The sequence below is a fragment of the Cynocephalus volans genome, chromosome 2, assembly GCF_027409185.1.
Source record: "Cynocephalus volans isolate mCynVol1 chromosome 2, mCynVol1.pri, whole genome shotgun sequence".
NCBI lineage: Eukaryota > Metazoa > Chordata > Mammalia > Dermoptera > Cynocephalidae > Cynocephalus > Cynocephalus volans.
The window spans coordinates 142,885,746-143,432,074 of record NC_084461.1 but is presented as its reverse complement, the minus strand read 5'-3'; the positions used below and the strand labels follow the sequence as shown (position 1 = coordinate 143,432,074).

The 546,329-nt window shown below is 35.4% G+C and overlaps 2 protein-coding genes and 1 non-coding gene across 5 annotated transcripts; 1 reads left to right on the top strand and 2 right to left on the bottom strand.

Moving 5' to 3' along the window:
* Positions 1–54,094: 54,094 nt before the first annotated feature.
* On the bottom strand, positions 54,095–54,256 carry LOC134371428 (U1 spliceosomal RNA). Its single transcript, XR_010022847.1, has one exon. It is a non-coding gene; the product is annotated as a U1 spliceosomal RNA (small nuclear RNA).
* Positions 54,257–152,156: 97,900 nt separating this feature from the next.
* On the bottom strand, positions 152,157–167,054 carry GABRA6 (gamma-aminobutyric acid type A receptor subunit alpha6). The gene is made up of 9 exons (XM_063086026.1): positions 167,017–167,054; positions 166,696–166,814; positions 166,035–166,102; positions 163,841–164,061; positions 163,674–163,756; positions 163,201–163,344; positions 162,621–162,773; positions 161,099–161,358; positions 152,157–152,432 (listed from the first exon to the last, which is right to left on the bottom strand). Exons 1-9 carry the CDS (start codon positions 167,052–167,054, stop codon positions 152,157–152,159), a joined length of 1,362 nt encoding a protein of 453 aa, XP_062942096.1.
* A 111,096-nt stretch (positions 167,055–278,150) lies between these two features.
* GABRB2 (gamma-aminobutyric acid type A receptor subunit beta2) lies at positions 278,151–524,859 on the top strand. 3 transcript variants are annotated; one of them, XM_063087000.1, is made up of 10 exons: positions 278,151–278,227; positions 278,377–278,468; positions 279,474–279,541; positions 369,571–369,791; positions 404,962–405,044; positions 481,958–482,095; positions 484,123–484,275; positions 487,549–487,793; positions 501,490–501,495; positions 524,512–524,859. In XM_063087000.1, exons 1-10 carry the CDS (start codon positions 278,151–278,153, stop codon positions 524,857–524,859), a joined length of 1,431 nt encoding a protein of 476 aa, XP_062943070.1. The 3 variants fall into 3 exon arrangements, with proteins under 3 accessions (XP_062943070.1, XP_062943069.1, XP_062943071.1); XM_063086999.1 differs by lacking the exon at positions 501,490–501,495 and adding an exon at positions 492,227–492,340; XM_063087001.1 differs by lacking the exon at positions 501,490–501,495.
* The last annotated feature ends 21,470 nt before the right edge of the window (positions 524,860–546,329 follow it).

The window sequence follows — 546,329 nt, the reverse complement described above, 5'->3', positions numbered from 1 at the left end:
TGAAATGCTTTCTGGTGACAATATTGCTCAACATAAAAACTGTGAGTTGTTTTCTTCTAGGTTTCATATTTCCAATATAGTTTAATTTATTCTCTTGTTGTTTATCATCTGAAAATTTTGACCTTTCTGATTTGAGTTCCCATGACTGAATTGTGCATTGATATTTTTAAGCTGGTGTCTATAACAGGGAGAACATGTTTGGGAGTGGGACGGGGCCATTTAACATGCTTTACTGACTGTATTCATCTTTGAATTCTGGATGTATTTTGATTTCAGAAGCAACTGTATTATCTTTTTAAAAACCACACAAAACATACTGTTGAATGCTGAAGTCATGCTTATATTCTGTGTCTGTGACTGCCTTGTTAAATATGCTCCCTAATGCTTCTGTGAGGCTAAAGGACACACTTAATAGTCAAGCCATGTGCCAATCTCTCTCACACATACAAACCACACACACACACACACACACACATAAATGCTCACAAACATGCCCACACATATTTTTTTAAGCGCTCTTGAATTCTGCCAGGTTGCTGCTGGAAAATGTTTCATCTCAAACAGATGGAAGCTGGAGTGCTTTGCCTTGCATGAATAAGGGGATCTTTTTTTTTTTTTTCCCCCTCTTAGGTAAAGTGCAATCAATCACCATCTGATTGTTGTTAGATGTGGTGGCAGGATGCTGGAGGAATGAAAAAGTATGGAAAGCTAAAAGAATTATAAATATGTACAATCTATTGGTGGAGTCAATTTTTGAAATTCATTGCACTATCTGTTAAAGGAGCAGATATGGTAACATTTCACTATAATGTTCATAATATGAGAGAGTCATAATATGAGAAATGTTAAAGATATTTGTTAGCACTTCCCTAGATCTATACTCTTCAGTAGGGTCAGTGATTAATGGATTGTAAGTCTTTTAAAGCATATTTTTCATAAGCAACTCTATAGTTTAATGTGGTATGCCTTTAAATACAACTACAAAATGCTTTCTACACTCTCAGGGATCATCTAAGTTAGTTAAAAAAAAAAAAAAAAACATTACCAACAAGCATGCAAGCAATGAAACATAATTAATGTGTTTAAAGTGAAACGGTCTATAGATAAGAACTGTGCGCCTCATCATAGCTTTTACTTAATTTAGTGACTGGTTTTGACACAGATGAGTTGAATATGACAAGAAATCTTGAATAAATATCCTTATGTTAAAATATTGCATCTAAATTGCACAATTATATTCACCCTCTTATTAACCTTTAGCATATGTTATGAAAGAAAAACAACTTCTCTTAGCCCTATTAATTTTCGTTGATCTTTGTAAAAAGGAGGAATTCCTAACGGGGTAAACAAAACAAAACCTCAGTGCAAGGCACCATAGCTTTGTACCTCCTCTGACATTTTAAAAAGGAAAAAAACAAACCCGTCATGGCACTTCAGTTGAGTGAGAAAGTTTCTTGCAAATACAAACATAATAGTTTCAAAGAAACGCTAAGCTGTTCCCTACCCCTTTCCACCTTTAACCTCCCCCCACCCCAGGCACACACACTCCAAACACCATTATCCCATGCCACCCATATCAAAGAGTAAGTTGAGTTTTTCATGTTCAGAATGAGAGAGACCCCTACACCAGAGGGCATTTCAGCAGCGTCCACTGGAGAGGAGAAAAGAGGCAATTTTGCAGCCAGGATGAGAGGGTGCCTTCCCTAGGAAGGGACAGTGAGACAGGTTTTCTGTCCCCGCGTCTTAACTTTAGAGGATGGCCCCCAACGCCTTCCTTCCCCAACTCACCCAGCTCCCCCTTGCAAAAAATGACCAAAACAACATGTCACCACCCACCCCGCGGAATAAATTCAAAGCTGCCGAAGAAAGGGGGAAAGAAAACAGAGCGAGAAAAAAATAATGCTTCTCTATGTCGCTGCGGTTTTCACCCTGAAAGAAAAACATTCGTTGTTTCTACCTGCTATGGGATCGGGCACTCGTCCTGCTCCCGCTTGCTCTTTTTATTTTTATTTATTTATTTTTTCCATAGAGCATTCCTGTCTCTCCAGCTAGGAAAAGCCACATTCAAAGCTCTGTGTGTCGCGGTCCGAAGCCGCACTTACCTCGGGCCCCCTCTGGGCACAGGATCGCTCAAGACCGGGGAAAAGTCTGCGAGAGAAAATCGCGGAGAGCCCGGAGCCGGCGCGAGTGTGCGAGTCCGGGCGCGCCGGGAGCGGAGGGGCGTCCTCGCCCTGCCTCTCACTCACTCGGTCTGAGCCATCATGGACTCTGCGTGCTCCTTTGCTGAAGATTGCACACCCAAATTTGCTTCTCAATATCCAATCTGCAGCTATACAACAAAAGACTTCTCTCTACCAAGACAGTAGTAATACGTCCCAGGGCAAACCGGATGTGAAATAGGCGGTGACTTCATGCCAGAGAGAGATTTTATTTTAGAAAGGAAGGTGGTACCAGCCTCTAGATCTGGAGACCAATCCGCCCATTTTTTATATGCAGCACAATTTAACTTGCACCGCTCTGGCCCTAATCCCCTTCTCTCTAGCTGCAGACTCAAATCCTTCTACAATCTGCTGCAAGCTTCCCTTTTAGAGGGGGGAGTGGGAATAGAGGAGGAAAAGATAGACAGGGTTAGAGACACAGGCACTACACTTACAATCTTCTTCACACTTGCAATTTAGGAACAACCTATTTGAGGGTGTGCCCATTAAAAATACAACCGATCGGTATAACTATTTCACCTTTGGTGAAATATTTAATCACGGCATGCACATGAATGAACGCAAGCTATGGAACAGGGAGACGCAGGGCTACACATGTGGAGAACGCACGCTCCTCTCGCCTCTCTCCCCCCACCACACTCCCACACACATGTCTAAGTCCCTGTATCTTGCAGTGTCACGAATGGTGAGGGATGGTAGGAAAGAGTTCTGGACGATCGGGAATTGGCCACTGGGTTTGGAGAGTCTTTCGTACTTTCTCAGGTTGTGAGCGCTTCCCACCCCGCCTTCGGCTGCAGCTTAGAGGACAGCAAGAACACGCTCTGGAACCAGGTTTTTATCTTTGGAGGCAACTGTTTGTGCATTTTGTCGTAGAGAAGACACAGGCGCCTTTAAATCTGAATTGTGCTGGGTTTCCGGACACGGAATACTTAACTTTAAATAAATCGTCCCGATTATTTCTAGGTTTGAGAGTCGTGTCTTTATTTCCGGAATCATTCTTTTGCCTCGAACTCCCTCATTCTCCGATTTGGAAAACCGGAGAGGGGAAGAAGGGATTTTTAGAAGTCAGGACAAAACCCGCTCATACTCTTTTTTTTTCCTTCCCTTGTAGCTAGCTCTCCACCCACGAATAATTATACACGTAGGGTAGAGAAGTGTATTGCAACATCAGTCTAACTAAATTTCCAAGGAATCAGAAATGACTTTGTGAATGGCTGTTTGTAGCAGAAAGGGGATGGGTGCAGTTTTCCTGGGAGTGCTTATTGAGAAGACCTGAACCACTGGGAGCTGTCCTTTCAGCACTTTCCACCAGACTAGGCAGGAGGTGCTGAAAAGATGGGGTGCCTTTATGCAATGCTTCATAGGATAAGGTCCAACATTTGGTAAGCTCACTGGCTATTTCTCCAAAGTGGACTTCTAGCAGAGGATGGGGCGGAGCTTGGCCAAAGGAAGAAAAAATCTAAATAGCCAGTCCATACCACTACTGGGTTCATGATTCTACAAGTGTTCTTTGACCTTGTGCTGCAGTGGAATCAGTTTACATGACTAAAACTTAAGTCAGATGATCGAAATGATAAGGGACATAAAATTGAAGACCACGTTCAGATTTGAGCTTGGTTACCTTCTGAGTTTTGACATGACGTGTTACTGGCAAATGACTTTAGAGATAAACTTTTGGAAGGGAAATTTGAATATTATCTTAGGATACCCCTGTTTCTGGGCAGTAGTTATAGAGATATCTGTTGAAGGAACATCACAGCTTCCTTATGTGACATTACACAATTTTTATTTCTTTATTTATCCACTAACTAATTTACTTACTTTTGAAGCAGTTTTGATACTAAAACTGACTTTAATAAAGTTTTAAAACTCTGAGTTAACAATTAGAATATTTTCTTACATTTCCATATTTAATGTAAGTCCACAATTTTGTCCTGTTTTAACAAAAATCAATAGCCATAAAAGTGTGATATTTTTTATTCTCCTGGTTAAATTGTCATAGGTCATTTTACCCTCCTCTACAAACTGAGAATAACTTCATGTCCTAAGTATAATGACACACAACCAAATCACTATATTATGTTCTTGCAAACACATTCACTGCAACTTTCTCATTTGAACAATAGGCTCTAAAACAATGCCAATCAAATCATACTTCACACTAAAAACATTACGTGACTATGCAACAGGATACAATTGCACAGAATTTTCAAGCATTTAAAAACAAATATTTATAAATAATTTGAGGGCTATAGTGTGTATATTTAAATAGAAATCCCCATATTAGGATTCTCTCCTTAAAATACAGTACTCACAATGTAGATTTCACAAGATAATTTTCTGTGAATATATATATAATCTCAAGATATATATACATATATATATGATTTGCTTTTGGACACCTATGTTTTTAATAAATAAGTTATGGATGTTTAAAACTTGATGATAATGCCACTTTGAAAACAGTAGTTGAGGCCGAGCTCCCAGAGCTGGGTGGTGATGCTCCACACTAAAAAATAATAAAAATAAATAAATAAAAAGTTTTTGATACTCTAAATTGTGAGTACATTTATTATTTCTCATCTATGTCATAACTACATGCACGTATTACCAGAAAATAAAATACAAAACATTAACAGGAAAATAATTTATTTTATATTTTCTCACTGTATTGACTCATATAATTGATGACATTCTTGTTTTTTCTTTTACCCAAAATAACTCAATTCAAAGTGTGTGTGCACCTGACGAAGAAAGTTCTTGAAAAAATAATAACAATAACGTTTAATATCCTTAAAGTGTTTACTTGGGACCAAGTAATGTACTAACAAATTTGCATAAATCATTCAATTGAATTCTTAAAACAAGTCTATGTGAGAGATAGTCTTAATATTTCTGTCTTATGAATCACTCAATAAATTATGGGTTAGAGAGATCAAAAGATTTGTTCAAGGTCACACAGCGAGTGAGTATCCATGCCAGAATGCAAACCTAAATCTTCTGACATAAAACCATATTCTTTTAACCATTTCCACATTACTGTATTTTCTTACTATGAAATTATAAGCTCATATTAAAATCTTTTTTCATTCTATATCCATGCTTGATCACCTTTATATCAGCTGCATAAAACCTATCTCTGAAATTTTTATTATTTGTTCATGACAAGTGTCTTTCTTTGATGGTCTGTGTGTCCAACTGCAACATAGTGTCAAGTTTACTGTAGTATTTCAGTTGCTTCTGCTATTTTCCTTCTGTTTCATGAGGCCAGTGGCCAAGACCATCCTAACAGTTACTAGTTCCTGGCAGAAGGGATTTATGGCCAAATTTAAGACCAGGGATCCTGGGGAGGCCTAATAGCTCTATCCAGTGTTGCAGTTGGGTACATTTTGCTTTTTTGTCAATTTTAAATGGCAGGAAGCCCTGACCTAATTGACAACTTGGTGCTGATTCTATTCAGCAAAAAAATGCTTTTACTTTCTCCAACTAAATGTGAATCAAATGAGAAAAAAAAAAATAGTACAAGTGTTCTCATTTATTCAGCGCAGCTTTTTATCATTTACAAAATAATGTAAGGTGAAAAAGAAGAAATAAGGAAAAATGATAAAATATCAAATAAGCTTTAGCTGAAACTTAGAATAAACTGATCTCTAAAAATGTGTTTGAATGGCTCGGATATATACACAAAGTATATTTTAATGTTAACATACTGTGAAACATGGCTATCAATCTGCAGCAATAAATGTACAGGTTGCAGTCGAACATGAGTTCACCTACATTTATGTATGTATAAATGAATATTTACATAGGCTATTTTATTACACTCATTGTACTAGTCCTACTTTTCTAATTTTCCTTTATATTATACAGGTTATCTTGCTTAATGAACTATACTAGCATATCTAGAAGAATATCCCCTTTTTAAAAATAATTGATATTAAAATAATAGCTCAGTTGGGAAATAAAGAAATGTGATTTAAGTAATAAAGCTCTTTTTGTACCTTAATCTAGACACCTGTATTATCTGAGTTACTCAGAAAAATGATTCTTCTCAGACTGAAGGCTAGTTTGGCATCACTGAGAGACATGATAAGTACAGCAAAAACAAAAATAAAAGCAAAATTTCTTTACATTTGAGTCATACATGTTTGGTACTCTAATGAGACATAGAGATTGTCTGTCTCAATCACTTTGACAGATTACAAAAATTATATTATTTTTCCCGTGATCTTTGCAGAAGTAGAATCTCATTAGCATGGCACAGTAAGTGATCATGCACATATGTGTACCTGAAGTCACTGACACTTAATAGCTCTGTAGCCATGGATATATTGCTGAACCTTTATGAACCCAATTTTCTGAAGTTTCCAAATGATATAATGATACCTCATAATCTGGTTGTGGCATCACATAGGAAAAAAAAATGTGAATCACATTGCCACCTTGCATGACACCTAATATGTATTTAATAAATACCAATTTCCTTCTCTTTTTTTCTCACCATAAATTTATTCTTTTTCCAGCATTTTAGTGCATTATTTCTACCATGTTCACATAACTCAGAATACTGCTGGCATTATTAACATTTTGCATAAGATATAACTGAAACAAAAAATTATTAGTTGTCAGACAAGGTAATGGGAGAAGCTAGCTCTCATGCCACCTTAATCCTAGGCCAATGTTCTTATTTCTATGTTGTTTTGAGAAAAAGAATGATTCTCACTACATATGCCTTAGGCAAAGAATATTTTACATATACCCCAAACCAGGAAGAATTGAAGAGAGTATGACCCGAGATAAAGCCAACCACAGCAAATGCTCTAACCACTGCTACTACAATCAACCATAGAATCCCCCAAAGACACATTTACAACACTATTTTTTCATAAGATCCCAGAAGAACCAACAAATATCCATTAGGAATAAAATTTATGAGGGAACCAGAGTGTATTTCATAGTTATGTAAGTAGGGCACTATCCAATTTTCCTCTGTTGGCAGTTTTCACTTTAACAGAAACTCGCATGTAACCCAGATTTCCCCATTTTCTTTCAAAGACTTTTCTTTTCGCAGATGTCGAATCCATCAAACCAAGAAGGTAAAAGGAGATGTATGTAGAGTTAGAGGAAATGATAATAAGCTGATGGTCAGAAGTAATTACATATTTTGAACATTCAAATAAAATATCAATAATTTTCAAAACTTTGAAGAAGGGTTTTTTGACTGTATAGATTCAATTGGTAATTGAAAATCATAATGTAAGTCAGAAAATAAACATAGTTTATTAAAATGCTGCCACAACTCTTGATTAGGTATTTTTAAAATACTATGTACTATATGATCTGATTGAGGAAAAATGCACTCTTTTTATTTTTATAGCAAAATTAAGGCATTCAGGAATTTTTTTGTGTTTTCTTTGATAAACTTAAAGTGTACATAGTCTATATATAAATTTCTAAACCATAAGAATGCGTATTTACTTCCATTTTTTCTTTGTTAAGAATGAATTGATATTCAGTCAGTAACATGTATTAAGTGCCTAGCATGCAGAAAGGAAAAAAAAATCAGATCTAAGTAAGGAATCCATTTAGAGAGATTACTTAGAAATATCACAAACCAATAGGCATGTTGGCACAAGAAACTGCATTTAGTTTATGCAGGATATGCTGGCATGATTAGGACATGCTCAGTTTAAAATATTAGAGCAGTTTAGTGCGGTCTCATTATCCTGTTGGACAGCTGCATTTACATATTTGTTTGAAATCATAAAACACAAAAAATGACACCAACATTAAAGCAGCATTTAAAAAATTATCCACATGCCCTGAATGAGTATAGGATTTGTGGAAAGCTATGAAACGGAAGGATTTACTAGAACAAAGATCAAGAATTAAGACACTAATGCCCCATCTGTTCAATAGCTCCCAATTCTTGATGTTTACAATAATTGTGGAATGAAAGGAAAATGAGTTTGTGAATATGGATGCATTTTTTATTATAGTTATACATAAATGTTTCCAAATGTAACTAATACCCTTGTGTTAAATGTAGAAAATGGAAGTAATCTGATTGGGGTTTTTTTTACTGTAATTTACAATTACGCAAAAGAATCTCTCTTAACCTAATCTATTTCCAATTTTGCTTATAATAACATTCACCAAGAGTTTTCTTCAGAGAAAATTTCACAATCTCTCTCTCTCTCTCACCTTGATATAGATATATATAGAGAGATATATCAGCTTGGGTAGGGGAGGAGAGAACTAAAGAGGTTTCAAGATGAGTAATAATCACTTTTGAGTAATTATTCATGAAACAATGATAAGTTTGTGCAAATCTCAGAAATGTAGACTGTCTCCCATGAGAACTTGGGATGTGGCCTAGAAAGCATTGCTCTGGATGAGCAAAAAAGATAGAACACCAGAAACCATATAGTTCAAAGCCAACTAAACAAAAAGAATCAAGATGACAAATGATACATTCCTATCCTTCAACTGCTTATAAAGATGACAGCATATAATTGCTTTTGAAAGAAGTAAAGTGAGATAAAGGTTGAGTGTGATTAGTGCTTGTCAATACCAATATGCAATGTTAATATTTAAACATAAAGTAGATCATTCTTAAATTTCATTTAAGTGGATGATAGAATGAAATCCAAAATAATACTCCCTTCCTTCATAAAAGAGGTCAGCTCTTATTTAATAGATATAATATACCAGACACTGTACTAGTTTTTTTTAACCCCCACATAATCTTTGTAATTGCATTCTCTTTATAGCGCTGTTTTCTGATAGAGATAGTAGGTTCAGTAAGAACAAGGGACTTTCCCAGAGACACATGGGCTTACAAGTTAGAACATGGATTTCATAGATTTGAACCCAGGTGTAGATTTCATTGATTCCAAAAATTCATGATGATAAGACGGTGAAAGTAAATCCCTTTCACGTAACCTGCGAGGAGAACTGTCATGAGTGACTGGTGAAAGTATTTCTGATCACAAATATTTGCAACAATGAAATGTAGTTAATAAGAATTTTTAAAAATGTAAATATTTTGCTCAGTAAAGCAATCTGATGTAGTCCTTAAGAAAAGAATTTGTAGGCAGACCTTTTCTCTTTTTCTTCAGTTAAGTATTTACTACTTGATCACTTAACTTTTCTGAACTTCGCTTTCTTTATTGTAATAAAGGATTAATAATTTGATTTTACATGAAATATTTATGAGATAATTCAAAATAGTTAACACATTTAAAAATTCTCAACAATTGGTAGCTACAGTTAGTAACACGATCTTTTCAATGTAACACCCTGTAACATTTCCTAGAATATTTCTTAGTTTTTCAAATATTGAAATTTAGTTTTTGTACATGACAATCAATTCAGTAGGAGCTTTGCTGCTGAACCAACACAAGCAGCCAAAATTGATCAAATACCAGATTGACCATTTGGCTTTTTTCATCATATAGTTGTAGCCTGAAGCAAGGAAGAATTGGCCTCTGCAAGAAAAGTGAATTCATTATTTGGGAGCCATTCTACTTAGCAGGTGGTAGGACATAAGACATAAAATGCTTAGGGCTGAAGCTTCTGTAAAACTCAACCATAACTCCACAAAAGGAGGTGACAAATTCTATCCATCCAACAGCTTCTGCTCAACTATTTTACCAACAAGGCAATGTACATTGAGTGAAAAAATAGGTGGCTTACTACTGAAATCAAATAAACTGGAATACAAAATAAATAAGATAAAAAAAATAACGAATGAATATGAGCCTAAGTGAAATTACCTTCTCTTGCTATGTCTTACACTTTTACTGACAATTTTAGCATAGATATTGCTGTAGCAAGAAGCAATTCACACAACTCCAGAAGGGAACACTGAAAGACAAGCCATTTAGTTTGGATTCAGCAGATTGTGAAACTGAAAGTCAACTTTTACTGGACAGAGAAAGAAACAGGGAAAACCCTTGAGGAGGTTCAGCTTGGTACCAAGTTTTTTGTTTTATTTACTTGTGTGAAAATATTTTAGCAGACAAGCTCAATCCGTGATGAACCGAGTGATTCATATCAATTGCTCTGAAATTCAAACTAAACACAAATATCAACTATTATTGCATTGAAAATCAAACAAAATATTTGGGTTTTTTTTTACAATTATTTGTATGGACCAATTTGGATTAAAAGTATGCTTATGTTTCTTCTAAACTATCAAGGTGGAATAAAGCCAGAAAGTAGAAACAGTGTTTGAAAAGCAGCTTAACTAGAATGATGGTTTGTTCTTATTTTTCATTATTAACTCTGTGAACCATGTTAAAATACTGTAGTTATTCTTCCAGCGACCTTGAGAGACTTGATACCTCTAGGAAAACTAGCTCTTTCATGGATTGAACTGTCCTAAGTTAGTCTGACAGCCATATGTTTAAATCATGATTTTAGTGCCTGGAGAAATTTTTGTCAGGCTCCCAAACAAGTCAGCGAATTCAGTAGAATTGCCCTGTGGCTTTGGAGTGTAACATGGTTGGGGAAGGTCAGTCAAGGTTCAGAACGCCTTTGTCAAAGGCTTAAGGAAGGCTTAAATACAAGCCCTGGTTTCAGCCAGAATGGCATTTGCTTCCCATATATATGCTCATGGGAGGCCCATAAATTACCCCCCTCCCAAAAAAAAAATCATTATAAAATTGTGGACCTCTCCTCACATTTCCTAAAATCAATGTATAATTTTACTCTAAGCAGTATATAAGAACAAAAGAAAATTTAAAAAAAAATAAAAACGAAAGATGGGATAATACATTTCTTACCAAGAGCTTGTGAGGCACCAGGAAAATATAGAGAAAAAACAAAAAAGAACATTTTAGGACTAGATTTGTTTAAACTTTAGCTCCTCTTCCACAACAAATAAATATAGGGAGTGAATGCGCTTATAAAAAAATTTTAAATTGTAGTCTCAAGTTTTCTTGTTATTCTTTCCCTTTGAAATATCATTCTTACTCTAAAGTTGCTTCTTTTTTGAAACACATCAATTCATGCATAAAGAGAAGTACAGTTCTCAGAGTTCAGCATGTCAAATATGGAAAAATAAAATTTTATATAAAGGTTTTTAAAAATGACTCCTTTTTTGACAGGTTTTTTTATTGAAAGATAATTGGTTATGCATATTTGTGGGGTACAGAATCAAATATCAATACATGTGTACAGTATGTTGTGATAAAATCAGGATAATTAGTATACTCATATTTACAAAACATAATCAATCTTTGTGACCCTTAACTAATTTCTCGCTAACCCCACCCCTCCCCCTTACCAACCTCTAATAACCACAGTCATTTTCTTTCTATTTTGAAAACTTCAATGTATTATGAATTCTTTCTTTCTTTCTTTCCTTCCTTCCTTCTTTCTTTCTTTCTTTCTTTCTTTCTTTCTTTCTTTCTTTCTTTCTTTCTTTCTTTCTTTCTTTCTTTCTTTCTTTCTTTCTCTCTTTCTTTCTTTCTTTTTCTTCCTGCCTTCCTTCTTTCTTCCTTTCTTTCTTTCTTTCTTTCTGCCTTCCCTTTTTTCTTCCTTTCTTTTTTTTTCTTTATTTTAGCTCTCCCACTTGTGAGTGAGGACATGCAGTATTTCTCTTCCTATGCCTGGCTTATTTCACTTATAACATAATTTTCTCTAAGTTCACCCATGTTGTTGTGAATGACAGAATTTCATTCTTTTTATGGCAGTGTAGTATTCCATTGTGTATGTGCACCACATTTTCCTTATCCATTCATCTGATGGTGGGCTTTTAGGATGGTTCCAACTCTTGGCTATTGTAAATAGAGATGGAATAAACACAGGAGTGCAGGTATTCCTTAGACATGATGATTTCCATTCCTTTGGGTATATACACAGCTGTGGAATTTCTGGATCATATGGCAGTTCTATCTATTTTCCATAATGGCTGCACCAATTTATGGTCCCACCAACAGTGAAGGAGATTTCCCCTTTCTCTGCATCCTTTCCAGCATTTGTTATTCTCTGTCTTTTTGAAAATAGCCAGTCTAACTGGGGTGAGATGATATCTCAACGTGGTTTTGATTTGCATTTCTCTAATGCTGAGTGATGTCGAGCATTTCTTCATGTGTCTGTTGGCCATTTGTATGTCTTCATATGAGAAGTAATGTTACTAGACCTGCACCTCTCACCGTATACCAAAATGGACTCAAAATAGAGTAAAGACATAAATAGAAGACCTAAAACTATAAAACTCCTTAAAGAAAACTCAGGGGAAACACTTCAGTATATAGGACTGGGCAAAGACTTTATGAATAAGACACCAAAAGCACAGGCAACAAAAGAAAAATAAACAAATGGGATTACGTCAAACTAAAAAGCTTCTGGACAGCAAAAGAAACAATTAACACAGCAAAAAAACAACCTACAGAATGAGAGAAAGTATTTGCCAGCTATGCATCTGACAAGAGGTTAATATCCAGGCTATACAAAGAACTCAAACAACTCAACAGTACGAAAACAAGTAAATCAATTTTAAAATGGACAAAAGAACTGAATAGACATTCCTCATATGAAAAAGAAATGAGTCCTGAACAATACAAGTAGTTATTTATTCATCTCATTTTTATGTGAGGAGGCCTTAGTAACCATTCTCTGTACAGACTATTTTATCTAGTTTCCAAATCCAAATCCAAATCTGATATTTCCTCATTTAGCAGCACACTATATTATAGAATATGCCTTTTCAGACCTACCAGTTTCACATTATCATGCCCATTTGCAGAATTCAAATCTGTATTTGTTTTTACTGCCTTGGAGTTTCCAGAACTTATTTCATATAGAATCTTTAAAAATGTACTGAATAATCTAATCAGATTATTTTTAGAACTACTTAAATTGATTAAAAAATTCTCTGAAGGAGTTAATGTGAACAAAATAATCAAGAATTTTTTGGAAAAAAATAGAGGCTTAGAGATTATTCTACCAGACATAAAAATATACATGAATCTGTAGTAAATAAAACTCAGTAGTCCTGGCACAGAAAGACTGTACAGCTACAAACACAATATAGAGTCTAGAAACAGACCCATGCATAAATGATAAACTTTATATGAAAAGTTAGTTTTTCAAGCCAGTGTTAAATAATTTGTTATTTAATACATGAAACAGGATTATAGGCCATGTTAAAACAAACAAACAAACAAAAACCAAAAAGTCCTTAAATTTAGATTCAAACCTCCAATTGGAAAGAAAAGTGAATTCCTGGTGAAAGGAATAATCTAAAAATATCCTATACATAAACTGAATCAATAATAGAAAAAGAAAACTCACATAAAAATGGGTACTAAGGACGAAATGGTAAGTCAATAAGGAGATTTAGCTAATGGTGAATAAACATAGGAACAGGTAGTAAGCTGCAATTGTGATCAGGGAAATGCAGACTAAAACAATATCATGTCATGGTTATCAGATTAATAAAAACCTGTTTAAAAAAATCTTGGTAGTATTCAGTCTTCATCTGAGTTGTTGGTTATGAAACTGGTAGGCTATCTGTGAGCTTATATTAAATGTTAATTATATACAAAATTTAAATCATTATCCTATTCTATATATATTTAAATGTAAGTGTGGAAGGGGATATGTAGATGTAGGTTTAATGTAGGATTATCTGTAAATATCTCTAAAATTAGAGGCATCTTAAATATCTGAAAATTAGGGAGTGGTTGAATAAATTTTGGTGTATTCACATCATGAAATTATATGTAGCATTTTAAAAAGTAAATGTTTACTTATTGCCACAAAAAGTGCTTGCAAGGTAGTGCGCATTCAAAAAGCAAGGCTCTAAAGAGCATGATTCCTGTTTTATAAAATACATATAGTCTACAAGATAAAACATAGGTCTGAAATGGTACACATTTCAGATATATAAAACTGTTGACAGGGATTATCTTTTTAGATTTTTTTTTTCCATATGGAGTGATTTTATTTTATTTTTAGTGAGTATTGAATTTTGTAAAATTTTTAATACGACAATAACCAAAAGAAAAAGAAAAGAACGTGATTTAGATTACTATATACAGAAGAAACAAATCAATGACACCCGGTGTTTCACTAAAACCCCAAACATCTGAACTCTAGGTTTAAAAAGACAGGTATGTTATGATTATCACTCAGAAAAACTTGGATTCTCAAAATTGCTGAGATTTCATTCACTTCTAGAAGTTGACAAGGATGTGGCAGCATAGTGCTAGAAGCTCACTCTCACTTTCTTTGTCTTCCTAATTACATAGTCATCCCAGAGTAACACTTTCCTTCAGAATTAAGATACTTAGTTCATAATCTTAGGCACTCCTCAAAATAATGTGCATATAGGTCTACTGTAAATTAACAACAAATGATTGAAATAGAAAGTGTCAATCAACTGAAAAGATATGGTTGAGTAAGAAAAACTCTGGTGTATGCTATAAATACCAAATCATTTTTGCATAATTACCAGTATGGAGACCTACAGCTACTTAACTTTCTGATTTCAGGGAGAAATCATTTTGTACTTGCTAAATATGAGAGCATATGTTTAAGCATGTTAGTATCACATTGATGGGAACTAGAGTTCTATACCTACTTCTCTATCTCTACACTTTGGAATTCATCTCTAGTGATGTAATTATCATAGTCTGATTGTTAGATGAATTTTCTCTTATCCCTTATGTTGAGAAACATATGTTTGCCTCTGTGGTTTTATAGAACAATTACATAAGTAAACAGCTCCAAATTTCTATCAAGGATGGTCTTTTTTTTCTTATTTGCAAAAATTTTGTCCTATACTTCCTCAGCAATAAGAAAAAGGTTTAAAATAGATAATAAATTTAAATGTCTCAAGTTCCCTTATTTTCACTCCTACAAAACATAGCACATCAATTCAGTGTTTATAGAGACATAAATAGTTAACCTCATAAGAAAAAAAGTATAATTCATCTTTGTATCATTAAACAAATAATATAGCAATTTTTCCATATATCGATATATATTTGGACAACTATTTTCTATGGGTTGAAAGCATAGCTTTCTGTTTAAAGGATGAAAAGATCAAACACAATCACTGATATAGATTTTTTCAGGACTTTATTGAAATGCTTTTAACTTTAAAAATTTTAATATTGAGTCATGGTAGATGAAGATAGCATTTCTTATTTCTCACCCAACTCAAATATGTTTGTGATTCAAAAGGAAGAGAAGGTAAGCCAAGATGAACTTGATAGTTCTGTAGAATGGTAGAATGGTATAGTGAAGTGTGGCATGCATCAGCCTCCAGATTGCTTGTAAAGGGGAGAATTATTCTTCTGCTCTTGAGGTCAGGCGAGTGTAGAGGTTGGAGAGAGGCTAAATGTCCAGTCTTGAGAGGGCATAAAAGTGGCAAAGAGGATTTGTTCAAAACAAAATCAGTAATATTTCTTTATTTTCATTGATTACAAGAAGAGTTTTGATTTCCTGTTTAATTTCTTCTTGAACCCACAGTTTGTTCAGGAGCATGTTGTTTAATTTCCAAGGATTTGTATAGTTTTCAGAGTTCCATTTGTTATTGATTTGTAGTTTTTATCCACTATGGTCTGAATTTTTAAAAATTAATTGAGACTTGATTTGTAACCTAACATGTAGTCTATCCTGGAGAATGATCCATGTGCTGATGAAAAGAATGCATATTCTGTAGTTGTTGGATGAAATGTCCTGTAGATATCTGCCAAGTCCAATTGATCTAAACTGTAGTTTAAATCCTGTGTTTCTCTATTGAGAGGGGTGTTTAGGTCCCCAACTATTACTGTATCAGAGTCTATTCTTTCTTTAGTTCTAACAGTGTTTATTTTATATACCTGGGGGCTCCAGTGTTGGGTATACATATATTTATGATTGTTATGTCTTCTCAATGGAAAGATCCCCTTTGCATTAAATGGGGGCCTTCTTTGTCTCTTCTATGGTTTCGGTTTAAAGTCTATTTTATCTGATACAAGGATAGATACTCCTGCTTGTTTTTGGTCTCCATTTGCATGGTACATCTTTTTCCATCCCTTCACTATTAGTCTGTGAGTGTCTTTACAGGTCAGGTCAGTCTCTTGTAAACAGTACATAGTTGGGTTTAGCTTTTTAATCTAATCAGTCTGTGTTGTTTGAGTGGAGAATTTAATCCATTTTTGTTTAAGGTTGTTATTAAATGGTATTGTCTCACTCCTGGCACATTATCAATTTTTGTTTGGATGTTTTAAACATGCTTTGTTCCTTCTTCCCCTTTTATTGTTTGTCTTCAGTGTTTGCTGGTTTTTTGAAGTGGTAAAATATAGTTTCTTTTTTATTTGCATTTTTATTCTACCAGTATGTTTTATTTTTCCTTGTGTATTCATGGCAGTGATTATAGTCTTTTGGGTTCCAGATGCAGGACTCCTTTAAGGAGTTCTTATAGGGTTGGTCATGTGGTAGCGAACTCCTGCCATTTTTGTTTGTCTGGGAAATACTCTATTTATCCTTTGTTTCTTAAGGATGGTGTTTTTGAGTATAGTACTTTTGTCTGGCATTTCTTTTTTATTTTAAGATTTTGAATACATTATCCCATTCTCTTCTGGCCTGTAGAGTTAACTCTTGGAATTGATAAATGATTTCAGCACAGTAGCAGGATACAAAATCAACACACAAAAATCAGTAGCATTTCTTTTCTCCCATAGTGAACATGCAGAAGGAGAAATCAAGAAAGCCTGCCCATTTACAATAGCCACCAAAAAAATAAAATACTTAGGAATAGAGTTAACCAAGGAGGTGAAAAATCTCTATAATGAGAACTACAAACCACTGCTGAGAGAAATTAGAGAGGATACAAGAAGATGGAAAGATATTCCATGCTCTCGGATTGGAAGAATCAACATAGTGAAAATGTCCATACTACCCAAAGTGATATACAAATTCAATGCAATCCCCATCAAAATTCCAAAGACATTTTTCTCAGAAATGGAAAAAACTATTCAGACATTTATATGGAACAATAAAAGACCACAAATAGCCAAAGCAATGCTCAGCAAAAAAAATAAAGCTGGAGGCATAACACTACCTGACTTTAAGCTATACTACAAAGCTATAATAACCAAAACAGTATGGTACTGGCATAAAAACAGACACACTGACCAATGGAATAGAATAGAGAATCCAGAAATCAACCCACACACTTACTGCCATCTGATCTTTGACAAAGGCACCAAGCCTATTCACTGGGGAAGGGACTGCCTCTTCAGCAAGTGGTGCTGGGATAACTGGATATCGATATGCAGGAGAATGAAACTAGATCCATACCTCTCACCGTATACTAAAATCAACTCAAAATGGATTAAGGATTTAAATATACACCCTGAGACAATAAAACTTCTTAAAGAAAACATAGGAGAAACACTTCAGGAAATAGGACTGGGCACAGACTTCATGAATACGACCCCAAAAGCACGGGCAACCAAAGGAAAAATAAACAAATGGGATTATATCAAACTAAAAAGCTTCTGCACAGCAAAAGAAACAATTAACAGAGTTAAAAGACAACCAACAGAGTGGGAGAAAATATTTGCAAAATATACATCTGACAAAGGATTAATATCCAGAATATATAAGGAACTCAAACAACTTTACAAGAAGAAAACAAGCAACCCAATTAAAAAATGGGCAAAAGAGCTAAGTAGGCATTTCTCTAAGGAAGATATCCAAATGGCCAACAGACATATGAAAAAATGCTCAACATCACTCAGCATCCGGGAAATGCAAATCAAAACCACATTGAGATACCATCTAACCCCAGTTAGGATGGCTAAAATCCAAAAGACTATGAACGATAAATGCTGGCGAGGCTGCGGAGAAAAAGGAACTCTCATACATTGTTGGTGGGACTGCAAAATGGTGCAGCCTCTATGGAAAATGGTATGGAGGTTCCTTAAACATTTGCAAATAGATCTACCATACGACCCAGCCATCCCACTGTTGGGAATATACCCAGAGGAATGGAAATCATCAAGTCGAAGGTATACCTGTTCCCCAATGTTCATCGCAGCACTCTTTACAATAGCCAAGAGTTGGAACCAGCCCAAATGCCCATCATCAGATGAGTGGATACGGAAAATGTGGTACATCTGCACAATGGAATACTACTCAGCTATAAAAACGAATGAAATACTGCCATTTGCAACAACATGGATGGACCTTGAGAGAATTATATTAAGTGAAACAAGTCAGGCACAGAAAGAGAAATCCCACATGTTCTCACTTATTGGAGGGAGCTAAAAATTAATATATAAATTCACACACACACACACACACAAACCGGGGGGGGGGGGGAGAAGATATAACAACCACAATTATTTGAAGTTGATACAACAAGCAAACAGAAAGGACATTGTTGGGGGGGAGGGGGGAGGGAGAAGGGAGGGAGGTTTTGGTGATGGGGAGCAATAATCAGCTACAATGTATATCGACATAATAAAATTTAAAAAAATAAAAAATAAAAAAGAGTTTCATACCAAAACCCATGGGATACTGCAAAAGAAGTAGTAAGAGGAAAGCTTAGTGCAAGAAATGTTTACATCAAAAAATTACAAAGATTTTAAATAAACAACCTAACTCTACACCTCAAAGATCTAGAAAAACAGGAACAATTCAATTTCAAAATTAGTAGACAGAAAGAAATAAATAAGATCAGAGAAGAACTAAACAAAATAAAGACCCAAGAAATGATGCAAAAGATCTATCAAACAATAAGTTGTAGTTTTTTTTGAGAAGATATTGAAATAGACAAACCATTAGCAAGGCTAACTAAAAAAGAAGAGAGAAGATACAAAAATCTGAAATGAAAAAGGAGACATTACAACAAACACCAAACAAATGCAAAGAATCATTACAGACTATTATAAACAACTCTACAGCAACAAATTTGAAAACCTGGAGGAAATGGATAAATTTCTGGACATGAAAAAAATACCAAGATTGAAACAAGAAGACACAGAAAACCTGAACAGACCAATAATGAGCAATGATATTGAAGCAGTAATCTGCAGTCTTCCAGCAAGGAAATGCCAAAGACCAGATGGCTTTACTGCTGAATTCTACCAAACCTTTAAATTGGAATTAATACCAATTCTCTTTGAATTATTTCAGAAAGTTGAACAGACACCATTCTCCCAAACTCATTCTGTGAGGCCAGCCTCACCTTGTCACCAAAACCAGACAAAGATACAACAACAACAACAGAAAAAAATTACAGGCCAATATCTTTGATGAACATAATGCAAAAATCCTCAGCAAAATATTAGCAAACAGATTTCATCAACACATCAAAAAATTAAACAACATGATAAAGTGGGACTCATCCCTGGGATACAAGGATGCTTCAACATATGCAAATCAATAAATGTGATACACCACATCAACAAAATCAAGGACAAAAATTATATGTTTATCTCAATAAACAAAGAAAAAGCATGTGACAAAATTCAATATCTCTTTATAATAAAGACACTCAGCAAATTAGGTATAGAAGAAAAGTATCTCAATGTGAAAAAAGCCATATACAATAAACCCACTGCCAACATCACACCGAATGCTTTTGGATGGAAAGGATTAACATTTTGAAAATGTCCATACTACCCAGTGCAATCAACAGATTCAATGCAATCCAAATCAAAATACAAATAACATTCTTCACAGAAATATGAAAAACAATCCTAATATTCATATGGAAAAACAAAAGACTCTCAAGAGCTGAAGCAATCCTGAGAAAAAAAATAATAACACTGGAGGCATTATACTATCTGACTTCAAATTATACTACGAAGCTATAGTAAATAAAACAGCATGGTGCTGTTATAAAAACAGACCCTCAGACCAATAGAACAGAACAGATAACCCAGAAATCAACCCAGAGACTGACAGTCAATTGATCTCTATCAAAGGCAATAAGAATATAAGTTAGAAATAGAATAGAGAATCCAGAAATCAACCCACACACTTACTGCCATCTGATCTTTGACAAAGGCACCAAGCCTATTCACTGGGGAAGGGACTGCCTCTTCAGCAAATGGTGCTGGGATAACTGGATATCCATATGCAGGAGAATGAAACTAGATCCATACCTCTCACCGTATACTAAAATCAACTCAAAATGGATTAAGGATTTAAATATACACCCTGAAACAATAAAACTTCTTACAGAAAACATAGGAGAAACACTTCAGGAAATAGGACTGGGCACAGACTTCTTGAATACGACCCCAAAAGCACGGGCAACCAAAGGAAAAATAAACAAATGGGATTATATCAAACTAAAAAGCTTCTGCACAGCAAAAGAAACAATTAACAGAGTGAAAAGACAACCAACAGAGTGGGAGAAAATATTTGCAAAATATACATCTGACAAAGGATTAATATCCAGAATATATAAGGAACTCAAACAACTTTACAAGAAGAAAACAAGCAACCCAATTAAAAAATGGGCAAAAGAGCTAAGCAGGCATTTCTCTAAGGAAGATATACAAATGGCCAACAGACATATGAAAAAATGCTCAACATCACTCAGCATCCAGGAAATGCAAATCAAAACCACATTGAGATATCATCTAACCCCAGTTAGGATGGCTAAAATCCAAAAGACTGTGAACGATAAATGCTGGCGAGGTTGCAGAGAAAAAGGAACTCTCATACATTGTTGGTGGGACTGCAAAATGGTGCAGCCTCTATAGAAAATGGTATGGAGGTTCCTCAAACAATTGCAGATAGATCTACCATACGACCCAGCCATCCCACTGTTGGGAATATACCCAGAGGAATGGAAATCATCAAGTCAAAGGTATAACTGTTCCCCAATTTTCATGGCAGCACTCTTTACAATAGCCAAGAGTTGGAACCAGCCCAAATGTCCATCATCAGATGAGTGGATACGGAAAATGTGGTACATCTACACAATGGAATACTACTCAGCTATAAAAACGAATGAAATACTGCCATTTTCAACAACATGGATGGACCTTGAGAGAATTCTATTAAGTGAAACAAGTCAGGCACAGAAAGAGAAATACCACATGTTCTCACTTATTGGTGGGAGCTAAAAATTAATATATAAATTCACACACACACACACACACACACACACACACACACCGGGGGGGGGGGGAGAAGATATAACAATCACAGCTACTTGGGGTTGATGCGACAGGCAGGCGGAAGGGACGTTGTTGGGGGGGAGTGGGGGAGGGAGGAGGGAGGGAGGTTTTGGTGATGGGGAGCAATAATCAGCCACAATGTATATCGATAAAATAAAAATTAAAAAAAAAAACTACAGTAATCGAGACAATATGGTATTAGTGAAGGGATAGAAATAGATCAATGGAACAGAAAAGAAAGTCCAGAAATAGATCTATTCACATGTGGCCAATTGATATTTGCAAAGATACAAAGGCCATTCAATGGAAAAAGGATAGTATTTTTCAACAAATGATGCTGGAACAATTGGACATCCACTTGCAAAAAAAAGTGAACTTGGACTCAAACCTCACACCTTATAAAAAAACTGACTCAAAATGGATCATACATATAGATTTAAAACATGAATCTATAAAGCTTATAGATGAAAACACAGGAGAAAAATCTTCATAACCTGGAGTTAAGCAAAGAGTTCTTAGATAGGACACCAAAAGTACAATCCATTGAAGAAAAAATTGATAAATTGAACTTTATCAAAATTCAAAACTTTTGCCCCATGAATGACACATTTAAAGAATAAAAAGACAAGCTAAAGTCTGGGAGAATATCCAACAAAAACATTTATTTAGAATATAGAGAGAATGCTCAAAACTCAACAGAAAGAAAACTAAACAACCCAATTTTTTTCCCTTCCCCCTCCCTCTCCCCCCTCCCTCTCCCCCCTCCCTCCCAGCAGTGTCCTTTCTGTTTGCTTGTCATATCAACTTTAAGGAATTGTAATTGTTATGTATAAACTAAACAACCCAATTTTTAAAATAGGCAATAGATTTGAACAGACATTTTACAATAAGTTCATGAAAACACGTTCAAAATCATTAGCTCTAGAGTGTGATGATGAAGAGACAACACAAACAAATTGTTTTCGGTAATGAAACTCTTCTGGTTCCTGAAGTGATGGTATTTCCACAAATCTACACATGTGTTAAAATCAGAGAACTGTAATCACATAAAAAGTCAATTTTGCTGTATTTTAACTTAAAAATAGAATTTTAAAAATTTAATTCAAAAAAATAAGGAAACCTCCTATGTCTGAAGACCAAAGTGGCATACGTTTTGTTTCTTTAACCATTTCTCTGTGATGTCTCTAGATGTGTTTTACACATACTGTATTAAAAAATGACAAAGTTTAAAAAAAAAAAAAGAATATAAGTTGGAGAAAAGACTACCTCTTCAATAAATGGTGTTGGGAAAATTGGACCTCCATGTGTAGAAAAATGCAACTAGACCAATACCTCTTGCCATATACCTAAATCAACTCAAAATAGATTAAATAATTAAACATATAACCTGAAGCTATAAAACTCCTACAGGAAAACATAGGAGAAACACTACAGGAGGTAGGAATGGACAAGAACTGTATTAATATGACTCCCAAAACACAGACAATAAAAGGAAAAATAAACAAATGGGATTATATCAAACTAAAAAGCTACTTCACAGCAAAAGAAACAATTAACAGAGCAAAAAGACAACATACAGAATGGGATAAAATATTTGTAAACTATGCAGCTGACAAAGGATTAACATCTAGAGTATAGAAGGAAATCAAGCAACTTAACAGTCAAAAAACAAATAACCTGATTAAAAAATGGGCAAAGGAGTTGAATAGGCATTTCACAAAGGAAGATATATAAATGAATAACAAATGCATGAAAAAATGTTCAACATTGCTGAGCATTAGGGCAATACAAATCAAAAACACATTGATAGCATCTCACCCCAGTTAGACTGGCCATTATAAAATAATAGAATAACAAATGCTGGCGAGGATACAGAGAAAGGGAACCCTCCAACACTGTTGGTGGGACTGTAAATTAGTGCAGCCATTATGGAAAACAGTCTGGAGATTCCTCAAATAACTACAGATAGAACTGCCATACAATCCAGCAATTCCACTGCTGGGTATATACCCAAAGGAATGGAAATCATCATGTCAAGGGGATACCTGAACTCCCATTTTTATTGCAGCTCTATTTACAATAGCCAAGAGTTGGTATCAACCTAAATGTCCATTGACAGACGACTGGATAAGGAAAATACGGTATATTACACAATGGACTATGACTCAGCCATAAAAAAGAATGAAATTCCGCCATTCACAGCAGCATTAGTGAACTTAGAAAAAATTATGTTAAGTGAAATAAGCTAGGCACAGAAAGAGAAATACTGCATGTCCTCACTCATAAGTTGTAGCTAAATAAATAAATAAAAAGAAAGAAAGATACAAAAATCACAATAATTCATTGAACCTTCAAAAGGATAGAACAGAACTAAAGCTATCAAAGGTGGGAAAGGGGGAGGGGAGGCGGTTAGCAAGAAAGTGGTAAAGGGCCACGAAAAAAATGATTTCATTGTGTAATGTTGAATATACTAATTATCCTGATCTGAAAATCACATGCCAAACACAGTTAATGATATTCAAGCTGTACCCCACAGATATGTACAATCAATTAGGTTTCAATTAAAAAACAAAATAAAATCTTAGTGGCATAAATGTCCAAGTGATGGTGTCCACAGCTGTTCCTGGAAAAGATGAGTTCATGTCCTAGCTCAGCTAATTACTGAATTGAGACAAGCTACTTATTCTTTCTATATCTCTGATTTTTCACATGAAAATTTGGTATACCAGGCATCACAAATGTTTTCTTATGAAGTCTAAATCAAATAATTTAGGTAAAGTGCTTTGCACTGTGTCTTGTACATGATAAATGCTCAAAAACGTTTTAAATTTTTTCTGACATTTATTCTTATTAACATTATTATTATCACTATTATAAGAAAACCTCTCTGAGACTCAGTTTTTAAATCTATAGATTGAAGTTAATTCTTCTTCCTCACAATGAGATTAGAAATCCATAATCCAAGGGAAACTTCACTGTAGGTACCATTACTGAAGACACTGAGATTGCAATATTTTTGTTTAAGAAATATATTATGTCACCATCACATGAAAATTTACAAAATAGCCATGTAAATGTTGCATATCAAGAGAGACATGTCTTCTACTAATGCTTATGTCTATTACTAATGAAATTAAGCAAGAAAATTATCTCACTCTACATTCATTATGGATAAAGCAAAAGGCCTTACTAAACAGGTTTTAAAACTTTACATCTCTTGTATTAGTGGCTAGGTTTCTACTGGACTAAAAACTTCCCTCCACTAATTCTGACCCTCTGTGACTGCATTCCAAACTATGAGAGCACGTTTCCAGCTCCAAAGTATTGGAGCCTTGCTGGTTAGGGACATTCTGATTATTACAAATAGCAATAATAGTTATTCACATGAGAGGATTTTTTTTCAGTACAGTCATGCTTTAATTTCTCCTGCTGGGTTTAATATTTCCAAGTGCTTCAGAGCATAACCAGCCTTCCATTCTCATTGGCAATGACTATTGACTACCTCTTGTCTGCTATGTTTAGAGAGAGAGGCCTGAGAAACTGTGGTAGCCACTTAAACTTTGTCAAAGGCTGTGCTCATGGGGTGTGGTGGGGTAGGGAACGCTTGTTTTAGAGCTGTAAAATCTGCGTTTCATCGCTCACTAATACTAGACTGTAAGTTTCGTGAGTTCAGGAGCATTCAGACCAAACAAATGGACTGAAAACATTATATCTAAGATTGAATCTGGAAGGACAAAATAGACATTGGGCTGAAGTGATAGTAAGAGTTAGAGGAACATCTTGGAAGACAACTCTTTGTGTGCATCTGGCATTTCTGTATATCTTATGAGCAGAGACAGTACTGCCTTTATTCTAGGTTATCTTTGTAAGGATGTTCCTGTAGTAAATAGCTTTGGAATATAGAGACAAAGAAAAGAGCAGGTTTTCTTACAGCTTTGGAAGGTAGAGATAGTGTTTCCCTGTGGAACAAAAGGCAGGCATGCTTCCTTCTCATAATAAAACAGGTGGGCTCCCTAAGCTGGTGTTTCCTCCCGTAATGCACCCTACTCCATATGTAGGTGTCCTCTAGCCCTCTTCACGTTGCCTTGTGGGAAATGGGATAAAGGACACTGGTGCAAATATGATGCTCATGCTGCCTGTTGTGCCTTGAATAATAAACACCTTTGCCTTTGACCCAGGAGAATTATGTCTTCTGCCAGCATCTATGAAACTGCAGCAGGATAAAGTGTAAGCTTGCAAGTAAGGTAAAATATTTTATACTTCATAGTCCTTGACAGAACTTAAAGTGATACAGAAGATAAAATAACTCTAGAGGGAAAAGGGAGTAAATAATAGCCTGAGATTTCCTTCCTTCATGTTTAATAAAGACTTACTTACTATTAACTTATTTATTCCTATATTGAGCACCTTCCATGTGACAGGTATTATTTTATGTACCAGGAATACAGTACCGTGTATGACTGACAATTTCCCTCCTCTCTTGCTACAGGCCTCCTATTCAGCAGAGACAAATACAAATATATGAATAAATATATATTATAGTTACAGATGGTTATAAGTGCTATGAAGCTAAATAAAAGGTATAGTGCAATGAGGGAAAGCTTTTTTCATTAGGGTAGACAGGGAAATTCTTTCTGAAGTTATAACATTTGGTATAATGTCTTCCATGTAGAATTTTTGGGAAGGTACATTGCAGATGACAAGGAAAAGAAGAGGGAGAGAAAAAAGTGAGGGGAGAGGTCAAAAGGAGACAGAGAGAAAGAGAGAGAGAGAGAGAGAGAGAGAGAGAGAGCACGAGCAATAATGAAGACCCTGATGATTAAGCAAGTTTGATTGCTTTCCTGAAAGAGAAAGAGAAGCAATGTGGCTTGAACATAAATACTGAGAGATAAAGGGATACTGGATGAATTTAGCTACTTTTTCAGGAACCGTATCATATTGGAAATTATAGACTATAGTGAGGCAATCAGAGGTGATAGATGCAGTCTCTTTTCCTTTAAGAAAAAATGGCTAACTTTCCTCATTACTTTAAAACAGACATAAAGCTTATTGATGCTATGGGTATTCTGAAAATAAGGAATATATTTGTGCTGTTGAATACATGTTTACAGATTTCTAGAACAAAATGAGGGAAAAAATGGTTTTACCTGGAAGCTTCTGGAGAACAGAAGTATAATTGCAACAAACTATTACTGTTACTATGACTATTAAAACACAAATACTTCTACTTCTATTAAAAATAATAATATAGAGATAAGGAGAAGGATGAAGAGCAGGAGGAAGAAGAGAAAGAAGATGACAGGAAGAAAAACAATAGAAACAACAAATTATGGGAAGACTGTTATATGCCAAGAACTCTGCTCAATGCTTTACATACTTTTTCTAAACTTAAAAATTACTCTGTAAAATGTTCTGATGCTCCTTTCATAGATGTAAATTCAGGCTCACAAATGTTAAGTCCTTTGGTTGAGGTTTTCCAGCATAGCAATGCCTGGGCCACTATTTGAATTGTGGAACTATCTGGCTCCAGAGCCAGGACATTTGCACAATAGGCAGCCCATATTTTAATGCAGCATCTTTATGCTGCAGATGTTTCCTGCCTTATGAAGCGGGCAGCTTTATCACCAGTTGATAGAGAATTGTCATATCACAAAGATTGTTAGGTTCAGTCATGGGACAAAATGACTGGTGGTTTTTATCTGCATTGTTTGACAAGCTTGGCTATATACTGCAGCTGAAATACAGCCCGTAACTTTTTTTTTTTCCTCCCCCAGTGGATGTCATAGCAAACAATAGATCTACAATGTCTACACAATAAGGTGGGCAGAAGTGATGAAATCGATCAGGTAGCATGAGGATATAGCTGACCCATGCTTTTTATGCCAGTGCTTCTAGACTTTGATCTTCTGGAAGAAAAATGGTGGGTTTCTAGAAAATGCCTCTTAAAAAAATTTTTAAAAGGATCATTATATTATCTTAAAGAAAATGCTACATAAATGCATAAAATCAAAGGGAACACATAAAATTATCTGAAAAATTAATCTAATAGAATATCAAATCTATGGGGATCTGAAATTCACTACTTGGGTAAATAGTAACCAATGACATGTTTTTACCCAGGATAAATATATCTAAGAAAGATTTTCTAGATCAGTGTTTACAAAGCTGTGTTGCAAAGAATGCATGTTTCTAGAGATGGTAATGTTTTATGCAAGTATGAATTCATATTTTGAAAAACTGCTAGCAAAATTTATTTGCGCGTATTAATTCTTAGCAACAGAACTATTTAGTTTTACTTGGGAAAGGAATATAACCTAATTTACACTATATATCTATATCTCTCAGCTTATATTTCCCTGGGGAAACCGAAAAAACTGTAGGTCTAATTTTGGATTGTACCATGAGAAAAGTTCTCTAAAGGGCTCTAAATGAACTTGGAGGAGCACCCAGGTTGCCACTTCCCTATTTCATTTTTCTGATTAGAAGTTCTGTTTGATGACTCGCAGTCCAACAGACTACGATTTTGTGACATTGGGTTGTTTTCAGGATAAAACTCACAAGTCAACATAACAAAATTTAAAGATGAAAATTCAATTCACTACTATGCCTGCCCTGGTGTACCTATATCTTAATGAGATTTTGGTAAAAATATAAAACCCTAATGGGTTTAAGCCATTATAACCAGGTCTCGGCTACTTAACAGCAATTGGATGTAATTCCTGATAGACCCTCTGTATTCCACATTTTTCTTAAAGGTTTGCAGGCACATTTGATGATTAAAGATCCAGAAAAGGACTGTCATAAATAATACCTACAGAAATAAAACAACTATTAAAAAATAACCATGTGCCAAAAATTTCACTAGATGCTGAGGATGCAGTTTGATAAAAGAGAGTGGTTGACTCTGAGTTTGTCATGGAAGGCTTTTCAGAAGAAGCTTGGTTAAGTTTTGAGGGGTGAATAGTAGTTTTCTAAACAGAGAAAATAGAAATACAACACAGGTAGAAATGTAATACATAAAAAAGATATAAATATGGTATTTCCCAAGAACTTCAGCATCTTTGATATAGCTGGAGAATAGAAGTGAGTTGGTTTCATGGGTGGGTATGTGATCCTGGGACAGAGTTACACACTTGGAGAATTAGACAAAGCCAAACTGCGAAAGGCTTTTTAGGACAGTTGAAGGAACTTGCACACTGAACTTTAGGCAACATGGCACTGTTAAACAGTTTTAGGCAAGGAGAAACAAGATTAAATTTGTGTTCTTGAATGACCCCTCTGACAAACAGTATGGAGGACAGATAAGGGAAACTGTGAGAAATAGGTAAGGTGGGACAGTAAACCAGATTGGAGAAAGCCCCAATCTCTGCAGCAGCAACTTCTTCGAATGATTAATAAAGGACCACTAGTGTTATTCACAGGACAATACCAATTCCATGAGCCTAAGAAACAGTCATCAGAATTAAAGGAACACTGACCCTTACACCAAAAGAAGGCCCATATTTGAGGAAATTTATCCCATGAATAATTTTTTTTAAACTAAGAATTTCTCAATCTACATGTTTTTAAGAACCACATTTTTTAAAGTGCATACAAATACAGATACCTTTTAACTTAATCTGATTTTCCTAACACTGATCAGTTTCCATTCTGAAGAGAGTTTCAATTTCTCTGCTTTTTTGCAGCTGTCTCAGTATCCCAGGATAAGCGCACAGTCTACTACTCATCTCTTCATAACTGCAGTAAAGGAGGCTTCCGTTATCCCAAGGTTCGTGATCCTTGCTACTTAGAAGCTGCTAGTGACAGCCACAGTGGTATTTATCACTATGCATGCTTGGGCACTGTGATGGAAGCCAGGGTCATTTTCACTGAATTAGTACCATTTACACAAAAGAGGCAAGGACTGTGACAGCAGTGAAAATCTACATAGTCCCAATTTCAAAGGAGATCATCATTTCATTTGGAAACAATAGCAGCCTTAGGATCCCTTAGCATCTCTGTAATTACAAAACAAACAAACAAACAAAACTCCCCAAACCATACATCTTTATTAGTTCTTGCACCAACCTTCCACCACAACATATTCTGAGGAGATTTTGACCTTTTGAACAATTCCATCTCTGCAATATGTGGTGTTTACTTCACAACTTTATAGGAAGGGCTGTAAAATATTTCTGAGTTAGGTTCCTAACTGAGTAGTTACATTTTATCAGGGTCTTTCTGTTAGGATGGTTGGAGGTAAATTGTCTTCTTTATTGTAATGGTGGGTTTTGCAAACATTGACATTCTATCCACAACTCTCATCATCTCCGTTCTTCCAACTGGATTTCTGGGAGAAATCAATCAATATGGGAAGAATTCGTCCTCAAGTGCATCAGTGTTGATTTTGCCCACCATCTATATTCTATTATAAAGACTCTTGCTTCTGACTTTATTTCTTTAGGAACATTTTTCCTTTCAAGCCCATGAGCTACATCACCTCATGCTTGAAAATATATTCAAGAACCACTACTCACGAGGATTTTTTGGCAAAAAGCATCACCACCTCCATCAGACTATGGCAGGTGTTGAGGAAACAGATTGAAGGAAAACTCATGTGATGGTTTAGTATACCTGGTGAGCTAATAAACAAATATTTTAATTATTAAATTTAATTATTTAATCATGAAATAATTAGGTGTCTTAGAAACATATTACTCTAAAATAGCTTACCTATTAAAAAGTACATTTTTGCTTATTTTTATTTGGACTCCACTTTCTTTCCAAAAAAGAATTTGCAATGGCTAGTGATGTACCCTACCTCTGCTTTAGAAGGATTATTCTAATAAAAGTTTTATTGGTCTTCTAGAGTATAAATTCAATGGAAAAAACATTGCTACATATGGTAGAACTTTCCTCTCTCTCACTCCAATAAAATTGAATTTCTTGTTTTCATAAGAGCAATAGACTTAGTGAGACAAAAAGGCAGTAATGGATAGTTTGGGTGTTAGGAAGATAAAGCCATGAAGCTCAATCTCTGTTTTTCATGAATGTTGATGAAAACACTGGGATAAAAATTGTGAAACTGAACCATTAAAACATTTATAAAACAAAGCTTTTCAAGAATTATAGGCATTTCTTCATGTCTAGAAAACATCCTGACTACCACTATATAAAATTAATAAAAATTATGAAATCCCACAGAAACTGAGATGAATCAGTTTATAGAATGATGATTCTTCAAGAGCATTATAAATTAATGCTTACACTTCACAGATAAACAAAAATCCCAGAGTAGTTAAGTAACTTTTCCAATGGCACACAGTAACAAAAGTTAAGTGGGGCTTTCTGAACTCTACTTCACTATTATTACTCGGTGATATACCTTAGGCAACTTATCCTAGGGGAAAGCCCTGTGTTAGGATTCCAGTTGTGCTCTTTGCACAAAGTGGATAGGTGACTAAGTTAACCAGGACACATTTTTTCTGATTTTGTGATAGAAGGTACAATCCTGATTTTTTTTAAAAAAGAATCTAACAAAAACCAGCTAAAGAAACAACATTTGAACCGGTATATGAGATCAAAGACCGAAAGGCCCTCTGTTTAGAAACTAAATGTGACATAATTCAAAACAGATTTTTCAAACTAGATGGAACACTTTATGTAGTTACTTCTCTTAAGGAAGGAAAACATGAAAACACATAATTTCAAAGAGTAAAAAAGGCCCTTATTATATTTAGTTGAGGCTCCACTGGTTAAAAGATTAAAGAACCTTCATTAGATTTTTAGGAATACTTAGTAACCCAGTTTTATAAGATCCCATTATATCACAGCAGGGTATGCATTTGAGAGCTCTTGGATATAAAAGTTTAGCCTTGGGAAAAAGAAGAGCCAATCCACCGGAAGGAAAGTCTTCACTATTTTTCTTCAAGTTTCATCTTTAGTAATAAAATAAATCAAATGGATATTTTTCACTTTCCTTCCATAAAATACACTTTCAGAGACCATTCAAATATAAATTGCTCTCAGAATCACACTACTTGGCACTCTGGTAACTCAAGAGATGACTTCTTGATGAAGAATTTAATGATAAGCTTACAAGGGAATATAAGGAAAAGGAGTCCTACTCATAGTTTTTAAAAATATGAATAAGATGCAGCACTTTAGAATGGAAGCTTGAGAAGGATTCCTTAAAGGGGCAGTAATGCTGATATACATTGTCTCTTATCTTCAGAGTAAAAAGAGAGGAAACATTTGCATTATAACCCTATAGATTGAGTAAGAATCTCGAACTCTCAGATTCTAGGATTCTGTGTGTCCTACCTAGCTCCATAGTTATGGTTTGTCCAAAATGTAAAGGTTTTGCTCATATTTCATTAACCTATATGGAAGAGAAGGGCTATTATCTACTGCTGTGCTGCAAGAGAAATATTTAACATTTGTATAGTAGAGAAGAATTGTTTCTGGGATCCATGAGCCTGTCAGTCTCAGTCAGTTGGCTCAGCTGCCTTATTCTTTGCTGCCAAGCCTCAGTTTACACACTCACTCTCACATGGCTCAGAAAAGAAAATAGAGGGGGAGAGCATGCTGGTCTGTCTCAGACCCCTTGGTAGTCAGTAATTAGGCATGAATCCTGACGAAAGGGAAAGGCAGAAAAATCTATCAATGTGGCTTCACCAATAAAAATTATGCAAGAGTAGAAATGCACCTCTTTTTCAGTAGATATGGAAATATGCCAATATGATACCAAGAAACTGGCACAGACATCCTGCAACCATGAATGAAAACATTGCCATGAGACTAAAGATGACAGAAGACAAAAGTATTGAGCACCTGGGTCCATGATGGTACTGCTGAATTGCTAAAGCAACTTTGAAATTAACCTGCAGCTGTGTGTGAATTTTCCATAGTTCTCTTGGATTTCTGTACATTTTGCAGGCATAGGCACTGACTGCCTTTGTTTCTGATTATCTTTTCGAGGATGTTTGCATAGTGAACAGGTTTGGAAGATAGAGATATTGTCTCATACTGGAACAAAAGATTGGTTTGTTCACTGATTAGTGTGGTAAAGATAATGTTTACCTCCAAGACAAAGTTTAGGAAAGCTTACGGCTCATTATGAAAGACTCTGACTCCCTAAGCTTGGAATTCCTGTCTTGTAATGCAACTGATTTCATGGACAGCTACTATCTGGACCTTTGTTTTTCTTTGTGGGAATAGAGTCAGGGAATCACCACAAATGCTGATATTCTAGCTATTGTTACTGCGTTGACTAATAAAGTCTTGTGTTTCTGCCCCAGAGTCAAGTGTTCATGTACACTCATGAAACTGTTGCAGGTTAATTAGCTTGCAGGTGGAGTAAAAATCTCAGATCACTCACAGTTATTGACACTGGGCTGCCTGTTGTCTGAATTAGTATGTGTCTTCAATGATTAATCTTCTTTTTGTGGGATATTCTATTATTTATGGCTAAAAGCATTCTATCCAGATAGTATCATAGTACTGTATTTTTTTTAAGAAAAGAGCAAAGTAATGTGTTGCTCTCTGTTTCATGTTATCTTAGAGTATGATGTAGTTAAACTGGAAGAGTTGAATATTTCTGAGACTTTAGAAAAGCATTTGATCCCTTTGCTTCTGTTCTCTTTTGTTGAATGGGGACAATAAATATGCTCTACCTATGAAAGAACTATGCTTTGCATATAATACATATGGTCACTTGTTATTCAATTTAGAAAATCATAAAGTTTTATATCAGTATTATCTAAAAGAAACTTAGAAGTGTTCATATAACTAGTATTTGCATCACTATCTTTTTACTCAAATACCACGTGTTACAAATAATCAATGTCTTGAATTCTACAATAAAAACGTTTTTATTTAATTTGATGTTTTTTTCTGAAGATAGAACTCTATAGAAATGAAGTCTTGGGCACAAATGTAGACTTATTTCTTTAGATGACTCAAATATGAAAATGTGACCTAAAAATCAAACAGAAAGAGCAAGGTTTCTTTTCCCTCTTCTTTTCTTTTTTCCTTTTTCTCTTAGTAATCTAAGAATGCACAACATGGATTATCTTTAACACATCTTTTATGAAGTAATCATCAGTGTACAAAAATGCTCTTAATTTATTTACCATTTTTTCTTTCCTCTCCTCCCTGTGCAGAAGGAAACATATGGAACCTAGCATGCGAGGTGGTGAGAGAGAGAGCTGGAAAACTGTATAGAGGTGTGGGCTGACAGGATTGATGGTGACCAAGGGTGCAGAGCATTGGGGAAGGATTAGAGATGAGCCAACTTGAAGACCCAGTGACTAGCAACAGGGGTTATGGGACGGGGTTGGAGAAGACAGAAGGGATGGCCTGCATGGCTAGAGTCTGGTTATATTCAGCAAATATGTAAATGTATTGAAAATAATATGGAGCCTCTCAAAGCAAGGGAAGATGTCAATAGACAAAGAAAGGAAAAAGGATGAAAAGAAAGCATTGAATTGAAACAGGAGGTTTCAGTATAGACTCTCTCTATATATACACACACAAACACACACACGTAGAACAACGTACATAAATATGTAGAAAATTGTTGCGTATACATTCACATACATATATTTCCACACTCTACCAATTGAAAGAGCCTAGAAGCAACAACACTCCTGTAGCAATGAGTACAGAGAATACCACAATCTTGGTTTCCAAATGTCATCCTCACTAAAAGGGACCAGGGCTCCTTGGAGAAATGACTGATTCTAGGGCTAGGGCAAGTTAAGTATGGTATGAGCCTTGCACATTATATTGTGCTTGATATAAGATACTGTTCAAAGAATGTTGGGGACATGTCAAAATGACACAAGATCTGGTTCGAGTAGAATGATTTTGGCATCAAAATAAATAATGATAACAATGGATTGCAACCCTATTGAATAAAATAAAAAGCTGTGAAATTTATACTGATAAAATAAATAAATAAATGAATGAATGAATAGAATCATGACTTGAATTATGGATAGATTATATCTATTCTATATAGATAGAAAGATAGATAAATATAGAAGTAAAATTCTTCTTTACCATAGAATGTCAACAAATTTTGAAGGAATAATGGAAATAAGAGAATTGACATTCAGCAACCATCAGAGATAATGGCTGATTAAGGCAGGTGCTGTCAATGGATACTAAAGCCATTCTGTGGTATTTTGTTGAGAAACTGGTTTATAGCAGAATTGTAAAATACCTCTCACTGATTAAAGTGTGAAAATGGCAATTGTAAGGTAGAAGAACTTGGAAGAGCCCAGCATCACCAGGTGATTAAGGTTAGAGTCAGCAGAGCAAGGATTTGTCCACATATGAATGGATAAGTGTGCAATATCATTTCTGTAGAACTCCTGCCAAAAATGTACAACCTGAGTCGGGCCATGAAGAAACATGAGATGGACCTAGGTTGAGGGTCATTCTCCACAGTGTAAAGCCTGTTCCCTTTAAACTTGTCAAGAACATGAGAGGTGGGACAACACTGAGGGACTGATTCAGGATGAAGTAATCTGAAGAGACCCGGTGATTAAATACAACATTATTTCCTGTACAGAACCAAAACCAGCAAAGGGAAAGTGTCATTGCTGAGGCAGTTGACAAAATTTGAATGGGAACTTAGATTTCAATGGTAATACCATACCAATTTCGATTTCCTGATTTGGAGCGTTATAGGATAGTTATTCAAGAAAGCATCTCTTTGTTTGGACACATGAACACCGTATCACTTGGGGTGAGGGAACATCAGGTCTACATCTTGAAAAGTTCTAGAGAAGATGAAAGATAATAGCTATATATTTACAAGGAGAGAGAGATGGATTGGGAAAAAGAACGATGTAGCAAAATTTTAACAATGGGAGGATCTGACTAAGATGAATATAAGAGGTCTTTTCTATAAAAAAAAGAAAACTTTTAAAATTACATATATACATACTTATGTGTGTGTATACATATCCATTTACCAGTATTGAAGTAAATATGACCATTGAAAAGAATATAATCATTTCCATTTAAATTTGATTGGGGTATTCAAAACATTTCGATACATCATTCATTAGTCCAACAAATGCTGAGATTTCACCAGCTTTGCCCCACTGTTCTACGTTCAAGATTAACAGAGGAGAACAAGAAAAATAATAACAATAATAAAAGACCCTACCTACAATACCTAGTCTCTAGTGGAATTCACATAATTATGTTGAAATCTATGGTCCTTTTTCTGAAGTAATAAATTAATTAGAACACTTTTTATTTAAGTAATTTTTAGACATTTCAGTGGCCTTGTGAAAAGAAGTAAGGAAATCTGAAGAAGAAATGATCAAGCCTAACAGGAAAATAAATATATTCACTGATGCCTCTTCTTTATGGTAAACTTAATTTACTATTTTCTGAGATCTTGAGTTTAGAAGATATTTCATATTATCAGGATTATGGATGTAGATTAAAAAAAAAAACTTTTCCAAGTACCTTCACAAGTATGATCTCATTTGTCAGAGCTGAAAGTATTCTAAACTGGTTTCTCAAATAATAAATACTGTATTTTCATTCTTCCAGCTCCAAGTTCCTTGAATTTCAAAGGTCAGCAGTATTTGGAATAAAAGATTAAAGACCAAAAACCCTTATAAATTGTGATGAAGGACCTTAGTGGAAACATTATTTTTAATGTGTTTGAATCAAAATGGATAAAGAAGGTGGAATCTACCATACATTGACACATTACTTTCAAGTTTGGTTTTTAAAGAATAAAGCTATTTATTGACTTTAATTTATCCCTTACTTGAAATCATATATGCCACAAATAAAGACTTCCAAACCAGAAAGAAAAAAATATTAAAATCCCTAATCCCTAAGAATATTTGTAATCCCATTGAGGATTTATGTTTTTTTTTCTTTTGTCTTGTGAGGTTGTAACAGCTGTTGTTACACACTAATTATTTTGTACATGGAATCATATCTAACTCAGGGTTCTACTCAAATTACAATTACTATCTGTAGGATAGGGCCCCATTCCACATGAGGTCACTCACGCTGCTTCAGGGGGCAGAGAACTGGACAGTGATGGAGGGAGACAATATCATCTGATGTTCAGAAATTTGAGATGCTGTCTTATCTGATTATAAATTTCACTGTCACCATGTGCCTGGAACTGTGCAAAATACTCTTTTCCCCAATTTTACACATCCCTTCCCTTCAAAGGTGGCATGTGAACTGTGAAGTTTACACAAATGTAAGTATTACATCATTATTGCATTTATATTTTGCCCATTCTTGCCTTATTTTCTGCACAGTAGCCAGAGTGGCATTTCAAAAACTCAAATTAGATCATGTTACTCCTCAAAAAAAACGTGGCTACTTTATACACTTCGTGTTATAGATTAAATGCAATTCAACTCAAAAGCATTCCATCTGGTTCAACTTAATAATACATTATGCTGCTCTCCATGGTCACAGTGATATTAATTGTTGGAAACAAGGTGAAAACAGTTGGCACAATGGGATGCTTACAGGGTTTGGACTCAAATCTGTAATGCAAATTCCAGTAGTACGATACACAAGCCATGAGTGCTCGGATAAATTCCTTAAAAATCACTTAGTCTTATTCATTCTATTCTGCATTCACAGACTAATTCATTCATTCAGGTACTGTTCTAGACACTAGAGATTAAACAATGAACAAGACAGACAATACACCTGCATTTATGAAGCTTCTGCTCATGTTAGAGGATACAGATTATAGAGACCTATTGCAACTTCAGGGAGTGAAGAGTGATATGACCATGGTGGAGTCTCTTTTTCCAAAGTTTGATCAAGAAAACTCTTTGTTAGGAAATGGCATTTTAGCAAAGTGAAAGCTGGCATTTCTCGTTTTACCCTATGGTGTAGATTGAAACATGTGACAGAGTGAGCATAGGTTATTACTAGTTCAGGAACAGTATTGGGATGCTCAAGGATTAAAATTTGTAGATACAGAAACCTGTGTTACAGGATAGCTGTTATAGGAAATAAGTGAAGTATAGGGTGTGCAGCACAGAACATGATGCCTAATCAGTACCCTATAAAAGTTAGTTTTCTTTCCCACTGTTCCCATCTCCCATTCTTCTCCCCAAGATTAAGGAGAACTGGGAAAGAGATTTAAAATCCCAGTGATGTTGACCAGTGTTCTTATTTCTTACAATCTCACGTTCTCTCACACTCTGTCACTGTGCATATAAATGTGGCAAGTCATAAATCTCACTAAAATATATCACACTAGAAAAAATGGTTTTTTTTTTCTTTTCAAAATTCTTAATCACATTTTCTAATAACATTATTGTGGGCATTTATGACAATGAGAATTTCCCAGCAATGTAATTTAAAACAAAGCAAAACAAAACAAAATAAAACAAAAGGGATGGAATTCAAACCAATCTTATTATGAGTCAATAAGGGGAAAAGACATCCTACAGAATGGGAGAAAATATTTGCAAAAAATACATCTGACAAGGGATTAATATCTGGAATATTTAAAGAGCTCAGACAACTTTACAGCAAAAAACCAAATAATCCAATTAAAAAATAGGCAAAGGAGCAAAACAGACATTTCTCAAAGAAAGACATACAAATGGCCAACAGGTATATGAAAAAATGCTTAACATGACTAATCATTAGAGAAATGCAAATCAAAAGCACTCTGAGATATCACCTCACCCCAATCAGACTGGCTATTATAAAAAGACAGAGAATAACAAATGTTGGCGAGGATGTGGAGAGAGAGGAACCCACCTGCACTGTTGGTGGGACTGTAAATTAGTACAGCCAGTTAGTACAGAATAGTATGGAGGTTCCATAGGTAACTACAGACAGAACCTCCATATGATCCAGGAATCCCACTCCTGGTGATATAACCAGAGGATTGGAAAACATCAGGTCAAAGGCATACCTGCAATCCCATGTTTATTGCAGCTCTATTTACAATAGTTAAGCAATGGAACCAACCTAAATGTCCATCAGTGTGGATGACTGGATAAGGAAATTGTGGTATATTTATACAATGGAATACTACTCAGCCATAAAAAAGAATGAAATTCTACCATTTGCAACAAAATGGACGAAGCGGGAGAAAATTATCCTAAATGAAACAACCCAGGTACAGAAAGAGAAATACTGCATGCTCTCACTCATAACTGGGAGCTGAATCCATAAATAAACAAATGAACAATAAAGAGAGACAGAGAAAAAGAAAGAAAGAAACAACAGTCACAGTAATACATCGAACTTTTAGAAAACTAGAGGTGGCAAAGTGTAGGGGAGTGGGAGATGGAGGGGGCTAATGAGGAACTGGTCAACAGACACAAAGAATGATTGCATATTGTAATGATGAATAAACTAACTCTACTGATCTAACCACCACACATTCTACAAAATTATTAAAAATCAACCTTGTACTTCACATGTACATGTAATAAAAAATAAAAAATAATTTAAAATAAACAATATATAATAATATGAGTGAAAAATAAATGTAGTGATAAACTCTTGATATTTTCAGTTGTTTATTACAACAGCTCTGTGTTGTTGGACATTTTAACATACTCATGCATTAGGACACTAAAGAAGGAGCTACAGTATAAGCATTTCTCCAATGTATTTTATTTAACATAGTGTAACAATTAGTATGTACAGGAAGTGTTTTAAGAACTTTACAAATATTAACTTGTTTAATTCTCATGTCAACGTTATGATGTAAGTACTATTGTTTTCATTTAATGACTAGAGAAACTGAGGCACAGAAAGCATAAGCAACTTGCCCAAGGTCACATGTTTATTATTTTACAGAACCAGGCTTTTAAACTAGGAAACTTGAGTATAAGCTCTTGGTAACCAGGTCAGGATGGCTTCCATGTATTTGATGAAATGTCCCATAAATCACAAATAAATTTCTTATGAAGTCATGTGGACAATTCACGAATGTTGAAAATGTGGATCTCTTCAGTAGAGAAAGGTCTCAGACAAAGTTACAGTCTCTGAAGGACTATCATGAGCTATGCAGATACCCTTTAATTCAAGTAAAGATATAGCATTTCCATTATTCTTCAAACAGAATCATAACTATGTCTTCCACTCTATCCAATTTATTGGGTTTTGTGTAGTCAAAACATTTGGATTATTAAAATTTTGAATGATGCTAACTTGATATTTTGTCAGAATATAAATACAGCTCTCAACTCTTGTTCCTGAAATGATTCAATTAGCATTTAGTAAATTTGGGTGGCATTAAGATGCAGAAAGTAAATGTACATATTTTTAACTTTCTTACTTTGAAAGTTCAGAGTTATTGAAGTGTTTTTAGAACAGAATCCACTGGCAAATTGTGTGTATTGGCAGGTTTACTCTGACACAACATGAATGGGAAAAATGTCAACTTTTGTGTGATTCTGACCAAATAATGTAAAACTCTATGCAATTTATTAAAGCCAAAGGAAAGGGATGCCTACATTACTGTGCCTTAGCAAGACAAAACACGGATTTCAGAAATAGTCTGAATTCTGATTTTCTCCCACAGGGTCTTCCTATAGCTTCCATCTATTTGATGAAAATTGAGTTAATATTGTAGGATTCATGAATTAAAATGAAACATTACTGATATTTCATTCCCATGTACTTTCTACAACAAAACAAGAATAAGAAGGAAATTCTCACCCACCATGTTGCGTCTTTCAACGTCATTTCACAGAGCACTTATTCAACAAGTATTTGTAGACGACCTTAGGAGAAAGAAGGCTAAGTGTCAACATCTTTTAAAAAGTTCTGAACCAGGGAACTCTAGTTTCTCCCATAACGATAGTAGCTCACTTTGCAGACAGGGAAATGGAGAGCTGTTCTTAAAAGTGATATGGATTATTCTTAGACTTGGGGTTATTTACAGACTCCACCATATCATTTCTTTATTGAGGATCATCCCATTTGACCATCCTACCCAAATATACTTAGTGCCTGTGCTCGTGTTATGATAAATTGTTTTTACAGTTATCTAAGTGTTATTTCTATACTGAGGTGTGAAAATAGAACCTTCAAGTTGTATTTGAGTCTAGACCTAAGGACATGAGTGCCATCCACTGAATTATTACTTATGCTTCCTATCCCACCCAGATCGAAATTCGGAGACTTTGAACCCTGGAATAATATGAGATTCTTTGGTATTCCATAAAACTCAAAAGCACAAGAATCATTGGCATTCTTTCGGTATGCTATTAATCCCCTAACTTATTCTTATTGAATAATTGTTTCAATAAATTATGAATTTTCAAATATGTTATTTTTCATTTTTAATGTACCTTCAGACCCTTTTTATATATATGGCTATAAGTTACACACAGGTAAACAACATGCCAAGGACTCCTATGAGAAATCACTTGTTCTAATTTTGTAGCTGTTTTTAAGTTGTGGTTGTTTTTCCAAATGTTAGTTGTAACACATATCAACCTAAATTAGTGAAAAATTTAGAAACCTAAAACATGAAAAAGTAATGATCATCTCACTGTTAAAATATGTCTATCATCAATAATTTATCTCTCATTCTATTTAACTTCTGTTTTGATAGAAAAATAAATATCCATATATACAAATAATCTCTCTTCTTCATAAATAACAGATAGTTTTTGAAGTACAGATTTTGAATAGTAAACAAGTGTTAATATGGCTCTAACATTAATCCAATATCTTATAAACTGGATAGATTTACATGTGGAGTTTGTAGCACTTTGACAAATGATTTTACCTAATTAATGTTTATAATGTCTCTGAATTTTAAACACACTATACCAGAATTGCAGTCTTTCAAAAACTTGTCACATTATCATTCACATTACAGATTCTTAATTTCTCTTCAAGTGTGTAAATTTATTTGATTAGAAAATCCTCCCTCTTAATTTTGTTTCAAATAGCATTTTCAATTCAGTTTATCAGATAAGGTCTAACTGCTTGCCAATAATTATATGAATTAATAAGTATAAAACATGGTCCTTTTTTTCTGTAAGCCTTTAATATTGTGTGGGAGGCAATATATATATAATAGAAAAAGCAATGAAAAACATAAAATTCCTTAGATTCAATAAAAAATAAATAAGTAAAACACAAATCTGCTTGCTCCCTTTACCTGCAGAAGTACATAGTGTATGTTGCTGAAATCAAAAACGGGAATTATCTTGCCTGGAGTCCTGATAATCTCTAACGAAGAGACATTATCCACATGACTTTCAGTCCAGTGGTTCTATTCTTTACACTGTATTTTTGAGTGGAAAAAAAAAGAAAAAAAAAAAAGAACAGCAAAACTAATTTTGCAATACAGAGATTGGTTACTATTAAAGAGCAAGCTGAAGCTGGATTTAGAAATAAGTGGATGAAAATCAAGGAAGAATGCAAGGTGCATTATGGTAAAGAACCCACCTGTATGTACTCCACTGTATACTCTGTGCCTACTTGTTGGTGTAGGTGCTCAAAAATATTTGTTGAATGAATTAATGAGTCAGGTTTGCAATTTATTTGACGACTAAGAAGAAAAAAACGCATATGCAGCATTAATAAATATTATTTGTGTAGAGCTGATGAAATTTTACCCTAAAATGCCTGTGTCCATTGAATAAAAACACACTCAACTTCCATAAACATAGCTAAAGGCTTATTCAAAATGTAATGACTATTTAACTGAAGATCTCAGAAATTAGATCTTCCTTTTCTTTCTTTTTCTTTTTCAATTGAAAAGGTGACTTAAATGTTATTCAGGTTTTGGAGTTTTTGTTTTTGTTTTTTTTTCAGTTTTCAGTAAATAGTAGTTAAACAAAATGGGTTTTCCCAAGAAAGCTACCAGGTGGGAAATAGCTGGGACGCAGTAAGAAATTGAACCAAATTGAAGCCATACACTTTCTAATTTGTGCTATAATATTTTTTGAGGAAAACTTTTCCACCTCTAATTCTTTTTGTTACAGAAGATTTAAAGGTCTTAAAGAAATTCTTAGTCTTGTTGAAAACAGTTTTTCACAGTCTCTAAATAACTCAGACAATATATATATTCTAATACATATATACTTCATATATATATGTATACTTCAATATATATACTTCAGAAATATATAATACTACTTCAGTATTAATACGGCATGCTGCTGTGGGTAAATTGCTTTTAAGTGAGAATAAAATGAAAATACATAATCAGAAGTTTAAGTTAATTTAATTAGGAAAAACTGCATAAATATTTTGTAATAGTTTTCTTCCCTGAAGCATTTATTTTAAATACTATTTTATCTAAAAGTTTTCTACACTATGTCACCTTGAAATTCCCTTGTGTGTGATCCAAGACCACTTTAATAATCAAGAGATTGTTAAAATGATGAGTTTTGTTGAAAAAATGTAAAGCAAAATTCTGAACCGAAAATGGTATCTAATCATAAGTAGTAGCTAATAAGTGAAATCAGAATTCTTCATCAATAAAACAAAGACCCTAAAAGTACAAGCAGAAAAAGAAAAAAAATAAACAAAATAGGATTATATCAAACTAAAAAGCTTCTGCACAGCAAAGGAAACAATCAACAGAGTGAAAAGACAACCTACAGAATGGGAGAAAATATTTGCAAACTATACATCTGACAAGGGAATGAGATCCAGAATGTACAAGGAATTCAAACAACTTCAAAATAAAAAAATATCCAATTTTAAAAAAATGGGCAAAGGAACTGAAAAGGCATTTTTCAAAGGAAGACATACAAATGGCCAACAGGTACATGAAAAAAATGTTCAACATCACTAATCATCAGGGAAATGCAAATCCAAATCACATTGAGATATCACTTCACCCCAGCTAGACTGGCTACTATAAAAAAGACTGAGAGTAACAAATGCTGGTGTGGATGTGGAGAAAAGTGAACTCTTTTACACTGTTGGTGGGTCTGTAGTTTAGTACATCCATTATGGAAAACACTATGGAGGCTTCTCAAACAAGTACAGATAGAACCTCCATACAATCCAGCAATCCCACTTCTGGGTATACACCCAAAGGAATGGAAATCATCATGTTCAAGGGATACCTGCAGTTCCATGTCCATTGCAGCTCTATTTACAATAGCCAGGAATTGGAACTAGCCTAATTGTCCATCGACGGACAACTGGATAAGGAAAATGTAGTATATATACACAATTCTACTCAGCCATAAAAAAGAATGAAATACTACCATTGGCAGCAACATGGATGAGTTTGGAGAAAATCATGTTAAGTGAGATATGCCATGGACAGAAGGAGAAATGCCCATGTCCTCACTCATAATTGGGAAGGAAGGAAGGAAGGAAGGAAGGAAGAAAAGACCACAATAAAACGTTGAACTTTCAGAAAGAGAATTACTAGAGTTGGGAAAGTAGGAGGAAAGGCATTAGTGAGTAATTGGGTAAAGGACACAAAGAATAATTATGATTTATAATGATGAACATGCTAATAATATTGATTTGATTGTTACATACTATACGCAAATACTGATAGTCAACTCTTTACTCTGTAAATATGTGTAATCAATTGTTTCAGTTAAAAAAAAAGATACTGAACTAGAAATGATCAATTAAATATTTTCTATTATTTATGTCCAATTACTCGAACAGTTTACTTCAACAAATACACTTCCTAACTTTGGAAGAAATCACATTATACCATTTTCAGTTCTCTCTACCCACTTTCTACCTTCCAGACTATAAGTCAGAATTAATTAGTCCCACAGCACATTTATTACACCTCTCTAAAAGCATTTATAATCTCCTGCCTTATTTAACAGGTTGTTTCCATCACAGCTGCTCTTATGACCACAGAGACTGTGCACTTTGCAGCTTCAGGAATTGACACAGGGAGAGCAACTGTATGAAGGATGCCTGGGGATGTCACCATGGTACAGTCACACATAGCCTGGATTTTCAAGTTGTTACCTACCATAGACAGTAAGTTGCTGAGGACAAAGACTTTTATTCATCCTGAAGATAGCACAAAGCCTAGCCCAATGCTTTCGATGTAGTGGGCTTTCACTAAATACATACATGCATACTGAGTGAATGAAAAAATGAATGAAGAAGTAAATATATATAAATCTTGGCAGTTAATCCCTACTCATTCAAGCGGAAAACAAACTCATACATGAGGCTTGATTGCTGAGGTGGATAATGTCTGGAAATAAATCATGTGAATCTGTGTCCTCTACCTATAAATGCAGGCAGATAAACACAGGCGGCAGGGAGGGTGCTAAAAAGAAAAGAAAAAGAAAAAGAAAGGAAAAGAAAGCCATGAACTCTAAGACAACAATGCTGTTGTTTTTCTCAGAATGTAGTTTTTTTCTTAATTTTCCCTTTTCTATTTTAGGTGTTTTTGGTGAAAGAATGTAACTAGGTAAAACTCTATCATAATTTCCTTTGTACTCATTGAAGCACATGGGTACAAAAAGTCTACTTCTGTTATCGGGAAAATATTTTGTAAACAACAATATTCTCTCTTGGAAAAATGAAATCTTGAAAGACTTTGAGAACTGATACCCAAATCAACCATAAATTGTTCAGTTTAAAATTAATGCAGCCAGTTTAATTTTTAAATACTCACCGAAATCTGGAATTAGAATATTATGAGTCTCTAGATGAGTATTGAAAAGGACGAGTCGACACCAGTTGACGATCCACCAGAGAGAGCTCGTTTATTAGGCGGCACACACACATATATATAGGGCTTTTAGGGAAGGCTGAATGGCTTAAAATACAATCCCTACTTAGCATACGGCATGAGGCTTGGGGTGAGCTGATTGGTGTGCGATTCGCGCCTGCGGGAAGGAGAGTACGGAAGAGAAGGGCAACCAGCACCATGATGGGGTGTGGCCGAGAAGGACTTATGTGATCAGGGTGTGATCCCTTGGGGCATTTGGGTTCTTACAAGTATCCTAGGTTGTTGCTTCTTTTAGAGTGCTGATGACCTGTAGTTTTCTAAAATAAATCTGAGTGGTATTTATTTATTCTTAAAAGTACATTGTGTTAATAGCATTCACTCAACATATATGAATATATTCCTACTACGTGTAAGACAGTGCTCTAGGTGCGGATTAGTGTCAGTGAAAAAGTACGCAAAAATCTCTGTGCTCACAGAGCTTTCAGCCTAGTCAAAGGTGATCACATAAATGATATAAAAATTAAATTCCATGTTGTGAGGTATTAAGGGCTAGAGAGAAAAATAAGGAAAGGTCTGGGGATAGGAGGTGTACATAATGAGGTGACATTTTAAGTAGGGAGAACATGACATCTGAGAAACATCTTGGAGTCTTGTGGCAGTTTAAGGAGTGCTTTAGAGAGGATGAACAGCATGGGCTAATTTCTAACACACAGTGCCCGTGTGTTAAAGGAAGCCAGGCTGGTTTGTGAGGAATGAGTGGTTTAGATTATTTTCAAATAGGGAAAAAAACAAATAAACGAACAAAAAAAGCTTTCTGTTAAGATTCTCACACACTGCATGAATAAAAAATCAAAAAGGCTTAGGTCATTTTATCACCCCATTTTATATTGGAATACAGCAGAAACTGAGCAGTTACTTTCTAATTACAACCATCAATTAAGAAGCGAAGCTGGAATGAAGCCCACAGAACCTAGGTTCAAGACAAAGGCTTATAAATTAAATCAAGGACCAACAAGTGGTTTGCTCCAACTTTCTCCTCCCTCCATCTATACTGCGTAAAATAATGCATCTCTGTAGAAGAATAGAATAGAAATCAGCCTCAGGCATCATATGTGATCTTATATTTTGTTCTTGACATTGCCCCAAAGGTAGTATTCCTGCTCAAAAAATAAAGCAGACCATTACGAAGCTATCCATTTAACACAAGCAAGCAGAAAACCCATAAGTCTGAGTTACCAAGATAACTTAGTTGGGTTGTTGCCTCAGCAGTTTCTTTGCACCGTATAAAACTGAACAAGGCTCAGTCTTTGTTGACTCCCTCTGCCTCTTCTCTTTGTAATACCCTATAAAGGCTGAGCCATTTATGTCTAATCCAGCTTAGCAAATACACCTAAAAAAGGCTTCTGGCAACCTGTCAGCAGAAATCCCCCCTTTTTTGGTAACTCTGGATCACATACCCCTCTCACATTTTCATTAGTCCCTTCCAGCTCTGATACCTTGTGGAATATACTGATATTTATAAAGCAAATGTATTTCACAGGGCCTCCAAAGCCCTGCAGTTTCAGGTTTAGCCTAACTTCTTAAAATTACATATAGAAATGTTAACCTTGCAGAAGACAGGAAACATTCCTCAGGCTAGGGTCTCTGATGTGGCTAGAGAGTTGTGGCACAGCAGGTTGCTGGCTCAAGGACAGACAAGTTACTGATTGATATGTAAAGATAATGGGAAATTGCTGTAGGGAAAAACAGGGTTTGCTAAGACCAAGCTTTTGTTAGTGGATCAACTTAACCTTTTGCAAATTGCATTATGGAATGTCACATTGTTTGTTATCAGCCTTTATTGTTAAACTATAATTGGTCATAACCCCACCTATGTTCTTTTCCTGTAGCTTCCTGGTCTGGAGAATAAATGCAGGGCAAGAACCCCAGTTCATGGTTAATTTCCCAAAAGGAAGGAATGCCTCTCTCTTGTGGGTTCTGGGAGATTAACCCCTTTGGGGTCTCTCACTGCTCAGAAGAGATGGGCTTTCAGTAATCCTTTTGTGGCTCCATCACCCAGGGGAAGAAAGGTGACAAATCTGTGTGAGGCAAAGCAACAATCCCTGTGGTAGGCATCTAAACCTACTCCCTGAAAAGTTATTCACAAGGAAATAATGAAGAATTGCTTCGAATAGTATCTCTTTTAAGCATTTATATATATATTTTTATATTTATATATATTTTATATATATATATACATGTATATATATATATACATGTGTGTGTGTATATATATATATATATATATATATATATATATATTTTTTTTTTTTTTTTTTTTTGTCTTTTTCGTGACCGGTACTCAGCCAGTGAGTGCACCAGCCATTCCTATATAGGATCCGAACCTGCGGCGGAAGCATCGCTGCGCTCCCAGCGCCGCACTCCTCCGAGTGCGCCACAGGGTCAGCCCTAAGCATTTATATTTTAACAAGAGGTCAAAAGCTCAAGGTAGGAAATAAAATTCCTTGGTTACTAAGGAACTGTTTAGGAAGAATTTTGCAGGGTAGGAACTATTTTCTAGCCAGCTATGAGGCAGACTAGCTTCTCTACCTGTCTGTTAAATTCTTTCACTCCAGACTCATAAAAAAAGCTGGTTCCTGGGTAAACACAACATGAATTCTTTTTCCCAATCCCATGCTCTTTTTTTTGCCTTACATCACAGACATCTAAGCAAGGGAATGAAGGATGTCAAAACCTCCAAGGAAAGACTTATGGATAAATATATTTTGGCCTACCATATGATGCAATATTATGAAAACATTGAAATTAAATTTTGGAAGAATTTATGTTAACAAGAGAAAATGTACAAGATGTAAGTGAAGAAAGCATGCTATAATGTATATGTCTTTATAAATACTTTATAAATATGTACACTCATGTATCAGCAAATGAACACATACATGAGAATGTACAAAAATAGATGCAGACATATGCATAAAGGAAAAAATACAAAATGTCATCTCTGGTAGAGAACTTATGGGTAAATTTTTAGAGTTTTTCTTTATACTCTCATATTTGTTAAATTTATATAGTTCCCAATTTTAATTTTACAATTAGGAAAAATGATCTTTTTAAATGATATGCTGTGTTATTCACATTATTCTTTTGTTTTTGCCCTCAACAGAGAACAGAATGTGTGTGTTAAATAAGAACTTCTCTTAAATGCACAAATTCCTTCAGCTTATACGTCATCAACCAGAGAGATGCAGGAGGAGCTGAGGTCAAGAAGCATGTGCGTGCTACTGTGAATAGACTTGTCCCCAAGGGGGTCATTCAGAGGACACTCAGCCTGGTGAAGATGGCACACAGATGTCCTGTTTTCTTAGACTGTTCACAAAACTTAAGTGCACTTGGCAGTCTAAGCACACAGTTTCTTTCTAAAGGAGGTTTTCTGCTGAAGGTTATGCCATGATTTCCACTAAAACATAGATCCATTGGCTGTTTGCTAAGCCTCCTGCACAGTGAAATACAAGCAATCATCAATGGACGTGATTCACCAGAAAATGCAAACTGACTTCCCCACCCTGAGAGAAATGGATTAAATTATGCAGGAGGTTTTGCACACTCTCCCTACACACAGCATCTCTTTTTGCAGGTGAAATTTTTCCTGCAATGCTTCAATGTTGCACCTGCCAACTCCCTCTCTTCTCCTGAAAACACAAATTCCCTGTACACATCGAAGAAAGAGTAATGCCTCTAAAGTGCCCACAATATGTTTGTAATAATTGATATTTCATCCTCTGGTGCCAGGGCTGCACGGATGAAGTGCTTTATGTTGAAAGCTCGGGAATTTGCTTTTGTCCCTTTGGTATCCTGCCCAGTCTAAAGCAGGCCCGCAATTAGTATGGGCCTAATGCAACCCAATATGTAAGAGGCAGCATCCCACAAAACACAAGAGTGCCAGAGGCTTGCATAATATGCCAAGATATCATAGTTTTCTTTGGGGAGATAAAAATATAACACAGCAAATACCTGGGGGGAAGAAACTCTCGGTTTTTCTAAGAAAGTAAGATTTGTATAATTAGGGTTATCATGGCATGGAATTTACAGTCTAAAGCTTAGCACACCTCTAAACTTCCTTCATGTAAATCAAGTATTAATATTTATTAGTATGAATTGTATCTGCTCTTTACCCATGCTGTCTCCATCACTGTATTTTGCATCAGAATTGGATTCTGTTGCTAATATTTTAATAGAGGAGTTTTATATAGACTTTCCATATGCCTTTAAAGTGCTTTTCATACATCTTTGAAAAAAAAATTAATTAAAAAAATAGACAACTCTTGATTTAAGTAGTTTTACCATGATTAAGGTTATCATCTCAGTGATGAAAGAGAATATAAATTTGTGTTGCAAAAGTAAGAATGACTCTTAAGTAATATGAAGGTTTCTATGTGAAAAAATCAAGTTTCTTTTAAATACTGGGGGTATAGAGGGCAGGGAGACTTTTATTCTCACATGACTCTCCTGTTATTTTATGAATCTAACTTTATTAATTGGGATGATTTTTATCTAATTGTTTAAGTATCTCTTGAATATTCTTGACACTATAATATGAATTACAAGCATTTAAAAGCAGAAACATATCTATTTAGGGATAACCCTAAAAAGGCACTGTTGATAACTATTTAGTTATTGCACATTATTGATTGATTAATTGCTTAATAAATGGTTAGCATTTTTCTACTACCTATGCTTTCTAACCTTATCTGTTTCTTCCTATCCTCACACCCTCACTCTGTTATGTTTTGCCCAAAGAAAAAATAACCTGTAGAAGCTTCAGCCCCAAATGTCATCGATTGAAATTCAAAGTGCCTATTTCTCATCCTGTTTTGGTATCTCCCATTGTCATCCCTGAAGACTTTGAAAGCATTCATTTGCACAGGAAATGGATGAAAACAAGATCAAGAATAAAAATCATTTGTTAGATATTAAAGTTTATTTTGCTCATAATGGAACGTGCATATATTTTATCTGTCCACCACCAAGACTCTTCCCAGCTTCCCAATCTCAGGGACTTGCCTCTGCTCAAGTACCAGCGTTATCAAGTAGCTCCCTGTAGAAGTAAAACCATTTGGGCATATGGATAATTTATCTTAAACACAGTTGAAAGCATTTTCTTGAGCTCTTCACTCAAGATCAGTCCCTATCCAGGTTCCAGTATTAATGCTGTCCCTCAAAGATAGTCCACTGGCTAACACACCAAGAAATCCTTGCTGCGAGCTCTGATATCATCTACTGTTCATCCCACTTTCAATGAGTCTAATTTCACTAAATTAGTACCCTAGTCTTTTTCCCCAGGTTATTCATCTATGCCTGAGTACCCAACTAATTTACCAGTCCAGACATTTATGTCATGCTATACAATCTAATTTGTGAAGTCCAAGCCTCTGTGACAGGGCAGTGTCCAGTCCACAATGTTGAACTGGGAAGCAGAATAGCTGGAATAATAGAAACCTGTAATTAGAGACAGGTGGGCATTAGGTTGCTGTCATAGCAGGTGATTTAATAAAAAATTATAGCAGCCATTACGGAAAATAGTGTAGAGGTTTCTCAAACAACTACAGACAGAACTACCATCCAATCCAGTAATCCCACTACTGGGTATATACTCAAAGGAATGAAATCATCACGTTGAAGGGATGTCTGCACACCAATGTTTATCACAGCTCTATTTACAATAGCCAAGATATGGAATCAAACTAAATGCCCATTGATGGATGACTGGATAAAGAAAATGTGGTATATATACACTATGAAATCCTACTCAGACATAAAAAAGAATGAAATTCTGCCATTTGCAACTGCATGGGTAAGCTTAGAGAAAATTATGTTAAGTGAAACAAGCCAGGCACAGAAGAGAAATACTGCATGTCCTCATTCATAAGTGGGAGCATAAGGAAGGAAGGAAGGAAGGAAGGAAGGAAGGAAGGAAGGAAGGAAGGAAGGAAGGAAGGAAGGAAGGAAGGAAGGAAGGAAACAATCACAATAATGCATTGAGAAATTGGTTAATGGACACAAATGATTATGTTCTGTAACGATGAATGTACTTATTATCCTGATTTGATCATCATACATTGTACAGGTATTGATATTCAACTCTGCACCTCACAAATACGCTTAATCAATTATTTTTCAGTTAAAAAAATTTAAGTGAAGGCTGCGTGCAGCCCTATAGCACCAAGGTCATGGGTTCAGATCCCCATACTGGCCAGCCACCAAAAAAATAAAAATAAAACCAAAGAGTAAGGCTGATATTGTGTGCTAGAAAATGTCCTCTAAGAGAGGCAGAGCATGTCAATTAGAAAATTTAACAGGTGTTATATAATATTAGGACTGGTTTATTCATCATGAATTTTAAGAATTAGATGTGTAACTATTAAGATATTTTGGGGGAATAAAACATCATGACAAAGGATCACCTTTTATATTTCACACACTTTTGCCTTACCGAATAGCAATGATGAATGACATTAGGCAAGCAGTGCAAACCATGATAGGAACATTTATCCTTTGGATTTCAACCAAAAGTTTTTGGTTTTTCATCAGCCTATATTTTATAAAATTTCCATTACTTGAAATATTATTCCTTTTACAAGTAACTTTAAAAATTAATAATATTTACTTTTATTGCTCTAACTACAGTTATTGATGTTAGCTTTGTGCTTTTACCGTCATCCATTCATTCATTTTCCTTATTCACTGTACAAATATTTGTTAGGTGCTTACTATGTGTCAGATTTATGCTAGTCACTGTTGATACAAAAGTGAACAAAATAGATGAGATTTCTTTTCTCAAGATTCTACCCATTCAGTGGGGAAAATAGACATTAATCAAATAATCATAGAAAATATATGGTTAAAATTTCAGACATTATCACTTCCACTAGCATTTGATTGTAAAAAGAAAGGCTCAAGATCAAATTAGCCATCACTGGAAAATATACTCTTTCTACACCAAGGAGGGGTCCTACCAGGATGAGTGCAGAACACAGGGCATATTTTGAACAAATAACACAGTACTGTCCACGACAGACATGTGGAAGGGGTTCTTAACGTAGTCTGGGAGTCCAGACAAGCCTGGGGCAGCACTCTCTCGGCAGTGTTCTCATGCATGAGATGTGGTTAACTAAAAATTGTGGTCCACAGAGAACATTCCAGGTAGTAGAAAGAGCAGGTATAAATATCATGAGATGTAAGTGAGCATTGTCTTCTTGGAGAATTTTTTTAAAAAGAAAGAAAGAAAGAAATAGAAAAACAGAGTTGAGGAGACTATCCTGAGACAAATCTGTAGAAGTGAGCAGAGGCAAGAATATGTAGTCCCCTTACAGGCTTCTTAAAGGATATGGGCATTTATCCTAATGGGGAGTCACTGAATTGTTTTAAGCAAAGAGAGGGTGATAGTCACTCCCTGGTAATTTTGGCTGCCTTACAAAAGAAGCATTCTAGGCAAGCTTAACTAACTTGGATATATCCCCCAGATCCTCTTAATGGTGTTGTTTTCACCGTTTAAGAAGAGAAAATGGAGTTATATTTTCTATTAAATTACCCCCAAGCAGAGCTATCAGACTCATTCAAATACAGTGTTTCAGAACAGAGGCAGTAGCTTCCTCCCCTTTTCACCCGGGGCAGGTTATACCCTGCCATCTTTATGGCTCAAGCTCTCCCCAGTCACAGGAATCCTGTATCCCCCTCTCATCTTCCCGATGAGATGAAAAGAGAGCCAACAGTGACATGGCAAGTTTGTGCCAAGACCCTTTACCCTCTATAGGAACGAGTGGAGATCAGCAGGGAATTGTAGCAGCTTGGGATTGGATATACATGCAAATTTCCTCTGAGTCGAACATTTCAATTTGAAAAAAGTGCAGCATGTGCTTCAGATGTTTTTTGCAAAATTAAATGCCACCACCCCGTTGTCGTGGCAACTATCATTACACTGATGTGAACTCAGGTCTGCCTTGGCATTCTATTGAGAATCGTGCCATCTTCAAAAGTGTGTGCAGCTTAGCCTAGCCTGGCTTCCTGCTACTGGTAATGCGGGCCAATTTTATTTGTCTCTCCAACTGTGGCCACCAACTTCCAGATGTTGGTCAATTAGGAGAAAACAAACAAAAGCAGTGGCATCCACCATATGTTTCCATAGTTCAATACCTAGAAAAGCTGTCAGTCAATACTTGTATCTGCTGTGGAAAGCACATTGCTAGTTTCTATAACTGCCAAGCATCCAAATTCAGAGTTCTACTCCATATTAAGTGATCAGAAGTGATCCACCATTTCAGATCACCTTCCAAGTGGTCATTCAGGAAACCTGCACCCTTTCATCTTGTTAGTCTTTTATCCACTAGAGTTTTCTCATTCAACCACTACATGAGCAAAATACAAGAAGGAATTCACAATAGGGGATTTTGTGGAGCAGGCGTGAAAGGGTGCACATCCACTTCTACTCACATTTCACATTCCATGAGCTTCAACCCAGGTATATGGTCACCCAGAAACAACAGAAAAGCTGGGAAATATAGTATAGCTATGAGTACAGGAAATAGAAGAAACAGATTTGGAGAACAGCTAACCAGTCACTACCATGTACATTATTTTCTTTTCACATGTATTGCCTTCTTTATTTAAACTTTGTGATTTTTTTCATTTTCTTTTTAAAATTGGAATGCAGTAGATTGTGTACATATCTTGTGGGGTACAGAGTTGAATATCAATACCTATGTGCAGTATGTGATGCTCAAATCAGGATAGTTAATATATTCAACAATATACAATGTAAACATTTTTCATCTGTCGTGGCCCTTTACCAATTCCTCCCTTACTGCCCCCCTCCTTCCCACCTCTGGTAACCTCAGTTCTGTTCACTCATTTAGAAAGTTCAACATACTATTTTGATTGTTGTATCTTTCTTTCTTTTTTTCTATTTAAACTTAAAATATGGTGATAAAATAGGAAATTTTATGTTACATACTTATTGTCAAAATAAAAAGTATGTTGGGGAAATAGGATCTTAAGAAACAGTCAATTTTTTTTTAACAGGGAGCACGAACGCAGTCCCCCACTACCACAAATTATGCAGTTGAGTTTCCCACATTTGGGGAAATTACAGGGGTCAGCACATCCAGAGTGCAATGGATAAGCCTTGCCCTGGGAAAACCACCTTCCTGATCATGGTATCGCCCCTGCCAGGTAAGTATGGAAACAGTCAATTTCTGTTTATTGAAATTTACTAAAATTTCTAAAATTACTAAAAATATCTTTTGAGTGGTCCCAACTCATTGGTGATAGTGACATACAATAAATTCATTTTTCTGACTTATTCAGTGCATCATAGTTTGTAATTTTTGGCATCCAGATTGAGAATCCAGAGACTGATTGAAACTTTCAGTCATCAAAGAAAGAAATAATCATTATTTAGTATTAAATTGATAAAGTTGTAAAATATTTAATTCTGAGGTTTTATAATAGATTATATTCTGATACATAGACAAAACCTACAATTGTGTAGCTCTTAATAAAGATGATTGCCATTGTTTTTTAAGTTAAAATTGGTTCTTTAATTAACACTGAACATTAAAAGTTCATTAACTTCAGAACATTGTGGACTCTAGGTTAATCAAAATTTCAATTTCCCCTTTTTTACCATTATATTGACTATGAGCCTTATGTGAATGGGAGATTGAGGAAGAATTAGATTTTCTGCTCTGCACTATGGTTCCAAATACTTTTCCTTGAAAATCGCTTAAAGTTATACTAATTATAAGTGGCACATATGGTTTGATGTTTAACATCCATCATTTCATTTATTTATTTTTCCAATAAATAATCATTGAGTGCCTATTATGTCTGCATGTTGATACTGCAACAAATGGTGGGAAAATTGGGGCACACAGATGAACAAATCCCCAACTTCATGAAGTTTATATGTAAAATTTATATTGTACTCTATAGGAGCAGAAGGATATCACACAAGAAAAACACACACATGGTTAATTAACAGCTGCATGATATTTACTACAAAGAAAACAGCCTGCTATAAACATGTAGAATTAGGAAAGCAGCCGTGGTCTGTGTAGCCAGCAGAAGTTAGTTGCAAGAAGAGGAAAAGTGAGTTGGGAGTAGTATTTCCAGCACTGCTGGTACTAGGACTCTTGGGAAGAGGAAAAGAACAATAGAACAACACAGTGACACAGAGGGAAAAGAGACAATAATGATAGATAAGAGCAGATGAAGCATGAACTTAAAACTGTAGAGGATTTTGTTCCTGAGAGCAGGGCAGAGGAGGACATCAGTTATCATTTGAAAAGATGACACTGGTTATTCTTTACCCAATACAGAGAGGGTTACCAGCTAGGAGGCCATTACTTTTCTTCCAGTAAAAATAGACAAAAATAAATGCTAAAAGTTCACTAGCAAGAAAAAAAAAAGGAAGAAAAATAGGGAGAGGAAAAGGGAGGGTAGTAGATTTATGATTACAGAATATGACATAGGAAGCAGTAATAGAAAAGCAGGGGAAACAGGTGAACGATTACAAATATGAAAGTCTTCATGCTTGCTCCACCTCCCCTCTCTCTAACACAGGATAGTTATCTTTTCTCCACTACCAGTTTGCTTCTAGAAACCAACTATGTGGGCTTGACCTTTAAATTTCTTTTCCTAGTCTCTGTTAAAAGACACAGATGGAGGACAAAATAACTGAGTTTTCCCTGGATCTAATCTCCCCAGTATGGTGCTTTCAAAATTCACCTGCTCAGTGCACTTTATTATGTCTGGCATGTACCAGAAACTCTGCTAGATCCTGGAGGTAAAGTAGTGAAAAAGATAGACAGGGTTTTCTCACTCATAGACGTTGTAGTCTACCGTGTCCCCAGGCTGCATCTTACATACAATTTTAGCCAGCTGAATATTATGCTTTTATACATTTTCTTCTAGGCCATGGTCATGGCATTTGAAATGAAAGAGTGTATGGGTAGGATGCATCAAATGCTTTGGACATACTGACAATGGTGGCAGGTTGAATTCCAGGATGCTTGCACTGGTGAGAAAGAATAATCATTTCATCAACTAAATATACCATATAAAAGTACTTAACCTCAACTATATAAATTTTAAAAACCTATAGCTGCCATTATGAATCAAAACGCACTCCCATTTTGTCATTTTAGGTTAAAACATTGGGTCTCCAGACTTTCTGTCATCTATTTCTCATCACTAACTATCTGACCTCTTTCCTTTAATTTCAAACTCTGCATCCTCAGAGCTGTTCCTAATCTATAATTTAATTCCACAATGAAATCTCCCATAACTATCTATTATAGTCTTCACCTCATCATCAAGTACCTGAGACAGTAGACTATATTTTCACTGTCTGAGTCTCACCTACCATTTTCTAGTTTGTCTGCTACAATCTGATTTATTCCATCACAAAAGCCACTGTAAATGGCTCAGGTCAACCATGACCCCTAATTACAAAGTCCATAGGGAAATTGTAGCCCTCATTTTACTCAGTCTCTCTGTTGCTCTTGAAAAAGTTGGCCACCTTCTGTTTTTTGAGCTTCTGAAACACTTATGCTCTTCTTCAACAGCATTCATTCTTTAGAAACAGATTCTCAGCCTCCTTTTGTAGCTTCTTTCTCCTGTGCAATACTTAAAACACTTATTATTGTTAAAGTTCCCTTTTATACCCCACATTCTACTTACCTTTGATACTCTCTCCAATTGATGTTTTAAAATGTGATTTACAGTCTATGTATGTGCTTTTGACTCTCACATTTTTATCATCAGTTTCCTCTTCTCTTTGGAGTTCCATATTTATACACACAAATTCATATTAGGCATATCCTTCAATCAGTTAAAACTTAACAAATCCCAAACTGACCCCAGTTGGCTCTGCATTATATTCACAGAGCCACTATGTACAAATAAGCCCCTTGAAAAAACTCAGCTCTCCACTCTCCAACATCCACATCTAATTGGTTGATACGCATCACTGATTTTATCTCCTAAATATCGCCTAGTCTCTTCACTACTTTCCAGGACATTGGCATTATCAGTGCCTCTTCATCTTTTCCTGGATAGTTCCAGCAATCTCTAATTTGCCCAGCCTTCAGTTACTTGTTTTTGCTTTCATGATAAATTCCAAGCTATTTGACATAGCAGAGACACTTTGCTATCTGGCCAAATCTAACTCTCTTCAGCTGCAGACTTAACCAGCTTATGTTTGCTTTGTAATAAGAATTTCAGTATTAATTCTTAGAGTAATCTCATTTGCTCTAGTAAGCCTGCCTTGTCTCTTGCGGAAGAAATGCCCATCTCTTCCTTGTGGTGCTCATTAACTCTGTCTGCTCTAGTTTTATATTACTTACTGCATTATAATACATTCTTTTCATGTCTGTCTCCTACCTTGGGATTTGGGGTTGTAGGAAAACATTTCATTCATATTTGCATCCTGAGTACCTAGCACTGCCTAGCATTATAATGGATGTCTAGTATTTATTGAGAATAAAAATTATAGATTAACAAACAAATAGTTAATTAAAAACGTGGTGAGTATGTTGATGGTCTGTGATGTAATATTCCATGATATTAAAATTTTATGAGAATTCTTATTATGCAGTTTGGCTAAATTGCTACAAATGTGAAAGCAACTCCAAAATAAAGAATATATTCTCGATTTAGTCTAAATTTCAATACTCTGCGAATTATCAACCCCTTCCTTCATTTTTTACAATTCCCTTCTTCGTACTTTATAGAAATAGTCTACTGGAGAATGCCATTTACCCCAAGCCAAGGATAATTGCTAAGGATGAAATGATAGCTTCTTACAACTATTGGGAGTAAAAGTGAACGTGAACTTTTATAAAAGCAATTTGACAACGTATTTTGACAGGCTTTAAAAAATTTATGCCAATTTATCCAGAAATGTTACATATAAAGACCTAATCAGAGTGCATAGGAATATTTGGGTAAAAGCATATTGCCACCATGTTATTGTGTCTACAAGTTTGATGGCAGGGGATTGGGGGAGGGGGATGTAAGTAATTATAATGTGTACTCATTGAAATTAATATTTTTTAGGGGAGTAAGTCATATAAATAGGCAACCAGAAAAGTACTGTCTAAAAATAGAGTGTAACCCCAAATCTTGTTTTAAAATTTTATATAGTATTGGAAATATATATATATATTTATATATATATATTATATATATATATACACCACATTAAATATATCAGAATACATATAATTATTTAGAATGATAAAGCTAATAATGAATTATCTTTAATCAAATAATGATCTCATAGTCTAGAAATACAGCCAATTAGGAAATACTTGCACTAAATCTATTTTGTGCCTGCTCACTTTCCTATGATTTCCTTTTAGAAAATCTGTGTGTTTACATCCTTGCTGAAAGGTCAGGCTGCTACATAACCCTGAGCCACAAATTGCCCTAGATATAGCCTACATAGGGTTGCTAGCTACTCACTTACCACTTAAACAGAAAATAGGAACTTGGCAAACAAGATACTTCACTTAGCAATTTAAAAATAAGATATTGAAGGTGTTAATCAGCTAATGTTTGGAACAAAGTACAAGTGCTATAATAAAGAAATGGGGCAAAGAAACCCAAGGAGGGAGAAGGAATCTACACCCTTGATACATTAAGAGCACAAGGAAGCAGAGGTGGTGATTTGACAGGGAGACAGAACATGACTGGGCAAGAGCAGCAGTGCTGGACCGTCATCCAGCTCCTACCAGAGAGGGGGAGAATTGAGTCTGTTTATGATAATTTTCCTAATTCTATGATTCCCAGCTGTATGGTGATCTGTGTACCTCAATATCCATGAAATACATGTCTCATGGCAGTAAATTTTCTCTCTCTGTTTATCTGAGATCACTTGAGTGTGTCACTGTTCCTTGCAATGAAATAATCCTAACTAAAATAGGACTTTGCCAGTTCGTATATAGGTAGGACATAGGATTATGATCATTAAAAGATTTAATGATTCCTTGTTTCTACTGATTTTACCCACTGTTATTAATTTCACCTGTCACATAGGACTTTAGCCCTTGCTTATAGCACTTTGGATATTTGACCTTGAAATACAGCTGTTTCTAACCTGTCAACCCAGTAAAGGACAAGGTCCATGCCATTCTGTACTGATCTTTATTTCATTCATTTATTTATTCAGTCAATATATTGAGTGAATTACAACTTTTTTCAGGGCCAGTCACTGTGTACGAGGCTCTGGGGATACGATAATCAACAAGACTGTTGTCCCTGATCTTATGAGACTTATAGTCCAGTAAAGGGAAGTAAATTCTAGACATTAACATTAAATGAAGACTAAATTAAATGTCACTCATTTAGTTAATAGTGAAAGTTAGATATTCTTTAAATGTTTCAAAGCCAATTTCATGATATTTTATCTAAAATGAATTCCTGGGAGGAAATTCTATCTCAATCGGATCTTTATACCCTTGAATAAAGAATTTTGCCTCTTTCATTTTTCTTTTTGACACCGCTAAAGAATTTCCATTTTACTGCTCTTGGGAACCAGAGAAATACACAGCATGCAGCTTCCTTAACTGCTATCTGGATGGTACATCCAAAGCTCACAGGACCAGACCCATATTGTTGCTCCCTGCAGTACTTTTACATGAATGCTTTATAAGACATACATAACCTAGAATTGTGTTTTTTGTTTGTTTGGTTTTAGCACTGCATTAAGCATTTTAAAAATTTTTATCTCAGGCCTGCTCCAAATTTAGGAGACAGATTTGATAAATAAAAACAGTGATTTATATCACTAGGGAACTGGTTAAATATTGTGGTACATTTGAACTATCATCTACTATGAAGCAATTAAATAAAGTGAGATAGAGCTGTATACTGGGGTACAAAAGATGTTCACAATATGTTTTGCTTACATAGTGAGAGATAGAAGGAGAGAGAAAGAGAGAGAGAACTATTTATTTATACGTGCAACGAACATTGTAGTGTCTATTTAGCACCCATAACTTCCTTTTTTCTTAACAAAATTCAAATTGTCTTGAAAAATTCACATTTCTTCATGTATCACATGTGTCTCCATAGAAAGTGGCCCCATCAAGACCCTCCAAACCCATCTTCCTTAACAGTTATTGGCTCAGGAAAGTGACCTAATATAGGCCTATGTGCTATGAGAGGAAATTTCCTGAAGGTCTTCTAGGAAAGTTCTTCTTCCCCTTCTCAGACAGTTTCTGGAAACAGCCCTCTCTTTCTTGGAATTTTCTGTACGTGGATATAAGACCCAGAACTGCTGAAGCCATTTTATTAAAAGCTCAATGCACATAAGTGGCAGAGCCCAACAGAAAATCACAAGAAAACAAAGTCAAAGGCACGGGGTTAGGTCATCCTCGAAGCTTACTTCTTTCTAGGTTTTTAGGTAAGGAGAGCTGATAACTTTTCTTTGAGCACAAGCTATTTAATTTTGTATGTTGAGCCCATTGCGTCCAAAATCATCCTCAGGTTTTGCATGGGGGTATATGGGTATAGGCACATCGATCCATTGGGAAAAAAAAAAAAAAGTTTGAAGAGTATGTATTAAATAAAATTGGAAAAAGTGGGATTGGAAGAGGAGAATGGAGTTCTTCCCATTTTATTCTATATACTTTTTTATAAATACATAATGAATATGTATTGCTTTGTGTTTAAACATAAAAAAGGGAAATTTAATGTGTTTTTTTAATAAAAGTTACTTTTTTCAATAGTATACACTTTATCTATTCCCTTAGAAAAAAAACTATTACATCTCTTAATTTCTAGCAAAATCACTGATGTATTCACCAGAGAGTTCATTGATGAGTATTTCAAGTTTCAAAAGTTGGCAGCATAGAGGAATGGACAGGAGGCAGCAGCCAGCATCAGGAGACTTGGTTTTCTCTCCTGTTTCTGCCATTCCTTTAGGAATCTGGCCTCAGGTAAAGCATGGAAACATTCTGGACCTCATTTCCATCATTTGTAGAGCGACAAGAAGGAATCCAGACATCTGGTCGAAAGACATCTCAGCCTTCTTTGAATTTTTTTAGTTTTAACTTATATCCATAGAAGAAATAGTTTAAGCTGAATACTAGCTACAGGTAAGGAAAGGGACCAGATGAATTGGCAATTTTTATTTCCAGTGATTCCAGAAGTGCTATATCTTGTAGCAGCTGAAGAATGTTGAGAAAAAGCACACGCACGGTCCTTTATTTTATTACTTCATTTCTTCTCAGCTTAATGTTTTATGGTGGTCATTAAAATAAAGATTCAAAAGGAACTGGAATGTTTTACCCATTAATTTATTTCTCTATTTTTTTGGTAGTTTTGTAATTTCATCCCTATAATAATATTTTATTTCATCAGCTCAAAAATATATTCACTTTGTTCTTAAGCATTAACCCATTTTTTCCTCTCTTTTTTTTTCTTCTTTTATTCAAAAGTCTTGAATAAGAGAGAGAGTAAGCCTTAGAATTGATAAAATTAACCCAGTGGTAATTAATAAAGTCTTTCAGTTACTTTCTTATCATGTCCTTGCTTAGGATAAGTTCAGTATAAAAAAAAATCTTTTATTAGCAAAATATATTAATATATTCCAACAGTATTTTATCCTCCCATGTCATTTTGTCATATATAAATCAGTGCATTTGCAGTTGATGTTATTCGAACAATTTCTGACCATAATGTTAATAACTTCTTTGTAGACTATTCTTAAATTATGTATAAATAATTGGTGATAATGATTTCTTACAAATGGTATTTTACAATACTTAAATGTCTATTTAATACACTTTTTCTTAGGTTTGAAAATTCTTGAAAAATCGTTCTAGGGAAATAAAGTCTCCAATGTACAGATGATATACTGAAAGTCTTAAGATGCTAATTATTTTTCCTAATTAGTTACCTAATTATATTGCCAGTCAGCCCCAGATTTTATAATAAGATTCACTCGGTACCCTGGTTCTTTTTTTTCTTTCCCTTATGGCTTTGTATATTCTAAAGTACTATGCAATTTATTTTCTGGCAGAAAAAATACAAAGTTAAGATATGTCCATTTGCAAGTATTAAAATGTGCTTCAGGTAAGAAAATATAGCTACTATTTCAGTTTACAATATTCTTGTATTCACAATTAACACTCGTCTCTCATAGTAGTGATACTGCCAAGGCAGTAAGATGATAGGAGGAGAATGTAGTATTTGGATTCCAGCAAAGATTTTAGATAATGCACAATTGTCACATGCTGCGGTAGGAGTAATTGATAGAAAGATGCCATAGACATACTGAAATAATCATTTGTCCTGCCATGTGGGTGAGATTACAACCTGGCTCACACAGAGCATACATAGAAGAGGGGACACGTATATGCCTGTCTGCAGGGTACAGTGCCCAGGTCCTCAAGTGTCCAATATGGTGTCCAGTTGCCAATGATACTACGAAACTTGTGTAATGACCTTGTCTGCTCCTTTAAAAAGCTTGCTCTTGTTATCATGTTGACAAGCATGGGGTTGAAAGAGAATTACATTCTTCTGGATCTTCCTAATTTTTTTTTTTTTGAGACAGTTATAAGAATGCTCATTGTGGCAATTTCACTGTTAATCACTAATTTCTGAGTGAGTCATGAATTTCTAAAACATTTCATCTTCAGTAGGCTGAGGCTTCAATCTTACCTGAGGTCTTCCCTGTGCAAATTAACCAGATTTATATCTCTTGGCTGTCATTGCTACTAGAGGATGTAACAATGCAGATAGGAATTACAAAGTAGTTATGAAATTTAAGGAATGTACTGTGTACTACTATTTCCTAAGTCAGTAAAAATAGCCATCTGTCTTTTTCCTGTCAGTAAAAATAGCCACCTGACAGGCAACTAGGGGAATAGTTTGTGTTAGCTCTCTCTTAGATGGAAATTTCATTTAACCAGATGCCTATTCTCAGCAAGGCATTTGTGTGTCTATGACTGAAACAATCTATGTTCAGCTACAAAGACTCCTCAAAATACAGATTCTCATTCTCTGTTTGCTCTTGGTTTTGATAGGTGTCAGTGGGGGTAGACTTTTAAACACCATGTTCTATGTGGAGGAAATTCTTGAATAGTAATACTATGTGCAAAGCTAATTCTTTTGAAAGGTTAAAAAAAACCCTCAATGTGCCTTATATAACCTGATCTATTTATACTCTGTCACTAAGGAGAGTCAGCTGCATTTATGTTTGGGGGAAGGGAACAATTCTTTTGCACCTTCTCATCCAATTGATGACTGCCGAGTTACACAACTGACTGACAGCAATGGTTTAAGTAGTGAGAATGTTTCAGAGGTATTAAAATGTTTGGAACAGAAACTCTCAAAAATATTTAACATAAGAATTCTATGAGCAGCTTTAGCACCAGCATTTTTGAATTTTCCTCTGGTATCAATTATAACATTAAGTTTCATCAGACAATATTATACATGACAACAGTCACTAAGAGACTTCTGCAGTCTCAATCCCAAAATGGATGCTTTAAAACCTGCTTCAGTTTTCCAGCACCTGGTAGTGACTAGTAACACCCATGTGAGTTTTTTAACCAATAAGAAGCTCTTTGACTATAAAGCACATTCTTGAATTGCAACGGTAATAGAAAAACCCTGAATTTTATTGGTGGGGGTGTGGTGGATAGATTCTGGATTCCATTGATTCTGAAACCAAAATCTGATTATGATTTCAAAAGGCTATCAAATATGTCTCCCTTATTATGTGTGGAAACCACCAAAATATATTAAAGGCTACTATATTTATAACCCCTTTTCTCTTGACTCCTATTTAATTCTTATATTTATGTTTAGCGCTTATTTGGTGTCTAGCATATACTTTCTTCTATTTTAATTTTTCTCATAAGAGAGAGCTTATTGTGCACTGCACAGTGTGGAGCACTTTGCATGCTACATTTCAATAAAACTTTACAACCACCTTATGCAGTCAGCACTGTAATTATAAAAAGAGTAGAGTATTCCATTGTTACACCCACTTAGAAACGTAAAAACTGAGGTTCGGAAAATTAAGTCACTTGCCAAGGTGATGCAGCAAGTAAACGATGGAGAGAGGGTCTGAATCCTGACTAGCTGACTTCAGCTTCCACGTTCTTACTATTCTGCCTCCTTTCCCAATTTTCTGCCCTCCCCAGTCCCTATATGACAGTAGAACCCAGGTCTTGGGACTTGGAGAAGCCAATGTCTACATAATGACAGACATTGACAGGATTAAAAATAATTTATTTTACAATTAGACTTCAGTTCAATGCTTCCCAATTTTTCCTCCCTTTTTTGAAATCAAATAGATACAAGGGAGCCACTATTATACACGTGGAAAATATGGTTGTCCTCCACCCAGCTCCAAAGAAAATGGAAAACCCGGCATACTGAAGGGCACGTGGAGGAGAATTCCCACCTCAGTCCAACATTTATTACACAAAGGAACACTCTTCAAAGATTTACTACTAAATTGTTTGGGTCACTTTATGTGTTGTTTCATATTTAGCTAATAGGCTTCAGTCTAATTCAATTTCATTTATTCTTTTCTTATTTTATTACAGGAAAAGATGCCATTTATAACCTCATTAATTACACCCTTTTATATTTGTGTTGTGTGGGAGTTTTCTTTTTGTAAACCTTACAAAGTAAAGTGCAATGAAAAATGGCCTGCAATTCAAGAAACTCATAGAAAGAAACAAGTGCTTTGAAAAATGGAAACATAAACAAGTGCAGACTAAATCAGCAAAATGTACTGTCATAACCGTGTATTTTGAAGGTTTTTTGTTCTACATAACTTTAAATTCTTCAAAGTAATAACTTAGATATGGTAAACAGTTTCAGATTTACTATATTTTTCAAATGTATAATGATGCTCAGGTTTATGTTTCACTTATGGTTTCCTTTTGTATTTTTTCCCTCCACATTTGGTAGTATTGACATGTCTTATGTAATATGTACTTCCATCTCCCGCAGTTAAACTAAGAAAATAAATTAGACATGAATTAAATACTGCTAAATAGTTTAAATAGGATTTAAATATAACCCAGAGATTTTATTAGAGAAAATAATAGATTTGCCAACATTAATATTTCCACATTTTTAAAACAATCTGAAAAAATGTCAGGTTTGAAAAGGTGAAAAGACAAAAAGTGGGCTCTAAACTTTACCCTCATTTCATAGCTCATGCTCATAGGCCTTTCTTTACAGTATAAACATTATTTTAACTGCAATAAGCCCAATAAAGAAATTATATGATAAGGGGTGTGAAGAGTCAGGATATAAAGTATTTGCATAAATTTGCATCACTTACACATCTAGAAAAATTTCACTCACCAGCCAAATTTAGTTTAGCAGATGAGAGCATTTGGATTCATCTTTCAGTTTCTGATTGCATCATTTGCTTAGGTAACCCCTCTGTTTTCTACTTAAAATCTCTTTTAATTCTCTTTCTGCACATATCTCAATCTAATGCCCTGATTTGGGGGAAAGTATTTGCTTAATGCCTATTTTCTTCTACTAAACTAGTAAGCTCCACAAGAGCAACACTGTGGTCAACTTTTCCTCTATATTTCCCAGTGCCCTGTTCAGTGTGGAGCATACAGAAGATGTTCCATAAGTACTTTTTAAATGAACAGATGAATACATGAGACATTTCATCAACCTTCTCAGAAGAAAACAAAAGCATATCATCCACATACACTAACTGAAGTCCTTCTGTTTCAATGCGATGCTCATCTCTTGATGAATATGGCTTCTTATGATTAGGAATAACGTGGCACAGAGTAATCCTAACTAAGCAAGGGAGTTACAGGTACTGACTCACTGTGGGGGATCTGAGTTCAGAATACATTTTCAGACTGTTTAGACCATATTTAGATTTGGCAAATTTATATTAGATGAGCATTGTTAGTGGTCCTATAAAAATGTTATGAACAGTGATATGGTTTGGGATTCAATAAAAGAGGATTGTTCAGTTCAGTTTTTAGTTAACAATCCAGATGAAGTCCCTAGCGATAACCTAAATGTCAGCATGCTTCTAAGAGCAAACGTATATGTATAAATAAGAAAATATCTATATATCTTATATTTTAAACAAGGATATTTACTCAAACACCCCATTCTAGGGCTTCATTCCTATCTCTCTTGGACTGTGGTATTGTCAAAATAACATAGAAGACAGAATTGGGAGAACTCTGTATATACAGGGAGTTATTTCTGCCTAATTCCCTCATATGCTACATAAAGGTTATGTTTGACTCATTGAAATGTAGTTTTCCTTTAAGAATTAAAATTCTGGGAAAAAATCTGTGCAGTCTATACTCATATTTTTGAAAAGTACACATCCATTTTAAAGTATGCCAAGCAATGATACCTACATATTTGAGATTATAAGTGCAAACCAATTTCCAGATATAAACAATATAGCAAATCCTGAATTGTTAGATTTATTCCATCTGGCTGTATACCTTATTCTCTCCTTGCAGATTTGTTGACCAAATTAATACCTGATTTATAGAATCAAAAAAAATCTACATATGAATTTCTAATGTCTAATTTCTCTTAGAATCCCTGAGCCAAAACTCAGAATTGCCGCTGGGCAATTTCCATTCCCTACCCCCACCTTCAGCCCCATCTAAATGGAGACATATATGTGTGTCTCTTCTTTTAGAAGTAAGCAAATGTAATGAATTATGAATATCCAATTTCCTAATTTCTCTTTTTTTTCATCTTTTACCACCAAATGTCCTTTCCAATTGAAAAATCCACATGTGCAAGTATATTTGCTTGCTTTTAAGCCACTTCTCAAACTGTGCCTGAATTTACCATAAATATATGCTTCAGCATATTCAAATCTCAGAAACCCCATCACCACCCCAGGTCATAACCACCCCACCATGACTTCACTGCTTCTGAACTCCCAGCACAACATTCACTCAGTAATTAATCATGTCTGCCTTGTGACATCTCTGATAATGTATATTTAACATTGTGTAGTTATATAATTTGTCAGTGTATTCATGCCCCAGCCACCTCAAATAAATTGCAAGTTCCTTGAGGCAGATTCCATGTCTGTCCTGCAGAATGCATTGCAAACAAGGAAATGTGTGCTGATTGATTATTTCATTGATTGACTATATCCATTTAGCTACAAAGGAAGTCAAGCAGCATGAGTAATGGAAAGTTAAAAAAGTCTTCCCTGATCATATTTTCTTGAATATATTAGTGCCTAACAAGCAGTTGTGAAAGTTCTCAATAAAGTGTACACAGATTTCTTTGCTTTTGTCTACAAATTCAAGAACAAGAATAAGGTATGAAGTGACGTGGTAAAGAAAGTATCTTTTATTTCTTTAACTGACTTGCTGCATTTCAAGTCCAGATCTTTCTATGTATAAGGAGATATTGCTTTCTAAAATGATTTCCAGTAAAGTTAATACTGTAACTTCAGTAACGGGACCAAGGGTCACATAAATTTGAGAAAAACTATTATAAGCAACAGCAATCTTTTCCTTAGGATCTCACAAAGCCTTTAATATCCTCATGTTCATTTTGATTTCCAAAGGGGTGGAACAGAGACTATGGTATGCCACCTTTCCCAAATCTGTGTAGGCATAGGATCTTTTTAAAGCATCTTACGAGATCTGTGTTCCATGCTGCTCACTTTTAGAAACACTGAGGTAGAAATTCCAGGAGCATATTACATAATTCATAATGCTTAGAAATGTATGGTCGATTGCAATAGGCTGTTTCTTATTTTGGGGGCAAAATTGCAATATTAACTTTAGTTTGTTCATTTGTTTAGTACTTTGTTTAACAAAAAGCATAGAGCAGGTCCTTTAACCTTTCCTTTCTTATATGGACCTTTCCTCTCATTGTGTTGCTGAGGTTTATGTACTATGATGCTATGGAATTGCTTTTCCTAAAATTCACCTTACTTACCAACTGGATTTTAGAAACTTTTACTGTATAGTTTTCTTCTTCCACTGCATGGTGATATCCTCTACAGATTGGTGAGTAGGTTCACCTGTGTTGGATAGTAGTCTTAAAAAGAAAATCTGTATCAATATTCTACCCCACAATCATTAGCTATGTGACTAATATGTCACTTTCCTTTCTTAGTCTCAGTTTCATACTCCCAATAAGGTTGGATAACCATCCTAAAAGTATATAAATGTTATTATGAAATTGTAAAATACTTCACATACGCAAAGTATTAATTTATGTTATCTTTCAATAAATTTATTGTATTTCTTCATATTTTACTTAATGAGAAACTGTTAATAACAGTTAAATATGGGCAGTGAAACAGGAGATGGTAAAAAAAAACCACAAGGGAAACTTCTATATTATACCTCTAGAAAAATTATTAATTTTTTCTAAAAATATTTTTACAAAAACTTTAAAAAACAACATTATCTCAAACCTAATGCCATGATACTATAAGTTTATTTCAAGTGACACAGGCTTAAAACTGTAACTTAAACAAATGTGGCACTTGCAAGGGCAGGCCTAAATATTGATGAAAATGTTAAAGCCTATTCAGTTGTTTACAACTTGAAACTAAAAAGAGTGAACTAGTGCCATATCCAAAGGGAATGCCAAATAGCCTGCCAAGACATAGTTCTTATCCTGGTACATCTTTCATGAGGGAAGGAAGGCAGTGTCTTCTCTATCTTTTTTTATGCATTTGACAAAACCATTTGTCACCCCTTTTGTTCGTACTATGAGAGCATCATTTTTTAAAGGAAACACTGTGTTTCTCTCATCCAGATGCTAATCAATTATGTACTTCTTTGCCTTCAGATACAAATCAAACAAAACATCCATTAGCAAATTATTTTCATTAGACTCTGGAGAAAACTTTGAATAACACTTTCACAGACTCATGTATGCTACAGGAGAGATAGTTGTCAAAGTAGCACTGATCCTGGAGCTAATATTAATAAAAATGTACTTGTCTACTGAAAATTTTTATAAGTGCTATGTTCATTTACTACGAGACATAGTTTTCATTTCTCATACCACAAGTACACATTTTCTACATAATGGTTTTAATCCTTTTAGAGAACGATAGAGATATAGTCTGCTTTATTGCTTATGTCAAAAAATTGGTTTATACTTTGTCAATGTTAATAAGAAGAAAATCGCCAAATGCATTTTCCCAAAAGTATATGCCTATATATGTATAATAAGTGCAATAAATGATTGAAATGTATGGAGGTCTGGTTGAACCTTTGTGTGTGTTCCTTTGTGGTAGTAGAATGGAACTATCAATGCATCCAGGATCATCATACATACTATATTTTATATTATTATATATATTTTTGTTTCTTCAACAGCTTTTACACTACCTCCACCATTTTCATTTCTATGACTTTCAGAAGACACTACTGTTTTATCTATTTCGTTTGTTTGTTTTTTAAAATTTTTTATTGAAACATAGTTGACTATGAAATGCTTATTCAGCTCCTTTACCCATTTTTTATATGGGTTATTTGGTTTTTTTGATGTAAAGTTGTTTGAGTTCCTTGTATATTCTGGATATTAATCCTTTGTCAGATATATAGTTTGCAAATATTTTCTCCCACTCTTTTGTTTGTCTTTTCACACTATTGATTGTTTCTTTTGCTGGGCAGAAGCTTTTTAGGGTTCTCTATTCTATTCCATTGATCCGTGTGTCTGTTTTTATGCCAATACCATACTGTTTGGGTTACTATAGCTTTGTAGCATAGTTTAAAGTCATGTAGTGTTATGCATCCAGCCTTATTTTTTTGTGCTCAGGATTGCTTTAGCTATGTGTAGTCTTTTGTTATTCCATGTAAATTTCTGTATAGTTTTTTTTGGCCAAAAGACATGAAAAAATGCTCAACATCACTCAACATTCAGGAAATGTGAATCAAAACAACTTTGAGATACCATCTAACTCTAGGTAGGATGGCTAATATCCAAAAGACTGAGAATGATAAATGCTGGAGAGGATGCAGAGAAGAAGGAACTCTCATACGCTGTTGGTGGGACTGAAAAATGGTGCTGACTTTATGGAAAATGATACGGAAGTTCCTCAAACAATTACAGATAGATCTACCATATGACCCAGCTATTCCACTGCTGGGAATATACCCAGAGGAATGGAAATCATCACACCAAAGGGATACTTGTACTCCCATGTTTACTGCATCACTATTTACAATAGCCAAGAGTTGGAACCAGCCCAAATGTCCATCATCAGATGAGTGGATAAGGAAACTGTTGTATATCTACACAATGGAATACTACTCAGCTATAAAAATAAATGAAGTACTACCATTTGCAACAACATGGATGGGCTTAGAGAAAATTATATTAAGTGAAACAAGTCAGGCACAGAAAGAGAATGTTCTCACTTATTTGTGGGAGCTAAAAATAAATTAATAAATAAATGTACAAACAAATAAAGGATGGGGGAAGAAGACACAACTATCACAACAATTCCTTGAACTTGTTAAGACAAGTGAACAGATATGATGTAGTGGAGGGGAGGGGAGAGAGGAAGGGGGGACGAGGAACAGGTAAAGAGACAGGAAAATAAATTACAATGTATACTGAGAAGTTAAAATTTAAAAAAATAAAATAAAAATGAAATAAAATGAAATAAAATAAAAAAGAAACATGGTTAAGTGTATATATCTGTGGGGTACAGCATTGAATATCACTACCTGTGTGTGATATGTGATGCTCAAATCAGGGTAATTAGTATATTCAACCTTACTGTTAAAGTGATGAGAGCTTTACTAGACTTCAAGAAGCTTTTTAGTATAAATAACGTGACACTCCGACAAGAGTTTCCGAAAGCTGGGGCTTAATCACAATATTTCAAAGGATTGGTTATCATTATACTGCTTCAGAGAGCTGATCTTATAATGAAGAGCTATAGAATTATTACCTTTTAAAGAAAATAATTCAAAAGCCCTCTGCACCTTAGTTTATGTTCATTGCTGGTCAATCACAGTATTACTTTAACAAATATCTTTGATTCTTGACTTTCCTGTTCCATATTCTTCCTTATTCCCTTTTTTCTCCATTTAAAATCCATTCTGTATCCAACGCATAAGTTTCTTTGCCTATGTTACCAGTGTACTTCCCAAATTGTCCATGTCCCCTATCCCTGCTCCTCTGCAGGATGAAGCTGAGATTTCAAACTTCTGGAGCCCTTCAGAGTGTGGCTTTCTCAACTTCATTAGCATTTCCTCCCATTCCTGGTCTGCTCAATAATGGCCAAATGCACCCCACATTTTTCTGATTTTATCCCTTTGTTTCCATTTGCCTTTCATCTTGACCCTCAATCTGGACTTCTCCACATGTGGTCCTGCTCCAGGACAGTTCAAATCTGTCCTCCTCTGTGAAGGCACAACCTGAATGACCCTTTACCTTCTTACTCCCTTTACCACATCAGACCTTTTTATTGCCTGCTCTCATGATGCCTGTGATTTTTCTCATACCATGTATTCATATCAATTTTTAGATTTATAATGTTTATTTCTACAAAGACAGAGACCATATCTGTCTTATTTATGTCTGTATGACTGGTGCCCAATATGATATTTGACACATAGTCATAACAAATAAGTGCTTATTAAATAAAGAAGCTTCTACAATTGGAAATGGTTTATTCCTTCTCTGAATCATATAGGATCACTCATGCGCATTCATCGCACACTGCCTGATAGAGTAGTTATGTCATTCATTATTTCAATAAATATAATCTGAACTCCATCCATTTCTTAAGAACTCGGAAAGAATTGACAGTTAAACATAGATCTAGCCTCAGTTCATTTACAATCTATTAGAGAAAATAGGTTTATAAATATTTCTAATGCAGAATAAAAAATGAGAAATACTATAAAAATGGTACAGATTAAGAATTCTCTGAACTAAGGAGATTTGATAATATAAAACTACAATTAAAAAATATTTAAATAACAAATTACAGAATGTAATTGGAGATATAGACTCTATCTGTACACATGCTACCATTCTAAATAAATTGGAGAGCAGAGAATTTGTTTGAACTAGCCTTATACCTTTGTATCTGTCCCAATTCCTACCACAGAACATTTCACATATGAAATACTCATAATTATCAAAGAAGCATAAAACACACATGAATTTGTTCTGATTTATGAATTCAGAAATTGTTTATTAGCATCTCTTATGTTCTGGGCACATACCTGCTGGGCTTTAAAAATATAATGGAAGACAGGAACTCTGCACTCAAAATTTTTCTTGTATGCTTGCATTGGGATACCAAAAGTTAAGGGAAAGTTGTAATGAAACTTTTCTTTCAATGTCTTCTCTATAAAATGAATTAATTTTGAGTGTAGAAAGGGAATACTAACCACTTTCAGGCTTGCCTCACAAAATAATGCTCCATCTTCCTCTACTCATTCTCTGCTCCTGTTTGTTGGATGAATGCAAAATACTCGAAGAACCTGCAAAATATGTTCACAAGATGGAAGGCTGACTGGTAAAAATCATTCACATTGGATGAGTGTAATGTAAACTAAACTATGTAAGTCTCTTAAATCTTAGGGTTTCATCAGTTAGTCTACTTTGACTGAATAAGAAAGTAATAATAACACTTACACAAGGCATTATTATTTTCATGCCAATGCAACTAAATAAAATTATTTTTATTTAAATATTTTATTATCTATTTAGATACACTAAGTGCCTGTTTTAATGTTACTATATGTTTTACTATTTTTAGTAAAAATAGAAATCGTTTTTTTTTTTTTTTTTTTTTTTTTTGACCAGTAAGGGGATTGCAACCCTCAGTACAGTGTTGCCTGCACCACACTCAGCCAGTGAGCGCACTGGCCATCCCTATATAGGATCCGAACCCACAGCTTCAGCGCTACCAGCACCGCACTCTCCCGAGTGAGCCATAGGGCTGGCCCTAAAAATAGGTATTTTAAATAAAGATTACCAAGCTAGATAACATTTTGTAGAACAAATGCAAAAAACTATACTCAATTATATCTTGATCCATACATGTGCAAATATATATAATTTTTAAGATCTTGAGTTATCTTATAATGTTTTTATATTGCTTTTGAATAGTAAATTTATTAAATAAATGGAAATTTATTGAAAATAGGATCTTTTACGGCTGGCATAGATGGGTTCATCAAAACCACCATATCCTTTGTTATGCCTAAACAAAGTCATGTTCTGCCGTTAGATACTGACACCTGAATGTCTTCTCAGACTTAATATGTATAATCAATATGATCAGAACAGTAATCTAGAAATCAAAAAGTGGAGAATTCCATGCTGTTGAAGAAACTATTGAAAGTAACTGTGAATCCACTCTGATGGTCTGTGAGCAGAGAGCAGTGATTATTTCTTCTAATATCTCCAGGCTTCCTCCTTGAGGTATATTTTCTATTATTAGCAATTAAGTAGACTTTAGAATGTCACTTGAGTTCTCCATCTCAGCACTGCAGTTGCATGATTAAGCAGCCACAAGGGTTGGTAATGATCTGAGGTTGCTTTTAATAACAGCTGTGTTTAAGTCAAATCAGAGTGAAGTGGGTGTTTATGAAGGTGGCAGTTACCCTAATATTCAGATTAAACAGATTGCGAAGAATGATCTCTTATGCAAGGTGCAGGGTGCCATTGTACACTGTGGTGTGCTTACAGGTCCTACTGATTCCTTATGATTCCCCCCAATAAGTGAACATCTTGGACATACTGTAAAAGCTTCGCTGACAAAATCATCTACAGTTTGTAGTATGGTAAAAAAACAACAACAAAAACAAAAAAAAAATCATTCATTTACATGCCAAATTAGCAAAGTAATTAGTTATTAGTGATATTTCCAATCTTGGAACTTTATTTATTGGTGGGTTCATGCCTTTAGTTTTAGTAAAAAAAAAAACAAACAAACAAACAAAAAAAAAACTATGTCACAAAAGTAATTGTTTATGTCTTAGAAAATATCTGTTCATGTTAACAAGCTGGGATAACGTTATTCTTCATGCCTTAAGGAAAAAAATAAACATTTTTCTATTGACTAAAAAGATAGCTTTCCAACTTTGGTGACCCCTGATAAATAGCTGGAAAACTGACATGTGAAGAGCAGGACACAAACATAGACACCTTGGAGTAACTGTGTAACTTCATTTCATGGGGTGCTTAGAATGTAAAATAAGTGATGCACTGAAGACAATTTGTGTCTTTAAATTTATGTAGAACAATGAAATGTATACATTACATATACATATATATTTGACTCTACATAATATTAAAATATATAAGAATATTATAATAAATATCATTTTAAGGAATCAACAAAGATGCCTAGTAAAAAAATGCTCTGCAGTTCTCCTGAGAATCTCTATCTTTCTCTCTCTCTCAAACTTTCTAGGATTTGAGCAAATTAATGGCCTAATAGTTTGAAGGTCATATTGTCTTCTCCACCACAACACTGTTTCCTCAAATTTAAAGATCTTTCAGTTTGGTAAGTCATCATTCTCTAACAAAGATTTAACAACTTCCTACCACGTGCAGGCACTATTCTAGGTGCTGGGAAGGCAATGGTGAAGAAAAACAGTCCCTGCTCTCATAGAAAGTGCAGACCAGCTGAAGAGACATATTAGTTTAAAAATTTGCACAAATACATAAAAGTGCATTAATAATAAGTGCTATGAAGGACTAATATGTGGTCATATGAGAATATAAAGTAGGCAAATTTGCCCGGATAAAGGCAGTCAGGGAACACTTTCCCCAGAAATGAATGATTTATTTAAAATCTACACAAAGTAATTAATTAGGCAAAGAGCATAACAAAAGGTTGCTAAGCACAGGGGGCATGCATGTGCGGATAATTTCACTGAGTTGGAAATTGATTTTCTTCAGACAGATTGAATCTTTACAAAGATAAACACCTCTATTGTTCTCATTTTTATAGAGCTTACATAAACTTAAGTAGGGAAAGCAAAATGAAAATTAAACCTCAATTGCTAAAAAGTACAATTGTTTTGAAAAGTCAACGTTGTTTGTTTTAAAGATGAAGATAAATTTTGGAGGGGGTGTTTCCTCTAGCAATAGTGCATCTCATTTTTAACATCCATTTGATTTCAGTTTTTAATGATGATGATGATAATTTAGTTCATAAAGGTAGCAAACAAAATAAAAATTTATTTTTAGACATTGATGTTTATGCATTAATGATCAACAAGATTCAACAGGACTCACTGTGGGAATTTGACTTGCAGCATTTCATTTGCTCACTGGATCATTTTCTGCACCTTTCAGGTCATTAGTGCTCTGAGATATAGTTTAAAAAGAATAAAAAAAGAAGGAAAGAAATCCACAAATCGTCTTTAAAGTCATCTAAGAATAATTGTCCTTCAGGTAAGTTTGACACTCCTCTCATATGCCAGTTTTCAACTGCAGAGAAATCAATAGGGTTGCAACTAAGAATCACCTCCTACAACAAAGGAAAATGTAATCAGTTACTGTCAGTATGCTATTGTAAAATGGCAGAATATTGAAGTGTCTTAACTTATTTGTTAAATAATTCAAGTAATTAATGAACTCTTTATCATCAAACTATTCTTCAAGTTGGACATTCTTCTTTTCTTCTCAAAATATGTAAAACTTATTCTTGAATTTCATTCAAATACACTAAGAATTATTTGCTATTAAGTCATTCATCTGTATAGTAGAAACTTTTTTTGCCAAAATTTTAATTGGTGACTTTTAAGCCAGTGGGTAAGAATTATTTGAGGATTGCTGGCAGTATCCTTTATATCAGTTGATGCCCACAGGTTACAGTGACAGAAGAGTATCTTATCCAAGAGTCACAAACCGGATTTGTTGCCAAAAAAAGAGAAAAAAAATCACAGATGTCCCATGCTTTTCTTATGGTCAAAACTTTGCTTGGAAAATAAACTTTTCACCATTTCAAATATCTCAGTTGCCTTTGCTGTTTCCAAAAGAAGTTCATAAAAACAAAGAATTTTTGATGTTGTTAGCATGCTTGTAATAAAGGAAAATCAAAAGTTTGATGCACTAAGAGATATTAGTAGTTTTTTGTTGTTGTTGAATAATGAAAGAAAATGGTATTATTGCTATTCCTCCATGTCTTGCATTAAAGTTGTAGAATGTCAGGAGACACATAATGTATGTCATCAGTTATTGGAGGTTTGCTTCAATTTTCTTCTTCTTTAAGCCACAGACTAGATTAATTCATACGCTTTAGTTTACCAAAGTCCCACCTGTCAGAGGTCCCACTGTGACAAAGCAGTGAACAATGCAGTGTAATTCAAGTCAGAGCTTTTCTACAAGGGCAAACCCAGGAATTAGTAAATTTTCAGGAATCCCGGATTAAGACTTCATCTCTTGAAAAATGAACCACGCACTCTTATGTGTTTCTCAGGTTAGGGAAAGCTGAAGTGCTGTCTCAGGTTTTACTATTTGGGCTCCCATTTCCAGGAAACTTACTATAGAGTAAGCTTCATATCTTATGTGTTCCTTTACATTCAGAAAACAAAGTAAAAACAAAGCATATGCAATTTATCATACCTTGTTTTCTGTCACTTTCTACCTTAAGCAAGGCCCAAAGCAAACAAAATAAAGTATCATAATCATAATGATAATCGTAATCATAATGATAATCATAATGGCAAAATTTAATTTTTATCACTGTGTGATGGAGTGAGGGGGCATGTCATGTAAATAAAGGCAATTATGTGAGTATGCCTCTGTGCTGTAAGTTTACATAATTATTATTTTCACATGAAGAAGATTCTCAAAGTAATAGAAAGGGGAAAAAGGCAGGAAAAAATTGTCTCTTCATGAGTACTCCATAAAATACATTTACACTTAGTCGAGGACACATGAAGATCTAACTCCCATTCTGTGATATTCTTCCACTTTAGCTTTGCAGAGAAATAGATCTCATCAGCTTGGGATTTAAATGATTCCCTGAAGATAAATTAATATAATCAATGATATTTCTGAAAGTAGTAGTTGCTTCCCTATGGTATTATAAATCTCTCTCCTCTGAACTCCCATAATTTTTTTAGTCTTAATTGGCTAAACACGTTTGTTGAGTGCCTTATTACCAAGCTTGTTATTGTTGTTGTCAGTGGTGTGCTGAGCGTTGAACTAATTGCTGTGTCAACCCCTATTTCTACCTGTGCTCTGTGTCTCCATATCTAGTCACTGAAAGGAGGGGTGAGACAGCAGATTTTATCTTCACTTAAAAGTAAGAAAATTAAGGCTCTTACACTCAAAAAAGTTAAGGCCTCTTGCCCTAAAGTTGTTATTCACTTTCTGAGAAAACACGTATATTATGATATATAAACAAATTTCTACTTCCTATTGACATCATAATTTCAGTTATTATAAATCATTATTTCTAAATAATCTTCTATTCTTTATAGCATCTATCTAATATTTCAAACTCAATTTTTTTGCGTGCCAGACTCCTTTACATAAGTTACTAAGTGCTTTGTGACTAAATTAGGAAAATCTTTGTTGAAAGGTCCCAAAGAATTCAATTCACAAAAAAATCCATTCACTTAAAAAAAATAGTTTTTTAAAACTATTTATCAGAACAGAACAACCTTAATTTCTAAATTTCCAATAAACCTGGGCCTATAATGTATTAGAAATTGTATTTATCAATTTTAATCATATCTACCATCTATTGTTTATCATCTTCTAAATACTCTATGTAAATATATAACATATATAAGTTTAATTTTATCTTCTCGACTATACTATGAGGTAGATATTCTTATTTCCTTTTTACAGATAATAGAATGGGGGCTCACAGAAAGTATGTAATATGTTCAAAATTACAGAGATGGGTATTTAACAGAGCTGAACAAGTGAGTATTTAAAGCCAGATAAGACTTACTTAAAATCAGAGATTCTAAACTTAATGCTACACTGTTCCATTGTTTTGTTTTGTTTTGTTTTGTTTTTTTGAAATTATCATTTAAGAATGCATTTGAAAACGTGAATAAAATAGATAAATTTTAAGGAAAAAATTACCAATATTACATCAAGAAAATATAAAATCTTAATCAAATTAATAACCGTAGAACTAAGAAATATATCAATGACTATCACTCCATCCTCCAAAAAAAGATTAAACCCATACAATTTCACAGGTTATTTTATTTTCACATCTTCAAGGAAAATGTCTACTTGTGCTGCTGTTTATTTATTTATTTATTTATTTATTGGTTATGAATACTCATGAAATACAAAGCTGATTGTCCCCCTTCGTGCCCAAGATGTGAAGGCCAGATCCATACTGGCAGCATGCCCATTACCACAAATTGCGAGTGTACCACATGTCCCCCAACCACTTATCCCCAACCTTCCTTTCCCTCTTTCCCCCACACCACTTGACTTTATATCCCAAGATATGTTCTCTCCCTCTGCAAGTCCAATGCACCAGTGTTGCTTTTCTTTCCTTTCTTCTTTCTCTCTTAGCTCCCACTTAAGAGTGAGTACATGAGTTATTTATCCCTCTGTGCTTTGCTTATTTCACTCAACATAAGTTTCTCCGGGCTCATCCATGTTGTTGCAAAAGGGAGAATTTCATTCTTTTTTATGGCAGAGTAGTATTCCATGGTGTATACATATCACAGTTTCCTTATCCAATCATCCATTGATGGCCATTTAAGCTGGTTCCATATCTTGCTATTGTAAACAGAGCTGCAATGAATATGGGAGGGCAGGTCTCCCTTCAACATGATGATTTCCACTCCTCTCAAAAAAAAAAAAAAATCTACATTAGGGAAAAGACTGCCTCTTGAATAAGTCGTGCTGGGAAAATTGGATATCCATATGCAGAGGAATGAAACTAGATATGCGCCTCTTACCATATACTAAAATCAACTCAAAATGGATTAAAGACTTAAGTATAAGACCTGAAACTATAAAATTACTAGTGAAAATAGAAGTGAAACACTTCAGGAAGTGGGTCTGGGCACAGACTTTATGAACAAGTTTGTATTCTTGCCATGAAACATGTAGACTAATAATCCTGTAATTAACATTACCGCCAAAAGTGAAGGATTTGCTGGTGTCTTTTTTTCAGCAAACTTAAAATTGAAGATTATTGTCCAGGCTCTGAAAGATGAATAGGCTAGGTATTGAAAATATGTAAGTTGTTTCTTTTCGGTTGTTTGCCTTTGCTTTAAATTCTACCAGGGCCATTCATCCACTCACTCAACAGGCAATTATTTAGAATCTATTATGTTCTCTCATAGACCAAAAGGATTCAGGAATGAACACAATAAATAGGTCCCTGCCCTCATGGAGTTTACCATAAAGGCAAAGAAAGTACAGATATGTTATAATAGTACCTTCCTGCACAGTGTTTTAGTTTCTTAAAATATGAATGCTTAGTTTAAGATTTCTATAAATTTTACTGCAATTAATCTGTTTTATGTCTTTTTGTTTTAAAGATAAAAGCATTGTTTCTAATGTTTCAAAATTAGTAGCTAGATAAGGGACAAAAAAAAAAAAAATCAACCTTAAAGAACTATTCTCCGTTCTGTTATACTCATGACAGGTGCTGACAGCCTCCGTCTCACTCATCCAAGTATGGCCCTAGAATCCAAGTCAGTTTATTACAGGAAGCCTGTACCAATCCATCTGGGTTGGCATGAAAGCTGAAATGCCTTTGACGGTTCTTGTTTAGAGGGATTATAATTCTAAGATATCCCGCACAATTCTGTTTCCCTTAACAGAGCAAACCTTAAGGAGGAAACTTCATGGGAAAGGCAAAAATTATACTGGTCTTACATCTCCCAAGTTTTCTCAATAAAAAAAAAAAAACTTAAAATCACAGCATCCTAGAGTTTGAGATGGTATCGGCGATCTTTAATTCCTACCTACATGAAGAATTAGGTTCTTCTTTGATTTGTGCATGATTCTGTCAAACCTCAAACATGTGCTATCCTTTTCTACATAAAAGACCTCCTATTTGTAGATAGCAACTTTGTCTTCCTTCAGCATTCATTTCTCCAAGATGATTGCATCCAGGTCCTAGGGTGATCTTAACACAACATTCATTCTAGATTTTTCACCATCTTGGATGCCCTAATTTGAACACATTTGAATTTGTTGCTGTCCTTTTAATTATGGAGCCCAAAATATCCTGTATATCACTTTCTCAGAAACTATTTGGTGGTTTTTCAATCAGAAAAAAAGTAAAACCATTACTTATAAAGTTATTTTATTTCTTAAGCAGTTAAAAATATTTTTCTAATTACTTCCCACTTCAGTAAGAGTAAAATCCAACTCTTTGACTATTTTCTACAAAGGCCATCTAACTATGCACCCTGACCACTCCTGTGAACTCACCTCTTCCTTGACTATAATGTAATTTATTATTATTTCATTCATATCTCTTCACCATTAAACCCCTTGAAAAGGAATCTTTTCTCTTCTCTATCTCTTTCTCTGTGTTGCTCTTATTTCCTTTTTGCCACCCATAGAGCTGATAGCCTGGTCCAGAGGCTTTTCTACAAAGAGAAGCCTTCTCTTAAATATCTAGAACTTTTTGACCTCCCTGTCCCTGGTGAGTATGTGCAGCATAACTTCCCCACTGCATTTCTCTAGGGAACTCTTCATTATTTCTACCAATCCAAGTTGTTTTTTTTCAAAAAATATTTTCCAATCACTTTTCAAACCTGTTTCTTGAAAAGAAAGCCCTTCTTTTGTGTATCTTTGTGACCAAACCCATGCTTTATTATCAGAAAAACTAGTCAAAGTAGCCTGTCATTATTCTGAGGTGCTATAGAAATTTAACATTAAAGTGGTTTATGTTATGCAAGAAAGTCAAAACACTTTTGAATGTGTTCCCTTTCTGCATGCCACCATTAGATTTCACACATACCTAGATGTACAGAATAACCTATTATTTTTTTGGAAGGGAGGGATGATTTCATTAGTATAACTAAGTATTTTCCAAGCAGTATATTGAGATCCATAAGTGGTCATTATAGCAACTTAATAAATCATAAGCAATTTTTAAATGAAATACAATAGAAATAGAAAGAAGTACGTGATGTAGCAATTATAGTACAGGTAAAATGTACGTAAATGTAAATATGTATTGAGTCGTGATATAAAATGTATTTTGTACAGTGTGTCACAATGAAACTGTTTGAACTTATTCCTCCTGCATAACTGAAATTTTGTATTTTTTGACTATTTCCCCAATCCCCTCCCAACCACCCCATCTATTGTACAACAAGGTGACTGTAGTTAGCAACATATTTATTTTTTTTAAATGCTGAGGGAAGGGATGTAAAGTGTTCTCAATAAAAGTGATAACTAATGTAATGAATATATTAATTAGCTAGATTTAGTTATTCCACAATGTATATACTTCAAAACATCGTGTTGTACTTGATAAATACATAAAATTTTACCTATCAATTTAAAAAATAATAAGAATTTAAATAACTAAATAAATAAATGTAATGGCAGCTCAAAAAAGAAAAAAAAAAATGTTTGTAAGCCACTGGTTTAGCCAGTTATTTTTGGATGCCCCTACTGTTTTTTATGTCTCTATTGCTTCTAAGATTTCATAGTTCTGTTAAGGACTTTGGTTCCTCTCTAGAGTTTCAAAGTTGGAGAACTTGGGATCTAAAAGTGCAAGATGCTGAGATGATCAGCAAACATCTGGACATGCTTCTCTGTCTTTGAGTACTCTAAAGTAAATGTGATTCAAGAAAACATGAATCAGTTCCTCCTTCCTGCTATTTCCCATGGCAAAGTAATTTCTGAAGATTCTCATAATCCTGTTTCAAAATGTACTCCTCTGAGGTAAGCTTGAGATATCACATTGCTCATTTCTGTACAGGATTGACTTCATGAGAACAAAACATTTCTCCAAATTCCCAATAATCTGTTTTGCCTTTGTCTCTTTCTGCTCACACTGTGATCCACTAGAAACCACCACTCTAAGAAGAAAAGATCCATGAACATGACAGTTTCTCACTTAAGAGTGAAAATAGTTCATTTGGAAACAAAAACCCAAAACTATGATCATGGGCTACTCTTCTGCACTTTGAATTTGCCTTTTTCTTGAATTTTACTTTCATGTAGAATCTGCGTGTAAATTTATTACAAGGTTTTTTGTCATACAATGACTTGATAAGGAAAGGGCCTCCCCCCCCCACAACAAGTAACAATATATAGTTCTGTTCCTACTTTACATGCCAAAATAATTCATGGGTGTCACACTTCAGCATGTAATGATTTTAACACAACGCTAAGCACTAGAGCAGAATTTCTTCAGAAATAGGCAAGTGAGGGGAAAGGGTAAAACTATAACTCTTGTCTTGTTAAAAGCCTAAGTATTGGTTTTTTAAATTAAAATAGATAATAGTACTTGTTCACTCATGTCAGAATAGATGACTAATTTTCCTATATAGCGCGTATTTAGCATAAAATGGACACATGTACTCTGGGGTCCTTGGTATTTCTTAGCCATTTCTCTTGCAAAGATCTGATGTCCCGTTTAGAAATCTGGATTGAGCAGTTAAAATCTCTGCTTTTTCAGAGTATCACACATCTTATTTTTAGTAAGTGAGGCTAATCTATGTGATTATCTTCTTCCTCCCTTTCTGTTTCCCGCCCTCCCTCCTCCCCACTCCCAACCTTGGAATTTCTCTTTTTCTGCCACTTACCAGTGTGTTAAGATGCCTCTCACACTTGGAGAGCTGTTAGCTGCGGAAAGGGAAGAAATAGCAAGTGTAGACTGGGAGGGTGCAGTGTGAAGATTCTGTAGCAAGATGGTGCTTACAGGAAACTCAGAAATAACGAGGCTGGTAAACTCTAGCACAGACCTGTCTCCCTCCAGACATAAATAAGTCAGTTTGAAAAGAAATCCAGAGTAGAAAAATCTCATGCAACCCACATTTTAGTACCATGAATCCCAGTGGCTTTAAGGTTAAAAATAGTCTACCTCTATATGTATACTATTTCTCAGAGGTCCAGCGTGGTACTCACTTGTCCTCAGGAGCAGGTCATTCACTGTGACCTCCTGGTTCTATCCCCAAATTGCTGCTACTGCTGCTGCCACCGCAATGCCCTGCAGGGATCTGCAGCATTTGGTGACCCTCCAGTATTCCTCTCCATGAGTCCAGTGGAAGAAATCCCTCTGTTCACTTTTCTACCTCATCCCAAACATGGAGGAAGTTCTTCCTTTTCATTCACCAACCATATTGTGGAAGAGCCCAGGCTCGCTTCTCTCGTGAGAATTTACTGAAAGCTTGAGATAATGTCAGGGAAGTACAACACATAGACTAAGATTGAGCTTCTCTCTGGGATCTCTGTCTGGTCTGGTTCTCTGTTGCGCCACACTGTCTCTACATACCCAAGGAAAGCTCAACCCCCATTCTCCTCTCCTCTGGGAAACACTCTAAGAATATCCATGCTTTTGAGTATAACTTACCTCTTCCCCATAGAGAGGAGAAAGTTTCTTCTTAATACAGCATAAGGATTGCCTCCTGAGTTTTTAATTTTCTGCTACAAGTTGGACCTCTCCTCAAGATATTAGACAATGAAAAAAATCTCTTTGTTTTTAAGAAAAACTCAATCCCTATCCATGGTCATCGACAAAATTTTCGGACATTAGTACTTCCACTGGAATTTTGCTTTAATCTGGATTAAATTAAAGTATCTGTGGGATGTCAAGGGTGCAATTTAGGTGGACCAAAACAAACTAATGACAATTCCTTCTCAATGTCACTTTATCAAACTAGCAAACATTTCTGGGGACCTAGACTTAACTCAGGTTCACCCAACTGGAGTCCACTAATATGGAATTATGGGTTTTGTAGAGTAGCTAGACTGATGCTATCCTTTTTTCAAATCATAAAAAGTATTTTAATTTATTTTTGAAATTAAGAATGTATGAAAATATTAGAAATGTGCTGCAAGAAATATATAGTCTGATAAAAACATTTTTTTCAGCCCTTGTTCAAACAACTCATAATATTTTTATCTAAGCAGATTTTTAACAGATAGCCTCTTGTCAACATTTTCAAGTGAGGTTGAGTTTTACTTACTGAAAAAAATCAAACTTTTAATATTAAGTATTTTATTTAATTGAAATAATGGGCAGGCAGTACTTTTAAATGAATCACCCTGGATTTTCATCTTGATTTTTCTCAAACCAGTAAGTCAATGAAATAACTCTTAGGACTTACAAAGCAGATGTGGGTTCTAATCAACTATGAATTACATTTGTGGTGGAGAATCGAAGAAATGGCACAGATTAATGGAACCCCCAGGAAATCCAACAGTCCCATTTGAGCCAATAAATTCAAATGAACTGCTAAGAAGTATCCAGAGTAACTGAGTAAATATTGATTTCTCTCAATTACTCTAAAATATATATATTCTTAAGCATATCCAAAAGTCTTATTAAGAATATACAAAAGATCTTATTCATAAGGTCTTTGCCCAGTCCTAAAAAAATAGGACAGAAGAAACTCTCTCTCCTACACATACACACACGCGTGCACGCGCGCGCACGCACGCACATACACGATGCACACCTTTTTTGGGAGGGAAGCATTCTTGACCTTTAAACTGGCTATTGTATATAAATCAGTACAAACTCTCAGCACAAAAATTTGGCAATTGGTATTAAATGTCAGCATGTTCCATATTTTTCCAACTGGAAAATCTATGTCTAAAATAAATCTTTAAAAAATTATCATGGTATGGGCCAAACTTTAACAAGAAGAATTACAGAATCTGTAAGGTCCATGCAAGCAGAACATACATTAGTTTTGTTCACTGTTATATCTCCAATGCCTTACACTCAGCTGACAGTCAACATATAGTAAATACGTGTGTGTGTATATATATATATACACACACACATACATAGTTGCTTGACATAGGAGAAAGATTACATTAAAAATCTGTGGAAAAGGCATGGTGCATTCAACAAATGATGCAAAAAAAAAAAAAAAGCAGTCCATAAAAGTAAAAAAGATAAAGTTAGATTTATATCTCCCACCAAATGCAAAGGCCATTTATGTGTGGATTAATAACATAATTACGCCAAAAATTTATTTAAAGATTACTTTTGAGAAACATTGGAGCAAATCTTTATGCTCTCAGTTTAAGGAAAACGTTTGTAAGTAAGAGACCAAAAATCATAAAGCATAAAATAAAATGTCTGTATGTCAAAACAAGTTGAAAACTCAATCCATATCCAGAGAGGAGGTATTTGCAAATTATTAAACTAAAAAAATTAGTACCCAGAAATAAGAATAACTATAAATCAAAAAGATAACTCTATAGAAAAATAGATAAATTATATAAAGCATACAATTGACATTAAAGGCAAAGGAATATGAAACTGTGTTCAACCACATTAGTAACTAGAAAAAATGACAATTTAAAGATAAATTTTACACACTTCAGTTTGACAAACTAATGAGCCCAGAATCCCACATTTGGATGAGAATGTTGGGGAAAAATGATCTTATGCGTTAGTAGTAGTTGTATAAGTTGGTAAAACCTCTTTCCAAAGACATTCTGTAATATATAACAACCTTGAAATTAATATATTCTAAGATATTGCATTTCTACTTCGAAGGTATCTATCCAAGAAAAGCACTCAAGAACATGCAAAATTAGATATGTACAAAGATGTTCATTGTCTCAGTATTTGATATATTAAAAAAGTGACAACACATTAAATATGACTCAGTAGGAGAGTGAAAAAATTCAAAATATGGTTTATTCATATGATGAAATATTACACAAAAGCTTGAATAAAGTATATCTACATGAATACGTGTCATAAAGTATTTATTTAGTACATTAAGATGCACAAAATAGTAATAAATATGCTTTCATGGATTTATATATAAGCAGACAAATTTAAAAATTAAATTTTGAGTGTGATAGAGAGAGGGAAACTATGGGAGCTGGAAATTTTAGCTTGGTTTTTTATAAAAAGTTATTTGTTATATTATTTTATACATTCATAAGATTAATTTGTTTTTCATTTTTTTAAAAATTTGATTACAATTAAATTTAATTTAAAAGCTAAATAATGAAAGGCAAAGGGATGAAAGCACATGGATATTTAACCACTTTATGATTTAGAATCATGAATTATAGATAGGAATAAAAAAATCAGAGAACCTCCTTTCCAAGGGACAGGCTATCCCACACAGAGTGCATGTGTACCTTATTTACCTCATGGAATCGTGGGTCAGCTCTTCAGAGCAATGGAACACAGAAGACAGCTTTCCTACAAACAGTTTTGAGTATGCTCTCCTTTTTTAATTCATTTTTTCCATTTATTATTTTTTGCTGATATATTAAATGCTAATCTTAGGTATCATATTGTTTCATTTGTAAATACTTCAGTATGTATCTCTAATTGATAAAGAATTTATTTTAACTTACACATTGTGATTGTACATACTTATGGGGTACAATCCGATATTTTGACGTCTTATATATCCCCACTGCAACCATTAGTGAGTATTTCATTCAGGGCTACATATAGGCAAGCTTACTTTTACCTTGGCTTTAATACTACTTTACACTTGAGCTAAAGGTTGATCCAAAGACAATGTAGCACTAGTGAGAAGACCAAAGTCATCATTAGCTATTAATTATGCCCACATTCTCAACTCCTTTGAATATATATATACACACACATACACAAAAACATATATATATATGTGTGTGTATATATGTATATATGTGTGTATATATATAGTGTGTGTATGTATGTGTGTATAAAACATCGTAATCTCCTTAGGATAAGTTTTACCACAATCTCTCAGTTCTTACCTTTAAAATATATATATATATATATATATATATGTATATATATATCATAACTGAGAGATTGTGGTAAACTTATCCTAAAGAGATCACAATATTTTCATGTAAATATGATGTCTTGGGTATATATTGCTGTGTAAAAAAACTACATCAAAGATTTTATTACTTCACTATTTCATTATTCACTATTTTATTATTCTTAGGATCCCGGGGTCAAAATTCAGACAGAGCACATCAGAGCCACCTCATTGTACTCCACATGTTGACTACGAGGACTCCAGCCTCCAGGAGGGCTTCTTCACTCACACATCTGGCACCTCAGCCAGGATGATTTAAACAAGTAGGACCCAGCTAGAAAAACATGACTGAGTTCATACGTCCTAGTCCTCATTTTTTGTTATATGCTGGGTTTCTTGGTTCTTCTCTATGTGTTCATGGGGACTCTACCTCCCCACATGGTAACTGCAGCAAGATAGCCAGAATTCTTAAATAGCAGCTTGCAGCTGCCAAAAGTACAACAGCAGAGACTTTCAGACTATTTTAAAGCTCAGATCCAAACTGGAAGGGGGTCCCATTTCACTGGCTAAAGTGAGACAGTAGTCCAGTCCAGTATCAATGTAATCCACCGGGAGCTATCTGTGAAACTCAGCTACTGCACAAGTAATATAAAGTAGAATATGGTTACAGTAACTTTGTTTTTCTATTTTTCTTCATTTTTAGTTTGAGTTCTCATTTCTCCATATACTAAAATTAAAATCTTAGTTAATTAAGGAACCCGGCAAGTTTTTACCAGGCTTAGGAGTTAGGTTTGCCTGCCATACTTAATGACAAGAGAGTGGTGAGCCATCATCTCTCCACGACTGCATCTGCTGTGATATGCATCATATCAGCCAGTCCTCTACTGTCCATCAACACGAGAAGTTGTTGGGCCATAACTTGCTTCTACATCAGGGTCATCAAGGTTTGAGCTATATCCCCATTCTTTTTGGTGCCATGGAAGTCATTTTTCTGCACTACAGCAGGTTGGGGGAAACTACACCGATACTCATCTGGGAGCATAGGTTTTTCTTCTCCATGTTTCCCGATCTACCCGGGAGTCCTAACATTTTTGTTGCAATGACCGGACTCTAGAAGTGATAAAGTCAGAAATCAGGATGCCTGTCAGGACACTCAAGTACACTCACACCTAGTTTATTTCCTTGAACCTCCCATACCACATTCAACAGATCTTTATCTATCTTGAAATAGAAAGAAGCAGGAAATTCTATTTCTGACATTATGTATTCTGCATGCCTCCACTTCCACCATCTTTTGATCAAACTTTTATCTTAAGGCCAAGCCCGAAGGTAGATTTACTGATCTATAGAAAAAAGATGCTGAAAGTCTGAGAAGGACTTAGAAACATCTTTTAGAGGAGAACTGACCTGGGAGAAGCAGGATGAATTGTAAATTCAACCTGTGTGTGGATAGACCTTGTGCTGTCCAATGTGGGAGCCACTAACCACAGGTGGCTACTGAGTATTTGAACTGTGTCCCATCTGAAAGTCCATAATTCACACCAGATTTTGAACAATTAGTATGTAAACATATAAATAATCTCATTAATAATTCTTCACATTGATTACTTGTTGAAGTAATATTTTAGGTATATCGGGTTAAAGTGTGTGATTAAAATAAATTTCACCTGTTTCTTTTTGATCAGTATAAAATTTTAAATTGCACCTGTGGCTTGTATTTGTGGCTTGCAACATATTCTATTAAACAGCACTGGGGTACAAAACAAAGGATATGATCGACCAAAGCCAATTTGTATAAATGAGCCAGATCCTCAACTTCCACTCCTTATTTCCCAGCCTTGTTCCTACCCAAACCCTCATAATTTAGATATAACTTTATTAAATATAGGGAAAGATTGATTTCATTGAGGTTTTTTTTTGAACCTAGTAAGACATATAATTGAAGGGGAAATTAAGTTTAATAGTCAAAAATGTTTAAGGTTTTCTTTCTTGCACACCTTAATTTGTGGCATGAGGTTTATGTCTAGTGTTAAAAAGAGAAAGAGAGAGAGCTACACAACAAGAACCAAGATATCAAGGTCAAGATGGACTAGGCAGACATGTTTCCATCTCAAACTCCAGGGGCAAATCCAAAATTTAGAGAAATGAAGTGAGTCAGACACAGAAAGACAAATACCATATGATCTCATTCAAATGTGGAGTATTTTTTACAATGCAGTTTTCACAGAAGTAGAGAGTAGAATAATGGTTACCAGAGACTGGGAAGGGAGGAGATACAGGAGGGAGGGGAAGTAGTGGATTAACATGTACAAAACTGTGCTATCTGCTCTAAGTGAATCATTGTGCATTATATGCATGTATTGAAACAACACACAGTTCCTCACGAATATGTACAGGTAAATGTTAAAACTAAAAGAAAATTAGAAATGAGGTAAGATTATGGTCTTTGTAAACAGAAACTGAAATCAGACACAGGAAAATTGAATCTCAAATGTAAGATTGATCCCACAAGCAGAAATAAAAACACATTTTCAGGTAGAAAAATAAAAACAGGAAAAACAGTCACCTGATCAACAAACAGAAGATTGCTTTTGCACCTTTTCAAAATCAGTCAGATGTATTCATGTAGGTCTGTTTCCGGGTTTTCTATCCTTCCTTTTGATCTGTATGGCTATCTCTCCACCAATTTCACATATTCATGATAACTGTATCTATATATTAAGTCTAGAAATCAAGTACATGGCTTCACCCACTTATTTTTTTCTTCTCAAGAGTGCTTTCACTATTCTATTTTGTTTATTTTATGTACAATTTTTGCATCATCTTATCTTGTCTATAAAAAGTATTGCTAGGATTTTGGCATAGTTTGTCTTGAACCTCTATCAATTTAGAAAAAAAATTGCTTTTTTACTGTATTCAGTCTTCCAATTCATGAACCAACTTTGTATCCTTGGAATAAACCCCAACTGGTCATGGTGTTAATTGTTTTTATACATTGCTAAAATTTACTTGCTGATTATTTGTTTTGTCTTTTGAATCCATATTTATGAGCAATATTGATCTGTAGTTTTCTTTCTTTTTTTCCTTTATTCCTTTTTTCCTTTCTTTCTTTTGTAATGCCTTTCTCTGGCTTTGTTAAAAGGATAATACTACCTTAATAATAGAAATTGGTAACTCTTAAATTCTCTTCTATTTTTTGGTAAAGATGGTGCAAAATTTGTGTTAGCTCTTTAATTTTTCAGTAAAACTATCCAGTGAAATGATTTGCTTGGAAATTCTTATAGAGGGAATTTTTTTAAATTAAAATTTTAAATTCTTTAGTAGCTCTGGGGCTAATCAAATTATCTGTTTCTTCTTGGGTGACTTGTGGTAGTTTGTGATTTTTCAGGAATTCAGTTTATTTCATCTGAGTTGTCAAAATTATCTGGGTAATTTTAAAGATAGAGTTCCTTGTAGTATCCCTTATTATTCTTTTAATGGTTGCAGAGACTGTGGTGATACTATCAGTTTTATTTTTGTTATTGGTAATTTGGGTTTTCTTTATTTTTTTTTTGTCAGTCTTGCTTGATATTAGTCAGTACTACTGATCTTTTCAAAGATGCAGCTCTTTGTTTCATTGATTTTCTCTATTGTTTTTGTTTTTAATTTCATGATTGCTGTTTTTGTTATTATTATTTGTTAATTCTGCTTGCTTTTGGTTTATTTTGCTCTTCTTTATCCAAGTTCTTGAGATGGAAATTTAGTTTGAGATTTTCTTCTATCTAATACCTGCATTTAATATTGCATGATGGTAAAAATCCCAGTTCTCCATGAGGCCTTCTCTGACATCACTCCAGCAAGGATGGTGGGGAGGATTTGTCATCAGTATCACAGGAAAAGGTGCTTGGCACTGACAAGTGATCTATGTTACCTTCTCTGACACCCTCCTTATCCCACCCAGTTGGGGAAATTGGTTCATTCATTACAGCTTGGCAAGGTAGAAGGCTGGGTTTCACACTTCAATTTTCCTAGTGTGGGTGGGGGTAAAGCCACAACTTTTGCTGCAGTATTTGGCTGGAGTAGAGCAATTATTTTCTAAAAGTTTTCAGTCTGGCTAGGCTGCTCTTTTACTAGTCCTTTGGCTAGAGAATAAAGAGTCTTAACCCCACAAGAATTACCCATATATCTTTCCTTTTTAAAATTTTTATCATTTCACAGTGTAAACATTTTTTGTGAGCCTTTATCAATTTCTCCCTAACCCCCCTATTCCACCTCCTTTCCCACCTCAGTTCTGTTCTCTCATTTTAAAAGTTCAAGGAGTTATTGTGATAGTTGTTTTTCTCTCTCTCTCTCTCTCTCTCTCTCTCTCTCTTTCTTTCTTTCTTTGTCTTTCTTTCTTTCTTTTCAGCTCCCACTTTTAAGTGAGGACATGTGCTATTTCTCTTTCTGTGCCTGGCTTGTTTCACTTTACATAATTTTCTCTAAATTTATACTTGTTGCTGCAAATGGCAAAATTTCATTCCTTTTTATGGCAGAGTAGTATTCTATTGTGTAAATATAGTGTAATTTTCCTTATCCAGTTGTCTTTCAATGTACATTAAGGTTGGTCCCAACTCTTAGATATTGTAAATAGAGCTGTGATAAAAAAGGGAGTGCAGGTGTCCCTTCAACATGATGATTTCCATTCCTTGGGGTACACAACCTGCAGTGGGATTCCTGGATCAAATGGCAGTATTATCCATAGTTCCTTGAGGAAACTTCATACTGTTTTCCATAACTTCTGCACTAATTTATAGGCCCACCATGTAGGAGTGTTTCCCTTTCTTCACATTCTTGCCAGCATTTTCATTCTCTATCTTTTTGATACTGGCCAGTCTAACTGGGATGAGGTGGTATCTCAATGTAGTTTTGATTTGATTTCCCTGGTGATTAGTAATATTGAGCATCTTTTCATGTGTCTTTGGACATTTGTATGTCTTCCTTTGAGAAATGCCTATTCAGCTCTTTTTCCCATTTTTAAATCAGGTTACTTGATTTTTAGCTGTATAGTTGTTTGAGTTCCTGGTATATTCTTGATATTAATACCTTGTCAGATGCATAGTTTGCAAATATTTTCTCCCATTCTGTAGGATTTTTTTTTTTTTTTTTGCTCTGTTAACTGTTTCTTTTGTTGTGCAGAAGCTTTTTAGCTTGACATAATCCAATTTATTTTTTATTTTGTTGCCTGTGCTTTTGGGGTCTCCTTCATAAAGTCTTTGCATATTCCTACTTCCTGAAGTGTTTCCCCGATATATTCTTTTAGGAGTTTTTTTTGGGGTGGGGGGTCTTATATATAAGTCTGCAATCCATTTTGAGTTGATTTTGAAATATGACAAGAGGTACAGGTCTAGTTTCATTCTTCTGTATATGGATGTCCAATTTGCCTAGAACCATTTATTGCAGAGGCAGTCCTTTTCCCAGTGTATGTTCTGGTGCCTTGATCAAAGATCAGTTGGCTGTAAGTTTATGGGGTGATTTTTGGGTTCCCTATCTGTTCCATTGGTCTGAGTGTTTTTATGCCAGTACCATGCTGTTAGGATTAGTAAAGCTTTGTAGTGTAATTTGATGTCAGGCAGTGTAATGCTTCTGGCTTAATTTTATTTCCTCAGGATTGCTTTGGCTACTTGGGGTCTTTTGTTGCTCCATATAAATGTTAGGATTGTTTATTCTATTTCTGTGAAGAATGTTATTGGTATATTTGTGGGGATTGAATTGAATCTATAGATTACTCTGGGTAATATGGAGATTTTCACATTGTTAATTCTTCTAATCCAAGAGCATGGAATGTCTTTGCACCTTTTTGTGTCTTCTTCAATATTTTTCAGCAGTGATTTGTTGTTTCATCTTACACCTCCTTGATTAAATTGATTCCCGGGTATCTTTTTTTTTTTTTTTTTTTGGTGACTATTGTAAATGGGCTTGCTTTCTTGATGTCTTTTTCTGCTGGTTTGCTATTAGAGTATAAAAAAGCTTCATTTTGGGGTGTCAATTTTGTAATCTGCAACTTTACTGAAATTGTCTACCAACTGTAAGAGTTTTTTGGTAAAGTCTTTAGGTTTTTCTATATATAAGACCATGTCATCAGCAAATGGGACCATTTTACTTCATCCTTTCCATTATGTATGGCCTTTATTCCTTTCTCTTGCCTGATTACTCTGGCTAGTACTTCCAATAATATGTTAAATAGGAGTGGTGAGGGCAGTCTTCCTTGTCTTGTTTCTGTTCTTAAAGGGAAAGATGCTAGCTTTTCTCCATTCATGATGATTCTGCTGGTGGGTTTGTCATATATGGTTTTTACTGTGTTGAGATACTTTTCTTCAATTCCTAATTTGCTGAGAGTATTTATCATGTGGGGATGTTGAATTTTGTCAAATGCTTTTTCCATTTCTATTGAGATAATCACATGTTTTTTGTCCTTGATTTTGTTGATGTGGTTTATCACATAAATTGACTTGCATATGTTGAACCATCCTTGCATTCCTGGGATGAATCTCACTTGATTTTGTATATAAATTTTTTTAATGTGTTACTGTATTCTGCTTGCTAATATTTTATTAAGGATTTTTGCATCTTTGTTTATCAAAGATATTTTCTTCTCTTTGTGTTAGCCTTCTGCTTAAGCTCTCTGTTCTGGTTTTTTATTTTTATTTTTTATTTCGTTGAATGACATCTTCAGTTCCATGAGAACTACTACTTTTTTTTTTAAGTATTAATCTCTTTGTAAATTTTCTTCTTCATGTCCTGGGTAGTTTTACTTAGTTCACTGTGTTGTCTAACTGCGTCTTCTTCTATCTCATCGAGTTTACTTAAGGCTTTAATTCAGAATTCCTTTTCAGTCATTTCAACGGTTTCCTTCTCTTAGTCACTGCATTTGTAGTACTTGATAGTTATTGCATTTCTTTGGTGGACTCAAATTTTCTTTCTTTTCTTCCCCCATATTTCTAGTAACTCTACATCAGTGTCTCACCATCTGGTAGAGCAGTTGCTTGTTCTGTTACTCTCCTTCCCTGGACTCTGCAGTGATCCTCCTTGTGTCAATGCAATCAAGTGGTTGGCAGTCCATTTGCACAGCAGTAGGGGCTGTTTCAGCTGTTGTTGTAGTATCAACCTTCCCTTGCAGTGGCAGTGGCTGTGGCCATGGCTTTTGTGGACTGCCAGTGAGGCAATGGTGGCCCCAGTGATGGTGGGCTTCTCAAACAATGATGGTGGCTGCCATCAACACTAGTGGTGGTAGCAACTGTAGTAGGGGTGGTTGCAGTAGATGCCTACTTGTCTGTGGTGTCTGCAGTGGCAGCCTGCAAAGCTATGGTGTATTCAGCAGCACTGAAATTACCTTGTGATGGTGACAGCAGTATCAGCAGCTGTGACTACCTCCTTTGTATTTGTAGTGTCTGCAGCAGTGGCAAGGTTTCCTCATTTAGTTGGCTCCAGTGCTGGTGGGTACAACTGCTTCCCTGACATCTGTGGTGTCCTTTGTGGATATGGAATTTTCTTGTGGCGGTGGCAGCAGCACCAGTGGCTACAACAGCCCCCCTCATATCTGCAGTTTCCATGGTGGCAGCAGAGTTATCTCATGGTGGTGGCAATGGTGGCAATGGTTACCAACCACTTCCAATGCATCTGTGGAGTCCACAGCTTCAGCCATGGTCACCTTCAGGACTGCTGCTGTGTGGGGAGCTGCTCTGTAATGGGTGATGGTTGTGGGGCCAGACAATGGCTCTGGAAACTGTGGGGGTGATGGCAGTGGCCCATTTCAATTTTCTTCTATGGGAGGAATGTGTTCTGTGCACCTGTAGTGCACCATCTTCTAGACGTTCCTCTTCATGGCTTTCTGATCTTATTTTTATTATTCCTTCCCTTCTTACTCTGTATGCTTTTTTCCCCCTCTGCTTTCTTGTGGTAAGAACATAAATTATTGGCTAGAGATTTTTTCTGTTTTTCAATGTAAGTGTTTTATGAAATGAATGTTTATGCCTCCCACCCCAAATTCCTATGTTGAAATTCTGCCTCCCAATGTGATGGTATTAGAAGGTGAAGTCTTTGGGAGGGGTAATTAAGTCATAAGAATGAAAACATAATGAATGAAATCAGTGATCTCATGAAGAAGGTCCCACAGACCTCCCCAGCTCTTTTTCTGCCATGTGAGGACACAGAAAGAATACAGTTATCTTCGAACCAGGAACAAAACAGTCACCAGACATTGAATATTCTGGCACCTTGATCTTGGCCTTTCCAACCTCCAGATCTGTGATAAATAAATTTATGTTGTTTATAAGCCACCCAGTCTATAACACTTTATTATAGCAGCCCAAATTGACTAAGACAAGTGCTACAAATCTTCCTCTGAGCACTGATTTAGCTGCATCCCACAAATTTTGATATATTGCATTTATATTTTAGAGTTAAGTTCCACATGTATTTTTGATACTTTCTCCTTTCTTCTTCACCCATGGATTATTTACAAGTGTGTTATCTAGTTTCCAAGTGTTTGAAGATCTTACTCTTATCTGTCCTGTATTGATTTCTAGTTTGATTCCATTGCAATTGGAAAACACCCTGTAAGATTCTAATTATCTTAAATTTTTTGAGGTCTGTTTTAAGACAAGGATTTGGTCTACCTTGATGAGTGTTTTTTGGGCAACGGATAAGAATATGTATTCTGATGTTGTTTTGTGGACTGCTCTATACATTCTATTGTTTGATGGTGTCATTCAGTTACTTTACACCTTTACAAATTATTTTTATCTCTAGAATTTTTATAAGTTGTTGAGAGATGGATGTTGACATTCTAATTATAATTGTGAATTTGTCTAATTTATTTCATTCAGCTCCATCAAATTTTGCTTCTTGTATTTTAAAGCTGTGTTGTTTGTTGCATACATACATACATATCTTTATTTTCTGAAGTTCATAGTCTTATTCCACTTTCATTTTCTTTCTGTTTAGATAACTTCCTTCAATCATTGAAGGTAGTTCTACTAGAAAACAGTACTCTTAGATAGTTTTTTTTCTTTTCATTTAAAAGTGCCTTGCTTTCCCCTTCATTTCTGAAGGATAGTTTCGTTAGCTATAGAATTGGTTGTTTGCAGCGCTCTGTTTTCAACACTTGAAAAACATATATTCCTTTCTTCTCTCCTTTATGGTTTCAAATGAGAAATCAATAGTCATTCAAAGTGATGTTCTCCTACAGGTGATGCATAGTATCAGTGTAGTTAATTGTAAGGGTTTTTTTGTTTTTGATTTCAGATTCCAAAAGTTTAATTATGCTGTGTCTTAGTGTGGATTTCTTTAAGTTTATCTTATTTAATGTTCCCTTAACATCTTGTATTGTAGATTTGCCTTTTACTAAATCTGAGAAGTTCTAGCTATTATTTCTTTGACTCATGTTTTAGCTCCATGTTTTTCCTTCCCTTTTTCTGGGATTCCAACGATAGATATGTTCACTATTTTGTTATTATCTCACACATCCCTGAGTCTCCACTTTTTTTCAAGTTCATTTTCTCTGTGTTATATAAATAAGATCAGTTCTATTGATCTTTCCTCAAGTTTACTAATTCTATCTTGTCATCTCTGTTGTAGTATGATCCCATCCAGTTTTCCATTTTGGATATTGTATTTTTCAGTTCAGTCTGTATTTATTGAGCAAGGTTTTTTTTAAAAAATTAGTTATTTTATTTTTCTATTTGTGTAATTTCTGTTTTTTATAACATCTATTTCTTGCTGAGTTTTTTCTTGTTTTTTTCAGGGACACTCAAAATTATTGAAGAAGCAATTTTATGGTGAATTTTAAAAGCAATGTTAAGTAGTTTCAATATCTGATTCATCTTTGTATTGGCACCAATTTATTGTCTTATTATTCAAGCTGCTGCTTTTCTGGATGTTGGCATGAAGTGTGATTTTTACTTGTATCCTGAACATTTTGGATATTATTTTGAAAGACTCTTTCTTATTTAAATATTCTACTTTAACAAATTTTTAAATATCTGCTAAGGTTTGAAATATTTGTCCTCTTTCAAACTCATGTTGAAATTCAATTGCTATTGTAATAGTATTAAGAGGTAGAGCCCTTAACAGGTGGTTAAAGCATCAGGCCATGAGTATTCTGCCTTCATAAATGAAGTGGGAAAGAGGGAGTTTGGCAAGAAACAGGTAAAGAGCCACAGAAAATGATTACATTGTGTAATGTTGAATATACTAAGTATCCTGATTTGAGCATCACATATTACACACAGGTATTTACATTCAATGCTATACCCTAAAGATATGTACAATCAATTATGTTTCAATAAAAAAAATATTAATGCTGTTATTATGGGAGTAGATTTGTTATCGTGGGAGTGGTTTCCTTAGAAAAGGACAAGTTGGGCCCCCTTTCATCTCTTACCCTCTCTTGCTGTTCTGCCTTCCAACATGGGATGATGCAGCAAGAAAGCTCTCATCAGATGCTGGCACTTTGATCATGGACTTTCCAGCCTCCAGAACTGTGAGGAAATAAATTTTTGTTCTTTATGAGTTACCTAGCCTTAGGTATTTTGTTACAACAGCACAAATAGGTTAAAATAAATCTAAAGAAGTGACCATCTTTAGATTTATTGTGTAGGTTCTGGTCTAATTTTATGTGCTGAAGGTCCAATAACAATTTAGTTTTCTATGCCCTTGCAATGCTGTTCTGGTCTACTTTGTTCTTATGCCTCTATTAAGCTATTGCTGGATCCTTGCTGGTACCTCTTGCACTGTGGAAGACAATTACCTGGGCCATCTGTTGTTCTTAGGTAAGGGTGGAGGGATGCTGAATGTAGAGGATGGTCAATATTTTCTCTGGCTTGTTTTCCACTCATTCAGTTCTGTGGGACTGATTAGACTTCACCAGGATTTTTGACGTAAGAAAGTGCCTGCTTTCCATCTTCTGCCACTGGGTGGAAAGCCAGTGTCTGTGCAAATTCAGTGACTCCCTTTTTCTGGGTTGAGGGATCTGAGACCCCAGTTCTGGTTTGTCTTCTGCCTCTGGGTGTAGGAACAGAAGACCCTTGAGTCTAGATCATCTTCTTGGGTTGAGTGGAGAAACAGTAGTCACTGGATTGGGGTGGTTTTCTGCCATTGAATCAAGGGCTGCCAGACCTGAGTGGCCTACTGCTGATTAGAGAAGAGTAAAACACCAGACCTGCCACCATCTGGTGCAAAGCAGACAATGTGTCAGTCAGTCCAGGTTTCACCAATGCAACTCAGCAGTGATCAGGACCACTGTTGTCAGCAAGTATGGATGAGATATGTAATTGGTCCCTGAGTTCTGATTATAACAGTGCTACAGGCAGATGAGGCCTATTACTACTGCTGATGGGTTTTGAGCATGGATGGACCAGCTCATTTGGGTTCTCCTGCTGCTGTTGCTGTGGAAAGATCAAACGTACCACTGCCACTGGGTATAGATATCCTCGTTAAGTATCATCTGGGCTTCCGCTTTGCTGATGCTTTTGACAGATAGAACAGAATTTTCTTTTGTTTTCTATGCCTGTTGGAGTTCTGGGTGGCAGGCCTTTCCATTCTCCCCAACTCCCAGGATGGTGGGGGAAAACCAGGGAACTCACTGTTGTGTCATTCTTTAAGCCCCTGCTTCCTAGGCTGTGCCCAGATGAACTTATTTTTTCCACCTTTTTGAGTTCTTTTGTGACTATTGGATTGTTCCCCGGGTATTTAGTAGTTATGTTTAAAAAGGGACAATCAGAGAAAAGTGAATCTATGCCATCTTGCTCCAGAACGTTTTTTTTTTTTTTTTTTGAGGCCATCTTTTTTATATACCAAGTTGTGATATATTTAAAGGTCTATTTATCTGTGCTTTTTGCTTTGCTGTATTTAACTTCTTTTTATCACAGGACCATAACTATTTTAATGGCAATCGTTGGAGGCCATATCTCAATATATGGCAAGGTAATACCCGTACTCAATTAGACTTTGCTTTTACTGTGATAACAGAAGTCTACATAAATAAATTTTTCTAAAGTGGATTCCCACTATTAGGATGTTTAAAAGAAATCAAACTTTGGCATCGATCTTGCAGCTTGAGAATATCAATGTCAGCATCCCTGTGATTTAGGGGGAACTTTCTCTCTTGATATCAAGATCACTGGTCAATCCTTAGCTCTCAAATCAACAATTTAATTAGGAGAAATATAAAGGGCAAAGGGTTCCTTTGAGTGCATTTGAGATAGATTCCAGAAATGTAATTATAATTGCTGGATCAAAAGATTGATATATAATGTATGTTACCAGCTTGCTTTACAAAAATATCATTCTAAATGTTCAATGTAGGGGAGTATTCGTCACTATGTTCCTGACAGCAATAGATTTTATAGATATTTTAGTACTTTAATAGTTTTTCATTTATAAGCAATTTTTTTTTTCAATTTAGCTTGCATGTTTTATGCCTATTAGTGATTTGGGGCATTAATTCCTATAGTTTTTTAATCACTAGATTTTCTCTTTTAGAAAATGCCTTTAATGTGATTAGATTAGTTTTTACTAGGATGTCCTTTATTTATTTTTTGCCTATTGTAAGTGTTCTTTGCTCATATATGAGAGATAGTATACTTTGTCTCTCGTCTGTGTTACATTTTTTCTCCAAATCTACTATGTGGTTCTTTATTTATGGTATGTTCTGTCACATGACATTAAAATTTTGGTATAATTATGTATATGTATTTCTTTTAAAAATGTATATTATCGGTTTCCAGTCTTGGTAGAAATGTTTCCATGATCCATGCATTGTGAAGTAGATATTTATAGCTTTTATCATTTTATTTATGTCTTTAAAGCATCAAATACTAACTTTTCATTCTATGGTATACTATGGAGTACTTTGGCAATCAATTTTAATTTTGTTTCTAGTGGATAACCAAGTAACTCTTCCCAATTTATTAAATAACCAATTGTATTTCATTAAATTTAAAACATTTTTGTTATATAATAATTTCTCATGTATGTGGTAGCCTAATTTGAATATATTTGCCTATTCCTATGCCAATATCATGCTGTGTTCTAGTGCCTTTTCTCTTTTATTTTGTTAATAATCTTGACTTTATCAGTGTACTTAATCTTCCATATGAACCATAAGTTAATGTTATACATTACAACCCTCATAGACACATTGAAAATAACTGTTGAAGTCTATATGAAATTCCTTATTGATATTTTATTTTTAAGAAATTATTTTTCCCACTTGAAACATGAAAATTAGTTTCTTCAGTAATTTTTCATATCTTTTTATGGACTTTATAATTTTATATGAGTTCTGAATGTTTCTTATTAAAAACTTCCTAATCATTATTCACATTTTCTCTTTTGTTATTTATACTATGTGTATATAATTGTTATGTGTATTTATACAGCTACAGCAGCCAATTCTTCCATTAACTTTAATAATATTGAAATATAATTCTCTGAATTTATAAGGTATAAAATAACACACTGTGCAAAAAATTTTTAAAAATTCCACTTTTTCTCCTGTTTCTACTAATTACTTAATTTTCTTTACAGTTAATATTTTATAAACTCTTAACCAAATTTCATCAATTATTATAGCTATAGTGACTCATTTATTTTACCTGAAATAATTTCAGAATTTTATTATTTAAGATCATGTTTTATTTGATGGATTTTTTTTAAGTTAGGGAGAGTTGCTATTTTTAATCAAAAGGCTACTCAACATCTATTGATTTTTTTGCATTAATTTATTAATATAATTGATCCTATTTTCTGATTTCTTGATATGAATTGACATGAATTACCCTTTCATTACTGCAGTAAATTCTGACTCCGTACGTTATTATTGTATTGATACATTATTGAATTCTGTTTACTAGCTCTACACTAGCTTTATTCTGTTTACTAGCTTTATACCTTATACTAGCTTTATAGACATTAACATGCAAAAATTATTAAATCATTCTTGCCAAGTTTTAATATCAAAGTTTAATTGGCTTCAGAAGATGAGTTAGAGGGACTAGTGGTGCCCAGGGCATGTTCCTCCAATAGAAGAACATCAAAAATTTCCCACCAAAACTATTGCCATCAGTGAAGCCATTGTCCAGTCCTAGAACATTTGCCAATTACAGAACAGCTCCTTATAGAGCAAGAGTCCTGTGGGTTGCCCATCGCTGCAACTGTGGACTCTGCGAACATGAGTCAGGTGGCTGCAGCCACCACCTCCATTGATACTTCTGTTAGGTAACCCTGCTGCTGCCAAGGGCACTGTAGATGTGAAGGCGATGGCTGTAGTTCCTGCACCACTTCCACACTCATGAGGTAACCCCGCTGCTTCCAAAGACACCATTAAGGACAATACAGAAGTGAGGGAGGCAGTTGCAGTTGCCTACACCCCTGCACTCCCATTAGGTGTCCCTGCTGCCACTGCAGACACCTCAGGTATGGGGGAGGTTGTTGCAGCTTCCAGTGTCGCTGCCACCTCTTCAAGGTAACCCCGTTGCCACTGTGGACACCATATATGTGGGTGAGGCAGTTGCAGCCATCAGCACTGCTGCTGGCACCACAAGCTAACTCTGCTGCCACTGTGGACACCCTAGATACTGGAAGGCAGTTACAGCTGCTGATAATGCTGCCACTGCAGCAAGGTAACCCTGCAGCCATTGCAGACACCGTAACTCATGGCTTACCACTATGGACACAACAACCAAGCAGGCAGCTGTTGCAACTGCCACTGCTGCAGTTCCCAAAAGCACCAGCACTGCTATGCAGCAACCATCATCATGCAAGCAGCCCATCGCTGTTGAAGCCACCACCGCCATGTGGGCAACCTCAAAAGTCACCTCCACAACCATTGCTGCTGCAGGGGTGGCCTGCTACAACAGCAGCAGCCACAGCAGCCACTGCCACTGTGCAGGTGAAACACTGACCACTTGACTACATTGACACAGGGAGGGTCACCAGCAGAGCCCAAGGAAGGAGACTAATGAAGGAAGGAACTGCTCTACCAGATGACCAGAAATCAATGTAGAGATACCAAAAATACCGCCCCCCCAAAATAAATAAATAAATAAAAGGAAAAAGAATACAATAACTCCCAAGTACCAGACCCCATAGAGCAGGAAACCCTTGAAATGTCTGAAAAGAATTCTGAGTAAAATCTTAAGAAAACTAATTGAGATACAAGAAGATGCAGTTAGATGGCACAATGAACGGAGCAAAACTATCCAGAATATGAAGAAGGAAATTTGCAAAGAGATTAAAACTTTAAAAAAGAATGCAGTGGATCTAATGGAACTGAAGGAGTCATTCAACAAAATAAAAAATGAAATTGTGATCTAAGCAACAGATTAAAGCAAGCAGAAGAAAGAATTTCTAATCGTGAAAACAGTCTCTATGAAATAAAAAAGAATGAAAATTTTTATGTATGTTTCAATAATTTCTTTTTTAAATTTTAATTTATTAGTATACAGTGTGGTTGATTTTCTTGTCCCTTTACCAAATTCTCTTTCCTCCCTCCCTCTCTCCGCTCCCCCTATCAGTATCATATCTTCTAATTTGTCTTAAGTTCAAGGAATTGTTGTGATTGTTGAGTCTTCTCCCCTCAACCCTGCTTTATTTGTTTGTGTATCCATTTATTTATTTTTATTAGCTCCCACGAATAAGTGAGAACAGGTGGTATTTTTCTTTCTGTGCCTGGCTTATTTCACTTAACATAATGTTCTCTAAGTCCATGCATGTTGCTGTGAATGATAGTATTTCATTTTTTTTATAGCAGAGTAGTATTCCATTGTGTAGATATACCATGATTTTCATATCCACTCATCTGATGATGAACATTTAGGCTAGTTCCAACTATTGGCTATTGTAAATCACACTGCAATAAATGGAAGCACAGGTATCCCTTCAACGTGATGATTTCCATTCCTCTGGGTATATAACCAGCAGTGGAACAGCTGGGTCATATGGCACACCTATCTGTAATTGTTTGCAGAATCTCCATACCATTTTACATAAGGGCTGCACCATTTTGCAGTCCCACCAATGATGTAGGAGGGCTCTTTTTTTTCTTTTTCTCCATATCCTCACCAGCATTTATCATTCTCAGTCTTTTAGAAATTAGCCATCCTAACTGGACTGAGAGGTTATCTCAAAGACATTCTTGATTTGCATTTCCTGAATACTGAGTGATGTTGAGCATTTTTTCATGTGTCTGTTGGCCATTCATATATCTTCCTTTGGGAAATGCCTGTTCAGCTCCTTTGCCCATTTTTAAATTGGGTTACTTGTTTTTTTGCTGTTAAATTGTGTGACTTCCTTGTATAGTCTGGCTATTAATCCTTTGTCAGATGTATATTTTGCAAATATTTTCTCTCACTCTGTTGGCTGTCTTTTCACTCTTATAATTGCTTCTTTTGCTGTGCAGAAGCTTTTCAGTTTGATAAAATCCCATTTGTTTATTTTTTCCCTTGTTTGTCTGTGCTTTTGCAGTCATATTCATAAAGTCTGTATCAAATACTACTTCCTGAAGTGTTTCCCCTGTATTTTCTTTAAGGAGTTTTATTGTTTAAGATGAGTATTTAATTCTTTAATCCATTTTGAGTTGATTTGGGTATATGGTGAGAGGTACAGTTCTAATTTCATCCTCTACATATGAATGTCCAATTTTCCCAGCATAATTTACTGAAAAGGCAGTTTCTCCCCAGTGACTTGGTGACTTTGTCAAAGATCAGATGGGTGTAGCTGTATGGGTTGATTTCTGTATTCTCTATTTAGTTCCATTGGTCTCTGTGTCTGCTTTTATGCCAGCACCATGCTGTTTTCATTAGTATAGCTCTGTAATATAATCTGAAGTTGGGTAGTGTTATGCCTCTAATTTTATTTATTTATTTATTTGTTTGTTTGTTTGTTTTGCTTTTGCTCAGGTTGCTTTGGCTGTTCATGATCTTTTGTTATTCCATATGAAAGTTACAATCTTTTTTTTTTCAATTTCTGAGAAGAACATCATTGGGATTTTGATGGGGGTTGTGTTGAATCTGTAAATCACTTTGGGTAGTATAGAGATTTTTACAATGTTAATTCTTCCAATTCATGAGAATGGGATATCTTTCTATCTTCTCATGTCCTCTTTACTTTCTCCCAACAGTGTTTGTAGTTCCTGTTGTAGAGATTTTTAACATCTTGTTTAAATTTATTCCTAGGTATTTCATTTCTTTGGTGACTATTGTAAATGGGATAGCTTTTTTTATTTCTTTTTCTGCTAGTTGATTGCTGAAGTATAAAAATGCTACTGATTTTTGCATGTTGATTTTGTGTCCTACAACTTTACTGATATCATTTGTCAACACTAAGAGTTTTCTTATAGAGTCTTTAGGCTGTTCTACATATAGTATCATATCACCTGCAAACAAGGATAACTTGACTTCATCTTTTTCCAGTCTGTATGCCCTCTATTTCCTTCTATTCCCTGATTCCTCTGGCTAGTACTTCCAACACTGTGTTGAATAGGAGTGGTGAGAGTGGGCATCCTTGTCTTGTTCCTGTTCTTAAGGAAAAGCTTACAACTTTTCTGCATTCAGGATGATATAGGCAATGGGTTTGTCATATATGGCTTTAACTGTGTTGAGATACTTTCCTTCTATGTCCAGTTTCTAAAGAGTCTTTATCATGAACAAATATTGAATTTTGTCAAATGCTTTTTCAGCATCTATAGAAATGATCATTTGGTTTTTGTCTTTGATTTTGTTGATGTGGTGTATCACATTTATTGATTTGCATATGTTGAACCAACCTTGCATCCCTGGGATGAATCCCACTTGATCATGGTGTATAATTTTATGTATGTGTTGCTGTATTCTATTAGTAAGTATATTTTTGGTGTTTAGTCATTGTGGCAGAAGATTTCATGGCCCACTAATTCCACCCTGGTGTCTGCAGCAGCAGCAGGGAGCGTTGCTGATGTTCAGCTGCCTTTTGCTGACTGAGGTCCTGAGGGTCAGAAGGGCAGGCTTCTAGTGGGTGGGGTCTCACCTGGCCTGGATCCTGTGGGTGGTGCCAGGTTGGCACTGTGGCCTTGGGGCCTGAGGTTGTTTGGACAGGTCTCTTGGGGGCAGTGTCTCACCTGGCCTAGAACCCACAAAGAATGCCAGGTCAGTGCTGCTACCTTGGGGCCTGAGGGTCAGTGAGCCTCTCAGTGGTGGGGTATCACCTGGCCTGTATCAAAGAGGGTGCTGGGTCAGTGCTACTGCCTAGAGACCTTAGGGTACCGGCCATTGGAGTGGAGAAGCTGAACAAGACTCCAGGGATGTTGTAGAGGCAGGTCTGCTGCTTCCCCACAGCAATGAGATGAGCCAGCAGATAAGCAACAATGTGTATGAGTTACAAAAGTACCTCTCTCAACTATGTTTCAATTACAAAAAAAGAGAAAGAAATCAATAAAACTGAAAATGATATACAATAGAGAAATTCAGTGAAACCTGAGAATGTTCTTTGAAAACATCAATATGATTGATCAATTCTAGCAAGATTGAGAAAGATCAAAAGAGAGAAGGCACAAATTATTAACATCAGGAATGAAATAGGGCACATCGCTACATTTTCTGTGGGGCATAGTACAAGAAAATATGCTCAAAATTTTCATTGCTTAGTAGAGAAGGTTCAATTCCTTGAAAACCAGAAACCACAAACACTCAGCCAAGATGAAATAGAAAAGTAAATTTTTAATTTAAAAACTCCTGAAAAAGAAATCTCCATTCCTTGGTGGAATGCCTGTTAAATTTTTTCAAACACTGAAAGAAGAATTAATACCATTTGTGCATAACTTCTTTGAGAAAATAGAAAAGGAGGCAGCACTCCCTAACTCATTATATAAAGCCAGCATTACTTAGATACAAAAACCACACAAAAACAATTTTAAAAAAGGAAGGAAATTAAGGCCCATATCTCTCATGAACTTAAGAGCAAGATGCTCTACAAAGAAAACTAAATAAAAATCAAATTCAGCAAAGAATAAAATAATTATATAACAGTTAGAAAATTGGCAAAAGCATGAACAGATCAAACAGGATATTCCAATGGCAAATAACCATGTGATACATGTTCACCTCCATTAGCTACAAGAACATTCAATCTAAAATAAAATAAAAACTTAAAAAAAGAACATGCAAGCTAAAATCACTACGTCACTTCATACCTATTAAGATGGCTAAAACAAAAATAGTGACAACACGAAATGCTGACAAAAATGCAAAGAAATTGGATCTCCCTTGAATCTGCATGGGTAAGTAAAAGTATACAGCCACTCTGGAAAAAAAATGTCACCTTCTTATGAAAGTAAACATTTATTCACCAAGCAATGGCACCTGTGAGCATTTAGCCCATAAACATGAAAACACATGTTCCCATACACAGAAAAACTGGTACATAAATTTTCCTTGTGTCTTTATTTGTCATAGCCCAAAATAGGAATCAGTACTAATGTCTTTCAGTGGGTAAATGGTTAATCAAATTGTGGTACATACATACCATGGAATTCTCCTCAGAAATACAAAAAATGAAGAATGAACTATTGATACATGCAACGGCCTGTTTGAATGTTAAGGGAATTATGCTAAATTAAAAGTCAATCTCAAAAGAGTACATACTGTACAATTCCATTTATATAACACTTTTTGGGAAATTGAGAACAGATTAGTGGTTTCCAGAGCTTAGCAACAGGGAGTCCAGGGGCAGGGAGCTGAATACAGATATAAAGGAGTTACATGAAGTGCTTGTGGTGCTGGAAGTGTCCAGTCAGTATCTTCACTTTGGTGGTAAATACACAAACTTACATAGTTGATACAATTGTATAGTTTGCTACACACACACACACACACACACACACACACACACACACACACACACACGAGCACAAATAAGTAGAAGTAAAAGTGGAAAACTCTGAATGAAATCAGTGGATTACCCCATTGTCGATATCCTGGCTGTGATGTCATGCGAAATGTTTTGCAAACATTAATTATTCAGGGAAATTTAGCGCTTTGTATTATTTCTTAAAACTGTACACAAATCTACAATTATCTCAAACAAAAATTTAATTTAATAAAAGTCAACAGACTTCAGATCTCAGCTCTGAAAAACAAGGAGCATGAAAGTTGCATTCCCATAACTGCAACAAGATAGAGCTGGACAAATTGAAAATCTATGATTTTTCTTGGACCCATCAGAGAGCAAAGAATTTACATGGCAGACCACCGTCCCAAACTCTGGAGAGAAAGGTTCATCTAGAGATACCCCGCTGATATCTGCTATACGCCATAAACTGGTAGAAACACTTAAATGGCAATTTTAAAGGGAGCTTAAGTGTAGACTAGCGTGAGAATGAGAAATTTCAAGAACTGAAATTTGAGGAGAGAACCCCACACTTTTGTAGGCTTTATCTCCAGGAACACCACAGCATTCTCAGATTGAAGACTGGAGAAAGAGCCAGTCATGGTTCTCACAGGGGAAGAGGAAGAGTAATCATTGTGAAATAAGCCCAGAAACCTCTCTATAGGAAAGATATATGCTCCAGAGGAAAAGACTTTTAAGGGGATATCTCTCACTCTAGCCCCCTCTAAGCTTCCTGTCCCTTCTAAACTATTTACATAGCTAAATAAATAGTAAAGTTAGATGAGAGAGATGCATAAAAACATTATTTATAAACTATGCTTAAACATTTTTTGTGATGTCTCGTTAATGGCGTTTATGAAATAGTTACATAGGAAATGCTTAAATGTAGCTATAATATAGATTTATGTTACTTTGCCCAGCCTCAGGATAAGGAAGTATTACATCACTGGTCATTCAAACAGGGGTACTCCAGTAAGGAATGACCTGTTGCCCATATTCCTAAACATTCAAGTGATTTTATATCTCACCAGGGCTATTTTAACAGTCTGCACTCTAGAATCCCTTCCTGGTCTTGTTTCTCTTTATTCAGTCCTCAACACTGCCACCAGAAGTATCCTTTTAATGTACAAATCTGAAGCATCACTGCCCTGGTTAAAATCCTTCAATGGATTCTCTTTACCCATTAATATAGTATTCACACTCTAACATGACACTCAAGGTCCACTATGATCAGGAAACTTTCTGCTTATTTCCCATGCATTGTGTATTGTCAGTCCTCTAGAGAGCTATTATCCATTCTGTGTTTTCTCTCACCCAATCCATCCTGATGGAACCCTAGTCACTCTTCAAGCCATAGCTCAAGACACTTTTCCTGCAGTCAATGAGTTAAAAGACTGATATTTTCACTCTTTAGTCACCAGTGGCCATTTTGTGCTAAACCATGAATTCTTCAGAGCAGAGATAATGTCGCTCGTCTCTTTTTAATCAGTCCCTAACACAGGCCCTAACACTCTGTGCATTCTGAATTAGAATGTGTTAAATAAGTGAAAAGATTACCTGTACCTAAAGTAGAGATCTTAAAGAGCCCAAATTGCCTACATGGTCAGAGAAATTACCGCATCTTATACTCGCCCCAAAAAGAAAAGAAACAGCTTTTGGATTGGGTTAGGTTAATATTCCTAGAACAGGGAAAGCTCAGACTATTTAAAAGCATCGTAATTCAAAATCCCTGATAATATCTAAAGTCAGAATTTTTATATTAATAAACAGGACATTTGTAAACTCCATGATCCTACCATCTGTTACACATTTTAGTAACATCACTTAGCGTGAATTGCACTTTATATGTTCGTCCCATCACTTATCTGTTCTTTATGGTAAATGGCACAGCATTTTTAGCATGTTCAAATTGCAAGTAACTTAACATTTATGAAGGTCCCTTGGTTATTTGAGTCATATTCAGACAGTAATTATGATTTCTTTGAAAATGGACCATAATGTATGATTATTGTGTCATGTACATGGAAACTCATTTATTGACTTTCTAAGTTTTGAGTACAGTAATTACTCTAAAATGAAGCAAAACCAATGTTACTTGTTTTTATCAACTTGAAAATGTGCAAGATAATGAGACTTGTACACTGACAATTTTTATTGTTTCACTTGTTCTCCCTGTTATGAAGTTTAGCCTCCAAAATCAATATAATAGCCCTTTGATCTAATCTGAAAAATAGGTTTTACTGTCTCATTTTTTTCACATAGGTGGTGCTTTAGCTCTTGAGGACAAGTCAGGATGGAAGAGATTTATCCCCCTGTTCAGGACTGATGCATATCTAAGCCAATCCTCCCTCTGGCAACTTCCCCACCAGCCCCACGTAAATTACATGGCAGACTTAGAACATGGTTTGATGAGTCTAGGCCATTTACGTTTTTAATACCTGTCTAAAAATGTAATGGGTCAATCTTTAATTTATCCACTTGTTCTTTCATTCATATGTGTTTAGTAATCACATATTATAAAGTAGACACCATTATAGTACTGAAGAATTCTCAGAGGAGATAAAAACACATGCTCTCTGCCCTTGCAGAGCTTATACTGTGGCTGAGCAGAAATGCAAGGGAATAGACAAGGTAATACACCAGTATGTGCTGTGACCTAACAAATAAAGAACACTAAGCAAATGTGTAGGAGGGTCATGAGAACCAGCTTGGGGAATAAAGGAAAAACTTCCTGACCAAAGTGACAATTCAGCTCAGAGCTAAAAACAAATAGGCAACACCCTCCTCGTGTAAGTTATGCAAACAGAGATTCATGTTTAGAGACCTAAGGATAAGATTAGCTCTGAATCCTGAGAGAAGAAGCAATCTGTACCCATTTGGTCCATAATGTACTTAAACAGTCACAATTATTCCTAAACATCACTAATTTCCAGCATCATTGAAATTTGCTGTAGTCATTCAAAATGTGTCAGTAGCAGGTCTCATCCTAAAAGGAATAACCTTGTAATTTTGCTCTCCTTTGAGAAAAACTCAGAGTTCTACCAGCTTTTCTCTGTATAATCATGTGTTGAATTTCAAGAGCTCCTTTTAGGATACTTTGTCTTTAAATGAGCCCCTTAGCAAATCTGGATGTTAAAATCACACATCCTCACCTGAACATACTTCAGAAGGCTTAGTGCTATGCACGAGTCCTCATTAGGAAAGTGACAGAGTCTTGATTGTTATTCAGTTTCAGAAAAATGATACCTCATGTCTGGGCATGCTTGCTTGTGGTTTTATTTATTTATTTATTTATTTATTTATTTATTTATTTATTTATTTATTTATTTATTTTTTAATTTTATTTTGTCGATATACATTGTGGCTGATTATTGCTCCCCATCACCAAAACCTCCCTCCCTTCTCCCTCCCCCCCTCCCCCCCAACAATGTCCTTTCTGTTTGCTTGTCGTATCAACTTCAAATAATTGTGGTTGTTATATCTTCTCCCCCCCCCCCCGGTTTGTGTGTGTGTGTGTCTGTGTGTGTGTGTGTGTGTGTGTGTGTGTGTGTGAATTTATATATTAATTTTTAGCTCCCACCAATAAGTGAGAACATGTTGGATTTCTCTTTCTGTGCCTGACTTGTTTCACTTAATATAATTCTCTCAAGGTCCATCCATGTTGTTGCAAATGGCAGTATTTCATTTGTTTTTATAGCTGAGTAGTATTCCATTGTGTAGATGTACCACATTTTCCGTATCCACTCATCCGATGATGGGCATATGGGCTGGTTCCAACTCTTGGCTATTGTAAAGAGGGCTGCGATGAACATTGGGAAACAGGTATACCTTCGACTTGATGATTTCCATTCCTCTGGGTATATTCCCAACAGTGGGATAGCTGGGTCGTATGGTAGATCTATCTGCAATTGTTTGAGGAACCTCCATACCATTTTCCATAGAGGCTGCACCATTTTGCAGTCCCACCAACAATGTATGAGAGTTCCTTTTTCTCCGCAGCCTCGCCAGCATTTATCGTTCATAGTCTTTTGGATTTTAGCCATCCTAACTGGGGTTAGATGGTATCTCAATGTGGTTTTGATTTGCATTTCCCGGATGCTGAGTGATGTTGAGCATTTTTTCATATGTCTGTTGGCCATTTGTATATCTTCCTTAGAGAAATGCCTACTTAGCTCTTTTGCCCATTTTTTAATCGGGTTGCTTGTTTTCTTCTTGTACAGTTGTTTGAGTTCCTTATATATTCTGGATATTAATCCTTTGTCAGATATATATTTTGCAAATATTTTCTCCCACTCTGTTGGTTGTCTTTTAACTCTGCTTGTGGTTTTAAAAATAAATGTGAGATATCAGAGTCAGGTGGACTTACCTCAAACTGTAGAATTCTGAATAGCAAAAATGATTCAGAGACTAGGACAATTTAGGGGAACTATTTTTATTCATTCTTTAAATTTCATTGTTAAAGAATTCTCAGATTATGTGCAAATTCATCATAAGGCATGTTCAGTATATGTGTGAGACCATTCAAGACATACATTTTTTTCTACACTGAAATGGAAGTGAATATAATTGACCTGTAATTGGAACTTTGTATGATCTCAGGCTATAACTTTCTTATATTCAAACAGCTTCAGTTTTGCCATCTATAAAAAGAGGGAACTGACTTAGAGAAAAAATGACAGACACCTGAGAGATAACCATCATTTTCAAATTCTGTATCCATGGAAGACATCACTACTAGTCAAACACAGTACTCCTTCCTACTGAAGTCAAAGGCAACTTCAGAATCATTCTTAGAACAATGTTCTAGGGCAACTGTGAATCAAGTGGAGCTGCAACAAATGATATAATCTATCTACTACGTCAGTCAGATCTCTTAGGCCTCTTATGTTGCTAATAATCCTCAAATAGAATACTCTATAGAGGGCTGTATTTGTTTTACTTTCTAATGTTTATGCAAAATAGACATGTGCGTTTAAAACAACAATAACAACAAAAAGCTCCAGCCAAGCAAAAAGAATAAAAATCAGCACAAATCCCACGTTCAGAGAGAGTTAATATTAATGTTTTGAAAAAAGAATAGTTCTATATTCAGTGATAATTTTTTGTTAAGCATGCTTTGGTTGCACAATTTTTCATTTTCAAATTCTATGCCACACAGCTAAACAAGCATTTTTTAAAAAACTTCTACAGATTGGTATGATCCATTCTGAAGCCATTTTTTTAATTCTTTTGATTTATTTTATTAACTTCTTCTTTGAGTTTTAACACAGGTGTAAATTTGTATAACCACCACAACGATCAACATACAGTTTCATCACCCCCAACACTCCCACGTGTTATCCCTTTATAACACATCCTCCCCTCACTCTAATCCTTGATAACTTCTGATCTATTCTCCATCATCATAGTTTTTTTTTTTTCTTTTTGAGAGTGTCATATAGATGGAGTCATATAGTATGTAACCACTGCAGACTGGCTTCTTTCACTTAACTAATTCCTTTGATATTCATCAATACAACATTCCTTTTTATTGCTGACATTATTACATCTTTTTAATTATTTTATCAACATACAATGTAGTTGATTTTCGTGTCCCTTTATTGATTCCTCCCTCCCCCCTCCTTCTCCCCCCTCCCACCTATCAACATCATATCTATTCACTTGTCTTAACAAGTTCAAGAAATTGTGATTATTGTGTCTTCTTCACAGCAACATGGATGGACCTAGAAAAAATTATATTAAGTGAAACAAGTCAGGCGCAGAAAGAGAAATACCACATGCTCTCACTTATTTGTGGGAGCTAAAAATAAATAAATAAATACACAAACAAATGGGGCGGTGGGGAAGAAGACGCAACATTCTGAAGGCATTTTGATGATTTTTTTTTTCTAATGTGAAATCCCATTCTTAATGGTCAATTCTTGTCTTTCCTTTAAGAAAGTAGATGCTATTCTGCTTACTTAGGGTATTTATAACTGTAGATGCTAAAATAGTTCCCCATGGGAATGACCTTTATTTCCTGGCATTAGAAACCCTCACATCCCAGTAGCCTGAGTTGACCACCCGGTGGATCCTATGCCTAGAAGGAAGCTGTGGCACATTTTTATCTTCATGGTGAAACACTGCTGATAATTTCTTCAAAGTCTAGACCAAACTTTTCTACTCATTCTTGGTTAGTACCTTCTTTTCTGTTTTCCTTATAGCAGCAAAAGTAATCTGTCTAAAATTCAAATTAGGCAATATTTCTGTGGGCCAGCCTTGTTCTTATAAGATCCAAATATTGCAGCATTGTATGTGGCATTAGTTGTCATATGGCCCTTGCTGAACTCTCTGTCTTTATCTGTTGGAGTGCCAAACCTCAACTTGCACTCTAGGCAGACTTAACTATTTTCAATTATCAAAGGAACCATACTCTCCAGAGAGTTTAGATCTTTACACATGTTATTCTCTTTTTCTAACAAACCTCTGGATTCTACAAGTACATCTTGCAAATATTAAGCAATGATCGATCACTCTTTCTTTGGAAAGTCTTTACTCTCATAGATTAAATTGGCTGATTCTTGCTTGTTCTCTTAAATGATTCTAGTAATAATAATTACAACCATAACAGAGTGTCGCACACCCTGTGGGTGCTTGGCATTCACCTCAACAACAAGAGGCCTCTTACAGTGAACATAAATAATTCTCCAGCTGAGGACTTTTGGGGGAAGAACACGGGAACAATGAACCCACACATAGTACAAGCCAGAAGCATAAGGGAATTAATATCCTGAGAACTGGTCTTTAATCAATGGTAGCCATGAGTTGGATAAATACCCTTAGTTTTCTCACCCCGTGGAGTGGTGCTGGTGGATAACTCTGAGGTGTGAGCTTGTGATCTATGCCATCTCCCTGAGCTCCCCAGAACGACTAAGCTACAATTACTCCCAATGTTTACTAGTTTGATAGTATAAGCACAGCGTGTTGGTACTCTGGGATCACCGACTAAATACACTATTCACACTCAAATGATTGTCTCAGTATCTTTTTCTGAAAACCCAAACCAAGACAAAGAGCAATGAAATGACAATTCCTAGCACTACCATTTAATAAGCACTTACTTCCCAACAGGTACTAAATTAAGCAATTTTATGCATTATTTCACTTGATCTTAAGAACAGCATTAAGTGAAAGACTTTCTCTGAATAGATAAAAACTGTTATTATCACTTTACAGTTTGGGTCTTAATTCTTCCTTTATTTTATGTAATTATTTAGTTATTGTCTTTCCACAAGATTGAGCACTTTAAAAGAAGAAGCTATGTCACTAGATGCCAACTAAATGTATACATATTTTGAAAAAGTTCCCTGATTTCTTTGAAAACTTCTGGAAAGCCAGGGATCTTTTATTTTTTACTTCTATCTCAGAAAAGAGAGGTCAGAACAATTGGTCAGATATAAGAAAGTGCATTATTTTAATTATAAATTTGGCAAAGAGAAGACTTTTATGATTAAACACTTTACAGGAAATTTTAATAGATTTTTCAACGATGGTAACACCTTGGAATAATTTTTCGAAGCCAAAATATCTAGGAATGTTCAACCATATTCTTTATAACTAAAATCTGTGTCACAAAGGACACAAAAAAAAAGCCTAAAAGACTCAAAGACATAAAAAAGAAGAATATGAAATAGAAAATAAGGGATACTGAAAAAAAAGACAAGGGTAAACAAAACTGAATCCAAATGCATTAATTTAATCTATCTATAACAACAGAAATACAAGCCTTATTTAGATTAGAGGCGATATAGTGGAAAGGAGTATAGGGAAAAGATGATCTGTCATTAATATTATTTTTGAAAACTGAAGACTCTAGTTGCTGTTGTCATTCTTAAAACATGATACTAACTTAAAATGTGAAACATCAAGGAAATGAAGTATTCTATACAATGTTTCTCTGTCTAATGGGTCATCTTGTGATTTACCTCAAAATTAAGATTCTGGGTTTCTCATACTGTATGCATGTGTGTGTGTGTGTGTGTGTGTGTGTGTGTGTGTGTGTGTGTGTGCAGTCTTCAAAAAATTCATGGAAAGATTCAGATAATCTTTCAATTATATTTTTTGAATGTTTTGAAGTACTGTATTAGTCAGATTCTGTTGCTTATTACAGAATACTTGGAACTGGATTATTTGTAAGAAAACAAAACTTATTGCTTACAGTTTCAGAGGGTGGGAAGTCCAAAGTCCGGGGAACACATCTGATGAAGGTCTCAGGGTGGCTGTATGGAAATATGAGGGTCTCACAGGGCAGAAAACAGCATAGCAGAGAGACAGAGACTACTCTCACATCCACACCTTTTTAAAAAATTTTTTTTAATTTATTATTAGCATATTCATTCTTACAAATTGTGATATTTCTTTATGCTCTTTGCTCAGCTTATCACTTCATAAACCCCCCTCCCCACTTGCCACCACCCTAGTATCCTTAGGTTTGTTCTCTCCTTCTGAAAGTTCAATGTATTATTGTGGTCTTTTCTTTCTTTCCTTCCTTTTTCCCTCTGTACCTTCCCCCACCCTCCTTCATTCCTAGCAGCTAGTTATGAGTGAGAACATGTGGTATTTTTGTTTCTTTGTCTGGCTTTTTTCACTCCACAAAATTTTCTCCAGACTCATCCATGTTATTGCAAATGGCAGAATTTAATTCTTTTTATGGCTGAGTAGTATTCCATTAAGTATATATACCACATTTTCTTTATCCAGTCATTTGTTGATGGACACTTAGGTTAGTTCCATATTTTGACTATTGTAAATAGAGCTGCAATGAACATGAGAATGCAGGTATCCCTTTGACATTATGATTTCTATTCCTTTGGGTATACATCCAGTAGTGTGATTGCTGGATTACATAGTAGCTCTATTTTTAGTTGTTTGAGAAACCTCCATACTGTTTTCCATAATGGCTGTGCTAATTCGCAATCCCACCAGCAGTGTAGAAGAGTTCCCATTTCCCAACATCCTCGTCAGCATTTATTATTCTTGGTTTTTTAAATAATGGTCATCTAACTGGGCTGAGATGATATCACTATGTGGTTTAGATTCACATTTCTCTGGTGAATAGTGATGCTGAGCATTCTTTCCTGTACCTGTTGGCCATTTGTATTTCTTCCTTTGAAAAATGTCTATTTATCTCCTTTGCCCATTTTTTGACTGGATTATTTGGTTTTTTACTGTATAGTTGTTTGAGTTCCTTGCATATTCTGGATATTAATCCTCTGTTGGATATATAGCTTGCAAATATTTTCTCCCATTTAGTAGGTTGTCTTTTCGCTCTGTTCATTGTTTCCTATGCTGTGCAGAAGGCTTTTAAATTGATATCCCATTTATATTTTGTTGCCTGTGCTTTTAGAGTCTTATTCATAAAGCCTTTGCCCAGTCCTACTATGTGAGTGTTTCCCATAATTTTCCTTTAGTTATTTTATGGTTTGAGGTCTTATATTTAAGTCTTTAATCCATTTTGTGTTGCTTTTGGTATATGGTGAGAGGTACAGGTCCAATTTCATTTTTCTGCATATCCATGTCCAATTTTCCCAGCACCATTTATTGAAGAGGCAGTCTTTTCCCCAATGTATGTTCTTGCTGTTTGTGTCAAAGATCAGTTGGCAGTATGTGGGATGATTCCCGGGTTTTCTATTCTGTTTCATTGTCCCGAGTGTCTGTTTTTCTACCAGTACCTGCTGTAAGAGTTTATTGGTAGACTCATAGGTTTTTTTATATATAAGATCATGTGTGTGCAAACAAGGACAGTTTGACTTCATTCTCTCCAATCTGGATGCCCTTTGTTTCTTTCTCTTGCCTGATTGCTCTGGCTAGTACTTCCAATACTGTTAAATAGGAGTGGTGAGAGGGGACATCCCTGTTTCATTCTGTTCTTAAGGAAAAATCTTTCAGCTTTTCCCCAGTCAGGATGATATTGGTGATTGGTTTGTCATAAAAGGCTTTTATTGTAATAAGATAATTTCTTTCTATATCTAATTTGCTGAGTCTTAATCATGAAGAGATGTTGAATTTTGTCAAATGCATTTTCTGCATTGAGATAATCATATGGTTTTTGTCCTTGGTGTTGTTGATGTGGTGTATCACATTTATTGACTTGCATATATTGAACGAATCTTGCATCTCTGGGACGAATCCTACTTGATCATGGTGTATAATTTTTTTTATGTGTTGCTGTATTCTGTTTGCTAGTATTTCATTGAAGATTTTTGCATCTATGTTCATCAAGGATATTCACCTGTAATTTTCTTTTTTAGTTGTATATTTATCTGGTGTTAGTATCAGGGTGATGCTGGACTCATAGAATGAGTTTGAGAAAATGGCTTGTGTTTCAAGTTTTTGGAAGAGTTTGAAGAGAAGTGGTATTAATTCTTCTTTAAAGGTTTGATGGAATTTAGCTGTAAAGCCATCCAGTCCTAGAATTTTCTTTGTTGGAAGATTACTGATTACTGTTTCAATCTCATTGCTTGTTATTGCTTTGTTCAGGTTCTCTATTTCTTATTGATTCAGTCTTGATAGTTTACATGTGCCCAGAAATTTATTCATTTCCTCCAGGTTTTCATATTTGTTGGTATATGGTTGTTTTTATTAATCTCTAATGATTGTTCATATTTCTGTGGTATCAGTTCTAATGTCTCCCTTTTCCTTTCTGATTTTTGTTATTTGGGGCTTTGAGTCTTCTCTCTCTCTCTCTTTTGATAACCTAGCTAATGGTGTGTCTATTTTATTTATCTTCTCATAAAACCAACTTTTTGTTTCACTGATCTTTTGTATTGCTCTTTGGGTCTCTATTTCATTTAGTTTTCCCTTGATTTTGATTATTTCTTTCAGTCTACTACTTTTGGGACTAGATTGTTGCTGTTTTTCTGGTTCTTTGAGGTGTAGTGTTAGGTCATCTATTTGAAGTCTTTCCATTCTTTTGATGTAAGAATTTATTGCAATAGACTTGCCTCTTAGTACTGCTTTTGCAGTATCCCATGGATTTTGGTATGATGTATCTTTATTTTTCATTAGTTTCAAGAAATTTTTTGATTTCCTGTTTAATTTCTTCTTGGACCCATAGGCCATTTAGGAGTCTGTTGTTCAGTTTCCATGTACTTGAGTAGTTTCCAGAATTTACCTTGTTATTGATATACAGTTTTAATCCTTTGTGGTCCAAAAGGATATTTGGGATAATTTTATTGTATTTTTTTTTACTTTGCTAATACTTGATTTGTGACCTAGTACACGGCCTATCATGGAGAATGTTCTATGTGCTGATGAAAAGAATGTATATTCTGTAGTTAATGGATGAAATGTTCTATAGACGTCTGCCAGGTCCAAAAGGTCTAAGGCGTAGTTTAAACCTATGGTTTTTTGTTGATTTGTTGCCTGAAAGATCCCATCTAACACTGAGAGAGAGGTATTCATGTCAACAACTATTATTGTATTTGGTTGTATCTGTTTTTTTTTTTTTTCAGGCCTAAGAGTGCTTGCTTTACATATCTAGGTGCTCCGCTGTTGTGTGCACACATATTTATGATTGATACGTCCTCTATGTGGATATATCCCTTTATCATTGTATAACATCCTTCTTTGTCTCTTTTTATGGTTTTTGGTTTGAAGTATATCTTATCCAATATAAGAACAGCTACCCCTACTCACTTTTGGTTTCTGTTTGCTTGGCATATCTTTTGCCATCCCTTCACTTTTAGTCTGTGTTTGTCTTTATTGGTGAGGTGGATTTCTGGAAGACAGCATATAGTTGTTGGGTCTAGCATTTTAATCCAATCCATCAGTCTGTGTCTTTTGAATGGGGAGTTTAATCCATTTCCATTTAGGGTTGTTATAGATAAGTATTGCTTTACTCCTGTCATTATATTGCTTTTCACTTAGATGTTTTAAATATCATTTGCCCCTTTATGCTTCTTTTACTTTTCATCTTCAATGTTAGTTGGCTTTTTTAGGTGACATGATTTAGTTTCTTTCTCTTTCTTGTTTGCATTTTGGTTTTAATGGCTGGGCTGGTCATGTGGTAGTGAACTCCCATAATTTATGTTTATTAGGGAAATACACTATTTCTTCCTCATTTCTGAAGGATAACTGTGCTGGGTATAGAATTCTTGTTTTTTGTTTATTGGGTTTTTTTTTTTTTTTCTTTTAATAATCTGAATATAGCATGCCATTTTCTTCTGTCCTGTAAGGTTTCAGTTGAGAAATCTGCTGTTAGTCTGATGAGCTCTCCGTTATAGGTGACCTGATGTTTTTCTCTTGCTGATTTAAGAATTCTCTCTTTGCCTTTGAGTTTTGCCAATTTGACTATCACTTGTCTCGGAGAGGATTCTTTTGGATTGAATCTATTTGGGATCTTTGGGCTTCCTGGATGTGAAGGTCTGCATCCCTAACTATTCTGGGGAACTTTTATGTTATTACTTCCTTGAAGAAGTTTTCAATGTCTCTTCCTTTTTCCTCCCCTCCGGAATACCCATGATTCACATGTATGTGTGCTTGAGGTTGTCTGCTAGCTCTCTTAAATTTTCATCTTTTTTAAAAATTATTTTTCCCTTTTTCTTGTCCACCTTGTTTATTTCAAAAAGGCCATCTTCAAGTTCTGCTTGCTCTAGCCTCCTGCTCAGTATTTCTGTTCTGTTTTTTATTTCATTGAGAGAATTCTTCATTTCTAGAAGTTCTGTTACATTCCTTTTTAAACTATTAATCTCTTTGTAAATTTACTCCTTCATATCCTGGATATTTTTTTCTTGTCTCATTTTGTCCTTTAGTTGATTCTTCTCTTATTTCTTAGAGTTTTCTTAAAATCAGTGCTCAGAATTCCTTTTCAGTCACCTCAAGTGTTTCTTTATCTATAGGGTTTGGTACTTGAAAATAACCATATTTCTTTGGTGGTGTCATATCTTATTTACTTGTAGTTCTAGTATTTTTATGCTGATGTTGGGTCATCTGTTAGAACACTTATTTCTTCTAACAGTCTGGAGTGAGTTATAAGGGGAAAGACTTCCTCCTCTATTTGTAGGTTCTGCTGGTGATTCCTCTTGTAATAATGCAGTTGAGTGTGTGGTGGGCTGCCTTGGCTCCTGTTCAGTCAGTGCACAAGTCCTGCACACTCAACTGGGTTGCTGTGCAGTGGGCAGGTGGGGCTGTGTGTGCTCTTCTGTTGCTCAAGTGTGGGCAAGGCCTGTTGCTTCATTAATCTCCGGGCACAGCACAGGTCCTGCATGCTCACCTGAGCCATGGCATTGTGGGCCCCTCTCCTTTTAAAGCCCTCAGAACCACCCCCATCCACCATTTTTAATCCATTCACTATGACATGGCCCTACAATCTAATCACTTCTTCAAGGCCTCACCTTTCGAATACCATATTAAGATTTCCCAACCTCAACAGTTACAGTTGAAATTATGCTTCTAATATGTTAACTTTGTTGGACACAATCCAATCAATCCACAGCATTTTGGTCCTGGCCCCTAAAGTTCATGTCCTTCTCACAGGTAAATACATTCATTCCATCCCCAAAGTTTTAATTTGTTTCAACTCAAAAATCCCAAGTTCAAAGTCCCATCTGTGAAATCAAATCACTTTATCTACTTCCAAGGTACAATGGTGGGACAAACATAGGGTATATATTCTCACATATTGGTGTTACACACTGATAGCTCTACAATTCTGGGGTCTCCATGGTTGTCTCACTCTCAAAGCTCTACTAAATGTGGTACTGCTGGGGTTTCTCTGCTGCATCTCCAACCCCACATTTCCATTCAGCATTGCTCTAGCAAAGGTTCTATGTGTTGACTCCTTCCCTGTGACAGATCTCTTCCTGACCCCGCAAGCTTTTCCACACATCCCTTGAAATTGGGGTGGAGGCTCTGGCATTCTGTGAGCCTGCAGACCTAGTAGCACATGTATGTTGCCAAGGCTTCTAGCCTGTATTTTCTTTTTTTTTTTTTTTTTTTTATTCAGTCCCAACCAGAGGTTCTTAAATGGGGATGCCCTAGCCTGTATTTTCCAAAGCTGTGGGTCCAGCCACACCTGAGGTCAATTTAGACACACTTGGAGTAGCCAGAGCAGCTGGAACTAGCTTCCTGAGGTGGCCCTGGGCAGTGAGCCCATGAAAGGCACCTCAGGCCTGTTTCCCAAGACCATTCTGTCTCCCTAGGCCTCTGGACCTGTAATGGAAGACCTAGCCTCCAAGATCTCTGAAATGCCTTCAAGGTCTTTTTTCCCTTCTCTTGATAACCCTTCTTCTTTACTCATCTCTTTAGTGAAGGGCGTCTGGGCTACACACTTACTTTTGTGGCCAACCTCAAAGTTTTCCAGGTTTTTGCCCTCTGCTTTCTTTTGTATTATAAATTCTGGATTTGTCTTGTGCCTTTTCTGTTGTAATTCAGCGTAGGCTGTTGCAAGAAGCCATGCAGTTTCCTTAATGCCTTGCTGCTAAGAAATTTCTTCCACCAAATACCCTGGGTCAACTCCTTTTAGTTCCACATTCCAGAAAATTTGGGGCACGGACAAAATGCCACCAAGTTCCTTGCCAGTTCATAGCAAGGGGGATCTTTGCCTCAATTTCCAGTAAATGCCTTCTCATTTACATCTAAGATCTTCTTAGAATGGTGTTTACAGTCCATATTTCTATTAACATTCTGGTCACCACCATTTAGCCAGTCTCTAAGACATTCCAAACATTCCCTCATTTTTTGCCTCCTTCTGATCCCTCCAAAACTCCTCCAAACTTTGCTTAGCACCAGTTCCAAAGCTGTTCACACATTTTCAAATATTTGTTAATAAGCAACATCCTACTACTCTGATACAAATTTTCTGTATTAGTCCATTTCTGTTGCCTATAACAAAATACTTGGAACTGGGGACTTTGTAAGAAAATGAAATTTATTGCTTACAGTTTTAGTGGCTGGAAAGTCCATAGTCCAGAGAACACATCTGGTGAGGGTCTTCTTTACATCTGATGAGGATTTTCACATGGTCTGAAAATGGTGGAGCGCAGAGAGAGAGAGAGAGAGACTCTCACATGCTCTCCTTTTAAAGCTCTCAGAACCACACCCCTGACCACCATTATTAATCCATTCACTATGGCGTGGTCCTAGAGTCTAGTTACCTCTTCAAGACCCCACCTTTCAATTACCATAATAGGATTTCCCACCTTCAACAGTAACAGTGGGAATTAAGCTTCTAATATATGAACTTTGGGGGACCAATTCAATCAATCCACAGCAAGTACCCTTGTGTCTGTGTATGTACATATTACATTATATATTTCACTAGATACATATCTCATTATATATATATTTTAAGAAAACATTTAGATTTTATGCAATAAAAATTCAGTGATGAAATAATTAAGAGACTCAAACATTATACTCAGTCTTTCTTGCATCCTAAATGTGTGCTCCATAAGTTCGTCCTCTCCAGTATCATTTTTTGTTTATTCTCTAGTGGATCATGTTTACCAGTATATAAAATCTGTTACTATTCTGATCTTTTAAAACATCCTAAAACTCAACAATAAGAAAATAAATAACCCAATTGAAAAATGGACAAAATTCCTGAACAGATACCTTACCAAAGAATGTATACAAATGGCAAAATCATATAAAAAGATGTTCCCCATCATATGTCATCATGGAAACAAAAAGTTGTAGGAACAAAATTCAAATTTTCACAGCAAAATTAAGCAGAAGTTACAAAAGAGTTCCCACATACCACATATATAGCCTTCCCCATTATCAACATCCCCCACCAGAGTGCTACATTTGTTATAGCTGATGAACTTACACTGACACATCATTATCACCCAAAGTCCATAATTTATATTAGGGCTCACTCTTGGTGTTAGTACACTGTATGGTTTTGGACAAATGTATGATAACATGGTTCCACCATTATAGTATCATAAAGAGTAGTTTCATTGTTGCCCAAATCCTATGTGCTCCACCTACTTATCTCTCCCCCCTTCTCATCCCATGGAAACCACTGATCATTTTATTGCTTCCATAGTTTTACCTTTTCCAGAATGTCATACAGTTGGAATCATGCAGCATATAGCCTTTACATATTGACTTATTTCACTTAGTTATATACATTCAAGTTTCCTCCATGTCTTTTCATTTCTTAAAAGCTCAATTCCTTTTAGCACTGAACAATATTCCATGGTCTAGAGGTACCACAGTTAACTTATCCATTCACCTATTGAAGGATACCATGTGTGCTTCCATATTTTTGCACTTATGAATAAAGTTGCTGTAAATATCCATGTAAAGCATTCTTGTGTGGACATAATTTTCAACCCTTTGGATAAATATCAAGGATCATCATGACTACCGTATCATATGATGAGAGTACGTTTAGGGTTTTTTGCAGCTGGCTGGTACATGAATCCAAACCCTTGACCTTGGTGTTATAACACCACACTCTAATACACTGAGCTAACTGACCAGCTTTATATGTTTATTTCGTAAGAAACCACCCAACTGCCTTCCAAAGTGGTTGTACCACTTTGCATTCCCACTAGCAGTGAATAAGTTTCTATTGCTCCACCTATTCACCACCTATTCACATTGGTACTGTCAGTGTTCTGGATTTTGGTTATCCTAAGAGGTGTAGTGGTAATTGTTGTTTTAATTTCTATTTCCCTGACGACATATGATGACAAATTTTTTTTTTTTTTTTCCGTATTTATTTGCCATTTGTGTATCTTTGGTGAGGTGTCAGTTTGGCCCTTTTTTTTTTTTTTTTTTTTTTTTTTTGAGTTCTTTGCTTTCTTATTATTGAGTTTTAAGAATTTTTTTATGTTTTGGATAATAGTCCTTTATCAGACATATCTCTTACAAATATGATCTCCAGCCTGAAGCTTGTCCTTTTATTCTATTGGTAGCATCTTTTACAAAGCAGAAACTCATAATTTTAATGAAATCCAGTTGATCAATTTTTCCTTTCATGGATTGTGCCTCTTCTAAAACTTCCTCACAAAACCCAAGACCTTCTAGATTTTCTCCTATGTTAGCTTCTGGGAGTTGTGCAACTCCAATAAGTTTGAAGATCCTTCTTTTGGTTTGTATAATTACAAAATCACATTGCTTATTTTTGTACTCAATTGCTTATACTTTGTATCACCTCTTTACTTGATTGTTTTGATTGCTGCTTCCAATACAATATTGTGCAATAATATTGACAGTGTGGTCCTTATTTTCTTCCTGCTTTTAATAGGAATGTCCCCAGTGTTTTGACAGAGACAATACTGATTCAGGTATTGTTTTTCTTATTTTTCTTGTGGATAATCTAAAGTTATGTTTTAAATTTACTCTTTGGATTAAAAGTTAAGCAGAGAGTTTTGTTTCTCCACTCAGACTTTTTTCTGTTCTTAAATTAACTTCTGATAGACTGCACTTTGAACTGTGAATGATTTTTATGAAGTGTTTGCTTTATAGCATCACTAAGGTTTATCTAAGGCCTAATATCTGGTCAACTTTTAGAAATGGTCTTTGAATATTCAAAAATAAAGTGCTTTCTCTATTCTCATATCTATCTATTAAATTGAACTTACATTGCTTATTATTTCTTTTTTCTTATTTATTGTCAATTTGAAATATCAAAACTGAAAGAAATAGTAGCCTTACAACTTGATTTCTATAAATGTTTCCTTGCTTTTTCTATTGATTTTAAACTCTGAATTTTGTTTCAGTAACTTTTTGTTACATGAGGATTCATGACAGAGATTTTCATTCTTCGCCTTCGTTTTCTATACTTGATACCCTATGCCTTGAATTTAACATTGCTTGATATTAACATTGTAACTCTTGCTTGATCTGTACCAAATTTTTACTTTTTTTATTTGGAATGTTTGTCTTTTGATAATCAATTTACAACAGTTATATTTATTAGTATAAATATGATTTATTTAGTTCTGTTATTTTAGTCTCCCTTATCTTCTCTCTTTTAAATGCTTTCTTAGTGTCTTTATCTTGAAAATATTTCTATGAATATTAAAATGAATAATTTTTCTTTTTTTCTCATTTTTCTTTATTATTTTTGGCCTGGATGTTCATAGGATTTTAGAATTATTTTATATTAAGAAACCCATCAGTAAATATCTCTGTTTTCACCAGTTTGTACTTTTTTGGTTTTTTGCCAGTTAGTCTACAGATTCAGATCTTTCTTTTTCTAGAACAGATTTTCTTTATTGTCTCTTTCAGTATTTTGCTGTTTTAGCTATTCTATCTTCTACCCTCAAGAACATCAAATGCGTATATGTTCAATGTCCTTTGTCTCTTCTATATCTATACCTTCCTTTCTATAGACTATTAAGCATTTATTCTTTTTCCATTTGGTTTTGCTGAATTTTCCCACCCTTTTTTTTTTTCTTTCTGTATCACTAACATTTCAAAAGTAGTGTCTTCCCTCCTCTTTGTTCTTTCTGATCAGGCTTGTATTTTGATAATGTTCTTAATTGCAATTAGTTCACTTTTCAACATCTTCTTGTTTTCTTTTGAACCCTCTGTTCTTTCATCTATGTCCATCTTCCATCTTTCATTTGGTCCCAATAAGGTCCTGTGGTTGCTGTTAATTTTCTGGCAACACAGATACTTATTTGCTTGAGTTATTTTGCTTTTTAATGGACTTCTTATTCTAATTTCTGTTTTCAATCTGCATTTTTATTTGCTTTTTTGTTATGTGTTTTCCTCTTTCTAAAGAGAAAACTCATAAATGGCACATATAACATGCATGGGTCCAGAGAAATTACTTTTTGATTATATTTTGAAGCACTGAATCAGGAGCATTATACTTAGGTCTGCTACTTAGTGAAAACAAATCTGAAGATGAGCCACTGTAACAAGTGGGCTTAGTAGAAGTCCTAACTTCAGAAGTGTTATATTCAAATTCTTTCCAACCATTTGTCTCCAACACAGGCATTGATGGAATTGTGTACAGTTATTGTCTGTTTACTCATTTCCTATGTACTCATCCACTATATCTAAGGGTCCACTTCTTATATTCTATTGAAAAATGCTCTCATGAGGATATCAATCAATAACTCTTCTTTTGTTTAAGCATTTTTTCCACTTTGGTAAATTACCTCTTTTGAACCCCCTGCCTCATCTGAGACAGTTTAAGATTCTCCTGTTCTTGAAACTCTCCCCTCGAATTTAGGACATACTAATGTTCCAATTGTCTTACTGTCACTCAAGTAATACATTAGTATTATTTGAAAGCTATTCCTCCTCTTCTAATTAATTCTTGACACAGTTCAGTTCTCTTATTCTTTTCTTTATAGGTTTTCTCATTCTCCCTAGGGAAAATTAATTCTGGGTTTAGTTGGAATCTACCTAAATGTCCATCCACAGAAGACTGGATAAGGAAAATGTGGTATATATACTCAACAGACTACTACTCTGCCTTAAAAAGAATGAAATTCTGCCATTTGTAGCAACATGGATAAACTTAGAGAAAATTATGTAAAGTGAAATAAGCCAGGCACAGGAAGAGAAATACTGCATGTCCTCATTCATTAGTGGAAGCTAAAATAAAGAAAGAAAGGAAAAGAAAGAAAGAAAGAAAGAAAGAAAGAAAGAAAGAAAGAAAGAAAGAAAGAAAGAAAGAAAGAAAGAAAGAAAGAAAGAAAGAAAGAAAGAAGCAAAGAAAGAAAGAAAGAAGCAAAGAAAGAAAGAAGGAAAGAAAGAAAGAAAGAAGCAAAGAAAGAAAGAAGGAAAGAAAGATAAAGAGAGGACCACAATAATACACTGAACTCTCAAAAAAAAAAAAAAAAAAAAAAAGAACAGAACTGCGGTTATCAGAAGTGGGAAAGGGGGAGGAAAAGAGGGGTTAGCAAGAAATTAGTTAAGGGTCAAAAAGACTGACTATGTTTTGTAAACATGGGTATACTAATTATCCAGATTTGATGACTACATATTGTACACATGTATTCAGTACATATTCAATTCTGTACCCTGTAAATATATATGATCATTTATGTTTCAAATTTTAAAAGGTCCAAAAATTTAACTCCTGGTTTATAACTTCATATAAACACCTAAAAATCTTGAAGCTAGGTTTCTCTGTTGAGCTTTTAACTATATACCTAGTCAACTAGATGGCTAAACCTAGATATCCCTCAAATACCTCAAGCATACAATTTCTGTATGGAACGTTTAATTTTCTGCACCAAATCTGATTATTTTTCGTTCTTATGTCAGTGAAAGAAAGCACAACTCGAATCTCTCAGTTGTGCAGTCTAAACAACTGGCATCATCCGAAAACCCTCCCTGTATTTTCTTTCATATTCAATCACCAAATCTTTTAAATTTAATCTCTGTAATATTTCTAGATTCTGTACCCTTGAGTTTTCTCCTGCATGAAACAGGTGTTTAACTGCTCTTCCTAATTATATTTTGGCCACTTCTAATCAGATCTCTACACTTGTTGTTAGTGTGATTTTTCTTTAACATAAACTTTACTATATTACATCCCTGCATAAACCCCTTTAGCATTATCCCATTACCTATAGGGGTGGATCAAAATTCCAAAGATGTTTATAAGTCCCCCATAATAAATATTACCCTCCTAACTATTCCAGTCTGATCTATCTCATTATTCCCATCCCCTTTTGCTTGGTGATCCCACTAAACTGAGCTACTTGCACAGCCATGAATTAAGTCTTCAAGACTTAACACTTGCATCCACTTGGACCTCCTTCTTTTCTTCTACTACCTATTCCCAGACCAGGCTAATTCCTTCTTAAACTTCAGCATTCATTTGGCTATCACCTTGGTACCTCCTCTAGCAAGTTGTTCCTAATTTTTTTTTTCACTTTATTCCCCTACCTCCTTCTTTCAGTTGAGCTTTTTGTCCCTCTCAGATCCTCCATAGTACCTTACTTATGTTACCTTGTATTTCACTCACATTTGAGAAACATGAATTTTTCATATTTAAGAAAAGAAAATATATCTTTTTTTAATCTTTGTATCTTCAGTGCCTAGCGCCATTCTTGATCTAATGAAGTTAAATAAATGTCTGATTACTGAAAACAACAGTTTAGAAAATGAATAAATTAATAAGTGTCTCCAAAGTGAATCAATCTGGAAATTTTTGGTATGAAGAAAATAGTCCTGCTAAAATATCTCAATTATTCTTAAGAATCTTCCCACAAAATTTAAAAAAAAATCAATATGAGTAGTAATGCGAATGAGACCTCAAAAAAAGGTTAAATGATATTTGGTATCCTGATAAATATGAATATATGTAATGCATTTTAGGAGATTTACATCCAAATAAAAAAATTTTAAAGTCACTTTAGTGGTGTATGTATATCATTTCCCAATAATTTCTGAAGAACAAAGCACTATGTTGCCTCATATTGCTATGTCTCCAGAGCCAATAAATTTCTACACTAAAACGTTGCAGGGTTTTTGTTCATTTGTTTGTTTTAATTTTGGAAATTGTATTTAAGACATGAGAACCTTAAAATGAGATTCTTGAAAATAATTAGTTTTCCTGATTCCTTGAATGCAGCCTAAGAAAATCCTTTTTATATAACAAATTTCAGTCAATATATAGATAGATAGGTATAGAAATAAAGAGATATAGATATATCATCTATTACACTTTCATTATAAAGATCATGCTTTTTATTACTCCATACATATTAATGCATTTTGGAGGAATTGAAGGTAATATACATTTTTTTTTCTTTCCTGCTAAAATGTTATTTGTACAATAATTTCTCATAATGCTATTGATCTTGGAATATGACTTGTTATTTATTTTCTTATAGTTGGAATAATTTTACCTTGAGACAACCACATTCTTTCAACCAAGTTCCCCTTAATAAACATGAAACACAAAGAATGATCACATATTGTAATGATGAATAAGCTTACTATACTGATCTAACCACCACACATTCTACACAATTATTGAAAATCAACGTTGTACCCCACATGTATGTATAATAAAAAAATAAATAAAAATAATAAAAATATAAAAATAAAAATATGTAAGTTACCAGTCACAGGTTAAAATTTTAATCTGTACTCCATGGAGCAGGATGGATTAACATACTTATCTTTACACTCCCCTTACAGAAATTAATGTGGCAATTTACAATAATTTGTATCTTGTTCCGTAAGTATTTGAATTTACCATTGATAGTCTTTATTAAATATTTTAAAGAAAGAGAAACCAAATTGTGGTGAGCACTTGACAACACTTGCCCCTAATTCTTCGTTTCTTATGATATACCACAGTTTTTTTCCTAGTCTAAGTGCAAAACCACCCAGTGAGAGTCAAACATGGTTTCACTTATCCCACTGAGATGGGTAAATAAATTTATTTACAGGCAATAGCATTGAGGTTTTGTTACCAGTGCAGAAGTTTATAACTACACTTACAATAAAGTTTGACCTCCTAATAAACTAGGTAGATTCACTAAATTTATGCATTTCATCTTGCCTGCAGGTAATTTCTAATGTTAAAGATTTCACAGATAAATCCAGAATACATAATGCATCACAGCAAGTGATATTATGTATCTTAAGTTTAGAAACAGAATTATCATTGGTCTTTCATGACACTAAAACATAGCTGCATTGATGGACTGTGTTTGAACTCCACCCTTGCCATAAGTATTATTCACACACATACACATGTACATACAATCATTAGACAGATGATTGTATTGAAGAAAAGAACATTTTAGTGATTATGAATACTGGTGACTATGGTAATGACACTTTCTGCAGAGTTTATAATTCAAATTACATACAAGAAACACTGACAATAATAAAAACAGAAAACAACTTTACATAGCAGAGATCCTTCTCTATGTTTAAAAACAAAGGAACATATTACTGATCAATATGTCTAGCATAGTACTTTGTATATAGTAGATGCTAGGTTCATACTTGTTGATAGATAGATATGCCAATCAGCTATGTAGTCAAGCTATTAAAAGGCATCTCTTTATTATGGATTGTCTACTGGCTACTACTTTAATGTCTTATTCTTGGAAAATTGCATATACAACATTCAATAAAACCTTTCTCTTGGACAGGAATTTCGTACATAGAAGGATAATACTTTTCCCACCTCTCCAAACCTCCTTATTCCATCCAAGTATTCCATAGTATTGAAGGAAATCAATAATGTGACTTCATAGAGTTATATATGCAATTTAAAAAAAAAAAATTGAGGTATTGGTTGACAATAAGTCAATACAAGTCAAACATGCCCTGTGGCCAACATGTCATCTTAGGTTTAATTAATAGAATAAGAGATGATAGAGCACACCTATGTTGGATCAAAACTTGTCTTACCCATTATATTTAGCTCTGAGCTCCAATGTTAGATGAAGAGTGCAAAGCAAAGGACAGTAGGACATGGCAAGAGAGACTAAAAGCACATAATACAAGGACAGCGAAAGGAAGTACAGAATTGTTTAGTTTAAGAAAAGAAAGCCTTAAAATGAGTGATGCCTTCAAAGAGTAATTCACATCATTTTATTCTTCTCCTTAAAACGATCCAATGGCTTCCCCTCATGTTCAGAGAAAGCCAAAGCCTCTAAATCATGGTTCTCAATGGTGGGAGAAAGGCAGGTTTCACCCCAACTAAGGATATTTAACAATGTCAGAAGACGTTTTTGGTTGCCATAAGGAGGTGCTGGGTGTGCCACTAGAATCTAGTAGGCAGTGGCTAGGGATGCTGCTAAACACCTTACAAAGTACATAACAGCTCCCCACAAAAAGAGTCATCTACTTCAAAATATTAGTAGTGCTGTACAAAGTTGACTATCAATAGTTGTGTACAAGGTGTGATGGTCAAATCAGGATAGTTACACTGTGTCCATTAACCAATTTCTCATTAAACCCTTTTTGTCACCCCCTCACATCCCCCTTTCCACCTCTGTATAATAGTGATATATGTCAGTAGTGCTGAGGCTGAGAAATACTGCTCTACAACAGCTGCAAGGCCCTTCCCCAACAGGCTCCACTCACATCCCCTTTCCCATCTCCTTCAATTTTCCATGCATTTGCTGAACTCCAACCATATTGGCTCCTTTGTTCTTCATTGTACATTTCTTCCTCACAAAGCTTGTACTATATCTGCTCTCCTTTGAAACTATTTCTCTTAGAAGATAAGGCATGAGCCAGATCCTCACCTCCTTCAGGGCTTTGGTCTCAGTGAGCCCTTCCTGAACTATCTGCTCAAAATTTTTATCAGTGTCACTGGCCACATAGCCTAGACTCCTTCTCTATCTAATTTTTGAATAAATGAATAAAAGAAAGATAAATACAAAATAACTCATGCAAAAATATTCTGTGTGTATTAACAAAGCAAAGATATGGGACCAAAGGATTAAATCTATAGGAGACAGATTTTAATTCAATAAATATAATTTATTAAACAAGGTATTAAAAAGGGACTGATAGAGAGCTCTGTTTTGCAGAGCTCCATCTTTAAGCAGTGATGAAAGAACCACTGAACAAGGATTAATAGATGGGATTCAGGCATCAGCTCTTCAAGTTTCTTTCTTTCATTTTTTATTGGAAACTTAAAAAGCTTTTATTCAAGTAGAAAATAAAGTACAAATGAAAAAGATCTTTGTTCTCATGGGCAAACAATTCCTCCCTTGGCTCTCAAACATTATAGTATATTAGATTCATTTGGAGGATTTGGCCCCAATTCCTGAATTTCTGATCCAGTATGTCAAAGGTAAAGAATGGAAATTAACATTTCTAAAAGAGTGACTCTGGTGCTGGTGATGTTTAGAGAATCACCACAGTCAGTTGCAAGCTACAACAAGATGGTGATGTGTACAAGATTAGGAGTTGCACCAATTTGGGCTTAACTTCAGTTCTGCCACCCTTTTTACTAGCTGTGAACCTTGGGCAGATTATTAATTTTCTCTGAGTCTCACATTCCTTTTCTGTAAAATAGGGAGAGTAATAACATATTCTGCAAAATATTGATTGGAGGAGTAAACGAGATATTGCATGTAAAGTGTGTCAAACATAGTCAGTTATATAATTAGTTAATAATTATTAGTGTTAGTATAGTATGGTAAAGTTTACAAGATACACACACACACACACACACACACACAAATAATTTGTGTACTTATATTTTAAGAATTTTGGATTTATTATCTCCATCTCACCACTCACCATATTTGGCATCTAAGGATAGAAGCCAAATCAATCTCTAGTACCAGTACAGAATTAGTACAGTACTGTTCCATAAACCCAGCCTCGCCCTCAAAACTTCAGCCTCAATGACGTCCATGCCTATCACATTTGAAATGCCTAGGAATTTGAAAAAGTAAGAATTTTGTTTATAGAAATTGCCCTTCAATTATTTTCAACTTGGGTACTGTGAACCTATCACAAGGGCAGCAGTATATTTTGATCAATGCACAACATAAAGTTTTGGTCCAACTGATAAACATGACTACAGAGCAGAATAAAGAGGGTCTAAAAATCTTGGTACTCATAAAGTGTTAGATTCATTATATGAATTTGATGCCAAAGACAAGACTGTATATAAAGTGAGAAGTTTAAGAATTCATTGCCATGTATGGCCTGAACTGTGTAGAGGTACATTCTTCCTATACCTAATTTGTTGAGAGTTTTTATCATGAACGGATGCTGAATTTTGTCCAATGCATTTTCCACATATATTAATATGATCCTATGGTTTTTGTCCTTTAATGTATTAATGTAGTGTATCACGTTGATTGACTTGTGTGTGTTGAACCATTCTTGTATCCCAGGGATAAATCCCACTCAATAATTGTGAATGATGCTTTCTAGACTAGCTTTGAAAGTAAATCCCATACACTATGGTTCTTCATTGCCTAGATCCTAATTTCAGAAAAGTTAAATACATAACATTTTGTATCATAGATAAAGAAAAAAGAAAAAATTTTGAGTAGCTACACGGCAACAAAATTATTGTCTTGAAAAGTTGGAATTTCTAAAAAGAATAGTAACTATGATATCTAAAGTCTTCTTTATGACAAAATAAAAGTTGACCTCTAAAAGTAATAATTCTCTGTAATTTAGTCTGGCACACATTATGATACTCCTAAGAAATCTTTTTAAAAAATGTTTGTCTCACATATTGTTGAAAAGCATCTTTGAAAATGTGATGTCTTACTAGAATTATAAAAAAAGGCCAGTAATATCTGCTAAGGGTGCAATAGTGAGATATATATACAAGTTAACAATGGAAGGTTAGATCTTTCTACATCTAATTACATTATCAAATAATGGCATTAACTGAGTTTAACATCTTTTTAACTTCAGGTCATATACATGGAGGAATGCAGAGAGCAAACATCTACAAGTATAATGTTTCCAAAGATTCCTGAAGTATTAGGGCCTGATCATTCTAATTCTATGTGTTTTTGTTCTCTTTTCCAGATTAATCTGTGGTTGAGAAAGGTGGTTCTTAATAGTTAGAACTAATCATATTTGTTCAAATAATAAAAAACTAAGTTATCAAAAGAAAAAAATTAAACACACACACAAAAAACTTGGTGCTCTGACTTGTAACTTTATCATACGTTTACAGACAGAAATTAAATATTCACATTGCCTCCTTCATACGCAGACATTTTGTAGTTCAAATACACTTTACTATGTCTGCAGTATGAATATTCCTGTATTGATCACACTCACTCAAAAAACCTCCAGCATCCAAATTACAATAAAAATAAAATTATTCTAGACAAAATAGATTCAAAAACAAAGTTGTTCACACCATCAAGGATTTAGAATGTGTGTGTGGGGGGGGTGTTTGTCCTGGTACAACAATTGTTAGTTGTGTGTGTGTCTCTAAATTTACTACTCTTTGATAATAATAATAAAAAGAGCAAAAAGAAGAATGCTAGAAATATGATGAAGGTCAGATTACCATATAATTATGAATGAAATGCAGCTATTTCCAGACTAACATCATAGTGATTATAAAGTTTTCATTTTTATTAGTTTTTCAGGTTGTCAAGAAAAGCATGCTCATATTTTATATTTACCACAATGCCATTACCTGAACATTAACAATTAAGCTGCCTTTCAGAGAGATGAAATTATAGGAATTCTGAGTGTTCTTTTTTATTACCTTTTTGTACTTACTTATAGATTTTGGTCAATAGAGTATAATGTTCACTCAATTGTTAAGGTCAATTCAAATAGAAAATGTAAAAAGTTTTCCCCTTCAGCTCCTTTAGAATAAATTCTAGAGTACTCTGAAAAAAATCACCCAGTAAGTTATATTATCTACAAGACTGAAGAGTGGGTTCATTTAAGTCATTATTTTGAAATAGCAGTTGCAGAAGTAGTATTCCAAATGCTGTGTGGTGAGAATAGTTCTATAAAGCCCTTGTATATAAAAACCATGTTCTTTGCCTCCCTGGAAAAGAGAATAAGAATTTTGAGTCTGTTTGCAAGACACAGAGTAAAGGAACACTGGAACATTATATCTTTAAATAGCCTAATGAATTTTTTTTCTCAAATTCCCTCACTTTCAATCCTGCCCATTTACAATAGCCACCAAAAAAATAAAATACTTAGGAATTGAGTTAACCAAGGAGGTGAAAAATCTCTATAATGAGAACTACAAACCACTGCTGAGAGAAATTAGAGAGGATACAAGAAGATGGAAAGATATTCCATGCTCTTGGATTGGAAGAATCAACATAGTGAAAATGTCCATACTACCCAAAGTGATATACAAATTCAATGCAATCCCCATCAAAATTCCAAAGACATTTTTCTCAGAAATGGAAAAAACTATTCAGACATTTATATGGAACAATAAAAGACCACGAATAGCCAAAGCAATGCTCAGCAAAAAAAATAAAGCTGGAGGCATAACACTACCTGACTTTAAGCTATACTACAAAGCTATAATAACCAAAACAGTATGGTACTGGCATAAAAACAGACACACTGACCAATGGAATAGAATAGAGAATCCAGAAATCAACCCACACACTTACTGCCATCTGATCTTTGACAAAGGCACCAAGCCTATTCACTGGGGAAGGGACTGCCTCTTCAGCAAGTGGTGCTGGGATAACTGGATATCGATATGCAGGAGAATGAAACTAGATCCATACCTCTCACTGTATACTAAAATCAACTCAAAATGGATTAAGGATTTAAATATACACCCTGAGACAATAAAACTTCTTAAAGAAAACATAGGAGAAACACTTCAGGAAATAGGACTGGGCACAGACTTCATGAATACGACCCCAAAAGCACGGGCAACCAAAGGAAAAATAAACAAATGGGATTATATCAAACTAAAAAGCTTCTGCACAGCAAAAGAAACAATTAAAAGAGTTAAAAGACAACCAACAGAGTGGGAGAAAATATTTGCAAAATATACATCTGACAAAGGATTAATATCCAGAATATATAAGGAACTCAAACAACTTTACAAGAAGAAAACAAGCAACCCAATTAAAAAATGGGCAAAAGAGCTAAGTAGGCATTTCTCTAAGGAAGATATCCAAATGGCCAACAGACATATGAAAAAATGCTCAACATCACTCAGCATCCGGGAAATGCAAATCAAAACCACATTGAGATACCATCTAACCCCAGTTAGGATGGCTAAAATCCAAAGGACTATTAACGATAAATGCTGGCGAGGCTGCGGAGAAAAAGGAACTCTCATACATTGTTGGTGGGACTGCAAAATGGTGCAGCCTCTATGGAAAATGGTATGGAGGTTCCTTAAACAATTGCAAATAGATCTACCATACGACCCAGCCATCCCACTGTTGGGAATATACCCAGAGGAATGGAAATCATCAAGTCGAAGGTATACCTGTTCCCCAATGTTCATCGCAGCACTCTTTACAATAGCCAAGAATTGGAACCAGCCCAAATGCCCATCATCAGATGAGTGGATACGGAAAATGTGGTACATCTACACAATGGAATACTACTCAGCTATAAAAACGAATGAAATACTGCCATTTGCAACAACATGGATGGACCTTGAGAGAATTATATTAAGTGAAACAAGTCAGGCACAGAAAGAGAAATACCACATGTTCTCACTTATTGGAGGGAGCTAAAAATTAATATATAAATTCACACACACACATACACACACACACACACAAACCGGGGGGGGGGGAGAAGATATAACAACCACAATTATTTGAAGTTGATACAACAAGCAAACAGAAAGGACATTGTTGGGGGGGAGGGGGGGAGGGAGAAGGGAGGGAGGTTTTGGTGATGGGGAGCAATAATCAGCTACAATGTATATTGACAAAATAAAATTTTTTAAAAAAATGAAAAAAAAAATAAAATAAAATAAAATAAAAATAAAATAAAATAAAATAAAATATTTCGGCACTTATTTCAGTGCTTGCTGTAATTTTTAACATTTTCTCTGGTCTCACAGCTTATAATCTCAAAAAATATGTAAATAAATTAAATGTAATAAGCCATTTTAGAGGATTTCTTTCCCCCATAATTTTCCACAGTGGCTCCTTTTCCTTCTTAAAAGATACTTTGAACAATATTGCAGTATTTGAAAGCTAGGAGAAGTATGTGTACACAGAAAAATCTCTGGAGTATTTGCCTTTCCAGCATGTTTAATGTTGTCAGTAAAATAGAGATAGAAGAGTATAGATTTTCTTTCTCGTCACACACACACATGCACACACACACACAAACAATTTTCAGAGTAGGTCTTCAATTTGACCGTAAAAATAATAGCCCTACTTGAAGTTAAGCTGTTATGAAATAAGATTAGAATGTTACAACAAGAATGCTAAATGCAACCTTGGTAGCCACAAATAGGCATATAATAAATACAAAAGGAAATGAAAAAGAAATTTCCTGTCACTACAAAACACAAAGATACTAATGCAGGAAATGAGGGACAAGAGAGCTATAAAACACACAGAAAACAACCAGCCAAATAACAAAAGTAAGTTCTTTTTAATCAGTAATTACTTTAAGGGTAGATGGATTAAACTCTTTCCCATCAAAAGACAGAAATCAGCAGCATAGATAAAAAGAGATAAACAAGAGATTCATTTTAGATCCAAAACTACAAATAGATTGAAAGTGAAAAGATAGAAAAAGACATCCTATGCAAATGTAAGCAAAAGATCACCAAGGTAGTTATACTAACATCAAACAAAATAGATTTTAAATAAAAAATTTACAAGATACAAAGAAGGACACTGCACAATAATAAAAGTTTCAATACAGCTAGAAAATATTAATTAAAAACATTTACACACCTAATGAAAGACCATCAAAATATATAAATCAAAAATTGACAGAATTGAAGGGAAAAATAAATATTTACAATAACAGTCAAAACTTTGATACCCCACTCAACAACGGATAGAACTACCAGACAGATAAGTAAAGAAACAGAGGACTTAAACAGCACAGAAAATCAACTAAATCTAACAGACAGATACAGAACACTCTAACTAACAACAACACCATAACATTCTCATGTGCATGTGGGACATTTTCCAGGATATACCATATGTTAGGCCACAAATTAAGTTTTAATAAATTTTTAAAGATAGACATGTGAAGTATCTTCTCTGACCACAGTGGGATGAAGTTAGTAATCAGTAACATAAGTAAAACTAGAAAATTTGCAGAAATTAATTATGGAAATTAAACTAGTAAAAAATAAAGCTAGAAATTAATTGTGGAAATTAAACAACACACTTTTAAATAAACAATGTGTTAAAGAAGAAATCACAAGGGAAATTTTAAAATATTTACATACTATTTAAACAAAAGACAACATACAAAAATTTATGAGATATAGCAAAAGCAGTATTAAGGAGGAAATGTAAAGTTATAAATGCTTACATTAAAAAAAAAGAAATATCTCAAATCAACAGCCTAATTTCAAAACTAAGGAACTAGAAAAAAAAAAAAAAACTAAACTCAAAGCTAGCAGAAGGAAAATATAATGATGTTTATAACAGAGAAAAATAAAATAGAAAATGGAAAAACAGTAGAGCGAATCAATAAAACCCAAAGTTGTTTTTTTGAAAAATCAACAAAACTTTAGTTAGATGGACTAAGAAAAAAAAAAAAAAAGAGAAGACTCAAATTACTGAAATCAGAAATGAATGTGGATATATTGCTATCTTACAAAAATAAAAAGGATTGTAGTAGAATAAAATAAACAATTGTACACCAAAAATTAGATAACCTAGATGAAATGGACAAATTTCTAGAAATACAAATCTTCACATGACTAAATCATAAAAAAATAGAGTTTGTAGATAGACCTATAACTGGTAAGATGAGTGAATCACTGATCAAAAATCTCCCTACAAAAAAAAGCCCTAAACCTGATGACTTCACTGGTGAATTCTACCAAACACTTAAAGAGCTGATATTTCTCAAACATTTCAAAACGATAAAGATGAGGATACAGTTTCTAACTCATTCTATGAGGTCATCATTACCCTGATACTAAAGCAAAACAACAGCACTAAAAGAAAACTACAGACCAATATCCCTTATGAACATTGATAAAAAAAAATTCTCAACAAAATGCTAAAAATTCAGTAGCATTTTAAAAGGATTGTACACCTTGATCAAGTGAGATTTAATGTTGTAATGCAAGAATGGTTTAATATACAAAAAAAATCAATCAATGTAATACACCACATTAACAGAATGAAGGAAAACACCCAAATGTATCATCTCGATTGATGGAGAAAAAGCATTTTACAAAATTTATCTCTTTAAGTACAAAAAAAAAAAAGAACACTCAACAAAGTAGGAATACAAAGAAACTACTTCAACATAATAAAAGGTATATATATGAAAAACCCACAGGAAACCTTATACTTAATGTTGAAAGACCAAAAACTTTTTTTCTAAGATCAGGAACAAGTCAGCCACTTTCTCCACCTCTATTCAACCTAGTCCAGTAAGGTCCAGCCAGAGCAATTAGGCAAGCAAAATAAATAAAAGGATTCAATTTAGCAAGGAAGAAGTAAAATTATCTCTGTTTGCAGATGATATACTTTCATATGTAGAAAACCCTAAAAATTCCGGGCCCACCCTGTGGCTCACTTGGGAGAGTGCGGCGCTGGGAGCCCAGCGGCAGGCGCTGCAGGTTCGGATCCTACATAGGGATGGCCAGTGTGCTCACTAGCTGAGCACGGTGTGGGCGACACCAAGCCAAGGGTTGCAAGATCCCCTTACCGGTCACAACTATAACAACAACAACAACAAAAGCATAAAAAAATAAAAAACCCTAAAAATTCCATTTAAAACTTTAGAACTAATGAATGAATTCAGCAAAGTAGCAAGATACAAAGTCAACACACATATATTAGTTGAATTTCTATACACTAACAATAAACAGTTTGGAAAGGAAGTTATAAAAACAATTCCACTTACAATAGCATCAAAAAGAATAAAATACCTAAAAATTAACCAAGGGGGTGAAAAAATTGTACAATAAAACCTACAAACATGGCTGAAAGAAATTAAAGAAGACATAAATAAAAGAAAACATATTCAATGTTCATGAATTGGGAGACAATATTTTTAAGATGCCAATACTACCCAAAGTAATCTACAGATTCAATGCAATTGCTGTAAAAGTTGCAATGGTATTTTTATCAAAACAGGAAAATACCCTAAAATTCATACAAAATCTCTTGGTACCTTGAGTAACCAAGATAATCATAAGAAAGAAACATAAACCTGGAAGACTCATACTTCCTGATTTCAAATCTCACTACAATGCTGCCGTGTGATACTGACTTAAGAAAAAACATAGATCAATGGATTAAAATAGAAAGCCCCATCTTTTAAACAAATGGTACTGGAAAAGACGTATATTCACATGCAAAAGAGTAAAGTCAGACCCTTTCCTATCCCCACATAAAATGAGTAACAAAATGGATCAAAGACCTAACAGTAAGACCTAAAAGTATAAAACTATTAGAAGAAAACATAGGTCAAATGCTTCATGACATTGTATTTGGCAATGATTATGATTTCTTGGATAAAACACCAAAGTAACAGACAACAACAATGATAAAAACAGACAAATTGAGATAATATTTGCAAATCATATATCTGATAAGAACTTAATTTCCAGAATACATAGAAAACTCCCAAAATTCCAAAAAAAAAAAAAAAAAAAAAAAGATTTGAATATAATGGGCAAAGGACCTGAATAAACACTTCTCCAGAGAAGATGTAAAGTGATGAAGAAGTACATGGTACATGAAAAGATGCTCACCGTCACTAATCATTAAGAAAATGCAAATCAAAATTACAATGAGATACTACCTCACACCCATTAGAACGTCTATTTAAAAAGCAGAGAGAGAGTTAGTATTGGTGAGGATGCGGAGAAAGTGGAAACCTTGTGTACTTTTGATGGCAGTAAAAAATGATAGAGCTGCCATGGAAAACAGTATGGTATTTCATCAAAAAATTAAAAATGAAATTATCATGGGATCCAATAATTCTACTTCTGGGTATGTAGACATAGTGCTTGAAAGAATTGTTCTGCACAGATTTAGGTTTATTTGCTCATTCGTTTAAAATGAATTTTTAAAAAGAATTTTTAAAAATTATTTGAACTTTCTGTATTTATCTTCTGAGAACTTGATTTCATTGATAAATATTTGATTGGCTTAAAAGGAAACCAAAAAAGGATTTTAAATGTTATAATCACAAAATAATGGTAAGTGTTTAGCTTATAGACGTAATAACTATCCTGATTGAATCATTATATGATAATGATACTGAAGAAGAAGAAAAAAAAAACACTGAACAATTGAAAGAACTAGAAGTCAAGAGTACACCAAGACGTAGTGTTTTATAGAGCAAGTAACTTTACTACTCTGACCTTCACTTTTTTCATATAAAATAGAGACGTCGGACTAATTGCTCTGATTCTTTCCTGCACTATCGTTTCATAACATGTGTCTAAAGCTTTGTTAAATTCTTTGAGGTTCAGTTGCCAAACAGTGGAAATCCACTTTCTTGCAGGGTTGTTCTGAGGAACGAAGATGCACAATGTTAGGTATTCAATGAGGTTTGCTTATTTTATCATTCCCGTAATCTCTTAAAAGAGAGTATGCCACTAGCCTACAGTGATTTTCTGTTTTCTTCAAGGAAGCAATAAAGACTATTGAAATTTAAATCAAGAAAGAGTAAAAATTGATTATACTTTTGGTGAAATTATAATAATTTAAGGTACGCAGATGTTTGGTTTTATCACCATAACTGCTCACTACTCATAATCCAATTAACCACCATAATATTCCCTTGATGGAGTTAAGTTGCTGGTATTTCTAGGTGAATAAAGATGCTCATTTTTACTCTAAGAGTTACCTTTCCCAGCTTTATTTTTAACACTAATTACCTCTTTGTCTAGAGTATAGTGAAGTATTCCAATAACATCACATATGTTCTTTTCATGTGATCAAAATAGGTTATTGTACAGGCTTATGTCATGAATTTGATATTTCAAGAAATGCAATTCTGTACCATAGCTTAGTGAATTTCAGGCTCTTTCTAATTTTCCAAATAAAAAAGAATTTAATAACTAAATTGAATTTACTAGTCTTCATGAACTTATCAGATCTTTCACAATTTACTATGTGTTCCTGCCCAAGTTTTTAACTTTCTTCCCTCCCTTTCTCATTTATAAAAGGCTGATAATGTAATTACCTTGTAAATACTTTAATTTCTTAGATGCATTGTATGAATTCAAAATAATAGTATTATCGTCATGTCTATATGAGTCTTTAACCATTGAATTGGAAAACACCAGTGGAAATAATAACTAGATATTTAAAAGCCTAATGATCTAAAATTTCCTCAAGATTTTAGGAATGTATGTATGAAGCATGCATTTGTATGTATAGGTAATGTATGTACAAAGCATACATCTCAATAGGTCTCACTTTCTAATGGTTTTCCTTTCCGTTGAACAAGTAAGTCATGGGGAGGACAAAAATAAAGTTAGGAAGTTCTTTCTAATAGAAGTATTAGGTATTGATAGAATGTTGGAATTGGAAATGACCCCAGTAATAACGTGTCGTTTTTGAATGTATTAAAGATGTGTAGGAGCATGATTAAGAGAAAGTATTTGGAGACAGACAGACTTAAATTGACTATTGACTCTACCACTAAAGAGTTCTATAGACGTGGTCAAAATCTAGACCTTAAATTTTGTCAGTTTTATAGCTGAGTCATTTATTTCTAATTCATCCGACTGTTGGTATTAAATAAGGCAATGTATTCAAAGCACTTTATATATTGAGAATAAAAGAAGGAGGAACAGGAGATGAAAAAAGGGATGGAGTGATGTGCTTCTTTGTACACAGAGCTACTAGGTGCATCCTTTTAGGATTCTTAGAATAATTCCTCTTTGATTCATTTTTCCATTGTCCTCCTCTTCCTCCTCTCCTGAACTAGGTCATGGATAAGAAATGCATAGGCATTGGCCAAAGGAGATGTCTACTTTGCCTCCATACCTCTTAGTTTCCATTGCAGCAGTTTCCGTTGAGAAACAAAACGAACACATTTGAAGAGTGAGCCAGTTTGGCAAAGATCACTTTCTCTTCCTATGTTATCTAATGCCCCTAGCAGAGCACGGCACTCACTTACCCCTGTCTTCTTCATTACTGCCATACTGTATAAGACGTATGCTACTTCTTTCCCTGGATTGTAATTATCTGTTCATGTTTCTTTTCCCTAGACTGAGTTCCTTGAGTGAATAGGGCATATATTACTATTTTATTATCTTTTTTTGTTGTTGTTTAATTCTAGTACAGCTCTGGCATGTGCTCAGTATGGATGAATGAAGTTTATATTTCAGGTTAATAATGGGAAAGAAATTCATAAAAACAGCAAATACAGAAATTTGTGCATATAATATGTATTGTATTAAAAATATTACAAATCAATCTAAGTAAAAGAGAGAGCTTAACATATATATAATTTATAAACATTGTACTTGATAAGTTTGTGTGCATTTAGCATAGCCCTGCCAATGTATGCTCTCTTTTAAACTTGGTAACCACACATTATATGAATATTAATATTTGCATAATGTATGAAAAATGAGTCACTTTCTTTGACATTGATTATTGTATGGATTTTTTTTTTTTAAAGAAAACTGCAATTTTCATCCTAATCACTATTTTCAATAGGTTATAGATTATGGATCTCTGAATACTGTAAAGTGATCTCTACATTTAAATTTTAATCTTCACAATTATAGCGAAGGAGTTTTAATATCCTTATTTTACAAATCAGTACATTGAAGCATGGTGGTGAGAAATGATGATACTAAATTCATAGATAATTGTACACATATATTGGTGTTTCTTTCTCCAGGTGACTTTCAGATGACCTGCTAGTGAGTTTCATAATGACCTGATCTAAATCTTTTTTTGCTAATAACAGTAAGAAAAGATCCAGCAGTTGGACAATTACTAGAAAGATGAAAGGGTATAAATAATGCACAGATTGGATAATAGACCTTTTTGGGTTATCTGCAAGGCAATGGGAAAGGTACTCCACCCTCATATATTCACTTCTACATATGACTGCTGCTCAATATCTATGATAGACTAATAAACGGGGAGAGAGGGTGCACGTTTCACTGAGAATTGGATGTTAAGAGGCCACTGCTACAAACTCGCTCATGCATACAAATGTTGTATATTGACACAATGCTTCTCAGTTTTCTAAGCCCTTTCTGATAAACTAGCTTGTAATATGTAAGCTGGTAGATGGAAGAAACAAAGCATTTTGGTTCAGACAAAGACAAACCTGGATTCAAATTCTGGCTCTGCCTTTCTTTGCTGACTGTGAGCAATTACATGATCTCTCTTCTGGTCTACAAAGTGTGAGGAAAATATCTTAAGATATTTTAAGATTAAGAGATTAAGATATATTCCTCAAGAGATTTTACAAATGTAAACTGCTTGGTATATTATTTGAGTTGTCATAACACTCTCAGGTAGGCAAAGCTGGTGTGTTAGGTCCGCTAGTGATGAAGAAGTAAGCAACATTTATTTAAAAAATTTGTGGAACATCTATAAAACATCAGATACTGCATTAGGCACAAGAGAAACAAACAAACAAACAAAATCCCAATGCATCTAATTATCACTGGGCTAATAAGTAATAGTTCTGAAGCAGGTAATAATAACATTTTTTTTCAACACAATGTATGTCAGAAACTATTTTATGCACTTAATATGCATTTACTCATTTAATTTTCACAGCAATCCTATAAGTGAAGAATTGTCATTATCATCAGCTTACAGATGAGAAAACCAAAGTTGTGAGCATTTAAGTAACTTCCCTGAGGTGACTTATTTAAAAAGTATTTAGCTGCACAAGACCACCTTCATAGTTCATGTTCTCTGCTATGAGATACTTATTGCCTTTTGTGTAGATTTTTCATCCTTAAATAACTGCTTAGCGAAAGGACATCATAACTTCTGATCAAGATGTCATGGGGGGATATTTGTGCATACTTCTTTGCTCCAAATACATATACTTAGAAAGGACATATTTTTAAAAATTAAAAAAAAAAAAAAGATAATTAGCCATATTCAAAAAAGGAAAAAAGAGAGGGGGGGGAACTCTGCATATATCAGCAAGCCCTTAGTAATAAGTGGCTATTGAAGTCATGTGGTGGCACAGAGTGGGACTCACATTCAGTCCCTTGAATATTCTTGCAGAAACTTGGGTCATCTAGTGCAACCAGCCTAGTGTATGGCTGCATTTAGACAGGGTCTGGGATAATGACCTGTAGTGGCAATAGCACCGATTTTCAAAGCCTGAAAATTTCTAGTTGTCATTGACCCAGGAATAAAGCAGAAGTTTATGTGTGTTACTTGGGTAAATAAAATAATGTTTTTCAGGAGAAAAAAAAAATGGGTCTGGATCTTGTCTTATTATATTATTCACTTAACATCATTTGTCTGAGCCTGTGTCCTCATTTGTACATTGAACATAAATAGAATCTACTTCATAAAAGTGTTGAAAAGTTTAAATTAAGTAATATATGTAAACACATAAAAATTTCAGACACTTGACAAATCACAAGTATTTATTAATATTAAGTAATGCATTTATTAATATTAAGACCAAACCACTTATATTTACTTTAACTACTTTTGGTAAATATGTCATATACTCTTCTGGCATTTTAAATGCATGTCATTGAAAACTCATTATAAAATTATTTTAAAGAAGCGTGAATTTAGACTAATGAGTTTTGGAAATTATCTAACAGACTCCCAAAGTACAAAGATGTAGAGATGGAGGTTTGGAGAAGTAAATGACTTCCCCATGGGTCTCCTGACCTGGACCAAGAATCTGTTACAATGCCATATTAGCATCAGTTCTTTAAGTCTATGCTGCTTTGCTTTTATACTGGAGAAATATATGTCCCTAATGCACAATGAGCCTATAATTTTTAACCTGATTTTTATATCTGCTGTCTCACTGCTTTTTATATGCTGTCAGTTTTACTTCTCTTCTGTCTGATTCTAAAGGTCCCATGCTTCTCCATATTTTACTCCTGTCATTCACTTTGGGCTAAAAAACAGGTTAATCTAAACAAGATTTAAAACATGAGTGAGTGGTCTTTGAATGAGGTTGTGGTGACTACTGTTGTGAGTAAAATGCTTGCATGTCAATGCCTTTATGTTGGTTTATTTATTTTGACTGTGTTCTACAGTTGCAGAAGGTGGTGACAGTTGGGGGAAATTCTGGGCTATCACGTTATTAGTCTTCCAAAAAATTAAGATCCCTAGAAAAGTGAACTACAGATAAAAGTGAGACATTACTATTTGGATAAATATTGCAATTAGACATTGAAAACAACTTAATAAACTACCACCATCAACAGCAACAACAAATAACCCAAGAATAGTAGCTAAATTGTGAGATTTTAATATGTTCAATTAGAACTAAAATGTAGAAGTGATACCATGAAGCTATTCTGTCCATTCATTTCGAAATAATTGAGAAACAAACAAACTGATTTTTAAATGTAGGAATGGTCTATTTTGCACATTATCTTTTCGACTTTGTATGTAAGGAGTCTAGTCTGGAAGAATTCCCATTCAAATGAGCATTATGTTATTGTAGAGCTGCCTCCAGATCTCCTAGTATTTACCCACACGCTCACTAACACATACAGTCAGAAAGACGAATGGAGCTCAGGTACTGGAGGGTTTAAAACAATGATTGTCATCGATTTTTCTGAGATAGAAAGCATTAAACTGACAATATTATGTGTTAAGGACATTATTAAATAATAACACATAATCAAATAGCCAAAATTTGTGGGAAACTCTTTGAAAATGCACTCTTTTGGTTATTAGCACTGTGCATTTCTCAAACTTTTCAAAAGTGATTTATGTTTTTGTTTTTTTTAGCATGATAGCACATATTTTAATTTTGTACCAGTTAATATTTGTTATCAGCAAGCTCGTGCATGAACACTTATTTCACAGACCTGACATCAAATAATTTTTACCTTAATTTTAACAATTGTATATTAATGCTTAATACTAGCATATAATAAGATGATATGATGATTATAGTAATAATAATAATAATAATATAAACAATCACTTATTAAGGTGCCTTATATGTATAAACTCATTTGATATATCATATGGAAATGGGTTTTCACCAGTAAGCACGTTATTACAAAAAGTCTGTCTTCATATGGCTCCCACAACAGCTCGTTATGGCTCCTGAAATTCAGCTGTTAAATAAACATTTGAAAGTACTTAAACTGGACAGAAGAATAGTTTAAGTCCCAGTGTGTGTTTGTGTTTACTCTATGTTTTCTTAGTTGCAAAACTACTCTTCTATACTTTGTGATACTGGTGCTGAACTGCAGTTTTTTGTTTGTTTGTTGTTTGGGGTTTTTTTTGGCAGTTGGCCAGTGCATGGACCAAACCCTTGACCCCGATGTTACAACACCATGCTCTAATAAACTGCACAGTTTTTATTACTCCTTTTAAGATGCTTCCTACTCAGTTGTGTGACTAGGAGGCATTACAGAGAGATAAAAATGCAGGAAGAGAAGAAAAGAAAGGATTTCCTCATTCCCTCTTAATGCTATTCCTGTATGAGGACTGTCCTGGTAATGGCAGCAGTAGTTGGTTCAGCCTCTAAATTCTTATTACATTCCTAGGTCTAGCCTTATCATGCCCCAGGCAGGATCTCTTCTAAAAGGTCTGGGCCCAGCTCCTTGGGGGATCTTCCCCTAAGAAGATAGCCCCAGTGCCTTCTCTTTGTTCCACCAACGTTATAGATGGTTTTCTGTCTGGCCTGCACTTGCTACCAGGAGATTCTGGAATTTATTTGGTCATGTCCATGGCCTTTAATGAAATACTGATCTCCTTGCCAAAGGGAAATGAGATACTAGTAATTCATGACATGAAGTTACATCACAGTTAATTAAAATTGTCACTTCTAGTTGATTGTAATGAAATACCCTGAGAACCAAGTGTCTTCCACACTTAATTATTATCATAGTTATGATGACTACAAGAACTGTGGGTGGGCTGGCCTCTTCTGACTGAAGAATCCACAGACAGAGCATATAAGTCCAGGCTTTTAATTCTCATTTGAAATAATAGAGAACAAAAAAGCTTCTATAGCAGTCTTAAAAGAATCTCTTATTTTTTATAGCTTCAGGGGTGTCTTCTCTTAAGAATCAGATGCATATTTTATTTTGCTGGTTATAGAATGGCAATGTAAATTGAAATCTTACACTTGGCTGTGTCACCTAGGAGAAAATCAGGACATTAATTGGGAAGGAAAGTGAGGCTGAAACTTGCGTGGTGACATCTAAGTGGACTCAGATAATGCTGAGAATCTTGAACCCAAAGACTTTCTAAGACTTTCTCGCTAGTGGAAACAATCAATCTTCCTGGGTGTGACAAGACTACCTACGCTTCTCTTGGATTAAGCCCCTTCAGTGACTCTTCTAGGTAAAGAACTCCAAATCAACCAGCTATGATGCTGACTAAGAGGAAAAGATAATAGAATAAGGAAGTTATAAAATCAAACACTGTCATGTATCTAATTATAGAAATGGGGACCACAGTAGCTATGCCTGTTTAATCCCATGCTATCATTTTCATAGATATAGCTATAGCTACACATATGCGTAGAGATCAGATAGATATTGGCGTGTATTGATATTTGTATACATCAAATAGTTTTTCTAACCTCCCTTCTCCTGTCCACTTACTATTTTATATAAAAGGTTTTGTCATCATTGATAGCTTTATAATTGAGCCTTTAGGAAACAATATTCAGGTAGGACTGTGATTGTATTAGAAAAGTAAATATCATCACTCAGAAATAGATACTGTGATGGTTGCCTAAGATCGATACAATAACTGTTGAGGGTTTGCATATTTTTTAAGACAAATGATGAGAGCATTTTTGTTTATGTAAAGAATGGTTGCATCTTATTATCGTGAAATGTTAATAATATGTTTATTATATATGTATATATAAATATGTACAGAAGCGTGTTTTGTGGTACTGAATAACCAACAGGGTAAATTATACCAATTAGTAAGCAGTTATCTGTCAGCCTGTTATCCAACTTTTGGTCTTTATTTTGTGATGCTGGGGCTGGAACTCTGTAATTTTTATTTCTTCTTGGCCATGGGATTTCTGTTAGGTTATGCTGATAGAAAGCACTGAAGAGGGACAGGAAGACAGAAGGAAAGGGAAAGGAATTTTAACCTGTTTATTGACTTGTTTTGTTTTTCCATGTTATCTTTCGCCTTGCAACTATAGTTGATTCCAATCTCCAGTTGTTTGGCTCCCTGAACCAGCCTCATTGTGTCGGAGTAATCAGTTTCAGCCAAGCTGCAATCCTCAAGAGTCTTATCCCAAATGTGCAAGTGTTCTCCAGGATCCTTGGGCAAACCACAGATGACTGACACTCAGCCCTGAGGAGCTCCTCCTCTTATCTGAGATACCAGTATCAGACAAGTGGCACCCTGTCCTCGAAGGTCTGATTCATGGTTCTAGGAGTTTCCTCTGAGATACTAAGCTTCTATCACCATCCAGGTGGTGCCAAGTTCTTGGATGACTAAGTCCAGCTTTCTAAGACCTCTTACCCTAGCTGCTAGGTTCTGTTAACTTTGTCCTTTTCCCTTTGTTGTCTCCTTCCTACAGCTACTATTTCTGTGTTGCTTATTTAACAGTTTCTTCTATACTAAATTCACTCTGTTAAAAGACCTAGTCTGGTTTCTATTTTACACAGTCGTAATTTGGTTTCTAACAGCTGAGAGGACTAAGAGAAACCATGTCACCACTCAGAGATTCAATTCCTTCTCTATTTAATTGAGGGGTAATAGAGGAGGTAGTATAAATAGTATCTGACGTGTTTCTCAGATTGTTTTCTGGGATTGTTTCTCAGATTGCTACTCCCAAGATACCCTCTTTGCAAAATGATACATATAGTCTTATGGATTTGGGAAATGTTATAGTACTACAGCAAACTATTAAAGACTCACAGTGCACATAAACACAATAAAGGCTGTGAGAACGCTGGCAGAAAATAAACCTTTTCCACTTTGATTCAACATCTCTCTTCAAATGATTTCACTAGGGAAACTATTTTATTTTCAGTTGAACTCTATTAACATCCTGTGATATACATTGAGAAACAGCATTCTCTAGAATCCTGAGAAATTCAAAATTTTGTAATTTTATAATTTTTTTTCTAAATACCTTGATTTGGGAGGAATCTGATGCCTGCAATTCTTTTCATTGGTTTTATTTATCTGTTTCAGATATAAGCATAAATGCTGACTAAGAGTAATATCTTTCACAATGACTTGTAGAATGAATGCTGAGGAGAGGAATGGAAGGTGTCAGAACACCAGGAAAATTATTACAGGAAATGAAGTTCAGGGTAAGAGAATATTGGCGGGGATGAAAGAATAGAGTCATATTGGATTAGATAAGGACACGTATGATCATGGTTAAGTGAATGAGGTAAGAACTCACACTGCTGATTCTCAGCTACAGCACTTGAGTGCTATTTGATTTTGTTTTGTTTTGTTTTTATTAAGAATATTTGTGAGATACAAAGCTAATTGTCAGCCATCCTGCCGATGATGTGAGGACCAGATTGACACTGGGGGCACATCCATCACCAGAAATTACCCTTGTACCCTCTGTTCCCACCCAATTATCCCCCCACCTCTTGCCCCCCCCCACTCCACTTTGTAGCCCCAGGAATGGGACTGTTAGACCATGGCACCACCCTGGTTTTTCTTTCCTTCCTTCCTTTCTCTCTTAGCTCCCGCATATGAGTGAGCATATGCGGTATTTATCCCTCTTTGCTTTGCTTATTTCACTCAACATAAGTTTCTCCACGTTCATCCATATTGTTGCAAATGGGAGTATTTCATTCTTTTTTATGGCAGAGTAGTATTCCATAGTGTGTATATATCACAGTTTCCTTATCCAACCATCCATTGATGGACATTTAGGTTGGTTCCATATCTTGGCTATTTTATTTTGAATAAAATTACTCATCTTCTCTGGGCCTTGGTTTCCTCTTCTTTAAATGGACATAATTGCAGTATATATTTTACAGGTTTGTGAGGAAGATGAAATGTGGCATGGCATGTAGATGATTAACATTTTCCTGACATTTAATTGTTTAATGTATTCCTTAAAACAGAACCAGGCCCTGTATAATTATGCCATCTTCATTTAGGTAGGAAAAAAATGGTTAGAAAAGAAATGTGAAGCTGTTCAAAATAGTAGAGCCTTTAGAGGACATCTAATCCATCCCGTCATTCTGTAAATGAGAATAGAGAATTTAGTCTCCTCCAGAAACTAAAATATTTAGTTAAGGAGCTAAACAATAGGGAAGTTGGATGGGGACCTCAGTCTTTTCACCCTCAGTAGAGTTCTATCTGAATTAAACTCAAAGTTATTTAGCTGTAGCATTTTTGTATTTTCCTGGATAAGACATGAGTAACACCAAAATATTTCTTTCTGGGTTCAGGGCTCAGGGTGATCTCTGTTGTTTAAGACCCAGAGACATCTAATGAGGGGGAGTTATCCATTTGAACAAACCACGCTGCATGCTTTCTTCTGGTCTGAGTTCCCATTTCCTTATAACAATTCTATGTGGGAGAAACATGGTTAGAGCAAGCATCAGGAAGAACTGGAATAGTGGAAAGGGAGAAAAGTAGCCTTAGACATTTTTCATTGTTGACTGGGCAGCAGAGAGAAAAAGGATTGACTATATAAATATAAACTGAAGTATTTTTTCAAAGCTGGGTGACTGAGCCTGGTAGTCTCATATTTCCTACCTCTCAGAATTACCAGGGGTACTAACATTGAGGCAGAGGTAACCAGTTCACCTCTCCATGCCCGGGGAAAATCTTCTCCCTAGCTTTATAAGACAGATCCAGAGAACCATGTTTATTGTTGTTTTATTCAGCATCCTACTTAGAAAAGTGGAGAAAACAAAAGATAACCACAGTCATAATAAACAAGGTTTCCTTCTGTCTCTAATTTTTTCTACAACTTCATGGAATTACGATAATCATATTACTTTAAAAAGAGAATTTAATAGGATAAAACCACATTGTGTTGCAGTCCAACTAAAGCTATGTACATATGCATACATAATTTATGATCTATGTATAATTTATAAGTATACAAACACCACACTTTATTGAGGTAAAAGAGCACAGTGAGGTTAAAAACAAATGTCTAAGCTCAATACAGGCTTTACAATGCCACTGAAAGCCATTTACTAGTATAAAGGCCTCAAACATGCTGATATTAACCTACTGATAAATATTTAGACTACATCTATATTTTGCTCTCTTGGAAATCATGCCAAAATAAACATATTTAAGGCAACATTTAGAAGTGTCAGCATTTCTTATTTTCTGCCTAGTGATAAATGTTATTCACAGTGACCAAAATATTGAACAATGAAGGACAAAGGTTGGCACATTCATCTTGAATCCATCTTACCCTTTTATAAAATTTTTCTCTAATTTACAGAAAAGCTATATTTTTCAGCAACCTTCACTTACAATTTTGAGAAGTAACATTATTGCTTTGGGGCAATACATGCTTACTCAAAGCTGTATGACAGATTTTCGATTTTGACTTCATGTTCTTAAATGCATCTCAATGCTATTTTAAAAAAAAAACATACAGAACATGAGAACTTATAGAACACCGTCCTGGCTGCAAGTTATTCAATACCACTGCTCACTTCCATTGTGTCTTTGGAAAGATAAACTATCCAGTATACAAGGTTGAATCCTGCAAATGCGACTGGGAAGAGAATTCGAGAATATTGGTCTATTTTGCTGGTGCCTCCAAAGGCTGGCAAGACTGGTGGCGGGGTGACAGGTGTTGATTCTAAGATGGGTGCTCTAGTGAGGACTTTGCTGGCTTCAGGGGATGAAACTATTGGCAAAGTCAGAGAGGTGATTCTTTTCTTCAGATGGTACTTGGAATCAGGATGCTGTGGGGAAAAGAAGACATAAATATTCATCTGGGAAAAGAATAGAGACCATTTATTTAGCCATTCAGTTTTTTTTCCATTGACACGTATTTATTGACTATTTACTTATTACGTAAGGTAAAACATCAACAAATTCTTGATAGTATTTGATGGTGCTGATTTTCCATGGAAGGGTTAAAACACATTTTTAAAAAATCATGTGCTTCTAGCCAACATCCTAAAATTCAATATATCAGCAATTGATGCCAGACATGTTCCATGTCCCAGAAACCGTGTTAAGCATTGCACCATTAGGAAAGATGAGCCAGGCTGCAGAGGCATATCTGCTCCCTGATTATACACAAACCTGTAAGGCAAAGGGTGTGGGCAGTGTTGGGGGGAAGTGTATGAGGAAGGTGGATTCCAATTTGGAATATGTTGACAATTAATTAATACAAGAAAATCACAGTTCAGTTCATTGATATCATTCTTCTAGACACATTCCCAGCCTATATTTTCATCTTTACACACTCATAATTTTGAACCTGCTGACATTAAAAATAATACTAATAATTAGCCCATGTATGCCAAAAGCCAGCAACAAAGTATAAATATCTTTAAATTGTGTGACATGACTGTTCATGCCTTGAAATACACCTGCCTCTTACCCCAGAAGTTCTATATTGAGAACTTCCTACTTCCCATTCAGAACATCCTCACTGGTCTCCTGTCGTCTAAATCAAAAATGATTTATTTACTAACCTCAGAGTTGCTATATGGTCTTTTTCTATCATTAGACTTTCCATTCCACTGAAATCATAAGTCAATCAATTTTAGTCTTGAAAGAGATGCTTAACACATTAATTGACAGGTGAAAAGTCTAGGATCCAGGTAGAGAAAATGCTTTTTTCCAAGGTCTCACAGCTAGCAGTGAACTCACTGGTCAATTTCAATGCTTGTTTCATTCCAACATTTTCTCATCTTTACTCTAAAGTATTGGGACTAGGTCACAGACTCAGATCCTGTCTGATTTAATTCCTTTCGTGCTTCTGGAGTCTATAGGGCCTTCCTCTGATTCTTATCTTTTCTTATCTACATCCCGTAACAATCACTCTTCCTGTGGCCAGGTTGTCCTTGCTGGGTGTCCACCTTCAAACCTTCACTGTACATTACCCCTGATCTTGTAAAATGGCCTTGTTTCTTCCCTGGCAGCAAAATCACCACTTTGCTGCCTAGCAGGGTATATAACTCACATGGGCAGACTCCCGTGGCTTTAGCCAACAACCCTGCAGCAATAGGATGAGATGGCTGCCTCCTTGTGCTGGTTGAGCCACAGGATCAAAAAGACCCTCCAATGTGGTGGCACTCGGACTGCAGGAACAACATCCCAAGAGCCTCTTCTTTCTATATTCCCCTCCTGAATTTTTCTGTTTGATTTGCCTTGGAAGTTATTGATTGAATAATAATAGTCATCACAGAGAATTCAAGCACAGTGTGCTTGTAGGGGCCATAGGAAAATCTGTTTCTTCAACAAAAGCAAAAATGAATGTGTAGTCAAGCCTAATTTGACATAACCATGGCGAGTTTTAAGCAAGAAGTATCTTTCTTCTTTATCTACTGGCTCAGTACTGTGCTACGCATTCTGAACAGAATTAAATAAATCATAGTTCTTGGAGGTGGAAGAGAGTTTAAAATAGTAGAGGGTCTAGTTTGCTAATCTTGGGGAGGAAATGTGACACTTTCTATTAAAAATGTGACAGCTGAGGACTGCTGTGCCAGAGTCACCAGACTGTGTGTGGTTAGGACCAGAGTAAATCAGAGTAGATCTCAATGCACGCTGCCTCTTAGAGAATTAGCATAGCACCATCTTCCAAGACTTTTCTATCATGTTTCTCAGACTCTCATTTGAATTTTTATCCATTAATATGTTATTAAAATGTTCTCTACCTGAAAGAGCAAAATGTGTCACTGTTTCATCCTCCAAAAAGAGCCATCCTCTTCCAACGTTTACGAAACACTAAAATATTTTGCTCTAGTAAAATTTCTAATGATCATGAAGGAGCAGAAGGAGGGCAAGCCTGCAGAGCAGATTTTCATTCTAGGTTCATCTTAACTTTTAATAGCATGCATTGCCTGTCTGAAACCAGTTTTTCTTTCTATACTATGTGAAAGGAAGGCAGACATGCCTAGTTTGTTGGGATGGAAAAGTGACTGTAAAATACAAAATACCATAAAAATGTAAGGCATTGTTTTTTTCCTCCCTTTTCTTCAGAGGTGGGGGCGGGATTTATTTGTGAATCTCTTGGCATTGTCACAAAAGACTTAATGAGAATTGCCAAATAACCCTGGTCCAGAGTTAAGGGATATAATTCAAAACGAAACACCATGAAATATTTAAGTACAATGCAATTAGACTGTAATTAAAGTCTCCTACAATAGGATTACCCTTTTGTTTCATCTACTTCCCCAAACAATCTCTGTGGAGGGTTACCTAGGAGATAAGAGCACAGGAGAGTCAGAAATCCCTAGATTATAATTCCATATCTACTGCTCACTTGCAATACAACTTAGACACGCCATAGATGTCACAGTTTCTGACTCTCCCTACTCTTCAAGTTATACTATCTTTATAGTTAGGAACAAGTATTACTTACCTCATAAGTTTTTTCCTGTTTTTTAAAAATAATTTAAGAAAAATGTATGATATATAGATACGTACTCAAATATACACACATATATACGTATACATATTTGCTCAGCAAACCTTAGCTATTACTACTTTTTCAATTGTTTGTAATACACATCTGCTGCTTAATCTCACCACTTACCTATCTTTACTTTATTTCCTCTTTGCCTGGAATAACATTCATCTGCCACCCCATCTTTATCTTTCTTTCTTTTGATATCAAACTCATGCACCACCGAACATCACAGCTTATCCCAGCCTTCATGCACTTTGCTGCCTACTTAGCTATTAAAAATCTTGTAGCTATTATCATATTCTCCCTTGTAAGTATCATTATGTCTCTTGTGGCTTGTCTCCTCCCTTAGCATGAAATCCCCTTAATGGTAGAGGGCACCTTATTCTCACTTATGAGCGCTCCATGGTGCCTAGCCAGTGCATAGAACATATTAATAAACATATGCTGAATCACTAAGTGAAACAAAATCTAAACACTTCCAAGATTTCTTGGAGAAGACAGACCAAGAAAAGGGAACCAAAAGTTTTATAATATGTTACAATGTATTTTAATATATTATCTTACATCACATTAAAATATTATAGGTACCATTTCTAAATGCTTACTGTTGACAAGCACTTCAAGGCAATGTGCAAGAATCATTTCATTTATTCCTTAAAAAAAATCTATAATGTTATATTGTTTTCATTTAAGAGCAAATGGAGGCTTGAGCAGAAAGTTCCCACAAGTAATAAGTGGCAAGGCCTAGATTCAGTCCCTCTCAGATGCCAAAGAGAACACTCTTAACAGTCATTATGCTGTCTTCCCATCAGCTTTAGGGCTTAGGAAATGGTTTCTCAGCCTCAGAACTGCTGACATTTTGGGTTAGATAATTCTTTGTTGTGAGGGACTGTCCCCCACATGGGATGTCACAGGAAATTGAGCAACATCCCTGGCCTCTACTTGCAGGTTGTCAGTAGCACCTCTCACCCCGAGTTGTGACAACCAAACATCTCCAGACATCGCCAAGTGTCCTCTTGGGAAAAAAATAGCTCCCCATTGAGAATCACTGGTTCAGAATCACAACTGTCCTACTGCCCAGCAGTGATTGGGGGGATCTCTAGCAGGCAGCAAATACAATATACTAAAGGAATTGCACGAGGCCCAGCTACCCCACATGCTGGATAATCAGCTGCTCGATAATTGGGAATTGGCAGCATGAGGGGACTGGACACCAATTTAGAAGAAACGCATTGAATTTCTGAAATAAAAAGAAAGCCAATTTTGTGAGCCATTCAAGCTACAGGTTTGCATCAGTCCCCGCCTGCTCTATTGTAAGCCTAGCAGCTTCAGCTGATGGTAAAATAGGCTTTTGTCAGAGTCCAGATGAGGGCTCAGCTTGGGGCTGTCACTGTTTTGAGTGGAGCACCTGTGGTTTTGAATATTTCCAGGGCTTCCCTGCTGCGGAGTGACATCCTGCTTTAGGTATTTTTAGAGCACTGCTTTGTTTTAAGTAACGCCTTATTGCAAAGGTATTTTGAGTAAAATTGGAATTTATGACAATCAATTATTTGATGTAGGGATAACGCATTTGGAAAGTATTTAGAGCAATTTTGATACATCATTCAAGAATCTATTGTTTAAAAATAAAGAGACAATGGGTTACTTCTCACCATTCTGTACTCAGCTTAGACATCACTCCTCTAGAAGTAAAGACCCCTCGAGACTGAGTTAGATGCTCTTCACTACTGAAGGGATAAACAAAGCACCTGTTTTTAGAAAGAGTAAATAGGGGCCCCCAAAATAAGAGAAAATATTTTTGAAGACATTTTACTATTTGATATTTTTCAAAACCATCCTGTTAATCATTATGGAGAAAAACAGAACTCTGTTGGATTTTCTTGCATTTATGTTACAGTTGGGAGCAGAGACAACACAAGAATTTCTACAGAGAGGCAGCTTGTTGGCAGCAATCTGGCTGGTCAGTGGTGCTAAGGGACATGTCCGGAATCCATGTGAGGATGTTTGGAAGCACTGGGTGGGTATTTGATGGAAGGTGAGGAGAAAGAGCTAAGCACTTATACTCCCTTCCCATCACAAACCATCTAATGGCACCATAGGGAAGGGGCATTGTGATCTTTCTGCTGCTTAGGGTCTCTGATGGTCTTAATTCAATCCCTAATTCTAGACAGTAATGACAGTGCTCAAAGAAATCTTGACAGTATTTGGAACAGGAAAAGCAAACCTTTCAGTATTCTATCCTTCGTTTCTCTCTCTGCATAGTTGAAGGCAGCATGATAATGGTCCAGCTCAGATCCCTGCCTTGAAGAGGACAGGAAGATCATATGTCTTGTCCCTGTCTATGTCCAAGTCTCTAACAATTGGCTTAGTGCTTCTAGCACAGGGCCAGTCTCATCACTCTGCACTCAGCTTAAACATCATTCTTCTAGAAGTAAGACCCCTCCAGACTAAGTTACATTCTTTTGCATGGCTACTTGAGTGTACTATAGCTCTCTAACCACCACCTTTATCACAAAGTTTTATTAAGGCTCATGATTTGGCTCTCTTCCTTTTAGACAAGAAGTTCTGTGAGGGAAGAGGCCCTCTCGATAGATATCATGTTTTAATATACTCTTTGCATTCTACATAAATGCACTGAACAAATATTCAGGGTATGAACAACTCAGTGAATATATAAGTATTCAACAAATGTGTGCCATATAAAAAGGAAATAGACAATGTAATCAGAATAAATATAGTTCTTGTGCTGACTAATAAAATTTTGGTCAACTTTTTATGTAGATAATTTACAAAAAGCATCACACCCCTTGTGAAGAGAAGAAGCCACATTGGAAGTGATGACAATACTCAAAAAAAGTATAAATGGGGCAGGGGACATTCATTCTTAGGAACATAGTGGTTCCTAAGGGCTTAAACCTTTTAAATAACAAGGAAACTAGCAAACCATGCAAAAAGAGGTCAAGGACCAAATTTGGTCTTGTATGAAGTGTAGGTATACTCCAGACACATAATAGGTTCTGAAACCATGAAGCCAAATAACTCTCTAATGTCAGTAGCATATCAGATAAAAACAATAAGGAAAGACACCATATAAGCAGGAAAGAAGCTGTTGATAATTTCTCCTCAAAACCTAAAAAAAGAAAAAAAAGAAGTCTCCAATTCTAAATACCTTAAAAACAGAAAGATAATTAGTCTAAAGAGCACTTCTGAGGATTTAGCTTTAAGGTTTCTTTTCGGGTTTGAGTCCTAGATTTTAAATGTCTGAATTTCTTTGTCATTATTGTATTAAATTTGAAGTTCAAAATCAAAGTGATAGAAATAATAAACATTTGCCCACATCCATTCTAAGTAGTTTCCTGTGAAAAGCAATAAGCATATGAAAATATACAACTCGAAATCACATGAAATATCCAAACACTTAATTTCATTTCAATAGTTTGCTATTTCAATGTCCAACTTTTTCAAATAATGTTGTTTTGATTACAACTGAATAGGCATTTTTAAACGTCACGGTATTTGAAAGAAAATGTCATGCGATCATAATATATACTGTGTAGTATAAATTGCAAATGTGTAATTTATGTTTGTTCCTCTGTGTTATATAAGACAACTTGCCAAGTTTTGACATAAACAAATAAAATGTAAATTTTTCATGTAATTACCTATATTTATTTTTGGTAGCTTCAAGGTTTACATTGTTTGGTCTGCTTATTTTTGTTTTTATTTTTATTTTTACACTTTAGAGTTTTAGAAACAAAATTCTCCTATTCATTGCTTTAAAATATTTTCAGTGGAGCCAGGTTTAGAAATAGAATTTTTTATAAGAAAAAAGGCAAATTGCAAGAAAAAAGTATTTTTAGATTATTTAAATGCAATTTTTTATCCAGCTTCCCAAAGGACCTGCTCATTATATGTTACTATTTTAAGATTGTAGGAGATAGTTTATATGAAGACCTGAGATCTTAAATTCCATTTTATTAATAAATTATGCTTTTAAAATAATAGCTCGAAGGGATGATTTCTCTATGTTTTTGCCAGGAGTTGAAATCATATTCCTCTCAATACTAAATATCTGAAAAGAGTTGGAGAATTTGGCATTTCTTTTTATTTCAATAACTAACCACCATTCAAAATAATTCCAGTTATTTTTTTACCATTTCTGAATAATTATTTTTTGTCATTTTTACTAGTTTTCTCAAATAAAAACTGTTAAACTGAATTCTGATAGACAATTCTTTCTCATTTATAGATATATGTTAAGATAATATATAACCTTTGGAAAATATGTAGGTTTTATATTTATATGCATGTAGATAGCATATAACATAATCACTTACTTTTACAGACATAAAATAATTTTCAAAAATATTTGCAATGTATCTTTCCTGAAAAACAGGTTTTAAGTGTTTTGGACTAAGTATAGAAACTAGCATATTTTCATTGCAAAATTTATATTTTGGTGACCTTTCAAACCACATATATAGAGAAAATGTCATTGTCAGAGGAAGAATTTGGGAAATGACTTCACCTACATTCTGAAAGTGTTTTATCCGGTGGTATGCACTCTTATATATTTCAGTCTTTGAGGAATTAGACAGGGGAAAGCCTCAGGCTCTGTAACATTTTGGATTTCTGGAGTTCTGGAATGAATTCCTAGTTTTTCTACTAACTAGTAACTAATATTTTCCCTTTCTGAGACTGTTTTCCCATTTGTAAAAGAAGGTAATTAGAATTGATCACTCAATTGCAAACTTTTTCTTATTTTTTAATGAAGGCTAATTTAAAAAATCTTTAAATTATAAATGTCCACTCATTATGTGAATGGCCTTCTATCATTTCTTGGAGAAAATGTAAATTCTTAAATAAGTTTCTTACTTTATTAAAGATAAAAATTTCAATAAGAACATTATTACCTCTTTAGCCAACAAATGCCTCAGATCTGGAGAAATAGAATACACACAGCTTTAAAATTTGCATCATGAAATTAAACTGAGGATTACTGGGCTGCATATGATTTTGAGATTTGGAAATGCTTACTAGAATTGATCAATTATAAAGAGATTTCCAGTTTCAAGTGTCTGCATTACTCTACAGAGCAAAATTTTTTCTCTTACTAAGAATTGCTCTTTGAGGTTTGTATTAAAATAAAAATTTATGCTTCTTATTCGGTTTTATAATCCATTTAAAAATGTGTTCAGCTTAATTGTTGTGAGAATTTATTCATATACAAAACTGAAATTTAGGGGCACATTTTTGGCCCTTGAATTATTAATGCTACCATATGTTTCTTATTCAAAAACCTTTGGGGACCAGAGTTTAACTGCAGCAAGTTTAACATAAATTTATGGTTATATCTCACTGATTATAAATCCTTACATATAAACTCATTGATATACATGTGTTTAATATACAAATGTGAATAGGAGAAATGTTTTAACATGAACAAAATACTTGTGTTATGACTCAGCATTCATCAAATCTGTTAGTCACTATTCACATCTTGCCTTCATGAAATGAAGCAACAACCAGAATTCTAACAAAAAAATTGTTCATTCTGTAGGAGTCCCTGTTTCTTTCCTACGGAATAAAGCCTCATTAGAAAAAAAGAATTTTTTTTTACTTTATTCTCTCTAGTTGGTATAAGTGAATCTGTTTAAAGGAAATAACTAAAGGCTAATAAGAATTTTCTAGTCTCCTCTGAGAGCTTGGAATCTGCCAGTGCAAGTGAGGATGATGAAAGAAAAATGCCAAAAGTTTAGAGCAAAGGTAAATGAAGGATTGTTCCTTAGCTTTTCTCTGTGAAGTTGGAAGAGAAATTGGCCTTGCTCTTGGAACTAGAATTATGTAACTTGTGCTCAATTAATATTACTTTTAGACTCTCTAGTTGTTAATAATCACTGTTTGGGCTGTCTTTTCCTATATGATAGGAAAAGTAAAACATTAGAAAAGCAAAACATTTTCTAACATTAGAAAAGTAAAAATTACCAAAACAATCTCATCTTCCAAGGGTTCAGTCACTTTTGATACTATAACTGGGGGTGGGGCTGTAGTCTGTGCCTTTGTTTCGGCCCTCTGTGTCTGAAGATTGGTGAAGTAGTTGACAGCTGCGAACTCAATAAGAGCAGAGAAGACGAAAGCAAAGCAAACAGCTATGAACCAATCCATGGCAGTTGCATATGACACTTTTGGCAGGGAGTGCCGAGCACTGATGCTTAAAGTGGTCATGGTTAAAACAGTGGTGATCCCTAAAATGAAAAAGAATGGGAAATGCAGTATTAGCCTTGGAAATCTTATAACAAGATCATATGAAAACATGTTGGTAGAGAGGACTAAATATCAATGCAAAGTAATTTTTGTTATTTTATTGTATTGTAACAGTTCATAATTATTATTATAGGTGTTATTTTTGTATCCTTTAATACTTAGTGCAGTGACATGTTGTAGTTACTCAAAAAACTATTTGTTGAACTGAATTAGTTTAACTTATAAAATTTAAGTCATGAACAGTTTTAGTTGTTTACTGCTTGAGAAAACATGACAGATTATTATCACTTAAGTAAAAAAAACAAAACAAACAAACAAAAAACTCAATTTTCTGATCAATTTGAGTAACTGATAGCATCTCTCATTATAGTTAAGAACTTGGTTATCCAATTTTTTATTTAATTTCTAGCTTGATTTTAAGATAAAATAGTTACTCATGAGAAAAAGAATTTTATCACTCATTTGCCAGCAGTTTTTCTTCTTCAAGTATGACTTGTGGAATTTATACCACTATGAGATGTGTAGCATTGATGGTCAACATTATGTAGATACTGATTTATAATTTGTAAAAAGAGATCTATTTTAATACAGTAAAAAAAAAATCAAGGCTCATCTGAGATTCCAGTTCAACTATGGTCATCCTTATAGACTACTAAATTTATAATCATGAAAATCCAGAAAATAATTAGATTTTGTTATGGATAATATTTCCAGTTACAGCTCTTTTTCTTATGATTTCATTTTGCTTCATCAAAAGTATTAGTGATTCTATACATCATACATGGAAGTAAAAATCTAGGTTGAGCCACAGGAAATTGTAATATTTAACTACTTTTAGACCTGCAAAAATGGCAATTTTATATGACTTAATCTCATAAAATTGAGATACAATTTATATATTAATGGGTCCAATATCTTAGCCTTTTTTATGAATTTACACATCAGTCTTTACCTTTGTGCTTTTCCTTAGTTGTGAAAAAGCAAATCAAGATAAAATACTGGTAAACAGGGCATATGAAAGTCATAGGAAACCAGCCGGAAATCTTGCCCAAATTTATTATTGATTCACCACGTAATCTGCGGTAAGATGAGGGTCATTTTACATAATATATGTGTTGGAATGAGATAAGAATCTATTTCCTTTGTGGACTGAAATAGTACATTGGTGTGAATATTCACCCAAAATATACAAGCAATGAGAGATGGAGGATGAATGGAAAGGGGCATCAAGTGTGAAGCATACCAAAGACAGTTCTTGCTGGGACCGACTCCTTATTAATCCAGAAAGACACCTGGGAAAGAATGACTGTCATAATGCAAGGAGTATATATCTGTATCATGAAGTAGCCCATCTTCCTTTGCAAGTGAAAATAAACTGTCATTATGACGTATTCACCTGTTGGAAGACATGGATATCAATATTATTACTGCTGACAATCTGAAAAAAGAATCCAGTTGCATATAAATCTTAAAGATTTTTAAATTAACATGTACTGCAGGAAAACAGGCAAATTTCATACATATTTTAATGTATGAAAAGCTACTTAATCATCAGATGACAGAGCAAAGAGACACATTAGTTGATTGTTTTCCATGAGGTTCTTTGTGTCATATATACACAAAAGTACTTGCACCAAAATTACAAAAATCTTTATATGCACCTGGTTGCAACATCAATTTTAAGGAAAGCTACATTCATTTCAAAACAGCATGCTTTTTTGAGCTGAAAATGGCTAATGCAGAGGAAAAAGAAATAGGTATTTTGAAAATGTGCACTGGAGTCACCTTGCCCGATTGCATCCATGCACTGGTCAAAGTCTTACCCGTGTTAGATTTAATTGTCTCACTTGATACTGTTTGTCCAATCAGATCATACTGTAGAAGGCTTGATGATTCTTCTGGAACTTCTACTGAGTAAAGTGGCCCCTTTTTCCACGTATATATGATTTCGCTTTTGGGGTAAGCATCTGAATTTTTGAAACAAGTTAAACATAGCAGCGAATCTGACTAGTTGGGTTTGTTTGTTTCTTTTTTGTTTTTTGTTTTCCTTCAAAGCAAGTATTGTCTATATAACAAGGTAATACAAATATAAATTGTCTTTAATTTTATCTCTAATTTCGGTGAATAATACCTCTTTACATGAGATTGACAGACATGATTAAACAAGTATATTCCTGGAATCACAAAGAAAGCGTCACAGTAATATTTCTCTCTTGCTTTTAAGTCTCTAACCAAAACCAAATAATTACATATTTTGAATGTATTATTTCACTCTCAGAAGCTTTTTGAAACTTACAGCTCCCAAACTTGAGAGGACAAGCATGTCCATCCATAGGAAAGTTAATCAGTCTCATGGGACAGTCGGCATTAATGGTAAGCCTAGGGGCATTGAAATAAATGGTTCTGAGTTAGTATGATAGACAAATCATTTAGGCAGAGGAAACAGAATTGGAAAAACCTCACCTCATGGTGTATAGAATGGTTCCATTTTGCATTATTCTGAAGAGTTTATTAGGGGTTGTCATATTGTGAGCAATTGACTTTTTGCCGTTCCTGAAAAAAGTGTCAGGGGTCCAGATTTTACTGACCATCAAGTTATTCAAGCTCAGAATTTCAGCTGGCCCCCCAAACTTTAACCTCTCATCAGTCCAAGTCTGGCGGAAAAAAACATCCATGGTATACTCCTAAGAGAAAAGAAAATATTCACGCAGGCTGGGGAGGTGGTTGGTTAAGAATAGTTCATTCACTAGCTAATAGACCCAATTCGAAAACTTAAGAAATAACGCGACTTTTTATGATGATAACGTCTCAGTAAAGTGATGATTTTAGAGAGTCATTTTTATCAAAGTCAGAAAGTTTGTAATATTATTATAAAAGATAGTGCGGTGTTGTGCAAACCTCCGACATGCATTTCAAATTCTCTTCAGTGTTCTTCCTCTTTGTCTATCCAGTCATTCACCTCTCTACCTATCAACCAATTGGTACCTCCCACCTTAATTTAGAAGAAAATTAAACAATATTTACACTTTAGGCTTTGTGCTGGCCTTCCTACCATCAGGTAGTCTAACCATTCCCTCTAGTCCTTTGTTCACCTTTAAATGCCTCTCAGAGCATCATAGCACCATTCGGTAAAGTTCCAAGGATAGATAAACATTATTTGATAAGCACACCATGGCTGCACATCATAATTATTTTATATTGCTCTCAGGAAACATAAAAGCAAATGTTACCATTATTATCCTAAACAGAGCATCATTTACGTGTGCATAATCAAAATTACAATTTTAAATTTGTGGCTTTTACAAAATAACATTAAAATATTTAAGAATCATAATAAGGGCTATTGCAAAAATCAATGACAAATAATAACATGTAACAATATCAAAGGATTATCAATAATTGCTTTGCCTACCTTCTAAATTCCTCATAAGACTTATTGCTGTAAGTAGTGATTATATTTTTAAAATATAATCTAACACATGATATACCCATACAATAATGATCAAAGCTATAATAGGGCTCTATCGTACAAGTATTCTTTAAAAAGAGCTGCATGCATGAAATAAAATTCTGTGTATACCCAGACTTCAATAATAGAGTAGAAAATGATGGTGGCTGTTTATATTTAGAGTGACTTAGTATTCAAATAAAAAATATGATACTAAAAATGTTCAGGCTTCTTAATAATGCTTATTCTCTTCAACTGCTGAGATGTTTATCTCTTCAACAAAGCCCTTCGTCCCTCTCTCCTCCTCTTTCTTGTTTTCTTTCTTTCTTTTCTTCCCTTCCCCTTTTCCTTTTTTTCTCTACTCCTTCCATTTCTCCTTCTTTCCATCTTTCTTCTTTTCTTGTCAACTCAAAAATCAGAAGATAAAACAGTCACCAATAACTGTTTATGTAGAATGATGTGTCCCTAATAAAATCTAATGACCCACCTTTTTTAAAACAGTTATGCTTATTTCAGCATTAGTATTTATGTTTTAGTTTTAAAGAGAAAAGCTACCTGATAACTGTGTGTGGGGGGAATCATGATACACTTTGTTCTAGTAGACTCGTTCAAGTTTTTATTGTCACTCACTATTAATACCATCTTACAAATCCTACAGCCATCTGTACCAGGAACAGAGTACCCAGAACACCTACTGGTCCATCCACAATATAAAAGGAAGATTGCGTTAGCATTCAGAATGATTGCCTTTACTGTTTTAATAAAACATACCGATAATGATTTTACTACAAAAAACAGTTACATTTCATTTTAGGTTTCATAGATTTCTTCAGTATATTCCTACATGGAATAGGATTTATATGTGTGCATGTGCTTGTGTGTGTGTGTGCGTGTTTTCCTACTCCAACAAATTTACTGGGACTTCACAAAGACAGGGAAAATCTTCCATTTGAAAATAAGAATCAGTGGATGGAAGAGAGGATATAAACTTAAAAAACCCCTCAGTTTAAAACATTCAAGCAGAGCTGTTAGTGAAATGTGGAGGAGATTAAGCCAGTAATCTGCTCTAATGGCCGTGACCTCCCAGCACGCACATATTGCATTGTGAATCTGGAGCCAAGCTTGGTGGCAATGCCCATTATCATTAGTTCTGCAACTCCACTGTCCTCTCCTAAGCAAAAATACCCAACTCACTCACAGCTCACTCACCATGTCCACATCTGACACGGGCCCAAAACTGGTCACGTAAATGTCTGTTTTGACTTCGGTGACAGCTCCTGAAATCAGCCCAGAGGGATGCGGCAATTATTACCAGTGATGTTAAGGGCACTAAACTTAATGATTTTACCACAAAAACCCTCTCATAGCCAAAATCTGTAACCTATCTTAATGTACTCTGGTAGTGGGAGTCCTTGGTTCTTTCAACTCTAAAAACTCATATCAATTGCCTCAGTTTGAGTTTATTCTAGTCAAATTGGGTGAATATGAAGGAACGGAAGAGAACTAGTTAGCGTTCTAATAGAGATGATAATCATAGCTAACATATATTTGAGCTTTAATGGAGTAAATGCTAAAGAAGTACTTTACATGGAGAATCTCATTGTACACCCACACAACTCTATGAGGCAAGCATGTTCCTACACCCATGCTACAGTTGAGAACACTGAGCTTAGAGAGTTCAAGTAACTTCATAAGGTCACTAATCGTGGAAGGGGCAGAGACCGGTGGGAAGACACATGTGGTCTCTCTCCAGAACCCCTCCACCTTACCACTCTTATATCTTACTTCCTTTCCAACTCCTTGGGGTCTTCCAGGGTAATCAGGGCAGATGACTACAGGAGTTTGGTCTAGCAATGAAGCAGCTTCTTACCTCCAAATCCCGGCCGCAACCGATTGTCATAGCCTTCAAGCAAGTTATCCAAGATCCGACTGATGTTCTCTGAGTAGAAGTTGCCTTCATCCTCAAGTTTCCCTAGGGCACTCTCTAGCCTGTAAGAACAGATCCTCACTTCTGGCCTCAGGGAAGGTATTTCGTCTTACCCACCTTGTCCACCCCACTGCAAATACATGCTACACCACCCCTGGCTTCTTCCATGGTTTGGCAAAGAAGTCACCCAGTGGATGGGTGATTTCTCTTTCCTCTGAGTTAAAAGTAAAAATCAGAAAAGAAAAAAAAAATAGTCTTACTCACCAAAGAATAATGTACAGCCAGGGCAGAGGGGATGCCATCCTATGGTGCACTGAAATGCCCAGTTCACCCCGCTCCCAGTATCTTCCTCCCCTCTGACCAGGTGTCCTTTGCCAATCAACTAGAGAAATCTTCCAAACTCCACATATCCTTGTTCCTTGTTTGCTTCTAGTCAGTAATCCAATAGATAAGGCGGTTACCAGAAAACTTTGAGGGCTCCCCCTGCTCCCCTCTTTCTTGTGTCTTTCTTTTCACGTGAAACAAGGTGGTCCGTGGTCTTAGACTATGTCCTATGGACACCGAGCCTCCTCTCACTGACTCAGTTGGGAAATGAGAGTCTGAAGGGACAGTGCATGGTCGGAGAGCAGTGACAATAATTGAATAAGGCATTAGGGGAGATTAGAAGGAAGAAATCCACTGCTAGTTTTGGCATTGAATTAGTAGGGCCCTGTGAGGAAATCTGGAAAGCAGTGGCCTCTTGCTGATTGAGATTATGTTCCAATGGGCTCAGTGTTTATTATTTCTGTGGTTCACAGAAGGATTCCTACACAGCTCTTACTGCTTGAAAAGTCTGACAACACTGGGACCCTTTTGGATTCTCTTTCTGATTTTTATCAGCTTTATTGGCTGCATACATACCCTCCTCTGTATTTAAAAATTATCACTCACTATTTATTTAACAGCACTTGTAACACACCAGAACATCTTCTGGTCATCTTGCTGTTGAGTATGTATTTTTTTAAGTACTCTGTTGCTGTCAAAGATGTATCATCTCAACCTAAGACATAAGTAGGTTCTACTGCTATCTTTAGAAACTTGGTCAGTTTCATGAATGCTGCCTATAGGACACAATTCCTGAGAAATAGCTGGTTAAGTTTACCCAGGCAGAAATGCTGCAAGCATGAAGCATCATCCATAAATATGGCTAATGATGATGTCGCTGGCACTGTTTTACTAGGCTTGCCACAGGTCTAAAGCAAAATATCTGAACCCAAGAAATAGCACTCTATACCCAGTTCTGGTAGGGGACAGTTGTAGTAACAGAAGTCCATTTAAGCCTTAACATCTTAATCTTTAAATAAAAATAATAGGGGGTTTTCAAGATGGCGGCGGCTGCAGCGGCTGGCACGGAGTAGCTGAGGTGGAAAAGGTGGCCACTGGGCCTCAGGCAGCCAGGAAACTTGTGTACCTTCCTCTCGCCATCTCTTAAGGGAGGACTGCTGCTGCTGGCCGGTCGTGGGGGGTGACTGCCACTTTACCCCCCGCAGGAGAGGCTACCTCATTTACAGGCAACAGCTTTGAAGTGTGGAGCAGGAAAAGAACTGTTTCTTAGCTGCAAAAGCGAGTCTCGAAACAGGGAACACGGCGCCAGGGCTGCTGTGGATGCAGACAGGACCCCGGAGGCCGGGGCCGCGCTGAAGGTGGCCAGCTACCCTATTCAGGATTCGAGGTTTCAGGCCGGCATTAAAGAAGATTCCTGGGAGCACCCGAGCCGCGCCGTGACTGAACAGCCCGAGGCGGCAGCGGCCAAGAACTGGGAAGGCGGCAAACCAGAGACAGAGTGAGTGCCCGACCTGGCACAGCACTGTGAGTGATCCCTGGCACAGCTCTGTTCGGGGGGTGGATGCCCACGCGGCTCCCGCCTGCACCACCAGGCCACTCACCGCCCCGGTGCTGCCTCCATTTTCCCAGGTGCGGGCAGCTAAGCCCTGCTCGGCCATCACTGAGCCCTCCCACTTGCTTGGCCTGGCGCGGGGCTTTCCGGAGCCTGCAGACCGGCCTCCTTAGCCTGCAGACCGGCCTCCGCTCCCACTCCCTCCACGGTTCTCTGGCGGGGCTGGTGGCGGGGGGGCGTCCCCGGCCAGTGTCGGGAGGGCAAGGAGGTACGGGCGGGGCGACTGTCACTCCACCACACCCTGGACTCCAGCCCCAGGTAAACTCCCTGTTACTGGGAGGCAGATACCATCTCTGCGGCCACCAGTTTGGAAAAAAGCCTAACGAATTTCTGGTTGGGAATAGTGTGGTAGGAGAGTTCCCAGGTCCGCTTGAACCTGCCGGAGACCAGGCTGCAGGTGGGCGCTAGACTCGGTTTATACTGGGGGTATACAAAGGTGAACAAGACCCGAGAAAGATCTACATAGTGCTACAAAGGCACCCAGAGAGACCGGTCGTCTGTGCCTAGCAGAAACCTGGTAGAATTCCTGGGCAAGGCGGTGCCTAGCAGGGTCTTGAAGGCCCAGCTGATAGACGAGGGGTGCAGAAGACACGCCCCAGCCCAGCACAGTGCGCACAGAGTGGGGAGACGTGCGGCCAGGGAGGCGGAGACTCAACAGAAACCACACACCCAGTGGGGTCGCCACTGCACGATCTAACAGCCTGGGCCAGAGCACACAGAACAGGGAGAAGTCCTGCACAGGAAGTGAAAGCTCAACAGAGATCACACACCCTGTGGTACGTGATCCACCAGCCCAGCAGAGTCCAAGCTGACCAGAAAGGTGGCTCCCCGGAGAAGCCCAAGACCCAAGGCAACCACACACACAAGGCACTAGAGGCCAACTGAGCAGTCATGGAGGGAGCCATACGAAATTGGCAACCACAGCAACATCCTAGTTAGTCATCAGTTTCAAACCGGTGGACTGTGACACCCCCTGCCACAATGAATAAACACCAAAAAAAAGATACCAGAAATACAAAAAATCAAGAAAGTACACCACCAAAAGTTAATAAATCTCAAACTTTAGATCCTATAGAACAAGAAGCCCTTGAAATAACTGATAAGGAATTTCGACTGGTAATTCTAAGGAAACTGAATGAGATACAAGAAAACTCAGCTAGCATCATGATGAAATGAGGAAAAGTATACAGGATCTGAAAGAGGAAATGTACAAGGAAATCAATGTCCTGAAAAAAAATGTAGCAGAACTTGCTGAACTGAAGAAGTTATTCAACGAAATAAAAAACACAACGGAGAGTTTAACCAGCAGGCTTGTCGAAGTTGAAGAGAGAACCTCAGAACATGAAGATGGGCTGTTTGAAATAACACAAGCAGACAAAAAGAAAGAAAAAAGAATCAAGGACATTGAAGAAAATCTGAGAGAGATATCAGACAACCTTAAGCGCTCAAATATCCGAGTCATGGGTATTCCAGAAGGGGAGGAAAATGGAGATTCCATTGAAAACATATTCAACAAAATAGTGGCAGAAAACTTCCCAGGTATAGGAAAAATCACAGATCTTCAGATCCAGGAAGCTCAACGATCTCCAAATGTATTCAACCCAAAAAGACCTTCTCCAAGACATGTCATAGTCAAATTGGCAAAACTCAGAGACAAGGAGAGAATCTTAAAAGCTGCAAGAGAGAAGCGTCAAATCACCTATAAGGGAGCCCCAATCAGGTTAACATCAGACTTTTCATCACAAACCCTAAAAGCTAGAAAGGATTGGGATGATATTTTCAAAATACTAAAGACAAAGATTGCCAGCCAAGAATACTTTACCCTGCAAGGCTATCCTTCCGAAATGAGGGGCAAATAGTATATTTCTCAGACAAACAAAAACTGCGGGAGTTCACTACCACACGACCACCCTTACAAGAAATCCTCAAGGGAGTACTGGGTTTGGGTCCTGAAAAATAACTACCACTGCCATAAAAAGCCAAGAAAAATCTAAACCCACTAGTATAATAAAAATGGCATTCATGAAGAGAAAACAAGCTAACAAAAACACTATCTACAACCTAAGGAACCAACAAACACAGAAAACAAACAGTAAATCAGAAAGCAAGGAACAAAAGACACCTAAGGCAACCAAACAACCAATAAAATGCTAGGAATAAATCAACACCTTTCAATAACAACTCTTAATGTAAAAGGCTTAAATTCCCCAATTAAAAGACACAGACTGGCTGACTGGATCAAAAAGCAGGACCCAACTATATGCTGCCTACAAGAGACCCACTTCACCCATAAAGATTCACACAGACTAAGAGTGAAAGATGGAAAAAGATTTACCATGCAAACAGAAAAGAAAAACGAGCAGGAGTAGCTATTCTTATATCTGACAAAATAGACTTTAAACTAAAAACCATAAAAAGAGACAATGAGGGACACTACTTAATGATAAAAGGACTGATCCATCAAGAAGACATAACAATCATAAATATGTATGCACCCAATGTTGGAGCAGCCAGATTTATAAAACAAACTCTATTAGACCTAAAGAAGGAAATAGACACTAACACCATAATAGCAGGGGACCTGAACACCCCACTGTCAATATGAGACAGATCATCTAGGCAAAGAATCAGTAGAGAAACACAAGATCTAAACAAGACTCTAGACCAATTGGAATTGGCAGATATCTACAGAACATTCCACCCAACAACCTCAGAATATTCATTTTTCTCATCAGCACATGGATCATTCTCCAGGATAGATCACATATTAGGTCACAAATCAAGTCTCAATAAATTCAAAAAAATTGGAATTATCCCATGTAATTTCTCAGACCACAATGGATTAAAACTAGAAATTAATAACAAACGAAACTCTGGAAACTATACAAACACATGGAAATTAAACAGCATTCTACTTAATGACATATGGGTCCAAGAAGAAATCAAGCAGGAAATCAAAAAATTTATTGAAACTAATGAAAACAATGATACATCATACCAAAACCTGTGGGATACTGCAAAAGCAGTATTGAGGGGAAAATTTATTGCATTAAATGCTCACTTCAGGAGAATGGAAAGATGGCAAGTGAACAACCTAACACTTCACCTTAAAGAACTAGAAAAACAAGAACAATCCAAACCTAAAGTTAGCAGACGGAAAGAAATCATTAAGATCAGAGCAGAACTGAATGAAATTGAAAACCAAAAAACAATTCAAAAGATCAACGAATCAAAAAGTTGGTTTTTTGAAAAGATAAATAAAATTGACAAACCATTAGCATGGCTAACAAAAAAAAGAAGAGAGAAGACTCAAATAACAAAAATTAGAAATGAAAAAGGCGATATTACAACTGATTCATCTGAAATACAAGGAATCATTCGAGACTACTATAAACAACTATACGCCAACAAATTTGAAAATCTGGAGGAAATGGATAAATTTCTGGACACACACAAGCTCCCAAAACTGAACCATGAAGACGTAGAAAATTTGAACAGACCAATAACAATAAAGGAGATTGAAGCTGTTATCAGAAGGCTCCCAACAAAGAAAAGCCCAGGACCAGATGGATTCACAGCAGAATTTTACCAAATATTCAAAGAGGAATTGACACCGATTCTTTACAAACTATTCCAAAAGATTGAATCGGACGCAAATCTCCCAAACTCATTCTATGAAGCAAACGACATCCTGATACCAAAACCAGGTAAAGATATAACCAAAAAAGAAAACTACAGGCCAATATCCTTGATGAATATAGAAGCAAAAATCCTCACTAAAATACTAGCAAACAGAATACAACAACACATACGTAAAATTATTCATCACGATAAAGTGGGATTCATCCCAGGGATGCAAGGTTGGTTCAACATACGCAAATCAATAAATGTGATACACCATATTAATAAACTCAAACACAAGGACCATATGATCATCTCTATAGATGCTGAAAAAGCATTTGATAAAGTTCAGCACTCATTCATGACAAAGACCCTCTATAAGTTAGGTATAGAGGGAAAGTATCTCAACATAATTAAAGCCATTTATGCCAAACCCACAGCCAATATCATCCTGAATGGGGAAAAGCTGAAAGCTTTTCCTTTAAGAACAGGCACTAGACAAGGATGCCCACTCTCACCACTCCTATTCAACATAGTGTTGGAAGTACTAGCCAGAGCAATCAGAGAAGAGAAGGAAATAAAGGGCATCCAGATTGGAAAAGATGAAGTCAAACTGTCCCTGTTTGCAGATGACATGATCCTATATATCGAACAGCCTAAAACCTCTACAAAAAAACTTGGAATTGATAAATGATTTCAGCACAGTAGCAGGATACAAAATCAACACACAAAAATCAGTAGCATTTCTTTTCTCCAATAGTGAACATGCAGAAAGAGAAATCAAGAAAGCCTGCTCATTTACAATAGCCACCAAAAAAATAAAATACTTAGGAATTGAGTTAACCAAGGAGGTGAAAAATCTCTATAATGAGAACTACAAACCACTGCTGAGAGAAATTAGAGAGGATACAGGAAGATGGAAAGATATCCCATGCTCTTGGATTGGAAGAATCAACATAGTGAAAATGTCCATACTACCCAAAGTGATATACAAATTCAATGCAATCCCCATCAAAATTCCAATGACATTTTTCTCAGAAATGGAAAAAACTATCCAGACATTTATATGGAACAATAAAAGACCATGCATAGCCAAAGCAATGCTGAGCAAAAAAAATAAAGCTGGAGGCATAACACTACCTGACTTTAAGCTCTACTACAAAGCTATAATAACCAAAACAGTATGGTACTGGCATAAAAACAGACACACTGACCAATGGAATAGAATAGAGAATCCAGAAATCAACCCACACACTTACTGTCAGCTGATCTTTGACAAAGGCACCAAGCCTATTCACTGGCGAAGGGACTGCCTCTTCAGCAAATGGTGCTGGGATAACTGGATATCCATATGCAGGAGAATGAAACTAGATCCATACCTCTCGCCGTATACTAAAATCAACTCAAAATGGATTAAGGATTTAAATATACACCCTGAAACAATAAAACTTCTTAAAGAAAACATAGGAGAAACACTTCAGGAAATAGGACTGGGCACAGACTTCATGAATACGACCCCAAAAGCACGGGCAACCAAAGGAAAAATAAACAAATGGGATTATATCAAACTAAAAAGCTTCTGCACAGCAAAAGAAACAATTAAAAGAGTTAAAAGACAACCAACAGAGTGGGCGAAAATATTTGCAAAATATATATCTGACAAAGGATTAATATCCAGAATATATAAGGAACTCAAACAACTTTACAAGAAGAAAACAAGCAACCCAATTAAAAAATGGGCAAAAGAGTTAAATAGGCATTTCTCTAAGGAAGATATCCAAATGGCCAAGAGACATATGAAAAAATGCTCAACATCACTCAGCATCCGGGAAATGCAAATCAAAACCACATTGAGATACATCTAACTCCAGTTAGGATGGCTAAAATCCAAAAGACTGTGAACGATAAATGCTGGCGAGGCTGCGGAGAAAAAGGAACTCTCATACATTGTTGGTGGGACTGCAAAATGGTGCAGCCTCTATGGAAAATGGTATGGAGGTTCCTCAAACAATTGCAGATAGATCTACCATACGACCCAGCCATCCCACTGTTGGGAATATACCCAGAGGAATGGAAATCATCACGTCGAAGGTATACCTGTTCCCCAATGTTCATCGCAGCACTCTTTACAATAGCCAAGAAGTGGAACCAGCCCAAATGCCCATCATCAGATGAGTGGATACGGAAAATGTGGTACATCTACACAATGGAATACTGCTCAGCTATAAAAACGAATGAAATACTGCCATTTGCAACAACATGGATGGACCTTGAGAGAATTATATTAAGTGAAACAAGTCAGGCACAGAAAGAGAAATACCACATGTTCTCACTTATTGGTGGGAGCTAAAAATTAATATATAAATTCACACACACACACACACACACACACACAGACACACACACAAAAAAAAAACCGGGGGGGGGGAAGTAGATATAACAACCACAATTATTTGAAGTTGATACGACAAGCAAACAGAAAGGACAGTGTTGGGGGGGAGGGGGGGAGGGAGAAGGAAGGGAGGTTTTGGTGATGGGGAGCAATAATCAGCCACAATGTATATCGACAAAATAAAATTTAAAAAAATATAAATAAATAAATAAATAAATAAATAAATAAATAAATAAAAATAATAAATATTATAATAAATAAAAGCATCATCCATATATATACATATAAACACACATATATACATATAAATATATTTTTAATTCAGGAACATAACATCAAGAATCCAAAGCATCAATTCACCATCCTCCTGCCAATTCCACTCATCACCCACCTAGTTCATAGTCTGTGTCTTCGGAACCTAAATTCTACAAAGGCCATGGCAACTATTGCAGACATGTAGCACAGTCTTAGGGGTCACATCTAAAAACATGACATAAATCATTCGGGGAGAGTTTCAATAAATTAGCTATAGTCAAGAAGAAACAATGTAAAACAGGAAGAGTACAACAATTCCTGTGTGTGTGTGTGTGTGTGTGTGTGTGTGTGTGTGTGTGTGTGTGTGTGTGTGTGTGTGTGTGTGTGTTAAGATTCCTGATGCTGAGAGTTATGTGTAATTTCCTTGTTACCTATCAAACCCCTGAATATCCTCCAGCATCCCTGGCAAGTGGTTTTCAGAATCTGTTTTCTCCCATTGCTCTTCTCCCATTGTTTGTGCTGCAAGTAAAAACTGTACCCTACTCCTATTCCTCAACTTTGTAGCAATATGCAATAATTTCTTAGGGAAAGACTGCATAGCAACCACTTAAATGAAGACACATAGAACGTTCTCTCTAATTTAAGCTAAACCCTCCTAAAATCTTCTCCTGTTTATGATAGAATCTGGTTTCCACATCTCTTCTTTATCTTTTCCCTCTCGTTTAAACTTACTCCCATTGGAGACCTCAACATGTTTTCAACTCACGTTGATTGTGCTATTGCCTAAAACACCTAAATGGTATGTATGATACCATTAAAAAATTCTCTGTTCATTTTTATTCAAACTTATTTTTTATCCAAGCACAGAACCCTGTATTTATCCCTGTTAAAAAAAAAAAAAAAAAAAGAATGGAACTTCAGTGGCCTGTGTGGTACAATAATTAAGAGAGCTAATATACATGCGGTTGAAGTCCCATATGTAAAGAGGAAGTTGGGGATAGAAAAAAGTTGAAGAAACAGTGCTTAATAATTTTTTTACACTTTCATTAAAAGCTATAACTCACAGACCCATGAAGCTCTACAAATCCTATGCAAGATAAACACATGCACTGACAACACACACACCATTCAAAGGACATCATTATCAAATTTCTGAAAACCGGTGGTAAAGAGGAAATCTTAAAATTAACCAGCAGAAACAAAGCTTACATAGGAGTACAGCAACAACTTTCAGCAGACGGACTGTCAGAAATTTAATAAGCCAGGACACAAAGGAATGATGTCTTTAAAGTGCTGAAAGAAAAGAACCTGTCAACTGTTACCTTGTTAGATGTTTTTTTTATCATTTTTTTCTATCAAAATATTTATTATTCATTTCTGATTTGTGTCATAAAAGAAAACTCTTAGTGATGTTTTCAGGACTGAATTTTTTTCACAAGTTAAAAAATAATTTACATGGGTGAGATTGTGGATTTTTACATATGTTCTTGTAGAATAGGAATGTTTTTCTCATTAACATTATTTAATCGTTCAACAAGGAATAAATAATAGCTAAGTTACAGTTGTCTCTAAACAAAAGGTTAACACCTGATTTTATTTTTTGATAGGTTTTAATTAGTAATCAATTAACGAAGGAGAAGGTAGGTAGACCTTTTCTATTCTCAATAGGAAAAAAAAATTCTAGAGTAGGAAGGTATAATAAGTTATGTAAATTAGTCATTTCATCTCTGTGGGCCTCACATTTAAGTGAATGTGCTAGACCTGGTATCTCTAATGTACTCAAGCTTTGTAACTCTCTGGATTTGAATTATATGTGAATGACTATATGCAATGAAATCCCTTATTAGAATTGGGGCAAACAAGGTCTATTAGCAGCATTGTTAATAGAATTGACATTATTTTTTTTTCCCTAGGGAAATAGCAAGAAAAGAGAGAATTCAAGAGCATGACAATGGCAATGAATTTGGCAGATATATGGTCATTTATGTAGCATCTTGACGATGCAAACCAAGCATCAGAATTTCCCCTTTAAGAGGATTACATTCTGGCAAATTTGAGAATATATATCTCATACCTGTACAAAGCTGTTTCTCCAAAATATGTTCTCTTTTTGTATTCAGCTTGGACAGCCACCTGCTTGCTTTGTTGTTTGTCTCCACTGGGAAGCCTAGACCTACCATGCTCCTCAGCAATAATGCTACTAAAATGCTGGACTTCACAGAAGGACAATGTGAAAAAAAATCATATCTCCCTTCTGAGTACTGTACTTTAATTCCTTGCTCCACCATCACCAACACAGCTTTGTGTGTATGAAATGACTTATGAAAGATTCAGAGATAATTAGAGGAAATTGTTGCACAGAAAGAGCAAACTTGACACCAGACACTACCTGGTATATTTCGTGGTTCAAAAGAACCAACACATACATATGCATATATACATACTTAAACATTTCTAATTTTTGTTATTTGGGTCTTCTCTCTTTTCTTAGTTAGCCTTGCTAAAGGTTTGTCAATTATATTTATCTTTTCAAAAAACCAATTTTTTGTTTCATTGATCTTTTGTATCATTTTTGGGGTTTCTATTTCATTTAGTTCTGCTCTGATCTTAATTATTTCTTTCCATCTACTAACTTTGGGTTTGGATTGTTCTTGTTTTTCTAGTTTTTTAAGGTGAAGTGTTAGGTTGTTTTTTTGCCATCATTCCATTCTCCTGAAATAGACATTTAATGCGATAAATTTCCCCCTTAGTACTGCTTTTGCAGTATCCCACAGGTTTTGGTACGATGTGTCATTATTTTCACTAGTTTCAAGAAAATTTTTGGTTTCCTGTTTAATTTCTTCTTGGACCCATATGTCATTAAGTAGATTATTATTTAATTTCCAAGTGTTTGCATAGTTTCCAGAATTTTGTTTGTTGATTTCTAATTTTAATCCATTATGATCTGAAAAAATACATGGAATAATACCAGTTTTTTTGTTTGTTGAGTCTTGCTTTGTGACTGAACATGTGGTCTATCCTGGAGAATGTTCCATGCGCTGATGAGAAGAAAGAATATTCTGAGATTGTTGGATGGAATGTTCTGCAGATATCTGCCAAGTCTAAAGTGTTGTTATATTCAAAGTAGATACAGAACCAGCTCTTTAAATATCCATACTTGCATTTTCTAACTGCAAATTTCCACTGATCTTTTCAAAAAACAATGGGATTGTGCTTTCCATGGAAATTGTATTCTTCCCACAAGTTGGGGAGGGCACACATAGGCATCCAGTGAGTACGGGTCAGGAATGCTGTTAAATATCCTTCAATGCATAGGAAAGCCTCCACAGAAAATAATTTTCTAGCCCACAATATTAGCAATACCAAGGTTGAGAAACCTTACTCAAGAATAACACTACTCAAACTTTGGCAAAATGTTCCTGTGTAGAGTGATTTAGCCTTTCAAGTCCAACCACCCGAAAGTATTTTCACCAACCTGGTGTCCTTGTAAGTCTTCATTTTCCCTTTGTATTATGTTGAGGAAAACTGCTTCCCCAAACATACAAACATACCTATATTTCTGAGACAAATAATATTGTAAAATGAGCACACTATTAAGGAAGTTAAAGCAAGCATCACATTATAAGAGTATATTTGCAAATGTATGACATGATTGCTATGTAAAATGTATAATACGTTAAAAGTGGACAACCTTAGCTGATATATGGATATATGGTATAAGTTTAAAATTCATAATAAAAATGGCCAAGAAATATGAAAGATGGTCATCATCAATAGTAATCAATAAAATACAAATGAAATAAAAACTGTAAGTTCATCTCACAGTGATAAATCACTAAGAATTTTACTAGGTTGATGTTCAGTGCAGAGTCTTTCAATGGGATATGCTGTTTGCATTTGGGGAATGGCAATTCTTCATTTGGTGAGACTATCTCACACATTTCAGGATATTTAGTATCTCTAGTGTTTTCTATGCATGGTAACAATCAAATATACTCCCCATCCCCATTTCTAAATGCTTCCTAGAGGGGAGTTATTACTCCTGATTGACAACAATTGTGAGTGCAGCTTGCTGGATTAGAATGGACTTCACAGTTAAAACTAAAATATGCTAAGGACTCCACAGGTTAAGTTCAAAGAAACTCATGCTATTTGGACCAGCCATCTTTCTGCATCCGCCAACTCACAGATAGGTTGAAGGTAGACTGGCAAAACTAATCCTCTCAATCCAGCCCTATCCCAAATTAAGTACATAACCGGGGGAAGGAAAGGAGAAGAAGATCAGTGGAGAAATCACTGGCTCAGTGATAAGTTTCAATCACCTTCCCCAGAAAGGGAGTGGCAGTCCTCTCCCTGACAAATGAGGGAGACTGTAAATCATTCATTCCTAAAAACTGAGAACGCCTAGAAGAAAAATCCACTGACGTCTCCTTTCTTGGCAATGCATTTTCTGTTAAAGAACCAAAAGGCCCACACAGAGTCACCAGAGAGGAACATGAGGGAGGCAGACATTATTTCCCCTGAAGAATGGGGGCATACATGAGCATAGAGACCTGTGTACCTTCCAATCTATAGATGGGAAGCCTCCCAGAATAGCAGATTTCAGTAGGCCTTGAACACCGTGTGCTGTAGGGTGACTAAGAAAAGAGTGAAGTGACCCTCTCCATTCTAGTTCTAGAAAGAATTACATGAGTGCAGAAGTGGACTGCTGTGGTTCACATGGTTTTCTAAGAAGGAACACAGAGACAAGCAGAAGGGCACCAAACCATGCAAGGAGAGGACTTTCTCCAAAAAAGGTATTAGGGACATGTAGCAATTGGAAGCCATATTGTCCATCCAACCTCCTACACAGAATGTTAGGGCAAGACTGAACAGTGATTTCTTCTCTGCTTCCAATATAATTTTCTTGGAAAGGCCCTTTTCTCCTAACATTATTAAATGACGTCTAAATATGATCAATGAAGTTTGTGTTCAGCTAATCTTCACATTGGCTACAGGCACAAATCTCAGCTATTATGTGCTCCACATTCTGCATTTTCAATTTGCCCCTCTTTAAACATGTATAGATTAAAAATAATACCTAAATATTCCAAAACCAGTTTGGAGACAGGTAGAAAGAAGAAGAACATTAATGAACTTTAGCCAAAATATAAGCAGAAATGGGCTTTTAACATAATTTCTAAAAGCTATAAGAAAAAATTGAATTAAAATGGTCCTTTTGAGATGTTTATCATAGGTAAAATTATTGGTAACATAACTTTGGGGCTACATAAACATAAGACATAATTTGTTTTCATTGCATAGCATAATCGGGTACACATTTAAAAGTACAAAATCTCATTTGGACCTCTCTCTCCAAATGAGTCGAGCAGAATGGTATTATTCTCATTATTTGGGTACATGTAAGGCCTAGAGAGATAAAATCATTTGTCCATGAATGTAAAGCTATTGGAGGTTAGAACTAGACACAAGTTTTTAGATTCATAGTCAAATGACTCTTAGGCAAGCCCAGTGAGCCAGTGTGGGACCTCTTGTTGCCACTAAGTTCATTTTGACTGAAATCACTTTCAGTCATCATTTCATAATGACAGAGAATGGAACTGAGCCTCAAGAGACCAGATGCCTTTGCTTTGTCAAATAATAACTCCAGGCAGGTAACTGCTCTTTACGTATTAATTTTCTCACCTGTGCAAGGGTCTTGAACCAAAAGCTTTCAGTATTCATGTGACTACTTCCCACCTCATACCAGAATGCTTGAAACTTTTTCCTGCCTGCTTTAGAAACTGTAAGGGAGACTAATCCATTCCAAAAATAATAAATATAATTTAAGGTTATTTAAGTAGAAGTAAATATAATAGTAATAACAGTTACCATGTGCCAACAATTACCTTAAGAACTCTATGTACTCCCACCCATTCATTACTAATGCAAACATTTATGAATAGTATTTAATTGTGCCCATATGATAGATCAACAGAATATATAAGTTGCTCATCTTCACAGAGTTAATAAGTGGTAAAATCACGAGTCAAAACTAGATCTTTTTAACTCAAAAGCAACTAGGTAGAAGCCAAGGAGAGTAGGCAGAAATAAGTGAAAAATAAGTCTCAGCTCTGTTAAAGGAATAATTTCTAATTGTCATTATTTATCCAAAGATGGAATGAGCTACCATAGGAAAAAATGAGCTTCCTGTTAATGCAAGTATCCAATTATAACATGGAACACCATGGCTGAGAGTGTAGGTTTCAGGAGGAAATTATATGATCCCTACCAACATTCAGCAGAACACGAAGGCTGTTGGGGGTATGCTAAGGAAGAGATGTTTGACAGAGACCACAAGTGAATATTTGAATTAAAAGACTCCATTATAGATTTTTCTTGCAGTGATGTGAGAAAGAAGATTTAAAGAGTTTGCTGGTGGTAAAATGTATTTTGAAAGAGACAATAAGAACAGTTCTACTAAGCTGTACTAAAGGAAGGAGCAAAAGTAGTAATAGATTAGATAATAACAAACATTTATTAAACATTATATTCAATTACATACACTGATATTATCTCTAATCTGTGCAACTGCTTTGCAAGGTAGCCACTTTTATGTTCATTTTACAAAAGGGGAAAATGACTTTCACAAAAGGTACGATACTGCCATAAGGTCCCAGAGCTAGTTTATACATTGTGTTTTATATATGTCAGACTGGACTGCTTTCTCTAAAGTCAGGGCTCTTAAACTCTCTAGACTAACAATATTTTCCATATTGTTGTTAAGGGATACCCACTGTCTCAGTAGACACTGTAGAAAATCCCCATGCAATCCCTTTTGGGGATCCAGTGCAATAAGGATGAAATTGCTCTGGGAAGCAAAGGACGATAAAGGGACTTTCTCTGGACTGCTGCTTTAAATAGGTCTGGCTTGATTAGGAATACAATGTTGAGCAAATTATAAGACACTCTGGTGCCCCTCAAAAGTATAGGCAGAATATAGCCATTTCAAACCTCAAAGCACAAATGCTGAGGAAGAAAGAAGCCATTTATAAAAGAGCAAAAGTATAAAATTTAGGATTTATACTTGCTTGACCAGTATCAGTTCAATTTAACTTTTATTCATTAAGTGCCTGTCATATGCTGAGAATACAAAAAGACACAATGCTCACCCTCAGAAAGTTCACATTATGCAAATTCATAATCACCATAATAGAACTGATAAGATGCTGAGTGCTAAAAACTATAGTTATTAACCATGTGCAATGGAGACACAGAGTGAGGAGGCAGCTGTGATAGGGAGTGTGGATCAGAGAATATTCCATGGAGGAGATGACATTTGGACTGAAATTCAGAGATTCAATAAACTTTTAGTAGATTAAAAAAGGCCATTCTGTCACTGACCCCAACACAGCAACAGGCCAACCACGCACACCCGAGCCCCAGAGGAGCCCACGCACCAACCGAACAGAGGTCCAGGTGACCACTGTCCTGTGTGCCAACCCAGATGCACCTGACAGCTGATGGCACACACCTGAGCCCCAGACAGGCCTGCCCACCAACAGAAAAGAAGCTAAGGCAGCCCACTGCATACTCAACAGCATTGATAAAAGAAGAGCCACCAGCAGAGCCTGCAAATCAGGAAGGAAGTATCTCCCCTCATAGCCCACTACAGAGCAATAGAAGAAACAAGTGCCCTAATAGGTGACCGAACATCAATGAAAAAATACTAGAACTACAAATAAACAAGAAGATATAACACTACCAGAGGAATATGGTAATTCTCAGTAACGGATCTCATAGCGTAGGAAACCCTTGAGATATCTAAAAGGAATTCCAAGCATGGATCTTAAGAAAACTCAAAGAGATAAGAGAAAAATCAATTAGAGAACACAATGAAACAAGAAAAATATCCAGGATATAAAGGAGGAAATTTACAAAGAGATTGATACCTTAAGAAAGAATGTAACAGAACTCCTAGAAATGAAGTATTCACTCAATGTAATAAAAAAACACAGAAAGTTTGAGCAGCAGGCTAGAGCAAGCAGAAGGATTTCAGACCTTGAAGATGTTTGAAACAACCAAAAACAAAAATGGAAAAAATAATTTTTAAAAAATGGAGAAAATCTAAAAGAGCTAACAGACAACCTCAAGCACACAAATGTCAGAATCATGGGTATTCCAGAAGGGAAGGAGAAAGGAAAAGGCATTGAAAACCTATTCAAGGAAATAATAAGAGAAAACTTACCAGGTGTAGGAGACATGCAGACCTTCAGATCCAGGAAGCCCAAAGATCGCCAAACAGATTCAATCCAAAAAGATTCTCTCCAAGACATATAGTCAAACTGGCAAAACTCAAAGACAAAGAGAGAATTCTGAAAGCAAGAAGAGAAATGTGTCAAGTCACCTATAAAGGAGCCCCATCAGACAAGCAGCAGACTTCTCAACAGAAACCTTACAGGCCAGAAGAAAATAGGATGATATATTCAAAATACTTGAAAAAAAATTGCCAGCCAAGAATTCTATAGCCAGCAAGGATATCATTCAGAAATGAGGGAGAAATAGTGTATTTCCAAAACAAACAAAAATTATGGGAGTTCACTACCACATGACCAGCCCAACAAAAATTTCTCAAAGGAGTCCTGCATCCAGAATCTGTAAAACAATAATCACTATCATGGATTTATAAGAAAGAGCAAAAACTACTATTAAAACCAAAATGCAAATGAAAAAGAGAAAGAAGCTAAATCACATCACCTCAATAATACAAGTTAAATTAAAGAGGAAAAATAAAAAGGCATGAAAAGAACAAATGGTATTTAAAACATTTAAACAAAAAGCAGTGTAATGACAGGAGCAAAGCAATACTTGTCAATAACAATCCTAAATGTAAACCAATTAAACTTCCCATTAAAGAGACAGTGACTGAATGACCAGATTAAAAAGCTAGACCCAACTATATACTGTCTTCAAGAGACTCAAGTTACCTATAAAGACAAACACAGACTAAAAGTGAAGGGATAGCAAAAGATATATCATGCAAATGGAAACCAAAAACATGCAGGAGTAGCTATTTTTATATCAGATCAAATAAACTTCAAACCAAAAAGTATAAAATAAGACAAAGAAGGTCATTGTATAATGGTAAAGTAATCTATCCAGTTAGAAGACATAACAATCATAAATATGTATGTACCAAATACTGGAGCACAAAGATATGTAAAGCAAAGACATTGGACCTAAAAAAAGAGATAAATCCTAATACAATAATAGTGGGTGACCTAAACACCCCTCTCTCAGCATGGGACAGATCTTCCAGGCAACAAATCAACAAAGAAACACAGGATTTAAACTACACCTTAGACCAATTAGACCTGGCAGACATGTACAGAACATTTCATCCAACAACTACAGATTATATATTCTTCTCATCGGCACATGGAACATTCTCCAGGATAGACCACATGATAAGTCACAAATCAAGCCTCAGCAAATTTTTAAAAAATGAAATCATTCCAAATGTCTTATCAGATAACAATGGATTAAAACTGGAAATCAATAACAAGCAAAATCCTGGAAACTACTCAACCTACATAAAAGCTTAACAACAAACTCCTTGATAACTTATGGGTCCAAGAAGAAATTAAGAAGGAAATCAAAACATTTCTTGAAACTAAAACCTTTGGGATACTAAAACCTTTGGGATACTGCAAAAGCAGTACTATGAGGGAAGAATGGAAAGACTTCAGATAAATAACCTAAAGCTATTGCTCAAAGAACTAAAAAAAAACAAAAACAATCTAATCCTAAATGTAGTACAGGGAAAGAAATAATTAGATCAGGGCAGAACTAAATGAAATACAGACTCAAAAAATGATAGGAAAGATCAATGAAATAAAAAGTTGGTTTTGGGAAGATAGGTAAAATAGACAAACCATTAGCTAGGTTAACAAAAAGGAAAAAAAAAGAGAAGACCAAATAACAAAAATCAGAAATAGAAAGCAAGACATTACTACCAATACCACAGAAATATGAAGAATCATTAGAGATTATGATCAAGAACTATACGCCAACAAATATGAAAACCTGGAGGAAATGGAGAAATTTCTGCACACAGGCAAACTACCAAGACTGAACCAATAAGAAATAGAGAACCTGAACAGACCAATAGCAAGCAATGAGATTGAAGCAGTAATCAGCAATCTTCTAACAAAGAAAAACCCAGGACTTGATGGCTTTACAGCTGAATTCTATCAAACCTTTAAAGAAGAATTAATACCACTTCTCTTCAAACATTTTCCAAAAAAAATTGAAACAGAAGCCATTCTCCCAAAATCATTCTATGAGGCTAGCATCACCCTGATACCAAAACTAGATAAAGATACAACAAAAAAAGAAAATTACAGGCCAATATCCTTGATGAACATATATGCAAAAGTCCTCAACAAAATACTAGCAATCAGATTACAGCAACATACCAAAATGATTATACAGCATGATCAAGTGGAATTCATCCCAGGGATCCAAGGTTGGTTCAACATATGCAAGTCAATAAATTTGATACAACACATCAACAAAACCAAGGAAACAAAAATCATATGATTATCTCAATTGATGCAGAAAAAGACTTTGACAAAAGTAAACATTGCCTCATGATAAAGACTCTAAGCAAATTAGATATAGAAGGAAATGATCTCAATACAAAAAAAGCCATTTATGACAAACCAATTGCCAATATCACCCTGAATGGGGAAAAGCTAAAATCATTCTCCTTAAGAATGCAAGACAAGGATGCCCATTCTCACCACTCCTAACATAGTATTGGAAGTACTAGCCAGAGTGATCAGGCAAGAGAAAGAAATAAAGGGCATTCAGATTGAAAAGGATGAAGCCAAACTGTCCTTGTTTGTGGATGACAAGAACTTAGATATAGAAAAACCTATAGACTGTACCAAAAAACTCTTGGAGCTGATTAACAATTTCAGTAATGTTGCAGGATACAAAATCAACACCCAAAAAGCAGTATAGTGTTTTTATACTCTAGTATTGAACTAGAAGCAAAAGAAAATAAGAAAGCAAGCCCATTTACATTAGTCACCCAAAAAATAAAATAGCTACAAATCAACTTAACCAAGGTAGTGAAAGATCTCTACTATGAGAACTACAAAACTCTACTGATAGAAATTAAAGAGGACACAAAAAGTTGGAGGACATACCATGCTCCTGGATGGAAAGAATTAACATTGTGAAAATGTCCATTCTACCCAAAGCAATCTATAGATTCAGTGTAATCCCCATGAAAACACCAATGACATTATTCACAGAAATAGAGAAAGTAATCCTAACATTCATATGGAATAACAAAAGAACCTGAATAGCCACAGCAATCCTGAAAGAAAATGAAAACAAACAAACAAAAAAAAAAAGCAGGAGGCATAACACTACCAAACTTCAAATTATATTACAAAGCCATTGTAACTGAAACAGTGTGGTACTGGCATAAATATAGATATTGAGAACAATGGAACAGAATAGAAAACCCAGGAATCAACACACATACTTACAGCCAAGTGATCTTTGACAAAGGCAACAAGAACATACATTGAGGAAAAGACTACCTGTTCAATAAATGGTACTGGTAAAATTGGACATTCATATGCAGAAAAATGAACTGAACGTGACCTCTCACCATATACCAAAATCAACTCAAAATGGATTAAAGACTTAAATATAAGCCCCAAAACCCATAAAATTACTAAGGGGAAACACTCCAGGAAGTAGGAGTGGGCATAGACTTTATGAATAAGACCTCACAAGCACAAAAAACTAAAGAAAAAACAAACAAATGGGATTATATTAAACTAAAAAGCTTCTGCACAGCAAAGGAAACAATCTACAGAGAGGAGAGACAACCTATGGATTGTGAGAAAACATTTGCAAACTCTACATTCAAGAAGGGATTCATATCCAGAATATACAAAGAACTCAAACAACTATACAGGAAAAAAAAAAAATCCAGTTTAAAAATGGTAAAAGGAGATGAACAGACATTTTTCAAAGGAAGACATACAAAATGCCAACAAGGACATGAAAAAAATGCTCAGCATCACTTGTCATCACTCATATTGAGATATCATCTTACGCCAGTTATACTGGTCATTATCAAAAAGACTGAGAATAACAAATGCTGGCAAGGATGTGGGGAAAGGGAACTCTTCTACACGGTGGGACTGTAAATTAGCACAGCCATTATGGAAAACAGTATGGAGTTTCCTCAAACAACTATAGATAGAGCTACCATATGATCCAGCAATCCTACAACTGCATATATATCCAAATAAATGTAAATCATCATGTTGAAGGGATACCTGCATGTCCATGTTCATTGCAGCTCTATTTACAACAGCCACGATATGGAAACAAACAAAGTGTCCATCAACAGATGACTGGATAAGAAAAATGTGGTATATATACACAATGGAGTACTACCTAGCTATAAAAAAGAATGAAATTCTGCCATTTTCAGCAACATGGATGTGTCTGGAGAACATTATGTTAAGTGAAATTAGCCAGACAAGGAAAGAGAAATACCACATTTCTTATTCATAACTGGGTGTTAGGAAGGAAGGAAGGAAGGAAGGAAGGAAGGGAGGGAGGGAAGGAGGGAAGGAAGGAAGGAAAGAAAAGACTACAACAAAACTTTGAACTTTCAGAAAGAGAGAACAAACCCAATGATACTAGAGATGTGGGGGAGGAAGAAGGGAATTTAGGGAGTGATATATCTGGTAAAGCGCATAAGAAAAATCATGATTTGTAATAATGAATATGCTAAAATATATAATCAATATTTTTAAAAGTTTTAAAATAAATAAATAAGCCACGATCAATGAAAAAAAGAAAAAGAAAAGCCCATTCCAGGTTATAGGATGGAGCTCAGAGGTGACAGAGTGCATGTTATGTTTATGAACAACAAATAATTAAGAAACTAAAATATAGGAAGCAAATAAAGATGCAATTGATGAATAAATTGGAAGAGAAGACTGAATCTTATAGAATGGTGCTCCTCACGAGAGGATTTGCGAAAAGACATGGATGTCTACAGCAGACCACAGTGGGGCTGTCTAAACAACTCATAACAGCACTCTTTCTCTGTGAAGTACCTGAGGGATGAAATCAAGAGGGGCCTCAGAAATCTAGGCACGGGATAAAGCCTTGTCCAGTTTTTACTACTTGATCCAGTATTAACCCTCAGTTGATTATGATGTTGGAGGTATGTTCTGGGGGTGGGGGCAGGGCTGATAGTTCACTTCAACCCATTCCATCCTCTTACCAGGTTCTTGACTCTATTGTGGGAAAGAATTCAAGGGCAGAGTTACAGTAGAAAGTGAGAACAAGTTTAATATAATTGCTAAGAAATACAGGTTCCACAGAGAGAGTGCAGCATAGCTCCAGATACCGGGCAGGATCCACTTCAAGTTTAACATAAAAGTAAGAAATACACACCTTAAAGTCCAGTACACAGTGCGGGCTGGCTCCAGAGAATGAGCAGCTGCTTGCTGAAAATAAGTTTGATACAAAAAGGAAGAAATACACACTCCACAGGCAGAGTGTGGGCTGGCTTAACAACCCTGCCTTCTGCTGAGATTTGGCTTTCATAGTTTTGCCATCTAATGAATATTCATTTAAGGGGGTGGTCTTGCACATGCTCAGTTGGTCTCCTTCTGGAGCATGTTTGTTTGTCAAATCCTATCACATGCACCAGGTGTATTCAAGAATATTCTGTGCTCTCTAGCATCTCTAGTGGGAGGTCTTTCAGAGGATAAACTCCACTTTACTGAGCATTCCCAGCCACTGGATTTGTATAAGCCAGCCCCTTGTGGTCTCATTTTCCCCATACTGGTGCTAAAAACAAGCCTAACTGGCAACAGTAGCTTTCTTCTAGGGGAGGACCCAGAGGAGGGGCCTGAGACCTTGGGGAGTGGCTTGAAACCCAGAGGTGTGTCTTGAAACCCAAGCCCAGGGAAACTGAGCACCTCTTATATCAATTAGACCACCTTGGAATCTGGTAACTTGGGATCACTAGTATGTAAGGTAATTAGGAAAAGTATTTATCAACTCTAGGCATCATCTTCATCACCTACAAAATTCATTTATAGGGTCATGGTAAGGATGAAATAAAATAAGCATGAAGGTGTTTATCATGGAGCATGCTGGTAGCAAACAAGAAATAATAACATCTATCAACACCACCACCACCATCATCCAAATCATCGTCATCATTGTTTGTGGCCAAATCAAATCTTTTCTCTCCAGCATTTAGAAGTGGGGCTGAGAATTTAGAGTGGTCTGTGTCCTTTACTAAGGCCACCATTGTTGGGGAACCGCGTGTTTGCCTGAGTTCATGCAACAGCAGAGAAAGATCTGCAGAGAGAGAGATGCAGCTGTCCTACAGAAAGAAGCAGAGGCCAGAGTCACTGCAACCCCAAAATCTGATAGAACAGCTGTCTAGATTTTGGGCAGGCTCCCTGATTTCACTTCTTCATAATCTACATGTCATTTTTGCCCTTGGTTTCATCAGGAAAGCATGGTATTCTTTTTATAAATTCCTCTTTTTCGCTCAAGACAAAGTAAGTGGGTTTCTGTCACTAGCTTTTAAAGGGAGCTTTATTTAACTCAGAAGACTGTATCCCAAATATGGAAAGAAAATTTCAGATTGTGATGATACAGGATGACACTCGGATGGACTGTGAGACCCACTAGAGAGTAAATCCAGTAGAATCCTGGGCCTGCTTCCAGGACCTTCTGGAAAGGATCAAGCTAATTGGCAATTACTTAAGAATGTGCTATTTAATGAATCTCTCACACTTCCCTGGAGCAGAATAAGCACCTTAGCAAACTGCATGAACCCTTTCAAGCCACTAGGGGACTACTGAGCATCGCCGTCTGGCAGTGCTACCCACACTCCAGAATCTGTTTGCCTACTTATCAAGTGCTGAGAGTATAGGAAAGAGAGGACAGAATTTTGGGTTCAAGCCCAGTGATAAGCTCTGGGGAAATGTTATAGAAGAGCAAGCAGAATGGAAGTCAATTAAACAAGAATTCTGTTGGACTTGGATAAGATGTAAATTCCAAACCTATGGCCACATGAAGGAGCATTCTCAGAGCAAGTGATAAAAATAAAATTTAGAAAGTGCCACAGAAAGGCCAAAGCTTTTCATAGAAATAGCTGTGTCCTTCATTTTGTTATTTTAAATGACTTAATGTTTCCTGTGAAGATAAAATGCAAAAGAATTAATTCAATCTTAGAGAAGAAAAAATAAATACGGGGGAGGGGCTATTCAGAGAAGCTAAGAGGTGTTTGATGAACAATTTGGAGCTAATGACTCATCAGTGATTGATGTTGTTTCACCAGAAAAAAAGTCTTTAAAAGGTGGTAAAGGCTCTCTCTAACAATCTTTGACCATCAAAGAAACAAATGAGTTATTTTAAGTTAGGTTTGTAACAGGCTTTGAAGAGATCATGCTGGAGTAGAGTATCGGATACTCAGAATTAAGAGCTCTTTAACTGTGGACCTTCTATGAGTTTATTGCTTTTGTTGTCCTTTTTGTTGTCACGGTACTGTATCAGTAAGGAATTCATATTATTCTGTTAAGTATAAAAACAGAAAATCCAGCCTGCAGTAGTGAAACAAAATGGCTTATATTTCTCACATTAGAAAAAAGTATGGAGATAGGCAGCTCCTGGCTTTGGCAGCTGAGAGATACCAGAGCTGACGTCTTTATACTTCATATTGCCTGACCTTGTGGTTACAAGTTGGCTGCCCCAGTTTCAGCCATCATATCTGCATTCAACCGAAGAATTGAGTCACATGGCCATTCTCTACAATGTGTGTGGCCAAGGAGAATGAGTGTTGGGAATGAATGTTACATTGGCCAACTAAGAGGTTTGTCACAGGCAGAGAACTCCCTCCAGGCATATTAATTACATCAAAGTACCCCTTTCTCTGGACTGAATACTTAGAGTGCTGGCCACATTTCTGTTGTCACTGGCCCACTCAGCCTTTGGGCCAGGCACAATCTGCACAAATATATGCAGAAGCCTGGTGAAAGGCACATTCCAATGGGAATTATGAGAAATTCTTTCTCAAGGATCAATACCATCTTCAAGATATTCTGCAGAATTCCCATGTCATCTCATATGGGTGATCCAGCTCTTATGCATGGTGCTGATGGAAGGCTAGACCTGACAGTCAGGTAAAGCGCCCAGTGCATCAAAGGCCTGAATAACTGAACCACATTAGTTTAGCGCCTTCCAGATAAAGCTGAAGTCTGGTTGTTTCCTTCAGCATTCTACTCTACTCCCTCAAGAGAGCAACTAACATCTTGATTATGTTATATACCTTTATACAACATATGTATATATAACACAGTACATGCTCCTGTATTTTTGCTATGCGTGTGTGTACACACACATTTTATGTGTTTTTTACTTACAAAAATAATATTTTACTAGATCAATCTGTCATTTGCTTTCTTTCACTCAAAATTATTTCAAGATTTGCTCTATATACCAAAATTTAATTTTATATTCCCCTCTGGATAAACATTTCACTTGGGTTGTTTCTAATTTTTTATATCACATACAATGTTATGATGCATACGCTTTTACATCTATTTCATTTTACATGTAAAGAATACCCTTAAAGAATTTTCTGTTAGTTTTCTCCTTTATTAGATATTGCAAATTGTTTTCCAAAGCTGTATTATCAGTACATTAATTCATCAGCATTATTATATGAAAATTTTTATTTTCTTTGTACCTAATCTTGATATTGTCAGATTTTTTTTTCTTTGATAACATGAGAGGCTTGACACACTACCTTATTGTTGCTTTAATTTGTATCACATTACTAATAAACTTGAGCTTTACTTTAATGTTTAATGGTTGTTTGGGTTTCTTCATATTTGAATTGCCAGTTCACAGACTTTACTCACTTTATTACTTAGACGTTCATATATATTGTTACTACTTTAGTTTTATATGTTCAACCAGCCTTTCACTGTTCTGTTACTTAGCTTATGGTATACTTTGTCATACGGTTTTTTTTTTAATTTTAATGTTTTCAAATTTATTCTATTTTTCCTTAATAACATGTGACCTCAAAGTTTACGTAAAAAAATTATTTCCTCCTATAAGTTAAATTTTTCTATAATTTTCTTGTGATAGTTTTATAGTATTTAAATCCTTAGTTATCTGGTGTAATGGATTGAATTATGTCCCTCCAGAACTTACTGGAGCTTGAACTGTGTTCCCCAAGTTTTATGTATTAGAAACTTAGCCCCCACCGTGAGTGGTAAGAGGATGAGAAATCCTATTATAGTAATTAAAAGGTGGAGCCTTGAAGAGGTGATTGGATTGTAGGATCATGCAGTAGTGAATGGATTAAAAATGGAGGTCAAGGGCATGGTTCTGAGGGCTGTAAAAGAAGAGGAGAATTTCTCTCTCTCTCTCTCTCTCTCTCTCTCTCTGCTCTCCCTGCTTCCACGATCTTGCAATGTGAGACCCCCGGATCACTGTATCACTGTTGCCACCACCAGATGGACTTTGGACTTCCCAGGCTCAGAAATTGTAAGCAATAAACTTTGTTTTCTTTATAAATCACCCAGTTCTGTGTATTCTGTTATAAGCAACACAAACAGACTAATACATCTGGAATATATTATTCTATTTAAATTTTTCCATTTAAATCCACAATTATCTGGAATGCACCTTTGTGAATGAGGAGCAGTAAAGATCTATGGTATTTTTCTAATTATAATGCAATTGTTCTAAGAGCAAGTGTGGAATATTCTATTTTTCCACACTGATTTGTAATATACACCGTATAATCTTTTTTTATTTTCCTTGAGGAAAAAAAAAATGTATTTGAGCTCTCAAGTCTGTTCCTTGGACTTTTTTGCTTATATTCACACCATTGCTGTTTCATTTGCCTTAAGTACTATGCATGGATGTTTTGATGTGCCTCTTCTTACAAATCCCTTTTAAGACTGAGGAACTTATTTCTTTAGCTGCAGTGAGTACTGTGAGCCCTCTTCTAAATACCCTTAGTTGAAAAATCTTTTTACCAAGCATGAACTTTTATTGAAGCAAGCCACATTTAATGACAGATACAAATACCTAGCCTCCTCTCCAGCACTTGAGACACATTTGTAGGGTGATCCCACCTCCAGAGCTCCCATGCAGTTGGCTGAGGCCATTGTTGAGATTGCAACTTCTCCCTCAGTCCAATCCCTTTAATTCCACAGGTGGTAATCCCAAAAGCACTTCCTACTGAACCACCTGCATGCTAACCTCTGTCTCACAATCTGCTTTCCAGGGAATGCAGCTTGAGAATGAAAACCTGTCAGTCTGTAGCCTGAAGCACAGACTGTTAAATATTTATAAATTTTTATGTCCTATCTCTCTCAGTGATATGTACCTTTTTTTAAGATGATCTGGAAGTGTGGCAATAGGGAGAATGAGATCATATATGTAATTTCACAAATATCCCTGAGGAGTGTTTTGAAATATTAGATGATGAAAACACCCTACACGTGTTTTCAAAATTTCAACAAGCTTTTATATCTATTATGTACTAGACCTTAGATATGATTCCAGAGGTTCAAAGAAAATGGCTTGGTACTATCATCATGAAATTTATTGCCTACCTGTTGTCCTCTGTTTCAATCACTATCCCAATGTTTCTATTTGATATTCATATGTTTGAAATGCTGTAATTAATATATCCCTTTTTCACATTCATTAATATGTTTAGCAAATATTCAGTGGGCAGTTATTATGTGCCAAGTATTGAAATGTTTTTTTTAAAGGGAAGCAACAAGAAAAGCAAGGAATTTTGCCTGTCTCAATGAAGAATATGACACATATGCAATAACCACAATAACCATGATGCAAACAGGCTATTATCAGAATGATACAGAGATGCAGAATTAAGTGGAAATGTATATTATGGGGATCTCACTTGAAGGCTCAATTTTATTCATTACAAATGAATTATCTGTTTTTGTTCCATTTTTGATCATCCATTCTACCCCACTCTTATTTCATATTTGCTTGTGTATTAATCTGTTTCTCTTGCTTATAACAAAATAAGCAACTGGAACTGGGTGACTTACAAATAAAACAAAATTTATTGTTTACAGTTTCAGAAGCTGGGAAGTCCAAAGTCCAGGGAACATATTTGGTGAAGGCCTTGGTGGTGGTGACAGTGACCCAGGGGTCTCACATGACAGAAAATGGTGGAACAGAGACACTAACTTTTCACTTACTCTTCTTTTAAAGCTCTCAGAACCACACCCCTGACAACCATTATTAATCCATTCCTGTGGCATGGTCCTACAATCTAATCACCTTTTCAAGGCCCAACCTTTCAACTACCATAATAGGATTTCCCACCCTCAATGGTTACAGTGAGGATTAAATTTGGGGGATGGAAGGGGAGGAGACATTCAACCCAAGGCATCTTTAAAAAGTATTTTGAAATCTTAATTTATGTTTTATTTTCTTGCCTTTTACCTTTATATCCCCACCCCGTCCCGCTTTCAAGCAGGTGACAAATTCTGTCCTTCCTTGCCTTAGGAGAATTTGTGGCAAAGTAAAAAGAAAAGAATACACTAGTTTCTAGATTTTATTTTCAGAAAAACCTGAAAATGTAGGCATAAACAAGATGGTTTGAAGCAATGTGAAAGAAGAGACATCTCATCCAGATTACAGAGAGATTCCCCCAGGTTAGAGGAATAAGGAAACTTAGAAATATATGTTGTTCTGGGAAGCACAAGGGAGGGAGCTGTGTTATTACTTTCTAGCTACACCGCCTGGGACACAAGGTATCAGGGTGGAAATTGTGGCTTGGTAAGCCAGGCAAACAGGACTACAAGCAGATGTCTGTCCCCAGGAATAGTACAGAAGCCATGGAGAACTGATAGATCTCAGAAGGCCATACAAACAGGGACAATGATATTTCACTGTCAGCTGTGTGAACTGTTGCTTGAGAACAGATTCCTTGTCCTGAATCCATTTCTTGGCACTGCATAAGATCTTATTGCTGTACTATCAGCCAGGAAGAAGTTTCATTTCATGCCAGACTTTGTCAACTGAGATTTATGTCTACAACAAAACTATAATATTCTGGTCTCCTGTTTACTATTTGCCTTTGTTCAAATAGTGCTTCATTCACTGTATCATAATCCTATTTCAAGACTCTATTGGGATTCAGAATGAAAAAAGGATTTATGGAGGAAACAAGAGCTGAAACAGAAATAGAAGCAATGAACTAGTTTTCTTCTCAAGAAGTCTTTTTAGTCTCAGTCTTTAGCTGCAGAATAACATCTCATTTGTAATGGTGGTAGAAGGTTTTGCTAAACATTCACAGATTTGATGCCTAAGCTTTCATTCATTACCCAAAGTCTTTCCCACTGAGGCATACCCCTGAGAAATTTCTGAATTTATTATCTTATCTAAGGAATGGATCTAGCGATGAATAACACTTCCTATTCCTCATTAACTTACAGAGCATACTCCAAGTTGCAGTTTAAATGTCAGTTTCACAGCTAAATCGACCTATCCCAACTTCCTCCCCAAAATTAGTAGTCTTGAATATTTAATTATGTATTCTCACAGCACATAACACTTCTACTGTGCACTTATAATCATAGTTAAGTCTTCCTTGTTAAGGGTCTTCCCACTCCCATTTAGATGATATGTTGAAGAGTTAACTTCAACAGAACCTAGTATGATGTTTGATGCATAATAAGTATTTAATAAGTATTTCTTGAGTGCATATGTAACTTAACAAACTTCAGTTTATTGTTTCAATTTTTCCCATTTATATATATATGTATGTTTGTGTGTATGTATGCATGGATATATGCATATATTCCATGAAAAGATGACATTTTCAATAATTGTCATTTTACAATAAATAGAAAATTTTTTAGATAATAATATTTAACATGAGAATAAAGTAGATTGAAACACTGCAAGTTGGATGAAGAATTTTGTTGCATTTTTTTCTTCAGTCTTTACTGTTAGGTCAAGCTTGCATAATATTTCAATAAAGTATACTCAGGGAGATCTACGAGTATGTGACCAGATAACAGCCATGGTGTGATGAGCAATTCAAGATTGTGATTCAGTTATACTTCTCTCCTGGAGTGCTCTTCATGTATTTGCACATCTGAAGGAGATTTATGGGACTCCAGATTAGCTTGTTATGCAAAAAATTCACTGAGAAAAATTTAATTATGTACCTCCAGCACCCACAGCATGTTGGGGCAGCAGAATTTGAACATCAGAAAGGATTGTCAAGAAAGAAAAGGAAAATGGCAAAGGAAAATGCAATTCCCAGAATGTCCAAACCAGTCCATTAAAAACTACTTGTAATTTGTCAGATCCTATCAGTCAGTGACATTTGATGGTCCTGAAAACACAAGTGCCTTAAGATTTGTGAAAGTTAAAAGATAGTCTCACTTTAGCACACAATATCTTATCATTCAAGAGCAGTGCTTTCATTTTAGCCGCCAAAAGAAAAAAAGAAAAATCCAGCAACAGGTAGTTCATCTCTGTACAACACGAGCTGGATCAGAAATGCCATAAACACATACTGAGTATGTTGTCCCAATAAATACGAAATAAACATTAGGATAACTTTTGTCATTTCTGTTCTATTCCCATTTTTGATGTGGTAGACTAAGAAACAATTTTTAAAAGGCATTCATCTTGCCTCACTCTTTGACATCATTTCTTTTAATTTTACTTTTATTTATTGCTTACATCAGTGAAATAGCATAATTGTAGTGCTTAATTTGAATATTTAATAAAAATTTATTTAATGGGCTATAAATATGTTTTTACTTGATAGCAAATAATGTCATTCAAACATATTAGGAAGTGCCAATGTCTGAGTGATTAGAATATAAGCCTATATAAATGCTATTAAAGAAACTTTATCAATATTTGATTTGTATTTTTTTCTGTAGTAGAAAGGTGTATATAATATATACCTATTTCTCTGATATTTCTTCACTTGCTATTATTTATAAGGATGTCTTGTCAATAGATGTACAATATTGTATTGCCAGAAATGTGCTTATTTTATTTAGTGTGGATTCCTTCTCATAGATAAATATGTAAATGAAACAGCTCTGAGAAACTGCTTAGAAACCTATAGGCAATGTAATGTTAAAGCTGAAAAAGAAACAAATCTCAAGCATTCTAATTAAATCAGTCTTACTTTGTAGAGCCCACTAAGTATCCACCTGACAGATACATTAGAAACTCAATAAAAGAAATAATGATGTTCTTAGACCCTGTATGAAGGTAGAAAGGGAGGGAGTAGAAGAATAGGGAAAAATAGAGATCTACACTGGGAGCAAAAAGACCTACACAAATTGTTGCCTCTTTGTATCAGTCAGGGTTCTCCAGAGAAACAGAACCAATAGAATAGACAGATAGGTATATAGAAAGATTTATTATAAGAAATTGGCTCACAAGATTATGGAAGCCAAGAAGTCCCACTCTCTACTGTCAGCAAGATGGAAATCCAAGAAAATCAGTGGTATAATTCCAGTCAAAGACCAAAGGCCTGAGAATCAGGAGAGCTGGTGATGTAGATTCCAGTCCAAGAACAGAAGACTGATGTCCCAGCTGAAATACAGTCAGGCAGAGAAAGAGAGAGAAAGTGAATTCTGCTTTATTTTGCCTTTTTGTTCTGTTCAGTCCACAAATGGATTAGATGATGGCTCACTTCGGGGAAGGTAATCCAATTTACTTCATCTACCAATTCAAATGCTAATCTTAACCAGAAACACCCTTGCAGACACAAGTAGGAAAAATGGTTAACCAAATATCTGGGCACTCCGTGTCATCAAGTTGATGCATAAAATTAACACCCCTTCGCACTCCTTTTTATTCCTAATATTCTCTGTTCAAAAAATGCCTGAATTCAAAATTGTTCCACTACTTTAAGTTATAAACATTTTGGACCTTCACTTCTTCATCTGTATGCCAGAGACAGTAACAGCTTCCAGTTCCTAGTGCTGTTGTAAAGTTCAAATGAGATAATACATTTAAATTGCTTGCTACAGTGCAGACCTAACAAGAAAGCAGTCAATGAATATTTAGCTTCTATTACTATTACTAAAACTAACAGAAATAATAAAAGTTTGATTGCACCTAAAATCTACTATCTAAGTTTTTAAGAGAGCCAGGATGTACAATCCTATCATGTGTCTGTAGGGCAGAGAGTCAGAAATAGACAACAGCATGAAGGACTGCCACAGCGAGGGAGACTTCTGGAGGTCAAATATGTGCATACAGAAAAGACAGAAAATCTAAAGTCAGCTCCTCTCTTTTGAGTCACTTGGCCTTACTCATTTCAAAACATGTTGCACGGCTTTAACCTACACCAAAATGTCTGTCATAATTATGAGGTATTTTACTGTCAATGTAACTGACTCATCCTAGATTTATTTTACTTCAACAGTGTTCTCTTTCATTCTACTTCAACCACCTATCTCCAGGATCACATGCTGGAACCTTCAACTTCTAGAGAAACTTCACCTCGGAAATCATTTAAACCCATATTTACTCTCTGAGCACAAAGCTTCATCCATCCAAGTTCTCATCACCTCCTTCTCTTCACTTCTACTCTTTGTTGTCACAGAGATTTCCAATCTTTTGATCTTTCTGATTCCTTTTGTCTACAAGCTCTTCTTAGTCCCTCTTACCTACCCCAGTGGAACCACAAGCTTGCTTGTCTAAACTGTTTTCTCACCCAGTAGCCCTCATTTGATAGCACGTTTATCTAACTAACATACCTGCCAAGCAAACAACCCAATTCTAAACACCAAACACCTTCTCAGGTTGCTGTTTATTGTTGGAGGAAAATTTTTTCTCCAGAAAAATTATAAACACATTTAAATCCATGTTGCTCAAAATTACTAGGGCTCTCTGATAATCATCACTCCTTTGACTAAATCCTGGTCACCTTGCTTCCCCATGCTATTTAATGCCTGTCACAAATCTTCACTTCTGAGTCAGCTAATAAGAACTCTCCTCCCTGCTGTACTTACATGATTCTACAGTATTTGGAAGTATTTGGTCAGTAAAAACTCAGTAAATTTTGTAGAACATATGATACCCTTCATGATGAAGACTCTCTACAAGTTAGGAATAGACGGAAAGTATCTCAACATAATTAAAGCCATATATGATAAGCCCACTGCCAATATCATCCTGAATGGGGAAAAGCTCAAAGCTTTTCTCTTAAGAACAAGAACTAGACAAGGATGCCCACTTTCGCCACTCCTATTCAACATAGTGTTGGAAATACTGGCCAGAGCAATCAGAGAAGAGAAGGAAATAAAGGGCATCCAGATTGGAAAAGAAGTACTCAAGCTGTCCCTTTTTGCAGATGATTAGATCCTGTATATTGAACAGCCGAAAGCCTCTATAAAAAAACTACTAGAGTTGATAAATGATTTCAGCAAAGCTGCAGGATACAAAATCAACACACAAAAGTCAGTAGCATTTCTATATTCCACCAGTGAACATGCAGAAAAAGAAATATAGAAAGCTAGCCCATTTACAATAGCCACCAAAAATATAAAATACTTAGAAATAAAGCTGACCAAGGATGAGAAAAATCTCTACGAAGAGAACTACAAACCACTGTTGAAAGAAATTAAAGAGGACACAAGAAGATGGAAAGATACCCCATGCTCTTGGAGAGGAAGAATTAACATTGTGAAAATGTCCATATTATCCAGAATATCACATTACATTTGATCTCCATGTTTTGTTACGTTCCTCTTGGCTGTGACAGTTTCTAAGATTTTCCTTGTTTTCAATAACCTTAAGGATTTTAAGGAGTGCTTGCCAAATATTGTGTAAAATATCTCTCAGCTGGCATATGTCTGGTGTTTTTTCTCATGATTAAACTGGTGTTATGGATTTTGGGAAGGAAGACCCCCAAAAACAAAGTGCCTTTTTCATCACCTCATATTAAAGGTAACTACCATCAACATGTTTTATCATTGTTAATGATGACTTTGAAAATCTGTCTGAAATAGTGTTTATCATATTTCTCTACTATAAACTTACTGTCCTCAATGGAAAGAAGTCACTGTATGTATGCAGGGCACACTTAAAAAGTACAGAGTTATGCTTTACCTCCTTGGGTGACTAGTATCTACATAAATTAGTTGTAAATCTTCTGCATTAAAGAATTTCCTTTCTTCCCCACTTATTTATTTATCCAACCATTTGTTTATTGCTGCTGAATAACATTCCATTGAATGGTATACAAAATTCTGTTTATTCATTCATCATTGAATGTACATTTGAATTGTTTCCATTTTGGGCCATTATGAATAATGCTGCCATGAATATTTGTTTAGAGGTTATTGTGTGGATGTATGCTTTCAATTCCTTTGAGTACATGTCTAGGAGTTGAATTGCTGGTCACATGGCAAGCCAAAGTTTAACATTTTGAGGAACTGCCAATCTCTTTTCCTAAGTGGCTGTACCATTTTACAACCCTTGCCCCCAAGCAATGTATGAGAGTTCCAATTCTTGCACATCTTTGTCAACATTTGTTACTTTCTATCTTTTTATTTTAGTCATCCTAGAGTGTGTGAAGTGGCAAATAACATTGGTTTTAATCCTCGTTTCTCTAACAATTAATGATTGTGAGCATCTTTTCATGTGTTTATTGGAAATTTACCTATTTTTTTTATTAAAATGTCTCTTCTAATCCTTTCACCATTTTGTGCGTAAGTTGTTTTCTTTCTATTGTTGAGAGCAAGAGTTCTTTATTTATAGTGGCTACAAGACCCTTATCAAAACATGATATTGAAATATTTTTTCCAGACTATGTGTTTCCTTTTCACTTTCTTGATGGAGTATAAAAAGATTCAATTGTAAACTTCAATTAACTTTAAAATATGAAGTTCAATTCATCTGGTTTTTGTTTTGTCATATATGCTTTTGACGTCATAACTAAAAAAAAATTGCCTATTCCAAGGGTATGAAGACGTAGTTCAATGATTTCTCCTAAGAGTTTTACATATTTCATTCTTAGGTTCAGGTCTAAAACCCATTTTGATAAATTTTCATATATAGTGTGAGGTAGGGATGCAACTTTATTCTTTTGTATGCAGTGTCCCAACACTATCTGATGAAAAGAATATTCTTTCCTCCTTGAATGGTCTTGGCACCCTTGTTGCAAATTAATTGACCATAATTGTAAAGTTTTATTTCTGGACTCTTCATTCTGTTTCATGGATCTGCATGCCTAGTCTCATGCTAGTACCAAACTGTATTAATTACTATAACTTTGTAGTAAAATATGAAATCAAGAAGTGTAAGTTTAACAACTTTGCTCTTTTTAAAATTTCTTTGGATATTCTGGGTCTCTTGCATTTCCATCTGAATTTTAACATCACCTTGTCAATTTATTCAAAAGACTCAGCATACATTTTGATAGGGGTTGAATAGAATTTGAAGATAAATTTGTGGGCTATTGGCATTTTAATATTACCTTCCTATTTATGAGCATAAAATGTCTATATATTTAAAATTTATTTTGTTTCTTTTAATAATAGTTTTTTAGTTTACAAGTCTTGCACTCTTTCTTAAATTTATGTCAAGACATTTTATTAAGAGAAAGTTACACTGGAAAGGGTGAGTCTTAATATACACCAATTACATTAAATTCTCTAGAAATTTGGCAGATCTCAGAATGGAATGAAGACTGAAAAAACTCAACCTGTATTACAAATGTGTGAAACAACCTCACTGCAGGCCTGGGTGAAAATATTCCCAATTTCAGTAACTTTGGAAATGAGTAAAAGGATCTGCACATAAGCACTGTACTCTAGTTCATAAAGTATTCCCTGCCTCCCCTCCCCACACACAGGAGTGTGACTAACAGTTTAGAAACCATTATACATGTATACGGAAATTAAATAGTTATGTAAATCAGCTGTGAATTGTAGAAGCCAGATTTCTCACTGTCTGAGTGGGAGTTTACAGATAAGGAAGGAAAGGAAGCTAGGTAACTCACATGGTAACAGTTTAGAGTTGGAGACATCAGTATTATCTCATATTTAACTTAATATAGATATGGATAGATAAATGCTGCAATATTCATAACATATGTATACACACAGTGTAGTATGCACACATATATTTTCTTGCTCTGTCAATTGAGAGGTCTTAGAAGCAATAATACTTCAGTATTAATAAGCACACCTAGTGTCCAGATCTTGTTTGCTCTATCATTTTCCAGTAATAGGTCCAGAGCACCTTGAGCAACCAAATAAATAGTTTAGTATCAGAATATAATGCAAAGAATAAAATAAATATCCATGAGTCCATGCTAATACATACAAAAAAAAAAAAAAACCCTTGACTAAATAAATAAATGGGGGAAAACAGACATATCTCCCATGCGAGAGAGCTCCAAATAATCTGTGTAGATACTGCACCCTTAAGGAAATGGAGCATAACTCCCCACACCTTACACCACACATAAACACACACACACACACACACACACACACACACACACACACACACACACACACACACACACACACACACACGTCTTCTTCATTTTGCACAATAAGAAAACTACCAAAGTTCAAACGTGAATACTTCTTCTGTAAACAGAGGCAAAGGGTGAAAGGAATATAAATTTTAACAATAATCTAAACAATGATGTTGGAGAATCAAACAGAGATAATGAAAGCAGGAAATACCATAAGTATTCAAGGTTTGGAAAATGGCTTCCAAGAATTAAAATAATAGTTCCTCATTTACTGACTTGTAATATTCTGATTTCTTTCCACTGTAATTGACAGAACTCAACTCAAATGGATGCAACAAAGGAAAATTTATTTGCTCAGGGAACTGAAAAGCTCAGATATATCTGCTAACATCAGAAATGGATAGAACTAGGAGTTCAGAAATGTTATCGAGGACATGTACCTTTCCATAGTTAATCACTGATATACTCCAGTTGGCTTTTCTTTCAACAGACATCCATCTCATCATGGATGGTGACTAATGGCAGCTCCAGGTTTATATTCTTCCAGCTCAGCAGTATCTAGAAAATATGGCTATCCCTTACTAATAGCTCAAAAAAAAAAAAAAGTCTAAGATTGAGTTTTATTGGACCAGCTAATTGGAGTCATGACTTACCACTACAATTAAGTTCAGTTGGATGCCTCAGAACTGAATAATACAGTCATCTCCACCTAATCCTTATGGACTGAGAGTGGGTGGTAATTCAATGAAATTAACCTTGGTGATTGATTGAATGCATCCCAAATTAAAAAACAAATGAAGTATGACTTAAAGTTTCTTAGCTTGGATACTGAGTGTATGTAAAAATGGGAAAAGTAAGGAAATGTAAAAATAGAAATAGGAGAAGGTCTGAGCTAAAAGTAGGATAACATATCCAATTTTGAGCTATTTGACTTTTAGATGGCATTGGGACAATTAATTGGAGTTGTCTGAAGTGAAATACAGGTTGACAGCTACTGAAAAAATGTTTGAAAATAAAGAATCTTTTGTTTATACACTATATTTTAATTTTATATACTTTTTTGAGTTATTTTTAGTCAATATAATGCATTTTTATAACCTGATACCAGAATCCTTGTGTAGAGTAGACCAGATATCTGATTATGTTACTCCTTGCTTTGAATGGTAAGGGTGATATGTTATTTTGTTATTCTTTGAGTTTAAATAAATAATGATGCTTTAATAAAGATTGAAATGATGGCTAACATCAGTATTCATTTTATTAGGGAACTTAGATTTTCAATGGCAAAATGAGGTCTGATGTGAAAAATGTATGTACAAATTTAACAGTCTTATTTCAGGTTGGTAATAAGCTCAGTAAAGTGTGGCTGCTATTTCTCCTCTCTTCCCCAATTTACTTTCTCTTTCCCTTAACCAAGCAAAAAAAAAAAAAAAAAAAAAAAAAAAAAAAAAAAGCCAACAACAACAACAAAAACCTCCCACAATCAATCACCAGGAAAAACATTAAATTTTTCAAAGAAATTGTTTGGTCCTAAATAAAGATAGCAAAAGTGTCCATGCTCAGTCAAGCCTCATAAACTTCCTTTCACACAAATGAATGGCTATGTATTTTTATATTCTTCATATATAGAATATAAGATGACCTAATAGTTCAACAAGTTCCATACCTGAGATGTGCATATACTGAATAAATCTGTAGCCCACTATAGTCACTTGGGTTCTTCACAAGCAATAGAGACTGACTCGGACTAAGCAACATAAAAAGTGTATGGGAAGGTTACATGGTCAGTCATAAAATCCAAGAGATTACTTGTTATGAACTAAACTGTGTCCTCAATTTTTATCTGTTGAAGTCCTAACCCCCAGTACCTCAGAATGTGGCTGTATTTTAGATATACCTTTTAAAGAGGCAATTAAAGTAAAATGAGGTCATATAGTGGACCCTAAACCAATGCAACTGTTGTCCTTATAAGAAGAGGAAATGAGGACACAGACACACACAGAGAAATCACTTGAAAACACAGGAAAAAGACAGTCATCTACAAGGCAAGGAGAGAGGCCTCAGAAGAAACCAACCTTGCCAACCCCTTGACCTCAAACTTCAAGTTTCTAGAACTGTGAGAAAATACATTTCTATTGTTTAAGCCTCCCAGTCTGTGGCATTTTGTTATGGCAGCCCTAGCAAACTAACATATTACTGAACAACCAAGTCTCAGAAAAGAAGAGAATAACTTTATCTCTTGGAATCACTGTAAAACCTAATGAACAGTTTCTTCAGAATTACAGACCTTGCATTGAATGTGTGAGTTCTGTCTATCCCTACACAAATTCTACCAAAGTACAAAATTCCAGGTGAATGAAGATTATTGGCTAAACTTTAGAAGCATGCCTACTTCTTGGCCCAGAAAAAAATATTATCTTGATTTACAGATATGCCAACACAGCATGAAAAAAAAAAGGGACAGGGACTGAATAATATAATAAATAATTTTACTCCATCTATTAACATCTTGCAGATTGTCACTCCCAACAGAGAAAGATCAAATTTCCAAAGTCCATGGAACAGGAAAAGTCTAGTATGTTCTGTGACTAGATAGAAACCCTGCATGTACGGTGAGTAGGAAATGAGTTCAGAGAGAAAGGGAAAGAGAGCCTATATCTTTTAGAGAAGGCTTCCTAGGTCACAGAAAGAAATTTACATTGAAATCCTAGCACAATGTGAAGGCATTGTAGTGTTATTCAGGGAAGTTATATGACCTGTTTTATGGTTTTAAATGATAAATCTTCTATGCTAGGAATATACCAGGGAATGTTTGCAGCAAAAACTAGGCAAGATGCCTGGCTAAGATGACTATAACAGATAAAAGGGGGAGATGCTGACTTAGGCTAAGGCAGAAGCAGAAAGACTGATGAGATATGTTTGGATTCAGGATATATTTTGGAAGAAAAGCTAAGAGAACTTACTGATTAATTGACTATCAAGGAGAAGAAAAAGAGGTACGATAACTCTTAAGTCTTTGAACTGGGTAATTAAGTGAATTATACATAATTAACTGAGAGAAGGAACAGAGATACAATTGGGAGGATGGGGGTGCATGGAAAGAAATTAAGAGGTCAGTGTTGACTGTGTTAATTTGAGATGTCTACTCTCTAGTGAAAGGTTCAGCTGGGTGAAATACTGAGTACGTAATATGTATTCAGAAATTAAATTCAGAAAGATTGAAGGCCACTGTTGACCTCGACAAAGGCCTTTTCTGGGTAGTGGTGGAGACAAAAACCTGATTAGGGTAGAAGAATAAAATGTGAAGAAACGGAACAAGTAACTAGTTTTCCCAAAAGAGGTGTGTTAATGTGGAAAGAGAGTTGAATTGGGATATGGTGGAAAGGTTATATATTGAAATTGGGTGATATTATACCATACTCTATGGTGAAGAAATGAATCAGTAGAGGGAGCAAAACTGATAACTCAGTGGGGGAAGAGGAGCTGACTGTGAAATCCTGGAGAGGATAGATGGCATTTGATCGCATGTGCACATGTTGAAGTTGGCCTTAGGAAAGAGCAGGGGAGTTTGATGGCAATTACAAGAGTGGAAGCAGCACATTCTGTTACAGCTCCAGGTGGGTCGTTAGGTAGTAGGGAGATGAAGTAGCACTTGTCTGACCATGTCTTCTTTTTCAGTGAAGTAAGTAGAAAGCCCATTAGCTAGGAATGAGAAAAAGGAAGGGAGGACAACAGAGTAGAGAGGTGAAATACTCATTGCATAAAGAGGGCAAAGTGAGTTTACTAGAGAAATTCAGTGGGATTGTCAGGCATTGCCAAGTGGTCACTTGTGAAGTGTGGTTATAAATTTAAAGTGAGATATCAGCACCATTGGTAGTTTTTTTCCCTGCCACATTCATCTCTTTAGAAGCAGGAGTTCAGTATTATAGACAAATGGGTTCAGCCAGAGTTGAGCGTTTGCCTGGAGAATTTAATGGAGAGAGAGGTCCCAAAACATAAAGTGTCTGTGTGAAAGAGAGATTACAAGATGGGGAGTAAGGGGTAGCTGGGACAAACAAAGCAGTAAGCTGACTAAACCTCTAGTAACAAAGGCCAATTCCACAATCCAATGCATCAGGGGAACATCTACAGCAGCCTAATGCTGCAGGTTCCCTTCATCAGAAACGGCCACCTGGCTGGTCAGATGAAGCAACAGAAGAAGGAATATAGGTTTCTTTATGCTGACTAAAACCAGGTCACCAAGGAGGTAATAGACCTGCAGAAGTTCCCAACTCAGATATTCACTTCACAATCTTAACTTACTCTCAAGACCGTGAAGAGCATCCCCGTGATTCTTTGTCCAAGGAAAAATCCTTCCAAACTCCACTCTCACCTTCCTCAAGGAGGAGATAGCGAGCTCATATGTCCCTGCCTTTCCTGACTATTTCAGAACCAGTATCAAAGGAAAAGGTCCTTTGACAGGCCAACTAAGGCCAATGCTGCGTTACTCTGTGACACTTGAACTCTCGGCTCAGTGTGGTTAACTTTTTGGCTCATCTCACTCTGATGTTTGCCAGAATGTAAATACTCTCCAGTCTCTTTTTTCTTATCATTCTAGTTTTTCCCAAAGTCTCTCCTGACATTATATTCTGATATTTTGAACTCATAAACTTAACACTTTCTTTTTACCAAATACATAACTAACACATTTTCATGTTCAAATGTATTAGAGTCACGTTTTAATTAACAGTTCTCAATAATTGTCACAGATATATTACATCTACTGATGTACAAAGGTACATCAAAAAGCTTGTGGAAAATTAGAATTAAAATATACTACAAACATTTTTCAGAATATTTTCAAGTGCCTTTGCATTTTATGCTCTTATTTCGTCATTCACATAGTAGCCTCATAGAAATGAGAATTTTAGAATTAGAGAATCAGAAGATACCTTAAATGAATATTTTAATAGCAATCACTTTGTACAATACTAGGTACCAGACATTATTTTATGTTACATTAGTTCTTTATGTGACAAATACAATCATTCCATTTTATAGATATAGTTATAGTTTATAGGAATTAAGTAATTTGACTAAAATCCTATTATTTTGCAAACTGAAAATTAGGTTTCACTCACAGATCTTCTTGACTGAAGCTTGGACTTTTAATCTCAGTACTTTGCCTGTCCCTCCCTAAAATAAATTCACTCCATTTCTTCTTTGGTAGATGAGCAAATTGACTCAAAATTGAGAGTGGACTTGCCTAAGGTCCCAGAGTTAATCAGCAACAGTGCTCAGGTTGTTACCCCAAATCTTAAAATATGGGAAAGGTTTTTTTGAAAACAGAGCTATCTTTTTAACACTGCACAGCTTATTCGTATTGTTGTTTACTTTAAATATACTGTTCATGGTGCAGCAAGCAAAACTGTAAGACTGAGGAGAGTAAGAAACTTAGAACTATGTTGCTTGAGGGAAACATTTGTTTTAATCATTTCCAGTCAATCAGCTAATTATTTCTTACCAGAACAATGTCACTACAGCTATAAAAGTATCTTTATTATTGAAATCACTGCAAAATATTGATTTTGTAAGTTTAATATTTTATAGTCTATAAATGCTTTCTTCCACTGAAATAATTTAACACCAAGTTGCAATGCAATGTAATTATTGCAACACACTATAACACAATGTATTTATTTCATGAATTAAATGAATAAAAATTACCTAGGCAAATAACCAAACTCTTTCTTGTATAACATGCCATCATTCCTGAAAGAAGGTTTTATCATTATTCTCTTTATTATGTCTTCAAAATTAGTGTTTTTAGTAGGTAATATTCTAATTTTGCAAGATTCCAACTATAAAATTTGTAAAACTGGAAAATAATGTTAATAAAATATGAATTAATCTTAGTTCTATTTTTTAAATTGAGATTTATCTTAGTAAAGGAGAATACACTTATAATTAAATTTTCCCAAAGCAACAAAAAAATGCTTATGTCTAGAACAGCTTTAAGGGAGAATAAAACCTCAAATATGTAAATTTATCTAGTCTATTAAAATAAGATTTTAAAAGAACGTTGACAGAAGAAAATATTAAGTGATGGTTATATTTTTAAACCAGTCTTCTAAATCAATGTTTTTCTTTCTGCATTGATGCAAAATAAAGATAAGTAAATAATGACTGTGTTTATATAAATTAGTGAGAAGTAATTAAAAATATTCTTGGCATAAAAATTGATGAAAGAAAAACAAATTAAAAATAATGATAAAGTTTTGCTACATGATATATGTATCTTTGAATACAACTAAAATAACTTATAAAATTACTTAAAACAGCAAAACTGTTGATTGTTGGATAACTGAGTAGTTGGATTTTGGCTATAAATTTTATTTTTTTTCTATAAGCTTATTTTTCTCTCTGTTTACTAAAGAAAATAGAAACAAATAGCAAGGGGAAAGTGAGAAAAATGCTTTTTAAAATTTGTCAAAACCTCTTCTAGTTAGAAAAAATATTACAAATTCCTCCCAATTATCTCCTGATTAATCATTTTACAAATATAATATCTAGATGTGAAAAAAAAAATTAAGCAACTTTCTCAAGCCATTTAGGTGTTCCATATTCTTTGGAAAGTGTTCAGCCTGCTGAAAATAAAATTCAGTTCTTTGACATAAATATTTCATACAAGTAAAGTTCAAACTTAACTGTTTGTAATTTCTATAGTTAAGCAGTAAAATGGGTCAGAAGTAAGTTTCTATTGAACACAAATTTGTGCTTCTTTAGATAAAAAGATGATTTAATGCAGGCCAGAAGAGAATTGCTGTCATGTATTTAGCATGGGAACAGTTTACCTAATCCGTGAATTATATATAGTTTGTATCTCATATCCAACTGTATTTGGATTCTTAACTATTCAGATGTTTATTTTTCTAATATAATATGTTGCTTCTCACTGTATTAGAAATCTTTTTGCTCCCTTTCTCACTAAAGGAGTTTGTTGCACCCTCTTTGGCTGGCTTTACCCCCAACTCTTTTTCTCTCAATTACGTTTCTTATATCCTGGCATCTTAATGTTGACAGTAGCATAACGGATTATCTAGTGTAATAGGTTGTTAGGTGTTAAAAGAGATTTCTTTATTTATTTTTAGCTACTACTTTTTTACAATGGCTCTTACATCTTTGAAATCCTCATAAAAACTATTGGCAATTCCTAAAAGCATTGCTTTGTATTCTGTAGTGTTTTTTTTAAACTATCACAGGATTTTGCTCTATTAAATTATACTCCATAATGTAAACAAGTATTAGCTCTCTGCCTGATACAAGAATGGTAAGTGCATTCTTAGGCCAAAGGCTAACAAGAAAAATAAATTGAATCAGAGTGTTCTGAGTTGGTGGTTTCAAACACTGAAAGCACAGATGTGAATTTTCTAGAACTCCATTCCAGCCACATCACTGATGTTTGGATGGGGGACGGAAAGAGGAGGAAAAGCAGCCTGCCAATAGTTCTTCCACTTGCCTGCAGGATACATGCTATGCGTTCCAGAAAACAGAAAGGAAAAAAAAGAAAAGACTATTTTCTTTATTCTCCTCACTGACTAGAGGTATGTACTCCCTTACAAATTCAGTATCTCATTTGTGAGAACTCAATACCAAACCATCTTCCTCCTGCAAGTGGAATACGTTTTCTCTGTTTTGTTTACAAAACGTATTCTAACATGGTGTTCTTTCAGAGTTTTGTGATAAGCATCGCTATGCTACCCATGTACTTCAAAATGCATTCAAAAACGTCTATTTCCCAATCTCTTGTAAAAATGTTTTTAGGGATATTCAGTACTGTTTTCGCTGACTTTAATACCAAATACAAGACTTTTACTTGGTAACAATTAAACAGTTTGTACCCTTACCATTGTAAAGGCTTTGAGGATTGATTACGATGAGGTTACTCAGGTTAGTCAGCCTGGAGTTTTCTGGAATATAATTCTTCACTCTTCTTGGATGGAAATCAAATTCAAAGGAAAGAGGTACATTTGGTCTGGCAGAATGGTGAGTGATACTTGTGAAATATCTACAATTCCCATTTTCCTTTCAAGTTCACAGTAGTTTGGAGGAAGATTCTCGCCAATATCTCAAGAAAGCTGCTTGACTCAGAAGACAGATGTAGAAAAGGAAAGTCGTGTGAAAGAGGGAGAGGGTAAAGGAATGAAAAGCAGACATTTCTGAAGTCTTTTACTTGGTTCGTCCCCGGTCTACTTTTGGATGGGTATTGGCTGGAAAACTTCCTTCTTTTGCACTTCAGAAGAGACATAGATTTTAAAGAGACAAATGAGATTTTTACATGAGGAAAACTAGATACTTGGTTAATTTCACCAACATAATTCCATCAAGAGGAGTATCTTAGAGTGTCTAGAATCATTCAAATACGTGCCAGTCTCTCCAGAAAGTGATGACACTTAAGATATTTCAGTACAGTCTGTGTCCTTTGAGTATTGAGAGACGGAGAACAGAGATTCACATCTCAAATCCTCAGTTCCTGTTGCTCTTCCTGTTCCTGGAAATGTCAACTTAACAGATCTGTTCAGCCTGAAACATGTCACCTAACTCTAGTCTGATTTAAGGATGTTTCAGGAAACAGGCTTTGATGCTGGACATATGTTCCAAGGATGTGCAAATGGAGACTAGTACTCCTTTTATTTTTAATACTACTGTTAGCAGCTACATAAATTTTTAAGAGATCTTTTCTTCACAGCTACCATTCCATTTCCACACCTCATATCCTAACTCTGGCTTGTCAGTGATTACTGTTTGACACCAAAATAGCCAATTGAGGTTCTAAAACAAAAAAAATTTCATTTATAGAAGTCTTTTGGAAGGCAAGACAAAGGAGAAGTCTATGGTTAAGCAATTTCTTAAGATGTATCTCTCACAGTTCAGTTCTGTACCTATAGTCTTCACATTAGTAATTTCCATGTAAGCTTTTGTAAAAGACCACATCAAATTAACTGCTTTATATTGACTTTCTGTGTGCTTTTTGTGCCTTTGAAGATAGGAGCTAAAATGTTCAGCAATCAATGGCTGTATTTTTCTTTTGTGTCTTGGCCATTAATAATGGCTTTTTGTCTTAATGGTCTGATTATTACTAAAGTAAAGGAAAAAGTGGATTTTAGAAGTTTATAATTTCCTAAGTAAAATTGTTAATGAAGATGAGCCAATAAAACAAAATGAACTCTTGGTGTGTTAACATATTGATCCGTATATGGGAATCATGACAATAGTGTTCAGTCTGCAAACTGTTCAGGACACTACAATGAAATTGTTAAACCAATACAGAAAACCTATATGAAACTGATAAATTCAGTTAAAATACATATATTATTTTTTCTCTATATGGAAATATTTGAATAGCAACTAGAATTTTATAGCATCCAAATACATGTTGTTGTATAAATAGAAAAAGAAAAAGTTTAATCAATTTTTCAATAATATATATGCAAACTTTACTTCAAAGCCTGGATTACAATTCTACATTGCCTAATTTATTTAGATAACTGATCAAAAACTTTATGAACAACAATGAATGTAAAAATCGTAAATTCTAGTCTTTATCATCAGAATTATGAAAAGGTTTAAGTTTCAAAGAAAAATTGCAAGGAAAAATCAATAGATCTGCATAAGGCTGTCACAAAATTATTGTTCTCTACTTGGTCTCAGGTCTAAATTTATTATGGTTGTAGGTTTCACACATACGAACTATGAAGTGAGGTAAACTCAACAATGTCCATTCCACCCAAAAAAGTGCCATAGTCATTTTTTAACACATCTATATAAGAAGAAAACAAAAACATAGCAGAAAATGATGAATGTGGAATTCAAGGTATGTTAACAAAAAAAATGCAATTTACATAGAGACCAATTAGAAATTGAACATGTAACTGAGACAAGTGAATGGATATAGTAAAATAACTTTGGGACACAAATCTACAAATCTGCTTTGCCATATCTTCTGAGTCTTATGTGCTTTGGCACTACCTATAATCATATCATGCTTTAAGAGTAGAGAAAAAATTTTATAGCAAATAGAAATAAATATATGTTAAATATGTATGACAAAGAGGTAGAAGCATTATTTTATTTTCAGCTATCCCTAGAAAATACTTTCTACAACAAAAATGAAACTTCATTTTTTTTTACAAAGGACATTTAAGTAACCAAACATTAATTTTGAGAAAGGAGAAATGCTACAGTTCTTCTAAACTAAGAAAATTGAAAGAGCACATACAAATATTTCAGGGGGTATCAATCACATACTTTTCTGTCATCTGCCAAAATATTGCCAATCTTTCCCTCAGGAACTTGCCCTTAGGGATGTTAGGGGTGTTGCTAGGGCAAGAAATCTTAAAAAATGAATTTGCTAAACAAATCCTAACATAGAGAAGACAGCATTTCTGTCACTGGTTTTCATTTACCCCCTGTTGTTATAATACACAGTAGACAAGAACTGAAAATGATCCGTGTTCATTTTTTCTGCATTTGCGTCAGATCAGTTTTATCTATTTAGCAAACAGATCCAACAACCATGAGTGATAATGTAGATGGGTAGTCTTTAATAGCTTCTGTATGTTTGTGAAGCCCTTAATAAAAGGATTTGGAATATGATTCTAAATATTCCGTACTGAATATTTGTGTCCACAATATAAAAATCCTTCTCTTACTTTCCAATTCTTGAGTGCTCTCTTCATTAAAAAATTGTCACTAATTTTTATTTTACATTTACTATTTCCCGAGCATTATTCCATTAAACTCACAAAAATTCTATCATTGTCCCTTTTCAAATTAGGAAACTGAGGCGTAGACGTAGTAATTAGCTAGCCTTAGATCAATTTGCCAGCATGAATGGAGCCTGGATTCAAACCTAAGTCTTGTTGATGCCTGAGCCCAATGCAAGAGGGCCAGATTGCAGGACAGGAGTTGTGAAACAGGTAGGGAGGGAATGTTGATACAAGCATGTGTTATCCAATTTGCCACCACTAATGTACTACCAATTCTCAATCCTGAGGGATATTCTAAGGAACCTTTTAAAATATGTCTTCAAAACTATCCACTTAAAGATGAAAGGGAGTATTGTTTATCCATAGACTCCTATTCCCCACTGACCGGGAGTAATCCCAAGGCCATTAATTCAAGCACATTTCCAGGCCGCACATTTTGGAGTACCTAATTTAAAAAATCCTAAAGTTGGAAGCAAGAGCTAGGAGGATGTGTCTTAATGTACTTGAACATATGTATAAAATTTTTAAAAATCTGAAATTCAGAACAATTCTGGATATGGTGATTTGAACATAGAAACAACAAACCAAGATTAACTACAGAATCAATTCAGTTAGTTATGTATAAAATGATGAGCCCTGTGACCCAAACAATTAGCTCAATCACCATGTGCACAACCTAACTAAATTCATATGGTCAATCTGTCCAAAGTTTCAACTTCCTATATTCCACATAGTCAGATTACCCCATGTCTTCAATTTCTTCTGTACATTAGTAATAGCAGTGATGAGAACATTTCTTAGATGAAAGGAAAACCACGCATGCTATATGATGAAGCAGTCAATTTTATTTTACATGACAGTATGGGTATGCCAAATATTACAAAGAAGTTATAACTTACACATTATTTTTCTGTTTCTCTATCAGAAACTTTTTGTATTCAGTAATTTTCCTAGCAAACATCTGGAACCCTCATTAAGTTAAAGATGGCATTATGCTGTAATGATTGTCATGTTTGCATATTCAATGCCTGCATTGATTTATTTCACTTTTTAAAAGTTTATGTCATTTGTTCAGCCACTATTTCTGTTCAGGGGTTGACAAAAGAAGAATGCTTTTAAACAAACCTAGAAGCATTTCAATATTGGATAATTAATTAAAATGTGATGTTTTAGTTATATACTACTGATTGACATTTATTAAATTAGAAAAAGCTCTCTTGAATGTGTTATTCCATACAGCAAAAGCTGATTTTTGCCTAAAATTATTAAACTTTCAGAATGAGCATTTGAATTTTCAGTTGGTTATAAGTTTTTTTGTTGTATACTAACTATGAAAAAAACATCATTTTGGCAACAAATTATTTTGGTGAAATCTTATGTTTTGAGGTAAAATACAAAAGCACCTTTCCAAAAGAAATTGAAAGATTCTCTTGCTCTGATTATTTCTATTTAAAAATAAAAGTAATACTTAAATCTATGAGTTAAGAATGAAACACTGTGGAAGAGATTAAAAAAGAAATGGAGAAACAGTGACAAAATCACAAGAACAGTGTAATTTTCTTTTCCAGAAGCAAAGACGTAGGTTTAGAAAATAAATAGGGAAAACTATGGTAAAATGATTTTAATGGGGTAATATCATTTCAGCAGTTAAATAAAGAATGAGGAATGAAAGGGATCTTCCATTTCAATGAAGAATGAAAGTCAAAGCTTTATAGAAAGTTTCTAGAAAGTTCATTTCACTGTATGTCAAATGTCTCTATGATGACATGACAGAAAACCCCATTCTATCTACTTTCATCTACAAAAGGAAATTTTTGGCTCATGTAATCAGGAAGTCAAATATTAGGCTGGTCTTACTGCAACATTCATGCGTGGGCTTAAAAGAAAGCACTCAAACTCAAATCCACCTTTCTCTGCATTGGCTTCTTCTGGGTGCTTCCATTATTAAGCAACTTCTTCTCTCATGGCTGCAGGGTATCTTCCAGGTAATCAAACTATCTACATTCTCTCTCTCTCTTTTTTTTTTTTTTTTTTCTATCCAGCGGGAAAATAAAGTATTTCTAACAGCTATGAACTTCATCTACTCACTTTAATTAGATGTCTAGGTATGTGTCTGTTCCTGAGCCAATCTTGAAGACTAGAGAAAGGTACAATTGGATTAACTTAGAACTGGGTCAAGTGCACCACTTCTAGAGACAAGGGTGTAGCCATTTTCAGTCAAAAGCATGTGGGCAAAGAGTGTGGAAAGAGTGGTGACACAGAAAAAAATCAGGATAATATCCTGAGACTTCTATAAAAAATTACTATAAACTTGTGGCTTAAAACAACAAAAAAATTATTCTTTCACAGTTCTGGCAACAAGAAGTATAAGAGCACTCCCTCCAAGGACTGTCGGATCCAGGCCTCTCTTGGGTTCTCTTGGCTCCAGGTGTTCCTTGGCTTGTGGCTGAATCACTGCAATGTCTGCCTTCATGGTCACATTGTCTCCTCTTTTCTATTTCTCTCTAAACTCCCTTTGTCTTTTTCTTATAAAGATATTTGTAAATTTATTTAGACCCCAACCAGATAATCCAGGGAATCTCCTTATTTCAAAATCTTTAACTTAGTTACATCTGCAAAGATCCTAGGAGTAAAATACAAGTATATAACGTTTATGAATTCTAAAGATTAGAACTTGATGTCTTTGGGTGGCAATTATTCAACCTATTATAGTTGTCAAATAATATGAAATCAGAGCTCTGTGGCCTTGAAAAATAAATGTCCATCACACTCACCATATTTGTAAGTGCAGGCAATATGATGTGATAAATAAGCATATCAGCTTTGGTAACAGGGATGAAATCTTAGCTGTGCTTTTTACAGACTTTGTAGCCTTAACAATTTACCTAAAATCTCTGAGCTTCAGTTTCCTATGCATAAACTAGAGATAATAAAAGTAACTACCTCACAGGATTGAGCAGGGTTAAATAAGAAAGTGTACATAAAAATTTAGCATATTGAATAATAAATAGTACTGAATGTATAAATATTAGCTAGTAGTAATTGTCTTTTTAATTTTTTTTATCTTTATATATCAGAAATAAAGCACCCCTAATTATTTTAGTAGCGTTTGCTGCCCTAATTTTTGGCCACAAGTGGAAGCAATATAATAATATTCAAAGAATAAGCAATTGGGAGGTAGGAGACCTGGTTTCTGCCATTGATCTGAAACCGTACACAAGTTATATCCTCTCTGGATAGCACTTTCTTTTCCTACAAATGGAGGTAAATTTAGATCAGAGGTCTGCAAACTACAGCCCTTGGGCCAAATCCAACCATGCTCATTCATTTAGGTATTGTTTATGGCTGCCTCCACTGCTCTACAACAGCAGAGCTAACTAGTCCTTAGAGCCTCCTGTCTAATCCACAATGCAGAAAATACTTAGTGTTACCCTTTACAGAAAAAGTATGCCAATCTGGTTGAGATGCTTACTTAGGATTTTTTTCCTTCAGTTTCTATAATTCCAAAGCCCCACTTTCACTTTCTTCTGGACCAAGTAAACCAAAAAATCATGATACTAATTTATCTAGGTCATGCACCGAATTACAGAGCCTCATAGAGACTTGATAATACATTTTCAACCTAACCAACCGGCAACTGGAAATTTAATTGGAAGAGGAGGATAGAATCAAAGCAAAAAGGAAACATTTCCTTTTGAGTAAATGACAAAAAGTTTCTCAGATGAATAAATAATTAGAACATAGTCCTGTTTTCTGTTATGTTTTTAGCTTAACTAGAACTCATTTGAGAAATGTATGTTTTAAAATATAAAGTGTCATTTATTAAATGTAGACAAGTAATTACAACATTGCATCCTTCTCTAATGTTGCCTAGCAGAAGTCTGTTTTAAGGAATAAATAAGATAGTTATTATTGGCATATCAAATTACCAGTACGTAAACCTGACCTTTACTGGTACTGATGTTATCATAGGCTAGATTGCAGCCCTCCATGACTGTCTTTGGGGTTCATTCAATGACAGCATCTTTTTCTTTGGATCACCACTCTTTAGCAACTGTGATAAAGAAAGAAAAGGAAGGAAGGAAGGAGGAAGGGAGGGAGGGAAAGAAGGAAGGAAGGAAGGAAGGAAGGAAGGAAGGAAAGAAGGAAGGAAAGAAGGAAGGAAAGAAGGAAGGAAAGAAAAAGAAAGAAAGAAAGAAAGAAAGAAAGAAAGAAAGAAAGAAAGAAAGAAAGAAAGAAAGAAAGAAAGAAAGAAAGAAAGAAAGAAAGAAAAAGAAAAGAGACCCCGCATCATATTTAGCAAACAGAGACTGTCTTTGCATCTGGGAGGGAGTGGTCCAGTTGTAGGGCAGCTGGATCCCTCTTTTGGCTACTGCCAGATAGCCTCCTCGGTTTACTGCATTGTGCCAAAGAGTACGATTTTGTATGTGTGCCATGATGTGACAAGGAGTGGGAAGCACTCTAAAATATGAATTGGGATGGGAGAGATAAATTAACGGATTGATTTTTTCAATGTCTGGAGATGCAGAGCCACTAAATCATTCACCTCTCTTAAGATTTCTAACACGTTGATAAATAGACTTAATTAGCCAAACGAAGTAAAGTCCTTAACATCATGGTAAAATAGAATTAGAGAATGTAGCAAAGAGAAATGTAGCACATTTTACATATCATGCATTTGACACACCTATTGCTAAAGTTACCTCCTTACTTTGATTAATGTGACCAAGGAAAGGAGGAAATGAGGAGCTGAAAGGAAAAGCTGGAAATATTCACCGAGAAACTCTTCTATGTGGATTGGAAATCTCCTTTCCCTAGAAACACAAATGGGAGGGAACAAGCATTTCTTCTAACAAATTTACATAGAATAATAACATAAGTGTGATCTAAAACCAGGAACTTGGCATATTAAGTCTATACTAGCTGTGTTGCTAAGTCTAGCATGTAGCACCTCCTCTGAGCTTCAAGTGCAATATCTATTATGTATAAATCAAAATACCTTACCTTTTAGAAGAAACCACAACATATTGCCATCTGAAGTTGCTTCCCTTCTAAGATCTGTGGTACTGATGTGACTAATTAATACACACGCCCTCCCACCAATAAGTGAGAACATGTGGTATTTCTCTTTCTGTGCCTGACTTGTTTCATATAAATTCACACACACACACACACACACACACACACAAACCGGGGGGGGGGGGGGAGAAGATATAACAACCACAACTACTTGAAGTTGATACGACAAGCAAACAGAAAGGACATTGTTGGGGGGAGGGGGGGAGGGAGAAGGGAGGGAGGTTTTGGTGATGGGGAGCAATAATCAGCCACAATGTATATCAACAAAATAAAACTTAAAAAAAAAAAAAATTAAAAAAAAAAAAAAAAAAAAAACACGCCCTGACTTAATTCGAAGAAATTAACTTATCGTATAACATCTTTATTCTAAGAAACTACAGAGTGGGAAGTAAGATGGCATTGTACCACCATGCACTCTATTATTTCATGACTCCCTGCTTATAAATGGCACAATAATTATTGCTTACGGGATTAAATTGCTTAAAAATCCCGTTGGGGGCAATATGCAGGAAATCTAGCTTTTCTATTGAACATGAAGTTTATTAGTGAAAAGAATAATATCTCACAAAAGAAAAGACACCTTGGGAGCCAATTAAAAATAAACAAACAATAATCTTGGGTAATAAATTTAAAAATTACGTTCCTTGTCTAGATATTCTAGTAATCTTGAAAGAATGTGGTAATTGCATTATTATTAAGGAATTTATCTCAGGAAAATTACCATAATAAAAATAATTTTGATGTTATAGAAGTTTATTTTATTATAGAATAACATAATATATGCAGCATCTGAAAACTTCAAAAATATATTTATGAACATATTAAAATAAAACTATCAATTTTCCCTAATTGTTTTTCATGTATTTAATATTCATTTAGATGAATATACTTAAATTGAAAAGATGAGAAAAATAATTTGTATAATGAGCGTTGAAAGCATTGTATGTTTGATATACAATTACAAATAAAAGTACTCATCCTGGGAGTTAATTGCAATATAAATCAATGTTAATAATATATTTTAGCTCTGTTCTTCCCAAATAATTACATTTTTGTCATAAAAGAAACTATCTTAAATTTAATGGTGCTAAAAAACATCGTAACTGGCAGTAGAATAAAATCAATTTGTAATTCTCCAGAAATATTCACCAGAAACATAGATATTTATCTGCATTAATACAGTATTTTCTATTTGCACAGCATTTTTGCTTAATTGGCTATGCAAATGTGACTTTTATAAGTAACAGCATTCATTTTATGATACACAAACTTCAAGATGTTTTAAAGATATTATTTTCTAATGTATATTTTTTTTGGCAGGAGTAGAGGATAGAGAGCCATGTAGATAACAAAAGAATGTTTGCTCTTTACAAGGTTTTGATGAGAAACATATAATATATGTAAAGTATTTAGTGGAATTCTTGGAACAAAGTAGCTGTTGAAAATCTGTGATTTTGTCGTTGGTGATTAGAACCAGAAGGAATCAAAGCTGTATTACTAAAATAGGCTTCACAGCAAAGGCGGATGGATGTGTGAATTCATTCTATCACCCATTTAATCAGCAAACTTTTATCAATCACCTACTACATGCCAGACATTGCACTATACAGTGAAGAAGCAATGGTGAAAGAGACACTGTCTTTGCCTTATAGTTTAGAAATGGGGAAACTAATACTTGGAAAAGCAAAAATGCTTGTTCAAGCTTACATACCATGTTAGTGGAAAATATTGCTGAGCAACAGCCAAAACTGAAGTATTCAGCCAATCTCTTCTTAAACTAAATGAGAAAATAATATGTGAAGTCCCCTAACCCAGTGCTTAGCATAGAGTAGGCAATGGGAAAATAAAATAATGGTTGCACCTGTGCTATGATGAAAATATCTGCTTTTGTAACCCAGACTAACAGACATAAAATGTCAGAATCATACATACAAAGCATGCACTGCTCTGATTTCATTTTATACATAGCTAAACATGTTTTTTCCTGACACCTGAAATATTGTTTTGGAAACTTTGTAAATTTGTTATTAGGTATATGTCAGATATTTCCACAGCATGGAGAGAAAGAGAGCATTTGACAAGAAATCTAGAATTTTTAGCAACAAAATTGATGTACACAACTGAACAAAGTAAGATGTCCTATTCATTCAACAAGTTTTCATTACTATGTCTACTTTGTGCTAGGTGCTCGAGATGCAAAGGCAAATAAGATACTGTTCCAACGCTCTTGCGATAAGGTGCCGCTTGGCATTTTTAAGCAGGAACGGCAACTAGGATTATGAGTATTACTGAATGAAATAGATATTTGATTTAAATAAGAAAATAATAAGAGTAAGAGATTTTTCCAAATATCTAAAATGCTGAGATGTTGAAGAAAGATTAAATTTTTATATAACACAACAGAGCAGAGGTAGGAATACAGAGAAGGCAGTTTGGGCTCACAATGGATTATCCAGCACTGGCACTAGCTGCCTTGAGTCTACAGGTATTCAGCGATAAGATTCTTGGTCCTCTGTTAAGAGTGTGGGAAAACATCCCACTTTTTTCCCAGTTCATGATCGGAGAACACAGCAGTAATCAATCATGGTGTTAACACGGAGCCCAGATAGACGCCAAAATACGTCTCAACATAGGATTTCAGGCAGCCATTGATAATAGACTAGTCTTTTTTTAGCAGAAATACTGTTGCTATTGCTGAGTTGGAAGAAACTCCGCAATAGATTAGTGATTAGAAGAGTTTAACAAAGATTCTTTCTAACCGAATTAAGTTATCCCTTCCATTCATTAAGACTTTGTAGTCATGCCCTTTGTAGCTTCTGTCTTGATAGAATAAAAGACAGCAATCCTTTAGACTCTCTTCTTATGGAAGCGTTTCTATATCTTTGATTATTTTTTAGCCTAAATTCTTTGAAACTTTTATCCCCTCACTTTGCTTGAGCTGTAAAACTCAACTTCACCCTCCCTTGATTGTGTATGTATTTTTCTTCATTGTCTGTATAGGTAAAATAACATTTCCTTGTTTGTTTCTTAGGTCCTTCCCAATTGTAATCATTTCCTCTAGTCTTTTAACAATGTGCTGCAAACTTTGTGATATCAATAAGACTCTCCTTGCATAGATGAGAATATATTAAGCTAAGTCCAGTGTCTCATACCAACCTAAAATGATTACTAGTATTATTATTATAAGGGAATTTTCAGCTCATGTTAAAATTATTGCAATCTTAAATGTTCTGGAAATGAGTGAATCGACATTTTAACTCATGTTTTGGCATTATTTAACTCTGTGACCTTGGGCTATAGTCTCTCTCTTTTTATTTTTCAGTGAGATGCATTTTATATACAATAAAAAGAATTAATCTTAAAGGTAAAGTTCTAAGCTTTGACAAATGTACACACCAATGTAACCATCACACAAATATAAATACAGAATATTCCCATCACCCCAAAATGTTTCCTTGTGACCTCTTCCAGTCAATAATCTTCAGACACAATGACTTATATGTTTTCTGTCACTATCAATCACCTTTTTGAACTCAATATAAATGGAGTGATGCAGCATAATGTTTTTGAGAATTATTCATGTCGTTGTTGGCAATAGTCTTCTCCTTTTTATTATGTTATATACCACTATATGATTATATCAAAATTTGTTTATTCATTCATTGTTGATGAACATTTGGTTTGTTTCCAGTGTTTGACTATTATGAACAAAGCTTCTGTGAACATCATTGTACAAGTGAAGACGTATGTTTTAATTTCTCCCTGAATAAATAGCTTGGAATGAAATTTCTGGGTTATAGGGTACATAGTCATATATCTCTAAAATTATTAGAAACCCTCAAGTAGTTTTGAAAAGCAGTTCTACTATTTTACACTCCTATCAGTAATGTACAACACTTCCACTTTCTCCACATTTTTGTCAGCATTTGGTATTGTCAGATATTTAAATTTTAGCCATTACAATGAGGACATGGTGGTTCTAATTTGCTTCTCCTTGATATCTAATAACAGTGAGTACTTTTTCATATAATTATTGGCCATTTTTAGACCTTCCCACATGAATAATTGCTTCACGTATTTTGTACATTTTTTCTGTTACTTGTCTTTACATTAGTGATTTGTAGAAATTCTACATATTTTATAAACAGGAATTCTTTCAGATATGGAGAACATTTTCTCCTTGTATCTTGTTTCTTTTATATATGTATTCTAAGTGTCTTTTGATTAGCAGAATATTTTATTTTATTTGGGAGAAGTCCAATTTTTCAATTCTGTCTTTTACTGTTATTGCCTTTTGTGTCCTTTCTGATAAGTTATTGCCTCATGAATACATTCTCTTATGTTTTTTTTTTTCTTTTTTTTTGGAAGATGGGAACCAATCTTATGCTTTCCTTATAGAAAACATACAGTTGGAATATATTAGCTGTATATTTTAAGATATTAGGTAGGAGTAAGATTTATATTTTTATATAGATATTCCCACGGTAATTTATTTGTAAAAATATGTATTTTTTACCTGGAATTATTTGGGTATCTATGCTGAAAATAAATTAATTATATATGTGTGGATCTATTTCTGAACTCCAGTTTTTATTCCATTGATTTAGTAATCTATGGTCATGCAAATACTGTACTAAAACTGTATTCTTTTTTTTTTTTTGGCATAGAAAACAAGGTATTTATTAGCTAGAAACATTGCTCATGAATTGAAGGACTATGATTTTAATCATTCTGTATTTTTTTTTTTTTTTTTTTTTGTCGTTTTTTTCGTGACCGGCACTCAGCCAGTGAGTGCACCGGTCAGTCCTATATAGGATCCGAACCCGCGGCGGGAGCGTCGCAGCGCTCCCAGCGCAGCACTCTACCAAGTGCGCCACGGCTCGGCCCTCATTCTGTATTTTGATCAAGATCTGTTTCCTTCGTTTCTTCTTTGCTTTTATAGCATGTATTAAAATAAAGCAGTGTAATCCTCTAAATTTATGCTTTTGACTTAAGATTGTGCTGCGTATACTAGGTACTTTGCATTCTTATATAAATTTTAGTTTAGGTTAATGAATTTCTAAAAAAGCTATTTGGGCCGAGCCCGTGGCGCACTCGGTAGAGTGCTGCGCTGGGAGCGCGGCGACGCTCCCGCCGCGGGTTCGGATCCTATATAGGAATGACCGGTGCACTCACTGGCTGAGTGCCGGTCACGAAAAAACGACAAAAAAAAATAAAAATAAAAATAAATAAAAAAATAAAAAAGCTATTTGGACACTAATTGAGATCACAAAAAGTCTGTAGACAAATTTAGATAGAGGGGCTGGCTAGTTAGCTCAATTAGAGTGCAATGTTCTCAAACAAAGATTAAGGGTTCAGATCCCTATAATGGCCAGCTGCACAACATACACACACACACACACACACACACACACACACACACAGATATTAAAGAAAAAATTTAGAGAGCATTGGCATCTCTACAATATGTACTCATCCAACCCTTTAGCATGTTATGTCTTTCTAATTACGTAGGTTTTCTTTCATTTCCATCAGCAAGTTGTAAAGTTTTCAGTGTAAACTTCATACATGTTTCAATTAATTTTTTTTTTTTTTTTTTTTTTTTGTCTTTTTGTGACCGGCTGTACCACGCTCAGCCAGTGAGCGCACCGGCCATCCCTATATAGGACCCGAACCCGCGGCGGGAGCACTGCTGCACTCCCAGCGCCGCACTCTCCCGAGTGCGCCATGGGGTTGGCCCCATGTTTCAATTAATTTATTATTAGAATTTGATGGTTTGTCATGCTTTCATAAAGGTACTGTTTTTTAAATTACTTTTTCTAATTGTTGCTGGAATATTGAAGTACAGGTGATTATTTTGTACTGACCATGCATCATGCTACCTTTAAAAAATCCAATTATTAATTTCAGTTATCTGTAGATTGTTTTTATTTTATACTTATTAGCTATATAATCTGTAAAAAAAATAACCATTTACTTTCTCTTTTCCAATTTTATTTATTTTGGGGGGGGGCCATATTGCCCTTCCTGTAATGCCCTGTATTTATTAAGATAACTCAGTGCAATGCTGAAGATTAGAGAAAGTGGCATTTTTCCCTTGCTCCTGATCTTAGAAGAGAAGTGTTAAATATTTCTCAATTAAGTATGAGGTTAGCTGTAGGCTCATTTTATAGATAGCCAATTCTAGGTTGAATAATATGTCTTTAATTTCTAATTTTCTGCAATTTTTTATTATAAATGATTATTGAATTTTATCAAAGGAGTTTTTGCATTTATTAAGATAATTACATATATCTCTTCTTTATTCTCCTTAAGTGATTAATTAAATTGATTGATTTTAAAGTTTTACCAGCTTTGTGTTCCTGGGAGAAACCCAATAATTTAGTCCTAGTAGACTATCATTTTTTATATATTGTTAGGTTTTGTTAATATTTCATTAAAGTGTTTGCATTTGTGTCAATAAGGAACACTGTATAAAATTTCTTTTCTTATAATGTTTACTGTCAGGTTTTGCTATCAGAGTTATACCAGCCTCATTAAAAAATTGCTGCATGTTCCTTCGTTACCTATTTCTGAAAGAATTTGAGTAAATTGGTATTATTCCTTAAATGATAGGATTCACCAATGAAGTCATCTGGCCCTAGAGTTTTCTTTGTGGGAAGCTTTTTTAGTTATTAGTTCAACTATTTTAATCATTATAGAAGTATTAGATTTTTCATATCTTATTATAACAGTTTTAGTGATGTAGATTTTCAAGGAAATTGTCCATGTCATATGAATTATTATACTTATTATAATATCCCTTCATTATATTTCAATGTCTGTAAGACTACGAAGTGGTGCTCCTTATTTCTTTCCTGATATTGATAACTTGTGTTTTATCATTCTTTTTTCCTGATAAATCTTGCTATAAATTGTATTAATTTTTTCAAAGAAACCAACTTTTGCTTTAGTTGATTTTATCTATTGTTTGTCCTCCATTTAATTTTTTTCTATACTTGGGACAGCCTGCTCACCACCCACACAGAAGGCAGGAGCAAGTGCTACCACAAACAAGAGGCTCTGCACTGCTTCCACAGAGGAGGTCCACAACAGCCACCACCGCAGCATCTATTGCTTCAAAAATGGCTTGACACCACAGTAGCAAACACGATCACTATGCAGGTGGCCCACCACATATTTGACTGTACTGACACAAGGAGAATCACTAGAAGAACCTGGAAAAAGAAAAGGAAGTCTTTCACCTCAAAGTCTACTCCAGAGTAATAAAACAAGCAACTGACCTATCAGACAACCAGAAGTCAATGTAGAGATTGTGGACATATGAAAAAACAAGACAATATGACACCACCAAAGGAATATAGTAATTCTCATGTACCAGACTCTACAGAACAGGAAACCCTTGAAATCACTGAAAAGAAATTCCAACTAACAATCTTAAAGTAACTCAATAAGAGAATATTCAGTTAGACAACACAATGAAACAAGAAAAAATATCCAGGATATGAAGGAGGAAATTTACAAGGAAATTAATACCTTAAAAAATAGTATCAGAACTGCTGGAATAGGAGATTCATTCAATGAAAAAAAAAAAACACAATGAATAGCTTAAACAGCAGATTAGAGCAAGGAGAAGAAAGAATCTCTGGTCTTGAAGACGGTCTTTATGAAAATAAACCAGTTGGGAAAAAAATAAAGAAAAAAAAATTTAAACAAATGAAGACAGTCTAAGAGAGCTAACAGACAACCTTAAGCATACAAATATCTAAACCATGGGTTTTCCAGAAGGAGAAGAGAAAGGTAAAGACATTGAAAATCTACTCAATGAAAGAATAACAGAAAACTTCTCAGTATAGAAAGAGGCACAGTTTTTCAGAATCTGAAACAGCTTCAATCCAAAAAGATTCTCTCCAAGACACATCGTAGTCAAACTGGCAAAGCTCAAAGACAAAGAAATAATCCTAAAAAGAACAAGAGAAAAGTGTCAGGTCACTTATAAGTGGGCCGCATCAGAATACACAGCAGACATCTCAACTGAGACTCTACAGGCAAGAAGAAAATGGGATGACATCTTCAAAACACTAAAAGAAAAAAACTGCCAGCAAGAACATTATACCCAGAAAGGCTATCCTTCCAAAATAAGGAGAAATAGTGTTTTTTCCAGACAAACAAAAACTGTGGGTATTCATCATGACACAAAAAGCCCTGCAAAAAATCCTAAAGGGAGTCCTGCATCTAGAATTAGAAAAACAGTCATTGCTACCACAAATGCACAAGAAAAGATGAAACCCATGGGTAAAACACAAATGCAAATGAGAAAAAAAAAAGAAACTAAATCTTACCACCTAAAAAAGCCAACAAATATTGAAGATGAATAATAAAAGGGGGAAAAGAATGGAAGATACTTAAAACACCCAAACAAAAAGCAATAAAATGGCAGGAGTAGGACAATACCTCTCAATAACAATCCTAAATGTAAATGGATTAAATGCCCTACTCAAAAAGACATAGACTGACAGGTTGGATTAAAAAGCTATACCCAACTAGATGTTATCTTCAGTAGACTCATTTCACCTGTAAAGACGCCCACAGACTAAGAGTGAAGGGATGGAAAGAGACATATCACACAAATGGAAACCAAAAACAAGAAGGAGTAGCTATTCATATGCTGGATAAAACAGACTTTCAACAAAAAAACATAAAAAGAGACAGGGAAGGCCACTATGTAATGGTAAAAGGATCTATCCAGCAAGAAGGCATAACATTGATAAATATATATGCACCCAACACTGGAGCACCCAGATATATAAAGCAAATACTATTAGGCATAAAGAAAGCAATAGACCACAATACAATAAAAGTGGGACCTAAAGACTCCTCTCTCAGCACTGGACAGATCATGTAGGCAACAAACCTATAGAGAAAAACAGGTTTTAAACTACACTTTAGACAAAATGGACCAGGCAGATACAACAGGACATATCATCCAACAACTACACAATATACATTCTTCTCATCAGGACATGGAACATTCTTCAGGACAGACTACATGTTAGGTCACAAATAAAGACTTAACAAATTTTTAAAAACTGAAATCATTTCAAGCATCTTTTCAGACCACAGAACATTAAAACTAGAAATTGATAACAAGTGAAACTCAGGAGACTATACAAATACATAGAAATTAAACAATGAGCTCCCGAGTGACCTATAGCTTCAAGAAGAAATTAAACAGGAAATCAAAAAATGTTTTAAAACCAGTGAAAATAAAGACACATCATATCAAAACCTGTGGGATACTACAAAAGCAATACTAAGATGGAAGTTTATTGCAACTAATGCTCACATCAAAAAATAGAAAGATTTCAACTAAACAACCTAATGCTACATCTCAAAGAACTAGAAAAACAAGAACAATTCAATCCCAAAGTTAGGAGATGGAAAGAAACAATTAAGATCAGAGCAGAACTAAGTGATATAGAGACCCCCAAAATGATGCAAAAGATCAATAAAACAAAAAAAGTTGGTTTTTTGAAAAGATAAGCAAAATAGACAAATCATTAGCTAAGTTAACAAATAAAAAAGAGTGAGAGAGAGACAGACAGAGAGAGAGACAGAGAGAGAGAGATGGTCCAACTAACAAAGATCAGAAATGAAAAAGGAAGCATTACAAACAGTACCACAGAAACATAAAAATTCTTTAGAGACTATTTATAAACAATTATATGCCAATAAATTTGAAAACCTGGAGGAAATGGATAAATTTCTGAACACATACAAACTACCAAGACTGAACCAAGAAAAAAATATAGAACCTTAACAGACCAGTAACAAGCAATGAGATTGAAATAGTAATCAGCAGTCCCCCAACAAAGAAAAGGCCAGGACTGGATGGCTTTACCACTGAATTCTACCAGACCTTTAAAGGGGATTTAACACCAATTATCGTCAAATCATTCCAAAAAATTGAAACAGTGACCACTTTCCCAAACTCATTCTGTTAGGCCAGTATCACCTTGACACCAAAACAAAACAAAGATACAACAAAGAAAGAAAATTACAGGCTAATATGTCTTGTGAACATAGATGCAAAAATCTTCAACAAAATAACAGCAATCAGAATACAGAAGCACATCAAAAAATTATACACATGATCACGTGGGATTCATCTCAGGGAGACAAGGATGGTTCAACATATGTAAGTTAATAAATATGATACACCACATCAAGAAAATCATGGACAAAAACCATATGATTACCTCAAAAGATGCAGAAAAAGCATTTGACAAATTTCAACATCTTTCATGATAAGGGCTCTCAGCAAATTAGGTATAGAAGGAAAGTATCTCAACACAATAAAGCTGTATATGACAAACCCACTAGCAGTATCATCCTGAATGGGGAAAAGCTGAAATCTTTTCCACTAAGAACAGGAACAAAACAAGGATGCCCAGTCTCACCACTCCTATTAAATATAGTGTTAGAAGTACTAGCCAGAGCAATCAGTCAAGAGAAAGAAATAAAAGGCCTCCAGTTGGAAAAGACAAAGTCAAACTGTCCCTGTTTGCAGATGACATGATCCTATATAGGGAAAAACCTAAAGACTCTACCAAGCAACTCTTAGAAGTAATTAACAATTTCAGTAATGTTGCAGGATACAAAATCAACACCCCAAAATCAGTAGCATTTTATTCTCTAGTAACAAACTAGCAGAAAAAGAAATCAAGAAAGCTAGCCCATCTATAATAGTAACCAAATAAAATAAAATAAAATAAAATATCTTGGAATTAATTTAACCAAGGAGGTGAAAAGAAAACTGCAAAGAGAACTACAAATAACTACAGAAAGAAATTAAAGAAGATACAAAATGGGGGAAAGACATTCCATGCTATTGGATTAGAAGAATCAACATTGTGAAAATGTCCATACCTCCCAAAGCAATCTACAGATTCAATCCAATCCCCATGAAAACACAAATGACATTCTTCACAGAAATAGAAAAAAAAATTCTATGGGCCAAGCCCGTGGCGCACTCGGTAGAGTGCTGTGCTGGGAGCACGGCGACGCTCCCGCCGCGGGTTCGGATCCTATATAGGAATGGCCGGTGCACTCACTGGCTGAGTGCCAGTCACGAAAAAACGACAAAAAAAAAAAAAAAAAAAAATTCTAATATTCAGATGGAATGACAAAAGACCCTGAATAGCCAAAGCAATCCTGAGCAAAAAAAGAATAAAGCTGGAGGCATAATACTATCTGACTTCAAATTATACTGCAAGGCAACAGTAACCAAAACAGCATGATACTGGCATAAATAGACACCTAGACAAATGGATCAGAATAGAGAACCCAGAAATCAACCCACATACTTACAGCCAGCTGATCTTCAACAAAGGCAACAAGAACATACATTGGAAAAAAGACTGCCTCTTCAATAAAAGATACTGGGAAAATTGGACATTCATATGCAGAAGAATGAAACTAGACCTGCAGTCTGTTCATATACATTAAATGACATTATTGATATGTTGGGTTTAAGTCTATAGTCTGGCTATTTACAGTCTACATGTCCTGTCTGATATTTTGTTCCATTCTTCCTCATTTTATACTAATTGAGAATTTTATATTATTTCATTTTATCTCCCCTTGTAATCTATTAGCTACACTTTGTTTTATTTTTCAGTGGTTGCTTTGAAGCATTATCTTTTCACTGACTATTCTAAATTAATATTATACCTTAACATGTATAATTTAATTTGCCAAATCTGCTAGTATATTATATGTTTGACTTCTGAAAATATTATTGCTTATTGCTTTAAGTAGTCAGCAGACACTTAAAAGTTAAGAAATATACAATTTATTTTACATATGCAGACATATTTACCATTTTCAGTTGTCTTCATCTTTGCTTGCATCTGAGTTTCCTTTGTGGGTTAGTATTTCTTCAGCCAGAAGAAATTTCATAAACTTTTTTGTGGCAAATTATTTCAGCTTTTATTCCCCTCTCTCCCCAAATTTTTCAGTTATTCTCCCTTTATGAAAGATATTTGGAGAGGGGATATAGAATCTTAGGTTCACAGTTCTCCCCCGAACCACAGTACTTAGAAGAGATTTTCTATTCTTTACTGTTTTTCTCTCTCTCTCTCTCTTTTTTTTTTTGTTTCTTCTGATAACGAGTCATGATTCTTATTGTTAAATGGAATGCAATGTATCATTTTTCCTCTAGCTGCTTTTAAGTTTCATTTTTCTTTACCTTTGGTGTTAAACAGACTGACTGTAATATCCATAGATGTGTTTTTCTTTGTTTTGATTTGTTTGTTTGTTTGTTTGTTTTTGGCTTGGGATTTTGTGAGATATTTGGTTCTGTGGTTTTATGTCTTCCATCAATTTAAAAAATATTTTGACTATTATCTCATCAGATATTTGTTTTCTTCCCTGTTTTTACTCTCCTCTGCTTGAGAGAACCATATTACCATTTGGTATTATGATACAGGTCTCAAATGAACTAATCTAGTTCTTATTTTTATTTTCATATTTTTATTTTGTGTTACAATTTGAATAACTTCTATCTGTTCTTGCATCTGTTGAGTCTTTTTTCTGCTATGTCTACTCCATCCATAGATCTTTTATATCTTACATGCTGTGTTTTTCTCTCATAATAATTCCATTTGGTTCTTTTTGTAATTTTCCATTTTTCTGCTGTGATTCTCAACTGTTCACCTGTTTTCACCACATTTTCCTGAATCCTTTAATAAACCTAAAATACCTGTTTGAAAGTTTATTAAACACAGTTTAAAGAATTTTATTTCTAATTCTAGTATCTTGGTCATCTGGAGGTCTATTTCTGTTTTTATTAATTTAATTTTGTGTCTATTTTTTCTCTTATTTCTTATATCTTGTACATTTTAACACATACTGGACATTAAGGGTAATATGTTGTAGAAAATCTGAATGATGCCATCTTCTTTAAAAGAATGTTGTTTTCTTCCAGAGGAAAATTAGAAAACAGGCAGATTGACTAGATATGACTTAACCTCTGTTCGAAATTGGCCTCTTAAGAGTCTTGGTTTTGCTCTTAGAACTAGGAGGTAGCCTTTTATCCTTACTCATAAGGAATGGTTCCAATGGAATTTCAATGAAAATCCCAAGGCCTTTTCTGAGGCTCTCTAACTTGTTAGGACTTGAACTTCAAATGTCTTTCTAACACTAGGCTAAAAATTTTTGTTCCTCTTTATTCTCCTAGATGCGGCTTTCTTCTGGGTTTCTTTTGTTTTGCCTTGTGTGTACAGTAATATTAGGCATCAGCCAAATATTTGAGGAGATTTTATACACCATTTTGGTGCTACTCCTTTGAGAAAATTCCCCCCTCCACTTCCAGCTATCCTAGTAGCTACAAACTCCAACTTCTACCTTTTCATCGCGGTAAAACTGATGACTTCTGCTTGAAGCTCTTTCCTCTGTTTGCCACTGGGCACTATGGAGGGCTCTTGCAGAAAAGCTATTTAATTGTCAAACTCTCATAAGTTGGTTCCTTTCTTTAAGGATTGTTTCTCTTCTAGTTTCTACCTACTTTTAGTTGATTTCCAGTGTTTTAAAACAGATGTTTCATAAGTGTTGTTTTAATTATTGTCCAAAGTTTATCAATGTTATTAACAGGATGATTAGTATGAATCCAGCTACTCCACCTTTATTGAAACTAGAACTTTCGAGTATTAATTTTAAAAATTCTTAACACTAGTTAAGTACCTTCTATAAGAGCCAGGTACTATGTTTTGCGTGCATTCTTAATTTAATTACCGGAAAAGAGCTGTACTGTACTTACTGTTATCCTTTGTATTTTTCATAAAAGAAAACTGAAGTGTAGAGAACAAGAGTTTTTTCCACAAAGCACAAAACTAAAAGTGCTGCCCCAAGAGGCAGCACTGCATTTTAAAGCAAGGCAATCTGGCCTGTTATTTTAATGACTTTTATATATTGCATCTCTGAACTAGTTCCTTCGCTTTCCTACAAGAACACAATTAAAAATGTATTTATATCACAATTTTCAGAGCTCAAATACATAGAAAAACACAGTTTTCTATAAGTTTGTTCAATGAGATATTTCCTTTTGCGCTGTTGAACACAAATGAATTTTTGTACTGCATGAGCAATGATGTCTCCTTTGTGACGTCCTCATATCTGGTAACTTATCAAACTGTTACAATCTCTGAAATATAGATTTGAGGCCATTCGAATTGTACATTTCCGCAAAGTGTCTATAAACTGAATTTCTTCATCAATTGTTATTCTCAAATAAGCTCATGCTAAAGGTGTATTTTCAACTGGAGCAAGTAGAAAATACGTGTTGGAGTGATTTACCTTCATCTTGATCATAGTTCTGACATCTCTACATTGTGTCACAGAAAAAGAGATTTTTATTCTGAAAAAATAAACGGTTAAAGCCTTTTACTACATATGTAAAAAACATGAGGGCCATAGACGTAAAGTAACATCGTCTAATGTCACACAGTTATTTAGTGGCAGATTTAGGGCCCAGATAACAAATTGACCTCTATTTGTAACTTAACAAAATCATTCTTGAATTGAAAAAAGAGAGGAAAAATATAACAAAAACGATTTATTCTTAAAATTGCAAAAATTCTTTGCCCTTGTCTATTAACTTCTGAAATATTGTTAATTCACTGGGCTTCCACAAAACAATTCTCTTGGATGGAACCTATATTAAACATCATCACATCATCCAATTTTCCATTGGTACTCTGGTTTCTTCAAAACTTATAATTATTTTCTTACTATGGAATTTTACATTCTTTTAGTTGTCCATATCTATCATATGTTTTTCTGCCAAATGTTTCAGAAACATGCATAGTCAAATCCAATAATGTATAACTGAACGGTAATAAACTATTGTGCAATATTGAAGAAAACTGGTGGTAAATCACTAAAAATCTCCAGACGTCTCTCTGAAAGATCCATATCTCTTTCAATAAGCTACATCAACTGGCCGTTAGCCACACCCAACATGTTCTAAACTTGTCCTATATTCATAACTTCTTAGGTGTACTACAGTTTTTATTTCATACTGATAGTATTATGAGTATACGTATATTCTCAGAGTTTGCAATGATAACAGCTAGCAACCGTAAGATCTGCTCCTCAACTTTAGAACACAAATCCATTGTTATTTTGCTTTTATTCAATGGAAATTATTTGGCTCAGAGAGGTAAAGTAACTTTCTCAAAGTTAAACAGATTGTGACTAAGGATGAAAATTATAATCCCAATCATCTTCCAAACAGGGAACAATTATTCTGTGAGCCATCATGTCATCCTCATTGTGTATGTTAGCATGTGTACTGAGATAATGAGATGTCCTACAGACTTATTTTCTAGAGTGTTATTTATTGATAGGACTGGGAAAGAGGGGACACAAAAATATCTTCCTCTTCAAAAACATGTGTGGGAAGCTGTATTAAAGTCAAGCAGTGATTTTTTTTTTTTTTTTTTTTTAGTGCTGGACTTATCTGAAATTTTAATATGCTAATTGCATGTACATTTCTGAAAGGGAGATAGAGACATTATTTGACCAGAGGATTTTTTTTCCCCAAAGACCGTCTATTACAGTAAATATCTGGTAGAATACAAATATATCTATTACAGAAAATAACTGGTAGAATACATTTAGAAAAATTCTGCTCTAGAGGTTTAGCTGCTCACACAATTCCCAGGACATTGTAACCACTTAATATGATTTTATAGAAGGAAGGAATGGACATTACTATTGTATGTACATTTATAATAATAATTTATACCTAAGGCTGATCCATTATCAAATCTTAGTCCAGATAGTGTCACCAAGGGCCATCCTGTAGAGAAGGAAGATAGTTTATCTTCATAATGTTGATCTCAGTGGATGGAGATACATTCCAAAGACTTCTAAATTCACTGTGTATACTGACGAGGCACCATCTTTCTTAATCTCATGTAACTGTCATGTCTTTTAAAGTGACTGTCTTTTAAAAAGATTGATAGAACCCATTATTGTATGTGCAATTTTAACTGGGTTTAAACATCCACAGAAACACCATCATCTGGGAAAATTGCCATGTTATTTTCAGAGAGAAAAGTTTGTGAATTGACAGAACTCTTAAGTTTCTTCCAGCTAGACAGTGAATAAAAAAGAATAGGTTAGTCAATTTTTATTTCCCTGGAAGCATTGATTTTTATTTGCCAATGGAATAAAATATTATATTAAGATATGTTAGATAAGAAAACACAACTAGTATCACTGCATCTTCTAAATTTATTTATAAAAGGAAAAATTTATTCAGTTCTCTGATGATGACAGCTTTTAGTATATATTTATAATAGACATTTTACATATATATAATATTTTATGTTTTTTATTTCAATTAAATCCTTGGAAATAAGAATCAAAATAAGTATTACTTTGCCTGTTGGAATCTTCCAAATCAATGGATATCGAGTGAACATACTGCAGAGAATCAAAGATAAATAAAGTCCCTACTTTCAAGTAGCTTGAAATCTAATAAGGTAGAATGACAAGTACAAAAAAATCATTATAATGAAAAGCAGAAAGTGATAAGTCAATTTTAAACAGGAAAAAAGTACTATGAAGTTTCCAAGTGGGGAGACATTACATTCCACTGGGTGGAAATCAGGAAGGCACTATAGAGGTGGGTGGGTTTGGTCTCTCAATCTAGTGTTAAAATGAGTATCATGAGGGATCTATTCCTGGTTTTACATAAGAATAAAGCAGGGGTCCTGACACTTATTAAAGACTACTTTTTCCACGAAATCTTTTCTGAGTTGCTGTAATGGAATATAACCTCAGTGCATTTGAACAGAGCACAGAATGCATGGATGGAAATCTGGAAGAGGAGGTATATTGGGCCCAGAACATGAAGCCCTTTGAATGGTGATTTCATTAAATAGTAAAATAGTATTGAAGTTTTTTAAATTAAAAAACATAATCAGGGTTAGCCTGAAAACATGTCTGTGAAAGAGGAATGGAGAGAAGATGAACTGGGAGCAGAACAATAAGTGCAATGCTTCAGGCAAATGGCTCTTGACTTAGATACTAGATGTGAAAACTGAACAAAGGAATCGTACAAGAAGCATTAGAAAATGGAAACAAGACAGCCATTACTGAGTAGTGGAGGAAGAGGGACAAGTAAAAAAAATAAACCCTACTTTTCAAGCCTCAGTGAAAGGAAAATCATGGTGCCATATAACAAAATAAGCCCAAGAAGGAACAAAGCCTATTTGTGGAGAAGACACATTAAAGTTTAGTGATGATGTTTAACAGGTTGGTGAGACTTCCAGGTGTAATTTTTGAATAGAAAGATGGGAATGTGGACAAAAGTTATCCAAGGCAAGATAGTAGTTATAACTAGGATAGCATGAGTAATCAGCAATAAGGCATGGGCATTGCTGGCTGTAAGTAGCTGAAATAGTTCTGTCAGTGCAGACTCCTGGAAGATCCACTTTGCATTGATGGAAAAATGATTAAGTCCATCTGGTGAGAAAGGACACAGAAAAAAAGTGTTGTGAGAAAGCTTTGGAAAGCATTTATGTAAGAAGCTCTCAGAAATGGAACCAAACAAAGTCCAGGGAGGAAAAGCTTGGAAAAGGAGGAAATAAAACCCAATAAACATACTCAATGCTTTTAGCACTTATGTATACATAGTTGAAAAGACATTCATTGTCTCTCATTCTCTACTTGATTTTTTCATGTGCCTTGTCTCCAATCTACAATGGAAGAATTTGAAGAGAGGTGACTTATCTTCTGTGTAGGTATTCCTTGTAGTATTTTAGGTCCTCGTGGATATGGAAGATTTAAATTTTGAATTAATAAAGTCTATAAATCACTTTAACATATTATACAATTTGAGTGTCACAATAATGTGAGGTCAGCTAGGAAAATGCAAAGGATTCTATTTTGCACATGAAGCTCAGAGAGATTTAGTAAATTGGCTTGGCCAATGTCTCTGACATAATTCACGGAAGATTCAGATCTTTATCCTGAGTCTCCCAGTTCATTGTTCAATGCTCTTTTCTAAATTTTCTACTGGTTTACATTCTACTCTTGTTCCTCTGTGTACCTCAGGTAATCAGAATTTACCCAATACCTAGCCTGTGTCCATCTTCACAGTCCTTCACCAAATATGGCAGAATCCCTCCCACCCCAACTCCCGTACCCTACTGTAGACAGTTCTTCCAGGAAATTAAGCTTCTTTGTCCTTCCTTCTAAGATATATTAAGTTCAGATAACCTTCCAGGAAAATGTTTTTCTTTTGTTTGTTTTTGTTTTTGTTTTATAGTATTTATTTTTTATCAGAGTGTACACTAGAGGTGTCCAATCTTTTTTGCTCACTGGTGGATAATAACAGATGGTATATATCAGCCTCAAATAAGCACATCTGCCAGGATGCTAGATTAGATGCTTCAGCTGAAGCGGTCCAAAAGACCACTGAGGATTACAATTGTTCTCAAACAACCTTTTAGTGAGTTTAATCTAGAAGACCTTCTTGACTCCCCAGCTCTTCACTCTGTTTAATGTGCTTGGCTCTTCTTTTCTGAAGACAACCAAAAGCATTTGAATTGATCTTGTATTACAGGAAGCATATTCTTTTCAGCTTAGGTAAGGCTGCCAGAATCATACCTGGAAATGGACCTCACTATTGAGTTGAAGAAGGCTGAAAGGAGATCTACACTAACAATGGCCCACAGTATGGTATCTTTGCTCCAAAATTAAAATCTCCTTTCTCCTAAGACCATTTCAAAGTTTTTGTTGTTGTTGTTGTTGTTTAACCCAGCATTTGTCTGGTAGGCTCAAAGAGCTTGAAAGTGAAATCTTTTAGAGCCTCACTTAGAAAATAAATATTTAAACATTTTGCTACCTTTGTATAATCACAGGCTTATTTACAGGATTATAAATGTTGCATATACATATATTTACACCTAAATGGACATGTGCATGCTGCACTTGATGTTTAAGGCACACGTGTCCACAAAATGCATCACCATAAAATGGAACTATAAGACATTTGCTGAATCAACATTTTTATATTCCAATTTAATGCCTGAATATACGAGTACTACAAATAACAATATGTTGTTGATAAAACCACAGACTTGTGAGCAAGAAGGGCTTTTGTAGAAAGCTCCATACGTTATCAAAATTATAGAATTTTTTAGTTGGAAGCCAGAAGAGGCCATTAGTGTCATTTTGCAAATGACGAAACTGAAATCTTGAGAGTAAGCATGGGGTTCCTTCCCAACCTCAAGCTAACTGGTGGAACTAAGATGGGGATCCTGCTACACCCAATCCTGTGATCAATGCTCTATCATTACAAATTGGTTTTTGAAACTTGGATCCTATGATTGAACCATCTTTAATTGAGATACTGGAGATCAGCTTTTTAGACAAAATAGGTCTATGCTAATCCTTCTCAATAGAGATTTGGTTATTAAAACATGATATTACTTTTATTATCATTCTAACAGTTACATTTATTAAACATTTATTTTATGCCAAAGATTCTACTAATCACTTTGAATAGATTATTCCCTATAATCATTATAAAAATCCTGAGATTATACTATTATGATTACTTCCACCTAAAGACAGAGCAGAGGCCCAGAGAGTTTATTTTCCTAGGATCACAGAGTTGGTGCTGGGGATACAGGATTCAAACACAAGGCCATCTGGTTTAAAGGTACTACCATTAACTACTACATTATAAAAACATTAACATGAATGTGAATTTTAAAATTTCAAGAATCCAGTGAGTTTCAGTATTTTACCCTCAGAAAAGTGATGCTCCCTCAGAAAATAAGCAGAAATAACATAGAACCACAAAATAGCATGGGGTAAAATTCGTTATTATTTATATATTCATGGGATAGCTCTGTTGTCAGTACTAAGTGAGATAATTCTCTACCACATAAACACACTTGGTCTGTCAAACTCCACTCTTGACTACTCCTCTTCAATAAACTGTGTACCCCATAATTATATACAATTATAATATATCAAGGAAAAAAACAAAGAAAACCGAACCATAGATATGGATTGGACAGGCATGTAAGCAACCAGAGATCAAGGTTTAAATTCTGATTATTTTAGTACTTTAGAGGTGGCATGCTTGCCTCACAAAACTATATCTTCTGTTCATAACCTGCAGAAATATTTTGCTCCTCTGCTTTAATGTTTCTTCCTCTCTTTTACCTTATTTACCTGTGAAGACCCATTCAAACAACTCATTCCATGGGCCCTTTTCAAATATCTCCTCCACCTGCTCTGAGACATGCCATGTCCCAGACAGAACAAATAATAACAATTTTTATCTCCTCTCTATTATATAGCTCTTCACTTATACTTCTATCACAAAACACATAACACACTACAGTCATGTGCCACATATACAACAGTGGTTCCATAAGGTTATAATACTGCATTCTTACTGTACCCTTTTTGTGTTTAGATCCACCAACACTTACCATTGTGTTACAGTTTTCTACAGTGTTCAGTACAGTAACATGCTGTACAGGTTTGCAGCCTAAGAGCCGTAGACTACACCATATAGCCTAGGTGTGCAGTAGGCTACATCATTTAGGTTTGTGCAAGTACACTCTATGATGTTCATGCAATGACAAAATTTCCTATTAGTGCATTTCTCAGAACATATTCCCATAGTTAAGTGATGAATGACTATAGTATATTTATTGGCTTACACAATTATCTCCACAGTAGACTATAAACTTCTTAAAAGTAGGAACATGTCTTATTTAACTCTGAATACTCAGTACCTAGCATAGTACTTCCCTCAGAGTAGTTGTTTATAGTAGCTTTCTTCAGATGACTTAATTAATTAAATAAATTAATAATTAATTTTTTCGTATTTAATAGCCCTAAATCATTTTCCCATTATTCCTATTACAACCTTTGAATTCCTTTGTCTCTGGACAAAGCATCTGTCTCTGACTCTAATCGATTCTCCATCAGAAACTCAGATACATGTATGCAACCTAGGACCAAGTCAACTTGAAGAATTTGTACAGTAATTAGTTCATAAATGGACACACGACCCAGTTGGTACAATCAGAGTGAGTGTCAGGACTTTATAAGGAGCTACAGGAAGAAAAAGGGTTTTCCAATATGTCTTTTAATGGCTTTTTAACTCCAATGCAAGAGAGAAGAAAGCAGAACTGAGAAGATAAAGAAACAGCTATCAGTGACACTTAAATCTGTGGACTCAGCCATTTCTGAATTCATCACAGTAACCCTGGCCTTTTCAAATTTTAGAATGAAAGTTCGTGGAATTTTGGAATTTTGGAATTTTGTCTTTGGAATCATTTTTCTCAGAAATGGAAAAAACTATCCAGACATTTATATGGAACAATAAAAGACCACGCATAGCCAAAGCAATGCTGAGCAAAAAAAATAAAGCTGGAGGCATAACACTACCCGACTTTAAGCTATACTACAAAGCTATAATAACCAAAACCATATGGTACTGGCATAAAAACAGACACACTGACCAATGGAATAGAATAGAGAATCCAGAAATCAACCCACACACTTACTGCCATCTGATCTTTGACAAAGGCACCAAGCCTATTCACTGGGGAAGGGACTGCCTCTTCAGCAAATGGTGCTGGGATAACTAGATATCCATATGCAAGAGAATGAAACTAGATCCATACCTCTCACCGTATACTAAAATCAACTCAAAATGGATTAAGGATTTAAATATACACCCTGAAACAATAAAACTTCTTAAAGAAAACATAGGAGAAACACTTTAGGAAATAGGACTGGGCACAGACTTCATGAATACGACCCCAAAAGCACGGTCAACCAAAGGAAAAATAAACAAATGGGATTATATCAAACTATTAAGCTTCTGCACAGCAAAAGAAACAATTAACAGAGTTAAAAGACAACCAACAGAGTGGGAGAAAATATTTGCAAAATATACATCTGACAAAGGATTAATATCCAGAATATATAAGGAACTCAAACAACTTTACAAGAAAAAAACAAGCAACCCAATTAAAAAATGGGCAAAAGAGCTAAGTAGGCATTTCTCTAAGGAAGACATACAAATGGTCAACAGACATATGAAAAAATGCTCCACATCACTCAGCATCCGGGTAATGCAAATCAAAACCACACTGAGATACCATCTCACCCCAGTTAGGATGGCTAAAATCCAAAAGACTCTGAACGATAAATGCTGGCAAGGTTGTGGAGAAAAAGGAACTCTCATACATTGTTGGTGGGACTGCAAAATGGTGCAGGCTCTATGGAAAACGGTATGGAGGTTCCTCAAACAATTGCAGATAGATCTACCATACGACCCAGCTATCCCACTGTTGGGAATATACCCAGAGGAATGGAAATCATCAAGTCGAAGGTATACCTGTTCCCCAATGTTCATCGCAGCACTCTTTACAATAGCCAAGAGTTGGAACCAGCCCAAATGCCCATCATCAGATGAGTAGATACGGAAAATGTGGTACATCTACACAATGGAATACTACTCAGCTATAAAAACGAATGAAATACTGCCATTTGCAACAACATGGATGGACCTTGAGAGAATTATATTAAGTGAAACAAGTCAGGCACAGAAAGAGAAATACCACATGTTCTCACTTATTGGTGGGAGCTAAAAATTAATATATAAATTCACACACACACACACACACACACACACACACACACACACAAAACGGGGGGGGGGAGAAGATATAACAACCACAATTACTTGAAGTTGATACGACAAGCAAACAGAAAGGACATTGTTGGGGGGGAGGGGGGGAGGGAGGAGGGAGGGAGGTTTTGGTGATGGGGAGCAATAATCAGCCACAATGTATATTGACAAAATAAAATTTAAAAAAATAATAATAATAAAATAAAATAAAATAAAAGTTCGTTTTACTGTAAGTTTAAGTTGGATTTTCTACCACTTACAAAAGTAAATAATAATAATAATAATCTAAGTACCAAACAGTACAATGAATTTATTCAAAATTTCTCAGGGTCATGCAGGTCAAGAAAAAGGACAAGAGAAACAGAAAGTTTAATGCTATTAAAGGAGTAAGAGAGAGAGGGCAGTAAAATAGGAGCATTTCATCAGGTGGAAATAGCCCCAAATTCCTTACTCCAGGGATTTATGTCACTAACAATCCTCAGCCAACCTACCCAGGGTTTTGTTGCTCCCCAGTGCTTTCGCAGACTTGGGAATTCTTTTGCAGCCACCATTCTAAATTTCTAACAGCCAGGTTTGATGGTGCTATGTGGAGTACCAGCAGAGAGGGAAACCTAAAGTCCTAAAAGTAAAGCCCACCCCACAGGCATGTCCATGTGGCATTTCTCACTGGCGAAATGTCTTGTCAGCAAGATTCAAGACAAGTTCAGCAAGAACAACTCACTCCTCTTTTTGGGTCTAACTTCTCTACTCCCACGTCCTGGTAACTTTGTAACTGACCCTTTCATTTCTCTGTATATTTGTTTCCTGGTGCTGCCATAATAAAGTACTGCAAACAGGTGGCTTAAAACCACACAATTTTATTTGCTCCAGATTATGAAAGCTAGAAGTTCAAAATCAAGGTGCTGGCAGGGTTAGTTCTGTCTGAGGACTGTGAGTGAAGTTATTTTCCATGCCTTTCTTCTAGGTTCTGGTGGTTTGCTGGCAATCTTTGGCCTTCCTTGACTGATGCCTGCCTTCATGTTCACAACATTCTCTTTGTATATGTGTATGTCTGTGTTCAAATTGCTCCTCATAAGGATACCATTCATATTGCATTAGGAGCCACCCTACTCCAGTATGACTTCATCTTAGCTAATTACATGTGCAACTAATCTACTTCCAAATAACATCACTTTCTAGGGTACTGGGGGTTTAGACTTGAACGTACCAATTAGGGATTTGGAAACAAAAACACAGGCATCAGCGATGCCCTCATCTTCAAGACACAAATTTATGAACCATTATATTTAATGAAATAATGCAAAAGAGTAAGAGTTTTATTAAAAGTTATCTAGGAATCTAGGTCTGTAACACTGTTTTCAAAACATTTTTTAAAAGAAAGCTACATTGATCCCATGACAAGCAAAGTATTATGAAGCTTGTAGCTGAGTCATCCTGATGATAACAAAACACACATACACAGCACACATTCACACAGTTTCAGAAACCTTAAAATTAGAACTTACTGGCTCAGCTAACACTGCCTGAATTTGTTTCACCTGTGGAAATTTTCTAGCCTTGATTTGACTTTAATTTGTAATTTGTAAGTGCTAAGTCTGAGGTATAACAAATTCTTTGTTTTCTAATTTTTTCAGTAAAACTGAAACTACAGTGACCCTCAAACATGATTTCTAAGAATAGGTGAAGAAACACAGCTAAATGCACAAAATGTAAGGCACCAGAGAAGTTATACCCAAAGAGAAGGTTTACGTATAACAGATGATAAACATGGGGTCAAGATTTATCAGTGAGAGTATGACAACAAATTGGATCCTACAGTCAGACTTATTGTTATTTTGAGTGTAAGAACAAGTTAATATTTGGAGTGAAGGTCTGTAACTTCTTGTTTTTTATACATTTTTCTTTTTTTTTTTTTTTGAGAGTTTGATGAAAACAAAGGTGAAAACACCCAAACATCTTTCTTGATGAGGAACTGGAATGACTTATCTTTTCTGGACAACTTCCCAAAGAAAAAAAGGCATCAGTCAAAGGACTTTAAAGCAAGGAGCTGGATCAGCTGATTTTTTTCTTCCTTTTGTAAGCTTCTGTTACAATGATTAAGCTTTCTAATGGATGTCTCTACCTCCGATTCACTGACTCTTAAAAAGTTGCTTAAAGAAATAACATTTGAATTCTTTCAACAAACTACTTGGGTTTATAGCCAATAAAAGTGGTGATTTGCTGAGGACCATACTGAAATGGTTTTCATTAATAGGTGAAAAATCACATCAATGAAACTCTCAGACACTTACTCAGACCAGATGATTCAGCATCACGATTCTAAATCTGAGCAGGTAGAGAGTATAAATTGTTGACTCCACCTCCATTTGTGATTTGTGATTGTATGCCATACAAACCACATACACGGCATAACAATTAAAACTAACACGTGCCTATTAAAATACCTCACAATGGCATCAATGAGTTCACCGTTACTATAGTTTATAAAAATATTTAACAAAGAGCAAAACAGGAAGAGGAGATCACAGAAACATATCAATTTAACTAAAATTTGCTAATGAGAATATATTGGGGAGCATCTGCTGACGATGATGAGGAATCAGAGATGAATAAAACTCAATCCCTGAAAATTATTGTATAAAAAAAGAAACAGCTTGATTCCCTCCCTCCCTCCTGTTATAATAGAGAAGCCACTCTCCTGAAATACGCTCATCTTAACTGTACAATTCAGTAAGTTCTAGCAAATAAATACAACCACAGAATCCAAATCCTAACAAAACACACAGGATTTCCATCACCTTAGGACAGTTCTTCATGCTTCTTCGTAGTAAGTACCATTCCTGCCTCCCTCAGAGGCAACTCCTTTCCTGTGCATTTTTCACCATGATTAATTTTGCCTGCTTTAAAATTCATATAAATTAAGTCATTTCGTATGTATTCTTCTGGGTAAGGCTTCTGTTTCTTAGTATATTGTTTTTGAGGTTCATTTATGTTTTTGTGTGTATCGCAGTACCTTTTTTAAATGCTAAATAGTATCCCATTATATACCTGTGCCAGTTTTGTGTGTGTGTGTGTGTGTGTTTGTGTGTTTGTGTGTGTGTGTGTGTGTGTGTGTGTGTGTGTGTGTGTTTAAAACATTCTCCTGTTGATTTATACCTAGATTGTTTTCAGTTTTTGGCTATTGTGAATAAAGACGCTGTAAATATTCTCATACAAGTCTTTTTTGTAGAATTTTTTATTATTTCTCTTGGGGTACATATCTAGAAGCAGAAATGATAGATATAGTAGGTGTTTGTTTAGTTTTATGTGAAACTATCAGACATTTTTTCCAAAGTGGTTGTCATATTTTACTCTCATACCAAAGATATATGAGAGTTCTAGTTACTCCACATTGTCACCAACATTTGGAGTTGTCAATCGTTTTTAACTTTAGCTATTCTGGTGGGTGTGTAGTAGTATCTCATTGTGGTTTAATTTACATTTCCCTGATAACTGCTTCGGCACTTTGGCAATTCATATGTTCATAACTTTCCCTACTTCTAATTGAATTTCTTATATTTTTATTGCTAAGTTTTAGGAGTTCTTTCTGTATTCAGGATGTAAGTGTTTTGTTAGATATACGTTTTGCCGGTATTTTCTTTCAGTCTATACAATTTTGGGTTTTTTTTTTTTTTAATTTTCAGAACAGCATTTGGTGTTGTTGAATTTTCAAATATTTGGGGATTTCCCAGATATCTCATTGTTATTTTTCTTGCTTTCTAATTTAATTTTATGGTGTTAGCCATTGCAGTCATTAGGATTTTAGTGAATGCACCATGTGCACTTGAAAAAAAAAGAGTATTCTAAAGTTTTGGGGTATAATGTTCTATACATGCCAATTAAGTCTATGTGGTCCATAGTGTTGTTCAGATCTCCTATGCCTTTATTGACTTCTTATCTCATTGTTATTTTCAATTACTGAAAAGGAACGTTAAATCTCCAAATGTATTTATCTATTTCTCCTTTTAATTTTGTCAGAGGTTGCTTTACATATTTTGAAGCTCTGTTAATATGTGCATACTCAGTAGGATTGTTATGTCTTGCCAATGAATTGAGCCTTTGATCATTTTAAAATGTCTTGCTTCATCAATGCTAAACACTTTGTCATGAAATCTACTTTATCTGATATTAATATAGCTAAGCTAGCTTTCTTATGATTAATGTTTGCATGGAATATCTTTTTCCACTCTTTTACTTTCAACTGACTTATGCATTCATATTTAACACACAATTGTTGTAGAAAACATAAAGTAATGCATTGCTTTATTATTCAGCCTGATAATCTCTGCCTTTAATGGGAATGTTTAGTCCATCTACATTTAATTTAATATTGATATAGTTAGATATAGGTCTGCTGTTTTCCTATTTATTTCTGCTTGTCCTGTTGTTTATTTTTTTCTCTCTATTTCTTTATCAGCTTTTTAGCTATTTCTCTTCTCATTATTATTTTTAATGTTTCTTATAGAGATTATAATATATATCCTCAACATTTCACAATTTAATTAAAGTTAGTTTTGTACTAGTTCATGTAAAATATAAGTTCCAGGTATCATATAGTTTTATTTATTCCCCATATCTTATCATCTAGTTGTCCTATTTATTGTGTATCTATACATATGCTAGTAACCCCACAATACAGTGTTATATTTTCTTTGAACAGTTAGCTAAATTTGAAGAAATTAGAAGAAATATAAAATACAGTGTTTTGTGCATACTGACATATTTATCATTTACAATTATCTTTATTCTTTCTTGATGATCCATGTTTCATCTAGTATCATTTCTCTTCAGCCAGAACTTCCTTTAGCATTTCTTCTTGTGCAAGTCTGAAGGTAACAAATATAGTTTTCATTTATCTAAAAAATTTTTATTTTATCTTAATACTGGGGTGATTTTTTTCTAGATATAAATTTCTGGGTGATGAGTTTTTCCTTCTGTCAGCACTTTATATATATTATTCCTCTGTCTTCTTAACATCATTGTTTCTGACTTCAGTAATAATTTGTATCATTATTCTCTTGTATATAATGCTTTTTTTTCTTTTTACTTTTCCCCAGTAATTTGATTATGATACACCAAATGTAGTTTTCTTTGTATTTATCTTTCCTGAAGTTTGCTGAATCACTTAATTTCTGCCTTTCATCAAATTTGGGAAATATTTTTTTTTCTGCCCTATTCTCCCTCTCCTCTTCTCTGGAGCTCTAATTACACATATGTTAGACCTTTTGGTATTGCTCCACAAGTCAGTGAGTCCCTGCTCATCATTTTTAGTCTTTTTTTCCCCCACCTTTTTTTTTTTTTTTTTTTTTTTACCTAGAATAATGTCTATTGCTCTATCTTCATTGGCTCTTATTCTGTCTTCTCAAATCTGCTGTTAAATATATCCAGTGAATTTTACACTTTGGCCATTGCATTTTTCAGTCCTCAGAATTCCATTTGACTCTTTTTATAGTTATGTCTTTTTTATGGTTTTATTTCCATTTACATACATAGGTATAAGAGCTACTTTAAAATGTTTGCTAATTCCAAATTCTGAGTTAACTTCTGTTGGTCTCCATTGATTGTCTTTTGTTTTGAGTATGGGACACCTTTTCCAGTTTCTTTACATATTGTACTTTGGATTATATCCCAAACATTGTAGATGATTTATTATAGAAATGGTGGATTCTATTATGCTCTTCTCAAGAACATTTGTTTTGTTTTGTTTTGGTCTTGGTTTTTTTAATCAGGCTGCTAAGCTCAAACTCCAAAGACTGTCCCTTATCTCTGAAATCTCTGTTCAGTTATTTTAGCTTAGCCGATCATCTTGAATTCTGTACCACACATACATAGTTCTTGACTAGCCAAAAAGTTGGGTGAAGTTTTTCTGCAGATTTGGGGGTACAACTTCTGTAACTTTTCTTTCTGAGATTCCCTGCTTCACTATTTTCAGCTGCTTAAGTCACCCCAAAACAGACTTAATAATCCTTTAATCAATAATCATGTGAGTTTCTCTTTGAGTTTTAAACTAAACCACATGAGGCATTGAAGTCAAGCAAATATCATTTCAAATTCTTTTTTTTTTTTTTTTTGTATTTTTTTGTTGTTATTTTATCTTGGGAAAATCATTCAACCTCTCTGTCGTAGGTTTTATCCTCCTTAAAATAAAGAGAATAATAGCTAATTCTCAAATTTGAGTTGGAAATTAAGTTAATTAGGTAGTGTTTGGCATATTAATATGTGTGGGCTTTCACTGTTTCACTGTTATTATACCAAGATTGAGAAGAGTTTCATGAAAAGAGTATACTGTAGAGAAGATCAAAAAAGGCAGCAAAGGGGCCAGCCCCGTGGCTCACTCGGGAGAGTGCGGTGCTGGTAGTGCCAAGGCCACAGATTCGGATCCTATATAGGGATGGCCGATGCATTCATTGGCTGAGTGTGGTGCAGACCACACCATGCCGAGGGTTGCGATCCCCTTACCGGTCAAAAAAAAGGCAGCAAAAATTTTCATTTGGAGGAGAGACTTTTGGAAGGGATTTAATATTTGGGGTAGGCTTTATGGGAGAAAAGTTATTTAATTCAAAATATTTGCTTCCAGTACTTCGCATCTTCATATTATATCTTTATAAGCATGTAGGTATATATCTATGTATGTGTGTGTATATGTCTGTAGACATAGATCTATATCTAGATATCCATATTTATATATCTATAAATATACCTATGTACATATATATACATATATCTATATCTGTATATACACACAGATATAAACATAGCTATAGATTATATATGTCTATTGATATATAGATATAGATACACATGTACACATTTAAGAATATAAATGAAGACTCAAAATGTCATTTAAAGATAGGTCGATGGCAAGGTCAAAAGCCCTGAATACTAAGACTATTGCAAATCTAAGGATGTCAAGGTAAATCATGCAACATATGAGTTCAAAGCACTTAGCAGAATTATTATACACCCTCTTCCAGAGATGTGCAAAAAATCAGAATTAGCAACATGTCTGACACTTAAAATTTGGATACAAACTTTCTTATTCAAGAGAATTGTAAAATGTGTGCCTCAGAGCTCAATTTTTGCTACCTCTAGAGCAAATCTCATGATGGCTTCAGATTACATTTGAAATTCCACCAGTACTGCAAAAAAGCTTGTTAAATGAAATTTTCAGGCCTTCTTCTGAAATGTCAAACTAAAGTTGACAACGGTCCTGATGATCTGGTAAGCCATGGTATACTGATATGAGACTGCTGACCATTTAAAGGCAGTGTGACACAATGACAGGGAATTTGATAACTTGGACTTATGGGTTCCAGTCCTGGATCAGCCACTTGCTATGCAAAGTAAACAGTGAAGCAAGGAACAGTTTCACCCTAGTGAAACTGTATCCCTTGCTCATTTCCTCCTGATTAAAATCAGGGAGTATAAACACCACCCCCCATTTTAAAAAAAAGAAAAGGGGCAACAACAACAACAAAATAAACTTTATCATTTCCCTTCCAGATAGCATTTACAAAAACGATTCTATGAACATTCTACAAAAGTGCATGTACCAGCATGCTGAAATTGACCTATACTGATTTGATACTTTCAGAAATTTTTATTATACCACAGTTAATAACTGAAGGATTAAAAAAAAAAATGGTTCTAACCACAGAAAATAAAAATAATAAAGTTATAATAAGAAATATTAAATCAAGCATATGCTCAATTAGTGATCAATAATGCTCCATTGAAATAAAACTTTTTGAAATCATTATCACTGGGGAAAAATTGCTTTATTTAAGTTGAAATAAATCTAAAGTTTCTCACATGATAGAATTATATATTGCCAAATTGCTGGCACGTCTGCTTTTATACATAGGTCCAGCAAGTTTTCTTAACAATTTTAAGTTACTCCTCTTGATAATCTCTCTCTTTTAGAAATTTCAAAGTGATACTTAAAAGATCAGAAATAAACTCTCTTTTAAGTATTCCCTTTTGGTATTTTAGGTATTTTCTTTTAAGTATTTTAAGTAGGGCTTTGTTTGGGTTACTTTCCTGTTTTCGTCTTGCAATCTAAACCTGAATTGTTCCACTATTTTTATGGCAACATTAATCAGATCTATTTTTAGAACTGATTGCAATGAAGAACAATTTGAAATCGTTATCAATGATCTTGATTGCGAAATAAAATTGCAAATGATTTGCAGAGATGAGTTTAACAGCAAGCTTCTCTCTATTGTGTCAGGAATCACTGCCTCTACAGACCTCCCTCCTGGTGCTGTCACTGGAGAATAACTTGAGACTGGGATTCTCATCCAAGAATTTGTCACTGTTTAGCTATATGACCTTTAGCACATCAACTATTAATTTTTCTATGACTAGATTTTCTTCACCAGTCCTGCCTAAGTCAAAAGTTTTTTGTGAGGATATAATGTTAATATTTGTGAAAATGCTTGGTAAATCTTAAAATGCTATGGAAAATATTTTTATTATCTCAGTTTCACTTTCAAAATATATTCCAAAGAAACAGTATCAAAACCAAATCTTTTCTAGACCACTAAGTCTAAGGAAGATCACATAAGAGTAAACTTGTTACGAGCAATAAGGTTAATGAAATAAATCTAGTAGTGAAGAGTTTGGGCTCTACTGTTGGAGAGTATTGGTTTAAAATCACAGTTTTGTCTTTTATAGCCTCTTTGACCTTGAACAAATTGAAAAATTTTGTGGAGGCTTCAACATATCAACAGTAAAATGCAGGTAGTATTTGCTCGATAACCTATCGATTAGAATAGGCTAGGACAGATTATGCTGTGATAACAATTCCAAAATTTTAGAGGCATCTACAACAGAGTTCTGTTGGTTTGTTTTCCCTCTCACTCATGCTCTACATTGTTTGTGAGTCACCTATGGACCCTCCTCCATTTCTTCTCACTCCAGGACCTTTGCTGATAGATTAGCTGCCACATATTGATCACTAGGGCAGAAGGAAAGTAAGAGTAGTTAATTATGCCCTGATGACTTGGCTTTAACTGCTTATTGTTAAGCGACCAAAGACATATGGCCTCACATACCTTCAAAGGGACAGAAAATTATAATCCTATCGTGTGCCTTGAAGAAGATCTGAAAATATCTGAAGGACAGCCCTAATCATCACCAAAAATAGGTTGTTATAAAATTTCATAAAAATAAAATGCTTATCACAAGTGCCTGGCATATATATTAAAGATTCAACAATGTTATAACAAGTTCGTATTATCTCAGTTCACTTGGGTTTTACACAGAAATGATTTTGAGGTTTTCACAATCTACATTTATAAGGCTTTGAGCTATAAAGCATAAAGCTGGACAATCTAACTAAAACTTGAGTGCCTCAGTTATCCTGTGATATGGAATAATAATTTCTCTCCACTTTAAATACTTGTTTTCCTCCCTTAAGAAAATAACTTCAAAAGGAAATATCATGACTACATGAAAACATTATATGATATTGCAAAGCACTTTGAGTTTCTAAGAAGTACATGTGTGATACATAGTGGATCCATTTTATCGAGAGATAGCCCCGACTTACCATTCCTAATGCTTCAAAGAAGAAATAAAATTTGCAAATAAATCTTACTTTTTAAGTGACTGTGGTTCTTTACTTGGAAGCCCCTCTGACTGTTCCTGCATTCTTCATGGAGACTGATTCAGACTGACTCTCTGTGATCCTGCAAATATCCAAGCTTCTAATCTAGATGGCAATTACAGATAAGCAAGTCAGAGAAAGAAATAATGTGAAAGACAAAGGTTCTCACAGAGTGACTAGCATAATCCCTCAAACATGGAGCACTCACTGACTATTTCTTCTTAGTTAAATGGTTTGAATATTACCTCTTATTTAGTCCTTCAATTATCCATTTTTCTGAAACCTGATAACAATTATTCAGGGTTTCTAAAAATTATATGAAAATAAATATCCAGGTCCTGAATTTTAATGTCCAATGTAAAGGTATCCTGTACAAAATCATGAATATGTAAATTAATAACATTACATATGAATAATGAACTTATTCAATCATAAGGTGCATAAGAGAAGAAATATGTTGTATTTACTTGGTAGTGCCTATTCTCACCCCTCATTTCCTCACTGCTCCCCACAGCTCCAACACGGGCTTAAAAATGTTTATTAAAAAGTGAATGATGTTGTTTAACAGCAACCCAGGTGTCTGATTGGTTATGTATTGAAAATCTAGGTAGGCTTTTTAGTGCTTCAGATTGGGGTGGCAGAAAGTAGATGGTATTCTTAACCAGCCTAGTATTTGGAATGATAAAGAATGGATGTTTTATTCAGTTCCAACAAATGTCTTTATATTTCCTAGCCTTCCAGCCCATGACCAGATGTGTTAAACTATCGGCCCATTTAGACATGTATACTGGCTTTGAGACAGAAACACTTGGTTGCTTTGGAAAGTACTATTTTGGGGGCGTGGGCACAATTAGATATTCAATTTTAGGAAGGTGTTACATCTCTGACAGTTTTTTCTTTCTTTTTTCTTTTTTTCGGGGGGGGGGGGGGGAATCTATTTGTTGGAATAGAATTCTAGAATTCTGGCCCCGAGAGCCGCAGCATTTGTCAGTGGGAGAAGGTGTGGGTGGGAACAAATGTATTTTTCGAATCACTACCTCACTCAGCACACAGAGCACGACTCCTACTGTCGGGATGGATACCTGTGAGTGTTCTTTCCTCAGGGGCAAGCTCCAGTACTTAATTTATGGATGTGCTCAGCCTGATTTTAGAAAATACCTGGTGATGTAAGACTAAGAATCAAGGAAAAAGATCAAGTTCTCAGAGTATCTGCTTGCTAATTAATCCCGGTGATTAACCACCTGAGAGAATCATCTAAGAATAGCTGTACTGGGCAGTATTTTCTCTCTATCCTTTTTCCTGTCATTAGCTGTCCACAAACAGGAGAAAATAGAGGGTATTTGGAATGGAATATTTGGATGTTTAAAAGACAATAATCAAGGCTGTAATTACTTTAGTGATTTCTGCTTTGGTGAGCTATACTTGGAAGAGAAGTAGGTCTGCCTTTCTTTTCATGTGCAGCGTTATTTTCCTTTTCAAATTATTCAGCTTGGGATATCTTTAGATGTATGCATAAAGCCATATTAAAGATTTGAGGTTTTTGCAAAACCTAAAACTCTGGAGGCAACAAGATCAAATCTAGATAGCATAATCAATTTTACTTTAAAATATTTAGCCCAATAAGGACTGATAAATTTACAATAAATGCTAGACAATATCTGACTTAGTCCATTTAGAATAAAGTAAAGTATGCAATAATTTATTGATTAAATAGCCTAAAGGGTTCCACTGCAGGTATGTTTGTATATATGAATAAATTACATATAAGGCATTCAAAAAAATCATTGAACATCTACTGTATGCCAGGCACTGTATTATATATATGCACAAAGTCAGATGTCTGTATGTATAAGGGTGTGTATTCATATATTTATCCAAAACCTAATATTTAATGTGTTGCTGAAAGCGGTCTCAGAATCAACTTTATTTTCCAATAATTAAGTAATACCTAAAATTCTACTACCCTAGGGTCTCTAACAGCATTTCATGGTAGATCACTCTAGGATAATTTTCTCTACATATACAGACAGAGAAAACTTTTGAATATGGGATCCATAGACCCTTTGGAAATGTAGTATGATTTTAAAATCTTAAGAATGAATTTTTTTCAGTTATATTAGTTTTTCTCTTTATTTTAACTTCTCAATATACATTGTAGTTGATTTTCGTGTCCCTTTACCCATTCCTCTTTCCTCCCTCCTTCTCTCCCCTCCTCCCCACTACATCATATCTGTTCACTTGTCTTAACAAATTCAAAGAATTGTCATGATTGTTGTGTCTTCTTCCACCCCTACCCTTTATTTGTTTGTATATTTATTTATTTTTAGCTCCCACAAATAAGTGAGAACTTGTGGTATTTCTCATTCTGTGCCTGACTTGTTTCACTTAATATTATTTTAGCTATAACTTTTAAAATCACCATTAGTATGGAGATATTTACTCTCAATGGTCCAAATTCTGCCCTCTAAAGTGTTAAGTATATTTCCTTTCAAAGGGGCTACACTGAGATTCATTATCCAACAATCAGTCCATTAATTCCTCCTAATCACACCTAATCACACCGTGGTGCAGTAAAAAGATGGAACAAGCTTGGAAATTCTCCCACTAACTAGACAGATGACCTTTGGCAAACATTGCCCTTCCCTGGGATTTATTCTTTGTATCCATCCAATGGAGGAATTACAATAATGACTTCTGAATTTTAGTGACTTCATCTAATCCCTTCAGGGAAGTTAGGCTTCCCCTCACATCCCCACCTCTGGTCCCACTCTCATAGCCTACTAAAAGAGGATCCTGGCAGAAAGAGGCACAAAGAAGCCCACCTCCATTATTTCATTCAACAAAACTTAATTAAGCTCGGCTTCTGTGCTGGGCACTCAGGATATAGGGGTAAATAAGCAGATATCATCTTTGTCTAATGAATTTTGTATTCTTGATACTTCAATCATTCTCTATTCTAGATTTGAAGGTAACTCAGCCTGGTTTTAAAAATTCTGGAGGCACACATGAGTTAAAGCAGAGCTAGTAATAAGAAAATGTATCTGTCTGGCTTGTTTTCTGAGCATCACTCAGTTTTCTGATCTATTATGGTTGTTGCTGATGAGATGGCATTCAAGGTTTTAGAAATCCTGAATCAGGCCAAATGCCAACACAGTTCTTTGCAGCTATAGAAGTCTGCTATATTTGGCTAGGCTCAGTTTACAATGAATTTTTAGTGTTATGTATTTGTTCAAAATTAGTTAGGATACCAGCCAGCATTTCCAGCACCTGGCACACAGTAAGTACTAAATAAATGTTAAATGAATTACTGTGGTGCACCTTTTCTCAAAGTGCTAAATCCACACACCGGAATATAAAGGTTGGAGGAAGGAATTCATTTATCTATTTACACCTTAGCTATTAACAGGGTACTTCAAAAAGTTCATGGAAAGATTCATATTATCTTTTAATTCTATTTTCCCATGAATTTATTGAAGTACTTTTGTACATATTAATTGCATCACAGATATGCCGACGGAGACAAATTAGAAGAGAAAAAATGGTCAAGGACTACAGTTCCTTCGCCTTCTAGTGTTGATGCTAGCTGATCACTCACTGAGCTAATCATGAGTGTGTCTTGAGTAAAGGATAGAATAGGGACATTATGAAAAGTTCTGTGCTATTTCTCTGTTGATTCAATCAGTTTTTACTGACCACCTACTATGTCTTGGGCATGTTCTACATTCTGCAAAGGAAGAAGCAAATATAGGTTTTTCAATACCCAACAAATCAGATTTGTCTACCAAAAATAACCTAGCAATTCTCAGTTTAGAATGAGGATAGAACAAGGATGCTATCCCAAATATCTTTCCTAGGAAGTTAAACACATTTTTCTAATCCCATTACTATTGGCAATAATATCATCTGCAACCATGCTTTAGAAGGTAATTGTACTCACAGATTCTAAAAGGGCTGTTGGAGCCCTTTGTCTCATTGCTATGCTGGTTTTTACTGCTCTGTTTTTTCAAAACTGGTCCTAGGTATATGTACATATATTTCTTTTAAAAAAAGAAAAGTATCAGTAAGGTGAAATTGGTGCAGTATTTTTCTTCTCAACTGTGTGCAATCCATTTCTCAAGCTGTGTGTCAGTTGCCTAGGAAACCTTAGTAGACTAGCATTTGATTGGCTGTCACCTTGAACTTATTATGAGAGTTTTGAGCAGAGAGTTAGAATGGCATAGCCCCAGATAAGTTGTTCTGAATATATGACAATGCTCACTGTGCTTATTTGCAAGTAGATGCAAACTCTACTGAGTTTGAGGTGTCATCATGGTTCAGTAAGATCTGTGTGTGGAATTTTGAAGACTCTTACTAGACACTATATAAAACAACATTTTTTCCAGTAGTGCATCCTTGATCACTTACCATTATTCAAGATTTTTTTTCTGACCTGTAATCTCAGATTCTTAATTTAAGATCCATATTTGAGATTCTTAATTGTGGTATCTCTGCAGAGAGGTAGAGCTGTTTTTTATGCTAGAATGTTTGACCTCCTTGTGCTTGATGATTAAACTACCCATAATATATTTTCCAGTATTGACACACTCCTTACATAATGTAAAATAATAATTTTAATGTTTGTAATACATTACAATTTTTAAACTGTTTCCAGGTACATTACCTCACTTGATTCTTTCTGTAACCTGTAAGCTAGGTGGGACAAATCTAATTAGTTCACTTAAAAGGTGAAATATTAAAAGCCCAGATAGATTAAGCTATTTGTATGTGATCAGACTATTGAAAAAAACAAAGCTGAAACTCACATCTGGGTCTGCTGATTAAGTTCAGAGTTCTCTCCACAAAAATTTCTAAATTCTACATCTAATAAAATAGTGTATCCTAATTGCCTCCAGCTCCATAATGTATACAGAAAACATACATTTCTGTCATTCTCTGTTATATCACTTACCTCAAGCTATCATCACTTTTCCTTTAGACTTCTGCCTTTGCTTCCTAAATGGCGTCCCTGATAGTATTCTTGCTCCCTAAAATAAATTCTTCCTCCGGTAGCCAAGAGGGTTTTTTTTTTTTTTTTTCCCTTTACTTTAACGTAGGTATTTTAAAGTAAAATTTGCATACCATGAAGGGCACAGATTGTAAAATTACAATTCAATGAGTTTTGATAAATATATTCTTCATCAACTACTACCAAAATTGAGATATGGAACTTTTACAGCACTTCAGAAATTTCTCTCTTGCTTTTTTTCAATCCCGCCACCCCCAGAGCCAACCACCATTTTGATTTCTTTCACAAAGGTTACCTTTGCTTCTTGAATTTTATACAAATGCAATCATGCAGTGTGTACTCTTTAGATAGTAGCTTCTTTCCTCAATAAAATATGTTTGAAATGTATCCATGTTGTTGCATGCATCGCATCACAAATTTATTTTTAGTGCAGCACTTTATTCCATCATAAGCACAGACCTAAATTTGTTTTAGGTAATATCCATATTACTATTGATGGACTTTTGAATTATTTCCTATTTTTGGTTATAATGCCACAGTAATTTTTTAGTAAAAGTTTTTTTAGAAGACTTTCAGATTTACAGAAGAGTCATGAAGATAGTAAAAAGACTTCCCATACATTTCACATCCACTTTTACCCATTATTAACATCTTACACTAGTACGGTATGTTTGTCATAACTCATAAACCAGTGTTGATGTGTTATTATTATCTAAAGTACATACTTTATTCAGATTTCCTTTGATTTTACCTAATGTCATTTTTCTGTTCCAAAATTCTATCCAGGATTCCTCATTACATTTAGTTGATATGTGTATTTCAATATTTCACACTTTTCTTATTTATAATGACTTGGAGAGTCTTGATGAGTATCAGAGAGGCATTTGTAGAATAACCCTGAGTTGGTGGGGGGGGGGGTTGTTTTATTTTGTTTTCCTCATGATTAAATTGGAGTCATGGGTGTTTGGAAGAAAGGCTACAAAGCTAAGGTGTCATTGTTATCACACTATAGGAAGGTTTCATGCTACCAGTGTGATCTGACTGTGGATAAACCGTGATCACCTGGTTGAGGTAGCAGCTGTCACATTTGGCTGCTATAAATGTACTCTTTTTCCTCCTTTCCATACTGTACCCTGGAAGAAAGTCACCATATAGAGCCAACACTTAAGGGGTGAAGAGTTATGCTTCCCCATCTTGAGGGTGGATTATCTACATAAATTATTTGGATTTCATCTGCACATGTCTATTTCTCCCCATTTATTTATTTAATCATTTATTTATATAAGTATAGACTCATCGATATTTACTTTATATATTGTGTTATAATCCATTACTACATTATTTATTTTGCACCTCAAATTGTTTCAGCTTTGTCTGTTGGAAACTCTTTCAATTGATTTCTGTGTTCACAGTTCATAGTTGTGTGGGGAATTTTGTTTCATTTTGTTTTGTTTTCAGGACTTACTTTCAGGCACTACAGTAGGTGCCAGGCTCATCATGTATGTATCTTGCCCCAGCCCTGGAATCAGGCTTTTATTCAAAGAACCCTGTATCCTTTCAATGGAGAATAATATTAGAAACCAAGAGCTTCTGTAAGCTCCTATTTGTCTTTTTAAGAGTGAAAGTTATTAATTTTAATAAAATCCAATTCATCTTTTTTTTTTTTTTTGACAACTGCTTTTCCAAGAAGCAATTCCTAGTACATCACTTTCACATGGATTCTCATCTCAGAACAACTTGTGAAGAACCAAGTTGAGACTTGAGACAGTGGGTCAGAAACTCCTTTGAGAATCTGCTGAAAACCATGGCATCTCTTCTGGGGAAAAAAAATTCATATGAAGATATTTATATAATCTATGGATTTCAATTTAAGAATCCCTTGACTAAAAATCTATGAAGTAACCTTTTGTTTTTTAATTCATGATGATATTGGAGTGAATAAAACCAGTCAGACCTTTGCTTCTGTTGAGTTTATCTTCAGATAGAGGAAGATGATAATAAAATTCATTTTAAAAAGGGCAGGTAATGTTAAGTGTCATACAGATAATTAAAATTGATAGAAAGCTAGTGGCTGACTACTTTATGTAAGATAATCGAGGGAGACCTGTTGGAGGATGAGCTATTTAAGCTAAAAATGTAATAATAAGCAGGAACCAGCCATGCAAAGATCAGGGGATGGCAACACAGCAGAAGGAACAGCAATGTAGGCAGAAGGAACAGCCAGTGCAAAGTCTATAAGTTGTGGACAGGCTTGGTAAATTTGAGAACCAAAACAGGTCCGAGTATCTAAGCATGACATGCAACTTCCCTGGTTCCTCCTCCTAAAATCTTCCACACCGGAGAAAAGGAAATATGGCATGATGAATAATTGTATAAACCAAAACTCATCTCTGAATGACCCTAACTCCATGAGTAATGAGAATTTCCATGAATATTTACACTGATAAAATGAACCACTCTTGACCTCTGACTACATCTAGAGATCAGCTCCTATTCAGAGGATGTCACATTGAGGTGGTAAAGTCTTCATCAAATGTGATGTATGTTACTGTAATCTTCTTTTTTGTTTATGTTGGATGGGTAGACATTTGAGTTGATAGCCATAGCATTCATTTCTTAAGGATTTAGTTTCAAAGAAAAAAGCTAAAGATTTTCATTTCTTTTCTCTTTCTTTTTTTTTTTCTTTTTCTTTTTTCTTTTTTTTTTTTTTTTTTTTGCAGTCTCTTTAAAATTCAGTGGAAGGTTATCCAAAAGCACAGTGGATACTATCAGAAGCTCAAATTCAAGTAAAAAAAAAAATAGCCACAATATGGCTTCTTCTGAAACATTTTTTTCAACTCTTTCACTGGCAACATCATGGTTATTCTACAACTCACGCCCCTTAACAGGAAAGGAGTCTTTCTGACAAAGCAAGCTTGATAAGACAGCTGGAGTTTCTTGGAGAATGTTGACCAGAGTAATTACTGTATTTCTGACAGCAGCTGTAAAGTTTCTGTTGCTAGAGTGGAATTTAACCCCTAGCTAACTGAATTCTAAGAAACCGATTTTTTAATTATATTTTGCTGACACACATATCAGGTTATTACTTGGAGGAAAATATAACCTATTTAATTGGATTAACAGGATAATGATTTCTGCCATGGTACTCTAGGTTCAAAAACTTTGCAAAAATATTTATATAACAGATGTAGAAAAAGTGATTCTCTTAGCTGGTCTGCTTGTCCCCACTCTGGTTACCATAGTTGCATGTACCTTAACATTCAGCCTACTTGGTAAGCAACACACATAAGCTGCTTTTGGATATGATTAAGCTTGAAGCTCACTTGCTTCAGATTGAGAATATTATAGTTCTCCAAGCAATATGGAGACAATGCCAATTAAAGTGCAGAACTTTCTCTTTTCCCAGATTATCAAAATTGAGAATTTTTGTCTCTTACTCGTCCCCTAAATTATCAAGAGCCATAATTTTGCAACAACCAGTTGTCAAGTATTTGCTATCTACTATTTATGAGACACTAGACTAATCACTAATGAATTAGCAAGAAGAACAAATCATAATTTCTGCCTTCAGAGTTGATGTTACAGGTACAGCAATGAAACACATGAAAAAATAACTATTAAGAGTAGGTGATAAATTCACAAGCATCATCATGATCACAAGTTTATTATTTAGTGTGTGGTTGCTATACAAGATTCTGAACCATATTTGAATTGATGTATGCAACACTGTTTTAGGAATTTTGAGGAGGTCAAACTGTGAGAATAAAGTGCTACCTTGATTATGTTAAAAGTGTTACTGGCAGTAGTAATAACAGTAGAAGCAGTAGGTATAAGAATAGCAAACAACTACGGACCTTACACTACATGCCACATGCTAAACATTTATGATTTCTAGTCCTCTCAACAATCCTTTGAAGTAGGTATTATTAGCCACATTTTTGAAAATGAGAACCCTGAAGCTCACATGCACCCCAAATTAGGAATTCAACCTGGCCTCATTTGATTCCAAAGTCAGGGCTGCTTTTTTTCAGCCCTGAGGCCATTATACACAGCAAAACAGGCTTCTGGGAGGTTACTGGATCTGAAATAAGTTTAGCACATGTGAATCATGATTCAAACACTGAGCCCTAAAAGGAATGTTGACTTATTTTCTATAAATCAACCTAAAACCTATTTCAATTCTTCAACATGTGGGATATCGAATCATCAGTTATTTTTTATTCCACCTCCCACCACTTTTACAGAGGTTCTGAGTTTACTTTCAAATGGGTAGGAAGCAGCTTCTCTCCTTGGGTGCTAGATTCTCCAGTTTAGGTGTCAAGCTTGGGGCACTTGCTTCTCTGGCAAGGTTGGGATGCTGTTCTTAGGGCTCCATCATCCTGTGTAGAGGACATGGCCATCCCCTCAGAGGCCTCCTCAGACCTCCATCCCCTTCCCAGGCAGGGGATTCTCATCACTGCTGGCTGCTTCTCAAAGAGCCAGACCATTTCCTCCTCCCCAAGAAATCCAGCACAATTTTTCTCAGTGGCTTAGACTACAGGAAAATAAAAGCCAGACTAGGATGTGTCTCGCAAACCTACTTTCTTATGGCCCAGAAACACTAATTACTCCTGAGACAAGGAGTATCTTTGTGGAATGGATGGGGAAAGGAGAAATACCATGGATAAAAAAAAGAAAAAAGCAAATCAATATCTCAGTTAATCACTCTGTCACATAAACATTGAAAACAAGTAAGAATGATGAAGATAGAGTATTCTAGTTCACCTGAGAGATTTCACTCACTTGCGTGTACAGCCTTGCTACCCAAGTTGTATTCTAGCACCAAACTGCCAGCTATAACAGCTGGGAGTTTGTTAGTAATGTTTAAACTCATTGTGTTCCCACCCCGACTAATGAACACAAATATGTATTTTAACAAGATTCCCAGGTGATTTGTATGTACATGAAAGTTTGAGAACCACTGGTATACAGGGCAAAAAGCACAAAATAAGTTCAGAGTACAGTACATAGATCATTTGGCTAAAGCACAGGGTTTCTACAAGAAAAAAATGTTGACATGTCTGTAAATGATGGCTGGTCCAGACAGTCAAGAGACTTAAAAGCTGTTTTCAAGGGATTCGAAGTTTTCCTGTAGTGTGGAGAGCCACTGGAAGGTTTAGCACTAGAGAATGTCATAATCAAAGGGACGGCTTAGGAAGATTTATCTAGGAACAGTAGGGGAAAGGGAACCATTAGTAAAAGAGCCCAGAGATCTATCATCCCAAATCTTCTGTGTAATAAACTCCTTCAAGTCCATCAGAAATTTTCAGAAATACATTGACTTTTTAAGGATGCTGGGAGGCTATTGAATGTACTAACATTTTATGATGCATAGATAGTCCTATTAATGACTTGAAAGAGTAATTTTAGCTCTTGCTGTCACTGTGTTCTGCAAAGAGGCAGTGGTTACTAGAATCCCAGGGGTGAGAGAGATTGAATGTTCACAGTCAGTTAGAAACTCTTAACAGACAGAAAATATAGGGCAAATAGGGCCCTGGGAACATATTATATGAATCTTCCTGGGAACACATTTTATGAATCTTTCAGATTCCTTAGCGCTTCTTTCACCTGCCCATTGGCGATTTTGCCACTTATTGGAATTCTTACCTCAGGTAGGTCAGGATGCAGAGTGGAGCAGGACGTTGTCATCCTCCTCAAACAGCCTCTTTTAGGTCAGTGGTTTGCAACAATCACTGAACGTTAGAATCACCTGGGGAGCTTTAAAAACTACATCTGCCCAGCTGTATTCCCAGGCCAATCAAATGATTATTGCTGGTAGTTCCAACAGTCAGACAGGTATGACAGGAGTCAAGTAAATGCCCCCAAACTGAAAATTACAATTTGAGAAAAAATATTCTTCTGGTTTATTGTGTGGTTACCATTTAGTAACTCTGTATTACGTGTGCTCTATTCAGTCACTCTATTCCTTCCACCCCCTGCAGATAATCTGTCAGGTAAGATTTTCACCATCATCCCCAGTTTACAAAACAGTAAACCGAAGCTCAAAGAAATGAATATATTTGCCCACACTTACAAAAATAGGAAGAAGTGGAGTCAGGATTCAACCTAGGAGAGTGAGACTTAGGGACAGACCTTTGGAGCAAATCACAAATTCTGAGAATAATTTGTACAGTCATCCTTACTACTCCGACCCAATGCTTCCTACCATGACCTAAGATATACTTTGAATACAAAGTATTTTTTAACTTAATGAAAATATTCTGTGATTCAGTTTGTAAGTACTACATAAAGTTTGTTAGAGTGTGATTGGTCATTTCAAGATACCAGCAGTACATAGTGTGGCACCTTGTATATAGCAGGCATTCAATAACTGCTTTATAAGTAATGAAATAAGTGAATTCATGAGGACTTTTTAAGAGAATACAGAGGCATCTGATTAAATTAGGCATATCACAAAAAAAAAAAAACCTACAATGTATTTTTAATAGCCACTGTCAGTAGCTTCTCCTTATTTGGTTTGCTGACCAAATGTGGACTATTCTCTTTACCTGGGGTCTCACATGCTCACCTTACTCCCAATATGCTGAAGTTCTTCAATCCAGCCCATCTTTTCTCTGTCTCAGAATGACGGAGGAGGATTTCACACTTCCTCTTCTCCCCACTGGACTCATCTCCCCTTCCTTCCCTCCCCTTCTTCCACCACAACTCCATTACTAACACTCCATGCCTGAGTAACCCCTTCAGATTCCAATTTAGATGGAATTTTTTCAAGTAACATACTCTGACTTATCCTCCGCCCCCATAATTTTCCCTCACAACTCTTTAGTACAATTTGTTATTATGTATCTACATATAGTTTTGTTTATTCAATAACTGATTCTCCATTAAAATGTATTTTCCTTGAAAAAAGGAATAATGTCTATACACCACTGTATATCTAGTGCCCAAAAAGTACCTAGCACATAGTAGGTGCTGAGTAAAAGCTTTGTGCTTTAATGTTAAGTATTCCTAAATATAAGCTGGTGTAATTCCTAAAAATAACACTAATTTTTCTAAATTTCCAGACTTACTAATTGAGCTAACATAATACAGTTTTTTTTTTTTCTCACTTTAGTGTTTTCAAATGACACTTAACAATAAATAACCAATTCAATATGTAGTGTTCCCATTCAATAGCCTAGGAGTTTTTTGGAAAGCCATTTACCTGCAGAATGTCACTGAGAATTAATATAAGTTCAAGAATATTCCACAGAAGCAGAAAGTAGCCTGAGTTAAGAGTTCATTTGGAGATAAGAGTTTTGTAATATAACCTCTTAATCTAGGGGGGAAGTATTTTACCTCAAGTTAATCTTCTGGAATTTCCTTGAGTAAATTTTGAATAGGCTGGTTAATTTTTAAATATAACCATGCTGCTCTCTTCCAATATTTTTGCTTATGGGTTACAGTGCTGACTTGGACTCCGTGTTTGTTTGGACAGGGGACTCTACTCAGTGCAGAACCAGGAATGTGTTCTCAAGAGTTTTCTAGGAGATTTGTCTTATTTGTATCATCTGTCTATCCACTTAAGCAATTCACCTCCATGACATTGTAACATGTCTACAATGTGCCTTACTTACAATTCTCCTAGCTGTTGGACTGCAGAAGAAACCCACGAGAAAGTACATATCCAGGTACAAGAATTAAACTCATGACGTGGGTAAGGGAGAGGTTGGGGTGGAAGAGCATGAGAGACAGCATGTGATAAAGTGAACTACTGAGCACAATCAAGGGCCCCACTTTAATATTCAGTTGGTAAATAGTTACATGGCTTAGTAACAAGACGATCGGCTTTGAAATCATCTGACCTTTGTTCAAAATCTTACTCCAATATTTCTTAGCTTTGTCGGTTTCCATGGGCATAATAGTATTTATCTCACTGAGTTGTAAGGATTAAAATATCTAATATAAGCAAAGTGTCTCACATAATGATTCTCAAAAATGCACAATAGTTATAGCTGATTAGAGGAAGAAAATAGCAATACTGAGTTAAAGAAGAAAGCGTCAATGACAGAGATATTTGAAATTTTGTCACTCGTTCAATATAAATTTTATTTTAGATCTATTTTGTGTCATATCTTCCAGATACTGTTGGAGAAAATAAACACAATTTCTTAAAGCTTACATTCTAATGGGATAAGACAGAAAATAAACAAGTTAAAAAAGTACAGCTTAGATAAGAAGACTTTGAAAGGCTATAACGTAACGGAGCAAGACTGACTGGTGTTGGGGACGCACAGCGTTGTCCACTCTGAGCAGGTCTTATGTGAGAGGAGACCTGAATATGCAGCCAGCCATGGGAAGATCTGGGGAAGAGCACTGCAGGCAGAGGGACAACAATGGCCAAGGTCACAGGCAGGAGCCTCCTCAGTGTGGTCAGCCAGTGCAGATGGAGTGCAGTGAAGGAGGAACAGAGTGAACCAGGTGAGGTTCCAGAAGTAATTCCGGAAGAATAGAGTGCCCAGAAGGCCAGACAGCAAGAGGATTGGATTGTATCGATCTGCTGCAGTGCCTGAAGTTGTGCAGATAGACAACACAAGTAAACTCACTACGGTAGAAGAAAAAAATCTGAGCCTAAAAAATGAAAGAAGGAAAACCACCACAGGAGAAGAAAGAAACCCAAGTCTTAGGAACGAGACAAGGAAAAATGAACCTGGCTGACATTAAGGGCATCATTTGTATAAGTTCTCAGAACAGTGCTTTAGATTTCAGAACGAGAAATTGGATGTCATAGTTACCAGTTTTTCTTAAAAGGTGCCTATGGACTGTCAGCAGAAGTTCACCACCAATTTTAACGCCTTCCAGGGCTAGTAACTTCATTTTGGATTCAGTTTTCTTGCTGGTCTAATCTTAGTAAGAAACTTCTGACAAATCAAATTCTTACATTCTACATGCATCATATTCTTCACGGAGAATTCTCCTAAAAATAAAGTATTAGGAAGGCACAATTTATATTTTTTAACAACCTGTTTTTAACTTTTTATATTACTCTCAAAGAGATTTAGAGGTTTTTTTCCTTACTGATTTTCCTTACATCTTTCCAGTCTCAGGAAGATTCAGTGGTTTATATATCCAGATTCAACAACACACATAGCATTAAAATGTAGGTAAAGAATAATATACATTTCTTTCAATGCAAGTAGATATTATTTAATAAATGGTGGTTTTCCAAAATTATGATACTGTTTCCCTGCTCTTTCAATCAAATCACAAGAATAAAAACAAACTTGAACTTTTCTAAGTTATCAGAGCTTTTTTTTTATAAGCTTAGAGTAGCACCAGCCTACGATACATCTTGTATTTTTTAGTTCATAGTCAAGTGGTAGCAAGCTTCCAAATGCTACCCATATTAATATTCTGCCTTGCTATCTGTGTAGCTGTAGACAAATAATTGAACTCTCTGGTTTCCATTTCCTGTATGTTTCTAAAGAGTATTATATAAGCAAACATATATTAGTCTATACATAGTGCTCAACACAGAGTAGGTACTCAGCAAGTGCTGATTCCCTTTACCAAATTCAGAAAATTTCTGCTTTGGAATCAGGTTCCCTTGCATCTTGTGTACTAATAAGAGATGTTGAAGTTAATAAGTCCTTCTACCCTGTTTCCTAGCTCAGATGCCATTTTGGACATCAGACACCTGTCCCAAAATCTGTGATCTCTATCAAGCTTTTAGCCAGGTTAGATGTTTGTTTCTCTAACAATCTGGATGACTGATACCACCAGTTTTTCTTTACCTTCATCCTGTTGATCTAGAATCATCACTACTGTCTGGTCCCCACTTGGCAACCTGTATCTTTCTTGACTCACATTAATATTTGAGGATATCTGGACCTTTACTGTTTGGGATCTTGTACAGCATTTAGAGTGAGACCAATTTAAGTTGGAATATTGAGTATATCATTATTATTATGGTATTAATATAATAATAATTTGTTATTATTATTGTAATATATTATTATTATATTTGTATGACCTTAGGGAAGTCCTTAACTTTTTTACAGACTTAGTTTCCTCATCTGAAAGTTGTAGGTGGAAATCGCACACTCAGAGGATAATGTGAAGGTTAAATGAAGTGAAACATATTAAGTACTTAGCCCAGTAACTAGCACAATTAAGAACTCAGGCAGGACAATCTGGCAATAATAGCAATATAAAACAGAGGGGGCGAGGGAGGGAGGGGGGGAGGGAGGGAGGGAGGGAGGGAGGGAGAGAGAGAGAGAGATTGAGTTAATCTTTTACAGACCTGACCTGGGCAGAATAAGAAATTCATCAGCCACTTTACATGCGTTAGGAAAGGAGTTAAAATACAGCTATAATGGCCAAGACCAAGTTATGTGAGCCCAGTTCACACACTGTGTGATTGTTATAACACTGTGACAAAACATTTACCAAAAAAGAAAAAAAGAGGGAAAAACCAGGAATTTATATTAGCTACCTCTATGCCTCCATGATCTAAATTCTAGTTATTATGTAAGGAAAATAAGTTGAAGAATGACTCTTCATCCTCTCTTCTTTGGGACATTTTCTTCTTCAGTTTACATTAGTGTGTGAACTTATTCCATCCAAATGAGCCTTCACCTCAGTGGAGAAAGATCTGCAAATATACTTTGCAGGGATTAATGTCAGTGGGATCTAAAAAGCAAAAAACATTACAAAACGAAGTTTGCTGATGCACTGTAACACTGGGGTTTGTCAAAAGCAAAATTATCTTCTCTTAGCATTGTCATTCATCATGTTGCCTGAGCAAACTGCAGTCTCAGAGGAAGTGGGAGAGGGATGAGAAGTGAGAAGTGACATAAAATAATTAGTTCCGCTCCACAGACACAGGATGCTGGTGTGCGAAGGACCAAGTCAAGCATCTTAGTTGTGAATCTGTGAATGTGTTTGTGATTTGCACCATGATGAAAAATTAAGAGAACATAAGACCACATTTTAGGATTGCATCGGATGGTGAAAAATAAGCAGGTTATATTTTATTGTTGGTGTTATTTTCTAATTTTGTTGAACTTACAGACTTCACCCCTCCCTTTCCTCCATTCATGCTTCCACGTGTGTTCCTGTTAATGTTAACTCTTCTACTAAAAACAAAACAACCACAACATAGTTACTATGAGTCAGAATGTTGTAACATCCCCTTTCATCGTGGCCTTACCAACTCAGGGCAGTTCAGCACTGTAGTTAAAAGCACCAACTCTGTAGGAAGATTGGCTGATCGTGAACCTCAGCTCTGCCATCACTCGTTCTGTAGGCTTGGGCAAGTTACTTAATCTCACTTTTTCTCAATTTCCTCATCTGCTTTAAAGAACATTGAGGATGATAATAGTACATATCTCACAGAGTGGCAGAGTAGCATGGGCTACTCAATTCTGCAGTTGTAGCATAAAAGCAGGCATAGAAAATACCCAAACTAATGGGAAGGGCTGTTCCAATAAAATTGTATTTATGAAACATGAGACAGAGCTGAATTTGGCCAGTCCTCCATAGTTTGCAAACCCCTGATTTACATCATAGAATTTTAGATCTGGAAGGAACTTTAGAGATTACCTAATCTGATACTCTCATTTTACATTTGAGACAACTGAGAGTCAGACAGAGAATGTAACTTGTTTGCACCCCCACAGCCCGCCACCAAAAAAGATCACACAGCTCGTGTCAAAAAACAACAGCAACGAACATCTAGTGATTGTTCTTACATAACTCATGGCATCGTTCTTCCATGTAGAGTTCCAGTAATGATTAATGTCTTATTTGCCAGAAACAAACATCGCCCTTAGAATGTATCTCAGACTTCCCACTGGTGATAGGATCAATTCCCAGAAACAGACCATGAGAAAAAGATAACTGTGCAAGTGATGAGTAAGTGGGGAAATAGGACAGCAAAAGGTGGAGCTAAGCAAGGGGAGATTTCAAGCAAAAGTCATGCAGAGGGTGGGTCTGAGCCTGATCTCACAAGGGAACTCTGGAGTGTAAACTGCTTAGGAATGGTCCTATTCCTCACCACATAATCATTGGTTAATAGATATCCTGGAAGGCTGCTCTAACATTGTCTTCTATGCTCTGAATAATACAGGAAAACACATAAGTTAACCTGTTCAAAGGTATAGACCAGAGGTTCCTGCTGCAAGATAGATTTTCTATTTGAAGTTTCTTGTTTTATCTGTTAAAATTCACATGAATTTTTGCATTTATCTTAGTATCAGAGTACTTCAAAAAGTACGTGGAAAAATAAAAAAGATAATATAAACCTTCCCATGAAGTACCTGCATATATCAATGATTGCTTGAGATTCTTTCCAAATCTATGAGTTTTACTTGCTAACTTCAAAAGTAGTTTTAATTGACACTTGACTTTTTTAATCTTTAAATTTTAGCTTTTTTAATACTCTCCCAGGGACTAGTAGAACTTCCGTTTTATTTGAAATAACATCTTAATGGTTCTCCTTTCTCCTGCCCCATTTATACTTCCCTCTCCATATAGAAGATGAAAGCAGGCAGCCAGCTTCTTATACACCACATTATCTCCAGCTCCTAAGAGAAAGAAATAATAAAATAAAACAATTAGATAAGCATCCATTTTACCATTCAGATTTCTTACTGTAACTTCTTAAGTGCTTTTTCCAATCTAATTTTTTAAAAATCTGAGATCTAAGGCTTCTTCCTGCAGTCAGTTCACACTAGGGTTAAAATGATCTGTGATGCCATGCCATCCCTTCCAAATTTACTTGTGCCCTTTATAAAGATGGCATAAAAGACCCCCCTCAAATCACTAGTGCTATTTACATGATATGAGAAGTGTTTTGCTTGTTTGTTCTCTTTCCTGTTAAAAACCTTACTGTAATTTCCTAGTAGTGGGCTTTTTTCTTTCCTTCTCTGTTGCTCTCTTTAAATCATGCCTAACCTTTATTGTTCAGATTTGTCTATGGCTACTTTCATGCTACTTCTGCAGATTGAGTATCCTACAAAGCCGAAAATATTTAGTATCATAAAAGTCTGCCAATTATTGATAGAAGGAGGACTGGGTACCAGGGTACCCTATGTGGATCTACATAACTCGAAATCCTCATTCTGATATCAAGGATATCAACATCTTGGCTGACTTTGCAGCTGATTATCTCTTTACTTTAAGCAGACACTACATTTACACAGAAACTTATCACAAACTTTCCCGTCATCCACTAACAACTGCAATAATATCTTACCCATCCTCTGAGGTCCATTTCATATAGCATGTTTTCAGTAAAAGATTTCCCATTTACACCCAACCAGTTTTGATCTCTTTTTCCTGCAATTCCCTTGGGTCATGCTCCTCTTAGTTTATACTTTTCTTGTGATGTTAACATTCTGCTGCTTAAGGTAATCATTTTGATCTCTTCCCTCCCTGCTACAATTAAGCTCCTTGAGAGTAGAAATATTGCTTAATTCATGTTTTTGTATCTTGCAGAACATTTCCACACACAAGGATGCTCAGCATATTCAATTGCTGAGTGAGATTTTGACACCCTGTGGCAGAAAGATGACCTCGTAGTCTGATGATGTTCAGGTTTACCTCCATCTCATGGCTGTTGATCACCCACTCTAGTGATTTTGGTGATCATAGGTACTTAAGAGTTAGAAGACCCTCACTTCAGTTTAGCCTATGAGAATTTCTCTTACAGAGTTTTGGCAGATAGTTCCTGCCCAAATTGTTCAGTCAAACATTCCCAAATGTTTGCATAACACCTACATTATTTTTGTCAATCCAAGTACCATGTGCTCTACTCCTTTATCTATTTTCATTAAATTTACTCACCTTTAACTTAAATAAGTGTATTTAAATGGAAGGTGATCTTGCTACCTACCTTTTGTGGAATCCAAATATTATTGACCAAAAATGGGATATAATTAAAATGATAAAATCCAATGATTCATGTGTAATGACTTACATGTCTCAGTTAAAATAGGCAAGTAACAAGTCTCAGAGAAGTGTTGATGGCATTTTACCACCAAATTGAATTTTTGTTGGTGTCTTAATCAAAGAAAGTTGAGACAACTTTCTCTGTTTGTGACATTATGCTATTTAAAGACACGTTCGTGTGATACCCAAAATCATGTCTCGAACCATCAGCTGTCCACATGCCAGCTTGTGGATAAAGTGCATGGCTGGAACACACCAAATATCCAAAGCACTCATTGCTTCTTGCTGACGCATTGTTGGCTCCAACAGACTAACCACTTAATTCTCAACTACCATTATGATAAATTATATTTTAAAAAATAAAATCCATAGAAATTGGTTGTTGGGCTCTCTTGCCTGAAAAGGACTTTCCTTATCTTATAGAGCAATGACTTTGCTCTATGTCTCTACATACCACACCTCAGTAGGAACAGTTTCACTCACAGCTCTTAATCGTTTATTTGAACCTAAAAGCAAATTTATCTTCTCAGGAAGTAGGAACAAACCATGTCTTCATGCAGTTTCTATTATGGGAGAACTATGTTAAAACAAACGCAATAAAATAGTGGTTATCATCATCTACTCATTAGGTTTCCAACGAAAGAAACTCTTTGCTCTGACAGACTTTATCTATTCTCCATTCCTCCTTTTCTAAAGAGAAGCTTTTCTCAATCACAAAACCTTTGGCACTTTCAGAATATTGTGAAATGGAGATAATATTAGAACTTACCTCATAGAATTTTGAGAGAATTAAATGAAGTGTAGAGAGGTTAAAATGTAAGTATCAGGAAAGGTCATTTAATATCAAAAATGACTTATAATACACTACACATGAGCTTGGAAGAATTAAATGACTAATGAATTGTTGATGGTCATCACAGAGTGATCAAGCTAGTAAGCAAGTATTCAATAAGTAGTAACTATGAATAATAACTGCAATTATAAATTTATCAATTACTGAATTCCTAATACAAGTTAGTTAAATGCACTGAGGTTGGGGAATAATAAAAACAAAAGTAAAACACAGCCATGTCTCTTGCAGAATTAGCAGTGGGGCTGCTTCCAAAGGGGATTTAAAGAAGAAAAACAAACAAACAAACAAAAAAACAAGAACAAAAAAAAAACAAAACAGGGCAGTGCAATTGGCTTTAGATATACAGAAGTAGGAAGAGACTGACTGTGCCTGAAGCTGGAAAAGACTGGGGCTTTTTAAGACAGCCATATGCCCAAGTCCTCCAACTTTTGGAGGCCCCTTGACACATAATATAAAGCATATTTAGATGTTCCTTTTCCACATTAAATTTAATTTTGCATAAGTATAGACATAGTATCAGATTTTATAGATATTTGATTAACTATCAATTAATTTCAATGTTGCAGTTTGCTTTTTAAATTTAGAGCCAATATATAGATTTTTCAAAATTCCATTATTTTTGAAGGGCCCTCCAAAAGCTTATAAACTCTAAGCTCTCCCACTACAGTTTATAAGTGGATAAATAGTCCTAATAAAGGAGCACTGGGAAAGATCTCAGGGAGGTGTGACCTGCATTGTAGAAAACTCCACTTTAACCATTGGTTTACCTATCTTTGGCCATCTATCAATAGTCATCCCTAAGAAACCAACCTGAAAGAGAATTTGAGAAATTATTTCTTAGGCCCTTCAACATTACTGCTTATATATCAGTTTGGCTCATTTACTGACGTTGATAAGGCACACCTCTCTCCTGCTTCAGGTTTTGAGAAGTAGTTGATAACAGTACTTCCTTCCCATTTCACCCTTTTCTAGCATAAGGGATGTAGTGTTTTATTACTGCTGAGACTGCATGTGAATATAATTAGCATCCCCATGGTGTCAGAGCTTAGGTAATTTACTCATATAACAATTTTACCTCCATTCAAAGCATCACTAATTCCACTTTTTACTTTGAGGCACACATTTTTTTTTCTATACTCTTTAAGATCAATTAATCTGAGCTAGTACTAAAAGGTATATTCCTGCAAAAGACGTTCAGTAACTCAAGTCTCAAATTTTCCTATTGGTCATTTGATTGTTAAAGTGCAGAGATTCTCTGTCTGGGCTGATTTTATTTCTATTATATTAACTTAGTGGGTGAGACAAGCTGAGAACTGAAGAGTAGACAAATCTACAGGAGTTTCATTTACAAAGTCACACAGTTATCAGAAAGAGACTGAGTCCTTAAATATTTTCTTATAAACTGAATGATCTTGATCTGTGCTCCTGTTTCCTCACATATAAATGGGGATTAAAAAATTAACATTGTTACAAGCACAGGGTGATGATTAAATAAATTACTATATATAAAGCATTTGGAACAGTGTCTGACACATTCATCTTATTATTTTATTCTTATTACTAATTTCATATTTTTAGTTAAATAATTTAATATATGTCATAAGAGTTATTGTGGCCAAGAATTTTACAGAAACTCAGGTTTAGCGTTAATGTTATGTGCTGAAGGAGAACAGGCTCGGTACGCATGGAATTCACATTTCTAATTCCGCAGAGTAAAATTTCATCAAGCCATAGCCCCATAATATGAAATTCATGGTAATTCTGGAGAATTTTCTTTTCCAGTGTCTGTGAAGTCAAGGTTTACCAGACGAATAAATAAAGGACATTTTTAACTACAATAAGGGAAAAATATTTTATAAAATTTAAACTATCCTAGGCATATATACAGAAAGTTGTGTTCATATATAAGGTATATGAGGTTATTTAAAACAGTTCTTATTTGTATATTAGAGTAGGTCCAGGAAGCCATATAATGACAACATTTTACTGGTAATTGGTAAGATTGTGCTATTGTTTGTATTGAAAGTAATAAACATATTTTCTTTCTACATGTTATTTCTGACTTTCTCCTTACTCTTCAGTATCACTGAAATTTCTGTACACAATTTTAAAAGACCCCAATCAATATTCAAAGCCGAGAGATCTTTTATTCATTTTTTAAAATAATTATAAATTCAAATGTTTAAATGATTCCACCAAACAGGTAACCCACATTCTGTGAGAACCTTCTCCAAAATCATTATTACTGATGCTTCACCAGCATCAGAAGGTTGGGGAGAACTGCCTGGCACCTGTAGGCATATTCCATACTTGTTTGTCAACAGATGAAAGGCTACGATATAGAACACCTCATTACCCCCGCCCCTAAAAAAACTGTATTAATTTCTAGAGAGAGAATCTGGTGGCAAAGGGACAAAATGACTTACTTTTTGCATTTCATAACATGAGCATTTAATATCTATTCAAAAATTTTAAAATGTTTTAAAAGATTTAATCCTAGGAAGGACTAGTTCTTCCTTACCAGAATATTCTTTTTCCTAGGCTTTCATGATACTACACTAGTTTTCCCCCTACCCTTGAGGGTAATCCTAATTTGACCCTTCTGATGACTGTAATTGACCTTTACTAGAAGTTTACTTTCTAGATCCTCCAGTCTTTTCACTCTGTTCATCATCCTCCATGGATTAGTCTCATATATTCCCAAGACAAGTTATTTACACCTTTGGGATCTTCAAATATGCACTCATTCATTCAGAACATATGTACTAGGTATCTTCTTCGAGCACTAGGTATTGGAATACAGCAATGAGCAAAGCAGACAAAGATCACAATTTTTAAACTTTATTTCCATGCAGATAGATGAAAAAAATGGGTAAAATATGGTTACAGTTACATAGTTGTAAGTTCTAAAGAAAATTAAAGCAGAAAACGGACATACAGTGTTAGGATGAGAAAAAGAAAATTTTCATTGGTCCCAGCCCAGACCTCAGTTTTGACCTTCAGGTGCATATATCAAAATATCTAGTGTGCCTGGGATGGCTAGTGGGTACTTTAAACTGAACATGACCTGAACTGAATGTATAATCCTTACCACCTTTTTTCTACTACCACCACTGAGCTGCTCAAACCAGAAATGTATGAGTCATCTTTGAATCTCTCTTCTCCCTCATTCTCTATATCCCATCTGTCACAAGGTTTAGCCAGTTCTCCCACATAATTGTAGTCACTTCTCTTCACCTTCACTGTCACTACTGTAATTCAGACTAACATCACCTCTCATGTGGATTCCTGCAATAACTTCCTATCAGATCCCTTACAGCCATTACTGTCTTCCTCAGTGTGATTAGAACTCATCTTGTCACTCCTCTGCTTCAACCCATCAACGGTCCCCAGTTGCTCCTGGCCAGCTCTTCAACTGCATCACAGCCACTCCTACCCTATCTTCCATGCTTAAGGTTCTTTCTTCATTCTGTATTTATGCCATCCTCTCTTGGCCCAGGATATTTGCACATATTATTTTCTCTGCCTGGAACATTCTTTCCCCAACTCTTCATCAGGTTAGCCCATCTTTCAGATCCCAATTGAAGCCTCACTTCATCAGGCAAGCTTTACCCAAATCCTCAAACTGAATTATCTGCACCACAAATGAATTACACAATCTCCTGTCTTTCCCACTTCACATGTTACATCTGTAATTACTTCTGTGTCGTATCTTTCTCACACTAGTGTAAGCTCCAAGAGAATAAAAATCATGGCTGCCTTTTCAATACATCATCCCCAGTGCTTGTCAAATAACGTTTGCCAAAGCGTAGGTGTCCACTCCATATTTACTGAATAAATGAATTAGTATTATAGCACGGACAAATGGCAAGTGGTTGCTGACTTTTTAGTTTACATTTATATGCTTCATACTCAGAGATGTCTTCAAAGTATGATGTCTTAAGAGTACTCACATTTTGCCTTCTTATTGTACATTTAGGACCTTGGAGAATGTTTTCCAGCAATGGACACATCTTCAGATTCCATATTATTATTCTCATTTTGCATTTTCCTTGGCAGCCTATCAGCATCGTCTTCGAGAGAGATGTCCAGAGTTGATTCTTCTGTATAATAAAAACACACTTTAGGCATAAAGTGTTCTTAGGTATTGCAACTAGCAGGAAAGTATTTTTAATTACATTAGTTACCATTACTGGTAAGAGATATCTCTGAGATTACTGAATACAAAAAACAAATATTCTTTCGTTTTTCCTCATGTTGATTGCAGTGTGGGTCTTTACTACATCTCCTCCTTAACCTTACCTTAATTCTCTTGAAATGTCTGTTTCTTTCTTCTCAGGCTATTCTGTAATAATCACACCAAATTTATATTCGCTCAGTATTATGCCACTAAACCATGTTTGCTTTCCTGTCTATTCATTATATCTTGCTCATTAAAAGATTGCTAATATTTATTAATTTCATGCCAAATGCTACATGTATATTTATGTCATTCTACAAACCAGTGGAAAAGGTACTATTATTTTTCTCTTGTTTCCAGAAGAGGAAACTGAGGCTTAGAGAATTTAAATAACTTTCCCATGTCACAAAGTTACTAAGTATTTGAGCTGGGCTTTGAATCAAAAGGCTTACCTCCAGTTCCTTTATGCTCTCAGTTTGCATTATGCTATTTTACTTGCTGAGGTGCAAGCTACTTTTATCTCTTTTCCCTTAATTTTCTGTAGGCCTTCAATATATACTTGGTTAATCATTCACGGGGCCATTATTGTTAGTATTATTATTACAGATGTCTGACAATATTTGTGTTTTGTTTTGTTCACTGCATTTTGTTCTCTCAACCCAAACTGAAGTAGGCCTAAGCAGAAGGAGCTGTTAGTGCAGAAAGCACAACACGGGTAAATAATGGTCAGAAGGAAAACCCTGTTTTGGGATGTGTTCAAGAGGGGGAGGATCTTTCGAGGACTTCATCATTTTATTACTTGGAACTCAAACTGCTTTGGGAATCCTCTGGGTAAAATGCTGATGGTCTAAACATTTTCTCCTGATGGGCTCCTAAGAGCCTCGGAAGCACGCCACGCTGTAGATCTCCACTGTGTTATGGTGCCGTTTTACCTGTCTCTACCCTAGAAACTCCCTTGGTCAGCGAAGGCACACAGCTCTCCCTTCCCGTTATTCATCCAACGCAGGGGAGCTGTCGGATTCCCCTCCCCACCCCCTTACAGCCCTCCCGCCTCCACACTTCCCTAGGAGTCATTCCCCTAAGTTGCCCCAGAATGACCCTCTGACCAAGGCTGGGGAGGGGAGAGGTCTTCAGAAGGGAAGTGGGTCAAGAGTGCAGCCCGGACCAGGACCCCGAGGAATCCCCGGTGCTGCGGAGACCGCGAGCCTGGGGAACGACGCTGGCCGGCGGCCCCTCCTCTCTGCAGAGACCGGCCGGGCAAGCCTGGTACTGTCCGCGCGCCCGCTCCTCCTGCAGCCGCCGCGGGCTCCGTGGGCGCGGGGAGCTCGGCAGCAGCGAATTGCTGACAGCGGGCCAGGTCGGACACTCCGGAGTCAAGGCTGTCTTGTCCAGTGGTTAAGGACGCTGGCTTTGAAGTCCAATCCCGGTTTCACCTCTCGTCACCTGAGTGACCTTGGGCAAGTCCCTCAGTTTCAGTGCGCTAGTTTCTAAGTCTATTAAGATGGGGACACAGAAGTTACAGCTAAAAGGTAGGATTGTTGTAAGCAGCACTCCCGGCACGTAGTAGGCGCTCAGTTAATGGTGACAATGACTAGTAGTAGTAGCAGTTACAGGCTAAGCACTCGGGTCCAGAATGCAGGTTTGAACTCGGGCTTTTCCAGTTCTTCACCGAGGAGCGGGGGCAGGAGCAGCGGAGCACCTGCCCGGCCCCGCTTCACCCTCCCAAGATAAACTCGGGAACACCTTCCGTCCCGGTCTCAGGCTCCTTCCGACAGCCCGATGCCCCCAGCCTCGTAGCACCTCCTGGCGCCCGCCGCACGGCTCTTTCCCTCCAGCGGAGGAAAGCTCTTCTGTGAACTCAGTATCCTCCTTCCCCCCACCGCATCCCCCTCCAAGCTTGCTGCCTCCTCCGGACCCCGGCGGCCTCGGACGGGAGGGAAGAGGCAGCCTCTGGGTGTGCGAGTCTCGCTGGGCCCGGGAAAGGAAAGAGAGAACAAGGTGGCGCGGAGACCGCTGGAAAACCTGGTGCCCCGGGCGGTCGCTGGGCCCCTTCCTCATTTTGCCTGCCTTCTAGGGACTGCCCCGGCTTGTGGTATCCAGAGGCGCAGCCCCTGAGCGGCTGGGGTTCCCTCTCCCCGGCCCGGGGGCTCCAGCTCGGAGCGCGGCGGGAGTGGGCGGCGAGCGCGGGCCCGCGAGGTAAGGAGGGCGGGCGGCGGGTGGGGAGCGTCCCGGCACGTGTGCGCGCGGGTGCAAGTGCGGCTGAGGGGGTGGGGGGCCCGGCCAGGGCGCGTCCCCCCGGGCCACCTGCCCTCCAGCCCCCCGCACCTGCGCTAGGGCGCTCGCCACCCGCGTCCCCCACGCCCTCTCGTCCCAGTTCCCCTCATCCAACCCCCTCCCCTGCCCACTCAGAATTTCCCACTGCAGAATCAGACCAAAACCTGGAGAGACAGCTTTGCCTTTTTGCTCCCCTCGCCTCCCCCTCCTCCTCCTGCTATAAATAACCTGGACTAGAGGGTCAGGCACGTCACACGGCGAGAAACCAGGACCCTGAGGTTTCTTCTTTGGGAAAATAGGGGGCAAAAGGTGAGGAGAGGAGAAAGAAATCGCTCGTGAGTAGTGAAGAAAAGCTTGCTCCTGGACCCCTAGAAAAGACCAGGCATCATTTTATTCTCCTTTTCTTTCCCCTTCTTCCTTCTTAATTTAGCATTTCTTCCTTATTTTCCACCTGCACCACCCTCGCCCCAAATCCAATGGGCTGCTCAGCGTTCCTCCCATCGGTTTCTTTCCTCCCTCCCCCTTCGACTCCTGCTCCCAGCCTCACCTTCCCCCACCCCCAGCCGCACTACCTCCACCCCCTTTCCACCCTCGCCCCCACCCCCGTCTCGTCCCAGGCGGGGGATGCTATTTGCCACAAAAATAAAGTTCAAACTCCTCGCCCTTTTCTCCTGCTGAGACCAGAAGTGGGCTCCCGCTCGCACCTCACACCTGCTGTCCCCTAAATTCCTAATCTGGTTTTGCATATGTAAGAAGACAGAGACACCCGAAAAATTCACAGCCCGCGAGCTGCAAAACTGCCTCCGGCAACTACCGAAACTTACCAGACGCTGTAGTTGTTTTTATCTTAACGATAGGACAACACAGATTTTACTCTTGATGCTCTTGTGGGGTGGCTTTTCTATATTATTAGATATGTATATATTATACATATATATGCTTTTCCTTTTTCCCCTTTAATTTTTTTTTTTTTTTTTTTTTTTTTTAACAAGGAAATCTGCTCGGTCCCCGGCAGCCGCCGCTGCCCCTTTGATGTTTTGGTACGCCGTGCGCATGCGCCTCACATTAGAATTACTGCACTGGGCAGACTAAGTTGGATCGCCTCTCTTCAGTGAAACCCTCAATCCCATCAAAAACTAAAGGGATGTGGAGAGTCCGGAAAAGGGGCTACTTTGGGATTTGGTCATTCCCCTTAATAATCGCCGCTGTCTGTGCGCAGAGGTAAGTGTACCGAGCATTTCTTTCCCCTTTCTCACTTTGCAGGGCTCTGTCTGCATACCTCTGTGAGCAGGGATTTGTAGTAAGGATGAGATAAAGACACTGTGCTGGTTTCCTTACTGATGCCTGTTTATTGTCATTTCTTTTTTTAGTGTCAATGACCCTAGTAATATGTCGCTGGTTAAAGAGACGGTGGATAGGCTCCTGAAAGGCTATGACATTCGTCTGAGACCAGATTTTGGAGGTAATGGGGTTGCCTTGTAGATAAGAACAGTCCAGCTATAACCGGAGCTGTCTTTTGAGCCCCTAGTTGTGGGCGCATGTGGTGTACTGGACGTGGCTCTATTTTACCATACTGAGAAACTGATCCAAACTTAAGGCGATTTGTTACTATCCAGCCCTTAAGCGGTCTTTCAGTGAGACCCTCTTAGCGTGTACTCAAATTTGGTGACTGCTGTCCTTCGGCTTCACTGTTATAAATCCTTTGCTTCACTGTGCTTGCTTCCTTGAGATGCAGACCTCCTAAGTTTAGTTAATGGTGTGTCCAGAGAAACTGGCTTACGGAAGGCCATCGTGAACATTTTTGAGGACAATATGTGCAGGGAGTTGTTGAGAGGTGACATTAACCCCCCGTGCCCGCCTACTTTGGAAGAGTTCTTCTGGCCGCGGTTTAGAGTGGCTTATGTCTGTATGCTATCCAGTCTTCCAAGCCTCACAGCATGGGGCGAGAAGGGGGGAGGATACGGGGATGGGAGGGTAGAGGGAGAAATGGGAGGGTAGAGAGGGTGGGGGGCGGGGAGACCTCTCTCGCAGCCGTAGATATATGCTGATACGTCCATTTAATTTTGCTTCAGACTCATGAAGCTCAAAGAGTTAAAACCTGCACACAGAAGAAGGCGAAAGGAAAGAATGAGGGGGAGGGGGCTTCAGCGCAATATATAAAAATCCCTTGGTCTAGAAAGAGTCTTGTGCTTCTGTGAGTTATGTGTATTCACATGCTGAGACATCTGCATATGTAGACAGAGCTGGAATCCCTCGCCCATCAGCACACGTGTGTGCATATTCAACAGAGCATTTCCTAAAGGAATGAATGCCTGCCACTCTTTAACAAAGGAGCAGGGAATTGAAGAATTTGAGGGTGAACAGTGGAGAGGGTTTTTAGGAAGAGTGTCACATGCCTAGGGACAACTCTTGCTAAGAATGAATGAAGTTCGGGGGAAATCACGTGGCTGGCCATCTTGGTTTGCAGGTCCCCCAGTGGCTGTGGGAATGAACATTGACATCGCCAGCATCGACATGGTTTCTGAAGTTAATATGGTGAGTATTGAGGTTTATGGCTATGTCTCTGCAGACCTTTATTTCGGGACAGAGAGGAGGAGGGAGCCAGCTTTTGGGGGTGGGTTGTGCGTGAGTTTCTGTATGAGATGAGGGAGAATTCACTGTGTTTGAGGTTACAGAGTTGGCTCTTTGTGGTCCCTGGTTCAGATTCCTGGGACTTGGCACAGAGCGAGTATAATGCATCACATACTGACGCGTAAAACTCAGCCACATGCAGGAAACACCCTGTGGAAGCCACATTTCTTGAGGCTCAATGGGAAACCCAGTTCATCAAGTCATTTTATGGGTTTGGAATGGAGTCAGGGGAAGAGGGAAAGGTCTTGTTTTGACATTTAACAGAGAGTATAATACACAAACTAAACTGTAACAAAGACCCTGAGATTCTGATACCACTTGTTGCTTTCGGAAATCACCTCTTTACAGCTAATGGCAAGCCCCTCCCCCGCAACCCCATTGTTTGCTGTCTCCTCTAACCCCTCCTGCCCACCAAAAGAAAATGAAATTTGGCCACCCTGTTTCCAAAAGGCAGACTCAGACCCATGTGTTATATTTGCTCACTTCTGCAGTGTTGTTCACTGCATTTCCTAAGGTCGTATGATTTATTGACAGCAGCACTCTTTAGTGGCTACCTTCTTGGACTTGGGGCAAGTGCTAAGAGAAAGGCTCTGTGTACCTGGCCAGGAAACCCGTGGGGGGTTTGCTTCATGCAGGAGCGCCCCCTGCTGCCTATGTTGGATCACTGCCGATATGCAAGACAATGACAAGTTTCCCAGATACCCGCACTTGCTTGGGGCATTTCTCTAGTGACTTTTCTACTCTGTGTTTTTAAAGTTTTACCCTTTGGAAAAGTTTCTGTAGATAGGCCACATTTTAATGTAAAGTGCCATTGTTACTTTAAATCCTGATAGCACATCACATTTCAGAGGATTGTGTTATAGTATAGTTCTGTTTAGAAATTGGATGAATTATTAAAGAAGAGGGTGTAACGTGTAAGCTTTTATGCAAAGCACTTCTAAGCCAGCCATCAGGACTTGAAAGTTAGCTCTCAATGTTACACACATTTCCATATTCCCAGAATTCAGACAAAGGGGAAGCTCGAATAACCAGCATAGTCCTTGTGCACTGTCCAAAGAAAACTGACAGTCCTGAAGTGTCACAAGATTCTGAAGCATCCTGCGAATACTCGAGGGAATATTCAACTATTTCAGTAATGCTTTAATGACATAAATCTTCTTGTATTCTAATGATTGGAAATGTTTTTATCATATAGGATATAAACATAGACTAAAGACAATATTGAATGATTCAGAACCAAAGATTTCCCACACATAATGAAAATCCCCTTTGTGGATAGAGAATGTTTCTTTCTTTGGAAATTATTTAATTTCCCAGATATACAAGTGTTCTCTTTTGTGAGATTTGAGAGGTCTTTTATCAGTTTACATTTTGAGTTTCATCATAAAAATTTTAAAAAATGTCCCAATGTGAGTGCCTCCTAAGTCCCAGGTACTTGAATCTAAATTGTATTGCTAAAAACAAAGAAATATAGAAGTCAAGTGTGTTTCTCTGTGTCCTACATGTGGCTGAATCAGATCCCTTTCTTTTGCATTTTGCTTCGTATATGCGCTTCTCTCCCTTGTAAGTTTTATTTTACCACCTTCCTCTTTAGAGCGTCACAAAAATGAGATTTTATAAAAAAAAAAAAAAAACTAAAACATTTAGAAACCAAAGAGGCAGTCATGAGATGACTACAAGTTGCTGTAAGGTTAGCTAAGAATTCAGATGTATTATATCCTAAAACTGTTTAGAATGACAGAGTTTTTATTTTGTTTTGCCTTCTTAAGTTTTGTTCATTTTTCATCTGCATGCAACATTTTGGAGAGATATCTAAGGTGGACACAATGCCAAGACCTGCTAGTCAAAAAATAGATCCAGCTAGGGGGAGGTGTCACCACTTAAAGCTATTTACTGTTGCTGAAAAATCATGAGATGTTGAAAGTGCAAAAACAAATGTCAGGTTGTAAATGGGACAACACTGCAGCATTAATGATCAGTACCAAGTGTAAAAAATTCCCAGCCAGATTCCTTTCTTAGCCTAATGCTAACACCCATGAATTTGTCCAGCCACATTTTGACTTGTTAGAAAATTAACATTTATTTCAGCAAGCAATCTTAATGACCTAAGATTAATCCTTCAAAGAAAAATTTTGTAATGTATTTTGTTATTTTTAAAAAATCATTATTTACTTTGAAGCAACAGATGGGAAGTCCCATGACTTGTGTCTAAATACATGGCTGTGGTATGTTGTCCCCTGTTTACAGGTTTAAATGTGTTAGGATCTTTTCAGTAGATTCATTTCTGAAAGAATGGTTTATTGATTATTTAAGTGAAACCACAAAATTGATTAATGCACACATTTCTGCCTCATTATCCTTTGTGGACTGGAATCTCTGATAACTGTAACTTTCTCTTATTACAGCATGTCTTCCTTTAAAGAATGGTAGGCATTACACCATTTATATTGTCATTGACTCATTTGTACTGAAGGAGTAAATGTCCATGTCAATGTGATGCTCCTTGTAAATGACAATGATGGAAATATCCTGAACTGAATCAGGAGTCTTGGATGCTAATTCCACTTCTGATGCTTAGTCATCCTGAAGATATTCACGGCCAGACAGGGCTCAATTTCATCACCTATTAAAAGGAAGTAATAGTCCCATTTTACCTATCTTAGGTGACTACCAGAATTAATACAGTGATATATGTGAATGTATTGGTGTTTTATAAACCTAACTTAATGAAGACTGAATGCCAGGCTATTGCTCAAGCAGCCCAATGTTCCCTCAAGTTGCTGCCCTAAGTGTGCTTTGGCTAATAATCTATCTTAGTGGGTATTAGTTTCCTTATGATTGAAATGAGAAAGGACACGTTAAGTTGGCTTCCAGCTCAAAGTTACATGTGTCTCTGGCTTGGTTTGTTATAATAACTCTGTTGGGTGTAAAGAAGCTCCAGGAAAACATGGAAAATGCACGTTCCAGGAAAAACATGAGAAAAATGCAGAATTCCTAAATAGCATGCAGTTGTGAGTTCTTACTTAGGAGGGTAGTGATGACATCTGAGCGACGTGACTCAGGTGACCGTCAGCCCAATGGTAGACCTTTGGAAGAATGTGATCTCAATTAGAATTCTCTTGAGCATAAAGCTTGGCTTTGGAATACAATATTTTTAGATGTCTTGGTTAAATTGGCAGGAATATTTTTGTTAAGATGCTTTGATGAAAAGTGCATTTTAAGATTCAAATTTGGCTCTGAGGATTATGAACAGAAATAGATTTCTCTTCATTTAAAGCAGATTCTTTTCCATCTTGAAACAACACATTTGCCAACCAAAGAGTGAAGCAATATTTCACTTTTCAGGAAAGAGTTCTAGTAAACAGATACACAAATTACCTTTTTACGGAATGGCAAATGGAGAAAAGTGCTGCTTGCTATTTTTTTTTTTAAACAGATGTTTTTTGCATCACCAGCTGCACAGTTTAAAATTCCATTCAACAAATACTTATTTAGCAGCTACTATGATCCAGGCATGTGTTAGGTTTTATGGACATCGAGCAGTGAACAAGACTAACCTGTCCTCTGACCTCATGAAATTTCATATGTAGGTGTTCACTATTTTTAAATGCAGGTTCTTTACTGTACTTGAAATTAGCTTAAGTCTTATCTTTTCTTTAAAACCTTTTTTGAGCAGTCAGATAAGTGCCTAGTGGTCTCTGTCTCCTAGTAGTTCTTTTGTCTTTTGTAGATTTCAACATTCATTTGGTAGTTCAAGTTGTCTTCTATTTTCTATACTTATTCTGTCTTCCTCCATCATGTTTATAAATTACATCTATACAAGGTCATTGTGTCTCTCCTCATGTGATTGTGCTGTATATACCAATGATTGTTTGGATATTTGAATCCTGGTGAGTGTCACAAATACTGAGTAAAAATTTAAATTTCATAGGAGTAATTTATTATTATTCACTATACACTGTACTATATATGTAGGGAAATAGAGCATAGAATCATAGTCCACATCTTCAAGGCATTCACCATTTAAACCAACAAGTGTAGAAAGAATCACAATTTAGGGTTGTGAGTGCTTTGAAAGAGGAAATACACAGGACATAGTATGAATATAGAATACTGATATATTATGTAGAAATTAGCCAGGGGAAGAAGGGGTTAGAAGTCTGTGGACAGATGTTCCAAGCAGGAAAAAATGGCATATAGGAGGGTATAACACAGGAACCATAAAAGGTGTTAAGGATTTCCAAGTACATACCTTAAAAAGGCTAGTGTCGAAATAAAGAGGGGATGAGTCGATGTTGAAGTCCTAGAAGGCGACCAAATTATGAAGACCATTTTGTGTCTTGCTCAAGAGTTTAATTTTTGCCCAAAAGGCTGTAGGGCCCCATGAAAGTATGTCAGCAGGAGAATAGCATGAAGAGATGCACACCTCTGGAAGATAGCTGAAGTATGGCAGTTGGACTGAAGTGGAGCAAGACCAAAGGCTGGAAAATGAGATCAAAACCTGCTGCAAAATTCCAGCAAAACCAATGACAAAGATAGGGAAGTAAAGGAGAAGATATAAAACCAGGGTATTTACAAGGTAGAAGGACTTATAAATACTTAGTGACAGGACCTGGTGAATCCCAAGTTTCTGATGGTGTCATTTATTGACACGGGGAAGACAGGAAGGGAAGTGGGGTTGTAGGGGAGTGGCTGAGGCATGTGGGGATGGCATGTTCAGTTTGGGAAATGTTGATTTTTGTATACACATGGAATCTCCAAGTGGAGATAACCAGGAGGTGATTGGAAAATATATGTCACCGCTGAAGAAGTCATGAGCAGAGGGATGGACTTGAACACTGTCAGCATATAAGTAGTACTTAGAGAAAATTAAAAAGGGGAAATGGGAAGACAGCTAAGAATGAAGTGATCTGGTGAGCACTGTAATTTAAGTGATGGAAAACTGAAAAGGAGTCCACAAAGGAGATTAGTAAGTAGCTAGCAGCAGTTAGAGAGTTAGTACAAGAACCTCCAGATGATAATGTCTCAGAAGCTGAGGCCCAAAAGGTTAAAAGAGGAGGAAATGGTCAATTGTGTCAGATACCACAACAATCAGAGAAAATACGTTGTGAGACTTGTCTACCAGATGTAGCAACAGGAGCTCAATGGTAAAATGTAGCAAGAAGAGTTTTAGTGGTTGAAGACTACAGTTTTGAAAAGTTTGGATCTGAAGGGAAGTGGAGAGAGGGAAATTGCTGAAAGGAGTTGTATATAATTTAAACGAGAAATAACCACTAGAAGGGAGTGCTCTGAAGATACAAAGTGGGGGTGGAATCGGGTAGCAAGACAGGAGGCTAAAGGCTTTCTTGCCTGAAGACCTATATATTCTCTGTGATGTAGGAGACACTATCCAGATTAGAGGAGGTTAAAACTGGCTGCTGTGGAGAATAGGTAAGTGAGGTCCCTCAGGAATCATGAAGGATGATGGAGGGGGTGTGAATACTCCGTGACCACAGGCAGGCTTCATTCTGAATAAGTTATACTTAGAGGCTCTCTGACCCAATTTTAGCAAGCTGGTATTTTCTCTTCCCTCTCCTCTCCCTTCTTCTCTTGCTCCTCTCTGTTGTCTTCTCCTCCTCCCCTTCCACAGTGCTAAAGATTGTTCATCATCATGTAACACTAATATAATAAAATAATTATAGTTACAGTTTATCGAGTCCTTAACAGGTGCAGGGACTGTGTTAATGTGTGTTATCTCAACCAATCTCCCTATAAAAACCACGATGGCTACTATCAACCTATTTACAAAAGGGGAATCTGAGGTCCAGAGAGGTTAAGTGTCTTGTTTGAGGTCTCACAGCTAGCATATGACTGCCTTCCCATCCCTCCGTCTTAGCCATCTAGCTATACTGCACTTTTAAATGTAGCAAAGCCACATTTCTGATCATTTTCATTCCATGAGGACCCTATTTTGTTGTAGTTGCTGTTTGTTTTTATTCTTTAAAAAAAAAAAAAAACAGTGGGTAGATCAAATAAACTACTCCTTCATGAGATGGTATTATTGCTTCTTTTCCTCTCCACCTTGAAAAAATATCTTAATTTCATTAAAATGATTTTTAAAGTAGGTACCTTATTCAATGTGTATTAAATGTGAGATGTGGTCCCTGTCCTTGAGAAACTTATATTTTATATTACATCTATTGAGCACAGTTTAAACCAAGCAATAAAGTAAGATTTATATGAGATCTTGAACAGTTGAGAATGTTGCTTATGTCATAGTTTCTTTCATTGTGAATGGGTGCCATTTGTTAACTTGTCTAATAATTTTTCCGTTGCTTCAGCAAAATCTGTCAGGTAATCATTAAGGCCAATAATTTATGATAAATAACTGCCATGAAATGTTGACTGGTATATGTTAAAAACTGTAAACTGTCAGTGGTTTTAGGCCCTTGGCAGGCACCGTATAAAAAGGCCTTTCCCTTTTTTTTCTCCTTTTATTATTAAGATCTCATTTTCAATTGAACATTTTTATATTGAGTGAATTTTTGTGCTTTCTGATAAATTGCTCCTGAAAATGATTCTTTTAAAAGTGGTTGCATTTTTTTCTTCTCTTCCCTAATCTTTTCTCTCTCCACCCCACATAACATAAATTCAGTTCATTATAAAATTACATCTCTAGAAGACTTATGTCATCTATTTTTAAAAGAACTGTGCCACTTGATAGTGGCAGTTTCTAAATCTATTTCACTTGGTTAATTCTCAGAGCAGATTCTTTCCTCTTGCTGGACTGCAGCATGATGTAAAGACTTCACTATGGGCTTGCCCTGCAAGACAAAGCATTGTGCATTGTGAGGTGTTTAACAGCCTCCCTGGCCTTTACATACTAGATAGAGGTGCCCCCGAAGTTCAGAAAACCAAAATTGTCTTCAGACATTGCCAAATGTGTCCTGGTGGGCAAAATTGTCCCCAGTTGAGAACCTCTGGTATAGAAAACGGTGTTGTGTCATTTTCTCCAGTCAAGGAGAGAAAATGAGATTTTCTTATTGAGTAGTGGTCTCTGTGCTTACTCACCATTTTTATTTATGTTTAGTGGAACAGTATGGGAAAAATAATATAAAATACTGCAAACATCAAAGGCAAATGTCCACATCTCCATCACGTTCTTAAAACCATGTTTTAATTTGCCTATGTTACCTTCTAGTTCTTATCTATTCTCTTATTCATATTTCACGCATCGTATTTAGTTATTTCATAGGTAGAATATTATATTCTACATTTTCACTTAGACTGTATTTTCACAGTTTTATTCTTAAAAAATACATACCACTACTACCACCATTGTAAACTGCTGTGTATTTTTCCACTTTCTTTCTATGATCTTACAAACATATGCAAACCTATAAGCATTTGACAATTTCCTTTTTGCTTATGTCTGTTTTTTTCAAAACAGGAGTCTATTACATGCATTTTGAAATTAGCCATAATTATAGCTATAGATTACTAGAAAATAAAAGAACATATTATTTACTTATGCACAGTTAATAACAATATGAGCATCACATGCAAACTAGAGAACTGAATTTAAATACCGTACAAATAGAAATCTACTTTTTAAGTTTTATATATTAATTTGACTCATATTTACACGGTTACTTTTCACTCTGTTTGTATCCTGATATTCCTCAGTTTTTCTAAATTCGCTTTACATTTTTTGATGGCGTAAAAATACTTTGAAATGGATTGTTAAAAGAGGAAGAAGGAATTAGATGGTTATGAGTTTTAGATAAAAACACAAGATTTGTATGTTGCTTCTAGTAGTGCTTCTTATTTACAAAATATGTATTTTATTAAATAAGCAGTGAAGTGGGTTTATAATTATCCTGTCCTGATTTATAAGGAAAAATATGGGAGGATGTTTTTAGTCCATTGGCTCTTGCTGGTGTTCTTTTTGTTACCATTCTTGCCAAGTCTCATTTCTTGCTCTATAATTTGGCACCTAGTGCCTATTTACCTGCCAAGAAGTCTTGACTTAGAAGTAATCGTTTGGGCAATGGAAGATGAAATAACTTCTCTCCTAACACAACAATAGCAAAAATTAAATGAATGAAGTTTTTAAGGTGCATATGCATGTATCTTAGAAAAGGGATACATAAGTAAGCCATGAAGGAAGATCAGGGATTTTGAAGTGTGCAAATGTATGAACAGCATTTGCATGCATCCCTGATGCCTGGCACAGCCTGTCATTTAGTACATGCTCAACAAATAGGGTCTGAATTTGTTGGAGGACCATCATATACCAGGCTACCAGGAAATACTTATCAAGTGCTAACTTAACTGGCACTATACCAATTAGGCTGTATTAAAGACGGATATGAGGCAGTTCTTACACAAGGGTTGATGCTCTCTCTAGAATCTAGAAGGATTAATCTTAACTTCCTGAGAAGGGAAAAGAAGAGTTGATGGAGAGAAGAATATTTCAGATGGTGCGACAGGAGAGTAGTGTATCCCGGGAGAGAAGTGTATCCCTCAGGTAGAGGACTTGAAATACAAGACAGGAGCTACAGTTTTACAGTGATTCTCAAACTTTGCTGTACAAGAGAATCATCTGAGTCCAGTGTTAATAATATTTTCCGGGGCCTGATCCGAGAATCTGATTCAGTAGTTCTGAGACGGGGTTCAGGACCTTGCGTGTTTAAAAGCTCTCTAGGTGACTCGGACACAGGTCCTACTTGGGGGTGGAGGTACTTGCTGTTTTAGGAGCACTAGTTTAATAGTGTAGTTGAAAGCTAATATCTGTAATTTAAAAATTGGGTGACATTTGACCAGACTGTAGTTGTAATATTGGCTTTTGCAATGATAAAGATCCAAGTATTCTTAATGGGTGGGATTTGTAGATTTCATGGAAGAGGGAGAACTTAAACTGAACAAGAAGGATCAGTACAATTCAAGTAGATGACAATAAGGAGAACGTTCCTGTGGGAGAGTGCAGTGGGGCATAAACAGTATGAAGAAAGCCATTGCATGCTAGTGATAATAATGTTGCAAAGGTAAAAATTTAGGGTGTGTTTGACTATCTCATTTAATGCTCACAAAAATCCTGTGAACTAGGTAACAGTCTTCCCTTTTATGAATCTGGAAACTTAGGCCTAGAGAGGTTATATCATTTCTGAGATTGCACAGCTAATAAGTGGACAGGAACGATATGGTGTGTATGCAGAGTGAAGCTTAATTGTGAGGTACCTTGAGGACTGTGTGAAGGAGACTTGAGAATCTTGGGTAGATGCTGCAAGATGATGAGAGAATCTTAAGCATTTTCACAATGAATAAAGTGGAAGGCAGGGGACACATACTAAGGGTAAACATGAGGAAGATGAAAAACATTGTCAGCTCCGGTTTTTATTTTTAAAAAGTGCCATTTAGGATATTCACACTCATTTTATTGACACAGATGATGAAAATACTCATAATTCTACATGTGGAAAGGGTGAATGAAGCTTGTGAAATGGGGGAGGGATGAACACCTAGCACAGTGTTTGGTTCTGTGAATAAATAATAGCTGCATCAGTTATTAGTTTAAGATGTCTGAAAAATATCAAGGAACACTGACATTGTTTTAGTATACACATTAGAATAATATGATTTGTCTATTCGTTCCTCATTTAAAAGATTGTTATTTATTTGTTTAGTAGTAGTGGTGGTATTACATGTTTATACATAGAGGAAATGCCACTGAAACAGCTTCCTGAAAATTGTTTATGGCTGTGTAATTATAGTGCTTGAAATACATGCTTACACTTAAGGGCTGACTGATTGAGCATCCTGTGCTTGCTGCTTTAAAGAGCAATAATTCAGTGCTCAGCTGGTGCAAGAGCGCTGAATCAAAATTTCAAAAAATGTTAATCTACAGACCTCTGCATGACTCTCTTTTAATTAAATAGGTAGTCTCTAAAAGTCAATTTTCAGTCTATTTTATTTGTTTTAGATAGCAATATTATTGCTATCTAAATCCTGTTATTTTGACCTAAGCACTTCAGGTAGAGAAAGACTTATTAGTTATACATCTGTTATAGTTTCATAACAGATATATAATTACTATGTAATTACTAATTTATTTATATATAACGTTGATATATATATATATATTAATATGTAATGATATGTATAAATTACATCCCTCAGTATCTATGAGGGATTGGTTCCAGGACCCTTGCAGACACCAAAATTTGCAGATGCTCAAGTCCCTGATATAAAATGGCCTAGTATTTGCATATAACGTACACACATCCTCCATATACTTTAAATAATTTCCATATTACTTATAATACCTAATAAAATGTAAGTGCTATGTAAGTAGTTGTTATACTGTATTATTTAGGGAACAATGACAAGAAAAATAGTCTGTACATGTTCAGTACAGGGCAATTTTTCTTTCAAATATTTTTGAGTCTTGGTTGGTTGAATTCACTAATGGAGAACCCATGGATATGGTGGGTCGATTGTACATGTAGTTATAAATCTATTTATTAATAAATTCTGTTATTTTGACCCAATCACTTCAGATAGATAGGAAGATTTCACTATAGATAATTACTGGAGTTTTAAATCTTATGTAATAACTTAATTTTAAAAAATCCTTTTTACAGTGCAAGTTTCATGAAAATGTGCTTTGTGTAAAAATGACATCTAATGTTTGTGTTTTAGTAGAATGTAACAGTTTCATAAATAGGCCCCCTTATTTTGCAAGTAATTCATACATACACACACATAGATGTGTTACGTGTATACGTAGATACATATATATGTACACATACATATGAATGCTTATGTACCTAGATTGTGTTACATATAAGTTTATTATTTTTGAACTGAAAGAGTGAAAAATAATTTATAACTTTGACCACCCAGACATCCATTCCTGTATGAGCCTCTAGTAATAGCTAATTGCTTTTGAGCTCCTATGTGCTAAATACTTCAGGTCAAGATGTATATCATGTTTTAGCTAACTAAAGCCTCACAATAACTTAATAACTTGAGGACTCTTTCTGTGCTCATTTTACGGAAAAGTAAACTAAGATTTGAGTAATTAACTTGCCCAAGGTCACTTAACTAGTAAGCAGCATTGCTGAGACTTGAGCCTCTGTCTACTTGACTTGCTTAACACATGTATATTTATTATTTATCTAAGTACTAATATGTAATATATATTGTTAAGCATACCCACAATAGAAATTTAAAGTAAATTTGGTCAAGTAAATAAGGAAGTTAAAATATTTTAATATCATCATCACCTTGACACTGGTTTATAGTTTTTCGTTTCTCATGAAAATAATAATGTAGTGAATAATAATAGAAAATTAAAGGCTGTTTTATTCTGCATATTATTATTATTATTATTATTATTATTATTATTTTGTCTTTTTGTGACCGGTAAGGGAATCGCAACCCTTGGCTTGGTGTCACCCACACCACGCTCAGCCAGTGAGCGCACCGGCCATCCCTATATAGGATCTGAACCCACCGGCCATCCCTATATAGGATCTGAACCCACGGCGGGAGCGCCGCTGCACTCCCAAGCACTGCACTCTCCGGAGTGCGCCACGGGGCTGGCCCTTATTCTGCATATTATGATGCTAATGTGAAATATTGTATTGTAGGGCTTGTAATATAGATAAATCTAAGGTGATCACTGCTTTCTATGAATTCTTATCTTGCAACCTCTAAAGCATCAACATAAAAAAATTGTAATGTTGTAGAGGGTGTGCTATTTTCATCTGTCCCAAGAGGGAGCATTTATTTTAAAATAAGTATTGAATTTTTCAGCTTCTTGGGACTATAACTCAACTAGATGGACAAAAGACTATATGATTTAACATAGTTTTTGAGAGGGTTCACTTTTCATCAACTGTACATTTTTCAAGAAATATTTTTAAAAATTAATTCAAATGAAATGATTTATGGATCATTTTAAAGAATATCATAAAGTAATATCTTTAGATATTAAAGAGTATTAGATATGCATGAGCAGGTACCAATTATTAGGCTGTAAACTCTATTTACTGTTTCTGTGTTCTTATTGTTGAAAGTACCATGCTCCAAAAAATGAAATTTAAGTGTTTTTTCTCTGTTTTCCTTGACCTCCAGCCAGAGAACCTTTTCAAGACTGATTTCGTAAATGTGTATTTCTGTTTCTTTTGCCAAGTGGACATTTGAATTAACAGACTGAAGATCTCTTGAAGTGTTCTCTGATCAGTTGTGTGCATCATTTATTTTTTAAGCACCATTAAGCCAGAATGCCTTCCACACTGGTGGGGCTTATCTGCTAGACTGTGAATTTGTATCTGACATCTGTGTTGGAAGAATGCTCATAAGTGTTTGCTTGAATTCCTTTGGTATTGACTCCTTTGTTTTTTCTTTTCTTTTCTTTTCTTTTCTTTTCTTTCTTTTTTTTTTTTTTTTTTTTTTTTTTTTTTGACCAATGAGGGAATCGTAACCCCTGGCTCGGTGTTGTTTGCACCACGCTCAGCCAGTGAGCACAGCGGCCATCCCTATACAGGATCCAAACCCGCGGCCTCAGCGCTACCAGTGCCGCACTCTCCCGAGTGAGCCACGGGGCCAGCCCCACCTTTGTTATTTTAAAAGTCATAATAATTCAAGTCCTTGACAGATTTACAGATGAAAGATCTGTAGATTTATAGACAACAAGAAAAACAAAGAATGTTTTGATTTCCTTCATTTTTGGATGCTTTATCTTAGACTTCAGCTGTCGAAGGCCAAGTTCTGTTGTATAAGAAATCCGAATAAAATTATTAAATTATTTTGCCAATTGCTTTTTAACAATGGAATAACATCTTTTGGCAAGCATATTGCTCTGTGGTTATTTGAAAAGATCAACTATTATATCTTAATTGTACATTTTCCAAGAGACAATAAACTCTATGTATTTAATGAGGTAGCTTTGAGAACCATGTTTTAAAAGGGCTTTATTTTGTTATTTTACCATTGGCTCTGATCATCACCTGTTAGTCCAGACAGTTAGAAATTTGTTGTTTAATGGAACTTCCTTTAATTAGTTTGCATTAGTCACAGTGGCACATGTTATAAATATGTCCTAGTTTTAAAATTCCCTGATTTGGACAAAATATCTTTTAATTGTTCATGTTCCCATCTTAAAAGATAGACAAATCCTGGAGATCTGGGTTTCCCATTTGTTGTTGTTGTTGTTTTAGTGCATAGTGTACTCAAGGTAAGGGCAAAATCTGATGAAATCAAACACTACTTAGTATGCTGTTGGAATTTAGAAAGAGACAGAGACTGAGAGACCAGAGAGGAAGGTGGAGGGCGAGATGGAGAGAGGGGTAGAATATGTGGTTCTTATCCTTGAGAAGTGTGTAATGTATCTTCACTATTTGAGAGATAGAGGCATTTTTATGTCCTAGATGGGCTTTGTCTAGTATAAAAGAATATTTAAAGTATGCAATAAGGATTTGCCATGTAAGAATGTATGTATAATCAGGGACTGTCCTTTTGAATTTAGATGATATGGAATCAAAAATATCAAAGTACTTGTGGATTCCCTCTGTTCTTTCAAGTGTTTGATAGTTTTTAAACAAATATTTTAATTTAAAAGCTTCCATGAAAAACAGGTTTTGAAAAATTGCATTATAACTTTGACATACAACTGGGATATGTTTGATTATGACTAATAATGCTACTAAAAATCACTCATTTATTGAGAGAATTCTGTGAAATTAAATGCAATGTTTAAATCATTTCACATTTCATTCTCAAAAACTGTATGAAATAAGAAGTATTGTCACATCTTACTGATGGGTAAATTGAAAGTTAGAAGATTTCTCTGACACTAGAACCTGCTAGAACAAAGACAATGTTGCCCAGGCCTATTCTCATGCTAGAACAAGAAAGTGCTGGGACTGGGATTTGAGCTTGATTTTTCCATCTTATTTATTTTGTGTTCTTCTGAAGTTAAAGGAAGAGGAATTTGAAAAAAATTGAGTGGATCTGCCTCTATCATAATCTCCCAGGATGATTGTTTAAAGTCCACAAACCAGATTCTCAGATGACTTTTGGGAAACTCAAAAAAATATAAAAAATAGAACATAAAGAATAAAATCTATAATATTGTAAAAGGAGACAGCATAAGTCATTTAGAGATCAGCTTAACTAGTAATTGTCACTGTTTAAGTGTCATTAGGATTTGTGGATAAATTGAAAATAATGATTTACTTTATTCTTGGTTATTGTAAATCATCTTTCATTATTGGGAAATGAATTCAACTCTTGCACAAAACAAAAATTTGCTCTGAAAAAAGTATATGCTAATTCTAAGAAATAAGAGCAAAATTAGCTTTTGTTTAAATTTTATAAAAGACTTTTAGAATGAAGAAAATGTCAGCCCTTTACTTCATACTTGCTGTTTTAATGAGGTGGTACCTATCTCAGAATACTCAGTAAACTGAGTATTAGTGTGTGTGTGAAGTAATAATTGTGATGTGTTTCAAGATCAATTCAAGAGACATCAGTGTGAACACTTGTGTTCTTCAAGTTTGGGAAAAATATATTGCTCAAAGTATTATAAATCTCTTTTCCCTTCTTTGGCTTTATCAAATATTCAACTGGGTTGATAAAAATTAAAAATAATATTAGGCTAGATATATCATATACAAATATAAAATACTATATGTATACATACACATAGTATTTTAAAATAATTACCTAAGTTGTAGATTTTTTTTAAAGCAAACAATCCTTAGATTAAAATATGCTATTGCATTTCTAATAGTTTATTTCTATAATTATTGTGAAAAAGTAAGTATTTATATCAAAAGAAGAGACTGGGAAGTCCTGGCTTTGTCCTGGATTTGTCACTGATGATATTTAAAGCCTTTTACAAATTTCTTAAATTCTGGGCAACAGTTTCTATATTTAGAAACTAAGAAAGTTACAAGGAAAATATAAGGTAATTTCCAGCTGTTTGTTTTGTTTGCTTTGTAAAGCAGGTAAATTTTCACACCACCAATGTATGAAAGTTTTATTTGCACACACCAACTAGTTCTGGGTATCTCTCTCAGTATGTACGTTCTTTCCACCTTTGCTAATCTGATAGGTAAAATTGTTTATTTCCTTGATTAATTAAATTTTATTGCCAGTTAACTATCTCAAATACCTTTCTGTGTTTATAGGCCATTTGTGTTGCCTGTTCAATGTGGTTTACTTTTTTTTTATATGACAGATTCTTTTTTTTTTTTTTTTTACTGATTTGTTGGAACTTCTTACATATTAAGGCTATTGACCCTTTGTCATACATTGCAGACATATTTCCTTCTGTAATAATTTTGTGAATAAAATGTTTTATTGTCCAGAAACTTTATATTTGTATATATTAAAATATGTTGATCTTTTACTTTATGATTTTTTTATCTTGGTTTTGAGATTTTGAGAAGTCTTGTTCACACCAAGACTTTTTTAAAAACAAATATTCAAATTGTTCTTTCAGCATTTTATGGAATTATTCACATAAAAATTGAATTCATTTGAAATATATTTTGGGATAAGTTCTGAGGCAGAAATAAACATAGGTAGGTAGGTAGATTGATACTAGATTGGTGTCACGATAACATTTAATGAAAGAATCTGTCCTTTCTGTAATGGTTTGAAAAGATTTGGGGCCATATTGGAAATCCTATACACCCTCAGGTCCGTGTTTTTACTCTGTAATTTGCTTCATTAATATTTCTCCATGTTTTTGTACCAGCACCATGTGGTTTTAATTACTGTAATGTTAAATATAAGACAAATCTTTCCTCATTATGTTTTTTCTCATTTATACTTGACAACTTTGAAGTAGTTAAGCTTTCATACAATCTTTAAATTCTGGCCAAAAAAAATTATGTTACAAAAAATGCTACTATTGATTTTGTTGTAATTGATTTGAAATTTATTAAGAGATACAGAAGGAAATTTATTTCTCAACAGCAGTGGTTCTTCCTATTGAAGAACATGATATGTCTGCCCATTTACGCATTTTTTTATGTTCTTCAGTAAAATTTTATAATTTTCTCCATGTAGGTCTTGCACATTTCTTAAATTTATTCCCATAGGCCCTACATAATTCTTTTTAAATTTATTCTTCAGTACTTTACAATTTTTATGATTAATGTGAATGGAATTTTTAATAGTCGATGATTATTTTTTATTCTTGCCCAAAGGAACAAATCTTATATAATCATCTGAAGACAGTTGTCTTTTAACTTTACAGCTCAGGCTACTATTTCCATTTCAATGTACACATGAGGTAGCATGGATGTCGTTAATATCCTTGAAAGATATATGTAGAAGCATCATCCACTCCTTTGCAGTTTATTTTATTCGTAATCAATTTAAACAGGTAAAAAGTGGTTGCTTTATTTCAGTTTTAATCTCCAACATATGATTCACTTACTTGGCCCCCCAAAATCCAACATGCAGGCATAGTCTTGAAGTTCCCTTCTATTTTAACTTTATCCAATAAAATTTAGATTTAAAGCCATAATACCTGCTTAGGTTATTCGATTTTTATCTTGCACATTATAAATCTTATGAAAGTGAGAAAACTTTTTTTAGTGTAGCAAGCCAAATCGTCATTTGCTATGTCTAAACTCTTGTCTGTTACTTGAAGTATGAATGAGGTCATTACAAATAGTGAAGAGATATTTCATGTTCAGAGCAGTTATAGTCAGAGAATAAAACAGTGTAACTGACATAGTGTGTGTGAATATTGCCACTTATACCTGTTTCAGAGTCACGACTTGCCTTTGTTTAATACAAAATCAGAACGTGACTTATATACAGAGTCTTGATCACCTAAAGATTGAAGATCATAAAAGCTTTCCCGTGACAGTTGGGTAAATTCGTAATTGGTTTGATGATTTCAAGTACATTGACTTGCCAGTCTGCTTCACTGAGCAGTCTGAGTTATCACGTTGATCCATTCAGCTAAGACTGGTTCTAGCTGTGCATGAATTTCAAGATCTCTAGAAAATATCCCTTAAGCATGTTACCACAGTTTGGAGAAAATATACCATATATATTTCAGGGTATTTAGACACTTTAGTTAAGTTGAAATTGTTGTCTCGGTTAAGTCAAATGTGCCTTTTATTATTATTATTATTATTATTATTTGACCGTTAAGAGGATCGCAACCCTTGGCTCGGTGCCGTCCGCACCACGCTCAGCCAGTGAGTGCACCAGCCATCCCCACAGAGGATCCGAACCCGTGGCCTCAGCGCTACCAGCGCCGCACTCTCCCAAGTGAGCCACAGGGCCGGCCCCAAATGTGCCTTTCAAAAAAAGGCAAAAGCTCAGAAATTGTGCAGAAAAAATTCCTATAAACTAGCCTTGCATTGTCAATACATTTGGCTGTCACACATGCCCACACACACACAAACACAGGAACATAAAATTGAATATGAAATGATTATTTTTTTTCTGTTTAAATAAGAACTTATAACCTCCAGTTTGAATTGTTTGATACTGGTAAACTTCAGTTAGATGCATTAGTAGAATGAGATATAATGTGAAATAACATCACATGTGTCAGCCTGAAAAGACTCTATGTCCTTAGACAGGAAAATGTGTTTCCTGCAATTCAATTTAGGCAAATTAGAAAAAAGCTGGTGTATTCCATGATACTATGAATGAGTTTACTCAATATACATTTTGACATGCAAAATGAAATGTCTATAGCAGATGGATGTTTTTGTATTGAAGTATTAATGTGCTTCAATGATTTGGGGCTTCTCACTTGATGCATCAAGAGGGTCTTAGTCTTTTGACAACTGTGTCTCAGATCTGTATATTTTCATAAAAATATATAGGTATGGTACATAATTATCTTTTATAATATAATGTAGGTATGGTACCATAATTTTCTTTTAGAAGATAATTATGAAATTTTATCTTCGAAACCATAAATTAAATATTTAATTTTTTAGACTGTAATTTAGTGAGACATGATTTTGATGATCATGCTTATCTCTACTTGGCTAGTGTTGGCCAGAAGTTTAATGATGTTTTAGAACAAGGATCAGCTGTATCTGTCCTGCTCCTTGTTTTGATAAATAAACTTTTATCAAAACACACTCATTCCCACTTGGTTACATATTGTGTATGTCTGCTTTTGTAGTATCAAGGCAGAGTTACAAGATAGACCATATGGCTTGCAGAGACAAAAATATTTACTGCCTGATAAAAAGTTTTCTTATCCTTGTTTTAGAGCAATAACTATGGCATGTAAAATAGAAAGTACTCTGTATTTAAACCAGAGATGGAGGATGTAGCATATTAAATTGCATATTGATACTTAGTTTTCTTGCTTGTATACCTGCTAAGACTTTACTTGAATGAAAGATGGTTCAAATTAAATAACAACTCTATTGAAGATGTGATTTCATAGTGAAATACATTTTATTAATTAATATTATGGAATGTATGTCAAGGAAAACATCTGTAGAATGAAATTTGGAAGAATTCTAGAAAATATTGTGAGGCTATTTGCCTCAAATTATTTAGTCCAAGATTTGCAATAAAAAGCAAATTGTGTTGAATTCTGTTCTTTAAATACATTATAACCAATTTTAAAGATACTCAATATTAATAAAGACGTTCAAGGATTGCAGTTAAAACTTGATTTTATTTGTCTGATAGGCTAAATTCGTGCATTTATAACTTTCCTGCTTTTCTTACACCTAAGATGTCATGATGCATTTACTGTTAAGTCACAACAATTAAACCTTATTTTCTGTACTATCTATTACTCCTGCTTAGCCCTACTCTCTGGTTTAGTTTTTAACCCTAGCCATAATTTCAGTGTTCAAACTTCAGAAATGAATGCTGTCTGCCTAAAGATGTCGAGTTGGATCTTCTGACCAACGAATAAGAATTATTCTTTGAGGAGTTCTGCATATCCTCCTGTCACCTCTCTTGATATGCAGATCCTTACATAACTGTAGGACTACTGTGATAATGCAGTACAAAGGCTTCCAGAGCAAATTCCAAAAATCAGCTGAACCATCCTTGAGTAAAAATTGCAGGTTGAATGCAAGCAATGATAAAAACTTATGAGCTAAACAATAATTTTGTTGTTCTATAACTTCTTAAGACCACAAAACATTAATAAAAGGGATTCTAGTTTATTCTGACATTAATTTAACTCACTTCTTACATAAGCATCCTGAGTCAGATCCTTTTTTTGAGCTAGACCTGCCTGTGATTGGAATAGTCAAGAAAACAGACCTGGTCCTGACCTCATGAAGCATAGTCTAATGGGCTATAGGGTGATTTCTTCAGTAGAAAGCAAAACTTTTAAGGACCAAGAGTAGATAGATTTTATTGAATCTAATTTTTATATTTATCAAAATACTAATCTTTTCAAAAGCATCCATACAGCTTCACAATTTACTACAAAGCACACTTGAATATAAAGTACAATCACTCTCTTGACTGTACAGTAGAACAGTGACAGTTGAAACTAAACCAAAGAGCAGAGCTAAGCAAGAGTACTAGATTGTACACAAAATGACGTAGATGTTGTTGTACGTACCAGTTAGTAAATATGCCATAATATCTCAGATGTAAGAAAAGAAGGAAAGTCAGCAGTGAACAAATTTAGCCTATCAGATAAATTCAAGTCAAGTTTTAACTGCCATCTGTGAATGTCTTTTAATATTGAATGTTTTTGAAATTGGTTGAAATGTAGTTAAAGAATAGAATGCAACACAATCTGGTTTTTATTACTTGATTAGAACTAAATGAATTTGGTTGTTATTTCTCTAACTGTTAGAAATGCAATTTTCTTTCTTTAAGCTGATCTAGGCACTTTACTTGTGAAAATTTGTAGAGTTCATGTTTTTTCCTTGATGTTTATATGAACACTGGTAACATTTCATGGTAGTTGAATATCTGGGCAATGAACTCTTGGCTGTGCCACTGACTGGCTATGTAATATGGTCACAGTTACCTAATTTATTAAATCATTACTTTTCTTGCCTATAGAATAATAATAATAAATGGTATCAACCTGAAAAGATTATTTCAAACAATTAAATTATTTAATATATATAGAAGGCTTATTAAAGTTCTTTGCATATAATAAATCTCAATAAATAATATCTATTAATAATATTACACACACACATAAATTTAATTTTGCATGATGCCATAGGACCTCCAGCACACTCATGACCTCTGTTAATATAGATTAGGCACCGAATCAAAGGTAATGATATCCTGACGAGCACGTGAAAATTTAATGGTCAGAGAAGCTGTGTGGTAGAGTGGAATCCTAAGGCGTTTAGGACTCAAGAGACCTGAATTCTAGTTCAGAAACACCGACTCACTAGTGTGTGACCTTAAGTAAGTTATTCCACCCCCACCCCACCCCCCACACCCAGGGCCCTAGTTCCATTTCTGTGGGGAGAAAAAATGATTTGGGGAGAAAAAAGATTGGGTTAATATACCCTTTCAATTCTGAAATCCTGAAAATCATTGATTAAAAAAAAAACCTACTGGATTTTTATTTCTAAATTTGCAACCAAAGTTAGAAAGAACTAGGGGAAAAAAAACAAAGAGAGAGAGAGAGATCATTGCTTACTAGGCTAGAAATAAAGCTGACAAACAGTATCAGAAAGCATGCTTCTTTCCAACTGAATATTTAGCAGTTGTTCTGCAGAATAAGTACTTTGCTAACTCTAGAGCATTAGGGGTATAATCCTCTCAAGGTGCTCTGTCTGCAGGAGTCTGTCTTAAGAGTTGTTAAATGCTAATATTTCTATATGCTAATATCTGTTCACATGTCTGAGAAGACTTCTATTGAAAAGATAAATGCAAAACATTTATCATTTAAACAGACTCTAGTCTCAGCTCCGTCCAGAGGTAGTTTTGTTTCTGTCGAATATTAAAATGTGTGCTAACACCAAGGGGACCTATTGAATGTACATCAGGCTAACAAGAGCTGTGTCTTCAAAAGACTAAAATTCAAGGTTCATGTACAGAAAGTGACACCTTCTTACTGGAAATAGCATAGGATCTCACCTCGGGAAAAGCAGATACCCTACTACATGGCTTTATAGCTTCTGTTTGACTTCCATGATAGAAGAAAAATAAAAGTACTGATTGTGCAGCTTAGGAATGCTAGAAAGGCAACTCAGTCTTCCCTGATTCATTTAGAAATAGTTGCCAAGGTCATTCTCATAGTGTGAAAAATAGTAAAATAAAACACAAATGTTCAGAAGACATGGCCCTTTCTGCTTTGATTTTGATTTGCCTGCTTTGCTGAGGCAGAGATTTATGACTTTGGCACTATAAAGTTGCTCACATCTCAACCTCCTAATTCAGTTTAGATATGGTCTTTGACCATGCATTAAGACCCATCAGTTTTTGAACTTTATTATGTTTCACCAATGCTATTTCCTGGTTGAGTGTAAATACCTCTGACAATAATAATACCAGTGTTAACATTTTTACCACATCCAGGGATTTTTTAAAGTACCTTAATATAATCTACCTCACTTGGTCCTTCCACCATTTGTGGGAGGTGGACATAACACGTGCTGTGTTTATTTTCTTCCTTCCTTTTCCTCTCTCTCTCCTCTTCCTTCCTTCCTCCTGTTTCTTCTTTCCTGCCTCCTGTCTTCTTGCCTTCCTTTCTTCCTCTTTTTCAAAAATAAAATCCAGAGATATTATGTCTTGTTAATAATTAAAGTTATATGGTTAATAAATTGTGGAATTTAAACTAGAATTCTGATTTTACAGACTCAAATCCAGTGCTCTACTTACTAATTCAGGGAGCAGGTTATTGGAAGTATATTCAAGGTAAAGTTTTGTTTTGAAGGTGTTAAGAAAGAGTGATGGGGGTTTTGCGATCATCGATAAGGTATTTGCAGCAAACACTGAACACATTCCTTTAAGGAGCTGATAAACCTAATACTTAATCTTAGAAGGGGCAGCTAGGACTTGCCAAACATCATTTCATTTTAATGTCTTGGGTAACCTCAGAAAACCGGTAAAACCAATGGGTCTCCTGTCTGTCCACAGGAGATTTGCCGAGGTTTGAAGAATTGACACACTTAATCAAGCACTATAAATTATAGATGTTCTTAGGCACAGCCAACAAAGTAGACCTCCTGCCAACAACCCTAAAAGTCAGTAATTACGATTTTTTTATACCTGTTTTCTGAGGCAGCACATTGCAGCAACTTTTGATTGTCTGGCAAGCTTTAACAAACGCTGAGATCTAATGTGCTGAGCTGTGATGAGTTCAGCTATGCTCCTTTTTCATTCATTTCGTGAAGGCAGATATGCTTTTCCATAGTCCTAGAACTTACACCCAGACAGCAGAGCTTCTCTGGGGTTAGCCAGAGCACGAACTATGAGAGGAGGTATGCACTTTTGTGGACCAGTTTCATAGTATGTGGTTTGAACCCAGATTTCCGGCATTTATATCTCAAGCACTTGTGCATTTAGGCAAGTTACTTTCTCTCTGAGCCTCAATTTCCTCAACTGTAAAATGAGGTAAATCTGCCTCCTGCAGTTGAATGAAGATTAAATATGATAATATCTATAGTTTTTAGGATATTTCCTGTGTATAGAAAGCACTCATTTTCATGCTCCTTTTTAATGCAAAATCTCCAATGTTTGCTACATAGGAATGTTGCTATTGCATTACATCAAAAGGGATACTGGTCCCAAAGACTTTATGGAAAAAAGAGATGAAATAGTGGGTAGCCAGTAACTGACTATTAAGAATTTGAACAGACTAAAATAAGTAATAGAATTCTTTTATTTTCTAACTACATAGTTTTGTGAGGATTTATTTTCTTGTTAAAGCATACGAACAAAAATTAGTAAAGCAAAAGGCATCTTCTAGTTCACCAAGTTCAAATCCCTTTATTTTATGATGAGCTGAGTATCAGTTAGGTACAAGGGGGCACAAGACAGGTGCTCTGACATACAGTTCTTATAAGCCACTCCTTCCAGCCTCCTCCTAGAGGCAGCTGCAGAAATTCATCCTAATTATACAACTCACATAATCTCATGGCCAGTTGGAAGGCATGGTTATTTTTTTTAAGGTTGCTATGAACTTTTTCTTTTTACCTTTAATGTCCTTATATTTCACTTGGCATTCAATTATCCTAAAAGCAAGTAGCAAAGGCTCTTTTAGTGCTCCATTTTAATACAAAATCTAATACTAACATTGGCTAAAGAGGGAAAACCAACACCGGAAAATAGACCTATAAAAAGAAAATATGATCGTGGTGTTAGATACCTTTTAAAAACTTAAATGTGTTTTCTGTTCCACTTTGACCTTGATTCGCTTGTTGGAATGATTTCTTAGACTTAACTTTTACATGACAATGTTAGTAGATTAAAAAAAACTACAGAATGACTTACAAGATTTCATCTTTCCTTACTTTTGTTCACTTTAAATCATTTTTGTCTTAAATTGGGATGTAATTGTTTATTGTAGTTTCCAATAAAAATGTCATTGCGATTTTTTTTAAAATTTAGATTTATTCCTTTTTCAAAAAAAAGTTTTAATGAAACATGTTGATTGTACATATTTGTAGGGTATAGAATTGTATTTCAATACATGTGTACAATGTGTGATGATCTATTCAGAGTAATTAGCATATCTATCATTGCAAAACTTAATCATTTCTTTGTGATGTGCAGTTACTTTTATCTGCATTTCTTTTAAGAATTATGAACCATTTATTGATAGTCTTTATGTGTATTTAATTAATGCCTCAATACTTGAGGAGACATTTTATTTTTTTTTATTTATTTATTTTTTTTCTGTCGAGCAGTTCCGTTTATTATCACACAAGCACTTGCTTTTAAAGGCAAATGGGGAAGGGAGGTTTTTTACATAATCTTATCAGCCTAAAGGTCAAGAGAGCATGCATCCTGTCTCAATGCCTAGCTATTGCAACCTTGAGCACGGAAGCCCGTATTTGGCCAATAACGGCTAAGGCAAGGTTCCCGCAGACACTCCCACCCAACTTCCTCCCGGCGCCATCTTAGGCTGCCACATTAATACACCCTTGTGGGCCCATAATGGTGCTGCTTATAATGTCACTTAAGGTGGCGTTAGTTTTTAAAGCCCAACAATAAATGATCCAGTTTCACATATTTTATTATAAACAAGAGAAACAGACTAAAACATTGAGGAGACATTTTAAAAGGTGCTTTTAAAATAGTGAACTTCTCTAATATAAAAATATTTTCATTTTAAGTACCTTTGTTGGATCCTAAAGGCTTCAGTGTCTGGCTACATTGATTTTCCGTTCATCAGCAAATTGTGTGGCTACCCTTAGTGGTAGAATTATTCTCAGAAGGGTAGGTACCTTGAGGAGAGCTCCATAAAGCCTTTTGCATAAATTCATGGGTGTATTTCTAGAAAATATGTTTCTGTTCATACAAGAGGTGATGCTTTCGTGTAGGCCAAATATAGTCACTGTACTTTTGAGCAAAGCAGTTTTGAATTGCAAGATAATTAAAATGAACATAATGAACACATGGTCAGTGTACTCTGTGCGTCTATATGTGTGCATGGATCGATTTCTAGTCTCTTCCCAAAGTATTATCAGTTCAGCTGTGGCTCATGGTCTCCCAAAAGAAACCTCTGACCTGCCTGTTCATCTCCTTTCTACTCTGTGCTAGAGGGTATAGCAGTTTTCAAAACAGTGACATGGAAACTTGACCATTCTTTACAGCCTCTGAAATGGCCATCTGAACATGTTCATTACCACTTCATAAACTTTGCCCTGAAGCTACTTACTGCTCTTTGTTAACCTTATAAAACTCAAGGGTAGTTGCTGTTGTGTTGGTGCCTAAGAAACTGCTAGTACGGCTTTTCACAGTGACTTTTTTCAAGAGTTAATACACTCCACTTTAAACTAAAATTTAATATTGGAGGTTAAGTCAATAGCTTGTCTTATAGGTATGACTTAATAAGTTCTTATTTAATTTATAAATTGCAGTTTGTAGTGTCTTTTTCTATATTTGAAAGTAAAGAGCATATTTTAGGTATTTCCAGTGACTTTATCTGTGTCACTTTTCTATTACACTGCATGAATCAAAAGAGCTTCCTATTGTGTGGGTATGTTTAGAGCAACTTTTAGAAATCTTTGACTTATGCAGGATGCAGTGTTTATGAATGTTGTGCTCTCAATAATCAAGAATAATTGTACAGTCACGTAGCATCATCTATAAAAGACTTCTTTATGACGGGGGTCATAGAGTGTAATAGATATATTTCCAGTTTTCACAATCAAATATGCTTTTTACTATGAACTGTCACAAATGTCAAGGAAACTCAGAGGATTTTAATTTACCTTTAGGAACAGGAAGACTCAATCCTGACTTGTTTTTCTGTTAAGGTATGGCAACAGAGAATGGTAATCTCTACAACTGCAGAGATTTGTATGAGGCCCTCATTTAGAGATGAATTAAAACTGAGTTTTTATTTTCCTTATAATTCATTTTTTATATCATTGGAATTTTTTAGTTCAGGAATTCTGAAAAATGACTGCTTTTGTCTATTTTCAAAGGGATTCTTTCTGTTCATACTTTTTATTTTGTATAAAATATTAATAAAATAATAACCTTTCTACATGTAGTGGAGAAAGGCTGGCTAAAGTTCTTTCCCTCACATGCACCTATGAGTATGTTCTCTCATGACTAAATCAGAAATTTTCAGTTTTATTTATCTGTGAGTTATTTTAGTCATATTTCCTCCTTCCTTCTTACCAGAATTTAGGTCGAATGTATTCATTAGACCCTTGAAATGATTTTTGTGGCATTGGAGGCACATTCTGTGAATTACTCTGACACCTTTTGGGCATCCAGAGTGCAGAGAGTGATGTGGGCAGGTGGCCACAACAATAACTGCAGTGCCCAGCTAGTCTACACTGGGTACCTGGAGGAAGAGTTTACAGCAATCCTCCCTCAAGTTTTCTTTCAGAACACAATGAGGATATTCATTGAGCGGCATTGAGTAGCACAGGCATAAAAAATGTATACGCACCCACATATTATCTCAACAGACTTTAACTAAAGTTACTGGTAAAAACAGTAGTTATTTACCATTATCTATAAACCAAGATTGACGTTAACCTTCTTAAACCTAACTCACATTCTTTTTGTAATGACCTCACCCTTTGCCACATTAATTTATTTTCAGAGAAAAACTCAAATCTGAATTAACTCCAGTCCTAAGGAGCCAGTATTTCCTATCAGATCAAGAGTCTTCTATGTTGTCCTTGGCAAGGCATGACCATATGACTTCTCCCAGAATGATATGAGGTCTTTTCTCAGGGTCACTAATAAAACCCCAGAAGAGATGTAAGAGGGAGCTTTTATTACTCCCAAAGACCCCCATAGTTACAATCACATAAACCTGATATTTTTCATCTTGCCCCAATTTCACCTCCATCACAGCAGTCTTTGTGAAAGGTTTGGGTCCTAAATAGCTAATGAATATTCCATACATTATCCTTCATCATGTCACTGTCTGTTCCAATAAATATGTATTCATACCATAGGAACTCCCTGAGCCATCAAAATTTAAAGAGTAGAGAGAGCAGTGTGTCGAAGCCTATCTGACAAATTGGTACTGCCTCAGAGACAAGAAAGAAGTGAGATGTTTACTAATTCTCTTAAGGGAAGTATGGATTGTTTCTTGAAGCAAATGTAGAGACGTCTGAAGGATGGGAATCTAACAGACACGGGTGCCGGTATTTTTCAATTTCTTGGATCAGAGCTTGATTTCTATCTTTGTCACTGTCATCTGGGTTATCGATGGAAATCCATTCTACCTTATTGCTTGATCACTTGAACATACATTGAGCAAAACAATTTTTGAACAAAATCACTGTTTTTCAAATGAACATTTGGTGAAATGTGCAGGACGGTAGTACTTAAGAAGAATAAAATCCATTGCATTGAAAATGTCCTCAAAAACAAGAAACAGGTCTTCACTTTCTCTGCAAACCCTACAGCACATATATTAGGAGAGTGTGGCATATCAGAAACAGCATAACTCTTGAAGTCATAAAATACCATATTGAGGTCTATTTGGCCCCTTATTATTTATCTTTGGGAAAACCTCATTGACTATGTTATCTTCACCTCTGTCTTGTGTAATGTGGGCTTAGAAGTGATTACCTGCATTCGCTGTGATGAAATCACATATCTTTTTCAGAAGGCATGTAACAGCTTATGTACAATTTACGTGGTTGATTAAGCAGTCAGTTACCAACTCCGAGAGCAAGGCCAGTTCACATAGTTTTCTCATCTGCAAAGTGGGGATATAATGATACAGTTACCTACCTCATGGGGTTGTTAAGAACATTAAATGAAAGAATCTATATAAAGCCCTTAGCACAGTTCTGGGTATATACTAAATAATCAATATTAGCTAAAATATTGATGGCCAATATATAGTGGCCAAAAGAGTTAAGATTAATGAATATTTAAAAATCTTTAATTTACTTAAGTTCTGCTATGTGCAGACTTGTTAGTTGGTATAATTTTGCAGATGAGAAAAATGAGGGTGAGAGACAAGTAAAATACTCATGGCAATTCAACTAGTAAATGTCAGTGTCAAGATTCAAAGGCATGTAAGTGACTCTCCAAAATTCATGCGCATTTTCTATAACAGCTGCCTCTTGACTAACTTGCATGAAGCAGCAGGCAAAAAAGCTGCCATGGAATCTGGCTGACCTTTGCATGCCAGATTGATCATGCCTCTGACTTCCTCACATACCTTTCTAGTACTGTGTCCCGCTTGTTTTCTTGTTCACCTGTATGACCACATCTGTTTTTGATTCCTGTTGATTGGCTCATTGACTGAAACTGAACATGTTTTCTTATCTATCATGAATATTCTAATGGGTATCTTGTGAAGCTATTTGAGAATTACATTTTTAGTATATTGTAAATAATCTGAAAGAGTTCTAGCCGCAGAATAAAAATTCATAAAGTATTTTTTGTTAACAGGAAAGGGGGAAATTTCCTTATCAGCTCTTTTGCATGTGCTTCTAACCTTTAACTCTAAGAAGCTTAGTTAATACATTTGCATGGTAATTAAAATGCAGTAACGTTTAAAAGAACTTAAATCCACTGTGGAATTAATGGGCTGTGTGAAGCATACCAGAACTTAAATATCTTTTTTTAAATTATTTTTTAACTAATTAAAGTGCTTAATAAAAATAAAAACAGAAAAATCTCTAGTAAAATTGAGTTTCTCACAGCTACACTTGCGTGCAATAATACACACATTCATTTTCCAAATTAAAAAGATCTGTTTTGCAAATTATTCCCTGAGTAGAAGAGAACATATTTTCCAATAATAGACCCATATTTCTGAAAACAAAAATTTCTTTCACTTTTGAATTTTTAAAAAAATTTAATTCCCTTTCAATTCATATTTAGTCAATATGTTAAATACAGTTTTAGAGAAAACCTGTTGATGATTTTAATGTAGAAATAATCAGAAGGAGATATATATATATATTATCTATACAGTTCACTAGTTTATTAGTTTCTTTCTTGTGATAGTTTTATTTATTTTTGAAATTATTATACATATATGTGGGGTACAATGTTGACTTTCAGTAGTTGTGTACAATGTGGGATGGATATTTTAATGAAAAAAACTAAAGTCACTCAAAGAAGAGATTGACTTTAGAAATTGAGTTTATTTTGCGTAACATGCTTCTTTTTCCTACTTATCTAAGCATATTTCAAGTGAACTCAGTATCAGTTGAAATTAACTGACATAAGTGTATTATTATTATGTATGGCTGCATTGACAAATATGGATAAATGGTATTATAGCTGCTCCTTAATGTGTATTGTTCTGGTAAGGTCTAGGGTTTCCTCATCTAAAAGTCATTAGCAGTTCTGAGACTAAGGTATATTAAACGTGAAGCAAGTAGAAATTAGAAAGAGTAAGCAATCTCTTAAACTCACACATATCATAAATGAAGGAGACTGGTTTGACCTAAACTTCAAGCCAAGGTTTGAGATGACTAGAGTTTGGAGTGGTATGTAGACATTTATCTTGGCTAAAAACATGGGAGCCCTCAAAGCACTACAGAGTTGTCTAAAATGCCAGGATTCTACTGTGGATACACTGGGTGTGCTTCATAATTAGTGTACATAATTTCACGTGCACACTGAGGACCATTTTTGGACAGTCCACGTTATAAGAATGACTCCACTAATGATACACACACACACACACACACACACACACACTTTTAGGGACAAAGAGAAGGCATGTCTCATGATTGTTTCCATTCATGTTTTCAACAAATACTCATTAAGCATTTGCTCTAGGGAAGACACTTTATGTTGGAGATAAAAAAATGAGCAAGACAGACCAGATGTTTTCTCTTATGATGCTTATTCAAGTGCAGGAGACAAACAATAATCAAGTCAACATGCAAATAAGAAAATGACACAGTACTCTGCGCAGGAACTAAACAGGTGGGTGCATGAGAGAGTAACTTGGGGGTGGAGGTACTGTTTTAGAGCAAGTGGTTGGCATTTCAAAGAGGTTGCACTTAAGCTGGGCTGTGAAGAATGGGAGTGAGCCACCGCTGGGAATAGGAGAGGAAAGGGTGTCACATAACCAGCAAACACATTTGTAACCGTTTAAGCAAAACTGTCAGGTGATGAGCACATCACTGTGCTCTCTGGAGCTGTGATCATGAAGTTCTGGAATTAACTCACATTTAGCCGATATTTTTGGCATGGGAAGAGTATAACTATACAAAAAACATCTGCTTTCTTGCTTCAAATGAAATGTGGCCCCAAATGCCTGACTTTGAAATTAATTTGTTTTTGAAAAAGCAACAAAATGATGAGGAAGCAAAATTCTAGTAATATTTTAGTGCGTCTTCAGCTTTATCATAGTTAGCATTTCCAGTGTGTGTGATTTCTATTGCAATTTCTATTGACGGTGGGTCTTAATTGAGTATGATGGATACACTGTTAAAGGAGATAAAAGGAGCAGAGCTTTATCAGAACCCAAGTATGTTGTTATAAAAAGCTGTTTAAAATGGAATTCATTTATCTTGGTGATGTTAACCATTGTTATGGGTTGAATTTTTATCCTCAAAATTCATATGTTGAAGTCCTAACTCCCAGTACCTCCGATGTGACCTTATTTAGAAACAGGGTCTTTACAGAGATAATCAAATTAAAGTAAAGTTAAGAAGATTAGGCCTAACCCAACATGACTGGAGTCTTTATAAAAAAGGGAAGTTTGGACACAGTGACACTCATAGAAGGAAGATAATATAAAGAGAAGCCGGCCATCCACAAGCCGAGGAGAGAGGTCTGGAATAGACCTTTCCCTCACAGCCTTCAGCAAGAACCAGTCCTGCAGACATATTGATTTTGAACTTCTTGCCTCCAGAACTGTGAGCTAATAAGTATCTGTTGCTTAAGCCACCCAGTTTGTAGTGCTCTGTTATGGCAGCCCTAGCAAATCAATGCAACCATCAATTTATGAAAATAAGAAAGAAATAATATGCATATTGTAAAAAAATAGTATCTAGGTGTATGTATATCTTATCCTAGAATACTGATATTTTGCATTTTCAGTTTGAATGATTAACAAGATTTGTTTTGTCTTAATTAGTAGTCTAAAAAGAACAGCTTATGTAAGATAGAACTGGGAGATAGGGATAACAAGTGTTTAAACTTTGCATACTTCTCCATATTTTTTAGTTTTTTTCCAAAGATTACTTTATAGGCTGGAAAGGACTATTTAAAGATAAACTTTTGGATGTAAAAATAAAAGAGGTCTATAAATTTATAGAAGAAAAATGCAAGATTCTTCAGGTGTTTTGATCTGTTCTTTTTTAACCTCCCCATATTTTGATGTAGGACAGTATCATCACCTTTGCTATTAAATTAAATCTATTCTTGAGAAATACCCCTATAATGATGTGTTTAGTATATGTGTGACATTGCTGCTTTCTCAATTATTGTAGGCAAATCCTTTTCTTTTACTTTGAAATTATGAAGTGGCCAATCATCAGTAGGGGTACAAATAGTGAAAATGTTGTTAGCATCGTGACTATAACCATAGTCTGATCATTATTATCTTGACTATTGTGTAGAAGGAATATGGTTTCGAGCTTCTAGCAACAATTTTAAGAGATGAAAGAAGAGAGTTAGAAGATGCAAAAATTTAAGGATATGTAAATCATCACAAAAAATGAATTTTTTTCTTCCTCTTTGCCCTCTTTGCATAATGATTTTTTAAAGTGAAGCCTAAAGGCCAGACATAATGTTATGTTATTTTAATACATTCCTAGATATGCAAAGAAAAAGACCTATCCATTATACTCAAGGCTGTGGTGGAAATCCAGACATAAATAATTTAAATTCACAAATACCATGTAGTGTAATAGAAGTTCTTAAAAGATATAGCAGAAGAATTTTGTTCTTTTGATTTATATTAAAGAAGAATTTTCTGAGAAGGTGAAACTCAATCCGAATCTTAGATGAGTAGTCATAGATCAATTTTATAGAAAGGTAATGCAGATCACAATGTGGAGAGGGAATTGAGGAGGTTGGAACTAGAGGTGGGAAGCCTTTAGGAAGTAATGTAGGAGGCAAAGCTGAGATGATGGTGGTCTCTCCTAAGATAGTGGCATGGGAAGAAGAGTTCATATTCACCCAGTAGAGCAGTGTTGGTTGTGTAATGCCAGTATTTGTTCTGATTGATCATTTGCATACCATTGTAGATGTTAAAAATCGTGAATGTGACTCCTGGGAGGAGGTGATATGAAGAGCAGATGGAGAAATATTTAGGAGGCAGAGTCAAAAGGATAGACATGTAAATAATGATGCAATATAGTATTATGAGTGCAGTAGTCGGCCCGAATATGTGTAAGGTGTAGAGCTGATTTCATGAGAAGAGTGATGAACTCTCTCTGATTATGTCAGAAAAGACTTTTCTAGAGAATGTGATGCCATAGCCATAGATGATTTCTCTCATGAAAAAAAAAGAAAAAGAAAAAAGGGAATAAGTGTTTTTTAGGAAAACACACACACACACACACACACACACACACACACAACGTATGCCCAATTTGCAAAGTATTAAAACTGCTGAGCATGATATTCAATATATGAAGGCATGGTAGAGATATTACTGGAGATTTATTTTGTCTCACAAGATGTTGGGGCAGATGGAAATCATGGAAGTTTACCTGGCCAATCATATTTAATACATGCTATGTATAAGATACTATGTTGGTTGTTGTGGTACTCAAATCAAAGGGTGAATCTTCCATGCCGTGTTTATTGAGGCTAATTCAAAGTGAATGAAATAAGAGATCTAGTACTCCATTTACGTAGTGTTGCCTCATTCCTTTGTATAGCTATTTATAATGGAATTAAGTATTGCTAGTTTAAAAAGGAGCCAGAAAGCCTCTCCAAAGAAAGAATAGCTTAGAGGAAATTGGGTTGATCTGGCAAATTCATTCTACCTTACTTATACAATGTTGGTTTACAGATTTTCATGCCTTATTTTTATAATATTAGCAGAACATTTTATGATTCTGAGGTTGTGAACAATGATAACCATCTATTTGATGTGTGAAACCAATTAAGAACACAGAGGAAGAATAATTTGGCCTACACTGTTAGGAATTGGTGTCAGGGCATGATACTGTGTACTGATCCTTTTACCTAGTCAACTACATCCTTCAGGTCTCTAGTTATTTGTCTCTTCCTCATGGAAACCATGAATCCAGTCTTATTTCTCTTTAGAAACCTGGACAGTTAATTTTCTTTTTATTGCACATTTGATTTAAAATTGCTTATGTAAGTTTATTTTTTTTAAAAAAAGGAACAAAAGATATTTTCAAACATCCAAACGAAAATCAGTAAAATGCCAGCAGTAAGATAATACCTGTCATTAACAACCCTAAATGTAAACTGATTAAACTTCCCACTTAAAAGACACAGACTGACTGATTGGATTAAAGAGCTAGACCCAACTATATGCTGTCTTCAAGAGACTCACCTCAATTGTAAAGACACAAACAGATTAATAGCGAAGGGATGGAAAGTGATATGTCACACAAATGGAAACCGAAAATGAGCAGGATTAGCTCTTCTTATGTGGGGTAAAATAGACTTTCAACCAAAAACCATACAAAGAGACAAAGAAGACCATTATATAATGACAAAGGAATCTATCCAGGCAAAAACATAACAATCATAAATACATATGCACTCAACACTGGAGCATCTGGGTATATAAAGCAAGTAATATCAGGTCCAAAGAAAGAGATAGACCCCAATATGATAATAGTTGGGGACCTGAACACCCCTCTTTCAGCACTGGACAGATCATCTAGGCAACAAATCAACAGAGAACACAGAATTTAAACTACATTTTAGACCAATTGGACTTGGCAGATATCTACAGAATATTTCATCTAACAACCACAGAATATACATTTTTCTCATCAGCACATGAAACATTCTCCAGGATAGGCCACATGTTAGGTCACATATCAAGTCTTTACTTGTTAAAGTGACAACAACGTGAGAGGATGGACATCATCTTGAGAAACAAGGACTATGCTGTTCTTTTTGGCATGATAGTGTAGTGGTCAAGCATTCTGATTCTTCAGTTAAAAAAATTGGATTTAAATTCCATCCTCCACCTCTAAAGCCTCATCTGTGAAATGGGGACAACATTGCTACACACATTAATGTTGTCTTTATTTATCACCTTGCATCCCACGTAGAGTGCAAGTGTATGAGAACAGGGAACTTCACATCTAGTTTGTTTTGTCTCCAGTGCCTAAAACATTGCTTGGTACACTATGAGCTCTTAATAAATATTTATGGAATAAATGAATTAATGCACAGCATGCATAGCTACATAGAGCTTTCGTGAGGGATAAATAGGTTTATATCTCGAAAGCTCATAGGATAGTGCCTATGACAGAGTAAGCACTCAGTAATATAAAAATTGCAATTATTTTAATAACTAGTACTTAAAACAGTATTCATTTTAAAACAGTACTTGAACATTTTTGTTCAAGTCTTTTTGTGTGTATATGTTTCCATTTCTCTTGCATGAATACCTAGAGGCAGAATTAGTGGGTCTTGGCACAGATACATGTTTAACTTTATGAGACACCGCCACACTGTCCTTCCGTGTGGTCGTTTCATTTACACTCCCACCAGCAGTGTATGGAAATTTGGGTTGCTCCACAGCCTTGTCAACAGTTGGTGTTAGTCTTTATAAGTTTAGTCATCCTAGTGAGGGTGTATGGTATCTCATTGTGGCTTAAATTTGTGTTTTCTCTGATGACTAATTCTGTTTGAGTGATTTTTCATGCGCTTATTGGCCAATTTGCATGTTTTCTTTTGTGAAGTGTCTGTTTTAGTCTTTTGTTCAATTTTAATTGGGTTGTGTGTCATTATTTTTTTTCTCTTCCTGGTCTGTTACTTTCCTACTCACTTTTATAACAAGCCTTTTATTTTTTCTTAAGTACTTTTATTTCAGAATAATTTTAGATTGACAGAAGAATTGTAGAGATAGTACAGAGAGTTCCCAGACACATTTCTCTTAGCTTCCTGTAATGTTATAGTCTTACATAACCATGGCACATGTATCAAAATTAACATTGGTACAATAATTTATATTAATAATATTAAAGAAATATAAATAAAATAGTAAAAAATCTACTTTATTATTAAATAACAGACTTTATTTAGATTTTCCCAATTTTTCCACTAATGTCCTTTTTCTGTTCCAGGATCCGGTCCAAGATACCACATTGCATTTGGTTTTCATGTCTCCTTAATCTCTCCCATTCTATGACACTTTTTCACATTTTCCTTGTCTTTCATGACCTTGACAATTTTGTAGAGTTTTGGTCAGGTATTTTATAGAATGTCCCTCAATTTGGGCTTAACAGCCTTTTGATGAGCAAAAGTTTTAAAAATGTTTATGGAGTTCAATTTATCAATGTTTTCTCACCCAATTAGTGCTTTCTGTATCCTGTTCAAACAATCTTTCACTATCCAAAGTCTACAGAGATATTCTCCTGTGTTTTCTTAAAGAAGTTTTATAGTTGTTGCTTTCATGTTTGGGTCTGTGATCCAGCTTGAATTAACTTTTGAAGCATGGAATCAACATTATTTGTTTACATGACTGAACTTCGTCCATTGTATTGCTTTGGTGCCTTTGTCAAAAATGAAAATATGTTAAGTGTGGGTTTATTTCTGGATTCTACTCTGTTCCATTGCTCTATTTGTCTCTTATCCCAATATCACCATCTTGATTAACGTAGTGTTACAGCAGTGGTTGATAAATTTTTTTTAAAGGGCAAATAGTAAATATTTTAGGCTTGCAGACCATAAGATCTTTTTCACAATTATTCAGCTCTGTCATTACAGCATAACAGCAGCCATTGATAATCTATAGATGAATTACTATGGCTATGTTCTGCCAAAACTTTATTTACAGTAACTTGGAAGAACTTGTGGGCAATAGTTTGCCAATATATGCTTTAGAGTAAGACCTGAAATCAGATAATGTAAGTCCTTCAACTTGGTTTTTCTTTTTCATCATTGTTTTGGCTATTTTAGGTGCTGTACAGATTCATATAAATTGTAGAAAAAGCTTATCAATTTCTGCAAAAATGCCTGCTGAGTTTTATTTTAATTGAATTGAATTTATAGATCAATTTGGGGAGAATTGACATCTGTGATGTTAATATTTTGTCTTCTAATCTATGAGCATGATATACTTCTTCATTTTATTTATGTATTCTTTATCTCATGGATGTTTGTGTAGATATATAGCATATGATTTGTTAAACTTTATTCTGTGAGTAAAGACAGTTTACGTATTCCTTTCTGATCTATGATTTTATTTACTTATTACATTGGCTTCGATTTTTTATAAAATATTGAATAGAAGTAGAAGTGATGATAGCAGACACTCTAGCTTAATTTCTGATCTCAGGAGGAAATAATTAAGTATCCGAATACTAAGTATGATATTATCTTTATCTGCAAATTTTTCATAAATGTACTTTATTGGAATAAAGAAGTCCCCTTCTATTTCTAACTGCTGCAAATTTTTAAAAGTAATCAGTATTAAATTTTGCCATGTGCTTTTTCTAAACCTATTGATATGATCATTTATTTTTATTTTCTATTCCGTTATTATATTAATTGATTTTAAAATGTTGAAGCACATTGACATGCCTGGAGTAAACTCCACTTGATCATGCTATATTATCTTCTTAATATATTACTAGATTTTATTTGCTAATATTTTACTAAGGATTTTTTTGTCTATGTTAACGTGAAAAAGTAGGTGGATAATTTTCTTTTCTAGGAATGTTGGCCGGTCATCCATTTTTTGAATTTGTTTGTGTAGGATTAATAACATTTCTTCTTTAAATTGATAGAACTCACCAGTGAAGCCATCTGGGGTTGTAGGGCTTCTTTGTGTGTGCAAAAGAAATTGTTAAGAAGCATATTTATTTAGAGTTACTGGGAAATTCATATTTACTATTTCTTCTTGTGTGTCAGTTTTGTGAGTTCTCTCTCTAAATAAATTTGTCCCCTTCATCCTAATTTGTAAAACATGTCCACATAAAATTGTTCATAATATTTCCTTATTTTTCTTTTAATGCTGTTAGGCTCTATGGTGATATATATATTTTTTTTCATTCCAGATATTGGCAGTTTGTATTTACCCTGTCTCTCTGTTACTCTCTCCCTCCCCCTCATCAGAGAGGCTAAAAGTTTATTAATTTTATTGATATATTAAAATAATATGCTATTGGTCCCATTGATTTTCTGAACTGTCTGTTTTCCATTGTATTGATTTTTACTCTTATATTTATTATTTCCTTCCCTCCAATTTGTGCTTACTTTGCATTTCTTTTTATAATTCTTTTTCTAATTTTATAATATAAGGCAAACTCTAGATTTTTAATTTTAAACCTTTCTTTTTTAAAAATATAAGCATATAAAGCTATAAATTTCCCTCTAAAGCCTTTTAGCTGCATTCTACACATTTTGAAATATTCTATTTTTGTTACTCAGTTCAAAATATTTAATATCTCCTGTGATTTGTTATGTAATCCATGAATTTTTAAAAAGTATTTTGTTTAATTTCTAGATATTATGTGATTTTCCAGGGTTTTCTTTGTTATTATTAAAATCTACTGTGATTCAGAGAACGTACTGTATAAGATGTCAGTGCTTATAAATTATTGAGATTATTTGAATGTCCTTGCATATAGTTCACTAGGTTATCTTTGCAGCTATTCCATACCCACTAGAAAATTATGTGTATTCTGCTGTCTGTGGGTGTAGTGTTGTACAAATATTAATTAGGTTATTTAGTTTGTATTCACATCTTCAATGCTTGATTTTTTGGTCTACTTTATTCATCAACTACTGAGAGACCGTTGCTAAAATTTCCTGCTGCAGTTGTGGTTTTTGTCTGCTTCTTCCCTTAGATCTGTCAGCTTTTGCTTTGTTTATTTTAAAGCTTTGTAATAAGATGCATACACATTTCATACTATGTCTTTTTGATGTTTTGATGCTTTTATCATTGTGACTTTTCCTTTTTATATTTAGTCCTGTCTCTTGTCTAGAAATGTAGTTTGTCAGGTTTTCATGTAACCACTCTAGTTTTCCTACGATTAGTGTTAGAATGTTTTGTGTGTGTGTGTGTGTGTGTGTGTATGTGTGTGTGTGTGTGTGTGTGTGTGTTTCATTCTTTTAGACCTCTCTGGATTTTTATATTCAAAATGTCTCTCTTATGGACATAATATAATTGAGTCTTTCTTTCTCGTCCAGTTTGACAATCTCATCTGTGTCTGATAAATGGAATGTCTAATCCATTCACATCTTACGTTTAATACAATTATTGGTATATTTGGGGGTTTAAATCAACCATATTGCTATTTCTGTTCCATTTGTCCTGTATATTTTTGTTCCTTTTTTTCCTCCACTCTTTCTGCCACATTTATTGAAGATTTTTTTAGTTACCTTTTTTCTCCTCTTTTTCAATTCTAGGATTTCTAATTGATTCTTATAAAATAGTTTCTATATCTATGCTGAGATTCTCCATCTGTTTTCTTATTACACGCATCTTTTCCTTTGAATCCATGAAAATATTCATAAAAGTTGTTTTAAAATCCTTATCTAAGAATACTAAAATTTCTGGAAACAAAACAACAACAATGACAAAAGCTTCTTGGTCTCCTGATATTAACTGTTTTCTGTTTACCATCACATTTTCCTGCTGCTTCTGTCTAGGAGTTCCTCTGAGGACTTTTTCTTCTGACTTGTTGGAAGTCCAGTGTCTGCAAACACCGTGGAATTCCCCTTCAGCTCACAGATCTCCAGAAGTTGTTTTGTACGAAGTCTTACAAAGTTTTGACCTATTCACACAGTTTAGTATTTGGCCAAGTCTCAGTGGAAATACTTATGGAGATTTCTGGATTCTCTGTGCAGCTCTCTCCTCTCCAATTCCTTACCCAGTACCTTGTCCCACAGATTCCTGCTGCTTCATCAGCCCCAATTCTTGATCTCTATTTCTTCTGCCTATCTAGGCTCTTGCTCCCTGTTTAAGACACATTTTTCTTTCCTGTGCTCTGGCAGGTGGTTGTGCTGCCTGTGAACCTCACTTCCCATGTTTCCTTTTTTTCAAGGATCCCTGTTCTGTATGATGTTCAATACTGAACACAATTGACCTACATTTTATTACAGTTTGATAATTGTTTACGGCAGGCAGAAAAGGGAGGAGGAACATAAGGTATGGTAAACATGTCTGGTGCTCATAAGTTCTCACAGCCAGAACCAGAAATTAGAAATACATTTTTATCTCATCTTGCTTATCCAAGATAACTTTTGATTCATAGATAATTCAGTCCATACATTTGCACACACACATATGTGTTCCATATCTATTCTAATAAACAAAAGTATTGATATTTTAAACTATCTATATACTGGTGTTTATTTATTATCATTTACATTGGAATACATCTAAGTGTAGAGTTTAGTGAGGTTCACTGTACCGAAACAACTCTAATTTTTTACCCTGCTTTATATACTGATTTAGATCATGTTTTCTCCATCATTATAATAAAGTTACGTTTAGGTTTCCATAACATAATGGAAATGTAGAAAATTTTTATAAATTACATAATATATAAACTATTTTATATAAGATTATATAAATATTTTATATTAAATATATAAACATATTTAAACACAAGTAAAATATAAATATAAATATTAAATAAATGTGAAAGTAATTATAATTATATAAAATAATTTATCTATATTTATTTTTATATTTTATATTCATTTTTTACATATATAAGTTAATTTTAATAATGAAATAATATTTATTATTAAGATTTTTTTTTTAGTTATTTAACATGTCACTCCACCTTTCTTCTCAAAAGTAAGAAATAGATAAATACCTACATTTAGATACAGATATACACACAAAAGAAAGTCAGGTTCAATGTCAAATAAACTTTACTGGATTATTCTTGAAAAATATATTAAGAAAATCTGTATAATATTGAAAAAGTGTAGCAGCAATGTAAGACCAAACATTCAAGCTGGTAGGTCTCTAAAACTCTGCCTTTAACATTGAAAAATAAAAGCATAATTAGGTAGCTATCTTCTAAACTGTCAAAAGGGAAAATAGCATAGTTAACAGTTTCGGAAATAAAGCACTCAAAAGGCTACTGTAATTTCAAATGAATAATGGAAAATCACAAGTGTCTGTTTAAAGATCTGTGGTTGAAAGGTAATTAATTCCACCTTGCTAAAGGCTAATTATTTTCTCATCCTTTGAATACTACTCAGCATTTTTTTTTTCCTACGCAGACTTGGCACAAAATAGATATTTTAAAAAGAACTTCAGACTTCTTTCAGAGGGCAAATTTCGTACATGTGCATAGGTCTTTCTGTTTTCTTCTTGACTTCATGATAGTTTTATAATTTGTTCAATGACTTTCTAATGCATGTGTGCTTTACAGGACCATTTTATTCAAGAACTTTTTAGGGGGTTCACTAATTGCTGAAAGTTCATCATTTAAAATATTTCATTAACTAGATGATACATGCCAATTTAAAAATATCAAGAAAAATTTAATTAAAAACAGCAATTTGGGTTTAATAGATTTGGGGAAATTTTGACCTGCTTAATATGTTTGGAAACATCTTTTAATGGCATAAAACCTGAAATGGAAATCACTTATCAATAATTTCCCTTTAATTAAATGGATTTTTGCTTTGACAATGGAAAAAATATTGTACATAAGGATCTAAATTGCTGAAGGCTTTAGGGAGATCCATGCTACTTGTAGTATTTCAGACATTGCTTGAAAAGGATTTCTAAAATAAAAGAAAGGAAGATAAAACAAAACGTGAACAACAGCAACAAAATACAAGCAACCCCAAAAATCCATTAACCGACTTGTCATTTAAAGATGATTCAAAAAATAGGGACTTTATATACATTTTACCAATGGATCCCCACCACAGTATCATGACATCAATTTTACAAATGGATCTTCATTTACTGGGATCCCTAAACCCATGTTCTTCCCATCACTCTGTGTTGATTTCAAGGTCATTCACTCTAGCCCCTTTGATTTATTGGGGGAGAGGTAGGGGGTGGGGAGAAAGAAAGGAAACAACCAGCCAGCCAAATACACAGAAAACCAAAAGATGGAGGTACTTGGTTTCCTTAACTATGGATACACAGTAAGTAAGTAGTAGCCTGACTATTCATTCGTTCCCTACTGCTCTCCTCTATAACAGACTCAGCAACATTATCCTCAGAGTGATAAAACTCATCTTAGGAATGAACTCAGAGAGAACCCACATATTCAAATTTTAAAAAGCTGCAATTCTGCACCCAGAAGACCCGTGGACCTTACAGCCTGGGGACTTCAAACCACGTGCCTTGTTTTATTGTTTTTGAATGACTTTTTTTTCATTGCTCTTCTAGCCAGGAGGCTTGGTATTTGAACCATGAAATCAATTTTCCTCATCATAGAGTGTGAAAGGCTAAAGGATATAGCATTTTCTCTAAAAAAATTCTTAATAGAGACGAGCAAGGCAATTTGTGAGCATTCACGTTCACCATGTTTTATCTCCCCCCACCCAACCCAAAGAAGACAAAACACTTGGCCTTTTCATGCTTCTCTTTTATTTAATCTATCCAATGGTTATTGCCATAAATAGCTAGAAAGTATTTCCCTGGATAGTTCTTATAATAGTAAAAAAATTATTTTTGTTATATTTTAATTTTTTAGTTAATTGTTTTCAAAATGCCTCATAGTCACTAACAAGCATGTTATTGGGAATATGTGGAGAGGGGCTGATAATTCTATTATTTAAAGATAGCTACATTTCATCTGTTTTACTAATTTCAACTACCCATTGAAATGTTTAACTCTTGAATGTTTTGGAGGAAGGCCATGAACTCACAAAGCTGACAAGGCCCCAAAGAAGGTTAACTGGTCTAGTTTATTCCCCTTATTTTACAGATGAAAAGATGAACTCCAATGAGAGTGAACCATTTGATTTGCTCAAAGTCATTTTGACTCCCAGTTTTCTGTCCCCATGTTTGCCGCCTATTATTGCTACTAATTTGGCTCTTAGGAAGTGGTGCACGCTTTCTCTCTCAAATAAGAGACAGAACTGACAGTATTTCCTTATTCTGAACTATTTTTGAAATGTGGTGATTGATAAGCTAGTGTTGAAAAATGGGATGAATGCATAGGCTTTGAACAAGGGTGCCTAAGAAGAATCCAGTGGATTACTGTCCTTGATTTGGTGAGTGGAACTTTATAGATAGTTTTTCAACTAAAATATAATAAGGTCACTCAGTTTCAGGGTAGGAGAGCCAATAGAAATACAGAAATATGATATTTTTGGTCAATAATTAATTTTAAGATACAGTGGCATTAGTGCCATTTTAAATATGTTTAGAAGAAATGAAATAAAATGAAGTAATCTGAATCTATCTTAACTCTTTATTAAAGGAAAAGCAGTGATTATTTAAGCATCACCAGGAGAGTTCCTTTAATTCTGCTATGTAACACTTACATACTCTTTGCTATTTGCATGCTTACAAGGATCAATTATGATGTATTTTAAAACATCCATTTCAATTACCCTTCTTTTTTTTATTTGTATTGTTTATCTCCGAAGCATGACAAAACATGCTCACAGATCCATGTAAAGCCTTCTAAATTTCATGCAATAAATTATTATTTTTATTACTATACTACTTTGTGGTAGCTTTTCAAAGAAAATTATGGGTGAAGCTATGTTTCCTCTATTTGTTAGAACTGATCATTTCCAAATGTTTCCCTAAGAAACATCCCAATATCTTACACTGAAAGCAGTTAAGAAAATTTTAAATAATTTCACATTTGACCAACAAATCCAAATAAAGGAAGTCTGTACCCAAAGTAAGTTATAGTTGCCCTTCAAGAACAGAAATAGAATCACTGGAGGCTTCTTAAGTCAACTTGGGTTTGAGCACGGGCTAGTATCCCAGCTGGAGATGGAATGAAATAAGTTGCTTATGATATTCCTTGAGCTCTCTGTCCCCTCTATGAAGTAATTTGAAAGGTTGTAACAAAACTCAGCTATGTGATGTGTCTAGAGGGCTTTGAGCCATCAAGGGACAAAGGGATTTTGTGAACAGAATGGTGTGTAGGTATTACTGTCTTGATTATACTGTCTCGCATTCCAGACTTCACAGGTCTTCATCAGGATCATAAACTAGCTAATTTCAGCCCATGCTCCCTAGGAAATTCTACTCTTTCTCACAAAAAAAAAAAAAAAAAGGGCAGTGCATATAAACTAGTTTCTGTGGGGTCCTGTGATTATATCCTGCTGAGTTCAGGTTAGATTCTGCCTGTTAGATAGAACACTTCAGCAATCCTAATGCCTTGGGGCTCGGTGGTGCTTTGAAAGTCGTAATGACCATCATCACACCTGAGGTTGTGTCCTTCAGGTTCAGTCCTGTACCTAGCCTCAAAGATCAGAGATTGGGAGAGGTTTGCCAGATGTTAAGTTAACTATTTCTAAGGGACCCTGCTGCATTGTGTACTTAAAGAAGACATGCAATCATTTTGGAATCACCTGTGAGCTCGAAGCAATGGGCTTTTGCTCTAAAGCATAATGCACGGACTCACTCACTTAAAACTCTTCCTGGGAGGTTCAATAACTTTGAACTCAGTTTCTAAGCATTTCATACATAAGATACAAAACTTCTAACCTGAGGGTTATCTCCCCTTATGTACTGTGTATTATTGGGTTTTATAATTTTTTAATGGAAAAAGACCAAAAGGCTGCTGAAGGACATGGTTCTGATGGGGAATACAGACATTATTTTGTAACAGTTTGATTATATATATATATATGTATATATATATATATTATATATATGTATATATACATATATATACATATATATATAATAAAACTATTTCCTAAGGAAATATTTTGCCAAGTGTATAAAAATATAATATTTAGGGATGCTCCTTGGAAACTTAGATATTAGTAGAAAAAAATATTATTAGAACATTTTAGAAAATATTAGTAAAAAGTGTAAAGAAGAAAAAAACTACATTATTCATTGATAGAGTATTGGTGATATTTAAAATTGAGGGGACTCCTCTGTAGACATTAAAATGATAATGTAGAAGGTATCTGAGATATATTTTAAATTAAAAAAAGAAAAATAACATGTATAATGTGTTCATAAAATGTTTATATTTGCTTTCTGGAAGGTTATAAGGCTGCCTTTAACAGTGACTGTTTCTAGGGTGGTGGGTTATGTTTAATTATTTCCTTTATTCTTTTCTGTTTTGCAGTTTTTCTACAATTACTACGGATTTTTTAAAATGAGAAAATAAATAAGCCTAAATTTTGAGAAAAATAACCTTAACGGGAGACAAAATATATCAAAAAATTAATGACTAACAAGCAGCTACTATGGACCTTTTACTTGTTTGGGAATTTTGAATGATTTCTTTGTTTACTCCTCATAATCCTCAAAGGAAGTATTACGGTCACTATTTTCAGGTAGGAAAGAACAATCAGATATCACTCCTAAGTTTCTCTGGAACTTTCTGTTCAGCCCATATTGCCTCCCTGAAGGCAGTTTTGTGGTCTGTTGCCAATTAACCTTAGAAAGGGGTTCAGGGATGGTAGGTTCTTGTCACCGTTGCTAGTATCCTTCCTTAATACATCTACGTTCATGACTTCTCCTGAATTCAGTTAGGAATGGAAATGTGAAGATCTACTTAATGACAGAACGTGTAATAGGGAGGCGTGCAATAGGGGGTCAAAGGAAGCATGCTAAGTGTATCTGCTTCAATTTTTTTTTTTTTTTTTTTTAGTCCTTTTTTTGGGACCGCGCTCAGCCAGTGAGCAAACCGGCCATCCCTATATAGGATCCCAACCCGCGGCGGGCAGCGCTCCCAGCGCCGCACTCTCCCGAGTGAGCCACGGGGTCGGCCCTGCTTCAATTTATTTTAATTTTTTCAACTCATTATAAAAGATACTCCACTATGGAGCTATGAATCCCTTTCTTGTGTGCTTCCAATTCATGAGGAGGCCTCACACAGCCTCTATTTTACAGTAGCATATTTCCTTTTGGAGTTGCTCCTGCCTTTATTTCTGATTAAGCTAATAGCATGGCTGAAACCTACAGATACTAGCTGAGAAATCTTCCTGTTATGGCCACAATTTTAATCAATGAGCCTTGAATACCATTCAGCCTCTGAAGTATAGAATCCATTATTTCGCGATGTTGACATTGAATTTCTCAAGAGTACGTGATAGAAGTTCAGAGTGATCAGGGCAACCATCTTTAAATTTTTCTACAGGAGAATAAACCATTAAAAAACATCTTTTAAAATGAGTGTAACAGAAACTTCTTTTTTAATAGGTCTGGTAGCATCAAACCTTTCATTTATTTTTAAATTATTTTACTATATTAAACAGTTTGTCCTTTCTTCTATGTTTTATCATGTATATTATATTTTATTATAACATATTGTGTATTTTATTATTATATAATAATTTCTATTCCTTTGTATATTGTTTTTATCTTTAAGCAAACTCTTAAGATTCAAATAACTATGAATACAATAAATAATAGATAATTCTCATGAGTGTATGAGATAGGGCTTATTCAGGAAAAGTTTTCCTACAGTAACAGTATTTAAGTAATCTAACAGATACTCATGCAAAAACAGAATAATACTTGTGAATTGAATTTTAAAGTATTCAAAAAATGAAGATTAAAAGTTTGGGAATAGCTGGATATTAATTTGTGATTTAGCATTATGTGAATTTTGGCTATAATTTAAAAAAAAATAGCAACCACTTTAAACAAGGAATATTTTGTAAACCAATTAGAATTTCACATGCCAAACTCTAGGAAATATAAAGTAAAAAGCTGGAATCAATAAAAGGGACTTGGTATAGACATTTTTTTTTAACTTTTTACTACCTATGTATAGAGAGGGTTTCTGAATAATGGAATATACTCTCTTTAAGGAAGTATTATGACAAATGTTGATGGGATGTTTCCTTACTTATCTGATCTTTGTTCAAATGGAATTTTAAAAAAAGCAACAGAGACATCAAGTGCAATTTCAAGTTTGAAAGTGTACAATATTCTACTATGAACATTATACGCTGCCTGGGGAAATATTAAGTAGATTATACAGATTAATGCTTCTCCATGCAGTAAAATAAATTTACTCTTTATACCTCAGAAGATAATGGAAATGTTTTCAGTTTTCAGTCATTTTGTACACACACATACACTCACCATACATATCAGTAAATATATCCCCATTGCCTTTCAAATTGTTAACATAAATTTGTATGTCTTACCATGAATCAACTTACTTAGATAATATATTATTTTACACAGCTGTGATTTACATTCAGTATTGGAAGTAGGGCAGTAGAGGAGAATTTGTCGGCTCTCACTGTCTCTCGTCCATTACAAAATCCGGTAGAGATTCTCAAGTTATTTTTGTGTCACCAAATGTAGATAGTCTTAGAATAGCATGCTACAGTCTAGTAATTCATATAATGTTCTTATGTCTTTTTGATTAGGTTACAAGCACAAATAATCTAATTGAAGGAAGAGGCAATGTTTTATCCAACTATGTCACTACCTCAGTACCTAAAATGCTTGGCTCCTGTAGACATTTGAGTTTGAGATCTTTTTAGAGATTATTCTCTATTGTAACTATAGATACATGTTACCAGTGTGTTTAGAGAAGAATATGCGATATCAAGTAGGGTTTTTAAAACTTATTTTTAATTGATAAATAAAAACTATATATTAATTGTGTACAACATGTTGTTTTGAAATATGTGTACATTGTGGGAATGCTAAATTGAACTAATTAACATATGTATTATCTCACATCAGACAGGGATTTGTAAGCCAAGAAAGCTTCAACATTAGCAAATATTTTAGGGTGATTCCCTATATTAATAGATTAAGGGCAAAAAAGTATATTGTGATATTCATAAATGCTAAAAAGATGTACATTGAGGTGTTCAGATGTATGTAAGTAAACAAAACTTGATAGTTTTCTCTGTACGAGCAATAATCCATAAAGATGTTATAAAAAATACACCTTGAAATATGCCTATTTATGGAAAGAAGAACAAAATTAAACCTGAATAATTTTATAAACACACATTTTCTTCTTTAGCTGAAACCAATGTTATAAAGACCTTAGTTCTCCCAAATTGATCTGGAAATACAATGGAATTTTTATCAAAATCTCAATAGGATTTTTATTTTTTTAAGAGAGACATGGGAGTCTTTCATCTCAGAGTAAATTTGTGCATTAAAAAGTTCAGTAAAAGGTAGCATATGAAAAGGTGATATTTCAAATCATTGGGGAAAGGATGAAATACCTAGAATGACTAATGGATGTATGGTAAAAATTGGAATTAATAAATTTGATTTTTCTCTCATACTTCTTTTCCAGAATTGGGGGAAACCACTTAGAACAAAGTGTAATTACCTATGATATGTAAGCACCTTATTTGTATCAATTAGTAAAAATAGAAAAATGAGAAGAGGAGGCATTAATGGCAGATTAATATGTAAAATATTCCTCAGCTTCAGGAATAATTAAATAAATTATAAGTTAAAATAATAAAGTGATACCACTTTATTTTTGGAAGACATTAAAATATCATCAGTATTCTCAGCAATTCAAAACACTGTATGTAGCTTATCATTTAATGGCATCTATCAAAATTAAAAATGCATATATCATTTGATTCAGGTATCTTACTTTTAGCAATCCATCATTCAGAAATACTAGCATTAGTGCAAAAATATATATTTACAATGATACTGACTTCAGCATTTTTTTGTAATAGAAAAAACATTGAAAACTCCAAACAAGTCCATCAATGGGAGAAGGAATGTATACATTTTTGTAAATCAATAAAATGGAATATGAGGTAGAAATAAAAAGAATAAAGTAAACTTACATGTACTTATTTGAAAGATGTCTAAAACATATCATGAGGTGAAAAGGCCTCATGTGAAGATAAATGTGTCTAGTAGGATTCCATTAGATCCATACCAAGCTGTTTTGCTGTGACTACCTTTTGAGATGTAGGTGTAAAATTGGTAATGATAGAAAATTTTTACTTTATATACTTTATCACTGGAATTTACAACAATAAGTATTTGTTACTTTTTAATTAAAACAAACACATTCCAAAGTAAAAAGAAAGGAAGAAATATGCAAAGGCACAGAACCTGGTAGCAATGTGGAGCGTCCTAGAATTGCAAGAAAATGGGATGAGTAGAAGGAAGAAGACCTTTTAGGAGTACCTGTCTAGTCCATTTAATGGACTAGGTTCTAGAATGAAGAGAAGGGGCTCTAGCTACATAGAAGGCAGAATCACCATGATTAGCTATAGAGAAGAAGAAACAGAGAAGTACTCGTAATAACGTCCCATGATAACACCTTGTGGCTAATTTTTTAAATTAATAAATTAAAACCTTTTGCCTGGATTATAGATGTGGTGAAAGGTATTTCGAGAGTCTAACTACCTGGTGTGAAAATCAGTAGTAATCAATGTTTTAGAAGTTCTGAAGTACTAATGACTTTTACCTTCTTATATCTTGTAGTGAAGGCAGAGGTTTATACTTAAAAAGCAAGATTGAAATATGGGCTATAATCAGAAAGAATTAGCAAACATACTACTCTTTTTTCTCTACTGGGAACATAACTTAGTTTTTAATCTGTTTTTGCATCCAGGTTATAGGGAGTCACCCTTCATCACACACTCATTTTTTTTATTGACCACTTCTTATCATGCTATTAACATCACCAAGCCTTGGTATATCACTGCCTCTTGATACTCATTCTGGTTCTGTTGATAAGGCTGAACATCTAGCAAAAGGTAAAACGTTTGCTCTTTTATAGACATAATGCCATGTGTATGCAATCAGAATGTTATTTTACTTATTTGCTCTGAGACACGATTTCCAGTAATATATGGAATAGAGTTCTCAACTGAGAATTTTCTAGACATACCTCTCTCACCTTTATCATAAAGAACTCCTGGAAGACAAACTATCCTTCTTGGTTTTGAAGGTTCTGAAAGGAGGGTGCTGCCCACTATGCCCTCTAACAAATATCTCCTGAAATAAATAGGGTGATCTCTTCAATATTCATAAGTCCCTCAGAAAAAATTCCAAATAACACCTTCAGAAGCCTTTCTTCTGGTCTGGGACCAGTAGTACCATTCTTATCGGATGATGGCAACAATTTCTTTTATTTAATTATTTTAATAGCTTCATTCACATAGTTTCACTCACATATATCCTGTGAATTACATTCTCACCTGAGAAGTTTTGCAATGAGAACATGAAAAATAAATAAAAACATTTCTTTCTTAAGCGACACTAACTAATGAGAAGTCATGATTTATTGACGTAAATCTCATAGGAAAGAACTTTATTCTTCCAATTATTTATTCAGTTTTCATTTTTGCTATATCTGTAGCAACAGTTTTCTACTTCTAAATAACTTGCTGGAACACTCACATCATTCATAGGAAACTCGTTTTCTTTTATTCTTTTTCTTATATTTTCCTGACCCTTTTCAGTGAATTACCAGACCAATAGTTAAATACTTTTTAAAATCAAGTTTGCTATCGTAGGTAAATTTGGTAGGTGTTAGTTTAATTTTATAATGCTGGCTTTATTTACCCCCCTCCCCCCAAGCATTTCTCTTTTATGAAGAAATATTTTCAAATAAGGGAGGGGATGCCATCAGAACTCTCTCAAAATGAGAATGGAATTCTGGAGTGAGGGAGAAAAGCTCTAAATAGGTGTTAGCCTGACTGTCATGTGGAGAAAGACCCAGAGGAAAAGATTTTTTTTTTTTTTTTTTAGATATAATTTAGGAACAATGAACATTTGAGAAAAGATATCTTGATCTAGAAGTATGGTTTGAGAATATTTGGAAGAAAAATTTCACCAGGAGGCAGATACAGATTTTAGGTTATATTAGTTCTCTATCAAAATTTATTGTGAATTTACCTTGATAAGCATTCTACAAGGCTTTGGGATTTCTATCCAGTTACTCACTAATTCTAGACCCATGTTTTCTCTTCTGTAAAATGGAAATACATTTTAACAGCCTAAAGTTTGGGGATTGGGTAGATAGTAATAATTCTAAATACTTTTTGAGCACTTAATGTTATGCTGGGTACTGTGCTAAATGCTTAATGAATAATGTCTCAACTAAGCATCACAAGAGTTTGTCAGGCAACATTCAACATCCTAATTTTATTAAAGCTGAAAAAGGTTTGGGAGGTAACTGTGTAACTTACCCCAAGTACACTACTGTAAACCACCCTGTGAACCTGAATTCTCAATCAGTACTCTAAAATGTTTCCATAGATGATTTTTCCAGACTTTCTTTTATTTTGGAGATTTATATCTATTACATCTCCCAAAAGTCTGGACATGCAGTTTATATTTTTAAAAATTGTTTTTAGACATGGTATATGTACTCTAAGACAAACTGAGATCATTTATTTGTGAAATTGATAAAAGACTCCTAGCCAGAGGCAGTAACTATAGGTAAGTGATTTAAATAGTTACATAACTGAACACATTTGCAGCTGAGAAAACATTTTTCCTTGATAACCACTGAAAGCAATTATTTGTGCGGCAGATTTTGTTTCCTCTGAAGTATAGTGATCCCCCTCCATGCTTACAGGTCACACAATGGATTTTCTGACCTACTACAAAAGTCATTTTTCCTATCCTGTGCCCCATAATCCATAATTTTAGAACCATTGATATGCTTTGGGGAAATGTTTTAATTTAACTTTGGATTTAAGTCTGTAAAAGGAGTTCTAAAAGTAGTGACTTTTAATAGGCGTAAGGCTAAACATTTTGGGGTAGCATTTTTTTTTCTGCCTATGCTTTCCTCCTTGATTACATAATCCTTCACTTGTAGTTTGTTAACTTGATGTAGACAAAAAAATATATATGATGCTGAAATATTGCCTAAGCATATGATCTGATATACATTTCTCAGTGTAGCCTTGGTCAGTAATTTCACTAAGATGCTGTACCAGTGAAGACTTCAGCTCCTTAGTTAAACTGCATGGGTTTGTGTTAAAATTTCCTCATTTCCTTCCTGTGTGACCTTGACAAATTAATATTTACTGTTTGTCCTTCGCTTTTCTAGTGTATAGGAAAGGAAGATGATGGTAATATCTACCTCAGAAGATTGTTAATTAAGATGAAACTGGTACGATCTATGTAAATTGCCTGGCATAGAATACATACTTAAATAAACGTTACCTATAATTATCTGCCTCATTTATGTTGTTTTCCTTTATAAATGAGTTACTAAAAAAAAAAAGCTTTATATGCACTTTTGAGGATCATTCTATCTTCTATTGTACTCTTATTTCTAAATGATAAATAGTTTAAACCAAAACTGGGCTGATCATCTCTGCAGGGAAGAAATTGGGATTAGAAAGCCTATTGTGTATAGCTTTCTTACTCAGCAGCCATCCATTTGCCTTCAACAGCAATCAACTATTTGTTTGAAGGATGGTGGCTGTGTTCATTAGAATCCAGGTTCTGACCGTAAAATAATGATCAGCTTGAATTTCAGTATGTCTTGCATTTATTAGAAAGCATCTCTGGTTTCTAGTAATAGGTTTACCTCTTGATGCAAAATTGAAGTATAGGCACTTATAATGTAAAAATAATAAATTAAAAAAACAACAAAAAATAATGTAAAAATAAAGTTTAAAATAATGTAAAAAATAATGATCTTTGCAACAGACCCATAAGTAGATTTTTGATTCATGAGCTTGCTATGTGCTTTTTCCTAGCTAGGAATGATACTTATTGCTTACTGTACTGCCATAACATTAACCTACACCTTTTGTAAATATTTTGTTGAAAGGGGAACCGTAGAACATTAGTAACGAAGAAACAGATAAACATGTTTTGCTTTAGGCTGGAAAGGAGCTTTTCTGGTGCTATGAATACTGAATAGATGAGACAGGAATTTAGAAGAAAAATTAATTTTAGCACTTGGGGATAATAAAAAGATAACTGTAATGTGCAAAACAGCCATTTTTATAACAGAGAGATTTTCTTAAAGCATTCTGTAATCAAAAGCCAATAATCATAAAATAGCAAGAGGCAATAACTTTTTTCCCCCACCATGAAGGTTTCATAAGTATCTTTCCAGCCATAAAACCATATTTATACAGTCACTTCTCACCGAAACTGCATTTTTAAAGTGATATAATAATGAGCCATAGGTGAAGAATAAAGACCACCAAGAGAGAAATAGTGCATCCTTTCTCAAGAGAAGCTGAGGAACAAAGTTCACTGGGTCTGAATTCTACTCTTAGGACTGAACCTAAACATTCACATCAGAATATGACTTGTAGGGTCTCAAGAAGCTTTTGGACTCTTAAGATCTTAAGGTCCTTAGAGGAAAGTGAAAAAACAAAACTAAAAGCAATAATCCAAACCACTTGTGTCAAGCCAGGTTTTTCTGTTCTGCTCTCTTTAGGGCCCTCCAGTTTTCTTCCAAACCATTTAACCCTTGAAGCAGTAATTCTAGTAATAGAAAAAGCCATAGAGGAGGAATAATACTTGATTCATTCATCTTATTTAACTGGTGAATTGTTCTTGTGCATGAATATATATTGAAAATGTTCCTATGCATTTTAATAGAGGTAGGCATACTCTGTCCTATTCTAGCTTGTAGGGAAATTTTAACCTATGCCACTGGATCATCTGGGGTTTAGTTGATAGTTTTACAGTCTTAGGGATAGCCAAACTCTTCTTTCAATTCTTGGGTACTAAAAATACTAGTACCCCAAAATACTAGTACTCTACCCTTGGTAAAGGGACAGGAAAATCAACTACATTGTATATTGGTAAATTGAAAAATAAAATAAAATAAAAATAAAGGGGCGCATATGACTGAAATATATATATATATATATATATATATATATATATATATATATATATATATATATGCCCTGTGAACATATAAATAAATAAATAAATAAACTAAACTAGAAAGTATAAATTTAGGAATACAGCAGTGGGGGAATTCTCTGTAACCATTTGTAATTCTCAGAAATCTAGCTACCATTTATCCAGTGCCTACTATATATCAGGCCCTAGGATAAATGCTTTTTACATTTTATTTTATTTACTCGTCACAGCTATTCTGTGAATTGAGCACTAATGTTACCATTTTACAAATGAGGAAAGTGACAGAAAGGATAAATGACCAGCCCAAATTTATACAACTAAGAAGCAGCAGAACCAAACCCGAGTTCCATACCTGTGAATGTACTTCACCTCTTGCTATGGAGCTTCCAATGTTGGCTTATAGATAAGTGAATGGAAGCACTTTCCTCACATTTAAGATCTTTTCCGAAACCTTTCCATTTGGCTCCATATGTCAAAACAATATTCGATTTTTCCCTTTTAAACATTCAAGTTTAATAGTTTTCAACCCAAATAGTAATATATCTACAATTCAATGTGCATGCCTTTTTAATCTGTAAGCAATCACCAAGAATGTGGATAGTAGGGAATACAGTGAGTCTCCCCCAAATCTCTTTTATTCCTGCCCCAAAACAATTTGTATCATTATTTTCCAGTCTGAGAAAAATTGTCTCAGGATGTCCGATATTTTTATCTAGGAGAGCATATTTTTTTTAAAAGGAGCTAAAAATGCCAAACTTTGAATTAATTTCAATTTAATTAATTAATTTATTAGATTGATAATTAATAGTTAATTTAACTAATTAGCTTGTCACCCAACAGAAGAGCAAGGGGTAAGGATAAAAAGAGTTTTTATCAGGAATATTGGGGGAAGAACATTTTCAGAATCTGTAGGGCCACTCAGGTAGTCAGACCTTTAAAGAATATTAGTTTTCCTGGCTTTTGGACAGTGTGAGGACAGGCAATGGAACAAGGTACTTGTTATCTACTTGAATTTTGCTTAAGGATTACCCAGTCTTGTTGCTGAATTGAAGACCTAATTTCTGCTTTCTTCATTGTAGATTTGGTAAAGATCCCTTCTCTATATGGAATTCAAAGTGTACAGAAATGCAAGTGGCACATAAGCTGTATGAGCTGTGTTTAGAGTCCAAACTTATTTGTGTGAGGTAGTTCATCACAGTGAACTTTCTGGCATATTTGTAAGGCAGCAGAGTGCCAATGTGGAGCTGGTGTCTATCTGAAATGAATATTTATCTCTGGGTGCAGAGGAGGAGACTAAGAAAGATAGGACTGAGTAGGAGGAAAAAGCATATCTGTCTTTTTCAGGGCGGCATAAAGAAAGCCGTTGAGTTGATGTATAAATTTATGCATTACATGGCTGACTTAACATGCCACAGATTTATGCACATCTAATCGATGTGCCATCCTTCCAGATGAACTGTTGTGTGCTCAGACTGAGATATTGTGATGTGCCTGCCCAAACCAGGCTGGAGTGTATCATAGATGGGATCAGAATCTCTTTCGGTAATACGTGTGGGAGATTAAAATGTGATCCATCATTGTTGACACAGTGTCTTCAAATGTGCATTTTCCAGGAATTTATGGTCAATGGGCAATATATTTAGTTCTGCAGATTGTTCAATTGTGGTGGACAAAATGCAGATCAAACTCTGCAGCCTGTTTCTAAGCAGGAGTTCTGGCACATGGTGGGTGTTTAAGAAATATTTGTGTAACTGAAGAGGAAGGCCTTTCCCCTTCTCTTTCTCTGCTAATCCTATCTGTTCTTCAAAGTTCAGCGTGGACCCATCTGTCTGTGATTACCCTAACCGTAAGTAAGTGTTTAATATATTAGTCACAGTTCACTTCAATGGTCAATGCCAGAAACAAAACACAAACAGGTTAAGCAAAGAGGAAATGTATTGCCTCAGTAATTAAAATGACTGGGGATTATTTTGGTTTTAGGCATGACTGAGTCCAGGTGCTTAAACAATATCATCAGGAATCAGCCTTTCCATATCTTGGCTGTACTCTCATTTTTGATGACTTTATTTCCATGCAGACACTCTCCAAATGGTGCCCTAACCTCTCCCCCCATCCTCCACATTGCAAAGCTCTAAGACACAAAGAAAACAAATTATTTTTCCACATTGCTGCAACAGAAGTCCTGGGATTGAGTCTTATTGTCCTAGCTTGAGTCACATGACCAACTCTGAGCAGGAGGATGAAATAATCTAGCCAAGTATAACTCACACGAACATCTCAGTACTGGGAGGTCAGTACCACTGGAATAAAATGTGTGAGAAAGAGCTGATTTCCAAAGGGAGTCATTGGGTTGTTCTAACAAGAAGTGAAAGCTGGGCAGGTAGAGACAACAGATGGCTATTAGCCGCCTCTTCGAAATTCTGGTATTGTCCATTCCTCTTTCTGAATTTAGCATGTAATTATTTTGGTCTTAGAAACAGACAGGCCTGAGTTTGAGTCCTGTTCTGTCTTGTCACTGTTTTCCTTGGACAATTCATAAAACTCTCAATTTTCTTATTTTGGAAAAAAAAATGAGGTTAACATTACTTATACTTTGAAGTTATTATGAAGATTATATCTAATATATATCAAACAGAAAACTGTTTTTTGCACATATTAGAGCCTCAGTACTTGGTAGCAGTTGTTATTTATTATCCTAACTATACTTACAATGAAATATTTGTTTAAATCTTCATCTGGCATTTGTATCTTCTCTTATGTCATTGTTATCTACAATGACTCTCTGACAAGTGATTTTTTAAAATTCTATGTCTAAAACTCTGCTATCGCATGGCAGGGTAATCCTTTTCTTTTATAGCAGACTTCTGTGTGTTGATAGCTGTAATTATCAGAAAATTATGTCTTCTGCTGAGTCCAATTTTACTTCTTAAATTACTGCCTATTAGCCTTGGTTCTAGCTCCAGTGCCATTTGTAACTAGCTCCTTTTTCGTCCATGTAATGGCTCTGTTAATATGTGGCTGCATGTATTTTACTGCATGTACCTTGTTCCCTTTCTCCAAAGGAGTATCTTCAAACCATACCCTTTAACTATTCCTCATGTTACAAGGTTTTTGGTTATATTATCATTTTGTTGTTATATTCAGAATTGCTTTATCCATTCATCTATCCATCTGTCTATCCATGCATTCAACTATTCTTTTTAAGTACCTATTCTATGCCAGTCATTGGTGGTGCTAGGATACAATAGTGAACACAATGACCAGGTCAGTGAGAAGTTCATCACATTCTTAGAAATAAGTCTATAAGTGGAAAAATATATTAACCAGATAGTCATTTAAGTAAACACACACTTGACAGGTACTACAAAGTGAACGTACAAGGGGTTACAATATTATGTAGCTGGAGGACCTGTTTATTCAATAGAGATCAGAAGATCTCACTGAAGTGATAGTATGAGCGGAAATATGAAGAAACCCCATGTAGCCTTACAGAAGAGTAATGTCCAACCCACCAAAGGCAAGTGTGGTGGCTTCCTTTTTCTTTTACATTGATGAGTTCCCAACCCAATGTTAACTGCTTGCTGTAGGCTGCTGATAGACTGAATATGACAGACATAATCCCTACCTTAATACAATTTACAGCCTACTGGGAAAGAGCAAATAAGAAATTACAATACAGTATGATAAATGCTGTTGCAGGAGAAATGTGCAGTGCTGTCACAGCATATTGGAAAGCATCTAACCCAGATTTGGATGCAGGGGCAGAAGACGACGGTGAAGGTGGAAAAGCAATCATTAAACAGGGCTTCCTATAGGAATTGGCATATATTTTAGGCCTAAAGAGTGAGTAGGAGTTGTTCACATGAATAGGGGAGGGGAAGAGTGATACAGACTGGAGAAACAGCTTGTGCAAGAGTCTAGCTGTTGGGGAACCTAGCAGATCAAGAAAGATCTACTAGGAAGAAATTCAAAAGAATTTCAGTGTTTGCGAGCACAAACTGTGAGCTTGGGCAGTTTCTCGTAAGCCACACTGAGAAGTTTGAGCTCTATTCTGAAGGTTTTAGAGGACGACTGAAGGAGTTGTAAACAGGGTAATGGAGTGATCAGAACTGCATCTTGGGAAGCTGTCTCTGGCAAAAGTGTGGAGAGTGCTTTAGAGGTAACAAGACTGGATGAAGTGAGACCAGTTGTAATAATCCAGGTGATACATGACGGTGGCCTAAATTCAGTAGTGGCTATTGGGCAGAGGCAAATGAATTCAAGTGTATACTGAATTTACAGAAAAAGTAAATTCTTTGCTATAAAATTTGGGTGTTCTTTTAGATAATCAGTTTTATACATAGCTAGTGTTTCTATAAAACCAACAATAAAACAGTAAGCATCATTTTCAGTTTCCTTTGGGATTGAGTCTTATTGTCCTAGCTTGAGTCACATGACCAACTCTGAGCAGGAGGATGAAATAATCTAGCCAAGTATAACTCACACGAACATCTCAGTACTGGGAGGTCAGTACCATTGGAATAAAATGTGTGAGAAAGAGCTGATTTCCAAAGGGAGTCATTGGAAATGGAGTGGGAGGAACAATTCATGGATCAACATTGATTCCTTTGGAGGGCCCTCTCCGCAGCCATTCTCTTCTAGGACTGTCTGATCTGTGCACCTCTGTTGTATTTGAATGGGGGGTCATTTGTCATTGAAGTGTCCAGTTACAGTTATACCCTGACATGGTGTATAGGGTATGCTTGAGAAAGGAGTTTAATAAGAAAGAGTTATTGAAAGAGAAGAAATGGACACAAGTTAATAACTTCTTTTTAACTCAGGAGTGAATGGTAAATACATGTGAATGTCTCCAGGGAATAAATATATCTCTCTAGATAATTTGTGCTAATGTTTTAAATCTGGGAGTGGTTATAAAATAGCTGTGATAGTCACCGAAGCCATCCATGAGAAACAAACGAACAAACAAACAAAAGGAAGGATTGAACTGATTAGGATAAGCGCAGTCATAATCAGGTTCAAACAAACATATTCAAATGAAATAAAGCTCTGTGGGTTTTTTTTTAAGCATTCCCTTTGTCTTCGAGCCTTAATTTATGGCAAATTTCTCAAGTCACATATATCAGTTAAATTTTTAAAGAGAGAAACAGCTTTGGTATATCAATGGGTGAAAATTACAGGGAAGCATATTGCTCACAATTGTAACCATCCAGCAGTTCAGTACCAGTCTTGCCAGGTAGAGATTTTTGTTACTGGAAGTATCCAAGCAGAATTTGGGTTACCATCTGTTAGGGATTTGAGAGAAAGAATTCTTTCATTAAAGAGGAAGGTTGGATGGAGAAATAAAATAAAATCGTAATAATCCCACCTCTTTTAAGATTTTATTGTATTTTCGTCTAGATTTTTTCTAGTCTAGTCAAATCTATAAAATCTGTATTTTTATGTTGTTTTATACTGTGTTTTAAACTAGCAACAATTTCTCTCCACGACAATATGTTTGTTCTTATAACATACCACACACTAAAATTTTCCCTAAGTTTACCCTTACAGAGGAGCTTTTCTGAACCAGAATTCTGAATCCAGGATTACAACATGTGTTTCAGAGATATTCACCTTAAGTCTATTTTAATTTAGTTTAATCCCTTTTTTATAACACTGATTCAATAAGGAGATCAGGTCAATAGTCTTGCAGAATATTTTACTTACTTTTTCTTTTGTTTTTCATCCCCCCCGCCACCGTTTCTGATAATAGAATTATTTTATTTATTAATTCAGAATTATTTTTTGAGAGGCAACCATGTGTTAGGTTCTCGATTTGGCCCTGGGAATACAGAAGTAAGCAAAACATAGAGGAGCCTTGTCTTGGCATTGCTTGCAAGCTAAGAAACAAATAAGAATTGATAGGTCCTTCCTACGTGACACAGGGACATCACATATAAATGGGGGAAAGACTGAAAATGGTGTTTGCTGCAATGCGTTTTCCTTTCTCAAAGGGTGTTTAGAAGAACTCTAATTCTACTAGTTCCTATTCATTACATAGTCAAATGAGTTTGAGAAATGCTGGATTAAATAAAGTTAAGATGTTCTTGATTATAGCACTTCTCATAGCCATTAAACTAATGTGCATGGAAAATCTCTAAGAAAAAATATAGAATGCATGTGTTTTCTTAACACATTTCATCATGGCACACTTTTCTTGAGAAACGTCTTAGTGGAAGTATTGTTGTGTGAAACGTGTTTTGTCTAGGCTGATGTATATGTGAAAATCCTAGTACCTAGAAAATATTCCATGAAAGTCTCATGACTCTGAAGTCAAATAGAATAGTTGCTGCCTAGTTTTCAAAACGCTTTGTAAGTAATAACAACATGGAACAAAGCACAAAACTCAAAATAAAATCGTGTTCTCAAAATTTTATATTAAGTAGGTAAGACTTCATCAACAGGCTTGTGTGCCAGAGGGGACATCCTTGAATGTACATGACTCACAGGTTTATATAGTAGGTACATTAAAAGAAATTATAGGATCATGCTCATGCCTCTGGAGTACTGCCTTTCTAAGACTAGGATTTGTGGATTCATCACTGTGTAGGAAAATGTTACTGCACTCTAGATAAATTTGACGATGACCTAAAGATCAACTTAACTTGTATACAGAAGGGAGCATAGGTATTACCAGACATTAAAGATACTCCTTTCTGCAATAAGACAGCCTCTGAGACAATGTTGAGAAAGAATTGAAGTGAGAAGGAATGATGCTGGACTTTGAGAACTGTCACAGTAACTACCTTGTTACAAAGTCATCTGAATTGTTTCAATCAAGAACCTACTGCATGGAACCAAAAGAAAACAGGAATGATAATTTCATGTACTCAGAATAATTTTGGCATGTCTTCTTTTGCAGAAGTGTATCATTTCATTTTTTAAATCTCTGAAAGCAAGGCAGAAATGCACACATTGTGAGAGATCTGTTTCCCTTCCCACTTTTCCACCCACATCCCTGAAAGGTATTTTATTGTTGAATGAGAAAGTTTGAAAGCAGCAAAGCTTACTGTTCATGAAGAAGCTGAGAGTGAAGAAGCAGTATGAGATTGTGTGATCTGACACCCTGGGGTCTGTCTCCACTCAGCCTTTAAGTGACTATGTGGTCTTGGGCAGAATTACAAGTTTCAGGACTTCGGTTTCCTCTTCTATAAAGTTAGAGCATTGGACTTTAGAATGATAAAGGGTCTTCCATGTCTTAGGATTGGATTCCCTATGATGATTCAGGGATTTAAGACTGTCAGCTACCTTCTCGATCATTTACTCTGGATCCTGGGAACGATGAATGTTTCTTTTGGTGGAGTCATTTAGTTACATGCTATGAATTATCAGTTTGTTATTAAGTACTGAAAGCACTGTGACAACTCAGCCCTCAAAGCCCATGGGGTCAGGATGTATATGAGCTTTTTATAAGGGTCTTACCATAAATTTATTATTAATTTTTCTTGAATGGATTAAAGCTAACCATGGTTAATGCCAGATTAATGTATCTGCTTTTGGTGAGGTTAGATACTGTTCTTCTTTGCAGGAAAAATTGTTCACGAAACAGAGTTACTCTAAGTGATATTTGTGCCATGGATAGAAGTGGATAACATATTTTTTCAATTTACACTTTCACTTTGGGGAATTCAGAAATTTATTTCGGTGTAAGGAACAACTCCATTTACCATAGGGTCCTAGCACATCTATAGTAATTTCTTTTCAGTTGTAAGTAAGGACAGTTATTGAGTTTTTTAAAGATAGTTATAAAAATTATTGAAGAGAAAATACTGAAAATTTCAATAATGATCATATATTGAGTTCCTATTCTGTACCAGAGTCTTTATATTAACTCTAATACTTACTAAGCCTCTTCCAGTAGGCTATTTCACTTGCATAGCATATTTAATATGTGATTCCATTCACCTAGTTGCCTTTAATCTGTATTTTCAAGGAGAACTAGATTTAGCATATAAAATTCTGCACTTGAAAACTGGGCCTGTGTATTACACTTGGTATAGCACTTGATACATGGTGGCTAACCAGATATTTGGCTAAATGCAAAGCAACATTTATGTTATTAAATATTTATATAATGTTTTACATTTGTTTTTCACTTATCATATGTACCTGTTAGGCAGGAATGAAAGTTAAAATTACTGTTGATTTAAAAACCCAAATTGATGACCCTTTAGCTTAGTTGACAATGGGAATGTTTTCATCGTTTCCTTTTAAGTATGCTAAAATGAGAAGCACAATCACGTTTACCATAAAACTGTAAACATTTATGCACTTATTGATGGATAAAAGTAGCACTTTTTAAATTTTATGAAGTGCACTAATGGTCCTAATTTGGCCAAGTTTACCCTTCTAGTGATATCTGATTTGCTTCAACACTGGCTCCTGGTAAACATTTTATAATAAACTGATTCAAATCCTCTTGAGAAGTTGGTAAGCTACAAAGTAGAAGAGGAATGCTGATATGTTTCTTTGGTTCAGTACAAGTAGATCAATAGCTTTCTTTGGTTCAGTAAAACAAAAGCAACAGCAATAGTTGTTATTTGTTTTATTTGTTTGTTTAAATAGTAACCACTAATACCAAACACTTACTTTGTACCAGACATACAAGTATTTGCTTATGTTCTTTAATTCTTACAATAATCTTGTGATGTAAGCATTATTATCTATAATTTGCAGAGGAGACTGTAGGACTCCTCTTGTTGGAGGCTACACTGGAAGTTAGTAATCTAGTTGTCGAAAACCTAGTTCTATGGTGATCTGTGAATTTAATAGGTAAATATCTGGTGAATTTATTAAACTTTGAAGTATTAGGGTAACACCAGCTCCTGTAATCAACTCCCAAATTTCAGTGACTTAACATAATAAAAGTTTGTTTCTCACTCACTGAACAGACCAGTAAAGTTTTTCCTTTTTAAGCACACAGCTTTCCCCTATGCCGGGACTCAGGGACTCTAGTTCCTTCCATTTGGGGGCTATGCCATTTTTTACTGTCATAAAAGAGAAGAGAAAGGACCACTGTGGTCTGAAAGTGACACATTGTATTGGCTTGCATTTGATGACCTCAAAAAGATGACAATGAGGTTGGGGGAGAGAGGTGGAGAGGGCCTGGGAAAAATTGTCCTGTGCTTGGTGGTCTCAGAATTTAGGGATTATAAAACTGTGTGTGTGTGTTTTAATGGTTATTGTGGTATTATGAACTATTTAAATTTTCCTCATATTTTTACATAGTATTCAGAATTTCTATAATGATTTTATGATAATAAAAGGCAATAAGCATCATTTTAAAAGGCTACTGAGAGTCATGTCTATATATGATACAGGGGTGAAGCAATTAGGGTGCCCAGTTTTAGAAGGATTGTGTAAATGCTGACTCTGCACATGGAGAAGACAGGCTGTATGGTGGCATGGTCATACTCTCAAAGGGACAGAATGGCACTTCAACCTCAGAAATCTTGGCCTGTTAGTGTGACATGAAGAATATCTGGTACATACAGAGTGATAAACCTCTGTGCCTAATGCCACCATGTTCTCAATTTTTTTAAAAAATTGTCTTTGCCTCCAGAAGTCATCATATGCATTTATATTTTATCTTGGCCCATCGGGTATTCTCTTGAAAGCACTGACTCAGCATATTCTCTTTGCTTCAGCCTGGGTCTGCAAATTGGCCTTCTCGGCTTCCACAGGCTTGTCAAAGTATGAAAGCAGTGATATGTACTTATTTTAAAATGTCCTTTCTTTTTAATACTGTCAGATCTCCTCAGAAGCTGCTGCTTCAGAGAGAATGAGCCTAGCCCATGCTGAGTAGAAAGAAAATAAGCATCTGAAATATTGAAAAGGGTCTACATGGTACTCTTATCTCTCTCTGTCAGTTTTCTCATACTTTTTTGTTTTTTTCTGTAAAATCACTGTATAGAATTAAAGGAAAAAATAAAACAGTCGATTAAGATAGGATGGGCTTTGCCCATCACAAGTATTCATAAATAAGGTAAAACAAACTTATTTGAAAGAAGGGCACATGTATAAGTTTGTGTTGTAGTCAACCATGACAAATACTCATGGAAGTCTACGTGTCATTTCCATTTGTCTACTCCTTTCTCCCCCAATAGTTCTTAGTTATTCTTTTGTAACCAGTAGATTAACTAACCATTGTAGGAAACTCCATGGGGAATCAAAAAAACACAGGAAGCATGTTGTTAATAATTTTGTTTTGGCATGCTTGATAATATGTACCTCTGGCCTGTGCACTGCAGGCAGAAAATGGATTCATATGGCACAATTTCAAAGTCGTTTTTGAGATCACCATCTGATCAAAGTAGCCATATATGTCAATGATCACTCAGTGAATTTATTCGGCTTGAAAATAGAATGGTGATATGCATGCAATCTCTGTTATTCAAGGTGAGATTTTAAAAATAACTTACTGATATCATTTCACAGAGCCACAAATGCAATTTTCCTTATGTTTCTTCCCTTTCTGGAGAATATATGTATCCCATAAATTTTTTCTAATCACCTTGATGAAACCGATCTCTCTGAAACCTGTGGCATCAGAGACTTTGTAATATTTTTTTTTTCTTCAGTGCATTTGCGCAAAAGGGGAGGGAAAAGATAGTTGTACCTTTTCTCATATTTTTATGACAATGTCCCATGTGCAATAAATTATAGGAAAGTTTGCTAAATAACTACGTAGAAATCCAAACTTATAAAGCAAGTGATTGTTGCTTTGCAAAATGATTCTTTGTTTGCCACTCGGTACCTTGAGCAACAACTATCCCTAATATATTTTTTTAAAAAATGAACAGTTCAGTAATGTTCTTACATTCACATTGCTATGCCATCAATCTCAATCTCCAGAACTCTTTTCATCTTGCAAAACTGAAACTCTGTACCCATTAAACAACTCCCCGTTTCCCACTCTCCCATTTCCTGGAAACCACTATGGTACTTTCTGTCTCTGTGAATTTGACTACTCTAGATACCTCACATAAATGGAACCATACAGTATTTGATATTTTGTAACTGGCTTACTTCACTTAGCATGATATAATTAAGGTTCATCCATGTTGTAGCATGTGTGAGGACTTCCTCACTTTTTAAGGCTGAATAACATTCCATTGTATTTATACACCACATTTTGTTTTTCCTTTTATCCAGTGATGAATATTTGGGTTGCTTACACCTCTTGGCTATTGTGAGTAATACTGTTATGGACATATGTGTGCAAACATCTCTTTAAAATCCTGCTTTCAATTCTTTTGGATACATACTTAGAAATGGGATGGCTGGATCATATGGTTATCCTTTTTTTTTTTTTTTTTTTTCTTTTTTTGTGGAATAGCTGTACTGTTTTCCACAGTGGCTCCACCATTTTGCATTTTCACCAGCAGTACAAGGGTTCCAATTTTTTCATATCTTCATCACACTTTTGGGTTTTTTTGTTTGTTTGTTTGTTTATAATAGCTATAATACTATGCATGAGATATCTTATGGTTTTGGTTTGCATTTCTGTAATAATTAATAATGGTTAGTGTCTTTTTCTGTATTTGTTGGTCATTTGTATATTATCTTTAAAGAAATGTATTCAGGGTTTTGGCTGATTTTCTAATCATATTATTTGTTTTCTTGTTATTGAGTTGTAGGAGTTCTTTATATATTCTGTATATTAACACCTTATCAGGTATATGATTTATGATTTATAAATACTTTCTCCCATTCTATAGGTTTCCCTTTTACTCTGTCAGTTGATTCCATTGATATGTGGAAGTTTTTATGTTCGATGTAGTCTCATTTGTTTATTTTTGCCTATGTTGCTTGTACTGTTGGTCATACCGAAGAAATTGTTGCTGAATCCAATGTCATAAAACTTTCCCCCTGTGCTTTCTTCTGGGAGTTTTACAGTTTTAAGTCCTACATTTAGATCTTTAATCTATTTTGGGTTAATTATTGTATGTGATGTAAGATGAGTCCAACTTCACTCTTTTGCATATGGATATTCAGTTTTTTCTCAGTACCATTTGCTGAAGAGACTCTCTCTCCTTCATTGAGTAGTCTTGCTACCCTTACCAAGGTCATTTTCCATGTACACAAGGGTTTATTTCTGGGCTCTCTATTCTGTTCCATTGGCTAGGTGTCTGTATTTATGCCCCCACCACACTGTTTTGATTACTGTAGATTTGTAGTAAGTTTTGAAAGCAGTAAGTGTGAGAATTCCTACTTTATTCTTCAACATTATTTTAACTATTTGGAGTCCACTGAGATTTTTTGTGAATTTTAGGATAGATTTTTCTATTTCTGCAAAATGTGCCGTTGGAATTTTTGTAGGGATTGCATTAAAACTGTAGATTTCTTACAGTAGTATTGACATTGTAACAATATTAAGCCTTCCAATTCATGAACATGGGGGTGACTTTCCATTGATTGTGTCTTCTTTACTTTCTTTGAGCATCATTTTGTAGTTTGCAAAGTACAAGTCTTTCACCACCTTGGTTAAGTTTATTCCCAAGTATTTTGTTCTTTTTCATGCTATTTTAAGTGAACTTGTTTTCTTTTTTTTTAATTTAAGGAAATTTATTTATTTTTAATTGAAACATATTGATTGCACATGTTTATGAGGTATAGAGTTATATTTTAATATATGTCTACAATTTATAATGATCAAATCAGAGTAGTTAGCAAGTTTATCATCACCAAAATTTATTATTTCTTTGTGTTGAGAACATTTAAGCTCCTCTCTTCTAGCCATTTGAGAACATACAATAAATTATTGTTAATTATAGATGCCTGGCATTACTGTACCCCAGCACAATTTATTTTTCCTATGTAGCTGTAATTTTGTGTCCATTAACAAACCTCTCAGTATCCTGCTCCCCTCTTCCCAGCCTCTACTAACCACAATTCTACTCTCTGCTTCTAAAATTTAATTTCTTTTCCTCATTGTCCATTGTTAGTATATAGAAATGCAAATGATTTTTCATGATTATTTTATAGCCTGCAACTTTGTTTTTGTGTGGATTATTTAGGGTTTTCTACATGTAGGATTATGACATCTGTCAACAGAGATAATTTTACTTCTTTCCAATTTGGATGCCTTTTCCTTTTTTTTTTTTTTCTTGCCTCATTGCTCTGGCTAGGACTTCTAGTACTGTGTTGAATAAAAGTAGTGAGAGCAGACATTTGCTTTCTTCCTGATCTTAGAGGAAAAGTTTTTAGTTTTTAACCATTGAGCGTGATGTTAGCTGTGAGCTTTTTGTATTTGGTCTTTACTATGTTGAGGTAATTTTCTTTGTAGTGTATTGAGAGTTTTCACCATGAAAGGTTGTTAAAAGTTTATTGAATTCTGTCAAGCCCTTTTTTTGCATCAACTGAAATGATCACGTGATTTTTTTCCATCATTTTTTAAATGTGGTATATTACATTGATTGATTTTCATGTGCTAAAATTTTCCTGCATTTCAGGATTAAATTCTACTTATCATGGTGTGTAATCCTTTTAACATGCTGTTGAATTTTGTTTGCTAGTATTTTGTTGAGGATTTTTACATCAATATTCATCAGGAATATTGGTCTCTAGTTTTCTTTTCTTGCAGTGTCTTTGTCTGACTTTGGAATTAGGGTAATGCTGGCCTCAGATAATGAGTTTGGAAATGTTCCCTCCTCTCTGTTTTGTTGGAAGAGCTTGGGAAGGGTTGTTGTTAATTCTTCTTCAGATGTTTGGTAGAATTCACCAGTAAAGTCGTCTGATCCTGCATTTTTCCTTATTGGGAGGTCCCTAATATACTTTTTGTATCAATCTGTTTATGTTTGATAGTTTTCATTTTTCAACTATAAAGTGAAGAATAACAGTAAATTGTTACCTTTGTAAGTAGAGTTAGCAAGGTAGTCATATTCCTTTTGGTATTTTCTTTAACTTTTTCATGGAGAGTAAATGAAAATCAACACTCTTAAACCAATGCTTTAATGATATGCACAGCCTGTTTGCCTACTTATTGAGTGCTACCATCACCAGGGCTGTGATTTATATTATTTCATTTATTCCTTCCAGCAGCCAATGAGGTAGTTAATATTATTTCATGGCTGAAGAAATTCAATTTTGGGGATATTAAATAACATGCCCAGGATTATACAAGCAGTAAGTGGTGAAGATGAGATTTCAAGCCAGCCTTCTAGACCCCAGAGACCACATACTTAAACACTAGGCCATGCTGCCTTTCTAAGTACAGATATTAAAAAGGGTTTTCACATGTCATGTTTGATGTGTGTCTTGGGGCATAGCTCCAAAAGATTCATGTTACAGAGGTAGTGGTAATTTCAGTTCACAAAAGCTAAAACTGAAACTTGGAGAAATCAAGCTACTTCTCTGAGACCAGCAGGTAGTAGGTGCTGGAGGCTGTCCTCATACATGCCTCCTATTTTCCAGTTCAGTATTCTTTCCACTGCACCCTCTGACCCTCTCTAGCTGGTACCTTGACACATCCCTTCTCTTAGTGCTTAACAGAAATCAACATGCATTTCACTAGCCAACTTTGAGTCTGAAGCAGCCAGGTCTCGATTAGATGCATCCTAAAGAGATTTCTTTTATAATAGTGACTCTAAGGATATAAAATTAACTGCTAATAGAAAAGCATTTTGAGATGTATAATTAATTACATCATGAAGATATTAACAGATGCGAAAACAGTTAATTTGGAGTGTAGGTAGGGAAAAAGATAAAAATGTATTAAGGACTCATCATAATTTTCCCTGAAAAGGGAGCTTTTTCAGGGATCACTAAATGCTTCTATAAGAGAGCAATAAAGCAAAATGGAGAATACCTGTTCTTCTGAGAATATGTTTCTTCTGGGCTGATAATAATAATAAAAAAAAATAACAAATTGCAGCCACCTCTTATATGCAGATAGTAGCATGTTTCTAAAAATAGCAATGATTCTGTAACGTTTAAAAAGCTCTATTATGAGTATTTTTACATTAAAAATCAAAAGAAAATTCTCTTGTTCACAAGATTAGGTGCTGCACTGTAAAACAAGGGACCCAGAAAGAATGGAAAACATGAGGAAGGAAGAAATCTCATTTAGAGTTTTATAATTAGCAAAGTTATGAGGGAAACTGAGCAAAACATTCTGACTAAATAAATGTCATGGCTTTTAAGAGGGGAGACTGAAAAGACTCTGAATGACCTTTGATAGGCCTGCCTGACAAGAGCTATATGCCAGTCTGTAGGTCTCCCTGAAGCTCTGAGAAGGTGGAGCAGTGTTCCATAAATGCATTATCACTTGCTTAGAGCTGGTCTCTTGTCCAAACCATTCCTGCTCCAGGGCCTTGGCACTGGCTCTTTCTGGGCTCAGGACTTTCTTTCCTCATATCTTTGCATGGCTGGGTTTTTTCCTAATTACTCACCTCCTTTTTTTTTTTTTTTTTTTTTTAATTTTATTTTCTCGATATACATTGTGGCTGATTATTGCTCCCCATCACCAAAACCTCCCTCCCTTCTCCCTCCCCCCCTGCCCCCCAACAATGTCCTTTCTGTTTGCTTGTCGTATCAACTTCAAGTAATTGTGGTTGTTATATCTTCTTCCCCCCCCCCGTTTTGTGTGTGTGTGTGTGTGTGTGTGTGTGTGTGTGTGTGTGTGTGTGATTTTATATATTAATTTTTAGCTCCCACCAATAAGTGAGAACATGTGGTATTTCTCTTTCTGTGCCTGACTCGTTTCACTTAATATAATTCTCTCAAGGTCCATCCATGTTGTTGCAAATGGCAGTATTTCATTCATTTTTATAGCTGAGTAGTATTCCATTGTGTAGATGTACCACATTTTCCGTATCCACTCATCTGATGATGGACATTTGGGCTGGTTCCAACTCTTGGCTATTGTAAAGAGTGCTGCGATGAACATTGGGGAACAGGTATACCTTCGACTTGATGATTTCCATTCCTCTGGGTATATTCCCAGCAGTGGGATAGCTGGGTCGTATGGTAGATCTATCTGCAATTGTTTGAGGAACCTCCATACCATTTTCCATCGAGGCTGCACCATTTTGCAGTCCCACCAACAATGTATGAGAGTTCCTTTTTCTCCGCAACCTCGCCAGCATTTATCGTTCAGAGTCTTTTGGATTTCCTCAAAGATTTCTTTATTGTCTACCCTTTTCTAATGTGACTGCTTCTCCCTATACCTTATTCTTTTTCACAGTACTTTGTTTATTTTTATGTGTCTTCAAGCCTCAGAAACTGATATTTGTTTACTTGTTTACAGTCTTTCACTCTTACTAGGCTGATGTCCAGTGAAAGCCAGGACTCTGGTGGTCTTAGACCACAGTCTACCCAGCCCTTAGCACATTTCCCAACTGGTAATGGATACACAGTAAATTTTACTTGCCTCATCATCTTAAAACATTGACAAATACGGAGGTGTCGACATGGCTGGGGTGCCAGTAGTAACAGTGACTGATGATATCCAAATACATATTATTTTTCTATGAATGATAATACGTATAATATAATATGGGTAAGGGTAATATAAAGATATTATAATATAATGTCTTTCAGTGAAATCAAACTTTTATTCAAATGTTTTTCCTTGAGTCAAAATTACTCTCAACTTACTATCTTACACAGGAAACGAATGGAATCTTTAACTTCTGTTCCTGTGCTCTTGGCAGAAAAATGGTTTTGCTTTGGTTTGGTTCGGTTTTTGATGTTTTATATTCATGAAACTTACATCCCCGTATTTATACCTTTTCCTCAGCTTCAGTCATCAAATAGTGCCTAACTTCTGGCATTTGGTAATAAATTGGATATATAAATGGCTATCATTTTATCATTTAGAAAAATCTGCTGATTTTCTCTTTAGAATGGTTGCATTCAGAGGGAACACAATCTACATACTTTTATAATGTTACTTCATCAAGGCAAGAGGTTAAACAGAGAATCTGGCAAATCTCTTTAGCATTAGGACATAATCTGAGTTCCCTTCTTACTCAGAATGCAAATTACAGAGCCATTAAAAAACTCAATTATAAAAATAATAAGGTTTTTATTTTTTTCAAAATTATGCTGTATGTGTTACTAATTATTTATTGAAATTGTTAATTGTGATCTAATAAACTTAATAACCTTACCCTTAAACTAGCTGCCATGTACAGGTTGAACCACATGAAATTCAAACATTAAAAAATTGTTTTGTTTATTTTTAATTGTATATGCTCACTGAGTATCGTGTGTTGTTTCAATACTTGCGTATATTGTATAATGATTCCCTCTGGGCAGTTAGCATATCCATTAGCTAAACATTTTATCATTTCCTTTTGGTGATAATGTTCAAGATCATTTTTTCTAGCTATTTAAAAATATACAATAAAATATTATTAGCTATTGTCACCCTAGAACACCAGAACTTATTCTTCTAATGGCATTAGATAGAACTTATTCTTCAATCTAATGGCAACTTTGTACCTGTTGATGAACCTCTTCCTCCTCCCTGCCCCCTCCTCTTTCCAGGCTCTGATAACCACTGTTCTACTCTTTAATTCTAAGAGAACTACTTTTTTTTTTAGATTCTACATATGAGTGAGATCATGTGGTGTCTGTCTTTCTGTGCCTGGCTTATTTCTCCAGTTTCTTCCGTGTTGCTGCAAATGACAAGATCTAATTATTTTATTATAGCTGAATAGTTTTCCATCGTGTATATATACCACTTTTTTTCCCCCATCATCCAGTAAGATTGATTCCATCTCTTGGCTATTGTGAATATTGCTGCAGTGACCATGGGAGTGCAAGTGTCTCTTTGATATACCAATTTCATGTCTTTTAGATATACAATGCTATTTCAAACAGTACATGGAAAAGTAGAATTAAAACATAATACAAATATTTCTGTGAACTTTTTGAAGATCCATCATATACCCAGTAGTGGAATTGTTGGATCATAAGGTAATTGTATTTTTAATTTTTTGAGGAATCTCCATACTGTTTTCCATAGCAAAATTTTTTGAAGAACCTCCGCAGTGTTTTCTACTGTTTTACATTTCCACAAAATGTATGAGAGTTCCCTTCTCTTTACATCCTCACCAGCATTAGCTTTTGTCTTTTTGATAATAGCCATTTTAATCGTAGTGAGATGATATCTGATTGTGTTTTAATTTTCATTTCTCTGATGATTAATGACATTGAGCATTTTTTCAGGTACCTGTTGACCATTTGTATGTCTTCATTCAAGAAATATCTAATCAGGTCTTTTGTCCATTTTTAATCAGATTATTTATTTTGATTGCTGTTGTTTGAATTCCTTATATATTCTGCATATTAGCCCCTTGTCAGATGCAAATACTTTCTCCCATTCTGTAGGCTGTCTCTTCGTTTTGTTGATTGTTTCCTGTTCTGTGGAGAAGCTTTTTAGTTTGAAGTAATCCCATTTGTCTATATTTGTGTTTATGTTACCCGTGCCTTTGAAGTTTTGTTCAAAAAAGCCTTACCTAGCTCAACTTCACAAAGTGTTTTATTCACCTCTTTGGTTAAATTTACTCCTATACATTTTATTTTTTGGTACCTATTGTAAATGAAATTATTGAATTTATTTTCAGGCAGTTTATTACTGGCTTATAGAAGATTATTGTTTCCATTTTCAGATAGTTTGTTTTGACTTATAGAAGCACTACTGATTTTTGTATGTTGGTTTCGTATTCTACCACTTTCCTGAATTCATTTATTAGTTTTAGCAGATTTTTTGTGGATTACTTAAGGTCTTTTATATATATATATATATATATATGATCATGCCACCTACAAATAGGGATAGTTTCACTTCCTCTTTTCCAATTTGGATGCCCTTCATTTCTTTTCTTATCTTATTTCTTTGGCTAGAACTTCCAGTATTATGTTGAATAAGAGTGGTGATAGTGGACATCCTTACCTTGTTCCAGATCATAGAGGAAAATCTTCCAATTTTTGTCCATTCATTACAATATTAGCAGTTAGTTTGTCATATATGGACTTTACTTGCTGAGGTGCATTCCTTCAATACCTAATTTGCTGAGTGTTTTTATCATGAAGTGATATTGAATTTAATTAAATGCTCTTTCTGTATCTATTGAAATAATCATATGGTTTTTGTCCTTCATTCAGTTAATGTGATGTGTCACAGTTTTGGTTTGCATATGTTAAACCATCTTTGCACTCCTGGGATGAATCATACTTGATTACGGTGAATGATCTTTTTAATGTGGTGTTGGATTCACTTTGCTGGAATTTTGTTGAGGATTTTCACATCTGTGTTCCTTAGGGGTATTAGTCTGGAGTTTTCTTTTTATGTTGTGTCCTTGTCTTATTTTGGTATGAGAGTTATGCTGGCCTCACAGAAGGAATTTGGAAGTAATCCTTCCTCTTAAATTTTTTGGAAAAGTTTAAGAAGAATTAGTATTTATTATTCTCTAAATGTCTGGTGGAATTCAGCAGTGAAGCCTTCAAGCCCTGTGTTTTTCTTTGCTGGGAGACTTTATATTACTGCTTCAATCTCATTACTTTTTATGAGTCTGTTTAGGTTTTGTAATTCTTCGTTATTCAATTTTGGTAAGTTGTATGTGTCCAGGAATTTATCCATTTTTTCCTAGATTTTTCAATTTGTTACTACATAGTTGTTCATAATTTCAAGATCCTTTGTATTTCTGAGGTATCAGTTGTAATGTCTCCTTTTTAATTTCTGATTTTATTTGAGTCTTCTCCTATTTTCTTAGTCTAGCTAAAGGTTTATTGATTTTGTTTGCCTTTTTAAAAAACCAACTCTGTTTCTGTAATAGTCTATATGATATATTTAATCTCTAATTAGTTTATTTCTGCTCTGATCTTTGTTATTTCTCTTCTATTAATTTTGGATTTAGTTTGTTCTTATTTTTTAGTTCCTTGAGGTGTGACTTTAGGTTGTTTATTTGAAGTCTGTCTACTTTTTTGAGGTAGGCATTTATTTCTGTAAGCTTTTCTCTTAGAACTGCTTTTGCTGTATCCCATAGGTTCTGGTAGGTTGTATTTTCATTTTCATCTATCTCCAGGAAATTATTAACTTCCTATTTAATTTTTTCTTTGACCCATTCATTGTTTAAGTGTATGTTGTTTAATTTTCATATTGTTGCACAGTATTTAATGTTTCCTCTGTTATTGTTTTCTAGTTTTATTCATTGTGCTTAAATAACATAGTTGATATAATCTCAGTTTTTGTCAATTTATTATGACTAGTTTTTTGAACTAACATATGGCCTGTTGTAGAGAATATTCCATATGGTGCTGAGAAGAAGGCATATTTGGCAGCTGTTAGATCAAATGTTCTATAGATGTCTTTTATGTCCCTTTGGTCGACAGTGTTTTCCTCTGATGTTTCTTGGTTGATTTTCTGTCTGGATTATCTATCCATTGCTGAAAATGGGGTAGTAATGTCCCCAACTACTATTGTATTAGAGTCTTATCTCTCCCATTATATCAGAAGAATTTGCTTTTTATATCTGGGTGCTCTGGTGTTGGGTGCATATATATTTGGAATTGTTACATTCCCTTGCTGAATTGATTCCTTTATATCAAGTTTATATAATGACCTTCTTTTTTACTCTTCTTCACTTAAAGTCTATTTTATCTGGTGTTAGTATAACTACTCTTGCCCTTTTTTGGTTTCCATTTGCTTGGAATATCTTTTCCCATTTCTTCACTTTCAGTCTATGTGTGTCTTTGTAGGTGAAGAATGATTCTTATAGACAGCATATATTGGGTCATGTTTTGTAATCCATTCAGCCACTCTCTGTCTTTTAACTGGAGAATTTAATCTGCTTGCATGTATAATTATTATTGATAGGTAAGGACTTATATTTTGTTACATTTTTCTTCTTGTTTTCTAGATTTTTTTATATCTTTCTGTTTTCTTTGTGATTAAGTGATTTCGTCTAGTAGTATACTTTAATTTTATTCTATTTGTTTTTAATTTATCTATTACAAGCTTTTGCTTTATGGTTTCCATGAAGCTCACCAAAAACATGTTATGGTTATAACACATTACTTTAAACTAATAACAACTTAACTTTGATCAGTGAGAAAAGAATCCAAAACACACTTCATGCTTTGATGTAATCCTCCCCCCTACTATCTTTTGACTTTTGTTGTTTCAAGTTATACCTTTTTATATTGCCTACTAAATATGTAAGTGGTTTACTCTTATAGTATTAGAGTATTCTGAATTTGTCTGTGCATTTACTTTACCAGTGAGTTTTATGCCTTCAGATGTTTTCTTATTACATGTTACGCTCTTCTTCTTTCAGATTAAAGAACTCTCTTTAGGATTTCTATAGGACAGATCTGGTATTGATGTACTCTTTCAGTTTTTGTTTGTCTAGGAAAGTCTCTATTTCTCTTCCATATTTGATGGTTAGTTTTGCTGGATACCTTATTCTTGTTTGACAGTCTTTTGCCTTTAGCACTTTGAATGTATTATCTCACTCTCTCACAGCCTGTTGGTTTTCTGCTGAGAAATTCACTGAAAGCCATATAGGGACTTTGTTGTATGTTGCGTGTGTGTGTGTGTGTGTGTGTGTGTGTGTGTGTGTGTGTATGTTTTCCTGTTCTTGCTTTCAGAAACCTTTCTTTTTCATTTTATTTTATCAATTTCTGATAAGTTGATTTTGATGTGCCTTGGAAAATTTTTGGGGGGGTCTTTGGGCTGATTTTGACTGGCAACCTCTTAGCTTCCTGTACCTAGATTACTGTTGTCTTTCTCCATACTTGGAAAGTTTTCAACCATTATTCCCTTAAATATGCTTCTTGTCCTTTTCCTCTCACATTTTTTTTTTGGGGGGGGGATTTTTATTATGAGCATGTTATTTCATTTGATGATGTCCCCTAATTCTTGTAAGCCTACTTTATTTTTTATTTTTTTATTTATTTATTTATTTTTCCTCCTTCAGGTAATTTTGTATGTTCTTTCTTCAAGTTCACTGATTCTTTCCTCTGTTTGATCAAGTCTGCTTTTTGAGCTTTCTGTTGAGCTTTTTAGTTCAGATAATGTATTTTTTTATTTCTAGAATTTCTGGGGTTTTTTAAAAAATTGATTATTTCTTTGTCTAGTTTTTTGTTCTGCTCTTGGATTGTTTGCCAAATATTGCTTAATTTTCTGTTTGTATTTTCTTGTGTTTCCCTGAACTTCTTTAAGAGGCTTATTCTGAATTCTTTTTTTACATTTCGTAAAAATGAAATTCCTCTGGATCCATTGCTGGAAATTTGTTGGGTTATATTTCTTGGTATCATATTTCTCTGTTGTTTTATGGTCTTTGTGCACATTTGAGGAGACACTATCTCTTCCAGCTTTTGCAGGTGTTTTTTGATGATGTTACATCTTTACTGCTCACTATCAAAATGTTATCTCTGGCCTGCAGTTGTTCCCCATACTGGGAAGTTCTTACAGTGAGCACCTTAAATACTGAAATGAAAATAACTTCCTATTTTGCTGTTGTTTCCTGGTCTGGGTAAGACTTATTACAAGGCCCAAAGTTTAATTGCTGACCTTTTAGTCACTTCCTATTCAAGGGAATACTGCACACCTGGGCTATGTGCAAAATCTGTCTTGGGACTGGGTTTTTCTCATAGATTGTGCCTACTGCAGCACTGTGGTGCCAGCCAGTCTCTTCTCTGTGTTGCCCTTGACAAGCAGAATACAGAACAGCTGCCTACATTTCTTCTCAGTGTACCACTGGTGTTTCAGCCCTCCTGGCACTCCAAATGTTTTCCTTGGAGCAGGCCCTGGGTGAGCTTCCCATGAAGATTCCCAAACAAGTGGGCAAATAGAACACCCACCTTCTAATTCCTCCTCTCATCTCAGAAGCTGTAGGTCCAGTGAACTTTTCTCTGTGTGGCACTGTTTCAGCCTGGAGGGTGGGATGAAACAGTCTGTAGTGATCTTTCTTACCACCACTTGCAGGTTTTCTCACTTCTGTGACTTCAGGGGATCGATCTTCATCATGAGTGGCCACCATGCAGGGTCGGGATAGGATACAGAGCAGTATGAAAAGTATGACATTTCTCACTTCTATAGGTTCCAGCAACCTCTCTGCCTCTTATTCTGAGTTTTGGTGAATTCAGTATTGCATTGTGACCTTGAATCATTGCCAGTTGTATTCTTGTGGTGGGATGAGTGATGCCAGAGATTGCCTATTCCACCATCTTGGTGACATCAGTCTCCAAACATTTTTTAACTGACAAAAAAATGTCAATTTTTGGTTCAACCTAAGAGTTAAGTAATAGCCATTACCATTCTGCTGGAAAAAATTTCTGAAGTAGTATGAATCTAACATGTTTTAATTTGTTGGAAACATTTTTCCAATTGAATTACTTCCGAATAAGTACACTGTTACAGGTAGTACCCTACACCCCTCCAGTTCCTTTAGACCTATGAATGGTAAGGTATACACTTCGAAAACCAGGGATGTTTTAATCATTCTGCACAAAGTGAGTTGATGCAATCATTTTTTTGTAAAATTGGGTCTCAGTGTCTGTTCAAGAACATGTGCATATATGCACAACTTCAGTGTTCAAATCTGAGAATTCTCAGAGATCAGTGTTCATCTTTTTTTCTTCTCCCAAAATAATTTATTTTATGTATGCCCAAAATTGTTCTGGCTTTTCGTTGCCGTACATGGCTGTGTGCATATTTGTATTTTATCCTTGCTTTTTGAAGGGAAGTGGAAAAGAATAGAAAGAGTGTTGGGAAATTATGTCAAAATCAAAAGCAGTAGTGATCTGGTGTTCCAGAGTCCACTTGGTATTAAGAACATGGACTCAATGGTCAGAGAAAACCACAGCCAAATCATGGCTTAGAAAATTATTGACCGAATAACATTGGTAAAGTCACTCACCTCTCTGTGTCTTAGATGTGTCACTTGAAAATGGAAATAATGAGAATAAGGCTAATAATAATAGCAAAAAATCTGTAGAACAGTTAATCTGAGCCAGGCATTCTACTAATCACTGTCTTTGGGTGAACTTATTTACTAATAGGAACTATTATTTCCTTTGTTTTACAGAGCGTGATGTCTCAGGGAGATTAGATAGAATGCCCAAGGTCTCACAGCAGCTAGTGACTGTTAAATCTAATATATAAGTTATAGTGCTATTGTGATGATTAATGAAATAATGCTTGTAAAAAGCATAAACACAGTGACAATGGTAGGTATTAAAATTGGGTATACAGACTAATTAGGGGACAAAATACTCTATAGCAATTTGAGATTAATTTATAAAATAATTAAAAAGCACAAATTGATAGAGGATAAATCATACATACAAGGTGTATTTTTAATATTGATTATCTCAAGCTGAATTGAGGCCCCTGCTGGGCATATTACATATTAAAATAAGGGACAAAGATAGCCAGTTATACTGCCTGGATTTTTTCAGCCATCCTTAGAACTAGTCCCATTATCACTGAGAAGGTAAATCTGTGATGAAATGCAAACAGAACTAAGCAAAATAGTGGAAAAGCTCACTGTCTTGACCCCGTGCATTTTAGTTTTACAAACAGGAAAATAATTAGTCACTTCTGAACTTGAAATTCCCTTATGGGTGATCTTAGGTGCAGCTCCCATGTCCCGAATGTGTCTCTAGCAATTAGTCAAGGCTGCTACCATGTGCTTCTTTCAAAATACTTCAATTGAACATCTGGTGTGATGACTTCTATTAAAGGGAAGCTGAGTTTTACTTCATTACATTCTAGTTTAGGAGGTTGAGAACTTGGAAGTATTACCATGACCTATAATTGGATCAGCAGTTTGTGGACTCAGATGTGGAAGACAGAGCCTTTGAAAGAGCTAGGAATATGGAAACAGTTTTGTGGGAATATTTGTATGCCTCTCTGAGTTCCTTTTGCTTTAGATAGATAAATTTTTTCCTTCAGAAATCCTTATCCCCAGCCCTAGGACCTTTGCTGGTAGAATTACAGCAGCTATGAAAAACAGAGAACACTAATGGCTCTGATAGTATTTGAAACATGTGGGAAAGGGAAAAAATGAAAAATAACTCTTTAAATGGTGAGAACAAATTCCTTGGGGGATTCAGGAATAATGATTTGTAAAGGGGTTTAAGGAATCAAACTGTAAAACCAATTTAGGAAGTGTGAAGAAATGAGAACAAGCTTTAGTGTGTCCGTTAATAAATATTCAGGAAGGGTCAACTGTGTTAAAGATAAGATGTCTGGATCACTTAATAGAGAAGTAACATGGTTTCTGACTTCAAAGAGCACAGTACAGTTTACTTAGGGAGGTTATCCTTCCTCATTTAAATAACATTACAAGAAGTAATAGTTCAATTCAACAATGTTTGGGATGCTACAGACCATGCATTAAAGGGCTCAGGTCCTGGTAGAAGGAAACTGGGGGAGTCCTCACGGATGCTTGGAGGATAGGTAGGATTTGTGTAGGCAGAGAGGAGGGGCAACACATTCTCCATGAGAAAAGTACAGAATAAAAGGGAATGTAAAGGATGTGTTGAGAGGGTAGAGAGGTTTAGCTTAAATGGAAAGTTCAGGAAGGTGATTCGTTGAAGATAAGTGTAATGACATAGACTCATAGAATATCTGAGACTCTTAAATAGGGATCATGTGTTCTACCTCAGACTGTCCACTTTGGATGAGAAAATAGAGATGAAGAGAGGTGAAGAGAGTGGAAGAGACTTTGAAGAGCCTTGTAAGGAGTTTAGACTTTAAAAACGATGAGGTTTCTTTGAAAGCTTTTGTAGAAGAACCATTGACTCAAACTTACACTGCAGTACACAGGGTGCTATCAGATTTAAAACTTAAGTGAAGAGGGGTGTGTGTGTGTGTGTGTGTGTGTGTGTGTGTGTGTGTGTGTGTGTGTGTGTGTGTGTGTGTGTGTGTGTGTGTGTGTGTGTGTTTTCATCTCCTCTGAGTCTTAAACAAGAAACAGACATGAAGGATTTATGTTACAAATAAAAGAAAATTTCCTAACAGTAAAGTGAAGAAGGCTGCAGTTAGTGCCAGAGGACAGTTTTGAGATCTCCCTTTTTGGTGTTTAAAAGGAAAAATAAGAATGGATTTTTAGTTATGAATGATGGCTTAAATGTGAACTTCCCTAGAAAAAGTAAAGTGGTTGACCACTTAAAGCTCTTACTTCTTTTGTAATTGTAGACAAATCCCTTGATCAATATAAAGGAGATTTGTGCTTTGTTAATAACAAGCCTAAAGCCTGAGGCTTCTTTTTTATTTGTGCTTTATGAGTACATTTCTTCTTTCTTTATCCCATTCTCAAAACTATACAGACAGTAGAGACATATTTTTAATGTTAGATTCCACTTTTATAATTTAATTCAAGTAATTATTTGTTTAGTTTTTGTTACAGAAATAATTTATATACATAAACTAACAAAAAATATATATTAATAAAAAGAATTAAAAATGGCTTGACATCTCACTACACAGAGACTCCACTATCAATATTTAGATATATTTTCTTTAGGACAATTTTTCTCAATATATACTTATATGTTTACAAAATGGAGTCATATTGTGCATATTGTTCTACAATCTTTTTTTTAAAAAGATAATATATAATTATATATATAAATAACATATTAAGGATATCTATTTCTGTCAATAAATATTTTTATAATATTATTTTAATGCCTGTATATATTTCACTATATGTTTGTATTATGCTTTACTTACTCAGTTTCATATTGATGAACATTTTAGTCTTTACTATTTTTTTTTTTTTTTGCTAATAGTCTGTGTATTGTTTTTCTTTCACTCTTTCATATCTTTCAGTAAATAGTTTATTTTTCTTATTGCTACTATGTGCAAAGCTCTCTTTTAGGCATGGGGATACCAGGGTGAACAAGTCTGAGAAAACTCCTTATTTTCATGGAACTTACCTTCTAGTTGGGGGAGATGAAAAATACACAAGTAAACCAATAAATGAATATGGTTTAGTTGAAAAAAAATGGTAACTGCTGTGAACATAATAAAAATAAGAGACGTGATAGGGACCGCTAGGGTGGGGAGATGGTAATGGCTCACTGAGTAGAGTGGACCTTTCTGAGTCCCAGGAAGGAGTCAACCACAGGTGGGGACATAGCTTTTCAATTAGTCAGTTGTTAAAGCAAAGTTTTTTGTGTGAAGAAACTTGAAGTATTTGCTAAACAGAGAGAAGCACAATGGAGATGGGCTTAGGGTGCTGAAGTGAGGGAAAAGAAGTGGGCGTTAGAGGTGAAATCAAAAAGGCAGGCAGGATCTAGGACATGTAAGGCCTTAAATGCTGTAGTAATAAGGGTGGCTTTTATTCTAAGTGCAGTGACAAGCCTTTGGACCATTTTAATCAAGGAAGTCACATGATCTGCTTCATGTTTCTACAACACTGTAGAGGGCAGGGGTTAGATGCAAGGAGACAGTAGCAATGGCATTAAAATAATTTGCAAATAGTAATGCCTTAAATTAGATTGTTAGTATTGGAGACAAATGTAAGAGATTTGTGATAATATTTGCAGGTAAAACTGTCAAAACTTACTGCTTAATTATTTTCTGTAAATATCCCTAGGAATGCAAATATCAGCAAAGAGCATGCACATTTGAGAGAGACTTCTGTGCATATGCCTAAATATTCACATGGAAATTTATCCCATGTAACAGGCAATTGTAGTTCCTACTGTTTATCAGAAAGTGTGCTAAATATTGGCTATATACACATGAATAAGATACAATCTTGGCTCTCAAGGAAGTCCCAGCCTATGATGTTGAGAATGCACATAATATATAAAGTAAGGTCTTAATATGATATTATTTAGGTGATAAACTTACACATCAGATGTAATGTCTTTTCTCTCATGAGGGAGAAAAACCACAAGTTTTTAATTGTGAGAATGGTTTTTCATCCTTATCTTTAAAATTCAGTCCTGTCATGTCACATTTAAAAAAAAAATGGAAATAGCAGAAAAACCAAAAGACTTTCTAAACATGCCCCATATTAAAACACTGTGCCCAAGAATGACAGTAAAAGTTATGAATGTGCTATGTTGTACTCTAATGAAATTTTATTCACAAGGAATTCATATTACATTTAAATTAAACTTGCACTTGTAGTTCCTAAATAACATATTTTTACTGCCTTAAAAACATTAGCCCTGTCTTATAAAAGCTAGAAGCTCAAATTCTTACCTCAAATCTTCAATTTTGATCTATCATAAGTTAAAGGAAAATAATAAATAATAGTATATTAGACACAGTTATGGCCTTGGAAACCACCCAGTGTAAGTGTCTCATTGTACAAATTGGGAATTGAGAACCTATAACCATTTAAGGTGGTCTGTCAGCCTATCCTAGTGGAGTCATATGTCCCATATATGCATGAAGGAGACAACTTGTAGCATAGCTCTACTTTTTTGCCCCCAGATGTCAAAGCAGCTTTTGTTTTACCCAATTCCTAAGTTCCTTAACTATTGTTCTTTTGGGTTGCAAACAGTCCCGGAGACTCGAAGGGTTTAACTCAAGGTTACATCAGAGGGACATGAAAGTACTGGGTTGTGAACCTGGGTGTATCTGACCCCACATACCATGATTTTTTAAAATGAGTTTTAAAATTTATTTTTCATTTACAGAAAAATGCAATTATTTTGGTGTATAATTCTGAGTTTTGACAAATGCCTAAAGTCATGTACCACCACGGCAATGAAGACACAGAACAGTTCTATCGTCCGAAATCATTCTTCATGCTAGCCTTTGGTAGTCAACTTCTCCATCCTGTTGAATCCCAGGGAACCACTCATATGTTCTTTGTCCTTATAGTTTTACCTTGCGTAGAATGTCATATAAATGCAACCATATAATATGTGTCCTTTTGAGTCTGGCTTCTTTCACTTAACTTTCTGTATTTGAAAACCATTGGTGACCTTGCTTCTATTGATAATTTGTTCGTCAGCTGGTAGTTTTGTGTTCCTACTTGGAAATGTATGAGACTTTCAGTTGCTGTACCAGCACTTGGAATTGTCAGGTTTTTTTTTTTTCTTTTTTCTTTTAACATTTATTTGTACATATTTATGGAGTACAGTGTGTTTCAATACATGCACATAATATGCATTGATTCATTTAGAGTAGATAACATAGCTTTGTACTGGTTAATCCATCGCTGCTCATCCCCCCTTCCCTCCTGGCCTCTGGTAACCATTATTCTACTCTCTATTTCTATGAGAACCACTACATTTTTTTTCTTTTAGACTCTGCATATGAGTGAGATCATGCAGTATTTGTCTTCCCAAGCCTTGGCTTTACATCAATTAACGTGACGGTCTCCAGTTCCATCCATGTTGCTGGAAATGACAGGATTTTATTTTATTTTTTAATAGCTCAACAGTATTCCATTGTGTATATATATCACAGTTTTTTTTTTATATATATACATTCATCTGTTGCATAGCATTTAGGTTGATTCCATCTCTTGGCTATTGTGAATAGAGTTGCAGTGTACATGGGAGTGCAGGTGTATCTTGGATATATTGATTTCATTTCCTTTGAGTTTATATCCAGTAGTAAGGTTATTGAGTCATAAATAGTTTAATTTTTAGTTCTCTGAGGAACCTCCATATGGTTCCCTTTTCTCTGCATCCTCACCAGCATTTGTTATTTTCTGTCATGTTGATAATAGCCATTCTAACTGGTGTGACATGATTATCTCATTGTGGTTTTAATTTGCATTTCCCTGATGAATAGTGTTGTAAACATTTTTTCATGTGCATGTTTGCCATTTGTATGTCTTCTTTTGAGAAATTTCTGTTAAGGTCCTATGCCCATTTCTTAATTGGGTTATTTGGGGTATTTTTTGTTGGTTAGTTGTTTCAGTTCCTTATATTTTCTGCATATTAGCCCTTTGTCTGATGCATAGTTTGCAAACACTTTCTTCCATTATGTAGCTTGTCTCCTAACTTTATTAATTGTGTTCTTTGCTGTGAAGAAGCTTTTTAGTTTGATGTAGTCCCATTTGTGTATTTTTGTTTTGTCTGTGCCTTCGTAGTCTTGTTCAAAAAGAGCTGCCCATTCCCATTTTGTGTAGTATTTCCGCTGTATTTTCTTCTAGTATTTTCATAGTTTCAGGTTTAAATTTTAGGTCTTTAATCCATTTTGAGTTGATTTCTGTGTATGGTCTAGTTTCAGTCTTTTGCGTGTAGATACCCATTTTTCCAGCACCATTTATTGAAGAGGCTGTCCTTTCCCCAGTGTATATTTTCGGCACCTTTCTCAAAAATCAGTTAGCTGTAAATGTGTGGGTTTATTCTGGGCCATCTATTCTGTTCCGCTGGTCAGTTTATCTGTTTTTATGTCAGTACAATGCCTTTTTGGTTACTATAACCCTACAGCATATTTTGAAGTCAGGTAGTTTAAGATTGTTTTGGCTATGGAGTCTTTTGCGGTTCCATACAGATTTTAAGGTTGTTTCTTCTATTTCTGTGAAGAATGTCACTAGTATTTTTATAGGATAGCATTGAATTTGTACATTTTTTTGGGTGATATGGACATTTTGATGATATAAATTCTTCCAGCCCATGAACAGGGGATATCTTTTCATTTATTTGTGTCATCTTCTATTTCTTTAACCAATGTTTTAATTTTCATTGTAGAAGTCTTTCACCTCATTGGTTAAATTTACTGCTAGGTATTTCATTTTTTTGGTAGCTATTGTGAATGGGATTATTTTCTTGATTTCTTTAGATATTTTGTTATAGGCATATTGGAACTCTATTGATTTTTGTGTATTGATTTTTTATCCTGCCACTTTACTAATTTCATTTATTAGTTCTAGTAATTTTTTGGTGGAGTCTTTAGAGTTTTCTATGTATAGGATGATGTCATCTGCAAACACGGATAGTTTGACTCCCTTCTTTCTGATTTGGATGCCCTGTATTACTTTCTCTTGTTTTATTGCACTGGGTAGGACTTCCAATACTGTATTGATCAGAGTGGGAAAAGTGGGCATCCTTATCTTGTTCCATATCTTAGAGGAAAAGCCCTCAATTTTTGTCTGTTCAGTATGGTATTAGCTGTGGGCTTTATTGTGTTGAGGTACATTCCTTCTATACCTAATTTGTTACATGTTTTTATCAAAAGCATTGTTGGATTTTATCAAATGCTTTTTTGAAATGATCCTATGGTTTTTGTTCGTAATTCTTTTGAAGTGATGTATCACTTTTATTGATTTGCATATGTTGAACCATTCTTGCATCCCTGGGATGAATCCCACTTGATCGTTCGAATGATCTTTTTTATTATGTTATTGGATTTGGTTTGCTAGTATTTTCTTGCAGATTTTTGCATCTATGGGATACTGCATTTTTGCATTAGGGATATTGGTCTTTCAGTTGTTTTTTGATGTTTTTATTTAAGCTTTTCTAATTGGTATGCAGTAGGGTCTCATTGTGGTTTTTGATTTTTTTTTCCATAATAACTAATGATGTTGAGAATTGCTTCATGTGCTTATTTACCATTTGCATATCTTCTTTGGTTAAGTGTCATTCACATCTTTGGCCTCTTTTTTGGGGGCTTGTTTGTTGAGTTTTTGAGAATTCTTTATACATTTAAATATTCTGGATACAAGTTCTTTGCCAGGTATTATTTGCAAATATTTTCTCCCAGTTTGCCTTTGTATTTTCCCATTCTTAATAGTCTTTTTCCTGGTGCAAAAATCTTAAATTTTATTGAGGTCCAATTTGTCAATTTTTGTTTTATTACTTTTACTTTTGTGTTTGTATGTAAAAAGTCTTAGCCTAACCCAAGGTTACAAGGAATATTTCCAATGCTCTCCTCAACATTTTCTGGTTTTACATTTTACATTTAAGTCTGAGATCCATTTGAAGTTAATTTTTGTATAAGGTATAAAGAATGGGTTACATTATTTATTTATTTATCTATTTATCTATTTGCATATGGGTGTTGCAGTTAATCCAGATCATTTTTTGAAAAGATCATACTTTCTCCAATTTATTGACTTTTTAGCTTTGTCAGAAATCAATTGAATATATTGATGTATAAGTTTATTTTTAGACTCTTCTGTTTTATCTATCTATGTTTCTATTGATACTACCACACTGTCAGCATAGCTTAATAGTAAGTCTTGAAATTGGATAATGGGAACCCTTCAACTTTGTTCTTCCCTTTCAAAATTGTTTTGGCTGTTCCCCTTTTTGTTTTCCATTTAAATTTTGGAATCACCTTGTCAATATCTACAAAAAAAATTTGCAGGGTAGGATTTTGATTAGGATTGCATTTTATCTACAGGTCAGTTTAGGGAGAATTGACATCTTAACAGTCCCTCTTCAAATCCAGGAACATGGTATATCTCTCCATTTATTTAGGTATCTGTGCCTTTGGCTGTGTATGTGTGCATGTGCATGTGTTACTTTAAGGAGATAAAAGAGGGAGAAGACAAATAAAACAAACAAGAAATTCACCCTTGTAGTGGGCTTTCTTCACATTTTAATTATCTCCCTATTCTGCCTACTGCTTTTTACTTTCATGGTCCTCAGGTAGCTGCTTTTTGATTCCTTTCAGGAATTGTATTTGTGATTAGTGGTAAATATAGCCCATAGTGAGCTTACTTCATCTTGTTTGGTACTGAAAATCATTTGGCTTTGGATTTGATTTTCTAAATACTTCTTGCATGGTGACGACATAGATTGTGGAACACCCAGAAGTGGTTTACTTGAGGTTTTTCAGTGTGAATAAACCAGCTCTGAAACAGCTTCCCGAAGGTGGAGTTTTTAAAGGTAAAGGATATGCTTTCAATATGAAAGTTCAAAGGATATCTCAGGTGGATGAGGGCCTGGGGGAGAGGGTGGAACTCAGGACCACTCTTTTCTTTTATGTCCAGTACCAATTACGTAGATTCTGGAGCTTCATCCTTTCTTGACGGTGCCATGATGTGTAATTTAAAAATAAATGCAATGAAAATCGGTGTGACAGTTTGGAAAATCACCAGCGTTTGTCTGGGAGCATTTTTTAGCAGGCATTGCATTAACAGGAATTAGCATGTACTACAGAATCTCACAATATACCATTTATTTAGTCCAAAAGAGAATATAATTTCCTGTGTCAAAACACATTTCATGAAGTCTGTGCCCAGTCCTATTTCCTGAAGTGTTTCCCCTATGTTTTCTTTAAGAAGTTTTATTGTCTCAGGGTGTATATTTAAATCCTTAATCCATTTTGAGTTGATTTTAGTATACGGTGAGAGGTATGGATCTAGTTTCATTCTCCTGCATATCGATATCCAGTTATCCCAGCACCACTTGCTGAAGAGGCAGTCCCTTCCCCAGTGAATAGGCTTGGTGCCTTTGTCAAAGATCAGATGGCAGTAAGTGTGTGGGTTGATTTCTGGATTCTCTATTCTATTCCATTGGTCAGTGTGTCTGTTTTTATGCCAGTACCATACTGTTTTGGTTATTATAGCTTTGTAGTATAGCTTAAAGTCAGGTAGTGTTATGCCTCCAGCTTTATTTTTTTTGCTGAGCATTGCTTTGGCTATTCGTGGTCTTTTATTGTTCCATATAAATGTCTGAATAGTTTTTTCCATTTCTGAGAAAAATGTCTTTGGAATTTTGATGGGGATTGCATTGAATTTGTATATCACTTTGGGTAGTATGGACATTTTCACTATGTTGATTCTTCCAATCCAAGAGCATGGAATATCTTTCCATCTTCTTGTATCCTCTCTAATTTCTCTCAGCAGTGGTTTGTAGTTCTCATTATAGAGATTTTTCACCTCCTTGGTTAACTCAATTCCTAAGTATTTTATTTTTTTGGTGGCTATTGTAAATGGGCAGGCTTTCTTGATTTCTCCTTCTGCATGTTCACTATTGGAGAAAAGAAATGCTACTGATTTTTGTGTGTTGATTTTGTATCCTGCTACTGTGCTGAAATCATTTATCAATTCCAAGAGTTTTTTTGTAGAGGTTTTAGGCTGTTCGATATATAGGATCATGTCATCTGCAAACAGGGACAGTTTGACTTCATCTTTTCCAATCTGGATGCCCTTTATTTCCTTCTCTTCTCTGATTGCTCTGGCTAGTACTTCCAACACTATGTTGAATAGGAGTGGTGAGAGTGGGCATCCTTGTCTAGTGCCTGTTCTTAAAGGAAAAGCTTTCAGCTTTTCCCCATTCAGGATGATATTGGCAGTGGGTTTGTCATATATGGCTTTAATTATGTTGAGATACTTTCCCTCTATACCTAACTTATAGAGGGTCTTTGTCATGAATGAGTGCTGAACTTTATCAAATGCTTTTTCAGCATCTATAGAGATGATCATATGGTCCTTGTGTTTGAGTTTATTAATATGGTGTGTCACATTTATTGATTTGCGTATGTTGAACCAACCTTGCATCCCTGGGATGAATCCCACTTGATCGTGATGAATAATTTTACGTATGTGTTGCGGGCAACCAAAGGAAAAATATACAAATGGGATTATATCAAACTAAAAAGCTTCTGCACAGCAAAAGAAACAATTAAAAGAGTTAAAAGACAACCAACAGAGTGGGAGAAAATATTTGCAAAATATACATCTGACAAAGGATTAATATCCAGAATATATAAGGAACTCAAACAACTTTACAAGAAGAAAACAAGCAACCCAATTAAAAAATGGGCAAAAGAGCTAAGTAGGCATTTCTCTAAGGAAGATATACAAATGGCCAACAGACATATGAAAAAAATGCTCAACATCACTCAGCATCCGGGAAATGCAAATCAAAACCACATTGAGATACCATCTAACCCCAGTTAGGATGGCTAAAATCCAAAAGACTATGAACGATAAATGCTGGCGAGGCTGCGGAGAAAAAGGAACTCTCATACATTGTTGGTGGGATTGCAAAATGGTGCAGCCTCTATGGAAAATGGTATGGAGGTTCCTTAAACAATTGCACATAGATCTACCATACGACCCAGCCATCCCACTGTTGGGAATATACCCAGAGGAATGGAAATCATCAAGTCGAAGGTATACCTGTTCCCCAATGTTCATCGCAGCACTCTTTACAATAGCCAAGAGTTGGAACCAGCCCAAATGCCCATCATCAGATGAGTGGATACGGAAAATGTGGTACATCTACACAATGGAATACTACTCAGCTATAAAAACGAATGAAATACTGCCATTTGCAACAACATGGATGGACCTCGAGAGAATTATATTAAGTGAAACAAGTCAGGCACAGAAAGAGAAATACCACATGTTCTCACTTATTGGAGGGAGCTAAAAATTAATATATAAATTCACACACACATACACACATACACACACAAACCGGGGGGGGGGAAGAAGATATAACAACCACAATTATTTGAAGTTGATACAACAAACAAACAGAAAGGACATGGTTGGGGGGGAGAGGGGGAGGGAGAAGGGAGGGAGGTTTTGGTGATGGGGAGCATTAATCAGCTACAATGTATATCGACAAAATAAAATTAAAAAAAAAAAAAAAAAAAAAAAAAAACACATTTCAGCCGATTGATAGACCCCGGCTTCTTCCAAAGAGTATTATCTCTTCTAAATCTGAAGGGGGCTTATTATCAAAGAAGTGTCAGTAGCTTCATCTTCTAATAGGGATAACAATCAAATTGACAATTTTATCTCCAAAAATTGTAAATCACTAAATTTATTATCCCAAACACAATATTAATTGCCTACATTATTTCATATGTTCTATTTTAAGTTATTTGTAATGTAGACATATGCAAAAAAATCTTGTTCTTTTTCTGTTTTCTAGTTATGTAATTCATGAATCTTCAAAGTTGTTTTTATTGTAAGTCAAGATGCTCTTCTAGAGATACTCAGACTAATTCTTTACTGAAACAGAGGGCTGCAGAATGGTCCAGAGCACCGACTAAAGTAATCCACTAAAGTGAATTTTGCCTAAAATTATTTGATATACCTTCAGGCTATTAATATATCTTTTGTTAGAATAGAAACTTGTTTGTAAATTTAGAAGGTCCTACACTGACTTCTGAATGAGGTCAAAATGTGTATTTTTACAAAATCAGGGAAAAGGCAAAATTTTTTAGAGGGGAATTTTACTTTTTCTATGAAAACTGTTCAATGTTTAGGTCAGATAATATCTTACAAGTCATATTTTTAAATGACATACCTAAATTAGGATGTATAAGTCTTGACAAAGGTTGGATGAACTGATGACTCATGGAGATGGAGATTAAAGTGTATATCTTATACAAAATTATCCAGATATGTGCAGAAATCCAATAGGCATACCTTATTGGACATTCATTCGTTCATTCCCTCTTTGTGTCCTAGGCACTGTGTTAGCCTCTCAGGTCACAGAGATATTTAATACACATTTCTTGTTTTTTTAAGGCCTTCAAGTGGGGCATTATAAACTGATTTTAAAATAGAATTGTAATTATCCTTTTCAAATGAATACTTGATCCTTCATTTAGTCATTCAAATGAGGGTGAGAGAGCAATTACATCATACCCATAGGCCTCTAATGGACAACATATGTCACAATAGTAAATGCTTTATTCATAATATATAGCTTTTTGTAGTTTACAAGTTGCATTCGTGTTATTCATTTAATTCTCATAATCATCTTCTGCTTAGATCAGACATGTATTAAAAACCCCATTTATAGTTGGCAAAACTGCAACAACAACAACAACAAAATATATATGTAAATTTACATCCTAGAAAAAGAGTTGAGAAATGGTAGAGCTGGGACTCCAAAACCAATGTTCACTTTATAGCAATCCACTGTTTCTGCAAAGCTAATAGAATGACTGAATGGATGCGTGAAATCTTAGTTTTGATGTGCTAGCTAATTTTTTAGTATGCATAAAAACAATTACATAGCTATTTTTTAAATTGTGTATGTATCCCACCTAAAACAGTCCTGTGTCCTCCATTTGGGAAACAAAAATACATTATTAAGTAAGTATTTCTTAACATCTTTCTTCCTGGGAAATTATTATAAACTTTATGTGGATATGTTTTCATTTCTTTATTCATAGAGCCTACCACGGCACCTCACACATAAACAGGCTTTTTAAGAATGGGTTTAATAAATTAATTTTTGCCTATTTGTGAATGGTTTACATTTATAGTGTGTTGCCATATATATTTTTTTTTCTCATTAATACTGAGGTGTTTGCCTATCCCCCAAGTCTGTGTAGGTACCAAATAACAATTTTTTCTTCTCACATTCACAGGACTATACCTTGACAATGTACTTTCAGCAAGCCTGGAGAGATAAGAGGTTGTCCTATAATGTAATACCTTTAAACTTGACTCTGGACAACAGAGTGGCAGACCAGCTCTGGGTGCCTGATACCTACTTTCTGAATGATAAGAAGTCATTTGTGCATGGAGTGACCGTCAAGAATCGTATGATCCGCCTGCATCCTGATGGCACAGTCCTTTATGGACTCAGGTCTGTAGAGTTCATTTCAAAATTTACTTCTGAACAAAATAGTTATTGCTTTTTACTGGAGGGGAACACTGTGTTTTCCCTACTCCTCATGAAATTCTGCTGAGAAACAGTTAAACCTCCTATATCTAGGAGACAACAGAGAGCTTAGAGCTACATGTTTGCAAAGGGACTTTGCCCCAGCTACGACTGTTTTTCTGAATTATTTTTCAATATTAGCTGCTGATCCTAAATCTGCTTTCTTTAAGGAGTAGGGATAAACAATATCAAAATAGTTGAGACACAGGGTTTCTTTAAAATGGAGAAAATTGCAAATGCCAAGTAATTATATGAACATGGCAGATACTCTGTTTTACAAATTGCTCCTGAACTGCCTGAACTGGTCATGGTCCTCTGAAGGTAGGGAAGCTTATTGTGCCCTCTCACCCTTCAAGGAGCAATCGGACTTGCAAATAAATAAAGTAGTTTTCATGTCTATTAATAGTGAATTAATGCTCTTATATGTACCTCCATGTCAGAAAAGAATTGTGATGCTCAGCTATGTGAGTGAGAGTAATTTGTAAAATAAGACAGCTTTTTCTTTTAAAGCTTATTTTGTATTAAAAGCAATAGGTGGCTTCTTTGGGGTGGGGACTGAAGAAAAAGGACATCTTACTCTGAAAACATTATACAATCCCTTTATACATAAAGAATTTTATGCATTATAGAGGAAAAAATTCTGAATTCTGACATTTTTAGTTGCCTTTGATCTACTGTTCTACATAAATATGTGGTCACCTTATAAGACCACAGATTTATATGTCTTATAAGGTGACCACATATAAATGTGATGATAAATAATAATAGTGATGATAAAAATATTATAATAACTGTATTATTATAATAGTGATGATAAAAATAATTGTATTATTCATTTATAGAATACGTGTTGGCAGTCATACATTGGGCTATGTGCTTTTCATACATTCCTGTAGTTAATCTTTACAACAACCTCACTCATTAGGAACTGCTGTTATATATTTTTTGCAAATAAAGAAGCAGAGGCTGATGCAACTTGACCAAGAAAGTAACCTTTGGAGATGGATTTGAACCCGGTTGTGAGTTCAAAGCCAGAGCCCCAAACCATGACACTGGAATGACTCCACTCCTGTGGGGGTTTTTTGTTTTTTTTTTTAATTGGTTCTATTTTATTTTCATTTTCTGCTATATTTGGTGCTCTTGACTTGTGCATTATCTTAGATCCTTATATTCAGCTTCCTTGTTTATTATATTTGTACAGAAAAGGATGTTTGGCTATCAAGGGAGGGAAGAAAAAGGAGAGACAGACAGAGAGTGTTACAGAACAGACTGCTGGGAAAACAAGTGTCACTTGGAGGGTTGGAGAACTCAAAGATTTATTACACTGACGGGCCCAGAGAAGTTCATACTCCAAAGTCTGAGGCCCGACTCCAGGCTTGCAAAGAGTTATATAGGTTACATTCTTCCAGGGTTTTCGGTTTCATTTTCTCTGAATCCACACAGTAGAGGCTAAGCTGATAACAAAAGGCAGTCAGTGTTACAAAAGCAAAACAAAAAGCAGAAGTACAGGTGTAGGTTTAAGTTCTTCTGAGCTTGTCGATATCAAGAGCACATTTGTACTCCGTGTCAGCCACAGGAGGTAAGGAGATGAATTAGACACAAACGCTGCTCACATACATGCCTTAGGAAAGAAGGAAACAGAACAGAGAGAAGCTAAGTCAACTGGCAAAGTCTGAAAGCATTTCAGCAAAGTGGTGGACTTTCTGTCAACAGAAAAATGGATAAAGAGAATGTGGTATGTATACACAATTGAATACTACTCAGCAATAAAAAAGGATGAAATCTTGTCATTCATGGCAACATGGCTGTACCTGGAAGACATTATGTTAAGTGAAATAAGTCAGGCACAAAAAGATGAATACTGCAGGCTCTCACTTATATGTGGGAGCTAAAAAACATCAAATAACTAGTAAGTTGAACTTTTAGAAGTAGACAGTAGAGTTGTCCTACTGTAAGTGGCTGGGAAGGGTTGAGGGAAGGGAGCATAGGGAGACATTAGTTAATGGACACAAAATTATAGTTAAATAAGAAGTAAGTTCTAGTGGTATACAGTAGTGCTAAGCCTCTATAATTAATGATAATTTATTGAATGTTATCAAATAGCTAAAAGATAGGAGATTAAATGTCCTCATCACAAAGAAATGTTAAGTTTTGCAATGATGAATATGCTAATTATCATGAATTGATCATCACACATTGTATACTGTATTGAAATATAACTTCATACTCCATAAATATATACAGTCAATACATTTCAATTTAAAACAAGAAAACTATCAAAAAAAAGTGGTGGACTTCGAAAGTACTTACGGAAAGAATTGTGTTCAGCAGATACATTGTGCTAAACTCATTACTGGGGATCAACTACAAAACATAGGATATCACAAAGACCTGATGAAAGGGTAACCATGTGGGCAGTGGAGACAGGGGGAATGAGAAGAAGTTGTAGTTTACACTTTTTAAAAGTTAAGCACAGGGAGAAGCAAGAATATGGACGAAGGCGGAGGGAGACACAGAAATAATGTTACCTATTCCTCAGTGAATGAGGGGGAAGGACTGGTAAATGTAAGTACTAGTTAAGTGGCAGACCCAGTGCTGGATTCATTTTGCCCATTGAATCCTTTCGTCTTCACAGCAGTCATGCAGAGTTCACCTTGGGGTCTTCCTGTTTTCCTAGGATATCCACCTTTAGGGAAGAGAATGTGCCATAATCTCCTTTGTTCATCCAACAGTAACACAGCACTTACACTGTAAACAGCAACACAATAAAGGTTGATAATGAATTCATGAATGCATATATGCAAAGTCGAGTGAACAGGGAAAATCAACAATCAGACTGTGTTTGGAATTGAGCAGAAAAAGGGAAGACCAGCATTTATAATAAATTGGCTTCTGTATATCATTAAATCAATAATCAGACAATTCATTCTTATCAATAAGAACAACTGGACACCATTGCTGTGCTTTGAACTCATGACAGTAGGAGATCATTCTCCCATCCCCACTTCTCACAAGGGCTGTTGACAAAATATGCAGGTCCTGAACACATCTGACTTGCATAAAATTAATATGTCTGCACAGAGCAGGCTCATGAATTGTGATTGTTCTCTCAGTCATTTTGTTAACTCTGAAGGTGAAATAGATGGGAAGGTTTTTCAGAAAATTTATAATTGTCTCATTCCAGTTTTGATGGAAAAATAGGAGAACAGCTTTTTTTTTTAGCTGGAAATTTAATGCAGACCCAATATTTCTTTCTCCACTGCAGGAGGTTCATTTGCAATAGGTAAGTGAAAAAAATTTGATTAAAATGACCATTGTCAGGGTTGATTCAGCAATACTTAGTCCTCCTACTTACATACCCCCACCCCAGTCATTTCCTACCACTGACAGTCTAGTAAAAAATTTATCTTGTGTCTGTATTCAATAATGGCTGCATTGAAACAACACTTAAAGTAGTAATAATATTAATATCAGCAGCTAGTACTTATTAAAGGACTTAGCAAGTACATGTCATTGTACCAGAACTTTACAAGTATTATTTCATTTAATGTAAACTTAAGAACCCACAAAATGGGTACTATTACTTTCTCCATCTTTCATGAAGAAGCGAAGGAACTTGTGCACAGAGTTACACAGCTACTGTGCAGAGAGCGTCGTCATCGGAATGCAGACATGGTGCTCTTCATGGTTCTCTCCTGCTCCTTATGGACGGGCACAATGGGAAGAAAGAATAGGAGGAATCACCTGAGAGCACATCGGGAAAAAAAGATAGAAGTTAGATGGAAACAACTTTCATTAGGTCCGTAAATACAGATTTTATTCTTGATTGATAAAAGAACACCCTAAAGAACAACAAGCCTGAGTCTTCTGTGAAAGGTTCTGAGGCTCACAGTTTACTAAGACATAAATTTTTGTTGTGTGGATTCCTGGGGCACAGGCAGGATCCTTGTAAAGAACTTGGTTGTGGCAAAGTTCATCAGTCTGAGTAAACCAAAATGAAAGGTAACCGTGAAGACCTAGATGTAGAAGGCTGGGACAGGGAACTTTTTAAATATCAAGGCAGTGACCAAGAAATTGGATAGAACAAGATCACTGAACTGAGTGTCTTGTGAGTTCAAGGCAAAAGCTGAAGGCTTATTAAATTCCTCTCCCATTGAGACCCACACAGACTGGCGGGGAAGTGAGAGAGAGGAACGTCATTTACAGGATCTGAATAAGTTTGTTACATTGGGTTTTTTTCAGTGAAATTATCAGGTATTAAAACATAATAAAGACAGAGAAAGCAATTTGGCAAAATAATAATGCTTGTTGAATTGAATATCGGGCATGTAGGTGTTCATTGTGTTATTCTTTCAACTTTTCTGCATGTTTGATAATTTTCATAATAAAATTTGAAAAAGAAAAGTACGTTATGTTTCAGGGTCATCTCCATAAAACCCATAAAACCATATTCTTTAAACATCATAGGACATATATAGGATGTATTTATTTTTCCAATGTAGAATATGGTTTATGGTTTTGATATAATGTGAAATATGTGGTTATTGATATAAAGTACAGGACTATTATTTTAAATTTACTTAATATTTTAATAAGAAACAAAGCAAAGCTATTTGTGGCACCATTTATAATCTTATGGTCGTGCTGTTGTAATTTGTAGTCTTATTGGTTAAAGAAATGGCTCAAGAGGTATACTGGTGCTGATTTTATTAGGATAGTTGTTATGGAGGAAATGGCTTTTTTACTCTCTCAGTAGTAGCTGATCCATCTAAAAATAGTTGCTTGTCTCTTGGTGTGAGGGGAGAAGGCTTGACTTTACATGTCTATGTACATCCCATATGCAACATTAGATCAGAAACTTGTCACTTCTGATTAAAGGTTCACATTCTTAAAGAAAGATTCAGCAGGAAGCAGAAGGCAATTCAACCACCTCCTGCTATGTATGTTCTGTCATTGGGAAAATGGCAAAGGATAATGTTAGCCTGTAATGAATTCAAACAGGCAGGGTTTTATTAATTTTATCCTCTTCCTCTACTCCTAAAGTTGTACCGCAGGATAACTGAGTAGCCATCCTGCAATGAAATATAGTCTATCAAACATTAATATATCAATTTATAACTTGGATTTCTTAATTGCTTTAACTTATTTTCATAGTGAATGTATTTTGTCAAGCAGAACAAAAGAGATTTCATTAAGAATATTAGTCCTTCTGGTATGAGTGTTAGAACCTATTCTCTATAGATATTTTTCAGTCTTCAAAACAGAAAATAATTACTTTCACCTACTTCCACCTGTGTGGAAAAGATGCATACAATGAAGTGATATAGAATGCATCCTTTTTAAAAAGATGAAATTAATTTTTAAAAGAAATTTCTTTCCCACCATTTTCCCTATAAGATAAAATTATTTAGATTACAAATAAATGTATTTAGAATTTCTTACATCTTTAAGTTCACTTCCTTCTTTTTTATACAAAAGGGAGGCTCAGAGAGGGAAGCAGTTGTGCCTCATAGAGACAATTAATAGCAAAGCACAGAGTAGAGCCCCAAACTCCTAACTCCCAATCCAGGGTTTGTTACTGTTGTTATTGATGCTGCTGCTGCTGGAGTTATCTGGTTACGTGGAATCATCTTTGTCTGACTGACATTATCACGTACTTTGACTCCAAATCAACAATAGTAAGATCAGAAACACACTACGCCTCACACCTCAGACATGGAGAAGTATGCATTTAGCCTAGGAAATAATCCAGGTCTCTTTGGGTTGCAACTTTTTCCTGGATTTTTAAATGAAAAATATCTTAAAGAGGAAAAGACAGTCTGCCCACCTTTTTTTCTCAGATATTGCTGATTTATCATGTGGTGGCACTGAAACCAAAATGTGAAGGAGACTGCTGCATGGAACAGGAATGGTCAGAGACTCCAGGGGTTTTGAAGCAGGGAAGAAGCCAGATGCACTCCCAGGAAAGACAAGGATCTTGTATTGCAGGCCTGAAGAATGAGTACAGAAGTGTCATTGAAGTGGACCTTGTATGCAAAGAGGAGAGGCATTGAAACTCATTGAGGACATGTGATTCATAGGCTTGTGAAAATATCTATACATAGCATTATCGTATATAGCACATTCAGAGGTAATACTTGAATGCTCCTGATTTCATTTGGAATGGACATTCTGGGTCACCAGAATACTGCAAACATGGAAAGAAGCCAGGTCTTCATTTTTATTTTATTTTGTTTAATTTTATTTTGAGTAGAGTATTTCCCAGTGGATATTAAAGATTGTTGCTGTTGTATGTGTGTGTGTGTGTGTGTGTGTCTGTGTGTGTGTATAAGCAACATTTTTTCCTTACATTAAGACAGCTGAAAACAAACAAAAGAAACAAAAAAATAAAAGAAAGAAAAAAAGATACAACAATCATGATAATTTCCTGAAGTCTCAAAAGTAGAGAACTGAACTGACACGAGAGATGGGAAAGGGGATGGGAGAGGGGGAATTATGGAGAAATTGGTAAAGGGCCAATTGGTAAAGGGCCAAAAAATGTTTACATTGTGTAATGATAAAAAAAAAAGGCTAAGGAACAACAGAAGTTACTTCCATAAATCAAACACTGAAACAATGAAGACTGTTTTCAGAATTAAACATTAAATTTCTCTAATCGCATTTGGTGTAACTTTTGCACCACTCTGATTTCACAAAATCAGTGAATTTTGTTGGGACCTTTTGCTGGCAACTTGCTTAGCAAATAGGCAAAAGACACAGACTGGATAGTCTTTGTAATGAGTTCACTTATAACGGAGTTTTAATTAAAGAAAGACCTATTCAAAGCAAATGTAAATAAACACTTGTTTAACTGAGAGAGTTGTAGTAGTAGCAGTAATAGTAACATGTATTGAGTACTTTTTATATACCAAGTCCTGAATGATGTCATTTACATTAAACGATACTGTGAATCAGGTCACCATTATCTCCATTTTGTAGTTGAGGAAACTGAGGCTTTAGGGGAGTAACTATTTCGTTAATGAGTTTCAGGGGTTGGAATTGAACTCAAAGCCCATGATTTCAGTCACCTCTCCAGAGTCTGAAAGAATGCTGTAGTCTCTGTCCAGATAAATGGAATCCAAAAGACTCCTGAGAAAGCAGGCACCGAAAATGTTGATAGAAAGAGAAGAATGGAGAGCCTAAATTTCCAAGGCTCCTGAAAGAAACATTGAATAGTCAGTCATTCATCTCCCGTCTAGAGAGATGTCATAGTCATCACTCATAAATGGAAGAGTATGGCTTTCTTACTTTTAAATAGGACTCCACAATAGGGACCTAGGCACTGTTTTGGGCTAGTGCATATCTAGTTCTATAAACATAGGATATACAGTGTATTTCTTAGGTGTAATTTAATATGATCACTCCTTTCATTCTTTATTCTTGAAGGGGTTTCTCTTATGCAATTGTTTAAACATCAAAGGTCATTTTTGTTTTATTTTTCTGAAGATCCAAGTTCAAAGAAAAGCTACATGCACCATAGTTTGTAATTTAGCATACAGGAATTTTGAAATTCTGTTTTATTTCGGCATTATACAGCTGGGTCGTAGATTTTAAAGAGAACTACAGATCAGGGAAAAGTGACCACTGTAAACTTAGATAAAGTCTCATATTAATTAGCCAAAGATGCAAAACTTTGCTGGACGTGAGGAGGCCGCATGGAGTGGGCCTCAGTGCTGTTTCTTAGCATGGCTTCTAAGGCTTCTAGAGACTCTGAAAGCCTCCTGAGGGTTAATCTGCTCACAGATTTTTCTCCTGGGTCAAAGAATCTCAATTCTTTCTTTGTAATCTGGGAAAAAGTTACCCAAATAATGTGCACGCTTTCATTTCAAGGATTTAAAAACATTAGTCTCCCTTTAAGATTCTTGACCCCCAACTCGAGCATCAGAACTTGTCCTAGAGGGGAAAGCAGTGGGTACTGAGCCATTAGCAGTGCTCTAACTTTCAAGCAATGGGAAAAGTCCCTTTAACTCCTACACTATTGGAGAAGATCCCAAAGTACACTGAAAAAAATCTATATTTATTTTCTGGAACTAGTAATTGATATTTGTTTCAGCCTTATTCCCCATGGGGAGAAAAAAAGGAAGGTGATCAAAAATTACCCAACCTACGGGTATTACCTCCAAAAATTTTTTGTTAAAAGACTTTTGGTAAAAGTTTTAATTACTCGCTTTGCTAAATGTGTATTAGGGGAAGATTTCTATCCTATTCCAACCTCTTTACTTTGGAGGTCACAAATAAAGCAAGCCTTCCCTTTAGAAACCAAAACAGTGTAATGGCTCAAATCACATCCCTCATATTATGAAGTGCTCAAGCTATTTTACTTCTCAGAAGTAGCTCATTATCTGCACTCTTGTGAACACAATAAAAGGCAACAAAATGCTAAATGGCCATAAATCCTTAGAGGAAGATACTAATTCCATATTGGATTGTTCTCACTGGCCATAATGGAGAATATAATTAGGACTTTATGTTTTAGCAGCTGTAACAGGCTGACAAATAAGGGAAACTACTGAAAAAACCAGGATAAAGACCACAGCTTCTTCTGGCATCAGAATACTAGGAAGCATCTGTGCATTTTACATCATCACATAATGAGGCCAAAAAACACAAAACCATTGGAGTAGCAATATTTCAGAGTGTTAAGAGCATAAGTTTGAGATCTGACTGCCTTGTTTCAAGGCCTTTATCACAAACTACCCTTGCTCCATGTGTCTGAGCTTCAGCTCCCTCATCAATAAAATAGGGTTTAATAGTACCTCTCTTGTAAGATTATTGGGAGGATTAAGTGAACAAATGCTTGTAAAGCATTTACTAAAGTGCCTGGCACATATTAAGTTGTTTGTAAAAATTGTTTACTATTATTAACATTATTGCATACACCTAACCTTGACCACACTGCTGTTTCCCATCATGATGGCGGGGGGAGTTTGGCAAGAGGGAATGGTGGTGGTAAATCTTTATTATGTGCCAACACCATACCAAGTGTTGGAGATACACAAAGACAATGAGACATGCAATCCTGGTGATTCACAAACTTCAAGGTTAGTGGAGGAAGGAAGTATGTAGTAAAGTGAAGAAGAGATGTAGGGTAGAATGGGTAAGAGCCAAACTCTTGAGTCAATGACACATGGTCTTGTTTTTACTGGCTTTGCATATTTTTATAAGTCAACTAACAACTCTAAATTGAAAGTAATATCATTTAACTTATAGGAATGTGGTCAAAATTAAACAGTAAGTTATTCCATTTTTAAAGAAAAGGAAACTGAGGTTAGACAAATTCAGTGACTTGTTCTAAGTAGCATAATTACACATGTCAGAGCAAAAAATAGATTCCAAATCTGTTGACTCCAAAGCCTCTGTCCTTCATGATGTCTTAATAGGTTTAATGTAGAGAAATGATCCTGTGCATGGACTGGGAGATGGCAGAGGAGACAGGAAGATACTCAGAATTTTCATAAGGCGAATAGGTGAATGTAATTATTCATTTTGACTATTAGGAATGTCTATGTAGTATTTTGTAGTATTCCAAAAGGAAGCTGGAGAAAATATTGGTAACTCCAATTTATGTTTAATGAAACAGACACATTGTAGTTAAGTGAATTGTTGAACCTTTAATTCATTTATGCATCAGTCCATCTAATCAACTTCTGAGTGAGCACCTCTTGTTGCTCTAGGTGGGGGATAGGAGGTTCAGGAGTGAATACTCCAGACCTAGTCCCCACTTCCAGAAGCTTGTACTAAACTGAAGGGAATGTGTAAGCCACCAGCAAAAAGAATACTTAATGATAAATATGCGGCTTACATATTGTGATGAATTCAGTGAAGGTGATTAAACGTAATGATCTGATAGAGAGTGACTGGAGGAAAGAGGAAGAATCCTACTTTAGGAGGTGTCTTTTGAATTGAGATGTTGTTACTAAAGACCAGACAGGCAGAAACCTGAGGAAAGAGTGTTCCAATTAGAGATAACAGAAGCACAGTAGTCCTAAGAGCAGAACAAACTCATGTGCTCATAGGAATAAGATAAAGTTATGTTACTTTACACAGAGCTTTCTGTTCCCTCTCTTTCACATCACTGCATTTCATGTTCACTATTACTAAATGCATTATTTATTTGTTTGCTATTCTTATTGGCCTCTGGGCACTACAATGTATGCTCCATGAGAGCAGGGATCCCTGTTTTGTTCCTCACTGTTTGTATCCCAACATCTTGAAGATTGCCTGTTCCACAAGAGTCAATTGAAAAATGTTTGTTAAATGAATGTATGTGTGAATGAATGAGTGATTGCTATTTTTCCACAGCACTTTCTGTTTTATCAGTCTAATTACCTGGCTTTATCAGCTGAATGGGATCTGTAGTCTCTACAGAGTTTATCTCAAATCGATTTATCACTCTATCTCTCAATGCAGGCAACTCATACAAAATAGCATCTAACAATGAATTTGCATACTGAGGTAAATTAAGAGGAGTAGAAAGAGAAGCATAAAATCAATATATATGATATAATTTAACACCCAATTATCAAAGATTATTATGTTTTAATGAGGTGAAAAAATCTAATTGTTCTATCTAATAGACAGTGTGTGCATTTCTCTTTATTGGTGAGGAAAACTACATTAGCTATGAGATATGCTTCAGGTGATGTTAATTTTAACAGGCGATAAGAAGAAATTTTGTAAACAGAAACAAGATCAGCAATTGTCATCAATTCAGCTTACCCAATTGTGATTTAATTGCAAATATGAGTTGACTGTGAGAAATTTCCACTGACATGATATTTTCTTATATTACCTTACCATTTGGAATCAGCACAATATTTTAAAAGATACACAGAGATGTCAAGGTGGAGAGAATTGTACCGAGGTAGAATTTAGGTGACCCATATTAGCCTTTTGCCATAGAATGAGTCAATCAGGAAACACTTTCTAATAAGAGCTAAGGCTTTTCAGACTCTCATCTCAAAAAATTCATTACAGCTGAGTTCAAGGGAGTGTTCTTTTATTCATGTTAGTCAAATATGTGACTAAAAATGTGTGTAGCTTCTCACTGATTGCAGAGCAGAGATATATTCTTTACTTAGCATAGGGTATGTCTCTGTTATTTGGACCATCTTGCTTATACTTCAGGGTGTGTGAGTGTGTGTGTACATGCATGAGCACATGTGTGTTCTCTTGTGTTTGTGTGATAAAAGGTAAGTCAGGCAGTGGAAGAAGTGATGGGAGACTACTGTGTAGGGAAAAGAAAAGACTTACATCTGCCTAGAATAGCATTTCTCCCAAATCTTAAGGATTTGAGCCCATTTGGCTAGACTCATGGGTTGATTTTCCCTTTGGGAGGTTAAATATAAGGAACATAAGGGTCAGTCTTATACCAGTGTAAAAGAGAATAATGATTGTATTGTAATCAATTGTAAATGAGAAATGCTGTCCCCTGCAACTGGCTCTTTCTTAGCTAATTTAGTGAGTAAACTAATTGTGTTTTTCACTGCTTCACCAGTGTGATTCACTAAGTATTAATTCATGAAGCCTCCTTAAGATACTGCATCTCTAAGCCCTCAGTCATTGTCGTCCCTGATGGTGGGGTGAGACCAACTGCAATGCCTGGTCCTTATTTGATGGTAGATGGAGTTAGTTTCCCTGGAGGAGGAAAATTTGTGTCCACAGCATGGATGGCCAGGGGCTGGGCAGAGATGTACATTGAAAGAACAGAGGGGAAAATCAACAGAGGTGGGAAAATGGACTTGTCCTATATTCTGGACGGAAGAAAAATAGGTTTTACTCTGAGAGTCCAAGTTCCAAACAATACACATTATCAGACATTCTGTTTTGGGGAACTTCAAGTTCTGGAATCTCCTAAGGGGCTGAATTAAGTCCGTGTCATTGAATAGGTTTTAGTTTTAATGTTTATTTTATTGCAAAAATCTCATACATCTTAGACAAGGAAGAGGCTGTATCCCTGGGCTACTCTTCCTTTGGGATTTTTTTCTTTTAGTTTGAGGCTCAGCCTTTTTTTTTTCATCATAAATGGAATGCTTGGCTCAACTTCATCCTTTGTAGTATTTTAAGATTATGAAAAATCAAATTACTATTGTTCAGTGACAACCTTTTCTAATTTTAAAAAGCTAGTCTCCTTGCAAGTTTCAGTTTCTGTAGGCATGATAGAACAGAGCATAAAATATATAGAGAGGAAAGTTTACGACAGATCATTACTGTAGTTGCTGACTGCAAAGATTTGGTAAGGGAGAGAAAGTAGAGCGGAGGGTGTAATTCTGTGTTTCAGGTGCTGTCAGCTATTGCAGTCACAGACTGGTGTTCAGGAGAATGTCAGGGTAAGGGCTTCAAACCAGTCAGAACATGAATGTATTCCATATATGAACATGACATCTCTATGCTTCAAAATGTGGTTTCTGTTTTCTTATTTATTTTTCCCACTGTTTTGTGGTAAAGAAAACCAACTGAATCAAGCATGATTTGAGAGCACAAGATTCTCTGGATAGCACCATCTGCATGAACAGATGGGTATACATGTCACAGGGCTGGAGGGGGACTCCAATCAAAAAGAGGAGAGAAATGAAAAGGGAATGCAATGGCAGGTAAAGCAGAATGAGTGTCAGTGGCTGGGAATTCTCTGTGATCTGACTCAGGTAGTGGTGACTGAATGGCCACAATCCATGGAATCCAGAGGTCCCTAGAACAGTGACACATTGCGTGTGTGGCAGGCAGATAGCTCAGCACTAGGAATGAGTCACATACCTCCATTTCTCTGTGCTGACAAAAGGAGATCACTGGTGCTATTAGTTACAGCTCTCCATGGAAGATAGCATGGTGTAGTTTCCATTAAGCTTTCCCTGTGACCACTGGCCAGCCAAAAAGATGCCTCATTGTCCTGGTGGTAGAAGAATCTACACAAGAGTGGATGGACCATTATGAATACATCCCCCATATTGACACAGAGCACATACTTTCTCTCACGTTATTTTATTTATTTACATGCTTCTATCTTTTTTTCCACTCATTCATTTGCTTATTCAATCTTATTTAATTCACATTTATTGATAATATCCTGACTTGTGATGATCAAGTCACCATAATGTATATTCATCATTACAAAATGTAATCATTCTTTGTGACTCTTTACCAATTTCTTGCTACCCTCCTCCCCCTCCTCCTTTCCCACCTCTACTAAGCACAGTTCTGTTCTCTCCTTTTGAAAGTTTGACATATTATTGTATCTTTCTTTCTTTCTTATTTATTTGTTTTTTATCTCCCACATATGAGTGAAGACATGGTATTTCTCTTTCCATGCTTGGCTTATGTCACTTAACATAATTTTCTCCAAGCTTGTCCATGTTGCTATGAATGGCAGAATTTTATTCTTTTTTATGGCTGAGTAATATTCCATTGTGTAGATATATATACCACATTTTCCTTATCCAGTTGTCTGTCAATGGACATTTAGGTTGGTTCCATATTTGGGCTATTATAAGTAGATCTGCAATGAACATGGGAATGCAGGTATCCCTTTGAAATGATGATTTCCATTCTTTTGAGTATATACCCAGTACTGGGATTGCTGGATCAAATGGTAATTCTATCTGTAGTAGCTTCAGAAACCTCTCTACTGTTTTCTGTAATGGCTCTACTATTTTACAGTCCTGCCAGCAGCATAGGAGTGTTCTCCTTTCTCCACATCCTCACCAGCTTTTGCTATTTTTGGTCTTTTTAATACTGGCCAGTCTAATTGGAATGAGATGATATCTCAAAGTGGTTTTGACTTTCATTTTCCTGATGACTAGTGATGTTGAGCATTTTTTCATGTACCTGTTGATCATTTGCATGTCTTCCTTTGAAAAATGTCTGTTCAGCTCTTTTGCCCATTTTTTAATTGGAATATTTGATTTTTTTTGTTTGTTTGTTTTTTTCTGTTCCTTATGTATTCTGGAAATTAATCCCTTGTTGGTTGTATAGTTTGTGAATATTTTCTCCCATTCCATAGTTTGTCTTTCCTCTCTGTTGATTGTCTCCTTTGCTGTGCAGAAGCTTTGTAGTTTGATATAATCCCATTCATTTTTTTCTTTTGTTGCTTGTGCTGTTGGGGTCTTATTCATAAGGTGTTTGCCCAATCCTACTTTCTGAAGTATTTCCCCTATGTTTTCTTTTACTAACTTTATGGTTTTGTGTCTTATACTTAAGTCTTTAATCCATTTTGAGTTGAATTTGATGTAACGTGAGAGGTACATTGAATTTGGCGTATTATGAGAGGTTCAGTTTCATTCTTCTGCATATAGATGTCCAAGTATCCCAGCACCATTTACTAAAGAGGCAATCTTTTCCCCAATGTATATTCTTTTTGCCTTTGTCAAAGATCAGTTGCCTGTAAGCATGTGGGTTGATTTCTGGGTTCTCCATTCTGATTCATTGGTCTGAGGGTCTGTTTTTATGCCAGTACTGTGCTGTTTTGGTTACAATAGCTTTCTAGAATAATTTGAAGTTGAGTAGTGTTCTGACTCCAGCTTTAGTTTTTTGTTTGTTTGTTTTTTTTTTTTTTTTTTTTTTTTTTTGCTCAGGATTGCTTTGGCTATTTGTGGTCTTTTCTTGTTCCATATGAATGTTAGGATTGCTTTTTCTACTTCTGTGAGGAATATTATTGGTATTTTGATGGGGATTGCATTGAATCTATAGATCACTTTGGGCAGAATGGATATTTTCATGATGTTATTTCTTCCCATCCAGGAGCATTATATGTCTTTTCACCTTTTTATGTCCTCTTTACTTTCTTTCAACAGTGGTTTGTAGTTCTCATTATAGAGATCTTTTACCTCCTTGGTTAAATTGAATCCTAGGTTTTTGGGTTTTTTGTGTGTGTGTGTAACTGTTATAAATGTGCTTGCTCTCCTGATTTCTTTTTCTGCTAGATCATTATTGGAGTATTAAAATGCTACTGATTTGGGGGTGTAGATTTTGTATCCAGAAACATTACTGAAATTATTAATCAGCTCTAAGAATTTCTTGATAGAGTCTTTAGGATTTTCTATATACAGGATAATGTCATCTGCAAACAGGGACAGTTTGACTTCATCCTTTCCAATCTGGATTCTCTTTATTTCTTTCTCTTGATTGATTGCTCGGGCTAGTACTTCCAGTACTATGTTAAATAGGAATGGTGAAGGTGGGCATCCTTCTCTTGTTCCCATTCAGGATGATATTGGCAGTGGGTTTGTCATATACGGACTTTATTGTGTTAAGATACTTTCCTTCTATACCTATTTTGGTGAAGGCCTTTATCATGAAGGGATATTGAATTCTGTGAAATGCTTTTTCCACATCTATTGAGATAATCAATGAAACAAAAAATTGGTTTTTTTGAGAAGACAAATAAAATAGACAAACCATTAGCTAGGTTAACAAAGAAAAGAGAGAAGACCCAAATAATAAAAATCAGAGATAAAAAAGGAGACATTACAATCAGTGCCACAGAAATACAAAGAACCATTGGAAACTATTATAAACAACTATATTCCAACAAATGTGAAAATCTGGAGAAAACTGATAAATTTCTGGGCACATACAAACTACCAGGACTGAACCAAGAAGAAATAGAAAACCTGAACTGACTAATAACAGGCAATGAGATTGAAGCAGTAATCAGCAGCCTCCCAACAAAGAAAAGCCTGGGACTGAATGGCTTTACTGCTGAATTCTATCAAACCTTTAAAGAGGAATTAATACCAATTATCTTCAAACTATTCCAAAAAATAGAAACAGAAGCTACTCTCCCAGACTCATTCAATGAGGCTAGAATCACCCTGATACCAAAACCAGCCAAAAATACAACAAAAAAAGAAAACTGCAGGTCAACATAGATGCAAGAATCCTCATCAAAGTATTAGCAATCAGAATACAGCAACATATCAAAAAAATTACACACTGTGATCAAGCGGTATTCCTCCTAGGGATGCAAGGATGTTTCAACACATGCAAATCAGTAAATGTGATATATCACATCAACAAAATCAAGAATATAACCATATGATTATCTTAACAGACTGTTCTGAATTTAATAGACTGATAACCTGACTTCTCATTCCTTCCTGCTAAGTCATCTGATTTCACTGGGCCACTACTGCCTTATTTGCAAAATAGTTATAATATCTGCCTTCAGGATATATAGCTACCTGGAGCAATAATCAGCTTGATGTGTGTGTATAGGACTGGGGGTGTGGGGCAGGTAGCAAGTCAAGTGAGGGAAGACTTAGAGTTACCCAGATGACATAGAGTCTGGGGAAAAACAGATGGAAGGGGATTCCAGGTAGGGGGAACAGCATGTGTGATGAATGAAAGTAAAGGAAGAAAGGTAAATAAGAGAATTTCAGAATGGCTGGAGCATGGGCTGTGATGTGGGAAGCCATGAGAAATTAGATAGGCTAAAGAGGGAAGAGAAGCCTTTTGTTGATAACATTTAGGAATTTGGACTTTATCTTTAGGGCAAAGGAAGCGATTGGGAATTTTAATCAGAGGAGTACATGATCAAATTTTTATTTATTCATCATATTTATGACTATGGCTTTTTAGGTCTTGACTACAAATAGCACTTATTATTGCACTGAAAATTTTCTGAAGTGTTGGTTATAAAGTGCTAGTTGATAAAACAGTAGATGCAAATATTTTTATAGTATATTAAAGTTTTCTCAGTTCATTAGCTGAATTTAGCTCCACGGTTTATATCTGACTGAAATCTGAGTGCACTTCTTGACGAAATCCACAATACAGTCCCCTAACATTTAGAAATTCTTCCAAAGGGCTCTTTCTTTTAAAATATCACTCTATAATTTAAATGTATAGGAAAATATAGTTGAGACAGTTTAATAATAATTTCACCAAAATAAATAAATATCTAGCATTTAGACAGAGACTTGGCATATGTTTTAAGAAAATCTATACCTTTTCTATAAAATTTATCTCTTTTTTTATAAACGATAGACAGATGAATGATACTTTCATTGAAACATAGGAAAATAAATAGTTGCCTTATAATTTTTTTAAATATTTTATTATTGGCAGAGAATCATCCTGCAAAGTTCTTCTGATAGTAAAGACTCTCTATATAAATCAATAATGTATTTTTAGAAACAATTTTAATAAAGTTGAAGGAATGGTAAATGACACCAATTAAATTTGTTAATCAGTGGTTCCCCCAACTTCACTTAACTACACACTTATAAATTGAGCATTTTTTAAGATATTTTTCAATTAAAAACCAGGAATTGATGGGAAGAAGATAATTGGGAAAAATATTGAGCATAATTTTAACTGTTTTCTTATGGTCAGAGGTGACATCAGCCATAGAATTACTGGAAATTCCATATAAATTAGAAAAAGTGTTTTTCACTTCAACAACTTGGTTGCATCTTTCTTTAAATGTGTATATGCTTGGGTGGAGAAATGTTTGATTTTTTCCCATAAAGTCCTTCTTAACACATAATACCTATTATGGCTTGTGTCTATGAATTTTCCAGTTCCTACTGTGCATTTGTCCCTCCAAATTGCCCCACACCTGGCAAGAGCATACATTGAGTTCCTGTGAGCACATTTTGTTAGAGCCCTTGGCACATAATGCTAGGTGATTTTGCTGTGCATCTACATATCTTCTGTAAGTATGTATCTCAAAGGTAGTGTTGAGCACAAAAACCTAGACACAAAATAGAGCATTCTTTATTTTATTTTATTTTATATATAAAGACCCAAAACAGACAATCCTAATCTAAGGTGATAGAAGTCAGCAGAGTGGTTACCCTTGGGGAGAAGTAGTGGCTGGAAGGGCCACCAGGAGGGCTTCGGGGGTGCTGGAAATAATGTGCATCTTCATCTGGGTGCTGATACTCATGTGTGGTCCCCCAAAATTCATGAGCTGTACACTTATAAATTGAGCACATTTCTAGACATGTTTCAATAAAAAAAGTTTTTAAAAGATTGTATTTCAATGAACTGTTAAAAAAGTATACACCCTTTTAATGATTTGGTGACATATTACCAAATTATTCTCTAGAGAGCATGTATGTGACTCTCAGAATGTAAGAGTGCTTGTACTCTCTCTCTCTGAGATCTCTTGAAGTCATTCTCATTTACCTTATTTGATGGTTCATTGAACTGAAACCCGTAGGTCTATCTATTTGACTTGCAAATGAGTTACTTAACTTAAAAATGAAATAAACTCAGTATAAACTGTGTTAGTCTAATTCTAACATAATCATGTTCACATAAAAAAGAGCAATGATCAGACCAATATATTCAAACTTTTCTTATGATTCTGCTCTGGGACTGTTGATATCTGCTATAGGGCAGATCAGGTATCTGTGAGCCAGGGTTGCAAACTCAGACACGCACTGAGGCTTGCTAGATTGTAAGTGAAGAGAATCTGGAAAGGTATAATGAAAAGGATAGGACTTAGAGAAACTGGGGGACCCATGTCCTTCTGAAAGACATCCAGGCTCACATTTTTAAAGCAATATGTTGACCAATTGAAATAAGTTGTTGGTTAAATTCAGCCTCTGGTCCAGTAGTTTGGCCCCTACAAAATATTATTCTATTTATAACTTATTGCAAAGCACGTGGCTTAGTTCTTCAGACAGATAAAGCACTTCCAAAATTTTTATTGAACACCAGTCTTATAAATGGTACCAGAGCAATATCTACCTAAATTAAATATTACACTAATTATGTTTAAATATCACATCATGTTTTCCAGAATTGGTGAAATTGACCAACCATCTTAGGAAATGATTCATCTTAGATATTTATTTTCAGATGACTTTGAGGATGGAAGTGCTATATCTCTCATTGTGTTCTGCATCTCCTCTTTAAAAAGAATCCATTATTAGAAAATGAAATGTAAAGACTGTGCAGAGAAATCTAGAAACTACTCTGTATTGTTAAGTACTTTACCCATATAGTTTTTGTAGGATACTTTACTAATTTTATGACAAAATCAAAAGGTATAATTAATATACTCCCTGTTGTTATGGAGGCTAGTATTTGACAGAATATTTCTGCCAAACTATGTAAAAAAAAGGCATAATATGAATTTGCTAGTCTAGACTGGTCATAAATCATATACTTTTAATATAAAAAAATCATAATATCTATACAGATATGTAATCAAAGTATTAATTGGAATTTTTTTCGCAATAGTAGTTTTTATTGCTCTATTCTTTTTTTTTTTCTTTAAAAATATTCTACCATTTTACCCTTGGCCTCACTCAGAGTGTTAAAATAGGTTATAACAATGATAACAAGAGGAATTACTGTATAAGGAGCATTCAGGATTTGCAAGTGATTGTTCTAAGTGCTTCATTGACATCATCTTGTTTGATTTCTTACAGGCACTGATATAAAATAGGCATTTTTACCTACATTTCACAGAAAAGGAAACTGAGAGTTAGAGGCATTAATAACATCTTCAGTGTCACAGAACTGGAAATGCCAGGTCCAGATTTAAATCCAAGACTGGTTACAAATATTTTATGCCTCTTCCCAAAATACTAATCCTGTGTCATTTTGATAAACAATTGTAAATCCAGGAGAGCTCTCCTCTTCTATTATAAATCTTGCTTATTTCCCCAACTCATGAATTCTGTTAAAAATTTAGGGTAACGCGTCTTATTCCCTTTAACTGTGAAAATTGATTAACTCACAATTCCTCTATCCTGTAGTGCATTCTAAAAGCCATTTATCTTAATAACAAAACCATGTGTAACCTATCCTTACTTCTTCTCTAACATGTTCACATACCTATATTATGTGAATGGGAGAGTAGTTTATTACTCATTCAATTGGCTATTATCATGGCTGGGTTTTAAATTATACTTCTCTGGGAAATTGATCATAACTATTCACATTAGAACAGCTTCTCCTGATCCTTAAATCAAATTTTCCTTTTCTGACTTTCTTAAATCAATTTTTAAACCAAGTTTCATGACCTTGTCACTAAAATGGTAGTGATAGCCAGTCATCAAGCTCTCCGGTTCTATATTATCCTTACAGCAACTCTATAAGTGAGGCATCGTTATTTCTGTTTTTAAAACAAGCAAACTGACCTCTTCAAGTTAATGTGACTAGGAATGGTAAACGCTGATGTTTGTCCCCAAGTCTTAATGACTGCATGACTCCCCAGGACATATCCTTTCTTCTTTATGAAACTAGTACCAAGAAAAGAGGATTAACACTCACACTTGCTCTTTTAAAAAAAAGTTTGGTGCTGTGTTTATCCGCTACTTTGAGCCTGTAATGAAAAATAATCTAAAATTAAGAGGCGTGTGTTAGTAAACTGAAGGTTGCACTGAAACCTCACAGATGTCCTGGTCTGGACATGTGCTCGCACCTTCCATACTAAATGGATTACAGCCTTAACCTCCAGTGAGTTTTAGTTTGTTTTGGATAAAGTTACCATTGGTAATCTCTGACTCTGTATCAACTAGGGTGAATCCCTTAGTTTCTCAGAGACTTCTTTACCTCATTTATAAAATTTTACAGATTATATCAAGGGTGACTTACCATCAGCCCTCAGGACAAATTCAGTTCATACAAGTATTTTACTTGACCAACACAGTAGCTTGTAAAATTAATAATTTCATTTTATAATTTCTTTTATAATTTTTATTTCCTAATTATCTTTTTAAAAATATAAAGATAGGGAACATTGGGCCTTCTTTTTCACATGGCAACAATAAGCTAAAGCTGAGAAATTTATACTTTGTTTAGATAGGGTCTGTTCTCTCTAGTTCATCACAGTCCCCATCATTCCCTATTGCTTTATGTTGAGCCTACTCCTCATACTATATAGAAGCCATAAACCTGACCTTCTAGGCATCTGAGTTTATGGCTTCTTGATTAGACTTAAAGCTCCTTATAATTTTAATATCTTTGTTCTGTATTATTCCATAACCATACTGTCGTGCTATGGCTTGGTCTGGAGCTCACAGACCCCTCAAGCCCGTTCACAGACTGGGTCACAAACCCTTCACACACCAGGCTGGGTCCCCAGACCCCTCACATGCAGGTCTATGAGCTAGGTAACTAGCCAAAAGGTCCTTAGAGCCGTAGGTTCGAAAGCATGGCCGCCTGGCATGGGCAGATGTCCAAGGCAGTAGCCAGCCAAGCCCTGGTACAGTGCATGTGCACTAACTCCACCTCCACACAACTTATTTACAAAGAATGCACTTTACCACCCCCAACCATACCTAAGGCAAAGGGACCTGATTAAATTATTCTGTTTTCCCAACAATCCACCTCTTCAGGGTTCCTCACTGTACAATCTCCATATTCAGAATCTTCCACAATGTTCCGTCAGTGAGGATAGACAACCCTTACATTTACATAACCTGTTGTCCATTCAATATGTCACAAAAAAATTCTATGCATTGTTTTAGTCCCTATATCTATACTCAGAGGTAAATGCTGTTGTGGTTGTGCTTTTATTACTATTGAGGCTCAAAGAGATTAAATAATATATACAAGGTTACAAAGTTAATATCTTGCTAGATCAATTTATCTTGTACTTGAGCTTTGATTTTAAGATTCTTAAGGTCAAAGACAACATCTTAATAATTTTATAAAATGCCTTCTACAAGGTTTAGCAAGCATCATGTAGAATGAAGGCCCTGATATGGGTCAACTCCTTTATTACCATTCAGGTAAATTACAATTCAGGAGCCTAATATATTTCTGAAATTCACTGACCAAGTTATGATATACTTGCACATTTTAGGGTTTTAAATTTATACATTATCTAACTCAAAATCCTTATACTCACTTTAACTTCCTAATGGTAGAGAATAAACAATGGCTACCAGGGGAGGGAGTGAGAAGGTGGGATGGGGGGTGGGGAGGGGTGAGCCAGAAGGGGCAGAAATGGGGATATACAAGTCAAAGGATAAAAAGCAGGCATATAGGATGAACCAGTCTAGATATCTAATATACAACGTGAGACTGCAGTTAATGAGATTGTCTTGTATTAGGGATTTTTGTTAAATAAGTGGATTTTAGCTGCTCTTGTCACACACAAAGTAACTATGTGAGATGATAGGTATGTTAATTTGCTTCACTATGGTAACCATTCTGCTATCTATGTGTAAACTATAACATTGGTTGTAAACCTCAAATATACCAAATAAAATGTAAAAAAAAAAAAGGCAGAAGTTACCTAGACTGAATCAGCACATAGAGACAAAGTTGTAACTAAAACACACAAACGAGCAAAAGCCAAGAAAAGAATTTATAGCCATACGTGTTTCTTTTATTTCTCTCAGGGATGGTGTGCATTTAGTAATTATTAGCCTGTCTTTGTTTCTTTCAGGAAAAGACAGCTAATATGCTTTGGGATAGAAGGGTTTTGGCAAAGACAAAAAGGCCATTGAGAAAGCAAATGCAAAATCAGTAGTTTCACAGTGGTACAATGCATCTTAATCACTTAAAAAATAATTGGTCTAGAAATAATTACTCATTAGCAACATTGTAGTGTTACGCCACCATAAATGCCTTAACTAATGTGAACACTAAGCATGAAAATTATAACAAACATGCAACGTTGCATCCCAGTGCTCGGAAAATGCTCCTAAACCCTTTTATTAATAATTACCTGGCAGAAGCATATCTCTACCTAGCCTCGTTGTCATTAAGCATGCCTTGAAATACTTTAATGTTTATAGGCTGTATTACATCTCTTTAGTTATGTGACACACTTAGCACTTCCTAAAGTTATTGTCTTTTATTAAGCTAAATCCATTACAAGCCAAATTAACAAAGATGTGCTGAGGTTGCAAAGGATTTAGGCATTTGCTTTAGTTGCTGGAAATTAAAGACAGAGACTGTTTTAGTGAACCAGGAAGTACAGACCCAGACCATCACTGAAATCACTCCTTACATCACTCTGACAGATGAGCTGATTCTTTACACATCATTTCCAGAAAGGGAAATCCACCCTAGAGAGCCATTTCATTATTTCACATCCCTCACTATCAGCCAAGTCATCTTTCTACTTAACCTAAATCCTCGTGTCCTTCTTGTTAGACTTTACGATGAAAGCTTCCTGTTTGGTCCGTAGTGGAAAATGTGACGCTAATCATCACTCCCTTGAGCCCTTCCTATAAATGGAGGCTGTCATTGCATCGATCAGTCTCCTCTTTCTTCTCCAGTTAGAACAGCAAAGCTCATCCAGCCATTTCTTACACAATTAATTGTCAGATTTAACACGCAGAAAAATTTTACTGAATTATGAAGCCATTTTGCTATATATATATTTTTTCTTTTCTTTTAAATGAAAGGGAAACAGACAGACAGAGATAGAGAAAAGACAGAGACCAAGATGGGGACATGGGGGCAATACTCACAGTGCAGCCACTCTTTAACTTGGTTTCCTGTCTTCTCGTTCTTCCAACCCTGCTTTCAGTTCCCAGCTTGGATGAAATGAAATTGTCCATATGAAAACAGTGTCGCATACGTTTTCTCTTCTAAAATATTCTGTGGTCAATTTTCTTTTTTCATGCAGAGATCAATATGATTGTTTTCATGCTGTCCTTTTTGCCATGTGCAATAATAATATTTTAGAGGCTTTTATTATAAAGTGTGTGTCATTTTCAACAAAAGTGTTTATTCTTTTTTTGTGAGCCTTTTTCCTTCGAAATTATTCTTTAAGATGAGTCCTGGTTTCTTTTTCTTATGATTCATATTATTCTGACCTAATTCTTTATTTAGTCAACTAAGTTTCTTACTAAGTGTGCCATCATTTGGATAAAGGGCTTCTTTTTTTTTTTTTTTTTTTTTGGTCTTCTCCTCTTATGTTTTTAAAAAACAACACTGCATTGCAGATGTGTTTTTGGAGGAACTTTTCAATCAAATACATTTTTTTCCGATTTCTAAATTTTCTAGTTAATCAGTCTTCAGTTGTAAGTGTCTCTCTTCTCTCACTGTTGGCTTTTAGTTGCTCTGACACATATGTGGCCCCCCACCCACCCACCTTTCAAAACCTCATTCTATCTAAGTAATTACAAGCTTCTGAAGAAATGAAATGATTTCTGCCAAGTCAGAAGAAAGTTATTTCATTGCTTTTTGGTGAGATTCTCAGGGCTGTGCTTCTGTAGAATTCTGAATACATAATTGTCCAGAGTTCAAAAGGATCTTTTGCACATTAGTAGTTCCTCTTTATATGCTGGCTCAAGGTCACACGGCAAGAGGCAAAATCAAGACTCGAGTCCAGGACTGCTTGACTCCAAACCTCAGTACCTGTTCTTTACCTCCATGCCCAAGAGACTTAACATTAGTTTATCAAACAATGTGTTTGCCCCTGCTCAGTATTACATGTCACGTAGTGATGGACATCCTCGTACATGCTTCCTTGTCCTCCTCCCTGATCCTTTCCTTTGAATATAGTCCTGAAAGTAAAACTGCTGGGCCAACATGTAAGAGGTTCTTGATATCCAAATGACCCTTTGTAAAGGCTGAACCAATTTATGTTCTACCAGTAATTATGAAAATCCCAGTTTATCCACATTCTCACCAATGACTACATTTGAAAAAAAAAAAAAAAACCTGACAATTTGCCAGGAGAAAATTGATATCCCATTTTTTCCATGAAAAATGTAGTCTATGTCCTCAGCATGTACAATATGTCAATATCAACTCCTGATGGATTTAAGAATTAAATACACATTTTGAAACCATAAAACCAATAGAAATATAGCGAAACGTTTATCTTATCTTAGGATGGAGAAGGATTTTTCAGACATAAAAACACTTTAAGAAACAAAAATGTAAATGACTGATAGCTTTGATGACAACAAAATATTAAAAAATTCTAATGAATCATTAAGAAAAAGAGAAACACTCTCCAGACAAAAAACTGCAAAGTACATCAATAAATAATTTAAAATGAAAGAAATTGAAACTGCTGCCAAATATAGCAAAAACTTCCTGATAATAATAGCTTTCCAAAGATGGAATAGGTTCCTTTCAGAGAGTGAGTTTCAAGTCACTGGAGAGATTCATTAGAACAATAATTACAGAGATTTTATGAAAGGAATTCAATCATCAGAAAGATATTTGTGTAGATATCATTTAATTGTCTTTTCTCCTTTGAGAACCCATAATTAAATGATGATATCTCCACCAACATTTTTTTTTTTTTTTTTTTTTTTTTTTTTTTTTTTTTTTTTTGTCGTTTTTTCGTGACCGGCACTCAGCCAGTGAGTGCACTGGTCAGTCCTATATAGGATCCGAACCCGCGGCGGGAGCGTCGCCGCGCTCCCAGCGCAGCACTCTACCAAGTGCGCCACGGGCTCGGCCTTCTCCACCAACATTTTAATGGCACATGCAGTTGACTGAACTGCCTACACTTGTCACAGTTATGCTGACCAGCATTTCCAACCCATGGAAAGAAAGTATCCCAGGCATCATCAGACGAGCTTGGGGAAAATTATGTTAAGTGAAGTAAGCCAGGCACAGAAAGAGAAAGCGTGTCCTCACTTATGTTGGAGCTAAGAAACAAAGAATACCATAGAAAAACACTGAACTTTCAGAAGGAGAGAACAGACCTATAATTACTAGAGGTGGGAAATAGAGAGGGGGGAGGAAGGATAGGGAGTAATTGGATAAGGGACACAGAAAGGAATTACGATTTGTAATGAACATGCTAATAATATTGATTTGATCATCACATACTGTACACAAATACTGGTAGTCAACTCTTTGCCCCATAAATATGTATAAAGAAAAAGAAAAAGAAACAAAATACTGTACAAAATATTATTTAAAAAATAAAATTTAAGGGCTAAAAAAGTTTGCATGTAGAGAACAAATGCCATTGCAACTAGAGTGAGTCATCACTAGCAAGGAGAGGTCTTGGTGTAAACTTAAGCAGACAGAGCAAATTGTCCTGATAACATTTTTTTAGAGAGAAGAGCAATATACATTTATCATAGAAACAGGAGAAGAACAGAAAATGTAAGAAAATAAAAATCTGTATTTCCACTGCTTATTTTAGTAGACTTTTAGTCATTTAACTGTATATGCAATATACCTTTTTAAATAAATGTGAAATCATACTGCACATATTACTTTCTTATATACTTTTTTCTCTTAACATGAAAACTTTCTCACGTCTTCAAACGCTGTTCTCAAAGTGTTTTTAGTCATCTTGTGACTAGATCAAATTTCACTTAAACATCCTTACGTGAGGGTACTTCAAAAAGTTTGTGAAAAAATAGAATTGAAAGATAATATGAACCCTTCCATGAACTTTTTGAATCACCCTCATATATTATATGTGTGTGTGTTTAATATAGAATGTTTTCATTTTTGTCCAGTTATAAATAAAGTTGTGTTTAACATCCTTGTGTATAGTTTTGCATTATTTTGTTATAACATTAGTTTTTTTAAGTGGAATTTCAGGACCAAAGATTTGCACATTCAGTGGATTTTGACTAATGTCAAATTACCCTATAAAATGTTTGTACCAATTTACAGTCATTCTGATTGACATCACGTACCAGAGGGTCTATTTCCCTACAGAACTTATAGTACCGTGTATTATAATTTTCTTAATTTTTTTGCTAATTAGGTGAACAATAATTGTTATGGTTACATTTATATTTCTAATACAAATCTGTGGTTTCTTATGGTGTTAAGTATTTTTCCATATATTACTGTCTATTTTATGTAAAACATTTAACTCTTAAATAGCAAAAAAAAAAAAATTCCTTCAGATGGAATTGTTTTGCCATTAGAGATCAGAATGGCAGAAAGGCCTGCCACTGTGGTCTTTGTGAATTTTGTTAGTCCGACATCCACCCTGAGTTGACAGTAGGTGACAGGAGGCAGCTTTGAGTAATTTATTTCTTGTGTTTAAAAAATAACAGCAGCAGTAACAACAATAAAACTTATTTTACATTAGTGGTTAAGGTTATTGCAGTTGCGACCATGTACTGGAGGGAAAATATGTGAGAGGGCGTGGTTAAAGGCTGGACCAAGTACAGAATATGTTTCCTACTAAGCTTGCAGCAATGCAAGGGGGGGGGGGGAGAGAGAGAGAGAGAAAATAGTTGTTTTCCTCTGTCAACTGATGCTTCCTGCCCTGGGAAGAGCATGTGGGGAAGGAGGTGGTTTAAAGGCCATTTCAGTCCTGTGGGGGTCACTCTAATGGCAATGCTCCTGCCAGAACTTGCACACTGGGATGACTGAGGCTCCCTTGAGCTTGCATCTTGCATAGCAGTTCAGCCTGCTTCTTTTCCAGTCCCTCATCTCTCTTCTTTTCACAGGTGATAAATCTCATTAAACAGATTTCAGGCTCTGCTTCTGGAGAACCCAACCTTAGACAGACCCTGAGTCTTCTAGGGGAGACAGAAAATAACAATTAAGCAAATACATACATGAAATAATTTCAGATCACAAAAAATATGAAGAAAATAAAACAGGGGATGAGACAGTAACCAGTGGGGGGACCTACTTTAGCTAGGGTGGTGGGAGAAGGCTTATTTGGGGGACTGTGATGAGCTGAGACCAGATGATAGGAAAGATGCAGTTCATTCTTATCCCCAAAAATCTCAAGTCAGAGGACCTAGGAATAGAATTTTTTTTTTTTTGACAGCCCAACAAGAAGAACCTCAGATTTTAAATACATTTCTATAATGTATTCTATCAGTCAGAGACCCAACAGGAAACAGATGGCACACTGAAAATGGGGTTTTTTGAGGATAGTGCAATAAAAGGGCTATTTATAAAGAGAATAGCACCCCCTTCCTCCCAGAGATGGTACTAGCAGGTTGCCATCAGCGCCCTAGTCTCCCAGTCTCGAAGGGGGAGAGGAGGGTATGGACAGGAGAACCTAGACTTGGGTTCAGCCTGCAGGGAGCCCAGAGAACCTGGTCTCACTCTCCTCCTGCCCCCAGGCTCCTGCTCTGCTCCCTGTTGGCCAAATCCACCCTGAAGCCAGAGATCCAGGAAGCCAGTCTTGGAAGATCAGAGTCCAGTTTTTAAGGGCACAGAGCTTGGTGGTTAAGGGTAGAGGGTGGAACTGGAGGGGTAAAGGAAGACATCCAGCGTGTGTAGTTTATATTTTTAAAAAATAATATTTGGAAGAAGTGAAAAGAGACCCAGCTGAGGTTGTAACTCAGTCTGTCACTAGCTAGCTGTAAATCAACATCTGTGAGCCACTTTAAAAAAAAATGTTTGTTTAAAAAATTAAAAGACTGAGATATTAAATTGTTCTGAAATGGTATGACTGATGTGTCAATCATCAAAATAAAATATTGTAGATATGTTTTAATGAATACAGTGAAAAAGTATACAGCATATTGAAACATTGTTTTTAATTGTGAAAAAAAAAATCACTTTTGAAATAATCAGAGTCCTAGCTCTTACTCTATGTCTTTCTGGTTGGTAAGAGATTCTGGTTCAATTAAATCTCTTGTGATCTGAAGTCAGATTTTAGCTGTTAGGTTATGAGTCAAAAAATAGAACTGTTACTTTTTCATAGACTCGGACTTACTTTAAGTTGTAACAGAGAGAAAAGAGAGGATATTCTCACTCCTGAGATGAGTTTAGGATTTGTACATGAGACCACCAGAAATATAATATGGGAAAGCATGGTAAACAAGAGACTGAAAACAGAAGAGTAATGAAGGCTTAGGTTGATATGTCTCTATCTATTAATATTTTTGATTGAGTACGATTTTTGTGCTCACAAAATGAGATTTTGTTAGCTACTTCTGTTTGGATTCCATAAGCATGCTATTTAAGGAAATATCTTTCATAACAGTGCCGGCATTTGTGGTAGAAACCTGTGTAGTCCTTTCATGGTCACAGCATCTTTGCAGAGGATAAGATTCCAGAAAATCAAAGAGTCACAGAAGGCCAAACAGCTGCAGAAGAGTACAAATAGCTCTAATCTGAAATGCATGATTTATCAAATGGGAACATGATTGCTAGCAATCTTACTTTTTTTGGTGATTACAAAGTTGAGCATAGCTGTGCATGTGACTCCATGTGAGGACTTTTAAAGAGCTTTTAAAAACAATTATGCATGAGTCTTGGAGATTTTAATTTAAGCAGAAGCCCTCTGTGGAGGTAAATCAAGAGGACAGAATGGCAAAAAAGGCTGAGGGAGAACTTCAATCAGGGAAGAGTATTAAGTGGGACTCCTTGGGGATAGGCTTGTATTTGCTTGTCTGGGTGGGCTAATCTACATAATTGGCTAAAACAGAATGAACAGCTGTGAAATACAGCATTTGAATGTGTGGGTAAAACAAAATTACAAAAGATACAGGGTCACAAAACATGTAATGTATTTTCATAGGATTATAGAAATTCTGAGCTTGTTTGGGATATAAGAAGTTGACCAGTCCTCCAGAGAAGCTAAATGACTTTATCAAGGTCAACTAGCTAGTTAGTTACAGCATCCTAATTAAGTGCGTGGCCTCTGGAATCAAATATCCGAGATTCAAATCCCAGCTCTACCACTCACTGTGTGACTCACTCTACCTTTTTGTGCCTCAATTTTTTCATCTATAAAATGGGAATAATAATCAAACTTAAAAGGAAAATAATAATAGGACTTACCTCACATTCAATGAGATAACATATGAGAGTACTTCAAAAAGTTCATAGGAAAATAGTATTAAAAGATAATATGAACTTCCATGATCTTTTTTAAGTACCCTCATATTTCAGTAACACTAAATGGTGTCTGGAACTTAGTAACTGACCAATTAATATTGGGTACATTTGCTACTAGTGACAGTGCCAAAGTGGAACTCACCTAAATCCTAGAGCAAAGTTGTACTTACTCTACAAAAAGTAAGGGCATATCATAAGAGAGATATAAGTGAGAAATTAGTTTCCAAACTAAAGTTGTTGTGAGACACAGAATAACATCAGGTCTTCTTAGAGAATATGAAAGCAAACTCTTTTAAAGTACCTTTGGGGGAAGTGACTCAGGTGAGCTCTTTAGAACTTTTCAATTTTGGATCTTTTTCCCCCTAAATGAAGTTTTTAATTTATTTGTTTTATAGGTTTTTTAAAAATGTATAGTGATATATTTTTGATAATTTACCTTTTCCCTCTTAATTTTTCTCTAGTAATTATGCCTATTAAGGCTAGAGGACTTTTCTCCTTTGTGATTAGAATAGACAGTGCTTTTAAGTAAGTGTACATTTTGAGCAAAGTAAAAGCATACTGTGAATTAGAACAGTATGTTTTTAATATATTTGGGGATAAAGCATATGATTTTTTCTAACATACAAAGATGTTGAAAAAAACAATTTCTCTAGTTAAATAATTGGATGGTTGTCTAGATAAAGAAATCAAACAGCGTAAAGTCCAAAGTCACTTTCTTATAATCTCTGGTTAAAATCCTAACATAGTTCACACATGTTTAGGCATGTGTTTGACCATATACTCTAGCTCCCAAAGCCCATCTTAAAGAGTCTGCTACAAAGCCCAAGGTTTGTCACCTTGATTATGATTCTGAGTTTTTATATATTTGCTGAGGAGAAAAAGCATTTGTTATTAATTAATAGATATCTTTGGTCACATCCAAACTTAGATCCAAATGTCGTATCCAAACTTGGAATGTTATGATAGCATCATTAAATCTCAAGTAAAGACACTATAAAATATTTACTATGGCTTTGGCACAAAAGGCTGGCTTAGCTTTTGTATTTCCTGATTTTACAGATGCCCTCAGTGACTGTTTAGCCTATGTTGTGTATTTAGTTTTCTTTTTCGATGTTAGTATTTTATGACACAGTCATTTTTGGATGACAGTGCCCAATGGTTAAGTAATAAAAAGTTTATTTAATGATCTCTAGCATTTCCCAAAGGTGGCCTTCATCATGCAATAGAATTCAGCCCCACAAAAGACATGTTTCCACTCTTAACTCTAAAAGATTTGCCACAAGTAAATAAGGCACATTTTAGAGGTATCATTGACTGTTTTCTTTGATTAAAGACACAGCTGTCTCTGTAGGTTTCACAGTGGTCTTAAAAGTTAATCAGGATACCTACATGATCAGTTGCTAGCCTCACTTCAAAGACTCTTAGTAATGGTATTGAGTTATTTAAGGCCCATTAAGGATATTTATCAGGATTCAGAAAGCCATGTTCATGAAAAGCCCATTAAGTGTGTTTATTGTATTGATTTCGTCCTGTAGAAACTCAGCCCTGTTATGAATCAAAAAGTCCCAAAGAACAGATTTAGATACTTAACACTGGGCTTTTCTGAATAAGATTTATTGCAGGGTAGCTTCTTGTGTAAGGATAATTTTAACTTTCAGATTGGTCAATGGACACAAAGAATGATTGCGTATTGTAATGATGAATAAGCTAACTGTACTGCTCTAACCACCACACATTCTACACAATTACTGAAAATCAACCTTGTACCCCACATATATGTATAATAAAAAATTTACGAAATTTTAAAAAAGAATTTTTACATATAAATGAAATCAAGCACTTAATATAGAGAATTGCTTTAAAATCCTCAGTTTGAGAATACATATGATCATGGCTTTCTTTGTTTTATTCATTCATTCATCATCCATTTATCCATTCATTCATTATTTTAATCTTTACTTGGTGACTTGTGCCAGACACTTGGCAAAGTGCTTGAGATACAAATATAACAAAAACAAATGTGGTTTCTAATGTCACAAAGCACCTAGAGAAGATGCAGTTCTGTTACACACCTATGTTTTGTTTTGTAGAGTTCCATATATGTATAGGGAGTAATTATTTATTTTGCATACTTATGTGCTGAGAAGCTATTTACATCCATATTGATATCTCTGCTTTGCTTATAATACAAGTGTGTGGTATTCTGCATTTCTTTATGTATACGAGCATGTACTCAGACTATCAAATAACACCTGGTAAAATGAATTATGACTGTTTCTACTCATTAGCAGATAGCATTAACTACAACAAAAGTTGCAAAATATTTTATGAGTTACAAATCTTTCTACTTTTGCCTTCTGAAAATGAAGTAAGATGGCAAGTTTTTAACTGAAATTTTCAAGATGGAGTAACCAAGTGTCAGAGAATACAAGTGACATGTCCAAGGTCACTCATTCTTGTCTATATGATCAGGATTCCAAATGGACTATTTTAGCTGCAAAGTTTCTGCTTTAATCCAATAGAAAACACTTTAAAATGCTTTGCAAATATTGAATAGAAAAATTTAAAATGATTTCTAGCTTGATGAACTTTATTATATCATTAAAAAGAAAACAGTAAAACACTGGCATAAATATGAATGTTGTGAGAAAAACTTTCTTCTACTTTGTTTTTAAAATGAGTAGAAACCTATTGCTGTTGTGATAGCATTAGTCAGTTTCTTTTTCTTGGTGTTCACAGCATTAGTTCGCAGATGTTAGTTGCCATGAATATTTATCAGCAGAAAGTGTCAACCACAACCTATAGTAGCAATTGCAAACTTCAACTCATTTACACTGTTGGGCTTTCTGTACTTGGCTCTCTCCTTTTTTACTGTATGTGTGTCCTTGTAATTTTTATGTCCTTTGTATTTGTTCTATCAGATGTAGTGAATTTTCTCTAGTTTCTCAAGGCAGGGATTATTTCTGCCATTTTAAATAAATATCATGGATATTTTGTATGCCCATCATGTACCCAATTTTATTTCCTTTGAAAATTTCTGTTCTGCATAGCATAGGTCTCTGTATGTTAGTGGCAATTCATATTGTATTTACATGTGAAAACAATCAAACAAAAAATATCAGTGAACCAGTGAGAGATTCAGCCAAGTGTCACATATCCAAAACAAATAGTAATTTTTTTTGCCCTTCGTAAAGACAGAAATGTGAATGTTAATTTTAGCAGAAGTTATAGGCTGTAGGAATTTGATAAATCCCACTGAAAATAGAAACAATTTGATAATAAGCTTATCTTCAATCTATTTATGTAATGTTAATTGAATGGATTAAAATCTATCTATTGTTTAAAATATAAATAGAAACTTTACAACCCTAGGCACATTAGAATTTTAAGTTTAAAAAGAAGAGAAATAATGCAATCAAATAATCCTTTAAATAGAAAGACTTATAATGAGCAAAACCAACTGCTTACCGCTTTATAAATTCCTGTATTTGTTCATTCAGCAAATTTATTTGTATTTATTGAGTGCCTTAACAGTGAATAGAATGGAGTCTGTACCCTGAAATGGCTTAAACTTCATTAGGAGAAATAGACAGTGCTTAGAAAAATGTGTAAGCAAGATAATTTCAGATTGTGATAGTTGTTTGAAGGAATCAACAGATGGAGCATTAATTAAGGCAACCACTTTGGGTGGGATGCTTGGAAGGTCCTTTCAAAAGAAGGGATTTTTGAGGTAAAGGATCAGAAGAGAGGGCTCTGTGAAGATCAGGAGGACACACGTTCTAGCAAGAGGGAATACATTTGAAGACTGAAATTTATTGAATGAGGACATGTTATGAGATGATCCTGGGAAGAAAAAATAGGGACAAAGTACTCAAGGCATAGTAGGCCATAGTGAGGAGTGATAAAATCTAACGAATGTTTTTAATGATCTCTCTGACTATTGTGTGAATAATGGATAGTAGGGAAGCGAATGGTGAGGCTGGGAGACCCAGCTACTGATGACTTGGATGTGAGGCAATGGGGACTCAGAGGGGGGCAGTGGAGGAGGTAAGGAATTGAGGCAGAATAGCCAACAGGACTTGGTGAGAGAAACGAAGGAATCATGATGAACATCAGCCCCAGGATACTCTTAGTATAAAAAGGGAAAGCAACAATTAACACAGTGCAAACCTTGGTGACACAGGAATCAAACTAAAGAGGCAAGAACTATTTACATTAAGTTAATCACATATTTCCATTCTACAACTGAGGGGTGAGACTTTCATACCTAAGTGAGGAATGCCATAGACTCAGTCCACCTGCATTGCAGGTTTAAGCTCTGCCAAGACCTTTTAATGAAAAAGCTCTAGCTGTAGACAGTTTCTCTCAAGTGGCTCTATCTTGTTTCTCTACTCCCAACACATAGTACCGTGCACCGCACAGTAGAGTAAGCCTAAGTAGGTTAAATTCAACATCAATTTCTACTCTTAGTTTCCTTTAGCAGTTGTAAATTTTTAAAGGGCCTTCTACGTGCTGGGCACTCAGATTCTTTACACAAAGTTGGAATTCATATCTACATATATTATGTTCTAAAACTTTTGTTCTTTCATGACCCTGTGCTGCCTAATTGATCAGAAAACATATATTAATTAATCGTTTAGAACTGTATGTTTTTTGACTACTAGTAGGTGTTCAGTAAAGAGTATAGTGGAAAATGGTGACAGAGAAACATAAAGACAAACTAAAGGGACTTATTCATTTCTCCCTGATAAAATAATAAAGGTACCAAATATTCTAAATAAATAATTCTGCCAGTCCATAGAAGGAAACTCTCTAAGGCGTCATGAGAAGAGTAGATTTCTCAGAGCAGAACAAATCAGGTGGTAGATAAAAGGCTGATTGTGGTTTGTATTAAAGCACTTGCAAAGTACTGTACTATGTGTCAAAAGGTGAAAAATGATAGATCAAAGCTAAGATTAATAGAAGATTAGATTTTAGGGTCTTGAGAAAAGGAGAAAACAAATGTGAGTAGAAGAGGAATATTCTTTTTCAGTGTTCTCATTCAGCTGTGATGCTCCTAAAATAGAGTCCTGGGACCACCCCCACCTCATCCCAAGACGCTCTGGAAGCATGGGAATGGCCTGTTTAACAAACATTCTTAGGTGATTTTGGTACAAGTAGTTAATGCAACACACTTTGGGAAATACTGATTTAGTCCAGTTTCTAATTTACAAATCAGCATGAGACGCATACAGGGAAAGGTTATCCAAAGTTGCATCAGTCTTTTTCACTAGAGCTTAGGCTAACTCACAGTTTCCTAGAGGCCTAGTTTTCCCCTTTTTGATACTTTGATTTAAATTTCCAATTCCAGCCATGGACCTGCTAACAACCTGTGTCATTGCTATTTCTCTTCCAGAATCACAACCACGGCTGCCTGTATGATGGATCTAAGGCGGTACCCACTGGATGAACAAAACTGCACCTTGGAAATTGAAAGCTGTAAGTCTTTCTGAGAATCCAGCTAGACTCAACTCCACTTTAAAGCCTCCCACCCTAGTTCATGTCCAGACCAAAGTTCTGCTGGCACACTAAATTTTGTGGAGGGAGGCACTGACAGCATCCTCCCTCAATAATGCTGCCAACCTCTTAGTCTCCTCCCTAAATCCTTGAGAGACATATTCATGGAAGAAATAATCTGGCAATAAAAGGCAGATGCTAAGAGCCTGGAAGGATACCCAGGGCTATTCCAGGCAGTTAAAATATGGAATTAGTGCCAACAGTTACAACAGGCTGGAGAAAATAGGTGAGGGTGGCAGGGTGTCACCTGATGTCCTAATTATCTTTGCTTTTCATAAATTTTATCTGTTTGTAATTGCAAAATATTTGGCCTTCCAGAATACTTAAAGCATTCCTAGAGTGTGGATTGCTGGAGTATTCATGGAATTGTTTTGTTTTATTTTGAGGGACTTTTTCAGTGTCTAAAGTTTATATTCTTGCTGAAGGCCATGTGATGAGCAAGATTGGGGTGTGTGTGCGCGCTTATTCCATGTACTGTGGTGGCCTGTTTTGCAACGTGTTTGCTTTTCTAGGCCTTGTTTTTAGCTTTCATGTCGATGATTCAGTTACCTACTCTTTTGGGTGGACTAAAATGTTGATTTCATAACCGTCTCCATTTCAGAGGTCACACAGGGAAGTGGTTTGTGGTGGAAGAGCATTTTGAATCTCTTTTTTTCTCTGTCAGTTCTTTGCAATGTTTTTATACCTTATCCCACCAAATAATTGGAAGCCGACAATTTTAAATCCAGTATTCTAGATAATGAGTAACTGGACTGCTGTGAGGATCTTCTCAGCCTTTGTGAAGAATTTTAGCTGTGGCGAGCAGCGTGACTCTAAATCACAGCTCTGAGCACAAATACGGCATTTATGACACATTGTGGGTATTTTTGCCCATTTCAAAAGATAGTCTCCAGGGATAATTAAATTCACATGCATTTTTGAAGAAACTTATTGCATACTTGTATTCCAAATGATCATTATTTTCAAATAAGATCTTTGCCTTACAGAACTATTTAATGAAATTGTTCTATAGGATTTCAATAATTAATTGTATGTAAATATCTTTAAGATAACATTGTATACTGCATTTTTTTAGCTTGTGATAGAATTTACAGTAAATAATAATGTTCTTCAAAGTCCAAGTTCTTTGATAGTTTCAAATTGTTGATGTAAGGATATTTTTTAAAAAAAAAAATGTTGCTGTGTACCATTTATGAATTTTTGTGCTAAGAGCGATTTTTGAAGTAAAATTCTACTGGGGTTTTAAATAATCATGGTTGTATGCAGATGAGGCATTTTCACTGATGATGTTTTATTTGAGCCTTCCACAGCCCTCTCAGATCAGCAAACAAGGCCTTTATATTTTAAAGAACTGATGCCTAAGGACACAGGCAACACCGAAGTGTTTCATGTTATTAAATTATAATTTTGACATGAATGTTTAAAAATTAACATGATAGTTCATTAGGCTTTACATATTTCAGTTCTGTTCACAGTTACCCTATTAAATGATGTAGATATAAATATTCCTGTCTTTACAACTAGAGAAACAGATTCAAAGGAGTAGAGTGATTTGTCCAAGATTGTTCTGCCACTTAGTGGCACAGTGGCTCTGTGCTAATGTGGCCATTGATAGCTGCATAAAGACACTGTTATTGGAGGGACCAGAATAACAGACCCCTATTCTGAAGGCCCCTTTTCTTATTTTTTCTTTTTTTCTTTTTTTTTTGGCGGCTGGCCAGTAGGGAGATCTGAACCCTTGAACTTGGTGTCGTAAGACAGCACTCTAATCAGCAGTGGTAACCTTCCAGCCCCAAGGCCCCTATTCTAAAAAGTAGGAAAACAGCCTATCCTTAAGGGAAATTGGGACTTAATCATATTTAGCCAGACACCAAATCATTGTTATAGAGAATGAAATATAATGTTATTTATATACATGCTATCCAGGCCCTGATACTGTAAATAGGTAGTTTATTAACTAAGCATATTGAAATGAGCTTAGCATCCTATGCCTTAAACAACTAGTTCCCCAGTTGATTCCTGACATTCCACTTTTTTTCTCCCTCCTTTTCCTTTAAGCAAACCCTAGGCATTCACTTATACTCATTCTCTCTCTCTCTTTCCTTCTCTCTCTGCTTCTCCCTGCTTCTTCTCTATCTCCTTTCCTCTCTTTCTTCTGCCCTTTCCTTCCTTCCTCCCTCCCTCTCTCCAATGAAAATGACACTAATTGTGGCATTGCTACATCATTAGCACCCTGTCAACATATCAACAATAAGTACATTGGTTCAGTTTTACAGGGGATGACATAACCTGATTCTGGGCAACTTGGAGTGGGGGAACACTAGGATTGAGCTCGTTCATTCATTCATTCATTCTTTCTTTCTTTCTTTCTTTCATTGAGCAATTTACTCATTCATTTACTACTTATTGAGCACTAGTCATTTACCAGGCATTGTAATAAGTTCTATAGAAATAGCAGTGAACAACAATAGATTCCTTTGCTATGATGAGGAAAATAGATATAGTTTAAATAAACACATACATGAATGTAAAATTGCCTTTGTGAAAAGTGCTGCCAAGATGGAGTATTTAGTTGTATATGATTTTAAAGAAAGACTGTTTAGAGAAAGCCTTGAAATAAAGTGCTGAGGATTCTAGAAGGTCAATATGGATTATGCTGACTACATAACTGTTCTTAAATTTAGAGGGATGAAGCTGTTCCCTAGAATTAATGGGATTTGTATAACTATATGGGCCCTGGTAATATTTTTCTCTATGCAGGCCATGAAATTTAACTGCCAAAACAGAAAGCAGAAATCAAGTCCTAGGTGTTTCCAATTCTGTCTCTTAAAGCTGCTTTTACTTGCATGTTCCTGTTGTCTGCATAGTCAGAAGCAACTCTTCATATTCTGTCTACATAGATGTACACATCTATGAATAGATCTGGTCTGTCTGTATCTTTCTCTTAAACTTTCAGTACACATTGGGAAAAGGACACTGGAATACTTGTCTATTTTTCTAGGAAAATATCATCCTAAAAGCATCAAGTAACAACAAAGTTTTGCACTAGCCCATGTAAACAAAGTTCTTTTGAATGTTCTTGCTATTTAGGAATGAGTTCTAACACAGAAACAATGAAATCGTCCTAGATGTGCCAATGCTTTGAAAATCTCATGCTGCCAAATATAATTTAAGACTATTAGTACAGGTCAAAGATTTCTTCCTTTTTAAAAAATATATAAAGTTCCAATCACATTATCAAGAGGACACAAAATTCCATCATACTGTGAGGCCACTTAGTGAGCCCCATCAAGAAATGAAAATTAGTGGAAAGGGGGTGGTGGGAGTATTATGTATCTTTGACATAGAAATAGTCAGGGGCTGCTCTGTGACATTCTATGCCAGCTCAGCTGTCCAGTACCAATATCAGCTACATGGCCCCATTGTGCTATTCTCCCTCCCTCAGAATAGTGTGACCGCCTTATACAGTCTTTAGCCCAGTTCCAAGTTCTCCGTTTGGGACATGTGAACTACTGGTCCAAAGGGAAACATGGAATTCTCTCCACTGGATCCATTGACAGGCTGCTCAAGTTACTAAAACCTCAAAGGTTCTTTTTTTTTCCCTCATTTGTTTATGTGTTTTTATCTCATTCTATGCCTGGGCAAGCTGGGCTGGCCAGCCCCAGTTTCTCAGTGAATACGTTTAGTGCTGTCCTTCTCAACGTTGTTGGCTTTTTGGTCAACCTCAGCTTTAGAGGAATCTACAATGAATTAGATTTTGTATACTTTCTCAGCAACTCTTTCTTAACTTAACAGGGCTACACAGAGTTGACTGAGACAGCCAGTTAGTCATCTCCGTCTAGAATCTTAAAAAATTAAAATAAAAAATATCCTGCATATTAACCTTTGTGACAGAATCAGAAACCAGTTCTTGCTCTCCTCTCAAAGTCTCTGATCCCGAGTGACCCTGGGAAAGTCATCATACTCAGGTGAGCCTCAGTTTCCTCATGGATAAAGTGGGGATGATAATACCTGCCACGTGAGGTTGTTATGAGAATTAAATGAAGTAATATAGATAAAGAATCTAGCACGTTGCTTGATACATGGTAGACAACTAATAAATAACAACTTCAGTAATCAATAATAATTATTACTATAATAATAATAATAGTTTTGATCATTATATTTTAAGAGTTCCATACTGCCCCAGATTTGCACTAATTATGAGATCTAGTAAATCCAGCCGAGGAGAGACCCATAGTACAGCATAGCCTTTCTCAATCACTGTAGATTTTATTCTGACCCTTGCTTTGACATTCCAAGGAAGTCTCATTATCTGTAGTGCTATCTATGTCCTCATAGAATGTTTCAGCCAGCTGTGCCTACAGTATCAAATACAAATTATTTTTTTTCACTTCTCTTTCAGAAAAAGAATTAACAGCTAGCTTCAAAATACAAAGATGGATATTTAAAAGTGCTTTGACATCTGTACTTGGATAAAGAGAAAGGACGGTCCATTTATAAATATAACACATTTATGGTTTTGTTAACTTTTAAACTTGCCAAAGAAGGCAATCACTGCCTACTGACAATCTGAAGCCTCTGTGGTTGATGTAGCAAAAGGTCCTTGTCAGTGTGTAAAAGTGTATTGGAACAAGCATCAATTCTTCTTATGTTCACCATACTTTAGGAAAGCAGAAAATAGAAATGTGCTGTTGTCTTATTGAATTCCAGTTTGGATATCATATAAAAACAATTTGCTGTTGTGATACTGATGGAATAAATGTTGTTATTTTCTTTATTCAGCAATTTTATTCTAAAGCATCCTTATTGAGAGGTCAGTATAGATTGACACATTCAAGCATTTGTAGTATTGAATCTAAACTTATTATAGCAAAGGGTTAATATACTTCGGAGCCAGGTTATGCTGTGTAATGGCTAATATTTCAACAAAAATAAATACAATATTTTCAGAACTTAGGAAAAAGGAGAGTATATTGTTTCCCTCTGTTCCCAAAGTGAAAATCAATGGCTCCTTAGGGTATGTTCGTAGACTCAAAATACCTGTAACACAAGAAGAAGTGATCAGATAGGGCTCTGTGCTAATGCGGTATAGTGGATAAGAAAGTGTTTTTGAATAGCATGGGTTCCTCAAGCTAACTAAACAGTTCATTTAGCTTCTTCAAGCTATGGTTTCTCACCTCTATAATACTGTGATTCTTGTAGGTAATGAGATAATCAACATAGGGATTTTTGTGCAATGCTTGGAACTGGTATTTCCATATGTAGCAGCTTTTATCATTATACCATCATCATTATCATTATCAAATTACACTTGGAATATTGTGCTCAATTAGAGTCACAACATTTTAAGAGGGATATTTAACAATCAGAACAACCAAAATATGAATGATACATAAAACATAGAGTTTGAAATACCAGTGGAAGAAACTGGAGTTGGGGGTTGGAGGCACATTTACCTTGAGGAAAGGAAATTTAGGCTAGAAAGGGTGGCAGTGTTTCAACAGGATAGATATTTTCAAATAACTGCAGAATTTCCTTTAAAAAAAGAGAATAGACTATGTCCGCCCTAAGGGCAAAACTAGACTAATGGTAAAAGATGCCAAAAGGCAATTTTGGACTGAAAAGTTTTTTTTAAATAGTTCATAGAAATTACAGCTGGTGAAAAATCAGATGGGCTGCAGTATTCTGTAAAACCATTTTCTGGGAATAAAGGAATTATTTCATTGGACAAGTGATGGCATTAGATAATTTCTAAGCAGCTGTGGGTTGAAAGTTACTTGGCACCAGCAAAAATATGTAGGACTCCAGTTAAAGGACAGTTTGATAAGCACTGGTTTATGTGAGGATGCAAATCCCAAATGCACATACCTCCAGGAGCAATGCTATTTAGGAAAAGATGAAAATCACATCCTTGCTAAGATTTAAAGGAAAATAGTGTATGTGTTTTGCTGATGGTCTGTTATTTAGCCAGCAATCGTTTTTCCAGATTTTCTTCATAGGAATACATCTTACAGTTGTGTCTGTGTGGAATAAGGCTAACATCCTAAATTTTTTCTGTATTTCTAAATAATCTAAACCCCCTTGAGTCTGATCTAAAAACTCAGCAGAAGAGAAAGTATGTGTGCATGTGTCTGTGCATGTGTGTGGAGGCAGGTGGTGGAGCAGAAGTGTTAAATAAGGAAGCTACCGAGTATTTTAGATGATCTTTGAATTATTTTGAATTAGAAAAATATCTCTATAAAACTACCAGTGAGGCTTAGTCATAATTATTTATCGAGAGAAAAACAAAGAACTTTGCAAAAAGTGCTCCGTAGTGATACCGCATACAGATTTAATTTGCATGGCTGTTCCATTTTGATATTTTCCTGAACTGTATCTAGTGTTGTGGAAGTGAGGGATTTATCTTCCTATTTTCGCTGTGTGGAGAAACTTTGTTGGAATTAGATCTCAGTTTAAAAACTATTAGTCGCTTGTGACCGTGGACTAGTGCCTGGATGTGTATTTAGAATCTTGTGCAGATATTATTTTTTACCTCGACATAAATCTGGACTTGAAGACTTCTGTTCTTTCAATTCTTTCATCATTAGAAAGTAAAGTAAATAACCTGAATATTAAGGGTGTGCTTTAATATTGGATATGAAGAATAAAACTAGTGAACTCTTTCAATCTACAGTGGGATTTTTTTTCGCACAGTAAATAGACATCTTATTTTTTTTAATTCACATTTTTCATTTCCTCTTTCTACAGTCTATTTTCTCCTTCTGAGATTTCTACCCCCTGGATCTTGGTCCTTCTATATCTGTCTGCCATGAATCTGAACTAAAATTTGTAGATGTTATCTTCCAGATTATTAATATTTATTTTATTCTAAAGAAATTATTAGTAAATATTTTGTTTTGGCAGACATGTTTTCAGTTTTTAAGAATGCTTTTTTATTGGTGGATTACTCGTTTTTCATAGTCACTTGTTCTCTTACAAAATGTCCTTTTGATTTTAAGGATATTGATTTAAGTCATTTTATAAGTTTCTGCTCTCTTCCTCTATTTCCTTTTGCAATGATGTATGTTTGTTTATCTTGGTCCTTATTTTTCATGCTGATGATTTTCCTCAAATGTCTGCTGATCTTGGAAGTCAATTCATATTTGTAAATAAAGGACTAGTTTGGTCAGAACAAGTGGCTGACATGGGTTTTCTAAACTGAGGTGGGTTTCCTCAGCACTTTTATATGATCGTTTCTGTAGTCAGCCTCTTCACTGAAGAGGGTGAGTCAGGAGGAGAGCTGGGAATACCAGCCTCTCTTTTTAGGAGAGTGGGCCAGGACCTTTCAGAGGTAACAGAGACTTTCATCTGAGGTTTGGGCATTTTAGATTATTTCTCTTTTACTCCTAGGAGGAACAGATGGAACTGCAGTTCTTTTTTTTTTTTCCCCTCTATTTGTAGAGGTGCCCAGAGCTATCTGGGGGCTCTGTTCTGATTATATCTTCAGTCCGGTATATAATTTGGAGCCCAGGCATCCCCCACTTTGTTTAAGAGGCTTTCTTACAGCGTTATCTTGGGTGCAATCACCACAGCCAGTTATAGGAAAGGAAGAGGTCTCATCTGGTGGATCCATGGACAGGCGCCCACTCTGTGAACTTGCTGACTGAGTTTGTAAATTCTGTAGGGCAAAGGTTCTCAACTTTGGTGCATATTAGATCACTGGAGATTTTTTAAAAATTCAGATGATCAAGCCACACCACAGACCTACTGAATCAGTAATTGGAGAAGCTCTGCGGGTGATTGCAGGGAACAGCCAAACTGGGTAATGAGTGCTCTAGGGCATGGTTCTCACACTTGAATGGGCTGGAGAATCTCCTGGAGGGCTTGTTAAGACACCGATTGCTGGGTTTTTAACTCAGTGGGTCTGGGTAAAGCCCAAGAATTTGCATTTCTTACCAGTTCCCAGGTCATGCTAATGCTGCTGGTGTAGGGGCCACACTATCAAAGTCACTGCTGTAGGACTTCAGTGGGAAGAGTGCCTCTCTCCTTTGCACTGCCTCATCTGAAAACCCTGTTTTAGGTTGAGGTTTCTCTATTTTTTTTAATATGCATAACTTCATTTGCATTCTAACTTTTTTCAAAATTTCTGGCCCAGTAATGTTTTGTAGTGTTACTATGAATTTATTACTATTCCTTCCTTCCTTTTACAGTTATTCTTGTGATATTGGAGTAGGGTAGTAAGGTAAATATGCCACCTTAAACTAGAATTCTCCTTTTTCCATATGCATATTCAATTTTTAACTGCATATATTATTTTTATCCTTACTTTAGAAAATTAAGAGCATATTACAAATATTTTATTTTCTAAGATATTATTTTTTAATATGATTTGTATAATATAATTTGTAGTGTCTGCCTAGTATTGTACATTTTGGGTGAACCATAATTTATTTAACCAGTTGCCTGTTGTAGAACATAAGTTATTTCTACTATGTTGCTATTTTAAATAATGTTATAATTTGTATATGATCGAGGCTATATCATTAAGTACAACCATGGTTTTATATGTACATACATATATGTATGTGTATATGTATATAAACTATGCAGTCCAAAATGATCTAAAGTTAAATTTAAATTAATTTAAATTAAATAAAACTAAACATTCAATTCCTCCGTCACACTGACTGTAATTTCATGTGCTCAGTAGCCACATGTAGCTGGTGGCTACCATTTGGACAGTGCAGATTTTAATACATTTCCATCAAAGTCTATTGAATAACACTAATATATAAGATGGAATTTTAGAAGTTAAATTTCCACATTATGGAAAATATAAAACTTAAAGTCTTTTGATATTGTTTTACAGGAAAGTGTCTGTCTAAACTTCCAGGATGAGTGCTTATGATATCACTTCTTTACATTTGGTTTACATTCATGATGACTTTCAGTGAGATTTATAGGTTACATGGACAACATTTTTCTAATGTAAAATCAATGGGTAAAAGGCAGAAAGAATTTAATACTTAAGGAGCATTAGAATTATAGTACTCAGTATAGGTCAGCCTTGAGTAGATAGCAATGTAGGATATCTATTTCATAAAGTGTCGATATCTGGCGAATAACAATTTTCTGCCCTAAATACCATCAATTGTAAGATTCGCCATTATGTTAATAAGAATAATAAAATCCTGCATTGAATGTATTCATCTCTTGGTGGATATATCCTGATTTCAAAAATGCTAAAATGTAAAGGGAACCTAAAGTACACTAGGATTGGAGAAGTACAGTTATTTTCATATTTGCAAAGGAAACCATCACTTTATTATTTCTTAGTGGACAGAGCAAAAGGAAGCACAATTCATCCTGTTATCAAATTAGCATCTCCCATTGTCACATTGAAAATCCACCTGCTTGGTTCATTTCCCTCAACACACCATGAGGCTGTTTCTGAGATGGTGTGCAAAGTGAAACACCTTACGAAGTGCATGTGTGTACCATGGTAAGTGCTGGCCCAAAGGGCAGGGTGTGGGTGGACTGTTTTATCCTGGCAGTGGTCCAGACTTTCATGAGTCAACAAGCATTTATTGAAATCTAGAATTTTAAATACCAGAGAAATTGGGAGAAAAAATATCTTTTAGCAGTACACATAATCCCTTATTAGATATTTGCTGTGTAACACTGAAAGCACATCAGTGTCAATACCATGCATAACCCGGGTACGTCGAAGCCACTGACTTTCATCCCTCACCTGTATTGAGCTGACTTGGGAACTAAATGAGCCCAGAGCTGGAGAGCAGCTCACCCCTTTGAACATGTGATAAACATAGCTGTGAAGCTTGGAATGTGTTGGCACAAGGCTAGCTTTCAACTCAAAGAACAGCAAAGAGCAATAATAATACCGATTGCCATTATGGATTCTTGAAGGTGAAGCATTTTCTTAAAGACTACATTATTTCTCAAGTCTCTCAGGACACTGAGTACTTGATGAGGCTCTGCTCAAAAACCCATATTGTGTATATTTTATTAACTTTCTGAAGGTGATGGCCACCATATTTTAAGTTTTTAATGCCAATTTTTCTCCTGCTTTGAAATTGCCCATTAGATCTAAAACTTCAGTTTAGGTCCTTACTGCATATTATAAACCTCCCTATGGCAAACTTTATGGGGAGTGGAGGGTGATAGGAATACAAACTTGTTCACTTAGTTTTTCTTTAGGCTTGGGAAAGGTGCCAACGATGCCATCATCCTGCAAAAACTGTCTCTTCTCGCTGATCTTCATTTTATACTTGATTCTAATTAGGTAAAAATGCCACATTTGTGTATTTCTTAGCATTTTCAGTGAAGGGTGGAGAGCACTTCATGAAACCTGGTATGAGCATAATAAGCCCGAGGCGTAAATATACCCACAGATGTTCCCTGAAGCAATTCCAGAAGACTCCTGTTGTTTTTGTTTGATAGTTGCAGTCCATTGAACTGAAACTCAGACCGACTTCTCTCAGATCCTGAACTTGGCTCTCTCTCTTACCGCTTGATATTTTCCCTTCCATAGACTTTTCATAATGCTGGTTAGTTTTTACAGATATCTCTTTCTTCATGACAGCCTCCAGAGTCTACTTTCTACCCCTGCTCCCACCTGCATTGCAGCCAGCCCCGTGGTTATTATATTATTAGCATCATGATCGTCCTCCCCATCACCAGTTGTAACTACCATTTGCTAAATGCTTACTTTTGTATATACAAACACAATCTCACCTAATCCCCTCATGTGGCAGCTACTAATATTGTTTCCTCTGTATAGATGATGACATGGGGCGTTAGAGAAGTTACTTAACTTACATAAGACTAGCAAGTGAATGAATTGATTTAGGTATATTGATTAAGGTTTATTGGTTAAGGAAATAGAATCCAGTGTAGCTAGTTTAAACAGAAGGCACTTCTTTGGCTTACAGAATTCTTGGGAGGACTGAAAAAATCGACTCTAGTTTGAGCTTCCAAATCACAGCCCAGCCCTGTGTTGCCAAGGCAAGCTGCTGCTCCTGCCAAAATAGTGTGAACACCTGCTGAATAAAACAGCCACTGCTCTCTCTGGCTGCTAGACCAAAACCACACTTCTTCTTAGGTAGTCTGTACTAACACAACAGATGTTTTGTGCCATACCTCCCTCTCCACTCAATCCAGTGCTGAATTCAAGTCTTCAGCAAGTGCATCTGATTGGCAGAGGCTGGATCACATTGAGAGTCTGGGAAATGTAGTTTTTCATAAGTCAGTACCCAGTATTGAGCAGAGTGGCCACACTGGGATTTGAAACTCGGTTCTTCTGATTTTAGAGTCCGTGTCTTTAACAATAGTACATATTGTTTCTTTGTGTATATACCTAACATACAATAAACACATTCTTCTCCATACGATAAATAATTTTCTGTAATTTGTCAAATCCTACTTACTGGTTTACATGCTTTCAGCGCACATGTGTTATTTTCTTAGCCTGCCCCATGTCTGAACACTATATTTGAAGATTCCATTACTTTATGAGATGGAGTCCACCTCTCATAACAGAAGCTAAATAACAGATAGTCATTCTCTCAGCCTCCCTTGCAACTAGAAGACAGGTTTAAAACCAAGGTACCACCAATCATATTACTTCAAATTGAAAATTCATGCAATAAGAACCAATGACTGTGGAAAAACCCAGAATAAGAAGGGTGGCAGTCTTGGCAATGGATGCGTGGCTGTTCTGTGGCACATATTGTTTGTATATGCAGTGAAAACTGCAGTATCACTGCCCCGTGGAGGTCACACTGATGACTTCACCAGACCAGTTTGCTATATAAGTTTGGGCATCGTTTCTGACCACATAGCTTCTATAATTGGTCTCTTGCCTTCTATTTGTTGTTCATTGTCATTTTAATAAATGCCTTTTCTATGTAATTTAGCCTAAGCCAGTTTTTGTTGTTTGCAACTAAGAACCCTGACTGCTATGCATCTTGAAGGAAGGATTATGTCCTATATTATCTTTTACTTCATAATAATGCTTTGTGTATGACAGGAAATCAGGAAATTAATCAATATAATTCATTTATTTCACTAAAGTTTACTCTAGATACAGGTCCTCTCTGGACAAAATACAAAATATTGGAAATAGGAATTCCCTAAGGTGTATGCCCATCTTTTGGGATTTATTACCCTTCCTACCCATAACCCACTTGATAAGTGAGTTCAGGCTACTTAAATAAAAATATTAAATATTATGTGTGAATTGTTCTATGGCCACGTTCATACATCTATATCTATCCATCTATCAATCTATAATTTTTGAACACATTGTGTATTAAATGCCTTACGTTCATTGTCTCATTTTCCTATGCCAGCCCTATGAGAATAAGATGAGGCACAAAGTGATTAAGTAAAGGCCACACCTCTAATGAGATGTGTAGTCAGGATTCAATCCCAGAAAGTCTATTCCCAGGGATCATGCTGTCAGTCAGCATACCACCGAGTTATATCTGCTTTAAGGGTATACTGAGAAAGATTATACTTAAGCACGTGAACACTATTGATGGAACTGGGGCTTGAGTTAAGCTGTTTTAAGATTGGAAGTGACTCTAGTCCTTTTCAGTCCCTGTTATTAGGAGAAGTGTTTATACTTTGCCAGTCAGTATACATATCCTAGTATCATAATATCTACAAATAGTTTAAGAATTCCTTAAATCGTTGCAAGTCATTTTGTTTCTCTAAATTTTTTTCTGATAAACAGGAAATTTAAAAATGATTTATTTCTCACCAAAATAAAGCCACTCTTATTTTTAGATTAATTGATTTCAAATGCCCCTTTTATCACCTTTTATTATGGTTATACATTCTGAGGTATTTTGTTTATACTTAAAATCCTGACATAAAGTATTATTTGAGAATAAATTTAATCAAATTTACTGCCAAATGATAAAGGTTAGTGGACAGAAATGGGAAAAATACATTAAGGATGAACTGGCCTTGAGTTGAATAATCGTGGCTGTTTTGAATTACAATTGTATTGGGGTCACTTAATATATAAGCAGAAGAAAGACAGTATTATAAATTATATATGCAGAAAAGTTACTTGACTATGTCTTTCCATTTTCACTCTTCTCTTAGTATTTTAAGTAAAGGTTATGTTAACTGGATACACATCTGACTGTGAAGCTACATTAACAAAACATTTCTTAAAGTTTAACAAAAAGACCCTTTTGAGTTTTGAAGGAATATATTCAATGTAATGCGAGCAATAGCTACGACTTGGAATGTCATTTTATGCTATGCATTTTAGCTAATCCCTTTACATCGATCATCTCATTTAATCTTCACAACAACCCTTTGGGTAGGTACAGTGTCATCCCTGTTTTACAGATGGGGAAACCTAGGGTTAAAGAATTTAAAACACACACCTGAAAGTGTTGATATTGGAATTAATTTAATCCTGAAAGTCTAATTACAAAATCCGGTCATTGTTTTTACTTTTTCCCTTAGGTTTATTGAAGTACAGTTGGCAAAGAAAAATTGAATATGCTTGTTGTGTACAACATGATGTTTTGATATGCCGTATACATGGTGAAATGACTACTACAAATCCAGAGTCTGGTAATTTAATCATGCTGGTGGTGCTCATTCATTTAATTAACAAAACAATGCAGGCTTAAAACTGTAGCTGATATTCGATTTAACACATACTTATGGATACCCACAGGACTTGGAAAATCATGGGAAAATTTGGGAGAAATATGTAAAAAAAGACTCCTCGGAGAGCCAAGAAAGTGATTTATTATAAGCAAAAGGTGGTGTGTGATTCTCATTTTAACCACCTCTCTTCTGAGAAATCTGGGACAATGAAAATGCTTTTATCAGTTTTTCCAGAAAGAAAAAGACATATAATCTGCCTAATTCTCCATTGCCAAGTAGGAGATGAATGACAGTCCTGGAGCAATGAGAAACCTTCAGTCCCTCTAATCGCTCTGTCCTAGAGTCCCAGGGGACCACGATCCAACTCATACCCAGGAGGAGTAGAGGGAGTTTATTTGGACTCTGTAAGGTCTTCTGCTTCTTTACAAGGCTTGTCTAAGTTCTTACTTTTCTAGGCCCAATTTCTGTATTTTAAGCTTTTTAGTTAACCATTGTGTGCATCTATAACTCAAAAATAGAACCAAGAATATCTGAGATAAATTTCTGAAGCACAATATGCTCCATAGAAAACGATTGTTCAAAATTCCCAGTCCCAGAAAGCAAATGTTTCTCGTTTTGCTTTGGCTCTGGAATGCAGACATAAAGAATCAGAGAACATAAGCTTCAACTTGACATTCTTTCCTGGACCCTTTACTTACGTTCTTAATAACAAATTCCCCCACAAAAGATATGTCAATATTCTTGCAAATCACACTGACTTAGGGAGATCTACTTCTTGATGACTCCAGGGTAGAAGGTGTGTGGGGTGGAGTGGGTTGTCTTGGCTCTTCAGCCTAACCATTCTTTAGCTAAAATCCAGAAAGGGAAGTCATTGTACTAGAGAAAAATTTTTCCTGAGTAGTCTCAAAGACTTTTACTTGCTGTTCTCTTTGCCTGCAGTATATTTCCTAACCGTTTTTTATAGCTAATTCCTGCTTACCTTCAAAATCTAAAGTCAGAATTCATTTCTTAGTGAAGCCTTCCTTAATTTCCCTCTTAAAGTACCTGTACCTCTTTTTCATAGCAGTTTTCACAATTTTAGTATTTATTTGCCTTATTTCATAATAAATGTCTGCCTTTCTTTCTTGACAGTAAGTTGCATAGGTGAGTACCGTGGCAACTTTCTTTATCATTATGTCAGAAGTGCTGAGTGCAGAGCAATGTAAAATGTAGAACTATTTGTGGAATAATGAATGAATAGATGGACAGTTGGATGAATAAGGAAAAGCCAGTTCAAACCATGTTTGCTAACAATTGGCTGTGTTTGAGGAGCTCTGTTCTGTTTTACCCTCCAGCTTAGCCATCACCACCTCCTCAAACTAGAGCGATAAAAGAGGAAGAAAAAAATGGTAGTACTTTGTTACATAAAACTAGAAACTCCCAAAATATGAAGTATATTCCTTCATAAGGAAATTAGATTCCAATGACTAGCTACCTTTCTTCCCAACCTTACCAAAGATGGAGAAAAAGTAGCCCCTTCAGAGGATGATCATGTATTTTTTTCTTCACTATGATGATATGGTAGATTATGTTATTTGGTTTTGAGTGATAAACCAACCTTGCATTCCTAGAATAAATCTTATTTAGTCATGATGCATTGTCATTTTTACATGTTCTTGGGCATGATATTTTAATATTTTGCTAAAGATTTTTGCATCATGAGGGGTATTGGAATGGAACTTTTTTCCCCCCTAAGGATTTGGTACTAGAGTTATGCTAACCACAAAGAATGAGTGGGGACAGCGGTCCTCCTTCTACATTTTGTCTATTTTCTGAAAATGTTTGTGTAAGCTTATTGTTTTTTGAGTTTTTTTTTTTTCTTTTCTTTTCTTGAATGTTTAATAGAATTTGCAAGTAGAGTCAAGTGGGCCTGGAGTATAATTTTGAGGACATTTTAAATAAATTCAATGTTTTTAATAGCTATAGAGTTTTTAATAGCTACAGATTAGGTTTTCTGATTCTTCTTAGTGTTTGTTTCTCCCTTTTTTTCTGTTTCTTCTTCTTTTTGGTAAGTTGCATTTCTCAAGAAATTATTTTCATTTCTTCTAAGGTGTCAAAATTTGTCATAAAGTTCACAGTATTCTCTTTTAATGTTCATAGAATATGTGATGATAATCCCTTTCATTCTTGATGTTAGTGATTTGTATTCTGTTCTTTGTTCATAAATTTTGCTAGATGCTCATCAATTTTGTTAATATTTTCAAAGAGTCATCTTTTGGCTCTGTTAGTTTTCTCTATTTTCTACTTTTTGTTCATTAATTTCTACTTTTTATTATTTTCTTCCTATATTTCCTTTGCATTTACTTTACTAATTTTCTAGATTTTTTTTAGGTGAAACCTTAAGCCATCAATTCGTAATCTTTCTTCTTTCTTTCTTGTATAAAAGCTTAAAGATGCAAATTTCTTGCTAAGAAACTTTACTTGCTCTTCCCAAAATGTTAATATATTTTCATGGTCATTCTTTTCAAAATCCTTTTTAATTTGTCCTGCAATCTTATTTTTGTCATGAATTATTTGGAATTGTTTTGTTTTACTTCCAGTTAGTTGGGATTTTCTAGAGATAACATTATTATTAATTTCTAATTCAGTCCTGTTCTGGTCAGAGAATACATTCTTATAGTTTCTGTCCTTTTAAGATTTATGGAGACTTGTCCATCTTGGGTAAATATATCAAGTGCACTTAAAAAAATGTGTATTCTGCAGCTGAAGGGTGTACTGTCCTACACATGACATTTAGATCAAGATATTAACAGTATTACTACCATATTCTATGCCTTGATTAATTTTTCTCTAGTTCCATCAAATACTGGAAAAGAGTGTAAAAAATTCCCACTATATTTGTGTAATTTTAATTTCTCTCTGATTCTAAAAATGTTTGTTTCGTGTATCTTATTTGTGGTATATACATTAATAATTATCGTGTCTTCCTAATGAATTTTTCCTTCTGTCATTGAAATGTCCTTTTTCATCTTGGGTAATTTTCTTTGTATCGAAGTATGTTTTATTTGATATTGAAAGAGACATTCTAACATTATCATGCTTACTTTTTGGATGATTATTTTCAACATATATGTGTCTTTATATTTAAAGTGTTTCTTATAAGCCTCACATAGTAGGGTCTTGCTTTTTATGTTCTTTGACAATCTCTGCTTTTTAATTGAATAAGAACGTTAGACCAGAGGTTGGCAAACTATGATACATGAACCAAATCCAGCCCATGGCTTTTTCATACAGCCCACATGGTTTATACATTTTTAAGGATTTATGAAAAGAAGTATTTTGAGAAATCTTAGACTCAAGCTGTTACTTTTGGTCCTGTTACAAAATGACACTAAAATTTTACCACGTTTTACCCTTTCCTTCACTGTGCACATTCTTAATGCACGTTACAGTTGTACTTACTTTCTTGGAACTCACAATATCTTGTGATTTCATGTGGAGTTTTCAGTCAACTTTTCAATCAGGTATCTTTCATATCTGTTTCATAAAAATAATAGTCTCCTTGTGAAATTTCAACTTGTTTACTTTTGTCTTTCCATTTCAGTCATTTCTGCATCCCAATAGTAAAAAAAAAAAAAAATTCCTCCTAGAATTGTGCCATTATTAAATTTTATAGCCATATCACATACATCTTATCTGAATTGTTTTATAATTATTCAACTGACTATAGATTTCACTTAACTATCTAATTTAGATTTCATTTCACCTACTAATCAATAGGATTATCTATAGACTTTCAACAAAAAGGTGTTTTTGAAAGTGAAGCATGAAATATTAATAGCTAACACTTTTTAAACACTCCCTGTATGCCAGTCAGTGCTTTGAGTTATTCATATGAAGTAGTTAATTTAATCCTGCAGAAATACTATTAACATCCTCATTTTTAGATGAGGAAAGTGAAGCATAGAGAAGTAAAGTAACACCAAAGCCATTAACAACCACTCTTGCACCATGATGTTAATGAAAGAGCATTGTATTTGGCATCAGGAGACCTAAGCCAGAGCCATCGACTAGTGCCAGACACCAATTAAGTTCTTCATAGAATGAGCACTTAAACCAAATCATCACTACATATTCTTTTCATTCAAAATATTACGATTATTCCTATTTATTTAAATATTTGATCATTTACATATGAACAAGAGGCAAGGAGAATGATAAAAACTGTTACACAGGCCTTTTGTCAAAGTACTGGGTGAAACTTACTGTTCACGGGTGTGAGACCTGGGCAGGCAGGCACACCGGGCCCGTGATTAGAAGGGCCTCACACTAGTATAATGCTCTGCTGCCACTGGTCTAAAATTTCTCATACATTGTTGGTGGGACTGCAAAATGGTGCAGCCTCTATGGAAAATGGTATGGAGGTTCCTTAAACAATTGCAAATAGATCTACCATACGACCCAGCCATCCCACTGTTGGGAATATACCCAGAGGAATGGAAATCATCAAGTCGAAGGTATACCTGTTCCCCAATGTTCATCGCAGCACTCTTTACAATAGCCAAGAGTTGGAACCAGCCCAAATGCCCATCATCAGATGAGTGGATACGGAAAATGTGGTACATCTACACAATGGAATACTACTCAGCTATAAAAACGAATGAAATACTGCCATTTGCAACAACATGGATGGACCTTGAGAGAATTATATTAAGTGAAACAAGTCAGGCACAGAAAGAGAAATACCACATGTTCTCACTTATTGGAGGGAGCTAAAAATTAATATATAAATTCACACACACATATACACACACACACACACACACACACACACAAACCGGGGGGGGGGGGGGAAGAAGATATAACAACCACAATTATTTGAAGTTGATACAACAAGCAAACAGAAAGGACATTGTTGGGGGGGAGGGGGGGAGGGAGAAGGGAGGGAGGTTTTGGTGATGGGGAGCAATAATCAGCTACAATGTATATCGACAAAATAAAATGAAAAAAATAATAAAATGAAAAAAATAAAAATAAAATTTCTAATAATTTATGAACAAGGGACTCCACATTTTAATTTTGGACCCCACAAATTATGTCACCAATCCTTCTCTCAATTCTTCTGCAGTTGTCTTGAGGTGCTGCATAGATATCAGAAGGCTTGGCCTAGGAGTTAGTGCTAGGAGATGCTCCCTAGTGTGGGACATAATCTGTGACTCAGTCCCTTCTCAGAGATAACTAATGGACCATGAGTGAGTGCTGAGTCTCTTGGTTTGGTGGTTTGTTCTCTTTTGTTTTTGCCCTTTGCACTCTAGAAGGGTAGAATTTTCATTATATCTTGTTGATATATGCAGCCAAGTTCTGTGGGTCAGTACCTGTAGTCTTTCTAATTGGGGAAATAGTGAAACATGTTTACCTAGATTTTGCATATAGAAAGAAAAAGAGACATTCCTTAATATGTTGTCCCCATTTTCTCTCTGGGTATGATTCCTAATGCTAATATTATATATTCCTTGACAGCTATGATATTATGTTTTCTAACCCATATGAGAATTCAGAATTTGTATTTCAAATAGAACAAGGCCTCATGCCACCCTGTGAAACTATTTCACATTCAACCTACTCTTAGTCCCACCACTTCATCCTAAGCAATTGTCTCAGTGATTAAAGAAACTAAATGGGAGTTGTGCAAAGAATATAGCCTATTAACATCTCTTTTATGTCACAGATTTTTAAAAAACCTGTCTTGTTAATTTGACCCACCATTCTCACACAAAAAAAGGGGGGGAGCATGGTTTGCCATTTTAAAACATATGCTCCTACTTGACAGTTAGTTGAAGCAAACCTGTCAAATGCCAAAATGTAAAGTATTAAAATTTCAACAGAATGTCAGGAGAAAAGGGAAAACTGGTGAATTTAAGAAAATCTGTCATAAAGATTGCATTGTATGTTTCTTTCTGCCTAAGTTCGGGTGACATATGGAAGTTTAAAAATATAACCTAATGATGTGTCTTTATGGTGAGAAGTTTATATAACCTAATTGCCACAAAACTGTCATTACTGGTTGATTTATTAGGGTAATAAAAGATGTTGTACTTTTAGGGCTCTGCTGGAATGAGTCTGTCCAACAATACCGATGACCCCTAAAGCATAAATTTTCTGTTTTTGCCACTTTTTTGAAACCTAAGAAGATACACATGGTTAAATGTAGGTATAATATTTTTAACCATCTTCCTTGGCATATTGGTAAGGGTGCAAGAACACAGGGAGTTGGAGACAGTGCTGAAAGCCTTCTGTTAAGGCAGAAGCCTAGATGTAAAGGATTGGGAGAAAGGAAGTGGAGACGAGTAATAAAGGCTTGATCACTTATAAGAAGTGTTAGCCCTCAGATTCCACCCAAACTTTTGTTTACCTTTTTATTTTGAAATAACTTTAGGTTTACAGAAAGGTTGCAAAAATGGTACAGAGAGTTCCCTCATGATCTTCACCCAACTTTCCCTAATGTTAACATTTTAGATAACTATGGTGCATTTGTTAGTACTAAAAAATGAACATTGATAAAATCCTATTAAATAAACTAGTCTTTGTTCAGATTTCACCAGGTTTTTCACTAACAGCCTTTTTCTGTTGGAATATGCAATCCAGGATGTTACATTTTGTTATCATGCCTTCTTGGTCTCCTATAACATGAAAGTTTCTCAATCATTTTGTTTTATGACCTTGACACTTTGAAAGAGTAGTGGTCAAATATCTTATAGACTCTCCCACAATTTCCGTTTGCCTGATATTTTCTCATGATTAAGCTGGTCCACCCTGATATTTAACTTACTTCTTTAAGAAAGCACAAGAAATTCAACAGAGCTGACTCGAAGGCAAGGGAGTAGCAGAGCTACACTGAGATATTTACATTGAACAATGTAAAGACCAATAGGGTTACACTTGTCTAATTATCTATTAGTTTAAACATGGTTTGTTCCCAAGGAACATACCTTGGGATACAAAGTGGAATGGGGGGGCAGGGGGAGGGGGACGGAGGGGGGGTAATTGGGTGGGGGACACAGGATACAAACACAAATTTTGATAATGGGCATGCAACCAGTATGGATCTGGCCTTCACAACCTGGGCACAAGGGGTGACAATCATGAGTATTCATAACTAATTAAAAAAAAGGAAAAAAAAGAGAGACATACTTTGTAAGCTTATCATATCTTGAAAGGACAATGACATGAAGTAATATGTGCCAGGCACTATGCTTCACTTATATTGCCTAATTTTATTATCAAACAACTCTATGGAATAGGTATGATTATTATTATTATCATCATCATTATCATTATCCTTATCTTGGAGTTAAGGACATTTAAACTCAGGAAAAATATGGTGACATTCCCGGTGGAACAACTCATAATATCTGTGGAAAGTCATATTAATCCTAAAACTTCCTGATTCCAAAGCCCGCACTATTCATCAAGCAGTAAAAATTTAGATCCTGTGTAATTTGTTCCTCCTTTTCTGAGAGGAGCCCATGTAGCATATTATAATCAAGGTATATTCTAGTGTCTTTTTAGTTATCCCAGATACTGATATTATATTGGTGAAAACTTTTTTGAAAAAATATTATTTTCCTTGATATTGGTAAAATCATACTCCCAAACGATTTTTTAATCCCCGTCTTAGTCTGCCTTTATCTTTTTCTCATTTCTCTTTCTCTCTATGTCACATGTGCACACACGCACACGCACAAACACACGCATTATATATGTGTGTGTATACATCTAATTATCTGCAAATGTAATACTGAACATGAGATCTATGAAGGATCATGCTCTTAAAACAAATCTCATTAATTGTTGAAATTTCTTATGCTTTGATGCCAAGATGATATTAGTCAGTCTGAGTTTTTTCACACTTTTAGCAAGAGTCAATAGAAGAAAGAATTTGGAGAGTATATTTTAGAAGTTTAATTATCTACATTTTTGACATGGTGAACAAGCTAAGATAATCAGGTGACCTACTAAATTGGACCATCTGGATGATTACAAATTATTAAAATTGTAAATTCTAATAGTTTAAACTTCAACTTGGATGCTTCAAATTCTGGAATCGTTCCCACTGTCTGTTGTTATACGAAAATGCACTGAATCGAGAGTTACATATTGTCTAGATCAACAATCCATTTTTACAGATAAGTAATTGATATTTTCAAGGTTATTGATTTGATTAATGCCAGAATCCAGGACCAGAATACCTGGGTTATAAGTCTCTTCCTCCTTGATATTCTGCAATTCTGGGGGGAAAAAATGAGATAGGTATTAGTTAATGTAAACATTTCTACTTATATTTATTTTTCACATATGATTATAACAGAAGGATTATCCAAGACTTATAGTATACCAAATGGCTACTCTATGTAGTTTTATTTCCATTTTTACCAAAAATAAAGCAAAATTGTTATGTTGTAGAATAGAATAATCAACATGTTGTCACTGAAGGCAAATTAGAATATGAGGATGGCTAAATATTTGTCAATGTAGTAAACTTTATGCTATTGTGTAAATAATAAAATCCTAAAAAAAATAAAAAGAAAAATAATTTTTTAAAAAACCCAGAACATTATCTTATTTTATGGAGGGTGTTTTATGACATAAGAATTATTAAATACTAAATGGCCAGTACATCTGATATTACCCATCTTCTAGAGTTAAAATAATCAATAGTATTATGTACATAAGACAACTTTTGTGCCAACAATATGTGGTTTGTATAACAAAAAGCCAGTATTACAAGCAAATTATATCTTTCGGTTTGAAAAATGTGGCTAGGCTATAAATAATAAATATGTGGAATAATACATCTTTAAATGATTATTTTTAATATATTAACTAGTTTTTAACCTTCTGTTGACAGCTTAGATGAATACTGTTCTGAGTATCTTTTCTGCTGAGTCTTTCAGAAATATTTTCACACAAGTTGGAAACAAGGGGAAAACGACTCATCTATGTGACACCTATAGATACATCTATAGATAACAATAACACCACTTTAGAAGAATATGTATTGAAACACAATTTTCCACCATCTCACGTCTCCCCATGGCTTCTTAGAATTATGGTCAACAAGCTTGCTTTAAGTGAACTAAGACTGCCTTTGAATTGAAAGGTACATGTACTTAGTTTGTGGTCTCAAATCATAGTTTTATTTTCTGTATTCTGACCAACCTATGTTTTGGAATTTGTTTTCCAAATCTGCTATTGGCTTTATGTGCTAGTTTTATAAGGTTTAGTTGAAATTAAATTCTTAAAACTGTTAGGATTTGTAAATTAATGCCCAGATTTAGTTATGTCTGGTTCATTTTTCTAAAGTATGGCATTTAAAAACATCTCTAGATATGTTAGTCTTTAGTAGTTTTTAAAATGACCATTTATTATATAATACTGCATTTGATTTTAGAATTTCTAGCTTTAAGTATTAAGTTTTAGCTATATGATTGTTTCCTAAAGAAAACAGGTTGTCACAAAAGATGGGGTCACTCAGGTCTATTACATGGGGTTTAATAGCTATTTTGGCATGAAAAACGAAAAATATGAGCAGTTAGTGGCATTAAGTAGTAGATGGGTCCTGTGTAGTATATATAACACACCCCACTCTCCACATCTGCACCAATGATTTTAATGTGCATGCTCTGATTCTGTGAAATCAAGAGGACAAGGTTTGACAAAAAATTAAAATTTAACACATTAACCTTGGAAAAGTGTCAGGTCACCCTGATAAGCTCCAAGGATACATTCTCAACAGAGAAAACAAGGAAATGTCAGGCTGGGTAATGCTTCAGTAAGTATAGCCTCCCAGTTGCCTAAGGGAAATTTGGTGGTGATGGCACTTTGCATGTCTTCGGGGAGAGCCTGCCAGGACACACATGGGGATGAACAAGCCTCTTATACCAACAGCTCAACTTACATTGTCAGAACGACCAGTCTGCAGATATGAGTCAGTAACTCACAAAACCTAGGACAGAGGGAACAGTGCAGACCCCGTCAGCACCTGACACAGGATTAGGAAATAGACAATTCATCTATTTTAATTACAGAATAGTACATTTGTATTTGATCGTGATATGTAGATATAAAGAGTAAAGTATAAAAATCCTTTATTACCCCTCCCTTCCATTCCCCAGAGATAAGCATTGCTAGTAGATTACATGCTCTTTAGAACTATATTCTACGAACACTCTCCTGTACCTCTTCACTCCACCCCCAGTACTGTATAAGTCATGGGCATCCATTAAATTCAGTAGTAATAGGTATCACTCACTCTTCTCAACACTGACATGGTTGCATTATATGGATATGCCGTGAATTGTTTAGTCAAACCTTTAGGTTTTCTTTAAGTTTTACTCTCATATATAGTGGAGCAATGAAAAGCACTGTACACTTGTCTTTATACTCTCTTATTTTGTAGGATATTAGATTAAAGAACTGGAATGAGTGATTAAATGATGTATTTATACCTAAAATTTTTATAGGTCTTACCAAATTGCTCTATAAATAATTATAAAAATTGCAAACTCATAGTGTATTTTATCAATATTTAAAAATTTTTCGCCAGTCTGATTGGAAGAAACTGTTTTCTCTAGTTAACCCTCATTTCCCCCTAACCACTAGTGAATTTAAGCATCTCTTCAAATACTTATTAGGTATTGTTATTTTTCTTCTATCAATTTTTGGCCAATATTATGCTAATAATGTTTCTTATTTAAATTTGTTGTTCTTTGCATTTGGGGAATGCCAATCCTTTGACCCATATTTCCAAAGACTTTTTTGGCAAAAAAGACAGATCATCATTTATCTTTCCATTTGGTTTATGGTGAATTTCATTATAAAGAAGCTGTATTTCTTATATGGTCTAATCAGCTGGTCTTTTGCTTTCTGTCTTTTAAAATTGGTGTTTTTCTTACCATGTTTTGCTACCCCAAGATAAAAATATTTTCTTATAAATAATATATTTTCTTATATTATTTCAGTATATTGGTATAACCCAGTATATCTATAACAGGTTGAGCTCCTTAATTTCTTTGGCAGGATTCTAAATTTCAGTCAGCTTCCCAGGATGTATAAGGAATAAGGCCTGTGTACTCTTAATCAAAGGAATGTCAGGAGTCAGCAGTCTAAATGTAGCAAAAGTGTGGAATATCAGGTTTCCAAGCTAATTACGTATTTCAGCTTCTGAACTGTCTTTACTGTGGAGATAGTTGAATAATATTGAAAATAACTTAAGTGGTTCCTATGGCATTAAATCACAATAAGGGTCCTTTAGGCTGGGAGGTTTTATGGGGGAAATCATGTCACTATTTAAAATGTTGGCAGAGATCTCAAGGTTGAATAAATCTATGAGAGACACTTAGGTTAAGCGCAAACCTCAGATGGGTGAAAATGTTGATTGGGTTCATTGCATCGAACCACAAATGTGCGGAGGTTGTCTAGTGGTCATTTTAGCAGGATAATTTGGACGTGAAAGGAAAAGAGCAGAAAATAAATCATTTGAGTTGAGAGTGCTCAAGAAATATCCACTGAAATCCAGGAATCCACTCTCTTTCTGAATATGTTTGTCCACATATCACATCCTTGCCCCATCCCCCCTCCTCCAGTACAGTAGGCAACAGTTACTAAAAGTTAATTACCTGATGGGCGCTATTCTGAAGTTCTAAATGCTTTACTTGACTTATCTCACTCACTTATTCTCATAATAAGGGTATGAACTAGGGGTTGTTTTCTTTCTCATTTTTGCATGGAGGGGGATGAGAAAACAATCATAGACAAGGTAAATAACTTAAGTAGGCTGGTGCAGGCAGACATGAGACACAGGCACTTCCAGAGCCCAAGTACGTAGCCACTGCACAGACTGGTTGTCAAGATCCTCCTGGCAACCCCAATCCAAAAAATGTCATAGGAAACATTTGTGTAGCACTTTATATTTTTTAAAGATAATTTTGTAGTCTTCATCATATTTAATTATCCCAGCCATCTGCTAAATTCCCCAGGGCTAACTTTTTCATCCTTGTGTTATAGAGAGGGGAATTAAGGCACAGAATTTTTAAGTTGCCAGAGGCCACACAAAAAGTTAGTGCCAGAGGCTAGAACAGAATGCAGATATTTGGATCTTTTCTAGGGTGATAGTTTCACTCTCTCCTTCCTAATGACAACAGCAAAGACCACACTGGAATAGCAGGTTTAAAACTTAGCAACACTTTTTAAACGTACCAGTTGAAATATCAGTGCAGCAGTGGATGTACAATTTAAAATGAGTTTCCCACACAGAGTCTCTTTATACTTACCTGCTATTTTATTAATTCTCCTGACGTTTTATTGAAGTATCTTATGGAAGGACTATGCTTTTGTCTTTATTCTGGCATTCATTTGTCTAATGTCTTTTTCTCTATTATAGCATAAGTGCCACTAGAGCAGAGACCAAGTTTATGTCACTCAATATTCCTTATCTAGTGGTTAGCACAGGGCAAGGCACCGAGTAAATGATCAATTAATATTTGTTAACTTCGGAAAATAATTTTGCTTTCAGATTTTGTTAGTATAGTGATTCTTAAACTACTGAATACTAACAAGCTAAGATCAATTTCCTATCTCCCATTTCTCCATCGAGAACCTTTTGTCTCTTCCCAAAAAGAAAAACAACCTTGCAATACTAAGGAAAACGTAGAGTGACAGTTTCAAGCATCAGTAACCAAGACTGTTTCTGTTTGAAATTCTGTAAAGAATTTTCCAGATGAGAGGGCCTCTCTGCACGTTACCACTACCAAGTCATAGAAGCAAGGAGAAAAAATGTTTTCCTGAAAAATGTATTTACAGAGAAATGTTCGTGAAAGATTTTGCAGTAAACACTTCAAAAATGATTGATATGCTAGAATTCAGTTGGGAGTATGTGCAGAGTGTGTAGAGATGCAGAGGCGGCTGGCAGATGTTTGCATCTGGAGTGGAAGGGAGTACTCATCCCAGCTCTTCTGAAGGGGATTTTAGCGTAAGAAAGACCAGAGGAAATCAGAGACCTGGCATTTTCTGGAAGTCAGAAATGCTCGACAGGGAGATTCCAGCTAGGAATTGCTCATTCTTGCATTTGACTTTTGTGGAAGTCTGGGCTGTGGTCCTGGGTAAGAGTATAAAAAGAGGTAACAGGTAAACTGCCACTTTGAGAGGATGGAGGTGGATGAAAGAAGAGGAGTCACAGCAAGTGTAGAACTATATAATCCCACCTTTTTCTACTTACCACCCCAAATACTGTATATCAAGAGACAAATCCCCCAGTTCTCAGAATGGGGATGTTGGGAGGGATGGAAAGGAGGAATATAGTCTGTGTGATTAAAGGACTGAGTCTGCTTCATCAGGTACAAGGACTGCCTTATAGTAAGTACGGAGTAAATACATGTTGTTTAATTAAGAAAACTCTCTTCTCTTGGCTTGTCCCTGGGCTTTGGCACAATTATCTTCAGAAACACTAAAGTGTCCCAAGATCCAAATTTGCACTTCAGGTGAGAGTTCATTAAGAGCTGAGATCGTGTCTTATCCATATCAAAACTGAAAACATCTATTTCTGGCACATGGCCAGTGTTGTCAGTAAACAGGTGTTAGATGAGTGAATGGATGAATGGCTGGATAAATGAATGAAGTTGAACACTTACAGCTACCATTAGAGAAGACTGGGGCAAACTTTACTTTTCTAAGGAAATCTCATCCCAATTATACACAATCTGAGAAGTGCATCCCACCCCACTTCACACCATCCGCAGTCACACACCACCATATAACATGACAAATCCAGACACTCACCTCCATTCTAACAAGTTAAAGAAAATGAGATGTGTATAAGAAGTTTATCCCTAAAAATAAATATTTTATTCCATATTTATAAGGTTAGTTTTACAGTGGCCTTTGCAATTAAAATACATCATCACTTTAATTATCTAGTTGACAGAATATCTTTCTAAGGGAGTGATTCTTGAATTTAGAGAAACTGACCTTTATTAGAATTTGAGAACCACCATAAATTATCTCCTCAGAAAAATGTATATATATACTTGAACAAATTTCTGCATATAACCTCAGAGCATTTACTGAACACTTGATGCTGCCCATGTATCTCAGGTTAAGAAACTTGATTATAAAGGGGAAATTTTAGTACCAACAGCATATTTGGTGTTATTAAATAATTATTGTTAATTTCTTGGTGTTATGTTTAGATGACATGATACATTGCCTGAGATTTGCTTCAAAATAATCTACGGTGGGAGAAGAGAATTGGATATAGATTAGCACTGTCTTATAAAAATTTCTGTGGTGATGGAAATGTCCAATTGTTTTGTAGAGCTTCCCTGTCCAATGTGGTAGTCATGCACCACATGTGGCTATTGAGCACTTGAAATGTGGCTAGTAAAGCTGAGAAGGTGACTTTTTTTATGTCACTTAATTTTAATTAATTTCAGTCAATTTTTGTTTAATTTTACTTAACAAGCAGCAAGTGGCTACTATACAGGGCAGCACAGGAAGAGATAAACACAGTTAGCCATGAATTGATGATACTTAAAGCTGAGTGATGGGAACATGACTTACATACACTATTTTCTCAATTACGTGTTTGGACTAGTCTGTAATAAAAATTAATGAAAATTGAAAAAGACAGAAATAAATACTGTATGATCTCAGTAAAATGTGGAATCTAAAAATGTTGAACTTGAAGAAACAACAGAGAGTGGAGCTGTGATTGGCAGGGGCCGGGGAGAGAGGGAAAGAGGGAGATGTTGTGAAAGACACATGTTTTCAGGTATAAGATTGAACACATTCTGGGGATCTTATGTACAGCATGGGTGGTAACAGATGTGTTAATTAATTTGGCAGTTATCATGACACAATATATGTCGAATCATCTCGTTGTATACCTTGAATATATGCAATCTTTATTTGTCAATTAAATATTTTAAAATTAAAAAACTGAAATAAAAAACCTTGAGTAGACAAAAGGAGAGAAGAAAAATCAAGTCTTTAAAGCTTATTCTTTTGATGTCTATCCAGGGCTCTCTTTGCAGTATGAACAGAGGCTTTTTGGGTTCTTGGCAGCCTCTCCTCAGAAGATACTGCCAAGAGACTGGCTCAAGGGGATACATGGCAGGACTGGAAGGTTCTGTATCCATAGAGTTGCTACGGTGGAAAAGGCAGCTTGGTTTATAAAAGTGAGGAGTATAGGCCTATGTTACAAGATCTCAGGGTGAGAGTGGAGTAGTGATTTAGAATTAGATTGAATCATACAGCTACAACTCCAATTATGTATAAGAGGCAGAAACATAACATGTCATATAAGCCAGACGATTTTCAACCAGTAAGTAGAATTTTGGTCCATGGGAGGCAAGTCATGTAACAATGGATGTGGCTGGGAAGGAGCAAGACCCAGGGTAGAAGGTAAAAGAGGACACATGGAATCAGAGTGATATCCAAACGTTCCTTTACCTAGCAAGGAAAGAGAATGGTGTGGGATAAATAAGCTTCCTCATAGCAGAAGTATTATTGATATGGTGTTGTTCACTTTCATGATTAAAGGCTATGACCACATAAAGGATTGTCAAAGTTCAAACTCTGATCACTAGAAACCAAGGGGAAGAAATGGATTTGTGCTGTGCTAAGAGACAGGGAGCTTTAATTCTGCACCCCCTCAATCTGATGAGTATCTAGATAACTTTGGGAAATTCTCTGATGAAGCACTTTGTTCCATAACAGCGTACTCTCAACTTTTCAGGTTGGGTATGGAGGCTAGAGCTCTTCCTGGAACTGGAGGGACATGAATCACATAACCCTGACATTTGTCCTCATCTGCCATTTGGAGGTTCTTCTCCCCCATTCATCCCCCTTCTTTCCTTCTTTGCCCCTTCTTTTCTCTTCAATGTCTTGGATCAAGTATGGATAAAAGAAATACTTCCTGTATTTGCAAGACTGAGATTAGATTGCTTCAAGAGCATTTCATTGAAGGTGTAACTACATCAAAATAAAAATCAACAAGAAGCCTAACATGCAGCCAGATAATATACCTTATTAAGAATATTAATAAATTAATATTGAAAATATACTGCATTTCCAATGCTGTACTGTGTATATAAATATCATCTTCGTTGATTTGCACACCAAATTTATGAGATAGATATTACTCTCATTTAATACATGAGAAATTGCAAAACTAAAAAATAAGAGATCAAATTTTGATCCCTTGTTTGCTTACTCCAAAGCTCATGCTCTTAACCACTTCAGCATACTTTATTATTTCAACTTTAGCTTGGAATCCCATAGAGAGTGTCCCCTACCTGGCTCCTGATCTCCCTTTGAGTGGCTGAGGACATTTTTTCTTTTGTAAAAACCACCCTGCATATTCACTCATCCCTTTCAGAATAAAGCCAATCCCCTCACACAGAAATGTAGCCTCATCCTAAGACCTCAACCAGTTAACCATGTCAGAATAGATCTCTTCACATAATAAATGGATTATATATATGTCACCTGTGGACTCTGCCTTCACCCCTAGTCACCACGCTGGGAACCCCTCTTGCCCTATCTGCACAGAAGGGCACAGGCTGACTTCATATTGTTTACGTCATCCTAAATCCTTGTGATGATAATGCTCTTATGGTGGTAGTGCTGTTGGTGGTAGTGATGGATTCCATTTGTTGAATAACTAATCTATCCAAGAAGCTATACTCAGTGCTTTACAAATTTATGGTAAATCCAACAGTAATATTACAGTCTTCATTTTATAAGTAGAGAAACTGAGGCTTAGAAAGTTTAAGTGACTTGCCCAAGTTCACTCATCCTGATAAATGCAAATGCTGGGATCTGAACCCAGTACTAAATGGTTTCAAAGTTCATTTTCCCTCTCCTAAAAAAATTATTAAAAGGAAATAAGTACATGTACAGGGAAGGTTGAGAGTCTTCCTAAATTTGACATTTGGGTATTAGCATCTGTCTTTATGCATCTTTTCTTGTTCTGAAGCTTTGTGATAGGGCCTAGGAAATTAGGTAAAGATCTGTTTATTGTGGAACCCAAGACATTTTTCTATCTTTCCTTTGACATCCTCCTACTCACCCCCAAATTCAGTAAAGCCCTTTTCTTTTTCTCATTGTAAAATCTTGAGAACAATTGATCTCTTGTCACATTATGTTGTACCAATACACAATCACTTTATTTCTGTCCCTCTTTGCTGTCTCTCACTCAGATTCCACGTGATAAGTATGTGTTTGCTTTCATGTTTATAGGTTTTGTATCGTCCAACATTTCTGCATCCTTAAAACTTGATTGAACTCAACTCTAGAAACTCTCTGCTTTCTAATTTGAAAATGTCAGATTTTTTTTTTTTTTTCATAAGAGCATTGCATGTCCTAAACAGAAAGGTTAGTGACTCAGCATTGCTTCTGAAACTTTGCACAGGAAGCTAATTCTCCCCGACAGTCGCAGTGCAGCTCGGTTTTCAACTGCTCAAGTCAGTCTTGTTATTTAGGTACAAAGTTTGTACAGTTGGGTTCTAAGTAGCAATTTGAGCATGTCATTAGGAAAAAGCAAGAGAAAGGAACTTGTAAAGTCTATACTTTTGGTAATCTTCTTATAAAATATAAAGTTGCTTTCTACTGCACACGTAGCAGTTCACACCATCAAGGATAAATTAAATTCCTGAAGAAGCAAAATTTTGTGGAAGAAAATTTTGGTCATTATAGAATTGTGGAATAAGTCAGACCTGGTTCCAATAATAATAGATTCTGTTGCAGAGGGTATGTTTATTAATGTGTGGTCCTTGGACCACTTGTATCCAAATAACCTGGGATATTTGCTTAAAATATAGACTTCTGGACAATACTTAAATTTAATGAATCAGATACTATAGAAGGAAGGGATCAAGCAAAAAATTTAATAATAGGTGGGTAGGTAAGTCATTTATAAGGGAATTAAATGAGACAAACTCTATGACGTTAGCAGGTTCCGAGCATTCAGTCTATTACTATAGGGTAACTGTGTGCTTTGTCTCTCTTTTTGCACCTTGCCCCTTTCATTTTTCAGTTTTTCCCGTATTTTATAACATTTTCTTTCTAGAAAAAGTGCAGTCAGCTCTTTCACAGTTTGACACAAATAACTGACAGTGGTTTCAAGTGTCAGCCAAAGAAGCTGCATTTACAGTTTAACCCCGAGCTTCATTTCAGCCATAGGAGTGAAGCTCTAATAGTGCAGTTTGAGTTGAGTCAAAGAGGAGATCATAAGAAGTGGTAGGCAGTGAAGTTTTGTTTTATTGGCAACTGGAATGAATGTATAATAGTCTGCCCGATGGCCAGAGAGTGTTGATTCATCACCCAGAATATTTTAGCACCTAGAAGGAGGAGAATCAATGTAATAGGAATGGAATGAAATTTGATATTGTATTATTTGAAGTGTCTTATAAAGATTACCTTATAGGTAATTGTTCTGTCATGGCTGTGTGATTTTTTTAAAAATTTTGCTTATATATTTGAAATGTTTACTAATATAAGCACACTTCTCAGGGGGGAAAAAAAGGTAAATCCTTAAAACTCAGGAACTTCAAACACGTACACACATGCTCTCTCTCTGCAGTAGTGATTATTCTTGGGACTTATAAGGAGGTGTGTTTGCAGCTCATCAGAAGCTCCACAGCATGGAAATGAGTATCGGGACCTGTGTTGTCCACCACTTTGTTTTGATTCTTCTTTTTGTTGGTGTTTAGCAAATATGTCTCATATTACTTAGACAACTATAACAGATTTCTGTTTTAAATAACTCTCTTCAACTGAGCACTGACTCCCAGAGACCTCGTCTTTGTTTTAGTCATTCTCTGTATTCCCAACATCTAACTCAGTGTAGGTGCACAGAGAGGGCAAGATACGTGTTTTGTGAAAAACTAGAAGTGTTTTTATATGTTTGTTTAAAAATGATAACTAATGTCATTTCTAAGGTATTTTAAACCAGACTGTAAAAGAGGGTGGTTTAACGAGGAATAGCAACAATTGACAGTATCGAACTTCTAGCCTGGTTGAGTCACGTCAGAAAGCCACTTGTCTAGAGTGCCCTACGATGAGATGGTGTGGCCAGCGCCCCTGTGCCCTGGGTGGCTGTGTTCCTTCACACTCCATGTCCAGAATTCCATGAGGCACTTCAGCTTCAAGTCAACTAGAACTGATTCTATTTTAATAGCTCCCATTTTTGCTCCAAAATTTTAAGAAGGGCTTTTCAAATGTACTGTTTATGTTTTTGAGACCTTTTTGTGGTAGTTTACCACTAAACAGCTATACCTTTCAAACCGGAGTAATTGTAATCTACTTAAATCAATTGTTAGTTTTAGCCTAATAGGATTAGTTTAGGAAAATGGCTTTTAGTTAGTCTCAGAAATTCTTATAACTGCTTTTTCACTTCCACATGACACTATTGAACGTGATTGCTATTACCCTGAAGCCAGAAATGATCAATTGGTGAAAACGTGTTTGCCTCCCGAACTGAAAAAAAAAAAAAAAAAAAAAAATTACATGACCCTATTCCAGCCATGTCTTATCATTAGCTTATTTTAAGGACTAGAGTAGGTTCATTGGGAATACACATAATTACAAGTATTGTAGGAAATTAAGATTGGTATAGAAACAATGGCGTCTTCCCTCAGTAAGTTCATATTTTAGTATACATAAGACTGATCATTTTTACGCTCATGATCAGTACTAACAACTTTTATGGAACATTTACTGTGTGCTACCAGTTATACAATTTAGCTTACTTAAGCCACACAACAACGTCCTGTTAGCTATGATTATCCTTCCAATTTACAGATGATGAAACACAGTTTACAAAAAGCTAAATAAATTTTGCAAAGGCATAAAGCTCGTAACCCTGTTGTCTTAAATATTTTCACAGTTTCCACAGTTTTCGAGCCCAAAGAAATAGGGAATAGTAGAAATTAAAACTGGAATTCCAAGAGGGAAATTCTGACTGAATTTCCAGCCTAAATAGCATTATACATGTTTATTAAATACTTAGTACTTTGAATGCTATATTCAGACATATTATGAATTAAAAAGGATTTTGGGAGTTGATCCAAAAATGTACCCACTTTATATTTTATGTACAAAAGTACATTTAACATACCAAAAACAGGTTTGTAAATTTAATGGAGTGTTTTGTTAGGAGAAAAATAAATGTTGAGTACTCTAGGCTCCTGCACCAGATATAACTTAGCCAAAATAAGTAACTTAATAACATATTGAGCAGTTATCCTGGAACACTATGTAAATTGTTTTCCAGCTTAAATGGCCTCTGCCATCAAAGAACTTACAGTCTAGAACAATTCTTCATTTCTCTTCAGCAGGCATTGCCAACTCTGTTTTGTTATCTTTTTATAAAGACTTCAAAGAGCTAAATAGAAACATTCTTGTCAGGTAGAATGATTTCAACTGCATTTATTGCTGAGAAGACTTGTTTCTCAGTGATAGGGGCTTATCTCTCAGCAGTGGCGTCATGTGTTATATTTCTCCCTCAGTAAATATTCTCTACAAAAAGGAAAAGCTTACTTCAAAGACTTATGACTAATTCCTGAAGATGAGCTGTGATTATTAGTTGGAGGGAGGCAGATTCAAGATACAGAGGCTCTGTTCCTCTATTGGGGTTGTAAGAAATGCTGCTGTGCTGCAAAGGCTTGTTCCACATGAGTGCCGACCCACAAACACACTAACCCTTTAGACATTAAAAATTCATCAAGTGATGTTTATCCCCATATATATTTTTAAAAGATCATTTACCAAAACTTTAAAGCTTACTAATTGTGACCAATTGTGACTTAAAATTTTAAAAAATGCTGGATTTCAGATATGGAGCAGAAATAGCTAAAATAAAATTTCTCTTAATTTAGGTACAGCCTTTTTTTTTTTTTTTTTTTTTTTTTTTTGTCTTTTTTGTGACCGGCACTCAGCCAGTGAGTGCACTGGCCATTCCCATATAGGATCCGAACCCGCAGCGGGACCGCACTCTCCCGAGTGCGCCACAGGCTCGGCCCAATTTAGGTACAGCTTTGAATGTTATTATAAGGAAGAGTTTATCTAAATAACAGGCCTTAGCTGCTATGGGTCCCACTTCTACTTTTTATTCCTCTTTCTTTGTTTTTTCATTTTTTCCCTCCCTCCTCATTTACAATGTTCATATATAAAGTCGTCCTGTTATATATACCAAAGCTCTTTTTAAACATTTTGAAATGTACCGTACATATTTCTTCCCCCAGATGTTTTACCCCATTTCTGTCACATGACCCATTAGCCTTGCACCTGCAGTGAAATTGACCATGACTGAAGCATTAAAGTGCATTGTAGGAAATAGGGTATATAGCAGTTTATATTTTTTTATGAATATTCAGGGTTTTGAGACTATTCTTGATATTGGTTAGCATTAGAGTGGAGAGTATTACGTTTTAATGCAATTAAGTTGCATTTAGCTATAAATTTATCTTAAATTAACACATTTGTTAATTTTCTATGAAATCTAGTAGTACTATAAATATTCTTACTTAAACAGTAGATGAGACCAAAAGTTTAAAGATTTCTGCATCTTCTCCCCCTAAATATCTCTTAAATACCTTCTTTTATGCTGGTTCTAAACTACGTTCAACTTAGAAAAGTGGCAATATTCTCTCTCATCTTTTCATATATGGGCTTCATTTCCCACATTTACCTCTGTTGGGCCTTAATAGCCATGCATTAGGTCAGGTCTTACAAAGTTTAAATTCACCTGTAGCCTAGAATTCTCTTGTCACAGTGGCTGATTCTAGTTCTACCATTTTTATATACAGAAAATTGGCTCCATTTCCATCATCCCTATTATTGGCATAAACTAAGGTTAATTAATGCTCTGTGCATCAGTCCATCACTTGAATCTAAAAGAGGCTTTCACCCTACTTCTTTTATTTTCTATTTCTGCTTTGAAGATGGTTGAGGCTATGTGATACCCAATAAATGACTTCAAATTTTTAGATGTTATTAAATTTTTGAATGATGCATGCAAAGCCACTTAATTTTAATTTTTATTTAATGAATTTTAGCCTGATTAAGTGGCCAAATCCTGTGACTTTGGTGTAGAATATAGTAAAAAAGAAACTGATCAACATGCATACTTTTATCCAAGGAGATGTTTCATCTTGACTAGGGATTAAATAGAAGCAGCAACAGGTTAAGGTTAAGATTATTTATTTTTCTGGTTGGTCAAGAATTATCATCCTAATGATTCTCATCAACTTTGTCATTATTATTGACATAATAGCTAACACTTATTGAGTATTTTAAAATGCTGAATATTTAAAGGCATTATCTCATTTAAACCTACATTGGTTTTGTGTTACCCCTGGTTTACATATGAGCAAACTGAGGTTTTCAAATACAATTCAAGTAAAAGTTTTTCTGCCCTACAACTATAAGTGATGGAGCAGATACTGGAAATCAAGCCTGTTTGACTAAAAAAGCCTTAGTCTTGTTTTTGCTATGATATTGCTTTTCCAGAAGCCATTTTTCATTATGGAATGATGGGGATTGTTATTTGTCCAAAGGCAGAATCACAGAGACTATTCATTGTAGAGGTCAGGTGAGCAACATCGAAAAGTGAAGCAGGAAATACAGGGACTGTGTCACAACTATTTCTGAAGCGAGGAGCCATGTTCAGCTCCAGCTGATGGCTTCCCAAAGGGGACACTAAGCCACTGTTGCTAGATCTTCTGATTTTTCAAGGGAAACTAGATACTAGATACCTAAATTTTTGTATGAAATTATTTTTAAGCAACACTTGCTATTATCAGATTTAGTCCCCTAGCCAACAGTGTGTAACCACTATCATAAAAATTTAAACTCTATCATAGAAATTTGATCTCTTCTTGCTTGATGTTTTGATATCATTTACTTGATAAACAGCCATTGAATACTGACTGCAGGCTATGATTTATGCTAGTGTCTGAGAACTGGAAAAAGTCTAGGACTCTGCTCATGCACTCAAATAGCTTCTTGAATAATGAAGACTTTCAAAAGCAAATAATCAGTTTTTAAATCTTTTTGTGTTTCACACTGAGCTAGATGCTATACAGACTAGTAAAACATACAAAATATGGCTTTTTGCCTACCAGGAATATTCATTCATTTACTTATTCAACAAATTTTTATTGAGTGTCTACTATGTGCCAAATACTGTTCTCAGCACTGGATATAAGCAATTAAAAAATAATAATTTACCCTTGGGGAGATTATTTTCTATTGGAGGAAGCATGTAATCATCCAATAAATATGTAATGTGGCAGGCAGTAATATGTATTATGAAGATCAATAAGGGAAGATAGGGAAGTAAAGAGTAATGAGGAAAATGATGCTAATTGATATATGGTGGTCATGGATGGCCATTTCAGTAAAGTGGGATTTCAACAGAGAACTGAAGGAAGTTAGGGATCGAGTCATGTGCTTACCGAGGAAAGAGCATCCTTAGCAAAAAAGTAAAGTAAATGTAAAGGGCCTGGGAAACCAGTTTGAAGGCTTTTGCTAATTACCTAGAGGAGATATTTGATAGCTTAGTTAGGGTGGAATTTGTGAGAAATGATTAGGTCTTAGGTATATTTAGGAGGAAATACCAGTAGTGTATGCTGAGGGGGTTAATGGGTAGCTTGACAGAAATGGTAAGTCAAGGATGAGCAAGTGAAAAAATGGAGGTGTCATTTACTGAGGTGGGGACCTCTCTGTGTGGGACCAGTTTGTTGTAGAAATCAAGATGTCTAGTTTGAGCATGTTAGGTTTGAGGTGCTCCTAGACATCTGTCCAGATGCAATGACAAGAAGACACTTGGATGCAGTGAGGACAGAGCTCTGAAGAGATGACCAAACTAGAGAAGACAACATAAAAGAGGGGGTACAGCAATCAACAATAGTACATTGAACTTTCAAAAGGAGAACTGAGGTTACTAGAAGTAAGACAGAGTGGGGAGGCAGGAATTGATAAAGGCCACGGATAGTGATTACAGTGCATGTCGTTGAATATAATAATTATTCTGATTTGAGTATCATATATTGTTCATGAGTATTGATATTCAACTCTGTACCCCAGAGATACAGTCAATCAACTATGTTCCAATTAAAAACAAATTAATTTAGAAAAAGAGGGGATAAGAGAAGGAACTCAAGGGAGTGGCATAGAATCGAGCGCTGTGGTTTATAGAATGAAGACTGTGTTGTGCTCTGAAGCAGACGGAAAGTGAAGAGATGGACCATATAAGAGGAGAAGCTGTAGAAGAAACGGTTTGAGGCAGCAAAGCCCTGGCATGCACAGAAGCCAGAGGTGGAAATAAATAGCCGAGAAAGAACTGGACGCCTTGAGACTCCCGTTTTCTTTTGCCCAGGACAGTTCTATATACTTATGCCACCCAGGAATTTACTCCAAAAGATGGTGTATTTTCAAGAGAGGGAGAGAAAAATGTTGTAGCATGAAAGTAAAAATGGTTAGTACATTATGGCTGATAAAATGTGTTTCATCAATGGAATAATGGGCGAGAGGTAAATTTTTCAAATGATGTGAATCTCAAAGGAGCATAATTCCAGAACTGATATAAGTACTAGTGCTGTTGGGTGTGTAATTATTTGTTGTGTAATCCTTTCTTAGTTTTATGGGTTTGCTGAGGTTGATTCCCTTGAAGTGTGTTGTCTATCTGAAATGTTTCAGTGTAAGTCACAGAATCAGTGGGAATCTGTGGGGACATTTAGCCCAGAAAGGCAGAACTTGTGTGTCTGTGACTGTTCTGTCTTGTGTATGAGATGATAAAGCACTGTTACATGGGTCTATTTTCAATGATTATTTATCCGTAGTTACTGCACTTAGATGCCCAAGGGATGTCTTTATGTAACATGCATTTGCATATGGTTAGGAATTTTCAAGAAGGGAGGGAAAAAGTATGGGCATCAATCTAGAAAAAACAACAAGTGTGATCTGTGTTAGTTCTTTCTTCCTAAACATGCCAGGAGCTACTCATACCCTGAATTGAGAAACCCTGGAGAAAGCAATGATTTTAATGCAGTAGAGCGTGGTGCATGCAGCATAACAGAGCGGAGTGTAGGCTCTCCAGAGTACCTGGGTACGGAGCCTGAGTCTGCTGCTGTTTTCATCACCAGTCCTTTCATTGCTCCATCTGTAAAAAGGGGGATTAAAATACCTAACTAAAGTTGACATGAGTTTTAAATGAATTAGTAAGCCATGCAACATGCTTAGTAGAGTATCTAGAACAGAATAAGCATTCAGGAAATATTAACTGCTTATATCATTATTAATATTATCTAACTGATGGTTATAGATGGAAGACAAGGACATGAATACTTCCCTTACAATGCAGGAGAGGATAAGAAAAGAAAGGCAACATGAAGATTATTATACTTTAGTGGATGTTATTATTCTGACTCCTAGGGAAGATATAAGTGAGTATGTTTCCCACACTTAAGGACATATTTTAGGATGGCCCCAAAATAGGGGCTACAATCTCAAATACCGTGCAAGTTAGGGAGATAAAGAAAATAAGTAAAAATGACCAAGCACACAATGAATGGGGGTCATGGGGACCACAGGGAAGATTAAATGCCCCCCTAACAAGGGTAGGCAGCGAGCTGCAGATGATCATGGCCATGCAGGAGCATCCTGTACCGGGATGCAGTCTCAATGGGGCCACATTCCCTACTCTTCCAAAGTGAATTTGCAAATTTAGCTCTATGATATTAGGACATTAAGTGTTTGGCAAGTAAATTTTTTTAAATAAAAGTAAAACACTATGGGAGATTCAAAATAACATATCTTCAGGTCTGATTTGAACTGTTTGCCAGCTCTGGGTAAAATGACAATGACAGATTCAACAGATGAGAAAGAATTTAATCAACTAGCTAATTATTCAGTTCATCTCATTATAAAACATTCTTGTGAACCATAGATTTGGGTCTCCCTTGGGTCCAAAATCAGGGTTTTTTTGGGGGGTGGGCCATGGTGGTACCCCCCCCATCCTTAGACTGTTAGCACTGATACATAAAATTCTTTAATATCCCATTGATAAGTTGTTACGGTATCTTAACCTTGTCCCCTGACACTCTCAAGCTCTGGATCATGGTTCTGTGTTGCATCAACCCATCAGAGCTTTCTTTTCATTGAAATTCAAACCAGTAGGCTTTTTTATTTCTTGTCCACAGGATGCAGTAAAGCCTATTAAAAGAGATTGGACTGCGTATTGTCTTCTCCTCAGATACACCTTTTAGAAATAGCCCAAAATAGATGGAGATATATAGAGGGACGGATTTAAATATAGATATAGACGTGTACATACATACATATAGATGTTATTATTACAAGACGATCCTTTATCTATGGTTTAAATATATATTTAAATGAAAGGTCATTATTTTTACCTTGTCCTTTAACTTTCAGGTCTTTCTTAAAGTGTACTTCCAACAGAATTACAGCCCAGACCATGGCTGAGAAACAAATAATTGTCCTGTAATAACAACATCCACCCTTTTATATTGTGGAGATTGATTCTTATTAGAAAGGGTGTTGGAGGCAAGAATATGTCTTAACACTTCCTTGGTGCCTGTCTGACCAGCTGTCAGAGCTAAGAGGAGGAAGAAGTGAGAAAAAGTGTAAAAATACTAACCTCAGAACTCTTAAGTAATGCCAACAGATTGCTCCATGATTTTTCTGAAAGCAGGCTAGGAACAATATTTCCTGCACTCTAGGAAATCTATCGCAAAGTCGATGCTGACTTTCCCAGGTATTTTCTTGTTCACATTAATGGCTCTACCACAAACCTAGTCATCAAGGGGGCATTTTTAATGGCCACTTGGTTACTCTTCTGGGTTAAATTGTCCAGTGAGTAATAAAGGTGGCTGCTGCCTATTGACTTCAGTTTCATTGCCACCTCCATGGCAGGAGGGTTTTTGAAGTATGTGAACTCCTAAATTGTTACTTTATTTACAAGTAGCAGAAGATTTAATTCTCTGGCTGGAAGACATTGAGTACCTGGCCTTGCCAAAACGCCTATTGAATGCTGGAAGAAAAGAAAGAAGAGTACATTTTTTGTATGATCCACAGCTGATGGGAAGTTATAGAGCACAGTTTTCTCCAGGAAAAATGACAGATTTGCAGAGTTTGGTCACAAAGCCCCTGATACATTTTGACAAACAGAGACGGTAGATCTATTCACATTCCTCTTTCTATATAGGCCATCCCAAGTCACGTAGTTCTGAAATTATTTTCAACTCTATTTCTACACAAGCCAGATTCCTCAAAACTGGAGCTAAATTCAGATTTATCAGCACCGTGACTGATAGATTGAGCTAAACTTACCTACTGTTTAACAAAAAGCATGAGAGACCAAATAAAACTCACTGTATTTCTCCTTTGTAGTAAGTCTTTCCATTGTTTTCCTATATGTGATCTGGATTTTGTTGCCTCTTTATTTTTGTAAAGGAAATATCTTCTTGTAAAGTACATATCCCAATGCCATGCAACACTGAACTAAGGTTTACCTTTGTTTTTCTTTTTCTAAGTAATTAGCCTTAAGATTTTTAGTCCTGCCAAAGACTTCATTATATTGAACCTTACCCATCCTAAGAGAATAGATAAAACTTATCAGAAGACACTAGTCATAAGTTGGACTTTAGCAGGTTGGAAGGAGGAGCCTGCAAAAGCAGAAACAGCTTAATTTATTATGATAGAAAATATCTGAACAGACCAATTTAAGAAACTTCCTTGATATCACTACTTACCTTCTCAATTTCAACACACAGCAAGAAAGTCACCATTTAATACTCAACTCTGAAGAAAGACAAGGCAGACACATATACTGAAGAACATTTTATTACACATTTCAGATCAATATTAATGTGGTTAAATTTTAGTTATTGGCAAATATAGCAAACCTGTGCAGAAAATTCTATATGTAGCTTGGCAAATCCATTCACAGGGGCAAAAGTAAACTTTTCCCCCAAAGTATATCAGCCCTCTAATTTCTTATGGCATCTTGATGAATTTAATTACCCCATGTCAAAGACCATATTTCACATTTTATCTCTCTCTCTCATTCTCTATCAGAAATCATTTGTTCTTTTCAGTTTAAAGGAAAAGTTCAAGTCTCTCTCATAAAAATTTTCTTTATAAAGGAAGGAAGGATAAGCACTCATCTGTATAGGAAATCTGAACTATCTCTGCATATTTCAATGCATATTCTTATCTATGAGGTCAAAAATAGAATCTGCCACTTAAAATATTATTTTTAGATAAAAATGTTGCTCTTAAAATTCCTTAATTGAGAACAATTCAATGGTCTCACAACAGGAGCTGCCAGTTTCCCTGCAGGAAATCTATTTTGCAGCACAGAATTGGGCATACTAATCTGTTCAGAGCCACATGAGAGAAACCTGGAACTTTATTAGAATTTCTTAGGCAAATTCTTCTAATAATAAGACCTAAAGAAATCTAAAGGTAGGAAGCCCCAGGGTTAGAAGCTGTCAAATACAGACCTGTAGATCTAGTGGGGCCCACAGACATTACTTATTTGTCAACATGTATAATTGGATCAAATTCTAGATTCTCTTTTAAAAAAAGAAAGATCTGACAACACTGATTCTGTCATAAAAATAAAAGCTGCTATGCAGGACCAGACATTATACTCATACTATCAAACACCTTTCTAAATATGAAACCTTTACCTTAAGTAGATATTGGATAACCAGCAGTCTGTTAATACAGAAACTTAGAAGACAATTAACTAAAATTATACTTCACTGTTTCCACCTAATCTCTAACAGGTTCGAATCCTCCTACTTAATGTTTCTTAGCTTCTTTTCTTGTCCAAATCCACATACACATCTCTAGCCTAAGCCTTTATCATGTCTTGCTTGGACCACTGTGGCTTCTTAGATTGGCACTGAAAAATGAAATGCCCCCAAATATCGGGTAGGTTATATAAATAAGTCCATTAGACCAGGTGTACAGAGTATGCACTATCAATAGCAGGCGGCCTCTATTCAACTCCGGGAGTTTTTTGCCATCAGATCTAGATTTTTTTTTTCCAAGAAAAATTAGAAATGCCTCAGTTTTTAAGTGTTAACAATAAATAATATGTATAGGCCAAGCTGGATCTATAAGCTCATATTAAGCAACTTGTGACCATATAGCTCTGTGCCTTTCAGGTTTTTCTGACTTCTGTTGGAGTCCCTAAGACATTACTAGATAAATCTTTCTAAAACCCTTTTTTCTATCATAATTTGTTACTCAAGAACTGAAGATAATTTCCATGGTCTGTATATAACATTCAAACTACAATTCCTGTCCCGGTAGTCAAGACCTAAGTGTCCAATTTTGACTTCAGAATTATTTGGGATTTTTCCAATAAATAATCAAGAACCCACAGAAGGCTTTCTAGTAGAAAGGTGACATGGTCATTCTTGCATTTAGGTAGTTCACCTATTAACTGGGGGGGGGGGGGGAATAGCTTTCAAATACTGGTTATAATATAGGGTTAAGAATTAACTTTACCGGCACAGTCAATACATCTCCTAGTTTAAGCAAGAAAAAGCTGAACTGATAAATTGGGAAGTTAAGGATAGGTAGAAAATCCATTATAGTTAGAAAGGCATTGTGATATTAATGCTTTTCTATTTCAAAGAAGTTTTACATGAATTTTCTCATTTAATATTTGCGGTAGCTTTGATTTGAGACAAATATTAAGATGCCCATTTTATTTATGAGGAAGGTGTATCTTAGAGTGATAGTGACTTGTCTGAAGCTATAGTTTTAATCGGTAGTTGAATCTAAACTGATACACTTATTTCCCAAATCCTAGTCTAGGAGAAATTTTAATTCACCAATTCTGTGAAGACAGACACTATGGGCATCATAGACATTTGCTGCATTTGTCAACCCATCCCCCAAATTATAGTACCTCACACAGGGACATAGAGGTCTCTCATCAAATGACTGACCTGTAATTGGCCACTCACTGTCACATTAATTAAGTAGACTTTTCAGCAGTTAATTCCACACAATTATTGGTATGTTGTGGATATTTTCGTGTTTGGTTGAGAGAGTCCTAATATTTCTGCCTTTCCTATTATTTTTTCCTCTCTACTTTGTTTTTTTTTATTTTGAAAGATAGAAGTTTGTGTGTTTGCATGTGTGTATGAACTCAATCATCAACAAGATATTTGTGTAAAATGAGGTTACAAATTTAAATCACAATTTTGGAGGGAGTTTAGACTTACCCATGCCTATTAGACAATAGATTTGGGAATTCTACATCCGGTATGCTGTGTGCAGTGGACTGAATCTCTGCTGAGTTGCCTGATTGCAGTTGGATTTGGAAATTTCATTCCAGATGAATCTTGAAAATCTCCCATTGAAATGCTTCCTTATCTTTAGAGGAGACATTTAATGCTGTGAAATTTTGTCTATTTCCTGGCATTAATGTCTTGAAGTTAGACTTGCTCTTTTAATGTGTGTGTGATTCCTACTGAACTTTGAAACACATGGTAACATTTTTGGGCACTCGAAGTGACATTTTTGGGGGTATTTTGAAGATAAGGGAAAATCAGGCTTTAAATAATTCGATTGAGGGAAATTCAACCTATAACAAATGTGTATGTGTGTATGAATTGTGCTGTTAGTAGAAAATGAGGGGAAAAAATGAATTAAATATGACAGACCAGAAATTCTAATGTACAAATTGGAAAGGGCTGGAAGAAGGTGATAATTCCTAGTCCCTGCTTTGAAAGAAAAAATGCTAACAGATAATATTTAAGCAAACTCAAAATATGTGATTGGTTATTTTTTGAATTTTATTTGAATTTTCAACAACAAAGATAATAATATCTAACATTGATTGATCTGTTAATATGTGTCAGGCTTCATGCTGAGCATTTTCATATGAATTATCTCATTTATCTTCACAACAGCCCCATATGTTTGAATTAAGTTGTAGCATTTTAATATGTTTTTAAAATCATATACTGAAAGTTTCCTTCATGTTGACAATTTGAAATAGTTTTATAAAAATGCAAAACTGTGATTTAAAGAATTTCAAGGAATGGAATTTGGAACTTCATGTGGAGTATAGATAACAAGAAATTCCTATGAGGAACTTGAAAGATTAATAAATTAGAAAATGTGTTTATTGTCTCTTACAGATATTTTTTCCTTATCTGTGGAATATATCTTAGAGCAAAATCTGAATTTTTAAAAGATTAGATTTTTCTTTAAACAATACTTTGGTAATCTTTATCAACAACATAGTAGATAATGACTAATTCATCTTAGTAACCATACCCTTACTTTTATATTAAAAACCGAGCACTATTCATGCATATTCTTACATGCATTCTTTCAGTTGAGTTAATTGAGTACTTCCCATGTGCTGAGTAGCACAATGATGAGTGTTATTCCTGCTGTCAAGGTACCCAAATAACAGGCATTTGAATAAAAAAAATTTTTTTTTGGTAAAATTAGATCTCTGCTGATTTTGTTCGGATAATTTCAAATGATTGGTTCTAAATTTATAGTCCTTTGTGCACATTTACTTGAATGAGATTCAAGCATCCAAATGTGGAGAACAATCACTTGCCTATTTCATAGCTAAGAGCAACAGAAACACAGAAACCCTTAGATGATTGGGAGATAATAGGTATACTTTGGCCATTGCTTCATCAGCAGCATTCTGCCTTGGAGCTAGCTGTGCCAGTCATACTTTTCATTTTAGACGCAGTTTTGAAAGAGATTCCCTTTCTGTGACTGTCATTTCCTTTCAAAATGGTTTATTGCATTCTTTAGGATCTAGGTTACTTTATATAGCATTGAATCTCTGGGGAATTGGGCAGAACAAAATGCTCCCTGACATAAAAATGCCAAGTTGGCTGGCTTTACAGAATTAATACTAAATGAGTTGAGAACTATTAATGCTAGTTCATTGGACACTTGAAGTACGTATCATCTGCCAGGAACAGGTGAAAGGCCCATCTACACATAACCCCAGCCCTAATGAGTGTCCTGAGTTATATAATATAGTCAGATTTGAGAGACAGAAAGAAGAGCCATTCCCAAATCCCATTATGCAACAAAAATAAAATAACATGTATAACTACCAACATCTTCATTACACTGCCATCTACGAGGCTTATGTGCATTTTACTTGAATTAGGCAGTTAACAAAAGAAGCCGGAAAGCACAGTGAATAAGAAAACACTTTGGAGATAAACAGTCCAAGGAAAGCATCATGGCCTTGCTATTTACTGGTTGATTGGAACAGATATCTTACTCTGTCTGTGTTTCTAATTTTTCATCTGCAAAACTTTGATAATAGTATTTTTCTAATAGGATTACTTAATGTACGTTAAAAAGTACCCGGCAATTCTAAGCTATTAAAACATGGTGGTGATGGTTGTGATGGCTGTGGTGGTGGTGGCAGTGACGATAGTGAGGTATATCTAATGAGGACATATTACGGATATAATGAGTGGTTTAAAAATATAACCCTATCATATTAAAATATGTTTCAGAAAATAAGGCAAACAGATGTGAAGTAATTATCAAACAAATTGAAATACTTCATAAAAATGCCAAATTTTGTTTTAAAGTTATTCAGGAAAGGGGAAACACTGTGGGCTAGAGATACCAAATCTTCCTGTTTGAAGCTACTTAATCTAGACCTCAAAAGTTTAATATGTGAGAAAAGACATTTATTGACTCTGACACTTTTTTTTCTATACAAATGGAATATGTCTTTGAGCGAGGCAAAGCTAGGATATAAACCCAGGCTAGCTAATCATAAGTCTATAGTCAAGAGCATTGGTCTGTACTTCCTATTAACTCTCTTTAAAAAGTTTCCCTTTAGCTATTTCTTGAGCCTCTCTTATTACCAGTAATTTATCTGAACATGTTTAAACACTTTTTCATTCCAAAGAGCATACATTTTTGATCATGACCAAAGACCAGAGGAAATGCATGGGAGTGACATTTCGTTGTGAAAGTATCTTCTAACAAAACCCAGAAAGGCTTTCTTGATCAAAGTATTTTAAAAACTATTTATTGAATGATTCTTCTGGGCAAGTTACTTTATCATGTCTTCAAAAGAGATTTTTAAAAATATAAAAATTATTCTATAATTTAAAGTGAATTTTCAAGAAATCTGGCTATGGTATATAGTAATTATAGTGACTAGAATGGTACTTCTTATAGATGTACTATACATTTTCTATTAAAGTTGGAAATTGCATTAAAGGAAGAAACACTTTTTTAAAAAAAAAAGGGGTTTTGTTGTTGTTGTTATTGCTGTTGTTTTTCTTTAGGGTAAGTGTCTTACTATTAGTCAGCCAGCAGGACTTAATGAAAATATTTGAGGCAAAGCTGTGTCATAATTTTTTTTTTTTATTTCTTACTTTAAGGTATTCCGCAAGTGTATCTATATATAGAGAGAGAAGTACAACTAAATATGAAATGGATGATGGAGTAGATACATTTTAAGATATCTTTAAACCCAAAGTTTTAAATTTAAGTGATCATTCTACATGTGAATATTTTAGAATGTCACCATTTTGAAATTCAGCATAGTATCCATTTTTTCTGTTTTAATCAAGAACCTGTTGTACGCTAGGGACTGTTCCAAGCAATGGAGATAATACAGTGAATAAAACAGGGGGAAAAAAACCAAAAAACTATGTCATGTATTCTCCCTATTTAGTTATTACGATGTCCAGATGAGTTTACTTTAACACATGAGCCTTGAGGAGAATAAAATTCTCTTTTATTACAGAGAATGAAAAATAAAATGATCACCAAAAATACAATTAATGTTATATATTATTCTATGTGGATTTATAAATATGCATGTAATCATAAAAGAATCATATTTTTGTGTATTTTTCACATGTGCATACATGAAAATTGAAGTAGTATGGAAAAGAGAATAAATAATATAACTGGATAAATATTACCCCAGGATTGCACATTTACAGAATGAATGTTTAATGCATTATTTAAAAATATACTATATATTATGTAATTTTATCACTTGAGCACCCGGAGTAAAATGTGAAGTGGAGGCTGGCTGGTTTGCTGACTGGCAGTTAGAGCACAGTAGTATGACATCAAAGTCAAGGGTTCGGGTCCCCTTACTGGCCAGCCACCAAAAAACCAAAATAGAATAAACAAACAAACAAATAAATGTGAAGCAGAGCAAAATGAGTTTTACTAAAATAATATAACCTTTTTTCCCCTTCGACTTGTTAAAATTATAAACAAAACACTACATATGTAAAATCTGCTTTTTTTAGGATCTTCTTTGATTAAAGTTACATTGTGACTGCAGTAATACTAGCCTCTGTGGTTATTCAGAAAACAGCAGCTGTTCATGTTTCTAAGGACCTAACGTTTTCTAATATTTCACCCAATCTTATTTGTAATATAGTTGTGGCTCTTCAGATAAAGAAAAAAGGATTATTTTATAACTCAAACGCTTCATATGCTGCAGAAACAAGATGATGTAGCTAAAAAAAATGAACAAGTGCAAAAACAAGCCATGGTCCTGGGTTTAATCCCAGCTCTGTTCTCTACTAGTGCTATGATGGGCAAAAGACTCAAGTTCTGTTTGTCTTTTTTAACCTAATTTTTTACAATGCAAAATTGCAACCATGTACAAAATTTAAAAATACAGCACAATAAACTCTTATGAACCCACTACCCAGCTTCAACAGTCTAATCTATACCTTTATCATACCCCACCCTGGATCAAATAACAGATATCATGTGATTGTATCTATAAGTATTTCAGTTATAACACCAAAAGCATAAATAAGTACTATTGTGACAACTAACAATTGAAAATAACTTCTTAATATTGTCAAAAATTCAAACAGGTTTCATTTATACTTATTTTCTCATTTTGTAAACAATGTGAGTGTTCAAATTAATAATCAAATGAACTTCATACAGGTGTAATTGTTTATCTCGTAACTAATTTTTATTAATCAGGTTCAGGTTATTATATTTTTTGGCAAAAATACTCCATGGTGTTTGCATCAAGAAGTACATATAACATTTGGTTGTCTCTCTTTTTGTGATGTTAGCAGCCTGGATTCATTACTACATGAGTCTAATATTTGTTACTATTCATTACTATTTATTACTACAGCTTGAAGAATGGTCATATTTTATTGTTTTTTCTTAGTTTATTAGCTGGAATATTTCTATAGAAAAATAATTCCCCTCATATTAACTATTTGATTATTGACCAGTTTTCAAAATAATGAGTTGGTTCCTTAGTATCTTCCAGTGTTAGAGCTTTGAAAGCTGTTTGTGGTGCGTGGAGGGAAGGGGAGGTATGTGAACAACTTGCAAATTTAAACATGTTACAAATATTTTGATCCATTGCAGATACCGTGTTTATTGATGTCCATATCATCCCCTTATTTTCTGCCAGTGGGAGCCTCTTTAAGTTGACATGTGAGCCTTTTTGACACAATCTTAGTACTTTTTCGTTTCTTCCTTGCTTTCTAGTATGATGAGATATTCTAGGCTCATCTTGTACCTTTTCTGCCCAGACTTGTAATGAGCCATTTTTCTAAATAGCCGTGGTTGCTTTTAGTGGGAAATAATAGTTAGAGACCACAATCTAGGCAAAAAGGAAGACCACTGCTACAGGGTTGGTCATTTCTGAGGCCTTTCAGTGGACTGTTCTAGAAAATACATAATCTTTTCATTTTTAAAAGGTAAAATATAGCATAAGTTCTTACAAACTTACTTACCTCATTAATCTTTCATCAGTAGCTCTTTTCTACATGGAAATCCCACTTCTCAGTATTTCTGACAGTTTATAAATCAAAATGGGGATAAAAATAATTCATGCAGAATTATTGTATTAAGAGATCATTTAGAGCATTTCATAGTGTTTGGCATATTTTAAAGTTACAAAAACAGACTTTCTGTTATTTATCATACTCCTCATCAATAATCTGGTAAAGACATACCTTTCCCTCTGCCATCCTTATACACTGAGAGAGAAATCATGTTTCTTCAGAAATTCTGTGTGTGTGTTTATGCATGAGCACGTGTGCACACGTGTGTGTGTAGGATGCAACCATGTACTTTTGAAGGGCATTTCATTTCAAACTTAGCTACAATGCTGTTTAAAACAAGGAAACAAATCTGAGGTTTATAGAAGTTTATCAATGTTTTTTTGCAGAAATCTTAAAACTGTACGTTATATTGTCAACTCTTCATAACAGTGAGGGATTAGAAAATGATAGAAAAAGCAAAATAGCAAATATTTCAATATTAATATGTGTTTTTTCCTAGTACATCTTACCCATGAATCTTTAACAGTCTGGACTGAGTGTGCTTAGACGTGCTTAGATGTGCTAAGATGAATTAGGGTTTTTTTCCCCCTCTTCCAATGGAAAAAAAGAGTCACACAGTGGTGCTCTAGATTTTCATCACTAAACCATTAGAATAAAAGTTGCCACCCGCAGATTTCCCAGGAGGCAAAGCTGTTTCCATGCAATTCTATATTCTGACCAAGGATTTTTGGATGCAAATTAAAAACCCACTTAAACCAGCTCAGGTGAAGGACAGTGATTGGTCTCACTTTAAATTCATGACCACAAACTTCAACTAAGCCTTTAATGCTGCTGAAAAATAATATTATACCTGCCTGGCCCATTCATTCTCCCTGTCTTGTAAACAACTGTTTCTCCTCTCTCCTTACTTTCTCAGCAACTCCTCCCCAATCTTCACTTTCAGCTAATGACCTTGCTTCCCACCTTGCTAAGAAAACTGAGTCATCAGAAAAGAATTTAGAATACTCCCACCACTACACCTACCCACCTACCAGCATCCACACCCCTACACTCTGCCTCGTCCCTGCTGTTACCGTGCTTCCATCTAAATATAATTTCTTCATCTTGCCCACTCAAGGAGATGTCTCCAGCCATTCATCTTCTCTTTCCTACACCATCAGTTTTTACTTCTCTGCTGACAGTATTACAGACATACTGTTATTTCTTCTAACATTAAAAAAAAAGAAATAATAACTTTCTTTTACCCAACAAACCCTAAGAGCTACCATGCCACTTCTTAGTTCTGTTTTATAGCAAAATTCCTTCACTCGCTTATTCTCTGTTTTATCATAAAACTATTCCAGTATGCCTTTTCCTTCCACCACCACACCACAACTGTGTTTGTCATGGTTGCCAATGACCTCCACATTGTTGACACAAATGGACACTCCAATTCTCATCTTGTGTGACCAGTTTGGGCAGGATCATATGACACCGTTCAATCCTCTCTTCCCCTTAATACATTTGATTTCATTAACTACTCTTTCTCTAGGTTTCCTTCTTACCTCACTTAATTTTTTCTCAGCCTTCTTTGTGGTTTCCTTCTCTTCAGCCTGCATTCTTAATATAAGAGTCCCAGCACTTAGTTCTTGGACTTCTTCCTAATCTACATTCACTTCTTTGGACGGTCTCATAAAGTCACATTGCTTTAAATATCAGTATGCTGATTGCACCCAAATACTTATCTCTAATACAGACCTTTCTCCCAAACACTAGACTTCGTATATCCAACTTTGTATGTCCAAAACTGAGCTCCTTATGTTCTCTCCCAAACCTGTAATGCATGTACCCTTTCTTATCTCACATGATGCCAACTCTATCCTTCCATTTGCTCAGGATGAGCACCTTGGGGTCATAATTATACACTTTCTTTCGTATCCTACACGCAATTCCTATTAGCTGGAATATGTTGTTTTTTTTTTTTTTTTGAAGATGACCGTTAAGGGGATCTTAACCCTTGACTTGGTGTTGTCAGCACCACGCTCACCCAGTGAGCAACCGGCCATCTCTATATGGGATCCGGACCCGTGGCCTTGGTGTTATCAGCACCACACTCTCCCGAGTGAGCCACGGGCCGGCCCTGGAATATGTTTTAAATGCTACCTTTTTTCACTTTTTCTTTTGCTTTCACCCTGTTCTAAGGTACCATTATCTCTTACTTGAATTACTGCAAGAGTCTTCTGACTGGTTTCCCTTCTTCAGCCTTTACCAACCCCCATGCAGAACATTCTCAGCACAGAATCTTAGAATAATCCTCTTAACCCACATGCCAGATCATGTCATATCTTTGCTCAAAGCCCTTACTCAGAGTGAAAGCCAAATTCCAAACAGTGGCCTACAGATTCTGTATGGTATGCCCTCCCCCCGCCCTGCCCCCAGTGCCTTTCTCACCTCATCTCCTACTCAATTGCTTTGCTCATTCTGTTCCAGCCACACTGGACTTCTCACTGTCCCTTCAATACACCACACGTCATCCCAGCTTTGGCTTTTCGCACTGGCTGTTCTCTCTACCTGGAATGCTCTTCCACGGATAAGCTCATGGTTCAATTTTTCATCAGTTTTAAGTCTTTATTCATATGTCTGCTTTCTACATGATCACCCTACTTAAAATTGCAACCTGAGTGCCCTCGGAAGACTACAGATACTGCTCACCTTGCTCCACTTTTTCGTTTGTTCAAAGCACATATAACTCATATTCTTTCTAACATAGAATATGATTCACCTATTTGTTATGCCTGTTATCTTTTGTCTGCCCATTAGGGCAGGCATTTTTTATCTGTCTTTTCTTTTTTTTTAACCAATGTTCCATAAGTGCCAAGAACAGTGCCTGGCACATACTAAGCACTCAATAAATATTTTTTGAATAAAAGCACAACAGATAATCTCAGAGACATCCCAGGGAAGGATATCCAAAATTATCAGGATTCTTTGGGAACTGAGACCTAAACCAGGCTTCAGGAACTAGACTACCTCTCTGTCTGTGTCTCTCTCTGCCTCTCGGATTTTCTCAGGAGCTCCAAGCACATTTTCCCATGGCATCTGGCTTCTTTGTTCTGTCTCTGCACATTGACTTCCTCCACTTACTAGTAGCCAGTTATGGTCTCTCTATTTCCCTCCTCCCTTTCCAAACCATTATCTTTAATGTCTTTTATTTATAATTAATCAATTTTTCATCTTGTACTGGTAAACGAACTGACTCTCTCAATAGTCCAGATTCTTAGTAAAGGAATATAATTGATACAGCCTAAAGCAGACATCAACCCAAGCATAATAAACCATGGCAGGGATGAGGGAATGGTCCAGGTCTTCAGAAGGGGCTGTGGAAAGGACTAGCTCCCAATGAGGTTGGCTCTGGATGATCAGAGAAACTTAGAGTTATCCATACAGTCATCCTCTTTAGTATGCCATATTTCTAGCATAAACTGCAAAGATAAATAGAAGCCAGTTTCAGATCATGAAGGGCCTTGTATAGATCATGTTGCTACTTTAAAAAGAACAGAACTGTGATTACTAAAAGTGGGAAAGGGGTAGGGGGATGGGGGATAGTGAGAAATTGTTTAAGGGACACAAAGAATGACTATGTTTTGTAATGATGAATATGCTACTTACCCTGATTTGATCATCACATACTACACATAAGTATTGTGTACAAGTCAACTATGTACCCCACAAATATGTATAAGCTATTGTTTCAATAAAAAATTAATTAAAAACAAAAGGACATTATTTAGATGGTCCTTTATTACAATAAATCTTAAAATACGATGTCCAGTTAGCTTACCCAAGCAGCTCTTTGCTTAAATTGGGGTAAATTCGCAAATTTGGAAAACTGTAACATAACATCAATATGCACTTGCCTTCTCCTGATCCTCTTTGTGTGTATTGGACTGGCTTTAAACTTTGGTTTTAAGGTAATTTACCTTTTCCTTACTCCTTTTATTTCTTAAAACCACATATCCACCACTGTGCCTTGTAATGTTAGAGAAACTTGAGGTTCACAGCAGAATAAGGAAAGAGAACTAAAGTTGGTATGCCAGTAAATTAATTACAGAATAACAAAGGTCGAATTGTGTCCCCAGAAAGCTCATGTATTAAACCCCACTGTAACAGTGTTGAGAGTGGGAAATCCTACTATGGTTACTGAAAGGCGGGGCCTTGAAGAGGTGATTAATCTCATAGATTTTAAGCTCCATACCTACTGAGGATGATTTTGGTTTATTTTGACCCCATGGGAGATGATGAGATCAGTTTTTTCTGTTTTACAGATGTTAATCAACATTGTTTGCTTATTCATCCAAAAACATTTATGGAGCACTTACTATATACCAAGCAATATCACAGATATTATATATATCACAGTGAACAAAATAGACACATTCCTGCCCTCTAAGAACTTACGTTCTAGTGCAGGGAGACAGTCAATAGAATAAACACATAGAGAAGATTATTCCTGAATGATCAACTATAAAGAAAGTTAAACAAGGCGATATTGTAGAAAGAAGTTATTGTGTGGGGTCCAGGTGACAGCTCACCATAAGATACAGAGTCAGACTTTATAAGGAGGCCATTGAAGCTGAAACCCGAATAAGGAATAAGATATAAGTATTTGCATGAAGGGAGTACAAGGCAAGAGCTAAGGCTGAAGTCAGGAATGAGCTCTTTGTGTTTAAAGAGCAAAGAGAATTCCACTACAGTTTGGCTAAAACAACAAGAGAAAAAGTAGCAGAAGATGACTTCAAAGAAGGAGGCAGAGCCAAAGTTAGATGGTGTAAAGAGGGTTGGTTGTTTTATTTTTATGGTAAAACGAGAAGCCACTGGAAGGTTTTGATCAGAGTGACATGGTCAGTTATTCCTTTAAAGCTCATTGCCTGGTATAGGTTGTAGGGGAATAAAAGTGGAAGCAGAGAAACCAGTTAGGCAGCTGTAACCGTTTTTTGAGCATGAGATTATGTAGTCATGGTCTATGATAGTAGTAGTAAGAGATGGAGAGAATTAAATGGATACCTTTTGAAGGTGGATCCCACAGAAGTTGCTAGAGTTTCATGTTGAGCATGTGGAAGTGTCACATCTGCAGATATGTGTGCTACTCATTCTCTTAGATACAGATCCCAAGATTATAGAATCCCATAGTCCCAAGATACCCATGTCTAAGAAAATATAAATATACATAATGTACTAGGGCGTTTTACATTTTTCAAGGAGTTTTTCAAAATCTACAGCAGGGTTTCTCTCTATGCATGGAAGTGTGGTTCATGCATCAGAATTAGCTGGTACATTTATTAAATATGAAGCCTCCTAAATTCAACCTCTGACCTCTACAGTTAGACACTTTGAGGGTAGGGCCCGGGAACAGGCATATTTAACAGGTCCTGAAGGTGATTTGTTAGCCCAGTAAAATTCGAGGACACTGCAGAAGTGAATCATTAATTAGGTCCTAGGCCTACTGTTTTAAATACCAATTTGCTGTATTGGTAATATTAGTTTTTTTTATTTTTTCCTCTCATTGTGGAAACCATTTTCATATAAAACCATAGTTCTACAAAGATAAGGTGTTTTGGATAAAACCGCCTCTTAAATTTGAAAATCAATTGAGTTTTGCTCCAGTCAGAAAATTGAACTATTATCTGCAATTGCAAAATCCTTAAGGACTGAAGAAATAAGTTTCGATACTTTAGATTTTTTGTTTTGCTTTATTAAATCTTTGTGACTAGTTGCTTTAATGTTGGATACTGAAGAATATCCAAGTTTTATACCAAAAAATTACTACTAATGAAGTGGATTTAGATTGATATGGTCAGTACAAAAGCACTATGTATATTGGACTTTTCTCCTGCCAAATCAAAGACATTGCCTTAATTATTTTTAGACATTCAGGCAACTTGTCTTAGAGAAGTTGGGTTACAAATAAGTGCAGATGCTGGAGCTTCAACTCAGGAGGCCAACAACAGTATACACAACCCACCTAAACATCTCATCATCTTGAAAATTATGAGCTTGCTTTTGGTATCTATTGGTTTGAAATCGCTGACCTAATTATCTTCATGTTAGGATAAGAGCAAAGTGCCCTGCCTGTCGATAATCAATGGTGGAAGAAAGGGGCTTCTGCATATCTAACCAAATTGGTTTCACCCAATTTGAAAAGCCAGGTAGTGGCAGAGGTGACCATCAGATGTGCTTCTGTGCTTCTTAAGATACAAACTCATGGATTCAGGTGACAGATTTATCCGGAATATATATATATATATATATATATATATATATATATATATATATATATATATATATATATATAGGCTAAAACAACATTATTGTTTCTGGTGTTACTATTTGAATTTGAGTTATTTCAGATAGGAGGCACACTCTCCACTTCACCACTGTCCTCAGAGCTTCTTACTGCTTTATATATTACCCAATTTAATTGACCTGTGAATCATTTGAGAATTGTAGCGCTTGACTATCAAATGTTTTAACCCAGGTGCTGGTAGTATGAGACAAATAACCATTAAATCAGTTCTCCTTAGGTTTTGGTTATGGGCAACAATAATCAGCCACAATGTATATCGACAAAATAAAATTTAAATAAATAAATAAATAAATAAATAAATCAGTTCTCCTTCCTTTGCTACTCTGTTCAGACCCTCCAAGAAGAGGAATATCACTCTATTTCATATTAAAGAATATGCTTATTATTTACTGGCAATGGGGATTACGTGATTTACCCAGTTCTACATCCAGAGTGAGCATTTAGTAACTCATACGTAATAAATGAACAACTGTTTTCTAATTTGAACCTAACCTAAAAATTTTAAATTCACACACACACATACACACACACACACACAAACCGGGGGGGGGGGGGGGGAAGAAGATATAACAACCACAATTATTTGAAGTTGATACAACAAGCAAACAGAAAGGACATTGTTGGGGGGGAGGGGGGGAGGGAGAAGGGAGGGAGGTTTTGGTGATGGGGAGCAATAATCAGCTACAATGTATATCGACAAAATAAAATTAAAAAAAAAAATTATATTGGAATCCTCATTGTTAAACTATGTAAAATTAAAAAATAAAAACTTTGTTTAGCTGTAGATATCAGTAATCAGAATAACAATAGCCAGTAATTATTAAAACAGTGTGCTAATTGCTTTGCATGCATTTTTTCTAGTTCTTAGAATAACGTGGAAAATATAGTGGCATTATTGACTTTTTTTTTAGAACAGTGCAGTTTTGGTCACATAGTAGGAAGGGGACAGTATTTGAATGGAAATCCTCCTGAGTCCAAAACCTGTTTGTTTAGATTTTTTTCCTACTAGGTCATATGGTCATTTCCAAGATAACATTAATTTTTAATTGACAGAAAAAAAATGTATATTTTTGTCATGTACAACATGATGTTTTGAAATGTGCACACATTGTGGGCTGACTAAATTGAGCTAGTTAACATGTGCGTGGCCTCACATATCTCTTTTTGTGGTGAGAACACAAAAGCTACTCTTAGTGCTTTTTAAGAATACAACACATTGTTAACTGTAATCACAATGTTGTATAATAGATCTCTTAAACTATTCTTCCTACCTAGTTGAAATTTTATATTCTCTGACCACCTTCTTTTCAAAACCCACTGGCCCCAGCCCCTGATAATCCACTATTCTACTCTCTGCTTCTATGAGTTCAGTATATTCAGATTCCACATATGAATGAGATTATATAGTATTTGTCTTTCTGTGCCTGGCTTATTTCACTTAACATAATGTCCTCCAAATTCATCCATGTCTTAGCAAATGACAGTATCTTCCCCCTTTTAAAGGCATATTATAGTCCATTTTATATAGAGAGAGATAGATATAGACGGACGGACGGACGGACGGACGGACAGACAGACAGACAGACAGATAGACAGATAGATAGATACCACATTTTCTATATCCATTCATCTGTTGATAAATACCTAGGGTAATTTCATATCTTAGCTATTGGGAGCAATGCTGCAATGAACATGGAAGTTCAGATATCTCTATGACATACTGATTTTATTTCCTTTATATATATACCCAGTAGTGAGATTGCTGGGTCATATGTATGACAGTTCTATTTTTAATTTTTTGAGGAATCTCCATACTGTTTTCCATAAGAGATTTACTAATTTACATTCCCACCAACAGTGTGTAAGGGTTCCCTTTCTTCCACATGTTGCCAACACTTGTCTTCTTGATAATAGTCATTCTAACAGGTGTGAAGTGATATATCATTGTGGCTCTAATTTGCATTTCTCTAATGATTAGGGATGTTGAGCATTTTTTCATATAGCCATTGGTCATTTGTATGTCTTCTTTTGAGAAATGTCTATTCAGGTTTTGTGCCCATTTTTTAATTTGATTATTTTCTTGATATTGAGTTTTTTTAGTTTTTTATATATTTTAATATTAACCCCTTGTCAGATGTATAATTTGCAAATATATTCTCCATTCCAGAGGTTGTCTTTTCATTATGTTGATTGTTTCCTTTGCTGTACTGAAGCCTTTTAATTTTTGTTTTGTTTTTTTTGTGGCTGGCTGGTGTGTGGATCCAAATCCCCCTTGGCCTTGGTGTTACAAGGAACTGAGCTAACCTGCCTGCCAGAACCTTTTCAGTTTGATGTCATGTCTCTGTTTACACTTTTGTTGCCTATACTTTTGGGCTTGTATCCAAAAAAAGTCATTGCCCTGACCAATGTCATGGAACTTTTTCCTTATGTTTTCTTCTAGTGGTTTTATTGTTTCAGATCTTACATTTAAGTCTTTAATTCATTTTAATTTGATTTTAGTATATAGTGTGAGATAGGGTCTAATTTTGCCCTCTTACATATAGACATCCAGTACTCCCAACACTATTAATTGAAGAGACTTCCCTTTCCCCATTGTGTGCTCTTGGCACCTTTGTCAAATATCAATTGATTTTAATTGTGTGGATTTATTTCTGGGCTGTCTATTGTGTTCCATTGATCTGTGTGTCTGTTTTTATGCCAGTACCATGCTGCTTTGTTTACTCTAGCTTTGAAGTATATTTTGAACTCAGGTAATGTGGTACCTTTAGCTTTGCTAGTTTTGCTCAAAATTGCTTTGGGTATTTGGGGTCCTTTGTGATTAGATATGAACTTTAAAATATTTTTTTTCTGTTGCTGTAAAAAATTCATTGGAATTTTCATAGGGATTGCATGGTATCTGTAGATCACTTTCAGTACTATAGATATGTTAATAACATTATTTCTTCCAATCCAAAAATATGAGATATATTTCCATTTATTTTTGTCATCTTCAATTTCTTTCATCAATTTTTTTATAGTTTTCAGTGTACAGGTCTTTCACCTCCTTGGTTCAATGTATTTCTAAGTTTTTATTTATTATTATTATTTTTTTGGTAACTTTTATAAATGGGATTGTTTTCTTACTTTTATTTCTTTCTTGGATAGTTCATAGTTAGTGTATAGAAACTCTACTGATTTTTGTCTGTTGATTTTGTATCCTGAATTTTTTACTGAATTTATTAGTTCTAATAGATGAATAGAAGCTTTAGGGTTATCTCTATATACAAGATTGTGTCATTTTCAAAGAGAGATAATTTAACCTCTTTTTTTCTAATTTGGATTTGTTTTATTTCTTTCTCTTGCCTAATTGCTCTGACTAAGACTTCCAATACTATGTTCAATAGAAGTGGCGAGAGTAGGCATCTTTGTCTTTTTCCTGTTCCCAGAAGAAAATCTTTCAACTTTTCACCATTGAATATGATGTTAAATGTGGGTTTCTCATAGATGCCCTGTATTGTGTTGAGGTATAGTCCTTCTATACCTAATTTTTTAAGAGTTTTTATCATAGAAAGATTTGTTATTTATTTCTGGCTAACAAATTATCCTAAAGCTGTACAGCTTAAAATAGCAGATTTAGTTTGTGAAGATCAGGAATAAGGAGTGGCTTAGCTAAGGGATTCTGGCACAGAGTTTCTCATGAGGTTGCAGTCAAGCTGTTATCTGGGGCTGTGGTCTTATCTGAAGGCTCAAATGGGCAATAATCTGCTTTCAAGCTCACTTACAGGGTTGTGGCAGACCTCAGTTCCTTGCAGGTTGTTGGACTAAGGACCCCATTTCTTCTGATTGTTGGTTGGAGGCCTCTTTCAGTTTCCTACCATATGGGTCTCTTCCTAGGGCTGCTCACAATACAGTGGAGCAAGAAATCTAAAAGACAGAGAAAGAGTACAAGCACATCCAAGACAGAAACTTCAATATTTTTATAGCCTAATCTCAGAAGTGACATCCTGTCAGTTATTGTAACAACTGAATTCAGAAACAAATATGAGAATTTAGCTATCTTCTAAGTCATTAATGTTAAAGATATTTACAGAAATTTAAAATAATATACTCTTCTCAATTTTTTTATTTGGGAAAATATAGTTATTCTTTGCAAAAATGCTATTTATATTAGCATGTAATAGGATCATTATTATTGAATTAAATAATGACAAATATTTTAAATGTATATTTTAATTTCTAACATGATACATCACAATAGCTATATCCCACATAAACTAAACATTTTGGGAAACGTCAATAATTTTTCAGTATAAAGGGATTCTGAGACCAAAAATTTGAGTATTGCTATTTTAGAACAACGACTTTATTTCTCAAAGTGTAGAAGAAACTGAGCTCTAAAGTGAGTATTTTTGCTCAAAATTCTACAGCTTGTATATCGCAGGACTGGGACAGAAACCTATGTAGTTCTTCTGATTTGTGGTACATTATATGACTCAGCCTGTGATATTCATAAAAGCAGGTGAAGATTCCCTGAAGTAATGCCCAGCTGTGATTAGGTGCCACAGCTGGGCATTGTTGAACGTAAAAGTGTATATGTCACTCCATGTTATACTGGATGTGAAAGTGCATGTATCACTCCATGGAAAAAAAAGGTTTTAAAGATTTGTTTTCTGTTTTCTAAAGAGCCTTGTATTCTCCATTAGCTTTTGCTACTTAATGATCTAACACAAAACCTTGTGGAGCAAAACAAAACCCATTTCTTATGCTCAGAGGGCTACAGGTCAGCTAGCAGGTTCTGCCAAGGTAAGCCAGGCTCAGCTGATTTTAGCTGGGCTCACGCATGCATCTGTGGTTCTCACACAGGTAGGCTGGGGACTGCTGACTGGCTGCCACTATGAAGGAAGCTGGATCACCCAGAGAGCTATACAAGACCACTGACATGGTGGCAGTAGGATTCCAAAAGACTAAGGGGAAGCTGCCAAGCCTCCTGCAGCCTTAGCTCAGAACTGGCTAAAAATTACATCTTTGAATTAAAGCAAATGGCAAGGGCAACTGAGATTCAAGAGGTTGGGGAAATACTCTACTTCTTCATGGGAGGAGCTGCAAAGTCACATTGCAAAGGAGAGTGGACACAAAGAGGAAAACAATGGTAGAAATATTTCTGCAATATTACAGAATAATTCAAAACTGTGGCTTTGAATAATTGTGCGAGGTGAGAAATACAGTGATGGAGGGATTGGATTCTAGGGTTACAGAGAATTGAGTTCGGTTCCTATTTCTGACATTTGGGCAAGTCATTTAACCTCTTGAAATTGTAGGTTCCTCATCTGTAAAATGAGGAAAATAGTTCTTAACATCAAAGGGTTCTGTTAAGGATTGGATGAGGTAATGCTTGTGAAGCACTTGACTTCACACAGGATGCTTAAAAAGTATTAGCTCATGGCCATTTTATAAAGCCCTTGCTCTAGGTCAGTTCAATGAATTCTTCCTGACTCCCCCAGATCAAATGGCAATGTCATTTTTTACTATACATTTATGTCCTCATGAGCAGCATGTAAGCCATCAGCCTCCAAGGCCTCCCTCCTGCTCTTTATATAAGCCCTCTTGCCAAACACAATTCCAGTAAATTTGTCAGCAAACACGTACTAAATATCTGATAGTTGGCACCTTTCTACTCCGTCACGGGTACAGATTTAAAGAATATATGCTCTCTGTTTAAATAAGAACTCAAAGTTGAGTAAAGGAGATAGATTCCCTGCCAGATAATTTAAATTAAATGTGCTGAATGCTAATAGAGGGCATTATAGGAGCTCAAATCTGGAGTTTAAAGACAGTGTGAACTTTTTGTTGTCGTTAGTGAAGATACATGGTGACAGTCCATATCACAGACCAGCAATTCTTTTAGACCAAAAATTCCTCTGCAGGAGCATCCTGCCTGTCATCTCTTAAATAAGCAAGTCCTCAGCTGACCACTTATCCCAGTGAAGATGTGTGAAAAGATGGCTTAAGATAGAGATGCCCAGACCAGTTGCTAAATCAATCAGCCAGTTCTTTACTTCCTCTGTCGCCACTTATTAGAAAGCAGATGGGTTAGTGTAACAGCTGATGGCATTTTATTGCACCACTGTGCATATCTGCTTGGCCATTCAATTGGCCTTGTTGATTTAAACATCTTCCATTATCACTCTTGAGTTAACAGACACTTCTGTGTGACTGTATGCACTTTTCACCAGGGGGCATTATTCCATTCAATCTGTAGATATCAGTTCCCCCTGGAGACTTGTGGCAGATTGGTTTCCAAATGCTATCAGCCCAGGGAAAGACATAATCAGAGATGAACTCTCAGAGGATACTCTTGTTCACCTCAGAAATGACAATATGTGTGAAAGATCAGCAACTTCATGAAGTTTCCTTCTACACAGGGGCCTTTGCTCCAGTTTGATAGTCCTCTTTATAGAATGGTACCAGCAGCACTACCTTTCTTTTGATGACTCTGAGGCTGGTGCAGAGAATTCCACATCCCAAGACACTAATGATGCTCAGGCTCACAATTCTGCCACCTTGCAATTCAGCAAATGGCATCTGGTCATCACTCCACTTCCAGAGGGAGATCTGATGAGCCAGAAGTATTAGGCCTGTTGACACTTAGCAAACCTGTATGAGTTGACTCTAAGTTAAGACCTGTATTAAGGAGGAGAAGAGGTACAAAGAAGGACCAGACATGGATTTGCACCATCCAGAAGGAAAGCCTTGTGGCTAAGACCAACACATCCACAAATCCTCTAATGCAAAACTGACTGTAAGGAGTGTAGTGGTAGAAATTGAACTAGAATAATGTGGAAACATCAAGGGAGGACAGAGAGAAGGCTCATCACTAAAGGAAAGTGAGACAGTGTCTTGGGAAAGATGGAAGTTGAGATGGGTGCTTAAGGGGTGCAGACATCTGACATCTGATGTGAGAATGAAGATAGTTCAAGTAATTGAAATAACTTGAATCAGGGCTTGGAGGTCAAAGGATTACTTAGGATTACTGAAGAGTATGGACAGAAGAGAGATTTGGAAGAGGAAAAACTGTAATAGATGGTGAACTGCAAGCAGAAGCTACACAATGAAGTTTTGAAGGTCTGACTGAAGAATTTACGTTTAATTCTGTACCAACTGGGAAGGGCATCAAGGAGTTCTCTGTATTTTTGTTTATTTTTTTAAGCACTTATTTCTAGATAGTATCATCGACCTGTTTTTTAAACAAAGTAATAGTAGCAGCATGAGTAGCATAAATTGAAGGAAGGGGGAAACCTAAAGGGTTGCTTACTAGTCTATTGGAGAATAAAAATAAAAGATGCAAAAACCTAATGCTAAAGTATTGTTAGTCCTAATGAGGCTAAAACTAAATATTTAAATAAAACTGGCATGAATACAAATTTGCAGAAAAGTTCTGGACCTAGGTCCATCTCCCTACTGTCTGCTATTATTGCCTATTGGTGATTATAGGTCAGACCATTAAAGGAAACAAGGCCCCTGGATGGAGACAGAATCAGAAATCTCTTGTCCCTCATAAGAGAGGCAGAACTAGGAAATGATATTTTAATTTTGGAGCTTATAAAACCTTGTTCTTCTCTGGGTCAGACAGGATCCAAGATATTTCTTCCGACTCTCAAGACATGGTAAATTATTTCCACTTAGTAAAATCTCTTAATCCATTGCTATATGGAGAATTGTCCATAAACAAAAAGCATCAGCATCACCTGGGAGTTTATTAAAACTGCAGAATCTCAAAGTTCACCTACTAAATCAAAATCTGCATTTTAACAAGACTTCCAGGTAATTTTTATGCACATTAAACTTGAGAAGGACTGGCCTATTCTTTAAACCAAAGGTTTTCTGGCTCCTATATTACTTCAGGACTTGGAGCCATTCATATGACCAAATCAGGATCGGATGGAGGGGAAGACCACTGATAACCTACTCCAGTTCTCTGTAGAGACATAACCATATAAAGAGCATAGGGCTCTACAGTTGGTAACCAGTATTACTATTGCTGTTCTGGCTGTCTTTGTTTATTATTATTCTTAATTGGTTTCTTTTACCTGGACCATTAAATAAATTGTTTAATATCTCCAAAGGTAAGAAGAAAATTTAAGAAACTTATCACGGATCTAAACTTGCAAAAACAGCCCTCCAGATCACCCCATTCCAGTACAGAGATAACAAACACAGTTTTCCATTGAAATCTGAAAGGAGAAACAGGTTTAAGGCCCACAATTTGACTTTACTTGATCAGTATAGATTTTCTATGCTCAACATCATAAGATCTGGATTTAACAAACAGTAATTACACAAAAAATAGGTTATCTTTGATACAGGATGAATGCCGGACCATGACTTGATGGTATCCCTACTAAAATACCATAAGGTAATCTAGGCTGATTTTTTGAGCTGCTTGAGGTCTAGGAATGATTTGACAGCAGAATATATGTGTCTAGGAGTCCATCTAAGAGCCGAGAGAAGAATAAAATGCAATTAAAGAGTCAGAGCAATCACTCGGAGTGTCTTTGGAACACTTTCGTTGTTGAATTTGAAGAGTTGTGGCTGACAAGCATGTGCCTCTCTCTGCCTCTTGAAAAATCCCAGTGACTTTAATTGGCTTTGACTCTTTTATACTCTGCACGGCATACAGGCGTCTGCATAGAGAGGAGTCGATTCTAATTGTGTACTGATAGGCTTCTAATTATGTCACTCAAGTTAGTTATGAGAAGCATGCTTGCATTCTGGCGAAACATTAAATCGTGCTGTTTTCCTGAAATATTTGTCTGCCTTGCTCCATTAAAAGGCAATTTAATCTCTATGTTATTGCTTATGTTTTCTTCTTCCCTGGAAACCTTTTAGAAGGAAAAGAATGTTCAGTCCGCTACAAAAGCAAGATATGGTTCTGAGGGACTATGGGCCTTCTCAAGTACTTACTTGGATTTGGGGGGGACATAACTAAGGGGCACAGTGTATGGCTTCCTTAAAATGTGTGAATAATTCCAGTCTACCATTTTATGGAATGATTACACCTTCGTGGGTATTTTTTATATGCTAAGAAAAATTACTAGTCAAATAGGTTTGGGATATAGCATGAGTAAGTAAAATAAAAAAGATTCTTCAATGCAGAATTTCCTAAACTTTACTATCTTAAGTGTTTTTTGATTCTATAATGGGGCCAAAACGTGCAGTTACTTCCAAATATATTGATTGTGGAACCTTTTTCCATGAAGCACATTAAAGAAGTAGTGTTTCTCAGAACATATAAGTCAAGTTTTACTGATAGTCACTTACAGTGACTGAAAATAGTACAGTAGTCTCCCCTCTCCCGTTATCTGTAGAGGGTAAATTCCAAGACCCCCAGTCAATGAACGAAACCACAGATAGCACTGACTTCTGTATATACGATGATTTTTTCTATTCATTCATACCTATGATAAAGTTTAATGTATAAATTAGGCAGAGTAAGACATTAACTATTGTTAATCTCTTTTTTAAATTAATTAATTTATTTATATTTGTTTTTATTGTAACAAAGTTGATTGTACATATCTGTGGGGTACAGAATTGAACATCAATACTGGTATGCAATATGTGATGCTCACATCAGAATTATTATTATATTCAGTAATACACACTATCATTGCTATTTGTTGCCCTTTACCCATTCCTCCCTCCCCCCACCTTCCTGCTTCTAATAACCTCAGTTGTCTTTTTGAAAGTTTAGTGTATTATTGTGAATGTTGTATCTTTCTTTCTTTTTTTATATTTTATCATTATAGTTCCCACTTATGACTGAGAACATAGAGTATTTCTCTTAGTATGTATTTCACATAATATGATTTTAATAGTATTTCACTTAATGTGATTTTCTCAAAGTTCATCCGTGTTGCTGTGAATGGCAATATTTCATTCTTTTTTATAGCTGAGTAATATTCCATTGTGTATATATACCACATTTTCCTTATCCTGTCATCTGATGATGGACTTTTAAGTTGAGTCTAACACTTGGCTACTGTAAATAGAGTTGCGGTAAACATGGGGGTGCAGGTATCTCTTCAATCTGATGCTTTCCATTCCTTTCGATATATACCCGGGAGTGGAATTGCTGAGTCGTATGGTAGTTCTATTTGACATTGTTTAAAGGAATTTCCATATCATCTTCCATAATGGCTGCACTGATTTACAGTCCTGCCAACAGTGTAGGAGTGTTCCCTTTTCTCCACATCCTTGCTAGCATTTGTTTTTCTCCATCTTTTTGATATCAGTCTAGCTGGAGTTAGATGGTATCTTAATGTGGTTTTGATTTGCACTTCCATGATGCTGAGTGATGTTGAGCATTTTTTCATGTGTCTGTTGGCCATTTGTATATCTTCCTTTGAGAGATGCCCATTCATTTCTTTTCCCCATTTTTTAATTGTTTTTTTGTTTTGTTTTGTTTTTTTACTGTTAAGTTGTTTGAGTTCCTTGTATATTCTGGATATTAATCCTTTGTCAGATGCGTAGTTTGCAAATATTTTCTCCCACTCTGTAGGTTTTTAATTTTATTTTTTTGCTTTGTTGATTGTTTCTTTTGCTGTGCAGAAGCTTTGTAGTTTGATATAATCCCATCTGTTTATTTTTTTCTTTAGTTGCCTGTGCTTTGGGGTTATATTCATAAATCTTTGCCCAGTCCTACTTCCTGAAGTGTTTCCCCTGTGTTTTCTTTAAGGAGCTTTGTAGTTTCAGGTCATATATTTAAGTCTTTAATACATTTTGAGTTGATTTTGGCATATGGTGAGAGGTACAGGTCTAGTTTCCCTCTTCCACATATGGATGTCCAGTTTTCCCAGCACCATCTATTGAAGAGGCAGTCTTTTCCCAAACGTATGTTCTTCTTAACTTTGTTGAAGATCAGTTGGTTGTAGGTTTGTGAGTTAATTTCTGGGTTCTCTATTCTGTTACATTGGTCCAAGTGTCTGTTTTTATGCCAGTACTGTGCTGTTTGGGTAACTATAGCTTTGTAGTATAGTTTGAAGTCAAGTAGTGTTATGCCTTCAGCTTTATTTATTTATGTTTGCCCAAGATTGCTTTTGCTTTATGAGGTCTTTTGTTGTTCCATATGAACATTAGGATTGTTTTTTCTATTTCTGTGAAGAACGTCATTGGTATTTTGATGGGAATGCATTGAACCTGTAGATTGCTTTGGGAAGTATGGACATTTTCACAATGCTAATACTTACAATCCAGGAACAAGGAACATCCTTCCATCTTTTTGTGACCTCTTCAATTTCTTTCAACAGTGATTTACAGTTTCACTGAAGAGTTCTTTCACATCTTTATGTTAATTCTTAAGTATTTTACTTTTGTGTGTGTGACTGTTGGAAATGGGCTTGCTTCCTTGATTTCTTTTTCTTGTAGTTCATTGTTGGAGTATAAAAATGTTATCAGTTTTTGTGTGTTGATTTTATATCCTGCAAGTTTGCTAAAGTCATTTATCAACTCTAAGACTTTATTTGTAGAGATTTTGGGTTACTCTATTTATAGGATCATGTCATCTGCAAACAGGGACAAGTTGACTTCATTTTTTCCAATCTGGATGCCCTTTATTTCTTTGTCTTGCCTGATTGCTCTGGCTAGTACTTCCAATACTATGTTGAATAGGAGTGGTGAGAGTGGGCATCCTTGTCTCATTCCTGTTCTCAAGGGAAAAGCTTTCAACTTTTTCCCATTCAGGATAATATTGCAGAGGGTTTGTCATATTTAGCTTTTATTATGATGAGATACTTCCCTTCTGTACCTAATTTTCTGAGAGTCTATCATGAAGGGATATTGAATTTTGTCAAATGCTTTTTCTTCATCTACTGAGATAATCATATGTTTTTTGTCCTTGATTTTGTTGATGTTGTGTATCACATTTATTGATTTGCATATGTTCGACCATCTTTGCATCCCTGGGATGAATCCCACTTGATCATGGTGTACAGCTTTTTGATGTGTTGCTGTGTTCTGATTGCTAATATTTTGTTGAGGATTTTTGCATCTATGTTCATCCATGGATATTGGCTTGTAGTTCTCTTTTTGGTCAAATCTTTTTCTGGCTTAGGTACCAGGGTGATGCTGGCCTCATAGAATGGGTCAGGGAGAACGGCCTCTGTTTCAGTTTTCTGGAATAGTTTGAAAAGAATTGATATTAATTCCTCTTTAAATGTTTGGCAGAATTCAGCAGTAAAGCCATCTGGTCCTGGGCTTTCTTTTATTGCAAGACTTCTGATTATTGCTTCAGTCTCTTTGCTTGTTATTGGTCTGTTCAGGTTTTCTCTTTCTTCTTGGTTCAGTCTTGGTAGAAATTTATCTAGACACAATTGTATGTGTCTAGAAATTTATCCATTTCCTCCAGGCTTTCAAATTTGTTGGTGTATAGTTCTTCATAGTAGTCTAATAAATCTTTGTATTTCTGAGTTATTGGTTGTTAGGTCTCATTTTTCATTCTAATTTTTGTTATTTGGGTCTTCTCTCTCTTTTTTAATTAGTCTGGATAATGGTTTGTCTATTTTATTTATCTTCTTGAAAAACCCACTTTTTTGTTGGATTGATCTTTTGTATTGTTTTTTTGTCCTTCTATTTCATTTAGTTCTGCTCTGATCTTAATTATTTCTTTCTTTCTGCTACATTTGGGATTTGATTGTTCTTGTTTTTCTAATTCTTTGAAGTGCAGTGTTAGGTTGTTAATTTGAAAACTTTCCATTCTATTGATGTAAGCATTTAATGCAATAAACTTCCCTCTTAGAACTGTTTTGCAGCATCCCACATATTTTGGTATGATATTTCATTATTTTCATTTATTTCATGGTATTTTTTGATTTCCCATTAAATTTGCTAATGGACCCATATGTCATTCAGTAGCATGTTGTTTAATTTCCTATTATTTGTATAGTTTCCAGAGTTTTGCTTGTTGTTGATTTCTAGTTTTAATCCATTTTGGTCTGAAAAGATATTTGAAATGACTTCAATTTTTGAAAAATTGTTGAGGCTTGATTTGTGACCTAACATGTGGTCTATCCTGGAGAATGTTCCATGGACCAGTGAGAAGAATGTATACTCTGTGGTTATTGGAAGAAATATCCAATAGATATATGCCAAGTCCAATTGGTCTAAAGTTTGGTTTAAATCCTGTCTAGAGGATTTGTCCAAATGTTGAGAGAGGGATGTTTAGGTCCCTTACTATTCTTGTGTTGGGGTCTATGTCTTTCCTTAAATCTAATAGTGTTTTCTTTAATATCTGGGTGCTCCAATGTTGGGCGCATATATATTTATGATTGTTATTTCTTCTTGCTGGATAGATCCCTTTATCATTATATAGTGGCCTTCTTTGTCTCTTTTTACAGTTTTTGGCTTAACATCTATTTTGTATGACATAAGAATAGCTACTCCTGCTTGTTTTTTATTTCCTTTTGAGTGGTAAATCATTTTCCATTCCTTCACTTTTAGTCTATGTGTGTCTTTAGAGGTGAGGTGTGTCTCTTGTAAACCGCATATAGTGGAGTCTAGCTTTTTAACCCAATTAGCCAGTCTGTGTCTTTTGAGTTGGGAATTTAATCCATTTACATTTAGGGTTGTTACTGAAAAGTATTGTGTTGCTTCTGGCATTTTACCAGTTTTTACCTGGATGTTTTGAACATCTCATGTTTCTTTTTTCCCATTTTATTTTTTCTCCTTTGGTGTTTTGATTTTTTGGAGTGGTAAGATACACTTTCTTTATGTTTCTCATTTGCATTTGTGTTCTATTTGTAGGTTTTGTTCTTTCTTGTGTATTCATGGAAGTGATTATAATTTTTTGTATTCTAGATATGAGACGCCTTTGAGGATTTCTTGTGGGACTGTTTGTGTGGTGGTAAACTCTTGTAGTTTTTGTTTCTCTGGGAAATACACTATTTCACCTTCATTTTTGAATGATAGATTGGCTGGATATTCTTGGCTGGCAGGTTTTTTTCTTTATAATATTTTGAATATATCATCCCATTTTCTTCTGGCTCATAGAGTTTCTGTTCAGAAGTCTGTTGTTAGTATGATGGGGACTCCTTTATACGAGAGTTGATACTTTTCTCTTGCTGTTTTAAAGATTATTTGTATTTGACTTTGAACAATTTGACTAATTGTGTCTCAGAGAGGACCTTTTTGGATGGAAACTGCTTGGGGATCTTTGAGCCTCTTGAATCTGAAGGTCCACATCTCTCCCTATACCTGGGTAGTTTTCTGTTATTATTTCATTGAATATGTTCTCGATGCCTTTTCCTTTCTCTTCCCCTTCAGGAATATCCATGATTTGGGTGTTTGTATGCTTAAGGTTGTCTGCTGTCTCTCTTAGATTACCATCATTTTTTAAAAATTCTTTTCTCTTTTTTATTTTGTCTGCCTGAGTTCTTTCAAAAAGATGGTCTTCAAGATCAGAAATTCTTTCTTCTGCTTGCTCTATCCAGTTGCTTAAGCTTTCAGCTGTGTTTTATTTCATTGAATGACTCCTTTAGTTCCATGAGTTCTGCTACATTCTTTTTTAAAGTATTAATCTCTTTGTACATTTCCTTCTTCATATCCTGGATAGTTTTGCTCAGTTCATTGTGTCATCTAACTGCATCTTCTTGTTCCCCATTGAGTTTCCTTAAAATTTTTACATGGAATTCCTTTTCAGCCATTTCAAGGGTTTCCTGTTCTATGGGGTCTCATTCTTGAGAGTCATTATATTCCTTTGATGGACTCATATTTTCTTGTTTTTTTTCATATTTTTAGTATCTTTATGTTGATGTTTAGTCATTTGGAAGAACAGTTGCTTCGTCTATTACCCTCTTCCCCTGGACTCTGCTGAAGGCCTACTTTGTGTCAATTTTGATGGTTGGTTGGCTGTCTACCTGTACAGCTGCAGTGGCTGCTATGGCTGCTGCTATGGCAGCAGGCCACCCTCATGGTGGTGGTAGTGGCAGTGGTTTTGGCGGGTTGTCTGCATGACAACAGTGGCTTTAGTGGTGGCAGGCTGGTTGCACAACAGTGGTGGCTATCTGGCAGAGCTAGTAGTGGCAGTGACTGTAGCAGTGATGGTTGCACTAGCCACTTGCTTGACTATAGTGACCTCCACAGCTGCCTGTGCAGCTACAGTGACTGCAGCAGCGACTAGATTAACTCGTGGAGGCAGCACCCACATTGGTGGCTGTAATTGCCTCCCTTGCATCAACAGTGCCCACTGTGGTAGAGGAGTTACCTTGTGAGGGTGGCAGCAACACTGGCAGCTGTAACTGCTTCCCTTAAGTGTCTTCAGTGACAGCAGGGTTACCTCGTAGGGGCAGCAGTGTGCCAGAGGCTACACCTTTCTCCCTCCCAACTGCGACGTCCGCAGTGGAAACGAGGGAAGTACGGTTAATCTCTAATAATAAAATAGAACAATTATAACAATATACTGTAATAAATGTTATGTGAATGTGGTATGTCTCTCTTTCTCTATCTCTCTTTCTTTCTCAAAATATCTTAATATTTTTGGACCAAAGTTGACCGCAGGTAACTGAAACCGTGAAAAGCAAAACTGTGAATAATGGTGGACTATGTAACCACATAAAATGTTAAATACTAATGGGGAGGGTTATACTAAATATTTTTATAATGAAGTGCTTGATTCAGAAAGTTTTTATAATGTGATATACATATAAAAGGAAAAAAATTTAAGATAAGATGGTTCTCAAAAAATTGAGATAATGTTAACTATCCCAATAAAACTGATCCATAATTCTCATTCACTGCCCATTTGTTATGATCACCAAAAATTAACAGGTTGAAGCAACTGCTATGTGACTGGTGTTATGATGGGTAGAGTGGGAGGTACAAAATAGATAATTGCCCTAGAATAGTTACAAATTCAATTGAGGAACAAAGTTTAAATATAAGTAATAAGAGAACAATAAGTCACTTTAATTTCCTGTTTAATATCTTTGTATGGATTCATATTTTTTGCACAGGAAAAGCACTCTAAAATGAAATATTTACTCAGTAGATAACAAAATAGACATGTGTATTGACAGTAAAGAGAGAAATATCTTTTTTAAATGCCATGCTATATAATAAGATACCGTTATAATAGAGAGAACATGTTCAGTTATTATGTGAATGTTTTTAAAATGGCACTTCTACTCCTTAGATCTCATATAGTGCACGTTTTTACTAATCTGAAAAAAATATTTTTTAAATGCCATCTTATATAATAAGATAATGCCATTTTTGTAAGAACACGTTCAGTTATTATGTGAATGTTTTTAAAATGGCATTTCTACTTCTCAGATCTCATATAGTGCATGTTTTTACCAGTCTTTGAAAAAGAATATATCTATCATTTATATCTTACATAGATTTACAAAGGTAAGTATTTGTGCTTCCTGATCAGAGGCTTGTAACATTACATATAGCTTTAATTCTTTCAGGTGAATGTCAGCAAATTCATATTTTGGTTTATTCACAGGCCATCTGAATTTATTATGTGGGTCATGTTTTTGATGATAGCAATACAAAATAATTTCATGGCTCAGTTTCTGGAATTTCATGAATAAAATATAAAAGTGAGTTTAATATGCAATATATTAATGAAGAGCTTCAGTGTATCTCCTCCTTCTGATATCTTTTAGAAGAAATCTAATTATTTTTTCACTCATTATTATTATGAAAGCTGTAAAAGTCAAGTCATATATAGTTGCTTGCTTTTTTTTTTTTTTTTTTTTTTTTAGTTTTTAATCACTTTGAGACACTTTGAGACATTCCTCCAATGAAGATTCAACAAAGAGGATAAAACTAGGTCTGCTTTAAGCTAATCCTACACAGCATATTGAGCTGACTTTTGAAACTGACCACACCCTGCCACTGTCATGGATTGTTGATCTTTCATCTTCAGAAACCAGTGATGCAAGAATATACATTTGCTCTCCATTTGCATCATTCTATATTTGGTAAACCCAAAATTAAGTCAGGAAGATTGGGTTTCTTAAGGCTAGCAGTAGTGAAGAAGTAGATACAATATGCTCTTCATTTTGTCAGATTTCAAAACCTTGGACATCGAAATAACCTTCAAATGTTTTATCATCAATTTCCAAACACGTTAGAGAGTTCTATAAGTGTGATTGAACAACTAAGTTTCTCATCGTGAAAATGCTTGTGTGTGTTCATAAAGTAGCAACAAATAGAATACAACTCAATGTTTTTCATTCATTTTTAATAATTCTTATTAAAAAATATACCAGCTATATGTTTTGATCATCATCTGCCAGGCACTATTCTAAATATTTACAGTGTTTTTTTGTTTGTTTTGTTTTTTTCTGTATGACAACTCAGTGAAGTAGCTATTATTATTATACCAATTCACAGATGGGAAAGTAGAGGACAGAGAAATGAGTTAACGTAGGAAGAACTATTACATAGACAGAAATGTATAATGAAGAACCTATGGATTATTCTTAAGGGCTCTCTTATGGTTTTAATTTTATTCACTCATAAACTGTTTACTTAGTGTCAACTATGTGCTAAGAGGAGACAGAGGTATTAACACAATATACACCTTTACAATAGATAAAATATCTGCATAAACAGCCACCAGACCAAATTCACATGTGTAGTAAACAATTAGTTTATTAATCATACAATATTTAGAGGGTCTATTCCCTAGTATTGCCTAATAAACTGTTTATATTTGACATTTGACAAAAGTCTGTAGTTCTGAGGTAAAGGGACAAGAAAATCAACTACATTGTATATTGATAAGTGAAAATTAAAAAAATAAATTAAATAAAATAATGCTAACTACCAAAAAAAAATTTACACCTGTTGAACAATTAATAGGTCTCTTATACAACTTATTGAAATGCCAGAGATATTCTCATTTTTCTGTCTATAGGTAGCTTCTGTTATAAAATTTATAGTGATGGACAGAGAAGGTAAATACTGATAAAGGTAAGGAGGAAAGGGAGCTGGAGGACCAGAAACACTCTACATTAGCTTAGACATGGTCTTTTATGGGAAATAATGAGGGTTCACTTTTTTCTCATTCTGTCCTTTAGAAGATTGGTGCATTTTGTTTGTACAAAAAGTGGACATTTAGTTTTGTGAACATATTACATGTTTTATATCTTGTAGTGGGGGGGAGGTGCCATGGAAAAATGCTGTTTTGGGGTCAGTCACATAGATAAGGTATCAATTCTTTCCTCAATCACTTACCAGATGTGTGATTTTCAGCAAATTATTTAATCTCTCTGAGTCTTACTTTTCTCAACGATGAAATGAGGATAAAAATATCTAACTTGCAGTGTGGGTGTTCAGTATTTAAAATAATATATGTAAATACTGCTAACCTATAAAATGATTGTTGTGAAGATTAAATTAAATAATAAAAGTGAAGAGCTTAACAGAGTTTCTAGTAAAATGAGTGGCAACACTCAATAAATAATTGCAGTTATCTAAATTGCTGTTATCATAATCTTCATCTGCTAGATAAGTAGTTCTCAATGTTTTTATGGGCCCTAAGAATTACCTGGGATGCTTATTTAAAAGAAAATATCAGATTCTCAAGCCAACCCATGACTAGCTGAATGGGAGTCTCTAATGGATTCTTAGGTACAGTAAAAGATAAAACCCAATGTCCCCAGTTTGGCCACTTTAACTCTTCATGTAAAGGGATGGGCTCCGGCTCACAAAGTGCCTAGCACATGCTGCTAACTGACAATAAATGGCATTTGCTATTTTATAATAAGCTGCATGGTATATTCTTGGAAAAGCCAAGGAGGATCTTGGTTAGGACTGCTTTCATGAGAAATGATTACCTTCATGTTTCATAAATACCTTTGTGTGTGTGTGTTTATATACTACAAATTCAATTTTACAGTGCATTTCTAACTGCCTAGTCTGATTCTAGGAGTCATTGCCCTTCTTTTGTTACTCTGAACTGTTTTGTCAAAAGTGGGATTTTCATTGACTCTGATTTGTTTTGTAACTGAGAGGTCTGTATAAAGAATCGATGAGAAACTGGATTGCATTTGACATGGAGGCCTAGACTGAGGGTCTGCATGGCCATATTGGGAAAGTTGAAACCATAGAAAAGTGCAGTTATCCTTTCGAATAAGCATCTCACTTCTTAGGATTGGGTGTAGAATATTAACAGGAAGTGAGGAGATCTCTGAGGATTTGTTTATACTGTGTCATGAGCTGAATACCTTGAATGTACTTCATTCAACCATGAACATGAAATTTGCATTTAAATCAAATTTTTTACATATATAAAAAGACGCTCTCTAACATAACAAGGGGCTCTAGATTAGATCATACTAATAAAATGTTGGTGGTGTGTAGTGAATTAAAACTCCATAATTTTAATTCCCAAGTAGTTTATGGTATTTACAAGTAAAAAAGCCTTTTAAAAATCATAATGTACTATTCTAAAGCCTGTAGTTGTGGTACCAGAAGTTCAAATAGTCAATAACTCTTCCAAGAAAAACTGTATTTCTGCATCAGGTAAAGATGGCTGCTGTTACGAATAAACGAAAGTGCAGATTTCTAGAAACATTAAGTCATAACCTGAGTTGTGCTGTGATTGATGTAGATTCTCAAATCGAGGATATCCTAGTTCTTTGAGAAAATAATTTATTTCCACTTTTTTATTAGAGATTTAATTCTCTCTCTTTGGTGAAAAGAGAGTTGTTTTATTGAAAATCCTTTGGAGCTAAGAGTCAAAGGGATTTGCATTCTAGTCATCCGTGTCACGCTAAGTAGTCACATGTGAAGAGGCAAAACTTAAGCAGCTGTCTTTTTAATTCTTTTTGTTGATTTTGAAATTGGGAGAGCAATATTCATCCTAGACTTGTAAAACTTCAGCTATCCAGATGTAGAAGTTACTTGAAAAGGTAAATGTGATATCTATCCACTTTCAATGTATACAAATGTAATATATGTTTTTTGTTTGAGGGATTTTTTGGAGCAGATGGATGAATTTGTAAAATATTATTCGCTGGATTTCATTACATGGTTCTCTGTATAGTACTGTTTACAATCTAATTTGTGCTTATTCATTGCAGTTGTATGTTTGCTTACTAATTAGGATTATATTTGTGCTTATTTGTTAAAATTCTACTCTGCCTCATTAATTGAGAGTATCATTATAAGAGGGAACATGTCTTTAATATACAGAATCCTAATCCCAGCAACTGTGCACTGAAAAGCATAGTAGCTATTTAATAAATAATTGTCGCATGAATGGAAAAATGCCTCCTAAATGCACTGTACATGTACAATGTACACTAAACAGTTATACTTACTCCTCAAAACTATTGGAATTAATGTTTAGAGTTTTGGTTTTGGTGTTTTGGGGATTTTTTTGTTTTTGTTTTTGGGGTTTTTTGAAATTAGATATGTTACCAAATTAAATTTGGAGATTATGTGTATGAATATTTAAAAAATGATCGCTTACTTCTTCGTAATCTCTTCTCTTCTGATTTGAAACCCAGATATATTGTAATTCAAATATCTTATATGGGGGGGAGTTTGATAGCATTCATTACTGAACTGATAACTTGAATGATTTTTCTCTTCTTTTGTCTTCTCTTAGACTACAATGCAGGGTTATGTGATAATGTTAAGTCATAATGTTTGATAGAATGAGATTCTTAATGAGATAAATCTGGATTCAGGTCTCAACTATACCACTTCCTACTTGCAAGACTGTTAATTTCTCTAAGCCTTTGTTGCCTCACGTAGGCCACTTCCCTGTACACTTGAGATTATTGTGAGGTTTAAATGTAAAAGACTTCAAGTGCTTGGCACGGTAGCTAACACATAACAGACTTTACCTGCAGCTTTTGTTATTTTTATAGTTTGCCTTCTAAACCAGTATTCTTTCTGTTTTGTTTGTTTTTTGTTTGTTTGTTTGTTTTGTATATCTGTGTGTGTCTGTATGTTTCTTCTTACAGATGGATATACAACTGATGACATTGAGTTTTACTGGCGTGGAGATGATAATGCCGTAACAGGAGTGACAAAGATTGAACTTCCACAGTTCTCTATTGTAGATTACAAACTTATCACCAAGAAGGTTGTTTTTTCCACAGGTTTGTATTAGAGGAGAGGGTTAAGGGAAAAGGGTCTTCATATCTTTTCGAAAGAGTTCACATATCAGGGAGGTGTCCCAGGGAAGGACAGCGACTCTGGAAGACTTAGATCTGCTGAAAACTCTGTTCCCCAAGAAGCCTACTGCTGTTTGGAACCTATCCAATTATTTTCCAGAGGCACCCCCAGCAAAGCTGAGAAGGTCATCTCTATGTCTCTCATTTGGCAGAGAAGGGACTAATTTTTTTAAAGACTGAATCCGGAAAGAGAAATGAAAACCTGGGTCAGAGTTGTCCTTTAACTTTGTATGTGTCCTGCAGAATTAATCATAAAACTTTGAAACATACCAGGGATAGCCAAGTTGCAGTTTGCTCAAGTCTGACCACAATGAAGTTTGCTAAAAACAGTAGGTAAGGAGGATTTCACATTTTCCTCAATAGTTTTACCTCCTATTTTAGCTAAAAATCCTTTCAGATATAAAGATTAGCCTGATGCCTTTGTTAGTCTGCCCTTGAGGCATTGAGATTTTAGATTGCCAGACTTCATTTCATCAGCACGACTTTTACATTTTTTTTTTTTAAACAAAAAAGCCCAAAAGAGTAATCATTTGCTAGATGCTCATTTGGGGGAAAAAAATAGTAAACCCACAGGAATGTCCGTTTTTATGTTTTTCTTGTTGAAATGAATCCTACAGGTGCAGAAATAATTGATGTGTAATTGTCTTTCTACTAAGGACTCAGATTCTTTGAGTTGCAAAGCACTCAAAGAATGCTGCAAACCACTTCAAGCAAGAGTTGTGTGACTTGCATTGGTAAAAATACAAAGTTGCTTCTAGATTCAAAAAAAAAAAAAAAAGAACAACAGAAACTTTTCCTACTTTTGAGGTCCTCTAAACCCTATGGAAATGAGTTCCTACTTAAAATATTCTTACCTTTTTTTTCCCCCATGGCTGTATGGGAATCTGAACCTTTGACCTTGGTGTTATAACACTGCACTCTAACCAACTGAGCTAACCTGCCAACCTTTGCTTTCATATTAAGATACTTAGCTTACCTCAAAAAGACTAGACAAGGCTTTCTTTCTTTCTTTTTTTTAAAGAGAACAAACAGGAATTTATTTATTTGTTTGTTTGTTATTTTTATTAGTTATGAATATTCATGAGATACAAAGCTGATTTTCACCCCTGTGCCCAAGATGTGAAGGCCAGATACATACTGGCAGCATTCCCATTACTACAAATAACGATTGTACTCCAAAGGCTTTCTTTCAAATAGTGAGAATATCCTCCCCCCAGATATTTATCAATGTGATTTTTTTTTTTTTTTAATAATCTAAGACTGTGCTCTGTTGCATATCTTGTCTAAAGAGTAATTCCCCAGATCACCAAAAAGGACTCAGATTTAGGATATGGATTCTTTAGTTGTTTTTCCCACAAATATTGCTCAAAAGCAGTGATTCTCTGCTATTTGGTGGGTCAGGGATCCCTTTAGAACTCTAGCAGAAGCAATGAAACTATTAACAATGATGACAAAAGAATGTATGCACATGAAAACCTACACAAACCTGCATTCCCTGAAGCATTGCCATTGATTTCAGACTTAAATGCATCCTGTGGTTTGTGGAGAGATTTCTTCTACTATGATCAGTGCATGCAGCTTTATTTTTGTATAATACAAAATTACAGGCTGAACTTACTGAGAAACAATTGAGAGAGTGAACAAAGGGACTGGCCCAAATTGTTTTGTCATCACAATTGCAGCGAATGAGTATCTTTGATCCAGTATATGAGGCTCAGAGGGAAGAGCTGGAATTCTTTTAATCACTGGTGAGTACAGGATGTATTTCTCACTGAGTAACTCATGCTAATTAAAAACCCAGTGTTCTCAGAATACTTTTGCTAGAAAAAAGTATCCTTCACCAAGAACTGAAATTGAATTTAGGGAACAAGTGCAAATTGCTATGGACCTTTCAGGAAAGTATCCTATAAATATTGATTGGTGATGATGATGTTCTAAAATTCTTTTTCTAGGTTCCTATCCCAGGTTGTCCCTCAGCTTTAAGCTTAAAAGAAACATTGGCTACTTCATCCTGCAAACATACATGCCTTCCATCCTGATTACTATCCTCTCTTGGGTCTCCTTCTGGATTAATTATGATGCTTCTGCTGCAAGAGTGGCATTAGGTAGGCCGTTTTCCAACTGCATGTGGAGTGTGACTCTGTGTATGTGTGTATGTGGGTATGTGTGTGTGTGTGTGTGTGTGTGTGTGTGTGTGTGTGTGTGTCCTTTCCTTACTCTGAAATTTGTGATGCGTGACAAGACTGGGCCTTAGACATTTTGAGCGTTTAACCATGAGGCTTTGGGTGATCTGGTTCAGCATTAAATCAATTAAACACAAATTAAAACTCTGCCATATCAACATTAGTTAACCGTATAGCTATTGGTAATGAAATTAGTCCTATCACTTTGATATTCTGATTAAAACATATTTCATGTAGTATTGCTTGCAGTTGTTTGATTTATATCTGTGCTCCTTTATCTGAGTAGAGTTCCCCTTCATTTTTTTTTTTCTGAGCAAGAGACAAGGAGAGATGGTGTGTAGCAAATTGATAAACAGAACGAATTCTAAGGTCTCGCTAACATTTGGTGTAGCATGGCAGAGGGCAGGAGACAGCGAAGTAAGAATGTTGGAAAATCATTCATATCAGCACTCATCTTATGCCTGATTTTTTTGTGTTTTAACACCAGAGAAGGAGAATAAATTATATGTAGTGAATATTTTTGTTATTAACTCCAGATGAAGTAAATTCATGACCTTTTATAAAAATCTTTATTATTTTGAGTTGACCATTTCCTTCAAAGTGTTGAATTATTAACTTCTTTACCACTAGACTTCAATTCAATCATTATTTCTTTAGAAAAGTCATTTGTGTATTCATTCAACAAATATTTGTTGAAAACCTAATACATGCTAACCATACTAGGCACTGGATATACAGCAGTCCCCTTCTGGAAGTTGTATTCTAGCAGTAGAAAATAGACAGTAAATATAATAACCATGCAAGTTATATAACATGGTAAGTCTATAGAGGGAAATAAACAAGGTAAGGGGCAGGGCCTTGGGAATGTCAGGGACAGCAGATTAGAATAATCAGGGCAGATCTCACTCAAAAGTTGTTATTGGAACAAAGACTTAAAGAAGGTGAAGAGCCACGTACCTGAATGATAATATTCAAGCTACTGCAACGACCCTAAGGTAGGAACAAACCAAGCATGTTAGCAGGAAACCAGTGAGGCTAATGCAGAGGGAAGTTCAGGGGGAGTAGTAAAGACAATGGGGAGAGAGGAGACTAAAAGTTCAGAACAGGGTTCTAGGACATGGTAAGTGCTTTGCTTTTATTCTGAATGAGAGAGCCACTGAGCAAAGGAGTGACATGATTTGATTTCAGTTTTACAGGGATCACTTTGGCTGCTGTGTTGAGATTAGGTGGTGGTGGCTCAACAATGGAAGGGAGGAGAAGTGCTGACCTCCTGGACTGATTCCTGTGATATATGCTCTTGCAACACCATAGAACTCCCTTGTGTAGACGAAGCATGGTTATAATTTATATTTATGTAGTGTTATGTGATGCCTTTTCCCCCCATAGCACTGAAAGATTCACTGAGAAAAGTTGGTTTTATGTCTGTAGTATCCTGCACAGGAAATGGTGCTCAGTAAATATTTACTGAATGAAGGGATGAATAAAGTTTGCAAATATCCTATTTTCCCCAAGTTAAAATTTATTGTCTATTTTATGTCTATTACAGGAACGATAAATAATTTATTGACTTTTTAAAAGAAATTTTGGAAAATCTATTTATGTGAGCAATTTATTATTAGGTTTAGAAATACCTTACAATGAGATTTAGATAAATAGCAAAATCAGTACTGTCGGTTTTATTATATACATTTGGTACAGGATAATCTCTAGTTGAAATAATGAAGAGAAAAAGAAATTGGATAATGTCTCAAAATGAGTAGTATGAAGAAGACATGAGAACCATAAGACACCTGTATCTAATGTAAAACCAAGGCTTTTCTGGGCACACTCAGAATCAAATGCTCAATTTCTTCTTTTTCTTTTTTTTTTTTTTTTTCTGTAGCTGTCTCATGAGGATGTATAGACAGAAAATAAAAATTATTTTATTAAAGAGATTAAATTAGAAAACTATGCACCCAAAAAATCATAGGAATTAACTTCAGGGATGTGTTATTGGACAATGTTTAATGGCACAGGTTTTTAACTCAGAAAGATACTGGTTCAGATGGCAACTGCACAACTTCCCATCTGTGATCTTGACTTCTGAGCTCTGTCTATTTTCATATCACTATTTTGCTACAGAGCTAGACATTATCATACTCAGGACTCTGGATTTCCAGTGCTTTCACTTTCCAATTACAACTCCCCACTGTCAGAGATACCTACTCAACTGGAAAAACACTTACAGCCTGATCCATTGTGACTTTTCCCGTAAAGAATCTTATAATGCTCTTATGTTACTTATCTGAGCAATCTAGAAACTTGAGAACTATGACGTCCACTCCCAGTTTCCAAATGTTTACAATTGTTCCTCTATATCATCTGCATAATATATTCATTGATTTCAGTACTATTGCTATTATTTTAATTTACTTCCCCTCTATCATTTATTTTGATTATTCTGAAACCGTCTTTGCTGGTATTCTATATTCTTGTCTTGTGTGTTTCTAAGAGTGATTGCCTTAAATACAATTTATCTGTATGCCTCCTTGCATGAAGCTGGCTGGTGCTCCACTTGCCTTCAATTCTATGTTAAAACTCCCCCTTTAGCTCCCCATTATGCAGCCCTTAATCTCTGCTCCTCTCATGATTCTTCTCATCCTTTCCTATACTGTACCCACATGATGATCTTGAGACCCTTTTAATGGGCTGCATACTCTCCCCCAAAACCAACCTTTGTATAAAAAGCTCTCCCACCCCACTAGTGCCTTTAGGTCTACCATAACTTCTGACCTCCAGTCCTTGGTTGCCTGGGTAGCTCTCACTCATTCTTCAGGAATTAGCTCAAAATTCTTTATTTCCTGATCTCTTCCCTGCCATATCGCAGAACTGAATTTAGGGTCTTCTCCATATTCTCAGCTCTCACCTTACACATATGTCTATCATAGCATTTAATTCACATTTCTATCCTCCCACTAGATATATGACTATAAATATAAAAATATAATCAAAGGAAACATTACAAGATGATTAATTTTCATCGTAAGTTCATTTATGCATATCTCCAGGGGCTATCACAGGGTGGTTGATAATAAGTGTGCAGTACCTATGTTGTGGCATATATGAATGAGTAAATGAGTATAGCTAACTGTTCCAGCTATTACGAGAGCAAAAAGGAAATACTTGTGGTTACTGTTACTCTCATTTTTTTTTTAGGAATTACAACTGTTCTTACAATGACCACAATCAACACCCACCTCCGGGAAACTCTCCCCAAAATCCCCTATGTAAAGGCCATTGACATGTACCTGATGGGGTGCTTTGTCTTTGTTTTCATGGCCCTGCTGGAATATGCTTTGGTCAATTATATCTTCTTTGGGAGAGGACCCCAACGCCAAAAGAAAGCTGCTGAGAAAGCTGCTAGTGCCAACAATGAGAAGATGCGCCTGGATGTCAACAAGGTAAATTCAGAGGGCAGGCTGTCCTTGCTGCTTAAACTCATAGAAGAATGCTAGCACTATAGGTTAATGGCCCTGTTTTACAAATGAGGAAACCAAGGCCCAGTGAAGAGAATAGGTAATTTTCCCCAAATCACACAGATAATTAATGATGTAAGCATAATTAGTGCCCAATCTCATGACACAAGGTTTGGCTGCCATTTCCATTAACAATAGGGTTGCCCAAAATGTAGTCATCTGAAGACCACCTTTATGAGTTTTTCCATATATGAATATAATGTCTATGATTATTTAATTTATATTTCTTTAAATTTACTCACTTTATTTAAATTTATTTAAAAAGGAAACTGCTTATTACTCTAATCAGTATTACTTGCTGGAATATAATCTTAAATATAAATAAATCAATAAAAACTATGTAATTAAATTCTAAGTTATAGTAGATGAAGTCTCTGGACCTGAGATCTGCATTCTCTTTGACTTAAAAGGGAGATAGAGAGATATGTGTTAAAGACCCACCAGCAACAAACTGAGACTTTTTCCTTGAACTAATCAGAAGGGTAGAAAGAGAAGTATAGGCGGAAAACGAGGAACAATTTTTTCCTTAAGTGGCACTTGATATTTTGCCCGTATACCACTTAACATTGAAGCATTTGACTACATAAGGTTAACATCTTGCTTAAGTTAGGCAGAGTCAGAGAATTTCCATACAGTTGTAAACCCTGTTTATTCTTAAAGTCAGTAGTTCTCAGCCTTGTATCAGTAGAGTGACCTGCAAAGAATTCAAAAATACTGAAGCCTGGGTCCTTTTCCCAGAAATTCTTATTTGATTTGTCTTGGAGCATGCCTGAGAATCATAATTTTTTAAAGTTCCCCAGGTTATTCTAAATTGCAACCAAGTTTGAGAATCACCATTTTGAGACTTTGACAGCAGTCCCGATGGAGCCAGCCTTCTTTACTCCCAAAATGTAACTTCACCTGGCTTCCTATTATAGAAGTTCCTGCAGTAAAAAAGAATATTTTAGTATATATTTCCCTATAGTCCAAATTTAGACCTTTAGAAATAGACAAAAAACACAAGGTCTTGTTTTAATATCTGCCCTAAATAGTGTTTATAAAGTAGTATATAATGTTGGAGTCAATATATAGTTCATAGTGATGGGACTAAGAGAGCAGTAATACTTTTAAACCATCTGGAATTATTAACCGTAACAATAATTGATTATTCCATTAATGTTTTAATACTTCTAACTTTAATTCCAAAGATAGCACACCATAAATAATCTCCTGCACTGGGTTTTATTTAAAGCAAACTCTATGGAAGTTTCTGACTCACTAGTGCTTTCCACATATCCATAGGTCTGATATTTGGTTTGGGACTATTCTCTAATCAAAGGCATTTTTTTTTCTCAGAATATGATATTTGTAATGATAAGAATTTTAGGTATGGCCTTTGAAAGCCAATAAACCATGAGGTCTGGGAAATTGTCAAGTCCTTTCCTATGCCTGAGTTTTCACTTACAGGAATCTGTCTATAGATTCCAACCTACCTTTATGGCTGTCAAATGACAGTGCTTTTTAAATCCATTTTTTGATTTTCCTTATTTGATAGACTTAATAAAGAAGAGAAAATGAATAAATAAATAAAACCATCTCCTAGGACTTCAGTTTGAAATGAATCTAAATCAATTGCATAATGCAAGGCTGACTTAATAAGATAACATCTGATCTCTTTTCACTTTCATCTACCCTATTTTTTCATACCAATTTGCATTTAAATGATAAATTTAAGACCTAAAGAGTGGAGATTTTATAGAAACTAAACTGGGAGAGCATCAGATAATTATTAATTTGATTGCACTGAGATGAAGATAAAGAAAGGTTCACTAGGCAGGTGCCCCACAGTGGTGAAAAGGCCATCCTCTTGGCTGCAGGTAAACCCACAATTCAGGTGATAGAATATGACAGAACAAAAAAGATACCTAGAAATCTTCTAGTGCAGTGGTTCCAAAACAGGGGCAATTTTGTCTTCCAGAGGATTTTTGTCAATGTCTGGAGACATTTTTTGTTGTCAGTACTGGAAAATGGGGTTTGCTTCTGGTATCTGTTGTGTAGAGGCCCAGGATACTGCTAAACATCCTGTAATACATTGGATAGCCTCCCCATAACAAGGAATTATATAGCCTAAAGCATCCAGCTCCCTGGATTCAAACATGAGAAACTGAGACGCAGAAAAAATAATTTGCTTTTCCTATTCTTAATAGGACAAAATGTCGTTTTTTTTTTTTTTTTTTTAACAAAAATGGTTTATCCATTTTTCTGACCAGTTTGTGTAACAATCAAGACATCAGGGATTATGATTTAGCACAGTGGTTCTGAACAATTGTTTTGGAGCCAGTCAGGTTCAATAGTTATCCTCCCCTTTAATAGCTGTGTGAAGATAGGGAAAAAAAAATCAGCCTCTCTGGCTCTTCAGTTTCCCCATCTGTAAAATGGGATTAATTTCTCTATCATAAGCTTATTATTAAGATTGTTGTGATAATGTATAAAGAGGGTAACATAGTCCTCAGTACATGGCAAGCACTCAGTAAGTGGTACATATTAATAAAATGGTAAAACATTATTAATGGCAAGCATTATTACATTTTAAAATAAAATTTATAGTCTCCAGACTTATGGGCAAAGCTAGCTTGTGTGTTTCACATGCCACAGCTTGTAGGATGCAGATACGTCCCTAAAGGAAACTATTAGATATAAAGGAATGTTTTATGCCAGAAGTTTCAAAGTCAAAGCAAGGAAATCATTTTTCAGTAAGCATTAGCTGTAAAATCTATACCAAACCAACCATGTCAAACTTTATCAATCATTTTTTAGGACAAAATACCTATAGCCATCTCAATTAGACCATCTAACAATTCCAGATTCCCATGGTTTCTTTTCTCACCCAGCATGAAAGGTTAGAGAAGCTCTTCATTGTGTTCTGATGACACAGTGCTTCCTTTTGTGTCGGCATCATGAATAATGCCACCCAATTTCTTATCAAGAAGGTCTCTTCTTTTTAGCTATATCTCGAAAGGCTCCCCTGCCCGAAAAAAAAAATTGGGCACATATAATCAACTAAGTATTGTTAGCTGCTCTGAAAAAATCAGTCCCTAGGAGAGGGCTTGAATTTTTCAACTTCCTTTGGTGTTTTCCTATAGATGGAAGCGGTGTGTCAGGTCATCTAAAGTCATTTTTAAACTGTGCTCTGTTCTGAGGTCAGGGAGGGATGAAAATGGGAAGGCTGCCCAGGTGGGAGCCCAATGTTCTTTCAACAGATGCTTCCACATTTTTCCAGTCTCTTTTCTCCATTACTTTGCCTTAAGTTTTTGGTTTAAGATGGGATTTTGCAGCTCTTAAAACAATTCCCATTTCCTGTCCAGTCACTTAACTGATGTAAAATGTAAGTCTCTTAAAGAAAGTGAAACAGCCAAGTTTGTATAACAAAGTCAGCAAAAGTTCTGAGACATGATCTGGGTTTTCTTCTTATCCAGTGTACATGTCACTGTGCTAGCAGATGAAAAAGTAAAATAAAATTGAAAAGCTGATTTCACATGAGACCATACATTCAGCTCAGTTGATTTCACCTGGAAAATCCCACCTGCACATGAAAGTCCATAAGCAAGTGTCACTTTCACAGTTGTCTTCATGTGACAAATTAAGTTGTAAAATACTAAGATTTTTAAAATAAACTTCAAAGCAATGTGAGGTCTACTGAATATTTTTTCCCAAGAGTCCTCTGTAGTAGTTCAAAAATATAATCTCTCTCCTAGTCTTAGGAGAGTCCTTCCCATTATCCCTTGCATTCTTCTATTTGTGTGTGTGTGTTTCTTAGTAGAATTTGCTTTTAATTGATTTCAACCACTATTCTTGCTAACGCCTGCAAGTTTTCAATTCTTTTTTCTCTTTTAAGCTTTATGTTGTTTGTTTATTTTTCTGCCAATTACTAAGTATGTACATATTTAAGAATCTAGTTATTCCTGCTATTTCCCCACCTTGGTTCTTGCTTATCTGAAATGTCTCCGATATCCTTATTGTATTGGGAAACCCACAACAACCAGTTTTCTAAACAAAGCTGCCGCAAAGAGATCTCCATTTAATTGTGTTCTTTATTCTGCATTCATGGATGTTGTGATTCTCTGTGTTGTCTTTATCCATCGTACTTAATCGTTTGTAATGGAAAGCCACTGAGATCTTTTAAATCTGTTTATTTCTACTGCTTGGATTTGGAATTCTAAACAACTTATTTGAATTTCCATTCTTTGTTAGCACTGGTCTTTCCTTATGCTCTCCAAAGACCAGTAGCATTTATCTATATCCCAATTTACTTTAACCCCCAGTCCTAATCTAGTGGCATCAGTCGACTTAATTAGCACATTCTCTACTTTGTCTTCCAGATTTTTTATAAAGATATTAAACAAAATGGGACCCAATATCGATCCTTGTGGGACCCTACTGGAAACCTCTCCCCAACTAGACGGACTACCAATTACGATTTCTCTCTGTATACGGTTAGATAGCCAGTTTTTAATCCATTTATTTGTATTTCTGTTGGAGCCATTTTGTTTAGCTGTTCCCTTTAAAATAATATATGGAATCTTTACAGATAACCTATGGACATGTATCCATAGAGACTTGGGATAAGTTCAATGTTTTTATGAGACCGTAGTGGCGTTTTCCTGGGTTTATTTTTTCAATTAACTATGATGAACCTAAACTTCAGTGTTCCATTCAGGAATTATTGTTGTGCTAAACAAAAAAATCAAATGGAACATATTCTGAGATTTCTTTTCATTTGTGTTGAGAGGATACAGTGTTGTTACATGCTGTGCCATTTCTTAGTTTTCAGCACCACACTCTCCCGAGTGAGCTACGGGCTGGCCCTGCCATTTCTTAGTTTTGTTGGCATGTTTGTTTGTTTTTTCTTGGTTAGTTGAGTAGGTAGAGAATTAAGCGTTTCTTCTATTGGTTGGTTCAGAATTCAGGTGCCTATATTTTCTGTCTAGATTATTTATTTGTGTCTAAGAATATTATACTTGCATCAAGTCCTTGTTACTTTATTGTTTACTTTACACATAAGTATTATCTTGGCAGGCCCAACACTATTATGATTATAGATAAGAGGAAATAATTGAGATTGTTCCTTGTCAAAACGCTTGATTTAAATGAACTCCAAAGAAAGCCTATTTTTGTCTAATACTTCTAGAGTTCAGTTTCTAAATCCTCCTGTGTTTGCATTCTTAATTGGTAAATTGTCATTCACATTGCCCTCCTAAATGGAGGAGAAGGATGATGGTGATGATTGTCACCATTCCACCTTGTTATCCACTGCTTGTCCAACTCCAGTTTTTTTATTTATATTACTTGGTGAGGCAGTGAATGATATTGAATGTTTGTGAATCTTTCCTATGAGGACTTGATGCTAGACGGTCTTCCATTATTGTATCTTCTAAATATCATGCTCTTCTTCGATTTTATTGCTCCAAAATCCTGATACTTCGTTGTTGTTGCCTTCGGGGTGGGGGACAGGCATGGATGATCTATTAAATTGCTACTTAGTTTTGGTATTTTGTTATTTTATGACTTCATTACTTGCTCTTTTATGTAGTAACAGAGTCTGATAAATGGCAATAGTTAGATTCCAGGAGAAGAGATGTTTAAAAATTTGTTAACCACTATTTTAGTCCTAATCCCCTAAACATTCGAGCATCTACTATATCTGCTCTCAGGCTGTCTCTTATGTTGCTGCTGTTTGTATATTTTAACTTTAGCTACTCTTGTTGAAATTAGACTAATTTGATCGGGCAGTATTCTGGGTAGAATATTAATCATATAGAAGAAAACATGTATGAAAGTTGGAGTTTAGATTAAGGATGAAATGGTTTAAGAATGTTGTATTTTTCAAAACCACAATCTAAGCACATTACATGATCAGTCTAATAACTGGGTAAAACCACATGAAAATTCAGAATATCCACAGATCATGAGGATATTATGAAGAAAATTTGCCTCTTTGGTGCATTAAATTGTTCATTTGGTGACTTGAAATTGTTAATACTCTCTGATCCCCTGATTTGGACCCTCATTTGTGAAGAACTCTTCCTCTATTCTACAAAATATTATGTTAAAGAGAATATTCAATGATTTACATTGAAATATGAATTTTAATGTCTTTTGCTTTTATACTTTTTTCTTTTGGGTTTGTATTTATTCTGTCCTTTGAGTCCTCTTCTAAGTTCATGCTTAAGGACTTCTGTTCAAAAGTTCAGATAATGAACTTTCTATTAAACCTGTAACCTGTAAAAGTATCAAGATATGTGTAGTAATCCTGAGAGGCACTGGGAAGATTGGTGGATTTTAGAGTCAGACTGAACTGGGTTCACTTTCAGCATTGTCTGTTATAAGCTGTGTGACACTGAATATGTTTAACCTTTCTACCCTTCACTGAAAACTGAAAACACTAATTTCTGCCTTATGGAGTTGCTGAGAGGATTAAGTGAGGTAATTATGTTAAGGGCCTTATATGGTACCAGACAAAGAGCATTAATTGTTGCTACTATTCCAAAGATTGTGGCAGAGAGTGTGTATGTTTCTCAGTTTTCCTTTTTTGGCTCTATTCCTATTTTTCTGATTATAAAACTAATTCATGATCATTCTTAAAAATGTGTAGAGAAGGCAGTGAAAACCATCAGCACCTCCCCTACACACAAATATAATCATTGTTAACATGCCTCTTATTCACACACAGTGACATACTTTTATATAAATAATCATTGCATATACTGTTATTTTCCATTTACCTTTTCACATCTTTAAGTAAAAGTATACATCATTTCTAATAGCTATAAGATATCTTACTGATTATGTGTACCCCAATTTATTTAACATTTATTTAATGAGCACCTATTGTTAGATGTTTGCATTATTTCTAAGTGGTTTTCCACTACAAACAACTCTAATATAAGCATCACATTGCTGACATATTTGCATACCCAAAATAGAAGTTCTGTGTGCAAAATTATATGCCTTTAAAATGATAATATATTTTGCCAGAAAAGTTCTTCTACAGTTTACATACCTACTAGAACCATATGAGACTGTGGCAGTACACACACATATACACAAACATATACACCCACATACACAATCACCCTGCTCCCCAAGTGAGGAAAAAACAGAAAACATATTTCTGTGTCCAATCATGAAAAATGGTAAAGTGGAGAGATAGAAGAACCCAAAACCCCATGCACAGTTTCTCTTTGCTCTGTCCAAAAGTTATAGTACAATGGCAATAAAAAAACAATCAACACCCAACTCAGACTGAGGCTCTGCAAAGAGGCAGAGACGCATAAGCAGGGCCAGTATTGATATGAGCAGAATCAAGAGAAATCTACCCAAACTATGTTTGAGCAAGTGGGAAAAGCTGATAGCAATGTGTCCATCGAGATGAAGCATCTAAACAAAGAAACAGCATGATAACCATGTGAAAAAACAACCAAATGAGGAAGTGGGGTAGGGTCTCAATGTGCAAAAGATAAATAACGCCTCTTTTATTGGGGGAGGATGGAATATTTTAGGGTAAGTTAAAATTTTACATAACAAAATTTTTTCTCATCAAAAATTGAAAGAAAATATATGAAACTAAAGATCAAGGATAAAATGATAAACAAGAGGAGATTAAAAGGGAAAAAATGGAGGCAAGCAAGTCTTTATAGAAACTAATAAATGAATCTAAAACACTAAGAAGCTGAATCAATGTGGCAAAAAAATCAAGGCAGTAACACAAAGTTCAGGCTGTAGAAAACTATGCCACATGCACATGAAAAAAGTTTACAGATAGAAATCTATTAAAGGAAATGTAATAAATGTACAGGACAGATACAGTAGATTAAACATGCTAAATCCTAATGTTAGTGAAGTATAGAATGGAAAAAAAATGGAATAGAAGAAATATTTGAATCTAATGTCAGTAACTGATTATAATAATGACAATAATAAGAAACACGTCTTGAATGCCTACTATGTGCTTAGATGCTTTACATATGTCATGACATGTAGTCCTTATTATTAGCCCATGTTGTTATAATTATAATTTTACAGATGATGAACTGAGACCCAGCAAGCATAATTAACTTACTTAATGTTACATAGCTAAGAAATAATTGAACAGAAAATATGACTATAGAGGCTGCCCTTTCAACTACTGTGCTTTACATTATGTATCTGTACATATCTGCCATCAAATTAATTAATAGATTTCAAGATAGAATTGAGGTCCAAAAGGATACACTATGTTCCAAGATAAAAGTTATACAATCTCATTAATACCTCATTATATTCTTCTCAAATTACTAAACTTCCAGTAAGAAAAAGTGAATGGCCTATGAGGAAGAAAAAACAAAACAAAACAAAGAAAAGATAGCTTTCAAACTACTTACTCCACATCAATGTTAAATTGTGCAAAGCCATGGAAAAATTTTGTAGATTTCTGACAGGGCGAAAATATAGCCTAAGAATATTATTATTGATACATAAGGGCAAAAAAAAGATATTCTATCCTCAGTATCCAAGGTCTTAGGGAACATAGCATTCTTGAGTTCTTATTTTTAAAAATAATAACTTAATAAAACAATCTAGCCTCCAGTAAAGGGTAGTAAAAATAAGGAACTTTAGAATAGAAAAGATCAGTATGCTAGCATTTAGAATTAATGATAGCATGTAGAACTAAAGCAATACAACTCCAGGAGTTAAAGTCACTGAGTAAAATACAACTGAAGAATTTTAAAAAGCTAGATACTGAATATGTGTAAAAATAATAAATCAGAAAAATAATCTTATGTAAATCAGAAAAATAATCTCATGTAAAACAGAATTATGAATGGGGGTTACTGAGTAGGGAGAAACTGTTTGCTAATTCATAACAAGTACTCAGTATTTACTCTCTTAGTTTTAGAGTTTATAAATTAAGAAAATGAAGATTAAGGATTTTTTTTTTAAATTAACATTGATAACTATTAAGACAGTGTTTCTCGTAAGGTCTACGTTAAGAGTCACCTGAGATGCTTGCTTAAAAGTAGATTCCACCTGAGACGTAAATCAAAAAATTTTTAGTGGGGAAAGCTGAGGAATCTACATTTTTATCCCTCAGATTTTTATGGTGTGCACTAAAGCATGAACATCTGAGGACCATTATGGTAGAAGAATCAAAAACTGACAATACTTCTTACCAAAACCTCACATACCATGAAGGAAATAAAGAAAGATACAGATAATGTACCTAAAGCTTGATGTCTGAAATAAGGAAAAAGAGGACTGAAAAGCAAATGTAGAGGAGAAATCAAAATGACGAAATTAAGACTGAGCTTATTTGTTTTAACAGGAGCATGTATCAACTCACCTATCAAATGAGTAAGATTCTCAGACTGAATCAAGCAACCAGCCCTCGAAATGATTTTTTAGAGATACTTCTAAACTAAAGCAATTGGAAGATATTCTAATTCAAGTTCCAGACAAAAACAAATGAGGCAAATAAGAGAGTACTTCAAAATGCTCATGGAAAGATTTATATTATCTTTCAATTCTATTTTTCCACATACTTTTTGAAGTACCCTCATACAAATCCAAAGGAAGCTGAGGATTGATTATTATTACTATAGAAAGATAAATTCAAGGTAAAAAGTATCAAGACTAACAGGTATTTTATAATCCTAATAATTACAGCCCCAAATTAAGATATAACATAAATTCATATAATTCAGATCTAAGTATCATCCAAATAAATTAAAATGATAGGAAATTAAAAGAGAAAATGACAAAAACATTAAGTTGTATATTTAATAAAGTTTATTATTTGTATAAACTCTTATATACAACTGATGTCACAAATAAACATAAATTAAAGAGCATTTAGAAAATGACAGTAATTCAAAAAAGTATACTTTTTTTACATTGATCTTTTTTATTATTCAAAATATTTTAACATTTATTTGTACATGTTTGTGGGGTACAGTGTGTTTATTACATGCATATACTGCACTATGATTCACATAGGGGTACACAGCATAGTTTTGTACCCATTAGTCCACCACTTCCTCTCCTTTCCTCGCCCACCAGCCTCTGGTAACGATAATTCTACCATTGTTCTACTCTCTACTTCCGCGAGAACCTTTTTTTTTTTTTTAGGATTCCACATATGAGTGAGATCATGCAGTTATTTGTCTTTTTGTGCCTGACTCACTTCATTTAATGTAATATACTTCATAGTTAATCCTCAGGGATGTGGTTAAAAGAGTTAACAGTGAGAAAGTTGTAGCTTCAAGCACATTTCTAGCAAGAAATTTTAAAAAGTGAATTAAATGTATAATTCAAAAAGTTAGAAAAAGCAGCAAAATTTCTAAAGGAAGCAGAAGGAAATAATCAAGATCAATTACAGTTTAACAAATTAGAAAATCAAAACAAAATAACCTACAAATAAATCAGAGTTCTTTAAAATAATTTTAAGTGCTACACATGATCTTAGCCAAAAGGCCGAGAAGCGATATAAGTGCAGTAAAGAATAATGAAGCTTATTAAAGATGCAAAGAGGGAGGGAGACAATAGGAATACACCAAAGCAGAATTTTTTTTAAAATCATAATAATTATATAGAAAGGGGAAATTAAAAGAAAACTATGCAGTGATCTTAGAAAATGTGAAGAAAATACATAACAATCTAAGAAAATAAAAATTAGCAGAACCGACCCTAGGAGAAATAGAAAAAAAAAAAAAAAAATAGACCAATTACCAATGGTAAATGTAAGAAAATTGACAGAAAGATGTAACTCTCACTCCAAGAAAGCATTTGGCCAGAAGGTTTCAACAATAAATCCTACCACACATTAAAAATCACATACCCCAGTGGTATTCAAACTCTTGCAGATAGTAGCAGAAAAAAGGAAAAAACCTCTAAATGATTTAGAAAGTCACATAACAGGAAGTTATCAAAGCCATATTTTAAAAAAAGTAAGTACAGGAAGGAAACTCTGGATTCACTTCACTAATAAATATTAGTGGGGGGAAAAAGTCCTTAAATAAATTTATCGACTTGAATCCAGAGAATATTAAGAACAAACTAGAACATAACCACGTAGCGTTGTTTCAGAATACAAGCATAATATTATTTATCACCTATATTTTGAAATGGTGAAAAACATTTTTCTTATATAGTATATATGAAAAGAGTTTTAAATATGTATAAAACATGTATTTCTCATAAAAGTTTGATACTTTTTACCCCTTCAGTAGATACCAAAAAGAATATTAATAAAAATTTAGTGTTTATTCTTGAATATTCTCATTGAATATTTCCCAATGACTATTCCCAGTGAAATATTTCCAATGAATATTTCCTTGCTGTGGGTCTCTCTCTCTATTTTTCTTTACCTACCTATCCAGCCAAAAGCTATGTCTTGTCTCTTGTCTCGAAATGGAACGGTAAAGGCTGGAACAGGAAATGGGTCCTCACCATCACAATATACAACTTTTTAAAAATTATTAGCCAAGGCAGTTAATCGCATGAGAAAAAATAAGGAATGTTGGAAAGGGAGGAGAAATAATTTCATTCTTAAACAAAAAAAGTATACATACTATACACACTATTTTATTTGTGCAAAATTCAAGAAAATTGACTGGAAAAACTTTTGGAAACAATACACATTAGGAAAGTTGTGACAGCTTTTCTGTCTAAAGAGTATGTAAACAACGATATAATGGAAAGGAATAAAAGAGCTCTTTTACCAATAATAAGTTTTTAATTTAAAAAAAATTTTTTTAAAAACCTTATTTTAAAAAAAACAAAATACCAGTTCTTTCTGAATTATTCCATGAGTTCAGTGTAATTTTACTGGATACTGATGGCTTTATTTGGAGTTTTATTCTTCTGGTGGTTTGTTTGAGAAATTTGACAAAGTATTCTTATGTTTACTTGAAAGGAAAAATGTATGTATATGAAGAATCAGGAAAATGAAATATGATGAGAGAAGACTGCCTCTACCAGAAGTTCAAATAAATTATAAGACCACAGTAATGAATGCAGTGTAAAACTGGCCCAGTGTTCTCTACATAAAGGGAACAGAAATTGAGTTAGAAACATAATAAAATTAAGTTCTTAATAAAAATATAATTTTTATCATTGGGATTATGTGAATTATTCAATAGGAAGCAGTAACCAACCATTTAAGTGTAGTGTCATATATATAACCTCTTTCTCCAAATTAAATTCTAGATAAGTCAAAGATGTAAATATTTTTATTAAAAAGAGGAAAAAATACATGAAAGGCAAGAAATCGTGTATAAATATTTTTATAAACATGGATTAGATAAAACATGACAGAAAGTCCAGAAAAAAAAGAAAGCACATTTGACTTTGTAAAAATGTTTAATTTCTATTTATATTTTTTACTGAAACATTATTGATTGTACATGTCTGTGGGGTACAGCATTCAATATCAGTACCTGTGTGCAATATGTGATGCTCAAATCAGGATAATTAGTGTATTCAACATTACACAGTTTAATCATTTTTTTGTGGCCCTTTACCAATTTCTCACTGTCCCTCCTCCCTTTCCTCCTTTCCCACCTCTGGTAACCTCAGTTCTGTACTCTTCAAAGTTCAACAAATTATTATGATTGTTGTATCTTTCTTTCTTTTTCGATTTATTTGTTTATATTTTTAGCTTCCACTTATGAGTAAGGACATGCACTTTTTCTCTTCCTGTGACTGGCTTATTTCATAATTATGTCATAATTTTCTCTACGTTCATCCGTGTTGCTGCAAATGGTAGAATTTCATTCTTTTTTTATGGTAGAGTAGAATTCCATCGTACACATTCCACGTTTTCCTTATCCAGCCATCTGATGATGGTTCCAACCTTTGGTCATTGTAAATAGAGCTGCAATAAATGTGGGTGTGCAGATATCCCTTCGACATAATGATTTCCATTCCTTTGGGTATATACCCAGCAGTGGGATTGCTGGATCATATGGCAGTTCTATGTGTAGTTGTTTCAAGAACCTCCATACGTTTTTCCATGATGGCTGTACTAATTTACAGTCCCACCAACAGTATAAGAGGGTTCCCCTTTATCCACATCCTCACCAGTAATTATTATTTCCTGTCTTTTTGATAATAACCAGTCTAATTGGGATGAGATGACATCTCAATGTGGTTTTGATTTGCATTTGCCTGATACTTAGTGTTGTTGAGCATTTTTTCATGTGTCTGTTGACCATTTGTATTGTCTTCCTTTGAGAAAAGCCTATTCAGCTCCTTTGCCCATTCTTTAATCGGGTTACTTGTTTCTTTACTGTTAAGTTGTTTGAGTCCCTTGTCTATTCTGGATATTAATCCCTTGTCAAATACATAGTTTGCAAATATTTTCTCCCTTTCTGTAGGTTGTGTTTTCACTCTCAATTGTTTCCTTTGCTGTGCAGAAGCTTTTTAGTTTGATATAATCTGATTTATTTTTTCTTTTGTTGCCTGTGTTTTGGCATTCTTATTCATAGTCTTTGCCCAGTCCTACTTCCTGAAGTGTTTCCTTTATGTTTTCATTTAGAAGTTTTATGTGTTGGGTCTTATAATATTTAAGTCTGTAATATGTTTTGATTTGGGTCTATGGTGAGAGGTACAGGTCTAGTTTCATTCTGCTGTATGAGGATGTCCAGTTTTCCCAGCACTATTTTTTGAAGAGGCTGTCTTTTTCCCAGTGTGTGTTCTTGGTGCTTTTGTCAAAGATCAGTTGGCTATAAGCATGTGGGTTGATTTCTGGGTTCTCTGTTCTGTTCCATTAGTCCAAATGCCTGTTTTTATGCAGAACTATGTTGTTTTGGTTACTATTCTTTGTAATGTAATTTGAAGTCAGATAGTGTTATGCCTCCCACTTTATTTTATTTATTTATTTTTTTGCTCAGGATTTCTTTGTCTATTCTGGGTCTTCCGTTGTTTCATATGAATGCTACAATTGTTTTTTTCCATTTCTGCAAAAAATGTCATTGGTATTTTGATGGGGATTGAATTGAATCTGTACATTGGTTTGGTGGTATGCCATTTTCATAATGTTAATTCTTTCAATTCAAAAGCATGGAATGTTTTTCCCCCTTTCTGTGTTTTCTTTAATTTCTTTCAGCAGTGATTTATAGTTCTCATTGTGAAGCTCTTTCACCTCCTTGGTTAAATTTATTTCTAGGTATTTTATTTTGGGGGTGACTAGTGTAATTGGGCTTCCTTTCTTGATTTCTTTTTCTGCTAGTTTGTTGTTGGAAAATAAAAATACTACTGATTTTTGCATTTTGATTCTGTATCCTGCAACATTACTGAAATTGTTTATCAGCCCTAAGAGATTTTTTGTAGAGTTTTTAGGTTTTTCTACAGATAGGATCATGTCATCTGCAAACAGGGACAGTTTGACTTTGTCTTTTTCAGTCTGGATGCTCTTTATTTCTTTCTCTTGCCTGATTTTCCAGCTAGTACTTCTAATACTGTGTTAAATAGGAGTGGTGAGAATGATCATCCTTGTCTTTTTCCTGTTCTTTTCCCCATTCAGGATTATATTTGTGGTGGGTTTTGTCATGTATGGCTTTTATTGTTTTGCGATACTTTCCTTTTATACCTAACTTGCTGAGAATCTTTATCATGGAGGGATGTTGAATTTTGTCACATGCTTTTTCTGTGTCTATTGAGATAATCTTGTGGTTTTTTTCTTGGTTTTGTTGATTTGATGTATCACATTTATTGACTTGCATATGTTGAACCATCCTTGCATCCCTGGGATGAATCCACTTGATCATGGAGTATTTTTGGTTTTTTTTTTTTTTTGGATGTGTTGCTGTATTCTGTTTGCTAATATTTTGTTGAGGATTTTTTTGTCTGTGTTCATCAAAGATATTGGCTTATAGTTTTTTTGTTGTTGTTGTATCTTTGTCTGGTTTTGGTGTCATGGTGATGCTGGCCTCATAGCATGAGTCTGGGAGAATGGCTCTGTTTCAATTTTTTGGAGTAATTTGAAGACAATTGGTATTAATTCTTCTTTAAAGGTTTGGTAGAATTCAGCAGTGAAGCCATCTGGTTCTGGGCTTCTACAAAGAAATGTTAATTTCTGTATTTTTCTTTCTTTCTTAACCACTCTTATCAGGTAAACCTTTTCTTTCTGCAATAAACGTAATTTTTTTTGTCTTCTTTCTAACCACATTTTTAAAGCACACAATTATTTTCATTTACATAATAGTTAAAAACATAAAAAAGTAAATACAATCTGAATCCCACTTTTTTCCTAAGAAAACACCAGCAATATTTTGTAATTTTTTTCACATGTCTATCTATTTATGTCTCCGTATGATTCTCTTTCTCACTTTCCCTTCAGCAGCACTGATCAGTGATTGCTCTTTGAAGTTTATAATGAGTATAATTTTGTTATTTTAATTTATATTTCTCACACTTCTTAAACAATAGAGCATCTTTTTATACATTTATATGCTGTTTGAATTGGTTTTACTGTGAATTGCCTATTTTTATTCTTATCCATTTTTCTTAAGGATTCTTTGTTTTCACTTTCAAGAGTTTTAAGTATAAAAATGATACTTAAAATTTATTGGTATATGCATTTCAGATATTTTTCCAAAGCTCTCATTCACACCATAACAAGTTTTCAATTTTTATGTTGTTCTTATATTGTTTATATCTGTACTTTTATAATTTGTAAGTTTTCTGGAATGGCTAAATTCCTCTTGAAACTCTAGATTAAACATATGGTCTTCTAAATATTTCTGAGTTTTTTCATACTTAATTTACTGTTTCATGTTTTACATTTATTTCATCTAGAATAATGCATTACTGTTGGTGAAAAGACAGTCAACTTAATGTTTTTCCAGAGGTATGACAAGTAACAGAACCATTATTTTATTTTATTTTATTTGAAGTCTGTTTTCCCAGTAGTTACATTTGGAGAGTAGAATGGGATGGTAGGAGTGCTTCTGTTTTTCACCTTATAGTGTTTAAACTGTAACAATTAGTATATATTACTTTTAAAATTTAAGAAAGAATGTATGTATACATATTCTCACCTGACTGCCAGTATGACCTTTTTATTACCTTCTTTCTTTGTCCCTCTCTCACAAACACATGAATACACACACACTCACCATAACTACCCCACACACAAACACAGCTCCCACTTTACCCAGCTCTTCGTGTATCACTTAACCAAAATAACTCAAGATAATTACAGCACCATCTAAATAGCACATTGCACAATTCCAATGATTTCTAATGATTATTGCTGTCAAGAAAGTACAAAAGAAAGAGACAGAGAGAGAAATAGAGAGCAGGAAGGAAAGAAGGAGAAAAAAGGAAGAAATGAAGGAAAGAAAGAGGAGAGGAGAGGAGGAAGGAAGAAAGGGAGGAAGGGGGAAATAAAGAAAGAAGAGTGATTCAGCCTGAACAGTTACTATTCTACCCTGGGCTGGTCAAGTTCATTCTGACCATGTTTCTTGCCAGCATTGTAACCAGAGATTTAAGATTCTAGTGTCACACTTAGACAAAGAGACCACTAATATTTTTTTCCATGCTTAATCATACCTATAGCAACTCTGTTCATAGCTATCTGAAGATGGGTGTCCCCATAAAAACGAATTAATTATTTACCTGAGACTCAAGAGACTTGGGATTCAAGTCTCAACTCTGACAAGTCATGCATGTGATATCAGACAAGGCAATCTCTCTCGTAAAATAAGGATGTAGTCTCCAAGATCTTGTCCGCCTTAAAAATCATATAGTTCTACAATGTTCATCAAGTCTTCTTACCTGGATTTCATTAGTACCATCACCTTCTTTCAATTAAACCTACTTTCATTTATTTCTACTGCAAGCTATTACTAATTAATCTATAATCTGTATACACTTAGAGGATATATCTTATTGTTAATTAAAAAACATTTACTTTAACAAGTTTCCTTTTGGAAACTTGTGAAAAAAGGTTTATAAGGAGAAATATTATAAAATAATTTGGGGGGTTTGCAATCTGACCTAAATAATGACTCATCTAAAAACATATGCTTCTTACACTGGGTAAATTAGAATGTAAATTAAATAGTTTGTAAGCTGCAAAGCAAGTAGTACATAACTGAGCAGTTAGGCACATTAGATGATGATAATACCATGTCCCGGTATAGATTTTATTTATCTCAGTGACCACCAGATACATAGAGGGTGGATATGATCCCCATTTTATAGGTAAAAAATGAAAACCAATGTCTAGAAAGTTGTTTATGAAACAGGCTCCTAGGACCAAAGCTGTTTGAATCTTCCTGCCGTGTCCTTTTCCATTACATGGTCAGTTTCTCTCTGAATCCCTTCTGATTCAGTGAACCTGCCTCTCCTGCCCTGCAGAGAGGCAAAGACTGACTTAACTATTACTCTTTTCCTTTCAATTAGGTTTTTTTCTGAGAGTGAGAACCACAACCAATGAATTAAATTTTGTAAGCATATTAATTCTGTCAGAATACCCAGGTCATCACTTAACCAAATTTAATACACCAAGAACAAGTTTATATGTAACACTGTATGGTTTTTCAAAGCACATAAGAATACTTTGCCTCTTTGTGTGCTCAATTTTCATTCTAGAATTTGAAATACAACACTGCTGACAGTATGACTAGATCACTACTGGAGGTCAAACCCACCTGTAGTGGGTTATTAACATAGTCTTTAAGGGAAAACGTGCAATAGTTTTCAATTTTAAGACAAAGGTTCGTCTCGAAGCTCCTGAAATTAGTATAAGACTTACAGATACTATGAACATTTATTTCCTTCTTACCTTTATAAATATCTATCAATACATTGACGTTGTATTTTACAGTGATAAAATTTTAGATTCTGGAAAATGCTGTAGCAGTTCTAGTGTTATGAAAACAATTCTTACTGAGAAAACTGGAGAAATTATAAACTGTTTATCAAAAAAGGAGACAGAGAGAGAGAAAGAAAGAAATAGGGAGGGAAGGGAAAATTGAAGGAAGGAAGGAAGGAAGGAACTATGTGCTCCACGGACAGCTTTGGGAACCAAGGGCTGGCATTAAATTTTTATTAATCATCTTTTTATTAATATTAAATTATTTTGTTTAAAAGAAAAAAGCAAGTACAGTACCTCCAGCAAGCCTTCCTTGCAAGTGTTCCTAAAGAAATCAGGAATTTTTTATGGCTTCTGCTGAGAAGAGGTTTGCAGGATTGCTTGATGCTTGTTTAATTTTGGCTAAGGAAACCTAGGGAGACATAAGAAAAATGAACCCTGACCATTTTGAACTCTCCCCTCAGAAATAAACAAGCTCTCTCTTTGCCTCTCAGCATTTCTACTAGCTTCTACTGCAGAAAATTTCTGGAAAGTGGACTGGCTTCAAGGCCTGCTTCCTCCACTGAGTTAGAGGACCCCTGCCACAGCTCCCTAAAAGGGGGTTAGGGTTAAGGATGCGAGAGTCAAGTCATGGGAGGGCCAGCCTGCCACCCTGAGTGTGCACTGCAGTAGGGAGACCTCACATTTACATACTGCTTTATAGAACATTTCAAGTTTCCTCAGCCCCTGAGCAAGGACTGCTAAATTCAGCAGTTGAATATGTTGGTCTCCTGAAGCCAAAGCCATGGCCTGCATTCCAGTGAGAGTCTTTCGGTCACACTTATTTGGTTCCCTTTATTGTAGAAGCTGCAGGATAACATGAAACTTTTCTCATAAGGGGTACCAATTTGGAAGGAACATCGCAGGTGCATTGGTCATTCAGCAAGTATTGATAAATTATTTGTCCTGGAGAAGAAGCTGATGGTTTAGAGCACAAACTTACTTGATTTTGGGATGGAGACAGCCAAGAATTCAAGCCCAAGACTGTCATTTACTAACTGTGTGAGCATATGGAAGCTCTCTGAGCCTCAGTTTATTCATTTGTGAATGGGGCTTACAATTCCATCCTGAAAAGATGGTTTTAAGGATTACATGAGGAAGAACATGGAAAGTTCTTGAGACAGAAGCTGACATTTGATAAGCAGTGACTATGATGTTGATGTCTACCGTGAAAGAGATCTGACTTTTCCTATTTCTTAAGACTGGTTTCTAAATTCAGTAGCACTGTCTCTTTCAATCTGGTGGAATGGTCCACTGCCCCTGTGGTATTCTTTTTAATCATAAGAGATCATCAGAATGGATAGTCCACAGTACAGATAATACACGCTCCTAAGTTTCAGAGAAGGGAGATGTTACCTTCAGATGCATGTTCAGGAAAATCTTCACAGAATAAAAGGTGCATCATTCCATCTCAGGAAAAAAAGTGGGGAGAGGAGCAAGGAGTTGCTCAGTGCAGCCAGGATGTATGTGACTACCACAGAATAACATCATTTTAACCCTGAAAAGAGATTTAAAGGATCTCCTCATTTTATAATTTAAAAAACTGATATGCAGAGAAGGGGAGTGACTAGTCCAAGGTCACACAGCAATTAAATAACAAAGATTAGACTATACTTCAGTTCTCTGATATAACCCGCCCATTGTGCAGCACTGCCTTTCATTCCTTGTTGTGACAGTGCCTAATAACTTGACCCACATCCTTCCTCAGTCCCTTGCATTGTTCCAACAAAACAGCTCCGAGAAACATCAGTGCGCAGGAAACCATTCTGGTACAGTGAAAAGGTTCTATCTCTGCTTATACCATGTGTAAAGTTGAGCAAATCACTTCCTGTATCTGAACTACTGATAATACCTTTTAAAAGCTAACTTTTACCAACAGCTTATATAAAGCCAGGAGCTGGCAAAGTGCTCTGCCTCTCACCATCCATTGCCCCATAATAGTGTTTTATAGAGGGTCGTCCTCAGATCACAACATCAGAATCGCCCGTACTCTAAGAACTGCAAAGTCTCTAGAGCATCCCTATATTTAATGAATCAGAATTTCTTACTGCCCAAGAATATAAATTTTAGCAAATTCCCCAAAAGATTCTGATGCTCACAATACTTTAAAGCTTGATGATTTGCTAGTTACTCATATAGTCCTCTAAAATTTTACTGATGACAAAAGCTGAGGCCCAGAGAGAAGTAATATATTCAAAGTCACACAGCTAGTAAGTGGCAAACCTGAGATTTGAACCTAGGTTTGTTTGTTTTGAGAGTTCTCAATGTTTGACCTAGAATCTAGCTGAGACTTTATTCTTTAGCAAAGCACCAGATTGTCAGCTGGGCTTGTTCTTTCCTATCTTCCTAAATTCATAATTTTCTTCATTTCCCACCTTGCACCCTGTTTATAAGATTTAACAACTTTCACTGTCCCTCATCATCTTTAGATCTTAGAGCCAAGGGTAATTCAGTGTTAGAATGGAACAGAGAGATGTTTGACAATGCTGTGTCAGATTAACAGTGGTATTCCTAACTAGAGAGTTGGAGAGTGAGGGCGGATGGTGCATTTGACAAACACTCACTGGGGTAATTCACCGTGTAATTGGCCAAATGCACAGAAACCATCAGACTGCAGCTGTACAAGGGATCCCTGGCTGAGGTGGATTTCCTAGTTCCCTCTACAACTCAGTCTCCCCCTGAGGGTTTAGTCGGCACTTTGGATGTGATTAATTTAACATTCTGGAAGGGGAGTGCACAACACAGTACCAATTAACTCTTCTATTCTTTACCACATAGAGGATGAAGACTTCATTTAGCAGACTTGTAGAGCTACCCAAGGTTCTTGGAAAATTCCTGCAGTCATTGACTTTTAAAACTTTATGAGATCTAACATATCAACTAGCCTGGTGCATTTCAATCTTGAATGTGCATAAAAGTGACCTAGGGATCTTGTTAAAGTGCGGATTCTTATTCAGTAGGTCCAGGGTGAGTCTTGGGATCTTCATTTCTGTTAGAAGTTTGTTAAACTTCCCAATGATGCCAAAGTGGCTAATCTACACTCAATAGCAGGGATCTAGCTCAAGGAACACAAATGAGTTACACCTTGAGAACAACGTGGTTGCTGCTCTGAGAACTACATTAAGGATTCTGTAGTTGAATCTGGAACCAGCTGGTCAGTTAGCAATGCTTGTCACAGGCTTACGAATAGGTAACCTCACCTCTAAAAATTCTCACTTTTATATGCAGAAACCAAAATCCAGAAATTTCAGTGACTTGCTCAGGGTCACATAAGCTAGTTGGTTGTACAGGTAGGACTAAATAAAGCTGGAGTGTAAACCTAGATTTCTCTCTGGGTTGCACATTTTAATCACAAATTGCATGTGAAACTTTTAAAATATCTTTCCTCAGTTCTATAACTGCAGAACCAGCCACAGAATGCAATTTAGATTCAAGAAGCCAGGATTCTCAGCCTAGATCAGTCTCTGAAAAGTTCTGCAACTTTTGGAAAAGAACTTCTCTGGGCCTTAGTGTTATTATCCATGAGGTAAGGAAGTTCACGCCTGGTCTTTCAATCACATTCTGATGTTGTAGAGGGCAATGAGATAAAAGAGAGAAAAGTACTTGAACAAAACATAAGTGACAAATAAATGGAGAGCATTTTTATTAAAATTGTTGTAGGGTAACATTAATCTTTTCTCACAAGATTATTACCTTTTTGGAAAAGAATAGATGATATATACATGTGTATGTATGTACATAATATATGTTATATATTACATGTATATTACATATGCATATGTATTACATATACATATATATACACACACGTATAAACCTTACCATGGTCCTAGGTAGAATTTTATCTGAAATGATTACAAATTACTATTTTGATTTTTTATTAATGAGGCTCTTCTGACTTTCTACCCACCTTTAATGTGTCTGGCCTATGAAAAGCATGTATAGGCATGGGAAGAGAGAGAAAGAGAGAGAGAGAAAACCAGCCAAAATCTTGCAAATTATGTCTTATTCTGAGATGAGATGACTTCCAGTAGCAGCAAGGGTCTATGTTGCCTCATTTATGTCCAGAAGGGGTAATGGGGATTTATTCTCATCCATAATCCTCCCACAAACCTTTCCTTTCTTTTCATTGGCTCAATTAACTTAGACCTTCCCATCCCTGAACCAGTCTCTAGCAAGGGTAGGGGAACCAAGACTGGCCTAAAGCAATCAGGCCCACACCTGGAACAGGGGGTCAGTCTCTACTGCTGTTGCAATGGGTGGGATAGATCCAACTACAATATCCACTGCAAGGGGCTAGAGGGAAAATATAATGAATTGGTCTTACCTACCTATGTAAATGAGTGAATTTATATCTTCTGTCTCAGTCGTAGAACTTTAAAGTTGAAAGTTTCATAGCAATGGTTACCTTTTGTGATGCACCTAATTGTATGCTAGACATGATGGTATGCTCCTTAAATATCTTATCTTAATCTAAAACAACACTGCAAATAATGCAGCTTCATTTTAGAGATGAGGAAACTGAGGCTCAACTAAACTATGGAACATGGTCTCACAGCTAATCAGCAGAGGAGCTAGAATTCATCAAAGCTGATACTAAAGCTCATGTCTTCAAGACTTAACAGACTATAGAAATGGTCTTATCAACATTATAGTTTTAAATGCTGCTGTACAAAGACTGTCTACAAAGTGTAATTTCATGTTATCATTATCTATTAATGAAACTTTTTTATAGATGCATTTAATTTGGAGGAAGAGAGACTTATTTCCCGTCAATAAGTGAAGCCACAAATAAATCTGAAAATTTAGTTCTGCTGATAGGAACAAACCCTCCCTTTCCAAACTTTCATACCGTTGGCAGATAACAAAATGGAATATTTTGAGTTAACTCTTGCCTCTGCCTACTCTAAGGATAAAGAACCAAATCAGGTCCCCAAATTAAGGATCAGGAAGAAACACTATTCACAGTCTCTTTTCATCATCCTGTGAATAATGAGGTCTCAACTTTAGACCCTTTCCTGAGAGACTGAAACTACAGGATTTACATAGCCCAAGACCTAGAGGAAGCTCCCTGCAAAAGGGCTGTAGCAAAGAAAGCACATCTGGATTGACACATGCATTTATTCTGTAAAGAGTAGTTGAGTAAGTGCTAAGTGTCACCCTCTGTCACTGCTTCTACAGCTATTTGAGTTGGGAACTGGTTTACCATCCCCAGCCTCTCCTGATTAGGACATAGCACAAGTTCAGTTCCCCCTCCCCCCTTACTTCTGTAACAATAAAAGTTACTGTTCCTTGAGTTTATCGGATGTGGCGCTGTTTTGGGTGCTTAATGTGAGTTATTTAATCCTCACAACAATCCAATAAGATGGATGCTATTATACCTACTTTATAGTTGGGGAAACTGAGACTCAGAAAGATTAAATATCTTACCCAAGATCACAGTTTAGTGTCCTTGCCTTTAACCCAATCTGCTTTTAACCTGAGCATCCTGACTTCTGCACCACATTCTTAGACGCAGCACTACTGCTTCAGCCCAAAAGAAGGCGAATTTTTATGGGGTCAACCTGACAGTTCCTGCAGTCTAGAGGTAAAGACTATTCTAACATGGGACCCTCTCATTTCTCAAAGTGGCTCTTCCTAAAGTGCAGTCAGACCAAAGTTAGCAGAAAAGGTTCAGAGGGAAAAGATAAGGTCCCTCGAGTTATCTAACTTGGCACTTACCGAGTGAAATGTGGTGTAGATGCAGGCAAAGTGAGCTCCCCTCTACCTTCCCCTTTCTTTCCCCAGGCCCGGTGGGTCTGTTTTCTCTTTTACTCCTCCCTTATGAAGGCCCAGGGCTACATTTATCCTCCCCTCTCTGTGCTCAGCCCATCACCTCTGTCTTGCCCACTGCTGCTGTTGTCTGTACTTGTCACTGTCCTCACGGCTGCATGGAGAATGTTCTTACTTCCTAAATGTCCTCCCCTTGGGACTATAAGACAATTTCACTCTATTAAGGGTACATATAAAAGGTCCTAGAAGGCAGTTCAGCATCAATCTTAGGTGTGAAGACTCTCACATCAGACTATCTGGGCACAAATCTCAGATCCCTTATTTATTCGTTGTGCTACTTTCAGCAAGTAATTTTTCAGAGTCTCAGCTTGCTTAGCTATGATGTGAGAGTTAATCAGTGTACCTACTGAAAAAGGTTGTGGTGAGGAATAGATATAATAATCCATGCACAGCGGTGTTAACTGTGCTTGGAATACAGTATGCATGGCCTCTAAATATTAACCAATGGTATTATCTGATATTTCAGCAGATATTTCTTGAGTCTTTAGCAAGCATGCACCTTGCTGCTATAAAGACCACATCCTTAAACAAATACCTATAGAAATAATGTAAATGGAAATAAGGGCAGAAAAGGAAGTGCCTACAATGCTATGATAGCATACAAGGGGGACATAATAAAGTAGGGCAGGATCAGGGAAGACTCCCCAATGGAAGGAACATTCAAGCTGAGGTCTGAAAGATGCAAGATGTGCAAGAGGAAGGATGGAGGAATAGGGATCCCCCTACTCTCAATTATCTGATGAAGCAAATGGTAGAAACTCTTTGGTCCTGTTCAAGCAGCTGACTGTTATTTGGTATCAATAATGTTCCATTAAGAAAGTGTCTGGATCTTATAGATTCGTTTGCTGTAATTAGTTGTTTGCCATTTGTATTTGTTACAAAGACATTTGTTCTGTACACTCTGCCTTTAGCATCAGTTATTTTTGCCTTTGTTGTACACAGTGAGTACATGCTTACCAGTATACATTTTAAGTTATTTTGACAATATCATGGGGTTTTTTTATTAGTGCTGAGTCAGTTTTCCTTACTACTTTTTTCTAAGTACAGCTACTAGATCTTGGGTATTAAACATGCAACTAAACTTCTACTCACAGCATTCAGTAATTAGTATGAATCTGTGCGCTCTCCTTATCCAACCCATCTCTTCTACTCAAGAGATGCAATTGGCACTGCCCTCAGGCCCCCTATCATTCAAGAACCAAACTAAACTCAGAATCTCAGAAGCAGCGGACATTGGCTGCGTTCCCTGCACGTCTGTGAGATTGAATGCCGCTGCTTCTTCCTGTTACCCTTTTGTTCCGTGCTCACAGGAGCGCTGCCCATATGGCTTGCATTAGGTCAGCTTTCTGACTTCTTAGCCAAATTAAATGAAAAACAATAGGAGGTAGGAGGTAAGGTTATACAGAGACAGTAAGTGTCTCTGATACATGTGAGTGAAGCTGATTGTAGTCTAGATGGGGTATTTTGAAGTCTGTGAGCTGAGAAATTCTCTTTCCAGTTAATATCTCCTAGGGGGAAGGAGTTGTCAGATTTTTAGGAGGATTCAAACATTGTTGCCTTGCCTAAGGGGGATGGAAACCAAACTTCGTCTTCTTTGCTTCTAGCAGAAAGCTCGAAGCAGTTCATAATTTCCCTCCGACCCAGAATGGAGATAATGGGTGGTTTTGTATGTCCAAACCCATTCTCATTAGCTTATGGGGCAAGATTGGGGACAGTTTCAAAACCCATGAACAGGAGAAAACCATAAGTCTCCCAATGACCTGGGAAGATTTGGATGATAACCCTTAAGTCAGTCATGACCTGTAGTAAATCTTGAAATTTGACCTGGTCAACTTCCTCCTTTGCTACTCACTGTCATTGGCTTTGGAAGATTATGTAGGGTAGTGAAGTGTGGCTGACAGCCAACCTTTTCCCTCTTAGTGATGTGCTCTGTCATCATACTTGACAATTTGTGTAAGTCCCAGGGGCAAATGTAGCTCCTCTTCTGCTAATGGTTGTCCGTTCTTCCCCTCCCTTTAGAAACAGTTGACTGGAGTGTTTCCAGCCTTGCAGAAAGAAACCAAAACAAATATCCTCTGTAGGATTATTAAAAACTGGATTGGGATGTTGTGAATTCCTAGTTAGATGATGTGTATGAAATATTTAGCACCCATAAAGCTTTAAGTTGGATGAACCAGCTGATGAAAAGACAAGGTCAATGGTCTCTCTCCAGCTTGGACTTGAGTCTGTAAGCCAGATGGAAGTAGAACAAGGACAAGCCTTCACCTCTCAGGATGATGTTCCGAGGTGTGAAAACCTCTTTGAGTTATCAGAATTGTGTAGATAGATTCTCACACCTACTTCTCTGAAACTTGTCAAAAATAGGGTTTGGGGTTTAAGTAAGTTCATTGCAAAACCTGGCTCTGTTCCTCACTTCCTGAGGATCTGTAATAATTTGAAGCCAGTGCCTCCTTTGGATTAAAAAAAAAGTCCCCTAAAATTAATAGATCACAAATATAGTTTCCTTCACTTTTTTCTCCTTCAGAGGCTTTTAATCTGATCCCAATCATTTTTCCCATACAATGAAGATAACTCCTTACTGTCAACTTTAATTGAAACTAGTAGATTGTACTTTATTAAAGAGGCTCCTGGAAAGAATTCTAGTTCTACCAATCATCTAAAAGAAATTATTCATCATGTGCTTTATTAATTGTGCTTTAACAATATTAAATGTAGCAATTTGAATGTGCTCCTCTACCCCCCAAATTTAACATTCGTCCTTCTATCTCAATCCAAATATTAGTCTTTAAAAAGCAAATCAGTGATTTATACTTTATATGTCATTCTTCATGAATTCCACATGAATTAACACATATATAGAAAGGAATCATTTTCCAAGAGAGATGAATTTGATGCTGTGAGAGTGAAAGGAATTGAAGACACTAAGCTACAGAAACTAAGAAGGGCTACTTAAGAATTTCCAGCACAGAGGGATACTGCAGAATTTTGCCACAACAAGGCCCTAGATGGTGGGGAAAAGAAATACTCATACTAGCACTGGGTCAAAATCATAGTTTGTAAGGGAGCTCCAAGACTACATGATTTTTGCCAGGCAATTTTTTCTTATCCATGATTCCTATGTTATTTTGCAAAATTAAAAAAAAAAAAAAAAAAAGCACAGTTGGAAACAACTCAGTTGGTAATTGTAGATTAAATAGGACTGGAAGGCAAACTTTTTATAAATTAAATCTAAAGGGAACTTGATGCAGCAGCCTGTGGGTTAATCTCTTAGATGTAATTTTGACCACTGCAGTGATGTTTAAAATTTTGGATTTAAATATTCTTCAGGCAGGCATGTATTTTTTAGTCTAGTTTACTGCAGGGCCAGCTTCTTCCAATTCTTTATCACAACTGCTTCACATTTTTATATGACCTCTCTAGCCAGATTTGAATGTGATACCAGACTTAGTTTAACCCTCTCAGCAATTCAGTTTAAAAAGTTTGGTTTTGTATACTTATTTTGTACCAACTGTAGTGGTCAGCTTTAGGGATACATAACCAGCAAGGCACAGTTCCTGCCCACGTTTTCCATTGTGGGGAAACACAGCTTCAGTTAGTTTATAGCAAGAGGATTGAACCTGTTGGAGTGAGGTAGGAAAGGCTTCCATAAGTCCCCCTAAATTTTCTGGATAAAGAACACCAAGGTCCAGAGACAGTAAGCCAGGATTAGAACCTACGCTCATAGCTGAGGTCAGTGTTCTTTCCTCTCTGCTTATGGTCTTTGGAAGGGTCAGAAACCCATATGAGAAAGGACAGAAAGGGCAGGAGTATGAGTTCACTGGACAGCTCATGCTTGTCAAAGGTCTTCTCAGTGATGATCCGATGTCAATTATAACTTTTATAAAAGCTTTATCTTCTGGGGCCCTTTGGAGAGAAAAATCTTACTCTTCTCTTTGTACTCCTGATGTCTGCCTCTTCCTTCCTCTAAAACCATTATTGTCACTGAAAATAATAACTTAAATCCTTGCTAAGCTCACTTGATTTACCTACTTGACCAGATGTAACTTTTGCATTAGAAGCAGAGTCTTTTTATCTTACGATGACTTTAGAGTAGGACCCCAGGTCACTGATCCATAAAGAATGAATTCATTAATGTGATTCCCTAAAAAAGAATCAGTTTATTAAGAAAACCTTGAGATATGTATTCAGACAGTTTGCCCATGAGAATTTAAAAATCGAAAATCAGAATAACAACTAGGTAGGTAGCACCTTATCTTAGAGCCACAGATGTTCACTTCATAAGTATTTCTTCATCTAGTGAAAATGGTAGAAAGGGTACAAGGTTTGAATCTATATATATAAGTTTAAATTACTGTCTTACCACTTAACCGTCTTTGAATTACCCATGAACTTCTGGGTTTTGATGGGAAGAGTTGTTATGAAATGCTAGTAGTACTAACTCCATCTCCATAGTACAGTTGTGAGATTTCAAGTAATTTACAAAAGCATAATAGAAGCAAAAAAGCAGAGTAAAAAGAATCTCAGCCCCTTGATTCCTACTGACTTTCACTAAAAATATCTACCCTCATATTACCTGGACATTTCAGCAGTGTTCTCCTGTGTTTACTTTAGTTCTAAACTCCCAGTTTTGGCTGCAATTTGCCCATTCACTTTGGTACAGGAACTCAGAGTCAAAGACATTGGCCTTTTCTTGCTCTCCTAGAATCTCTATTTTATATTCTGGTTAAGTGAACTTTGTTTCACCTCTTAGGGTGCTGGGTGCATGCCTGGTAGCTTCAGAGTTTTTGCTTTGGAAAGAGTGCTTTGGCTACTCACAGGTGGTTAGCAGCTCATTGCTTTAACATTTCAAGGCACTTGGGTCACAATGTCATTTCATGGAAATGCAAAACTAGAGATCCTACCCACACACTAGTCACAGTAATTGTAAATTGTACAGTTAGGATTCCTTGGATTTTTGCAATTTCTCACTCTTCTCTTGATGATAGGAGTAGTGAACTGGAATTTAAAATAGCCTTCCCAAGGTAAACATGTGATACTGTTAGGTCACTGAGGGATGTGATTTGTTTTTCTGTCTATGACTATAGACTATTTCAAGGACATTCCTCCAGACCATATAACTACCATGGAGAAAGGTGCAGGAAAGGAAGCAGCAAATCTGAAACCAAACCTGGAATTAATTGATTATTATATGAAAATAAAGCCCCACTCTTCAGTGTTTAATACAGTGTCTTTTAAGCAAAATGGAACTTGGTTAACCAAGTGTGTTTCCTTTCTTGTTGTGAAAAATGTTAGAATGGCAACAGGAAGAGGAAAAAAACCCTCTTGATCCAAAATATCTAACATAAATTTGCCATTGTTAGAACCATCATCATATGGGTCAGTCTGGAAAATAACTCAAGGCAGCAAAGTTCCTCCTTCTACTCAATACAACAGCCGATTTAATTGGTGTACAAACCCTTATTCACAGAGGATCATTTGTAGGAGGCCCTGGAATGCTGGTGCAAATAAATCAGTCTGTTTCCCAAAATTTTAACACTTGATTCTTGATTGACAAGCACAAAAACTCCAGGTAAAGCATAATTTCAAGGACAGACTGTCGGATGGGAAACAGGAGACTTTCTTTATTGGTATCTGTCTGCTTAATAGAGCCTCTCCAAAAAACCTGTTGTCAGAAATGAACATGTGAATTAAAGCTTGAGACTACAAAGCAAATAGTATAGGCCCTTGGACTAAAGCAAGGCCTGCTGCACTGCTCCTTGCAAAGGCTATTTACCTATAGAGAATGACAGTTCATTCACTAGTCTGTCTCTTCCTTCCATTTCCTGTCATTTACTTTTGCTTCTCTCCCCCTTGTTTCAACTACTATCAGCAAAATTCTCATGGCTCTTTGATTAGGTGAAAATGCCGAGACAGAAAAATTTGATAAATATTTTGGTATGTTTTCCAGGGCAATAGAGATGGCCACATGCTTCTTCTTATTAGTTAAAGGGAAATTATCTCTCCTTAATGTCCTAATCAAAAAAAAAAAAAGAGCAGTTTAGTGGTTCCCTCTGTGTCTCCACTGCTCAAATAAAGAGAAAGAAAATTAGGAAATCCATTTGGGCAAGTCGGGAAAGGTTAGAGTGGGAACTCAGTTTTAAAGATTAGCTAAATTCATGTGCCAATTGTTCTACCCTCCATTTTCTAACGTTTTGTCACCTAAGCATAGCCTGATACGGAGAAGGAATTTCACAACATAACTCATAATTGAGGGAAGTCTTGAGATGTACTGTAGTATAGTTTGGAGATTAGGAGCAGGAATCTTGGAACAAACAGATTAAATACCAGCTCCACTGCTTACTAACTGTAACTCTGGGAAAAATCACTAACTATCCGTAATTCTCTATCTCCTCATTTTTAAAATGAGAATATTAATAGTGCCTTCTTCATAGGGTTATTTGGCAATACCAAGATGAAATATGATAGTTGTGTAAAGTCTTTAATACAATGCCTGGCTCCAGTGAATACTCAACAAATGGAAGCTGCATTTATTCTCTCTCTGTGAAAGCTGCTTTTCAGCTTGGTAGTGTGGACTGTGGTCAGAAACTTCTGCTTTTTCATTATTTCTCTGGCCTCTGTGGCTTCTTTATTTGAAGTCATGCCTTTCTGCTGCTGTCCAGTAGACTGGTAATTTTCCAAGTGTGGACGCCAACCCAGCAGCCCAGCATCACATGAGAACTTTCTAGAAATGCAGATTATTGCGATACATCCCAGACTTATTGACTCAGAAACTCTGAGAGTAGAGACCAGAGATCTGTATTAACAAATCCTCCAGGGGATTCCAATGCACACTCAAGTTTGGGAACCACTGAAATAGACTATCACCCACCAAACCACTACCTGAATCAGGCTTCCCTGGTTGATTTTAAAACAGGCTGGAGACAGCACTGGATAGTATTTCACTGAGATAATCGTCAACAGCCCAGAATTGTTATACTGTTCTATTACTTATTGGAGGTAAGATTTTAAGTAACTCACTTCATTTTTCAGTTTCCTGCTCTGTCAAATGCAAATGCAGCCTGTTCTGCTATAGTGTAGTAGTTATGTCTCAATCAAAACAAAAAACAGCTCATATTGAAAAATCACCTTATAAAAACAGAAATTTCAATGGGGAAAAAAGGAAGAAGGATAATTGCTATTGAATTTAACATCCAGACTTAAAAAGTCATTTTTCTTTTATATAAATAATAAAGGAGATTAGAAATAAATAAATTTCAATGTAGTTTATCTGAAGGCTTTCCACTTTTACCTTTCATAGCACTTGTAGAAGCACCTGTCAATCTCCTCTGTTGCCTTTGCCCCTTGACCTTGTAACTTTGTTCCCAGCACAGTACACACTCTTTGAAGGGAAGAGAAGAATAAACAGGATAAGGAAAAGAAAGGAAAGGGCAGCCAGTTTACCAGCCAGCCTTAGCAGTTGCCGGGTTCTTCAGGTTCCAGACAAAAAGACTGAAACCCAACACTGTTCTGCCTACTGAAGATTATATTACTCTAATAGACTTCGTTAGTTCCATTTTGATTATGAAAAATTCTTATTACCAGTGAAATGTCTAATTTCTTTCCTGCCCTACCTATGTTACAGAGTTGTTGAGACCTTTAAATGAGATGAATCATATCCCAGTTAAGATGCTTTGGGTCTCAAATAACAGTAAACCCAACTCATTATGGAGGGCAGGAGGGAAGAATGTAAGGAGAGAGGAAGAAAGGAGAGAGAAAGGGGAGGAGAAGGGTGAGAGAGAAAAGAAGAGTAGGACAGAAGAGGAGGAGGAGGAGGCAAGGAGGAAGGAAAGGTTATGTTGTCTTGTTTAGTGTCAGCAGGTCAGGCGTGTCCAGATACAGAGATAATGGTGGCCTCAGGTCACGGAGACTCTTTCTGTTTGTTGTCTCCTTTCCAAGTCAGGATCTCCTCTTACAATCGAAACATCTCAGTAGATTCAGGGCCACATACTTCTAGATTTAAATGCAGGGGAAAGTTTGAGTCTTCACTCTGGTATGCTCATCTGGAGCCTCACGACATGCTATTAGCTCAGAAAATGTCAGGTGCCATCACTGAGCCAATCACGTGTCAGGATTGCTCTGATGGGTTTACACCCACAGGAGGCCTGGCAACTGAGTGGGAAAGTGGTGCTTCCCGGACAGAAATTGGAGTGCATGGGGCTGAGGAGCAGCCAAAGCCAGATGTCTACTCTCCTTACTTGGAAGTGCTGCAGCTAGCAGGACTTTACACCAGCCTTCACCTTTTGTGACATATTTAGCTCCAGACCCTCTCATTTACCACTCATTAAGGAAAAATTTGCAAGCCTCCCTATGACTGCCCCACCTTGCCCTGAGAGGGTCTTCTTTTATGAGCCGTGACTGCTGCAGGGGTTGTCTGGGCTGCTGTTATGCCTCAACATGGCAAGGTGAAAAGAGCCCTGATTCTAGTTTCTGCTCTGCCACCTATTTACTCCATGAACTCATATTAAGTTTTTTAACCTCTCCTTGCCTTATTTTTCAAGCATGAGGTCAGTGCCTGCCCCACAGGGTTACTGGGATAACTGAAAGAGATCAATAGGTATAATGCCTAGTCCTGGCTTCTGGTTGCTGCTCACTAAGTCCCCTTATCTGGAGTAACAATGAGGCATCTGTTATAGAGTGGTCCAGGGCACCATGAGATATATACTTTCCAGATCTCAGAACCCTGAGCACGCTGCTCTAGAGAGAGAACTGAATAATAGAAGCAAAAACCTTAGAGCAGGGCAAGAACGCTCGAGAGGTGGTTCTGTGAAGTTCCATTCTTCAGACTAGTATGTACAAAATTAAATCCATCTTACTGATGACTCACAAAGAAGTGAATTGAACTAAATTAGTGATTGTTTATTGAGCATCTACTATGTACCAGGTGCTACGCCAGGTGCTTGGGATTACAACAGTGAATGAGACAGACCTGAGACTGCCCTCATCAAGAAATACAGTCTGGTGGGGAAGACATAGTAAAAAAGTGATTATAATTGCCTATGACCAGTGTTATAGTGGAATATCAAAGTGTCACGAGGAAAGACAAGCCAGGCCTTCCCCCTCTGCCACTTCAGCTCTGGAGGTGTCTCCTTGTGGACCCTGACCTCTGGGCTCTGTCTTCCTCTTTGGTCAGGAGGATGCTTGTGGGCTCTGTGAACCCCATGCTCCCGCTGCACCTGTGAAAGGAAAGGCTGCTTCTATTCATCGGACCTCAGATTTGGAAATAATTCAGTCTAGACTTATTTATTACAGTTGATACATTTATTTATGAATTTATGAATTATAACAAAAACGTATACTGTTTACTATGTAATAAGCATTGTTCTCAGCACTTTACAAAAGCCACCAACCCAAACAAAATTTGAAAATATGATGATTTCAAAGCTCTGGTTTGTTTACCCAGTCTATGTCGTTTAAAAAAAAGGCAGTAGAAGATCAAATTTATTTATTCAATGAATATTAATTGCATTTTTATAACAAGATTGGTTATGGTTTTTTGAGTGCTTACTATGTGCAAAGCTGGGCTAAGTGCTTTGCATGTGCTGTGTTATTTAATGCTCTCAAGCAACCCTAGGAGACTGGTATGGCTATTTTCCCCACTTTACATATAAGAAAACTGAGCTCAGACAGGTTGAATGATTTGCTCAAGGTCTCAAAGCTAGTGAATGTCTCAGCCCAGAATCAAAACTTGGATTGTATAAGTCCAGAATCAGAACTTGAAAACACTGCACTCAGTCCCCTTCCTAATAGAAAACACACATGGTCCCAGTGTTGACAAAGCCCTCATTCCAGATCTTCAAAAAAACTTCAGTCTTGATGATCCCAAGGGTGGGGTAAGTGGACACTGTGGTGTGGTATAGGAAAGGGAGTCGGCTAATCTCAGAAGAGGAGAATGAAAAAGGTTAACATATATGGAAGGCTTTATAGAAAGTGAGAAAAATGGTGGGAAAAACTGGTCCTTCAAAGAAGGGCAAGATGGATAATCAAAGCTTGTTTTTCTTGTTCAGATTAATTTATTCTTTGATTATTAATGGCTTTAAAAATTGAATCTATAAAAGCATTCATATTTTAAGTTGAAGTATGCTGATGATCTGACAGACACCAAGGAGTAGCAGCACTTGGTAAATTGATAGAGCTGTTCAATACACCTCCCCCACCACCACCCTTGCACTTCAGACTGTCAGGCTCTCCAGTAGGGCTGAGATGATTCGCTTCACCTATAGAAAGCACATCACCCTCATCTATTCCTGATACACTGCAAGAACAACATTTTTCTTTTAAGCATAGTTATTTATGGTTTTTTTGCCATGTCACTGGCACCTGTATATATCCTACCTCATTTTACAGGATGTGATAACAACCAACTTTGCATAGTGTTTTAGTTTCCCAGGTTTTCTCACATATTTTATTTTAGTTAATCTCCCCAAATCCTATTCCTAGAACCCAATACAGTTGAAGAAACCTAGATTCAGAGGGACTAAGCAATTTTTTCAAAGTCAAAACTAACAAATGGAAGAGCCAGAGCTACAGTCTTTACACTCCAAACTCAATATTCTTTCTGGAGATTGATAGTGCCACGGGGACCCAGCAGCGATGCTGTCTTCCTCATCACTTATCTACAATGCCTGGCACAGAGCCAGACACACAGTAGGTGTCCAGTCAATGTTTTTTAAAATTTATGAATGAAGAAATAAATATATTATAGGGCTTCAGCAATTATCTAATCCAACTCATGAATTTCATAGATAATGAAACAGAAACACTAAGATTAAATAAATTATCCAAGGATAATTTGTTTTAAATTTAGAGCACATTTCCCTTAATAGGAGTCCATTGCTGCCAGTAGTTTTTATTATGGTTGTTACTATTGTTTTATATTTTTAACTCAGCCAGTCTGGCATCAAGTCATTACTGTTCTTATTACTGCTCAATTGAAAAGCAAACATCCTGGTGGTTAGAGAGGGAGAGACTCCTGTGAATATCATCACATGTAGTGGCCAAAGAAATTTTGCTAAAAAGCTATGTTCTAGGTAGTTAAAGGACAAGTTAACGACCCGGAGAAGAACCCAAAATGCACACACCATTGAAATGACAAGGAGCTATAGGTTTGCCATTTCCACTGGTTTTGCTTTCCTTGAGTGTTGGAAAGACACACACGCATGTGCATGCACACACACACACACCTCGTGCCCAACCTTTCGACTCTAATGATAAAGGTTTGAATTCCAGCTCCACCATTTGGTAATGCTGTGGCGTTAGGAAATTTGGTGAATGCCCTCCCATCACCTTTTCCATGAGCATTCAGTGAAACAGTTGCTGCACAGTCCTGGCATATAGCACAGGCCTTTAAATGTTATTTTCCTTCCCTAGGGTGACAGATCAGCTCATTAAAGTCATCACCTGGCCCTTCCTTGACAGATCTCTTTCAACGTTTATTTAGTTTCCAAATCTTATGAACTTTTAAAATTAATTTTAATACTATATCTGTTTAGTATTTCCACCAAGCAAAATGGTACCATAAACCAAACATACAGAATGTCTGATCAGTGAGCAGTGATTAATTGGTCAATTATTATGTCTCAACATATTTTATAGCTTCTATTTTTCAAAAGATTTTATATTTGAATTTATAATACAGAGTCATTAAACCACATTGGAAAGCTAATTGTTAATATTTAATCTTAGCAGCATTCTTTTTGCCTTCTGCATAATTCATGAAGCTGAGAATATTGTGTCTTCCAATTAAGTGTTTGGCTATATTCCTTGTTTCCATATGTCATCAGCATTTATCATTGTCCATTTTTTCCTTACTTCATAATTTCAGAGATTCTACTGGCAATTTGTATATCCTGATTTCCCACCAAAATAAATATATTCTGTTGTTAATGATAATTTGTTGTAGCTAGGTGTTATTATCTGTAGCAACTGAGGCTTCTCAATAGTAAGGCACACAAAATCTTCCCTTCTTAACACAACAAAAAACATTATATAATAATTAAATACTCAGAAATCATAATGTCAGTATTCTTTCTTTACTTTTAGCTTTGCAGGAAGAAATCATCCAAGAGAGATGGCTTGACTGTCTGCACAGCCAAGTCAATTGTATTCCCAAGATCCAGAATTCAACTGAGCACAGTCAGCTCTGAACCTGCTCCTTCCTTTCCCTCTCAAGTCAGTCCCTCCCCTCACTCACACCTCCACAACAGTCTGTCTAGCTGTTACACTTTTATCTTCAAATGTCTTGTTGTTCTGAATTCTGTTGTATTTTGGCAAGTTACAGGCCATCTGCATTTACATTGTCCAAAAATATTCCTTTACGTCATTTATATTGACATTGCAAATTTAAGCTGCCATCTCATAACTGTGAGAAAGAAGTATCAATTAAATGAAATTATGCAAAAAAGTGCCTGGTATATACAGCAAGTACTTGACAGTTGCCTCCTAATTTTAGTTCTAGTTTTGTCACTAATTCATTGATAATTAGACTACTATTGTGAGCACAATTCAGTAATTAATACCCTAACACGATTTAACACCTAGTACAGTTTAATTTTTTATGTGTTCATATCAAGACCGTAAATTTTCTAAAAAGGCATCATGCCCTCTGTTTCTCAGCATGACCCAAGTAGAAATAATGAAAATGACACTAGCAGCAGTCTATTACATCATTACAGTAATCCTCTAGGGTTGGGTTACTATATTATTTAATAGACTGAGAAACTAAAACTCAAGTAACTTACAGTGTCAGAGCCAGAATTCAAACTCAGGTAATGTAACCTCAAAGCTAGTTCTCTTTCCCATGATGATAAATACTACCTAAAGCATCATAGTGCCTTGTATAGTAAGCACCAATAAAGGCTTAATGTTTTGATTGTGTTTTTTGATTCTTCTCCCTTGCAGATGGACCCCCATGAGAATATCTTACTGAGCACTCTTGAGATAAAAAATGAAATGACCACATCGGAGGCTGTGATGGGACTTGGAGACCCTAGGAGCACAATGTTGGCCTATGATGCCTCCAGCATCCAGTATCGGAAAGCGGGGTTGCCCAGGCATAGTTTTGGCCGAAATGCTCTGGAACGACATGTGGCACAAAAGAAAAGTCGCCTGCGGAGACGCGCCTCCCAGCTGAAAATCACCATCCCTGACTTGACTGATGTGAATGCCATAGATCGGTGGTCTCGCATATTCTTCCCAGTGGTTTTTTCCTTCTTCAACATCGTCTATTGGCTTTATTACGTGAACTAAAACATGGCCTCTTACGGGAAGCAAGGACTAGATTCCTCCTCAAACCAGTTGTACAGACTGACGTAGGACTTGGAAAACACATCAATCCAGGACAAAAGTGATGCTAAAATACCTTAGTTGCTGGCCTATCCTGTGGTCCATTTCATACCATTTGGGTTGCTTCTGCTAAGTAATGAATACACTGAGGTCCTTGTGGTTTTCCAGTTAAAATGCAAGTGATTTGCACACATGCTGGCAAGATTGAGTCTGTTTCACTTTATCTGCTTAGTATGCAGTCTACTCCAAGGGGAATTATTTAGAAGATATTCTTAGAAGGCTCAATAGCATTGTCAGTCATTTCCCTGAGAAGTGGTCATATCCAGACACTCCCCATCTGCATTCCTAAGGTTGGCACACTGTTGAGATGGCACTGTGCTTATGCAACATTTTCTGCAATGCTGTGCAAACACATTACTTGAAGATGGTCTCTGCCCGTCTTAAGGTGATAATGGTGTCATGGGAAGATAATTCCCACTGGATTCTAGAAGATTTTCATGTAATTGGAGCAGGATGGGAGAGTCAAGACAGAAACTAAGGATACCAATTTCTCCAGTCTCTGCTTGAGCACAAAGAATCAACTATGATGTCTTTCATTTTGGCATTTAGAGACAGGGAGACTTCTGAACACTATAATGCAAAGGAGTACAAGAATTTTTTGCTAAAACGATATATTCTAGGTGGTTAAAATAAGAGTTAACAATGCAGGGCAGAGTATAAAATCCAGAAATAACTGTTGTAACATAATTAAAGCAAGCAAGCAAGCATGGCACTTATCAGCTCCACACAGCATCTGGTCTATACATAGTGTATCCAGTGGCAAACGGTAGAGCAAAAGGGATTTTTTTTCCAAACTCACAAGCTTTTGACAGCATACCTAAAGAGGTTTTTATAGTTTATCTAATAAAAGACAACCATGAAATAGAAAAGTCAGGGAAATTAGAAGTATATTAGATGTTCAGGTTAGATTGGGAGTCAAATATACAAATATAGAGCAAACAGGTTTATTTAAAACAAACAGGTTTATTTTTAAAGTTAACAGATTTACTTTTCCTCAGACAATGTCAGCTGCTCTGAAACATTTCCTCATGAGTTTATTTCTGAATTTAATAGGGTATTTTAAAAGAAGAATTTGTTCATTGCTTTAAAGGATTAATGCTACTCTCCAGCTTTCCTTGCTTTTGAAATTCTGATTATATCCTTAGGAGACAAAGTAAGGCTTTGGAGAGATTGAGTGAACTATATTTTCTTATGTGCAATGAAGTTCACCTTTGTATTTTTCAGAGCAAACAATACTTCAAAGAGTATGTACACAAAGAGAGTTAATTTATGGATTCCTTGGGTTGATTTTTAAGGGTGCTTTCATTGTATATGTTGCAATCTGCCTATTCAAGAAAAATACGAAAACTAATGGAAAATAGGATAATAACAAAGCCACATTAACATGATGAATGTTATGAGCCTCAGTTGATATTACAGAAAAATATATAACTGATAATCAGGCAGACGGGATGTATTGTTTTTATTCTATTTTAAATTATGTAATTGTGCTTCTTTCTATACTAATTGGACATATGCATTCATATGTTGGACAGGAAAGAGAATAAGCTAATATATTTTATTTCTATCAATGTGAGGCTCATATTTTGCTTTTCTTGTAGAAAATAGCGAATTGCTAAATTTTCCTTAAAGTTTGTTTTGAATGAACTTTTTCTTGGAGGATGACTTTGCTATATGTTTTAAAAACAGTACACTCTTCTTTTCAGAGTAACATTCTCTAATCGTGCATAGTAGGTAAGGCCATTGTCTGCCTGTAGTGACCCAGCGGCTTGGAATATGATGGAGCCTTGTTGCCCTTCCATTCCAACTCTCAGAGGTTAGCAACAAAAAAAAGTTTTTCATTCAGCTTTCTGAATTTGCCCCAAGGTGGGATGGTATTTTTTTTCACCAGTGTAGGGAATTCTGGCTCTTATTTTTTATTACATGCTGGACACCTCTAAGTATAATCTTTGGGCAAAATCTGACCCAGGTTCTTCTCTTAGGTTCAGAGTAGGGATCTCTCATGTTTCTCCAGGGATGCACTTTCTCCTAGGCAGTCATTTTGGGGCATCACACTAATAAAAGTGCCTGCCCCTTGTCGCCTGGGGGTATTTGAGTAGAAAATATTGGGAAGGAGCATGTTGATAACTCAGGGGCACAACTCCAAAATGCCATTCTGGAAAGTTTTTCTAGAGACAGCTTGGAGCCCAAATCTAGAAGGGGGCTCTTATTTGCAGTTATCATAAAAGCCATAAAAATCTGTGATATTGTCATTTATGGTTACAACAAAATTTTGGATGTCCAGGTAAGTCAACAGAGTGATCTAGATCAAAATAGAGAGAAGTAGCTTCACAGCATGAGTCTCAAGATAATATGACCAGGAACTCATTTCTGCTCTCAGTGACATGAAGAAACTAGGCAAAGGAGAAAAATGAGACCTTAGAACCTATGCCCTAGAGTGACCACCATATATTGGCACTCGATAACCACACAGGTAGCAACAACTGACTCATCCTGTCCGGAAATAATGGTAGATGTAGAATTTATTCCTAAACTGTATATTTACTCTAGTTGACTTGGAATGCAATAACCAAATGCGTGGAGGGGTGCTAGTCCTGATACGTCTGGGAAGAACAGTCAGCTTGATATCCAGTGGTTAAACTAAAGGACCACAAAGGTGTGTTTTAGCAATTCTGGTGCAGTGTTACTATCAGTTTATACATATGTATAGTTTTTCTTTTGATTATAAAACAGCCAGATAGCCAGCAATTAAGGTGTTTTTTCATCTTTGTGAAATTCATAGGCAAATTCTGACTCTAAAATGCACAGTCTACATGAAATCTTTGATCTCAATCTGTATATATGTATTGTACATGACTGCTAGTAGATATGAAATGCATTTCAGAATTGAAAACTCATGCCACATGATCATGTGTTTGCATAAGGAATGTTACAATTCTTTCTACTGCAATTTAACAACAGGGGAAAAGACTCGAGCAGTTCCATCTAGACCTTTTCTCTTCTCATTTCTTCAAAAGCAGTGCTAAGTAAAATAATAATAATAATAATGGTTTATGAACCAAAAGACTTTACATTCTAGCATTAGGAACACAAAAATATCTGTCAGCTTACAAAAGCACAACACATAGAGAAAGTGTGGTGGAATGCATAATGGAGAAATGAATCATGTTTATTTTAAACAAGACCTGCATTAAATTGGCAACTAAGGTGATTTCTATTTTCTGTTGTTAACTGTATTCCAGTGTTATGATTAACTTCCTACTCAACAACAAAAAGAGCAAAACAACATCAATGAAAACAAGTCTTACAACATATCTACGTGTATATATGTGTATATATAGATCCATGTAAACATACATACATATATATGCATTCATATGTTGGAAAACAAAAGGAATAAGCTAATACTTTTTTTTTCCTTTATTAAACCAGTGTATGAGTATTTTTAATTTGGCAACCAACAGTCAACATATTGAAATAAGAATTACAGGGTACTGAACATTTCTCTATCAGCAAATCAATGCCTAGAGTTCTTATGAACCACTGCACAGTTGGACATTATAATAGTACTGTACCTCAGAACATCAAATGTTAACTAGTCCTTACATTACTTGTCTGAGTGCTCTCTTTCTCAAGGAAGCAAATAACATTGTCTATTGGTAATTTAAAACAAACATGTCTTAAGAAAATGGAAATGATAAAAATTCCTCCTGGGAGGAAGGAAAAAAAAGAAACTAAACCCCACCATGTTGGTTAGGGCAAAATACTCACAACTGTAGCAATCATGCCATTTTGCTAAGTGTACAGAGTACATGTAATGTGAGCAACCATAACTTTCACCAAGCGTGTGTAAATATTAAAACAGATTTCTTAAATATTTTTAACTTCTAATTTGTATTTTATGGTAAGGCAATGTGCTAATTCTGTTTATGGCTTAAGTTGATGTGTTATAATATTATGTAAATAATTAAACATGCTGTAAATGAATAGTCAATAGATACAAATAATTGTTTAGGGTTTTTTCTTAATTTTTATTTATTTTTTATCAAGTACAACTGCTGCAGTGCCCCAGCAGAGTAATTTAAACACCCTTTTGCATAAATGGTTTAAGAATCCCGGACAGAAGGGTTTCAATTTGCTATCACACACATACTGTCACACACACATCCACCCACCCACACACACACACAATCCATTGCTTACCCACTCACTCCAACTCTCTCCCCATCTATGGGAAATGCTGTGGTGTTCATGTAGTCAATGTAACAACCAAGAAATAGCCTTAAAAATGGCAATTGGGAAAAGCATCAATGACCATTGATAACTTAATGGAGTTTTTTGATATGTCAGAATTCAAGAAACCAAAGTTCGCAACTTAAATCTCAGTTTTCACAGAGTTAAAGTTTGTATTGATGGCACTACAAAAAATAAAAATGCTTATTCATACCAGCTCCAGAAATTTGTTACATACAGTACATGCTAGAAGACTTTTTTTTAATAATGGCATTTTGTCCGTAGGTAGTATTGTTCCTTTCAACCAAAGACTCCAGAATTATTAAAAATCAAAAAAAGGAAAGAAAAAAAAGAAAAAAGGGGGAAAATGGGAAAAAAAAAAAGACACTGCTTTACACCAAAGGTTTAAGAAACATTTTCCAAATGCACTAAGAACATTGTAAAAAATAATAATAATAATAATGAATCAACAGAAAGCTAATTAAGATACTGTCCTTAAAAAAAATCATGTTAAAAAAAAAAAAAAGCACTACTCAAATACCTATTAGGTTTTTGGTTTTTCTTTCTTTTTTTTTTTTTTGGAAATTGAAGTAGAACATTTCTGTAGGTATATGTAAAATTCTGACTTCGAATTTTAATTTGCTTTTAGAAGTGCTTTTTGTGATAAAGATAAATATCTACAATAATGACAAGCAAAACTTTATGTCCTTTGAGTTCCAGAACCAAATGTCACTCCCCTGTAACATGTCTTCTAATTTGATGCCCATTTGTGTGTTTGCACCATTTGAAGCAAGTTGACAGTCTCATCAGCTTGTATCGTTTCCTTTTTGGTTCAATAATTTGAATTCAACTATGGTCATTTAAAACATAATTAATTCAAACAAAGTTGACTATAATTTAAATTCCATAACATTTTAAATTTGTCTTTGCATGGGTGTTTAAATACTCGTAGTTTTGTTGTGAATATTGTCCCTGCACAGTTCTGATTTTTCCTTTTATAAAAGTTGATATTCTAGTTTCTTCACAGTGTAGTTATTATCAGCCTTACTAATTACCTTGTAGCCTTTCTTAATATGCACATAATGCACATTTTCCAGTGGCTAGAAAATGCAAAACAAAGTGGATATCATTGCATCTATTTTCATGTCTTTCTAAAAACAGGACTACTAAAATCTCTGGGATACATGAGATAGTAAAAAAATGAGGATTATAAAGGAATAGCACATAAGAATTATTTTCTTGAATTTAAACTTATTGCAGCCAGTTTCAGCATGTAAATATATAATGTTGGCTAGTGTGTAATTCTTGAGCTAAGAAATATAAATAAAAATTAAAAGGTTGTGTGTGTGGTTTCATTGTGTTCAGAATATTTATTTTTTGAACTATTAGTATGAGTTATATTGGAGAATGATGGCTTTTGTGAAAAGCAATGAAAAGCTTGGGAACTTGGAACCTGCTGTCAGACAGACTTGAATTTGAGCTCATATTTGCCACTTATTAAGCACATGATTGTGTAGGCTAACCCATCTGACTCTAAGTTTTCTTATCCATAAGGCAAAGATGTAATATCACCTCCCCCACAGGGTAGTTGTAAAATTGACATAAAATAACCTATGAGAAGTTCATAGGACAGTACAAGGTATGTAGTAAATCTATCTATAAACAGTAGATACTATTGTTGTTGTTAATTATCATCATTCTAGAATAGTCAGCATAAGTGGATACTTCAAAAAGTTCATGGTAAAATAGAATTAAAAAATAATACTAATATTTCCATGAACTTTTTGACATACCCTCATATATCTTACAAATGCTATTACCATATCTAAAACTTCATAGAAATCATTAAATGTTCTCTTAGTTTATATATTTTATGTTAAGGATAACCAATTACAAACTTGGTTTCAATCATGAAAATGATAAAGGTTAGATATTCATTTATTTAATCTTTAACATATGTCTGCTGAATACATGCTAATTACTTCACAGATTTGATCTTCACTTAATCCTTACCATATTCCTGAAAACAGAAGAAAATCAAGCTCAGGAAGAATAAGTACCTTGCCCTTGAGAGTAGAAAAACCTGGATTTCTAATCAGGCTGGACTCACCCCCAAATCTTTGCAAGTTCTTTTCACTCCATCATTAATAGTGAGTAACTAGGCTTGTCTGCTCATTCATTTAGTCATTTCTTAAGCTGTATTTGCTAAGAGCCCACCACCTGCCAAAGCTTGTGCTAATTCTGGAAAAACAGGTGAACCCACAAGGTCTCTGCCCGCTTGGATTATATGGCACCTCTCAGACACATGGGAACTCTCGAGTTCAGTTAATCACTTGGTGACAAACCTAGTGTCTTTTACCTTTAGTGTCCAAACAGCACCTCAATAGACTGTTAACCTGAGGGAGGTAACCTGTCAGGACATAATTGTCTCATAAAGTCACAGATTAAAGGAAGTGATAGCCACCAAGGAGTAAACGCTACTGATGGGTAAGACCCCATTGTTCTTACGTTGTAAATTGCAAAATCTAGGAATGTGAAAACTTACTTACATTTGCATGTGACAATCCCTCTTGCTACATTTAGCCTTTCTGTCCAGCATGTAGAACACATGTATGCTCAAATATGAGGGTACTTCAGAAAGTTCATGGGATGACTCATACCATCTTTCAACCCTATTTTTACATGAACTTTCTGAAGTACTCTTATATGTGAACACGCTCCCATAACTGGTGGTGGTGGTGGTGTGTCAGGGTGTACGTGCGTGTGTGTGTGTGTGTGTGTGTGTGTGTGTGTGTGTGTGTGTGTGTGTGTGTGTGCATGTGCACAAGCCCATGTAGGTGCTGGGAAGGTGAGAGGGCCAATAGGAAATGCTACCAGAAGTGGGGTTTATGGCCTACTACTTAACCTTTCGAAGGGAAAATTCCCATATTTCTCCCACACTTATTTCCCCTCAAAAGAACTGGTCAATCAATACTGGGAAAATTCTTCTACATATATTGTAACTACTACAATTTCCTTAAAGTGTACCCTTTAGATATCCTTGCTCTCTTCTGAAACTTGTTCTAATTCTGAAATATTATATAGTGTCTTTCATGTAGAATATTTCTCTGAGCCATAAAATCCACCCTCCAGCACGATACCAGTTAAGTGGGAAAAATTTTCAGGGATGACAATAGGCACAGCCAGTTGTTCATAATCTTTGATTACCTGGAGTAGACAGCAGCAAAATAATGTAAACATATTCATGTCCCCTAACATCTCTGTGACAGAGCATTAGCCAAATGTGCAAGCTCTCCCCCACCCACCACACCACAGCATCACTCCACCGTGTGCCCTGGAGCCAAGGGACAATCTTGGGAGTCAATTAAGCTTCTCAACAATGTATTGATTTCTGCATGTCTGGACTTTTCTCCTCTTCTGTTTCAAATAACTAGCTAGGTCTTTGGTGTTTATTTATATGTTTGTTTTTGCACTTCACAGATTTTAATTGGAAAGAAAGGAGAAGACGAAGATACCATCTCTGAGGGCATACTCAGAGATGATGCTTACCGTCCCACAAGTACTGAGAGAGATGGAAGCCTGTGAGGATGACAGGGAGAGACAATTTCTCAGAGATGGGGAAGGGGAAGAAGGGTGACAGGTTCCATGGAAGGAGACACTTGCATTCTATTCAGTGGTAGTGACCTTGGAAAATGGCAGCCCTCAGAGCAGATGGCACTATGACACTCAGGAGGCCAGGCCCTGGGTACTGCCCCAGGCATGCTTCTAAAGCAGCAGAGTCATGCAACCCCATGAAAAAATCAAGCAGGCTGGAACATTTCAACAGAATAGAAATGTAGTATTTCCTATGCAACTTCATTTAAGAAATTAGATTCATCACTATATTTCCATCTGGGACCCAGTGGGTTTTTGGTCTCTTCACTCCAGGGAGTGGTATGAGAAGCAACAGGATGAACTTGATATTGGAATGCAATACACTATTCCTAGAAGTAGACATCCAAAGGGGTAGGGGTAATTGGCTCCAGTTCTGAAAGAGTGCTAACAAGATACAAAATTTGGGTAGACAGTTAATGTATCCCATTAACCTATGTCTTGCAAATCCATGTGCATGCAAAGGGCTTAGTAGGAGTTGTAAACAAGTAATATAGGCCTGACACCATATAATAGGGAGTGGTGGAAGCTACAGGGACACACTGTACCTAAAAAGGTAGTCACTAATGAGCCCTATCCAGTTGTTGCCTTGAGGAATTGCAAGCCCAGTGTTGCCAGATTAATCTTAGAATGGAAGAAACCGTCAAAGCACTGAATCTTTCCCTTTCCACACAGGTGTGGTATAGTCAGAAAGACACTGACAACTTCATGTTTCTTTGCCCAAAAGCTCAAGCTGATGTTCTATATAGCTGTCATCCTCAAGTTGAGGTTGAGGAAAGAACTTACTAGAAACTCCATGAGAGTGTATGTAGACTGAGCAAGCTTCTGCGTCATTCTAACTGTGGCAAGATCAGTTTGTTCTCTTCCTGGAAGCTGACACCTTGTGACAAGAAAAAGATAGAAACTTTCTTAGCATCAACAGGTACAGAAAATTGCAAGCAGAAGTTTCCACAATGTCAACAGTCTGATTGACTTGTAGATGGCTCACTTAAAGGGCTGTTCTCTGTTCTCTGAATCAGAAGTCCTTTACCCTTCCCAACATTTTCTGGACTCATCCAGCAGTGAAGCGGGCTTGATGAGAATAGCAGACAAAGTCACCTGAGCGGGGCATGTTGATGAGAAGCAAAGTGGCTATAAAGGGGCAAGGGGCTGTTGGGGGAGCCACGGAGCGAGACAAAGGGAAGAGAAGGGCTGAAGGGCTCAAGAGGACAATCTGCCATTTAAGAGCCGTGTCGTCACTACATCAGTGACTCTGATGATGGCGCTTGGGGGCACACATTGTGTGGGCAATGGGAGCTACTCACAAATTTCCAGCACCCCAATGACCCTGTGTAGATTGTAGTTTAGTGAATGAAATGAAGAACTAATAAAAAATTACCCAGAAATTTCTTTTCTTTTCTTTTTTTACAAGACACAATTTATTTATTTTTATTTATTATTTATTTATTTTTATTTATTTATTTATTTATTTATTTTTAATTTTATTTTGTCGATATACATTGTGGCTGATTATTGTTGCCCAGAAATTTCTGAGTTGAAGCAGCAGTGAGAGAGGGAAGACTGTAAATGGGAAGGAGAAATTTTGTTCTAATTACGATAATAAATTTGTATAGTTGGTAAAGAAAACAATTTGAAAATCGCTAGTCCATAGTAGTGGGCTGAGGAGTCTGGTCCCACCCTTGGTGTCCCTAGAGAAGACCAGGGGGAGAAGGAGGAAGAAAGGGAAGGAGGGCAGGAAGAAATAAGAGAGAAGGGAAAGAAGGAATTTAGAAACATTGTCAGTGCAATGACACCACCCCCACCCCCAGAAGAACGTGCGGTGAATGTAATTCTCACAGTAACATGAGGTATAAATTATTGCCATATCTCTGCTGCAAAGGACACCAGCCAGTAACAATTGGTATTGCAGCCCCCAGATGGCTAATTCCAAATCTCCTGCACTTAACCCCCTCACTGGTACCCAATATATTACACAGCTTCCGTTTAACTTTTGGAGACACAGCATCTTTGAGAATGAAGTTAGAAACAAGGCTCAACCTTTAAGGGAAAAAGAAGATATAAGTGTTTATTCTTAAACTTCTAGTTAATGTTTACAGTTTCAGATTTGTAAATGTTATTCTGAAAAGCTAAAAACTGTCAAATTCTACATATTTTGATGTTTTCCTTAATTTATTTGGGTGAAAGGAAAAGATTATTTAAAGAACCAAATGTGTAACTTAAATGCATCTCCTAAAAAATTTTGAAAGTCTACTTTCTTGCTTGCTTTCTCTCTCTTAAAATATGATTATCTTTTCTCTGTCTTCCTGTAAAAAAAATTTCAATTATAACAGCAATACTTCTCAATGTAGAAAACAATGTGGTGTTTTCTTTTTTAACATCTAACATCCAAAACTAAATTTGAACCTTTCACTATAGCACAGCCATACAGAAAGAAAGTGTGCTTCTCTGGTCATCTGATCAATTGGACATAAACAAACTGAAGCTTCAAGAGATCAAGTGAGTATCTGAATGTGGGGGCGAATAAATGCTCCCCCAAAACTGTGTGATATTTGTGTCAGGGAAATTTCAGAGTTCTGGAAACATCAAGTATAGAAGGGGCCCAGGGTAGAGTTCACGTTTCTCATTCTCTGAATGGACCAAGCCTAACTGAAAAAAATGGAAGGTTCTCTCTTCACCGAAAGGTTTCTTTACAGGCTTAAGAACACCCTTGGAGGGAGCAAAGCTTCATTTGAGGTTGGCAACCTTTCAGATGTGGCTTGCCAAATCTTTATTTATTCATACAATTTCTCATTCCACTTGTGAAGAATTCATTTGAACACTTAGAGAATCTCTCACTATACATAAAATAAAACTATTGGTGCATACAAAGTACAAAATGATTAATAAATAAAAACTTTTAAATGTTTAAGAAGCTTTATCTAAAATTAAATTACAGGGGACATCTTGCCAGCTTGAAGTGACCTTTTCCCATTCCAGCTTTGGCAGATAGTAAAGATGCTGGCTTCCAGCTATGGTTCTTGTTCCAGGAGCAGTCTGGGGGCACTCAGGGCAGCCTCACTGGGATCCCTGGTTTGGAGTGGGCAGGGAAAAGCAAATGCTTGGGGAGTTTCCCAAACCTACACAGCATGTGGAGAGCTTGGTGGGCCCTCCACCTTTCAATCTCCCTTTCCCAGATGTATTAGTCAGTGTTCTGCAGAGAAACCGAACCAATAGTATGTATTTACATATACAGAGAGATTTCTTTTAAGGAATTTGCTCACATGAATCAAGTGAATGAAGTATGGAGGTAGGCAAGTCCCAAATCTGCAGGGTGGACCAACAGGCTGGAGACCTAGGGAAGGCTTGAAGGCCGTCTGCTGGGAGGATTCATTCTTGCTCAGGGAAAGTCAGTCTTTTATTCAGGCTTTCAACTGATTGGATATGGCCCACCCACATTATGGAGGGCAATCTACTTTACTTAAAACCCACCGATTTAAATGTCAGCCTCATCCAAAATCACCCTCACAGAAACATCCAAAATAATGTTTGAACACATATCTGGGCATGTGGCCCAACCAAACTGACACATACAATTATTCATCATTCCAGCCTATACCCTATCACACAGGCAAGGTAATGTCTTCAAGATGGTCTAATCATATCACTTCCCTGCTTAAAACCCTTCAAAGTTTCTACTTACTTTATCTTTAGGAAAAGCCCAAATTTATCATGGTACCCAAGGTGTTTTGTGATCTGTGTGGTGCTCGCTTCCAGACCTTGCTGTTTCTTCCATCCCACCCTTGAATCCCAGGCTCCCACCAGGCAGAATTACTTCCCATTCCCTAGAAATGCTATTCACTCCCTTACCTCTAAGTCTTTACGCTTACTGTTTCTTCTTCCTGGAACATTTTCACTCATACCCAGACTCTTTCCTTATTAATTCCTATTCATCTTTTTCAGGTAATATCTCAGACATCACCTCATCTGGGAGAGCTTTCCTGATTCCAAAGGATGATGATTTATTACCAGCACCCAGGATTCCATTCAGCACATAGAGAATGCTTAGTAACTATTTGTTAAATAATAATAAAATCCACATGGTCTGCAGAACCAAGAATAACCCTTACTATGAGTAAGTGTACTGTTATGTGACAGCACGTACTATTTAATAGTCAACACTTTTGCTTATGGAACGAGCTTTCTTAGCACTCTCTGGGGTTTACTCCTATTTCGCTAACTGCCCTTAGAATCCTTAGCGGGTTTCTTGTTTGCTCCCCAACTTCTTCACGTCAGAGCTCCCTCCTCTAATTTATATCTGCATTCCATACTTTTCTCCTAAACTCCAAGCACCTCCTTGACATTGTATTTTAGATATCTAATGGGTGACCAAATACAAAAGGGAATGGGGAGAGAATGGCCAACAGGCACAAGTGTACAATTAGAAAGGAAGAACAGGTTCCAGTGTCCTATTACACAGTAGGGTGACTACAGTCAACAAGAAGGTATTGTATACCTCAAATAGCTAGAAGAGAAGATTTTGAATGTTCCCACCACAAAGAAATGATAAATGTTTGAGGTGATGGGTATGCTACTTACCCCGATTTAATCATTAAACAATGTATACGTATATTGAAACATCATGTTGTACCCCATGAATATGTACAATTATGTGTCGATTAAAAATAAAAATAACAAAAAATATTTAAAACTGATCTTTCCCCAAAATTGATGGCAGCTTCAGTTACTCTGGCCAAGAACCTATAGTCATATTTTATTTCTCTTTCCTCTCACCTTACATCTAATCCTTCAGAAAATCATGGTGTCTATCACTTCGGAATAGATCCCGAACCTGACCACAGCTTACCCCTTTCCTTTTACCACATGTAGTGGATTGAATTGCCCAAACAAAACATCAAAGCTTGAATTGTGTCCCCCAAGTTTTATGCATTAGAAATTTGGCCCCCACTGTGACTGTTAAGAGGGTGGGAAACCCTCCTGTGGTAATTTGAAAGGTGGGGCCTTGAAGGGGTGATTGAATTGTTGGACCATACAGTAGTGAATGGATTAAAAATGGTGATCAGGAGTGTGGTTCTGAGGACTTTAAAAGAGGAGATTCTGGCTCTCTCTCTTCTCTCTCTGCTTCCACCAACTTGCAACGTGAGACTGCTGGTTCACTGCCGCCACCACCAGATGGACTTTGTACTTTCCAGCCTCAGAAACTGTAAGCAATAAATTTTGTTTTCTTTATAAATCACCCAGTTTGGGGTATTTTGTTATAAGCAACAAAAATGGACTAATACACCACCCTTCTCCGAGTCACCACAGTCTTCTACCTGAATCGTCCCAACGGCCTCCTAGCTGGTCTTCCTGCTGCTGCTCTTGCCTCCCTGCAGACTGTTTTCAATTTAACAGCCAGAGTGATGCTTTTAAAAGACAAGTCAGATCCCAGAATTGCTCTGCTCAAAAATGCTGTGATGGCTCCCCATTTCCACTAGGGTAAGAGACAACTAAAGTTCCTTAAAATGGGCTGAGTCCACACACAGCATTACCCTCTCGGTTGCCTGACAGTGACTCCCCCTGACTCTCTGTGCTCTGCTCAGCCACATGGGCCTCACTGCTCAATCTCAATAAGCCAAGCATGCTCCTGCCCAGGGCTTTCCCTCTGTTCCCTCTGTCTGAATCCATCTCCCCAGAATCTGCTTAATCCCCTCACCCCCTTCAAGTCTTTTAATGAGCCCTATTCTTACCACTTTATTTACTATTATTACTTGCTTTCTACACCCCAACTAAACACCCATCAGTACTCCTGACCCCATCCCCTGCTCTACTTTTTACTTTTTTCTCCATCCATGCTATTATATAGTCAACTTATTTGTTATGTTCTTTTTTTTTTTTTTTTTTTTTGCCATCTGTCACCCCTACTTGAATGTATTTCCTTAAATGGATGGGTCCTGCTTGCTTTTTTCACTGATATGTCCCAATGTAGAAAAAAAAACCACAGTAGGTATAAATATTTATTGAATGAATGAACAATTTAATAACCAAATACCTTTCCAAGGCATGAAGCCTAGTATGGTGGAATTTATTTAAATGATACTTTCTTGACAACAGCCAAAGTTTCTAATTTAATAAGTTTGGGGTGGACGTAATGACCTCTGTTTTTTATAAGCAACCTAAGTATTGTCATGACCATCAAAGTTTGAGAACACTGCTGAAAATCCCTCAGGGTCCTGATTCACCCTGACAATGTCACTTTTAATGCCTCTTAAAACTTTCAGAGTTGCCAAATTTGGGCTCTGATTAAAGATTTCATTCTATCTATAAATCTATAGCTGACACAGATTGTCTGGGATAGAGAAAAAAAAATTTGTTGACCCATTCTCTTCCTAAATAAGAATATTAAAAGTTATATTTATGAATGTGCACAGCTAATGAGAAAAATAGGTATGCAGTTACTAGAATACAGATGTTCTCAATTTCTCTTTGAAAATCGAGACTCTTCATTATGGGAACTTTTATCCTGACAATTACTGAACCCCAAGCTTCATCTTTCCCATGTATCATATTTACTTTTAACTCATGATTTCCTCTTCTCTTGACCCTGATACCTATTAGAGGGGCTGACAATGAAAATGAGACTGTGATGTTTGATCTACGGTATAAAAATAAAAACCCAAAACTTCATCAGAAACATTAGCTACAGGCCTGAACTTTCTATGTGACATCAGAACTTCATTTCCACTCTGAAGCTCAGTTTTCTCATCTCTAAAACAAAAGAAATAATCTTTTGGTATCTCTATGAACGAATTCTGCAAAGTGTAAGGTGCTGTATGTGCTAAGACACTATAAATAATATTAAATATTTCTATGGGCCAAATGTGTCCCCCCAAAGTTCATGTACTGAAAATTTGACCTCCATTGTAACAGTGTTAAGAGGGTGGGAAATCCAGTAATGGTATTTGAAAGGTGGGGCCTTTAAAAGGTGATTAGATTGTGAGGACTGTGCCCTTGTGAATGGATTGGTCCATTCTTGGAGTAACTGGCATGTTTCTGCTGGCTTTAAAAGGAGAGCAAGTGAAGAGGTTAACTCTCTTGCTTAGCCCATTCTCTCCATGTGACACTTTTGTCACCACAGAATCCTGTGTAGGGTTCCCACTAAGAAGAAACCCCTCACCAGATGTGTTCCCTGGACCTTGGTCTTCCAAGCCTCTGAAACTGCAAGAAATAAATTTCATTTCTTCATACATTACCTGTTTCAGGTATTCTGTGATAAGCAACAGAAATGAACTAATGCAAATAGTCATCTTCATTTTCCAGATCTACATTTATAATGGAAATTTCTTATATGATTCTATCTATATTTTATTGGGGATATGGCTTACCAAAAGTGGGGACGATTAAACATGGCAAGAGTTCTCTCTGGGTAGAGATAATAAGGAGAAAAATTGTCTGTAAATAATTTTAAAATGATAATAAAATTGAAAGTTGATCTGTTATTTATGATCACCATAAGCCCTCAATGCTAAACAAGGTCAGAGGTGAAATACTACCTGGCACAGAGTCAGATTCCTTCACTGTCCTGCCCTCACCTTAGGGAATCACCTTCTTCCACTCATAATCCTTATAATTAGTAGGGCCCAGTCCCCTGCTGTGGACTCCAGAGTGGACACATGACCCAGGCCTGACCAGTTAATCTGTTCTATACCACCTGGCCACAGTGATTTGTTGGAAGATAAATAAGCGGACAAGTCAGTCCAGTCAATGGTATGTAATCCTGGACTTCTGTGTGTGGTGGGTGGGATATATCTTTATTTTAGCTAGATTTGAGGAGAGGGCAGGACATAAGTGTGAAACTTCCGGCAGCTATCCTGACAGCTGGAGGAGAGAGGCTGCCTGGGAACCGAGCCTACACAAATGAAAGCAGAGAGAAGAAATGGGAAGAGTGAGACCAGGTCCAGAGGGCAGCACGTGGAGATACCTGTGCCTGGACTTCCTAGAATGTGAAAGTCCCAAGTTAGTTTGATTTTGTGTTTTTTACCTCTTGCATTCTGATGATCACTAAGATGATAGTCTTTGTTAAAAGGAGTTTGACTTAGCCTGGGAGGTGTAGTAGTGGAGGGTTAGTTCATGTCAGGAGTAAAGTGTACAGTGTGGACCAGTCAACGAAAGAAACCTGGGTTCTAGTGCCAACTCACTTCTGAGCCTCAGTTTTACCCTGCAAAGCAAAGAGGGAAGCGTAGAATAGATTACTGAAGGATAATTCAAACTTTCTTCTAACTCCAAAAGTTTCAAAGCATGGCTCAGTCTGGTACATGATGGAAGTTTTGGAAACTGGTCCAGATTTGAAAGTCGAAGGGCTTTGAATCACCTGCCAAAACATATAAATTAAACATATAAAACATTATTTCTATAACACATTATGACACTAGATTGACTACAGTATATGGAAATCCTAAGATAATTAACATGACTTTGGCTGCTACAGCAGCTCAGTCATTTTTATTGCTTTTATGACTACATTTGGATGTCAAAAGCACATGAGACTTCAGTATTTACAGTTGTTCCGTTAATGCATTATAATTACAAATGTAATCAAAAAGAGAAGTTTGATTTTTTTTACCTAAATGACACCTTTAATCACTTCTGAATAAGGCATGACTCCAATTAGAGATATCTTCCCAAAATCATACCTAATAGCATCATTTATTAGAATTCTAAATAGGAGCTCTTCATTTCAATGCCATCTCACTTTCATCTGTTTTCCTAGGGAAGGGCATGGTTTCCTGCACTTTATGGCAAAGGGTGAAATTCTTATGATGGATTTAGTGTATCTAAACCTACACCAGAGAAATCAAAGTCACTGAAAAAAAATATCTCAATTAAAATAAATTCAAAAAACTGTTTTTGACTACTTACTAAATACCATGTAGTATAGAAAATCAGAAGTGATCAAGTCTCCAAAACTTGTCCACCCTAGATTTAGAATATAATAGAAGATGCAAACATATGAGCTGGGCCCTGAGGAATCAGTAGCATATGACTGGCAGAGGAAGGGAAGTACGTTTCATGTAAGAGAAATAGCCTGAGTGACTACGAAGTCTGGAAGATAGAAGGAGAGATAGTAAATTTGTAAATGTAATAAAGTTAAGATGAGGTCATATTGTGTTAGGGAGGACCTTAATCCAAAGACTGGTGTCCTTATAAAAAAAAGAAAATCCAGACCCAGAGACACAGAGGAAAGACATCTATGCTAAGACTGGAGCTGTGCAGCTACAACACAACGAATGCCAAGGACTGCAGCAACCACTAGAAGCTAGAAAGTAATAAGGAAGGATCTTCCCCTAAAGCCTTTAAAAAGAGCCTGGCCCTGCCATCCACCATGAGAAAGGGGTACCTCTGGAAGCCACTGATCCCAAGAAAGAGAGGCAAAACGAATAGGTTTGAATTAAACACACGACTACAGCAGAGCTACCTCAGCTGAACAGAAGATGTTTGAGCCAAGAGCAAATGCTTTCTGTTTTAAGCCCCAAATATGGGAGTAGTTTGCTGTATTGCTCTGTTGCACTAAAAAAAAATTAAAAAGCTATTACATTGACCTAAGTATTTTCTCCTGGCTTTTAGCTTTTTTTTCCCAGCCCACTCTACTTTTAGTTTTCATTAACCTTCCCAGAAGCAGCAGCTCTGCCTGAGAGCCAACATTTTCCTCACCTAGTGATTCAACTTCCTATTATAGATACTTAAATAGGTTATAACCCCATACTTCCAGAGACTAGGATGGAAAGAATTTATCCTAGCGATGTATGATCACATGCTCCCTGAGATAATTTCTCATAAGCTTCATTATTTTTGTTTATGGAAATGCATTTCTCCCCTAAGAGAACTTTGGCAGAAGTAACCATAGTAACAATGAAAAATATCTTGGTTCTCTGTGCGTCCTCGGTGCCTTGCACTGTGCCTTGTACAAGGCAGGAACTCAACCAGTATTCAATAGATAAATATGTGAATGATCAAATGAGCACTTTTGCTTTTATTTTAAGGCAGAAAATACATTAAAATATCCAAGATGTTCATTTTTAAAAGTAAATGAAAAAAATTTAAAAGGCTTGAATGGCATGAGCTCTATAGAATTGCTGTAACTTTAATGGCTAAGACAGGCAGAAAATATAAAATATTTTCAATAGAAATAAAATGTCATGGTAAAGAGCAAGGGCTTTAGCATCATAGTCCCTAGAACTTAAGCCCCAATGCTCATGATAGGAATTTCTGGTAAATTACCCAACCATTCCTTGCTTTCTTCTCCTCATACATAAACAGGAGATAATAAATATCATTGCAATTTCATGAATTTCTTTGTGAGGATTATATAATCCAAATAATGTAGAATATTCAGTACACAAAGTGGGCACTAAGTAAATGCTAGCTAGTGTTATGACTGTTGTTATCTACTGTTTCATCGTCATTCAGATCATGTTATGGACTGAATGCTTGTGTCTCCCTGAAATTCAGATGTTGACTACCCCTCAATGTGATAATATTTGGTTATGGATCTTTGGGAGGTACTTAAAATCAGATTACTTTATGAAGGTGGGGCCCTCATGATTGGCTTGGTGGCTGTGTAAGAAGAGGAAGAGAGAGAGACCTACCTCTTTCTGTGCACACACCAAGAAGAGGCTATATGAAGATATAGTGAGAAGGCAGCTACCTACAAGCCAGGAGGTAGGCCCTCACCAGGAACCAAATCAGCTAGTACCTTGATCTTTCACTTCCCAGCCTCCAGAACTGTGAGAAAATAAATTTATGTTGCTTAAGTCACCCAGTCTCTTGGTATTTTATTATGGCAGTCCTAGCATACTAAAACAAATTTCATTCCTTTTTTATTCTCCTAGTCAGCAGACCCTTCATGAAAAATAATAATTTCTTAATTATTCATGTAAGAGCTTGCTTTCTTAGTCATTCATTGTAGAGCTTTTTATAATCTTTATATTAGTTAGGGTTCTTCAAGTTGCTGGTAACAGAAACTCAATTCAGATTGGCTTAAGCCAAAAAAAGAGAATTCACCTGCTCTTATAGGCAAAGGGGAGAAATTTTTTTGACCACTCTCCTCTGTGTACCCTGTTTTGAACTCACCTTTCATTTGCTCAAGAGAGACAGAGGTGCTAAACGAATTGCTTGGATTGTGAAATAGTAAAGGACAATATTTACTGCTGTGCAAAGTGACTGTGTAGCACCCCTGTCTATGCAGCCACTCCATATACTGTACTTCTTATAAGAGAAATATGTTGGATTCAGCATATCATAAAGAGAGGGGAAACAGTAAAAAAGAATAAGGGAAAACCAGAAGAAAAGAGTGGAGCTGTGCAAAACATGTCATAAACAGTAAAGAACTGACATAGTTTTGTTCAGAAATAACGTTTTGACCCAACTTCATGGTTGCCTTTGTATGGGATATAATTTATTGCTAAGAGGATGTTAATCAGTTGTTTGATAGACCAAAATAATGGCAATAAATTTAAATAAATGTAAGAAAGAATTCAGTTAGATAAGAGTGCCTTTAAAAAGTCTCAAAGTTTACTGCTGATAGTGAATGTGGAATTTCTGACACTGGTAAATAATCAGTAAGTATTAACTTTCACCATTATCACCAGCATCTTTTGCCAATAACCTTCTAGGAGCCATAAATGGAAAGGTAAATAGCCTCAGCTCTTTCCCGTGCTCTTCAAGAGTTTATGGTCTAGGGTGAGATCACCACTGGTTATGTTCCGTCAAAGGCCATCCTCTGATGTTGCAACTAAAGTGACAGAATTTACCACATCAGTGTTTGTGATTGGACAAGCCACACCTCTCTTCTGACATGATTGGGGTCTAGAGTCCAGCCTGATGGTTACTCAGGACTGGTCATTTTAAGCACTGGACCAGAGCTGCTTTGCATAGAGTCTTCCATTCTGACAAACTCCTGCAGTGAGTGGCACCTTTGGAAGGTAAGTCTTGGATAAGTTAACACTCTCATTTACAACACTTCAATGTGAAAGCAATTCCTAAGTCAAGTTATATGAACATTTTTGACAATTTTGTGCAAATTGCCACATTCTGCTTCTTACCATCCATGAGTGAGAGTACCTGCTTACCTTTCTCCAACACTGTTATAATTTCGCTCATCTTAAAACATTTTCCAATTTGTTATTCATGAAAGAAGAGCTTATTTTTTCTTGTATTTTTTGGTTATTAGTGAGATCAAATGTTTTCACATGGTTATTGCCCATTTTTATTTCCTCTTTTGTGAGCTGCTTAGAAATGGCAAATTTTAAAATAGATACATTTCAGGGACAACAGGTTAGACAGAGTTGAACGCAGTGAAATGACAAGCAGTTTACGATTAAGCCAATATCCCCAAATGATCTTTCCTGAAGGATATAAGGAAATTTGTACTATTTCTGATTTCCTCTGACTATGTCCTTTGTTTTTCTCCTACAAATGAGTGATGAAGAATAACAACGTGCCTATCTTGTCAATCAGTGCCCTTTATTGTTCTTTTCCCCGTGATTATTATGTACATATTATAGGTAGGTATCTGAGGACACTGAAACCCATCTTAGGTTTCTGAATAATGGAAGAATTTGGAGAAATAAACTTAGGTTGCTGTTGAAATTCTTTTAGAAGAAATTTCAGTCATACAAACCTCAGAACTCGGCTGACCCTTGGTGCTTAATCCAGTCTATTATCACTACACCATGCTATTTCCAATATCAATTTAGCCATGGGGACCACATCTAATGAGAATCAAGATAACCCTTGAGTTCCTAGACCAGAGTTTTTCAAAATGCTGCCAGTTGGTGGATCAGTGCATTTGGGTCACCTGGGCTGGGCCACTCCTTATCTACCAACTTAAGGACTCTGGGATGGGAACCTAACGGAGCTTTATTTTTAACACCACCGAAGGGTTACTCTGTTGTATGGTGTTCTCTAAGATATTTGATTATTTCCTCTCTTTTGCAGAGGAAAGTGGAGCACTATAGTGGCTCGGATTTGATTTCAGCCTCTCATAGGTTTTGCTGTGATATTTATGCACTGATCACGTTAATTTACTCATTAATCCAAGTAGGACAAGAGAAAGGAAAAGATGTGAGAGACTCAGCCTGCAGAAAGAAATTAACTATGAATGATCTTGTAGGTCTAGATGAACAATATTCCCCAGTCTCATCAAAAATAAATAAATAAATAAATAATTTTTAAAAACCCACAGAGCACAGAGCATTGCTTATTTAAGAAGGCCTTCACTTAGCTGTTTTAATAAGACCTAGTCAACTGAAAGATATCTTTGCACAAATGATGAAGAACACAGTATCTCGTGCGTAAACAATGTGGTGTCCTGAGAGCCAGGTTGGATAGGCTCAGAGCCAGAAAGACTGGGTATGACTCCCAGCACCTCTCATTTGCTCTGTGGCCTTGCTTGGATGACTTAAACATTCTAATCCTGTTTTGCTACCTGTAAGATGTGGCTAACACTTCTTCTT

What these genes read in the sequence shown, in the direction of transcription:
- GABRA6 (XM_063086026.1), bottom strand. Translation starts at nt 167,054, where the DNA reads ATGGCATCCCCTCTGCCCTGGCTGTACATTATTCTTTG. An exon ending in TCCTCTCAAGTTTGGGAGCT is followed by an intron (nt 163,345 to 163,673) that starts GTAAGTTTCAAA and finishes TCAAAAATTCAG; the next exon opens with ATGCTTACCCCAAAAGCGAA. An exon ending in CCCAGCAAGAACTGTCTTTG is followed by an intron (nt 161,359 to 162,620) that starts GTATGCTTCACA and finishes TTTTCATTTTAG; the next exon opens with GGATCACCACTGTTTTAACC.
- GABRB2 (XM_063086999.1), top strand. Translation starts at nt 278,151, where the DNA reads ATGTGGAGAGTCCGGAAAAGGGGCTACTTTGGGATTTGGTCATTCCCC. An exon ending in TGGTTTCTGAAGTTAATATG is followed by an intron (nt 279,542 to 369,570) that starts GTGAGTATTGAG and finishes TCACATTCACAG; the next exon opens with GACTATACCTTGACAATGTA. An exon ending in GAAGGTTGTTTTTTCCACAG is followed by an intron (nt 482,096 to 484,122) that starts GTTTGTATTAGA and finishes TTCTTTTTCTAG; the next exon opens with GTTCCTATCCCAGGTTGTCC.